Here is a 562493-nt window from a genome sequence, read left to right as displayed (position 1 = left end):
GGAGGAGAGAGGGAAGAAAGAGGGGAAAGGGAGGAGACTGGAAACAAAGGAATGGGGTTGACATATCACTCTATAATCTTGCCATTGTCAACCTGCTAGGATCGGAAGCTTGCAGCCCATTCTCATTAGTGACAATCACTTTGTAGATGGCCTCATAGCCTGGGTTAGGCTTCTTTTTTTGTTCTCTCTCGATTTCTATGGTATCCTCCTCTTCATCTTCTTCCTCCGCTTCCTCCACCTGCATTATACCGAACCTTTCCCCAGCATCAAAGATCTAGGAGACAGACATTGGCAGTGAAGATCTGATAACCACTGCAGCCATCCATCATCCATTCAATAAGGCTTACTGAAAAAATGAAACTACAACTCTAGCCCAAACATTTTTTCCTAGTGTTAGAATGTGAAAGGGCTTTTTATTGCAGTGTGTTCCCTAGCTGAGAGGATCTAGCCTCACTATTTGTCCTGGACACATTTGTTAGTGGAAGAGAAACTAAAAGATCAGATGTCACAAGGACATAATAGAGAAATCTCCTGATTGGGGACAACTGTCAGAGATAGGATGCCTTGGGAGCAGGGACGGACTGACTATTCGAACACTCGGGCACTGCCCAAGGGCCCGGGGTCAGTAGGGGGCCCCTTGAAATGCCCGTTACATTTTTTAAGTGTACTTTGAATGTGGGCAAGGACACAGGGGGCCCCATGATTCCCATGAGTTGTCAGTCCGCCCCTGCTTGGGAGATTCTGATTGGACAACTGACAGGCTCAGGTACTGTCATGTGTGGGACGTGGCAAGCCCTATGCAAAAACTGGCTTTTAAAAGACTTTTTGGATGGGCTCCTGAGGCTTACGGTTTGTTGGGAGATGGTTAAAGTAACAGCATACACTCTATGGTGTCCCCTGTTCTCTTTATCCTTTTTTTCTTCACTATGAGTCACTTTAAAAAACTAAAGTGAACAGTTGATACATAAGAATGAGGATCTCCGAGCTGGAACCTGGCAGGGAAACCTGTGCCAAGGGTGAGGGCTTGTGTAACATGCCAGGGCATGGCTGTAAGCTTACAGAAAACAAACCCGGGGTGATGGAAGTTTACTGATCTATTATTTCCATAGGGAGTTCACTATGTAACAGAAAACATGCCCAACCTCCAAAGACACACGCCCTGTACGGTATGGAAGTTGGCTTAATGCCTCTACTTGTGAAAGGAGTATGGGAGATCGCCATTGCTCACCTCTCCATCTGAAAAGGCAGTTTACCTGGTTGTAATAAATGCATTGATCTGCATTTAGATTTTTGAGTCAAAAATTCTCCTTCAATGGCTGCATGCTTGTTTCAGGGATTGAGTTGGCCCAGAAAAGTGACCGTGCAATAGATGTGGATTTGACTGACTAGTGCCCATTATTTCTATGAAACAGAACCCTTCATCACCACTGTCAGCCCTATCTACAGCCCCCGCATGTAAAGCCCAAGAGAATGCTAACAAGGAAATATGTTCTGAAAAAAGACAGAAAAAGATTTCAGGATGTAATTATCATTCAAAAAGAGTCAGAAAAGTCTGGAATCAGATATAGAAATAAAAAAGTCCCCAGTTTTCAGCCAGCAATTTAAGGGCACAACCAACATTTTAAAGGACACAATCTATTGCTCCTGAGCAACTAGGACACTGGTCTCCAAACGGGCCGGCTTATGGTCCTTCAGACTTTAACCTCCCTAGCAGTATGATTATTTTTTGTGCTGAAAGCGGTACCATTTTTTTGCATGGAAATATGTAGTTTTTTATTGTAGGCTGTAATTTTTAGGAATAACTCATTGAAATCTGTATGAACAAGAGTCTAGTAAACATCCCGGGTAGGATAAACTTTGAAACACAAAATCATAAATTATAATTTAATAAATAATCATAAAAAATAATAATATAATAATAATACATTTAATTCAATAATATAATCAAACCAAAAACACTGAAATTTGAAATACAGAGGCAAATTCGCACATCGCTGAGCAAAGTCGCAAAATCGTTTTCAGTGTGATGACGAATTTCCCTCCAAATCATCACTCAATTCTGCAAGTGGTTCTGATTTACTATCGCTGTTCTCTAGCTGGACTAAAACTGCTTTTGGCATAAAGGGACGCTTTTTGGACGCCATGGACATTTCTCAGTTTCCAGGCAGAAAGAACAGTAAAAATGCAGGCAGGGCACAGGACAAAGCACTAGGGACAAAATGTATGTGAAATGGTTTGATACAGCAATGTTTTACTATGTAATATTCGTTTAAAAATTTTAAAAACTGTCTTTTTTTGTAAATACGCCGTACGTCCCGACGTCACAGGGACCGGAACACGGAATGGGCCGGAGGAGATGGCCGGGGACGCTGCAGGAGGGACATCACAGGAGCGAAGGACAAGGTAAGCGCTGCAGGGAATCCCTGAGCAATGCCGCATGGTATTTTAATTATTTCTAGCCTACTCCTATGACAGCCAGTTCACACCTCAGAAACGCAGTCCGGATGCTTTTCTGCATGCGCGTTTATCAGGTCTGTTGCATTTGTTTCTCATTTTAAATAGGGACAGGTACATTCCAGTGCGTTTTGCTGCGTTCCAGTCCAGTACAGAAAAAATGCTGCATGATCTACTTTTCTGCACTGTAACTGACTGCGCTGGTGTGAACTATGCCATTGAAACCCATTTAATCTACTGTCCATGCGTTTTTGGTGTAAAAAATAAAATGCACTGGACTGCATCTGGTGTGAACTGGCCCTTAAAGTGATACTAAAGCTTTTCTTAAAACAGACAATGACAGCTAGTGGGGGGGGGGGAGATCCCCCCTAACTGTCTCTAGAAGCATGGGAGGGGGTAGCAGCTCAAGTGGTAGGAACATTTTTTTCCCCAATAAACAGGAGGAACATTTAACAGTGCGTTCCTATGCGATTCAGATCAGGGCATAGTGTGAACCAGCCCTTGACCTCCCTAGCGGTATGAATATTTCTGATTTTTGGTGCTGAAAGCGGTACCATTATTTTGCATGGAAATATGTAGTTTTTTTTATTGTAGGCCTGTCATTTTTAGGAATAACTCACTGAAATCTGTCCGTACAAGAGTCTAGTAAATATCCCGGGTATGATAAAACTTAAACACGAAATCATAAATAATTTAATAAATAATCATAAAAAAATAATATAATAATAAATCTAATTCAAAATTATAATCAAACCAAAAACACTGGCATTTGAAATATAGCGCCAAGTTCGCACATCACTGAGCAAAGTCGCAAAATCGTTTTCAGTGTCTGATGACGAATTTCCCCACAAATCATTATCACTCAATTCTGCAAGTAGTTCTGATTTACTATCGCTGTTCTCTAGCTGGTCTAAAACCACTTTTGACCTAAAAGGATGCTTTTTGGACGTCATGGACATTTCTCAGTTTCCAGGCAGAAAGAACAGTAAAAATTCAGGCAGGGCACAGGACAAAGCACTAGGGACAAAATGTATGTGAAATGGTTTGATACAGCAATGTTTTACTATGTAATATTCGTTTAAAAATTTTAAAAACTGTCTTTTTTTGTAAATACGCCGTACGTCCCGACGTCACAGGGACCGGAACACGGAATGGGCCGGAGGAGATGGCCGGGGACGCTGCAGGAGGGACATCACAGGAGCGAAGGACAAGGTAAGCGCTGCAGGGAATCCCTGAGCAATGCCGCATGGTAAGCCCGAGTGTAGCTTGGGGTTACGGCTTTTGGTACTGAAATTTCACCCTGAGCTACACTTGGGAATATCGCCAGGGGGGGGGGTTAATGAAAAAAAAAAAAGTTCTGCCTTCAAATATAACTAAGGGCAAAACATTTTGTTTAGTTTTGGATAGAGTGGAGAGGGATGTCAGTTTTCATTGCTGTGTCCCTGTTAAAGTGTTACTAAACCCACAACAGAAAAATCAGTCTGTATATAGAGTAAAGCATGCTTGTTATAATCACTGTGGAACCTAAGGGACTAATCCTCCATATTGTGTAAAAATGCTGTTTGATCCTGACTTCTCTGATCCTCCCCTTCTTCCAGTCCCCCCCTCCTATCTCCTGATAAGACATCATGTGGAGACACTCTGCATATGCTCAGTTTGGTGTGTATTGCTACAGAGGTTTTTTTTTGTTCTTGGGAGAGTGCATGTGATCAGCACAGGGCCAGTCAGCACTGTCCAGACAGAGGTCAGGGGTTTTGTTTCCTCGTAAAGCAGAAAGAAAACTCCTCCTACAAGCTTTAACCAGTGCTCTGCTGAACACTGATAGAAGTCACAAGACTGCTCTAACTGCTGATGAGAAAAGGTATTTAGTAGTTTATATTTACTAAAATAATTGTATTTCCATGTTCTGTGTACTGTGGGAGACCAGATATAGTGTACTAAACCCAGGACCCTGCATTCACAATAAGGAGATTCACCTTCTCTATTTGTCCTGTTTACCATTATCATTGAAAGTAAAAGAAAATTCCAAATTTTGGATTGTCCCCTGAAAAGTAATAAAGAGGAGGTTTTCCAATGGGGCAATAGTTCTGGTGATCTGGGAGTCCCCAAGGGATTTCCTTAATTTGCAGGGATTTCCTTTCACTTCCTGTTTTGTCTATGGGACAGGAAGTGAAATCTCTACTATAGGACACAGATGACACAGGCAAAAAAAAAATAAAAATAAATCTGACAGGGGTTCTAACCCTCCCTTGTTCTATCCAAAATAAAAGTTTTGCCTATAGCTCTGCTTTCATCATCTTCTTTAACTGCTTCCCGACCACCCTATAGCAGAACTACTACAGGGCGTCAGGGCTGCGCAAAAATCATATATACCCACATGATTTTGTATTTCTGGGTAGGGGGCGCGCTCACGCCCTACTCGCACCCCCATTGGCGGCTACAGCTGACAATCACGGGTCCCAGCCAGAGATTCCCCACCAGTGATCGCCAAAGAACAGTGACAGGAGAGGTCTGTATGTTAAAAAAAAGAAAAAAAAAAAAAACACAACAAAAAAACAGACCTCTCCCCTGTCAGCTCCAGCACACTGCTTTGTATTGCTCTGAATAGGGCATGTGATCAGCACAGGACTAATCAGCACTGTCCAGACAGAGGGTCAAAGGTTCTGCACCCTCCTAGAGCAGAATGAAAACTCCTCCTACAAGCTTTGACCAGTGCTCTGCTGGACACTGATAGAAGTGTCTATACCGCCATTTTTAAACGCTATTACTTTCATGTAAACCAATTAATTTACATGTATTGGGATTTTTTTTTTTTTAGCAACAGACATGTAGCAGAATACATTTTGGCCAAAAGTTATGACAAAATCGGATTTTTAAAAATTTATTCAAAATGATAAGTTTTTTTTGTTTAAAGCACAAAAAATAAAAAAACACAGGCAATCAAATACCACCAGAAGGAAGCTCAATTTGTGGGGAAAAAAAAAGGACATATATTTCATTTGGCTTCAGTGTTGCATGACAGCAAAATAGTCAGATAAAGTAATGCAACATCCTATGGCAAAAAATGGCCTGCTCAGGAAGGGGGGAAATCCTCTGCAGGGCAATTGGTTAACAGGCTGCTTTTTTCCAAGTGACAGTTTAAAAGGATCTAGCAATCAAAACAAATGAAACATTGTACTGAAACATTTGTAAGAAATATCACAGTAGGATATGGGGAGAGATCAGCAGGGCTGGCGGAGGACCTGCTGTATGCAATGCATACACAGAGTGAAGAGGATGGGATACATGACACAGGCTGATCGCTTCCCCCATCCTATCCACTGGGACTGTACAATCCCGGCACTGTCAGAGCGATCAGGTCAGCACATTGTACAATCACACAATCCGCTCTCCCTCCTCTCTGATCTCACACGCCTTCTGATCGCTCAGGTTACACTTGGCAGATGGTATGACCTAACCATGACAAGCTACAAGATGACACTGCATCCCATCCGAAGTCGGTCATGCGCTATACAATCTGATTGTACAATCTCCTTTAGATATACCATTTGCTATGTAATAGAAGGCCCCGCCTGATGTGACCAATAATGAAGTGGAATGCTTTGATTAATGCTCATCTTAAATCAGCCAAGAGAGATCGAATGATCAGATCGTGTATGACAGTGCCAGCTACTGACAGCCCATATCGGCGCCCTCTTCCTGCAAGCAGCACACCATGCACCAACTTATGCAGCTGAGAAGCCAGCCAGCCCGCCCGCCTCCCCCGTACCTCCCCCTCCAGCTTGCGGTGTAGACTCGTCCAGTACAGAGGCGGCACCCCGGAGGCCCCGAGAGCGGCCTGGTGCAGAGCCACGAACTGCGAATAGCCCTCATCCTGCTGATCGGAGCCCGGCTCGGCCATGCTGCCCGGACTGCGGCTCTGAGCATGCGAGGGGGCGGGAGGGGGAGTGTCTGTAAGCTACCCCGCCCACTACACTCAATATTTGGCTTCCCAGTTCTGCTCCGCCCACAAGATTAACATTGCTCACTATGCCTGGCCCACTACTCTCGCTCTACCCCGCCCACCTGATTAGCATTGCTCGCTATGCCTCGCCTACTACTCTCGCTCTGCCCCTCCCACAAGATTAACATTGCCCACTATACCTCGCCCACTACGCTGGCTTTGCCCCTCCCACCTGATTAGCATTGCCAAATATGCCTCGCCTACTACTCACGCTCTGCCCCTCCAACAGAACATTGCCCACTATACCCCGCCTACTAATCTAGCTTTGCCCCGCCCACCTGATTAGCATTGCCAGCTATGCCTCGCCCACTACTCTCGCTCTGCCCATCCCACAGATTTAACATTGCCCGCTATGCCTCGCCCACTACTCTAGCACTGCGCCGCCCACAAGATTAACACTGCCCGCTATGCCCTTCCCACTGTTCTCGCACTGCCCTGCCCATTAGATTAACATTGCCCGCTATGCCTCGCCAACTTCGCTCCTACTGCCACGCCCGATAAATGTACACCGCCCCGATATGTTTTGCTCCGCCTACAAACTCTGTGCCCTGCCCCGCACATTAAAGCTACCTTGCCCACTGCACGGAACCGTCCATTCTCTCTTCGGCCACAACCCGTCATGCTCTGAGAGAACAGCTGGTGTGTCCATGTGTTCAGGTCCCTGACTGAAGTACAGGCGGCGTTTCCTTGCTGGGCACCTTGTGGGCAGAAATCTCCTTCACCTGTTAGCTCGGCTCTTCCCTGCTTCTAGTGTGAAATCTGTGCAAGCAGAGCTGTGTCTGCCGACATTTCACATCCCTGAAGTCCCTGGAACGTGTGCACCTCTGTGGTGTCCGCAGTGTACGCCGACGCCACCCTGTCCTGTCCGCGGTGCACGCCGACGCCACCCGGTCCTGTCCGCGGTGCACGCCGACGCCACCCTGTCCTGTCCGCGGTGCACGCCGACGCCACCCTGTCCTGTCCGCGGTGCACGCCGACGCCACCCTGTCCTGTCCGCGGTGCACGCCGACGCCACCTTGTCCTGTCCGCGGTGCACGCCGACGCCACACTGTCCTGTCCGCGGTGCACGCCGACGCCACCCTGTCCTGTCCGCGGTGCACGCCGACGACACCCTGTCCTGTCCACGGTGTACGCCGACGCCACCCTGTCCTGTCCGCGGTGCACGCCGACGCCACCCTGTCCTGTCCGCGGTGCACGCCGACGCCACACTGGCCTGTCCGCGGTGCACGCCGACGCCACCCTGTCCTGTCCGCGGTGCACGCCGACGACACCCTGTCCTGTCCGCGGTGCACGCCGACGCCACCCTGTCCTGTCCGCGGTGCACGCCGACGCCACCCTGTCCTGTCCGCGGTGCACGCCGACGCCACCCTGTCCTGTCCGCGGTGCACGCCGACGCCACCTTGTCCTGTCCGCGGTGCATGCCGACGCCACCCTGTCCTGTCCGCAGTGTACAGTGGATATAAAAAGTCTGCACACCAGGGGCGGACTGATCATTTGGAAACTGGGGCACTGCCCAAGGGCCCGGGGTCAGTAGGGGGCCCCATGAGATGCCCCTGGTACCTTTTTCATAGGCTTTTTTGAGTTTGGGCAAGGACACAGTACCCCATGATCCCTTATTGCCCGGGGGCCCCATGAGTTGTCAGTTAGCCCCTGCTACACACCTGTTACAATGTCAGGTTTTTGTGATGGAAAAAAAATGGAGACAAAAATGGAGACAAAATCACTAGTGGGTTTCTGGAGGCGTTTTTTAGCTCTAAAAATGCTCTAATGCTGAAAAATGCAGTAAATTGCGGCAAACCAGCGTTTTTGGACTTTTTTTTTAATTACAAAGATGCAAACGTGAAAAAACGTAGCAAAACACTAATGCAAAAACGCTGAAAGGCTCCATGCACATGGGGCATTTTAATAAAGCTGGTAACGTTAGCTGTGTAAAGTCATGTTAAAAATCTGTTTTTTTAGCATTTTTGTATTAGCATTTTTTTCATGTTTGTGTTTTTTAGCATTTTTTTACCCTCCCCAAAAATTTTTTGTAAGTATTATAGACCAAAAACGCTTGTTTGCCGTGATTTACTGCGCTTTTCTGCATTTTTCAGGCTGCATGCACACTGGGTGTTTTAATAACGATGATAACATTAGCTGTGTAAAGTCATGTTAAAAACATGAGTTTTTCAGCATTGTTAGCAGTTTTGTAATAGTGTTTAGCGGGTGAGACAAAATCACTAGTGGGTTTCTAGAGGAGTTTTGTAGCTCTAAAAATGCTCTAATGCTGAAAAACGCAGCAAAACATGGTAAATCGCAGCAAACCAGCATTTTTTGATTTTTTTTTGCTAAAAAAAACACTAAAAGACACAAACGTGAAAAAACACCGCTAAATGATAATGCAAAAACACTAAAAAATGCTGAAAAACTCTTTTACAGCTCTTTACACAGCTAACGTTACCAGCGTTATTAAAATGCCCCGTGTGCATGGAGCCTTAATGTAACCTATAAACTGTACAACTCAATTGAAAAACAAACTGAAATCTTTTAGGTGGAGGGAAGTAAAAATAAAAAACTAAAATAGTATGGTTGCATAAGTGTGCAAACCCTTAAACTAATCCTTTGTTGAAGCACCTTTTGATTTGATTCCAGCACTCAGTCTTTATGGGTATAAGTCTATAAGCATGGCACATCTTGACTTGGCAATATTTGCCCAACCTTCCTTGCAAAAACACTCCAAATCTTTCATCTTCATCTGGTGAAGCCATTCCTTTGTTGATCTGGATGTATGCTTTGGGTCGTTGTCATGCTGAAAGATAAAGTTCCTCTTCATGTTCAGCTTTCTAGCAGAAGCCTGAAGGTTTTGTGCCAATATTGACTGGTATTTGGAACTGTTCATAATTCCCTCTACCTTGACTAAGGCCCCAGTTCCAGCTGGAGAACAACAGCCCCAAAGCATGATGCTGCCACCACCATGCTTCACTGTGGGTATGGTGTTCTTTTGGTGATGTGCAGTGTTGTTTTTTCGCCAAACATCTTTTGGAATTATGGCCAAAAAGTTCAACCTCGGTTTCATCTGACCAGAATACATTTTCCCACATGCTTTCAGGAGACTTCAGATGTGTTTTAGCAAAATTTAGCCGGGCGTGGATGTTTTTCTTCATAAGAAAAGGCTTCTGTCTTGCCACTCTACCCCATAGCCCAGACATATGAAGAATACGGGAGATTGTTGTCACATGTACCGCACAGCCAGTACTTGCCAGATATTCCTGCAGCTCCTTTAATGTTGCTGTAGGCCTCTTGGCAGCCTCCCAGACCAGTTTTCTTCTCATCTTTTCATCAATTTTGGAAGGACGCCCAGTTCTTGGTAATGTCACTGTTGCACCATATTTTCTCCACTTGATGATGACTGTCTTAACTGTGTTCCATGGTATATCTAATGCCTTGGAAATTCTGTACCCTTCTCCTGACTAATACCTTTTAACAATGAGATCCCTTTGATGCTTTGGAAGCTCTCTGCGGACCATGGCTTTTGCTGTAGGATGCGACTAAGAAAATGTCAGGAAAGACCTACTAGAACAGCTATTACTTTATTTGGGGTTAATCAGAGGCACGTTAAATGATGGCAGGTGTGTACTGACTCCTATTTAACATGATTTTGAATTTAATTGAATTTAATTGCTTAATTCTGAACACCACTACATCCCCAGTTATAAGAGGATATGCACACTTATGCAATCACATTATTTTAGTTTTTTATGTTTACTTCTCCCCACCCCCTAAACGATTTCAGTTTGTTGTTCAATTGAGTTGTACAGTTTATAGGTCACATTAGCAGTTTAACTGGTCGTTAAGCAGAGGATTGTTTATTTTACTATGCACAAATTGTTTTATATAGTGTAAATGCATTACCTGGCACACAATAAAGATTATTTTAAAGGATAAGGCACTATATTCCTCTTTGTCTCTTTATAAACTCTGCCACGGAGGATAACTGAGGATAGGGGAGAAGGAGGAGAAGCAGTATTGGAAGGAGGGAGAGATCCCAACAAGGATACTGGCATACAAGGAGAGTGATTACTGAGAAGATCTGGAGAGATATCCATTTATTACCTAATTGATGATACCACAAGTGTTCCCATTGTGAACAAAAGCATAGTAAGCCTATTTACTAGACTTACAGGGAGGTGAGCGTATAATAAAATCTAAATAAGGAGTCACAAAAATTCACCATTTATATTTTGGAGCACAGTATTAATTTGGGACTTTTACTATATACTTATTCACAGAGACTTTTTATTTCATTTATTTATATATTATAGATTTATTAGCACTTTATGAGTATTTTCATAAATTTCAATTGCAATATATAACATATATTTTTTTTTGCTTGTTACGCTGATTGAAATTATATATATATTGAATCATGAATATTTAAAATTTATTTAGCACAATTAATTTAATATGTGTTTGTAGTTTGATTATTAACACACAGGAGATATAATCACTTTTTTTCACTTTTGGAATGTGGCCATTTTTTAATTATTCACATTAATTATATATTAATTGGTATTATTTAAATTAGAGTGTATGGTGGTACACAGTGTTGTACAAATTAACACAGATTTGGGAGCGCGACATTTATTTATTTTAGGGATTATAACCCGCCCTTACTCCATCCAAAGTGAAAAAAAAAGTTATGCCTATAGTTCTACTTTAACACAGCATTGTATTTTCACCCTCCTATATTAGATGGTTTTATGTACACAGGTAGTAATGTGGCTGAGATCCTTGTATTTATGCACAGCACTGTACAATTATAATGAATACCAGAACTATAAGACCCAAGATAACTATGATGAACAAACCCCACATTACACACAGCCTCATTTTTTAGGGGAGGGAAAAATACGAAAAAGAAGCATAAGAGCAGAGGAAGCAGAGGAGGGAAGAGAGTCAATCGACCCAAAAAAGAGAAGAATGTAATTGCCAAGGGCATATTTAATTTAAGTGGTGTTGAATTGTCACAGCAGGATCTTAATCTTTTAGACAAGGGTCTTAAATACGCACCCAAAGCCAAACTGAACAAGTTCCAAACATACATTGATGTACACAAATTTGAAAGACAAATATCCCTAAAAAGACATTTTTTTAATAATCCAATTGCACCTAGCCACACAACTAATAGGATGATAAATTCCGATCTTAAAAATGCCTCTCTGTTTTAACCCTCCCCCAAATTCCCACTCCTATGTCAACGTTTTTAAGGAAATGGTTTTAAAAGACATGAAATTAATCAAGATAAAACGTCCACATAATCAAAATGACATTGAAACAGGATTAAAATCTTTATTGGACAAAAAAGATCTGGTTATAAGATAAAGCAGATAAAGGAGGTGGTGTAGTGGTTTTAAATAAAACCGACTATATGGCGTAAGTTCAGAAAATTCTAGATAAGAACACATATTCTATATTACCAAAGAATCCACTTACAGCATATAAGCGCTCTTTAAAAACCTTAATCACCAAAGGATTTGATAACAATATTATAAATAAAAAAGAAAACGATTTTCTATGCCCCAAAGCCCCAAGACTCCCAGTACTGTACTGCCTTCCCAAGGTCCATAAGAACCCTACACATCCACCAGGGAGACCCATAGTAAGCGGTATAGGATCTTTATGTTTGAGAATTGGGGAGTACATTGATTACTATTTGCAACCCCTTGTAAGTACAACACCTTAGTATTTGAAGGACACTAAGCAAGTATTAAATGATTCTAAGGCTCTGAGCTGGGACCCGGAGCTTATTACTTTTCTTGTAACTGCAGACGTTGCATCCTTATACAGTAACATTAATCACGAAGATGGTATGGCGGAAGTAGACTATTATCTAAATGAAGCAGATAACATCCCTACGACACAAAAGACGTTTATTCTGGAATTGTTAGATTTCGCTATACGGAAAAATTATTTTTGGTTTAATAAAACATATTACATACAGACCAGGGGTGTTGCTATGGGAGCAAAATTTGCTCCCAGCCTGGCCAATCTATTCATGGCTAGGTGGGAGGAGGATGTGATTTACTCCAGAGAATGGCCTGAACTCATCTTCTATAAGCGCTATATAGATGACATCCTCCTCCTCTGGCAAAGGGAGAAAGATGCCCTACTGAGCTATTTTGGACCCTCAACAATAATAATCTGAATATTCAACTTACCTTCACATATAGTACTAAAGAAATACATTTTCCTAATATAACTTTGATAAATCAAGGTAAATATATTGTTTCCGAAGCATATTTTAAAAATACTGACAGGAACAGCTATATCCCAACAGAAAGCTGTCACCATCCCTCCTGGTTGGCAAATATTCTGAAAGGCCAGTTCATGAGGGTAAGGAGAAACTGTGCTGACATTAATACTTACTACACAAAAGTCACGATATTAAAACAGAGCTTTTTAGAAAAAAGGGTATGAAAAAATTAATCTAAATCTAGAAATGGAGTGTGTGGCTAATATGAATCGAGAAATTATGTTATCTGAATCTACTACCCAAAGAAAAAGTAAATTTTTTCAATTTGTAACCTACTTCTCAATTCAACACAAAACTGTGAGTAAGATTATAAATAAAAATTGGGATATTTTGAAAGCTGACTCAATTATATCCAAAGTCTTACCTGAGAGACCAGAAATTGCATTTCGAAAGGTACCTACTCTTAGGAATAGGATAGCCCCAAATGTTATAGACCATCTATCCAAATCTACTTTCTTTGCAAATATGAGAGGATTCTACTCATGCAACAAATGCATCATTTGCCAATACAATAAAATAAGAAAGAAGAAAGTTGAATCCTTTATATCTTCTTCCACGGGTAAAACATAAGATATCCCTACGTTCATGACCTGCAATAGCCGTTATGCAGTTTACCTACTGGAGTGCCCATGTCATAGGCAATATATAGGCCGCACTACCAGAAGACCTAGGGATAGGTTCCGAGAACATGTGTATAGCATTAAAAGAGGTTTCAAAGAACACTCGCTTTCAAAGCATTACAGGTATCATAACAATAGAGATCCTTCCACCCTTAAGTTCACAGGCATAGATATGGTTGAGAACCATTGGAGATGATCCAACAAATGTAGACTCATATCTCAATTAGAGACAAAGTGGATTTATGAGATGAGAACTTTAACCCCTATGGGTCACAACGTTGACATAGATATTAACTGTTTTATAGACAACAGCTAAATTTTAGTCACTTTTAATTATTTTTATATTCAGTATATCTACTCTAATTTTTTACCATTTTTTACTATTTTTAACATTTTTAATACATGGGTTATATATAGTTACCATGTATTTATGGTATTCTATTCTATTTTAAATCTTGCCAGTTTTTTAGTTCAGATTCACGTTACTATATACGTTGTTTTACACTACACATATTTGAGGATATATAATCTTCATATTTTTATTATCATAGCTGGTGGTATACTATTCTATTTTGGTGTTATTCTAGTCTATATCTAATTTCACCAATATGAATAATTCTATTAAGGAGGTTTCAGTGAAATATTTTCCATCAAATGTTTATGCCTCTATTTATATTTATTACCATACTTTTAATCACTGTATTGATATACCTTTTTTAATTTTTATTTACTTTATTTTTCATTTATATTTATATTCATGGATTTGCATATTTTATGTTTCATATATTATGATCGCATATTGCATATTTTATTTTTTATATATTATGGTTTCATTGCTGTATATTTATTGGATTTGAAGTAATTATTGTGTTTATATATAATGTAACTGTGCAGAACAAACAGCCACACATCTAGATGTTGAAGTATTTTTGTCTCTTGAATATAGTCATGAATTTTAATATAGTCATGAACTGTCCATTTACCCCCATTCATCTGAGAAATTGTCAATCAATTTATTTTTCTTTTCTTCTCTATTGCAATTCGGGATAATATACCCCAACTTTTCACTAGAATGGGCTGCTTCTTCTGCACTACGGCTTTGACCTCAGGGAAAATGGTGCCTACGCGCATGCGCACTTCCCTAGAGGTCCACGGCAATATGGCGCCCGAGCAATTGCACGCGCAATCTCGGGGCCATAAAAAGAAGAGAGTTGACATCTGGCGGCAATGGCACACCCCTTTTGACATTGTACGTTGGTACAAAACGCGTTAAGGAGAAGCTGCACGTCGTGACATCACGCCGCCGGATCTAGGAGGTCCAGCGACCATCTTAGCTTTCCAGCTGGTCAGTGTACATGTCAACTATGTGCTGAATTGCTTAAATTCCATGGATACTTTTATCTTTTGCACAATAAATTCATTCATTATCAAATTACTACACTATGGGCACCCTTTTATCTGGCTCTGCACCGAGCATTTAACATTCCAGGAACCCAGGTGACATCTAACCATCCCAGAATCCAGAGGAGGGATATCCATACCAGGCTGTATTTCATCCCACCTTTAAAGGGGACCTCTGGCTAATTTCAACACATTATTATACTGCACATTTAAAATGCGTATCTGGTGAGTGTGCATTTTTACCATATCCCACATGTCACCGGAATATCTGTTTATGCACCATTGAAATATCAGGATAGATTATTCCACATCTGAAAATCCATCACGCTAAGGAATATTCATAATAATCATTCGGACTATCACTTATTTCTTTCTTTATTTGGACATTTATTACCATACATCTGTACACTTTAACGGAATGTCATTTATTTTTAACAATCTTCTATAATACTGGTATACTAAGCACTTTATTTATAAATTATCCATCCTTTATTTATTAATTTATTTATCTATTTATATTATAAGCGCTGCACTTTTACAATATTAAAAGCGCTGTACCTTCACTCTCCTAAAATAGATAGTGTGAGTACACAAGTAGTCATGTCGATGAGATCTCTTTATACTGTATAAACATAGCACTGTCCTGCCACTCTTTCCCATTAGATGGTTTGGATAGTAATGTGGATGGAATCTCTATATACACAACGGCACTGTTCTGTCAAATTCCAATAGTAGATGATTTGGATATAAAAGTAGTACAGGTGTACCTCGGGACTTTTCGTATTGCGAAAAATTCGTAAACTGAAATGCGGTATCCCATAGGAATGCAATGAAAACCAAATAATCCGTTCTGGAGGTCAGAAAAAAGTATAAAGAAAAGTCTTTTATCTGTTCAAAACTCTTTATAAAGTGCACTTTAAAGGCATAAATACTGTACAGGGACATGATTAAAAATGAATTCGTAAATGCATTGAAAACCAATTAATCCGTTCCAGAGGTCAGAAAAAAGTAAAAAAAAGTCTTATCTGTTCAAAACTCTTTATAAAGTGCATTTTAAAGGCATAGTACTGTACAGGGACATGATTAAAAAAAATTGTAAATGCATTGAAAACCAATTAATCCGTTTGTATTGCGAAAAAAAAATTATGAACCGAGGCATTATTTTCAATGAATTTTCATTCGTAAACCAAAAATTACGTTAACCGAGGCATTTGTAAACCGAGGTACGCCTGTAATGTGGATGGAATCCCTTTATATACACCCATCACTGTACAGTCACCCTCCTATAGTAGATGGTTTGGGTACACAGGTAGTAAAGTAGATGTAATTCCCCTAAATACACATGTCACCGTACAGTCACTGTCCTATAGTGCAGCGTTTTTCAACCACTGTGCCGCGGCACACTAGTGTGCCGTGAGATATTGTCTGGTGTGCCGTGGGAAAAATTCCAATTTCATCTGTAACATGTGGCTTCGGCTCACAAATAGACCAATCATTAGAATCTAATGATTCAGTGGTCGGCAAGCCGCGGCTCGCGAGCCACATGCGGCTCTTTACCCAGTCTAATGCGGCTCTTCTGTGTGCCGGGCGCCTGCTCCCCTCCCTCCTCTCGGTCGGCCGCTCCCCTGCCTCCTCTCGGTTGGCAGCCCCAAAAGTCCGCGCGGACCTTTTAATCCGGCTTGCGGATGTGGCTGTCAGGATGTGTGTAGGCGGGGCAGCGTGCCGAACGTGAGGGGAGGGGAGCTAGGCTCCTCTCACAGTCCGCCCTGAAGACCCGAACGGCGCGGGAAGACAGCGAGAGGAACGCAAAAGGTAAGTGAATTGACACGGGGGACTTGGCTTACTAGAAGGGGGGGGGGGGAATAGTACTGTGGGGGATGAAATACTATATGAGGGATGAATTACTTTATGAGGGATGAAATACTATATGGGGGGATGAAATACTATATGGGGGATGAATTACTATATCAGGGATGAATTACTATATGAGGGATGAAATACTATATGGGGGGATGAAATACTATATGGGGGGATGAAATACTATATGGGGGGATGAATTACTATATGAGGGATGAAATACTATATGGGGGGATGAAATACTATATGGGGGATGAAATACTATATGGGGGATGAATTACTATATGAGGGATGAATTACTGTATGAGGGATGAAATACTATATGGGGGGATGAAATACTATATGAGGGATGAAATACTATATGAGGGGATGAAATACTATATGGGGGGATGAAATACTATATGGGGGATGAAATACTATATGAGGGATGAAATACTATATGGGGGGATGAAATACTATATGAGGGATGAAATACTATATGAGGGGATGAAATACTATATGGGGGGATGAAATACTATATGGGGGATGAAATACTATATGAGGGATGAAATACTATATGAGGGATGAAATACTATATGAGGGATGAAATACTATATGGGGGGATGAAATACTATATGGGGGGATGAAATACTATATGGGGGGATGAAATACTATATGAGGGATGAATTACTATATGAGGGATGAAATACTATATGGGGGGATGAAATACTATATGGGGGGATGAAATACTATATGAGGGATGAATTACTATATGGGGGGATGAAATACTATATGAGGGATGAATTACTATATGAGGGATGAAATACTATATGAGGGATGAAATACTATATGGGGGGATGAAATACTATATGAGGGATGAAATACTATATGGGGGGATGAAATACTATATGAGGGATGAAATACTATATGAGGGATGAATTACTATATGGGGGATGAAATACTATATGAGGGATGAAATACTATATGGGGGATGAAATACTATATGGGGGATGAAATACTATACGGGGGATGAAATACTATACGGGGGATGAAATACTATACGAGGGATGAAATACTATACGGGGGATGAATTGCTATGGGGGATGAATTACTATATGGGGGATGAATTACTATGGGGGATGAATTACTATATGGAGGATGAATTACTATATGGGGGATGAATTACTATATGGGGGATGAATTACTATGGGGGATGAATTACTATGGGGGATGAATTACACTATGGGGGATGAATTACACTATGGGGGATGAATTACTATATGGGGGATGAATTACTATGGGGGATGAATTACTATATGGGGGATGAATTACTATATGGGGGATTAATTACTATGGGGGATGAATTACTATATGGGGGATTAATTACTATGGGGGATGAATTACTATGGGGGATGAATTACTATATGGGGGATTAATTACTATGGGGGATGAATTACTATGGGGGATGAATTACTATATGGAGGATGAATTACTATGGGGGATGAATTACTATATGGGGGATTAATTACTATGGGGGATGAATTACTATATGGGGGATTAATTACTATGCTTACTATGGGGGAATATTACTATACTTACTATGGATGACACATACACATCATTCATCTACTCTTGGTCCGGCCCCCGGGTCCAATTATAAAATACTTTATTATTTCATAATAAAGTAATTATAAAATAATTTCTTTGTGTTTGATTCCTATTCAAGAGAATTACTTTATATATAGTCAATATAGGCACAGAGGTAAATTTTTTTAACATTTTCTAATGGTGGTGTGCCTCGTGATTTTTTTCATGAAAAAAGTGTGCCTTTGCACAAAAAAGGTTGAAAAACACTGCTATAGTGGACGGTTTGGGTACAGAGGTAATAGTGTGGATGGGATATCCATACTGTATATACACTTAGTATTGTGATGCCACCTTCGTAGAGTTGATGGTTTGGGCACACAGGTAGTAATGTGGTTGGGATCTTTACAAAGTCACCTTCTATGAAGACATCTAAGGATTCATCATCACAATACACATACTGCGCTGTTTTGTCACCTTCCATGAGGATATCTAAGGATTCATCACCACCTGTTGAATACAACCTCCCATTTCATTCACTTTGTTGTTCAGGTAACACTGTTCAACAAATTTTTATTTTTTGCCAGTTTTGGAAACAAAAGAATCCATTTCTTAATGAATTTCACATTCTGAGTTCAAATATAACAATGAAATTTGTCAATTGGCTCTAGTTTTTCTGTAAACGGAAAGTTTTCTACTATAGGCGTAATGACTACATAATGCACAATAATTATATAGATAGATGTCTTTCCACAAATATAAAGCAAGTGATATTGACTACATAACAAAGCCTAAATGGCATAATATATTGCATAGGATTACCAAGAAGAATTATAGCCATAAGCTAAGTTGAATCATTTTAATACTTAGGATTCTCATTAGTTTTGTCTTCAGTTTGTGTCGGTTTTGCTTCTCTTGGCTTTTCTCTTGTATTCGAGGAAAGGGCTATCTCTTACAACTGCACGTGACTACACGCTTCAGGTTCTTCCTCACTTGACTCAACCACGAAGGATTCTGGTGCTTTAGGAATTGGTAGCCCCTCTCCATGAGGTATTGCCGATGGAATATTTGGATAGTGCACAGATAACTTTTTCTTCTTATTTAGCCTTTTTACAATTGGAGGCACCATACAAAAGTAACAATTACTAACATGATCTGTTGGCTGTCTCCAAATCATTGGCACAGCGAAAGGCATAGATGCCTTTTTTCCATTCAACCATTGCTCCAGTGCCGTCCCACAAGAATTGCAGCATATATGTGGTGCCCAGCTCTTGTCCTGGTCTCCTATCTTGCAGCCAAAATACAAGTTGTAGGCTTTCTTAATCATTCCTGTTATCCTCCTTTTTTGTGAGATAAAAGTTATTTCACCGCAGATATAGCAGAAATTATCTGCTTTATTCACACAAGTTCGAGGCATTACTGAGTAGCCTATATAAGCATAAAACGAAATGTAAAGACGCTGTCGAACTACAATCAGCTACAGATACTGCCGCTTTTATGCAGTGAAGTGATGCAATTAAAGGCTAATATTGCATCATCTCAGTATACATGCAATTTTCTATTGGTCACCAGTATCAATTGCGCAATATGCAGCTGAAGTTGCATCATAATTTTGAATGGCTACGTCATTAGATGGGTGAATATATCATGGAAACTAGAGCCAATCAACATTTTTTAGGGTCATTTTTGTTTTCAGCACCCCAAAATTATGTAAGATTAGCTAATTTTATGCCCAAAACTTTTTACCTGTTGAACAGTGTAATCCAAAATAATGCCCAGGCATTCCACCTTCTGTCTGTTCACCAGACATCTAAAACAGGACAAAGTCTCTAGAGCCAGACTGCAATGAAGAATCAATCGGTGACTGGACTGCTCCAAGATAAGGATGTTGTCCAAGCAATGAAAATATTTCATACCTGCTAGGCATGGCTTCCAGTACAGACAGAAATACCTTTAAAGACCTCCTCAGGGAAGTGCACAATCCAAAGGGGAATCGATAATGGTGTCCTGCCATTGAGAAACGTGTATATTTCTTGTGAACTGGTGCCACTGGTACATATTGATAAGCATTGGCCAAATCAACCAATATCATCCAATCACCCACCTGGATCACTTACATAATTGTTTGAAGCAATTCCATCTTGAACTTTCTAACTTTGATGAAGGCATTCAACTTTTCTAGATTCAGTACCGGCCGAATATTTAGAAATTTTATGTAGCAACCCTGGGGTAACTGTATAAATAATCTTTAAGTGTCCTTCCACTGGGGCTTGGCATACTCCCAGCCAGGTCTGCAGGACTTGGATTTACAAAATCTCTATCGTCCAGGACAAGTAGAATGAAAAGGTTGTTGTTTTTTCCTGTTAGCTTGTGGAAGAGGTCTGGATTTTCTGTTGGTTACTCTTAATAGTATCCAAGGAGTTTTCCGAACAATGAATTCCCATTATCAGGTGGAGCACATAGGGCTTGTTTAGAAGCTGTGTCAGCAACCCAGTGTCTTAGCCATAAATAATACCCATTTGGCTGTGACTGAGTGGGCAATTAAACGTGCAGACAGCCAAACTGGATCCACCTAAGCTTCTATGATAAAGTCCACTGCCTAATTTAATTCTCTAAGAGCCACAACAATGCGGGAAGACTCGACACCAGATTTCAAAGCAACCATAACATTCAATACCTAAGTCTTCAGGGCTCGTGGAACTGAAGTCAAGTTGACATTTGGACAACAGGCAAAGTCTGATGTATCACAGATTTTTTTAAAACGCTGAATCCAACCTCCAGACCACCAGATCTTTGCATATGACCAAGCTATTCAGGGGGAATGCCACATGGCAGGCCAGACATTGTAAAGCTGCATCTACTGCTGGCAGCATATTCCAACAAAGTAAATTCCGAGTAACTCAGTGGGTATAGCTTAGCAAACATATTTTACACTTTAGCCTTCCTATCTGACTTTTCCCATTCTTTCTCAATAAGCTATTTTATCTCTGTCCTGAGGGGAAGGGATAGATCTTCTTTCTTAAGACCAGAAAAATACTTGCCTCTTTTCTTCAACGTTCAGGCTTCCCCTTCCACTTAATAGCTTCAATCACCAAAACAACGAATGGTGCAATTAGAGTAATATCAAAGGAATGTGGACTGGGTTTGCACTCGTAGTGACCAATGATATCACATGGCTCCTTTCATTTACTGGGGCAGGGATAGCTCAGACATCATTGCCCAAATATGGCAACATGGTCATATTTAGGCAATGACAGTAAGTGTGGGACAGTTTTTTTTAAAAAGGACTAGTAAAAATGTGTGTCTTTATTTACACTTTACAGCTTTGTATTGTGAATGAGCAGTACTTTGCCCCTTATTGAATAAAGATGAATTCCAGGTATGGTATACAGTTGCAAGAAAAAGTATGTGAACCCCTTGGGATTACGTGGAGTTTTGCATGAATTGGGCATAAAATGTGCTCTGAACGTCATCTAAGTCACAACAATAGAAGAACACAGTCTGCTGAACATAATACTACACAAACATTAGATGTTGCCATGATGTAATTGCACATAACATGTAAACATTCACAGTGCAGGGAGGAAAAAGTATGTGAACCTTTGGACTTAATAACTGGTTGACCCTCCTTTGGCAGCAATAACCTCAACCAAATGTTTCCTGTAGTTGCAGATCAGACCTGCAAAACGATCTGGAGTAATTTTGGACCACTCCTCTTCACAAAACTGTTTCAGTGTAGCAATATTCTTGGGATGTCTGGTGTGAATCGCTCTCTTAAGGTCATGCCACAGCATTTCAATCAGGTTGAGGTCAGGACTCTGACTGGGCCACTCCAGAAGGCGTATTCTGTGCTGTTGCAGCCATTGTTTTGTTGAATTACTTGTATGCTTTGGGTCATTGTCCTGTTGCATCACCCATCCTCTGCGGAGCTTCAGTTGGCGGACAGATGGTCGTACGTTTTCCTGCAAAATGTCTTGATAAACTCTGGAATTCATTTCCCCATCAATGACAACAATCCGTCCAGGCCCTGAGGCAGCAAAGCAGCCCCAAACCATGATGCTCCCTCCGCCATGTTTCACAGTGGGGATGAGGTTTTGATGTTGGTGTGCTGGGCCTTTTTTTCTCCACACATAGTGTTGTGTGTTCTTCCCAAACAACTCAATCTTGGTTTCATCTGTCCACAGTATATTTTGCCAGTAGTGCTGTGGAACATCCAGGTGCTCTTTTGCAAACTTCAAACGTGCTGCAATATTCTTTTTGGACAGCAATGGCTTCCTCCGTGGTGTCCTCCCATGTACTCCATTCTTGTTTAAAGTTTTCCTTATTGTAGATGTGTCAACAAAAATGTTAGCATGTGCCAGAGATTTCTGTAGGTCTTTAGCTGACACTCTGGGATTCTTCTTTACCTCATGCAGCATTCTGCGCTGTGCTCTTGCAGTCATTTTTACAGGACGACCACGCCTAGGGAGAGTAGCAACAGTGCTAAACTTTCTCCATTTGTAGACAGTCTGTCTTACCGTGGACACATGAACATCAAGGCTTTTGGAGATACTTTTGTATCCCTTTCCAGCTTCATGCAAGTCAACAATTCTTGATCGTAGGTCTTCTGAGAGCTCTTTTCTGCGAGGCATGGTTCACATCAGACAGTGCTTCTTGAAACCAGTAAACCCAAAACAGGTGTGTGTTTTTTAAGAGCAGGACAGCTGTCAGCAACACATCCAATATCATCACACTGATTGGAGTCAAGGTTGGCTCACTCCTGGCTCCAATTAGCTCTGGGAGAAGTCATTAAGCTAGGGCCTCACATACTTTTTCCTCCCTGCACTGTGAATGTTTACATGTTATGTGCAATTAAACCATGGCAACATCTAATGTTTGTGTAGTATTATGTTCAGCAGACTGTGTTCTTCTATTGTTGTGACTTAGATGATGTTCAGAGCACATTTGATGCCCAATTCATGCAAAACTCCACGTAATCCCAAGGGGTTCACATACTTTTTCTTGCAACTGTATGGCAATGGGCACCATTTCATTTTCTGAATGAATGCAAAGCATTCTCTGATTGGATGAGGAGGAGAGGCAGGGAGGTGATTTCACACTCCCCATGATGAGGGCATGTGGCCTAGTATAATTCAGGAGTGGGGTATACACTCACCCCTCCCCCACCCCCTTGCTGGCTTTCTAGGCTGCATGCTAGTATATGGGTATGGCTTAGTGGGAATGATTCTCTTTTTTCCATGAGGTTCCCTCTTGAAATTCATTGTGCAGATGTGCCACTTTATAAGCAGGTTAAGGGCATTCTCCAGGCATGTTGTTTAATCATTGCAATACCGGACACATTCACCACCTTACTGCCCAGGCCAATTTTCAGATTTCAGCACTGTTACTCATTGAATGACAAATTACTCAATCATACAATACTGTACCCAAATTAAATTTGTATCTTTATTTTTTAGACAAATAGAGATTTCTTTAGGTGGTATCTATTGACTACTAGGTTTTTTTGGTTTTTTTTTTATAAATGAAAAAATACCAAAGATTTTGATAAAAAAAGGTTTTCTTTGTTTCTGTTATAAAATTTTGCAAATAAAGAATCTTTCTTTATAAATTTAGGCCAAAATGTATTAATTTTTTGGCAAAAATAAGCAAAATCAGAGTATATTACTTACTCTTTGAGAAAGTTATAGAGTCTACAAACTATATATGAAAATTAACCAGTCCTCACGTACTGACAGCCTCATTTCTCGAGGCCCTAAAACACAAGGAGAGTGCAAAATACAACACAAAATAACCCCTTTTTGGAAAGTAACTATGCCAAGGTATTTAGTAGGAGGTATGTTGAATTTTTTGAAGTTGTAATTTTTTGTCACGTTTTGGAAAATTACATTTTTTTTCACAAAGTTTTTTATCAAGTTATTTCTCACACACAGAATATGCATACTTATAATTACACCAGAAAACACATTCTGCTATGCCTCCCGAGTATAGGGATACCACATGTGTGTGACTTTTTTCACAGCCTAGAGGCATAGAGGGGCTCACAATCCAGGGAGCACCTTTGGGCTTTCAAGGAGCATTCCTAATGCATACAGGGACACTGTAACTGGTGTGGCTGTGATTAGAGGCAATCATTTTTACACTGTGAATGACATTCATTCATATGCCATTATTTACTATTGTGATAGCTGTAATGGCTACAGCTATCAAATGGCACAGATCTGCTGCGATTGGACCCTGTACCACATGATCACTGTGACCAACCACAGGAATCACAATAGTAAGCAATGGCTATGAATTACAGCCATTGTTTAGAACTGACCAATCACAGCAATCACATGGTACCAGGGCCACGCACAGCAGCCCGTTACAATAATCTATATTCAGCTGTGTCACAGCAGTGACAGATTGCACTGCCCCTAGGGCACGAACCTGGCATGCAAGCAGATGGACGTCATATTACATCCCCCTGGAATGAGAGATCTGCCCAGCAGTATTATTACAATAGGCTGGGCAGGAAATGATTAAAGGAAACTCACATTTTTAATGTTGCTCTTAAAGCATTATAAAAAACGCTGCTCCTTGCCAAACTGAATTTTTTTAAAAATAGTTTTTGCTTTAGTACATGTTACACAGGGCAGTGCCCAGCCCTTTATGACACTTGTTTTATGATCCCTTACCTAATAGCCTATAAATGATCATTACTGATTATTAATATTAGGTTCCCATTGACATCAATAGGGTTCAGATTTGGCACCTGAACTTTAGCAATGCTTGCTGAACCCGCCTTGAACCCAGGGCTGGATTAACATAGGGGCTATTGAAGCTGTAGCTCTAGACCCCTACCTTAAGATAGCTCCAGCCCAGCCCAGTGAGTCACTAATGCTGCCCAGACCTACTCTGTGAGTGAACACATAATTGATAAATTGCGGATTGGCAGGAGGCATTGATATGTAAATATTGGGGTGGCAGGAGGCATTGATATGTAAATATTGGGGTGGCAGGAGGCATTGATATGTAAATTGTGGGTGCATTCATAAGTATATCAAACTCTCCTGAGCTCAGGTCCACCATCACCTCTGCTGAATGCTTCTGACATTGGGGATGTAAACACGCCCTGCCTGCCACTGTCACTGAACCTGCCACCAGCCTGTTCTGCAAAGGTAAGCAGGGGGGTGTCCAGAAGTAAAACAAACATGAGCAAAAAGGAGGTGCCGGGGGGGCTAGGGTGCACGGATGAGCGGAGGCATGTGGAGTACACCAGTGTCCTACACATGCTACCTGCCTCCATACACTCCACACTCCTCTCCCTGCATATACTACCCATCATTATACAGTCCACACTCCTCTCCTGTACATGCTACCCACCGCCATACACTCCACACTCTTCTCCCTGCACATACTACACACCGCCATACACTCCACACTCCTCTCCTGCACATACTACCCACTACCATACACTCCGTACTCCTCTCCTGCATATACTTCCCACCTCCATACAGTCTGCACTCCTCTTCTGCACATACTACCCACCGCCATACATTCCTCACTCCTTTCCTGCACATACTACCCACCGACATGCACTCTACACTCCTCTCCTGCACAAACTACCCACCGTCATACACTCCACACCCCTCTCCCTACACATATTACCCACCGTCAAACACTCCACACTCCTCTCCCTGCACATACTACCCACCGCCATACACTCCGCACTCCTCTCCTGCACATACTACCTGCTGCCATACACTCCATACCCTTCTCCTGCATATACTACCCGCCTCCATACACTCTGCACTCCTCTCCTGCACATACTACCTGCCTCCATATACTCCGTACTCCTCTCCTACACATACTACTCACAGTCATGCACTCCACACTCCTCTGCTGTACATACTACCCGCCGCCATACACTCCATACTCCTCTTCTGCACAAACTACCTACCGCCATACACTCCACACTCCTCTCCTGCACATACTATCCGCCATTATATACTATGTATTCCTCTCCTGTACATACTAACTGCCACCATACCCTCCACACTCCACTCCTGTATATACTGGCCACCATTGCACCCTTATCACTTCGCTTCTATAAATACTACCCGCTGTCATACACTCCATACACCTTTTCTGCACATACCATAATACCCTCTGTAGTGAAGTGAATGTCCCACATACAAAGTACATACTACCATGGCTTGTTGAATACACAGCCAAAAAGTGTCCCTTTTTTGAAATGTTGGCAATTATGTTCTATGTGACTCACAGTATATACAGTACACTATATTGTACATTACACACTCCTACACTATATACACTATATTGTGCATTGCACACTCCTGCACTATATACATAATATTGTACATTACACACTCCTGCACTATATACACTATATTATACAGGCATGGCCAAAAATATTGGCATCCCTGCATTTCTGTCAGATAATGCACCACTTCACCCCAAAAAAGTGTTGCAATTATAAATGTTTAGGCATTCTCATGATTATTTCTTTTGTTTGTATTGGTATGACACAAAAAAAGTGAAAAAACAAAAAGCCAAATCTGACACATTCCACAAAAAAACCCTAAATGGGTTGGACAAAATAATTGACACCCTCAATTTAATATTTGGTAGCACACCCCTTGGAAAAAATAACTGAATCAATCGCTTCCTGTAACCAACATTGAGTTTCTTACACATCTCTACTTGAATTTTCAACCCCTCTACTTTCGCCAACTGCTCCAAGTCTCTCATATTGGAAGGGTTCCTTTTCCCAACTGCTGTTTTGAGATCTCTCCACAAGTGCTTTATTGGATTGAGATCTAGACTCATTGCTGGTCAGTTCAGTACTCCCCAGCTCTTTGTCTGAAACCATTTCTGAGTGCTCTTTGACGTGTGCTTTGGGTCATTGTCCTGCTGTAAGACCCATGACCTTTGACGAAAACCCAGCTTTCTGACACTGGGCCCTACATTGCACCCCAAAATTCTTTGGTAGTCTTCAGATTTCATAATGCCATGCACATGGTCAAGACATCCAGTGCCCAAAGCAGCAAAGCAACCCTAAAACATCAGTGAACCAACACCATGTTTGACTGTAGGGACTGTAATATTGTTTCGTCTGTCCACAGCACATTCTGCCAAAAGGATTTTGGCTTGCTCAGGTAAGGTTTGGCAAACTCCAATTTGACTTTTTTATGTTTCTGTGTCAGAAGTGGGGTCCTCCTGGATCTCCTACCATAGCGTCCCGTTTCATTCAGATGGCAATGTGTAGTGCGAGCTGACACAGTTGTACCCTGTGCTTGAAAGTCAGCTTGAATGTGTCTGGAAGTTGATTGAGATTCTTTATCCACCATTAGAACAATCTTCCTTGCAATCTTTGATCAATTTTTTTCTTTTGTCTACGTCCAGGGAGACTAGCTACAGTGCAATGGGCTGTAAACCTCTTGACAATGTTGCACACAGTGGACACAGGAACATTAAGATCTCTGGAGATATAAACTTGAGATTGTCCCTGCTTTTCCACAATACAACAGAAAGGGTGAGTACATTTTTCACCATTTAAATTGGTTGCTGGAGTGATTTCTAAATTGTTAGCACCTGTTAATTGATACAGGTGAGATTTATTACAAATTACAGGAGCATCACAAACTTGGAATGCAGTTATTTCTTATAATTTTGAAAGGTGACAATAATTACGTCCAGTCCATTTTTGAAGTTTTTTTGCGTGTAATGCGTCAGATTTCTTTCTCCACTTTTTAGTGTCATACCAATGCAAACATAAGAATTAAACATGAGAATGTCTAAATATTTGTAATTGCAACAATTTTCTGGGCAAAGTGGTGCATTATCTGATATACAGGGGTGCCAATATTTTTGGCCATGATTGTATATTGTATACTTCTCACCAAAGTATTCATTATCTCAACAGTTCCTGGTTGCTAAGGAGTCCCTTACTATTTTAATGAAGTTCTACTTTAAGATCGGCTCAGATGAAAGTGTTAGCTCTCTATTTTCAGTGTACACAAAATTATAAGTAATGGTAGTGTTTTATTTTTAAAATAATGATTGTGCTGAGGTTTGTATATGTCTCTGAGACTCTGGTTTGCAGGAGAGAAATTTCAGCATATTTTATGAGTACAAGAAGGCTTTTGTTTTGTTTAACTATGCCCCTTTAAGCCCCTCCCACTCTTACCCCATTGTGGATCCAACCACGGTTCACCATGGTGTGCTACGCACGCCATATTTCTACTCTACGTAAGCTACCCAGAGGCAACCTCTCTCTCTCCCCCTGTCTTTTACCCCCCTCTCTTTAACTCCCCCTTCTCTCTCTCTTACCACCTCTCTCTCTCACCCCCCCTCACCCACCCTTACCCCCCTCTCTGTTTAATTTGTTTTAATAATTAATTGATTTGAACAAAAATTGCGTATTCATTTTATTTATTCCCACAAAAGGCCCACCGAAATCCTCAGCACTAGGTCCATCATGCTTTTAATCTGGCCCTGCTTGAACTGAACATACGTTCAGCAGATTTTTTCTGACATAGTGCACAAAACCCTTGTGCTGCAAAGCATGCGCATTGCAACAACATTGCCTTTGTGCATTGGGGTGACATTCAAAGCAGTTAGCACTGTAACACGCTAATACAGTATATGTAATGTGCATTAATGTGCGCTGCGCAAGAGGGAGCAAAGTAAATAAGTAGACCATGGCTATAGTGCAGGGTCCTCTTTAGGTGATAGACAGACAGTCAGGTTTCAGGGAAGAGACTGTTTCCTGTTCAGGAGCATATATGAAAAAATAGAATGGTCCCTGGTTGTGGGATTTCAGTATAGGGCAGATGCGGACTGACAACTCATGGGGCCCCCGGGCAATAGGGGATCATGGGGACCCTGTGTCCTTGCCCAAACTCAAAAAAGCCTATGAAAAAGGTATTAGGGGCATCTCATGGGGCCCCCTACAGACCCCGGGCCCTCGGGCACTGCCTGAGTTTCCAAATGGTCAGTCCGCCCCTGGTATATGGTGAGTTGGGGAGATCTCAGCAAACTTACAATTTCTCCTCCATAGCCAGGCCTATCCCCAGGCTCTATGTTGGCCTCCTTTCCCAGTCAGTGGATGCAGGGAATTACCATGCATGTCATGAGATCTAAAGCTATCTGTGAAGCTTGGTCATGCACTGCTAGAGACAATCAGCAAACACTGAAATGTTTGCTTGATCTGCTTCCCTGTGGAACAAATGGACTTTTCAAGGTGAAGTCAAGTTTGAGTTCTCAACAGTTTCTATGTATAAGCCTGTATTCAGGTCACCATCTAAAGAGCTTGTGTGAGTGTTAACACTGAAGGCGCACAGAAAGGAAGATGAATATGAAGGAGGTATGGGTTTGAATGACCCCTAGCAGCATGGGAATATGAATTCAGATAAGATGTGGGATATGTGTACCTTCCAGGGAGGTAGCAGCACCACCAGGGACACACGCTGGAAGCTCTGGGAGTGGAAATAGAAAATAAACATGTCTTGCCAAGAGTGAAAAGAAGCCTTGAAGAGTAGTGCAGGAGCAGAGGAAGCAAAGCCGGGACAAGGGGTGGGCGGGAGGGACAGCTGCCCTGGACACAGTGGTTTATTGTAGGGATAGGAGCACCTTCCTTCTGTTACAAGGCTGACAGGAGACAAGCAAGTGACTGCTGGGTGTAGGATCCCCCTAAGCTTGCACATCATGAACGGGAGGGGGGGGCACAGTTTGGCATCTTTGCCATGGGTGCTAGGGTGACCTTGTCCCAGCACTGAGGGGAAGTGTACCCAAATAACCTGAGTACAGATGATGGGGAATGTCCTGTCATCAGTTAAAGTCCACCCAAAAGCAATCATTTAGGCATAGGCAGAGACTAAGTCAGCATTGACTAAATCAGCACCTGCCTTCCAGTATGTCTTAGATATGCCCCATAGTGCCATAATTCCCCATTCTTGTTACCCTTCAGACACCCTTCAATTCCAGGACAGCTTGCATCAAAGTCCACCCAAAAATGAAATTTGGATTGATACTGGAACTGGTGAGCTGAGCCAATTTCTGGTTTCCTATACTTCTTGGATATTCTTTAAAAGCTTTTCTGAATAGTAATTGTTGCTGTAGTTTGTGACATTTGTAAAGTTACTGAAAGGTAAACTTTAAGAAAGCCACTTTTGGTGGCTTTTGGTCCTATTTAAGAGAAAACTGATATATCCTAGGACTGGCTACAAGATTTTATAGGTAAGGCTGCCTGAAAAAAGAGAATTTTCCTTATTTTCTTACAGGAGTATCTCTTTAAAGAGCCATTAATTTGGGGAAATTGCTGGTCAAACAGCTGGAAATGTAAATAGGAATTTAAACTGTCTATTGCGCTCCATTCAAATGTGGAATGTGCAGGGCAACATCAAAAGCCTTTCTGGGGATTTTATTATCTAGGCAGCAGTGAGCAGGACGAGGGGGGTCTTTGAATGAGTGGTGAATGGGGACGCCAGGCTTTTCGCTCACAGCCATTGCCTGCTCTGCTGTTTTTGTTTCTTTTTCTTATAAATTCTTGGAAGTTAGCAGACAGGGCTCCCCTTTTCACACCACTCTTTCACCGCACTCCTTTAATTGCATCAATCTTTTATGATGTGGCACTAATTAGCCCCGGCTACTGTAGGTTTTTCCAAAAGGCCCTGCCAGACAGAGAATGACACTTCTTTGTGCGGGTCTCATTTAAACTCTCTTTCTCAAGAAAGGTGAAAGCTGGGTGGAGGGGAGCAAATCAGAAGTTGGGACTGTCTTCTTTTTGCCAGAAAGTTAAAGCTTGAAGCACAACTACAGACAAAACTTTTTTTTGGAAAGAGCAGGGAAGAGTTGGGACTCCCATTAGGGTTTAAGGTACAAAGCATATGTAGAGCCAAAACCTTTTTCTCAAGAATAGACAGTGGTACTCAAAAAGTCGCCCAGTTCCTGCTGAACCAGCTGACTTTCAGTATGTATGTACCAGGCTTTATTTGTTGGCATCAGACAAGGTATCCCCATTGGATGTTTTGCCTTTACATCCTATTCTGTGACAATTTTTACAAATTTTTATCAGTTTTTGTAACACTTACAATGATCATTAGGGCATATAGAGAGGGCAAAGCCCCTTAAGGACTATTCAGACAGAAAAAAAACCCCTTTAAAACCTTTAAGCATTCTGTCCAAAATTAGAATTAAAGTAAAAAACCTTGAATCTATATACACTTAAAAATGCAGCCTATGTTCCTGTCAGGGTTGCCAACCGTCAGAAAATTTATGGACAGTTTGTAAAAATCATTGATTTTCACAACTGTCTGTAAATGTCGGGGGCTGATAATTTGTCATGCTTTGTTGACTTTTTTAGGTGTTACCTGTTATGTGTATTGTCAATGTTTCCATATTGTCACTGTTAAGGAGACTTTTTATATACAGTATGTTTTATACTGTTTGTGTTCTCGAGGAGCAGGGGTACTCAACCTGTGGCCCATGGCCCTCAGAGCCCTCTGATGTGGTCCTTGACCTTAAATTGAATGCAGATGTTTTGGTGCACTTTCAGAAAGTGCAACACACCTGCAAGATATAATAGAAGTCTATGGCAAAGTGCAGCTAACCAGCAGGAAAGCCGCAGGTGTACTGTATTGGTAAACCACAGGGCTTCAGTGTTAAAGCAGCCTTGTAAGGGGCTTAGGATAGTAAGGGCTCATATGCAGTTACGGTTTGGTGGGTAGAGTCAGGGGTCACAATGGTCGCTCCAGGGGCAGGGGTGTATTTACCACAAGGCAAACAAGGCATTTGCCTAGGGCGACCTTTTTTCAGGGCGGCAGTACCATCCCCTAAAAAGGAAAGGAAGAAGGGACACATGCAGCACGGGGATCTGATAGGCTGCGGTCTATGCTGCGGTGTATGCAGAGCCTGACTCTTGTTCCAAGGGATGTCTTGAGCTGCGAAGGTGAGTGTCTTATCTCTTGCTGGAGTGGGGGGGGGGGGGGGCATTTGCCAGTGTATGGGGGGCGGTGGTACTAAAAGGCTCTCTCGGGTGGGGGGCCTGGGGTGTTGTCGGTCAATGTCAGGCTTTCTTCGTGGGGCAGAGGGGAGCCAATTTTTGTGTTGCCTAGGGCACCACGAAACCTAAATACACCACTGTCCAGGGGGCCCGTGTGGCCTCCCTGTCATATTCTGTTTTACATTTGGACAAGAGAGGCAGCGGGGGTGGCTTATACATGAACCTCCTTTCCATTTACTTCCTGCAACTGCTAAAAGCTGGCTTCTCCTCCTCTCCCTCCCCCTGCCATTCAGTGGCTGCAGGAGGAAAATGTTCATTATGCTATTCAAAATTAAAAATTCAAAGTTCTCAACCATTTCATTTAATTGCAGCCCGCAACCGGTTAGCAAATCACTTAAGTGGCCCTCACGCTTCAAAAGGTTGAGCACCCCTGCCATAGAGGAAATGTCCTCTTACTACCTGTTCTGTCTAACAGCCATCAGGAAGAGAGGGGAAATCTCCCTACCTGGGATACTCACCAGCCACTTTATTAGGTACATCTGTTCAATTGCTTGGTACCACAAATTGCTAATCATGCAATCACATGGCAGCAACTCATTTAGGCATCTAGACATGGTGAAGGAAACTTACTGAAGTTCAAACCGAGCATCAGAATGGAAAAGAAAGGGGATTTAAGTGACTTTGAACGTGGCATGGTTGTTGGTGCCCGATGAGCTGGTCTGAGTATTTGAAAAACTGCTGATCTACTAGAATTTTCCAGCACAACCATCTCTGGGGTTTACAGAGAATAGTCCAAAAAAGAGAAAATATATCCGGTGAGCAGCAGTTGTGTGGATAAAAATGCCTTGCTGATGCCAGAGGTCAGAGGAGAATGGGCAAAATGGTTCTAGATGATAGAAAGGCAACAGTAACTCAAATAGCCACTCTTTATGACCAAAGTATGCAGAATACCATCTCTGAACACATAACATGTCGAACCGTGAAGCAGATGGGCTACAGCAGCAGAAGACCACACTGGGTGCCACTCCTGTCAGCTAAGAACAGGAAACGGAGGCCACAATTTGGACAGGCTCACCAAAATTGGACAATGGAAGATTGGAAAAACTTTGCCTGGTCTAATGAGTCTTGATTTCAGCTGCGAGATTCAGATGGTAGGGTCAGAATTTGGTGTAAACAACATGAAAGCAGGGATCCATCCTGCCTTGTATCAACGGTTCAGGCTGCTGGTGGTGGAGTAATGGTGTAGGGGATATTTTCTTGGCACTAGCAAGGTGTACCTAATAAAGTGGCCAGTGAGTGTACAGCAATTAACCCTAACCAGCCTGCCCATAGATGCATCAAATCTCATTCGATCCATCTATGACTGGCTTTACATTAAAGCAGAACTAAAGCTGCATATATTTACCTGCTCTCCAGTGGTCTTTTAAAATACAGTGTTTAAGTATTATGTGCAACAGCTACATCAGTATTCAGATATATTCTTCAACCAGTAGATGGCAGTGTTTATATGTTTCTAGCTGCATCTATGGTATTGAATGTATTTTCTCTGAATAAAGTTTCCTGTTTCCTTGTTGCAGTGAAGCAGAAAAGCACATGTGGACTGTGCACTGCCTGTTCTGTAGGGCTATATACAGAATTTCTAATATGGTTACCTCTTCTCCAAAGGTCCCTTGCATGGGCACATTCTTTTTTTCAGGTGATGGTGTCTTTAGCCATCTTGATTGGTTGGTGCAGGCTGACATACAGTTGCAAGAAAAAGTATGTGAACCCCTTGGGATTACGTGGAGTTTTGCATGAATTGGGCATAAAATGTGCTCTGAACGTCATCTAAGTCACAACAATAGAAGAACACAGTCTGCTGAACATAATACTACACAAACATTAGATGTTGCCATGGTTTAATTGCACATAACATGTAAACATTCACAGTGCAGGGAGGAAAAAGTATGTGAACCTTTGGACTTAATAACTGGTTGACCCTCCTTTGGCAGCAATAACCTCAACCAAACGTTTCCTGTAGTTGCAGATCAGACCTGCACAACGATCTGGAGTCATTTTGGACCACTCCTCTTTACAAAACTGTTTCAGTGTAGCAATATTCTTGGGATGTCTGGTGTGAATCGCTCTCTTAAGGTCGTGCCACAGCATTTCAATCGGGTTGAGGTCAGGACTCTGACTGGGCCACTCCAGAAGGCGTATTCTGTGCTGCTGCAGCCATTGTTTTGTTGAATTACTTGTATGCTTTGGGTCATTGTCCTGTTGCATCACCCATCCTCTGCAGAGCTTCAGTTGGCGGACAGATGGTCGTACGTTTTCCTGCAAAATGTCTTGATAAACTCTGGAATTCATTTTCCCATCAATGACAACAATTCGTCCAGGCCCTGAGGCAGCAAAGCAGCCCCAAACCATGATGCTCCCTCCACCATGTTTCACAGTGGGGATGAGGTTTTGATGTTGGTGTGCTGGGCCTTTTTTTCTTCACACATAGTGTTGTGTGTTCTTCCCAAACAACTCAATCTTGGTTTCATCTGTCCACAGTATATTTTGCCAGTAGTGCTGTGGAACATCCAGGTGCTCTTTTGCAAACTTCAAACGTGCTGCAATATTCTTTTTGGACAGCAATGGCTTCCTCCGTGGTGTCCTCCCATGTACTCCATTGTTGTTTAGTGTTTTCCTTATTGTAGATGTGTCAACAAAAATGTTAGCATGTGCCAGAGATTTCTGTAGGTCTTTAGCTGACACTCTGGGATTCTTCTTTACCTCATGCAGCATTCTGCGCTGTGCTCTTGCAGTCATTTTTACAGGACGACCACGCCTAGGGAGAGTAGCAACAGTGCTAAACTTTCTCCATTTGTAGACAGTCTGTCTTACCGTGGACACATGAACATCAAGGCTTTTGGAGATACTTTTGTAACCCTTTCCAGCTTCTTGCAAGTCAACAATTCTTGATCGTAGGTCTTCTGAGAGTTCTTTTCTGTAAGGCATGGTTCACATCAGACAGTGCTTCTTGAAACCAGTAAACCCAAAACAGGTGTGTGTTTTTTAAGGGCAGGACAGCTGTCAGCAACACATCCAATATCATCACACTGATTGGAGTCAAGGTTGGCTCACTCCTGGCTCCAATTAGCTCTGGGAGAAGTCATTAAGCTAGGGCCTCACATACTTTTTCCTCTCTGCACTGTGAATGTTTACATGTTATGTGCAATTAAACCATGGCAACATCTAATGTTTGTGTAGTATTATGTTCAGCAGACTGTGTTCTTCTATTGTTGTGACTTAGATGACGTTCAGAGCACATTTTATGCCCAATTCATGCAAAACTCCACGAAATCCCAAGGGGTTCACATACTTTTTCTTGCAACTGTAACTCCAGCACATGGTCAGGAGTAATTCATCCCAGCACACTGGTACTATGCTGGAAATATAAATGCTTGTGCAGATCAATAGATCTATGAGCCCCTCTGTCACGGTGGCAAATGAGTCTTATAGTGGGTTCAGTCACAGATCACTCTGGAGGTGGAGCTGTATTCAGCACCCCTAAAATTGAGTTGGAGGGTGCATCAGGGCTTCAAGGAAGGTTCTCAATGCTTTTTAATGCTTTGTAAATGCTCACTTAATCTGATGCTCTACAGACTAGTATTTACAATCTAGGATTAAATGATGCTTGTGTGTAGGAGGTCTAACTAAATATTAATACCTGCCTTATACAGATAAGAAGGGCTGATAAGTTCTTTATTTTTAGACATGTGGGCCCTTTATTCTGGTGTTTTACCTTCATGAACTGAGCCATCTGTGTCCCAACTCCTGGGAATACATGTTGGTGATATTTGATACTGGTATGCAAACTCAGAAGCTGGGAGGCAGGATAGCAACTTTCAGATAACATCTGATCACTGTCTAAGCCTTAAAGTGGAACTAAACCTCCGCAAAAAAAACAAAATGTTAAAACGATTGCCAGGAGCTTTTAGTAGTAATTTGCTCATATGCATAGCATATGAGAACAATATGGCAGACTTAAATGCCAAGAGGTCCCCTCCAGCACTGTGCTGTCAGTACTCCCATCAGTGACAGAGGCTGCAATCTTCCTTCCAGGTTCCAACTCTTTAACTGCTTGGTTGGCTGGGCCATGATGATTTCACATCCACGCATATGTTTGGGAGTCATATCTTCACAGCACAGAGTCATGCCATAAACGTATGCTGAGCTGCTTGTACACAGCTCAATGTCCAGAAACGCCGACAAGGAGAAGGGTTTATGACAGAAGAGACCAATAGGGTCTCTTCTGTCATAACAAATCCTACCTGTCAGTGTTTTTTTTTTTTTTTGCTTAACTCCGCTTTAAACTTCACCTTGAATTTTTAAAATATGTAAAAGAAAATACATATGTAACACCTTCCTAGCATAGAGTAGGCTGCTAGGTAATTTTTTTTTAGCTCCTCTGCAATCAGTGGAGCAGGGTTGATTGCTTGGGGCTGCTCAGTGCTTCACAGGCTGCTGTTCTGTTACTCCCCCCTATCTTCTAGAGCAGTGGTCTCAAAACTGTGGCTAGGAGCCAGATGCAGCCCTTTGCTTGCCTGTATCCAACCCTTGGGGCACTATTCCTCTCACTGATAAAAGACACTACTCTGCCAATTGATGTCAACAATGGGGCACCATTTCTCCCACTGACAGCAACAATGGGGCACTATTCCTCCCCATAATACCAAATGTGGTGATGTTTTCTGCCGCTGATGCCAGGAAAATTTCCAATCATGCCCCCCTAAAGTTTGAAGGATAATAAACTGGCCCTTTGTTTAGAAAGTTTGGAGACCCCTGATCTAGAGGCTTCTAGAAGTATAGTGGGAGGGAGAGTAGAACAGGCTGCCTGAATATTAATGGAACTCCAGGCAATCCCTGGGGAGGTGTTCCCAGAAGCCGGGAAGAGAGCCAATAAATAGTCTGAGGTCTGGACAGCAGAGTGCAGTGTTTCTGGGTCCAATCTTGCAGAAGGAGATGACTGTGTAGGGGCTATTCGCAGATTTGTGTCCAGGGATCAAGTTGGAGCAGGAGGAAGCTCACTGGAGAGAGCCATGAGAAAATTGGTAGGTAGACATGTGCATTTTGTTGTGTTTCGATCCTTTCTGAGAAAAAAATTTCATTTTCAGAGATTTGGATGTTTATGAATCTCCGAATGGACATGGTGACAAATGTCAGTAAATCCAGAAAAAAGGTTATGATGAAATAAACAAATACATTTCATTTGTTTCATTCGGATGATGTCACATGATGGACATGGGGACATTATTAAAGTTTTAGAATTCGTTCGATAATTTGGATTCGGATAATGAATAGATCCAAATTTTGTTCTATTCATTAATTCGGATGCACATGACGCCAGTCAATATTGTCCAGTCAGATTATGCCATTTCTCCTGGTGGGTTGGTCTAGCATCCAAAAATATTGAATCTGTCTGATTCGATAATATATCGAATACATAGCAATCTTCAAGAAATGCTGCAAAATTTTTCAAATCCACCTGGACTAACGAATATACAAAATGAATGCAGAAAATGCTAAATGAATTCCGAAAACAAATTGGTTCATTATAACGAATATGACGAAATAAAATTCTTCAATTAACCAATATATATGAAATGAAACAAAAATTTCCAGTGTGCACATGTCTGTTGGTAGGAAAGAGTCCAGCTGTCCTATGGTAGGGTGAGTCTTCATCTCACTTGCTAGGAAAAGCCTGGTGGATATCAGCAGGAGGCAACCAATGATCCTGTGGAAGGGAATAGTTGACTCTCAGTGCTGGAGGAAAAGTGACTGTGTGTAGCTTTGTTTAACTTGGGAAGGAGTACAGGTCACCAACAGCATAAAAGATGCTATGGGACATTCAGAAGTTTGTGTAGTGCAGCCAACAGATCTGTGCAGAGCAGCCAGACGTTGAGGAGTCCTTCCTATTCCTATTCAAGTTCATCGTTCCCAATAAAAACCCTAGAAAAAAACCCTAGTCTGTTTTCTGAACCAGTGGAGGAGTGAAGAAAATGCCTGGCTGTGTGTGCTGTGAAGAGGGGAGAAATAGGACCAAAATTTCCAGTGGCTCTTTAGAGGGTGGCTACACATAAGAAGACAAATGGAAGGTTTTTCTGCATACTTACAATCATTTAAAGTATATGTATTGCCAAAACATTTATGTTTTGCATAGTGAGGGAAAGTTTTAGAGCCCATGTCAAGATTTTATTGCTGTCTGCTGTCCAGCTAGGTAGAGTTACCTTCTCTGTCTTGCATCCACTTCAAAACTGAATATTAAAATTCTTGTGTAATGAGTGTTGCAGTTTCAACACCACTTCTATCACTTTCTCATCATGTCTTCTCTTTCACAGGTAAATGTCTGCTTGCAGTATCCATCTGTACTATCTCCATGCCATGTATCACTGATAGTTGATACTGCTATGCTATATGGCAAATGTCTGCTTGCAATATCCTTTAAACTTGTCTATATAATTGGTTATTTTATTCTTCCCTCCTTTTGCCTTACTAATCAAAGAATCAATGACCTTTACGACTAATATCATCAATTTACAAATGTATGCCAGCCACATCTCCCTAAAAAATTAAGTTCAGCTAATGGGGAAGTGCAGACAGGCGTCAGTCAACATGTTTCTTTTCTGAGTGTTTCTTTAACAAGTGATGTCGCAGGTTCAACACAGCAGTTTAACTAAAGCAGGATGAATAAAGCTTTATGAAGATACATCAAGAACTCTGCTCCACGCTAGAAGGACGGCAAGCAAATCAATATTTGATATTTAATTTCCTATGAAGTCTTATTCCCACTGATATGCTCCCTCTACTCTTCCATCTTACATTAGTGTTCTCTGTCCTCAAATTGTCCTTACTTTACCCCTCATCTCCACCTCACAGCTTATACATACCACCCTCACTCCTACCCTCCTCCTTTTATTGCAACCAACACCTCTTGCAAATACTGAACCCACATGCTGATCTAAACACCAGGGCAGTGAGATATGTGATCTCATATACATCCCTCTCCCATCTTATTTTCCTCACTCTCCTCCTTCTCCTACTCTTTGGGGACATTTCCCCCAATCCTGACCCTCCATTTTCTAATTGCAAACCCCACATCCGGCACCCCTCCTCCTTTGGCAACATCCACAATTTACTCAGTTTAATTTCTATCCCCCTGCTTCCAAAAACCAGCCTCCCAATGTTATGTGCCCTCTGAAATGCCTGCTCTGTCTGTAACAAGCTCGCACATGTGCATGACCTTTTTATCTCTCATTGCTTTAACATAATTGCCACTGAAACCTGGCTTCAAGATTCTGACTCGGCTTCTCCTGCTGCCCTCCGCCATGGTGGCCTCCACCTGCTGCCCTCTTCCATGGTGGCCTCCACTGGACTCACTCACTTAGGCCCCATGTACACGGGACACTTCTGAATGATGGAAACTGATTGCTGGAAAACGTAGGTTAACAAAACATCTGTTTAGCCATGTTTGCATAATGCGTTTATGCGCATTTGCGTTTAGAAGCGTTTTTAAACATATGAACAGGAGAACCTCCCAAATGCCCAGAATGCACTGAAAAGTGGTAAATTATTAACTATTTCAGACTGTTTCAGAGAAATACAGAGAGTAGAAGCAGAGACAGCAGTACGTGTTGAACTTAGCTTAGGTGTGAGTTGCTCATTAACATTTCTTTTGTTTCCAAGGGTGGGAAAGGTGTCTGGTGGAGGGAGTCATTAAGGCCACCTGGCAGGTGGTCTTCATGAGGAATTTGAGGTGTGAATGGTCATTAACATATCTTTTGTTTCCAAGGGTGGGAGAGGTCTGAGGTGTGAATTGGTCATTACAATGTGTGACAAGCTTGGTAGGAACAGCCTGTGTTCAGTGTTTTGTCCATCTGAGTACCTTGAAAACACTTTGCATGTATTTTTCATGATGAAAAAAGGCTCTGGACAGCATCGGGAACTGGAAGAGTTAAAAAAAAAATTCAGACGCAAACGCTTATAAACGCGATTTGCCAAATTTACAAGCATTTACAAGCATTTTGCGTTTGAAATGCTGATAAAATCGACTGCTGAATGCAAGTTTTCTGCATTAAAAAAAAACAATTGTAAACTCAAATGCCTGTAAACGACTGTAAATGAAGATGTGTACATGGACACATAGGAAAACATTAGGGTGAGTTCAGGGGCTGCTGAAAAAAACGCTGAACAGCTCCTAAACGTGAGATTATCAGCTGCAGTGTATATGAGCCGTTAGGCCGAATGGACAGAAAGAAGGTGGAGTTGAATACCCTTTATCACCACACAGCACCTTCCAAGTCCTTCCTACCCCTCCCTCCCTATCCCTCTCTTCTTTTGAAACACACTGTATTTATCTGTTTTCTCCAATTTCTCTGAGGATTGCTGTAATTTACCAGCCTCCTGGACCAGTATCAAGCTTTTTTGATGACTTATCTGCCATTAATATCCGGGTTAGTAACCATCAGGGTGAGTGGAAGTGTGTGTCCATTGTGTTACGTGAAAAGATGAGGTTAAGTTGAGAAGTTGAACTGTGGCTGGACTGTTACCATTAACAGGGATGTTAAAGTCAGATGTTACCTTTTGTACCACTTGCCCCACCCCATTAGATTGTAAGCTCTTATGAGCAGGGCCCTCTTAAACCTCTTGCATTTTAACTGTACTGTCTCCCTTTAAATAGTAAAGTGCTGCACAAACAGTCAGCGCTATATTAATTCTGTACAATAATAAGGCCATCCATGACTGGTTCTCTTTAACCTGTTATTAGTTGTAGTGCTATGGCTAGTAAGTCTCAATATGACATAGTGAGGTCCACTAGTGGGAGTGCATGGTGGCAAGTTTACCTTGTGAGCAGGGGTGGACTGATCATTTGGAAACTCAGGCACTGCCCGAGGGCCTGGGGTCAGTAGGGGGCCCCATGAGATGCCCCTGGTACCTTTTTCATAGGCTTTTTCAAGATTGGACAAGGACACGGGGCCCCATGATCCCCTATTGCCTGGGGGCCCCATGAGTTGTCAGTCCGCCCCTGCTTGTGAGTACACATACCAGCATGTTAGTTTCTTCTTAGGACAACTTTGTAATCCATTACTGTATGAAGGTGCATATGACCTAGTGCTGTCTGGAGTCTTAAGTGGCAGCGCCATGGGATAATGTGACATCATGCAGTTTCGATCATTTACAGTTTATGGTTATTGACTGCCTGCCTTTATTGATCTACTTCCTTTGTACACTAATGTAGAGGAAAACTGGCAGAACCCTCAAACAGTTCTTTGTGATTAATGAGTGGAGTCTGAGTGTAAATATATCATTTTCAGCCACCTCCATATTGGCGTGTCTGCCCTTGGTACAATGTTAATGCAGGCATGGTCCCTGCAGCATATCATGCGGGAAAAGCTATTGGCATTGAGCACAAACGTTTCTAATAAATTCCTGTGCACCATGTGCAATGGGGGGCAGGTGAGGGGAGATATTTAAAGTGTGTCTGTGAAAACTAAAATCTCCTGGCACTTAAAGGCCAGTGCCTAGGGCAGTTGGATTAAAGGTGGCAGCACAATGCCACATAACTGACTATTTGCATTGCTGGGACAACGTCATCTGGTGCCAAGGGTGAAGATGGCAAACTGTATCCCCTCCTTCCTTTCCTCTCTCCAGGGAGGATGAAGGGGTAGGGCTAATAGTGGCAAGCACAGTGAAATGGGATTTTTGAAATTGAAAAAGGCAGTGAGGAGGCAACATAATGCCTCCTCACCACCTATCAAACACTCTTTGAAAAGTGAAGCTAAAGAGCTCTTGGGGGTTCTAAGGAGGTAAGGAAGAGTCTAGGGCTGAGTTGTTCCCCCCATCCTCCATGTACTCACAGTTCATACCTCAGTCTCAGCATGGCACCTGCCGGGAATGAAGGCTGCATCTCCTTTTTCCCATCTCAGGTCAGGTTATACGTCACATGACAAGGAGAGACAGGAAGAAGGTCAGTTTACCATTACCCTCCAGTGGCACCACACTGCGATGGAGGTGTGTTCTCAGTGCCCACTCTCTTCTGCCCACAGCAGGCTGCTATTGGAGGGAGGAGAAAGCAGAATCCTCCTTTTGGCAGCTACCCTTCTGACAGGTGTGACTCTACAGTCAATCCTGTCAGTGAAGAGCAGGCAAAGTAGAGATGCAGAAGCAACAGCCAGAATGCCAGCCAGGGTGTTGCTAGGATTGCAACAGACCTGGGGCACCTTTGGACATCCCAAGGAGAGCAGTAATGCAGTGAGCTATGCATGCCACAGAGAATGATGGGTGTGGTCAGACTGTTAACAGTGGGAGGGGCATACGGAGCATAGTTATACAAAACCCAAGATTCCTTGTACCTAAAACAGATGCTTTGATTGCTATGTCACAAGAAATAGAAACAGACACACATAAACCTCAGAACAACCATTAAAGAAACCTTCCATGTGTTTTTGTGAGCAGTGAAAATAGACAGAGCTATTACTTTGTCTGATCCTATCTTACAGAAGAACTTCATTAAAATAGTCATGTGCTACTTAGCAACCAGCAACTGTTGAGAAAAAGAACACTTTGGTGAGAGGTATGTAATGTGCAATATAGTGTACGTATATAGTGCAGGAGTCTGTTAGGCAGAGTGCAGACTGCTATAGTCAGTGCCAGGTTTAGGAGTATACAGTATAACACAGAAAGAGCAGGGCCAGTAATATGCAATGCACAGCATGCATGAGACAGGAGCGTGTAATGCACAGTAGAGGTCAGGAGTACAAAATGAAAAAGAGTACAGCACAAATATCCACCCAATCCACTGTCCCAGCACAAATCCCCCATCCACAATCCTCCCTTCCAGAACTTATCCCCCCCCCCCAAATCTCCCCTCCTGGCACAAATCCTTCCCCCCATCCTCCCTTCCAGCACAAATCCTATCCCACCCTCCCAAATCTCCCCTCCTGGCACAAGTCCCATTCCACCTCCCAGCATAAATCCTCTTCCCCTCCCAGCACGAATCCTCCTTCCCCTCCATCCCCCTTTTAGTAGAAATCATCTTCCCTTCCATTTCCCAGCACAACCCTCTCTGTTTTTACACAAATCCTCTTCCATGCCCCCAATACCCCCCTCCCAGTACAAATCCTCTCCTCCCCCCAAATCCTCCTTCCAGTACAAACCCTGTTTCCCCCCAACCTCCCCCCCAACACAAATCATCTCCCCTCCAATCCTTCCCTCTAGCACAAATCCTTTTATCCTTCCTCAACCTCCCTCCCAGCATAAATCCTCCTTCCTTCTCCCAAATTCCCAAATCACTCCACTTACCACAAACACTTTTACATCCCCCCCAAATTTCCCCTCCAAGCAAAAATCCTCTCCTCCCAACCCATCCCCTTCCTTACATTACAAATACAGTCATTTGTCCTCTTATTCCCTATACCAATGTTTTCTCTTTTTTAATGATCTGTATGGATAAAAGGTAGCTCTGAGTGAACAGCAGACCCATTCTGCCTCCAATAGATGATTCTATCGTTTTTTTTTCAAATAACCATGTTTCAAGGGTAAGCACTAAAACTGATGTTAGAAGGGCAATTCTGCTGCCAGAGACAAATCGCCAGCAGCAAGATCATGAAAAAGGCTGCCTGTCTGTCTTATGGAATCCCTCTGCAGCCAGATGCAGCAAAGGTTCGCTATGTCACTGGCCTGTAGGTTACTGATTCCTGATCGCTAATGATGGGAGTGACATTTAACTGCCTCAGCTACAGAGGGAGTGATTCAATTTGAAAAAACAAGAGGGACTCTTAGCGATCCTGCCACTTTGTCTAATTGTCAGCAGCAGGATCACTAGCGGCAGAGCCACCTGTCTGACGGCAGTGTGTCCTGGACAGCATGATACCTAAATACAGTGTTGAGTAATACAAGTGGACTTTGCATGAAACAGCAAAACATTTAAACTTTCACATTGAAAAAAACAGCTTTATTATAAATGAAGTGCAATATACACATATAGCATATGGATCTGTGCAATGCTAACATATAAGCCAATTGTGCATGTTAAAAACCAACATGAGATAATAAAAGAGGAAGAAAGTGCAAGAAGTACATACATTGAACATATACCTTTACATGAGTATGTGTCTGGCAATGGCATAGAAGGGGGGACTCCTCAAACACACGTGGCAGGTAATGTCAACCATCTGTCCCATACCTTACCATATTTAGTATGACAACCTCTATGTATGTAAAAGAGTAAGATTCACCGCAGGTACCGAAGACTCAAAGGTTGGAGTGGGGGAGGTCGCAATTTGTTTGCATTGGGGTCTGGCAAAAGACCTAGCAGACATGGTTTGGACCCTAGAGATAAAGGGGAGCCAATGTTGTAGTATAAGAAACGGACAATTTGAGCCCAATAGGTTTGTACAATAGGGCAGGACCACATGAGATGATAAAGGTGCCTGCTTGGGTCATGCAAAGGGGACATAACAGACTGTGAGAAGGTTTGTAGTGGGAGATATGAACTGGAGTCAGGTATACCTTATCTAGTGGGAGACACGGACTGGAGTCAGGTATACCTTATGTAGTGGGAGACACGGACTGGAGTCAGGTATACCTTATGTAGTGGGAGACACGGACTGGAGTCAGGTATACCTTATGTAGTGGGGGACATGAACTGGAGTCAGGTATGCCTTATGTAGTGGGGGACATGAACTGGAGTCAGGTATGCCTTATGTAGTGGGGGACATGAACTGGAGTCAGGTATACCTTATGTAGTGGGGGACACGGACTGGAGTCAGGTATGTCTTATGTAGTGGGAGACATGAACTGGAGTCAGGTATGCCTTATGTAGTGGGGGACACGAACTGGAGTCAGGTATGTCTTATGTAGTGGGAGACATGCACTGGAGTCAGGTACGCCTTATGTAGTGGGGGACATGAACTGGAGTCAGGTACGCCTTATGTAGTCGGATACACAAACTGGAGTCAGGTATGTCTTATGTAGTGGGAGACACGATCTGGAGTCAGGTACGCCTTATGTAGTGGGAGACATGATCTGGAGTCAGGTACGCCTTATGTAGTGGGAGATAACAACTGGAGTCAGGTATGCCTTATGTAGTGGGAGACACGGACTGGAGTCAGGTATACCTTATGTAGTGGGAGACACGGACTGGAGTCAGGTATACCTTATGTAGTGGGGGACATGAACTGGAGTCAGGTATGCCTTATGTAGTGGGGGACATGAACTGGAGTCAGGTATGCCTTATGTAGTGGGAGACATGCACTGGAGTCAGGTACGCCTTATGTAGTCGGATACACAAACTGGAGTCAGGTATGTCTTATGTAGTGGGAGACACGATCTGGAGTCAGGTACGCCTTATGTAGTGGGAGACACGATCTGGAGTCAGGTACGCCTTATGTAGTGGGGGACACGAACTGGAGTCAGGTATGTCTTATGTAGTGGGGGACACGAACTGGAATCAGGTATGCCTTATGTAGTGGGGGACACGAACTGGAGTCAGGTATGTCTTATGTAGTGGGAGATAACAACTGGAGTCAGGTATGTCTTATGTACTGGGAGACATGAACTGGAGTCAGGTATGCCTTATGTAGTGGGAGACACGAACTGGAGTCAGGTATGCCTTATGTAGCGGGAGACACGAACTGGGGTCAGGTATGTCTTATGTAGTGGGAGATAATAACTGGAGTCAGGTATGCCTTATGTAGCGGGAGACACGAACTGGAGTCAGGTATGCCTTATGTAGCGGGAGACACGAACTGGAGTCAGGTATGCCTTATGTAGTGGGAGACATGCACTGGAGTCAGGTACGCCTTATGTAGTGGGGGACATGAACTGGAGTCAGGTACGCCTTATGTAGTCGGATACACAAACTGGAGTCAGGTATGTCTTATGTAGTGGGAGACACGATCTGGAGTCAGGTACGCCTTATGTAGTGGGAGACACGATCTGGAGTCAGGTACGCCTTATGTAGTGGGAGATAACAACTGGAGTCAGGTATGCCTTATGTAGTGGGAGACACGGACTGGAGTCAGGTATACCTTATGTAGTGGGGGACATGAACTGGAGTCAGGTATGCCTTATGTAGTGGGGGACATGAACTGGAGTCAGGTATGCCTTATGTAGTGGGAGACATGCACTGGAGTCAGGTACGCCTTATGTAGTCGGATACACAAACTGGAGTCAGGTATGTCTTATGTAGTGGGAGACACGATCTGGAGTCAGGTACGCCTTATGTAGTGGGAGACACGATCTGGAGTCAGGTACGCCTTATGTAGTGGGGGACACGAACTGGAGTCAGGTATGTCTTATGTAGTGGGGGACACGAACTGGAATCAGGTATGCCTTATGTAGTGGGAGACACGAACTGGAGTCAGGTATGTCTTATGTAGTGGGAGACACGAACTGGAGTCAGGTATACCTTATGTAGTGGGAGATAACAACTGGAGTCAGGTATGTCTTATGTACTGGGAGACATGAACTGGAGTCAGGTATGCCTTATGTAGTGGGAGACACGAACTGGAGTCAGGTATGCCTTATGTAGCGGGAGACACGAACTGGAGTCAGGTATGCCTTATGTAGCGGGAGACATGAACTGGAGTCAGGTATGCCTTATGTAGCGGGAGACATGAACTGGAGTCAGGTATGCCTTATGTAGCGGGAGACATGAACTGGAGTCAGGTATGCCTTATGTAGTGGGAGACACGAACTGGAGTCAGGTATGCCTTATGTAGCGGGAGACACGAACTGGAGTCAGGTATGCCTTATGTAGTGGGAGACACGAACTGGAGTCAGGTAATACATTGAAACTTTAACTATAACAATGCAGTGTGTACTGTACATTAAATGGATTGTTTATTTACATCCCCAATGTCCATGTTAGACACATCTGTATTTAAAGCGAAACTCCAGGATAACAAATATTGTCTAAATACAAAAAGCATGTGTATTCTCAGTTAAATGCTTTGTGTATTTCTTCCAGATCTGTGCAGTAATGCAGTGAGTAACTTTGCCTCCTGCAATAAAGACCGATGACTGCTGCTCTCTCTCCCTGTGCAGAATGACTGGTCTTGTCTCTGCCCTCTCCTGTAGTTTTCTCCAGGCAGCCTGTAGTGGGTGGAGCTGCTGTGCCCCTCCCACAGCTCTTTTACAAGGCATTATCTGGGTTTGCAGAGACTCCATATACCTTTTAGTTCGATTCACCCCACAAAGCCTACCTCCCCTCTTCTTCTTATTTAAAGCTGGACTCCAAGCAGAAAGAAAAGATCCAAATTAACACAGCTTTGTATTCATTAATACATCATTAAAGTGGTTATAAAAGCCTGAATTTTTTTTTACCTTCCAGCACTCTATGTGTAGCACCCTCCTAGATGGTTACTACACAATATTGCCAAAAGTATTGGGACGCCTGTCTTTATACGCACATGAACTTTAGTGGAATCCCAGTCTTAGTCTGTAGGGTTCAATATTAAGTTGGCCCACCCTTTGCAGCCATAACAGCTTCAACTCCTCTGGAAAGGCTGTCCACAAGGTTTAGGAGTGTGTCTATGGGAAGATTTGACCATTCTTCCAGAAGCACATTTGTGAGGTCAGGCACTGATGTCAGACGAGAAGGCCTGGTTTGCAATCTCCGCTCTAATTCATCCCAAATGTGTTCTATCGGGTTGAGGTCAGGACTATGAGCAGACCAGTCAAGTTCCCCCACCCAAAACTCACTCATCCATGTCTTTATGGACCTTGCAGTCATGTTGGAAAAGGAAGAGGCCATCGCCAAACTTTTCCCACAAAGCTGGGAGCATGAAATTGTCCAAAATATCTTGGTATGCTGACACCTTAAGAGATCCTTTCACTGGAACTAAGGGGGCCAAGTCTAACCCCTGAAAAATAACCCCACACCATAATCCCCCCTCCACCAAACTTTACACTTGGCACAATGCAGTCAAGCAAGTAACGTTTTCCTGGCAACCACAAAACCCAGACACGTCCATCGGATTGCTAGACAGAGAAGCGTGATTCGCCACTCCAGAGAACATGTCTCCACTTCTCTAGAGTTCAGTGGCAGCATGCTTTACACCACTGCATCCAGCCCTTTGCATTGCCCTTGGTGATATAAGGCTTGGATGCAGCTGCTCGGCCATGGAAACCCATTCCATGAAGCTCTCTATGCACTGTTGCTGTGCTAAGCTGAAGGCCACACGAATTTGGAGGTCTTTACCTATTGACTCTGCAGACAGTTGGCAACTTCTGCACATTATGTACTTAAGCATGCTCTGACCCCACTCTGTCATTTTACGTGGCCTACCACTTTGTGGCTGAGTTTCTGTTGCTCCCAGTTGCTTCCACTTTGTTATAATACCACTAACAGTTGACCGTGGAATATTTAGAAGCAAGGAAATTTCAGATATGGACTTATTGCACAGGAGGCAACCTATCACGGTACCACGCTTAAATTCACTGAGCTCCTGAGAGTGACCCATTCTTTCACAAATGTTTGTAGAAGCAGTCTGCATGCCTAGGTGCTTGATTTTATACATCTGTGGTCATGGAGGTGATTGGAACATCTGAATCCAATGATATGAAGGGGTGTCCCAACGGTTTTTGGAATATAGGCTGGCCATACATTATACAATTATCTGCAGATTTTCTGCCCAATTTCCTTTAGATTTACCTTCAACTATGTAGTGCAAGGGCCTGCCTAATTGGATACAACTGAAAGTGTTGTTTAGGTTTGTCCTCCTATTATATGGTTTTTGGTAAATCTAAACCAAAAATCTGAAGATAATTGTATAATGTATGGCCAGCCTAAGTGCATGTTTAGATAGATAGTTTTAATTTGTATTTTGATAGGTAAATTTAGTTGTCACACTGTAGACAGTGTGGATATAATTGTTGTCAGGGTATAGCATAACTTGCACACTGTAATCAGTGTTGCTATGTTCTGCTAGTTAGATCTGCTTAGTTGTTCAGCTGCTGCCAGACTGATATAGAAGCTTGAGAAGTTTCTGGATGATAGGTGTGGAGCTATGCAGATGGAAGCATGAATATTGATACTGCCTTGGCCTATCCCAGAGACAGAGGCTCTGATGGCATGCTGGGTAACTGTATATATTCAGTGAGCACATTGAGTTCTGGATATTTCCTGTATATGCTGCTGGATCTTCTGCCATAGGCCTCAGGTGGTTGACCCGAGTTCTGCTAGAGGTGACTGAAGGGGCCGTCTACTGAAGATCTGGTCTGGTATCATAGAGGAAGGCAACCACTACTACTGCCTTAAAGCTGAAGTCTACTGATTGTTTCAAGCATGAACTTCATCAAAGCTTATCCAAAAGAAAAACAAAAGTCCTCAACTATATGTAGCTTACTATACATAGCCAATCAGTTCATGTGATGACAAGAAGCATGTCGATAAGATGAGAGAGCAGAATGACAGAGAGGTGAGCTCATCACTGTGCTGCTTTTCCTTTCACTGTCCAGTCACAGGTGGGGATGGGTTCAGAATGACCTGGGCTCAGAGGAAGTTGGTCGAATGATGCTGGCCATTAGACTGAGGATATCTAACAGCAAAAAAGTACTGTGAGGAGCATCTCTGGATTGAAGGTGAATATTGGAGCAAAAGCTGGATTCCATATTTTATCTTTTAATGAACTATTAATTTTTATCTTGCTATTTTTGGCTGGAGTTCTTTTTCAACCGACCAAAGGGGACCTCTCTCTATACTGGGCTACTGGTGGCCATCTTGGGGAAGCCAGTGTCTGATTGGACACTGATTTTTCTTATGATTTGGGCACCTAATTTGGACCCTAAGAGGCTTTATATAGTCCCTGCTGAGTCAGTCTGGTGCTCCTGCAGTGTGGGGAGTACCTAGGTAAGGGCAAGTTTTTGGTCATCTTCATTGGCTGGTACACAGGGATCGGGATGGCCTATGTAAACTGAACTGTGCATGCACAGCTCAGTTTACATGCTGGGGATCATTGTGAGTGGGCAGGTAAGTATGTTTAATTGGAGAAGAGACATTGCATGCCTCTTCTGCAATAAAAAGCCTGCCTGCTCACAGTGAATAACAGCAGAATTTAGTTTTGCTTTAATTCCCAGAAGATCTCACCTGGGAATCTTTAAATTACTGCCACTTTGTTAGCCCTGCCCACAAACCAACCTTCTATCATCTACCTACTTGAGTGTTGAGTTGGAGGGTCTACCTGCTACATTCATGTGATCAGTTCCAGTGCTGTAGAAGGAGAATAATACTGCTAGGAAAAGCCCAGAGCAAGTCACACAAGCAATGTAGAGAAAACCCCCAGTGTTTTCATTTTAAAAAATAATATAGATTGAGTTGGGAAAGTATTTTTAAGAAATGTAAGTGACAAAATGGCTTGCGTAAAAATTATGTGTTACATCATTTGTAAAGTTTTAAGGCACTCCTACTGAGCTCATGCAACAGGCTCAGTTTACAAAGCATTACACAGGAATAAGAATCTTTACTTTCAACCATGTGATTGTTTTTTTCAGATCTCATTGAATGCAACAGAAAATAACTGGAAACAGTTCTGTATTCAGATGTGTTAGCTTTGTGAATTGAGTCTCATGCCCTAAAAAAAAATTATGCAGTGTTCATATTTTACCACAAGGTGGTGCTCCATGTCATAATTGTCCTACATTGATTTGTTCTTTTCTATCTATCTATCTATCTATCTATCTATCTATCTATCTATCTATCTATCTATCTATCTATCTATCTGTCAAATGGCAAATAAACTCCCTAACGTGGACCCTGCATTATAGACATGGTCCCCTTATTTACTTTTCTCTGTCTTGCGCAGCGCATATTAATGCACATTACATATGTTAGTGTGTTACAGTGCTAGTCACTTTGAATGGCACCCCAATGCACAAAGTCAACGTTGTTCCAATGCACATGCTTTGCAGCACAAGGGTTTGGTGCACTGCATCAGAAAAAAATCAGCAGGTATTTTTTTTGTCTGTTCTTGTGTGTTGGTATCTCATTCAAAATGAATGCTTTGGTTTAATGCAACACAAGCGTGTTAACACACGACAAAATGCGCAGTGACCTCATGAGTGAGCAAATGTGTGCAAAAGTGCGTCATCTGAGATGATTACTGGTGTACAGTGCATATGCACTAGATTTCTTCAGCTACAACCAAATCTGCCATCAGGTGCATTATGCTTTTGGATCATCATGTAGTTTGTATTCTTTTATTGTATTATCATTATTATTATCATTAGTTTAATTAAAATTTTTTTTATTGAATTTTAGAAGAAATAATATAGAGAACCAAAAAAGATCTTTGCATACATCCAACAGAGGTGGCCCAAAACACAGGGCATTTGTTAGGAAACCACACTAGTGAAGGTGACAGAGTACATAAGAGCCCAGGGAATTCTCTAGAGCCTGGAGGCCACCAACAGGTAGCCAGGAATATTACCCAAAGGTCAACATAAAACTAAAGCAAAGCATCCATCTTATTTTATTAAATAACAAAAAGATAAAAAAAAAGAAAAAGGTAAAGGGCTACAGAAGAATAAGAAAACAAAAAGAAAGAAAAGAGAAATGGGGAGAGACTCCACGGACAGTACTGAAAAAGGACTAGCCAAGTTGCCACAAAAGTCATAAATCAATGTGTATATAGTCGGCTTCCAGACTTTCTCAAATTTCTTCTGAGAGTCCTGAATAATGCTAGCGAGTTACTTATGAGCCATAATCCAAGAGACCTTTTGCTGTACCTGAGATGCAGGCACATACTGTAAGTCTTTTTCAACATCTGGCGATGGTAAGCTTAGCTGCTAAGAGGATAAAAAATATTAATTGTTGAGTCGCCCACGAGACCTTCTCAAGTGGTTCTCTCAGTAAGGCTACTTTAGTGAATGGTGAATAAAGAGACTCCTGTCACCCTCCTCAGGAGGGCAAATACCTTGTTCCAAAACAAGGGGGCATTTTCACCAGACTTGGCCCATAGTTCTCTACATCCCTGAAAACACAAAGGTGAATAGTTCATGTAGAGTTTCCCTAGAAGGCCAGTGACCAAGTATCATCTGGTGAGAACTTTTAAATTGGCTTCAGTTAAAGATACATTCAAGATGCCCTTATAAGACTTTTGAAGTGAAGTGTGCCACAATTCTAATTCTTTATCAATTGATAGGTCACCCTCCCGGGCTCTCATGTAGGGCAAGTTGGTAGAACTATCTAATAAAAGTCCATAAATAGTGGGGATGCCCCCTCTCTGACCCACCTCTTGTGTACACCATTTCTCATATAATGTGACCCTAGGGCCCTCGATGGGATCAAGCCATAAAGTACATAGGTAGTTGTCAATTTGATGAAAGTGGAAAGCCACCAACTCTGGCATTTTAAGGTTCTCTCTGCTATATATCGAAGAGTGAATGGCCCTCTATGAGTGCAAAAAGGGCCTATCCAATAAAGGGGCGGACTGACCATTTGGAAACTCGGGCACTGCCTAAGGGCCCAGGGTCAGTAGGGGTCCCCATGAGATGCCCCTAGTACCTTTTGCATAGGCTTTTTTCAGTTTGACACAGGGGCCCCATGATCCCCTATTGCCCGGGGGCCCCATGAGTTGTCAGTCCGCCCCTGATCCAATATGATTCTTCATTCAACCACCACTGACAGGCCTTCGGGTCCATACCAGGAGAAAATGATGGGTTGTTAAAAAGGTGCCTGTTCTCTGGACTGAAGCCCATGTCTGGACATATTGTAATTAATTTTCTGTTTCTGTCTGAGGCCTTTTTCTCCATCCAAAAATTACTTTTATTATATATTAGTTGTGGGTTTGTTTGCAGGATCGAAAGCTTATTAATATTGGCCTTTACTGTGCACTAAAATTAAAGCTGCGTACTTGTGGGGTCTGTTGCACATAGTACATTCTGGCACTTTCACATTGTTCCAGAAGAGCGATTGCCTTTTGAGATGAGTCGGCCGCCGCTGCTGCTGCTAATCTCGAGTCATTAGAAAAGAGAGAGGAAAGAAAAAGAGCAGAAAAAAGAGGTTTTTCATAGTTCAGCTAAAAAAACCCTGATTGGTTACTAGGGGCAACCCTCTGTTGAGTTGGTTCTGTGCGGGATGATGTCTCCTCAAAAGCCTTTTCTTTCCTTCAGTTTGAAAGTTGCCATTTCAGTCTGGGAGGCCGCCACTGAATCAACAAGAAAAGAGAGGCCAGACAATGCCGTCACTTTAACTCTTTTCCTGCAAGAAGCACATGACAGACCGTATGAGCTTTTAGTCACAAATTGCAGCAGAACGCTTCTTGACTTGAAGTACACCTCCACTTCTATCCAGAGTTATAGTCATCACATTTGTGAATTTAATCCTCTTTCTAATACACTATATTGCAAAAAGTATTGGGACTCCCCTCCAAATCATTGGATTCAGGTGTTCCAATCACCTCCATGGCCACAGGTGTATAAAATAAAGCACCTAGGCATGCAGACTGCTTCTACAAACATTTGTGAAAGAATGGGTAGCCCTCAGGAGCTCAGTGAATTCAAGCACGGTACCATGATAGGTTGCCACCTGTGCAATAAGTCCATCCGTGCGTCCGTGACATTTCCTTTCTACTAAATATTCCAGATCTCAACCCCATAGAAAACCTTTGGAGGGAGTTGAAAGTCCGTGTTGCCCAGCGACAGCCCCAAAACATCACTGCTCTAGAGGAGATCTACATGGAGGAATGGGCCAATATACCAGCAACAGTGTGTGCCAACCTTGTGAAGACTTACAGGAAACGTTTGACCTCTGTCATTGCCAACAAAGGATATATAACAAAGTATCTAGATGAACTTTTGATATTGACCAAATACTTATTTTCCATCATAATTTACAAATAAATTCTTTCCAAATCAGCCAATGTGATTGGATTTTTTTTTCATTTTGTCTCTCATAGTTGAGGTCTACCTATGATGCCAATTACAGGCCTCTCTCATCTTTTTAAGTGGCAGAACTTGCACAGTTGGTGGCTGACTAAATACTTTTTGTGCTCCACTGTATGTTATCGATTATGTTGTAGCCACTATAACATATATCCCTCTCTCATATCAGGCAAAATCGATCAAATAATGTAAACAATGCAGAGCTACAAATCATGCAATGTGCAAAAAAAAAGTGATCATTGAAAAAATAAAATAAACCATATAATAATAAATGATATAAAAGTCCAAACAATTAACCTCTATATATGGTGTTCCCTTCCTCCTGTGATCACCAAGTGCTCCAACCACAAAAGTGCACAATTCCTCCACCCAATATCTGCTCGCCTCCAGCAGTGTGACTGTTATGATCCGCCAGGTGGTGCCTCAGGCTGCCAACTGACAGACCTACCCAGAGCGTGGGGTCTAAGCCCGGGCTGTGCTTTCACCAGGGCCCCTGATGGTGGGGATGGACTTGAAACAGTCCCGGGCCAGGTCACGACCTCTGAGCAGGCCCACCAGTGGCTGAGGAGACCTCCGGGGACGTATGCAGGTACCGGGAGAGCCAGATGTGAAGAGGATGGCGGCCCCAGCAGGGTGGTAACGGATCGGGGTCCCGTGGGGGTAAGCGGGGTACAGAATCGGCGGGCAAAGAGTAGTCGGGTCACACGCAGGATCAGCAGGGTAAGTCAGTCCGTAGAATGGTCAGGGCAATCCGGGTCAATCACAGGAGCAGGCAGAGTAGTCAGGGCAATCCGGGTCAATCACAGGAGCAGGCAGCGTAGTCAGGGCAATCCGGGTCAATCACAGGGGCAGGCAGCGTAGTCAGGGTCAATCAGGGTCACTAGACGGGTGCAGGAACTCAGAATCACAGATAGACCTTGCGGCAATCTGTGACAGTGCAGGGCATCTTTAAATAGTGCGCCCTGCACTGTCATTGGCCGGCTAGGACGCGCCCCCGGCTGTCATTGGACGCCTGAGGCGCGCCCGCGGCTCCTACTGCGCATGCGCGGCGTCCTGTCAGCCGCGGCTCGCCGGGACCTAGTGCCTGTGTCCCGGCGTGATCTGCCGCCAGTGCGCATGCGCGGGGGAAGGCGCCGCGATCCCGGATTCCGGAGCCGCGATCCCTGACATTGCCCCCCCCAATGGGCACCCTCCGGGAGCCCCACTGATCTCTCCACCGCGGGTGACTATGAAAAAACTCCCGGATGAGCCTGGGTGCGTGAACGTTCTGGGCGGGTTCCCATGAGTTCTCCTTAGGGCCATAACCCTTCCATTTTATCAGGAACTGTGTCTGGCCCCCCCTCTTTCGGCAACTGAGGATAGTCTCCACTTCATATTCCTCCTGGTCACCTATGGTGACTGCCTCGGGAGGTCTGGTCTCACGGTCCGGGAAGGGATCCGGTCTGGATGGCTTCAGGAGAGACACATGGAACACAGGATGTATCTTGAAGGTTCGCGGAAGCTCGAGTTCGTAGGCCACCTCGTTGACTACTCGTTTTACCGGAAATGGGCCAATGTACTTGGGTCCCAGCTTCCTTGAAGGACACAGCATCTTCAAGTTGGTCGTTGCCAGCCAAACCTGATCCCCTGGTTGAAGCAGTAACTCTCCCCTTCTCTTCCTGTCGAACGCCCTTTTACTGTCCTCTTGGGCTTTAGTGATGGCTTCCTGAATCGTTTTGTTATTGACAGAAAAGAAGTTCAAGATGTCTTGAGACGCCGGTACCGGATTTTCAGGCATCAGATCAGGGAGGAATGTGGGATGATACCTGTAATTGGAAAATAACGGGGATTGACCCGTAGCTGAGTGATTCGAATTGTTGTATGAGAATTCTGCGGAAGGCGACAACGTCAGCCAGTCATCCTGAAGGTAGGATGTGTAGCATCGTAAGTACTGTTCCAGCGTTTGGTTGGTCCTCTCGGTTTGGCCGTTGGTCTGTGGATGGTAGGTGGATGAAAGCAACAGCTTGATTCCCAGCACTTTACACAAGGCATTCCAGAACCTGGAGGTGAATTGGACACCCCGATCTGACACTATATCTTCAGGAACCCCATGAAGCCTCACTACTTCCTTAATGAAGATCCGTGCCGTTTCTGGTGCCGATGGGGTCTTCTCCAGGGGTACGAAATGTGCCATCTTTGAGAAGCGGTCGACGATCACCATTATTGCTGTGTAGCCTTGGGATGGTGGTAGTTCGACCACAAAATCCATGGCTATCATCTGCCAGGCCCGTTTGGGTATAGGTAATGGACGTAACAATCCCCTTGCCCTGCTCCTGGAGGGCTTGTTCCTTTGACAGGTGGGACAGGTCTGGACGTAACGCTCGCAATCCTTGATCATATCCGGCCACCAGAACGAGCGCCGTAGTAGTTCCAGAGTTTTCGTAACCCCGAAGTGACCCGGCATTAGATGGTCGTGGCAGTGCCCTAGGACCAAGGTTCGCACTTCTTCTGGGACCATGATCCGGTCTTCCTTCCAAAAAGCCCACCGTGGTTCTGGAGGGGTGACCCAGACGGAACTGGTAGTCCTACAGAAGCATCGAGAAGTCGGGAGCGAAGTTCCGTTTGTAGAGCGAGGAAGCTTCCGGAAGGTAAGATGGTGTCAGGTACCACTGCGTCGTCGGGGTCCTCAAACATGCGGGACAGAGCGTCTGGTTTTATATTCTTAGTACCGGGTCGGTACGTTATATGGAATATAAATCGAGAAAAGAAAAGAACCCATCTCGCCTGGCGAGGTCTCAGTCGTTTTGCCGTTCTTAAATATTCAAGGTTTTTGTGATCTGTGAATATTAGGATTGGGTGTGTGGCTCCTTCCAATAAATACCTCCATTCTTCTAGAGCGGATTTAATGGCCAGGAGCTCCCGATCTCCAATGTCATAGTTACGTTCCGCCGGTGTCAACTTCCTGGAGAAGAATGCCACAGGGTGCAGTAGTTCCTTGGTACCATTCCTTTGGGACAGCACCGCTCCTACCGCGTTTTCGGAGGCGTCCACTTCTAAAACATATGGGAGAGAAGAATCCGGATGGCAGAGAATGGGAGCAGAGGTGAACAATTTCTTGAGCTTTTCAAATGCTGTCTGAGCTTTGGGAGTCCACTTAAAGCGGACCCCTTGTTTCGTCAGTTGCGTGATCGGGGAGACCAGACCAGAGAAGTTCCTAACAAACTTTCTATAAAAGTTAGAAAAGCCGATGAAACGCTGTACCCCCTTTTTGTCGGCGGGTATTGGCCAATCTAAGATCGCCGTGACTTTCTGGGGATCCATCGCGACCCCCGCGGAAGAGAGAACCAGTCCCAAGAACGTGATTTCGTGCTGTTCTAAACAGCACTTTTCTGCCTTAGCGTATAGCCCGTGTTGACGCAACCGTTCCGGATGGCAGAGAATGGGAGCAGAGGTGAACAATTTCTTGAGCTTTTCAAATGCTGTCTGAGCTTTGGGAGTCCACTTAAAGCGGACCCCTTGTTTCGTCAGTTGCGTGATCGGGGAGACCAGACCAGAGAAGTTCCTAACAAACTTTCTATAAAAGTTAGAAAAGCCGATGAAACGCTGTACCCCCTTTTTGTCGGCGGGTATTGGCCAATCTAAGATCGCCGTGACTTTCTGGGGATCCATCGCGACCCCCGCGGAAGAGAGAACCAGTCCCAAGAACGTGATTTCGTGCTGTTCTAAACAGCACTTTTCTGCCTTAGCATATAGCCCGTGTTGACGCAACCGTTCTAATACCCGTGACTAGAGATGAGCGAATTATTCAAAAATTCGGTTCGGCTGATTCGCCGAATTCGCGGAAAAAATTTGCTTCGAGCCGAATATATTCGCTGCGAATTTAACTTATAAAAAGGGTGTTTCTAGGCTTCAGAGAGCCTTTATATTAGTGCAGAACACTGTACCTTTAATTTAAATGCCCTTGGAGTCTGCTGGGGAAGAGAAATAATACTGTCAGTCAGTATGACATGCAGATGAGTGCCGTCGATCTTAGAATCACCGCACACTTCACTCATTTGGGCAGTCACGGGGCCAAAACCAGAGTGTGGAGCCACAGTGTGGCGGTGGAGGCAGCAGCAATGGGAGGCCATACAGCACCCTATGACAAAATGGAACCCACCAGCAGTGTGAGGAGACCTGAAAGTGGCACATGGCAGAGTGTGGCGATGGAGACAGCAGCAATGGGAGCCGTACAGGGACCCATGACACACTCTGGACCTGGCAGCAGCATGAGGAGGCGGTACAGGGGCCCAAGACAGATTACGGGCCTGGCAGCAGCATGAGGAGTCGGTACGGGGGCCCATGGCAGATTACGGGCCTGGCAGCAGCATGATGAGGCGGTACAGGGGCCCATGGCAGAGTGGCGGAGCGTAAGCAGCTAAAATTGAAGGCCATACAGAGGCCTATGTTAAAAAGTCCCCCCAGCAGCAGCGTGGGGAGACGACTATCAAGAGTCCAATGGCAGAGTAGCGGAGCAGAAGCAGCTTCAATTGAAGGCCATACACAGGCCTAGGTTAAAAAGCGGAAGCCGTCAGCAGCGTGAGCAGACGACAGAGACACATGGCGCAGGGTGGCGGTGGATGCAGCAGTATTCGGAAGCCAAACACAGGCCTCGGTTAAAAAGCGGAAGCCGTCAGCAGCGTGAGCAGACGACAGAGGCACATGGCGCAGGGTGGCGGTGGAGGCAGCAGTATTCGGAAGCCATACACAGGCCTAGGTTAAAAAGCGGAAGCCGTCAGCAGCGTGAGCAGACGACAGAGACACATGGCGCAGGGTGGCGGTGGATGCAGCAGTATTCGGAAGCCAAACACAGGCCTCGGTTAAAAAGCGGAAGCTGTCAGCAGCGTGAGCAGACGACAGAGACACATGGCGCAGGGTGGCGGTGGATGCAGCAGTATTCAGAAGCCAAACACAGGCCTCGGTTAAAAAGCGGAAGCCGTCAGCAGCGTGAGCAGACGACAGAGGCACATGGCGCAGGGTGGCGGTGGAGGCAGCAGCAATGGAAGGCCATACAGCACCCTATCACAAAATGGAACCCACCAACAGTGTAAGGAGACCTGAAAGTGGCACATGGCGCAGGGTGGCGGTGGAGGCAGCAGTATTCGGAAGCCATACACAGGCCTAGGTTAAAAAGCGGAAGCCGTCAGCAGCGTGAGCAGACGACAGAGACACATGGCGCAGGGTGGCGGTGGAGGCAGCAGTATTCGGAAGCCATACACAGGCCTAGGTTAAAAAGCGGAAGCCGTCAGCAGCGTGAGCAGACGACAGAGACACATGGCGCAGGGTGGCGGTGGATGCAGCAGTATTCGGAAGCCAAACACAGGCCTCGGTTAAAAAGCGGAAGCCGTCAGCAGCGTGAGCAGACGACAGAGACACATGGCGCAGGGTGGCGGTGGATGCAGCAGTATTCGGAAGCCAAACACAGGCCTCGGTTAAAAAGCGGAAGCCGTCAGCAGCGTGAGCAGACGACAGAGGCACATGGCGCAGGGTGGCGGTGGAGGCAGCAGCAATGGAAGGCCATACAGCACCCTATCACAAAATGGAACCCACCAACAGTGTAAGGAGACCTGAAAGTGGCACATGGCGCAGGGTGGCGGTGGAGGCAGCAGTATTCGGAAGCCATACACAGGCCTAGGTTAAAAAGCGGAAGCCGTCAGCAGCGTGAGCAGACGACAGAGACACATGGCGCAGGGTGGCGGTGGATGCAGCAGTATTCGGAAGCCAAACACAGGCCTCGGTTAAAAAGCGGAAGCCGTCAGCAGCGTGAGCAGACGACAGAGACACATGGCGCAGGGTGGCGGTGGATGCAGCAGTATTCGGAAGCCAAACAAAGGCCTCGGTTAAAAAGCGGAAGCCGTCAGCAGCGTGAGCAGACGACAGAGGCACATGGCGCAGGGTGGCGGTGGAGGCAGCAGTATTCGGAAGCCATACACAGGCCTAGGTTAAAAAGCGGAAGCCGTCAGCAGCGTGAGCAGACGACAGAGACACATGGTGCAGGGTGGCGGTGGATGCAGCCGTATTCGGAAGCCAAACACAGGCCTCGGTTAAAAAGCGGAAGCCGTCAGCAGCGTGAGCAGACGACAGAGGCACATGGCGCAGGGTGGCGGTGGAGGCAGCAGTATTCGGAAGCCATACACAGGCCTAGGTTAAAAAGCGGAAGCCATCAGCAGCGTGAGCAGACGACAGAGACACATGGCGCAGGGTGGCGGTGGATGCAGCAGTATTCGGAAGCCAAACACAGGCCTCGGTTAAAAAGCGGAAGCCGTCAGCAGCGTGAGCAGACGACAGAGGCACATGGCGCAGGGTGGCGGTGGATGCAGCAGTATTCGGAAGCCAAACACAGGCCTCGGTTAAAAAGCGGAAGCCGTCAGCAGCGTGAGCAGACGACAGAGGCACATGGCGCAGGGTGGCGGTGGAGGCAGCAGCAATGGAAGGCCATACAGCACCCTATCACAAAATGGAACACACCAACAGTGTAAGGAGACCTGAAAGTGGCACATGGCGCAGGGTGGCGGTGGAGGCAGCAGTATTCGGAAGCCATACACAGGCCTAGGTTAAAAAGCGGAAGCCGTCAGCAGCGTGAGCAGACGACAGAGACACATGGTGCAGGGTGGCGGTGGATGCAGCAGTATTCGGAAGCCAAACACAGGCCTCGGTTAAAAAGCGGAAGCCGTCAGCAGCGTGAGCAGACGACAGAGGCACATGGCGCAGGGTGGCGGTGGATGCAGCAGTATTCGGAAGCCAAACACAGGCCTCGGTTAAAAAGCGGAAGCCGTCAGCAGCGTGAGCAGACGACAGAGGCACATGGCGCAGGGTGGCGGTGGAGGCAGCAGTATTCGGAAGCCATACACAGGCCTAGGTTTAAAACTGGAACCCAGCAGCGTGAGCAGACAACAAAGACGCACATGGCAGAGGATGGATCTGGCAGCAGTATGAGAAGGCGGTACAGGGGCCCGTGGCATAGTGTGGTGATGGGGGCTACAGCCACTGGATGCCAAAAAGTGGCTGATAGGGCTATATACTGCAGGACTACATAGGTGGTTTTTATAGTACTTTATTTTGGCCTCCCTCTCAGCAGGTGTGAAAAAGGCCACCATTTTTGAACGGTAGCGAGGGTCCAACAAGGTGGACAGCCAAAAGTCATCCCTCTGTCTGATGGTTATTATTCGGCTGTCGCTACGCAAGCAACCGAGCATGCTATGGGCCATTTGTGCCAAGGAATGCGAGGGACTCCCTGCCTCCATCTCCACAGCATACTGCCACGGTGCGTCTGGGTCCTCTGTCTCCTCCTCCTCCTCTACCAGATGCTCCTGCTCCTCCACTCCTGTCCGCTGAGTGGAAAAACCACCCATTTCACTCAATAATTCCTGAGCACCAATGTCCTCCTCTACCTCCTCCTCTTCTTCCTGTCCTGCCCCCACAGGGGTCATGTGGCATTGAGATCTGTGCGCCACGTCTACCGCACCCTGACCAGCCATTGTTAACAGCATTTGTTCCAGGACGTGCAACAGAGGAATGACGTCGTTCATCCCATAGTCCTGCCGACTCACGAATAGCGTGGCCTCCTCAAAGGGCCTGAGCAAGCGGCAGGTGTCACGCATGAGCTGCCAATGGCTGACATCTAAGTTACACAGGGGAGTACCTTTATCCGCTTGTAACATCAGGAAATCGGTGATGGCCTTTCGCTGTTCGTAAAGGCGGTCTAACATATGTAGGGTTGAATTCCACCTTGTTGCAACGTCGCAGATCAGGCGATGCTGTGGAATTCCGTTCTGCCGCTGCAGCTCAAGGAGGGTGTGCTTTGCGGTGTAGGAATGGCTGAAATGCATGCAAAGTTTACGTGACATTTTAAGGATGTCTTGCAGTGGGATGGTGGATTTTAGGAACCGCTGGACAACCAGATTGAACACGTGAGCCATGCATGGCGCATGGCACAACCTTCCTTGACGCAGAGCAGACACCATGTTCTTTCCGTTGTCGGTCAACATGGTTCCGATTTTCAGTTTGCGCGGAGACAGCCATCTGTCAATTTCTCTGTTCATTACACTCAGAAGTTCCTCCCCTGTGTGACTACGTTCGCCAAGGCATACCAGGTGCAGCACAGCGTGACACCGTTGCGCCCTGCACATGTGATATGCCGGTCGGGTAATGGGACTTGGCACGGGGGTGGCGGCTGAGGACACGGCGGAAGAAGAGGTGGTAGAGGCGGACATCTTTGCTGGACCAAGGACGTGCAAACGTGGAGGCAAAAGCGTCGTGACCTGTCCAAGTTGCTGGTGCGGCTGTGCCGGCACCACGTTCACCCAGTGGGCCGTAAATGACATGTACTGTCCCTGACCGTAGTTACAGCTCCACACGTCGGCGCTGCCGTGCACTTTGGCAGAGACCGACATGCTCAAAGACTGGCCCACCATCTCTTCTACATGTGAATGCAGGGCTGGCACTGCCTTTTTGGCGAAGAAATGCCGGCTTGGCACTCTTCACCGCGGCTCGGCACAAGCCATCATTTCTCGGAAAGGTGCTGAGTCCACCACTTGGAAAGGGAGGGACTGCAGCACCAGCAACTTGGACAGGAGGACGTTCAGCTTCTGCACCGTCGGGTGCGTGCTCGCAAACTGTTGTCTCTTGGAAACGGATTCCAAGAAAGACTGCTGACAGAATCCGTGAAGAGGAGTAGCAGGAGAAGGAGCATCTGAACGAGCGGAAGATGCCAATGAGCGACAACTCCCCTCAGCAGAGGTGTTGGAGCCTTGACTGGCTGATAGAGGGCGATTGACGTTGGGTGACGGAGCAAGTAACGGAGCGGGTGATGGAGCGGGGGCTGGGGCAGGCAGAACCGCCGTATCTTTATCACGGTTTTCCCAGGCCACCGAATGGCGACGCTGCATATGCTGACGCAACGCTGTAGTCCCAACATTGGTCCCCTGGCCACGCTTGACTTTCTGGCCACATAGTCGACATACAGCTACGTTTACTTCCTCGGGCGTCTTGACGAAAAATTGCCACACCGCCGAGTAGGAAACTTTGCCCCCGCTACTCCTCACTGGCTGACTGCTACTTCCTCCGTGCACACCGGCACCACTACTGGCCGTGGTGGTAGGCTGCAGTGGAGCTGGTGCTCTACTCCGTGGCCGTTTGGCTCCACTGACACTGCTGCGACCCTGCTGCCTCCTGGGCAACCCACCGACTGTTTTGCTCGCTGGCAAGCTGGCACCCTCTTCTCCTGATGATGCGGAAGCAATAGCCTGATGACGACGAGGCTGCCAAGTGCGATCAGCTTCATCATCATCAATTAGGGTCTCCGCGTCACTACTAGCCCCCTCGGCTGCGTGTGGGTCAGGAGAAAGACCTGTCTCTAGACCGGCTACCGAGCCACTCTCCTCGCCAGTACTTCTTCGCCTGGCTGCTGAAGAGGCGGATGTCTCCCCCCGTTCCTGACCGCCCTCTGTTAGCTCTTCCTCACTGTACAGTGGGGCTGAGCCCACAGCATGCGATACTTCGCTTGGTGAGGGAACACCAAAGGACAGGGGCAGGTCGAGGACACGTGATTTCAGTGGGCTTGTTACCGGGCCATGCCAACTAACGGTTGTGTCTGACGTACCCACCGACCGTTGGCTGTAGGTGTCAGAGGTGACCTGGGAAGAGGAAGACGACCGAGTCAACCAATCGATGACGGCAGGGTTGTCGGTGGAGACACGACTGCTGGATGACACCGGGAGCACTGGCCTCTGGCTGCGACTAGTGCTGCCTCGACCCCTTCCTCTGCTGCCACGTCTGCTCGCTCCTGAAACATTGCCTCCTCTGCCACTCCTCTGCGTGTTGTCTGACATACTCTTTAATTCAATAAGCACCCCAAAAATAAAACCGGATTTAACTCTTTGAACGTACAATAGTGGTTGTGAAGCAGAAAGTCAGTTTATTTAGCACAATCGGTCAATTGCAGCTTGCCGTTGGCTGGAAACTGTACGTTTATGTCACTGGAATGCACTAATCACTCAAAAAATATTACCGCCACCCGGCGTGTAAATGGATCTAACTCTTTGAACGTACAATAGTGGTTGTGAAAAAGAAAGTCAGTTTATTGTACACAATCGGTCAATTGCAGCTTGCCGTTGGCTGGAAACTGTACGTTTCTGTCACTGGAATGCACTAATCACCCAAAAAATATTACCGCCACCCGGCGTGTAAATGGATCTAACTCTTTGAACGTACAATAGTGGTTGTGAAGCAGAAAGTCAGTTTATTTAGCACAATCGGTCAATTGCAGCTTGCCGTTGGCTGGAATCTGTACGTTTCTGTCACTGGAATGCACTAATCACCCAAAAAATATTACCGCCACCCGGCGTGTAAATGGATCTAACTCTTTGAACGTACAATAGTGGTTGTGAAGCAGAAAGTCAGTTTATTTAGCACAATCGGTCAATTGCAGCTTGCCGTTGGCTGGAAACTGTACGTTTATGTCACTGGAATGCACTAATCACCCAAAAAATATTACCGCCACCCGGCGTGTATATGGATTTACCTCTTTGAACGTACAATAGTGGTTGTGAAGCAGAAAGTCAGTTTATTGTACACAATCGGTCAATTGCAGCTTGCCGTTGGCTGGAAACTGTACGTTTATGTCACTGGAATGCACTAATCACCCAAAAAATATTACCGCCACCCGGCGTGTATATGGATTTAACTCTTTGAACGTACAATAGTGGTTGTGAAGCAGAAAGTCAGTTTATTTAGCACAATCGGTCAATTGCAGCTTGCCGTTGGCTGGAAACTGTACGTTTATGTCACTGGAATGCACTAATCACCCAAAAAATATTACCGCCACCCGGCGTGTATATGGATTTACCTCTTTGAACGTACAATAGTGGTTGTGAAGCAGAAAGTCAGTTTATTGTACACAATCGGTCAATTGCAGCTTGCCATTGGCTGGAAACTGTACGTTTATGTCACTGGAATGCACTAATCACCCAAAAAATATTACCGCCACCCGGCGTGTATATGGATTTAACTCTTTGAACGTACAATAGTGGTTGTGAAGCAGAAAGTCAGTTTATTTAGCACAATCGGTCAATTGCAGCTTGCCGTTGGCTGGAATCTGTACGTTTCTGTCACTGGAATGCACTAATCACCCAAAAAATATTACCGCCACCCGGCGTGTAAATGGATCTAACTCTTTGAACGTACAATAGTGGTTGTGAAGCAGAAAGTCAGTTTATTTAGCACAATCGGTCAATTGCAGCTTGCCGTTGGCTGGAAACTGTACGTTTATGTCACTGGAATGCACTAATCACCCAAAAAATATTACCGCCACCCGGCGTGTATATGGATTTACCTCTTTGAACGTACAATAGTGGTTGTGAAGCAGAAAGTCAGTTTATTGTACACAATCGGTCAATTGCAGCTTGCCGTTGGCTGGAAACTGTACGTTTATGTCACTGGAATGCACTAATCACCCAAAAAATATTACCGCCACCCGGCGTGTATATGGATTTAACTCTTTGAACGTACAATAGTGGTTGTGAAGCAGAAAGTCAGTTTATTTAGCACAATCGGTCAATTGCAGCTTGCCGTTGGCTGGAAACTGTACGTTTATGTCACTGGAATGCACTAATCACCCAAAAAATATTACCGCCACCCGGCGTGTATATGGATTTACCTCTTTGAACGTACAATAGTGGTTGTGAAGCAGAAAGTCAGTTTATTGTACACAATCGGTCAATTGCAGCTTGCCATTGGCTGGAAACTGTACGTTTATGTCACTGGAATGCACTAATCACCCAAAAAATATTACCGCCACCCGGCGTGTATATGGATTTAACTCTTTGAACGTACAATAGTGGTTGTGAAGCAGAAAGTCAGTTTATTTAGCACAATCGGTCAATTGCAGCTTGCCGTTGGCTGGAAACTGTACGTTTATGTCACTGGAATGCACTAATCACCCAAAAAATATTACCGCCACCCGGCGTGTATATGGATTTAACTCTTTGAACGTACAATAGTGGTTGTGAAGCAGAAAGTCAGTTTATTTAGCACAATCGGTCAATTGCAGCTTGCCGTTGGCTGGAAACTGTACGTTTATGTCACTGGAATGCACTAATCACCCAAAAAATATTACTGCCACCCGGCGTGTATATGGATTTACCTCTTTGAACGTACAATAGTGGTTGTGAAGCAGAAAGTCAGTTTATTGTACACAATCGGTCAATTGCAGCTTGCCGTTGGCTGGAAACTGTACGTTTATGTCACTGGAATGCACTAATCACCCAAAAAATATTACCGCCACCCGGCGTGTATATGGATTTAACTCTTTGAACGTACAATAGTGGTTGTGAAGCAGAAAGTCAGTTTATTTAGCACAATCGGTCAATTGCAGCTTGCCATTGGCTGGAAACTGTACGTTTATGTCACTGGAATGCACTAATCACCCAAAAAATATTACTGCCACCCGACGTGTAAATGGATCTAACTCTTTGAACGTACAATAGTGGTTGTGAAGCAGAAAGTCAGTTTATTTAGCACAATCGGTCAATTGCAGCTTGCCGTTGGCTGGAAACTGTACGTTTATGTCACTGGAATGCACTAATCACCCAAAAAATATTACCGCCACCCGGCGTGTATATGGATTTAACTCTTTGAACGTACAATAGTGGTTGTGAAGCAGAAAGTCAGTTTGTTTAGCACAATCGGTCAATTGCAGCTTGCCGTTGGCTGGAAACTGTACGTTTATGTCACTGGAATGCACTAATCACCCAAAAAATATTACCGCCACCCGACGTGTATATGGATTTAACTCTTTGAACGTACAATAGTGGTTGTGAAGCAGAAAGTCAGTTTATTTAGCACAATCGGTCAATTGCAGCTTGCCGTTGGCTGGAAACTGTACGTTTATGTCACTGGAATGCACTAATCACCCAAAAAATATTACCGCCACCCGGCGTGTATATGGATTTAACTCTTTGAACGTACAATAGTGGTTGTGAAGCAGAAAGTCAGTTTATTTAGCACAATCGGTCAATTGCAGCTTGCCGTTGGCTGGAAACTGTACGTTTATGTCACTGGAATGCACTAATCACCCAAAAAATATTACCGCCACCCGGCGTGTATATGGATTTAACTCTTTGAACGTACAATAGTGGTTGTGAAGCAGAAAGTCAGTTTATTTAGCACAATCGGTCAATTGCAGCTTGCCGTTGGCTGGAAACTGTACGTTTATGTCACTGGAATGCACTAATCACCCAAAAAATATTACCGCCACCCGGCGTGTATATGGATTTACCTCTTTGAACGTACAATAGTGGTTGTGAAGCAGAAAGTCAGTTTATTGTACACAATCGGTCAATTGCAGCTTGCCGTTGGCTGGAAACTGTACGTTTATGTCACTGGAATGCACTAATCACCCAAAAAATATTACCGCCACCCGGCGTGTATATGGATTTAACTCTTTGAACGTACAATAGTGGTTGTGAAGCAGAAAGTCAGTTTATTTAGCACAATCGGTCAATTGCAGCTTGCCGTTGGCTGGAAACTGTACGTTTATGTCACTGGAATGCACTAATCACCCAAAAAATATTACCGCCACCCGGCGTGTATATGGATTTAACTCTTTGAACGTACAATAGTGGTTGTGAAGCAGAAAGTCAGTTTATTTAGCACAATCGGTCAATTGCAGCTTGCCGTTGGCTGGAAACTGTACGTTTATGTCACTGGAATGCACTAATCACCCAAAAAATATTACCGCCACCCGGCGTGTATATGGATTTAACTCTTTGAACGTACAATAGTGGTTGTGAAGCAGAAAGTCAGTTTATTTAGCACAATCGGTCAATTGCAGCTTGCCATTGGCTGGAAACTGTACGTTTATGTCACTGGAATGCACTAATCACCCAAAAAATATTACCGCCACCCGGCGTGTAAATGGATCTAACTCTTTGAACGTACAATAGTGGTTGTGAAGCAGAAAGTCAGTTTATTTAGCACAATCGGTCAATTGCAGCTTGCCGTTGGCTGGAAACTGTACGTTTATGTCACTGGAATGCACTAATCACCCAAAAAATATTACCGCCACCCGGCGTGTATATGGATTTAACTCTTTGAACGTACAATAGTGGTTGTGAAGCAGAAAGTCAGTTTATTTAGCACAATCGGTCAATTGCAGCTTGCCATTGGCTGGAAACTGTACGTTTATGTCACTGGAATGCACTAATCACCCAAAAAATATTACCGCCACCCGGCGTGTAAATGGATCTAACTCTTTGAACGTACAATAGTGGTTGTGAAGCAGAAAGTCAGTTTATTTAGCACAATCGGTCAATTGCAGCTTGCCGTTGGCTGGAAACTGTACGTTTATGTCACTGGAATGCACTAATCACCCAAAAAATATTACCGCCACCCGGCGTGTATATGGATTTACCTCTTTGAACGTACAATAGTGGTTGTGAAGCAGAAAGTCAGTTTATTTAGCACAATCGGTCAATTGCAGCTTGCCGTTGGCTGGAAACTGTACGTTTATGTCACTGGAATGCACTAATCACCCAAAAAATATTACCGCCACCTGGCGTGTATATGGATTTACCTCTTTGAACGTACAATAGTGGTTGTGAAGCAGAAAGTCAGTTTATTGTACACAATCGGTCAATTGCAGCTTGCCGTTGGCTGGAAACTGTACGTTTATGTCACTGGAATGCACTAATCACCCAAAAAATATTACCGCCACCCGGCGTGTATATGGATTTAACTCTTTGAACGTACAATAGTGGTTGTGAAGCAGAAAGTCAGTTTATTTAGCACAATCGGTCAATTGCAGCTTGCCGTTGGCTGGAAACTGTACGTTTATGTCACTGGAATGCACTAATCACCCAAAAAATATTACCGCCACCCGGCGTGTATATGGATTTAACTCTTTGAACGTACAATAGTGGTTGTGAAGCAGAAAGTCAGTTTATTTAGCACAATCGGTCAATTGCAGCTTGCCGTTGGCTGGAAACTGTACGTTTATGTCCTTGGAATGCACTAATCACCCAAAAAATATTACCGCCACCTGGCGTGTATATGGATTTACCTCTTTGAACGTACAATAGTGGTTGTGAAGCAGAAAGTCAGTTTATTGTACACAATCGGTCAATTGCAGCTTGCCGTTGGCTGGAAACTGTACGTTTATGTCACTGGAATGCACTAATCACCCAAAAAATATTACCGCCACCCGGCGTGTATATGGATTTAACTCTTTGAACGTACAATAGTGGTTGTGAAGCAGAAAGTCAGTTTATTTAGCACAATCGGTCATTTGCAGCTTGCCGTTGGGTGGAAACTGTACGTTTATGTCACTGGAATGCACTAATCACCCAAAAAATATTACCGCCACCCGGCGTGTAAATGGATCTAACTCTTTGAATGTACAATAGTGGTTGTGAAGCAGAAAGTCAGTTTATTTAGCACAATCGGTCAATTGCAGCTTGCCGTTGGCTGGAAACTGTACGTTTATGTCACTGGAATGCACTAATCACCCAAAAAATATTACCGCCACCCGGTGTGTATATGGATTTAACTCTTTGAACGTACAATAGTGGTTGTGAAGCAGAAAGTCAGTTTATTTAGCACAATCGGTCAATTGCAGCTTGCCGTTGGCTGGAAACTGTACGTTTATGTCACTGGAATGCACTAATCACCCAAAAAATATTACCGCCACCCGGCGTGTAAATGGATCTAACTCTTTGAACGTACAATAGTGGTTGTGAAGCAGAAAGTCAGTTTATTGTACACAATCGGTCAATTGCAGCTTGCCGTTGGCTGGAAACTGTACGTTTATGTCACTGGAATGCACTAATCACCCAAAAAATATTACCGCCAGCCGGCGTGTAAATGGATCTATCTCTTTGACCGTACAATAGTGGTTGTGAAGCAGAAAGTCAGTTTATTTAGCACAATCGGTCAATTGCAGCTTGCCGTTGGCTGGAAACTGTACGTTTATGTCACTGGAATGCACTAATCACCCAAAAAATATTACCGCCACCCGGCGTGTAAATGGATCTAACTCTTTGAACGTACAATGGTGGTTGTGAAGCAGAAAGTCCGTTTATTTAGCACAATCGGTCAATTGCAGCTTGCCGTTGGCTGGAAACTGTACGTTTATGTCACTGGAATGCACTAATCACCCAAAAAATATTACCGCCACCCGGCGTGTATATGGATTTAACTCTTTGAACGTACAATAGTGGTTGTGAAGCAGAAAGTCCGTTTATTTAGCACAATCGGTCAATTGCAGCTTGCCGTTGGCTGGAAACTGTACGTTTATGTCACTGGAATGCACTAATCACCCAAAAAATATTACCGCCACCCGGCGTGTATATGGATTTAACTCTTTGAACGTACAATAGTGGTTGTGAAGCAGAAAGTCAGTTTATTTAGCACAATCGGTAAATTGCAGCTTGCCGTTGGCTGGAAACTGTACGTTTATGTCACTGGAATGCACTAATCACCCAAAAAATATTACAGCCACCCGGCGTGTAAATGGATCTAACTCTTTGAACGTACAATAGTGGTTGTGAAGCAGAAAGTCAGTTTATTGTACACAATCGGTCAATTGCAGCTTGCCGTTGGCTGGAAACTGTACGTTTCTGTCACTGGAATGCACTAATCACCCAAAAAATATTACCGCCAGCCGGCGTGTAAATGGATCTAACTCTTTGAACGTACAATAGTGGTTGTGAAGCAGAAAGTCAGTTTATTTAGCACAATCGGTCAATTGCAGCTTGCCGTTGGCTGGAAACTGTACGTTTATGTCACTGGAATGCACTAATCACCCAAAAAATATTACCGCCACCCGGCGTGTAAATGGATCTAACTCCTTCAACGTACAATGGTGGTTGTGAAGCAGAAAGTCAGTTTATTTAGCACAATCGGTCAATTGCAGCTTGCCGTTGGCTGGAAACTGTACGTTTATGTCACTGGAATGCACTAATCACCCAAAAAATATTACCACCACCCGGTGTGTAAATGGATCTAACTCTTTGAACGTACAATAGTGGTTGTGAAGCAGAAAGTCAGTTTATTGTACACAATCGGTCAATTGCAGCTTGCCGTTGGCTGGAAACTGTACGTTTCTGTCACTGGAATGCACTAATCACCCAAAAAATATTACCGCCAGCCGGCGTGTAAATGGATTTAACTCTTTGAACGTACAATAGTGGTTGTGAAGCAGAAAGTCAGTTTATTTAGCACAATCGGTCAATTGCAGCTTGCCGTTGGCTGGAAACTGTACGTTTATGTCACTGGAATGCACTAATCACCCAAAAAATATTACCGCCACCCGGCGTGTAAATGGATCTAACTCTTTGAACGTACAATAGTGGTTGTGAAGCAGAAAGTCAGTTTATTTAGCACAATCGGTCAATTGCAGCTTGCCGTTGGCTGGAAACTGTACGTTTATGTCACTGGAATGCACTAATCACCCCAAAAATATTACCGCCACCCGGCGTGTAAATGGATCTAACTCTTTGAATGTACAATAGTGGTTGTGAAGCAGAAAGTCAGTTTATTGTACACAATCGGTCAATTGCAGCTTGCCGTTGGCTGGAGACTGTACGTTTATGTCACTGGAATGCACTAATCACCCAAAAAATATTACCGCCACCCGGCGTGTATATGGATTTAACTCTTTGAACGTACAATAGTGGTTGTGAAGCAGAAAGTCAGTTTATTTAGCACAATCGGTCAATTGCAGCTTGCCGTTGGCTGGAAACTGTACGTTTATGTCACTGGAATGCACTAATCACCCAAAAAATATTACCGCCACCCGGCGTGTATATGGATTTAACTCTTTGAACGTACAATAGTGGTTGTGAAGCAGAAAGTCAGTTTATTTAGCACAATCGGTCAATTGCAGCTTGCCGTTGGCTGGAAACTGTACGTTTATGTCACTGGAATGCACTAATCACCCAAAAAATATTACCGCCACCCGGCGTGTATATGGATTTACCTCTTTGAACGTACAATAGTGGTTGTGAAGCAGAAAGTCAGTTTATTGTACACAATCGGTCAATTGCAGCTTGCCATTGGCTGGAAACTGTATGTTTATGTCACTGGAATGCACTAATCACCCAAAAAATATTACCGCCACCCGGCGTGTATATGGATTTAACTCTTTGAACGTACAATAGTGGTTGTGAAGCAGAAAGTCAGTTTATTTAGCACAATCGGTCAATTGCAGCTTGCCATTGGCTGGAAACTGTACGTTTATGTCACTGGAATGCACTAATCACCCAAAAAATATTACCGCCACCCGGCGTGTAAATGGATCTAACTCTTTGAACGTACAATAGTGGTTGTGAAGCAGAAAGTCAGTTTATTTAGCACAATCGGTCAATTGCAGCTTGCCGTTGGCTGGAAACTGTACGTTTATGTCACTGGAATGCACTAATCACCCAAAAAATATTACGCCACCCGGCGTGTATATGGATTTAACTCTTTGAACGTACAATAGTGGTTGTGAAGCAGAAAGTCAGTTTATTTAGCACAATCGGTCAATTGCAGCTTGCCATTGGCTGGAAACTGTATGTTTATGTCACTGGAATGCACTAATCACCCAAAAAATATTACCGCCACCCGGCGTGTATATGGATTTAACTCTTTGAACGTACAATAGTGGTTGTGAAGCAGAAAGTCAGTTTATTTAGCACAATCGGTCAATTGCAGCTTGCCGTTTGCTGGAAACTGTACGTTTATGTCACTGGAATGCACTAATCACCCAAAAAATATTACCGCCACCCGGCGTGTAAATGGATCTAACTCTTTGAACGTACAATAGTGGTTGTGAAGCAGAAAGTCAGTTTATTGTACACAATCGGTCAATTGCAGCTTGCCGTTGGCTGGAAACTGTACGTTTATGTCACTGGAATGCACTAATCACCCAAAAAATATTACCGCCACCCGGCGTGTATATGGATTTAACTCTTTGAACGTACAATAGTGGTTGTGAAGCAGAAAGTCAGTTTATTTAGCACAATCGGTCAATTGCAGCTTGCCGTTGGCTGGAAACTGTACGTTTATGTCACTGGAATGCACTAATCACCCAAAAAATATTACCGCCACCCGGCGTGTATATGGATTTAACTCTTTGAACGTACAATAGTGGTTGTGAAGCAGAAAGTCAGTTTATTTAGCACAATCGGTCAATTGCAGCTTGCCGTTGGCTGGAAACTGTACGTTTATGTCACTGGAATGCACTAATCACCCAAAAAATATTACCGCCACCCGGCGTGTATATGGATTTACCTCTTTGAACGTACAATAGTGGTTGTGAAGCAGAAAGTCAGTTTATTGTACACAATCGGTCAATTGCAGCTTGCCATTGGCTGGAAACTGTATGTTTATGTCACTGGAATGCACTAATCACCCAAAAAATATTACCGCCACCCGGCGTGTATATGGATTTAACTCTTTGAACGTACAATAGTGGTTGTGAAGCAGAAAGTCAGTTTATTTAGCACAATCGGTCAATTGCAGCTTGCCATTGGCTGGAAACTGTACGTTTATGTCACTGGAATGCACTAATCACCCAAAAAATATTACCGCCACCCGGCGTGTAAATGGATCTAACTCTTTGAACGTACAATAGTGGTTGTGAAGCAGAAAGTCAGTTTATTTAGCACAATCGGTCAATTGCAGCTTGCCGTTGGCTGGAAACTGTACGTTTATGTCACTGGAATGCACTAATCACCCAAAAAATATTACGCCACCCGGCGTGTATATGGATTTAACTCTTTGAACGTACAATAGTGGTTGTGAAGCAGAAAGTCAGTTTATTTAGCACAATCGGTCAATTGCAGCTTGCCATTGGCTGGAAACTGTATGTTTATGTCACTGGAATGCACTAATCACCCAAAAAATATTACCGCCACCCGGCGTGTATATGGATTTAACTCTTTGAACGTACAATAGTGGTTGTGAAGCAGAAAGTCAGTTTATTTAGCACAATCGGTCAATTGCAGCTTGCCGTTGGCTGGAAACTGTACGTTTATGTCACTGGAATGCACTAATCATCCAAAAAATATTACCGCCACCCGGCGTGTATATGGATTTAACTCTTTGAACGTACAATAGTGGTTGTGAAGCAGAAAGTCCGTTTATTTAGCACAATCGGTCAATTGCAGCTTGCCGTTGGCTGGAAACTGTACGTTTATGTCACTGGAATGCACTAATCACCCAAAAAATATTACCGCCACCCGGCGTGTATATGGATTTAACTCTTTGAACGTACAATAGTGGTTGTGAAGCAGAAAGTCAGTTTATTTAGCACAATCGGTCAATTGCAGCTTGCCGTTGGCTGGAAACTGTACGTTTATGTCACTGGAATGCACTAATCACCCAAAAAATATTACCGCCACCCGGCGTGTATATGGATTTACCTCTTTGAACGTACAATAGTCGTTGTGAAGCAGAAAGTCAGTTTATTGTACACAATCGGTCAATTGCAGCTTGCCGTTGGCTGGAAACTGTACGTTTATGTCACTGGAATGCACTAATCACCCAAAAAATATTACCGCCACCCGGCGTGTAAATGGATCTAACTCTTTGAACGTACAATAGTGGTTGTGAAGCAGAAAGTCAGTTTATTGTACACAATCGGTCAATTGCAGCTTGCCGTTGGCTGGAAACTGTACGTTTATGTCACTGGAATGCACTAATCACCCAAAAAATATTACCGCCAGCCGGCGTGTAAATGGATCTATCTCTTTGACCGTACAATAGTGGTTGTGAAGCAGAAAGTCAGTTTATTTAGCACAATCGGTCAATTGCAGCTTGCCGTTGGCTGGAAACTGTACGTTTATGTCACTGGAATGCACTAATCACCCAAAAAATATTACCGCCACCCGGCGTGTAAATGGATCTAACTCTTTGAACGTACAATGGTGGTTGTGAAGCAGAAAGTCCGTTTATTTAGCACAATCGGTCAATTGCAGCTTGCCGTTGGCTGGAAACTGTACGTTTATGTCACTGGAATGCACTAATCACCCAAAAAATATTACCGCCACCCGGCGTGTATATGGATTTAACTCTTTGAACGTACAATAGTGGTTGTGAAGCAGAAAGTCAGTTTATTTAGCACAATCGGTCAATTGCAGCTTGCCGTTGGCTGGAAACTGTACGTTTATGTCACTGGAATGCACTAATCACCCAAAAAATATTACCGCCACCCGGCGTGTATATGGATTTAACTCTTTGAACGTACAATAGTGGTTGTGAAGCAGAAAGTCAGTTTATTTAGCACAATCGGTAAATTGCAGCTTGCCGTTGGCTGGAAACTGTACGTTTATGTCACTGGAATGCACTAATCACCCAAAAAATATTACCGCCACCCGGCGTGTAAATGGATCTAACTCTTTGAACGTACAATAGTGGTTGTGAAGCAGAAAGTCAGTTTATTGTACACAATCGGTCAATTGCAGCTTGCCGTTGGCTGGAAACTGTACGTTTCTGTCACTGGAATGCACTAATCACCCAAAAAATATTACCGCCAGCCGGCGTGTAAATGGATCTAACTCTTTGAACGTACAATAGTGGTTGTGAAGCAGAAAGTCAGTTTATTTAGCACAATCGGTCAATTGCAGCTTGCCGTTGGCTGGAAACTGTACGTTTATGTCACTGGAATGCACTAATCACCCAAAAAATATTACCGCCACCCGGCGTGTAAATGGATCTAACTCCTTGAACGTACAATGGTGGTTGTGAAGCAGAAAGTCAGTTTATTTAGCACAATCGGTCAATTGCAGCTTGCCGTTGGCTGGAAACTGTACGTTTATGTCACTGGAATGCACTAATCACCCAAAAAATATTACCACCACCCGGTGTGTAAATGGATCTAACTCTTTGAACGTACAATAGTGGTTGTGAAGCAGAAAGTCAGTTTATTGTACACAATCGGTCATTTGCAGCTTGCCGTTGGCTGGAAACTGTACGTTTCTGTCACTGGAATGCACTAATCACCCAAAAAATATTACCGCCAGCCGGCGTGTAAATGGATTTAACTCTTTGAACGTACAATAGTGGTTGTGAAGCAGAAAGTCAGTTTATTTAGCACAATCGGTCAATTGCAGCTTGCCGTTGGCTGGAAACTGTACGTTTATGTCACTGGAATGCACTAATCACCCAAAAAATATTACCGCCACCCGGCGTGTAAATGGATCTAACTCTTTGAACGTACAATAGTGGTTGTGAAGCAGAAAGTCAGTTTATTTAGCACAATCGGTCAATTGCAGCTTGCCGTTGGCTGGAAACTGTACGTTTATGTCACTGGAATGCACTAATCACCCCAAAAATATTACCGCCACCCGGCGTGTAAATGGATCTAACTCTTTGAATGTACAATAGTGGTTGTGAAGCAGAAAGTCAGTTTATTGTACACAATCGGTCAATTGCAGCTTGCCGTTGGCTGGAAACTGTACGTTTATGTCACTGGAATGCACTAATCACCCAAAAAATATTACCGCCACCCGGCGTGTATATGGATTTAACTCTTTGAACGTACAATAGTGGTTGTGAAGCAGAAAGTCAGTTTATTTAGCACAATCGGTCAATTGCAGCTTGCCGTTGGCTGGAAACTGTACGTTTATGTCACTGGAATGCACTAATCACCCAAAAAATATTACCGCCACCCGGCGTGTATATGGATTTAACTCTTTGAACGTACAATAGTGGTTGTGAAGCAGAAAGTCAGTTTATTTAGCACAATCGGTCAATTGCAGCTTGCCGTTGGCTGGAAACTGTACGTTTATGTCACTGGAATGCACTAATCACCCAAAAAATATTACCGCCACCCGGCGTGTATATGGATTTACCTCTTTGAACGTACAATAGTGGTTGTGAAGCAGAAAGTCAGTTTATTGTACACAATCGGTCAATTGCAGCTTGCCATTGGCTGGAAACTGTATGTTTATGTCACTGGAATGCACTAATCACCCAAAAAATATTACCGCCACCCGGCGTGTATATAGATTTAACTCTTTGAACGTACAATAGTGGTTGTGAAGCAGAAAGTCAGTTTATTTAGCACAATCGGTCAATTGCAGCTTGCCATTGGCTGGAAACTGTACGTTTATGTCACTGGAATGCACTAATCACCCAAAAAATATTACCGCCACCCGGCGTGTAAATGGATCTAACTCTTTGAACGTACAATAGTGGTTGTGAAGCAGAAAGTCAGTTTATTTAGCACAATCGGTCAATTGCAGCTTGCCGTTGGCTGGAAACTGTACGTTTATGTCACTGGAATGCACTAATCACCCAAAAAATATTACGCCACCCGGCGTGTATATGGATTTAACTCTTTGAACGTACAATAGTGGTTGTGAAGCAGAAAGTCAGTTTATTTAGCACAATCGGTCAATTGCAGCTTGCCATTGGCTGGAAACTGTATGTTTATGTCACTGGAATGCACTAATCACCCAAAAAATATTACCGCCACCCGGCGTGTATATGGATTTAACTCTTTGAACGTACAATAGTGGTTGTGAAGCAGAAAGTCAGTTTATTTAGCACAATCGGTCAATTGCAGCTTGCCGTTGGCTGGAAACTGTACGTTTATGTCACTGGAATGCACTAATCATCCAAAAAATATTACCGCCACCCGGCGTGTATATGGATTTAACTCTTTGAACGTACAATAGTGGTTGTGAAGCAGAAAGTCCGTTTATTTAGCACAATCGGTCAATTGCAGCTTGCCGTTGGCTGGAAACTGTACGTTTATGTCACTGGAATGCACTAATCACCCAAAAAATATTACCGCCACCCGGCGTGTATATGGATTTAACTCTTTGAACGTACAATAGTGGTTGTGAAGCAGAAAGTCAGTTTATTTAGCACAATCGGTCAATTGCAGCTTGCCGTTGGCTGGAAACTGTACGTTTATGTCACTGGAATGCACTAATCACCCAAAAAATATTACCGCCACCCGGCGTGTATATGGATTTACCTCTTTGAACGTACAATAGTCGTTGTGAAGCAGAAAGTCAGTTTATTGTACACAATCGGTCAATTGCAGCTTGCCGTTGGCTGGAAACTGTACGTTTATGTCACTGGAATGCACTAATCACCCAAAAAATATTACCGCCACCCGGCGTGTATATGGATTTAACTCTTTGAACGTACAATAGTGGTTGTGAAGCAGAAAGTCAGTTTATTTAGCTCAATCGGTCAATTGCAGCTTGCCGTTGGCTGGAAACTGTACGTTTATGTCACTGGAATGCACTAATCACCCAAAAAATATTACCGCCACCCGGCGTGTAAATGGATCTAACTCTTTGAACGTACAATGGTGGTTGTGAAGCAGAAAGTCAGTTTATTTAGCACAATCGGTCAATTGCAGCTTGCCGTTGGCTGGAAACTGTACGTTTATGTCACTGGAATGCACTAATCACCCAAAAAATATTACCGCCACCCGGCGTGTATATGGATTTAACTCTTTGAACGTACAATAGTGGTTGTGAAGCAGAAAGTCAGTTTATTTAGCACAATCGGTCAATTGCAGCTTGCCGTTGGCTGGAAACTGTACGTTTATGTCACTGGAATGCACTAATCACCCAAAAAATATTACCGCCACCCGGCGTGTAAATGGATCTAACTCTTTGAACGTACAATAGTGGTTGTGAAGCAGAAAGTCAGTTTATTTAGCACAATCGGTCAATTGCAGCTTGCCGTTGGCTGGAAACTGTACGTTTCTGTCACTAGAATGCACTAATCACCCAAAAAATATTACCGCCACCCGGCGTGTAAATGGATCTAACTCTTTGAACGTACAATAGTGGTTGTGAAGCAGAAAGTCAGTTTATTTAGCACAATCGGTCAATTGCAGCTTGCCGTTGGCTGGAAACTGTACGTTTATGTCACTGGAATGCACTAATCACCCAAAAAATATTACCGCCACCCGGCGTGTAAATGGATCTAACTCTTTGAACGTACAATGGTGGTTGTGAAGCAGAAAGTCCGTTTATTTAGCACAATCGGTCAATTGCAGCTTGCCGTTGGCTGGAAACTGTACGTTTATGTCACTGGAATGCACTAATCACCCAAAAAATATTACCGCCACCCGGCGTGTATATGGATTTACCTCTTTGAACGTACAATAGTGGTTGTGAAGCAGAAAGTCAGTTTATTGTACACAATCGGTCAATTGCAGCTTGCCGTTGGCTGGAAACTGTAGGTTTATGTCACTGGAATGCACTAATCACCCAAAAAATATTACCGCCACCCGGCGTGTATATGGATTTAACTCTTTGAACGTACAATAGTGGTTGTGAAGCAGAAAGTCAGTTTATTTAGCACAATCGGTCAATTGCAGCTTGCCATTGGCTGGAAACTGTACGTTTATGTCACTGGAATGCACTAATCACCCAAAAAATATTACCGCCACCCGGCGTGTAAATGGATCTAACTCTTTGAACGTACAATAGTGGTTGTGAAGCAGAAAGTCAGTTTATTTAGCACAATCGGTCAATTGCAGCTTGCCGTTGGCTGGAAACTGTACGTTTATGTCACTGGAATGCACTAATCACCCAAAAAATATTACGCCACCCGGCGTGTATATGGATTTAACTCTTTGAACGTACAATAGTGGTTGTGAAGCAGAAAGTCAGTTTATTTAGCACAATCGGTCAATTGCAGCTTGCCATTGGCTGGAAACTGTATGTTTATGTCACTGGAATGCACTAATCACCCAAAAAATATTACCGCCACCCGGCGTGTATATGGATTTAACTCTTTGAACGTACAATAGTGGTTGTGAAGCAGAAAGTCAGTTTATTTAGCACAATCGGTCAATTGCAGCTTGCCGTTGGCTGGAAACTGTACGTTTATGTCACTGGAATGCACTAATCACCCAAAAAATATTACCGCCACCCGGCGTGTATATGGGTTTAACTCTTTGAACGTACAATAGTGGTTGTGAAGCAGAAAGTCAGTTTATTTAGCACAATCGGTCAATTGCAGCTTGCCGTTGGCTGGAAACTGTACGTTTATGTCACTGGAATGCACTAATCACCCAAAAAATATTACCGCCACCCGGCGTGTATATGGATTTAACTCTTTGAACGTACAATAGTGGTTGTGAAGCAGAAAGTCAGTTTATTTAGCACAATCGGTCAATTGCAGCTTGCCGTTGGCTGGAAACTGTACGTTTATGTCACTGGAATGCACTAATCACCCAAAAAATATTACCGCCACCCGGCGTGTATATGGATTTACCTCTTTGAACGTACAATAGTGGTTGTGAAGCAGAAAGTCAGTTTATTGTACACAATCGGTCAATTGCAGCTTGCCGTTGGCTGGAAACTGTACGTTTATGTCACTGGAATGCACTAATCACCCAAAAAATATTACCGCCACCCGGCGTGTATATGGATTTAACTCTTTGAACGTACAATAGTGGTTGTGAAGCAGAAAGTCAGTTTATTTAGCTCAATCGGTCAATTGCAGCTTGCCGTTGGCTGGAAACTGTACGTTTATGTCACTGGAATGCACTAATCACCCAAAAAATATTACCGCCACCCGGCGTGTAAATGGATCTAACTCTTTGAACGTACAATGGTGGTTGTGAAGCAGAAAGTCAGTTTATTTAGCACAATCGGTCAATTGCAGCTTGCCGTTGGCTGGAAACTGTACGTTTATGTCACTGGAATGCACTAATCACCCAAAAAATATTACCGCCACCCGGCGTGTATATGGATTTAACTCTTTGAACGTACAATAGTGGTTGTGAAGCAGAAAGTCAGTTTATTTAGCACAATCGGTCAATTGCAGCTTGCCGTTGGCTGGAAACTGTACGTTTATGTCACTGGAATGCACTAATCACCCAAAAAATATTACCGCCACCCGGCGTGTAAATGGATCTAACTCTTTGAACGTACAATAGTGGTTGTGAAGCAGAAAGTCAGTTTATTTAGCACAATCGGTCAATTGCAGCTTGCCGTTGGCTGGAAACTGTACGTTTCTGTCACTAGAATGCACTAATCACCCAAAAAATATTACCGCCAGCCGGCGTGTAAATGGATCTAACTCTTTGAACGTACAATAGTGGTTGTGAAGCAGAAAGTCAGTTTATTTAGCACAATCGGTCAATTGCAGCTTGCCGTTGGCTGGAAACTGTACGTTTATGTCACTGGAATGCACTAATCACCCAAAAAATATTACCGCCACCCGGCGTGTAAATGGATCTAACTCTTTGAACGTACAATGGTGGTTGTGAAGCAGAAAGTCCGTTTATTTAGCACAATCGGTCAATTGCAGCTTGCCGTTGGCTGGAAACTGTACGTTTATGTCACTGGAATGCACTAATCACCCAAAAAATATTACCGCCACCCGGCGTGTAAATGGATCTAACTCTTTGAACGTACAATAGTGGTTGTGAAGCAGAAAGTCAGTTTATTGTACACAATCGGTCAATTGCAGCTTGCCGTTGGCTGGAAACTGTACGTTTCTGTCACTGGAATGCACTAATCACCCAAAAAATATTACCGCCAGCCGGCGTGTAAATGGATTTAACTCTTTGAACGTACAATAGTGGTTGTGAAGCAGAAAGTCAGTTTATTTAGCACAATCGGTCAATTGCAGCTTGCCGTTGGCTGGAAACTGTACGTTTATGTCACTGGAATGCACTAATCACCCAAAAAATATTACCGCCACCCGGCGTGTAAATGGATCTAACTCTTTGAACGTACAATAGTGGTTGTGAAGCAGAAAGTTAGTTTATTTAGCACAATCGGTCAATTGCAGCTTGCCGTTGGCTGGAAACTGTACGTTTATGTCACTGGAATGCACTAATCACCCAAAAAATATTACCGCCACCCGGCGTGTAAATGGATCTAACTCTTTGAACGTACAATAGTGGTTGTGAAGCAGAAAGTCAGTTTATTTAGCACAATCGGTCAATTGCAGCTTGCCGTTGGCTGGAAACTGTACGTTTATGTCACTGGAATGCACTAATCACCCAAAAAATATTACCGCCAGCCGGCGTGTAAATGGATCTAACTCTTTGAACGTACAATAGTGGTTGTGAAGCAGAAAGTCAGTTTATTTAGCACAATCGGTCAATTGCAGCTTGCCGTTGGCTGGAAACTGTAGGTTTATGTCACTGGAATGCACTAATCACCCAAAAAATATTACCGCCACCCGGCGTGTATATGGATTTAACTCTTTGAACGTACAATAGTGGTTGTGAAGCAGAAAGTCAGTTTATTTAGCACAATCGGTCAATTGCAGCTTGCCGTTGGCTGGAAACTGTACGTTTATGTCACTGGAATGCACTAATCACCCAAAAAATATTACCGCCACCCGGCGTGTAAATGGATCTAACTCTTTGAACGTACAATAGTGGTTGTGAAGCAGAAAGTCAGTTTATTTAGCACAATCGGTCAATTGCAGCTTGCCGTTGGCTGGAAACTGTACGTTTATGTCACTGGAATGCACTAATCACCCAAAAAATATTACCGCCACCCGGCGTGTATATGGATTTAACTCTTTGCACGTACAATAGTGGTTGTGAAGCAGAAAGTCAGTTTATTTAGCACAATCGGCAAACTGCAGCACCAACTGTGCACGACAGCCACCAAAAAAAAAAATGGTGTATGTCACTTTAAATTTTCGATTCTTTGATAGCTGTGGCCCTAAGTAACGATTCTGTGTCCCTGAGTAACGATTCTGTGTCCCTGAGTAACGATTCTGTGTCCCTGAGTAACAATTCTGTGTCCCTGAGTAACGATTCTGTGTCCCTGTGTAACGATTCTGTGTCCCTGAGTAACGATTCTGTGTCCCTGAGTAACAATTCTGTGTCCCTGAGTAACAATTCTGTGTCCCTGAGTAACGATTCTGTGGCCCTAAAGTCTCTGTGGCCCTAACTCTGTTCCTCAATACACAGAGGTCTGTCTCTCTTGAATGACCGGAGGCTAATGGAGAATTCTAAGATGGCCGCGATTTATAGCTCCACCATTACACAGTGCTGGCAGGTTGGCTGCTAATTGGCTAATGCGATCACATGTCATGATTCATGACTCATGAATGCATTATGGGTCAGCGCGCCTTGTCTGCGCGCCTTCCCAGAGATCCCCGCCCCATCTTCTCTGTCCATTTTCTCCTGTCGCCACACATGTCGCCGCCATTTTTGGGAAAATTCGATTCGTGCATCCGAAGTTTGCTAATCTTCGGATTCGTCGCGAATAGAATTTTTGCAAATCTTCGGAACGAATTCCACTTCGTCATGTTCGATTCGCTCATCTCTACCCGTGACACGTGACCTCGATGAACCTCCAGTGAGGGGGAAAATATTAGGATGTCATCCAAATAAACCACCACGAAAACATCGAGGAAATCACGAAAAACGTCGTTGATAAAGTGCTGGAAGGTTGCCGGTGCGTTACAGAGCCCGAACGGCATCACCAAATACTCATAGTGGCCGAATCTCGTACGGAAAGCCGTCTTCCACTCATCCCCCTCCCTGATACGAACAAGGTTATAGGCCCCCCGCAGGTCTAATTTAGTAAATATCATTGCTGATCTCAATCTCTGGAGGAGCTCAGGGACTAGGGGTAAGGGATAACGATTCTTTACCGTTATTTTGTTCAGATCATGGTAGTCTATGCAGGGCCGTAATGAAGAAGAACCCGGCCCCGGCTGGGGATGTGGATGGACGAATAAATCCCTTCCGAAGGTTTTCGTCAATATATTCCCTCAGTACTCCCGATTCCGTTTCAGACAAAGGAAAGATACGGCCAAACGAGATTTCAGATCTGGGCAGGAGGTCTATGGGGCAATCGTAGGAACGGTGCGGAGGAAGAATGTCAGCTCCTCGTTTACTGAAAACATCTAAGAAGTCATGGTAGGCCGGAGGAATAACCTGGGATAGATTGGTGTCGCCATCCAAGCACAGGAGGAACCGGGGAACCACGGATCCTGTGACGTGGCAGTGACTCAAACAGTAAGGTGACCGAAATTGAATTGTTCCCTTTTCCCAGTCAATCTGGGGGTTATGGGCCCGCAGCCAAGGGAGCCCCAGAATGACTGGAAAAAGGGGAGATGCGATGGCATCCAAACGGAGGAACTCCTGGTGATGGTCTGCCATTGTGGTGAAAATGGATGGTGTCTCCTGGTCCACCACCCCTGATTTAATACTGGACCCATCTGCCAAGAAGATATTGAACCCCCTTTCTTTGGTCTGGAGAGGGATTTTTTGCCGGTGGGCAAAAGTCAGATCGATAAAACAACTACAGGCTCCTGAGTCAACGATTGCGGTCACCGACAATGTTCCTCCGGGGAGCTGTAAAGACACAGGTATGGCCAGGTAACTTGACTGATCATCCCTTTCTGTAGGTAAAGTAAAAGAAAAGGACGTGGACTTACTCATTTTTGCAGGACAGGAGCGCACCTGGTGACCAGCTTCCCCGCAGTACAGACATAGGTTCTGTGATCGTCTCCTCTGACGTTCCTCGACCGATAAGTGGGAACGGGCCAGTCCCAGTTGCATGGTTTCTGGGTTGTCCCCTGATTCCGTGCTTCGCGGATGGTTCCCTGGGGCTGGAGCTGTGTCTCTCGGTGGAATCCATGCCACCCTTTGACCCTGGCTGTTCCTTTCCAGCCGACGTTCCCTTAGTCTACGGTCAATTTGAATGGCCAACTCAATCAGTTTTTCCAGGGAGTCAGGTAGGCCTACTCATGCTAGTTCGTCTTTGAGAGACTCAGACAGCCCGATGCGGAACTGGTGACATAAGGCTGCATCGTTCCATCTGGTGTCTCCCATGCAACGCCTAAAATCGGACGCGTATTCTTCGGCTGTCCGGCGGCCTTGCCGTAGAGAGTATAGGGTAGCCTCTGCGGAAGCAGCCCGCTGAGGGTCGTCATACAAAACAGCCATGGCCTGAAAGAACTCGGTCACGGAGTCAAGATGGGGGTCGTGCTTCTCCATCAGACGGTGAGCCCAATCCTGGGGCTCATCCTGAAGGAGAGAGACTATAAACCCCATCTTGACGGTCTCGGTGGTGAACGTGCGGGGCTGCAAGTCGAAATACAGGGTGCAAGCGTTCCGGAAGGCTCGGAAGCGGCTCCGGTCACCACGGAATCGTTCCGGCAGGGGAACACGGGGTTCAGGAGCTAGGGATGTGGCAACCGCTCCGGATGCCGGGGTAGCGGGAGGTTCTGCAGATGGAGGACTCTGAGCAGGGGGAGTCAGGGGGGCTAACGACTCCATGCGGTCCTCCAGTCGGGCGCAGCGACTGTGGAAATTCTGGAAAGCCTGGGTCAAAGTTGCCAGGTGCTGGCAAATATCCTCTAGGGACGCCGGTCCACTTCCTGGCTCTGTCATGGCCGCAAGGTACTGTTATGATCCGCCAGGTGGTGCCTCAGGCTGCCAACTGACAGACCTACCCAGAGCGTGGGGTCTAAGCCCGGGCTGTGCTTTCACCAGGGCCCCTGATGGTGGGGATGGACTTGAAACAGTCCCGGGCCAGGTCACGACCTCTGAGCAGGCCCACCAGTGGCTGAGGAGACCTCCGGGGACGTATGCAGGTACCGGGAGAGCCAGATGTGAAGAGGATGGCGGCCCCAGCAGGGTGGTAATGGATCGGGGTCCCGTGGGGGTAAGCGAGGTACAGAATCGGCGGGCAAAGAGTAGTCGGGTCACACGCAGGATCAGCAGGGTAAGTCAGTCCGTAGAATGGTCAGGGCAATCCGGGTCAATCACAGGAGCAGGCAGCGTAGTCAGGGTCAATCAGGGTCACTAAACGGGTGCAGGAACTCAGAATCACAGATAGACCTTGCGGCAATCTGTGACAGTGCAGGGCATCTTTAAATAGTGCGCCCTGCACTGTCATTGGCCGGCTAGGATGCACCCCCGGCTGTCATTGGACGCCTGAGGTGCGCCCGCGGCTCCTACTGTGCATGCGCGGCGTCCTGTCAGCCGCGGCTCGCCGGGACCTAGTGCCTTTGTCCCGGCGTGATCTGCCGCCAGTGCGCATGCACGGGGGAAGGCGCTGCGATCCCGGATTCCGGAGCCGCGGTCCCTGACAGTGACCTCACATATTATTATGCTTGGTCTAACTGCACTTTTGGCGCCACAATGGGCACTGAAGATCAACTTGATGGATAATAGCTGCTAACATCTCGCTCAGAAAACATCTCTCACCACCAATTTACCTCAGAAATAAAAAAAACTTAAAAGCTTTTATTTTCACTACACATATCTAAATGCACATTCACATGTAACAGGTGCCTGACTGCACCAAGTATGGAAAGGCTCTAATGTTGCTCCACAATCTGAAGAAGCTGTGCTGACGGAGTAAACTCTAATAAAACTGCAGCGGTGTACCCTCCAACTATAACATCATTTCATATACGAATCGTGTAACACAACTGACATAAGGGCCATCGGTTAAATTACCGGAGTGTCTTCTGATCTGGATCCATATGAAAGGTTGTGTAATACTGTTGTGATGATCACCGGCTCCGTGTTGCGTCGTGACGTCATCCAAAAGCTCCTCCCCTTATGTCAGTTGTGTTACCTGATTTGTATATGAAATGATGACATAGTTGAGCAGTTGAGATATAGGTGGAGGAATTGTGCACTTTTGTGGTTGGAGCACTTGGTGATCACAGGAGGAAGGGAACACCATATATAGAAGATAATTGTTTGGACTTTTATATACTTTATTATTATATGGTTTATTTTATTTTTTTCAATTATCACTTTTTCTTTTCAGATGACTGAGTAATTGTCACTCAAAGTGTGATAGTGCTGAAAGCTGAAAATTGGTTTGGACTGGAAGGGGGTGAAGTGTCTGGACTTCAAGTGGTTAAGTAAGTGTGCCTTAAAACTAACCATTCCTGTAACCCTAACACTAATTTTCAACCCTAACCCTCCTTTATTTAAGCGTAACCCCAGCACTAACCTTCCCTGTAACCCTAACACTAACTTCCTCATTAACCCTCCCCCCATGTAAACATAATCCCAATGCAAGCCCTCCTTTGGAGCTTGTTCACAGTCTGCACGCTTGCATGCTGGTAGCATTGTGTAGGGGCAGTGTTATCCTCTGCTACAAAGCATCACACTTTATTTCCTCTTTTATCAACTTTATGGAAGTGTAACAAAATGACATTTCATTCAACTATGTGCACTGCAAAGTGTGACGACAGGTTCTCAAATAAAAGTAACCCCTTGATTGCATACTCACCTTTTCTGTGGTCTGAATCTCCAGTCTTCCTGCAATATAAGACATCAACACTGGAATCTTCTGCTTTACACTTACATGTCACATGGCTACACTAACCTCAAGAAAATAATTTATTTACTAAAAATGAGAGTATAATCCATGGTTCACATTTTTGTTCAGGGCTGCCACTCTGATCTGGCTTTATTACTTTCCTACCAATTAACCTTTATCAAGTGTGCAGATCAGAATTTCAAACTTCACTTGCTGCATACTTGCGCACAGCTTTGGATCTCTGGTAGAGATGTGTAAGACGAAAAAATATGTTTAGGATTCATTCGTTAAGTCAATAATTTAATTTCATCATATTTGCTTGTGGCACTACCCTCATACAGATTGCTGATGAATTTGGGTCCCCCGATAGTCCTGGACAGCCAGTCATTCAGCATTTTCCACACAAGCTTTCATCCGGAGACAGAAACCAGTCCTTGAGTTTTTTGGTATTTGGTAAGGTTTTGGTATTTCTTGAGGGGATTAGAACTTGGATATGGTAAGGGGGTATAAGATGCCGAAGGGACCTGATAACTGAGGACAAACTTCCTGAACTATTCACAAGCTTCTTTTCTCTGATGCTAGCCATCAGCTGCTAGTTGTACCACCCCAGACCCTAGATCAGCAATGGGCAAACTACGGCCCGGCGGACCTTTTAATCCAGCCCGCGGAGCGTGATAAAAAAAAAAAACAGCCAGGGCAGGCAAACATTGGCTGTCAGGATGTGTGTAGGTGGGGCAGCGTGACGAACGTGAGGGGAGCTAGGCTCCTCTCACAGTCCGCCCTGAAGACCGGAACGGGAACACGGCGAGAGGAACGCGCGGAGCAAAGGTAAGTAAATTGACACGGGGGGACTTGGCTTACTACTTGGGGGGGAATAGTACTATGGGGGATGAAATACTATATGAGGGATGCATTAATATGGGGGATGAATTAATATGGGGAATGAATTACTATAGGGGGGATGAATTACTATATGGGGGATGAATTACTATGGGGGATGAATTACTATATGGGGGATGAATTACTATGGGGGATGAATTACTATATGGGGGATGAATTACTATGGGGGATGAATTACTATGGGGGATGAATTACTATGGGGGATGAATTACTATAGGGGGGATGAATTACTATATGGGGGATGAATTACTATATGGGGGATTAATTACTATGCTTACTATGGGGGAATATTACTATACTTACTATGGATGTCATGGTAGTGGCTGGGCCGGCCAGCAGCTAGTGGGGGGCATAAAAGTTTTGTAAAATAACTCTTTTTATGCTTTTCTACCTTAAATTAATCTAAACATTTAATGTTACAAATTTTAATTTAATTTATATTAATTCACACATACACATCATTCATCTACTCTTGGTCCGGCCCCTGGGTCCAATATATGAACCCATTGCGGCCCTCAAGTCAAAAAGTTTGCCCACCCCTGCCCTAGATGAACTCCTCTTCATCCAGCAATCTGGAGACTTTCTTCCTGAGCAGGGGATCTGGCTCCTGTTCCTTCAAATAAGGTGAACAGTAGTGCTATTTCATGACTTGCTTTACGGGGTTTCTGACCCTTGTGTTAGCCCACTGTCGGTTTATGCATGTAACATACTCTAAACTTTATTATGACCTTTTTGGCTAAGCTAATACTAAGGGATGTGATCCATTTTGCTTTGTATTACCTATACGCGCTACTGTCGCGTAACCCCTTACCCCTAGACCCCCCCCCTTTTTTTTTTCTCTTCTTCTCTCTCTCTCCCCCCCACCATCTCTTCCTACATCTCTTTTCCTTACTGCTCTTCTTTCTGACCTCTCTTTTCTCACACCTGTCATACCATCTTATAACTCTCTCTTCAACAACCAGATAGAGCATTCACTTTTACACAGATATGACTGGGTTCAACTATATCATACATTCAAGCTATAATCACGTAAACCATGACTTTCATAACATCCAATGCCTTCCATAATTTAAACTTCATATCGCCTCTGCATTATAATGTGCAGATTTCCCAGACGTGACAACATACTATTATGTAGATATATCCACATATCTCTGCGTATCCACTGGCTTGCAATGTATATTTGATGTAATGCTCTACCCCACATTGTCATGTTTTACAGTTTACAATTAGTCCCGTCTGCGAAACGGGAGGCTACATATCATGTCTATGTTCTAACTGAGTTATTTAACTGTATATGCTCTGTATGCTCTTGTGATATTCTTATACTAAAAAAGTGTTTTTGGAAAAAAAAAAAAAGGTGAACAGTCACTAGCAGGGGGCTAAACCTAGTTTCCCACCAGAGTGCTCCTTCCCCTATCCTCCCAAGGAGGACAGGTGTACTCACTCAGATTCTCTCCTGTACTGCTTGTGGGTTGGCTGCTACTACCAGTCCTATCAGCTGGGCTGTTCCATCTCTGCAATACAGGTGGTCCTCTCTCAGGGGGCCAGTGAGTCCCAAATTTTCCTCCTCTCCAGGTCCAGGTTCACAGGCAGGCCCCATCCCACTAGGCCCCCTGGCAGCCTCCTTCCTCCAGCCTCACATCTTCCACCTGACTCTCCACACTCCACTCCCTCCTTCCCTCTGACTCCCTCCTACTGAGCAGGCTCTTACACTTCTAAGGGAGTCCCAGCCCCTTGCTAAGCCTTCTGTTGGGGAGTTGCTGAGGTCCCTCAAGAGTGCAGCCAGCCACTCCTCAGATCCTCCCACTGCCTTTAGGGCCCTCCTCCAAAAGCCTCAGAGCAGGGGGAAATTCCAGAGGGGCTGCAGAGCCTCTCAGCTCTGACCACAATTTGATCCCTCTGGCTATTACACCTGAGCTGCTAACTAGCTCCTGACTAACCATTAGGGTCTATCTCCCTTGCTGCACCAGGATGGAGCCACATGTTATATTAGAATGATTTGTTTTTAGAATTTGTTTCATATATTCTGATTCGTTTGTTGTTCTGAATTGATTTTTATTTTTGGAAGTTATTTTGGAAAATTTTGGATTCATTCATTGTTTTTATGACTTGCTTGAGATCTCAATGCGACTTGCTTGAGACTTCAATGCAGCTTGCTTGCAATTTTGATGTTTTGTTACTTTCGTTTGGCAAATCATAAAAATACAGAGTGTGACACATTTTATTGAACTTACAAAACCATCTGAAGTTGCAAATGAATTAAACGAATGAATATGAATGAATTTGCTGTTTTTGTTATTTTTTTTATTGATTAATTGAAATGCATTATTGTTCTGATTTGGAGATTCAGATACAAATCTCCGAATAACAAAAATTGTGTTTGAATTTCAAATTGTAATGAAACGAATCACACATGTCTAGTCTCCGGACTCAGCTGCCCTAAGGATGATCCAACAAGAACATTTCCTTCTTTTCACTTTCTTTCTGCATGTAAGACATGTGAGAATGGGGGAGGGAATTCTGTAACTGATAAGACTCTTTCCCCATTTACAGATCATGGTGCAGGTAGTTTAATCAGTGAAAGAACTTTCCTGAATGGAACAGCAGGCAGGAGGGGGCTGTTCTCTCTTTAGTGCACCTAAGCCAGAAAACTGCAGCTGTTATTTCCCATAGTACCAGACGTTCAGCAGCAGGAAGAGGTCAGGGCAAACCTACAACAAAGATTTTTACAAAATCCAGCACCCTGCAAATTGTCAGCCCTACTTCCTTAAGGCTCCATGCACACAGGGCATTTGATAATGTTGATAACGTTAGCTGTGCAAAGTCATGTTAAAAACGTGTTTTTTTAGCGTTTAGCTGCATTTTGCCGCGATTAATGGCTTTTCCCCACGTTTTTCCACGTTTGTGTTTTGCAGCATTTTTTTTTACAAAAAAATTGTTATTTTATGGTAAAAAAAAGTCCAAAAACGCCAGTTTGCTGCGTTTTACCGCGTTTTTCAGCGTTAGAGCGTTTTTACAGCTAAAAACCTCCTCTAGAAACCAACTAGTTCTGTGTTTTTTTTCCAGCCAAAAAAACGTCCCAGCTAAAAACGCTGATAACAGTCTATGTGTGCATGGACACATAGGATAACATGCTGGGGGGTTTACTGGCTGTAGAAAAAATGTCAAAAGCCAAAAACAGCAGCTGTAAAAACATCCAGTGTACATGAGGACTAAAGGTAAGTGACGTAACTAAGGCCATAGTGAAAAAAAATAGCTTTTTTAACTAAACATCAGATTTAACAGTAAATAGCTCTTCATTTACACCTACAGACCAGACGTTACCATCTCAGAACAGCTACATCCAAGGTTCTTGCTCCCAAATATATTTATTTTACACACATTTTGTGGACTGCACTTTCGGAAAGAGAAAAGTATTCAGTATGTTGAACTGGTGGGCAATCCAGCTACCAAATGCCTTATTAGCACATCAAAATAATCTATTTTATAATATATTTCAATTCCATTTGAATATATTCTACACAAATTGCACAGCAAATCCACACCCACCCTTAAAAATCTTAAAATCCCATGAATTGATTTATTGATTAAAAATTTAAATTTTCTTAAAACAAACCTGACACAAACATGGAAATTTAAAAACTGAACATATCCCTGAAAGATGCATTCACCACCTTTGGTAAAAGCTCCATATCAGAGTAATACCTAGATCCAGGGACATGAGCAATTGTAATTTATATGCAAACACTCTCTTTTCCTTTAACCACTTGCCTTCCAGAGGATTTACCCCCCTTCATGACCAGGCCATTTTTGAGTTATGGTGCTGTTACTTTAACTGACAACTGCACGGTCATGCAATGCTGCGCCCAAGTGAAATATACGTCTTTTTTTTTTTTCTTTCGGTGGTATTTGATCGCTTGTGCGGTTTTTTTTTTGCGCTATAAGCAAAAAAAGACTGACAATTTTGAGAAAAAAAACAATATTTTGGATTTTTTGGTATTATGTCCAGTAAAAAAAAAATCTAATTTTGTCATAAATTTAGGCTAAAATGTGTTCTACTACATGTCTTTGCTAAAAAAAATCCCAATACGTGTAAATTAATTGGTTTACATGAATGTTATAGTGTTTACAAATGGCATTATAGATAATGGGTTTTTCTTTTTCTACTAGTAATGGCAGTGATCAGCGACTTTTAGCAGGACTGCAGCGGACATTCTGACACTGTACTAATGGCACTGGGCAGGAAGGGTTTAATGTGAGTTAACTTTGTGCTGGGCGTGTTTTACTAGGGGGCAGGGGTGTGTGTTCTTCACTGTATGCACACTGATCAGGGTGTCTGTACTGTGCACAGCCATCCCGAGCAGTGTGTTCGAGCTGACAGGAAGGATGATTGTTTGTAAACAAAACAATCTTCCTCCCCGTCAGAGATGCTCGGTAATCACCGGGTGCCGGCGGGTAATTACCGCCCAGGACCCAGTGATTGACATCTGTTAATGGCGGCGTGGGTAGGACACACACACACGCCCCCTACCCGGAAATGCAGAATGACGTATATATACGTGATACTGCGCACAGGTGCCGCCCGGTAGCAGTATATCTGCTATAGGGTGGTCCTAAAGCGGTTAATAGATATGCTTGTTCCGACTTCTCCCAATTCCCATGCCTACCAATCGACCAATGAAAATGCTCATCACTTTACAACTTTACATGACCAAACGAGAAGGTACGGCATGAAGCTAAATCTAAGGGGGATTGTCAAAATCTGTTTATAATTTCATTAAATTCACAACTAAAGTTGTACTTCAAGGTGACTCAATTGCCATTCATGGCAAGACCACTTACTGTTATCTCACATATACAGCGGGGCAAAAAAGTATTTAGTCAGCCACCAATTGTGCAAGTTTTCCCATTTAAAAAGATGAGAGAGGCCTGTAATTGGCATCATAGGTAGACCTCAACTATGAGAGACAAAATGAGAAACAAAATCCAGACAATCACATTGGCTGATTTGCAAAGAATTTATTTGCAAATTATGGTGGAAAATAAGTATTTGGTCAATATCAAAAGTTCATCTCAATACTTTATTATATATCCTTTGTTGGCAATGACAGAGGTCAAACGTTTCCTGTAAGTCTTCACAAGGTTGGCACACACTGTTGCTGGTATGTTGGCCCATTCCTCCATGCAGATCTCCTCTAGATCAGTGATGTTTTGGGGCTGTCACTGAGCAACACGGACTTTCAACTCCCTCCAAAGGTTTTCTATGGGGTTGAGATCTGGAGACTGGCTAGGCCACTCCAGGACCTTGAAATGCTTCTTACGAAGCCACTCCTTCGTTGCCCAGGCGGTATGTTTGGGATCATTATCATGTTGGAAGACCCAGTCACGTTTCATCTTCAATGCCCTTGCTGATGGAAGGAGGTTTGCACTCAAAATCTCACGATACATGGCCCCATTCATTCTGTCCTGTACGTGGATCAGCCGTCCTGGTCCGTTTGCGGAGAAATAGCCCCAAAGCATGATGTTACCACCCCCATGCTTCACAGTAGATATGGTGTTCTTTGGATGCAACTCAGCATTTTCTCTCCTCCAAACATGACGAGTTGTGTTTCTACCAAACAGTTCTATTTTGGTTTCATCTGACCATATGACATTCTCCCAATCCTCTTCTGGATCATCCAAATGCTCTCTAGCAAACTTCAGACGGGCCCGGACATGTATTGGCTTAAGCAGGGGGACACGTCTGGCACTGCAGGATCTGAGTCCCTGGCAGCGTAGTGTGTTACTGATGGTAGCCTTTGTTACGCTGGTCCCAACTCTCTGCAGGTCATTCACTAGGTCCCCCCGTGTGGTCCTGGGATTTTTGCTCACCATTCTTGTGATCATTTTGACCCCACGGGGTGAGATCTTGCGTGGAGCCCCAGATCGAGGGAGATTATCAGTGGTCTTGTATGTCTTCCATTTTCTAATTATTGCTCCTACAGTTGATTTGTTCACACCAAGCTGCTTGCCTATTGCAGATTCAGTCTTATCAGCCTGGTGCAGGTCTACAATTTTGTTTCTGGTGTCCTTTGACAGCTCTTTGGTCTTCGCCATAGTGGAGTTTGGAGTGTGACTGTTTGAGGTTGTGGACAGGTGTCTTTTATACTGATAACAAGTTCAAACAGGTGCCATTGATACAGGTAATGAGTGCAGGACAGAGGAGCCTCTTAAAGAAGAAGGTACAGGTCTGCGAGAGCCAGAAATCTTGCTTGTTTATAGGTGACCAAATACTTATTTTCCACCATAATTTGCAAATAAATTCTTTCCAAATCAGCCAATGTGATTGTCTGGATTTTTTTTCTCATTTTGTCTCTCATAGTTGAGGTCTACCTATGATGCCAATTACAGGCCTCTCTCATCTTTTTAAGTGGGAGAACTTGCACAATTGGTGGCTAACTAAATACTTTTTTGCCCCACTGTATATTCTTCTTATTATAGCCAAATTTACCACCTTAACTCCTCCCACAGTTTTTACACTACATAGACAGTAATATACCGAAACTTGCGGATTGTTCCTGATTGGTGTGCTATTACTTTGTGGAATGTTTCGCGGAATGGTTCACAAAATATTGGCGCTTTTGTGGTGAAATTGGTCCCATAGGAATGAATGGTGGAATGTTCAAAACTGGAGTGGGAGCTGACAAAAGCTAGAGTGTGAGTTGAAAAATCAGGACATGATTTCTAAACTGCCATCACTCCCTCATTTTCAAGCCACCTACACAAATCTTATATCAAAACGTTCAGCTATCCCTGCTGCCACTAAAAAATGTCCACGGCTAAGCCATAGTCCTGATAGTTTTCACAATATGACCATTTGTTTGCAACTCATGCTGCCCATTGACATTCATTGAAACTCCACTCTAGCCACCTCAAATTTGAAGGGCAATATCTAAACTGCGACTGTGCCTTCATTTTTAATATTTCAGAGACATACTATGCATCAAAATGTAGGTCTGGGTCTTGTGATTCTCACAATATAAAGCTCTTCAGTGTAGGATTTATAACTTTTAAACTAAAACCGTTTGAAGATGGCAACCGCCAGTGAAGTGAGCAAGTTGGAGCAGTTTGTTTTTAACCGCTCTTCTCTGCCCTTGCTGTAGTGTGAGTGCCATAGGAACCCAGGTGTGTGAGCAGGCAGCAGAGTGACAAAAGCTAGAGTGTGAGTTTCAGACTACTGGAGGAGGCAAGAACACTTCACACAATCTCCCCAGAAATTGTAGCTTTTCTAGTTAAAAAACTGTTTCTGTGCAAAAAAGACAATAACACTAACTTCTTCTGGGGATAATGGCTCCAGTCTTTGCTCTTCTAACTGCTACTGAAAAGTCCATAGTGTCTGACACTCTTTGGGGTGTTGCCACCCACACCCACTTTGTACGGTTTAATTTTGTCTAGTTTTCTACTGTATCCTGTAGTTATGTAATGCTCAGTGAATTAAACCACAACGGGGCACCATAAGAAGATTCTGCTCAGCAAAGTTTGGAGTCAGTACCTGTATGAGAGGTAAGTAGTGCTAGTCTACTGAAAATAATCTAGCTTTAGCTTATTCACATTCACTCAAGAGATTTTCACTGCATTTTTTTTTTTTTCGACCTAGACGTCCTCAGTTGGACGGACATCATTATTTAGCCCACTTCCTCTGAGCCAAGGTCAACCTGATCCTGTACCAGACTGTGATTGGATAGTGAACGGAGAAGCAGCACAGTGATGAGCTAATCTTTCTATCATTCTGCTTTCTCCTGCTATTCCCGATTGACTCCTTATGCCATTTCTTTCTAGCACGCTTCAGCCCTGCTGTATAGGAACAATAGGAGGCTAATACCAGGTCAAATTCAGGTACTTTTACTTCTTGCATTTAAAATGCTGCATTAATAATCACAATGATGCCCTAATTTGTGTTTTTTTACATCTGCATGGAGTTCAGCTTTTACAATTATGAAATGCAACTGGGAACACAAGCAACTCAACCACAAAGTGGTAGGCCACATAAAATGACAGAGCAGGGTCAGCACATGCAGAAATCGCCACCTGTCTGCAGAGTCAATAGCTAAAGACCTCCAAACTTTGTGTTGCCTGCAGATTAACAGAGCAACAGTGCGTAGAGAGCTTCATGGAATGGATTTCCATAGCCAAACAGCAGCATCCAATCCTTGCATCACCAAGTGCAATGCAAAGCCTCAGATGCAGTGGTGGAAAGCATGCCACCACTGGACTCTACAGTAGTAAAGATGTGTTCTCTGGAGTGACGAATCAAGTTTCTCTGTCTGGCAATCCGATGGAAGTGTCTGGGTTTCCAGGAGAACGGTACTTGCCTAACTGTATTGTGCCAAGTGTAAAGTTTGGTGGCTGGGGATAATGGTGTGGGGTTATTTTTCAGGGGTTGGGCTTAGCCCCTTAGTTCCAGTGAAAGGAGCTCATAAGGGGTCAGCATACCAAGACATTTTGGACAATTTCATGCTCCCAACTTTGTTGGAACAGTTTGGGGATGGCTGCTTGATGTTTCAACATGACTGCGCACCAGTACACAAAGCAAGGTCCATAAAGACATTGATGAGCGAGTTTGAGGGGGAGAAACTTGATTGGCCTGCACAGAGTCCTGACCTCAACCCGATAGAACACCTTTGGGATGAATTAGAGTGGAGACTGCGAGCCAGGCCTTCTCGTCCGACATCAATGCCTGACCTCACAAATGCGCTTCTTGAAGATTGGTCAAATATTCCTATAGACACTCCTATACCTTGTGGACAGCCTTCCCAGAAGAGTTGAAGCTGTTATAGCTGCAAAGGGTGGGCCACCTCAATATTGAACCATAAGGACTAAGACTGGGATGCCATTAAAGTTCATGTGCATGTAAAGTGAGTGAGGACGTGTGTCTCCAGAGCTCTGCACCATCGCAACTGCAGTGTGGTCGTCACTGCCTTCCCAGCCCCCCTATCATGCCCAAGGGGGCCAGGAAACCTCAGGGTACAGGACCGGTGACTCGAAGCTCCCTAGTCCTGGACTTTTTCTCTCCCCGGGCGGTGGGATCTGGAGTGCAGGAAGACCTCAACATGGCACCCGGACCACATGGGTCTGCAGAGGTGGCGTGGGCGGGAGAGCTCCCAGACTGCTCCGTATGCCTCCTTTTGGGTGAGTGTCCCAGGGAGCTGATGCCCCCGCCATCCGTGGAAATTCACTGGGATGACCCGGCCTCCCGACCAGGGGACGTGATTTCCCCCTGGCCGAGTGCCTCGGGCCTCCTGGCCGGCCTATCAGTTCCATAGACACAGTCTTTTCTGGCTACCCTGACTACTAAGAAGAACATTCAGATGGTTGCTTTAATGCTGCGGCAAGCTTTTCAGGAGGAATTTCGGTAAGTTAAAGATACTCTGAACTCTCTCACTGTACAGGTGGATGGGCTTGCTACTAATCAAACAGCGGTGGAAATGGGGGTTTCGGCCCTGGAGACCACCATGTCACAGTATCAGGACCACTTGTATGTCCTGAGCCAGCATCAGGATGATCTGGAAAATAGGAGTAGGAGGAATAACCTTAAGCTGCGGGGTATTCCTGAAGCTACACCCCCTATTGACCTCAGAACCACGGTTACAGCCATCTTGAATGTACTGTTGGATAGAGCACCTACTGAGGCCCTGGAGCTTGATAGGGTCCATCGCATCCAGGGTCCTGCTCCCTTGGATGCTGGGCGCCCCCGTGATACTTTGTGTAGGGTGTTTTTTTACAACATAAAGGAGGAGATCCTGAGAAGAGCCTGGCGTAGGGGTCCAGTGGACTTTGATGGGGGGTCTATTCAAATTCTGCCTGATTTTTCCCGTCGCACCCTACAGATAAGACGTATTCTCAAGCCTCTTTTGAATAAGACTTGTGAAGCTGAAGCTACCTATCGTTGGGGTTTCCCATTTTTTCTTTCCATACGGAAAGATGAACGTTCTATGACAGTTCGTACTCCTGCTCAGTTGCCAGATCTTTTTTGCTCTGCTGGGGGTCCCACCTATCTCATTTCCAGATTGGACAGACTTGGCGTCTCTTTGATTGGTGGATATTTGGCATGTTTTACATCCTTCTGACCGGGATTACTCTTTCTACTCTTTTCCTCATGATAGTTATTCCAGGATTGACTACCTTTTCATTTCCCAGTCCCTGCTCCCAGGGGTGCTTCGCGCCTCTATAGTTACTCAAACTATCTCTGATCATGCACCGTTTACTTTGGATTTACGACTGGGATCGGTGAGAACCAATCCCTGGTCGTGGCAGCTCAATACGTCACTGCTGAAGGAGGTCCCCATCTTAGATGACCTTACGCGTTCCCTGATTCAGATTTTCTCGGAGAGTGACACCCCGGAGATTTCCCCTACAGTTCAGTGGGAGTCACATAAATGCGTCATGAGGGGTATACTTCTTCAAAGAGCGTCAGAGTTGAAAAAGGAGCATTTGGCTCTTCTTCGGAGTCAGCTGGAGGTGGTGGCTGCTTTGGAGCACGTTCATAAGAAGTCCTTGGCGCAGGCGGTGGCGGAGGACCTTCAGATTCAGCGGAGCAAACTGGCAGAACTGCTTCTGCATGATACTAAATCCAAATTATGGAGGCTTCGCTAGCTGTTCTATGAACATGGCAATAAGTCAGGTAAGTTGTTGGCGCGCTCCCTGTGTGAACTCTCTCTCAGAAGTTACATTCCCTTTATTGAAAAGGGTCAGGGACAGCATGGTTATTCTTCGCCAGAAATAGCTGAAGCTTTCTGCTCTTTCTATTCGAAGCTCTATAATTTGCATGCTCCGCTGACATCCGAACAACTCGAAATCCGCTGTGGGCAAATTGAGGAGTATTTAACGGCCTATGGTCTCCCTACGATCTCTGCGGAAGCGACGGAATGTCTGGGTGCTCCAAGTTTTCCTGATGAGTTCTTTGGCGCAATTAAGTCACTTAAACCTAAGAAAGCCTCGGGACCCAATGGCTTCACAGGGGAGTATTACAGAGCGTTTGCTTCTATTTTGGTGCCCAAATTTGTGGCAGCCTTTAATTCTCTTCTCAAGGGTAACTCCTTGCGCTTGGATTCGTTGAGGGTGCATATCACGGTCATTCTGAGAGAAGGAAGGGATCCTTCTCAGTGTCAGAATTATAGGCCCATTTCCCTTTTAAACGCAGATCTAAAGATATTTACCAAGATTCTTTCCATCTGATTGTTGCCTTTCCTCCAGGAGCTAGTCCATCCTGATCAAGTGGGTTTTATGCCATGCAAGGAAGTCAAACGCAATACTACTAAGGTCTTGAATGTTATTCATTGGGCCTATTCTCGCAGGCTTCCCCTGTGTCTGCTTTCCGCGGACGTTGAGAAGGCCTTTGACAGGGTGGATTGACTTTTCTTGAAGGAGAGGCTCCAACATATAGGCGTGGGTCCGGGATTCCTGGCTTGGATTGATGCCATCTATTCCCACCCGTTAGCAGCTCTCAGTACCAATGAGGCCCCCTCTGATTATTTCTCCCTGTCTAATGGGACTCGCCAGGGTTGTCCTTTGTCGACAATGATCTTTATTTTGACTTTGGAGCCCCTTTTGCGTCACCTGCGTTTGAACCACAGTGTTCACGGGGTTCTCATGGGCAGGATGGAGCACCTTTTGTTTCTCGTGGGGGCCCTCAAGATTACATTGCATAATCTTTTAGAAGAGCTGTCTCGCTATGGGGCTCTTTCAAATTTCAAAATTAATAGTCACAAGTCAGAGTTCTTGAATGTTACTGTGCCGATGGTAGATTTCGGGCCGTTTGTGCCTCCTTTCCCTTTCAGGTGGCCACCTCAACGCTGTCTTACTTGGGGGTACTCTGGATCAGTTGTTCCAAACCAATTACCTTCCTGCTCTGGCGGCTGTCACGGAGGATCTGCAAAAATGGAATGATCTTGCACACTCTTGGATGGGGAGGAATGCCATACTTAAGATGAATGTTATATCCGACTTCTATACCTCTTTTAGACACTCCCAATTGCAGTCCCTTTGGTGTTTTCTTGGAAGGATGAGGGGAGTATTTCTGTGTTTCATATGGGCAAAGTCTCCCCCGCGACTTTTTCATTCCTATCTGTCGTTGTCTAAGGGCCATGGAGGGATGGCTTTCCCGGACCCCTTTAGGTAATATCAAGCCATTCATTTGGCTAGAATTCTCTCCTGGTGTAGGGATGGGGGTCTTCTGCAATGGGTAGAGATGGAGCAGTGTGCAGTGGTTACTTCTCTACAGTGTCTCCCGTCATTGGATTCCCACAAACTCCCGGTTATTAAGTCCTATCCTTTGTTGAGCGCCTCCTTTCTGGTTACATGTGGTTGTGCGGAGGGCCGACTTGTCCGATCCACGATCTCCCGATTGTATCCCATTCTGGGTAATCCTCGCTTTCCGCTGGGGATTTTGGACGGGAGATTTTGGTCTCTATTGGTGGGCACCTCTTTCCACCTTCGCGATTTTATGACCGGGCCCTGGCTGAAGTCTCCGATGGAAATAGGGCAGATATTTGTCCCTCCCTTGGATAGTTAGAGGTTACAACAACTTGTTAATTTCTTGTCTTCCTTGACTCATAAGGGAGTGGACCTAGGACCTAGAACTCTTTTTGAGGATCTTTGTGTTACTCCTGAGCCCACCTCACATGCCATCTCGTTGGCTTACAAGTTGCTCAGCCATCCAGATGACACGTTTGTGCCACCGTTTCTTCTCAAATGGGAGGAGGAGTTGCACAGAACATTTTCATCCGAGAGACCACATCTTGTATTTTGCCCATCATTCCTTCGTCTCCAGTAAATATCAGGAATTGGGGTATAAACTGCTTACCCGGTGATATAGGGTTCGGTTGCTCCTGCATAAGATCTTCCCTGAGGCCCTGAAGGTTTATTGGCGCTGTAAGGAGGAGGATGGCTTGCTCTTACATATGACAATAGACTGATCTGTGTGTACTAACTGTCGTCCCAGTGTGCTATACTTTGCTGTTTTTTAAACTGATAATTTGAATCTCGATGTTAGACTGCACCTGGTTCATTGTCTTATCTGCTGGCATCCACTCATTCACCTTATTTTTGTATACGTTTGTACTGTAAAAAAGCTGCTTAAATAATGTTAAAAAAAAGCTGGAAATAAATCTTTTGGTGCAATAAATTTTTAAGGATGTCATGGACAACTAAATTTAGTTTGCACTTTTTTACTGACTTTAGATTGTTTGATTGCAGGTAACCCAAGATGCATGCAGGTCACACTATTCAACAATGCATGAATTCAGTGAAAGTTTCTCACTAGTTCGACAGAACAAGCTAAGATTGATTGAAAATCTTTAGCTAAACAAACTGCTCAGACAGGTATTTGATTAACAGCGTTAACCAGGTCTGGACCCTGATCCCCTGTACCTTGAACACACAACTAAGCTGAGAGGGAATCCAGACATTTGTATTTATGTAAAGTGAAGCTGCCAGAAATGTGGGCAATTCAAATCAAATATGATCAAAAAATAGATAAGTTTGAATGTGAATAAACCCTAGTAATGTTTTCTCTTATTTGTTCTTCTTTGGTCTGGTAAGTGTACGATTAGACTCATTTTGTTACATCTATTCATAAGTGGCAAAAAAATACCCATTAAGCATATCAGATATTCAAATCTGTCCTGTCCATACTTCCTGTGTTATCTCTACTGTGTCATCTGTACATTTCCTGCGTTATCTGGCCAATGTCCTCTGTATACTTACTGTGGTATCTGCCCTGTGTCCTCTACACACTTCCTGCATTATGTGCTTGTGTTCTACACACACTTGCTGTGTTATCTGTCTGTCCGGTGTCCTCTGTACACTTCCTGTGTTATCTATCCTGTGTCCTCTGTACACTTCCTGTGTTATCTGTCCTGTGTCCTCTGTACACTTGCTTTGTTATCTGTTCTGTGTCCTCTGTACACTTGCTGTGTTATAGGTCCTGTGTCCTCTGTACACTTCCTGCGTTATCTGTTCTGTATCCTCTGTACACTTCCTGTGTTATCTGTCCTGTGTCGTCTGCACATATCCTGTGTTATCTGTGCTGTGTCCTCTGCACACTTCCTGTGTTATCTGTCCTATGTCCTCTGCACATATCCTGTGTTATCTGTCCTGTGTCCTCTGTACACTTTCTGTGTTATCTGTTGTGTGTCCTCTGCACACTTCCTGTGTTATCTGTCCTGTGTCCTCTGCATATATCCTGTGTTATCTGTTCTGTGTCCTCTGTACACTTCCTGTGTTATCTGTGCTGTGTTCTCTGCATATATCCTGTGCTATCTGTTCTGTAACATCTGTACACTTCCTGTGTTATCTGTCCAGTGTCCTCTGTACACTTGCTTTGTTATTTGTTCTGTGTCCTCTGTACATTTGCTGTGTTATCTGTCCTGTGTCCTCTGCACATATCCTGTGTTATCTGTTCTGCATCCTCTACACACTTCCTGTGTTATCTGTCCTTTGTCCTCTGCACATATCCTGTGTTCTGTCCTGTGTCCTCTGCACACTTCCTGTGTTATCTGTCCTGTGTCCTCTGCACATATCCTGTTACCCGTTATGTGTCCTCTGTACAATTTCTGTGTTATCTGTTCTGTGTCCTCTGCACACTTCCTGTGTTATCTGTCCTGTGTCCTCTGCATATATCCTGTGCTATCTGTTCTGTAACATCTGTACACTTCCTGTGTTATCTGTCCTGTGTCCTCTGCATATATCCTGTGCTATCTGTTCTGTAACATCTGTACACTTCCTGTGTTATCTGTCCTGTGTCCTCTGCATATATCCTGTGCTATCTGTTCTGTAACATCTGTACACTTTCTGTGTTTTCTGTCCAGTGTCCTCTGTGTACTTCCTGTGTTATCTGTTCTGTGTCCTCTGTACACTTCCTGTGTTATCTGTTCTGTGTCCTCTGTACACTTCCTGTGTTATCTGTTCTGTGTCCTCTGCTCATTTTCTGTGTTGTCTGTCCTGTATATTTTGTACACTCCCTGTAGTATCTGTCCTGTGTCCTCTGTACACTTCTGTCCCTTGACTTCTGTACACTTCCTGTTTTATCTGGTCCACGCCTTTAGCATACTTCCTGTTTTTTCTCAAATAATCCTCCCAATTTTTATCTTGCATTACGGAACAATTAGTCTCTATTCTGTGGAGGTTTGGAGAAATAGCAAAATTCACTACTTTAACCCTTTTTCTGCCACAAATATATGCCATAGATCAGCATCTGGGAGTTTTACACACACTCCCAATTTCTGTAAATCTGACAAGCTGATTATTGGCTGTCAGGCAGAAGCTATCAGGCGATTGCTGCCACACACCTCTGCAATAATCATTCTCCCTTCTCTGCTCACCTCGGACATTTTTGCGTAGTTCCTTGCTGCCATTGATGAACCCAGGACTGGCATGGTGGGTGAATGTCTGTTTGCTGATCTCCTGTTTCTACTAAGAACCCGAAAGTGACATGTTAAAATTAACTTCTGAGTCGGGCTATGACGTGGCCGGGGAAGAAGCTAATGGAGCTAGATTTGTGTTCTATTAGCTTCAAAAGAGGGCAGGTGAGGCATCAGGGGTCTTACAGCTGCATGCAAGTATTAGGAAAAGAAAGTAATGCCCGTAGCGCAAATGACAGGAAAGAAGTAGCGCAGGGCAGGCATGACTAGGCCTAGAGTGGGTAAGGAAGGCTAGAAAGGGTTAAGTCAGTGCAGGGGGTTTGAAAATGTATAGGTGGGAGCTGGTTGGTAGAGGGAGAACGTGGGTGGTCTCCTTGGCACCTTTGGGTGGGGTGGCCTGGGTGGGGGGGCGGTCATTCGGAGCTGGACGTTGGTGAGTGAGCTTCAGTGAGCTTCCCTCCCACCCTACCCACGCCAGCATTATTAGGGCCTTTTCCCTGAGAGACAGTGGGGCTGTCATGGATGGTCTGGTGGCCCAGCTGCGTTAGGCGGCAGCCTCACGAGGAATAGACTGGCTGCAGAGCCGGGTCTCTGCCTTTTTGCAGGACCCAGGCTTGTCACTTGACCCGGGCTTATCACAGGGCCCGGGCTTATCACCGGAGGAAGAGGGGCGGGAGCGCCCACGTGCTCGGAGGTCTCGGCCTCCGGAGCGCTTCAGCCCGGACTCCCCATCCCCCAGAGCTCAGCGCCGCATCAGGAGCCCCGCACGGGACCCTCCGGCCCCGCAGGCAAGGCACTCTCTGGCCTCTGCTCGCGGGGGAGCCGGGAGGAATCCTCAGCTTCGGCGGAGCTCGGTGGGCGGGGTTTCGCACGGAGGAAGCCCCTCCCCCCCCGCCCGCACGGCAACAGAGACGGGAAGGTAACGGCTCGTCCACTGGCAAAGTGCATGTCAGGGAGGGAGCCCAACGTGGGAGAAGGAGCGCTGCGGCTGCCGGGCTGTCCCCTGCTGCAGTCGGCGGGCCACCTGTACAGCATGGAGCGGCGGCTCTGAAGAGGATCAAGCAGAAGGGCAGCTCTGGGCAGAGTGCTGAGGAGAGTGTGACGGGACGGAGACCAGGGACGTCGAGGGGCGTGGCTGGTGCCAGGAGGCGGAGTCAGCTGCGGCACGGCCCGGAGGGACCCGTGGCTCCTGGGACGGGGAGGCAATGCAGCCGTCAAGAAGAGGTCGACAGATCGGAGGGCGAGCTGTCTGAACCCGATGCGGGGGTGACAGCTGGCCACTCTGCGGCGATGGAGTCGGGATGCGCGGCTGATGGGACATCTCCTGGGCAGCCTGGTGAGTTCCCTATTTTATTCTCTTCTGCGCTTCGGGACCTGTTGGGGGGAGGCGGGGGCGCGGCCTCGGCGGAGAGGGATGTGGGCGTTCCCGCGTCAGGTTTAGGGGGGGGTCTCGGCGATTTGATGTCCGGCCTGAGAGATTTGTTGCGGCGTTTTGAGCAGGGTGAGGGTAGGGCCCCTGGGCCTGCTTCGGTGTGGCTTCCGCCGCCGGGTGTCGGGGTCCTAGAGCAGGAGGGAGGGGACGGGCGGAGCTCGGGGGTTTCTCCCCCTCCTGGTTCTGTGCCAGGGGTGGTTACAGCGGAAACAGGTGCTCTGGTTTCCGGGGTTGTAGATGGGGATGCTGGGGTCTCCGGGACGGTAGGCGTGGCGGACTCGGCCAAGGGTGAGGTATACGTATGTTTTGAGGGCCCTTTGGGTGCGCACTTACCGTCGGAGGTTCGAGAGCGGATTTGGAGAGGGGAGTATGTGGACATTTTCACGCTCTTGCCTCTGGAGCGTTTTCCGTTAGATGGGTCGCGGGTTGACGAGGGTAGGCGAGAGGACGCTGAGAAGCGGCGTTTTCATTTTATCCCGCGGACATTTGCGAATTGGATGCAGGCATTTGCGATCATGGCCAGTGTCATTGGGGAGAAGACTCCTGAGCATTGCTCAGCTCTCTTTTGTTACCTGGATGCCATTAGCGGGGCTAACAGGGTTTACGGTGGGACCGCATGGCTTCGATACGACGAGCAGTTTCGGCAGAGGCGGGCTGTTCGCCCTTCATTGCGTTGGGACCATAAGGACATTGGCCTTTGGATGCGCCTCATGACTCCCGTGCGGGCTCCCGGTCCGTTTTTTCAGGGTGGGGTCGGTGGTTCATTCTCCCCAGGACAATCGGCCTCAAAGCGTAGGGGTGTATGTTGGCAGTTCCAAGAGGGCGCGTGTCATTTCGGGGGGTCCTGCCGTTTTAAACATGAGTGTTCAGGTTGCGGCGGCTCCCATCCTTTGTCGCGCTGTTTCAAGCGGGGTAGAGGCCTGCCCGGAGAGCATGCGAGTAAGAGGGACAACTCCGGTGAAAGTGGAAAGGATGCGGCCTTTCCTAAATAGATATCCGGATCGAGCAGCCGCCGGGCTGCTGTTGGCTGGTTTTTCGGAGGGTTTTCGTATTCCGTGTAGTTTGACTTCGATCCCCCCTTTAGCTCGTAATTTACGGTCAGCGGTGCAGCATGCTGAGGTGGTTTCGGCGAAGTTGAGTAAGGAAGTGGGGTTGGGACGTATGGGCGGGCCGTTTTCTTGCGCTCCGTTTTCAGATCTGGTGGTTTCACCCTTGGGGGTGGTGCCCAAGAAGGAGCCGAATTCGTTCAGGTTGATTCACCACCTGTCTTTCCCCAAAGGGGGGTCGGTTAATGACGCCATCGATCTGCAGTCCTGTTCGGTATCTTACACATCGTTTGATGCGGCAGTTTTCTGGGTTCGTCGTTATGGGCGCGGTTCGCTTATGGCGAAGTCAGATATTGAGTCCGCATTTCGCTTGTTGCCGGTACATCCGGATAGTTTTCGTTTTCTGGGGTGCCATTGGCAGGGCTCGTTTTACGTTGATAAGTGCCTTCCCATGGGGTGTTCGATTTCTTGCGCATTGTTTGAGCGGTTCAGTTCGTTCTTGGAGTGGGTGGTGCGGGATGTCTCCGGGATAAATTCGGTCATCCATTATTTGGATGATTTTCTTTGCGTGGGTCCGCCCGCTTCCAGGGTTTGCGCGGTTTTGTTGGCTACGTTGCAACACGTTGCTGCCCGTTTCGGGATTCCATTGGCTTTGGACAAGACTGAGGGCCCGGCTTCGGTGATGACTTTTCTGGGCATCGTTTTGGACTCGGATGCCATGGAGTGCCGGCTGCCAGGGGACAAATTGTTGGCCCTACAAGGGGAAATTCGTGGGGTGCTGGGCAAGCGGAAAATTCAGCTACGGGCCTTGCAGTCGTTGCTGGGTAAGCTGAACTTCGCTTGTCGCATCCTGCCGATGGGGCGAGTATTTTGCCGACGGCTGGCGGCGGCGACGGCGGGAATTACATCCCCTTTGCATTTTATTCGTTTAACGAGGGAACATCGGGAGGACTTGCGGATTTGGCATACCTTTTTGGATGACTTTAATGGACGGGCGCTGTGGATCTCGGGACCAGTCAGTAATTTTGACTTAGAATTGTTCACGGATGCGGCGGCTTCCGGGGGATATGGGGCCTTTTTTAGGGGGCGGTGGAGTGCGGCTCCGTGGCCTTCTTCTTGGGCTGCGGCGGGTTTCCTTAGTAACCTGGTGCTGTTGGAACTTTTTCCGGTGGTATTGGCGGTTGAAGTTTGGGGTGAAAATTTTAGGAATCAGAAGGTTCGTTTTCATTGCGACAACTTAGGGGTGGTTCAGGTCATCAACCGGGTCTCGGCTTCCTCGCAACCAGTGGTTGGCTTGCTTCGCCATTTAGTGTTGCGTTACCTGCAGCTGAACGTTTTTCTCCATGCTGTGCATCTCCCTGGGGTTGATAACATCTTGGCTGACGCTTTGTCTCGTTTTCAGTGGGACAAATTCCGAAAGTTGGCGCCGGCGGCGGAGCAACACGGGGTTCCTTGTCCCGACTGGCTGTGGGAGATTGCCTTGGGGTCGTTGCAGGTTGGATCCGGAGGTCGGTGAGTGAGGCGACATTGTCGGCATACTCGAAGGTCTGGCGAGAGTGGCGGGATTTATTACAACAGGTCAAGATAGATCCGTGGGGCCCGGAGGTAGGGGTGGCTGTTTTGTATTATTTGGCAAGGAACTTGGAACGGGGGGTGTCGGCTGCTGCGGTGGAGAGGCGGTTGGCTGGCTTGGCCTTCCTCTTTAAGCTTCAAGGGTGTCGGACTTCACGAAAGAATTTTGGGTACGACAGGCTCTTCGAGGTTACCGTAGGGCTTGTCGCAGTAAGGATTCTCGTCGTCCGGTGTCCTTCGAGTTCTTAGGATCGTTGTTTGAGCATCTGCGCTGTGTTTGCTTTTCAGACTTTGAGGTGTGCTTATTTCGGGCAGCCTTTGCGGTGGCTTTCTTTGGGGCATTGCGTATTGGGGAGCTTGTCAGTCCATCCAAATCCGTTCTTGGGGGGTTGTTGGGGGATGATGTCAGGGTCTCTAGTGATTGGGTGGAGGTGTTCGTCCGTCGGTCCAAGACGGACCAATTGGGTCGTGGTACGCGGGTGAGGTTTTTTGCCCTTCCTACATCATTAGTGTGCCCGGTGCGGGCGGTTCGTGACTTTTTGTCCCGTCGTCCGGTGGGGAGTGGCTCTTTTTTCATGCATGAGGATGGGTCCCCGTTAACTCGTTTTCAATTTGTGTCGGTTTTTCGACGCTGTTTGAAGGTTGTGGGTTTGGATGCATCTTTGTATGCTTCTCACTTGTTTCGGATTGGGGCGGCTACTGAGGCCGCCCGGTGGGGTTTGTCAGATGCGGCGGTAAAACGTATTGGTAGATGGGATTCCCAGAAGTTTCGCTTGTACATTCGTCCGCATCTGTTGGGTTGATTAAGGTTGGATCCCGGGTTGTTGTCCCTGGGTTGGGGGGAGTTTGTCCTGTCTCTGTGCCGTTTTTTTGTTCTGGTGGTAGTTCTTGCTCTTTTATTTCAGATGGAGCGGTGCACCTGGTGTGGATCCTGGGGCACTCCTACGTTTTTTGGGGGGCCAGGCGGGCGGATGTGAGGCCTAATGGGCGACAGTTGGGATTGACTAGACAGGAGGCTTGCGTGCGATGGATAGGTGTGCCGGGGATGTTGTGGGGTCGTGTGGTGCCTGAAGTTCGGCGTTTTGCTAGTCTGGATAGGCCACCGGATGTTCTGGTATTGCATGCGGGGGGTAATGATCTGGGAGTTCGGTCCATGCGGGAGTTGGTGAGAGACGTAAAGATGGACTTTCTGCTATTGCGGAGGGATTATCCGGACATGGTGTTGGTATGGTCGGATATGGTACCCCGCGCCTCTTGGCGTTTGGCGTGGTCGGTGGAGCGGCTCAATAAAGCGCGGATAAAGGTCAACAAGGAGGTGGGGCACTTTTTTATTCGGAATGGGGGGTTGGTGGTCCGGCATTTGGAGTTGGAGGTGGATACCTGGCGGTATCTGCGGAATGATGGGGTACATCTTAACGCAGTTGGGACGGATTTGTGCTCTCTGGGTTTACAGGATGGTGTGCAGAGAGCAGTCCGTTTGTGGTGGGGCATGCATGGGTAAGGGCTTACCCAGCGTGTTGTGGCGGTTTGTTGGTCTTTGGAGGCGGGTATTATCTTGAAGGTACAGAGAATGGTGTGGGACCCATCGGTGGTATGGTGTGCCCGGGGAACATTCCAGTTAACCAAGGTTTAATTGGAATGTGGTGGTGCTGCACTGCGGATGGTAAGGTTGTCTCTGAGCTGGGTGGTTGCGGCTGGAGGCCTGGTGGTATATGGGGTCCGCAGGTGCATTTCAGATAATTTGTGGATGGGACCTTCGAAGACCAACAACAAATTGGTATGTTTTCTGTATAAGGAATTGGTTTGGTGTTTAAAATTGTGTGGTTAATAATAAAAGGCCACGTTGGCCATTTACTCCAAATCGGTGTCATGTTTTTATTTAGGTAAGAGTTATAGGTAAGGGGATCTGGATGAACCGATCTCTGGTGCACTAGTCAAGTAATGCCCGTAGCGTAAATGACAGGAAAGAAGTAGCGCAGGGCAGGCATGACTACGCCTAGAGTGGGTAAGGAAGGCTAGAAAGGGTTAAGTCAGTGCAGGGGTTTTGAAAATGCATAGGTGGGAGCTGGTTGGTAGAGGGAGAACGTGGGTGGTCTCCTTGGCACCTTTGGGTGGGGTGGCCTGGGTGGGGGGGCGGTCATTCGGAGCTGGACGTTGGTGAGTGAGCTTCCCTCCCACCCTCCCTATTTAGTGAATTTTGGTTTCCTTTATGAGGAATGGGGGTTCTGCGGTTCATGGGCGGTTTGTTGGTCTTTGGAGGCGGGTATTATCTTGAAGGTACAGAGAATGGTGTGGGACCCATCGGTGGTATGGTGTGCCCGGGGAACATTCCAGTTAACCAAGGTTTAACTGGAATGTGGTGGTGCTGCACTGCGGACGGTAAGGTTGTCTCCGAGCTGGGTGGTTGCGGCTGGAGGCCTGGTGGTATATGGGGTCCGCAGGTGCATTTCAGATAATTTGTGGATGGGGCCTTCGAAGACCAACAACAAATTGGTATGTTTTCTGTATAAGGAATTGGTTTGGTGTTTAAAATTGTGTGGTTAATAATAAAAGGCCACGTTGGCCATTTACTCCAAATCGGTGTCATGTTTTTATTTAAGTAAGAGTTATAGGTAAGGGGATCTGGATGAACCGATCTCTGGTGCACTAGTCAAGCCAGGCCCCTGGACCCAGCATACCACATACACAGTCAGATACCCTGCCACCTCTTGGGATGTGTGACATGGGAATCCCAGAAGCCTGTGGAAAGTTAAACATCACTCTAGTCTAGATGAGAACCTAGGAAGTAGGGACAGAATTCCCTGAAATATGTAAAAATAATAATCATAATAAAATGTAGTTTGCTTATTTGAGAAAGGAGAGGGGTAGGGATGAGAGGGAGGAAAGTGGCTGGGGAGGAAGAAAGTTTGCTATAGGTTCACATCTGTGTGGGTGTGAATAAATCGCACATGTTCATACACACCTTGCAGCCACACAAAAAACACGCTGCTTTTAAGAACATTTAATGTTCTTAAATGTCCACACTACAAAAATATGGTGCAGTTTCCCATGCACAGAAATAGTTTGCATGTAACTGCATTTTATAAAAAGGTTTGGGGACCTTTTTCTTGCAGGAAACACAGGTGCCTGCACAAACGCAGTACGCAGAGCCACAAAGACATGAACCAACGCTTAATGGGACTTTCATCAACCTATGTAACTACTGTATGTAAGCTGCAATATAAAAGTCACATAACTTTAACCCAAAATCAACCAATTTTTCCCCATATAATATAGAGGTCTATTTATAAATCTTTTCACCCAAGATTCACTCCGGAGATTGGAGGGACAGTGGCATCACTAGGGTTGGTATTACCCAGTGTGGTAAAACATGGCGTCACCCCTCCCCCCAATAAGTGTGAGAGAGATTGTGAGGGGGGTAAGAGAGGGGGGGGGTTGAGAAAGAAAAAGGGGGCAAGAGAGAGAGGCAATGGGAGAGAGAGAGAGAGAGTAAGAGAAGGGGTGAAAGGTGAGAGAAAGAGAGGGTTGAGAGAGAAAGAAGGGTGTGAGAGGAGGGGGTAAGAGAGAGAGAGAGGAGGGGTAGGAGAGAGGTGGTGAGGGGGTTAGAAAGAGGGGGGTTAGCGAGAGGGGGGATGAGAGAGAGAGGGGGGTGAGAGGGGAGAGGGGTTGAGAGAGAGAGGGAGGTAAGAGAGAAGTGGTGGGGGTGGTAGAGAGAGGAGGATGAGAGAGAGAGGGAATGGGGGGTCCTGGAGGATGAAGACCACTTCCTGCTACAGTGCCCAAAGTACTCATCAGTGAGGGATGCTCGCTCCCAGGGACTCTCCGCTCTCATCCCGGACTTCACTTCTATAGAATAGAAGAGGAAACTCCAAATTCTACTGGGAGAAGAGGAGCCAATGGTGAAAATAGCTGCACAATATGTAACAGCATGCCACAGACTGAGAGGGACATGAAAAACTGAGGACCTAAAAATCCTTTACATTGACTCATCCCCTACCCCCCCCCCCCCCCCATACAAACTGCTTTGGCAATGCTAAATGTTATTTGGTCCTGTCAATAAAGCTCATTTGAATTGAATTTTTGTACTGAATTGAATAAGAGAGAGAGAGGGGGGGGGAGGGGGTGTGTGAGAGAGGGAATGAGAGAGAAGGGGTAAGAGAGAGGGAGATGGGGGGGGGGGGGGGTGAGAAAGAGGGGGTGATGGAGGGGAATGAAAGAGAGAGAGGGATGAGAGGTGAGATAGGGCGAGAGAGAAAATGGGGGTAAGAGAGAGGTGGTGGGAGAGAGAGGAGGGTGAGAGGGGGGGGGGAGAGAGGGGGTGAGGGGGGAGAAGAGAGAGATGGTGGGGGTGAGAGAGAGGGGGGTAAGAGAGAGAAGGAGGTGAGAGAGGGGGAGGTAAGAGAGAGAGGGGTAAGGGAATAAGAGAGATAGAGGGGGGGTAAGAGAGAGGGGGTAGGAGAAAGGGGGGAGAGGGGGTAAGAGAGAGATAGTAGGGGTAAGAGAGAGGGAGTAGGGGGTGGGGTGAGGGGGGATAAGAGAGATGGGGGGGTGAAAGAGAGGGAATGAGGGGGTAAGAGAGAGAGGGAGGTGAGAAAGAAAGGGGGTAAGAGAAAGTGGGTGAGAGAGAGGAGTGATGGGGTGAGAGAGGGAATGAAAGAGAAAGGGGTCAGAGAGGAAGGTGAGAGGGGGGTAAGAGAGAGGGAGTGGGGGGGTGAGAGAGAGGAAGGGTAAGAGAGAGACGGTGGGTGAGAGAGAGGGAGGGTAAGACAGAGAGAGATAGGGGGGTGAGAGAGAAGGAGGGTAAGAGAGAGGGGTGTGAGAGGAAAGGAGGGTAAGAGAGAGTGGCATAAGAGAAAGATGGTGGTGGGGGGGGGGGGGGGGCGTGAGTTAGAGCAAATGAGGGGGGGGGGGGAAGAAAGAGAGACTTCTCTCACAGTCTGTACTGCCCAACCTGAACATTTAACTTTTATCTTTATCCTTGCCACTCCTTTGCCTTGCTGATTTTCTTTCTTCACATTACTTCTTCACTGGTCATTATAGGGAGAAGCCAAGGGGATGTTTGTGAAAGAAGGGAAGAGATGATGAGGGTGCAAGAGATAGCAGCGGGGCAGTACCTGGATGCCGGGTGCTAGTGATGCTACTGGCACCCCTCCCCATCCACATTATGCTGTGTCTTGACCCTGGGAGAAGGAGTATGACAGCTGGGCATGGCAGCCATGTTGGAGGTGGAGGAGGCGGGTGGCTTTTACAGGGGTTGCAACAAAATCTGCAGCATGCCCTAGATCCAGCAATGAGTCACTCATGGGGCCCCCTAGTAGCCGAGATGCTATGGGGGTGTGGGGGGCTGCGGACCACCCCTGGTGTCACCCCTCTGTGCAGTCCGCACCCCTTGCATCCCTATAGCAATGTCACTGTAGAGGACCATCGCTACTGTGTCCCTGAGTCTGGTGAGAGGACCTTGCAGACACTATTTGCTGCCATACCTAGAGACTGAGGCATTAAGAACCACCTAATTAGCTATGGCATAGTTCTAATATTGCCTGCAGGCCTTTTTGACTGCCTCAAAGAGATCCAACGTTTAGCCGGCTAAAGAGTCAAAACTAAAGATTGCCCCTAACCACTGCTGCCCCGAGGCCTTTGCTCCTTTTGCTAGTTACAGAGGTACCTTACAACTGCCATTTTATTAGAGTGCACTCTAAACCAGTGTAGTAATATTCTAGTTATTGGTATGGAACCTGATGATCTTGTTTTCTCTTGGGCATAGTTATTATTCTGTCTAGTAGATTGTGTCCTAATTTACTTGCTGGGTGCTTATGCATGTTTAAACTTCCATATATTCTAATCTGTATCAATAGATTGTGTTTACCACTAAACCCGTGTGTGTTTATTTACTGGTAATCACCTCTAGCCAGGAAAAAGGTATTTTACACTTATGTCTACTTCGGCTTGCAGAGATTTTTATTCAACCAGGTGTGCGAGAGAAGCTGAGGTTGCTCATGGAGTCCAGGCACAGAACAGAAAATCCAAGTGGCTCCTTGGGGTGGTGCTACAATCATTTTCTAAACACTCAATTAGAAAAATGGATGAAAGTTGTATGAATCTTGAAGGGGAAAAATTATTACACTTTCCATGTGCTTTGTGTATGTGGAAGTGACGTGAGTGCTAGGACTGGGTATGTGGAGGTGATGGGAGTGTTAGGATTGGGTATGTGGCAGTAATGGGAGTGCTAGGACTGTATATGTGTCAGTGATATGAATGCTAGGACTGAGTATGTGGAGGTAATGGGAATGCTAGGACTTGGTATGTGTCAGTGATGGGAGTGTTAGGACTGGGTATGTGGAGGTGATGGAAGTGCTGGGACTGGGTAAGTGTCAGTGATTGGAGTGCTAGGACCGGGTATGTGGCAGTGATGGGAGTGCTGGGACTGGGTAAGTGGCAGTGATTGGAGTGCTGGGACCGGGTAAGTGGCAGTGATGGGAGTGTTAGGGCCGGGTATGTGGCAGTGATGGGAGTGCTGGGACCGGGTATGTGTCAGTGATGGGAGTGCTAGGACTGGGTAAGTGGCAGTGATGGGAGTGCTAGGACTGGGTAAGTGGCAGTGATGGGAGTGCTAGGACTGGGTAAGTGGCAGTTATGGTAGTGCTGGGACCGGGCAAGTGGCAGTGATGGGAGTGTTAGGGCCGTGTATGTGGCAGTGATGGGAGTGCTGGGACTGGGTATTTGAAAGTGATTGGAATACTGGGACTGGGTATATGGAGGTGATGGGAGTGCTGGGACTGGGTATTTGGAGGTGATGGGAGTGCTGGGACCGGGTATGTGGAGGTGATGGGAGTGCTGGGACTGGGTAAGTGTCAGTGATGGGAGTGCTAGGACTGGGTATTTGAAAGTGATTGGAATGCTGGGACTGGGTGTCAGTGATTCCAGTGCTAGGACTGGGTAAGTGTCAGTGATTGGAATGCTGGGACTGGGTGTCAGTGATTGCAGTGCTAGGACTGGGTAAGTGTCAGTGATTGGAATGCTGGGACTGGGTGTCAGTGATTCCAGTGCTAGGACTGGGTAAGTGTCAGTGATTGGAATGCTGGGACTGGGTGTCAGTGATTGCAGTGCTAGTACTGGGTAAGTGTCAGTGATTGGAATGCTGGGACTGGGTATGTCAGTGATTGCAGTGCCGGGACTGGGCATGTCAGTGATTGCAGTGCCGGGACTGGGCATGTCAGTGATTGCAGTGCCAGGACTGGGTATGTCAGTGATTGCAGTGCTAGGACTGGGTATGTCAGTGATTGCAGTGCTAGGACTGGGTATGTCAGTGATTCCAGTGCTAGGACTGGGTAAGTGTCAGTGATTGGAATGCTGGGACTGGGTGTCAGTGATTGCAGTGCTAGGACTGGGTAAGTGTCAGTGATTGGAATGCCGGGACTGGGTATGTCAGTGATTGCAGTGCCAGGACTGGGTATGTGTGATTGCAGTGCTAGGACTGGGTAAGTGTCAGTGATTGCAGTGCCAGGACTGGGTATGTCAGTGATTGCAGTGCTAGGACTGGGTGTCAGTGATTGGAATGCCGGGACTGGGTATGTCAGTGATTGCAGTGCCAGGACTGGGTATGTCAGTAATTGCAGTGCTAGGACCAGGTACAAAGAGTCACCCAGCTCCTCTCTCAGCACTGATCACACTCAGCCCACTGGCTGGACATAAAAATCCAGAGGAGGGGGCGTGGTTTCATCACTCTGTCTCCCCCTCCTCTCGCACCCATTGGCACATCTCCTTCAGTCTAGCCCCCTCTCCCCGCGCTCTGACCAATCAGGGGCTGCCTGTCAGTCAGTCCGCTCGTGTAGCCCCCAGCCTGGCAGTGCCGAGCGTGGCTCTCGCCTGGGAAGATCAGCTGGTGCCGGCTCCGGGATGATGGGGGCTCCGGGCTTCACATGGCATGTGTATCTGCTCTTCAGCCTCCTCTGCAGGGGCAGCTTCACAGGAGGCAGCGGGCTGCCAGGTAAGATCTACCCCATCACCCCTATCCTGAAGGCAGCCCAAACTTTCCCAAGTGCTCAGACTGCCCTCCTGATCCTCCATCGGTCCAGCCATAGGGACAGCCCTATGGATAGCATAGAGGACTGATATGGAGGGGGGGGGGGGGTACATTGCAAGCAAGGTATGCTGATCTTATGTTGTTATGTATTAACATGTATGATGTCTGCATGATACAATAAAATCCCTATTTGTACAATGTAACACTTGATGACCTTCACTGTATCACATGATGAGCATTTATTACATATAGAAGGATCATGATTGCATGGACAAGTGCACTGAATGCCTGTATAGAATACCTGTAAGGAATCAATATCAATGACAAAACTGCAGGCAGTATGGATGTATAACAATCTACTGAGCAATGATCATTCTTTTTTGTACATATTTTGCATTAAAATGTCAGAATCGCTGATTGCAGTACAGTCTATGATCACAGATTAAATTGCATGGTCATTAATAGCCTTGTAGCGACACCTTATATTGCCTTAGCGTGTATGATCTCCATATATACTATTATAGCATCTACAGAAACTACGTATCATATAGGGGGGCATCTATTATACAGGATTTATATAGCACCAACAGTTTGCGCAGCGCTTTACAATATAAGGGAGACAGTACAATTACAATACATTTCAGTACAGAAGGAATATGAGGACCCTGCTCGTGGAGCTTACAATCTATGAGGACACCAGACCTATGTAAAGCAAATATGATTTATTTAATTATATATAAAATGCAAATGTGTTCTACAGTATGCTAATTTAGCCGTACCGCTCTGCACTTATGTGTAGTCCTTTGTACTGTACTCCAAAGGCAGCTTTTAGCAACACTGTTGAAAAGTTTTTCTAAAGTTGCGTTAGAGCTATAGACGCATGATGAGATGTGGATGTTGCATTATCATCATCATCCAGAGCTTGGATTTTATTTTCTTTGGTAAATCAGCTACTTTTTAATACTGCAGTGAGATCAAGTATTTTGTGGCATTAAAGTTCTGCCTTGTGCATTTCATGCTTAAAGCTTCTCCGACAGATTTTTTTTCTATTGCCTCCGGCCAAATCAAGAGTAATCTTCTCTAAATGTAAGGTGACTTTTATCTGTTTAAAAAAAAAAAAATAAAGTGAGTTGATGAAAGAGTCACATTCGCAGTCTTCGATGGCTCACGTGTATTATTTGCATCTTTTTTTTTTTTTAATATTAATTGCGCTGTCATTGGCGTTTTTTAACTACTACACCTGCAAGCATCTTAAGTCAAGGCAAAATAAGCTTTTTTCTTTGTAGGATGGAAGAGATTTTAAGTAACCAATTTCCTGTAATCTGCTAATTGTAATTGCTCTAAAAAAAAAAAAAAATTAAATAATTATACTTGTTTTAGCATCTGTGCCATGTTGAGGACAAGATGCCGCTCCTTTATTTAGCATAAAGTCTACAGCGTTCTGCCATCTATTTAGATTTTTTTTTTTTTTCTATCTGAGCCCCAGATGTTTGTGTAGCATTAAATTGTTAGAGAATCAATTAAAACGGAGTTTCCAGAAAGACAAATATACGTATTGACATAAGGGGCATCAATCAGCAGCCTTGGGGCACTATATTTATTCCTGTCTTTCAGCTGGAGAGAGGACAAGGCAGGTTTCATGCTGAGACGATCTATTCTTCCGTGGGCTGCTCTGGTCAACCATTGTAAATCTTACAAATGTACCACAACTATTTCATTTTGCAAGTTGCTTCAAAGGCTGTTTGTTCCCAAGAAAAGAAGCAACTTACTAAATCAATAAATTCATTTCTCCTGAGCCTGTCAGAGTCTGGATTATTGTCACACTGTCGTACTAAATTTGCATCAATAGTCACCATTTTGAATAATGATCTGCAACATTCAGGTATGAAGCAAGGACTGTGCCACTTTTTGCAACAGAGTCAACCAGAGGGTGCCAATGACTGCGCAGCGGCGGAGTGGGATTTAAACTGCAAAAGTGGTTTTTACATTGTTTCAAGTTTGCTCTATGATATTGCTTCACGCAACCTTATAAACACATGTTGGAGATTACCCGCACCCATTTTTCCGAAGGGTTAATTGGTCCCCTCGATCGGCTGTGTCGTACTGTTTCCTAATTCTCCGCAGGCTGGAAGGACTTTGCCAAAACATTGCCATTTCCTATAATCGCTTAATGATATTTTCCTTTCTCAGACCTCGGCTCAAGCTGTGACAAACCCCCTTTATTTCACCTGTGCCCGACATCCGCCATCTGTTTTCGATCGTCAAAATAGTTAAAACGCTGCAAACAAATTAAGATTGCCCTCTTTAACGCTCTGCTGGCCGGCCCCGGGAAACAGAGATGTTTTTTTTTTCTTAGTTTGGCTTTGTGGTTTAATCTAAAAAACATGTTCTTTTTTTTTAATATTTGCAGACAGTGATGAGTGTGCAGAGGGGACCGATGACTGTCACATTGATGCTATCTGTCAGAATACCCCGAAATCGTACAAATGCATCTGCAAGCCGGGATACAAGGGAGAGGGGAAACAATGCGAAGGTAGGGATAAAGGGACTGGGCTGCTCTTCCTATTTGTTTGCACTGCTAAATCTTTGTAAATAGCTGAATTCCTGAAACGATTAATGCAGATTTACAGCTGCTTGCCCTCAAGTCTTGGTGTTTATTGGCCGAGAACCCCTGCTGGGTCTGTTAATTGTGCTGAAGTTGAGATACTTCTTGCAAGAGTAGCAGACTGATTCTTGCTGTGTCTCTGGGTATGTGTGTATGTATATATGTGTATGTTTGTATGTGTATATAATATATATATTATACGTGTATATATGTGTAAAATATATGTATATATATATTACATAGTATACGTGTGTGTTTTCCCTTAATGGATGATTTTACCTTTTCAGAAAAAATAATAAATGCACATTTATTTTGCAGGTAAAAAAAATGTGCATTTATTATTTTTTGTGTTAGGAGCCTTTAAAGCATTGCACCAGCGATTAGCTAGTGCCATGCAGGTCTCGTGCAGACTGTCAGTGTATCTGCTTGCTTGTACATCCCATATGGCCAAGCCGATACTTGCTGACAGGAGACTCAAAGAACTATCACAGCACCGTGGTAGTTCATTGAGGACTACAAGCCGACAACCGCTAAGGATTTTGGGACTTGTAGTTCATTCACAGAACGCCATGAATGAATAATGCGGCCGTGTAGGCAGAGCCCTGCACGGCCACACTGTTTTTGAAAAGTGACAGCTGGTACGGGGAACTTCTCCCTGCACTTCTGTCACAGGGAGGGGGGGCAGCAGGAGGCGCCTGCAGGATTGGGAACATGTTACATGTTCCACCCTAACAACGGGTGGAACATGTAACCTGTTCCTTATCCTTTAACAGTATAGGACAAGCATGCCAAATTCATATGAAACTGGGTTCTAAAATAGGGAGGGTGATACTGGAAAGAGCAACAAAACATCTGATAAGAGCTACCCCTGCCGATTTGATACTTAAAGTAAATGTAAACCCCAACTGGTCATTTAATTTGCTGTTTTCTCTTTTATGTATCATAAATTCATTTTTTTGTAAGTATAAAATTGTAAACTTTTTTTTTACATCGCGTTTCCCACCTCAGTGCTGTAGATCTTCTTCAGCCTCTTTCAATCACTTCCTGTGTCACTGCACTGTCAGCTGCACATCATTGCTCTGGACCGGCTTCCTGGTAGTGACAACAGTAGCCATGAATGTGTAATGTGTGCTTTTGTAGTCTTTGCCAGTGGTAGATGTGACAGGGTGACAATCCAGGAGCACTGTTGAGAGACTATTGTCACCACATAACAGGAAGTGTGGCTAAACCAGGACCTTCATCAGGACCATCATGGCAGGATCTGCTGCCAGGTATTCTTTTGATGAAAGCTGCAGATTTAAAAGGATTCATAACTTTTAGAATTATTTTTAGGGCTAATTCACATTCGTTGTGGTGGGACTGCACTGGGCCGTGTTGTTCAGTGCAGTCTCTCTACAAGATAAGGAAAAATGCCTTGTCTTCTATCAGGCCAGTTCACACCACTGTATTGTGCAGTGCTATGCGTTTCACCATGTTGCATTGCACTGTGGCCAATAGAATCAAAATAAAATGTTACTTTGTGACAATTCAATAAAGTTTGAATAAATAGAACAAAAAATAAAGAATACTGCAACTGCCAGGACTGACATTGCCTATCATCCTACCTCACATTGGTGGCTGTGTTCTAGTGCAGATGCAGGTGTGAATGGGCCCTAAACCCTGAGTCCACCTTTCTGTCCATGTTAGCCCCCAAATATGGTCACATTCTGCACCCCCCCCCCCCCCCCATTACCTGACTTGAGGGGATTTTCTCCCTTCAGCAACCTTGTGTTTGTTTTTTCGTTTTAAATTGACACAGGATCTCTGAACGGAGGTTCCATCTGCCTCTGTGCAGAGAAGCTGGGCGATCTCAGTAGAGTGCAAGTGAGATGAACTGCACGCACTGGTAGTTCTTTGATTACTTTCTCCAGCCCCATAATGGTAGCTCCATACGGACCTGGGGCTGGAGGAAGAGTCAGCAGGAGCGCTGGTCACTGCTGCAATAACCTGCAAGTTCGTGTTGTTTTTTTTGTTTTGTTTTTTTTGTTTGTTTCAATATGGGTGAAATGTTATTATTTTTTTTTACAAATAGTGGACTATGCCTTTTTAATATGTGAAATCTTATATTGGAATCTAGTGACTGGCTTTACATCTACTTTGATGAGTATACAAATGAAATATCTTTTCTTTCTATCCAGCAGTGGATTAAATGTACTGTGGGCCCGAGGCTGTTTTCAATTCATGGGTCCCTTGCCAGTTTAATTGGATCATGCGTAAGGGTCAGTGTACACAGACAGTTGTGTCCTGCTTCTGACATGATTTTGTAAAATCTTTTTGCAGCATTTTGAATGCAGTGTTTGAACTTTGAATTGGATCTCATGCAGTGGAATACTCTGATTATGACCCATCTAATCGTGGCAGATAATAATGCTTCCTAGGTGAAGGTGTGCATACGTATTGAAAATGATTGCTTGATAATCTCAAAACCCAATTGTACATTTTATTTTTTAGTCAGTGCCGTTGCTGTGGTGTATTTTTTTTTTCCAGGTTTTTGAGTGTTTTTTTTTTTTTTGTTACATTTTTTTTTTTACTTTTTATTTTTTTTTATTTTTGTTTAACCAGTCTTGCTCCAGTGTTGGTGCACAGTTCTCCGCAGTGTCATGGACATCAGTCCCTGGCTCCTTTTGGGTGTGTTCTGGGTGGGAAAGGCTGGCCTTGGTGACATACTGGACTCAGGAGTGTCCTGACACAGATTCTGATCAGCTCCTCAATGTATGGCCCACTTTAGAATGCTGGTCACCTTGTGTGAAAGGGGGAAACAAAAGAAAAAAAAAAGTCAAATTGGCTTTGACGTGCAAAACCTGTTTAACATCCGCATGGGCCCACTTGATGTCTTGGGCCCAGGGCAATCGCCTGTTTCTTCCTTTTTATAATCTGCATTTCTGTCTTTTTTAATATTATAATTATATTTTTTTAATGTTATATTTTTAATATTGCCAAGTGATATTAGATTGCTGCTATTAGATTGTGGCCACATCTAGGTTTTCTCAATGATGGCTCATAAAGGAAATTTTTTTGATCTGCTGTGAGCACTTTTAAATTTAAGTATGTCTATGGTCTTATACTGTAATGCCCCACCTTCCTATGTGCTGTGCGTCTCTTGTCAAGTCAATGATAAACCCTGTGATATTTACCTTTTTTTAAAAAAAAAAAAAAAAAGCTATATTCTTCCATGGTGGACTGTTAGTGCCTGGTCATACCAGTGCGATTTGGGAATTGAAATCGCATCTAATGATGTCTTAACATTTGCAAATTGCATCCATGTGATTTGTAAAGTAGTTCTAGCATTACTTTTTCTGCAGTTTTGTTGCAATTTCACATACATAGAATATAATGGAAATCGCACTGCAAATTGCAAGTAATCGTTGAAAATCTTCATAAAGTCTTCAGAAATCACACCTGAAATTGCACGCAAATTGTGCAATTTTAAATCGCAGCAGTGTGACCGGTGACTTAGGGTCTTTTCACGTGGGCATTCCATTTTTTTTTTTTTTTCACCAGTTCAATCACGTTTTTTCAAAGAAAAAACAGATCAGTTTTCACATCAGTTTTTTTACGTCCACTACCAATGCAAAAATGGATCATTTTGTTAATTTACATTTGTTTTTTGTCTGTCCCGTTTTTTTACCAGAAAAAAATAAGGCTTTGATCCATTTAAAAAAAGAGATGTTAGCAGATGTAAATGGATGATGATCTGTTTAAATAAGTTTTTTTCATAGAAATGCATTGATGTCTGTTTTTCATCTGTCAATGGATGGATGAAAAATGGATAAACGGAATGCCCATGTGAAGGGGGCCTTATGTCAGTTTGCACAGGCGTTTGTTGACATGATGAAGGAGAGCGTCAGAATTCAGGTGTAATCACCTATTTGTCAGAGCAGTCTGAACACCAGTTCCCTAAACCTGTTTCAGCTGAGATCACTTGACCAAACCTTTAGGGTCCTTTCACATGGGCGTTCCGTCTTTTTTTTTTTTTTTTTCTTCAGTTCAGTCACGTTTTTTTCAAAGAAAAAACGGATGAGTTTACATCCGTTTTTACATTGGTTTTCATCCACTTAGATCCGTTTACATCCGTTTTGGTCCGTTTACATTCATTGACATCTGTTTTTCGTCCCTTCAAACAAACGGATGTTAACGGATGCGAACGTTAATGGATGTAAAAAGATGTTCATCCGTTTACATCCGCAAGTCCATAGAAATACACGGGGGTCCGTTTTTCATCCGTAAACGGACAGATGAAAAACGGACATATGGAACGCCCGTGTGAAAGGGGCCTTAGGTATGTGGTCATGTAAAGAGTTGTGTGAGCGTGGAATAGGGTGTTCTGGCAGGTAAATAACAAGGGTTGTATTTTGAGGTAGAACCCAAAGCAGTTAAGTAACAAAATGTACTGCAATGTAAATATGTTTGTTTTAATAGAACTAGCATATGTACCCTAATCTGCCTTGATAACTGGCTCCCTGTACTGCAGACTGGGAGCAGGACGGTCAGCTCTGTTATCCAGTTAGGCCTATGGAAGTTTGCAACTATAAAACAGGAACACACACAAGGGTGCAAATGCCTAGTGCATTACCAGAGATTGAGCCCCGGTGCGGAATTTGCAGCGTTTTCAGTGCGAATACCATACCGCATCAGAGTCGCACCCCGTTCATGGGAACCGCTGCGGGTGTGTATGTTAAGTTAACAACACCCCGAAATCGGTCTGCAAACACGGTACGATGTGCAGAATCGGATCGCATAATTGTGAATACCCATGCGAACTGATTCTAGTGCCAGACCCAAAAAAGGGTCCTGCACGTTTTGGGTGCGGTGCGATTAGAGCCATACAAAATGTATGGCTCCAATCGCACCGCACCCAAATCGCATGTGATTTGCACAGGAATGCGGTGTGAATCACATGCAATATACTGCACCGCATGTATGTGAACCCAGGCTTAATATATAAAGACATGAAAGATAACAAAATGGGTACTCACAAAGGTAAAATATAAGCGAGCATTAAAAAAAAAACCGAGGCACCATCCAGTGTAGGAATCAATCAACTCCACTGTGCTGGCGAGATGATGCGTTTCGGGGCTCTTCTTCAGAGCTGAGCTAGCCAGCACACATATGACATACTATATATTTTATTGGCCTCTAAACCGGCTACAGGAAAAGGCGCAACTATGACACGACAGGGTCTGAGGTCCAACTCAATCATTCACAGGAGCAAAGTGCACAAAACCAACAGTAAGTTGTCCACTAGATGCACGGGGCCAAAGAAAGTATACCAATGAAAATGGGCTATACCTTGTGTTCTGATGATGTCAATAGTAAATACATCTTTTGTACTAAGAATAGATGGTGTGATGGTAGGTGAAAGCTGTGGCTGCTAGCACGCAAGCCAGGGCGGGCAGTGGACCAGAAGTGCGTCACTGTGTCAAATTCTGTGTAGGTTTGCACAGTGCTGTCAGTCTAACACCGGGAACAAAAAGGCCCCAGGGATCTCTGCATCAGTATAGAACTGACCCTTTCAACAGGCTGTGGTGCGTTCTGGACTACGCTGCATTGCTTTTCTGCAGTTTGCGGGACTTGGCAATGCTCTCTGGCAGGAATCTCTGGATTACAAAGCTGGCTATATAGAATTAGGAATTATTGGGCAGACAAAACAATTGACAAACATGCATTTTCAGTTGTGTTTTGCATTTGCCTGGTTTAGCATTAATATCTCTTGATTTGAAGTTGAACACTGGGGAAAAAAACGCTAAATACTAAGTTGAATTACACACATCAGGACTGTTTTGTTTTTTTTCTTTTTATCTGCCAAAGGATTTGCAATTCTGTTAAACCAATTCTATGATTTATACACTTTTCCCATAACCAGGAAAGTCACTTTCCTAGTTTTCACCATTCCTTCTGGGTCATCCTCCTGATAACTGGACAGAGATGATGATGTTGATCTCCTGCACAATAAAGACGTGTTGGGGCTAGAAGTGACATTGCAAGGGAAATTCCTAAACCAGAAAATGTATGACACCAGCCTTGGTTGTGCACTGTGACAGATGTGTGCCAAGACTGGATGAAAAATTACAAATTTAAAACCATTACTAATCACTTTATATTTCAGCTGTGTATTTAGCTTGTTGGCCAGAGTTACCCTTCAAGAGAACATGGTAGGAGATGGGGCGATGCTTTTTAGTTAGTAAACCTGTAGAGTTTCGGACGAGAATATTCGTATGAAACATCATTCACCAAATGTTCAAAGAATTTTTGTACGAACGAATGCCGTTCAAAAATTGTCTTTTGCTTTTAACATTTGAGTTTAAAATGAATGTAATTTCTGAATGATCACCACATATACTGGCAGAAAATTTGTTTGATGGAGAAAAGTTTTCCTTCCTGCCCCTTCGAATTTTCCATTCACTGCGGTCGAAAACAAACATCAATTTGGCCCCACTAACGGTTAAAAAATCAAACGAATATTCTTACAATGAAAATTCTTGAACAAAAATCTACATGTGTATGGCCAGCTTAAGTGTAGTTTTGGGCTTTGTATTTGCCTTTACAGTCATTGTAAAAACATGAATGTCAACACTTAAAGTTAACTTTTTGGTAACTTTAGAAGTCTACATAAATAAATCCATAGTGTGTCCCTATATACAGAAACAGTACCATTTGTTTACAAAAAACTCATTTTATCATTTAATAAGTTCCTGAGCTCCAGTCTTGTGACTTTGCCCAGGCTGAGATGATGTCATCAGTCTGCTGCAGGCAGTAGGAAGCATTTACTCAGTCTTCTCCAGTGATCAGACTGTAACACTATAACCTTGCAGTAAGCCACAGTGAGAGGCTTCAGCAAAGGCTGATCTGTGTCACACATTTGTGAACACAGACCAAAACTGCACAGGTACCAAGATTTACATGACTCTTATTTCTGAACTGACATCTTCTTTCAGGAAGACCTCTCCTGGACTCCTATCCTTCTGGAGTAATAAACATAAGAAGGCTTTTTCAGGGGAGTCCTGTGATCTCTCTGAGAGGAACACACATGGAAGTGTTGCATTTACACCTTGTATAGCATGGCTGTACATAACTTGAAAAATATATTTGATGCTAGGCCCACTTTATGATGAATTAATACTGCAGCATTATCTCTCCGGAGTAGTTGCGTTGTGTGTTGTTCACTTTTATTATCTCCCTTTCTGAGCAGAAATGTCAGCCTAAAGCACGCCAAAGATGGTTCAAATCTGGGCCGGTTCAGCAGGAACCAGCCGAGATTCAAACTATGTAAGGGCAGGCTGAATGCCGGATTTTACTTGCGATTTTTGCTAGCAGCTGTTATAGCCGCTAGTAATAATCACTGTCTTCTCCCGTTAGGGATGGCTTCCCCTCTGCCTGGAGAGGAGGGATTCCCCTGTCATGTGGTTGCAGGAAAGAAATTTGCACCATCTATGGCCTGCCTAATATCCAGCTGTGGGGCCTCCGTGAATAAACTCAAACCAGATGACTGACACTCCGGGGTGCTGGAGATGAGTAGAATTGTCAATACAGACCGCAAACTGCACAGCAGAGTGTGTTCTCTGTATGAGAGCAGCAGGCTCTCTGCAGCTGTCCGACACGCCCCTCCCCCTTCAGAGTCAGGGCTGGAGCTCTCCAATCAGCAGGGAATGTGAACTTCACAGACGGAGGTGTATCCTCAGATTGTGTGTGTGGTCATGTGAAAAATTTAGTAAACCTCTTTGAAATAATTATTTTACTACACACTTGAACAGATTATGAAATCATTAGGATGTGTTTTTTTTTTTTTTGTTTTTTTTGTTTTTTTTTTTAGATACAGTGGAATGTGATCAAATATTGTATTCAGTAAATCCGATTATTCAAGTTTAGATGGCGCTTAAAGTGTATCTAAACTTAAAGCCAAAGATATAATATATTGCAGCTTACTAGTCCTTGGTGTGGTGGTTGCATTACTTTTCTTTTTTCAAGCTTTTTACCGGGTAATCCTGCAGATATCACCTGTCCCTGGGTGACTATGTCATTCCTCTGTATCAATGGAGGGAGTCATGGTTGTCACCTTAGGCCACTCTGCTGATACTGACTACAAACATGTCTGTATTTCTTCATCTCCATTACACGGGGGGCAGGGCAATGGATGGTTCACAGAAGATAGTTCGGAAGGAAGGTATTCTTTGGTGGAGCTCATAGTGACAAAGATTCAGTATTTTTGGGGAGATCAACAGGTATTTTCTGTATTGCCGAAAATGTTCTTAGCTTGGGGAAAAAAAAGAAATTTAATGCAGCCAGCACATCTGTAAGCCTCAATATATAAAATGTTTTGTTCTAGGCTTTGGTTATCCCTAAAGCCCTGTACACATGGGCCAAATATCAGCCGGTGTCTGCCAGTTCAACACAAACTGTCCAACATTCGGCCTGTGTGTACACCAGCCTGTCCGACAGAAGCCGGCTGAACGGCCGGCTTTTTTCAAATGGGCATACTGGAAAACCAGCATCCGATGGGCATTGGCTGCAAGCACTGACCAGTGTGTTTTGGTAAAAGGTCAGTCCCCCTGTCAGAACACAATAGCTCACCAGGGAGATCGCTGTACTAACATCAGATAGTTAGTATAGTGAGCTCCTCCCGAGCGCTTCAGTTTTTTTCCGTTCAGCCCACTGGGTTGAACGAAAAAAAAAAACTGATAGTGTGTACCCAGCATTAGACCCCTTTCACACTAGTGGACTGATCGGGTCTGCCTGTTTGCTTTTTAAGCGCACCTGTTTGGACCATCCATTGTTTTCTATGGGGAGGCGGATGTAAATGGACATGTGTCAGTTTACACCCACCTGCACCCGATCTGATCCTCTAAAACAGACGGATGGGGGATCTGTTCCCACTATGTCTAGGACAGTGGACTCCACACTGCAGCCCAGGGGCCGGATGCGGCCCTTTGCTTGCTTTTATCTGGCCCTTGGGGGGGCATTATTCCCCCCCACTGTCAGCAACAGTGGGACATAGTTCCTGCCACTGATACTGACAATGAGGCACTGTTCTGACACCAATGATTGGTCATTATTTCCCCCCCAATACTAAAGATAGGGCATTATTCCTCCCATTGACACAGGCGGGGCGCTGTTCCTCCCATTGACACAGGCGGGGCGCTGTTCCTCCCTTTGACACAGGCGGGGCGCTGTTCCTCCCTTTGACACAGGCGGGGCGCTGTTCCTCCCTTTGACACAGGCGGGGCGCTGTTCCTCCCTTTGACACAGGCGGGGCGCTGTTCCTCCCTTTGACACAGGCGGGGCGCTGTTCCTCCCTTTGACACAGGCGGGGCGCTGTTCCTCCCTTTGACACAGGCGGGGCGCTGTTCCTCCCTTTGACACCAACTATGAGACACTATTCACCCCCCTACTATCAAAGAGGGGACACCATTTACTCCCCTGACACCAGGATATTTGCTACTTCCACTAGCCATATTCTGGCCCCCTAAAGTTTGGGAGGGCAGTAAACTTGCCCTGTGTTTAGAACATTTGGAGACCCCTTGTCTAGCGGATCGGATCAGATGACAGTCTGATGTAAACAGACAGGCAGTCCGTTTATATCCAACTGCCCAATAGAGAACAGAGGGCTATGTCCGTGTCAGCACACAAGCAAAGCGGGGACGGACCTGTCATCCGCCTGCCCAGCGGGGATCAGTGGGCAGATTCTCCAATGAACAGATGGATCCACTTGTGAAAGAGGCCTTAAAGTGGAACTAAATCTGGGTGGAGGGGTTGTGAATTTGGCAGACCCTCCTCCTTGTTTGCCCTCCTCCAGCTCTGTCCCTTGCTTCTCTGTCTGCCACCATCACATTCTTCTCTGCTGCTCCTGCTGGGTGCCATTAAGTGCCCACTGATGACGTAACATCTGCACTTGCCGTATACTGCCGTTTTATCACCCTTACATCCAGCTACTATATATTTCCAGTATTTTACAGAGAAAAATTGGTAGGAGGAAGATGAAAGTGTTTTTTATAAAATAGAAAAAGGTGGAAGGCTTTTTATGGTAGAATAGACATGTATTTTGCTGCCAAAAAAACTTCTTCATTTTCTTTGTAGGATTTTTTTTTTCATTTTTGCGGTTTACTGCCTGCAGTACAGTGTAGGATCCCTAGCTCATTCCCAGCATTTGTAACTACAATCCGATGAGAAGTTACAGGGAACATGGCTATCAGCCTTGACCCTAATTCAGAAGTCTGTGGTTTGTCAATCATCACCTGGATATACTTAGTCCTACCCACTTCTTTTTGGAGTGACAGCACTGCCTCTGTTGCTGCAACCCTCCCACTGTGAGCTGCAGTGTCTGGGAGGTTCCGCTCAGTCAGAGACGGTAAAGGAAGTTTTTTTATTTGTTTACTTTATGAGGCTTGTGCTTCATATAGTTCCACGTATTGTGACTTTTTTTTTATTTTCCAATAGTTTTTATTAAAATATTTCCAGGTACAAATAATACAAAAGACAAATGTCATGTTATAAAAGGTGTTGAACATCACCAAAGAACACCTGTTTTAACAAACAATAGACATACCTTAGGAAATCAAAATCTGTGCAACAAGAACTGGGTAGTTCGAATAGGAAGTTTATTGGAACTTTTTTTGACAGCTACACAGGTGCCTTTTTAGGTCTGTGTAAAGTAATTGTAAATCTAATTTTCATTAAAATAGCAAACAAACTTACCTACTTGGTGCAATAGTACTGAACAGAGTAGCTCCAGACCTCCTCTTCTGGCATTCCCCGCCAACGCTCTCTACTCATTCTGTTTTCTGAGTGCCTCCATAGCAAGCCCCTTGCTATGGGGACACTTGTGTGGGTGTGCTCCCGAGCTGGACTGTGTATGTATACATAGGCACACGCAGTGTGGCTTGGCCCTCAATACCCCCCCCCCCTCATTCACTGGGTTTGACTGACTGCTCTCAATAAAGCCTGTGAATGCAGGAAGAGAGTAGAGCAGGGCTGCAGGCATGGATGGCACTGGATCATGAGTGTGGTCAGGTAAGTGTTTTTTTTACTTTAAAAACCTTCTGTCTATAAAATTTCGAGTCTAGACCTACTAGCCAGGCACAAACCTTACTCTTCACCAGTTGCCCCACCCAACCTTGCCCAGGTCCACCTTCAACCCCACCACCGTCATGTCTCCCAACACCGCCCTCAGCCCTGCCCCCAACCACGCCCCCTTAAAGCTTATGAAATTACATTTTTCTTTAGAATAAAGAGTCCAAAATATAAAAAAACTGCAATTATAACATAGCTTTAATATGTCAATTTAAACAGAACAGCAATAGCTTAATAGCAATAGGGTGCAATCAAAATATCAAGTTTTACAGCTTTTAAACCTGTAGTGAACATTTTGTATTTTTTTTTTGTTTATCTCCTCCATCTTTAAAAAGAGACTTTAGTAACTAAAGTCTCTATTAAAAGATGTAAGTTTAGTTTACAGAAGTATAGCATAAGAAAAAGTGCTTGTTTTGAAAAAACATGGAATAATAGTTACTGTAAACATGTTGTATTTTTTATCTCCAGCAGAGACCTTAGAGAAGTGTGGCATTAAGAAAAAAAGAAAAAAGTGCCTCTTTTGATGGCCAAAAAACATTGCATAAAATAAATAACAATAGTAAACATTTTGCATTTTTTTTATCTCCAGCATCTTATTAAAAGAAAGCTTAGAGAAGAAGTGCATTAAGAAAAAACAAAAAAGTGCTTCTTTAGATGCCAAAAAATCATGGCATAACAATAGTAAACATTTTACCAAAGATGTGCTAATAGATCAGCCATGGTTTGTGTTGTACAGCAGGACCAAGACTTGTGTCATACCCTTTTTCTGATGCAAAATTCGTGTCCCCCAAGGCGGTGAAGAGCGGGCCTCGTGTCCCCCCAAGGCGGTGGAGAGCGGACCTCGTGTCCCCCAAGGCGGTGGAGAGCAGGCCTCTCCTTGTGTTCCCCGTGGCGGTGGAGAGCGGACCTCTCCTCGAGTCCCCCGTGGCGGTGGAGAGGGTGTCTCCTCTCAGTGGAGGAGAGCGGACCTCTCCTGCACTTGTCCCCTCAGCGGCGCTGCCAATGTAATGGCGGTGCCGAAGAACCCAGAAGTTGGAAACCGGAACTCGACTTCACAATGAGGCTTGGAGCGCAGGTGCAGCCGCTCCATGATCTGTGCTCGCCACACAAGAATTTCTCTTCGCATTTGGCGAGCGGGCGAGCGGCTTTTTCAATCCCTGGTCTATAGAACCACTTTCATTTTCATCGTTCACATGCTTTCCTGCTGAATTTTCAAAGTAGACTCACTCTAATGCTGGGTGTAAAGGCTGCTAAAATGAGAAAATGTACACCATATTCTATTTGTGTACTTACCCAGTAATTTCCATTTTAATGTTTTGTCGATCAGGATGTAGGCTGGAATAGGGAGTTTAAGAGCCTATGTCAAAGAGCTGTCCTCACTAGGAAGAGTCCCCTTCTCTACTTTTGCTAGTAACCATTGTGACCAGGATACAAAATTCTGAGACATCCAACGTTTCACAGTTATCACCAGGGTGGGTTAATATTTGAATGAACAAGTGTCCCCACTGGAAGGTTTCCCCTTTATTTCTGTTCTGGTGGCAATTGAAAATTCTGGATTTTCCCATCACTTTACCTTCCAGTGACATCAGAACAAATAGAGGGTGAATCCAATCTTCATTCTACTGCTGCCCAAGCTTCATTTTCTTGAAGAAGAAATCTGGAGAAACTTCTAATGGGTGTCTGATGCTTTAAACCCCCCATCCACAGTGATTTATTTTGCTGGGCTGCTACATCACTGCAGGACACCGATGGATGAAAGCACAGAGAGTAGTGGGGTCCAGGCTTCCGACACTTCTAGAATGTGTTGGAGGCTGAAGGTGTTTCATCCAGGTTTGCTTTCAAGAGATTGAAGGTTGAGGTTGTGGGCTGCAGGACAGGTATGTATTGAAGTCCATCTCCAAGCATGACAAAAGCAGGGAGGGGGCACCCCCAAGTACCTTTACTTTTTTAATTAGGTGCAAAGTTGCTTTAGCCATTTTGTACTCCTTCCAAAGCTTAAAAAAAGTTTTGGCTTTAGATATACTTTAATAAAGAAGAAAGAGGTGGTTTATTGGTAGGCAGCAGCCTTTATAATGGTTTGACAACAGGTTCTGTTTTTCAGCTGTAATTCCTCTTCCAAAGACACACAAACTGATGAACAATTTACAAAGTTTCTTCTATAATGAAGAGGCCTCATTTGTCTGGCTGTGCTTTGTACATATTCATGACGCTCTGCAAATTAATTCTACACTTACTGAACAAGCTTGGCTAAAGACCTTTAGCAGTTCAGCAGCCATCTCAGCCTCTTTTATACTATCCACATCAAAGCCTTCCTTAAGCCCTGAACTCCTCTTGTTTGAGAAGACGGACTTCTGTTTTATGGTAGACCTTGCCATAAATCTGTGTCACTTTAATCCCAGCAATTTTTCTTCCTCCGCCGCCTGCTTTGGCTCAGTCTGCAGCAAGGTTGGAATAAATTGAACAAATACTTTTTTCCCTTTTATGTCTTTTGCCTCGTTTTTCTTTTCAGCTTTCCCCATTACATTTTTGTATTTTACACTTTCTTTTTCTTATGTTCCCTTTTTTGTTTCTTTTAGAACATGATTCTGTTTTATTTGTTTTTTTTTAATTTTACTTTCATTTTTTTTTTGTTCACAATGGAAATCACATTGTTTTCAATGGTGCCCGTTCACATCAATGCGACTCAGAATGGCACAATTTTGGAAAAGGTTCTGTACTACTTTGGTCCGATTCCAGCACAGTTTTGGCCTCATAAAATAAGCAAACCACATCAAAGTAGCAACCAAGTTATACTACATAAGCTCACTAAAAGATGGATCAAAATCAGATTGTAGCAGTGTGAACCTAGCCCTAATGTGTTTGTTTTTATTTGTTTGAATACTATACTTTGTGCCTTTTTTTTTTTTTTTTTTTTAATCATTACATTGTTTTTTTGTGCTTTGTTTTTTTTTTCCTTTACAGTTTCTATAGTATCTTCTGAATTGTTTTTGCAAGTCTCAGGCATATATCCAAAACCCACATACAGTGCAGTCATACTCTTTTTCCGATTAGTATTCTTGTATTTCTTTAAACTCTTATTTTGCTATCACTTTGTATATGTACTTATGCTTCTAATTTGTACTTTTTAAAAAAATATATTCTTTTTTGCTTTTCTACAGCTTTTTTTTTTACACCCCCCCCCTTTTTTTTCCTTTCATATTTTTGGTAAAATGATCCGATTTCTTTACAGGAAAAAAATGAACACGTCTGAATTAGCCATGTGGATTGGGCTTTTACCCCCCCACCGATAATCTGTTGCGAACCGCACGTCAGCTTTGATTGTAGGACCAGTCTGTTTAGACATATTCCGCACATTCCAGCAAGCCTACCCTTTAGGTTAAGTAAATTGAACTCTGAGGTCCCTAATGAGGTGATCTATTCCACATGGGGGAAATATCTTTGTGCAATGAGCAATAAACAACGTCTACAGTTTTTTTTTCTGTTTGGTGTACGGGATGGATTGGCTGCTGGTTTGATTTACTATCCCAAGTCTATTATTTTTGACACAAAATCCTGGCTTGGAATGATGGAGTTGATGTTGAGAGTGCCCATCTATTTAAACAATTTCAGATGACATGTTGAACAGTAGGAACACTGCAGTTAAACTTTGTAGTATGTAGCTATAAATACAGAGGCATTTAAGAGGATGTATTTTATAATTTTTTAGACACTTCAATCGGTAAGACAGGATAGTTACAGTAAAAGTAACATCTTTTTTTTGTGTAGTAATAAATATGATAAATTGCTGCTTAGTCTAGGCTGTAATTTTCAAACTGATCCAGGAAACAAGTGAAATCTGTTTTTTTTTTTTTTTTTTTTTCCAAGACATCAATAAGCATACAGTTGATGAGATGGAGAATGCTTGGACTGCACTTCCATGTAGTTCAGCAGCTGGTGTTCCCGAAGACCATGTTACTGGCAAGCGGGCTGTAATTAACTATCGTCTTCCTAATTAAACATTTGCCGTGTGTTTTTTTTTTTTTTTTTCTCTTAAATTTGGTCCCAACTTTTTTTTTTTTTTTTTTTTTCCATCTCCTTGCTGCTGATTAACTGCAGCCTTTTCCAGCCACTTCCTGTCCACATGCATTTTCTCCAATATCTGCTGCACATCATTGCTGTGGACTAGCTTTCTGATGGTGTTATCGGTGGACCATAGCAGCGAGGGAGCATGTAACAGGGTGAAGTTGTAGGTGCACACCTTGGAGACAGTTGACACCCCATAACAGGAAGTGCCTGAACGAGGACTTTAAAGCGGTTCTTCAACTTGTTTGAAAAAAATTAAAAGTCAGTAGCTACAAATAATGTAGCTGCTGTTTTTTAATAAAAGGACTCTTACCTGTCTAGGGGTCCAGCATCGTCATCCTCACCCAAACCAGTTCTCCGCTGCTCTTTGGGTCCCCAATGCTGTCATATTTACTGTGGGCACCCAGCTGTGATTCCTTGTGGATTCACAGCCAACTAGGCATGTGCAAGCCGTACTGTGCTTTGTGAATGGTCTCACAGAAGGTTGCAGGCGAGGAGAGTAGAACTTCTGGTGGATCGAAAAAAAACAAAGGGCCAAAAATAGATGAGGTTGGGGGGAGGAAGGCATAAAGTGGAACTTTCCCTTTAGGATATCTTCACTGAGTTGCCATGGAACATATACACAGAGCTTTCCTGAAGGGAGCTGAAGGAGAGGTAGGCTGCAGTGTCTACTTTTCCTATGTGGAATAAGGCATCCTTAGATGTGCATTCTTCTAGCTCATCCTTGCAGAGTGGTTGTGAATTGAGAAGACATCAGTAAGCCCTTTAACCATCAGGCAATAGAAGGAAATATAATATTTCAGAACCATGAAGAATTCTTGTGCAGCTCTGAGGAGATAGCAAGAGAAGCAAAAAAAACACCATCATGTTTTATTTTCAATCTTCCTTGCTTTGGATATATTGGAAGAGCTAAGGTGTTTTAAATTCTTACATAACTGATCCAGGCCACCTACCGCAAAGCATTTCTGTTGGAGTTATAAAATACAGTCAGGTCCATAAATATTGGGACATCGACACAATTCTAACATTTTTGGCTTTATACACCACCAAAATGGATTGGAAATGAAACAAACAAGATGTGCTTTAACTGCAGACTGTCAGCTTTAATTTGAGGGTATTTACATCCAAATCAGGTGAACGGTGTAGGAATTACAACAGTTTGCATATGTGCCTCCCACTTGTTAAGGGACCAAAAGTAATGGGACAGAATAATAATCATGAATCAAACTTTCACTTTTTAATACTTGGTTGCAAATCCTTTGCAGTCAATTACAGCCTGAAGTGTGGAACGCATAGACATCACCAGACGCTGTGTTTCATCCCTGGTGATGCTCTACCAGGCCTCTACTGCAACTGTCTTCAGTTCCTGCTTGTTCTTGGGGCATTTTCCCTTCAGTTTTGTCTTCAGCAAGTGAAATGCATGCTCAGTCGGATTCAGGTCAGGTGACTTTCCTTTAAAAAAAACTCTTTGGTTGCTTTTGCAGTATGCTTTGGGTCATTGTCCATCTGCACTGTGAAGTGGCGTCCAATGAGTTCTGAAGCATTTGGCTGAATATGAGCATATAATATTGCCGGAAACACTTCAGAATTCATCCTGCTGCTTTTGTCAGCAGTCACATCATCAATAAATACAAGAGAACTAGTTCCATTGGCAGCCATACATGCCCACGCCATGACACTACCACCACCATGCTTCACTGATGAGGTGGTATGCTTAGGATCATGGGCAGTTCCTTTCCTTCTCCATACTCTTCTCTTCCCATCACTCTGGTACAAGTTGATCTTGGTCTCATCTGTCCATAGGATGTTGTTCCAGAACTGTGAAGGCTTTTTTAGATGTCGTTTGGCAAACTCTAATCTGGCCTTCCTGTTTTTGAGGCTCACCAATGGTTTACATCTTGTGGTGAACCCTCTGTATTCACTCTGGTGAAGTCTTCTCTTGATTGTTGACTTTGACACACATACACCTACCTCCTGGAGAGTGTTCTTGATCTGGCCAACTGTTGTGAATGGTGTTTTCTTCACCAGGGAAAGAATTCTTCGGTCATTCACCACAGTTGTTTTCCGTGGTCTTCCGGGTCTTTTGGTGTTGCTGAGCTCACCGGTGCGTTCCTTCTTTTTAAGAATGTTCCAAACAGTTGTTTTTTGGCCACGCCTAATGTTTTTGCTATCTCTCTGATGGGTTTGTATTGTTTTTTCAGCCTAATGATGGCTTGCTTCACTGATAGTGACAGCTCTTTGGATCTCATCTTGAGAGTTGACAGCAACAGATTCCAAATGCAAATAGCACACTTGAAATGAACTCTGGATCTTTTATCTGCTCATTGTAATAATGAGGGAAAAACACACCTGGCCATGGAACAGCTGAGAAGCCAATTGTCCCATTACTTTTGGTCCCTTAACAAGTGGGAGGCACATATGCAAACTGTTGTAATTCCTACACCGTTCACCTGATTTGGATGTAAATACCCTCAAATTAAAGCTGACAGTCTGCAGTTAAAGCACATCTTGTTTGTTTCATTTCAAATACATTGTGGTGGTGTATAGAGCCAAAAATGTTAGAATTGTGTCGATGTCCCAATATTTATGGACCTGACTATAGATGAATTAGTTGGCGGTAGGTTGTCTTGTTTTCGTTTTGTTTTTGTCAGTGGTTGCAATTACCTAAAAAAATGTAATATCTTTGCAGAAGGGGAACTCTAGTATTAATGTATGTTGTTTTACTAAGAGAATCTCCGGAAAGCAAATAGAACCCACCCAGCCCTTGAAAGCCAAATGCAGGTACCCAGATCAGGTCCAGTGCAGGGTTAAAGCTAGTCTTCTGGCAAATAGCTTATACAGGTTAAATACATATGATAGCTGTGTTGTCTGCTAAAAGATTTGTAACTGTCCATGGAGTCCTGAGATTTACATAGCTCTGCCGCATCACAGCATTGTCTGGCAAGGTAGTGGATCTGATCTTTTCTAATTATTATTATTATTTCAGGTACTTGTATAGCGTTGCCAAATTACATGGCACTTGACATATATATTATACATTCACATCAGTCAAGGGGCGTACACTCTAAGGTCCCTAACTTACATTCATACATACACATACTAGGGCCAATTTAGACAGGATCCAATTAACCTATCAGCATGTCTTTGGAGTGTGGGAGGAAATCGGACTACCCGGAGCAAACCCACGCAGGCACATGGAGAACATGCAAACTCCAGGCAGGTGGTGCCATGGTTGAGATTTGAACCAATGACCCTTGTACTGCCAGGCGGAAGAGCTAACCATTTAGCCACTGTGCTGCTGCAGGTTCATTTTCATTTACAGGTCCTCCCCCACTCTGTGACAGGACAAGAAGCAGACTGTTGAACTAGACCAGTGGTTTCCATGGAACCCTGTGGAGTTCCTCCAGAGATTGCTAGGAGTTCCTTGACCGATGAGCAAATGTGTTATCTGCTCTTACCATGCTCTTTGCACTTCAGCACACCTGATTAGCTTCTTATGCTGCTTCTCCTTTCCCCTTTCTGACCTCTGCTGTACAGACTTTACAGCAGACTGCAAAAGGCTAATGCCAAGTCACATTAATTTACATACATTGCTTACTGTTTAAAAAAAAAAAATACATTTAAATATATATTCGGTCTGTACTCTAGGATAAGCAAATGGTACATAACTACAGGAGTCATGTGTATTACTTCCAGATCTGTGCAGTAATCCATTGGAAACTTTGCCTGCGTATGGGAGCTTTCTGTAATAAAGACCACCCACTGCTGCTCTCTTCTTCTGCAGGGTGAATGGTCTTGTCTCCGCCCCCTCCTGTAGTTTTCTGTAGCCAGCCTGTAGTGGGTGGGGTGTGCTGAGTCCCTTTCACAGCTCTTCTTTCTGCACAGGTTTTGTACAGCACAGTGATGATGTCACTGCTACATTTTACAAAGTAATATACAGATATTTAGTGCATGCAAACTGGATTTGCATTGTTTTTGGCTAATGGGGATTCAATTTAAAGCATATCTAAACCCAAAAGCACACATTTAATATATTACAGCTTAACTGTCCTTAAAGTGAACCTTCACTGTAAAGAGACTTTAAGTCTCTGTCTTGGCTACCTTCTCTGCTGTCTAATTTTTTTCTGTGACCTTGATGGATCCCCCACCATCACCTGGGTGTGAATGAAGTGGCCTACTTCAGTAGCCCCTTGGCAAATCCCCTTCACAAATCCCAAGAGGGTGCAGTAGCCAATTCCTGGTAGTAGTTGGGTTGGTGGGGCTGGCACGCATCATGGGGGCCTGGCTGTCTAAACCCTGAAGAAGCAGTGAGGCTTCTGATGACTACGTGCACCAAGATGGTGGCGTAGGACACCTGATCAATGGGTTACAGCAGGACAATGCTACTTCTCATTGGTAGGTGAGAATGCTTTTTGATGATCCATCATCACACATAAGAAGGAAGGGTGAGGGAAAAGCAGGGGAGAATGAAATTCCTCTTTGAATGTGTTTTCTGCTTTAGTTTTCTTCTTTTTTTTCCCTTTTATCTTCACCAGGTGTTTTGGCCAATACATATTTTATTTTTAAACTTTAACAGTCCAAGCTGTCCAACAAAAGTGGCAATTTAAAATGTTGAGACAAACCTTTTACCATTGATAAGTGTGGTTACAATAGTCATCTTTTATTCATGTACATATGCAAAATCTTTGTCCCAATTCAGTAATTCCTGAAAGTGTTAACCCTTAACTTGTTAGTCACGTATGTAAAATCATTCTATATTTCCTAGTCCATCTAACACTACCCTTGCCAGACAGTGCCGTTCAAGGGTGTCTCTGTTGCACCTCCATAGATGTGAGAGGAAGTGAAAATAAAGGAAAAAAAATACCTAAAAACTGAAAACTAGAGCAGCCACCACATCTAAGGATTAGCAAAATTTTTTTTAGGGGGAGTGGTTAGTTATGCGTTCAATTAGAATTTTTGTGCCCGGAGTTAAGCTTTAATGACTACAGAGCTATGTTCATTTGTGTGTGTGTGTGTGTGGGGGGGGGGTGGGGTTATTTTTGTATTTGTATTTTTTTTTTTTTATATTTATTTTGATTGAGCTTTCCCACATGGAAGAAGAATATATTTGAAATATATTTTTTAAATAGTCTTTCCAAATATATTGCCAAATTTGGACATATTCAATATGTTGAAATGCATTTTTTTACAAAATATATAAAAAATATTTTTAAAAATACATTTCAAATATACTGTATGTATTTAAAAATACAAATCTAAATTTTTGGAATGCATTTACAAATACATGTAAAAATATATGTTTAAAATTACTTTTTTATATGTTAAAAAAAATCTGAAGAATATATTAAAAAAAATGTATTCCAAAAATGTAGATTTGTATTTTTAAAGACATACGGTACAGTATATTTTTGAAAATGTATTTTTAAAAATATTTTTCATATATTTTGTAATAAAAACGCATTTCAACTGTGTGTGTGTGTGTGTGTGTGTGTGTGTTGTATTGTATTGTATGTGTCTATATATATATATATATTGACTGTGACTAAAATTGTAGCATTTCAAATGTATGGCAATATATTTGGGAAGAATATTTTTAAAATATATTTCAAATATATTTTTCTTCCATATGGGTTAACTCTTATTGGCTACAATTAGGCAACATGGATGGAGAATCATTCTTCCTTCAGATATACTTCTAGACATTGTTGACTTTCCCTTTGTGTTACCTAGCAAGTATGTGCGAGTTAAATAAAATTTTACTGGGCTAAGAAATGAACTTGTGGTCTCTGTAACTGTTTTGTATCTGCTTTGTGAGAGTTCATTACAACTCTGTGAGAGACGTTTAGTCACAGCTGGAGGTCTGGTTAAAGAGTACCTGTCATCTGTAAAAACAGGTGCAGTGCCCTGTATAAAGCACACTTGGAGCTCGAAGACAAAGACATTGGGTTCAGTGTGTTACAGATATATTTTGGTTGCCCCGTTGGGATCACAGTGTCACCGCATGCAGCTTCTGCAAACATAATGCATGTTGCCTTGGTGTTTACTGATGCAAGTTCTTAGCTGAGCTATTCTGCTCAATTCCCCCTTTTAAGCGTCAGGGTGTTTAGGCAGGCGCGAGGGACGTGCGCTGGGCTCCACCTCTTAGTAGAAGCATTAAAGGGAGGCTGGAGGTAATGTGCCATGATGTGTTATGGTGGTTAGCCCGTAGGAAAAGCTTTGAGCTATCTGTATTGTGTTCTTTGCTTTATCTTGTTCTGCTTGCAGTGCTTATCTGAGGAGGCTTCTGTGAGCTGTACTTTAAGGGATCATTCAAACCGATGGCAGCCCTTACTGCCTGTCTGAAAAGCGATCAGTGTTGGATCACTTTTTAGAGGGCATCAGAGCAGCAGCTGCAAGGCATTTTGGAGACAATACTACATTCTGAATCCAGTTTTTTTTTCTTTTTGTCAGTTGAATGGGGATTTTTTATGTAAATACATCACAACCTCAAGCCAAGCGTGCAGGGCCATAAATTGAATGGGTCACATTTGGCGGTCATACTGACCATCGAACGGGACAGGGGCTGGGGCATGTGTACAGTACATCCAGAATGTATTCACAGCGCTTAACTTTTGCTGCATTTTGTTATGTTACAGCCTTATTCCAAAATTGATTAAATTATCTTTTTTTCCTCAACATTCTACAAACAATACCCCATAATGGCAACGTGAAAGAAGTTCATTTTGAAATCTTTTCAATTTATTAAAAATAAAAACGAAAAAAAACACATGTACATAAGTATTCACAACCTTTGCCATAATACTCAAAATTGAGCTGTGGTGCATCCTGTTCCCACTGATCATCCTTGAGATGTTTCCACAATTTGATTGATTGAGTTCACCTGTGGGAAATTCAGTTAATTGGACATGATTAGGAAAGGCATAAACCTGTCTAAGGTCCCACAGTTAACAATGCATGTCAGAGGACAAACCAAGCCATGAAGTCCAAGAAATTGTCAGTAGACCTCTGAGACAGGATTGTTTCAAGGCACAGATCTGGCTAAGGGTACAGAAAAATTTCTGCAGCATTGAAGGTCCCAATGACCACAGTGGCCTCCATCATCCGTAAATGGAAGAAGTTTGGAAACACCAAGAATCTTCCTAGAGCGGGCCGCCCCATCAAAATGAGCGATCGAGGGAGAAAGGCCTTAGCCAGGGAGGTAACCAAGCACCTGATGGTCACTCTAAAAGAGCTCCAGCGTTTCTCTGTGGAGAGAGGATAACCTTCCAGAAGAACAACCATCTCTGCAGCACAGAAGCCACTCCTCAGTAAAAGGCAAATGGCAGCCCGCCTGGAGTTTGCCAAAAGGGTACCCGAGAGACTCTCAGACCATGAGAAACAAAACTCTCTGGTCTGACGAAACAAAGATTGAACTCTTTGGCCTGAATGCCAAGCGTCATGTCTGGAGGAAACCAGGCACCGCTCACCGCCTGTAAGGGACCGCCCGGCGGTACCACTAGCACTCCACTGAATAGACGCCACCAGCGCACGGAATCTAAGCCCCAGAGTGCTTGTTCACCAGGGCCCCTGATGGTGGGGATGGACTTGGAGCACCCCGAGACCAGGTCGTGGCTACTGGGTACGTCCGTCAGTGGTAGTGGTATGCGCCGAGGGCTCCCACTGATATGAGGAGGTCTGAAAACCCCACTGCGAGGGATGGATGGATGAGCAAGGTCAGACAGGCCGGGTCGGTAACAGAGAGGACGGTAAGGTACAGGGCAGCGGGCAGAGAATAGTCGGGTCACACGCCAGGTCAGCAACAGCAGGTCAAATCCAATAGGGGGCATCCAGGAGAGAGGTCAGGCAAAGCAAGGGTCAGGACAGGAGAATATAGCAAAGTCAGGTACAATCTGGGTCAAAAACTTACAGGGCACAGGTTCACAGGATACAGGATGCAGGTAAGACCAGAAGGCACTGAATGACAGCTCAGGGCCATTTAAATATCCCGCCCTGCGCTGCCATTGGTGCCCAGCGGGCGGCTTCTACTGCGCATGCGCGAACTCTAACGCCGCGGCCGGCCCGGACCTAGTGCCCGTGTCCCTGCACAGGGCGGCGCACTGCGCCTGCGCCGGGACCATCGCTGCGGGGATCGTGGAGATCCCTGACACCACCTGGCCAATACCATCCCTACAGTGAAGCATGTTTTTCAGCGGCAGGAACTGGCAGACTAGTCAGGATTGAAGGAAAGATGAATGCAGCAATGAACGGAGACATCCTTGATGAAAACCTGTTCCAGAGCTCTCTGGACCTTAGACTGGGACGACGGTTCATCTTTCAACAGGGCAATGACCCAAAGCACACAGTCTACATAATAAAGGAGTGGCTATGGGCCGACTCTGACTCTGTGAATGTCCTGCAGTGACCCAGCCAGAGCCCAGACTTGAACCTGATTGAACATCTCTGGAGAGATATGAAAATGGCTGTGCACCAACTCTCCCCATTCAACTTGATGGAGCTTGAGAGGTATTGCAAAGAAGAATGGGAGAAATTGCCCAAAAATAGGTGTGCCAAGCCTGTAGTATCATACTCAAAACGACTGGAGGCTGTAATTGGTGCTTCAACAAAGTATTGAGCAAAGACTGTGAATATTTATGTATGTGTGTTTTGTTTGTTTTTTTAAATAAATTGCAAATATTTCAAAACTAACTTCTTATACATTGTCATTATGCGGTATTGTTTGTAGAATGTTGAGGAAAAAAATGAATTTAATCCATTTTGGAATAAGGCTATTACATAACAAAATGTGGCAAAAAGTTAAACACACTGAATACTTTCTGGATGCACTGTACAGCCCTTAACCGCCTGGTTTTTAATGGCTCTGTAGCCACCTGTGTTGCTGCATGCAGGCAGGTGGCTCAGCGCCACCTACTCCCCTGTGCAAAGCAACAATCCAGAAAGGGAAGGAAGCTGTGGGGAACATAGTTCCTCTATGGTCACCTGGGAGCAGCTGTCTGATTGGATGCTGGGCTCCTTGTGACCTCATCAGCCATTTTGGGTGAGGGCAGAGATTATTTAATCCCCTGGCCCCCTGATTTGGCCTGCATTGTGTGAGTTGTTAGTGTAGAGACAAGTTCCCACCTGTTAGGGACAGCACTTGGCAGCAGGGAAAGGTTCTGAAGTAGTAGGCAAAGTGCAGGGACTACATCTTTCTCATTGAAGAAATCTCCTAGTTGGGTTGGATCAGCCAGGCTGCATTCTTGCTTCTCGTTGCAGAAGCTGTTAGCATCTCTTCAAGCTACAGAATCACTGCGTTCTATCTATTTTTGTACGTGGCTCCAGTCAGCTGTGGTCAACCGCCAGCCTTGTTTGAACCTTGTTGGCGCGCTGTACCCAGTTCACATGCGGCCTAGTTGAACTTCAGTTTTGATCAGGCTTGAAGATCAGGCTTAAATAACTGTTTTTCTTTTTTTTGTTTTTTTGTTCCATACACCTTTTTGCATACTGGTTGCTCAAATTAAAAATTTGGGTTGGGTTCAAACACGGTAAAAAAAAAAGCATAACAAGTGATATTCATTAAAGAATAACAACCCCCCCAAAAAAAGAAGGGACTTTTGTACCCTTTTTCTACCCCACATGATTCCACCCCCACCCAATGGTTACACCCGTTGATGGTGAGCCCATTGGACTGTGGCATTGGGTGAGCTGGAGTCATTGCATCTCAGCAGTTATGAAGGAAGGGTTGAATATGGGCTCCCTCAGGCTCCTTCAGCATACAGAACATAATTTGGAGGTTATGAAAGGTAGTTGAACGTTTACAACAATATTACAATGTTCCTATGACAGGGCCACTTTAAACGTGAATAAGAAATTAAATGCAGATATGTAAAGAATGTGGAAAAAGGTGAAATTTGTCTTTTAAGTACAAATAAAGAAAAAAGTAATTTTTTTCTTTTCCTGGATTACCTCATTATCAGGAAACTTGATGGTGCTCATGGAAAATGGAGCAAATGCTAAATAGGTTCTTATCAAGATTAGAATTCTAGTGTAACTTCCTTGGAAACCTGTTCAAAGTCAGGGGAAGTCCCCTCTTTGTTGTCCCTGGAATACATCTCTAATAATAGATTTAGGGCTCATTCATTGAATTGAATAGATCAGCTGGATTAACCCCTTCCTGCCCTGCCTGGTGTCTCTTTTTAACAGCTCGAAATGCCCAGAGGCAGGAAGGGTCGGCGATCATGTGACCATTGTCACAGTGGCCAAACGCTCGTATGCTGGTCCCGCTGGCTACCGATCTCTAGTTCAGACCGGGAGCTGTCTTTGACAGCTCACTCTTTGCGCTGGGAACAAATAGTGAGTGCGCTATCAGCAGATAAACATCGTCTTCCTAGCAGCACTTATGTGTGGCTAAAGCCCACTCTTTTGCCGCCGTACATATGTGTTGGGTGGTCATAAAGGGATTAATGCAGGCTTAATGCAAGGACACTGATAGTACAACTGTTCCTCATATGACCTCTTCACACCATACGAGTGTGCAATGAATGATGTGTTTTTTTTTTTTAACTTTCAATAAAGTTATTAAAAAAAAAGAGTAAACACAGCAATGCATTGTTACAACATATTGCAGCACTGATTCACAACACACACAAGGTATATGTACCACAACTGGTGTGAACGGGCCCTTACCTTCACTTCCTGTTTCAGTGACCACTGTAAAATGGTGGAGCTTTCACACTTTCTTTCCATGTGATAGTGGTAACCAGGGCAAACAGAGAGGTTGAAACTTCCCCAACAGAGACGGACAAAAATGAAATCCCTTACTCTACTTCTTAGTAGAAACAGTGGCAGCAACTGTGTCGGCAATATTTTCTGTGACAGCAGCTCTGAGGGGAGCAGGGAGGTGTTCTGTAGTCCTAATGCACTTTTCGGTACAGAGTGACAAGGCTACCCCTCAATAGATAAAGTACATTGAGTGTTGCCACCCTAGGACAGGAAGAAAGTTACTGGCAGGATCACTAGGAGAAAATGAAAGAAAAAACCTGAAAAAATAAAAATGAATGCAGCCATATATTTAGGGACTGAGTTGAAATACATTTTAATTAAGTCCAGGAAACATAAAAATTATTCTTTGCAGCGCACTGCCAGGCTTAATACTTCAGTTAGTTCTTGGAGACTTGTTATGGAAAACTTACTTACCTGATTCTCTGATCCTTTCTGCTGCTAGACTGGTCCTCGCAGTGTTTTCTTCCCTACGCACCAGTCATCTAAGGTCTGATGTCCTCAAGACCAGTGCAGGGTCCATAGCTCTAAATAAAAATAAAATAAATACATTGGACATGATTTGTACCAAGGGACAGTCCACCACCAGAGAGTGGGGGAACACCATCTACTAGGGTAGGGAAAGATCGGGTAAGTTAAAATGCTTCTCCTCTCCCCTAGAATAAATGAGTAGTTAAGACTTGCTGTGTGGGCACAGCCCCACTACAAGGGCTAATTTCCATATTTCTTGGTGTTGGGCTTTAGGACACTTGGAGTCTGGTTGCTACTAGTGGCAGCTTTGCTCCAGTTTTCATTTACAAGCAAAACTAAAATTTGTCTGGAGACTTGATCACCTGAATCTGGCTTTCCTTGTACACACGCCATGCCCACAAATTCAGGGAATGCGGTTCTGAAACATCTGCTGTCGCTCTTTAAATAACTTCTTTTTGTTTGCAATGGTGAATCCGTTGGACAGGGGGCCTTCTCTGTACAAACAGAAAAGTTGGCGAGTCATTGGCAGGCTTTAATAAATGTTCTATGTGAGTCTCGGCTTGAACTTAACCCCTTTCCCTGAAATGTTTCTCTATGAGGTTCCTCTGGTGTCACCCTGTGAAATTAGTAACTGCTACCCTAGCAACGGACAGGCTGCAGGGTCAATGATTGCCTGCAAGCAAGGCCAAAAAAAAGTCCTACACCATCACTGTCCTGTGACTTTAAAACCATACCTTTTCATACGTGCCCTCCAGAGGATTTACCCCCCCCCCCTTCTTGACCAGGCCATTTTTTGCATTCCGTTAACTGATAATTGCGCGGTCATGCAACGCTGCACCCAAATGAAATTTACGTCCTTTTTTTTTTTTTCCCCACGAATTGAGCTTTCATTCAGTGGTATTTGATTGCCTGTGCATTTTTTTTTTTTTTTTGCTGTTAAAAAAAAAAAAGACTGACAAAGAGAATAAAACAATATTTTTGACTTTTTGCTATTAAACATGTCCAGTAAGAAAATTTAAAAAAAATCTAATTTTGTCATAAATTTAAATTATTTTGGTTTACGTGTAAATAGCATTTACAAATGGCAGTATATATACTGGAATTTTTTATTTTTACTAGTAATGGTGATGATCAGCGACATATAGCAGGACTGCGGCAGGCATTCTGACACTGGGGGGAACTGACTTGGTGCCACTGACATCCCCAGTGACCCTAATCCAGTGATCAGTGCTAATAAAAAGCACTGACACTGTACTAATAGCACTGGGCAGGAAGAAGTTAACATGTGGGGTGATCTAATGGTTAACTGTGTGCTGTTTTACTAGAGGCTATGTGTTCATGCTTCAATGTAAGCACACTGTTTTGCGTGGCTGTGCTGTACAGTTGGCAATTATTGCCCTTATTTAAGGAAGGAAGGCAGCAAATGGTGCACATGCTGGTTACAGTGCATTTCTCTCTGAAATTCTGAGGAAAATGGGTCGTTCCAGACATTGTTCAGAAGAACAGCGTACCTTGATTAAAAAGTTGATTGGAGAGGGGAAAACATATAAAGAAGTGCAGAAAATGATAGGCTGCTCAGCTAAAATGTGTGAGTATCACATATGTGAGTATCATCTGCTTGGTATAGGATTGGATGTTAGCAGCTGTAGAATATTTGGTGTATGCCAAATATAATTGTTTCTATTACTGCCTTACATAAGAGCGCAAGAGGATTTTGTATTATATTGCTCAGCTAAAATGATCGCAAATGCTTTAAAATGGCAACCAAAACCTGAAAGATGTGGAAGAAAGCGAAAAACTACCATTGGAATGGATAGCAGAATAGAAGAATAGCCAAAATGGCAAGGACTCAGCCAACAATCAGCTCCAGGAAGATCAAAGAAGGTCTAAAGTTACCTGTGAGTACTGTTACAATTAGAAGACGCCTATGTGAAGCCAAGCTATCTGCAAGAAGCCCCCGCAAAGTCCCACTGTTGAAAAAAAGACGTGCTGAAGAGGTTACAATTTGCCAAAGAGCAGATTGACTGGCCTAAAGAGAAATGGCGCAACATTTTGTGGACTGATGAAAGTAAGATTGTTCTTTTTGGGTCTAGTGGCCGGAGAGTTTGTCAGACGACCCCCAAACACTGAATTCAAGCCACAGTACACTGTGAAGACAGTGAAGCATGGTTGCACAAGCATCATGATATGGGGATGTTTCTCATACTACGGTGTTGGGCCTATTTATCACATACCAGGGATCATGGATCAGTTTGAATACATCAGAATACTTGAAGAGGTCATGCTGCCTTATGCTGAAGAGGAAATGCCCTTGAAATGGGTGTTCCAACAAGACAACGACCCCAAACACACCAGTAAATGTGCAACATCTTGGTTCCAGACCAACAAGATTGACGTTATGGAGTGGCCAGCCAAATCCCCGGATCTTAATCCAATAGAAACTTGTGGGGTGACATCAAAAATGCAGTTTCTGAGGCAAAACCAAGAAATAGAGAAGAACTGTGGAATGTAGTTCAATCATCCTGGGCTGGAATACCTATTCACAGGTGCCAGAAGTTGGTTGACTCCATGCAACACAGATGTACAGCAGTTCTCAGAAACAGTGCTTATACAACTAAATATTCATTAAGTGATTCAAAGGAAAGCAAAATATTCAAACATTTTTCAGTTTATATAGTGAATGTTTGAGTTTGTAAAGAAGAATACAAACGCTGCTATTTTTTTGAACAGTCTTTGATTTTTTTTTTTTTTTCTTAGAGGAACACAAATTTTATATATTTTTCTTCACGTTTTGATTTGGAATAGAATGTGTAGTGTTCCCAATGCATTTGTGGGTATGGAAATAAAAGCTATTAGAGAATTTTGAGCTTTATTTACTTTTTTCAACACACTATTATTTTGAACACAACTGTATATATACATGATTTTGCGCTCCCGTGCCGCCCTGTAGCAGTATATCTGCTATAGGTTTGGACGGGAAGCAGTTAATGAACAGGTGTTTGTTTTTTTTTTGCTTCTATAGTTTTTGTTATTTTCATACATTTATTTTTATTATTGTCCTAATGTTGTTTTACATTATACTATGTTGTTATATTGCTCGATCCTACCAGTCAGTTAGCCTTGACTTACACCTGAGGGATTTGTTGCTTAAAGTAGAGTTACGTCAACCTGACTAGTCTTAAAACTGTCCCCTCCCCCATCTAACACCTATGATGACTAACCTGTGTAAGAAAGATGTATACACTTACCTATTTTCAGCCCACTTTGCTCTGGTTACATGATCTCCCCTGTGTCAACCAGCGGTGGCTGCAGAGGAGAGGGCACTCAACAATGACTGGGAATGTCTGGACTGGTGATGTCACCCATAGGCTCCCATGTCCCACCTGTTGTCGGTGCTCCCTACTCTCCCTTGCAGCTGCCGCTGGCTGACGCAGAGGAGATAATGTGATTGCACTGGAGTGGCTTGGGAATAGGTAGGTGGGGGGAGGGGACATTTTTATGAATAGTTACGTTTAGGCTGGAATTCTACTTTAGCCTGGGTTCACATATATATGGGCTGGGATGCAGTGCGATTTTAAAGTGTGGTAGGGTGCGATTTTGTTCATGCGGTGCAGGTGCGATTTCAATCTGATTTGTAAACCTCCCTAGCGGTATGATTATTTCAGATTTTTGGTGTTGAAAGTGGTACCATTATTTTGCATGGAAATATGTAGTTTTTTTATTGTAGGCTGTAATTTTTAGGAATAACTCACTGAAATCTGTCCGAACAAGAGTCTATTAAACATCCCGGGTATGATAAAATTTGAAACACGAAATCATAAATTATAATTTAATAAATAATCATAAAAAATAATAATACATTTAATTCAATAATATAATCAAACCGAAAACACTGAAATTTGAAATAGAGTGCCAAGTTCGTATATTGCTGAGCAAAGTCGCAAAATCGTTTTCAGTGTCTGATGACGAATTTCCCCACAAATCATCACTTAATTCTGCAAGTGGTTCTGATTTACTATCGCTGTTCTCTAGCCGGTCTAAACCCGCTTTTGACCTAAAGGGACACTTTTTGGACCCCATGGACTTTTCTCAGTTTCCAGGCAGAAAGAACAGACAAAATGCAGGCAGGGCACAGGACAAAGCACTAGGGACAAAATGTATGTGAAATGGGTTGAAACAGCAATGTTTTACTATGAAAAATGTGTTTTGAAAAAAATGACGTTTTTAAAAATTTTCAAATTTCCCGCCGCTGCCGGCGCTCGTACGTCCCGACGTCACAGGGACCAGAACACAAGCCGGATGCCGGCATCGGCCGGAGGAGATGGCCGGGGACGCTGCAGGGGACACATCGCGGGAGCGAAGGACAAGGTAAGCTCTGCAGGGACTCCCTATGCAGCGCCGCATGGTAAGCCCGAGTGTAGCTCGGGGTTACCGCTTTTGGCACTGACATTTTACCCCGAGCTACACTCGGGAATACCGCTAGGGAGGTTAAAGTGTATCACAGTAGAAACCGCACTGCGGCATGTATGTGAATGGGCTCTGCAGAAAGGTGTCTGATTTCATATGTCATGCAAATCGGTGTGGTTCAAAATGCATCCGAATTTGCATATGTGTGTGAACCAAGGATTTATCTTTAAAACTATGTAGTGCAAGTACCTGCCTAATTGGATACAATTGAAAGTGTTGTTTAGGTTTGACCTCATATTATATGGTTTTTGGTAAATCTAAAGCAATTTTCTAAAGAAAATTGCATAATGTATGGCCAGCCTTAAGTCCTCATTCACAGGCCCTGAGGCCTGTACACCATGAATCTGACTGTGCCAGGTGTTGCTCATCCTAATTTGACAGGGGTGCCGGTAAGGCTGCCCATACACTATACAATTTTCTATCCAATTTCTGCCCAATTTCCTTTAGATTGACTGACTTTCACTATGTAGTGCAAGTGCCTACCTAATTGGATACAAGTGAAAGTGTTTTTTGTTTGACCTCATATTATATGGTTTTTGGTAAATCTAAAGAAAATTTCTCAAGAAAATTGTATAATATATGGCCAGCCTCCATACACTATACAATTATCTTACCCTTTTCTGTCCAATTTCTGCTCAATTTCCTTTAGTTTTACCTTCAACTATGCAGTGCAAGGGCCTGCCTAATTGGATATAATTGAAAGTGTTGTTTAGGTTTGACCTCCATATTATTATATGTTTTTTGGTAAATCTAAACCAAAAATCTCAAGAAAAAGGTATGGCCAGCCTTGACAACACTTTCAGTTGTATCCAATTAGGCAGACCCTTGCACTACATAGTTGAAGGTAAATCTAAAGGAATTTGGGCAGAAATTGGACAGAAAATTGTATAGTGTATGGCCAGCCTTAGTGGCCCCGAATACATACCCGCACACCTCTCAAATTAGGATGAGCAGCTGGAGGTACCCTTGGGGCCACAAAATGCTTACAAGGTTAAGTGGCGTCGTAGACTTTGAATGAAAACACCTGAAAATCTAGGTCCCTCAAACCCCTTAAGGCCCTGGTGCCCAACCTGCGTATTCAGCACCTTTGTATATGATGTGCAGCCCTCAGACCTCAGCAGTCTGTAGTAGGAACATTGATTAGGGTACTAGCATTGTTCACCAATAGCCTCATGTAACATGTTCCCAGTTTTGTATTGTCTTCTGCAGCTTATCCCCACCAAAAATATATCCCGTCCACACTCTCTGACCCTCATTCCCTCTAGTAGGTCTGTAGGTTCCGTCAGTCCTCTCAAGCATCACATATGTTGAACATTATGTGTGGCCCTTTGGTGATGTCAGGGGCCACACTTGAGGCCCCCTTTAGCGTATAAGTTGAAAACCACAAGGAGGCTTGATTGATGGAAGCATGGCTATGCAGTGGGCGTGGACTGAACACAAGGAGGTTAAGTAGCTCCATCAGGATTGGTTACAAGGACTTGAGGTGAAGGGGCGGAGCCTGTACTTTAGAAAAAGCCTTGATGGAGGCATCTCATTGGAAGTTCAGCCTTCAGGAGAGTTGTATCTGGTTCCTTCTCCTCATGAAAGGTGAGCATCCTTCCTCTGCTTCTACCCCTGCTGCCCTGTTCTCTGTTCCCTGGCCCCTCAGGGCCCATTCACACAATGTGCAGTTACCTGCTTTTTCTTTATGAAAGAACATAGATGGCTGCAATGACACACCGAAAACAATGGTTTTCTTTGTGTCCTGTTCACACCAAAGCGCAATGTTTCACTGCGACATTATCAATATAATGTAAAAGGTTTGTGTAATATTGCGCAGCTCTTGTGTTGCCGCACAGCAAATTCAGCGCATCCGGCTGCTGTGTGATGACATGAATGGAGTGTCACTTTGTCTGCTTCTTATAAAGTTCTGTAAAAAAAAAAGAAAGGGACCTGTGTAATGTGATAATATCCGCATAACACTATCCCGCCCCCCGCCGCACACTTTACGGCCCATAACGCTGTAAAGGCAGCAGCATTTGGGTGTTTACAGGCCCTCGCTTCCAGGGCTAGCAGGCACACTCACCCCCAGTCTGGCTGAGCCCCCCAACCCCTTCCAGTGGTACTGCAGCCAGGCACAGGACTGTAGCTGGAGTCACTGGCACTTTTGGAGCTGGCTCTTCTCCTACCCACACTGTTTGCCGCTCTGCCCACAGCTCCTTGGTGACTTCTCACCATCGCCACAGCCCTAATAAAGTTTCCTCTTTTGTTACTAGACCCTTCCCTCCCCATTCCAGAAGTCCCCAAACATATCCCTACATTTTGGCTCTCTGATGCCCACAGTGGGTTCTCCTGTGCCCACTTCCGACTCCTGTCATCAGGGAACAGCTCTCGGCACCCTGCAAGGAGGGAGCTACTGCGTGTGGCCAGATCTCCTCTTCGCCAATGCTGCTTCCTGCTCTGGTCCCAGCCGGCTTGTCTGCTTTCTATATGAAACCATGGTCACATCAGGGCTTCTGACAGGGCTACCATCTGCAGAAGAGCCACTGGCTCCGCTGGTGCTGGCTCTCCCTCAGCTACTTCTTCCGGATCTTTGCCCACAGTCACCAGAGTGACTCGCTCCCAGAGCCCCTGGCATCCGCATCCTCCTCCTGTGACTGTTCCCTCTCTGATGCTGCTCCTCTGCACACAGTTCCCAATTCCTATTAGTTTCACACAGCTACTAGTGTCCAGCAGGGTGGGAGTCTGAGTCAACAGACAGAATGGTTCTTCAGCAGCCCCTTTCTTCCTTCTGCAGTCACCTCATCACTGGATCCATTCTTTTTCATGCAACGAGGGCTGAATCCTCACCATCAGCATGGGTAAAGCCTCCCCAACTACTCCTGACTCAGTATTTCTGATGGGGCTCCCAGGTCACTTGTGACAGGAGATTCTAGATATTAACTTCTCCTGTCCTCTTGTGCTTGTGTTCTTGAGGGGCTGGGTAGGTCTAGTGATCGCAGTTTAAAGTATATGTAAACCCTCACCTTGTAAAACAACCCATTCAGTTTAAAATAGAAATGAAAGGCAAAACTTTGTATATAGAAACATTTAAAATACCTTTCCCCCCCGTTTTGAAAAGTGATAACATATCCTCTAAGCTGGGGGAGGAGAAACCAAAGAACACTGAACTTCCAGTGAATGGCTGTGCGGGGGGGGGGCACGCATCAGCTGAAGTCTGATAGTTGGAGGAGAGCACAAGGAGTTCCCAGCATAGCTAGAGAACTAACCACGCTTTACTCTCGTGCCCAGTGCAGTCAATATTTAATAGGATAGCAGAGGGACTGGGACTGGCAGGAACACCAGGGATTTCACGCAAAGGAAGCATTACAAAGATAATACTTTTTCATACAAGCACATAGTGCAGCAGGCGCATGTCAGGAATATGAAATGTTGGGTTTACACATTCTGTAACTACTGCTCCTGTCAGATCAGTTTTTACCAGTCCTTGTGATGGCCCCATCCGCCATCACAAGGACTGGTAAAGCCAAACTGATATTCAGTTAGGTAAGAAGGTGAACGTTTGGTGATAGTTTCACAACAAACAAAAGGCAGCAAGCTACGTAGAGTCATGGCTTAAAATATTGGCACCCCTGCATTTCTGTCAGATAATGCACCACTTCACCCAGAAATTGTTGCAATTACAAATGTTTAGGCATTCTCGTGATTATTTCTTTTGTTTGTATTGGTATGACTCAAAAAAGTGGAGAAACAAAAAGCCATTCCAAGTTTGTGATGTTCCTGTAATATGTAATCAAACTCACCTGTATCAGTTAACAGGTGCTGACAATATAGGAATTACACCGGCAACCAGTTAAAATGTGAAAACCTGATTCAACCTTTCTGTTGTGTTTCTCTGTGTGCCACATTTTTATTGTCAACATTAGTCTTTAGTTTTTATTAATGTGCATACTTCCTTCCCTTTTATCTTTCCTCTTTTCTTCCTTCCTCTCCGCTCATGTGCCAGCAGTATCCAGGAAAGGCATCTGCTGGCTGCTTACTGAAAGCCATACGTGGTACTCCGCACATCCCTTTAACTGCCTCCCGCCCGCCATGTACGGTAATGACGGGTGCAAGGTGGTTCTCTTGTTCTGGGAGGATGTCATATGATGTCCTCCCACTCTAACCACGCATGCGCGGCTCCGGGAGCGCACAGCGCGGCGATTGGTGGAGCGCTGTGTCCCTTGGACACAGCGGATCACCAATCAACGGAAAGAGCCAAAGATTTCGGCTCGGTCATATGATCAGCTGTGTCCAATCACAGCTGATCGCATGTAAATAGGGAAATGCCGGTTATCGGCATTTCTCTCCTCACGAGCTGTCACGCTGACAGCTCGAGAGGAGAGCCGGTAATCGGCATCCCTCAGAGGGGACGTGTGCCGTGATGATCAGTGTGCCGTGATGATCAGTGTGCCGTGATGATCAGTGTAGCCCCAGCAGTGCCACCTGTCAGTGCCTATCAATGCCAGCTGTAAGTGCTCATCAATGCCACATATCAGTGCTTACCAGTGCACATCAATACCACATATCAGTGCCCATCTGATCTGCCTTTCAGTGCCACCTATCCGTGCCATATATGAGTGCTGCCTGTCAATGCCCATCAGTGCCACCTACTAGTGCCTACTCATCAGTGCAGCCTATCAGTGCCCATCACTGCAGCCTCATTAGTGCACATCAGTGAAGGAGAAAAATCACTTATTTACAAAATTTAAAATATAAACAAAAACTAAGAAAACTTTTTTTTTTTTCAAAATTTTCAGTTGTTTTTGGTTTGTTAAGCAAAAAATAAAAAACCCAGAGGTGATTAAATACTATCAAAAGAAATCTCTATCTGTCTCAAAATAATTATAAAAATGTCATATGGGTACAGTGTTGCATGACTGTGCAATTGTCATTCAAAGTGTGACAGCACTGAAAGCTGAAAACTGGCCTGGGCAGGAAGGGGGTATAAGTGCTCTGTAGGCAAGTGGTTAAACACTAGTGTTAGATTGTGGTGGCACCCACCCAGCAGTTTTCTTTTTCAGGTTAAAAAAAATTCCATCTACCAGACTGGGCTCCATGTTTGACCTTCCTATGTTAGAGGAGACCAGTGAATATCCCTTGCGTGTTTCAGTGTCTCTAGACCATTCCTCCCCCCCATCCCATTGAAATGGATAATACCATAGGATGGGCTTACCACGTCTGCTAACTTAGTCTTCACAGTTTGAACCTAAAAACCAAGAGGAATTGGAATTTAGTTGCATGGCTGGCCCGTTTGATCTGTCTTCCTGACTGCTTTTGGGTTGCTATATCTAAGGCAGATATTTTGGGCATATGAGCCTTGTTGGGATGCACTGTCTCCTGCTATTACTTTGAATCGTTCAGTAGTTTTCTTGAATGGATGTTAGGTAAGCCTTCAGGCCTACTTTTCGTCTTGCACTGTATGGATGATTTTGTTGTTTATCGGTCCTGCAGATAGTGACTATTCCCAACACCTCTTGGCCTCTTTCTGGGAGGTTTGCATTCAACCCGGTATCCCGTTGTCCACCAACAAAACAGAAAGCCCTGTTCATGTTCAGTCTTTTTTTGGGCAGGAAGATTGATGTTGTGCAGATGGTCTTCCGGTTTCCTGACAATTCCTTGGTCAGGCTTCTGTCCTTGGTAAACGAGGCTAGGATCGCCAGGGGGCCCCAGCTGTAACAGCATCAGTCACTGTTTGGGTCATCTTGTTTTCTCTGGTGGCTGTGCCAGTGCATTCTTCTAAGGTGAACGGTCTGCTAAATCTTGGCTGGCCTCCTGGGCCTGGATGAATATGTTCGGTAATCTGACGTTGCTGGAATAATTTGAGTATGGTACAAGTGATACGGTAATTTGTTCGCTCACCACCTGTGGTCTCCCAGTTGTAATTTTTGGAGCTAGGATGTTTGCAATTGAGTATCTAATTTAAGGTGTCATGTTACAGGTGTATCCATTGCTATTTTTGACACTATTTCTGTTCACTGTTCAAATGCTTCTGCTCTGTGGTTCCAGCGGCTCTTCCTTGCCTGAACATTTTGCAGACTCTCATTTCTGATACCTGCTAAACCCAGTGTAGGCCTACCTATCTCAGAACGCATGGGCAGCATATCATTGGGTTTGAGACGTGTGGGAGCCTTCATTGCACAGGGTGTTCTCTCTTTCCTCTCTCCAGGACAAACATTTGCTTTTCTTGTACTTTCTCTACCTTTTGAGAATAAGATGCATCCAGTTTGAAGGTGGATACTCTGTCATTTTGGTTTAACCTGTCTGGCTGGGTAGATGTTACTAAGGTATTCCCTATCCCGTGTGTTTTGGAAATGTATGTCTTGCTGTCCTGATCCCTGGATTCCAATTTCTTTGAAAATCTTATCCAGATCCTCTTTATAATACCATCTGTAGTGCTGCTACTGGCCTCCTTTTTGTCTCCATCCTACTGCACTCATGAAAAAAAAAAAAAAACATCACTGACTGGTCCTGCAAAAGAAAGTGGACTGTTCTTTTTTCCTATTTATTTATTTATTTTTTTCGGGTGTGTCTGGCTTCCATGTAGTTGCTCGTTGACCCACCTTAACCTGTCTCGGTTTTTCCTAGTACATGCTGATTCCTCCAACCTGAGCAAATTCCATTTTTTGGGGTAATTACATCTCTGTCTTTCCACACTGGGCTTACCCTCTTGGAGTTCTCGACACACTTAGACAAATGATGTGTGCCAAGGTATTCAAAATGCACAGAATCAGGGGTATTGGGATTTGTCACAGCTTGGATGGTGGTAATGGTATTTTGTTGAGACCAAACAAGGTTCATTTGAATGACATTGGCTTTGATATCCTTCACATCGGCCTTCAATCTGGTGTCGAGTTGGTGCTGGCTAGCTGCGGTGAGCCACTCTTCAGTGAGTCACTGACTTGTGTGTGGCGGTTGGACCTTGCCAGCAATTAAAATTGCTTTAATAGGTTATGCCCTCAAGTTGAATTTGGGTCAGTTTAATGCCTGTCTGGCACTGATGGTAAGGACAGGCCTCTTAGATTATGTTAGGTTATTGTTTACATGTGCCTGGCACTGTGACTGGCACTGGTTATTTGTTATATTTGAAAATCTCAAGGAAGCTGTTTCCTCGCCATTTTCCAAGTTAAAACGGAGCTCTAGGCTCCCCCCAAAAAAATGTGTCGATAACTACAAATACTGTAGCTGCTGACTTTTAATATAAGGACACTTGCCTGTCCAGGGATCCAATGATGTCCTCACCTGAGCCGATTCTTCAATCGGCTTCAGGTGCCAGTGCTGGCATCTTAGGTAAAGGAAAATGGAAGTGAACCAAGAATATGCTTCGCAGTCATGAGTATTTTTCAATTTCAAACAACCATTCCTGCCTAGTAACTTGGTTTGCATTGGCTAAAGCAGAAATGCTAAAGCCTGAATGTGTCTGAAAAAACATGCAAAAACACAAAGGGGAAAAAAGCACTCAAAAATCAAATCATAAATGGACTGACCAAGATATCTGTACCCCTGTTCAGTTTTTTTTTTGTGCTGCAAACATTACTGCTGTATTACATAAATAAATGGATGACACCACTCTGCAATATTTTATCTTCCTGGGTCACTTGCCTGCTCATTGGACTTTGTAAGCTAGTTTTGGATTTAAAGTGGAAGTAAACAGTATAAAAAATTGGAAGCAAGTGGAGTTAGGTATTAAGGTGTGAAGTATTACATTAAAGTAGAACTATAGGCAAAACGTTTTTTTCTTTCATTTTGGATAGAGTAAGGGAAGGTTATAACACCTACTCGATTTATTTTCACCATCTGTGTCCCATTGCAGAGAATTCCCTTCACTTCCTGTCCCATGACCAAACAGGAAGTGAGAGGAAATCCCTGAAAATTGAGGGAATTCCTTGGGGGTCCCCAGGTCACCAGAACTAGTCCCCATTGGAAGATTCCCCCCTATTACATTTCTAGGGACAACCCGAAATTTGAGTTTTACCTTCACTTTCAGTAATAATAGTAAACTGGACAAATGGAGAAAGTGAATCTCCTTATCGGGGGCAAAGACAGCAATAAAAACTGACATGGGTTCTAATTCCTCTACACTTTATCCAAAACAAAAGGTTTTGCCTTTTTAGTTTTATTATATATTAAAGCAAAACAACAGACCAAAATAACAAGCTAAAAATAAATAGTACATGAAAGATGAAAATTTTTATGTAGCAATTTTTTTACCTTCATTCCAGAGATATCCCAGTATTTTTCTTCTACCACTAGATGTCTTCAGTCTAATGACCTGCATCATTCAACCTAGTTCCTCTGAGCCCAGACTGCCCTTTATCTCTCGCAGCCTGTGACTGGAAAGTGAAAGGAGAAGTAGCACAGCAATAATCTCATCTCTCTGTCCTTTACTCTCTTCTCCTATCTGTATACTTCTTGTCAATAAATTAACTAACTGATTGGCTTCTTTTGCTGCTTTTTCCACTCACGCTCCAAACCTGCTGTATAGGGACTGATACCAGGACACATTCAGATATTTGCATTGCTTGCAATTAAAGAAAACATTTCAAAATATATCAATGAATACAGAGCTGCAACAATTTGTGTCTTTTATATCTGCCTACAGTTCAGGTTTAGGCTTTACAGCCCATGCAAGCTGTGTTTTCAGATCGTTGGGTCCTATTTCCCTATCCAGTCATAGACTGGAATTCGTCCTCTGGATTTTATATATTTGGAGTACACTTTAGCGCCTGCGTTAGAACTGTCACTTCAAAGTTGGAGCTTGTAGCAACCTTGTGTGGAATTCATGTTACGTGGTCGGGTTAACAATCCTAGTTGTATGGTTGCGAGCCTGACTTCTATTGGACATTTATGTGTGTTTGTGTAGATATGTGATACACTGAGGAATTTGGGTTTTCTGTTTCTTGTTGTTACGGGGTTCATGTTCATGGATTTTACAGATCTGGGTAATTTTTTAATGTTTAGGTGTACGGTGGGTAGAGTACATGTACGCTTCATTGGTTACTTTGTGGTTTTTGATGTATTTAAAAAAAATTTCCAGGTAATTTTATATATTTTACTTTTTTCTTGGAAGTGTATCTAAACCCCAAAACAAAAAAATAATATATATCTGCTTACCAGCCTTTAGATGAGGTGGCTGCAGTAGTTATCTTTTTAAAGAATTTTTGTTTTACTCAGTGATTCTGCCAGTAATATGCTTCCTAGAGTGGCCATGCTCACTCACTGAACAAATAAATAAACTGGTGCAGCGATACCCTGAATATAATCATATAAACAATATATAATAAGAATAAACTAAAAATAGCAAAAAAATGTAAGCAATGAATAAATAACACAATGCCTTTATCAGTGAATTGATCCTCTCAGGGATCTACAGTGAGTAGGTAAACATGACCAAGCCTGGTACCGAGACCAGGAACCAGTGACAACAAAACGTCCAAATGGGACCATATACCATATATACTCGAGTATAAGCCGAGTTTTTCAGCACATTTTTTTGTGCTGAAAAACGGCCCCCTCGGCTTATACTTGAGTCAACGTCTGCAGATGTCTAGCAGGGGGACAGAACAGAAGGGAAACTAAGTACAGGGGTGGGCAGGGGGCTGCTGTCTCTTACCTGGCTCCGGTCCCACGACGATCCGGTCCAGGAAGCGCGGCTGCTCCTTCATTCGGTTCGTCCACTGGATGTTCGCGCGGCTGCTCGGCTCCGCCTTCTCACCGGTGATTGGCCGCCAGAACTGTAGCTCAGGAAAGGCACACAGGAGGCCAATCACCGGCGAGGAGGCGGAGCTGAGCGGCCCCGCGAAAATCGAGTGAAGGAGATGCAGGTAAGTGTGCCGTGCTTAGGTGCTGCTGCAACCACATATGCTGGCTGCAGCAGCACCATACTGGAACAGGGGTCAGCAAGTGTCAGTGGGAGGAATAGTGCCCCATCATTGGTGTCACTGATACCAATGATGGGGCATTATTCCTCCCACTGACACCAACGATGGGGCACTTTTCCTCCCCCCCCACTGACACCAATGATGGGGCACTATTCCACCCCCCACTGACACCAATCATGGAGCACTATTCCACCCCCCACTGACACCAATCATGGGATACTATTCCCTCCCCCCACTGACACCAACGATGGGGCACTTTTCCTCCCCCCCACTGACACCAACGATGGGGCACTATTCCTCCCCCTGACACCAATGATGGGGTGCTATTCCTCCCACTGACACCAATGATGGGACACTATTCCTCCCACTGACACCAAAGATGGGGCACTATTCCGCTGACACCAATAATGGGGTGCCTCATTTCCCACCCTCGGCTTATACTCGAGTCAATAGTTTTTCCCAGTTTTTTGTGGTAAAATTAGTTACCTCGGCTTATATTCTGGTCGGCTTATACTCGAGTATATACGGTAAATGTGAAAATAATAATAAAGTGAATCCCTATATGGGGTCAATATACTCATATGAGTAGTGACCACAATTGCTAAATTAAGCCATATACATACAGACAAGTGACACTGAGTGGATCCCTAAATGTGGGATCAGATACCACAATGGTGACCGGTGTCGTGATAACACTCCAAGAAATTGAATCAATAAACAATTGGGTAAAATGAAAGAGTGTGATAAAATAATACAATCCCATCAACAACCCTTAGACATAAATAATCACATAAAACAGCCCAAAAAAAGGAAGGAAAAGTTCAAAGGTGCATGAACACCCAAAGTATTCCAAGAGCTTTAGGTGCAAGTGATGCTGTGTGACTAAATTGCCCCCTCACCTCCTTGAAGTGACCCTATAAGGGCCAAATCGCTTATTGGAACTCAGACCGGGGATCTTCCATGATTAGGTTCCCCCTCCGCAGTTGATACCCGTGCAGACTGGTGATATTCCCCTTCAGTAATAAAGAGAAGCAGCCAGGTCCCCTCCAATAATGATATGGATAATGCAGCCAGCTCACATCACAAATAGGGCAAAGATAGAAAAAAGACCTCCCATAGTGTAAATCAATTTTAATATCTCTTAAAAGTAAATAGCAGCCAAATGCCCACTCACTTTACATCAAATAAAACCAGCAGTAAACCTCATGCTATGGGTGTACTTGCATGGGTTAGTTGGGTGCAGCAAGATTACGTCCGCACCGGAAATACATCACCACGCTCACGTCCTACGCGTTACGTCACATCATGTGACTTCATCAGGGCCTGCATTATCCATATCAATATTGGAGGGGACCTGGCTGCTTCTCTTTATTACTGAAGGGGATATCACCAGTCTGCACGGGTATCAACTGCGCAGGGGGAACCTAATCATGGAAAATCCCCGGTCTGAGTTCCAATAAGCGATTTGCCCTTGTAGGGTCGCTTCAAGGAGATGAGGGGGCAATTTAGTCACAGACGGATTATTTCCAATCAGTGGTTATGCACATCCACAGTATCACTTGCACCTAAAGAATACTTTAGGTGTTCATGCACCTTTTGAACTTTTACTTCCTTTTTTTGGACTGTTTTTTGTGATTATTTATGTCTAAGGGTAGTTGATGCGATTGTATTATTTTATCACACTCTTTCATTTTATCTAATTGTTTATTTATTCAATTTCTTGGAGTGTTATCACTGCACCTATCACCATTGTGGTATCGGATCCCACATTTAGGGATCCACTCAGTGTCACTTGTCTGTATGTATATGGCTTAGTTTAGCCATTGTGGTCACTACTCATATGAGCATATTGATCCCATATAGGGATTCACTTTATTATTATTTTCACATTTATATGGTCCCATTTGGACGTTTTGTTGTCACTGGTTCCTGGTCTCGGTTCCAGGCTTGGTCATGTTTACCTATTCAGTGTAGATCCCTGAGAGGATCAATTCACTGATAAGGCATTGTGTTATTTATTCATTGCTTACATTTTCTTGCTATTTTTAGTTTTTTCTTATTATATATTGTTTATATGATTATATTCCGGGTATCGCTGCACCAGTTTATTTGTTCACTGCAGTTCCACTTGGTATATGGTTAGGTGTTAGCAGCTCCCCCTTATTAGAATTTATTGCTTAAATAGTAGCGCAGGAGGTTCCTATTGTACATGCTCACTCACTGTATTTTATCTATGGAGGAGCAGCGTTATTCTTTCATTTCTTGTCCTATGGTTATAACAAAACACCACTCCTGCCTTCATCTCTATATAATAGGGTGACCTGTTCTGCAGTCCACAGAGAGAACTGAGAGCAATCGACAGGACCAGAGTCAGCAGAGTGCTCAGGAAGTTCTCAGCTCTCAGGATTTCTGGCAGAGTCAACAGGTGTTTGTTTTTGCATTTTTTTTTAACACAAAATGGTATATTTAACAGACCAAACAAAGGGGCAAATGAGAGAAGTTCACCAATCGTATGTTCCTATATTTTAAATCTAATAATCCATAAGATCAACTTGATGCATGGATAATTTTTGGATGTGTTTGGACCCGTCTGTATCTTTTACATGAATCACGTGGGAAAAAATTGATATTACTGGTGTTTGTGATGTATTTGGGTGGGTTAGTACTTTGCAAGCTCTAATCTGAACTCTGTTCTGTAAATTTGTATGTGACATTGATTTTGAAAATGCATTGAATTAAAAAAAAAAAAAAAAGAAACTCGGGCAATTCAATTACTTTTGTTTCCATACTTAAAGTATCAGCCCACCTAAAGGGAATATTTTAGTTTATAGATGGTGAGCTAGTTCAGCTATCGGCTTCTTTATATCTTATCTTGGATATTGCACCACTAAGCTCTTCGTGGCATAATTCCTGACTGTTCCTGTCCACCTGGACATTTTTGATACATTTTTATGGAAAAAGTAGTGAGGTACAAAACATAGTGTAAGAAAACTTTTCGAAATAGCCAAAAGATGGTAGGCAGCATGAATGTAGCTGCCGAGAATATAAAAACATCCAACAGTATAAATAGCATATTAATAAGCAGAACATGTAGCCTATAAGGTAGAGTTGGTATCCATGAGTCAAGTAATTTCCGGCAGCCCGGAAAATAATAAGCAGATCAGAACATACGATTTCAAGAAACAAAATGATCCACAATAATTTAATAAGAAAGAAGAGGGAGAGTATATTCACCCCCTTGTTACAGTCTCTGAATTTCTTATTCCATTTTTTAAACATTTTTTACTTGAGGTGATTGTAGCATTATTCGTGCATTTGTGACAGAAACCATTCAGTACTGTCTGTGATACTTTTTTTATTTGCACTAACAACTTTAATAACTTTTCTCCCTCAGAGATTATCTAACTTTAACTTTCGGTTAAAACTTTGTGTATTAGCACTGCATAGACCTTGAAGGGGGTACTCCTCGAAAGCTTGTCCTGAAAAATTGTATGTTAGTGCAAATAAAAAAAAGTATCACGGACAGTGCTTAATTGTTATATATTTAAATTTTTTTTTTTTTTTAGATTCTGTCATCAGAGTAGTTCAGTGTCGCCATAGTAACACTGTACTACTCTGGAGGTGGGTGATCTGGGATTTTTTTTTTACACTGTTATTGCTTATACAGCTTTCGCTGTCATGAATGGGTTTCCCATTCATAAATAGCTTGTTTTTGATTTGTGATCTGTGATTGGCTACTCTAATCACACGGTACAGGTAGCCATGTGATTGCTGTGGGCCAATCACAGATCACAACAGTAAGCAAGCTGTTAATGAATGGAAAGACATTCATAACAGGTTGTTTACATTGTTATCATGTGATCACTATGACCAATCATAGCAATCACATGATACCCAGATACCAATAACAGTGGTCTGTTGTGACCGGTGGACACAGCAGTCACAGGAGGGGTACACTGCATGCTCCTAAACCACAGCGGGCTCAATTATGTATTTATACTTGGCTGAGCCTGCACATTAGGGTTCCCACCTCATCCCTTTACAACCGAACACATATTAATGACACAGGTTCTTGGGCTGATGAAGGTGGTAATTAAACTCACTTGGTGCTTTATCTTAGTTAAATTAGCCTCAGAACCTGTGTCATTAATATGTGTTCGGGTTTAAAGGGATGAGTTGGCAACTCTACTGCACGGGCTGCCCTGCCACAGTAAATGTACTGTGGCAGGGCTGCAAGTGGTTAAAGGAAGAGTGGGTGCCCCTCATGGAGGGTACAATTGGTGTGAAGATTAGGAACTCGTAATCTCACCAATAGAGTCCATGATAGATATATAAGTCTGTCAGGTGGTTTTAAAGCTTTTTAAAAAAGCACAAAGATTTGGAGGAAAAAATATATATATTTTTTTTTTGCATAGGAGCCTGGAGCCTGCGAGGCATTGCAACCACAATCAGTAGATCATGGGTGCAATGCCAGGCTCCTGCAGACTCCTGAACCGGATATCGTATGTACTCTCCAGCGCCTCAGGATATGCACAACCAAAAGGGAAGCCAAGGGTACCAGGACAGCGACAACCAAAGAAAATGCTTCAGGGGTGCAGCCCTCCTCAGATGGGGAAATCAGCCACTGGATAAAGAGAAAACAGGTGGCGCACACACCTAGTGCATTATCCAAGGTTTATTGTAAGGAGTGAAAGAATAATAAAAACATAAGACGAAGTCTGTATCTAAAAAGCATAGAAAAATGACAATGGCCACAACGGCAGGCAAGGTGTTCTCACTGTCAGTGCGGTCAAATGGCTGACACGTATCGGGGACAAATCCCTTTCCTCAGAGCTGATGACCAGCCTCTGATGCAGATGTGTGATGAATGGAAAGTGGGAGCCTTGCTGGTGATGATGGAGGCATCACCAGCAAGGCTCCCACTTTCCATTCATCACACATCTGCATCAGAGGCTGGTCATCAGCTCTGAGGAAAGGGATTTGTCCCCGATACGTGTCAGCCATTTGACCGCACTGACAGTGAGAACACCTTGCCTGCCGTTGTGGCCATTGTCATTTTTCTATGCTTTTTAGATACAGACTTCGTCTTATGTTTTTATTATTCTTTCACTCCTTACAATAAACCTTGGATAATGCACTAGGTGTGTGCGCCACCTGTTTTCTCTTTATCCTGCAGACTCCTCCTTCAAATGTATGTCGGTACAGATTTTTAGTTAGAGAAGAGGAAGTGTTAATGGATTACGAGTGTGGCGATTTATTACACTTGTATTCCATTGAGAACTACATGAGTTTGCCGTGGTGGAAAATGGGGCTTGTAGTTTGTGCATTCACAGATCAGGGGAGCCAATTTCAAATTTGATAGTGGCTATGGAGGAGAAGAATCCCTATATGTTGTCATAGCCTTTAATTCTTCAACATTTACAAAGCACTAAGTTATAAACTCTTAGAATACAGTAGAGACCTAGGAGTCAGCGGGAGGAACCACAAATGCAAAATACCACAAATTAATGTCATGAACAGGACACATAGAGAAATTATATTCCTTGTGCACTGGTTTTTGGAAATTTGCAGTATAGTGAAGCTCAATGGAGACCGTGTGAATGAGTCCTTAGTCAGACATTGTACTAACATACTCCATTTTCATAGTAGAAAGCTTGCCATACATGCACAGGTTTTCAACCTACGTGCTGAAAAAAAATCTAACCATTCTAAACTGCACAAATAGCCAAATTTCCCACTACTGTATTGTATTCTGACAGCCAGAGCCAGTGGATGTCAAAATATACAAACAGCGGCTGCATCTGACTGGATGCAGCTATTCTGCTTAGAATTTTCTACCTGACTTCTTGATTTTTTTCAGTCTAAATATGTTGGATGACGGGTGCAGACAGAGCCACCTACAAAGCAAATCTCTTGCTGAAAAGGCTGAAATACAATCATTGTATGGCCATATTTGCATTCACTTTTCTGTTTCATAAGTTGTGTAGAGTGACTAAATGTGACTATGCAGTCCAATGTACATTAGAGTTCCCTCAGTTCTGGTCAGACACATCCTCTTTATACGCCCCCCTTTGCTCAGACACATTGGGGTTTATTTACTAAAGCTGGAGAGTCCAAAATCAGACTCCCTTCTGCATAGAAACCAATCAGCTTCCAGGTTTCATTGCCAAAGCTTCATTGAACAAGCTGAGGTTAGAAGCTGATTGGTTTCTATGCAGAAGGGAGTCTGATTTTGGACTCTCCAGCTTTAGTAAATAAACCCCATTCTCTCCATGGACATCCCTGGCAGACACTTCTCCAGAGACGACCCTCTCTGTTCAGATATGCTAACTATAGATGCCCTTCTTTGGTCAGACCCTCGTCCTGTAGAGACACCCCTCTGGTTAGATATACCCACTGTACATACCCTTATCTGGTCAGACACTCTTCCCGTAGAGATATACCCCTATCTAGTCAAATATGCCCTCTGTAGATGCCCTACTCTGGTCAGACACTCCTCCTCTAGAGACACCCCTCTCTGGTCAAATATGCCCTCCTATAGATGCACCTTTCTGGTCAAACACTTCTCTATATACACTCCTCTCTGGTCAAATATGCCCTCTATAGATGCACCTCTCTGGTCAAATATGCCCTCTATAGATGCACCTCTCTGGTCAAATATGCCCTCTATAGATGCACCTCTCTGGTCAAATATGCCCTCTATAGATGCACCTCTCTGGTCAAATATGCCCTCTGTAGATGCACCTCTCTGGTCAAATATGCCCTCTGTAGACGCACCTCTCTGGTCAAATATGCCCTCTATAGGTGCACCTCTCTGGTCAAACACTTCTCCTCTAGATACACCCCTGTCTGTTAGATATAGGCAACCTTTGCTGGTCAGCCACTCCTCCTCTAGAGACATCCATCTGTAGTCAAATATGCTCTCTATAGACCCCCTATTTTGGCCACACACTTCTCCAGATACACCCCTCTCTAGTCAGATATGCTCTCTGTAGACAGCCTCTCTTGTCAGATATGCCCTCCTATAGATACACTTCTCTTCTAGAGACCCCGATCTCTTGTTAGATATGTCCTCTTTTAAACACCCCTCTCTGGTCAGATGCTCTCTGTAGATACGCCTCTCTAATCAAACACTTTTCCTCTGTAGACACCCCTCACCGGTCAGACGCTTCTCCTCTAGACACACCCCTCACCGGTCAGACGCTTCTCCTCTAGACACACCCCTCACCGGTCAGACGCTTCTCTCTCTTCCTCTACTGCAATTCTCGGCAAGGATTCTAGTGATGACAGGTGTGGCCATTACTCATCAATGCCAGCACAGAACAATGGACTGGGATGTCAAGAAGTGTTTTTCCACTAAGAGAACAGATATTTTAAGGCACTTGAAAAGAACATCAATAAACAATCATAACATGGGTGGTACAGGATTCTAATGAGAGAATTTGGTGTAAACATTGGCTGAGCTTTGACAAACACTGATAAGATTATTTGGTCTGAGATGACTATATTAAATGTGCTTTTATATCTAAAAAAAAAGGAAAATAAGACGGCGTAAAGACTAATATTTTTCCTTTTAACACACCATTATAGCCTACAAGAAATGCTTCTGCTAGGACTTCATTGTGAGTTAATAAACAACACAGGTATTTGGAATGCGTGCCAAATCTTTAAATCCCAAATTAAGATCTTGGGTCTTGACCCAGTAATTAGCATTTGCTCAATATCCTGACATTGACCTGAATTAATAACTAAACAAATGGGTTTGTTCTTCTGTGAACTCAAAAGTGCATACCTGCCGGGCGATTAACCATTGCCAGAGTTACTGCATTTCTGCTCTATTGTGTTTGATTTATTTGTGCACCTGAGAGACGTTATTAAAGGGAATGTAAAGGGATTAAGATATTGCCTGGAGATAGACTTTAAAGAAAACACTTTATTAAGAAGTCAGAATATGTTCTCAATGGAAATACATTACGCTCTTCCTTTAAAGGCAAACAACTTTCAGTTTAAATATACTAAATACATTAAAGGTACATCAAAACAAAAGGTGTGCAAGCTTACAGTTGGACTGCAATTGGTATTAAACCCAAAACCAAAAATGTAATATGTTGCAACTTACCAATCAATAGATGTGGGAGCTGCATTACTTTTCTTTATTTAGGCTTTTTGCCTCTGTTTGGAGATCATTACTTATACAGGTTGAAGTAACTTATTTTTTAAAACAATATCATGGCTTTCCAATATAAGTTAATATAGCTTCTTATTTTGAAATTCATAGTTTTGTTTTCTATTGGATCAAAGTTTTTAGGTTCACCACAAGTGGCATTTTTATAGGCGACACCACGAACCGTTCCTTTTTGAGGTTTGGTCATTCTCCAGCTGATGCGGATCAAGGAATATTGTAGAACTGTGCATATTTATTAATTCTTTGAGGCTCCATTCACACTTGTGCGACTTTTCATGTGACTCTAGACACATAATGCCACATGACAAGTCACAGCCTATTGTTTTTAATGGCACCCGTTCAGATTGGTGTCACCTAAAGTCACAGTGACTTTGAAAAGGTGCTGCACTACTTTGATACAATTTTTGATGCAACTTAGTGCCAGAGAGTGTAATGTCTGAACAAAGTTGCATCAAAGCCGCACTTTGGTTTCAAATGTCCAAACATTAAAGCGTATCTGAGGTGCATTTTTTAAAGAAGTGTTAAAATCACTTGACAGTCTCTTCTGTCAGGGACTCTATTGGTGGTATTACGAGTTCCCAATATTCTTCTTCCATCCTATGCTCCCTCACTCACATCTTCAATCTCTCCCTCTCTAACTGTGCCTTCCCCACCCCTCTAAAGCATCCCATACTTAAAAAGCCCTCCCTGGACCCCACCAACCTGAACAACTTAAGAGCCATCTCCCTGCTGCCATTACCTCTAAACTCCTAGAACGCTTAGTCTACAATCGCCTGAGCTCCCACCTCACTGACAACAACCTTCTTGACCCTTTATAGTCTGGCTTTCGCTCACTACACTCCACTGAAACTGCCCTACTAAAACTCACTAATTATCTACTAACCGCTAAAACCAATGGTCACTACTCCGTACTCTTACTACTTGACCTCTCTGCGGCTTTTGATACGGTTGACCATCCCCTCCTCCTCAAAAAACTCCACTCTCTTGGCCTCCGAGACTCTGCTTTCTCCTGGTTCGTCTCCTACCTATCGCAGTGCTCCTTCAGCGTTGCCTATAATGCTGCCTCCTCCTCTTCACTCCCTCTTTCTGTAGGGGTCCCTCAAGGTTCTGTCCTTGGACCCCTTCTCTTCTCCATCTACAACTCCTCCCTTGGTCACTTGATAAACTCCCATGGCTTTAAGTACCATCTCTATGCTGATGACACACAAATCTATCTTTCTACCCCTCACCTCACCCCTTCAGTCTCCTCTTGCATTACTAACCTACTAAGCGACATATCGGCATGGATGTCACTCCACCTTCTCAAACTCAATCTTTCCAAAACTGAGCTCTTAGTATTCCCTCCAGCCCGTGCCCCCTCCCCTGACTTCTTCATCAAGATCAATAACACAATTAATTATCAGTCCCTCACCTCATGACAGGGTACTAGGTGTAATCCTAGACTCCCATCTGTCCTTTCAGTCCCAAATCCAATCTCTGTCCAAATCTTGTAGACTTCATCTCCGCAACATCTCCAAGAGACGGCTGTTCTTAACCTCTGAAACTACTAAGCAACTTATTCACTCCCTTGTTATATCTCGCCTTGACTATTATAATTCTCTCCTCATTGGCCTACCGAATCGCAGGCTATCCCCTCTTCAGTCTATCATGAATGCTGCTGCCAGACTCCTCCACCTTACTAACTGTTCTGTATCTGCCATCCCTCTCTGCCAATCCCTCCACTGGCTTCCAATTGCCCAACGGATAAAATTCAAAACATTAACAATAACATATAAAGCCATTTATAACTCTGCCCCGAATTACATCACCGATCTTGTCTCTAAATATCACCCAAACCGTACTCTCCGCTCTTCGCAAGACTTCCTGCTCTCTAGCTCCCTTGTTTCCTCCTCCCATGCTCGTCTCCAGAGCTACCCCATCCTCTGGAACTCTGTACCCCAAGTTATTAGACCATCGCCTACTCTGCTCACTTTTAGGCGATCTCTGAAAACCTATCTCTTCAGGGAAGCCTATCCTGCCCTCAGATAATAATGGAATCTTCTACTCTTCCAACCAGTCCATCCCCCACAGTTACTACCTTTTGTACCACTAGCCCCTCCCTCCTAGATTGTAAGCTCCAAGGAGCAGGGCCCTCAAATCCCTCTTGTATTGAACTGTATTGTTGCTGTATTGTCTCCCGTTGTATTGTAAAGCGCTGAGCAAACTGTTGGCGCTGTATAAATCCTGTATAATTATAATAATAATTCACACCCACTGTACCCTCCATGAGGGGCGCCCACTCTATCTTTAAATTTCACTTGCTTTATATCAGAGAGAGCCAATAAGTCTGTTCTTTTTTTTTTTTTAACAGATCAAGCTCCCGTGCAAATGTAGCAGTTAGGGGCTTGGGAAAAACAATTTACCATTGACAGCGGTGCTTACAATGATTAGCTTTTATTTATTCACATGAAACCTTTATCCCAAAAGTAAAATACACTGTTGTTATAACCTCAATGTGAGCTGGAGTTTGGCTTTAATTTGTTAGTGTAACTGCTAGTACATCAAACACCACCCCAGACTGACAATTCTGCTGTCCAAAGGTGCCCTCTGTGCTCCTTTATCCAGAGTGTGGGTGCTCTAATAAAGGAGATGTATTACTGGGCAGATCTCCAGGTGAAAACAGGGAAAAAAGCCTAAAAAAAAAGAAAATTAATACAGACTCTGTATCTAATGATTGGTAAGCTGCAATATATTACACTTCTGGTTTTGGGTTTATTACCACTTTAAAAGTAAACCATACAATTCATCTTGCTATCCCATCTAACAGTACCTGTGCATGTGTGCTATACTGTGCTGTATTGTGTGTTATCTCTTTGTTGCTTCCTTTCTCTTATCACAGTTGTGTGTAACAATCCACATATTTTCACTTTCCCTTTCTTTATCCCTCCTTTCCCCTATAAAAAATTGTTTTTTTTTCTTTTGGTTCACCCCAAATCTGGGATTTGGAGGATAAAGGTATTGTATCCCATTAGGTGGTTGTAACATAATTTACCTTCAAAAGTGTAATTACCAATCTGAGTTATATAAGCTGTTTGGAGCTTATATAGTTCACTTTATTCACCCCACATTTTTAAAAAATCTTTGCTAGTAAAAATCCTATTTCAATATAATTCTACTTTAGATGTGACCTGAAATGGATGAAAGCATCAGGAAAAATACATTTTTAGAGAACCTGTGCTTTGCTTCTGCAGGGCATGGCCAGGTAATTTTTTTTTTTTTTTTTCCATGTGTCAGGTTTCTGGCTGCACTGTACATGAAAACTCCAGGCAGTAGGCTGTAGTAACATGTCCAGTTGGTATGCCCAATACAAATAACTGGAGATGCAAAGAAGGCTTACAGGGAAGAAACAGAATGAACAACATCAGTGACTTTGTCATCCAGATAGAACCTGCCTGGAAACAAACAAAAAAAATAAACAAAAAAAAGTGTTATATTTGCATGCTCCATTCAATGGCTTTGCACAGAGCAGCCCTGATATTCTTCTTTTTCAGTCCCCCTTCAGTGGTCCTGGCTCCCCGCCCCCCGCCGAATGTCTCTAAAGGTAATATGGAGACACTTGTGCATGCTCCCTCACGAGGAATGCTCTTGTGCTGCTCAGCCCGGCCCCCACTCTGTCCTCATTGGCTGTGATTGACAGCATAGGAGCCAATGACTCCTGTTGCTGTGTTAGCCAATGTGGAGAGAGAGGCCTGGAGAGCCATAGCTCTCAGGCACATCACTGGATTGAGAATGGGGCTCAGGTGTGTATAAGGGGGGCTGAGGGGGGAGTTGCACCAAGAAGGTTTTTTTTTTTTTACCTTAATGCATAAAGTGCATTAAGGTAAAAAGTCTTCTGCCTTTAGAACCACTTTAAAGAGACACTGTTTTTATAAGGTAAGCCCTAGTGAAAATTTTATAAAAATAAAGCCTGAAAAAGTAGCTTTGCTCCCTGTTAATCATTTTAAATTTCTAATTCGCTTCTTTGTCCGTAATCTGTGATCTGCAAAATTCTTTGAATTACCTGTTTGAGAAGTTTTCCAGGCATGCTTACTACAGGCCTCCTACTGATTTACAATATATCAATGCTAAAGTTAGTGGAGCCACTTGTTTATATCTATCAATCCAACCTGCCTTTGAAGGTAATGCAGGAAATAGAGAGTGGAAGTTGTACTATATGTATGTGGACACCCCTTAAAATGATTGGGTTCAGGTGTTTCCAGTGAAGGGTACTGTTTATGCTACTGCATACAAAGATATTTTAGGTACTTTTGCGCTTCCGATCTTGTGGCAACAGTTTGGGGAAGGTCATTTTCTGTTCCTGCATGACTGTCCAGGTGCGCAAAGCCACAGTCAGTGTTGACTGGGAAATCCATCCCGTTGAAGTATTGTGTTCTCCTGGGAGTGCGGGAAGCCATTCTTGCCGGGAAAACACAATGATCACTGCTAGTGGCTATAGCCGCAGGCAATAGTCTCATGCTGGAGATCAGACATTCTGGTTGTACCAAAGTTGATCGATTGATATCCTTGAGTACAATTGGCCTGCCCATACATGGATGGAATCTCAGTTGCTCCCTGCTGAACCAGCCAAGATTTAAACCATCAATGGCCAGTGTGAGGGTCAGGTGTGTACAAACTTTTGACCATTTAGTGTACTTGGTGCACAGACCTTAGAAATCAAACACTGCGCCTAAAGTGGGTGTCCTGTAGTTGTGTTTAAGAAAAAAAAATTTGTAAAGCTTATCAGCTTAGCAATCTTGTTAAAAAGAAAAAAAGTAGAATTAGGCTTTAAAAAAAACTTGCTATGATTTATTGGGGAAAAATGTTGATTTTGTGGTTCAGTAGGTGCGCATTCCAGAGTCTGCTTTCCTTTCGGAGCTTAGCGGAGAGTAAAAAGTGAAATAATTGGTTGTGGCGGCACCAAAAACCTCTCCATAGGAAGTACTCGTCTTTGTTTAAAGGACAGCGCCGCGAACAAATCATCCTGAGGGTCCGTGCCCACAAAAACCTCTGCCTTTTGTGTTGAGTAGTTGATCCTCATTTTGCTACAAATTCCAATGCTTTCAGATACTTAAAAATCTATTATTTGGCAGAGCCCGGGCGTATTGTGTAACCATAATTGCACAACGTTGTTTTCTCTTCTCATAAATAGCACAGCGACCGTTCAGGTCAATGTGGAGTTTCAAACTCTTGGTAAGTCAGGATATAAATCAGGTTGGGTGGGGGACCCACATGGGGAACTGATTCACCAGACAGTGTGGAGATTGTGGTTGTAATTGTGGTCTCGCCGTTTCCTAATGGGCAGGCCAGCCACACTTAATTGGAACCGCCAAGATCGGCTGGGCTGCCAGTTTAATACCAAACACTATTTTTGTGTTGGAAACTGTAATGTCCATTATGTGCTGCTCCTTTGTTGCAGAAATTCTAAAAAACATATTAAACCGTAACTTCAGCCATCCACAAATAAATTGCTATTTGTTTTTAATGTTCTGCTGGAATAATTGCAGCTCTGTTTTAAAGCTGGACTCCAGGCAAATGGCTAAATACCCAGATGAATACATATGAGAGTTGTTTTACGTTTTCAAAAGATATGTGTATCTGTCCATCCAGTTCTGAGATTTACACAGCTGTGCCACACAGCACAGCCCTGTCTGAGAAGGCAGGTGACCTTATTGTTCTCTACTACAGTTCAGTAACACTTATCGGTCTTGTCCTTCCCACAGCCTGTGATTGGACAGTCTAAGTAATACATATAAGGATGTATTTATAAATATAGAGCTGCATTTATTTTTATCTTTAATATCTGTCCAGCTATAAAGAAACCCAATCTTGTGCAGCCATTAGGTTCCCTCCTCCCCTTCCATCAAGAGAGCCTCACTCCCAGTACTTGTTGGGCAGCATTGGCTGATCATGAGGAGCAGGGTCTTCTGGGCCTTTTGGCTAGGTGGACCTGGCTGTATCTTACCCCTCCCAGGAGTCTTGCACCCCAGGGGTTCAGGACGGGATCCTTCCTCTTTGAAAGGGGACAATTTGACACAACCTTGTGAACTTTTTTTATGTGTGTGTTATCGCAAGCACTTTATTGGTTCACTTTGGTGTTCTCATGAATTGTTTTCATGGAGTTGCGTAATTCACTGCTCATGGAGACTTGAAATTTGTATATTTTCCTTTACAATTTTAAACCACAGTACCATATGTACTGTATATAATGGTCTAGCAAGCAATCTACAGCAAGTGGTTGTAGCAAGATCATGGCTGCAGTTGCAGTCATAATCCTGGCACCATTTTTTGAAGCTGATGATCGGCTTTCTTTTAAACGTGATCTAGGTGGCTTTAGAGCACTTGGAAGGGACCCCCCCATGCCTCTCCTGTGCAGTGGTTGTACAAATATTATGCAGCATGAAAAAGTGCAACAGCCATCATTTTTTTTTCTCCAGGGCCTCTGCTTTCTGAAAATACCGAAAATACTGAAAATACAGTGTTTGGGGGTTCTAAGTACAACCCAAATTCCAAAAAAGTATGGACACTGTGTAAAATCTACATAAAAGTAGAATGCATTGCAAATCTCATAAACTCATATTTATTAGCGATAGAAAACATAACAAATGCCTAAACTGAGAAAATGTACCATTTTTAAGAAAAAAGTTAAGGTAATTTTGAAGCTGATGGCAGCAACGTTTCAAAATTCATCCATCCATTCAATTGAGGTGGGTACTTGATTCCCCCCCCCCCCCACAAGCAAAGACATTGTAACCTGACAGCAACTTGCACTGCTGTCAGAATACACTGATCAGTGGCTGCAGTCGCTGATCGTCAAAAGTTTCACAACATTTGTAATGTACAGCGCTGAGCGAACTATTGGCGCTTTATAAATACTCTATAATAATAATAATAACATGTCCGTTTGACAGATTGAGCTGAAGATAGAAGTCTGATGTTAGGCACCCCCTCTAATGGATGCAGACACTGCAGCTTTCCTCATTAAAACACAACGCGCATCGGCTGGTTAATAATGAACTTTATTCCATTCAGAATGAGTTTCCAATCAGTCTGGAAAAGAAAACCGCTATATGTTATTTCTGTGGCTGGGGGAATGCTAGTAACACTGCTTCTGTAACAGTACAGGACTAGCCCCGAAGACTTTAGCGATCAATGGCTCTTTAAAACAGGTCCAAATTTAAAAACCACGATGCATCACAGCTACTCTCAGATAAACCAAATTTAGTATCAAGAAATGTTGCCAAACCGTGCTATGATACAGTGTTTGGTCTTTGTGCGAGCGTTTTTTTTTTTTAATGGCTTTAACAGAGAGTCACCATAAGCAACTACACCAGCAACTGCAAATTCTTTATTTTTCCTTTACATCTCTTCAGATTATTTATTTTTGGGAAAACAGGTTAACACAAATTGTTTTTTGGATAAGTTTTATGAGTAGCTGTACAGTGCCAGGGATGGTTGGCACAGGACGAGGAATTTCGAGTTCATTCACAGTGTTAGAAAAACAAACTTCTGAACTAGCACAGAATGTGAATGCCTTTATAGATATTGCTGTCGTTTACTGCAAGTTCTCATTTTAGATGATAAATAAATGAGAAAAAATATATTGCATTAATAACTTTTCCATAATTCAAAAACAATCAGAGGGTTCATCCTTATCATAGGAATATTTTTTGACCCTTCAGAGCCTATCCTGACTCACAATCGGCATTCCATTTCAATCCCAAAGTTCTTCAGTAGGGCTGAGGTCAAGGCTCTGTGCAGACCACTCTGATTTCTCCATACCAAATTCATCAGACATGTCTTTATGGAAAGGTCCTCCTGGAACAGAAGAGAACCTTCCCCAAACTGTTAACACCAGATTTTAAGCACACAATAATTTCTTGCATATGTTGCAGTTTTAACAATACCTGTCAATTGTAACACCTAACCACAATAAATTTGAGGGGTGATCAATGCCATTGATACCATACTGTATGTCCCATTACTTGACCATCGCACCTATTATACCATTAAAAGTATGTGGACACTCAATCCACACCCTGTTTTTGTTGAGAAAAAAACAATCCCCTGTGGTTGATCAATTGCAGATATTTTAAAAAACTGTGTTGCAGAATCCTACCCTTTCCTGCTCTGAAGAAAAAGATGTTTGTTCTATGTCTTTTGGATAGTATTTCTTAATGGGAGTGACTTGTTCATTAGTTATCAGCTGATGCACTTGCTGTGTTCTAGTGAAGAGAGTGGCAAGGTCTACATTCATTGATTCATTTTGATTGATTAACCCTTTAGGAACATCTTACCAAAATTTAAATTTTTGTTGCAGAGGATGCCAAAAATCTGGCTGGTATTCTAGTGCAGACTTTTGAGAAAATCAGCCAATCGCACAAGCAGGAAGTCACATTTCTGGGAGTGTTCCTTACAAGCCACAAGGTTACCATATTGCTTTGGAAATTACAGTTCTGCAGATTGAAAAGGAAAGATAATTTTGAATAATAGTAACTTACAATATGGCTTGTGTAGCAATTGTGTGTGTGTATGTATGTGTGTGTGTGTACATATATATATATGTGTGTGTGTGTGTGTGTGTGTGTGTGTGTGTGTATATGTATGTATGTGTGTGTGTATGTATGTATGTGTGTATATATATATATATATATATATATATATATATATATATATATATATACATAAATAATTTTTTTTTTATTTGCAGTATTTATCCTAAAAGTGGATTATTTAATGTTCCAGCATGGAATAACTTTTTAGACAATTGTGCTTAACAAAACTTGTGGTAACAATTTGGGTAAAGCATCTTTCTGTTCCAGCATGACTGCGTCCCTGTGTATGAAGCCAGCTTCATAAAGACATGGTTTGACCCATTTGGTCTGCACAAAGCCCTAACCGCAACCGAATGAACGTCTTCAGTCTGAATTGGAACACCAGTTTCGAGCCAGGTCTTCTCATCCAACATCAGTACCTGACCTCACAATCATTCTTGTGGCTGAAGGGTTACACATTTCTACGGGCACACTCCAAAGTCTTGTAAAAAGCCTTCCCAGAAGAGTGGAGGCTATTATATTCATAAAATGGGAGACAACTCCAAGTTAATGACCATAGTTTTGTAATGGAAGGTCCAACAAGCTCCTATAGGTGTAATTATCAGATATCCACAAACTTGCCCCTGGAGTGTATAACCATTATGCTGCTTGTATACACAATTTCATGCCCTTGTCTCTACGTATTCTTTAATGTAATGAGCTCCAGGTTTTTTCTCAGTTCTGGTCATATAACAAGACGCCTTGACCTTGGGTCACATGATCTGTGCTGTAGAGGATGATTATCCTGTCTATTTCTTGTTACTTGTCCATGCCAGCAAGCCCAAGCAAGTTTAAGAAAAAAAAAAAAGCCAATATCTTGTTCATTGCCGCCAAATGTGCCATAGCCAAGGCCTGGAAGAAACCTTCTGTTTCATTTACTGCTGTGAAGAGCAGTTTGAATACCCTGATGGGTAATGAAAAAATGACCAGTATCTTACATGATACCCACACTATGTTTGTTTTTTAAAGTGTGGGCCCCATGGTGGTTGTATGCTGTCCCCACCCTGAACTCGACTAGCCTGGGCAACCTATAATTTACTTTGTTTACACCTAGGCCTGCAGGAACCCAATCTACCCCATGTCCCTTCCCTTAGCCTCTCCCCCCCCTTTTTTTTGTTGTTGTTGTTGGTTGGTTTGTTTATCTTTATTTTTTTTATCTCCCCTTTATTCCCTCCCTGACAATCAATTTAATGTTTTGCCCTTTTCTATTGCTCTGTGGTATGCCCCTTAGTCCTCAGACCCAGGCAATTTATGTTGACCTACAGCTTCTACCATGAGGTCATTCAGTTGACATTTTGCATTACAAATTGATTGCACAAGATGTTACTTATGTTTTGATATGATATTGTTTTCTTGTTGTGATCCCCTTGGATGGGTTTGCAGCTGCTCTGTCATTTTCACGTGCATCTGAAAAAATTATTGCTACATAGTTAATCTGGTTGAAAAAAAACACTAGTGCATTCAGTTCAATCAAAAAAAAGAACACACACCACACACACACACAAATAGAAAACCTTCATATACCTACCTCCCATACCCACGTTGATCCAGAGGAAGTACCTATCCTGTATCAGAAAGAAGCCAATCTGAGACCTGATGAGCAAAACATTATCAAAAATCACAGTACAAAAAGAGAAGTGCATTCCTTAGGAAAACATTTGGTGGATTTTGGCAAAGTGTTCTTTATCTTGGTGAACTTTTTATTATTTAGCTTTGCAAAACTTTAGCATTGGAAACATATAAGGTTAAAATTGATTGGCCTGCTTTTTTGCAACAAGGACTGCCCCTTTTTCAAGCACTTCACTGTGTAAGGCCCAGAGTGGTGGAATTGCACATAGTTACAGTGTACCATCTCCTCTATCAGTACCATGGACAGGGGCATTACATAGTAAGATGATTTCTGACTTGCATTATCCTCCTGCATTCGATGAAAACTCGCAAACGACTCAAGTTTGTGAGTTGCGGGATTCAGGAATGGATCAATAAGCTGTCCTTAGGCTCATTGCTACGATTAGTGGGTCTTGTAGTAGTAAGATCCCTTATTTATAAAAGGCAAGCACCTCAAGAAAAACAGTTTAGCATACTGATTCTGTATAATGGTATTCTGATTTGAAATGGTACAGATGCTCAATACTTGGAACTCCTCTCCCCTATAAAAATCAAACTTAATTTGTTTGCACAGATATAAACAGCAGCTGCTTGTGCTTTTCAGACACCTTCAAATTAAACGTGAGCACTATATGCATAGAAAAACTTCCCTGGGATTTTAAAGGTACTATATAAAGATTCTACTATCACTCAAATAAAATTTGAATGTTCTATTAGAAACATTAAAATTGCACACACAAAATGAAATGCTGGCCCAGTGGCCCAAGGTTAAGCACAGGGACCTCAAGGGACTTTGAAGAACTTTGTAGATCTCCCTATCAGAATTCCTGATAGGTCTTGTCCACCTGGGAGTTTTGTATGATCCTTTTCACTTTTGTATGTGAACTCTCCTCCTATAATAATCTCCCTAATGTGACATGCCTACTTAAGGGGTCCTGCAAGGCTCCGAAACTCTGCTTTTGTAATATTTATGTGATTGCTGAATAAAGTTGTGGACCCGTTCTGGAGATCTTGGTGTGCTGGTGACATACTTTCTGCTTTGAATGTCTGTCGTTACCAGCTGATGGTTGGTAGCACCCACTGACATCCACAGCCATTTCTCAGGAACGTGTGTGTTGGGAATACTGTGTTTTGAATTGGTGGCAGTAAAACCCGCCAAATGCGACATGCTGTTTAAATTTTGCTGTGGCATCTTTACAGCCAATGTGAGTGAACTCTTTAAGGATGTTTAATGAATGACAGACATTCTCCAGAAAACAGAAGTGTGTTGTGTATGTGTGTTTTTTTTTTTTTTAAAAGGAAAACAGGAATAAGATTCTCACCTTGTATATGATTAATTAAAGTGCACTCCGTTGTCTCTCCTTTCACTGAGATCCCCATGCCTACCTTTACCCAAACTCAACGCTCCTTATGAAAACCTCCACTGAGCAGTTAAGTTATTAGCACTGACCTTGGCACACACGTGCAATATCTACATGCAAGTAGTGCCCTCTAACATAGGCACTTTTGCATTGTGAGGGCACAAGTAAGGGGGTAATAAAAATGGCAGCCTCTTTAATGGCCTGTCTCTATGGTCTTTTGTTTGCTTCAGAATTGCTTTTCTCCCTGTTCTATGGGAGTACAAAAGTAGCTCAAGCAGTTCAACTGCAGGTTAAATGCAGGTCAACTGCATATGCAGTGAATTCAAAATGATCACAGAAGCAAATTAAACTGATGTCAAAACATTGCAATATTTACCCACCGAAGCCCATTTGTCACAGGCTCTTAGGTTGCTTTTGCAAGGCATTGATGTAAGTACCTGGAAGAAATATATAATTTGAAGGCTCACAATGACAACTGCCCAGGGATGGACACAGCTGAATAGTCTTTAGGAGACAATCTGTCCAGTCTTGGGGATGTCAGACAGTGTTATGAATGTATCAGCCAATTAAATCTGAACCCTAGACAGATATAAAAGATGCAAATTAATGTAGGTCTGTAATCACTATTGTATTATTAAATGTGTATTTTTTTTCTAATACAAGCAGTCCCTCAATTTGACCTGGTATCAGCCTCTTGCAGTCCCTGTACATCAGAGCTCAGCCAGGTGGGAAAGGGGATGTGGTACAAGTAGTCAATCAGTTGATGTACTGATAGGAGACAGCACAGTGAGTTCAATAAAAAAACAAAGCAGCACTCCATAAGTCACACCATTGGATTTATTCAGTGTAGTTGGCTTTCGACACAGTCCTCGCCCTAGGCCCCTCCCTGCTGATGGTTTTACCCCTCTTAAACTTATTTATAAAGGTCCTCTACGAATAAGGGGGGGGGGGGGGCAGGGATTGTTTCGGAAGCCAGCTACCTTAAATAAAGCCAATGGTGTGACTTTTATTGTATGCAGCATATTTATTATTTTGCTAAAATTCTGCATGGAATCCACTCTGAGGCCAGCATTAGTGCAGTGGAGGACCAGAGAAGCATATACAGGACTTGGAGCGGTGTGGTTTTCCTTTTGAATTTTTACAGAGATGAGCTCATCTCTCACTGAAGTTTCCAGTCAAAGTCTGGGTTGGTTCCAAGATGACCTGGGCTCAGAGGAAGTAGGTTGAACGATGCTGGCATTTAGACTGAGGAAATCTAGTGGCAGGAAACGTACTGCAGGGCAAACCTCTGGATTGAAGGTTCATATTGCCGCAAATGTTGGTTTTGCCATTTTATCTTATTTTATTTGAGCTATTAATTTTTATCTTGTTATTTTTGGCAAGAGTTTTGCAATAAATACTTTTTGTCATCCCTAAGTTTGTGATCTGTTATGAATATCAACAGGGCCTTATTGATATGTTCTCTGTTCTTCAATACAGATATCGATGAATGTGACAATGACTACAATGGAGGATGTGTTCATGAATGTATTAATATACCTGGGAATTATAGGTGCACATGTTATGATGGATTTATGCTGGCGCATGATGGACACAATTGCTTGGGTGAGTACAATTACCTTTTATGTTTATCAGCTGCAGAATTTGACTGTGTTTTAAAGTATTTATAGGCTATAGTAACATAAAAAACAGTAATCGGAAAGTGAATATTTAAATGGTTGCTATGAATAGCATGGGTGGCTTTTCTTTCATTCTGAGTTCTGATTCATGATTTGTTTTTTGTTTTTTTCTTGTAACATACAGTTAGTATTTTAATTCTTTTCATTATTAAAAAAGATCATCTGGAAAGAATTAAACATTTTCACTTAAAGCAAACCTGCAACCAAACTTTTTTTTTTTTACTTTGGAGAAGGTATAGAAGCACTGTCAGTCCACCAGGACAGGAGGTGAGGGAAAGTCTCTTCAATGGGACACAGACCGCACAATGCACAAATCTGAAGGAGCCCTGAATTGTATTGATGGAAGATGCTGATTGGAAATGAAAAAGCTAAAGCTACATATCACTGAAGTGACAACCCTCACAAATGTGGCTCTTTTATAAAGCAATAGAAAACACTACCTTTAAGAACTTAGATTACCATAGTGGTTCTTCCTGATACTGTTCCTAATGCCCGGATTCAGCCTGCTTACAGTTCTGCGTAGGAGGCTGAAAGAGCAGGGCCAGGTCCTGCACAAAAGGTTTTCAGATTTTTTTAAATCAGTATCTGAATAAAGTATAACTAAATACCAAACTTTCTTTTTTTTTTTTTTTCATTTTTGATAGAGCAGAGGGGGATTAAAACTCTTGTCTGTTTTTATTGCAGTCTTTACCTCCATTAGGGAGATTCACTCTCTCTATTTGTCCCGTTTACCATCATCATTGAAAGTGAAAATAATAGTATTTGCCCGTAAGATCAATGGAGGTTTATCCATTCCAGACCTTCACGCCTACTATCTGGCAGCTAATATCTCCCCTCTATCCCACCTCCATGCATCCCAAAATATAATTCTGTGGGCCACAATAGATCTGATAGATTCTCATCCGATGCCACTTTCATCTCTACCGTGGCTCCACCCTACGCATCGTCCTACGCCACCAGTTCGATGTTAACACACAGACTCCAACTATGGGATGCCATTAAGTATTCGGCAGGTCTCATTTCATCACATCTTCCTTTAATGTGTCTTTTCTATAATCCGTTATTTCCCCCGGGTCTTGACAACCCAGGGCAATTCACGTGGTGGGCGGCCCATGGTTTCAATGAGGTTCACTCTTTACTCTCCCCTACTTGGATTCTCACCTTTGATGCACAACCACTACTACATGCGCAACCCATGCCCCTGTAAAAACCAGACCTCATTTTCCGGGCCTGATATCACTGACCTATTCTTCTATTATCTCCTACAGAAAGCCCCCGTTACGACCCTATCACTAACATTGGCAAACTAAATTAGGGGGCCAACTTGACCAGCAGGATTAGCAGATCATGACCCAAACGTTATCCAAATGCTCAAAAAAATGTCCTTATTTTAGAAAATGCCTATAAAATCCTCTATAGGTGGTACTATACACCAGCTCGACTGACCCATTTCATCCCATCTTATTCACCAAATTTTTTTCGGGGTTGCCAACAGATTGGCACCATGGCCCACATTCGGTGGTCCTGTCCCAAGTTATGCAGACTCTGGGTCAGGGTCTATGCTCTCCTTCGCATTATGTTTCACGCAAATATTAAACACAACCCCTATGAGGCGCTATTTTTTAAACCAATAGGAGATCTTCTCCACCCGAGCAACAATTGGCATCACATTTATTCACAGCTGCCAAATTGACAATTGCAAAAGCATGGAAGATCCCCTCCTCAGTTTCGAAGCAGTCCAAAATCGGATGAACTTTTTAATGGTTAATGAGAAGTTAACAGCTATACTGCTAGACACATATCATAAGTTCCTCCGGCTTTGGCAACCTTGGATTAATATAGCCCAGCCATCTAGATTTGACATTTAATTACACATTGTAATTGCATTTCTTGTTTGCTTCTGTAACTCAGTGCATTTATTTTGCATTATGTTAACTAGAGGAACTGTTTGTTTATTTCCTTTTTACTGTTATTTCTACCCTTCGATTTATCTGATGACTTGATACTATAAATAAACTCCATTGTAAAAGAAAGTGAAAATAAAAGAAAATCCCAAATTTGGGTTGTTCCCAGAAAAGTAATAGAGGGGAAATCTTCCAATGAGGACACTAGTTCTAGTGACCTGGGGTCCCCAAGGAATTCCCTTAATTTGCAGGGATTTTCTCTCACTTCCTGTTTGGCTATGGGACAGGAGGTTAAGAAAATCTCCGCAACGGGACACAGATGGCAAAAAAAAAATCTGACCGGGGCTAGAACCCGCCCTTGCTCTATCCAAAATGGGGGAAAAAAAAGGTTTGCCTATAGTTGTACTTTAAAGTACTTGAGATATTTTATCTCCTCTCCCCTCCTGTAACTTAAAGGGGGAGAAGGTCTGCTTTAAACAGGTAAACTGTTTGGATTTACATCATTTGTAGGTGTGAATGATCCAATGCTTCCCGTTTTTATGTCTTGAAATTTCATTTTCCTCTTTTCTGAGTTTTATTTGCTCAGCATTGCTAAAATTCCTTCTTGCTTGCACACCTCTGAAAATGGCCCTTTACAGCCCAGTCATGTTTTCCTAGATCCCATTTTATTACTTTTTTTGACAGACGCCACTAATTTCCATTTCTTGATGAAACAAGCCTTCTCTGTCGATATGTGTAAATATGAATTTCCTTTACTGTGTCGGGCTTTCTGCAGAGGACAGGCTCTGTTAAGTCTTTGACATAAAGAGTGATGCCACAGCACGTACAATTCTACGGTGGTTGATTATTAGTGGACAGCGTGTCTCAGAACAACATCTTTGTGCATTTTGGTAGCTGTCTATCATATGTTGATAAATCAGACTTCACTGCTGCTATTTTGGTGCCAACAGCAAAAAATTTGTCCTGACTCTTGTGTGCTTGCCTGCTGTCTTGATTGCTGGTGACACATTTACTGCCTTCATAGGGGTCACATCAATAGTCTGCACTGTAATATCATGAACTGTTCATAATTAGTCCTGTAGCGTATGGGCCTCAGTAAATAAATTGAAATATAAGCCTTTTCACTCCTAAAGAGCAACAGAGAAGGACCAGGATGCAATATTTAAATTTTAGAAACCTTAAAAGTAGACCTAGCATCGGATAGATATATTTATTCTTGTTAAGTAATGTGTAAATGTAGCACTTCCAGGTATTTGTTACCTCTCACAAAGATCACAGTACCCCCCCAGACAATGCTCTCATCTGCACACCAGTTATGATGACACTGTTCTGCACTGGTGACAGTATGTTAAAAAAAAAAAAAAATTGTGAATTTTTTTTTTATTTCTTAATTTTCCAAAATATGACTAAAATTACAACTTCAAAAAACGCATCATACTTCTTACTTAAATAACCTGGACTGTCTACTTTCCAAAAAGTGGTCATTTGGGGGAATATCTGTACTGTCCTGACAGTTTTGGGCCTCAAGAAATGAGGTAGGCCATCAGTACATCAGGATTGATCAATTTTCAGATATACTGTATACCATAGTTTGTGGACTGTATAACTTTCCTACAAACTAAATAATTAACACTATTATTTAACACTACACTATTGAATAGGGTTATTTTCACCAAAGAAATGTAGCAGAATACATGTTTTAATTTTTATGAAGAACAAATAAAAACGTGTTTTTTTTTTGTTTTTTTTTAATTTTCTTTTATTTAGCAAAAAATAAAAACCCAGTGGTGATTAAATACCAGCAAAAGAGATCAATATTTGTGAGGGAAAAAAAGATAAAAATTTAGTTTGTGTACAGTGTTGCATGACGACGCAACAGCGCTCAAAGCTGACAATTGGCCCGGGCAGGAAGGGGGTAAAAGTTCTTGGTATTGAAGTGGTTAAACTCAGGTTACCAGACCATTTTTGAAATTTTTCCATTGTCTTTTTAATTTCTTCCTTACAGCTTTCGGTGTTTGTGAAAGACTCCCCCAAACCATTCATTTTCTGAAAGCATAGGACCAGTAGAATAAAAAGGAGGTGCTACTGATTTTTTTTATGCCCCTTGATATTTGTGCAAATGTTCATCAAATCAATATTTTTGCTAAAAATACACAAAAATCCTTTTTTGCAGACACAAACACAGCAAAACTTACAATGGCTGTGTCTGTGCAGTTGCTATATCCCAAGTGACATCAATGGAACTGTATGGAGACTTGTTCATTCACAAACTGAAGTACAGTTTACTATGATTCAGTGATGAATGAACACAGAAGAGATTAATACTGATCACTGTTTGTGTTCATTCAGGAAAGAAAGGGAGTTAATAAACATGTTTACCAGCCCCCCCCCCCCCCCACTCTCTATGCCGGCGGGAGGGCACAGGGGGGAAGCTAGAAGCTGCAGGAAAGCCACAGTGGATCTGTAAAAAGTGATCAATTATTTGCACAACCTGTATGTAAACACCAAATAAAGTTGTGTGTGTATTAGTGTTGCTCTTGGATCAATGGATTATTATCTACTAATCAGAGCTATGCATTTGTTCAGCAGAGTCTGCTGGACAGCTTTGCTAGATTAGGCTGCCATACACTATACAATTTTCTGTTCAATTTCTACCCAATTTCCTTTAAATTTACCTTCAAATGTGTAGTGCCAGGGCCTACCTAATTGGACACAGTTGAAAGTGTTGTTTGTTGACCTCATATTATATGGTTTTTGGTAAATCTAAAGTTAAATTCTCAAGAAAATTGTATAATGTATGGCCAGCCTAAGTTCAAGGTCAAATGAGTTGATAGCTGAAGGAGGAATGTCAGGTCCGTACAGCATACAGACCTGGCCAGCTGGAAGCAGTGCTGTAGTTCCGTGCGCAGTACAGATCTGACAGTGAAAGGGTTAATCACTGGGGGAGAGGAAACCGAGGAAATGATTCCTCCTGCCTGCAGCAGGAGCTCAAGGACAGTTTTTTTTAAACTCCGCTCTAGCTTCCCCCAGCCCTACTCAGATTTACGTTTTTGTTTTTTTTTAAGACACTATATATACATTTTTTTTTTCATGCAGTATTCAGGCCAATTGGATGTCATATCTTCTCCCTCTTCTTCCTCGGAGGTGGGAGTAGTCAGTTCGTACTTTAGGACTCACCTGGTGCTCACCTAAGGACATGTGATGCAGCTTAGTCCTGGAGTACCTTAAGCCCAGGCTTTGCTGGGCGGGTCTATGACAGCCTGTATTCACAGTTTGTGGATTGGCTATCAAGTGGCTGGAAAACTGGCAACATCTAGTGGCAGAGAGAGGTACTGCAGTTGAAGGTAAGTAGTGCATCTAAAGATTATTTTTTTTTTTCAGATGCAAAGCAGCGTTTTGTTTTTTTTTCCTACAAAGAAAATATTAGACTTTCAGTTTCAATATACTTTTTTGTTTGTTTTCTGAGTAGAGGTTTACAGCAGTACTGCCCATGCAGGGGACTAATCAAATAAATACAAACAATTGGGCAGGTTTTTATAAAGCTAAAGTGCTTCCAAAGGCAGAAGGTTTTTTTTACCTTAATGCATTCTATGCATTAAGGTTATAAATCTTCTGGGTGCAGCTCCCCCCCTCATACTTACCTGAGCCCGCGCCCAATCCAGCAAAGTGCACGAGAGCAGCAGCTCTCCCAGGTCACTGCCTCCTAATTGACTCACAAAGCAGCAGGAGGCATTGGCTCCTGCTACTGTCTATCACAACCAGTGAGCTAATGAGGAAAGATTAGGGGTAGGGCAGCTCTGTGTGTGTGTAGATGGACAATATACATTTCCAGGAGAGCTGCTCGGGAGCGAGCCTGCTTGAGTGCCCCCATGGCTTGCTGTTGGGCACTTGGCAGGGGGGAGGAGCCAGGACTGCCAGTAAGGGACCTCCTGCCAAAGTGTAGATCAGGGACTGCTCTGTGCAAAACCATTGCAAAGAGCAGGCCAGTATAATATGTGAATTTTTTTTTTTCAACGTTTCAAATCACTTTTTATATTGTTTTTTGATATATTGGTGTATATGGTGACATTTCAGGAATTTATTCAGAGTTGAAAAGTTACTTTAAAGTGATACCAAATGTTAATTTTAAAAAAAAAGAAAAAAAAAGAGGTTAAACTTACCTGCTGTGTGCAATGATCTTGCAAAGAGCAGTCCCCCAACGGCACGGTCTGCTCTTCCCTCTTCTGGGTGCCTCCTTAGCAAGCTGGCTGTTATGGAGGCAAAAAAAAGATGTGCAAAGATACACGATTTTGGATGCATTCATGCACTACTTAAGTTTGAATGCAACTTAAATGTGAGAAATGGCTGACAGGTTTATTAGTGGCATTTCTTTCTGGATGGCATTAGCGGATAATTTTCAATATACTTTTTGCTTTGAGTTCTTTTATTTGCACCTGAATGCTTTTCCAATGAAAACATTGGCTGCTAATTTGAAGACTGTGTTATGGAACTTGAAGTGTAGGCAATACTCTTTTTGTTTTCTTTTTGAAAAACAATGAAGTCTAATGAGCCAGTGAAGATTAGCAGGGTGGGATATTGAATTCCAAACTGGCTGCCAAAATGTTGCACACGTTTAACTGCAATTAATTTATATTTTTAAGAATAGATTTTATTGAACAACTTTTAAGCCATAATAATTCCATCCAGGTACAATATTAAAGCAATGAAATACAAATGTTACAATCCTACAATCCAAGTCATTGAAAACTATTGATAAGATCAATAACATTAGTGCTAGACACATGTCAAACATTTAATTATCAAAGATACATGCAATGTGCAAACTAGTGTTTCTCGAAAGCAGAGAACAGCCCATGAAAGAGAGAAAGAAAGGGGCTGCCCGATAAGGTGCACAAAATGAAATAAAAGGGAAAATCGTTAAGAAAGGGAAGAGAAAAAAAAAGTGGGGGAACAGGGAGTCCTCTCTGACCAAGAACTCCTAAGGCCGCCATACTACAGTCGAGTACTCCAGCTCCAGAACAGGATTCATAGAAGGGATCTCAAGGTGTCAGAGCTCAAAAATTCAATCCAGAGCAACCATTTTTTAATTTGAGCAGAAAATCGAGCAAACCATGTTAAAATGTGCCAATCACACTTTTCTATTCTTTTCTCTGGGGATAAAAACGCACCAAAAATGTGCAAATATGCCCAATTTGAGCTAAAAGAGTAGCTCCAAACGTTTTTTGAGCTTCAGGTGTCTTGGAGTGGAGATATGAACCATCTCCATAGAGTAATATTGATTTTTTTTTTTTCCCCCCTAAGCATTTTGGATCTTCGAGCTTCATGCTACAAAACGCTCAGGTGTGAATGGGGCCTAAGAGTATTAAGTCTTGACTGTCTCATGCAATGTGTCTGTTTTAGTCTTCAACAAATTCTGTAGCATGGCTGCAGTCTCTGACTATATTTATATGGGGCTACAAGATATGCGAGTGATATATATATGGAATAATTCCAACCAAGGTTAAGCAGCATGTGAGGGGGAGTGGACTGGCTAAATCTGAGTGGTACTTAGCAAGACTCAATATGTTGTTGTGGGGGGCTATTCTACTTCTAGTGATGGCTGCCTGTGATGAGTGCTAAAGCAGAGGTGTCAAACTCTATTTCTCTGCGGGCCGCTTCCACATTATAGTTGCCCACAAAGGGCCAGTTGTATCTGAAAGGCTATATAAATGAATCTACTTGTTATCTTATTAAATAATTGAGATACAATTTAAACTCTATATATCCCTACGAAAAGTATCACTCTCACCCTCGAAAGTGTAAATAAAATATAAATAATATCTTTTCAATGCTCCCTCTATCACACCCCCAACAGTTGCCCTCATAAATAGTGCAAAAACATATATCAACAAATGTCCACATATGAGTCCATGTATAGTGCTTTTTCAAACGTTGAGGACTAATCCACTTTGCTGCTCTTCAATCCAAGACACCCAAATCAGGATACCTCAAAAAAAATATAAACTAAATATAGTGCATTATCGTTACAACAGAAAAGAACACTCGTGAGACTAAAAGAGATTCCTCCTACACTCCCACCCGTGACAAATCAACACTCCAAAAAAAAAATGTGATTCAGTGCAACACTCCACAACCAGTGTCACCATCCAAATGTAATGAAAACCATTACCCTCTCATGGATGATGAGGATTACTAGTGATCACATGCATCAAAAATTAGTAGTGCCATCACTCTTGTGGTATAAAATACCATTACCCTCTTCAAATGCAGACCAAGCAAAAACTCCTTCAAGGCAATCCAAAATATCCCCCTCTCCGGAAGCTTCCTGCTACTTCCAATCCACCTTCCCCGTTCCCCAAAGGGGCAGACAATATAAGACTCAGTGGAGTATATAAAAAGGAATTCACAAATTTATTCACAGCCTACATAGAAAACGCCAACGTCCATCCTCTCCCACAGTCCATATAGCTGAACTCCAGTATCCAAGATGGCCGTGCCGCTCCTTCCGGTCTGAAGTTCTAGTGTAACGTCCTTACGTCCCCGACGCGCTTTGTCACCTCCGACCTTTTCACAAGGGACCCTTGCACTATTTATGAGGGCAACTGTTGGGGGTGTGATAGAGGGAGCATTGAAAAGATATTATTTATATTTTATTAAATAATTGCCTCTGCATTTGATTATTACTGGTTTTAGTAATAACTTCAAACTTTATGCTGTGAAGGCTGGCATGGCACCCACTCCCACTCCTGTAATAGATGATGGAAGTCTGAAAAGGAGGGGGGCAGAGATGAGGGGGTGCTGCAGCTGCTGGAGAGGTGCAAAGGCCACATGAGATGGTCTGGCAGGCCGGAATCCACCTGTGGGCCTTGTGTTTGACACGTGTTGTAGAGGGAACATGCTGATCTAGCCTGATTTCTGAAAGTGTCTGCTGCTATGTCAGAAAAAAGTCTCTTGAATGAAAACTGGATTTAGTGAAGATGGTGAGAGGGTTAGCCCTCAAAACTGATATTTTCCTGTGGGTTGATGCAATTGTAGGATATGTATTTTGTGTGTGTTTTATACAGTTGACTCAACCACTGTCATTGTTTTACTTGGAAACTCCACCTGTGAGATCTTGGTACCTAAGTCACCATTCTTCTTACCTGCTATGGCTATTTCAAGGTTGTCTCATTCTATTTAATTGCATTGCCCTATGGTGAATACAGCTAGATGACTTTAGACTTCTCCTTTGGTAGAAGGAATGAGACCTCATGTCTGTGCCTAAAACTGCGGAGACCTTGTCACTTCTATCCTTGAAAGACTTGCTTACAGGCGAAGACGGTTTCCTAAAGTGTTACTAAACCCACAACCGTAAAATCAGTCTGTGTATGCAGTAAAGTATGCTTGTTTTGCTCACTGTAAAACTTAAGGGGTTAATCCTCTGCATTGTGTAAAAAGGATGTTTGATCCTGTCTTCTCTGATCCTCCCCTTCTTCAGCAGTCCCCAATGCATCTCCTGATAGAACATGGCCTTGGGGGCAACCTGCACATGCTCACTTTGGTGTGTATTGCCAAATATTTTTTTTTTTCTTTGGAGAGTGCATATGATCAGCACTGGGCCAATCAACGCTGTTCAGACAGAGGGTCAGGTGTCCTGCAGCTGCATAGGACAATCAGGGGAGAATGAAAACTCCCTCTACAAGCTTTAACCAGTGCTCTGCTGGACACTGATAGAAGTCACAAGACTGCTCTAACTGCTGATGAGAAAAGGTATTTAGCATTTTATATTTACTAAAATAATTGCATTTCTATGTTGTGTGTACTGTGGAAAACCAGATATAGTGAATGCAGGGTCCTGGGTTTAGTAACACTTTAAAGCCATGGTGAAACAGGATGGACTATGCATTTCTGAATGTGGCCTTCCAACCACTGCTAGTAGTGTGGGATGATGTTTAGTTTGACAACTCATAAACGGTCAGTTCACCCAATTGTATTTCAGTTTTTGCTAGATGATGAACAGTGAAACTGACAAAGTATGACTAAAGCTTTTTTGACCATACCTCTCTTGTAGATCACAGGAGTGCACTTACTTTTGCTCTCCTTGTGACCCAGAGCTAATAGTGGGTTATTGCCTGCTATCAGCTGACATGGCAGAGCTACTTCAGGATCTGGAAGGATCTTGACAATAATGTTGGGATCCACCCGGATGCCTGATTGACAGCTGACCAAGCCTATCAGCTTGGCTTATCAGTGAGTGCTGGAGGAACAGAGCTGAGAACAGTGACTGATAGATCTGAGCAGATAGGGAGCTGAGCAAACAGAAGTCATGTGTTCGCTCAGTGCTCAGGCTTAGAACTAATGTGGCACAGCTGCAGCATCACACCGATGGTGAGTATAGATACTTATTTTTTTTAAATCCCACGCTTCTCTTTTAATTTCTCGTAGACTGTTGATTAGATTTCTGTCCTGGCTTTCCTAGGTTAGCACACATGCTGGGGCAAATGTGAGGGTCTCCCACTCCTTCCTTTTTTTAACAATATGGAGAATTCAAAAAGAGTGGAAACACCCCATATTCCCAGGTAGACAGAAACAGAGTTGGGATTTATGGTGGGGAGATCTGAGTGTTGGAATATCTAAGACATATAAGAAGCCAGGTGCTGTCTCAACCTGTAACTAAAATATTACTTTTAGGTGGACTAATCCGTACCGCTGGAACACTACATAAGTTGTGATGGTCATATCAAGCTGGTTAACACTAATAATCAATACATATTTTAAACAAAGAAACAGAACATCTAGAACTTGAAATGTACATGCAAATGCTATTACTATACAGGATTTATATAGCACCAACAGTTTGCTCAGTGCTTTACAATGTAAAGGGAGACAATACAGCAACGATACAGTTAAATACAAGAGGGGTAGGAGGACCCTGCTCCTTGGAGCTTACAATCAAAGAGATTGGCCATACACATGTAGATTTTCGGACGAGAATATTCAAAAGAAAAGTTGTACGAACATTCTTTGCACATTCGATAAGTGGATGAATGTCGTTCAAGCATTGTCTTTTGCTTTTAACATTCGATTTTAAAATTAATGTAATTTCTGAATGCTAACCACATACACCAGCCGAAAATTCGTTTGAGCAAGAAAAGTTTTCCTTCCTGCCCCTTCGAATTTTTCCGTCACTGTCGAAAACCAACATCAATTTGACCCCACTAACGATTAGAAAATCATACGAATATTCTTGAAATTAATATTCTGGCCCGATAATCTACACATGTATGGCCAGCTTAAGTTTGCTCTTTGGTAGTGAAAAAGGTTGAGAGGAGAACAGGGATAGTTCTTGCCAAAGACCTTTTTGGTAGATAAGCACATTTATGATACAAATAGTCCCATTTAATGGACTGTAAATGGTGCTTGTCTTGAGTGCCAATTCTTTGGAATGGCCAAGACCTAAAAACACCTCCAGAAAATCATCACTGAAACTACAGTATATTAATGGTGTAGTTTTCTTTCACAACTTTGTGTTCTTGCTATTATTATCTCTAAAAGTTATATATGAAAATCTGTTAGTTAAAAAAGAAGTAGGCCCCCTCATCATGCTCTTGGTGGGAACAGAACTTTGGTTCCACTCCATCCCCCTGAAGACTGGTGCAAGATGTGGGAGGCCTTGTTTACATTTTCACTGTAATGTCTCTTGAAAACTCCTTTAAAGTTATGTCCCATTGCAACTTTACTCCAGCTAGGATTGCAAAATTATTATTATTATTATACAGGATTTATATAACACCAACAGTTTGCACAGCGCTTTACAAAATGAAGGTAGACATTACAGTTACAATACAGTTTTTGTACAAGAGGAAACAGAATGTCTACCGGTCTGTTTTTGGGGTTGCCAAGATTTGGGTGAGATGAAACACAAGTGATGGACTTGTCCCAAGGTAGAGGCTATGCATAAGGGTATACACGCTGGTCAATATGGTCCTCTATGTCAATTTACGGAAGGATCCATGGGGATCGATCACTTTTACATAAACCAATCGCAGATGTTACTCACTGGGAACACATCCTTATTCATGTCTTTATGGTAACGAAGCAAACCAGTGCGTGGTTCTGGAGAACACCTCTCCTTCATTTTGAGAAGCTCAAAAATTGTGTATACAGCATGCTTATTAATGAGAGGCTGCCGACGATTGTTAATGATACGCAGGGCGAATTCCTATGGGTTTGGCAGCTCTGGCTAGACCACTTCTCTCCATCTCAAATGACCTCCCATTTTTTAGTTTCTTAGAACTATAATTACTCTTTATGGAGCGGATAAAGAGTAATTGTCAGGGACTGCGGGTCTCGCAGCGGTCACAGGTCTGCACATACACAGATTGCCTAGGTGCACTAATGTGCAGGCACTAGGACCTGGGCGTCGGCGTCGGCAATTGCACCAATGACTGTGCAGGGCGCACTATTTAAACTGGCCAGACGGTGACTAGGTTGCTGCAAGGTCTAGTTCCTGTACCCGTGTTCTGAAGTGTGTTCCTGTTGCTGATCCTGCTTGTCCTGATTTGTGTTCTCCTACTCTGACCCCCGGCTCCTCCCTGACTACTCTCCTGCCTGTTGTATATTACTATTGGACCTCCCGTTGCTGAACCTTGGCTTGTGACCCGGCTGCTCTCTGTCTACTGTTTGGTACCTACCTGCCTCCATCGTTACCGACCTGGCTAGTCTGACTACGCTCATCCCTGACTGTCATCCATCCATCCCGCTCGGGACCTGGACTTGTCAGCCTCTTCACAGCAGGCTCATCCCCCCCCCCCCCGGCACGTACCCTCGGTGGGTCCCCTCTACCACAGTTGGGTACACTCAGGGGTTGCGACCTGGTTTCAGTCTCGCACCAAGTCCATCCCCACCATCAGGGGCTCTGGTGAAAAGGCAGACTGGAACTTAGACTCCGCGTCCTGGGGAATCCTGTTCTGTGGGTCACTAGAGATCCCGCCGGGCGGTGCCTGACAGTGATTATAGTAACTATTCCATTTACTCTACTCTTCCTTGACTTCTCCCCCACCCCCTTTTCCTTTTTTTTGTTGTACTTTGACTCCTCTTTTCTCTTCTTGTTGTTTTCTATTTTTCTTTCTTCTTGTTTCTCTGCCCTCTTTTTGGGTTTTTTAAGCTTTACTCCCTAACTTACTGTAGGCCGTGGCCACTCATTACCTTTTTAATCCCCCCCTTCCCATTTTTTTTTTTCAAACCATTTTTTTGCCAGGCATCCTTGGATGAGCTCTCTTAGGTTTCAGGGCTGTTAGCACCGTTGTTGAATAAAGGGTATGACATTGATCCAATTGTTTCGTTGATTGCTTTTTTTGTACCCTTGTTTATTGGAAAATTTTCTGCATCTGCACTGCATGTGTACTGTTTCTTTTGTTAAAACTTTATTAAACTTAAAGTGGAAGTAAACCCAATTTTGTATCTTTTACTTAGAGGTAAGCCTTCAATGAGACTTGCCTGTAGGCACTGTAACTATCTCCTAAACGTGCACCGCATGCGCACTGCAACGCATGCACACTGTGCTCTCAATGGACGGTGTGCTGTCCATTGAGAAAGTCATGCCGCAGCCAAAACTCCAGCGTGCATGTGCGGGAGTAATGACATCGAGGCTCGGCCAATCAGATGACCCCAGCTTGCAAACACGGAAGGAAGACTGGGTGAAGATGAAAGCCTCAGGGAGCCATGACAGTGCTCCGCTGGAGGGCTTCATTTTCAGGTGAGTCTTTCATAATGTGCTAATATGTGATGCATGCTAGCACATTATGCTCTTAACTTGCAGGGAGAAGGTTTTTTTTTTTTTTTTTGCGGTTTACTGCTGCTTTAAGTGAAACGAAAAGAGAAGTATGGATTTAAAAAAACAAACATTTATACGTACCTAGGTGGATGCAGCATCGATCTGATACTGCATCTGTCCTCTGCCAACTCTGCAGTGAGAACTGAGCAAACACCGTTGATCGCTCAGTTCTCCGCTCTCAGCGGAGAGCCATGACTGGTAGTGACTTGCTCCCTGCTCTGCCACTCCAGCGCTGTTTGGAGCTCTGAGCTATGGAGGGGCTGGCGGGGCTGGCCCAGGCTCTTTGGATCTCTGAGAGGCTGAGCCAGGTGCTGGTCCAGTCTTCTGGGTGGAACATGACCATATGGTCGGGATCTTTTCAGAGCCTAGACCAGCTCTGTGATGTCTAATGTATCAAATGCAGGCGCTGTTCAGGTATTCTGACAGCCAACGGCACTGACTGTCACAATACAATAGCCGCAGCAGGAGATTCATCCATCCGGACTGTTTAGTGTGGCTGAAATTGTATATTTCAGTGTCAGTATATGGCCAGCCTTAGCCTTTTATATCTGTCTGGAGTTTAATTTTAAATAGCTATTTCTTAGCTTATTCAGTAGATTAAAAAAGCAATCTATCAAAACACATTCATCTTCTGACGAAGAAACTTTCTATTTCAAAAGCTTTCCTCTTCAGTTTTATGGGTAGTCCAGCAACTGGTCTGACTTTATTTTCAAACTTCCTGTTTTGATTAATGACTAATGTGATACAAAACTCTGATTCAGTTGTGGTGCCGGTGGCTTCACTTTGTTTGCGTAAGAATATTTGCTTGTTACATGGAAGCATAGACCACAGCTTGGTTATTCCTATGTGCCTACATATTTGTAAAAGTCATGACGATCCCTTTCAAGAGACATCGCCTTTTTCCAGTTAAGTCCAGTCCAAGTTCTTGTAGGCAATATCATGGGTGATATCGTCCTTCGTGTGAACATAGCCCGCAGTCCTTGACCGTAATTGCGTAAACCAAATGCTGAAATGTCAACAAGTTGTAGAACTAATTGATTTAAGATTGCATCCTCGCTGGCATGATTAAAGACAATCGTTACCCCTCTTTACGTTTTGATTCAACATTATTTATTTTACTTTTTTCTGGAGACAGCTGCGTGCAATGTGTTCCTGGCATTGCAAACTCACGAATGAGACTAGTCCTTGAGTTTATTTTTCTATATCCTTCTGCAGTTCAAATATCCCCCCCCCCACTACCACCATCAAATCCCCCGCCTCCTTTTGTTGATGAGAATGTTGAACATTTTAACATTTTGGCTAAACAGGGTTTAGAAATCTGTGTACGTTCATAAACAAGAAAGATTGTGTTACATTAGGAAACGTTTCTTCAGTAAAAACAGCACAGTTTAGCGAAATAATTTAATCGATATTGTTAATATAAACAACATGCAGCCCCTGCTTAGACTCGGCAATCTTGATAATAGCATGAACCAGATTTCCAGTGCTAGAAGTTCTGTGCAAACACTGTGGTACATTCTAACACTCTTACTGGTTTCAGAGTGATTTAGGGTGGTCTTAGGCTCCTTTCAGACAAGTGCTGTCTGTTCTGGTTAGTAGGGGCTACATTAACCACTTCAATGTAGTCCACTTTCACTCCCTACCTGCCCAGGCCAATTTTCAGCACTGGCACATTTTTGATTGACAATTACTCATGCAAGACTATATCCAAATTAAATTTTTTATAATTTTTTTTGTTGAGACAGAGCTTTCTTTTGGTTGTATTTTAATTACCACTGGGTTTTTTTAGGGGTTACTGTGGGGTTACTATGCATCAGGACAGTTGCTCCGCATGGGACCTGGAAGAGAATGGTGACAGTGGTTACTTCTACAGTAGTTCTCTGTTTCCTCAGGGATCCTTTTGGGTATGGAAACCAACATAACAATACAAAAAAAAAATCATACCTGGAATTCAGCTTTAAAGTGTTACTAAACCAAGGCCCTGCATTCACTATATCTGGTCTCCCACAGTACACAACATGAAAATGCAATTGTTTTAGTAAATATAAACTGCTAAATAGCTTTTCTCATAAGCAGTTAGAGCAGTCTTGTCACTTCTATCAGTGTAAAGCCAGAGCACTTGTTAAAGCTTGTAGGAGGAGTTGTCCTTCCACTTTAGGAAGATGCAGAACCCCTGACCTCTGTCTGAACGGTGCTGATTGGCCCTGTGCTGATCAAATGCACTCTCCCCCCTAAAAAAATTCTCTAGCAATACACACCAAACGGAGCATGTGCAGAGTGTCTCCACATTATATGTCTAATCAGGAGATAAGAAGGGGGCATCTGGAAGAAGGGGAGGATCAGAGAAGTCAGGATCAAACAGCATTTTTACACAATGCAGAGGATTAACTCCTTACGTTCCACAGTGAGTATATCAAGCATAGTTTACTGCATATACATACTTATCTTACTGTTGTGGGTTTAGTAACACTTGATACAAGCTAACATCTTTACTAGCTATCTTCTGTGAACTACAGAAATACTCAAATGCATCGGAGAGGGGGAGGTGTTTGTAATCCAGGTCAGGAGCTCAGCCTACTGTGACAACACTGTGTCTCCATAGATACAGTACAGTGATACGTTGTCGACCTAGGACAGGAAGTGTAAAATTGGCAGGATCACCAGGTGCATAAAAAAAAAAGAAAACTAATGCAGCCAATACATTTAAGGAAAGGTGAACAGCAATATATTACATTTTTGTTTTTAAATACACTTTTAAGCATATCTCCAAGTAAAGAATTGTAATCTCAGGATCTCACAGATATGCCCCAAATACCTGTGTCATGTTACTTTTATAGCTGTAAATGTGTGCATTGTTCAAAATCTCCTACCCCAGGAATAATAATAATCACACCTAACCATGTCATGGGTGGAGATAGAAAAAGAGCAGCTTGCTTTCTATTTTATGCTAACCTGGTGATGCTGCTGTGTGCTGTTTTGTCGGGGGATTACAGGAAGCTGATATAGAGACAGACGTAGGTTCCTATTGTAGCTGCAAGTAGAAATACATTACATAGGTTTTACATGACTACATAAATGGAACAAAGGGAGCCCTTTTTATACTTGATTTGATTTATGTTTTAAATGTGTTTGTCTATGGCAAAACAATAAATAAAATGAAACCTACCAGCAATATTCATGTCAGGGCACATGTGGCCCCCAAGTCATTCTTTACCCCAGCCATCCCTCCTCTTCACTCCTCATTCATTCATAATTTTTAACAAACCCCTCTCTGACACCTTTCTTTACTTATCTGCATCTGCCGTCAGTGTTCCTCATTGGCACCTCTTCCATGAGTGAGGACCGGTGATCCAATGCTGGAATCTAAGTCTTTGGTTGGCAGTTTTCTTACCACCCCTTGATGTAGTTGCACCATCACAGTGTTCTGGAGTCTGTGATGAACCCACTAATGAATAGCCAGTAGGGAGTGTAAACCCAAATGACCTTTATTCTCTGCAGGCCAGAAGATAGATGCATGCTGTGTGATGACATATTAAAAGAAGTTTTTATAATAAATCCAAATGATTGGTTGGGGGGGTATTAGACTATTTTCAGAGTTCAGCAGTAAAACGCAGTATACAAATCCTGTAGTTTTAAAGAATACCTGTTATGAGATGCACTTTTAAGAGCTATTAAATAGGTGACATGAACCTAATGCTGGAACATTGCAGTCTATGAATTGTTTTTGCAGTTAAAAGGTGATTGAACGTAATTAAATCATGAGCATCCTGGGGCTATGATTGGCTGCAGGTTCTGTCAACTCTGTTGCTAGTCCTGTGCTCTGACTGACTATAGGCTGGTGAGAACAAAGGACGTCCGATCGGCTGCACTCCAAACAATCCACTTTATTGGATCAGGATAAAACCAATACAGACAGTGGAAATACAGTGGGGGACTGGCAGGTAAACCCATTTCACGCTAAAGACCACGCTTATTCATTACCCAGTGGACCCATGTAGTGTTGGTTTTAAGCAGCTGTTCCTCCTATACAACACTGGGTCCACCTCCTGCTACATCAAACTGATTTAAAGGTAAAGACAGTTCTGCAACTAACAATTTTAACATCTCCAAAGTACAACGCATAAAATCCAACACACCAACCACAGGATATGTGCAAGAATTCCTACGTCTCACAATGGAGATGGCAAAAATGAAAATAAAGCCGTAAAGAATGTATGGGAAGAAGAAACAAAAAATAACATACCATGAAGAAAACACCACATCGTGTATACATGTATGTTTATTGGATCCATCCCAAATAAGATATACAAATTATAAAAATAGATATGCCTCAGATCAATAACAAAGTCTCTGTCCTGTCCTCACCATCCCAGATATAATAAAGACTAAAAAGGCCAATAATAAACGCATGTAGTCAAATAAACGCATACAGTTAGGTCCATATATATTTAGACACAGGCACAATTCTAGATTTTTTTCAGCTATTTACCAAATCATATTCAAGATCTAGTTCTATAATGGATACGGGCTGAAAGTTCACACTCTCAGGTTTAATTTGAGGGTATGTACATCTAAATTGGAGGAAGGGTTTAGGAATTACAGCTCTTAAGAGTAGCCACCCCCCTTCCTTTTCAAGGGACAAAAAGTAATTGGACAATTGAATCAAAAGGTGTTTCGTGGCCAGGTGTGGACTACTCCTTTGTAATTTCTTCATCAAATAAACAGGTAAAAGGTCTGGAATTGATTCTAAATGTGGTATTTGCATTTGGAATCTATGACTGCGAATCTACATGTGTTCAAAGGAGCTGTCCATGCAAGTGAATTCGGGAGGTGTGGCCGGAGCGGAAGCTGAATGGCTGCATGATCACACAGCTCTGCTGTACTCACAGTGCCAGCCCACAGCAGCGGTGGACCTGACACTCCAAAAGCGACCAGAGGAGAGGCAACAGCCCGGTGACCCTCAGGGAGATGACAAAGAAGAGGAAATCTGACAGGAAACTCCTGAAACTAACAGAGTTTCCCCCTCTGCTGGATCACAGTAATCCCCAACATGGCAGCAGCAGCAGCTCAGGATCCTCCTCCTCTCACTCAGCACACAGGCAAGTCTCTGTACCTTCTCCTGTGACACCTGTTAAGCAGAAAAACAGCTCTATCTTACTGCAGCCTGTCTTCCCTGCTTTCTCTACTTCCTCTATTGAGAGCCCAGCAAAATCCTAGAATGGCAGATATTAACCCACAGCATGCTGTAACAGATTCTCACACTAATTCATTTTCTGCATGTAATTATTCAGATCCAATGGCTAACTTTCCTACTACTAGTCAGCCTATTTTCTGATACATGCTTCTTTCATTAAGATCATCCATACAGACAGATATCATTAACTCTATGCAACAAATTAAATCAGAGATTAATGATCTTGGCGACAAAGTTGACTATGTTGAAACAAAAATGGGGGCATACACCACTTTCTTCAACACCCTAGTAGATGCCCACAATGAAAGGGATTAAGAAATTGAATGGCTCAAAAATAGTGTCGCAGATCTGGAGGATAGATCACGGCATAACAACATTAAAATAAGAGGTATTCCAGAATTGATACAACGTGACCAATTGAGAGCATATACCCAAGAGCTCTTTTGTGCCCTCCTAACTGATGCTACAAACCTAGATCTGACCATTGATGAAATTCTTCGCCTTCCAAAACCCTCCTATCTGCCAGATAAAATACCTTATGATGTCTTGATGGAATAAAATTTTTTCATGTCAGAGAAAAAATTATGAAAATTGCATGCAAACCCCAAAATTTGCCTGCACAATTCTCATCTTTACAGATTTTCACAGATTTATCTAAGCGCACCATGCAAATCTCCTCCCAATAACAAAAGGTCTACGAAACCACTAATTTGATCGTCACCAGAAATGACTTGATCATCTCAATCAACAGCCTAAAGGAAGGTCTGCAATGTCTTAGAGAGTGGGACATTCTCCCAAAAAGCGACCCACAACATTCTACCGCCACCAGAGCATCTCCCGAGTGGAACCTGCTCACTCACAAACGCCAAACTAAACATTGACCGTATACTTGCAATCTTATCTCATGGTCCCCGCTTAGATGTAATTTCACACGTTGAAGTAAGGCACTGAGGGTACTACCCTTACCAAACACACTACCTGTAAGTTTGCCTGCCAATGGCAAGGTCACTTGTTTTGCTTTTGCCCCAAAAGTACTATGCAATTTTTATTGCGTTAGGATCTTGGCTAAGATCCTATTTTTTACTGATTTGTTATCTGTATTTGTTATTTTTTTCCTTTTTGTTTCTACTATCATGTAATTCCTGATATTATAAATGGTTTAACTGACGTGCATAAAATGTATTACCGCTTTAGGGGCCCCTTGGTTAAGCCCCGATTAATATCGGTAAATATATCTATTCAATGGGTATAAAAATTATCTCTGTTAATGTCAATGGCTTGAATCATCCGGCCAAACATACAAACATGTGGAAACAGGCATTTAAAGATAAATGTGATATACTCTGTGTTCAAGAGACCCATTTCGTAGATTCGGCCCCTCCTAAATTCTCACACAAAAAGTTTCCACATGTATATACGGCCAATGCCTCTGAAAAAAAGAGGAGTACTCACTGCTATTACAGATGCACTAAACTTTATTCTTCATAAAAATATCTCAGACCCCAAAGGCCAGTACCTGATTCTTATATGTAATATATATAATACAGATTACACTATTGTAAATTCATATGCACCTAATACTCATCAAAAAAGATACTTTACCAAGCTCTTCAAACTAAGCTCCAAAAATCATTTTGGTTCCCTTATACTATGCAGTGAATTCAAACTCATAGTTGACAGAAACCTAGACTCAACAAATCTCAAAAAAAGACTACCCCAACCTTTTACCCCTTTCTAATAAATGAAGATATCTATGACATTTGGAGGTGTCAACATGCAGGTGAAAGAGATTACACCTTTTTTCGGCTAGATACCAATCTTATTTGAGAATTGACCTTATCTTAGTAGATAAATGGCTACTGCAAAATGTTATCACATCAACCATAGGCAATATAACGTGGTCAGACCACGCACCGGTTTCAATTACAATTTCAGATAACCACTTAATGAAACCACACAACCTCTGGCGTGTAAATTCATCCATTATAAAAATCCCCAACAATAACTTGATACTTGAAAAACATCTTGAAGAGTTCTTCCATATAAATTTGCAATCTGTATCAAACTCTGGCACCCTTTGGTGCGCTCACAAAGCATATACGTGGTATAATTTTATAAATGTGCGCTAAAGCAAAAAAATAAACCGCTTAATGACTCGCTATAGGATATTCGCAAAATTAAAGTTCAAGTCAATCACAGCACCTCGTATACACTCTCCAGACTAAGGAACGAATTATGCTCCTTACTAATGTACCAATTTGATAGAAATATGCAACGATTAAAACTCAACTACTACTCTAATGGAAACAAAGCAGGGAAATACATAGCAAATAAAATGAAATCCCTGCACACTAGAACTAAAATACTGTATCTTATCAACCCAAAAGATAAAACTAAAATCCCTAATCCTCAAGAAATAGCAAATTAATTTGCTAATTGCTACGATTCGTTTTGTAACCTAAATCAAGACAAATCCACTCTCCAACCTTCTATAGAAAACATACAAGTACTTTCATCACAAATTCGCTTTTGAAATCACAATTAAGTATCTTAAACTCCCCTATCACAATAAAGGAAATAAACAGAACAATAGAAAAACTACCCAATGGCAAAAATCCGGGACCAGATGGATTTTCCAGCGAATACTATAACCTTTTCAAAAAGGCCTCATCTAAACCAACTATACCAGGCATGTCCAAAGTCCGGCCTGCGGGCCATTTACGGCCCGAGGGTCGGTTTAATACGGCCCTCCATGTCAGTGTGTCAGTGTGTCTTATGGAGCGAATATGGAGCGGCCGGTCTGGTATTTCCACCGCGGCCGTGTCAGAATACCGGGCCGGCCGCTCAGCTCTGCAGCGGGACCTTACCTGTTCCTCTATCCAGCGGCGCGCTGTCTTCCCGGCTTCTGTAGTGTGGGCGCTGGGCATGACAGCCGGGTGCCAAGTGCGCATGCGCAAGAAGCGGTGCTTTTTGTGAATGGTAAGGCGGTACCTGGGACACATGACAGATCCCGGAAGCCGCCGGACCAATCACAAAGCGCAAGTGCTTCTCGCTCATGCGCACTGGGCACCCGGCTGTCATGCCGAGCGCCATTACAGAAGCCGGGAAGACAGCGCGCGGCTGGATCGAGGAACAGGTAAGATCAAAGAACAACTGCGGAAGTAAGAGCGGGTACCTGTCAAATTCAGGTACCCGCTCCCCACCTCCCCAAAGGTCAGCAGTCATCTGTACTGTCCGCAGTCTCTGGTCATCCCTGTGCTGTCCGCAGTCTCTGGTCATCCCTGTGCTGTCCGCAGTCTCTGGTCATCCCTGTGCTGTCCGCAGTCTCTGGTCATCCCTGTGCTGTCCGCAGTCTCTGGTCATCCCTGTGCTGTCCGCAGTCTCTGGTCATCCCTGTGCTGTCCGCAGTCTCTGGTCATCCCTGTGCTGTCCGCAGTCTCTGGTCATCCCTGTGCTGTCCGCAGTCTCTGGTCATCTCCTGTACTGTGTCTGCAGTCCATTAGTTCAGAATTTTTTTTTTCCTGTTTTCTGCCTCTAAAACCTAGGTGCGTCTTATGGTCAGGTGCGTCTTATACGGCGAAAAATACGGTAACTTGGCATAAAATAATTTATTTGCATTTAATTGTAATGGTTCAAAGAATGTTTGGAAAAATGTTCGGCCCTCCACCATGTTCACTTCATCCAATCTGGCCCTCTTTGAAAAAAGTTTGGACACCCCTGAACTATACACTGACGTGTTTTCTTCTGCCTCATTACCTTCCGTAATGCTACAAGCATTAATCGTAACAATCCCCAAATCAGGTAAAGATCCAGACAACCCACCAAATTTCAGGCCTATTTTTTTTATTAAATATTGATATTAAGATTCAGGCTAAAATGATATTGTGCAGACTGGTCATTGTTATACTGGAACACCCATCCACGACCCGTTTTTAATGCCCTGGCTAAGGGAAGAAGGTTCTCACCCATTACCCCATCCATCGTCCCTTTCATGCAATGTAGTTGTCCTGTCCCCTTAGCACAAAAACACCCCCAATACATAATGTTTCCACCACCATGTTTGACAGTTGGGATGGTGTTCTTGGGGTCATTGGCAGCATTCCTCCTCCTCCAAACACGGCGAGTTGAATTGATGCCAAAAACAACGATTTTGGTCTCATCTGACAACAACACTTTCAACCAGTCCTCTTCTGCATCATTCAGATGTTCAGTGGCACACTTCAAACAGGCCTGGACATGTGCTTTCTTGAGCAGAGGGACCTTGCGGGCACTGCATGATTTCAATACTTGTCAGCATAGTGTGTTACCAATTGTTTTCTTGGTGACTGTGGTCCCAGCGGCCTGGAGATCATTGACAAGATCCTCACGTGTAGTTCTGGGATGATTCCTCACTGTTCTCATGATCATTGACACTCCACTAGGTGAGATCTTGCATGGTGCACCAGACCTAGGGAGACTGACAGTTTTCTTCCATTTGCGAATGATTGCACCAACTGTTGTCACCTTCTCACCAAGCTGCTTTGCAATAGTTTGGTAGCCCAGTCCAGCCTTGTGTAGGTCTACAATCTTGTCCCTGACATCCTTGGACAGTTCTTTGGTCTTTGCCATGGTGGAGAGTGTGGAATCTGATTGTTTGATTGCTCCTGTGGACAGGTGTCTTTTATACAGGTAATAAAATGAGATTAGCAGCACTCCCTTTAAGAGGCTGCTTCTAATTTCTGCTTGTTACCTGTATGAAAGACACCTGGTAGCCAGAAATCCTGCTGAATGATATGGGATCAAATACTTATTTCCCTCAGGAACATGCAAATCAATGCTAATTTGTTAGACATGCATTTCTCTTGATTTTTTTGTTGCTATTCTGTCTCTCAGTGGTACAATACACCTACCATTCGATTTCTAGATTGATCATTTCTTTGTGAGTGGGCAAACATTCAAAATCAGCAGGGGATCAAATACTTCCTTCACTGTGCATGTTCCAAGTACTGCATGAATTTGGATTTTCAGGAACAATTATTAATGCTATTCCAGCACTTTACTCAAATCCTTCCACCCAAGTATGTATCTAACATGCTATCCAAACCATTCTTGATTACGAATGGTACCAGACAAGGATGTCCATTGTCGCCACTAATTTTTAACCTATCAATTGAACCTCTTGCTGAAACTATAAAACAATCCAGATATACATGGCTGTAGGTAAAAACCACCACAAAATAACGCTCTTTGAGGATGACATAATTTTAATTCCAACTAATCCCTCTACTTCTTTAACAGCAATTCAACAAACTCTCATACAATTCAGTAATATTTCATATTATAAAATAAATGCATCCAAATCTAATATCCTAAATCTGGGTGTAGATCACATTCTAAAAATGCACCTCCAAAACAAATTTCCCTACATCTGGGAAATTTAAGCCATTCCTTATCTTGGAATATTGTTTGCAAACAAAACCTCTGACCTAGGAACTCTCAATTATTCTAAATTCATTCCAAAAATTCAAACCCACCTTAACCACTTGCCGTCCGGCCGCTATATATAAACGGCCGGACGGTAGCAATCCAGGGGCGGGTTGTTGTTCATAAACGGCGCCCGCCATTTTGGACTGTGCGTGCTCCCTGGGAGCGTGCAGAACTGCGATCCAGTGCCCGCTGTGTCCTTCGGACACAGTGGAACACTGATCTTCGTACGGGACCTCATTGCGCGGTCCTGATCATGTGATCACGGATTGGCCAATCAGTGATCACATACAGAGTAGTAAGCAAGATGTCACTTCTGACATCATTGCTTACTACTAGTGAAATCTGTGAATAATCACAGAGGTCACATGGTACAAGGCTATTCACAACAGCCTTGTACCATGTGACAAGCTGTGACCAATCACAGCTCACACAGCTCTCAATGGCTGCAAGAATGCAGCCAGAGAGAAGGAGAAATTATTGCTTTTACAGCCTTTATAGGTGTAAAAGCAATCAGTGTAAAAAAAAAAAAAAATCTTCATCACCCCCCCACAAGTAGTACAGTGTCACCATGGTGACACTGTACTGCTAGGGTGACAGTATGTAGAAAAAACATAAATAAGAATATAAAAAAATTAAAAATGTAAAAAAAATTATAATTTTTGGTTATAAACTAATTTGTTTTTTTTTTTTCTAAAAAGATAACTGAATAAATTTTGGGCAAGATTTATGATGAAATATTATTTATTTGCAAAATTTTATAAGAAAACACTTTTTCTAAATTTTTGGGCATTTTCATTTATATAGCAAAAAAAAAATAAAAATCCCAGTGGTGAATAAATACCACCAAAATAAAGCTTTATCTGTCTAAAAAAAATGCTAAAAAATTCATATGGGTACAGTGTTGCATGACCGCACAATTGTCATTCTTCAAAGCGTGATAGCGCTGAAAGCTCAAAATTGGCCTGGACAGGAAGGGGGTAAAAGTGTCCGGGCTTGGAAGTGGTTAATTAAATGGCTAAACATAAACTATCATGGTCTGGCAGACTGGCCGCATTTAAAATGTTCATATTGCCACAGATTTTATATCTATCTATGCTTAAAAAATACGTCTGAGGAAATATAAGACCTAGATGCTCACATAATATATTAATCAAACACAAAAAAATAGGAGGAATGGGATTTGTTGCATTGGGGACTATCACAAAGCATCATTATTAGACCAACTCAAACATTGGTTTATAGTGGAAGATGATACAAAATGGGGTGACATTGAAAAAACTTTAGCCTCTACTACAGATTTAAATTTGAAATTCTTAAGCTCCATGTCTATAGATCCTCTCCGAATAAGTCCTCTTCCTATACCTATAACAGCCTTAGAAGTTGTAATGCCTAGCATAGATATCTCAAATTGGAAATATAATGGCATACGAACAATACAAGATATTTGTGTTAAAAACGACAAAAAAATTTGAATTCCTTATGAAGAATTTAACTTCCTCCCTTCTGAAAAATCAACCTATACATGCATCAGTCGAAACATCCAGTAAAAACAATCTATATACCTAAAGTATCTTTACAGTTCTATAGCTAAATCAGGTGGTATAACCCTATTTTATAACCTTCTACAATATAAATCAGAATTTAACAAGACTACTCCCTTAATCAAGTGGGAAAAAGACTTAGAGACTGAAATCTCTAATGAGCAGTGGGAATGTGCATTCAGGAATGTGTTTTCAGCTACTAAATGTGTTAACCTTTGGGAGCTAACGCACAAAATTTCCACAAGATGGTATCTAACTCCTTACCAAGTGGCCAAATTCTAAGAACAACCTAGTCCTTAATGCTGGAGAAACTGCGGTCAGATTGGTACTCTATTACACATATTATTGACATGTAAAAATATTAGAAGCTATTAGTATAACATTTTCCACATGATATCGGAAATTACTGGGATGTTAAAACAACCTGATCATACCCTAGCCATTCTGGATATAAATATAGACATGTATCCAATCCATTATTGACTTTTCGTGACACATAATCTTCTAGCATCAAGACTTACCATTACTAGACACTTAGTCCCTTCTCTAAAAGACGTCATTGAGCTAGTCCAGACCCACTTCATCTATGAGAAATCTTTAGCTTACCTAAACTATAGAATTACCAAATTTGACAAAGCTTGGAAACCCTGGTCCGACTGGTTCAGAACTGTAACCTATGATATTATGTTTTAACCTTTTCTTGGATACTCCAAAATGATTATTTTGTGGAACTAGTAGGATTGTTAGGAATTTTTCAATATTTCCTTTTTTCTCTTTGTTAAACTTTACTGCAGCTCCTATACTGTGATATTGTGTAGCTTTTCACTGTCCTATTTTTGTTTTTGTTTTTTTTGTTGTAACTATATTTGTAAAACCAAATAAAAATGTATTATGGGAAAAAAAAATCCAAAACAAATTAATCAGAGAGATAGCAGCAACATTAGGAATGGCCAGATCAACAGTTTGGTACATTCTGAGGAAAAAAGAACGCATTGGTGAGCTCAGCAACATAAAAAGGCATGGAAGTCCATGGAAGACAACAGTGGTGGATGATCGCAGGATCCTCTCTATGTTAAAGAAAAACCCATTCACAACATCCAGACAAGTGAAGGACACTCTCCAGGAGGTGGGCGTATCATTGTCAAAGTCTACAATCGAGAAGATTTCACGAGAGCAAATACAGAGGGTTCACCACAAGGTGCAAACCATTCATAAGCCTGAAGAATAGAAAAGCCAGATTAGACTTTGTCAAAAAATATCTAAAAAAGCCAGACCAGTTCTGGAAAAGCATTATTTGGATGGATGAAACTAAGATTAATCTGTACCAGAATGACTTGAAGAAAAAAGTGTGGAGAAGGTTGGAACAGCTCATGATCCAAAGTACACGACGTGATCTGTAAAACATGGTGGAATGCATGGGCATTCATGGCTTCCAGTGGCACTGGGTCATTGGTGTTTATTGATGATGTGACAGAAGACAAAAGCAGCTAGATGAATTCTGCAGTGTTTAGAGATATACTTTCAGCCCAGATTCAGTCAAATGCAGCAAAGTTGATTGGATGGCACTTCACAGTACAGATGGACAATGATCCAAAACACACTGCAAAAGAAACCCAGGAGATTTTGAAGGAAGAGAACTGGAATATTCTGCAATGGCTGAGTCAATCACCTGACCTGAACCCAATTGAGCATGCATTTAACTTGCTGACGGCAAAACTAAAGGCAGAAAGACCCACAAACAAAGAACTGAAGACAGCTGCAGTTAGAGCCTGGCAAAGCATCAGAAAGGAGAAAACCCAGTCTTTGGTAATGTCCATGGGTTCCAGATTTCAGGCAGTCATTGCCAGTAAAGGATTCTCAATAAAATATTACAAATTAACATTTTATTTATGATTATATTCAATTGTCCAATTGCTTTTGGTTCCTTGAAAAAGGGGGGATGGCTACTCTTCAGAGCTGTAATTCCTAAACCCTTCCTTCAATTTGGCTGTACATACCCTCAAATTAAACCTGAGAGTGTGCACTTTCAGCCCATATCCATATACAACTATAGCTTGAATATGTTTTGGTAAATGGCTAAAAAAAAAATAAAATGTGCCCAAATATATATGGACCTAACTGTATATTCAAAAGCTGGTAAAACACAATCACATCAGAGAGGGAGGGGCCATTGCTGGACAAGGAAGTCACTCCTAAAAATGGATGAGATCCCATACAAAATTCAAACCAATAGGAATACGTGTACGGTAATAAAAAATCCAAAATACTTCATGTTTGCACAGCAATCTAAAGCCATCTTCATCAATAGGAGACCTGTCCACCCTCTCAATGCCCTGTATGTTCAAAGCACTAAGATCACCTCCATGGGCACTGTTAAAATGATTAGAGACATTGGTAGAATGATTCTTTTGTATATTATAAACATGATCATGGAGGCGATCTCCTAGCCTCCTAGTTGTCCTACCAACATATTGTACTTGACAACTTCTACAGGTGATCAAATATATTAGGTGCTTAGTATTACAGTTGATAAAGTTCTTGATACTGTAAACCTTGCCACTAACCATGGATCTCAATTCCTCCCCTTTCTTAATACAAGATCAACAGGGACAGCCGTCCATACCACACCTATAGTTACCCTTAAAACTCAGCCATGTTCTATGAGTTGTTCTAGAGGAGAAATAGCTAGAGAACAGAGTAGTGCCCAAAGTTGGTGCACGTCGGGAAACAATGTTGGTACCGTGGGACAATATTTTTGCAAATATGTCATCACACAGAAGTATGGGAAGATAGCTCTCAATGATCCTTTTAATCCTCCCAAACTCTAAGCTGAAAGCAATGGAGAAACCTGCTGGTCCCTGCCTGGGACTTTACTTCTCCTTTCTTAGAAATACGTTGTTCCTGTTAGTATTGTTAGCTATACCCGCAGCACGATCTATCATGGGCACCGGATAACCTCTCTGTAAAAAGTGATCCCTCGTGTGTCACCTCTCTATTGAAAACGTCATCTTTATTACAAATCCTATGCAATCATGGGAACTGTCCCACAGGAATCCCTCTGTGTGTTTTGGATGTCCTGAGTCAGCTCTTAGAATGCTATTGCCTGATAAGGGTTTCCTATACAAACTGGTGGCAACTGCACCCTCACAACCCCCTTACTGTGACACCCAAGAAATTAATGCTGTGATCACTCATCTGTCCAGTGAAACTGAGGTTAAGGTCATTGTCGTTGAGATACGACAATAGACTGATCTTTCCATGTGAATATGTAGTTGGGTGCAGGCTGTTTAAGCAGTGTTAGTGTTCTGATGCCCTGAATGTCTATACAAGTTGGAGGTGGTACCATTACCGTTCAGATGCTTTGATTGTCTGCAGTTTTGGTTTTCACCTGTGTTTGGGTTACAGGATGGTGTAGCACTATAGATGTCCGTTTTGGTTGTGAAAGCCCATGCAGACTGTTGGCGCTATTTAAATCCTGAAGAATAACAACAGCAATAATAGTGTTCCAAAGGTTATTGAACCAAAAACTAAATAATTTAGATCCCAATTCCTAGCAAAAAGCTTAACATACAGATGGAACATATATAAGAACAGTTTTACATTCCAATTAATGCCTTTTTCTGTCTATCCATTTCTGACATTTATGCAGCCTTGCCTCACAGCACAACCCTGTCTGGCAGAGAAGAAAACCGTTTTTTTTTTTTTTTTCTCTGCTGCAGCAAAAAAAAAAAAATACTAGTCTTGTCCCTCTATCTGCCGGTGATTAGACAGTAAAAGTAGAAGCAGCAGACTGATGGATTCCTCTTTCTGTCATTCTGCTCTCTCCCGCTATCAGCGTGTTCCTTGTTAGCACATGAACATAACTGATTGGATCATTGTGCTGCCCCTCCCTCTTCCAGTCTAAGCTTGCCTGTACAATTACTTCAAGAGACTGATGGCGATTAAGGCACTACTTGCATTTACAAAAATAACATTTTAGAAATATCATTTGTATCTGTCTGGAATTCTGCTCTAGAAGTGCTCACAGACACACACACGCTGATTTATAAGGGACACCTGTGATTAATGGAAATGATTATGTCTACAGAATACAGGGTGCAGACATGGTCAGAAGGTTACGTTGTTTAGCCAAAGACTTAAAAGAGAAGTGCAGGATTAAAAAAACAATCGTACTCACCCATGTGGCAACATCATCAATCCAATGTTGCAGCTGTCCCCGCCGGCTCTAAGACCAAGAACTAATCAAATGACTGTTGATCACTCAGTTGTCTGTCTTCAGTAAGCATAGAGTATTGCCTATCAGTTACTCACTCTCTGCCCTGTGCCTCCAGTGCTCACGAGCATCAAGCTGTGAAAGGAGTAGGAGTGGCTGGCTTAGACTCTCAACGGTGCACTGAGAGACTGAGCCAGATCAGGCATCTGGGTGAATCCTGACATCAGCCAACAGCAGGCTTTAGTAACATCTACGCCAAAATGACTAAGATTAGGTTCAAATAAATGTAAGTAAATGCTAAATGCAGTATGAGTGATACTACTACTGCTACACTGCACTCTAGGTATTGATTAGGGTATGGTGCAGCATCTCCTAAGAGGTACCTCTTAACTAGGCAAAGAGGCAAAAGGTCTTTGGGTAGCAAAAATTAAGGGGCAGTCTTTAGTCCTGACTCTTCAGCTAAACGATGGGACCCAATAACCGTTGGCGTGCTTAAGTGTAGTCAACAAGGCCTGCTGGCAGTAATATAGCTGTAAGGCTGCTGGCTAGGTAGTTCTTAAAGGCTCCGTCTAGGGGAGGTATCAAGCAATGACTGCAAGGCCCTCTCACTAGATCCAACAACACAGCAGTAGTGACCCCTTGGACTAGCCGTCCGTTCACACTGAATTGCCAATGGCAACTTTTGTAGACTGCATTGTAAAGCCAGTGTTTTTACAGTGACTCTCTCTCCACATTCAGGTCACAGTTCTGTTCTCTCTGGCATTCCCACACTGTAATAACTTTCAGTGGCTTGGTCTTTTTCTCAGGATGATAACCCACAGCATCTTATTCACACTACCTGTACTGCATCGAATCTCTGGTGGAAAATGTTGCTTTGGCAAATCTTACTCTCTCCTCCTCTGTGGTGCAAGCCTCTCTGTCCTGGGCAGTGGCAATGAGGAGAAGAGCTGACTCTAGTATACACAGCCTAGTGTTCCTCGCACACAACTCTACACTGGCGAGTGGTGGTGGTGGAGGGGGTGCAAGTGAGGATTCGACAAGCGGGTGGGCACCTGGCTACACTTAAACAAAAAGTTTTGCTTTTAGCTATACTTTAATACTCCTTTTGCAGGGTGTGATTGTTTTCTGTTTTTTTATAAATCACTTTAAGGTGAAATGGAATCACCCCAGAGCACATATAGACAGGGCCCTACACTACTATTCAGCACTAAAAATGAATTACAGAACAATGGTCTGGGGTTTGGGTTGCGCCTCTAAAAATGTAAATAGAAGTACCAAACTGACATGTCATGAAAAGCCATCAATCAGTGAAGTAAAATAATTGCTTTTTAATGTTATTTTTTCTTGTTTTCATGAATATACATGTGGAGTTCTTGGAAGTACAGTTCATGTTTATTCTTGACTTTGTCATTCCGGGGAGGCAAAGCCAAATATAGACAAGTAGAGACAGGAATCTCTTCAGTTTAAATCTTTTCATGTATTTTCTACTATTTAGGGAAGAAAATATTTAGTCACGTGTTTTAGGTTCATAGGTTAATGAACCTAACTGAATATGTCGCCTACCAGCTGAAGTTTTAAGCCTAGGCAAGTGTGAATGGGACTAATGATCCAATTAAAGTCCTATCAAATATAAGAACACATTTAACTGATCCAGGGTGCACAAGTGGCCATTCACTCTTGACATTCTCATTAATCCCTGTTGCTGCTGGTATCTTTCTATGAAAATGGAGGCCTGGTGTTCCCAGATTCTCCCTCAGTCATTCTCATAAAGGTCAAACTTCCAAAAGATCGCATGACAATAGTCCCTGCAGAAAACTAGAGGATCCCTGATTAACCTGGCCAAAATGACCATTATTTCTCGTAGAGGGTGGTTGTGTTCCACAGAGTCCCGTGATTGCATCCAGTCCTGAAGCATTGTACAAAGGCTGCTGAATGTGACAGCAGTAGATTAAACACTTAAACTAAGGTAAATTGAATAAAATTTTCATAGCATAAGAAGTTAATTTATTTTAGGCAAGACGTAAAGAAAATGTGTCCTGCCAATGCAGGAAAAAGTAAGATGTTTATTGCAATGTTCCCCTCCACAACCGTACATCCAAACCTTTTCCACTACCCCTATGCTGCTCTCCACAAGCACATACTCACCTTTACACCACCCCATGCTGCTCCCCAATAGCACATGTATCATTTACACGAACACCATGTTGCTCCCCAGCAACACCTTTTACACCACCCTCACACAGCTTCCTAGCAGCACATACTCAGTTTTACACCACTGTCATGCTGCTTGCCCCTGCAGCACATACTCACCTTTACCCCACCTGCTGCTCCTTAGCAACACATACTTCCTTTGTGCTACCAACACGCCACTACCTAGCAGCACACACTGAGCTTTATGCCACCTTTTGTGCTGCTCTTCTCCCACAGCACATACTCACCTTTACACCACTCCCATGCTGCTCTCATACTTACTGTAACATTTATAGAACAATAAAGATACCTTATGGTATAGAATTAAAATTCAAGGAGGTCCGGTCAATAAGATTTTCTTCTGCCAAGGTCCAAATACGGTGTGCCCTTACATTACTTGTCGCTATCAGAGTGCAACTTTACATCATGTATTCCCATCACATGAGGTGTGCCCATCAGAGTGCTCCTTTACATCAGTTACATAGTTACCTAGTTACTCTGGCTGAAAAAAGACAAAAGTCCATCCAGTTCAACCATAAACAAAAAAAAAAAGTTATAATCCTACACCCACAGTTGATCCAGAGGAAGTAAATAACCCAGAAAAGCATGATCCAAAATGCTCCAGCAGGGTAAAAAATTCCTCCCTGATCCCCCGAGAGACAATCGGATATTCCCTGGATCAACTTTACCTATAAATAGTAATCCGTTATATTCTGTGTATCTAAGAAAGAATCCAGGCCTTTTTTAAAGCAATCCACTGAGCTGGCCAGAACCAACTCTTGAGGCAGTCTATTCCACATTTTCACAGCTCTCTTCCGTGTTTTGGAGATATAATTTCTTTTCCTCCAGACGTAAAGAGTGCCCCTTGTCCTCTGTGATGACCTCAGGGTGAATAGCTCTACACCGAGTTCACTTTATAAACCACTGATATATTTATACAAGTTGATCATATTCCCCCTTAATCTCCTCTTCTCAAGAGAGAATAAATTCAGTTCCTCTAATCTTTCCTCATAGCTGAGCTCCTCCATGCCTCTTATCAGTTTGGTTGCCGTTCCCTGTACATTCACCAGTTCCCCAATGTTCTTTTTGTGAATTGGTACCCAAAACTGAACTGCATATTCCAGATGAGGTATTACTAATGATTTGCACAGGAGTGAAATAATATCTCTCTCTCTGGAGTCTATACCTCTTTTAATACAAGAGAGGATTTTGCTTGCTTTAAAAATCGCAGCTTGGCATTGCATGCCATTATTAAGCTTGTGATCTTCCAGAACTCCCAGACCCTTCTCCACCATTGATTCCCCCGGTTGTACCCCCCTAGTATGTATGATGCATGCATATTCTTAGCCCTCAAGTTCATACCCTTACATTTATCAACATTAAACCTCATTTGCGAACCTCAGTTGTCCCCATCAGCGTGTCCCTTTACATCAGGTCTCCACATCATAGTGCCACCTTACATCAGGTATTCCCATCAGAGTGCCCCCTTACACTCAAAGTACCCCTTTCTGTCATAGTTCCCTATCAGAGTGCCCCTTTACATCATATTCCCCATCAGAGTGCCCTTTACATCATATTCCCCATCAGAGTTCCCCTTTCCATGACATGCCCATCAGAGTGCCCCTTTCCACAGTATGTTCCCATTTGTGCCCCCTTAACATAAAATGTGCCCATTAGAGTACCCCTTAATATGCAATGTGCTCCTTAACATAAAATAAGGGGCACTCTGATGGGCACATGTTATGTTAAGGGGCACTCTGATGGGCACATTCTATGTTGTGCCTATCAGCGTGTCCCTTAATATTCAATGTGCCCATCAGAGTGCCCCTGTAAGACTACACCCTACCTTGAGGGCAGACAGGAGCTGTGCCGGGATCCTTGCTGGATGCTTGTGTACAGCCAGGGAATGGCAGCCGGAGCGACAGTGAGCTGAAAGCGGAGGGGCGCACACGTGATACCATGTTGCCGTGATGACCGCCCTGCTCAGTGGCGGATCTGTCATTGTGTGCTGGCGGTCCGGGCGGCAGCACTGCTGGGGCCGTTCGCGGACCGGGGTATAGAGTTTGGGTGCAAGGAGAGATTCTTTTCTTTTAGAGCAACATGGCTGCATCTATGCTGCTCATTTGCATTTCTTACCCTTGTCTTTCAGGAATACTCACCAGTCCCAGATCCTATTTACTTGAAAGGATTTATTTGTGTCAAGGTGGCCCAACAAATAGTTTCCTTTCCTTTACTACTAGATGTTACTACTAGATGTACCCACTATCAGTGCTGTACAGACTGTTTGTAGCACTGTGTTTCAGTAGTGCTATGGGGACTCCCGGTCTGCTGACCGAGCAAGATGGAGACAGGCTGAGAGTTGCTTAGTCATTCACAGGAAGCCTTGTATTTTATCAGTGAATACAAGGCTTCCTGTGATTGGCTAAAGTGGAGATTGTGATGTTATCCTCCTGCCTCTGCACCCCAGCCAATCAGAGGAAGTCTTGTATTCACAGATAAAAATTCAAGGCTCCCTGATGCATGGCTGAGCACTGAATTTGTTTCATTAGCAAATGACAAGTTCCTGTACTACTGCTGGAACACAGCTTTGTAATAAAGCATCAGCTACATACAGAACACTTTGAAAACACATTAGATCTCAATGGGGAAAAATATCATGCTTGATATCTATACTGATATGGGCTGGGTTATGTGTTAGGAACATAAGGATGCCCCATCGTTTGATGGAAATTAAAATTTACAACCCACAGAGGACTGAATTCAAAGACACTATGAAAATCAAAGTGAAAAAATGATGTAGCAGGCTAGTCCATTTTGCAGAAATTTCATTGCAGCAACTCAAAATGGTACTCTGTAGTTTGTATGGCCCCAAATGCTTGTATGCATGCCAGACAACGTTGGGGCATGCTCCTAATGAGACGACGGATGGTATCCTGGGGTATTTCCTCCCAGATCTGGACCAGGGCATCACTGAGCTCCTGGACAGTCTGAGGTGCAACCTGGCAGTGTTGGATGGACCAAAGCATGATATCCCAGAGTTGTTCTATTGGATTTAGGTCAGGTGAGCGTAGGGGCCATTGAATGGTATCAATTTCTTCATCCTCCAGGAACTGCCTGCATACTCTCGCCACATGACCAAGGGAGGAGCTTCGGCGTGTGACGTCACCATGTTCTGGAGGAACGGCGGCCATTTTCTTGGTTGGAAACTTTTGTTCAGTGCTGGTAACCATTCATAATAATGTACGTGTAAAATTGTATTAAATTGGTTGGTTTTAATTTCAAATTACTACACTGAGTGGTCTTCTTTTCATATTCCTCATCTGGATTACTGGATGGGAGTCTTTTTCAAGGCCTGTAAAGATCTTATGAGAGGACGATTGAATTTTATCTTGGGGAAGGTTGCCAGCTTCATCATCTGCACTATTCATCCCTCATTTTGGGCTGTGTTTATTGACCGGTTTGCTTATCCATTCTGGTGCTGTGGTGATGGTGGATCATGTGAACTCCGCTCTGGGCAATTTAACAGAAATGTTTTTGAATATTTGGACATTATGATTATTTATTTTGATACAGATTAGCTCTGCATTTTTTATTGTTTATTATTTATCTCGCCACATGATGCCCAGCATTGTCGTGCATCAGGAGGAGCCCAGGACCCACTACACCAGTGTAGGGTCTGACAATGGGTCCAAGGATTTTATCCCGGTACCTAATGGCAGTCAGGGTGCCATTGTCTAGCCTGTAGAGGTCTGTGCGTCCCTCCATGGATTTGCCTCCCCAGACCATCACTGATCCACCACCAAAACGGTCATGCTGAACGATGTCACAGGCAGCATAACATTCTCCATGGCTTCTCCAGACCCTTTCACGTCTGTCACATGTGGTCAGGGTGAACTTGCTCTCATCTGTGAAAAGCACAGGGCACCAGTAGCAGACCTGCCAATTCTGGTGTTCAAGTGCCAATCAAACTCTGTGGTGCTGGGCAGTGAGCACAGGGCCCACTAGAAGATGTCAGGCCCTCAGGCCACCCTCATGAAGTCTGTTTCTGATTATATGGTCAGAGACATTCACACCAGTGGCTTGCTGAGGGTCATTTTGTAGGGCTCTGGCAGTGCTCATCCTGTTCCTCCTCCACAAAGGAGCAGATACTGGTCCTGCTGATGGGTTAAGTACCTTCTATGGCCCTGTTCAGCTCTGTTAGAGTTTGTCTCCTGGAATCTCCTCCATGCTCTTGAGACTGTGCTGGGAGACACAGCAAGCCTTCTGGCAATGGCACATATTGATGTGCCATCCTGGAGGAGTAGGACTGCCTGTGCAATCTCTGTAGGGTCCAGGTATTGCCTCAAGCTGCCTGTAGTGACACTGATCCTAGCCAAATGCAAAACTAGTGAAAAACAGAAAAGATGCATAGGGAAAAACATGTCAGTGGCCTCCACCTGTTAAACCATTCCTGTTGTGGGTGGGTCATCTCATTGTTGCCCATCTAGTGCACCTATTGTTAATTTCATTAACCCCAAAGCAGTTGAAATTGATTAACAACCCCCTCTGTTACTTAACTGACCAGATCAATATCCCAGGAGTTTCATTGATTTGATGCTATACTCTGATTAAAAAGTGTTCCATTAATTTTTTTTTAGCAGTGTGTGTGTATGTATGTACAGTGAAGGAAATAAGTATTTGATCCCCTGCTGATTTTGAATGTTTGTCCATTCACAAAAACATGATCAGTCTAAAAATCGAATGGTAGGTGTATTGTAATGCATGTCTAACAAATTATGCACTGATGTGCATGTTCCTGAGGGAAATAAGTATTTGATCCTTTATTATTCAGTAGGATTTCTGGCTAGCAGGTGTCTTTCATACAGGTAACAAGCTGAGATTAGTAGAAGTCTCTTAAAGGGAATGCTGCTGATCTCATTTTGTTATCTGTATAAAAGACACCTATCCACAGGAGCAATCAATCAGATTCCAAACTCTCCACCATGGCAAAGACCAAAGAGCTGTCCAAGGATGTCAGGGACAAGATTGTAGACCTACACAAGGCTGGACTGGGCTACCAAACTATTGCCAAGCAGCTTTGTGAGAAGGTGACAACAGTTGGTGCAATCATTCCCAAATGGAAGAAACACAAAACAGCTGTCAGCCTCCCTAAATCTGGTGCATCATGCAAGATCTCACCTAGTGGAGTGTCAATGATCATGATAACAGTGAGGAATCATCCCAGAATTACACGTGAGGATCTTGTCAATGATCTCCAGGCAGCTGGGACCACAGTCACCAAGAAAACAATTGGTAACACTACGCCAACAAGGAATGAAATCCTGCAGTGCCCGCAAGGTCCCTCTACTCAAGAAAGCACATGTCCAGGCCCGCCTGTAGCTCGGCACTGAACATCTGAATGATGCAGAGGAGGACTGGTTGGAAGTGTTGTGGTCAGATGAGACCAAAATCGAGCTCTTTGGCATCAACTCAACTTGCCGTGTTTGGAGGAAGAGGAATGCTGCCTATGACCCCAAGAACACCATCCCAACTGTCAAACATGGTGGTGGAAACATTCTGCTTTGGGGTGTTTTTCTGCTAAGGGGACAAGACAACTGCACTGCATCAAAGGGACGATGGACGGGCCAATGTACCGTCAAATCTTGGGTGAGAACCTTCTTCCCTCAGCCAGGGTATTGAAAATGGATCGCGGATGGGTGTTCCAGCATGACAATGACCCAAAACACACGGCCAGGGCAACAAAGGAGTGGCTCCAGAAGAAGCACATTAAGGTCCTGGAGTGGCCTAGCCAGTCTCCAGATCTTCATCCGATTGAAAATCTGTGTAGAGAGCTGAACGTTCGAGTTGCCAAACGTCAGCCACCAAACCTTAATGACTTGGAGAGGATCTGCCAACAGGAGTGGGCCAAAATCCCTCCTGAGATGTTTGCAAACCTGGTGGCCAACTGCCGTCTGACCTCTGTGATTGCCACCAAGGTATTTGCCACCAAGTACTAAGTCATGTTTTGTGAAGGGGATCAAATACTTATTTCCCTCATGACCGTGCAAATCAGTGCATAATTTGTTAGACATACATTTCTTTTGATTTTTCTGTTGTTATTCTGTCTCTCAGTGTTACAATACACCTACCATTCAAAATCAGCAGGGGATCAAATACTTATTTCCTTTACTGTATGTAGGTGTATGTATATGTGCGTATATATGTATGTGTATGTATATATGTGTGTATATATATATATATATTTGTCTTAAAAGTTAACATTTAATGCATGACAAAGGACTCCAAAAACACTATGGGTTATCTAAGGAGAAAATACAGCACAACGGATTGCTGTGTACCTTGCTTTGTCTAGCTAAAACCATATACTGAGCCTTCTGATAAGGGATAAATCACTGCTGCTTCACTTTGCAAGGGAACTTTCCCACAGCTTAGTGAATGGGGTAAAGCTCTGCTGACTACCATCTAATCATTTGCAAGAAAAAGTAGTGTTTTATTTTATTTTTTAGTTCCCTTGTGCGACTCTGTATTTGCAAAGTGAATTTTTACCATATTCATTACGCTAAGGGGAAATTCCCTGGCAAAGTGAAAAGCCTATTTGCCTTTAGCAGATCAACCCCAGGGAGTTCCTGAAGACAGTAAGTTTATTTCAGCAAAGCTGAAAGCTAGAATAGCCAAAAAGCAGTCTAGAGCTCCATCTCCTGGCTGGCTTGCAGACTGCATAATATTCATATGCAATATTTCAGATTTACTTTATGTATATGATTTATACATATACATTTTTTGCCATTGTCATAGTAAAGATATTATACACAAAAACAATATATATTATTTTTAAGCTCTGTAGAGACATCTGGGAAAGGTTGTAAGTTAATTGCATGAGCAATAGATGGAAATTCTGTACACGGTGTACCATGCCATGATTGCAATAAAGCAGAATTTAAATTTTTAGGCACTTTTAGAAAATTACAACTGGCTACAGACTGAAAGCCCAACTCCAGCCAAAACTTTATTTTTTGGACCAAACAGGAATGGAATAGAGCCTTCGTCAAGTGTTTAATCATGGTCTGCAGAAACTTCCCCTTCAGTTTCTGACAGGACAGGAAGTGCTGAGAAATCTGTCCAGCTGGAATACAGCTTGCAAGAAAACACTTTTTTCAGTAAAGCGAGGAAGGGTTATAATCTTTGTCAAGTTGTTATTTTCTGAGGCTGTTCCTGTGACAACCACTCCCCTTTTTTCTTTTTATTAATAGCTGTCAGTTAGTCTTTTTATTAATGGCTGTCAAATAGTGTAGCACAGGTTATGCATTATATTTATTTGAAGCACTGTAACAATAATCCAGCACTAATTCTGACAATATGATTAACCATTGTTGCAAGTGTAACATAAAGTGATTGTAAACACTTACCTTGTAAAACAACCCATTCAGTTTATAATAGAAATGAAATGTAAAACATTTGTGTATAGATATAAAAAAAAAATTATAAACACCTTTTTTTCCTTTTTTTTTTTTTTTTTTATAAGTGATCACATTTCCTATGTTCTCAGATGCATGAGAGCTGTGGAGGAGAAACAGCAGCACACTGATCTTCCCAGTGAATAGCTTTGCAGGGCGGCATGTCAAGATCTGGATGAGAGTAGGCTGAGTTCCCAGCACAGCTAGAGAACTGACCATGGTGTGTTCTCCTACTTAGGTGTCCTTTTATGAAACGGAGATCAGCGGCGATGCTAAGGATCGTTGCTGATCTCCGATTATTAGTGGTTTAGGAAACAGATGATCGGTGGAGAACATGTTCTCCACTGATCATCTCAGCACACAGATGGCCAGTGTATGAAGGAGCGATGTCAGCCCTTCACTGGCGATCTGTGTTCTCCCTCCAGATTCTCCAGCCCAGAGTTGTTTAATTGGAGGAACCACAAACAAAGCAGCGATAATTTACCGCTGCTTAGTAAACGGTGTTTGACTGATCTCTTACTGTAATCTCGTGAGATTATAGTAACAGCAGCTGTTTTGCAGTGTTCAAAGCATTTGTAGAACGCTTCTCTCTTCATTCGGAGAAGTGATCTACACCGCTTCATAAAAAGGCATTCAGAGGAAAGCTCTCTCCTCTGAGAATGCCAGAGAACTGAGCAGCGGTCATTTACCGCTGCATGATGAAAGGACACCTTAGTGTGGTCAGTCTGTAATAGGAAAGCAGAGGGACTGATAGAAACACCAAGGATTTTACACAATGCAAGCAATATAAAGAATAAACAATACTTTTCATATGGTACAGCAGACACATATTGGGAAGAAGAAATGTTAGATTTACATATTCTTTAGGCTAAGAAAAAAACTTTTTCTCCAGGATCCTCCACTTCCCTCTCTACAATTGAATAACGATTTCAAATTTTAAAATGTATTTTTGACCTTTAAAGTGCTGCACTGTAGCACTTCCTTGTTTCTCACCTATGTAGGAATGACATTTTACCCTCCAATGCTTCCTGAGATGTTCATGTCTGTTATCCTAAGAGGCAGTTTTACTTTTGGGTGCATGCATGTTGCTGGATTCCGAGTGTATGCTTATATGCCGCAGGTTTTCAGGAAGAGGCTTGCAACACATTTGCGTTTGAGTGCAAATAGCAAAGGGTACTAACAGTTACTCACACAGTGCAGAAAACCTCACACTTGTGCAGATATGCTATAGTTCTATGTTGGTTCTCGAAGACCTGGCATAGTCTTTTGGCACATTTATGCACATGCTCAAAACTCAAAGATGGTGATGTAGGCGTGGTTCAAGGGACTTAAGTTATCTGCCCCTCATTAAAATTAAGTTTTGTTCCTTAATAAAGCGAATTCATAAACCAAGTGGTGTCTGCATTTACATATGCTCGAACGCCTACTAGTACCTTAAGTAATGTAAGTTTGAGAGCAATGTTACTGGTTGACTGATCTAATATTACATAAAGAAATAAGGAAAAAGGTTTAGAAAAGGAGACAGTCTTAGGGATGTGATGGGGTCAGGGATGGGAACACAAACTTTCCCAACTTCACTCCCTGCTGACAACTTTGAGAAGAGTAAGTAAAAAGAAACGGGAATATACCATCATCCAACTGCCTTCTGGAATCGGGAGCCCGACCCCATGAGCCCAACCACTCCTTATTTTCTTGTCCGGGTGTCAGATACAGGAAGTGAGGTGGAACTGAAATTAAGACCTGACAGAAATATTTACCAGTATTTGACAGAATACCAATTCTGTCTAAAATTATACAGAATAGGTTTGGGTGGAGTTGGACTTAAAATAGAGGTTCATTTCATTTGTATTTCAATTACAAAATGGCCTGTGTAACAGTGACTGACTGTTTTTATTGAAATTTTAGCTTCAAATTTGGAGTTTAATTTAATTTGTATCTTCAACTTCAGCTTTCTTATGTTATTTTGTCCAAACAAATGAAGTTTGGTTAGTTGCTATGGGTTGCTGCACACTGTTTCCTTTGCACTATGTTATTAAATAAAGCCGTGCTTGGCTTGTGTCCTGGACAGTGTTTAATTTCTTTTAAATGGTCAATTGATGAGGCCTACAGCTTGTTGCCGACTGTGCGAACTCCTCCAGCACTTAATGGGTTGACGTGACTATGGAGAAGCCTCTGAATGGCTGGGTCTGGGAGATGAATTGAGTGTGGCTGTCTCCGAAGCTTTGCATGTTTCTAACAATCCTGTAACCCTTCAACTGGGGCACAGAATCAATGGGAACAGTCCGGAAAGATCAGCAGGAGAGGTGTTTACATTTCACTGAGCTGTGTGAAGATGGAGGGCAACCTGCTTTTTCCCACGGTCCCTGGCGTGATATCCAAGTAAACTCACTGTATGCTCTGCACTCTCCATTCACAGAAACTGATAGTCAGAGCTGTAAGGTAGATGTAACTGCTATCTGCTAATACACCTCCTGTCAGCCCTGAATATTACAGAAGGCAGACAGATGCAAGTAACATGTGGCATCTACTGGGTCTCCTAAAGAGTCAGTCCATCCAAATAACCCTTTAGATTTTTTTTTTATAGAGGCTGAATAGTTAAATGGCTGAACATTCATATATTTCCTCATGGACCCTGATAGTAAGATATCTGCACTTCAGCCTTCATTGCAATGATATATCTGTAGTAAGGGTTGGAACATCCACAAGCTCTAGGTGGGTGGGATCATATCCAGAGCTGGAGACCTTTTGGTTGAACTGACCGTTTAGGTGGAACCACACTTAAAAAAAAAACAAAAAAAAAACAACAAACAAAATCCCCAAAAAACATTAAAGCATACATACATGTTGTTCATAGCTACCAACTGTCCTTCATTTAGAACCAAATCCCTCTTACCTTTAGGTGTGGAGATCTGTATTAATAAATGTATTACCTACCTGCCAAAGTTATTTCATCGTGATTAGGATTTTGGCAAGGGTGGGAACTTCTCTTCTAAAATGCGTCTATTTCTCCCATCTCAGAAGGTTCAGAGGTATGGTTGTTTATAGGGTTTCCTTATAGTATAAAAAGGGTATTAAAAAATAAATAAATAAATGTCATTATTTGTGTGTGTGTGTGTGTGTGTGTGTGTGTGTATATGTGTGTGTGTGTGTATATATATATATATATATATATAATAGTGTTTTTCCTCATGGGTTTATTTAAAGTGTATCTACGTCCATAGGCTAAACTTTTTTTAGGGTAGGGAAGTGTTAGAACCTCTGCTATACAGAAGAGCATACAAGAAAAGGAGGCTTACTTTTGTCTCCCACACCCCCAAAGAATACATATTTCAATAGAACAAAAAACGTTTTTATATTATTGAGTGAATCTAAAAACCTGTAAAATGCATAATAGAACAACCGTAATAAACACCAGAATATGTATGACCAACATTATCATGGATACTCATTTATTTAAAGCAACAGGCATTCATGTACTGGGTATTAATGAAATACCTTAATATTATGTCTTATGTATAAGACACATCAAAAATACTTCACTTTCATAACTCAAAAAAGCATAACTCTTATTACAGCTAATGAAAGTGAAGCACTCTCAACATGTTTTTATAAGTCAGCTCAAGAGTATATATACATGGTGGTATATATACATGGTGAGTATATTGTTGCACGGTGCATGTGTGTGGCTTTAAATACATGGGTGTACTTTTGTTTTTGATAAATACAATGTACATGATGAGGTTGGCAATGCATGTTATGGTTTATTAGAGTTTTCCTATTATGCATTTTATAGGTACTTAGATTTATTTAGTAATAAAGTTTTTTTTTTTTTTAATCCAATTGGCGAAATATGCATTCTTTGGAGGCCTGTGGGATAAATTGTTGGAAGGCTTGGACTGGGTGAAAGAAATGAAGCTGGTGACTGTTTGATTCAATTCTGTAGTGAAAACTGTTTTTGGATCACAAATACTGCGTTCATGCAGCCTAAACGTACCTTTGGGACAGCAAAAAATACCTGGTAGGGTTTTAACTCTTCCCTGCTCTATAATAAAAAAACTTAAAAACTAAACCCAAAAGCAAATATATAACACACTGTAGTTAACTAATCCTTAAGTGTAGTGGCTGTATTTGTTTTTTCTAAGGCTTTCACACCTTTTATTTTAACCTGGTGATCCAACCAGTAACACACTTCTTGTCCTAAAGTGTCTCTTCTAAGGATGGAGGAATAATCGAGACACATTTTGGATAGCAGCATTGACAATCTGGGGAAAAGGTGGTGTTTTATATATACTGGCAGATTTAGATAGATTTGATTAATGAAATAAAGCCAAATACCAGGTAGCACTTTTGAAACCTCTATATATTTTTTTCTTTTTGGATAAAGGTTTTACATAAATGAAATGAAACTTGACCATTGCAAGCACCCCTGTCAGTGTTAAATGGTTTTCCTCAGTCCTCTAACTTCTACTTTTGCTGAACAGCTACGTCTGTTGACGGAAGTTGAAAAAGACATGGCAAGATCACCAGCTGAAAACAAAACACCTAAAAAAAGTGCAGCCATCACATAAAAGGAATGGTATGCTGCAATAAAATACATTTTTTGTAGGGTTTAATACTGCTTTAAGAGGCAGCAGTGATGGGAAACCAGGCAGCACATATCTCATCTTGTCCTAATCTGACTTTGCTCCTCACTATTGGCACATGTGGTTGTAAGCTTTTCACCAAAGAGTTTGGTCAAGATTTGCATATAAATATTTGAAAAATGGACCGCGCTAAGGTCACAGATCGACTAAATCAAATGTGCAATCTTTAAAATGATAACAATGAACAAAATTCATATACAATATTAACATTCAGTCCCAACATGTGAATAATTGGTGCAATGGTGCTGTATTTTTAATGGTGAATCTCCATACTGAAATGAGTGCTTTACTGTGTTCTCACTGGTGCTCCACATAGATGTAAACTCACTGTCATTTCATGACCACCTATCTCTAGGTAAGTCACGCTTGCTATCCCAATATGCAATCCGGTCCTGATGGCCGATACTCCTCCTTCCGTGGTTGCTGGTAGTAACCAATAACTTTCCACTAGGACTGCATCAATATTAGGAAACTCCTCTCCTCCACAGGCAGAATTTCATATTTTCAGCATAAATTAAAACAAAACCAGACATCCCATAGTGTAAAACTGTATAGAACGTTAATATGGGGTCAAACAATAGAAATGCCACTCACAACAAAAGTGCCTTTCCTGGCACTGGATGTATTCAGCTTTGTATATTATGAATGGGATTTAAGAATGCCACCGCGTTCCAGCATGCTTTCCAAATACCGGAAGTGACATCAGCGGAAGTTGCGTCATACGCCCTCGAAGCGTTTCGACCAATAGATCGTCTTCAGGAGGTACTTCCTGCCTGTCAGGTGAACGGTGTAGGAATTACAACAGTTTGCATATGTGCCTCCCACTTGTTAAGGGACCAAAAGTAATGGGACAATTGGCTTCTCAGCTGTTCCATGGCCAGGTGTGTGTTATTCCCTCATTATCCCAATTACAATGAGCAGATAAAAGGTCCAGAGTTCATTTCAAGTGTGTTATTTGCATTTGGAATCTGTTGCTGTCAACTATCAAGATGAGATCCAAAGAGCTGTCACTATCAGTGAAGTAAGCCATCATAGGCTGAAAAAACAAAACAAACCCATCAGAGAGATAGCAAAAACATTAGGCGTGGCCAAAACAACTGTTTGGAACATTCTTAAAAAGAAGGAACGCACCGGTGAGCTCATCAACACCAAAAGACCCGGAAGACCACGGAAAACAACTGTGGTGGATGACCGAAGAATTCTTTCCCTGGTGAAGAAAACACCCTTCACAACAGTTGGCCAGATCAAGAACACTCTCCAGGAGGTAGGTGTATGTGTGTCAAAGTCAACAATCAAGAGAAGACTTCACCAGAGTGAATACAGAGGGTTCACCACAAGATGTAAACCATTGGTGAGCCTCAAAAACAGGAAGGCCAGATTAGAGTTTGCCAAACGACATCTAAAAAAGCCTTCACAGTTCTGGAACAACATCCTATGGACAGATGAGACCAAGATCAACTTGTACCAGAGTGATGGGGAGAGAAGAGTATGGAGAAGGAAAGGAGCTGCTCATGATCCTAAACATACCACCTCATCAGTGAAGCATGGTGGTGGTAGTGTCATGACGTGGGCATGTATGGCTGCCAATGGAACTGGTTCTCTTGTATTTATTGATGATGTGACTGCTGACAAAAGCAGCAGGATGAATTCTGAAGTGTTTCGGGCAATATTATCTGCTCATATTCAGCCAAATGCTTCAGAACTCATTAGATGCTGCTTCACAGTGCAGATGGACAATGACCCAAAGCATACTGCAAAAGCAACCAAAGATTTTTTTAAGGGAAAGAAGTGGAATGTTATGCAATGGCCAATCACCTGACCTGAATCCGACTGAGCATGCATTTCACTTGCTGAAGACAAAACTGAAGGGAAAATGCTCCAAGAACAAGCAGGAACTGAAGATAGTTGCAGTAGAGGCCTGGCAGAGCATCACCAGGGATGAAACCCAGCGTCTGGTAATGTCTATGCATTCCAGACTTCAGGCTGTAATTGACTGCAAAGGATTTGCAACCAAGTATTAAAAAGTGAAAGTTTGATTTATGATTATTATTCTGTCCCATTTACTTTTTGCCTCTTAACAAGTGGGAGGCACATATGCAAACTGTTGTAATTCCTACACTGTTCACCTGATTTGGATGTAAATACCCTCAAATTAAAGCTGACAGTCTGCAGTTAAAGCACATCTTGTTCGTTTCATTTCAAATCCATTGTGGTGGTGTATAGAGCCAAAAATGTTAGAATTGAGTCGATGTCTCAATATTTATGGCCCTGACTGTATATAGGAGCAAGGAAATTTCACGAATGGACTTATTGCACAGGTGGCAACCTATCACGGTACCATACTTGAATTCACTGAGCTCCTGAGAGCAACCCATTCTTTCACAAATGTTTGTAGAAGCAGTCTGCATGCCTAGGTGCTTGATTTTATAAACCTGTGACCTTGCAGGTGATTGGAACACCTGAATCCAATGATTTGACGGGGTGTCCCAATACTTTTGCCAATATAGTGTATATCCAACTTTACTGCTTTCATAAAGTTGCATTAAACCCAAAAGCAAACATTTATTATATTTTTAGATATGATAGCTGCAATAGTTTTCTTATTTTTTAGGCTTTCTTTCCCTTATTTTTACTTGCTGATCCAGCCAGTAAGTCTGTTGGTTTTCAAAAGAACAAGCTGTCTTGCAGATGTAGCAGGTAGACGGTTGAGACAAACCATTTACCACTGACAGGTGTGCCTACAATTTCCAGCTTTTATTTATTTATAAACTACTCCTGTAAGTGCTTATAAAGTGTGAGCTGGAGTTTGGCTTCAATTTGTCAGTGTATCTAAATTTACTAAAAATGAATTGTGGGTATAGCGAGCGCTCAGAAAAACCAGCCGCTGGAACACTTCAAGGGATCACTAGACCTCATAACAGAGACATTATACATATATATAGTGCAGCGCTGTAATGTGATAAAATTAGTATAAATTCGTTCATAGAGTCTTTCTTGCAATAATAAAACCAAATATGTGCAGGCCTTCTCCTCATTAGGTGACTGGAATCAAATAGCAAAAATGCGCACTCACCGACCGCACATTTTAAATGCGCCTGTGTATGATATTATCCAGAAGACCAGCCAGGTATGCAGCTCCAGAAACTACACGGATCCTCCCTCTCCAACACTGACATCCGCCTTGGGTGTAGTAATACCTCCAGATCCAGAGGCCCTCTCGCCCCAAATGATAGGTAGACAGGGATCCCCCTTCTGGTTCCAGGTACCCCAAGAATGGAAGATGTAAATCTGCAACCCTCCAACTTGTAATCCTGCCAGTAGCAGCTCTTCCTGCTGCAGTCTGACCACAGTAACCCAGTTATCAGCAGTGCTGTGCTTTCTCTTTCAATTGGGGCAGCACAGTGGCTAAATGGTTAGCACTTGTGCTAACCATTTAGCCACTGTGCTGCCCCAATTGAAAGAGAAAGCACAGCACTGCTGATAACTGGGTTACTGTGGTCAGACTGCAGCAGGAAGAGCTGCTACTGGCAGGATTACAAGTTGGAGGGTTGCAGATTTACATCTTCCATTCTTGGGGTACCTGGAACCAGAAGGGGGATCCCTGTCTACCTATCATTTGGGGCGAGAGGGCCTCTGGATCTGGAGGTATTACTACACCCAAGGCGGATGTCAGTGTTGGAGAGGGAGGATCCGTGTAGTTTCTGGAGCTGCATACCTGGCTGGTCTTCTGGATAATATCATACACAGGCGCATTTAAAATGTGCGGTCGGTGAGTCCGCATTTTTGCTATTTGATTCCAGTCACCTAATGAGGAGAAGGCCTGCACATATTTGGTTTTATTATTGCAAGAAAGACTCTATGAACGAATTTATACTAATTTTATCACATTACAGCGCTGCACTATATATATGTATAATATCTAAATTTACTAGTACATCTAACTCTCCCCTCCCTCCAGAAAGACAATTTTGCTGTCCAAAGGTGTCCCTGTGCTCCTTCATCCAAAGTGGAAGCACTCAAATACAGGTGTGTTACTGGCTAGAGGGAAAAAAGCCTTAAAAAGAAAATGAATGCAGCCACCACATCAATGATTGGTAAGCTGCAACATTATAAATTTTTGGTTTTGGGTTTAATACTACTTTAAAGAAGTATAGCCAAAGCTTTTCTGGCTATACTTCTCCTATGGATCACAGACGTATAGTTCATTCTGCACTCTTGTGACCCATTTTCATCCAACAGTGGGCTGAAGCCTGCTGTCGGCTGAGTCGGTTCAGGCTCTAAAAAGATCCTGACTGTATGGTCAGGAGCCACCCAGAACCCTGGACCGCCAAGAGCCTGAGCCAGCCCCTCCCACCCCCTCCACAGCCCAGCGCTCCAGTGAGCACTGGAGGGGCAGAGCAGAAATCCAGAGACAGACAGTCCTGGCTCTCTGCTCAGAGCGGAGAGGAGAACTGAGCAATCGTTATCACTCAGTTCTCTGTACAGAGCCTGCGGGGGACAGATGCAGCATCAGTTTGATGCTGCATCCACCTAGGCGAGTATAAGGTTTTTTCTTTAAATCGGCCCATACTTCTCTTTTAAACCCGAATTCCAAGCAGATATAAAGGACACACATGAAAGCAGCTTTGTAATAATTAATCACCCCTACATTTTTAATTGTAGCTATGTCAGTACCCGAATTTAAAGTGGTGTCAGCCTCTTGCAGTTTCTGTACAGCAGAGCTCAAAGGAATCAATCAGTTGTGCAGCAGTGCAAGGATCATACTGCTAGGAGGAGAGATCAGAATGGCAGGGAGATGAGCTCATCAGTCTGCTGCTTCTACTGTCACTGTTCAGTCAAAATCTGTTGGCAGAACTAGACCTGTGAGCATTACTGCAGCAGGGAAAAATCAGGTCTCCTGTCCTGTCAGAGAGAGCTGTCTAAATCTCTGAACTGAAATAACAGAAATATAGATCTACAGATCCATAGACAAGTACCATGTGTGTTTCATCTGTTTTTTGCTGTTTGCCTGGAGTTCAGCCTTAATTGTCTGTCATTGGTAGCCTTTAGAACAAGAGGAGAGGGCAGTGCTCTTGATCGGTGTGATGGTGGAGGCGGTTGTCCGGGGTGTTTGGTGGGGGTTTTGGTCAAAGGGCTGGATAACTTGTCTGCTCAGCTTTCCAAAATGTAATTTACAACAGGCCCCGAACATGTCTGTATATATCTATCTGACAATCTCAATATGTACGTACAGCTTTTTGGCCTGGCTTCTATTTGTATTTTATAAATCTATTTATTGCGCTGGCATGCATCAGTGGAGAAACATGGGGCAGTTTTCAATTTGTTTTAAATTTGGAGAATATTTGGTTACTTGATTGACTTTAAATAAATCTGTGCTTTCTTTAACAGTGGAAAATCCTGTCCAGAAATGTTACTTTTCATTAAGGCATCTGAAAATAAAGGCTGTCCGCATTCATGAGAGGTTTTCTCTTCAGCACAGAGAGGGATAGCTGCCTTTGCTAGATTTCAGCTGTTATTTTTCAATGCAGGCTTAAATCTGATTGGTCAGCACAGACTGCTTTCCTGAACTTTTTGATGACTGGATCTATAGCAGGGGTTCTTAACCTGCGGTTCATGGACCCATATCTGGTTCACGGATAGGTTTCAGGGGGTCCATGAGAGTCAGATAAAAAATAACATTTACTTTTACTATACAACCCTCTCTGTTGTCCCAATCAGTGGTTTCACATTACAAAACACACACACTGCCACTGCTTATACTACTTTGTGTATGTCCTATATGTATAAGGCAATCACATTTCTTTAAAATAAAGTGCATTTATTAATTGCATACAAAGTTGTGTTTTATGTGAATATTTCTGGGGAAGAGGTCTGTAAGTTTCATCAGATTCTTTAAAGGGGTCCGTGACTCAAAAAAAACTCTTCTACCACTGATGTAGAAGAATATCATCAGCTCCCCAGGTTCCTGATCAAATAGTGTGGTGGTGGCTGTTTGATCCTGTCTTCATTGATCCTCCCCTTTTTTTACTGTCCCCAATCAATCTGCTGATAGTATAGACCTCTGAGTCACTCTACACATGCGCAGTTTAGTGTGTATTGCTAGAGGTTTTTTTTTTTTTTTTTTTTTTTGGGGGGGGGGAGGGTGCATGGGATCAGCACAGGGCCAATCAGCACTGTGCAGATAGAAGGGCAGGGGTTATGCAGCCTCATAGGACAGTCAGAGGAGAATGAAAACTCCTCCTGCAAGCTTTAACCAGTGTTCAGCTGGACACTGATAGAAGTCACAAGACTGTTATATACTGCTGATGAGAAAAGGTATTTTGCAGTTTATATTTACTAAGATAATTGTATTTCCATGTTGTGTGTACTGTGAGAGACCAGATATAGTGAATGCAGGGTCCTGGGTTTAGTATCACTTTAAACTGCAAGAGATTTTACACCCTTAAGTACCAGGCCATATTTTGCTATTCGGCACTGCTCTACTTTAACTCGCAGCTGCGCACTCATGGAACACTGCACCTAAATTAAATTTTATATAATTTTTTCCACACAAGTAGAGCTTTCTTTTGGTGGGATTTGAACACCTTTCGCTTTTTTTTTATTTTTTTTTTATTTTTTTTATAAGAATAAAAAAGACTGAACATTTACTTTATTGGGTAAAACATACCCAATAAAAAAATTCAAAGAAATAAAATTTCTTCATAAATGTAGGCAAAATGTAATCTGCTATGTCTTTGATAAAAAACAAACAAACAAATGTGTATATTAATTGTTCAGTGTGAAAGTTATAGTGTCTACAAACTATGGGATATATAATAGGATATATACTGAAATATGTATTCATTTATTTAATGCCAGTAATGGCAGTGATCAACGACTTATAGGGAGACTGTGATAGTGCAGCAAGCAATTTGACACTAAATGGCACTGGGTGGGAACTGACTAACTGCCATTAACATCTCCAGTGACACAAATACAGTGATAAGTGCTAATACTATACACTGTCACTGTACTAATGACACTGGCTGGGAAGGGGTTAACATCTAGGGGCAATCAAAGTTGTGTATCCAAGAATGGGTAATGTTTTGCTGGTCTTCTCTAAGCGATGTGTTAGGAGGAAAAAAAATTGCACATCACTACTCTATAAAGAGCCCTGTGTTGTTAGTAAACACAGAGCTGTCTACTGTCTTTCACTAAGCTGATCAGCAGGTTCAGGCCATAACTCATTGACCTGCTGATCAGCTTGTTCTGTAGCGAATGACAATACGGAAGGGTCAGTGGGTGCACGTGCCCCCACCCAGAAATGCTGGAACATATACGTGATCTGGCGCAGAGAGGCGGACCTGTCGCAGTAAATCTATATGCTGTAGTCGGCAAGTGGCTAGAAAAGACTTCACTGTGTGATTTATGCAGTGTGTCATTCTATACTCTAGACATCCCAGATAGTTATATCATGGACACTGCATATGGAAGTGTGTCATACACAGCAGAAAAACCTAGTATGTAGAATATATTTAAACCCTTTTTATTCTCATTATTCATACATGTATGAGCATCTCCTCTTAAAACAGAGCTTTACACAATGTGTAAAAATGACATATACAATGCAGTCTGCCTATAGCATTGCCACAGCAGTAACATCAATTTAACATGTCAGCTCTGCTAGTAGATCCATTAGTATTTTCACTTCTGTAAAAAGCCAAGCTGTCCATTTTTTTTTTTTGCAAATTCTTAATTGAAAGTATCCAGCATTCATAGGATAACAAGCTGCAAAGGAAACATACATGTACAATGTGGTACAATGTCATGCTGTGATCGTCCTAATAATAAGCGAACAAGTGTATAAAGTGTCCAGTCAGAGTCTGCAATCACCAACTTATCTACTGAGAAAAAGTCCATTAATGCAGTCATATGACTGGATTAATGCTGAACAAAATCAAACAGAACACTGTGAATGCATTGGATGGGGGATTTCTCTTTAATAAGCAGATACAAGAGATATTAAAGGGGTACGAGGGAATGTAAGGGGGTTGGTGGGGAATGGGAGGTTAGCTGGAAGAAGGGAGGCAGCACAGGGTGATTTACTGTATGCTAGGCCTGAAGAGGGTTTTACCCTTGTCAGAAAATGTGAACGTGCTCAAATGGATCCATGTTTTAGAGTAGGACTGTTTATTTTGATAATACCAGGTCTTCCATTTTGTTACACTGGGGGTGTAACGATATCTGTAGTCCCAGAGTCAGTAAAACTGTCAGAAGCAAGCTTAAGAGGCAGGGATGCATGCATCTTGTTGGGCTTAACCCATAGTTGCCAGATAGTGGCTGAATTCCTGGAATTCAGTTGTAAAGATGGAACTAAAGTAAAATCTCTCCCTCTCGTTCTCCTATAGTAATTGGGCAGAGCCATATTTCCATCTCCATTATCCAGGGGAAATTTCTGCATAAATGGCAACTATTGCAGAAAAAAATGTTTTTGTTGTTGAACTATTTCATTTTGTTAACTTTAGGCTGTAAATCAAGCCATAAACAAGGTAGCCAAGGAATGGAAGAAAATAAGGAAATTAACACTCGGTAGTTTGTAAGCTGTCTTAAAATACTTAAGCTCATCTCAGGACAAATATAATACCCCCTTATCCATCTCCTACCAATCCTGCAGGTTTTTGTTTTTAACCTTGTGAAGTCGCCTAAGTCCAGGTGCAGGGGACCACTGGTCCCCTTGTGCTTACATCATAGCTGCAGACTCCTCTTTGGATTCTGATAGGACACCATCACTGAACAGCCAGTAAGTCACATGGATATCCAAAGAATGACCCAGCCTCCTGTAAACAGAAAATCAGAGAAGGTTTGGGAATGGCGTGTCACATGACTGTGGCTTTAGGTCAATAAAAATGTAATTTACTTTTTTTTTTTTTTTTCTTTTGATGCCAGTTATCAGTTGGGGAGGAGAAATAGGATTATGTGGGACATCAACTTTAAATTAATGTTCTTCCTTGGTGTTTAGGTAATAGTAAATTGTAGGATTTTAGTAGAGACAAAAGAAGGTCCTGAGATGATTAATTATGGCTCATGCCTAGCTGAGAGCTAGGCCTTTTTACTTATGTAAACATCATAATAAAATATGAGCTCTTTGCACAGAATCCTGCTCAGCCTTGTGAGACTCTTCTGCTTCTTAAGTAGCTCTCGGTTTTATCTTTAAATACTTAGCCAAGCTAAGGTCTCCTCTGTTGCCCTGCCAGATTTTTAGTAGAGAATCTATATATTTGCCAGGAATGGTTCTCTCGGTACGTTATAGTACTTGCGCAGGTCATTATTCTGCACTAATCTGTTTAAAAGAAATCGCTTCTAAACTTTTAACAAAATCACTTTAGTGTAGAATTATCAACATTGTAAACCTCATCTTATCTTTTTATCACATACTTCCTTGCTAGTTTGTTCTCATGGTTTATAACAATTATGGAAGAATTTCTGCATCCAGGTAACCAAAAATCTTAAATCTTAAAAAAAAAAAAGCTTGAGAAAATCATAGTGGAAAACCTGATGATTTTAAATACTTTTCTTCTTTTATTGATTTAAAAAAAAAGAAAGAAAAAGATGCACTCACTTGCCACTTTATTAGGTTCACCTGTTCAGTTGCTTTGTAACACACTTTGCTAATCAGCCAGTCACGTGTCCGCAACTTAATGCATTTAGGCATGTACGACTACCGCTCTATAACACTCACACATATTGTTATAAAGTGTTTTGAGCGACTGGCCCTGGCACACCTGAAGGACAGCCTGCCACCCACACTGGACCCCTACCAATTTGCTTATCGCAGCAATAGGAGCATACATGACTCAGTCTCCATACTGCACTCTGTGTTCACACATCTGGATAATAACACATATGCCAGAATGCTGTTTGTTGATTTCAGCTCAGCACTGAACACAATCATACCCTCCAAGTTGACCACTAAACTTGGAGATCTGGGCATTAGCACCACAGTCTGTAACTGGATTCTGGACTTTCTGACCAATAGACCTCAGCATGTTAGGTCAGGTCACACCTGCTCCACCACCATCACCCTCAACACCGGTGTACCACAGGGCTGTGTGCTCAGCCCATTCCTCTACTCCCTCTTTACCCATGACTGCAGACCTGTGCATGGCTCTAACTGCATCATCAAGTTTGCAGACTACACTACGGTGATCGGCTTCATCAGAGATAATGATGAGCCTACAGGGAGAGGAGGTACAACATCTGGCTGTGCGATGTGCGGACAATACCTTGCTCTTTAACTCCATCAAGACTAAGGAGCTCACTGTGGACTTCAGAAGGGAGTACGGAGGCACGCACGATCCCATCCACATCAACGGGATGGCTGTTGAACGTGTTGCCAGTATCAAGTTTTTGGGGATCCACATCTCAGAGGACCTGTTCTGGACCACCAACACCTCCAGCCTCGTCAAGAAGGCACACCAGCGATTCTTCTTTTTGAGGACACTGAAGAAGAACCATCTGTCTCCAGCCATTCTGGTGAACTTCTACTCCTGTGTGATAGAGATTATCCTCATCAGCAGTATCACAGTTTGGTACAGGAATTGCACTGTCACTGAGTGCAAGGCACTGCGGCGGGTGGTGAAAACTGCCCAACGCATTACAGGGACTCCACTTCCAGCTGTTGAACAAACTGTTGGTGCTGTATAAATCCTGTATAATAATGATAATTGAGGATGTCCAGATGAAACTCTGCCTGCGCCGAGCTTGCAGCATTGTTAAGGACTTCTCTCACTTTTTCCATAGACTGTTTAATCTCCTGCCCTGGGGGAGGCGCTTCAGGAGCCTCCAGACTAAAACCAGCTTCTTTCCCACAGCTGTTGCATTATTGAACTCTGTCCCCCTCTGACCCCTCACTCCACTACACACTCATCTCTCCTCCATCTTTTTCCTACATACAAGCATTGAACTGTATCCACCTCATACATTGGTCCAAGTCCTCATTCATTTCATTCATTCATGTACTGAATATTATACATTAGCTAATACTGCACTGTCAACTGTTGTTATTCTGTTATGTTGTCCATTGATAATACTTCCACCTGTTAAATTATGTCCATAGTACTTTCATCTATATCAGCGGTTCTCAACCTGGGGGTCGCGACCCCTTTGGGGGTCGAACGACCATTTCCCAGGGGTCGCCTAAGACCATCGGAAAACACATATTTCCGATGGTCTTAGGAACCGAGACACCGCTGCAGTCTCCGGCGATGTGTGGGCGGGATGATACGCTGCTGTCACCTGGCCACACCTCCGGGATCGCTCAGCAGCTCCGCCTCCTCGCCGCTGATTGGCCACCGGAACTGTAGCTCAGGAGAGGCACACAGGCGGCCAATCACCGGCGAGGAGGTGGAGCTTGGAGAGGAGGAGCCGAGCGGCAGCGCGCGTACATCAAAGAAGACCGAGGGAGCTGCCGGAGCGAGTGAAGAGGAGAGCGGCCAGAGAAGGAAGACAGCTGACAGGTAAGTGAGAGAGCGAGCCCAGGCTGGAGCAGGGGTCAGCAAAGTAAGTATCATTGGTGTCAGTGGGAGGAATAGTGCCCCATCATTTGTGTCACTAATACAAACGATGGGGCACTATTCCTCCCCCCACTGACACCAACGATGGGGCACTATTCCTCCCCCCACTGACACCAACGATGGGGCACTATTCCTCCCCCCACTGACACCAACGATGGGGCACTATTCCTCCCCCCACTGACACCAACGATGGGGCACTATTCCTCCCCCCACTGACACCAACGATGGGGCACTATTCCTCCCCCCACTGACACCAACGATGTGGCACTATTCCTCCCCCCACTGACACCAACGATGGGGCACTATTCCTCCCCCCACTGACACCAACGATGGGGCACTATTCCTCCCCCCACTGACACCAACGATGGGGCACTATTCCTCCCCCCACTGACACCAACGATGGGGCACTATTCCTCCCCCCCACTGACACCAACGATGGGGCACTATTCCTCCCCCCACTGACACCAACGATGGGGCACTATTCCTCCCCCCACTGACACCAACGATGGGGCACTATTTCCCCCCCCCCCTGACCCCAATGATGGGGCACTATTCTCCCCTCCACCACACTGACATCAATGATGGGGCACTATTCCTCCCACTGACACCAATGATGGGGCACTATTGCTCCCCCCACTGACACCAACGATGGGACACTATTTCCCCCCCCCCTGACCCCAATGATGGGGCACTATTCTCCCCTCCACCACACTGACATCAATGATGGGGCACTATTCCTCCCACTGACACCAATGATGTGGCACTATTCCTCCCACTGACACCAGTGATGGGGCACTACTCCCACTGACACCAGTGATGGGGCACTACTCCCCCCACTGACACCAGTGATGGGGCACTATTCCTCCCACTGACACCAATGATGGGGCACTACTCCCCCCACTGACACCAATGATGGGGCACTACTCCCCCCACTGACACCAATGATGGGGCACTACTCCCCCCACTGACACCAATGATGTGGCACTACTCCTCCCACTGACACCAATGATGGGGCACTACTCCCCCCACTGACACCAATGATGGGGCACTACTCCCCCCACTGACACCAATGATGGGGCACTACTCCCCCCACTGACACCAATGATGGGGCACTACTCCCCCCACTGACACCAACGATGGGGCACTATTCCTCCCACTGACACCAACGATGGGGCACTATTCCTCCCACTGACACCAACGATGGGGCACTATTCCTCCAACTGACACCAACGATGGGGCACTATTCCTCCCACTGACACCAACGATGGGGCACTATTCCTCCCACTGACACCAACGATGGGGCACTATTCCTCCCACTGACACCAACGATGGGGCACTATTCCTCCCACTGACACCAACGATGGGGCACTATTCCTCCCACTGACACCAATGATGGGGCACTATTCCTCCCACTGACACCAACGATGGGGCACTATTCCTCCCACTGACACCAACGATGGGGCACTATTCCTCCCACTGACACCAACGATGGGGCACTATTCCTCCCACTGACACCAACGATGGGGCACTATTCCTCCCACTGACACCAACGATGGGGCACTATTCCTCCCACTGACACCAACGATGGGGCACTATTCCTCCCACTGACACCAACGATGGGGCACTATTCCTCCCACTGACACCAACGATGGGGCACTATTCCTCCCACTGACACCAACGATGGGGCACTATTCCTCCCACTGACACCAACGATGGGGCACTATTCCTCCCACTGACACCAACGATGGGGCACTATTCCTCCCACTGACACCAACGATGGGGCACTATTCCTCCCACTGACACCAACGATGGGGCACTATTCCTCCCACTGACACCAACGATGGGGCACTATTCCTCCCACTGACACCAACGATGGGGCACTATTCCTCCCACTGACACCAACGATGGGGCACTATTCCTCCCACTGACACCAACGATGGGGCACTATTCCTCCCACTGACACCAACGATGGGGCACTATTCCTCCCACTGACACCAACGATGGGGCACTATTCCTCCCACTGACACCAACGATGGGGCACTATTCCTCCCACTGACACCAACGATGGGGCACTATTCCTCCCACTGACACCAACGATGGGGCACTATTCCTCCCACTGACACCAACGATGGGGCACTATTCCTCCCACTGACACCAACGATGGGGCACTATTCCTCCCACTGACACCAACGATGGGGCACTATTCCTCCCACTGACACCAACGATGGGGCACTATTCCTCCCACTGACACCAACGATGGGGCACTATTCCTCCCACTGACACCAACGATGGGGCACTATTCCTCCCACTGACACCAACGATGGGGCACTATTCCTCCCACTGACACCAACGATGGGGCACTATTCCTCCCACTGACACCAACGATGGGGCACTATTCCTCCCACTGACACCAACGATGGGGCACTATTCCTCCCACTGACACCAACGATGGGGCACTATTCCTCCCACTGACACCAACGATGGGGCACTATTCCTCCCACTGACACCAACGATGGGGCACTATTCCTCCCACTGACACCAACGATGGGGCACTATTCCTCCCACTGACACCAACGATGGGGCACTATTCCTCCCACTGACACCAACGATGGGGCACTATTCCTCCCACTGACACCAACGATGGGGCACTATTCCTCCCACTGACACCAACGATGGGGCACTATTCCTCCCACTGACACCAACGATGGGGCACTATTCCTCCCACTGACACCAACGATGGGGCACTATTCCTCCCACTGACACCAACGATGGGGCACTATTCCTCCCACTGACACCAACGATGGGGCACTATTCCTCCCACTGACACCAACGATGGGGCACTATTCCTCCCACTGACACCAACGATGGGGCACTATTCCTCCCACTGACACCAACGATGGGGCACTATTCCTCCCACTGACACCAACGATGGGGCACTATTCCTCCCACTGACACCAACGATGGGGCACTATTCCTCCCACTGACACCAACGATGGGGCACTATTCCTCCCACTGACACCAACGATGGGGCACTATTCCTCCCACTGACACCAACGATGGGGCACTATTCCTCCCACTGACACCAACGATGGGGCACTACTCCTCCCACTGACACCAACGATGGGGCACTACTCCTCCCACTGACACCAACGATGGGGCACTACTCCTCCCACTGACACCAACGATGGGGCACTACTCCTCCCACTGACACCAACGATGGGGCACTACTCCTCCCACTGACACCAACGACGGGGCACTACTCCTCCCACTGACACCAAAGACGGGGCACTACTCCTTCCACTGACACCAACGACGGGGCACTATTCATCCCACTGACATCAGTGACGGGGCACTACTCCTTCCACTGACACCAATGACATGGCACTACTCCTCCCACTGCAAAATTACAGTTATGAAGTAGCAATGAAAATAATTTTATGGCTGGGGGTCACCACAACATGAGGAACTGTATTAAGGGGTCGCGGCATTAGAAAGGTTGAGAACCACTGATCTATATGTTAGTCCATAGTACTTCCAAATGTACATTTTATGTTGATACTAGTATTTTTTTTGTACATATTGTAGACACTGTATATTTTGTACTGCTTTTTGCAGTTCTGGTTAAATACTAAACTGCATTTCATTGCCTTGTACTTGTAAATGTGTAATGACAATAAAGTTGAATTGAATCTAATCTAGGCATGTTGAGGACAATTTGCTGAAATTCAAACCAAGCATCAGAATGAGGAAAAAGGGGGATTTAAGTGACTTTGGTTTGGTTGTTGGTGCCAGACGGGCTGGTCTGAGTATTTCATAAACTGCTAGTCCAAAAAAGAGAAAATATCCAGTGAGTAGCAGTTGTGTGGATGAAAATGCCTTGTTGATGTTGGAGGTCAGGGGAGAATGGGCAAACTGGTTGGTGCAACATTCAGATGGTAGGGTCCAGAATTTGGCATAAACAACATGAAAGCATGGATCCATCCTGTCTTATGTCAACGGTTCAGGCTGGTGTCATATTGGTGCGGGGGATATTTTCCTGGCACTAGCAAGGTGTACCTAATAATAAAGTGGCCGGTGAGTGTATTTCAATAACATGTTAGTACATATAGTAGGTAATAACATCAATAGAGTTATGGTGGAATGCCAATATTATATACCATATGAGTAGACTGTGGTTGTCTGTTGCAAGTTATGAGGTATGTTCACTAGGTCTACTTCTATACAGAAGTCTTGACTATAAGTGCCGGTTCATACTATTGTGACCTGAACTTATTGTGCAACTTTTCCAGGTGACTTTCTGGCAACTTGATTTGATTTTGAAGCAACTTTCATACCATGCGACTTTGCCTGTAGCTAATGAGAATAACCGCTATAGGTAGTTTTCCTGTAATGTCGGATCCAAATCACATCAATATAGATGAGGATCCAACTTGGAGGCGACTTCCATAATAGTCTATAGGCACAAGTCGGATAAAAGTCACTTTGAAGCAGTATAGGAATCTTTTCTAAAGTCGGAGCGACTTCAGTAGTGCTAATTAAGATGGATCTCATTGTCTCACAAGTCAGATCCTAAGTCGCGGCAGTGTGAACTGAGCTTTAAAGGAAGAAGCTATGATTTACACTCTATATTAGTTAATCTATTAACAGATTAACCCTGACACGTCTGATATTCCTTGACGTACTTCCGATGCGGTTGTTTCATTAAGAGGTAGGGAGCAATATTTTAGGTCAGTGGTTCTTAACCTTTTTGGAGGTACTGAACCCCACCAGTTTCATATGCGCATTCACCGAACCCTTCTTAATTGGAAAAATAAAATATGATTTTTAAAATTCAAAACATAGGTATATATTTATACATAGGTGCACAAAATGAACAAAACCATTAAGAACAAAACCATTAAAAGATGATTTTCACACAAAAACAAAATAATGAATATTTACCGCAAATCAGTGTGACTTCTGCTGTTGTCTTTCAGAGGCCAGTTCAGAAATGCGCGGCATTACCTTGGCAAGTGCCACTCTCATGTCATTTTTGCAACAAAGTCTGTTCCTTTTCTTCGTTTTTATGTCCAGCATCCTCGAAAAGGATTGCTCGCAAAGATATGTTGTAACAAACGGTATGAAAATTCATCCCCCATAGTAATTCATCCCCCATAGTAATTCATCCCCCATATAGTAATTCATCCCCCATAGTAATTCATCCCTCATAGTAATTCATCCCATATAGTAATTCATCCCCCATATAGTAATTCATCCCCCATATAGTAATTCCTTCCCCATATAGTAATTCATCCCACATATAGTAATTCATCCCCCATATAGTAATTCATCCCCCATAGTAATACATCCCCCATATAGTAATTCATCCCCCATATAGTAATACATCCCCCATATAGTAATACATCCCCCATATAGTAATACATCCCCCATATAGTAATTCATCCCCCATATAGTAATTCATCCCCCATATAGTAATTCATCCCCCCTATAGTAATTCATTCCCCATATTAATTCATCGCCCATATTAAGTCCCCAAGTCCCCCCTGTGTCAATTCACTTACCTTTGCTCCGCGCGTTCCTCTCGCTGTATTCCCGCGCCGTTCCGGTCTTCAGGGTGAACTGTGAGAGGAGCCTAGCCTAGCCAATCACTGGCTATCAGGATGTGAGTGGCAGCGAGACTGGCCAATCATTGCATTTGAGTCCCTGCCGCCCGAGAGGAGGGAGGGGAGCGGGCGCCCGGCGCACAAGAGCCGCGGCTTGCCGACCACTGGGCTAAGCGATGTTGCGTGACCACCTGCAGCCAATGATGGACAAGCGGGGCATGTCATCACAAATCATATGAGTCGGGTGTGGGTCACCTCCGCCGAACCCCCGAGACTGACTCACCGAACCCCTGGGGTTCGATCGAACCCAGGTTAAGAACCACTGTTTTAGGTGTTTTAGGAGGTGGCATGGTGGAAACTAATGTGAACTAAACTTTAAGTCAGTTTAAGGTGGTGCATCCATGATTGAGGAGCCAAAGATTGCATTTTTGCCAAAATGTTCTGGGTGAGACAAACATTGGTAGACATGCGTTTTGTATAAGGTATGCCCATTTAGTATATGGATACCTAAAGGGAGAGATGGGTTTTCTTTATATTTTCATGATCTTGCTATTGATATTCTAGCTGCTATAAGAACATGGGTTATGACTTTTTGGAAGTCTATGGGTGAGTCATCGATCCCCACAACCAATGGAGACAGTTTTGGATCAGGAGCAGTTGGAAGATGGGTAACAGAGGAAATAAGCTCACAAATACCTTTTCAGAAGTTGCTAAGGTATGGTCAGCGCTGCAAAATGTGTATTAACTAACACCTATATGCCGACAACACACAAATCTATCTCTCAACCCCCCACCTCACCCCCTCAGTCTCTGCCTGAATCACACACCTACTGAGCAACATATCTGACTGGATGTCACTCCACTTCCTTAAACTGAACCTCTCCAAGACCGAGTTTCTTGTCTTCTCCCCAGCCCGGACACCACCCTCCATTGACTTCTCCATCATGTCCAACAACACCACCATCAAACCCGACCCGCAGGCCAGAGTACTTGGTGTCATTCTGGACTCCAACCTATCCTTCCAGCCCCAAGTCCAATCTTTAACAAGCTCGTGCAGACTCCACCTCCTCAACATCGGCAAAATCCGCATGTTCCTAACCCCAGAAACCACTAAACAGCTCATCCACTCCCTCATTATATCATGACTCGATTACTGCAACTCCCTCCTTACTGGCCTGCCTCGCTGCTGGCTATCCCCGCTTCAGTCGATCCTGAATACGGCAGCCAGACTCATTCACCTTTCCAACCGCTCCATCTCCGCCACCCCCCTCTGCCAATCCCTCCACTGGCTTCCGATTGCGCAACGGATCAAATTCAAAATCCTAACACTGACGTACAAAGCCGTCCACCACACTTCCCCGAACTACATCACTGACCTAATATCCAAGTACCGCCCAGCACGCACTCTCCGCTCCTCACAAGACCTTCTTCTCTCTAGTTCCCTGGTCTTCTCCTCCCATGCCCGCCTCTAGGACTTCTCCAGGGTGTCACCCATCCTCTGGAACTCCCTGCTCCAACCCATCAGATTATCACCTACTCTCCTCTCCTTTAGGTGCACCCTGAAAACCCATCTCTTCAGGGAAGCCTACCCCACCCCCTGCTAACTTGCCGACCTCCTCCACTCTTCCTACCACTCCATCCCCCACAGCTATCTCCTCCTGTGCCACCATCCCCTCCCTCCTAGATTGTAAGCTCGAAAGAGCAGGGCTCTCAATCCCCTCATGTTTTGCATTGTATTATTGTTCTGTCACATGTTTTGTCCCCCTTTGTAATGTACAGCGCTGAGCGAACGATCGGCGCTTTATAAATACTGTATAATAATAATAATAATAAATAATAAAGTTTCAGTGTATCCGCATTTTCTCCAACAGGGGAGAGATTGGTTTGGAAAATATAGCCGCTAACCTGTTAGGCATGTAATACCCGTTATAAAGCAAGTTTGGAACTGATTCCTAGTGGGATATGCACTTGGATACTGTATATTAAGGGGCTTCCTAATTTCAGTGTTCCATTGTTCAAGGGAAATAGAGAAATTATGTTTCTTCTCCCAGTTTTCCATTGTTCGTAGTTTGTGTTGGGAATCTGGTTTAAGTAACAGTAAAGAACCAAAACGCTCCTACATTGGATGTTAGGGCTGTCAAAGAATTTAAAAGGATCCAAACTAGTCAGAGGTTTGCAGAAGCCATTGCAACTGATGTAGTAGGTAAAGCATAGATCTTGAAAAGTTCTAATTTGAGTATCAATAGGTCTGCTATTTATTTAATGCCAGTTGCAACCCAAATGTTAACAGTTATATCATCAATGATGTGTTCCAAAAATAAAAGTTGCAGATGTTGTAATGATTGCTTTGGTAGGAACTTAGATGGTTGTGCTATGGAGCTCCAAATTCCATTGCTGTAACTTTACCAAAAAATTATGTATTAGGTCGATGTTGTTGAGGGCGCTCAAGGGAGATTTGGGATTAGTTTCTATCTCTACACTTTCAGTTTGTAGCCAGGAAGTAGTGGACATATTAATTTGGGCCAGAATGACAACTTTGTAGTTTGTACATATACTATACTAGGTTCTCTCATTCCTGCGTATACTATAAATATATGCATTTTGTTTTAGATAGACTTTTTGTTTTTATTAAGTAGAATTTGCATATACTTTACACCGACCTTCCTTTATATATAGATGACAGGTCCTTTAAAAACAGTAGAACAACAGGTCTATGAAATGAAGCATCCCCGTATGTGAAGCAATCTGAAAGTCTATTTTGGAGACAACTGTTTCTAATCAGAGTTTGCTGCCTGTTTCCAGCAGCTTCATTACCAGAAAAGTATGAAGGTTTTATGTTATATTTTCTGTGCCAATTGTGGTTGTGGAAGGGATCGCTTGGAAACCGCACGTTAGTGTCTGCACTGCAATCAAACCCTGTAATATACAGGAGCAGCAATAGTAATTACTAGTAGAATGGGGCTTCTGGTTGTAGTCATTATTGTAAAGAGAGGGTATACTCTTTCCCGAATAGGAAACTGAGGCTTCCTCTTACTAGGCTAATGCCACAGCTATCGTGCAATTATTTGTTGCAATTTGTTTTCCAGACTGTTGGTTGAGTCTAAATTAACATGTGAAATTCTACAAATCTGGAACCGCTACTCCGATTAGGAGATTAGAAGGACAAAACAGGCCTGCTGGCAGTTAAGTAGTCTATTGCAAAATCCTGGAAACAACCCAACCTTCTTACCAGAAGTGTACAGTTAATTATCCAGCAGTCTGCTACCCTCTGACAGTTATGAAAATATAGAAATTTGTTTGAAAATTTTCATTTTCAGAACATTTGTTCAATTTTCTAATGGTCAGTGGGATCAAATCGATGAGTGGCGAAAACATTTGTAAGAGTAGGTTTGACGTTTTTATTTATTTTAATGGAATTCTAACTGTAAATAGGGTTTTCAGTTAGAAAAAAATTACCTATTGTAATGAAACCTATTTAATACCTCTGTGATTCTATTCAAATAGTAAGTCTGGACAAAATTTTAAGGGCTTTCAAACTAAATTTGTTGAGTCAATGATGACAAGAATGTACTGATGAACAATTTTTTTCAGAAACACTGGCCAGCTTTAGTCCCTTGGATTATCTACACTGTCAGTTTGACGATGCAGGGCAAGGTGACCGTGTCCCTGTACATGACATACCCGGAACTCCATATAGCTCCTTCCTTTTATTCAGCCAGTGCTGGAATTGGCTGTTTTGTCAACTCAGATTAGCATTGACATTATTCGCAGAGTCATGTGACAGTGCTCATGCATAGTGATTGGCCACTAGACCTGGGCGTCGCCACAGGGGAGCAGGTAACATGTTCCTCCATACCCTTTTCTGTCTGTCACCTTTTTTTTATTCCCACTTTCATTTTTCCATAGTTCCCTTATCTTTTATCCAGATATCCTAATTTTCACAGACTTTTTATTTTTAATCCAGCTTTTAGGACATCATTGGTCTAACCAAATGCTTGTGACCTGCAAACCCGTAGTACTGATTCAGCTATAAGATGTTATTTTGTTATATGTAGCCCTGGATATATTTGACACCTACTATGCTCGCTTAGCTTTACTACCTGTAACTATATTTTTTCCCTGTCATTTGTTATTTTTTTCATGAAATCCTAATAAAAATGACTAAAACAGAAAAGTATACATTGGGCCAACTATAAAGGATTGGTCCACTGGAAACCGATTTTATTCCTAGTTGGAGGTAGATGCTTAAAATAACCACTAATCCTTTACAATTCAAGCAAGCAAATACCCATTCCTTTAGTAGGGGATTCTCTGTATGTTCTATGAAGTGCGTGGCAATAATCACTGGTTGTGAAGGAACCTTGTGCCTGGCAAACAGACCAAAGATGGCTTCTTGCCTTTATATCGGTGATTTCCTTTCCAATTGAACTATCCTTTCTCCTTTTATAACAGTCCAGTTGGGGGATAAGTGGCCTGCACGCTAATGCCTTAGTACCAGGGCTGGAGGGCAAGTGCAGCTCAGTTGACCAAGATGCCATTGACCTCAAGGAGGAACGTGAGCCATCTTTATGAGTTATCCTTTAGTAAACATTGCCTCTTTGCTAACATTTGAAATTCTTCTTAGTTTTTTCCTTCAGATGAGTTCTTTTTCACACTTTATGAGCATAGTCAACAGGCTTTTCACAATGAAAAATGATCCACTCCTGTACAGATGGCAAATCTGAGCAGGCAGTTTCACTGGAAAATGCAGAGCTGAAGTTTATGCTTACTAGTTTGTCAAATAAGAAATGTCAGTGAAAATTGGAAGATTTTTGTTAAATGCATTTGCATCAATGGGGAGATGAAGTAAAATGATTTTAGGAGTGCAGATGACTTCAAAGGGCCCTAGAGGGTTCCAGAAGCTTCTTCTAGCTATTCTGGACTTATTCAATTCTAGGAGGCTATATCTTATTATCCTCATTTATTTCATCATTTTTCCACAGATGAAAACTGCAAAAGCAATTAAAATAAAAATTTGTTACACTACTCAAAAAAAGGGGGCAAATGCATCAAAAAAAAAAAATGACTAAACTACCATAAAAACCCAAAAGAAAAACACACCTATTGAAAAAATGTATGTTTGTTTCTTTTTTATTTTTATACAAATTTCACCTGAGCACACAATGAGCAACATTGAGAGTTTTCCCACAAAAATGCATGAGATTTGCTTTTTTCCAAAATTGCTCTGCTTATCACTAGTCACCTCCTGCTTCTGATTTTGCTCCCAAACTGGGTTAAATCTCAATGCTGTGATAGTCCATTTTAGGTGTAACACGTCAGACATTTGCCAGCTTGGGGCTGGGTTTTGGTGTGACAGTGAACTGAAATTCATGGGCTTTCTACTGTAAAGCTGTTTCTGTAAGCTTCTCTGCGGCACTCCATCTCCTGGTCACATGATTCTGTGCCACATATGGCTCTGAGAATTTCAGAAAGCAGTTAAAAAAAAATGTGCACCATCAATAGCATTGGGTCTTCTGTATTAATTATCTCAGCCTTTTCAAACCAATGCATACTTTTCTATATCCATCATTATTTTTTAGGTCTATAGTAGAATGTGTTTTAACGGTTGTTGCTTTATGACGTACCGCCCAAAATACATAAATATATTTATTTTTTAAATTTGGTTTTAAGTTAACAATAAAACACATGATCGTAAGTCATTCCAGTACCATTGTATTTAATGGTAATTTTAAATATATTTATTTATTCTGTCCCTCCCACAGATGTGGATGAATGTTTGGATAATAATGGTGGATGTCAGCAAATTTGTGTCAATACAATGGGCAGCTACGAATGCCAGTGTAAGGATGGCTTCTTCCTCAGCGACAACCAACATACGTGTATCCATCGCTCCAACGGTATGTACTTGTAAATATGCTCTCACTTTGTCTTTATGCTGATGTCTCCCTTCATGCATTGCTTATTGGAAAAATGGTGTCTTTTTAAAGCTGAAATTTAATCTGATAATATTTTGCCTTCTCTGGTTCCTCTATCCCCCATCCCCAACATATGGGATGACTTGCTTCAGATTCTAATGTACACTGTGAGAAGTTCACAGTGTGCAGTGAAATCATAAGAAGTAATTTCAGCATGGGGGTAAGCCTGCACAACTGTGCAAGACTAAGGGGAAGGGTGGAGAAAGTTTAGAAAAAAGCAAACTCAGTGGCAGCTTAAGACTCACAATGTGTGTCTGCACTAAATTCAACAATGTCAGCCATTCAGATCAATTTAGCAATACAAATCTGAGAGTTTTAACCCTTGGAACTCCTTTGAGGCTGCTACTTGAGAGGCTTGCTGATATGTATCATATTTGCCTGAGGAGGATTAGGGTGTGTTCACACTGATTCACTTTTGGTGCATTCTTTAGTTAAAAAAACAGAAGAAAAGAGTAAGAAACTACATCCCTTTAAATCCTATGGTGCTCTTCACACTGATCCGTTGTTTTCAGTTGCAGTGAAAAAAATCCTGCTTGCTGCATTTTTGGTGCATGTTTGTTCAGTTAAAAAAAACTGTACCAAATTGCGCATCCCTCCATTTAAATGAATGGAAACTGCAGCAAAAAAGCAAAAAAAATCAACGCACCTCTGCAAAGTGCTTTGTCCAGGGGGGAAAGAAAGCAACACAAATGCATCAGAAATGCAACACATCGCAGAAAAAATGCATTTGATTGTCTTGTCATTTGTAACTTTATTCGAGTGACAGGTGTGTGTTCAAAAAAAGTGTTGGGATGACATAACCTAAAGAACTAAGGACATGGAATACAACATGTAATTATACCTGATATGGAAAAAGACTTGTGGTCACTGGACCATTCCCTCTACCTATATTGCTAAAGTATGTGGACCCTACACATTATTGAATTCAGGTTTTTGCCAGTGATGGGTGCTGATAATGGTACAGCATACAAAGACATTTTAGATAATTGTGCTCTTCCAACTTTATGGTAACAGTTTGGGGAAGGCCCCTTGCTGTTCCAGCATGACTGTCCCTGTGTGCAAATCCATCTCCATAAAGACATGGTTTGACCAGTTTGTTGTGAAGGAATATAAGTCTGCACCTGACCTCAACCTCACACCTTTGGGATGAACTGGAATGCCTATTGTGAGCCAAGTCTTCTCATCCAACATCAGTAAGCAATCTCACAAATGAGCACATTTCCCACTCCCAATTCTTGTGGCAAGTCTTCCTAAAAAAGTGAAGGATGTTTTATAACATCCAAGGAGCCAACATCATGTTAATAACCATGGTTTTGGAATGGGTTGTCTAACAGCTCATATAGGCGTCATGCTCAGGTATCTACACACTCTTGGCCATATAATGCATTTATGATCCTTCAAGAAGTGATTACAGATGATGATACAAATAAACCAGTATTGTGTGATGTAATGTACATTTTTAAAAATGTTTCAATAATTTGAAGTTTTTACATAATTGCAACACTCTCCTGGAAGTGTTTTTATCCTTTTATCTTGGTATGATTGGAGTATGAGGGAGAGGTTACTTGGCAGTTGAGGAAATTATTCTGTAGTGGATGATATATGGGATTATTGGTATTTGTACGATAGTGTGATCTCTTTATGCAATAGCAAGATAATAAGAGAAACATGCCAGATAACACATGATGAGGATGAGAAATAGGATGGACTATCAGATACTGGAGCAAATTTCTCTGACTATTTTCTCTTAAAAGCAGCTGTACATTAAAAGTGGAAATGTGCATGTAATGTATATTAGTGTGCCTTTTTATACAGGAAATGTGTATAGTAATAAATATAGGGCTTTCTTTTCATTACAAGATGCATATGTGTAAATTGACCCACAACAGTGGAATTCCTTCTCTGTAATTTGTGTCTTGGCTCCTTACCACAAGGCAGTCACTCTTCATCAGCTGGCCTTCCAATAATTTGTGTATTCTTAATAATGGAAAAGAGACTGGGAATAGGCTAAAACTATTCACTTGGCTTTGTGAGGGCAGCAGTTGCACAGAAGTCCATGGGATACCCCTTTCCTTTCACAGCGATGTGTTCTGTAGTTACATGACCAATAGGGAGACCCAATCCCCCTGAGGAAGTCAAGTGTGCCGTGACGATATGTGCTGGGGCGGGGCCTCGGATGGCGTCACAACGCTTGACTGGGATAGCGAGTGTGGAAACCTATTCGACAATAGAGGTGGTTATTGCACAGGACTTCTGACTCTTTCTTGCATGATGTTTACATTTGGTGCGATTGTGCACCCACTACAAGTGAGTGCAAATTTTAGATGTTGATACAAATAAAAGTTTTAAAGGATAAAGCACTATGTCAAGTTTGCATGAGGTGGCGTGGTTTGATGAAAGGAGACTAACGGAAGCTGTGGAGATTCATACAAGAGATAAACATGGCCCATTAAAAGGGATAAAAGGCGTTTTATTGACCAAGCAGTATATGTGAGGTCATAAAGTGGAGGTGAGCAGACATCTGGTGGTGGTGGTGTTATTATAGCACACGGTTGGATTAAGCACAAAAAAGGTGTCATATTGGATACGGCCCAAGATTTCATTCATTGAAGATGAAGGACTTTTAATACTTTTTTTTTTGTTTTGAGTTTTTGTTTTATTATTTTTGTTTGTTAATATATATATATATATATATATATATAAAATTTATTCAGCAGCTCGCAAGGTTTCATAGGTTTTAGAGTCAATAAGGAGACCCAAGCTTTGTTCTGGGGAGGGATGGAGGGGTTGTGCCTAGCTGTATGCAAATACCAACATTGAAGTCAACAAGTGAAGTCTCCCCAAGGACACACAGACCACAAGCTAGGGTTTAACCCTTTGTTACTCATCTAAACTAATAAAATATTTAAAGGGTAACTTGACTTTTAAGGGAAAAAAATTCGCAAATAAAAAAATTTATATAGTGTATACAATTGCAGCACAAATATTGTAGTGCTGTAAGTTCCTGTAAAATGCAATGTTATATGGCTACCTGGAGGTGCTCTGCACACAGATGGTATATAGAACACCTCCCAGATATGTCTCCCCTGCTTGTGTGATTGGCTCACTGATTTTCGATGAAGTCTGCACTAAGGTACAAATCAGATTTTGAGCATCCCCAGCAACAAAAATGTCATTTTTGCTGAGATCCAGTGGGGCAAAAAAGTATTTAGTCAGCCACCAATTGTGCAAGTTCTCCCATTTAAAAAGATGAGAGAGCCCTGTAATTGGCATCATAGGTAGACCTCAACTATGAGAGACAAAATGAGAAAAAAAATCCAGACAATCACATTGGCTGATTTGGAAAGAATTTATTTGCAAATTATGGTGGAAAATAAGTATTTGGTCAATATCAAAAGTTCATCTCAATACTTTGTTATATATCCTTTGTTGGCAATGACAGAGGTCAGACGTTTCCTGTAAGTCTTCACAAGGTTGGCACACACTGTTGCTGGTATGTTGGCCCATTCCTCCATGCAGATCTCCTCTAGAGCAGTGATGTTTGGGGCTGTCGCTGGGAAACACGGACTTTCAACTCCCTCCAAAGGTTTTCTATGGGGTTGAGATGTGGAGACTGGCTAGGCCACTCCATGACCTTGAAATGCTTCTTACGAAGCCACTCCTTCGTTGCCCGGGCGGTATGTTTAGGATCATTGTCATGTTGGAAGACCCAGCCACGTTTCATCTTCAATGTCCTTGCTGATGGAAGGAGGTTTGCACTCAAAATCTCACGATACATGGCCCCATTCATTCTGTCCTGTACATGGATCAGTCACCCTGGTCCCTTTGTGGAGAAACAGCCCCAAAGCATGATGTTGCCACCCCCATGCTTCACAGTAGGTATGGTGTTCTTTGGATGCAACTCAGCATTCTCTCTCCTCCAAACACAACGAGTTGTGTTTCTACCAAACAGTTCTATTTTGGTTTCATCTGACCATATGACATTCTCCCAATCCTCTTCTGGATCATCCAAATGCTCTCTAGCAAACTTCAGATGGTCCCGGACATATACTGGCTTAAGCAGGGGGACACATCTGGCACTGCAGGATCTGAGTCCCTGGTGGCGTAGTGTGTTATTGATGGTAGCCTTTGTTACGTTGGTCCCAGCTCTCTGCAGGTCATTCACTAGGTCCTCCCGTGTGGTCCTGGGATTTTTGCTCACCGCTCTTGTGATCATTTTGACCCCACGGGGTGAGATCTTGCGTGGAGCCCCAGATCGAGGGAGATTATCAGTGGTCTTGTATGTCTTCCATTTTCTAATTATTGCTCCCACAGTTGATTTGTTCACACCAAGCAGCTTGCCTATTGCAGATTCAGTCTTCCCAGCCTGGTGCAGGTCTACAATTTTGTTTCTGGTGTCCTTCGACAGCTCTTTGGTCTTCACCATAGTGGAGTTTGGAGTGTGACTGTTTGAGGTTGTGGACAGGTGTCTTTTTATACTGATAACAAGTTCAAACAGGTGCCATTGATACAGGTAATGAGTGCAGGACAGAGGAGCCTCTTAAAGAAGAAGGTACGGGTCTGTGAGAGCCAGGAATCTTGCTTGTTTGTAGGTGACCAGATACTTATTTTCCACCATAATTTGCAAATAAATTCTTTCCAAATCAGCCAATGTAATTGTCTGGATTTTTTTCTCATTTTGTCTCTCATAGTTGAGGTCTACCTATGATGCCAATTACAGGACTCTCTCATCTTTTTAAGTGGGAGAACTTGCACAATTGGTGGCTGACTAAATACTTTTTTGCCCCACTGTACTTCCAAGGGGAAATCAAGTCTAAAGGGATGCAGACCTTGCAGTTTTCCTCATTAGAGCCCTGCAGGTGCAGCAGCTGATTGATCATTATAAAACCACTCCCATACAGGTTCAGTCTACATATGGACACAGACAATCAGCCATTTCTTCAGAAAAACAAAAGGTAGGAATCTGCTACAAAGTTTGTTAAAATCCTTGCCATGTACATGGATCACCTAGAGGAAAATGTTTTTTCCTCAACAAAAGTGGAATTACTCTTTAAGGTTAAGATACACATTAACTAGTTCAGCCTTTTGGATGTACCTAGCAAGCCCCAAATCTGAAGATGTTGAAACCGTAGCAGCTGTGAGCTTGTTTTTGTGTTGCTCAGTCAGTTCCCAGCATTTCCACACTAGCGTTTTTTCAAGCTCCTAAAAGTTTTATTATGAGCATTTTCTTTTGCTCTTTGAAGCTAAATAGTGTTATCCTATGTGTATATGCACACTATTTTATTCTGGAAGTTTTTTTCAAGCTTCATCGTTTAGGAGCAGAAAAAAATATGTTTTTGAAGAGTTTTTGGGAGCGTTTCTCCGGCAGAAAAAAATGCTGACCTAAATGCTCCTAAATAACCGCTTTTTTGAGCTTTCTTTTTTTCTTCTTCATGTACTATAAAATTGCTAATAAAATGCTAACACTTCTAAAAGCTCCTAAAAATAACTACTACAAGCCAGCACAAAATAGCTGTTATCAGCTTTTTTCATCTAGCGTTTTTTTTCTAGCGTTGTTTTTTTGAGCCTATAAAAATGCTAGTGTACATGGAACCTAAAACTGAAAAATGATCTTGGTGACTGTAGAGCCGCCTGATCACTTTTACTGTGCGCTTGCACAGACAGGTATGTAAACGATTTCTCCGCACATGTGATATATTGTCCTGCATGCCAGAGTGAGAGCAATAAACTAGCACAGGCAATGCAAGTGTCACCTATTGATAATTTGGAGTACAGTTTCATTGCAGTTTTGAGGCTTGGTATGTTTGGCATGTATTAACTCGACACTACCTTATCTTTTTATTTTGTATAAAAAATGGGGATTCAGTTTTGTTGGTGTGCATTAAAATTAATTCTAGTGTTTTTTTTTTTCTGGAAAATATAGATTTCATGAACAGTTGTGCAAGTATTACACAACATAAAAACTGCAACTACCATCTTGTTATTCTACAAATATAGACTGTTCTGAGGAGTTTAAGAAATTTTACAGTCAAAGTTGCTAATTTTTAACTTGTGTATAAAGTGGAAAGAAATGCTGTGCAGGATAAGTGGTTAGGTCAGAAAGAGTCTTTGTTATTTTTGTGTGTATGACAATTTAACAAAGTTTTATTTCAAATTGTTCTTGCACACTGAGAGACACTGTCACTTTGCTCTGATGCAGAGCTCCTCTGAAGCTTACTCTGCTGCATCAGCTGCCACCAATACTCTAATCTTCTGGGTATCAGGGAGCATGAGATCCCTCACATGTCACAGTGCTCTGGTCTAGTAGCCAATCACTTGCCCACAGCATTGGAGTTTGCAAAAAGGTTTTTGGAACCTCCAGGTGGGCTTTCATGTGTTTTGCACTGAGGAGAGGCTTTCGTCTAGCCACTCTATCAGAAAGCCCAGATTGGTGGAGGGCTGCAGGGATGTTTGTCCTTCTGGAACTTTGTCCCATCTCCACACAGGATCCCTGGCTCAGGCTGCATAACAACATGTTTTTGAAAGTTGCAAGCGTGACAGGTTCTCTTTAAATAATTAGCTAATTCACCATGCTGTCTCCCCCTTTATAGTTAGCGACTTGATTTCACAAATGCAATTTCTGGAGACGATTTTAATGATTTAATTGGGTCATCAGTTGAGCTATCATATTCCAGTAGCTGTGCAGAGCCTCATCAAGCTTTGTTCTGACTCCGGCCAAATTGCTTCTCTTTTTCCCCCCCAGTAATTGCTGATGAAATGAGGGCTTCACGGGTAATAATAATCAGCTCTCATGGGGCTTTAGATCGTAACAATATGTCACTGTAATCCAAGAGGGACTAACTGCCAAATCCTAAGTACAGCGTCCACGAGTCCCTAAGTGTGGTGTTCCTGGAGGAGGCTCTCTGCAGCAGAGAAAAGACAAGAGGGAATCCATTCTTCCCTTTTTCTTCTGAAATGTTTCATTTATTATTTATTGTATTAGTAAAAATATATTTACGTTTTACATGGGCACCATTCCAGTCTTTGCTCCTGAGCAACAATATAATATCCTGATAACAATCATACAAGGGCTTGCTGAAAGGACAGTATTTAAAAAACAACTTATTACATGTCTAACATTTCACAATATGCAACAGCTGGTTAAAAAGATCTGTCTTTTATAGTTAAAAAGCAGCCTTTTAGGCCTCATTCACACCTGAGCGAATTTTCAAAATGAGAAATAAAATAAATTATTCTTAATGGAAATAGTTTACATCTCCCCCACTAGTCGCCTGAACCCAAACGCCTGAAGATCAGACAAGTTATGGAGCTTTTTTTGTCTATCAGATTGGGCAGATTTGCACAGAAATTAATGGAAATGCACATTTTGCGGCACATTTTTGCGTGTTTTTCTGCTCAAATGAAGGCACTGGAAAACTTTTTTTTAGAAATTAATAAATATTAAATAAACCAAATAAATACACAAATGCATAAAAATAATCATAAATTCCACCCCACCTCATTCTGATATTACATCTCATATTCTTCCTCCATTCCCACACGCGTCTTTCTTTTCTTTTTTTTCTCTCTTTTGCAATCCTTTTCCTCATATTCTAACTAGCTATATTTTTCATAAGGTACAGAACACTCATAGATGTACAAGTGTAACAATAATCTATAAAACTAACCCACGTTTATCGGATATGGAAACATAAGACATATATGCCTTGAGATAATACTTTTGTCTTGCACTTCATAGTCTTGTTACTTGAGCTCTCTCTACATAGAGACTAATGTATACCATATTTATCTAAAATTACATACTGTTATTAGTATTGCTATGGTTATATTTTTTGCATATGCCTTACTGTGGGACTTAGTTTCATGTTGATCTACAATTTATCCTAATGTCCTATTCCCGTCTGCGATACGGGAAAACGTGTATGAGGATGTGCACGGACTGCGATCCATATCTGTCTATGATCTGTTTTGTCTTTCTTACTTCAATAAAACTCTTTTGGTAAAAAAATAATCATAAATAAATATTACATAAAATAAATAAATCTGTAATAAATCAATAATAATTAATCCCTAACTTTAACCCCTAACCCTAAAAAAAATAAAATAATAATAAAGAAAATTAATGATAAATAAACACTCCAACAAAAAATAAATACAATAATAATACTAATACATATTGTTATTAGTTATTAACACCCTAACAAAAAGATTAATTTAAAAAATCATAAATAATAGGAAGACAATAAATAACCCCCCCCCCCCCCACCCCACCCCTAATCCTAACTTTAATACGGAACCTAACTCTGACCACTTTACCCTAACAAAAATCATAATAATAATAATAATAATAATAAATGTTAAAATAAATACACAATTAAAAATAATCATAAATGTTACATAAATAAAATAAATAAAAAATCTGTAATTACTCACAACCCTAAAAAATTCAATTAAGAATAATAAACACCCTAACAAAAAATATATAATAATAATAATAATAAACATCTTAAATTTTATATATATATATATATATATATATATATATATATATATGGCAATAAATACAATATTAACCCCAACCCCTAATCTTGACCCTTACCTAAAAAAATAAATAATAAAAATGTAAATAAAAGCTGATGGAGAAGTTGAATAATCTAGCAACAAATGATTGAACAGATTATATTGGCTATTAAAAAGCTCAACAATGCTTTAAAAGTGCTGTACATAAATGCACATACAAACGAGCATCAAAACGCCCCCAAAAAAGCTAAAAAATGCAATGCTCAGGTGTGAATGCTGCCTTAGCTCCTGGTGAAATGCCATGAGTCTGCTGCAGGAGGAAGCATTTCCATAGTCTCCTCTTCACCAGTGATCAGACTACAACATTGTAAATTTATAGTCACAAGGTGATAGGCATCAGCAGGGGGCTGAAATGTGTCAGACATTTAGGAATACAGCCAAGAACTGTACAGGCAGCAGGATTTACATGATTTTGTCATCTCTTAGCTGGCATCTCAGAAAGTAGATGGTGACCTTGGATAAGGCCTGAAATTGTCTTTCTGAAGAAAAATGCAGATATAGATACTGTCAGTCATGGTACTGACATCTCTGTGAGAGGTGAATTAAACACCTGCAAATGTTAAGCTTACCACACACGGTACACTCTGATTGTACAATCTGATTTCGATCTGGCAACCAATAGGTAGTGCAGGGGCCTGCTTCATTGGATACAAATTGGTTGGATAGTTAGGCTGGTCATTATATTACATAGATTTGGTAACTATAAAGTTCATTGTGCAAAGATTGAATGGTCAGATTGTAATGTGTATGGTGACCCTTACACTTATATCTTGCTTTGAATGCATGCATTGCATAAGAAAAAATATATTCAATATTAGTTCTGCTTTTAGAAGTTCCCTTCACTACTCTCTGCCCTGTGAAGAAAGTGTAGCTGGAGAAATATGTTCTCATAACACAGCCAGGTTGATGGCATGTTGACTGGGCAGTGAAAGAGCAAACCAAGGTAAGTCTGAACTCTGATAAAAGCAAACATTGTCTATATACAAGAGTCATGTGTGTTATTCCTTGGATCTTGGTGTTTTGTGTATTTCCAGATCCGTGCAGTAATCCAGTGTAAAACTGCCTCTGTGCAGGAGCTTCCTGTAATACAGACCAGTTGCTGCTGTGCTCGCTCTTTTTGAAAGGTGACTGGTCTTGTATCCACCCCCTCTTGTAGTTTACTACTGGAAGCCTGTAGTGGGTGTGGCTTGCTGGGTCCCTCCCACAGCTCTGCTCTCTGCACATGAGCAGCACAGTGCTTCTTTTGCAAAATAATATCTCAGTTTGCAAAGATATTTTGGTGTACTCAAAGCAGATTTATATCCTTTGTGGCTATTGAGAAATATATTTAAATGGTTAGTTCACCATTGCTAAAAAACTGCCTATGCAGATAAGGGGTGTCTGTAGATAAAAACAAACTGTGCAGCTCTGTCTAAAGTTGAATAATGCCCTTGCTATAGGTGTAGTCCATTTACATACATCATGAAACCTGCCTGGAGTACTCCCAGGACGTTGCTTACCCTAGGTTCACACCTGTGCGGGTGGTGCCGCTGCGGATCCGCACGAAAATCTGTGCAGCCGCATCTCTCGCACAGAGAAATGCGGACCCGTGGGTGGGTGCCGTCGATTCTAATGGAACGCCGCCCCCACTGGAAAATGCAACCTTAATGGGAACCGAGGTTCCCATGTGGGCTGCGTTTTTGGAAGAAGTGCAGGGACTTCTTTCCCTGTGTGTCACGGGCACGGGAGCCCATTCAAATGAATAGGCTCTTGGCCTGTGCACAACATGACCCGCACGGCCGCATAGATGTGAACCGGGTGTAAGTGCTCATTATTGCTCACCTCCACCATCACAGGCGTGAGCTCTCAGACGCTGAGCTCAGAGCTACTACATCAGGGGAGAGAGAGAGTATGTGAGGGGTCTGAATCAGAAAAAGCTCACTCCTGTGATGGGGGTGAGCAGTAATGACTAGGCTTCACTTAGCAACATCCTAGCAACGTCTTGGGAGTATTCCAGTGAGGCTTCATGAGGTATGTAAATGGCCTACACCTATAGCAAGGACATTATTCAACTTTAGTCAGAAACATACAGTTTGCTTTTATCCACAGATGCCTCTTACCTGCATAGGCAGTTCTTTGGTGAAGGTCTTTTCTTTGGTGAACTATCCCTTTAAATGAATATTTGTGTACCTGGAGTTCAGCTTTAAATTTATATTTACTGGGTAAAATTTCTCTATAGCTACTGACAGATCTGGAATGAATCCACAGAAACCATTATGAATATGTAGAACCATATTGAATAGTCAAAAAGTCCATGTAAGGAAGTGTTTTACAAAGCCCACCTGCATAATTCAAAAATTAGATAAATACACCTTTATAATATAGAAGGGTAGGAAATCCTAAAAATAAATCACTTATGACCTTGGTGTACCAGCATACAGTATGTAATTGTTCTTCTACATCTTTTCACTTAGTGTGAGTGCACATACATTTTGTTCTGTGATAATGGGGCAAAAAAAAATGTTTGTTATCAGACATTATCCTGTGCTGATCAAATGTTTTTCATTGATTTAAATAGGAAAATACTGCATTTGGCCACTACATGGTGCTAAGTATCATAGGAATGGGTATGTACCCCTTGCAGTGCAACGGGGCCCACTATAGGGAATTCCTGGAGTTGGGTTCGGGTTCTAAAGCTGACCTCCAGGCAAATAAATGCAACTCTGTACTTATTATTACATCATCAATGTATTTTTTTTAAATGTAAGCAGTGTATGTTTTGATTTGGTATCAGTCTTTTGCAGTCCCTGTACAGAGCTCAGACTGGGAGAGGGAGAAGCCTCACAAGGTACCAGGTAGTTGTATTGCAGTGCAGGGAGCATGCCGATAGGAGGAGCAAGCAGAATGACAGAGAGATGACCTGATCTGGTGACCGCTTCTCCATTCACTATAAAGTCACCAGCTGGTGGAGGAACAAGACGTGTAAGGGTTCATTAACTGCAGCAGGCAAAAAATCAGGTCTTCTCTCCTGTCAGACAGGACTGTGCTGTGTGTCTTGGCTGTATAGATCTCAGGACTGGATGGATAGAAATACATTTGGCATGTATTCCATCTGTGTATTTAGTTTGCCTGGTTTTAAAGCTTAATTAATCCCACCAATTTAACTTTTTTTTTTTAATCAGTTACAGTACATTCAAGGCATGCCTTAAATGATAACTTATTAGATTCACTCATTAAGTTCTGTTTGTAATATACCACTCGCCTGTGCATGGCTGTCTATACTGGCATGGGGGTGCTCAGGTGTCCTGTGTGCAGGCAGTCCATTGATGTCAATTGGGACACAGCAGCTGCACAGGCACAGTTGCTATGTCCCAATATGACATTCGTGTGGGTGCGGGTACATGTCTCCAAATGCAGACAGTGTGAGTTCGAAGACACACACCTGCAACACACAGATGTCATAATGGGAGCAGTGGCTGTGTTCGTGGAGTTTCTGTGTCCGAATTGACATCAGTGGGACTGCCTGCATGCTGATGCACAGAGGGTAGGTGCATCCCTGTGTGGGTAAATACAGCCCTGCAAGGTCTAGTGTGCCTTGTGTTAATGAGGCCTTACAGTTACTAATGTGCGTAAACTATCAAGCTATCAAATGGTGTCATGCCTGATACAGGGCAGCACAGTGTGCAAAAACAAAACTCGAAAGTCAACTAAAAAAAGTCAAAGTAAAAAAGTGCCCTAGGGCAGATCTCACAATTTCGAGTCCTCAGCTACTAGCCAGGACTTAAGTTACTTGCCACCAGTTGCCCCACCCAACCCCTACCCTGCCCTGCCCCTAATTCCACCCCTAAACACGCCGTCATAAATTATCTTATGAAATGGCACTGTTAAATGTTTTATGCAGAATAAAGGAAGGAAAGGAAGGGAGGGAAGGAAGGAGGGGAGGGAGGAAGGAGGAGAAGAAGCCAGAAGCATCACAGAGCTGCCGGCTGTTATGTATACAATTTCCCGCCCACAATTCCTCTTCTGCAGGGCATGGACTGGAGTGTGGGCGGGCACAAGGGGAGGCAGAGCAGATCCAAATTCTCTCCTCTCCTATTGTTGCGGAGGATGGGGGGAGGTGCTGGGCATTGAGGAGCACACAGAGGGGCCCACAAAGAAACTGAACCATCCCTGTATGGCTTTCAAAGAGCCAGCTGGAAGCCGCTTCTCCTCCTCCCATGGATTACAGCTCTTTCGTTGACAGCCATACAGGGAGATCGCTGCTTGTAACTGTCCCCACCGCCGCACCGATCATCCCTGATCCTTCAGTTGCATTAAAAGCCATACAGGGAGATTGCTGCTTGTAACTGTCCCTACCGCTGCCCCCCCTACTCACCCCTAATCCCGGCGCTGCTCGGCCCCCGCCTGTCATATGGACCTTTCCCTAACACCCCCCCCCCCCCCCAGGGCAAAGCACTCTCAGGTTCACCTAGCCACAATGCCGTTGGAGCACATGAGAAGAAGTCTTCCAGTTTATGGGGGGGCACAAGAGTATCCATGCACTTTAGGTGCACTTGCACACAACCCTCGTGCACAAACTTTGGGCTAGTTAGACTGGCAGTGAACAACTTCCAAGTATTATGGACGGGGGTCTGGGCTCTGAGAACCACCATGCTCAAAGAGGGTCCATTCCTTTTTTTTGAGCCTATGGTACAGTGTGCAAAAATAAAGTCAACCAAGAAAGGCACCCTAAGGTGTGTCACATGGACCCTTCCTTAGCCCCCCATGGGGCAAGGCACTCTTGGTCCTCCTGGCAGCAAGGCCTAGTGGACCAAATGACAAGCAGTCTTCTAGTTTCAGAGGAGAGCACTGAGTCCCCCTGCACTTTACATGTGCTCATATACAACCCTCACATGCAACCTTTGGACCAGCTATAGACCGCACTGAGCAACTTCCAAGTGTTATGGATTGGGGTCTGGCCATTGCATGGAAACTTTCAGTGTCATTGAACTTTCCCAGAGGGAGCCTTGTCTCAGTATCACTGAACTTTCCCAACTGCTCTAAATACTAAGTAACCTCAGTTTAAATCTTTCTGGCTCTAAAACCATCTAAAAACCCAAATATTTCAGATTTTATTAACCCTGAGGTGGCAAACACTGTTTCCCAGAATCCTGTGCGAAGATATGTAAATGAGTAACTGCGGCCAGTAACATTCAAATCATGCCTTTGCTGATAACTGTCACCAGTGTGCTTATGGCAGCTCTCAACTGAATTTTCATGCCCTCAAATGGCTGTTCCCATAGCTGGACACAGGAGGAGGACCATGGCAACTGCCTCTAAAATGACAGCTTCCTTAACTGTAAAGGATAGGGGGTTTATTACACTTTAACAAAGCTGTCATTTTTCCTTCATGTAATCCTTGCAGCACTTTTTTTACATGGCATTTTAAGTGTCTGCTGTCAGCATGGAGTTTAGGAAGAAGTTGGTGCAGCCTCTCTAGAGCTGATATCACTTCTCCAGGGAAGATACACAAGTAGATAATAATCTGTGCAGTAATCCTGTGTGAAATGTTGCCTATGTGCAGGAGCTTCCTTTAATAAAGGTCAGTCATTGCTGCTCTTCCTCCTTGTGTAGAGTGACTGGTCTTGTCTCTGCCACAGCTGTGCTCTCTGAACAGGCTATGCTTAGTACAATGATGCTGTCCCTGTTACTTTTACAAGGTAACATCTGGGTTTGCAAAGGCATTTGTTATGCACAAAGGATACCGTGTATCCTGTTTGGCTGTTGAGGAATAAGCAGATCAGCCATAACTTTATCACCGCTGAGAGGTAAAGTGAATTACATTGATTGTATTGTTACAATGGCACCTGAAAGTGGGTGGAATACACTAGGAACATGCCCTTGAAGCTGCTGTGTTGAAAGCAGAAAAAATGGGTAAGTGTTAAGATTTGAGCGCCTATACAAGGGCCAACTTGCAATGGCTAGAGGACTGGGTCAAAGCCTCTCCAAATCTGCAGCTCTTGTGGGATGTTCTTGGTCTGCAGTGGTCCAGATGTACCAAACGTGGTTCAAGGAAGGAGAATGCCAACAGAGAAATGAGCAGCCAAGGCTCTTTCATGCATGTGGGGAGCAAAGACCAATCCAATAGAAGAGCTTCTGTAGCTCAAATTGCTGAAAAAGTTCTCACTGGTTCTGATAGAAAGGTGTGAGAATACACAGTGCATCACAGTTTGCTGTCTATAGAGGGGACGCATTGCCGCAGATAAAAGAGGGTGCCTATTCTTATTTTCTTTAACAGAAAGAGGGTGCCCATTCTTACCTGTGTCAGAAACAATTGAGTACTGTCTGTGATACTTTTTGATTTGCACGAACATACAATTTTCAGGACAAGTTTTCTGGGTATGTCCCCTTCTTCAAGGTCCAAGCAGTACTCCAAAGTCAATAGCACCTATAGTGGGCACATGAGCATCAGAACTGGACCACAGAGCAATGGAAGAAGGTGGCCTGGTCTGATGATTCACATTTTCTTCATTCTTCTAAATCATGTAGCTGGCCAGGCCTGTGAGCATCGCTTGTCTGGGAAAGAGCACCAGTATGCACTATGGGAAGAAGACAAGCCGGTGGAGACAGTGTGATGCTTTGGACAATATTCTACTGGGAGACCCAGTCTATGCCTTGACAGGTCAGGACTATTTTGGTGGCAAAAATGGGACCTACTCAATATTAGGTGGGTGACCATAATGTCATGGTGGGTGATCCTAATTCTATGGCTGATTGGTGAATCAGTGAAGTTCAGCTTCAAATTCAGTTACTTATACTGCTTGCATTTTAAAATTACATTTATTGATGTATTAAATTGGTTATAAAGGCTGAAGGTTCTTTTTTGTTTGTTTTTTTACCTCCATGCATTCTATGTACGAAGGTAAAAAAACCTTCTGTGTGCTGCTCCCCCCACAGTCCCACCTAATACTCACTGAGCCTCCTCTCGAACCAGCAATGTATATAGGAGCCTCGGCTGTCCTAGGACTCCTTCTCCTCCTGTAAATCACAGCCAGTGAGCCAATGAGGAGAGAGCTGCTCTGTGTCTCATAGTTGCACAGAGCTGGGCTCGGGAGTGAGCATGAATCAGTGCACCCATATCAAGCAGCTTGCTATTGGGGGCACTGGTCAAGGGAGAGGAGCCAGAAGTGCCAGTAGGGAACCTGAGAAGCAAAGGTTCGGGGCTGATCTGTGCAAAACCACTGCACAGAGCAGGTAAGTATGACATCTTTATTTTTAACCATTAGCCGCCCGGCCTATAGCCGTTTGGCAGTGGCAACAATGCTTCACCTTTCCGGGTGCACGCCATTTGGCGTGCTCCCGCACATGCGCAGTTCGCGCGGTTGCAGAGCCACGCAGCGACGCGATCTGTCACCGGCCGTGTACCTCGGACACGGCCGATGACAGATCTGAGTACCGGCCCCCGTTGCGGTACCATGTGACCTACTGTGACCAATCACAGCAGGTCACATGACAGTTGTACACAATGGATGGCTTCATTCATGCCATCCATTGTATACTAGTGCCTAGCTGTGAATGGTCACAGCAGGTCACATGTCATGTGATTAGCTGTGGCCAAATCACAGCTAAGCACACAAACTCCCCCCCCCCCCCCCCCCCCAGAATGAATCGATTTCATTCTGGTAAATTCTTGCTTATAGCAAAGTAATTCTTTGCTATAAGCAAATTGTGTAAAAAAAAAAAAAAATACTGATCACTTCCCAAAGTAGTACAATGTTACTATGGTAACATTGTACTACTTTGGTCATAGTAAAATATGAAAAAAAAATCTTTAAAAAAATAAAAAAAAATGTAATAAAAAATTGAAAAAAAAAAAAAAAAAAAAATATATATATAAATATATATATATATATATATATATATATATATATTTATTTTTTTCATACTTTCACCAGTCAGTGTCCCTGTTCACCGAAATGCCAGTTATATGATGATGCTGTACTGCACTGGTGACAGTATGTAAAAAAAAAAATTGTGAAAATAATTTTTTAATTTTTTAATTTTCCGAAAAATTATGACAAAAAAAATACAACTTCAAAAAACGCGCCATGCCTCTTATGAAATACGTCAGACTGTCTATTTTGCAAAAAGGGGTCATTTGGGGGATATCTGTACTGTTCTGACATTCTTGGACCTCAAGAAATTAGATTGGCTGTCAGTACTTCAGGATTGATCAATTTTCAGATATATACCATAGTTTGTGAACTCTATAACTTTCCTACAAACTAAAAAATACATCCTAATTTGGGTTATTTTCACCAAAGACATGTAGTAGAATACATCTCGGCCTAAATTTATGAAGAACTATTATTTATTTACAAACGTTTATAACAGAAACAAACAAAAACGTGTTTTTTTTCAAAATTTTTGGTCTTTTTTTGTTAATTTAGCAAAAAATAAAAATCCCAGTGGTGATTAAATACCACCAAAAGAAAGCTCTAGTTGTGTGAAGAAAATGATAAAATTTTAGTTTGGGTACAATGTTGTATGACCGCGCAATTGTCATTCAAAGTGTGAGAGAGCTGAAACGTGAAAAATTGCCTGGTATTGAAATGGTTAAATTAAAGCCGAACCTTTAATACCACTTTAACCACTTCCCATCCGGCCATTGTATATAAACAGTCGGTGAAAGTGCAGGGGTGGGTGGCCGTTTATAAATGGCATCACCCCACCCTCTGCTTGTGCGAGCTCCCTGGGAGCGCGTAGCACCGTGATCCGGTGCCCGCTGTGTCCTCTGGACACAGTGGAACGTCGATCTTTTTACGGGACCTCTGTGCGAGGTCCCGATCATGTGATCACTGATTGGCCAGCGATCACATGAAGAGTAGTAAACAAGACATCACTTCTGACATCATTGCTTACTACGTGTGAAATCTGTGAATGATCACAGAGGTCACAAGATACAAGGCTATTCACAACAGCCTTGTACCATGTAACAAGCTGTGACCAATCACAGCTCACACAGTATTTGTCAATGGCTGCAAGAATGCAGCCAAAAAGAAGGAGAATTGATTACTTTTACAGCCTTTATGGGTGTAAAAGCAATCCGTGTAAAAAAATAAAAAAAAATCTTAACCCCACACAAGTAGTACAGTGTTACCATGGTGACACTGTACTGCTAGGGTGACAGTATGTAAAAAAAAAAAATAACAATATAAAAAAATTAAATAAAAATGTAAAATTTTTTAAAAAAATTATAATTTTTAGTTATAAAGTAATTTGGTTTTTTTTTTTTTTACTAAAAAGATAACTGAATAAATTTTGGCCAAGATTTATGAAGAAAGATTATTTATTTGCAAAATTTTATAAGAAAAACACTTTTTTTTTTTTGAACATTTTTGGACTTTTTCATTTATATAGCAAAAAAATAAAAATCCCAGTAATTAATAAATACCACCAAAATAAAGCTTTATCTGTCTCAAAAAATGCTAAACAATTCATATGGGTACAGTGTTTCATGAACGCACCGTTGTCATTCAAAGTGTGATAGGACTGAAAGCTGAAAATTGGCCTGGACAGGAAGGGGGTGAAAGTGTCCGGACTTGAAGTGGTTAATGAATACAGAGTTGCAATAATTTGTTTTTTTTTAATCTGCCTGGAGTTCAACTTTAATGTTTTTAATGCTGGAAATCCCTAAGATTTTATTTTCACATTTTGCATAAATAACAAGAAAGACTAACATGTTTGTATTTCATATTCTTCCAAAAAAGTCTGTCCCCAAACCACATCTAATTCATCAATCTGAACTAAAAAACTGGAGGCGCTATCAAATTTCTATTTACAGAATACTGTACTGCAAACCGGCCTGGTAGAGAGGATCAGCCAGCTGGTACTGAAGTGGTTACTATCAAACTGCATTAATATAAATATACAGCATTTTTTAAAGCTTTGCTCCATGATTTTTTTCTGCCTTCCACCACGTGAAATGTTGTATAACATGAATTACTTTTCATAGTAAACCGCTTGTTTATATTTTTTCCTACTTGTGGTTTTCTGTTGGCTTCAGGATGCCCGGAGAAAAGTCTTTTTCTTGTGTAGAAGTTTACATATTAAACCTAAATGTGGACTTGCACTATAGGAATTTAGAAGAACGTTCATGCAGAAGGAACAAATTTGAAATATGAAGATATTTTGTTCCCAATAAACCAAATCCAGATCATTTTAGTAAATTGTGGTTGGAGTTCAGGGTCATCCTTAAAATACTGCAGCTGAGTTCAGAAAGAAGAGTCGAAATTCAGTTTAATAGAATTGGAATCTTCTGCATGCCTGGAATAGCAGTGAGCAGGCTGGGAGGAAGCTCCACTAATCTCACCAGCCCTGAGATTATACTGCCAAGGTGCAGCTGTATGAATACCAGATACCTTCCAGGGAATTAAAGGTATGCTCCAGCCCTAACATTAAAAAGATTGTATTTAAAGTGGACCCCCCACCCACCCATCTGATCATACCACTAATACTGTATTCTACATAGTTAAATAAGCAAATCTAAAGTGGAACTAAACTTTCTCAATAAACGTTAACTATTTTTAATCTTATGCTGTTTACTCTTTCTTCAGCTGCTTCCTAGTTTCTGCCCTCGACCTAAATGATGTCACACATCCCATGGGCATTTTTTTCTTCATCAGGAAAGGGGAGGCTCTCTCACCTAAACGCACCTTCCTGCCTGCATGCCTGAGGATTCCAGAAAGTAAAGACCACTTGAATTGTTTGCCCTTACTCAAGATGGCAACGGCTAGAAATGCTAGGGAGGGTGTTTTTCAGAGTGATTTCTCAGCAGTATATAAAGCATGGAGACATGGGTGGGAGTTTGCTTTGAATATTAAAAATAAATTAAACAGTGTTTTCAGTTTGTGGTGCTCAGATACAGTTTAATTCCGCTTTCAAGTGTTAATAAACCCAGGGCCCTACATTCACTATATCTCATCTCCCACAGTACACACAACATGGAAGTGCAATTATTTTAGTAAATATAAACTGCTAAATACCTTTTCTCATAAGCAGTATATAGCAGTCTTGTGACCTCTATCAGTGTCCAGCTGAGCACTGTTTGATCTTGTAGGAGGAGTTTTCATTCTCCTTTGACTGTCCTATGAGGCTCCATGACCCTTGACACTCTGCCTGGACAGAGTGCACCCTTCCCCCCCAAAAAAAACCTCTCTAGAAATACTCACCAATCTGAGCATGTGCAGACTGTCTCCTAGGACTCTGTACTATCAGCAGATGGATTTGTGACTGTAGAAGAAGGGGAGGATCAGAGAAGACAGGATAAAACAACTTTTTTTACATAATGCAGAGTATTAACCCCTTAGGTTCCACAGTGAGTGTAACTAGCATGCTTTACTGCATATACAGACTGATGTTACTGTTGTGGGTTTAGTAACACTTTAAAGATAATTTCTTGCCTCTTTTTTTTACTGTGTCTCCACACAGTGCAGTTCTTCCTCTTTCTACTGTCCCACACAGCCATTTTCAAAAGAAGAGGTCATCGATGGCCAGTGTCTTCTTCCTTGTGTGCAGGTCCATCGTTGATATTGTGCCTGATCTGGTGCATGTACCATATAAAATCTGGGGTGGCTTGCTGTTCAATAAGAAGTCACACTAGATCTTTTAAGATGTTTTGCTTTGCATCTAGTAAGGTTACTTTGTGTTATAAGAAAGGAAGCTTAGACCTCTGTACTGTTTTAAGGTTACTAAACAAAAATGCTGTACATGCTCACTACTAAAATTATAGGAAAAACAATGCAAGACTGACAGATATACAGTACATAGAACAAGCAAATTGCTATCTGCTTCCTAGCAAAAACATGAACTACATATGCATTAAATATATTAAACCTCTATTTAACTTGGGCCTTCCATTGATGGAATATTCATATGGTTCCTTCCTTGTCAGTGTCCTGCAAGGCAACTCGGAAGCCCCAGAACAACTGTCCTAGTGCCCCTTTTGTCTTTTATACCAAATATAATTTATTTATACAAATAATTTCTATGACATTTACAGATGGGCATGCATTGCTGCAAAGATCATGTATTTCTGTATTTGGGAAGTAAAGGTCTGCTTTAAAATGAGCCTCTTGCTATACTAACATTGGCAGGGAAGGCATACCTATAAAAGAAAACTATGAATACTCACTTTCCCACTGCCTATGCCACAGAATACTACTCCAATATTAAGAAATCATCCACTGAAGTCTGCTAGGAAACAACACCTATGGCAGTAAAGACATGGAGGTCAGCAGAAGAAAACAATGAGAGCTGCTCACCCCGTTCCATGTCATGCAAGTCACTGAGGGGAACCATAGTGTGTGGCAGGAGGAGTAGGTATTCACGGTATTCTTTTTGCCATCTGTGTCCCATTGGAGAGATTTCCCTTCACTTCCTGTCCCATATTCAAAACCGGAATTGAGAGGAAATCCCTGCAAATTGAGGGAATCCCTTGAGTCACCAGAAGTAGTGTCTCCATTGGAAGCTTTCCCCTCCCACGTTTCTTGGGACAACCCAAAACTTGGGATTTTCTTTTACTTTTAATTTCAGTGATAACAGGACAAATAGAGAGGGTGAATCTCCCTAACGAGGACACAGACAGCAATAAAAACTGACAGGTTTTCTAATACATCTCCACTGTAAAAAAAAAAAAAAGTTTTTCCTTATAGTTATACTTTTAAAGTCCAACACAAACTAATATCTTTTTCTCTTTTCTAATCTTTTGTTAGGTTTTAAATGCAACAATGAATAGAAAACAAAAAGGAGAGTCCCATGTTACCCGTGTAACTTTTTTGCTGAAATGGAACTTTAGTAAATCCTGCTTCAGAATTTACCTCTTGGTGTGCTGGTTTTCTCTTCATTGTTGGATTCTGCACCGTTGTACTGCTGTAAAACCATGCACCCACCCTTTACAAGGGTTATCTGGGGTACCCAGACAGCAGTGAAATCCTAGCAGGTTCTAACCCATCTACACTTAAAATAAAAAGTAACTTGATTGGTCTTGGGCTAAGAGAATGGCATAGCTTGATATTTCTTCTGCTAAAAATGCCAGTTGCTGGCTGTCATGCTGATCTAATGCTTTAACCTCTGCAACATGGCATTTAGAATATTTGGCTTTCTGATCATTTTGCCAGGAGGCAAAATGACATCACCCTTGCCTCGTTTAATACATTTCAAAGAATTCACAGAGCACTAGGGGCTATCTACAGAAATAGCACAGCACTCTTTGCTGAAATTTGCACAGTTCTAGTCTCATTAAAACTTCAAATTGAGCCATTCTCAGGAAACAGTCGTTGCAGAGGTCATAGTGGGGTGTAAACAGCAGTGGTAGTAAACTCTTTTTCTATACTTTTACCTACAGGTAAGCTTATAATAAAGCTTACCTGTAGGTAAAATGAATATCTCCTAAACCTGCACCATTTAGGAGCTATTTGCTTTTTTTGAGAGCTGGCACATGCGCTCTGAAGGAAAAGCATACCCGTGCTGTTCCTTCAGAGCACTGCACCGTGGCCCGGGACTCCAGCACGCATGCACGGGAGTGACATCATCACGGCTTGGCCAGTCAAACAAGCGGAACTCGTGAACCCAAAAAGAACACTGGGTGAAGATGGAAGCCTCTGCAGCTGTGACAGTGGGTTTTTTTTTTTTTTTTTAGGTGCAGTTTACTACCGTTTTACTCAAAGGAAACTGGTTAAATTAAACAACTCTCCAGAAACACATATCACTTTTTCTTTGCACTGGAACAACTTCATTTGGCTGCCAGAGTGGAAGAGAAATACCCAGTACTTCCAGGCATGGTAAAGCCTGTGACTTAAGACCGTTCCTTGCATGTGACAACCCCAGTATTTGGTAATTTACCTAACACTGTCACATGGGGATGGGAAGAGACACATCTGAGCTTCATCTTTTCCCTCCAGGTGTTTGAGTGGAGCAGCTGGGGGGGGGGGGGGATCTAAACCTACCTCTGCTACAGCAATACCAATATATCCATTGGCTCCCTTGTTAGTTCTGACATCTTCTGAGTTCTGAATCTTTAGCCATCTTGGTTGGAATGATGACTCCCAGGCATGCACACATGTTAATTTATCTTGACATCAAGATATGCCAAGATTGGACCCTCAGATTGTATTCTGTGTACACACTAAACAAGTTTTCTAGCAGGCAGGTAAAAAGCAGGTCTCTTCTTTTATAAAAAGCCTTCCTGATAGCAAATAAAGTTCCATTTTAGGTAAACCTGTAACTCCTTGGGCAAAGTAAGACTATGTTTAGATGTGTAGTAGACTGTTGCCCTCCTGAGAAACTATCTGCAGTACATCACATTTCAGAAGTGTTTGATGAGTGGTGAGGTATTTTAATCCTGTACCACCATACTGCAACTGTGTGCATTACATATATTTACAAGGCGGTTGTGGCGTGGTCCCTTTCACTTGAATGGGTCACGTTTGGTGATGCCTACCCAACGCTACAGAGGGGATCAATTCTGCCCCAGCACGTGTACATTCCTGTCCAGCTGCCTTTGCAACTTATGAAGGAGGGGGCAGTAAAAACACAGCTCAACCACCCTTTTTTTTTTTTTTTTTTACCACCCAGGCTGAAACGCAAGTGTAAAATTGTTCACTTTTTCAGAAAACATGAAAAGGTGAACAAACACTATCCAATCCCCCTGCACTTGCCTCCATGGCTGATGAGCAATTCTGATTGGTCAGCACAGGCACTGAGCATTTGCTCTGATCCATCCCAGAAGCTCTTCAGAGAGTAGAGGGAGCTGGTATTTCATATCCCCAGACCATTACATGGGCTGCTGATGACAGCTCAGCACCCACAGAGGTAAGTATAGTGGAAATTGGGGGGTGGGAGGATGAGGGTGTATGGTGTTCACCTTTTATTTTTTTCTAAGAAGTGTACTAACACTTTAAGGTTTATTTTAAGCAGTGAATGTGCATTTTTCAAAGAAGTTGTTGTATTTCTGAAATTGGATTATGTGATTTATGCTTTAGGTCTAGGATGTACTTGACGTTTATCCTGTGAACTTGGTGCAGCTGTTTGACAATTCCTAAAATGGCGGACCATGGTAGCTTGTTTGCTTTATTGGTTTCCCAATATTTGAGCTGGTTGAAGTAATTGCCATAATTAAAGTGTGATGTGTGCAATTAAATGGAGGAGACAGAGCCTGGTGTTAGTGAAACTGTTTTCTTAGCGCAAATGAAAGGCGGGTAGTTAAATCACAATAGGTGCTTTGTTTATACACCTAATGATGCTGGTTTATTTATGGACCAGCAAGTAGCTAATGACTTGGCGACCACTGCAGAAGGTTAGAACTCTTTTTTGGAAAGCACTCTGGTTAACTAGATCAGTTGGGTCTGTATTTTTAATTTACCCTTTTCTCCCAGCAAGGTATGGTTTGAAGTTGATTAGTCTTGCGTTATTGGAAGCCCTGAAAAAGATGGAATTGGTTAGAAAAACGACCCTTCTTTGACCTTGTAAATTAGGATCTAATAGACTTGTTAAGAGCAGGTATTCATTACCAGCAATTATCTTGTGTTCAGGGAAAAAAAAAGATGCAAAACAACTTCAAATCTTGTAAACTCAGTACTTTTGTTTGGGATTTGTGTTCTTCGGGACAATGAAGTACAGCAGAAATCTGTTACTCATTTGCGGTTGTCCGCTGTTATAATAACGTGAACTCAAGGCAGTTAATGAAATATTACAACTGATGACAATAAAATATAAAAATTAAGTATTCATTAAAGCCAAATTTATAGCGAACTATACACAGTGCCAATTTCAGCACATTGCACGGTTTCCTTCTTCTTCTTTTTTTTTTTCCCCCATAATGTCATCAAAATGTCATTGGTGACATTTCAATAAACTTCTACGCACCACAGCAGTGTGATGCGGTGGTTCATGTTTCAACCTACTGTGCTGGAAAAAAGTACTGCATGCTCTGCCCACACAGTTGTGTCTTTCATTTACAGAGATCTGTGAATGAATGAACTAAATGTCCCTTCTGCTCCCACGGCGCAGACCAACTTGTAGTCTTCAATAGAACACAATCTCAGTACTGACATAGAACAGGAGGAAGAGTCTGCAGGAGCCTGGCCTTGCATCTGCAATCCACAGGTTGTGGTTCAATGCTTTGCAGGCTGATTTGCAAAAATATATTAAGTTCACAACTTTTTCCTGCAAACAATTTTTTGTAATTTTTTTGTACAAGGCTTAGCCTTTAAGGTGTTTGAAAACCTCCATTATTGTTTCCCGTTCTTATTTATCAACTAAATTTTCCTATTTTATATATGAATATACAGTTGTGTTCAAAATAATAGCAGTCAGACATCACTAACCTGATCAATCACTGTTTTTGGTAGAAATGATATTTCTACATGGCAAATAATTTACTAGCAGGTGTAGTAGAGTAATAGAAATCCAACAGACCCAACAGTCATGACATGAATGCTGCTGATTCTGTGTAATTGAATCACTAATTGAAAGGGGCATGTTCAAAATAATAGCAGTGTGGAGTTCTATTAGTGAGGTCATTCATTCTTTGAAAAACAGGTGGCAATTATTGCCGTTATTTAAGGAAGGAAGGCAGCAAATGTTGTACATGCTGGTTACAGTGGATTTCTCTCTGAAATTCTGAGGAAAATGGGTCGTTCCAGACATTGTTCAGAAGAACAGCGTACCTTGATTAACAAGTTGATTGGAGAGGGGAAAACATATAAAGAAGTACAGAAAATGATAGGCTGCTCAGCTAAAATGATCGCAAATGCTTTAAAATGGCAACCAAAACCTGAAAGACGTGGAAGAAAGCGAAAAACTACCATTGGAATGGATAGAAGAATAGCCAAAATGGAAAGGACTCAGCCAACAATCAGCTCCAGGAAGATCAAAGAAGGTCTAAAGTTACCTGTGAGTACTGTTACAATTAGAAGACGTCTATGTGAAGCCAAGCTATCTGCAAGAAGCCCCCGCAAAGTCCCACTGTTGAAAAAAAGACGTGCTGAAGAGGTTACAATTTGCCAAAGAGCACTTTGACTGGCCTAAAGAGAAATGGCGCAACATTTTGTGGACTGATGAAAGTAAGATTGTTCTTTTTGGGTCTAGTGGCCGGAGACAGTTTGTCAGACGACCCCCAAACACTGAATTCAAGCCACAGTACACTGTGAAGACAGTGAAGCATGGTTGTGCAAGCATCATGATATGGGGATGTTTCACATACTATGGTGTTGGGCCTATTTATCGCATACCAGGGATCATGGATCAGTTTGAATACATCAGAATACTTGAAGAGGTCATGCTGCCTTATGCTGAAGAGGAAATGCCCTTGAAATGGGTGTTCCAACAAGACAACAACCCCAAACACACCAGTAAACGTGCAACATCTTGGTTCCAGACCAACAAGATTGACGTCATGGAGTGGCCAGCCCAATCCTCGGATCTTAATCCAATAGAAAACTTGTGGGGTGACATCAAAAATGCAGTTTCTGAGGCAAAACCAAGAAATAGAGAAGAACTGTGGAATGTAGTCCAATCATCCTGGGCTGGAATACCTGTTCACAGGTGCCAGAAGTTGGTTGACTCCATGCAACGCAGATGTATAGCAGTTCTCAGAAACAGTGCTTATACAACTAAATATTAATTGATTCAAAGGAAAGCAAAATCTTCAAACATTTTTCAGTTTATATAGTGAATTTTGAGTTTGTAAAGAAGAATACAAACACTGCTATTTTTTGGTCTAATATTCCCTTTTCTTCAATTTATTTAGAGGAACAACACAAATGTGATATTTTTTTCTTCATGTTTTGATTTGGAATAGAAAGTGTAGTGTTCCCAATGCATTTGTGTGTATGGAAATAAAAGCTATTAGAAGGATTTTGAGCTTTATTCACTTTTTTCAACACACTGCTATTATTTTGAACACAACTGTACCTCTGACTTTAAAGAGACCCGGTCACCAGACCATTTGTTGCTACAATTAAAACAAATCTTATAAGATATGTACATTCACCATTTTTTATTCATGTCCTTTACCTGTAAAAGCCTTCTTTGTGTAGACATCCAAAAGCCCTGAGACTGCTGCTGGGTGCCTCCATCTTGGAGGTGATGTCAGCATCCCTGGCAAACTGAGAGCTGTCACTCTACAGTGCTTCTCAATCTTTTTTCGATTAAAGCACCCTTTAAAATAATACACAACTTCGATACATCCCATTCTAAAATGTAGAAAAGGAAACTAATAATTTTACATAATGCAGCAACATCCATACCATAGGACCCCCAACATTAGATGTGAATTATTCTTCCAAAGCAATCGTTGCACACTGGTACTTACTAGTATTCCAATGTTTCTCTCTCTTATTCAGTTAATGTGACCCTGGTGCTGATGGAAAGGGGCAGGGAAGAGGCAGACAAGGATGCTGTGGAGGCACCCGATGTTCTCCTTATCAACCGAGGTTGTAATGTGCACAATAAAAAACATAGGCTTTATGTAATTAAAAGGCAGTCTTAATTAACCTGTTGGCTTGTATATAGTTTTTGGGTTATTTTTAGGCATTGTGCTAAGGAAACCCTGAAGGTACCTAAAGAGGAACTATGCTATATCTGAGCACCACAAATCAAAATTGCTACTTAATTAATTTTTACTATTTAGAGCAAACTCACCCAACCATCCATGTCTCCATGTTTTATTTTGCTGAGAAATCACTGAGAAAAACACCCACCATGGCTGTCTTGGGTAAGGGCAGATGCTTCATATAGCATTTACTTTCTGGAATCCATCTGCTCTTAACTCAGGCATGCATGCAGGAGAGTGTTAGCTAAGAAAACCCCTCTTCCACTCCTGAGGGCTCCTGGGATGTATGACATCATTTGCCTAAGTATGGAAACTATGAAGTAACTAAAGAAATGTAAAAAAAAAAAGTTTAAAAAAAGTAAATATGATATAGTTTCCTATTTATTTACAAATGAGAGCAGCATAAGGATTCAGAATAATCAATGTTGTTTGAGAGAGTTAAGTTCCACTTTAAGGCCACCCAGGGTGTTTGGTCACCCTGGTTGAAAAAGGCTGCACTACTCTATAGTATTCCTCTTCATGCCTCCCCTGGCAGCTACGTAACAGATGTAATTCGAAAGTACTTCACAATTTCGTTTGCTTTTAACTTTTTGGAATGAATGTAATTTCCCAAACAAAAACTACATACGCTGTTAGAAATTTGTTCTTGCATGAAAAAGTTTCCATTCTGCTCCCTTGAATCTTCATGTCACCATGGTCAAAAGTGAACATCGATTTGACTCCACTAATGACTAGAAAATTGAATGTTCTTAAAACAAACATGTCTAAAAAAAATTCTACTAGCATGTAGCCAGCTTTAATCTCCACAAGAGTAGTCACAATTTCTAGCAAGTTCAGTGGCACATGGCAAGTGAATAAAACAAATATGGGACAAAATTTTGAAATTATCACAAAATTATGACCAGTGAAAATCTTTCTGCCATTCTTCATGATAAAACCCATACATTTTGAGAAAATCTGGTCTTCTTGGATTGCGTTAAAGCTATATCGAGACTGATAAATTCTTGTTACACTTATGATCTAATTACTTGCCCTTATTGATGTCTACTCTTTTGGTCCTCATTCCTGACTTCCTCTCTGGCCCTTTCCTTCTTTTGCCCTTTCCCTTTTACATATCCTTGACCTTCATATCTACACCACAATAGTAGAATGACAGTTATACCTTAAAAATTATTCTATATTTCTCTGTATTAATATTGATAATATAATCTTTACTATTCGTTATAATTCCATATGATTCATATTAAAAGCCATTTAAGATTTTATGTGATTCTTTCATTTTCCATTATACATGTACAGTTAGTTTGAATTCTCCGTATTCACATATATTACCTACTGTATACTGCATATCTTTTCACGCATCATATATAACTGCAACAGTTTTCTTTTTTATGGCAATAATCAATAAAAAATGTATTGAAAAAAATCTTGAAAAAAACACTGGAAGTAAGCATTTAAATCGTTCCATTTTCCTGTGTTTTGGTGACAAGGTCTATTTAAAGCAATGGGATCATTCAGAAGGTGCACATTTGGACAGCTATAGGGATTAGTTGGCAAAGCCACATGGTAAGGTAAAAAGTAATGCTGCTTAGGGGATACTCCCTGCACCCTGCAAATTGTTCACATTTACCTGGAGCATACTCACAGAAGCAAAGGTTTTATTGTAGATCTATGAACAGCACTGCAATGTTTCATCTGAGCCTCTTGTTATTAATGACTGCCACTGTACCGTCTGCCTACTGGTGGGGGTATAGAATGATGTCATGTGTAGAAAAGTGATTCAGCTAAAGAGATGGGCAGAACTTTCATATACTGAAAAGCCCTTAATTACCTTTGGAAAGGTTGGCAAATGGTTATAAACAGTTCACAGGGACACAGAATTACATCTCTGTCCTGGAATGCTAAGGCTGAATACTAGAATTAGATCAGCATAAGAAAATAGCCTCTGATCCTACAGGATAAGACAATGACATAAGCGAGGAAGAACGCATCAGAACCAATAAACAAATCTTATTGCATATATCGCAGCATTTGGCTGGATAATCGTGTATTTGACCTCAAAGATGGCTTTGAGTCTGCATTACTTTCTTTTAGACCGGGCTGTCTTTATCATAGGAACCCAGCATTGATGTTATTGCATTGATGGTGGCTTTCATAGTTGGTGGAGCTCTGCAGGAATGAAAGTCCTGGATGTTTAAGGCCATGCAAGGGCTGCCTAAATTGAGCAGAGTGATTGCTAAGGAGGATCAACAGTCATCAGGCAAAGTCAAGGTCTCTTGCTAGTCCATCACTCATCCCACTTAATCCCTTCTTTGCTCCTCCTGGAGTAAAACCCTGTGTGAGCTATGTGTCAGATGGTTACAGTGATGATGGTTTCAGCCGATGATGTTCCCACTCCCTCATGTGTTTGTACCTGGTGTTTGGCCACTCAGGCCTGTGTACAGTATGCTGTAGGTCACATTTTCCTGTAAACTTAAGACAACATTGATGGAAGAACAAAATGGTATGGAAGTGCTGGGAATGTATGCATAATTTGATCATAGGGTAGGTTGGTAGGAGACTGTCATTTTGCCCTCTCCAGCTGTCCTACATACCCCCCAAACACTGCTTTATTCAACAGCTCAGGGAGCAATAGCACTGTTGATCCCTCTCTGTGCTTTACCTATTTTTTCTTATATGATATATCACTGTAGAAATCCTGTGTTGCCACTTACCTTCTCTTATGATGTCCCTTCCTTGCCAAACCAGGTAGACATCTCTCTGTTTCAGCTTCTTTGCTATTGAGCAAGGCTCTGCAAGGTTTTGGCCATCGAAAAAGCAAAACCTTTTAGGGAAGGTGTAAGATGTGCCTCAGTGATTCTGCCAGAGGCAGGGTGTCCCTAGTGGCTGAATTGTCAGTGTGACATGGTCCTCTGTCCCATAATTCAATTTGTTTCAGTTAATATTGAGTATGTGCACACTCAGACACAAGCCAATATAATGAGAGGAGGAAAGTATTCAGATGGCTATGAGTGAAACTGTTATAGTTTGGGTATATATTCAGTTGCAGGTTACTCATTAAAGATGTGTACACTCCCCTTTTAGCTTTTTATTGTCCTAGGTTAGATGTATGTAAATCTTTTGCCAGCCATACATGGTTAGATTTTCATTTGACTGTACAAATATTCTAAAAAAAAATCCCTTATTAGAACATTCTTTCTTGCAATCGAGTCAACTAATTTTTTTCAAAAGTCCTTAAAGTCCTTTTTTCAAAAGCCAAACCTGCTATTTGAATTTCATCCCAGACATATTAACCCCTTCCTTGCAGTCTTTTTTCGGAGTCTTGATTCCGAGAGGCAGGATTGACTTTTCGATCACATGAACACTATGATTGGCTGTCACAGTAGGCACATAATCAGGAGTCTGTCCCACTAACTACCAATCACAGAGACCGGGAGCTGTCTGTGCCAGATTGATCACTGTGCTGGGAGGGCACAGTGAGTGTGAACACATGTGGGCATTAAAACCCATTCTCGCTGCTGCTGCACACATGCATTACATGCTCAGTAAAAGTTTAAGCACATTTCATTACAATATGTACGGATTTTCCTAAATGAAAACCACATTCGCAGTACTTTGTTCAAGAAAAACTTGCTATCCTGCTCTTTTTGAAATTTCCTTTACTGTGGTCGACAACGAATGACCCCACTAATTATTACCAAAATGTTCGTTTACTGGTGTATGGCCAACTTTAGCGGCTTACTGCAAGCTGAAAGTTACTGTGTTCCTCATTGTAATATGTTTAGCACATTTAAAGTTCTCACTTGGTCACTTTAGCCTCAGATTGTATAGATGAATGTCACTTCCCAATACCAAGGGCTTTGAAAGCGTGAGATTGCATGACCAATGCGCCAGAAAGGGGCAGGAGTTTTGCAATAGGCAAAGTCAAGCACTTTACACCAGGTAAGTTAATTATTCTTGCATTACACAGCTAATTCCGATTATATTGTTAGCATGACATATTTTTGTTCTCCCCTTTAAGCTCTCCTTGAAATCAAACTACACACACAATCCCAAACTGGCAATGAATATGCAGTCAGATAACCAATAAAGTTCATCAAAAATAGAAGAAAAAGAATAGATTACAACTGTATTGAAAAAATATATATTTGTCTTTATGCAGTGCTTACTTTTAAAGACTTCCTCCCAATATTGAACTAAAAGTCTAGTGGCTCAGAAAAATGAAGTTACTCTGTGCTGTTGTTCATAATACTAGGGACAAACTTCTAGAACAGCTTGATAATGTGGCGCTAAATTTGATTACATACTCCGGAGCTTCCTGCAGGCTGAGTCCTGGAAATGAGAAAGATGTGATTAATGAAATATAATCTGCAGGAGGGTTAGCCACAGTCTGTTTTGGCTTTGCTACAGGTAAAACGGGAAAGTGCAAAGCTATCGGTAAGACCGTTCACTGAAATATCATAAACTTTCATCATCCCCCGGCCTGGGAAGCATAAATCCCTATGCTTATCAGCCACTAGAACGGGGATTTAGAATCTCTTATTTAAATATAACAGTGAAGTTTCTTGGCTTGGCCGATGCAACAGATCGTGCGGTCTAAATCTGCAAGAGACTTGATACACAGTCTGAAAGAAAACATTCCCAGACTCCCTTTATATGCTGTTTTTTTCTCCCTCCAAAATTTCCTTTTCCTGGTTGTGTCAAAGCTGTCAAACCAATTTCCTCCTTCAGCATGGCGAAGCCACAAAACTAGATTACAAAAATTGAATGCACATGTTAATTGTGGCTTTTGTGTTCAACTTTAGAGTAAATAGTTTAGTGCAAATTTGAAAGGTTTATGGGGTCATTCGAAGATTGCTCTGTTGTAGCTCTGAACTTTAAACAAAGTGAGAAAAGTAGATCCAGGGGTACAGCCCCCCCCCTCCTTTACGCTCACACGTTATGAATAGTTCAAATCCATAATGTATCTCTTAAATGTGGTGACAGAGGTCATGTAATGAATCTTTTCTGACAAATGCCATGGCCATGTTGTAGACTTTGATCGTTCATAATTCTGAACTGCGACTGCTCCAGTTTTAACACGGTTTCCTTATATTTTCCCCCTAAAACGTTCCAAACTGATGGTAGAAAGATTTGCTCCTTCCCTGTTAGAAACGTTCACGTTGGATTGTCAACTGTCAAGTTTTTTACACATGCTGTGCGACAGTTGAGACAAGTTGTACTTGTGAGGAAAAGAGGAGACTGAGAACTGTGGTTTTAAAGGAAACATCCTCAGAATTAGTTGTAAAAGTGGAACTAAACTCCCTCAATCAACATAAAATGATACTAAAGTTTCCATTGTTTTTGTTTTAAAAATAACACACGTCATATTTACCTACTTTGTGCAATGGTTTTGCAGCTCCGATCCTCCTTTTCTCAGGTGCCCCGCAGATGCTTCTGGCTTCTCCCCCCTTCTGAGTGCCCCAGAGCTCACTCCTGAGCCTCCTCTGTGTGTCTGTTAGACACTATGGGGTTTATTTACTAAAGCTGGAGAGTGCAAGATCAGACTCACTTCTGCATAGAAACCAATCAGCTTCCAGGTTTCATTGCCAAAGCTTCATTGAACAAGCTGAGGTTAGAAGCTGATTGGTTTCTATGCAGAAGGGAGTCTGATTTTGGACTCTCCAGCTTTAGTAAATAAACCCCATAGAGTGCGGCTCAGCACTTCCCTCTGCTCCCACCTCATTGGCTGTCTTAATGAGGAGGGAGAGAGCCGGGAGAGCCACTGCTCTCGTGCACATCGCTGGATTGAGATCAGGCTCAGGTAAGTATTATGGGGGTTGAGGGGGGAGCAGCACACTGAAGGCTTTTTACCTTGATGAATAGAATGCATCAAGGCAAAAGACCTTCAGTCCTCAGAACCACTTTAACTATTTCTAAGCCTTATGCTGCTAGCATTAGTAAATAGGAAGGTATATTTACTTGTTTTAAACTTTTTTTTTTTTTCCATTTCTTCTGTTTCTTCCTCGTTTCTGGACGAGGCCAAAATTATGTCAAACATTGCAGCAGTCTTCATGTGCATTTTTTTCTTTCATCTGGAGCAGGGACTTTCTCAGTTAAGCACACCCACCTGTCTACATGCCTGAGCTAAGGGCAGATGGATTCCAGGAAGACAATTCTACATCTGCCCTTACTCAAGATGGCCACAGCTAGAAATGCTAGGGGGTGTTTTGTGATTTCTCTACAAAATAAAACATGGATATATGGATGTATGGGTGAGTTTGCTTTAAATAATAAAAGTGAATTGAATAGCATTTTAAGTTAGTATTGCTCAGATGCAGTAGTTTAACATTTACAGAGAATGTATCCTGTTTTGTATTTTTTATTCTCTTTATTATGTTAAAGATAAAAAAAAACATTTTCAAAAACTATTTTTTGTTAGGTAAATTTCACATTTTGTAAGGGAAGATTTCATATTTACAGAGGTTTAGCCAGTAGATGGTGCCATAGGATAATTTTCACAAATTTACTAGGCTAATGATAGCTGCTTTGTTGAAAAAAAAATCATGATATGGTGATGCTGTACTGCTCTGGTGAACGTATATAAAAACATTGTGAATAAAAATAAATGTAATTTTTTCATTTTCCAAAAAAATTTGAGACCAAAAACTACGTAAAAAAACTCCCCATGCCTCCTACTAAATACCTTGGACTGTCTACTTTCCAAAAAGGGGTAATATGGTGATATTTGTACTGTCCTGGCATTTTAGGACCCCAAGATATGAGAGAGAACCCATCAGTACATCAGGACTGATCCATTTTCAATGAACAGTATATATCATAGTTTGTGGATTCTATAACTTTCCTCCAAACTAAATAATATACACTGATTTGGTTTGTTTTTACCAAAGAAATGTAGCAGTATACATTTTGACCTAAGTTTTTATAAAGAGATTTTTTTATTTACAACATTTTATAACAGAAATAAAGAAAAGCATGTTGTTTGTTTTTTTTTACTTCAGAATCTTCAGTCTTTTTTTCATTTATTTAACCAATAAATAAAAAACCCAGGGTTGATTAAAACCACCAAAAGAAAGCTCTGTCTCAAAAAATTATAAAAAAATTTATTTGGGTACAGTCTTGCATGACTGCTTAATTGTATGACAGCGCTGAAAGCTGAAAATTGCCTAGGCAGGAAGTATTTGAAAGAGCCCGGTACTGAGATGGATAAAATTGACCAGAGATCATTTCACATACTTACCTGTGGATAAACTATCCATTCATAGGGGAACATATGTTTTGTTGATTGGTGAGATCCAACTGTGACTCAGTAGTGAGGACTGTGTGTTGGACTGCAGCAGATAACCTGCTGCTTCAACACAGAGCAGCAGTCCTCATTGTAGTTTTCTGTTGAGATACAGATTTTAGGAATGGTGCTGGAGAGTAGTTCTACTACTTACAACATTAAAACTACTTTTAGATAAGCTTCCTGCTCATTGTCAATATTTGTGCTTACTTTTTTATTTTGACTGGACTTTAAATGAGGCAAGACCATACTGTGGGTAGAGAGCCCTTTTTTATAGTGATGTTTCCCTAAGTTTATAAATGTGGTGCATTCCAGGAACATCTTGAGGAACTAAGCAGTTCTAGTCTTTGAGCAGGAGGAGAGCACCATCGGACAGACTGCTATAAATTTTCTGTATGAAGTTTCTGTCCTTCAATGAGCACTCCTGCAAGCCTGCACTTTCAAGCAAGGCGGCCTTTGTCCGGTGTGCACCAAGTTTGCCCTTAAAAGAGAAACGAATTGCAAGGAACAGAGAGTCGCTGTGTACACCAAGAAATCTTCCATGGGTAGAATGGCTCCTTTGTTGCCTTGTTCACTTAATGAGTTGGTGGAAGTGTCATTATTGGCTGATTAGCGGAACAAGAACCTTTTACGTTCGGAGAATAGGCATCTTTCAACACATCTCCTGGCGCACATACAAACATACTTCAATACGACCGCGTATTGGTCCCAATTGCTGAAAGAATTAAGGACCCAATTCAGTCAAGTGCTTAAACAAAGCTGGTGAGTTTTGCAAGGATACAGCCACTCAGCCCCGAGAGGTACACAAAAAAGTGAAACAAGAAACAAAGGCATAAAAGGGTATCTGGAAGTAATTACTAAGTAAGTCTTTCACATTTCCATTTAGAGCGCAAGCAACGACTTGTATGTCATTTATCTTGCTGAAGCATTCGCTGGTTTTAGGAAGTTCTGAAGAAAGTTAAAAACGTATTTCTGGTTTTACCCCTACGCAATTTACTGCAAAACTTTTTTCTATATTACTTTGTTCCACTGGGACTCAACATTTTAACCCAGAAGAACTGGGAAACCTGATTTAATTCTAAACTAAAAAAAATACAATAGTATTGTAGTTTAAACATTACAGTTGGTTCTGAGTCATCGTTTGGAAAAACTTGGAGGGTTTTCTTTAGGTTCAAATGTGAAATTGCAAGATAACGGTGTTATAATAAAGCTGCAATAAGTCCAAATGCGAACATTTATTGTGGCTACATTAGTTTACTTTTTAAGGCTTTTTTTCTTCTATTTTGATCTGGTGATTCAGACAACAACTCTGTTTTTCAGAAACTGAAGCTCTCTTGCAGATGTATCAAGTTACAGAGATAAGACAACCATTTACCACTGAGTGGAGTGCTTGCAATGATCAGCTTTAATTTATATAAAACCTTTATTTGATGTAACTGTGTAAAAAGTATTAGTTGGAGTTCAGCTTCGGTTTGTTTGTGTATTTAAGTCTGCTAGTACATCTAACACTCCCCTCCCCCCAGACTGACAATGTTTCTGTCCAAATGTGCTCCCTGCATTCCTTCCTCCAGAGCATGGGCAGTCTTAATACAGGAGGTGTGTTGATTTCCAGATGCAAACAGAGGGAAAAGCCTAAAAAAATAAAACTATTGCAGCTACTACATCTAATAGTTGGTAAGTTTCCATTTATTACATTTTTGGTTTCGGGTTTAATATTATTTTAATGAATAATTGTATGTCTAGCCAATACTTTTGTGTATGTATTGTGTGAATAGAAGGGTTAAAACACCAGAAGCAACAGGGACTGAGAGTAAATCTTTACAAAGTGAGATGGATTCCCCTCTTAATCAGTTGTCACCAGAACAGGTGACTCCATATGAAGATTTGCTCTCACTTTTTCTTCTTGTGCTAATACATTTTGAATTTCCCATCACTTTCTGTCTTTGAGGCAAGACAAATAGGGTGATATTTTTCCAGTGGGCACAGGCAGTAATAAAAATGTGACAGGCTTTTTAACCCTACCCTACAGTATCACAAACTAAAAAAACAAAAACAGCTTTTGGCTATAGATTTGCTTAAAGCTGGTGTAGGTAACCCCAAAGAGGTAAATATACATTAAAGTGATGATTCTAAAGCAGTGGTTCTCAACCTTCCTAATGCCGCGACCCCTTAATACAGTTCCTCATGTTGTGGTGACCCCCAACCATAAAATTATTTTCATTGCTACTTCATAACTGTAATTTTGCAGTGGGAGGAGTAGTGCCATGTCATTGGTGTCAGTGGAAGGAGTAGTGCCCCATCACTGATGTCAGTGGGATGAATAGTGCCCCATTGTTGGTATCAGTGGGAGGAATAGTGCCCCATCGTTGGTATCAGTGGGAGGAATAGTGCCCCATCACTGGTGTCAGTGGGATGAATAGTGCCCCATCACTGGTGTCAGTGGGAGGAATAGTGCCCCATCACTGATGTCAGTGGGATGCATAGTGCCCCATCGTTGGTATCAGTGGGAGGAATAGTGCCCCATCACTGATGTCAGTGGGAGGAATAGTGCCCCATCACTGGTGTCAGTGGGAGGAATAGTGCCCCATCATTGGTGTCAGTGGGAGGAATAGTGCCCCATCGTTGGTATCAGTGGGAGGAATAGTGCCCCATCGTTGGTATCAGTGGGAGGAATAGTGCCCCATCGTTGGTGTCAGTGGGAGGAATAGTGCCCCATCGTTGGTGTCAGTGGGAGGAATAGTGCCCCATCGTTGGTGTCAGTGGGAGGAGTAGTGCCCCATCATTGGTGTCAGTGGGGGGAGTAGTGCCCCATCATTGGTGTCAGTGGGGGGAGTAGTGCTCCATCACTGGTGTCAGTGGGGGGAGTAGTGCCCCATCACTGGTGTCAGTGGGAGGAGTAGTGCTCCATCACTGGTGTCAGTGGGAGGAATAGTGCCACATCATTGGTGTCAGTTGGAGGAATAGTGCCCCATCATTGGTGTCAGTGGGAGGAGTAGTGCCCCATCATTGGTGTCAGTGGGAGGAGTAGTGCCCCATCATTGGTGTCAGTGGGAGGAGTAGTGCCCCATCATTGGTGTCAGTGGGAGGAGTAGTGCCCCATCATTGGTGTCAGTGGGAGGAGTAGTGCCCCATCATTGGTGTCAGTGGGGGGAGTAGTGCCCCATCATTGGTGTCGGTGGGGGGAGTAGTGCTCCATCACTGGTGTCAGTGGGGGGAGTAGTGCCCCATCACTGGTGTCAGTGGGGGGAGTAGTGCCCCATCACTGGTGTCAGTGGGGGGAGTAGTGCCCCATCACTGGTGTCAGTGGGGGGAGTAGTGCCCCATCACTGGTGTCAGTGGGAGGAGTAGTGCTCCATCACTGGTGTCAGTGGGAGGAATAGTGCCCCATCATTGGTGTCAGTGGGGGGAGTAGTGCCCCATCATTGGTTTCAGTGGGGGGAGTAGTGCCCCATCATTGGTTTCAGTGGGGGGAGTAGTGCCCCATCATTGGTGTCAGTGGGAGGAATAGTGCCCCATCACTGGTGTCAGTGGGGGGAGTAGTGCCCCATCACTGGTGTCAGTGGGGGGAGTAGTGCCCCATCACTGGTGTCAGTGGGAGGAATAGTGCCACATCATTGGTGTCAGTGGGAGGAATAGTGCCCCATCATTGGTGTCAGTGGGAGGAATAGTGCCCCATCATTGATGTCAGTGTGGTGGAGGGGAGAATAGTGCCCCATCGTTGGGGTCGGGGGGGGGGGGGAATAGTGTCCCATCGTTGGTGTCAGTGGGGGGAGGAATAGTGCCCCATCATTGGTGTCAGTGGGAGGAATAGTGCCCCATCATTGATGTCAGTGTGGTGGAGGGGAGAATAGTGCCCCATCGTTGGGGTCAGGGGGGGGGGAAAATAGTGTCCCATCGTTGGTGTCAGTGGGGGGAGGAATAGTGCCCCATCATTGGTGTCAGTGGGAGGAATAGTGCCCCATCATTGATGTCAGTGTGGTGGAGGGGAGAATAGTGCCCCATCATTGGGGTCAGGGGGGGGGGAAATAGTGCCCCATCGTTGGTGTCAGTGGGGGGAGGAATAGTGCCCCATCGTTGGTGTCAGTGGGGGGAGGAATAGTGCCCCATCGTTGGTGTCAGTGGGGGGAGGAATAGTGCCCCATCGTTGGTGTCAGTGGGGGGAGGAATAGTGCCCCATCGTTGGTGTCAGTGGGGGGAGGAATAGTGCCCCATCGTTGGTGTCAGTGGGGGGAGGAATAGTGCCCCATCGTTGGTGTCAGTGGGGGGAGGAATAGTGCCCCATCGTTGGTGTCAGTGGGGGGAGGAATAGTGCCCCATCGTTGGTGTCAGTGGGGGGAGGAATAGTGCCCCATCGTTGGTATTAGTGACACAAATGATGGGGCACTATTCCTCCCACTGACACCAATGATACTTACCTTGCTGACCCCTGCTCCAGCCTGGCCTCGCTCTCTCACTTACCTGTCAGCTGTCTTCCTTCTCTGGCCTCTCTCTTCACTCGCTCCGGCAGCTCCCTCGGTCTTCTTTGATGTACGCGCACTGCCGCTCGGCTCCTCCTCTCCAAGCTCCACCTCCTCGCCGGTGATTGGCCGCCTGTGTGCCTCTCCTGAGCTACAGTTCCGGTGGCCAATCAGCGGCGAGGAGGCGGAGCTGCTGAGCGATCCCGGAGGTGTGGCCAGGTGACAGCAGCGTATCATCCCGCCCACACATCGCCGGAGACTGCAGTGGTGTCTCGGTTCCTAAGGTCTTAGGCGACCCCTGGGAAATGGTCATTCGACCCCCAAAGGGGTCGCGACCCCCAGGTTGAGAACCGCTGTTCTAAAGGCTTACATTTAAAAAAAATAAATAACAAACATGTCTATACTTACCTGCTGCGTGTAGTGGTTTTGCACAGAGCAGCCTCGATCCTCCTCTTCTTGGGTTCCCTGCCGGCGCTTCTGGCCCCTCCCTCCTGTCATTGCCCCCACAGCAAGCAGCTTGCTATGGGTGCACCTGAGCATGTGCACTCCCCAGCCACTGCTCCGAGTGTGCATTCACACAGGTAGCAGTGGCTTGGCCCTGCCCCCTCTCTCTTCTCATTGGCTCCTGCTGCTGTTTCAGCCATTGAGGAGAGGGATTCCCAGGATGGCTGAGACTCAAGTGTACAGCACTGGGTCGAGAGGGGCTTAGGTGAGTATTGGGGATGGGGGGGGGATGGTGCACACTTGAGCCTTTACAACCACTCTAAAACATGTAAGAAGTCAAAAGATCTTGGGGGCAAGGGTGGATATTTCAAACAGGGAATGGACAAATAGAAGTGTATGTGGTCAATGATGATAGGATGATTAGATAAATCATGCATTAGTTGTCAACTCAATTGACCCCCCTATTATACTGCCACCATTATACTGCTTTCCGTTAGAGTGCTGCTCATCATTATAGTGTTAGTACCCCAAGTGTCAACCCAGGGCAAGCACTACCTCCCCCCAATGGCACCCTGTCACCCCAGTGCCACAAATATGCCCCCCCCCCCAAGTCACCAATATATCCTTACATTTCCACCAAAGTATCCCCCCAGTGCCACCACTGGTGCTTTCTTTATTCTAAACCTATCCCCTTATGCAAACTGGTACATGGAAGTAGCCATGAGACATCACTAGCCCCCCGCTAGGTCTCCGCTGATCCTTCTCTCACATCCATCCTCGGCAATGTATGTGACATCATTTGACAAAACATATTTTCCTGATAGTTTAGGAAAAGGGTTAAAAATGTTGTTAGATTTTAGTTCTATCTGTGTCCCCTATTTTCCCAGTGATTGTCACTGAGCCCAAAAGTGGTGGTCAAACCAAATGAGCTGTCGCCAGAACAGGAGGTTAGGGAACATCTTTCAGTGAGGACACCTTTTCCGGTTAGAGGGGATTGCCATGAAATTCCTTTTTGTGTTTTCATGACAGCATGTCAAGGGAACATGTGTCCTGACTACTCCCTACAAAAGTTAATAAAAAAAAGTTTTATCTTTCACTTGGACATATCGACATTTAACAGTTACTCTTAGTTGAATTTCTAGGTAGTAGCTTTAGCCAATCAAGTCACAGAGATGAACTTTTTTTTTTTAAAAAAGGTATTTTTTTACACTCTGCTCTTTTACAAAAGAGCACTGGCTGAGATGTTTCTCTTCCTGATATTGCAGGTCAGTACTTTTTTATCCTCCTGTTTGTTTGGGAAGACAGAGGTGGAGGCCATGTGGGCAGGACATCACAAGCCATTCCCTGGAGAGATGCAAAGTCAGGCTATGCAAACTATAGTCACATCTTTTAGAAAACCCCAGAGTAGCTTTGTTTTTCTTAAATTAGATTCTAGGGTAGGACCTATATGTGCACATACCTATATCCTTCTCAAAAAGCTTGCAGATGCTGGGCCGTTCTGTTGGACAAACCTTCAGTACTTTCTTCTGGTGCCAAAGCTTACTTGCCCTTCCCTGCCTGCTTCATATTTCAATTGGCCACTGAGACAGCCCTTCACAGTAATAGGCCATTAGGAAAAATCATGGGGTAAGACTTGCTGTAACTGCAAGCTCTGACTCTACCTGGAGGTATTGGAGTTTTTTCCGTAAGAACAGCTCATTGTTCATTTCTGTTTATGGCCTCTCGTCAGAGCTGAGCTTAGGCGACAAATCTGGAATTGAGAACTTTCCACTTGGTATTTCTACTCTGTCACAAAGAGAATTAAAGTGTCTATAAATCCTAACAATTCTGTTTTCTCATTTGCTTCCTTTTAGTCTGTTAAATTTACCTTTTGAAGCATATTGTTACATCTATTCGATAAGTGCCGAAAAAATACCTGTTGATCCGGAAATCCAGTGCTGTCCTAGGCATTTTGCAGTTTTATCTTGAGCTTTCTTATCTTCCTGCTGTAAACAACTGAACATCTACAGAGATAAGATGAGGAGGTGTTCTGCGGTGCTAACAAACCTCCAGTCCTAGGATGACAATGTTGTTCCTCCATGAACTGTGTTACTGACAGATCACCAGCTGAAAGTACAGAAATAAACTGAAAAAAAAAATGCAACCAATGCATGGTTTGTTTCTGTACTTTCAGTACACCACCATATCCAAAAACTGTGAAACTGCAATATGTATTATATTTACACATTGGTTTAGGTCAGCCTTTTCAACCAGGGTGTCTTCTGGGTTCTTCAGGGGTGCCTTGGCGAGATGCCTAAAATTTGCCACAAATCTTCCACAAAATGTCAGAAAGTGGATCAAGCCTGACTTTTTAATACATAAAGGCACAGGTTTTTATCGTGCAGCATCACAACCAGCCACAGGTATCCCAACAGCCAGTGACATCACTGGTTGATAAGTAGCAGTTAGGTGCTTCTTGTTTGCTCCTCCCCTGTCCTTCTTCATCAGCACTGGGTTCATCTTAGGTGTGTAAGGGAGAGAAATTAACGGAGAAGAGAAACACTGGATTTTCTGTTCAGTACCAGTGTGCCATGGTATATGTGCTTTGCAAGAATAAATCACTTGTAATGTTTGGTGTCCTACGTGTGTGGATATTGTTGCATTATGTGAAACTATTCGCTTAGTTTTTTACTTTTTAAAAATGAGTTCCTTGAGATTGTGCAGAACTTGAAACCGTGCCGTAACTGAAAAAAGGTTGAGAAGCATTGGTTTAGGTAATCTCTGAGATGTGAAGCTGCATTGTGATCAGAATTGAGTGGATATTTAGATTATTACAAATGTCCTTTTTATGACTGGCTTTCTTTCAACTTTTAAAGTTTTGAATTTAGCTGTTTTTGTGCTTGCTTTAAATTGAATCTTTATGGAAGCTTTACAAATATTATTATTCTAAAGAGCCTTGCAAGTGTAAGATTGTAGATGGCTCAGTAATTTGAGCATTCAAGAGGAGCCTCAATTTTCGAGGTACTGGATTATGAATTGGCTATTTGCAAAATCTATTGCAGTAAAAGGTGTTGGAGAAGATACAGGTTTTGTGATTTCATTTTTGTAAACATTGGAAATATCTGGCACCACTGTTCCAAGGTGCCTCCCCTTACAGTTGAACAAAAATAAAATTTGCCCAAAAGAGTTGAAAAAAGCTAGTTTTTTAGATAATTTTCCCCCCCTCATTTTGGATAGTGGTTTATATGCTGACCCAACAGAATTATGCAGATTAGGAAAGTCAGAAATTCCTACCTGTATAAGCATTACATGTCATTGACTCAAAATATGGAAGCAAGGGTCCTGGATAACATAATAATTTCGGAAGCTTACCTATATTACCCCCTTGGCAAGGGGGAAGAGCAAGGACATCATTGGGGAACCTGAGAAGAGGAGGATCAGGGCTGCTCTGTCCAAAACCATTGCACAGAGCAGGTAAGTGTGACATATATATTTTTATTAAACAAAAAAAAAAACCTTTTTAAAATTAATTTAAATTCATGGCATTTTATTTTACAAACATTGGCACCTTCAAAGTCCTACTGTAAACTTGAGCGGTAGGATTATTGAAGGTCATTAAATTGCAACCCCCATATACTGTATCTTTGATAACAAATTTCCTTTAAATCAAGGTGGCATTATCAAATGCAGTGTTTTATGACACAGCCATCTTATGCTAAAGTAATCTCATACAACTACACTGCATGTTTAAGATCAGCATCTTTACTATGGAGAGTATTTACACTCCGTTTTCAAATGTTTTTTACTAGCTCTAGTACATATGCATTATTTGACTTTTTTGTTTTGGGTTAGTAATCTAATAAAATCTCATTCCAATTTTTCTTCCAACACTCTAATTTTTTCCTTTTGCAATCTTTATAAGATTGTTTTTGTCTGCTTTTAATAAAAGTAGTATTTTATTGCTCCTTTCAGCTTCATTTTAGTGACCTATAAAATAAATATAATATCATATAAATGCATAAAACTGGAGGCCCTTTGAACCTCCCTTTAGGGAAAGGGAACCGGACTGCTGGAAGCACGGCATCTCTGTGGGTGTTAACCTAACTCAGGGAAGTTAATAGCTCCATTAGGATTGGCTACAAAGTCCTGGGATGCCTGGGTGGAGCCTGAAAAGAAACCGGCTACGCTGGGGCATGTCCCACTGCTGTGTGGAGATTCAGTTGTCACAAGAGTTGCCCATTAATTTGCCCGTTGTTTTGTCACAGCTTTATTGGTAGTTTCGACCTTTACAGCAATTGATGTTAATTTATGGGTTATGCAATCCACTTAAATTCGGGGGTCAGTCTAATGCCTGTAATTGTAAAGACAGGCCTCTTAGAATATGTGAGCTAATGGTTTATGGATGCTCACAATATAACTGTGACTGGCATTTTTACTTGGTACATTTGGAAAGTTCAATAAAGCTGTGACCTTGCCCAGTTTCCGATTTAATCAGCCTCTGTGGTTTTTTTTTGGGGGGGCAAGGTATTGTTTTTTTTAGTTGGTCATAAATGAGCCTATGCTTCTTGGCAGTCGTGTAACTTGAATTCAACAAAGAGACACATTGCTGACAGTATTCAGTGGCATAACTAACGCTGGATGGGCCCAGTGCAAAATTCTGGACTATCCTCCCGTCCTAGTTTGAAGTTGCTGTACTTTATTAACCTACAGTAGTCGGAAGTTGTATTTACTATTATGCAAAATACACCAGCTGAGAAGTGGTCATAAATAATTAATCACAGAAGACAGGTAAGCTGATACCTACCATAGCTGAACTGCCCAAGTGTAATATCAGATATCACATGACCATGCATACAGTCATATGAAGGGGCATCACTATACCAGTTGTCGGCCTTAATTCAGTAACGCATATTCTATTTTCTGTAACAGTCATGTGACTTTTCTTTGAATGACGATTGTGAAAAATGACAACCATTTTGCAAGTAACGATCTTTATAACTTAGTGAATTGAGCTGCAGCTGCAGAATTCTAAGTTACCCTGATAAGTAATACCTGCCAATATAGTAAAGTCTGGGAGGGAATAGTAGGACGAATCCTAGGACTGCTACATCTGCTGCTCGCTCTTCATTATGTAAATTTTATTGCAGTTTCATATATTCTATTTATATTATTGTTTTGTGGTTGCTTGGGTTAGCACAAATCTTTTTTTCATTTCAGAAAGTGGTTGGACTTTTAGGCATCTTGTTCTTTTTGCCATGTATCTTAAAATTTTAAATACAATTATAAATTTTATAAAATGAAATGTATAATGTGAGTTGATTCTTTACAGTCAAAATGTTTTCAAAAATATTATTATTATTATACAGGATTTATATAGTGCCAACAGTTTGCTCAGCGCTTTGCAACATAACGGGAGACAATACAGCAACAATACAGTTCAATACAAGAGGGATAGGAGGGCTCTGCTCCTCGGAGCTTACAATCTAAACAAGTTTATTATTTAATGTACTTTACATTTGCATTAAATCAGGAATACAGGTGACATATGATTGATATGAGTGATATTTAAAGGTTATTTAAAAGGTTCATTTGTTTCCCCTATTAAAATAACAAACATGTTATACCTGCTTTGTGTAATGGTTTTGTACAGAGCATCCCTGATCACTCCTCTTCTGGGGTCCCCCACCGAGTGCCCCCAGAACAGGCCACTTGCTCACACCCAAGCTTCCTTTGTGTACCGATAAGGTTCAGCCCCCCCTTGTCATTGACCAATGGCTCCTGCTGCTGTATCTGAGCCAAGAGAGCTCTCATACACATTGCTGGATTGAGATCAGGCTCAGGTACATATTAAGGTGGACTGCAGGGGAAGCTGCATGCAGAAGGTTTTTTGCCTTGTTGCATAGAATGCAGTAAGGTAAGAAACCTTCTGCCTTTAGAACCACTTTAAATATACCCACTAATACCTTGCCAGTGTGCCTCTGCTGCTCCTTCTTTTGTGACAGCTGACACTAATATCCCCAATGTTAGATGAGGAAGAGGGGAATGGTGAGGTTACTCTGTCGTGTGACAACACTTAGTCCTAGCGATTGGCTGCTGGACCTGAGTACTGTCGCATTGGAGGAAGTCACTTACTTTGCCAAACCTGGAAAAAACAGGTATTGTCATCAGCTGCAGTGGAGGAAGAGGAGCAGCAGAGTGCTGGTTAGAAGTGAGGACTTTGCCACTTTTCCCTGTGTGAGCAAGGTGACATTGTCTCTTTTTAAAGTAGATTCGTCAGAAACCTGGGCAATTTAAAACATGCATCGGATAAAAAAATGTTGAGGTGGTTATACATGAAAATCACATTACAAGTGACCAATAAGTTCAGAGATATTAACATCCGAAGGTAGCTATGCATGGTTATGTTGAGGTAGTTATGCACGAAAACCACACATCAAATGACCAACAGATCTAGAGATATTAACGGCTAAATGCAAATCTGACCCTACCCCTTCCTTTCTCCACATCCTCCTACTGGTTGTCTCCATGATGGGCTGCCTCACTGACTTATAGGCATGCCTGGGAGTTGGAAGGAACAGGGCTAAACTCAATTTCTTACAGGAAAAGTGTATGACTTCCACTGCCCATATATCTAGATCTTCTGATCATTATCAAGTGTCATGTTCATGAAAGTTGACCTACACTTGTATATTGTTTTCAACATACAGCATGCTCAATTTTAATTGCCCAAGTCTGAAACCAGCTTACTTTTAAAATCTTACATTTATTTAATGATCTAGAACAGGGTTTCTGAACAAAGGTTCCTCCAGAGGTTGTTAGGGGTTCCATGAGCAATGAACAATTTCTTCCTAGCAGATAAGTTCCCACTGACTCTGTTAATCTTTCTTTATATTCATTCTGACAGCTATTTGTCCTAGTAACTAGTATCACTAGGACAGAAAAAGAGGAAATCCAATAAATTGCGCAGTTTTCACAGGAACCAGATATATGGAGAAATCTTCCATAGGGGACACATTTGCTGGTGACACCTGTTAAAGGTGGGAGTTTCTGGTATTTCCTGTTGTCTACAGGACATGAATATAAATCTCCCCAACATCGGTAAAAAATCTGACAAATGTTTTTTTTAACCTTTTCAATTCCTTTCAATTCAAAATAAGGTTTTAGCTGGAGTTCTCTTTTTAGGGAGAACTGTTTCCTAACTTTTTTTTTTTTTTTTTTTTTTAAATGTCAGCTTGTCTTGATTTTCCATATCCTTACAGAGAAAAGATAGCGGTGAACTTTTTTTCCAATTTGTTCTAAGAATGAAAAGCCTGTGCAATCAACTTTGTCCGTGGAAAATGTAATCATGGTCATGGCACCTTTTTATAAACTGCAGAGAGAATAAAACATTTTTTTTAGTAAGAGCTCTGCCTGTTTACTTTCAGATACATTTGGCTGCATCCCTAGTGTAAACTAACATGCTCCTCTTTTATAAAACAGGAAATCTGCCTTTAGTATAGAGATTTGTGTTTATTATATCATCAGAAAAAAAGTGCCTCGTGCTGTATTCGTAAACACACATCGTCGTGGAGGTTTTGATGTCAATGAACCGCTTAGAAAACCGTGTACTGAGCCGTTGTTGGTTTGGCCCTCAAAGAAAACCCTCCTTCTGCGACACAGTCACTAGCTGTGGCTAGCTGTGTACTTGGCACGTGAAAGTAGATGTAAACCCCCCATCACTAAAATCAGTGTATCTAAACCCAAGAACAAAAATTGACAGAATTGCAGCTTACCAGTTCGTAGGTGTGGTGTCTGAATTTTTCTTTTTTACATACTTTTTCCTTTATTTTTCCTCGATAATCCTGCCATCAACTCACTTGCTACGAAGAAAACTGCTGAGCTGCGTTGTCACCCTAGGACAGGGAGTGTGTTAGGACTACATAACACCTCCCTCTCTTCTACATAATGGGAGGAGGTGTTTTGTGGTCCAGGATATAGCAGAAAACAATGCTAATTGATAACTTTCTAGACTCTGTCTCTGAACTGTTATCCGCTCAAGTGATTTCTGACTTGGATGCACTTGTCAAGCAGATCTGATAAAACACTTTCAATGGTATGTTTATCAGACCAAAAGGGAGCAAATAGGAGACATTTATGGTTAGAGTTTGCATGTGCTTTAATGTAATTTCAAAAGTATTTTTCAGTATTTTTAAATGCAGCTTTCATGAAAATAATACCTAGTGATCAGGTTATGAGGGTCCTTGTACAGGAACTCCTTGCTATGAGATGACAACACTCTGTCCCAGTCCCCAGTTGTGTTTCTGCACAGCACAGACTTCTGATGGCTGTTTCCACACATAATCTGGGCATGTTCCACTGATCTCAGCATCCGAAAATCCACCCTGAGAAATGCCATGCAGCCACTGATGGTGAGCATATAGGCAGGAAGTGGCTGCAAAGAGGCTGTGGCAGAACAGCATCACCGATTATGTAGCAAAGTATGAAAAAAAATAAAAACAAGCATACAGGAAATAACCAACAATTGTATATCATGCACATTGTTTTAGAAAGGTAAATGTCATTTAGTTAGGGTTCATATCTACTGTAATTATTGTAATAAGGCAGGTGGCACCTTGTCATTTTGGAGAGCACTCGTTCACCATCTTGTCTTCTAAAGGCAGCTTTGTTGTCAAGAACCCTTCTGCCTACTGGTTAGACAAAAGCATATCACAGATCCTTTAGCTGTCGCCCCCCTCATGGCCTGCAGCTTCCCAAATTCTTTTTACATCCTGCTGTGCTGTTGAAGAAACCACTCATGAATACCACTTAATAGATGGAAAACAGGCTCTACATTAGACTGATCTAGGCATCCCTCTTAAACAGGAAAATGGCTTTTAAAAATGTATAGCAGGGAGAATTGTATTGCAAGTTCTAAAGACTGTAAAATGGAGTGCAGCTCAGTGCACAATCTTAGCATTCTTGGGTCTGGGATGAATTAATTTGCATGTGCTGAAATTACCGCGGCCTAGGACAGTCAGTCAAGATGGCCCTATATGCTAAATTTGGAAGACTGAAGAAGATGACCGCAGCAGTGAGGGAGCTTGTGGACCTTACAGCGTTGGACTGGAGGTAAGTAAAGCAGACTTTAGTTACTCTTTAAGAGCTCCCTCTAGTGATGTCTAGGAGGCCTTTCTTTAAAAGTACAGCAGGATGTAAAGAAAAACTGGGAAGCTGCAGGCCATTGTGCAGAAGTAGAGTCCTTTTTTGTTTTTGGTGCAGACAGTGTAAATGAAAACTAAAATATAATAAAACTGTATATTAAAACAAAAAATTAAAAAAATGATATAATATAGCAGGGGAGTGCACTTAAAGTGGCCATAGCATCCTACGTAATATGTAAATGTAACATTAGCAGGTATTTATTACATCTCATAGAGATCACAGAACTGGCCTTGACAAAGCCCTAATTTGCTTTTCTCTCTAGAAGGAGGACATTATATTTGCTCAGCCATCATCCAGGGTCACCATCTGCTACCTGGTGTCTGTACAGTTGATGGTGATATTCAAAACATGTTTGACACAGATCAGACTCTCACTTTGTGACTTAATACAAAGTTTAAGAATTACATTCTGATCACTGAGGAAGAGGAGACTCAGGAAATACTTCCTCCTGCCTGCAGCAGACTATTATCTCAGCCTACGCTAAGCTACCTGACTATAGCTCAAGGATTGCTTTTCACTGAATCGCTTGAATGGGGCTGAAGGTTAGAGAGAGTGCAGTCTGTCTACATTTATGTGACTGGGAGCTTTTTTTTTTTACGAAGGAAAGCTTCACCAAAGGTAAAGGTGTGTCTTTTAATTTCATAATATTGAGAATAAAGTTTTTGTGTTGTACAGGAGATGTGGTAAAATGCCCAGCTCTGGGTGGTAGGTATGCTTCAGTCTTATTTTATTTCTTCCTGTATCTACAACTTACTGATCTTGCTAACATACCATGGGATGTAGATAAAATTATTTTCCTTAGTTGCACAGCACATGACACATGATCTTTAGTCATTACCATGGGTTATATGCAGATATCTTCTGGTGATTGGACACTGTCAAAAAGAGAAGGCTGCATGGGCATCTGCCATCTTTTTATGACCACCCACCTAATACTGAGTGTTGAGGCATGGATGCCACTAGACCCCTGAATTAAGTCTTGTAAGTTGCAAGATGGGGCCTCCATGGATTGGATTTGTTTTTATAGCACATCCCATAGATGCACAATTGGATTGAGATCTTGAGAATTTAAAGGCCCAAGTCAGCACCTCAAACTCATTGTGCTCCTCAAACCATTCTTAAACCATTTTTGCAGTGTGGCTGGAGGCCTTATCCTGCTGAAAGAGGTCACTGCCATCATTAAAGCTATGTGGAGTATAATCTTGTTTTCCATGAACTGGTAAACAAGAGTTTAAAGGCTCTATTTAAAACCCATTTTTCTTACTGGGCTCTGCTATGCAACCTGCAGTGGCTCCTAGCGTAGTCTGCCAGACCAGTGGTGTTTGGACTAAACAAATGACCCAATATCCTAGTTTCATCCTATTGGAGGCCTCAGTCCACAGTCCATTAGACTTTTTACCTTTGGTCTTAAGCTATTGCATGAATTGCTTAGTGAACATACCTTGTTAGGTCTCCAGGATGGGTCTTGCTGAGGATCTGAGCTCTCATGCAAGAAATGACTTAGGTGACTACCCTTTGAATGTCAGTACCTGTTTGGTACTGCTTAGATAAGTACATCAAGGAGATCACAGGGATAAGAATACCGAACCCCCGCCCCCAAAAAATGCTTGTGTCCCTACAGGTAGGACTTCAACTACTGAGGTTAATAAAGGTTCCTTTTGCTGCTCTTAAACCTGGCACTCATGTACTGGCCAACTTTCGGTACATGTGTACTGCTGTCTGTGCAACAGAAGCCGATTTTGCTGGAGGACCAGCATTCAACCAGCACTGCATCCAGTGTATGTGGGGGTAAAGGGGAAGTGAATTCTCTGTGCAAAGTGGTGCATTATGTGACAGAAATGCAGGGGTCCTAATATTTTTGGCCATGACTGTATTCTGCCACAGAGAATTCACCTCCCCCCTCCCTGCTCGAATACACTGGCTGCAGCACTGGTTGAATACTGGTTTTCCAGCAAGATTGGCATCTGATGCACAGACAGCGGTACACATGCACCGAAAGTTGGCCAGTACATGTGTGCCAGGTGTAAGAGCAGTGAAAGGAACCTTTATCAACCTCAGTAGTAGAAATCCTACTTGTAGAGGCTCAAGCTTTTTTCTCTGGCAGGAGAGAGCATTCTTACAATAGCAGGAGAGATCTTTTCCATCATACACCGTTGTGTTGATGTGAGGTTCTGTCAGTTTTTTTGTTCAACCACCTGGTTGAAGCAAAAATCTGGACAGTCTACCCTGCTTTGGTCTCCAGCTCCAAATTTAAGGCAGGAACCTACTTTTGTAAGAAGACATGGTCCAACAAACCAGACAATCCTAATTTCAAGGCTTCTCCCCTCTGATGCGGTGCTTCCACTTCTTACAGTGGGGGAATGCCTACCCGCCTTCTGGTTCTGGGTCCTAAGTGTCATTTCCAGGGGCTACAATCTGGAGTTTCACACTCTGAGTCCTCCCTGCTTTGTGATTTCAGATTTGCCCCTCCCCCCCGCAAAGGCAGCAGCATTCTTTGCTACTGTCCAGAAGCTTCTATCGTAAGGGTTTATTACCCCTTTGCCAAAAGCAGAAAGCTTTTGGATATTCTATTCAAATCTGTTTATGGTTCCAAAACCACATGGACGCCCATTCTGAATCTAAAGGCTCTTAACTTGTTCCTACGGGTTTAAAGATTCCACATGGAAGCGGCCAGGTTGGTCATTGGCTCCATCCTGAAGGTAACTACATATAACCCATGGTAATAACAAAAAATCTTGTGTCCCAAACTGGACTCTAAAAAAACAGATTTTGCTGGTAAGTCAACAGTCCTATTTTAGCAGATATCGAATACAAATTAACCTGTCCATGAAAATTATTTTAAGGGTTTTACCTGGGGTAAAAAAGTTGAGAAAGTCTGACCTAGAATAATCCTAATATAAATGCAAATATATACATTTCCACTGTTAGAGTTTAGACAAGTACCTCAGCAACAAAAATGTTAAGATTTTTAGTCTTTGTATTATCATTACTTTTGAGTTATGGTCGTCTTGTAAACTATTCTATTCCCACAAAGCCTTCTGAACTACTTGCAACCCTTGTTGTGTAATAATCAGTGATATATAATTGGATGGTCTTCATGTATATGAACTTATAACCTCACTGGCAGTCTGTGTTCTTCTTGTAGTTGTGTTAAAATGCACTGACATGGAAAATTGCATGGCGGTTGATTTTGTAGGATTTCCAGTGGCAGTAGCCTGGCAGATAGTTTTGATAAATTTCCCACAATCTGTCTTGCCTTCTTCAAATATAAGCAGAACGATTTAATTTTTATCCCCTATCTGTAGTTTAGCTTGGCTATATTTGTTTAACCTTTTTCTTTTTTAAAATAAATATTTCTGATGGATTTGTGCCTTAAAAAAAGAAAAAAAACCTAAGAACTTAATGGCAGAATTTTATTGCGTTTACTGTGGTTTGTCTGAACTATTGGCTGCATTTCCCAGAAACACTTATAGAATGAAGGTTGCATCCTAACCCTGTGTTATAAGAAAACTGAACTCTAGGAAAACAGCTAAATACAAAGATAAAATACTTATATGAGAGCTGTTTTACCTGCCAGAGACTTTTTTCTGTTCATCCAGGAGACCTGATTATTCTCTGTTGCAGTAGCACTTAAAGGTCTATTCCCCCCTCCCATCCCAGCCTGTGAAAGGAGGAGCAGCAAACTGATAAGCTCTACTTTCTTCTTATCAGCAGCTCTAAGGCCTCATACACATGATGAGAATATCGGACAAATGATCATATTTTTTGTTTTCGTATGCTAGTCTCATATCGAAAATGAAGAGGTTACTAAAGCTATGTAAATTCTTGTATGACAGAAAAATATTCAAAAGTGATGCAATATATTTTATTGTCTTGGTCACTCGATTTTTTTTTTTTTGGACAAATACTGTACTGATTAAATGAAAATCATTAGTTCTAGTACCATATGAGAAACATTTTCGTGCTTGTCCCTTCAGATAATTTTGCATGAACTGCTGTGATCAGCTTTCGAAAGCTGTGTAATAACGATCAGATTATCAGATTGTATTTTTTGTCAGAATTTCTCATTGTGTGTAGTAGGCTTAAGTTGGTGTACGAGCACTGCAGCAAAAAGATTCTAAAGGCTTTTTTTTATGTTTATTATAATTAACAAACATGTTTATACTTACCTGCTGTGTGCAGTGGTTTTGCACAGAGCAGCCTGGATTCTTCTCTTCTTGGGTCCCCCGCTAGCACTCCTGGCCCCTCCCTCCTGTCGTGTGCCCCCACATTAAGCAGCTTGCTATGGGGACACCCACTGCTCCGTGTATCCATGCTCACATGGAGCCGTTGCTCAGCCCCGCCCCCTCTCTTCTCATTGGCTCACTGGCTGTGATTTCCAATGGCTCCCACTTCTGTCTCAGCCAATGAGGCGTCCCGGGATAGCCAAGACTCCAGTGCACAGCTGGATCGAGAGGGGGCTTAGGTGAGTATTGGGTGAGGGGATGCTGCACAGGGAATGTTTTTTACCTTCAAACATATTTTTCTCTTTCAACCGCAGTCTGATCTCTGCTGTACAGGGTTGCAAGACTGAGCTCAACTCTGAACAGGGGACTGTAAGAGTGAGCTGTAGTTCAGCATTAACCTCCCTAGCGGTCTGATTATGTCCATATTTCTGTGCTCAAAGTGGTACATTTTTTTGCCTGTAAATATGTATTTTTTTTATTGCAGGCCTGTAATTGTTAGGAATAACTCACTGAAATCTGTCCGAACAAGAGTCTAGTAAACATCCCGGGTATGATAAAACTTGAAACACAAAATTAGAAATTATAATTTAATAAATAATCATAAAAATAATATAATAATAAATTTTATTCAATAATATAATCAAACCAAAAACACTGAAATTTGAAATATAGCGCCAAGTTCGCACATCACTGAGCAAAGTCGTAAAATCGTTTTCAGTGTCTGATGATGAATTTCCCCACGAATCATTATCACTCAATTCTGCAAGTGGATCTAATTTACTATCGCTGTTCTCTAGCCGGTCTAAAACCGATTTTGACCTAAACTGACGCTTTTTGGATGCCATGGATGTTTCCAGTTTCCAGGCAGAAAGAACAGTAAAAATGCAGGCAGGGCACAGGACAAAGCACTAGGGACAAAATGTATGTGAAATGGTTTGATACAGTAATATTTTACTATGTGATTTTGTTGATTTTAGTGAATGTCACTTTTTGTCGTTTTCAAATTTCCCTCCCCCGTACGTCCTGATGCTCGCAGGGGACGGAACCCAGATGACAGATGCCGGCATCCACCGGATTACATTGCCGGGGACACTGCGGGAGGGACATCGCGGGAGCGCAGGACAAGGTAAGTGATCAAGGGATCGCGGAGCAGCGCCGCATGGTATTCCCGAGTGTAGCTCGGGGTTGCCGCTTGTTGTGCTGAAACTTTACCCCGAGCTACACTCGGGAATACCGCTAGGGAGGTTAGAGCAGGAGGCACATTTTTATCTTTAATTCATTTTCACTAGAATTCATTTTAATATGAATAATACATTTCATGTGCCATTTTTTTAAATATTCATGTGGAATTTAAGGAGAATCTATCACTTTCATATTATCTTCAATCAGTTTTTCTAAAGTGCAGACATTTTTTTATTATACGGTACCGTATTTTGTTAGAGATGACTCTTTTTCAGAGCTTTTTTTTTCCATTAAAACAGTTGGCTTGAGTCTCGGCTTTGATGTTGGCTTGTGGTGTTTATTTAAAGTATAACTAAAGTAAATGTTTTTTTTTAAGTTATGGATAGTGGAGAGGGATTAAAACTCAAGTCAGTTTGTATTGCTGTCCGTACCCCCATTAAGCAGATTCACCCTCTCTATTTGTCCTGTTTACCATTATCTTTGAAAGTGAAAGTAAAAGAAAATCCCAAACTTTGGGTTGTCCCCAGAATAGTAATAGAGGGAAATCTTTCAATAGGGGCACTAATTCTGGTGACCTGGGGGAATTTCCAAGGAATTCCCTTAATTTTGCAGGGATTTCCTCCTACTTTCCATTTGGTTTTGGGACAGGAAGTGAAGGGAAATCTCCGCAATGGGACACAGATAGAGAGAAAAAATCTGATGGGTTATAGCCCTCTTGCTGTGTCCAAAATGAAAAAAAAGTTTTGCTTATTCTTCTACTATAAGGACAACTCTCTTCAAAAATCTTTTTTCATCAATCTTTCTTGCGGGTTCTCTCATAGCTCCTTTCAGCCTATTGTAGCCTAAAATTATATAATCACTCTTTTATTGACTCCCCAACCTTCGCCACATCCACTTCCGAAAGAGCATATACTTTCCTGTCCATGATCCTGGCAGGGCAGGTCCACACAGCCAATGCTGGAAACTTTCCAAGCTGGTCCCAAAGTCTGATGTGCAGACAAATCCCATTTTTCCCATGTAGAGGCTCTCTATCATATGACCCAAAGATGGACAACCCCCCAAAATAATGAATGGGCAGAAGACTTCAGGACCATCTTAGAGGTTCTGATGGCGGCAGCTGTACGGCCTCCCATGAGCCAGACAGTCTGGATCTACCAGGATCATGGACAGTTCGTGTGCGGCCTTCTAGCAGAGTCAAAAGTTACCTTTTGTGAATCAACTGTTATAAAACACTGTAAAAAAAAGAAAAAAAAATTGATAACATACTCTCAAAAGTTCAACTTGTCAGTGCAATAAAACTTAATTTTAAAAATTAAAATCCGTTCTTGATCATAAAAATTAGTAAATTGTGCCCAGAGATTTTTATGCTCCGTGTCTTAGTAAACTGGCCCTCCTGCTATGTAGTAGGTAAAACTTCGGCCTCAGTTTCCCTTTATACTTGCAAAAGGGTTGATACATTTCACTCCAAATCTGATACTTTGGCTGCAGGGAATGCCTATAATTTGATTTAGAGCCCAGCTGTGGGCATCATTCAACCAAATAATGGGGCATCTTGTGATGCAATAGATGTACTGCAGGGACAGCCTCCCTATGGAGGGTGTCAATGATGGTTTTCTGCACAACTGTCAGGTCAGCAGTCTTTCCCATGATTGTGATTCCTACTGAACCAGACTGAGAGGCCATTTAAAGGCTCAGGAACCCTTTGCAGGTGTTATGGCTTAATTAGCTGATTAGAGTGGGACACTTTGAGCCTAGAATATTGCACCTTTTCACAATATTCTAATTTTCTGAGATTGTGGATTTGGGGTTTTCATGAGCTGTAAGCCATAATCATCACAATTATGACAAATCACGGCTTGAACTATCTTGCTTTGTATGTAATGAGTCTATCTCATATATTAATTTCACCTTTTAAGTTGCATTACTGAAATAAATGAACTTTTGCATGATATTCAAATTTTTTGAGTTTCACCTGTAGATCATACTTACTGGCTTTACTCCTATTTAAACCCCTCTTTAGTAGTTGGATGATGTGTTAACCCCTGACCACTCTCTTGTGTCCTAGGTCAGCTTAAAGTGTATCTAAACCCAACACAAAAGTGTTCTATTGCAGCTTACTAGCGTGATGTGGGAAAGGACGCCGCTCTAACCGCACATGGAATCTTGTATAAAGATGGCCTCAGCCGTCGCTCCGGCCACGCCCTTTGACACATTTCACCCTGCCCACTGGGGCTTGGTCACAGAGCAGCTTCCTAGTCCTTGGTGTGCTGGCTGCTTTCTTTTTCTTCTTTCAAGCTTCTTTTGTTTTATTTTCACCTGTAATCCTGCACATAACATACTTTCTGTCCCTGGGTGGCTGTCACTCCTTCATGTATGTATAGAGGGAGTTGTCACCCTAAGTTACTCCCCTATTATGAACTCCAAACTTGACCAAATGTCTTCTTGTCCATTACTTGGGGGACAGGGTAATTGGTAGTTTACAGAAGAAGATGATCTTTGTTGCAATTAATGGGTATTTTCTTTATTTGCTGAAAATATTCTTAGCATGAATTAAAAAAGAAAACTAATGCAGCCATCACATCTAAGGACTATAAGCTGCAGTATATTACATTTTTATTCTTGGGTTTAGTTATCCTTTAAGCAGTCACTGTGAGTATCATAATCAACTGTGTACCAGTCTGAGTTTTCTCAATGCGCTGTTTTATCTGAATACATCAGCTTGCTGTTTGTAGTTGCCATAACAGAACAGTCTTCAACTAGCTGATGAGAAATATCCCAACACAGATCATTGGAGTAAGCTGTCTGGATGCTGATGATTTTATGTTCCCAGTAGAAAATCGGTTCCTGATGTTAATGTGGACATCAGGCTTGATTTATACCTTGTTTTTTGACAAGTGTGTTCTAGGTTTCAGAATGTTAGCTATTTTATTTCCTCAAATTGCCAGGAAGAGAATTTATGGTGAGACAGCCAGGATCTCTTGCTGACAGGTGGTCTACCATACTGTCCAAAACTGCGCTCTGCTACAAAGTCATTCATCATCTACAATGCTTTGAGTACCACATTGATGAAAACGTTCTTTAAAATTTACTTATGTAGTATATCTACTCTCTGTCATCCCTATTATTATTTTGTTTTCATTATTATTATCATACAGCCCAGGTGTTCTGTGTTTTGGCTGAGCTGGTCAGTGTTCATTGCCATAAAACAGGATGCTTTTGCTTAAAATGACTGTTAGTTTTTTTTTTTGTTTTTTTTTAAACTAAAGCCTGCCTAATGTATAACGTATGTTAGCCACAAAAGCCTCTTCTGTGTCATCCTCTGATGCTACTTAAAATGTATATAAACCCCAAAAACACAAATGTATTGCATATTCTTGCCTTAGACACATTAGGGCCTTAGATACATGGCATGATTTAGGGTTTTTTCCAGTGTTTTTTTTCTCCTTTAATTTCACTTGGCGAACCTGCCAGTAACACACCTCCTGTCCTGTGATAACAACTCTCACTTGCTGTACACTGTATCTGTGGAGGAGCAGAGTTGTCATCCTTGTACAGGACTACAAACATCTCCACCCTCTTATTATCCATAAAATATGGGTGTAGTGTTTTGTAGTCCATAGAGAATGGTGGGACCAATGTAACTGATAAGAGTGCAGCAGAGGCAGAGGGCACAACAAAAATTCTGGCAGGACTAATGCAGGCCATAGATGGGTCAAAAATCGGCCGATTTTTCATCTGAAAAAATTTTTTCGCATCGTTAGTGGGTTAATTGGTCGGCCGTTTTTCGGGGTTTTGGCACATTTTTTTATCGGTAAAGTTGGAAAAAAATCGGCCGATTTTCTTGGCAATGAAGGGCAAATCGGCTGATCGTTTTACCGATTAAAAAATCTGCGGATGAGCCGTGACCTGCAAGAAGAAGAAGAAGAAAAAGAAGAAGAATTCCAGACCGCTATTATATTTGACATGAAAAAGTATTGCGGTTGCAACAATGTATCTATTTGTATCCGGATAAAACCATCTGTATCCGAAATGGATACATTATTGCAACCGCAATACTTTTTCATGTCAAATATAATAGCGGACATCTCTGCAAGGGACAGAAGTAATTAAATGCCGGCCGTAGACGGGATGAAAATAGGCCGATTTTTTTTTTTTTTTTTTTTTTTTTACCATTGGTGGTAACGTCGGCCTATTGAACGACCGATTTTCCCGCCTTTTTTTTTTTTCATAGAACGACCGGTTTTCGACCTGTCTATGGCCTGCATAACAGGTGTTTTTTTTTTGGCACTTATCAAACAGATATAACAAACTAACGCTATAATATAATTTCTGAAGACATTCCAAATGACGTAACGCGTAAAGAGGCAGGGCATAGTGACATCACCATGCTTATCCATTCAATATACCAAGCCTAGTGCATTTAAGACCTCTTTGAATGAAAAGCATTAGATCTTCATTCATTGTTATGAGGTACTTTTGCTGCATTCATTTTAATGATCCGTGGAGGCTACTGGATGAGAAATGGTGGAGTAATTAATTACATTTTGGGTGGAAGCACAGAGAACTGCTGTGGGTGGATTATTTTTTCATGCCTGTTTAGATTTCTTAGGGCTCATGTACATGGGGCATTTGGAAAACTGTTCTGAACGATGGAAACTGACTGCTGAAAAATGTAGGTTAAAAAACGTCAGTTTAGCCATGTTTGCATACCGCATTTATGCACGTTTATTTGCGTTTAGAAGTGTTTATAACCTCAGGAGACCTTCCCAAATGCCCAGAATGCACTGAAAAATAGTAAAAAATTAACTATTTCAGACATTTTGAGAGGAATAGAGAGAGCAGAAGCAGAGAGATCAGTATGTGTTGAGATTACCTGTCTTTTCTGGTTGTATTCACTATGGATCCCATCATGAGCATAATGCAGCACGTTCTACCATTTTTTTCCTTCACGTGAAACCTGGAACTGACTGCGCTGGTATACTGGGTCCGTTTGAATACATGGAAAACGCTTTGGATGCATTTCTGATGATGAAAAAAGGCTCTGGACAGCATCTGGACATGGAACAGTTAAAAAACGCTTCTAAATGTAAATGCTTATAAACGCGGTTAACCGCGTTTACAAGCGGATACACTCATTTACAAGTGTTTGGCGTTTGAAACACCGGTAAAATCTACTAAACGCACGTTTGGTGTGTAGCAATTGTATGTACAGAGATGGATGTGGTCATCCATCTTGCTCAAGACCCTCCATCTTGTATCTCTCTCCCTCCAATCCCCCTTCTCAGAAATGTGGTCTGTGTGTGTATGCTGAGTTCAAAAGGCATCAGGCCCCAGCTGGAGAGCTTCATGGTTATAAATTCAAATTAGCTGGTGCCCGGGTGTCTGTTAGCTTCTCAATCTAAGGTAATCGTAAAACCATAAACCAGTCCTTCACTGGGCTTTAAAGATATTCCAGCTAGCCGTAAAACAGACCTCACATTTAAAACCCACTTTTTCATATAATTTTATATCTTAAGGTAGGAAATAATTACATAAACATAAAGCATATATTCGGATAGCTCAGTTTAATGTGAGTTGTCTGAAATCTTACACCCCTCGCGGAAGTCTACAGGAGAGCAGAAAGTCATATAGTTCTAGCTGGAATAGTAAATTATGGCATGTTAGATATCTAGACGTTCAGCAGATGATTCTGCATATTAATCTACCTGTGGATAGAATGTTACATGTACCTAGGGACGGTTATTGCCCTGGTATAACTTGGGAGGGATTTTGGTTCTAGCCTGAGTCCCCCACCTACAACACCCCTCCCTAAATTAGGCGATTGGTTCTCTGCTTTAAGGAGACACCCTGCTGAGTTCCTAGAAAAAGGCTGTTCTGCTTGGAGTTGAGTTGAAGAATTCTCCCCTTTTAACATCAGGAACCAACTTGGGAGACTGTACCCTTTGCTCTGAAACTTGATCTGCTTAACCCAGTACTTTTGGCAAGTACTCTACCTCTCTAAAACGTCTTTCTGTTCTCTCTTTGCTGTGTTATTGCTCTTTGTATTTATATATATATATATATATATATATATATATATATATATATATATATATATATATGTTACATCTTTTTCTGTAAATATTGTTATTGCACCCTTTTGACCTTTTTAGTAATAAATCTTATTCTCTGAAAAGTGTTGAATTGTTTCTAAAGCTCTTTAATGCAAACTAAGAATCCCTGTCTCTACTGTGTGGTTTAAACCTCTATATATCTCTGCCTGCGGTGACAGTGGTATACAGACGATTATTCAAACATCATAGTGTTATTGCTAATATTGCCGAGTTTCCTCCTTTTCTCTACAAAAAGGCGGTGGTGGCAGTGTGAAGGGTTAATTGAGTAATTAACCTGACACAGTAACAATCGCTCTTAGGCAGCAGGTACATAGATTGTGGTCCATTAGCTGGAAAATCTTTTGTACAGGGTGCAGCTGAGTGTGGCATTGTTATGCACGTGACAGCGCAGTTTTAGATTGGCTAGTCCTTCGGTCATGAGTTGGTGAGAAGGGCTGGGGTCTGACGCCGCGATCCTCACATGGTGCATTCAAAAAAACGACTGTAAACTGAACTGCCTGTAAACGACTGTAAACGATGATGTGTACATAGACACATAGGAAAACAATAGGGAGAGTTCAGGGGCTGCTGAAAAAAACACTGAACAGCTCCTGAACTTCAGTTTAGGAGCTGCAGTGTACATAAGCTCTAAAATGACCTCTGGAGGTCATTTCAGAGGTGAGCAGACCCACACATACACTTTTGGAGGAGGGATTTATGAAAAAGTGGAAACATTCTCACCGTATGCATAGCGCACCTTGGATATTGTTTGGAGGGCTGAAGTCTTTCTTAGTACAGCACATTGCACTTTGGACATTTGTAGTAGGATTTAATTTGTTACAATTAGATTTATTTGTTGCTTTATGACATTGATTTGTTTTTGATATTGTTGAAGGTTTATTCACAATTTTCATAATCACCGTCTTTTGGTGGTAGTTTACTGAAGCGCTGCACATACATTTATTTGCCAGCTATAAAAAAATGTTTTCTATGGTGAACTGAGCTGGAAAAAAAGGGAGAAAATAAGAAGTTTATTAACTCTGTCACCTGTACCTTGAATGGGAAATACCCATATTGTTAAAGCAGTGCCCCACTCATTTCTATAGGACATTACTGCACAGGTGCCGCAGGATGGTGCTTAATTTTGCTGGCCATGATGTAAATAATGCAGGAAGCCATTTATCATCAGGGTAAGTAACCAGCTAAGATGGGGTGAGGGATGTTTAGCTTAGGGTAGTTTAGGGGGCTGGGAAGCAGGAACTGAGTGCTTTTAACTTGAAGGAGAACTCCTCCTTTAAATGCCAGTCAGTGACTTGTTCATAAGCAGAGATTATATCATGAGTCTACTGAAGGCAAGTGGAAGCTTTTTCCTCAGTTGCCTATCCCCTAGTGATCAAACTTGTAACCGATCTGTCAAACATTTGTAAACACAGCCAAAAACTGCACAGGCACCAGGATTTTCATGACTGTACTTTCTTTGAAACAGCATCTCAGTCCAGGAATTAGTGATCCTAGATGGTGCCTGAACAAAAATGTCTCCATCCTTCTTGAAATAAAAAAAGATTAAGGTATTGCCATGGTGAGTAATTCGATCTCTGTGAGAAGTCATTAATGCCTTTTAAAGTGTTACTAAACCCAGGACCCTGCATTCACAATATCTGGTCTTCCACAGTACACAAAACATGGAAATACAATTATTTTGGTAAATCTAAACTGCAAATACTTTTTATGATCAACAGTGTATTGCAGTCTTGTGACTTCTGTCAGTGTCCAGATGAGCACTGTTTAATCTTGTAGGAGGAGTTTACATTCTCCTCTGACCTTCCTATGAGGCTGAATAACCCTTGACCCTCTGTCTGGACAGTGCTGATCACATGCACCCTGCCAAAGAAAAAAAAACTCTAGGCATACACACTAAAGCATGTGCAGTGTGATTACTAGAGCTCTGTACTATCAGCAGATGGATTGGGGATAGTAGAAGAAGGGGAGGATCAGAGAAGACCGGATCATACAGCTTTTTTTACACAGTGTGGAGGATTAACCCCTTAGGTTCCACTGCGAGTATAACAAGCCTGCTTTACTAGTAACAGTGATAAAATTACATATTAGTTAGGTTCTTGTATGCCAAGTAACCAACACGAACAAAAATCTATTTGATACCAGGTCTACTTTAAGGAGGTAGATACTATAGCAGTTCATTAGTTGTATTTACTGTTTCCGTAGAGTTGCTGTTTGGTATTGGCTTCTTGTCTGGAATACTTTGTGGCCACATGGCTTGCAAGCTCAGAGCCTCGGTACAATTGAGCTTGGACATCCACGCTCTAAAACCTCTATGAATAAATTCTGTGGAATTGGCAGCCTTTCCTTGAAAGGAGTCCAGGCTTCAACTAGCATAAAGGATGAATTATTGCTTATTGCTACAAAGGCTTCTTTTAGGTCAAACTTGAAAGCTGTGGCAGGCCAGTGTAAGGACACTTTTTTTTCCTCCAGATGCTTTCAATGAGAGCGGCCATGCTTTCTGACTGTTCTCCTTTTGCACTTGAATTGTCCCTAATTTCAATATCTTGTGCTATCTTTGTGATTGAACAACTCTGGTGGTTTCTGAATGAAAAATGGCATCTACCATATTTTGTCTGCTTCCTCTCTTCTCTCTTAGGAGTGAACTCTTTAACCGCTTGCCTGCCGCCCTATAGTAGAACCACTGCTACAGGGTGGCAGGAGTATCCAAAATCGCATATATATATATATATATATATATATATATATATATATATATATATATACGTGATTTGCATTTCCAGGTAGGGGGCGTGCACACGCCGACCTACCCGCACCGCCATTGGCAGCTATGGATGTCAATCACTGGGTCCCGGCCGGAGATTTCCCGCTGGCACCTGGCTATCATCGAGTAAAACTGACAGGGGAGAGACCTGTGTATATACAACACAGGTCTCTCTTTTCTGCCAGCAAGGACATGCTGCTGTGTATTTCTCTGCACGGCAAGTAAATCACACACAGCACATTATGTAAAACAGCACACAGTTAACCCTTTGATCACCCCAGATGTTAACCCCTTCCTGCCCAGTGTCATTAATACAATTAATTAATGCTTTCATTAGCACTGACCACTGTATAAGTGTCATTGGGATGTCAGTGGCAGTTAGTTCCCACCCAGTGTCTGAATGCCCGCCGCAGTCCCGCTATAAGTCGTTGATCGCCTCCATTACTAGTATTAAAAAAAATAAAAATAAAAATTCCAGTATATATACCGGCATTTGTAGATGCTATAACTTTCATGTAAATCAATTAATTTACATGTATTGGGTTTTTTTATTTTAGAAAAGACATGTAGCAGAATACATTTTGGCCTAAATTTATCAAGAAATTTTGATTTTTCAACTTTTTTTTTTTTCTGGATAGGTTTTATAGCAGAAAGTCAAAAATATTGTTTTATTCTCCAAAATTGTTGATTTTGTTTATTTATAGCGCCAAAAAAAACAAAACACACAGGTGATCTAAAGAAAGAAAGCTCTATTTGTGGGGAAAAAGGGATATAAATTTAATTTATTTACAGCGTTGCATGACCGCACAATTGTCAGTTAAAGTAATGCAGCGCCGTATCGCAAAAAATGGCCTGGACAGAAAGGGGGGTAAATCCTCTGGAGGGCAAGTGGTTAATGACAGTATCCACATAATGTCTTCACCTGTGTAAGATGTGCAAGAAATGACCCAACTGAATAAGATGTCATTATTAAGTCCAGTATATGTACATTTTATTTTCCAGCAGTACGTATCCTACCTTTAAAGTGGCTGTAATCCCTTACATATATACAGTGAAGTGACTGGCCTCAGGTGATACACAGAGATGCAACATCTCCTCCTACATATGTTTTACCTGCCTGTCTGCAGCTGTCTGTCACCTACATCAATTCAAATTGCAGAATGTACACAGTATTTCTTAGCTTTGAAAAGCAGGGGGTGGAGAGCTAAGGTTACACTCAGTGATGAGAGCTCTGAGAGCTGATTGGAGGGGGAAGGGACACACCCTCCTTCACACAGCAAACCGGAACAGAGCTAAGGCTGTGCCTTCCCCGACACCATTTTCTCTTGGTGTCAGTAAAACTCCTCAGAGGTAACTTATGCTGATAGTAGAGGAATGAGGCAGCAGACAGAAATGACACTTCGTGCTCTGGATTAGACTCCACACCCTGGGGAACCCCAAGCTGTGGTTTGATAGAGCTCACTACCATAGACGTGACAGCAGCAGACAGAATTGACACTTAGAGCACTGGATTGAGACAAGTACACACTATAGAGGGATATGATTGTTTCATGTCTGAGGTTTGCAACCACTTTAAATACCTTCCTCCTTCCTTTTTTTGTTGGCTTCATGCCAGGGTGGGTTTGCTAGCATTGCAGGGGTGGGTCATGAGCTGTTTGCATATCAAAGTTCTCCTGAATTCTCTACATAATGTTGAACAGAACCCTTAGGACCTTTATGTTCTATATAATGTACTTATTATTTACCATTGCAGGGGTAGGCCAAGAGCTAGTCGCTATTTGCATATCAGAGTGCTCCTAAATTCTCTGCAAGTACCATAAATGCTCTCTGCGAATGAAGAGAAGAAAATGGATTTAACATTTATCTCTATACGTCCTTCTGAAACAGTATTAAGGTTGTCAGGCTTGGGTGCAAAGCATCCCTGGAAATGATCTTGGCAGCTAATCATTAGCATAGCTGTAAGACTTGAACATGGACTGCTGTCTGGGTATTCCTTCCTGAACCTGACTCCAGCTGTTCCTGTCAGCCTGGTCCCCGTTAAAATGAAATATGTACTTGCATTTCAAATAAACGGCCGCTCACTCACACATAGAAGGTATTTTGCAGGGACATAATTGCTGATTTTAAAGTTTTTAATGTTTATTTTCTATTCCATGTTTCTTTTTTTTCTCTGTGGTATAAATAGCTTGATGCTGTTTTTCTTTCCTCTTTAACGGGCGAACAGTTCCTGGCCTGTCTTGCTCACAATTTACCTATATCTCCATAGAGTCAAACTATTGAAAAGTCGCGGTGCGGCACAATATATATGACCACCAATGTAATGTTCAGAAATGTAAAACCCATAGTGTGACAGCAAGCAACTTTTTAAGGTGTCTCCGTAGCTGCGTCAGGAAGCTTGTGCAGAACATTGTGCTTTTGTGGCCTGTGCTATTCAACATATTGCCCCTAATCCAGTTTGAGCCAAGCCCTCTTTGCCTTCTGTGATGCATTGCAGATATTCAAAACATTGCTGCATGGGCTGTCTGGTAGCATTATGTAATTAGGCAGGTAAGAATGAAAATTTCAATAGTTCAACCATAAAGGCAAATTGACAGGTTCCTCTGCCTAACTGATGCTTTGTTCCTCTGGCCGCTCATTCTCAAGTTCTCAGTGCCCTGGGTATGGGACACATATGGCTTTCCTCTCTTTCTCACAGGATGTGATACTTCGGCATAAGTAGCCAATAGCCTGGGCCAAACACTGTTAGATGGGGGAAGAAGGTAGCTTCCCCTGAGTAAAGTCAAAATCGACCAACACAGAGCTTACACAGTATAGGAGTAGATCTCTGCAATAAATACACATTCCCCATGTTTTATCCCTTTACAAATGCTTCAAGTTCAGAAAAAAATTTAGCACTATTCTCTAAAGCAGTGGTCTCCAAACTGTGGCCCAGGGGCCAGAGGCAACCCTTTGCTTGCTGTTTTCCAGCCCTCAGGGAACTGTTCCTCCCACTTAAAGCGGAGTTCCACCCAAAATTGGTCCCCCGCTCCCCATTAAGGATTGGCACCTTTGGGGAGAGGGGGGACGGGTACCTGAATTTGACAGGTACCCGCTCCCACTTCCGCTGTGATCGCCTAGGCAATCAGATATGGAAGTTGTCCTCCTACTCTCCCTCCCTGAAGTCTTAGACACGTGACAGGTCCCAGAAGACTACGGGGCCATTCAGGAAGCGCAGCGCTACTCGCACATGCGCAGTGGGCACCCGGCTGTGAAGCCGCAAGCTGTCACAGCCGGGTGCCCACACTGAAGATGCCGGCGCCTGAAATACAGGATGGCCGGTGAAACGGGCTGCGGCGGGGGCAACGTGGGATCGTGCGACAGGTAAGTGGCTGTTTTTTAAAAGTCAGCAGCTGCAGTTTTTGTATCTGCTGACTTTTATTTTTTACAGAGTGAGTGGAACTCCGCTTTAAGCAAGGCACTTTTCCTTCCACTGATACGAATGATGAGGCACCATTCCTTTCACTGACACCAACACCTATGTAATTTTTTTTTTTTTTTTTACTTCCACTGAGCACCAAGCCTGAGGCATTGTTTACTCCTACTGAGGTTGGGTATTTTGTATTCTCACTGGCTACATTCTGACTCCTCTGAGATCTGAAGGACCGTAAATTGGCCTTTTGTTTAGAAAGTTTAGAGACCCCTGCTCTGAAGCATGCTTCAGAGTATTCTCTGCATGCCCAGGCTAGCTCGATGACGCACCCCAAGATTGTGTCTGTAAAGACCTGGCCTAATAAGTGGGTTGAATAATGCTGGGCGGCAATCAACCTGGAAGAAGTCTGATGCTGAATTATGGGAGAGGACACTAGTGGCATCACTGTGAGAGAATGAATATTGCTTGGCAGACTTTATTTGCTTGAGGAGGGAGGTTATTTTCTTAAGAAATGTTGTTAGTTTGTCACAACAGTGTACCTTATTTTAGATGGTAATGTGGGACCACAAAAATGTGTGACTTGTCAAAGATGCAATCAATTACTGTTATCATAAATGGGTACAAGCAATCCTCCAAACTTGTAACCCAGCCACTCCATCATACAACACAGCCAGGTCATGACATGTATAGCAACTGCACAATTTGGTCAAGGATACACCTCCAGCCTGCATTGAAAGAGCAGGCACACTGAGTCATCAAGCAGCACTGTCCTATTGTCATTATCTCCCCTTTTAGCACATGTGTACTGCTGTAGTTCCTGATTAATTCCTAGTACTGACCTACCCACTGCAGGAAAAACTGTTAATATCTAAGTTGTTAAGCCTTAAAGATATGTCATTGCATATATAGAGATATAGCTATTGTCTGTGAGATCACTGTTATGGCTATTTATACGACAGTGTTGCAGTAATACATGGTAGCATACCATGACTATGCTAGTGAGTTGTGGCACCAATTTTTTTAAATGTCACCCCAGTGTGTGTCCAGAATGCAGATGCATTACAGTGCACCAGAATGCATAATTTGTGTTGTAATGTACTTCAAGATGGCCTGAGGTGGCTTACAGCTCATTCATTTTTAATGAACTGCCTAACTCAATGTGCTTCACTGCACAAGAACACGTGTGCTACGGGAAACTCCATTCATTCAGCTGTGAATGTGTCCTTACTGTTTTTGGGTTCCAGGTGGCTCTAAAAATGTAAACATGCTGCATGTCTACATACTGCTCCTTCTCCTCCTCCACAGACTATTGCAGGCAGGTCTGAGTAATGAACTGATGAAACAAGGTATCCCTTGCCACCTTAGATACCTAAATCTGTGCTTCAGCCACTAAATCATTCCATGCTGAATTTACTTCTGTGAGTAGTTCTGTAAAACTGCAATACAATCACATAAACTGAAATTACAATATGCTTGTATACAAGTCTCTTACAAATGCATATAAAGAACATATTTCTTGCAAACAGCTACGTACAAATCACATTGAATACATTTAAATGAAATCTAGATATGTATGTAACTTTATGAAACACAATGAAAGAACTTACAGGCATATTGTCTATCAAAGGGAGAATGGAAGCCTACTCCGGTGGTGTTCTGGAAGCTAAATGGAACTGCAGTGGTGGAACATTGAACACTTCCAGTTATTTATTGATAAGTGTGCAATAATAAAAACAGGTGCAGTTGCAGTGAATGCCAAATAGATGGTTTCCTACTCAACACAATGATGATATACAGAACACTGTAATTAACATAACTCCCTACTCAGAGAGAGGACTTGAATACTGTGCCAATAACTAATTATTCTGGTATTCTTTGGTTTATGAACTAAGCTCTCTGACATATTGACAAATAAAAGTGGACCTTTTTTGCTAAGTCTTCATAATATCATGCAGACTAAAACTTTTTTTAGTGTGAGTACTATGATCTCTGTGAAAGGTAATAAATACTTGGAAGCAGTGTTCAGACAAGGTCCTTCGACACTCAAGGTGAAATACCCAAAGTGCCCCACATGGGCTGTGAATTTCTTTAGCAGCATATGTTGCAGATCCTGTCTTTTTTGCTTCCCTTCCTGCTGAAGAGCTCAAGGTGGTCACCTCTTCTGCTTACACCTTGACCCAGCCCTGCCTGAAAGTGTTACATTTAGGCTTGGTTCGCACTGGTTGGGTTGGTGCGGGAATCGCATCTGTTCCCACACCCGCAGCCACCCACAGCCAAATCGCGCTGCTCTTATGAGACGCGCATGACTGCCATTCATTCTAAATTGCACTCCTGCACATCTCAGCCTACAGCATGTTTGTGGGTGCAAGAACAGCAGGGAAACCGCGTGGTCAAAAAGATCATGCAGTTTCCCCATGGCTGCGCTTTCAAAAAGGTGCATGCAACTTTTTGTGCGGAAATGTGGGCCGCACTGCCCAAAATAGTTTTGAACCGAGCCCTACACATTACTTAGCATGTATGCACTTTGAAAAATATATATGATGCTAGGATCACTTTAAGCAGTCCACGCAGGTAAAAAAAACTCTTACTGCACTATATTTATGACACGATCATACAAATGTGTAAGTTGAATCCGAGTTTTTCAACGAATACATTACTGCACTACTTGGTGTTTTTGTATATGATGGAGTTAAAGCATACCTAAACCCAAGAACAAAAATACACTGAAGCTTGCCAGTCTTTAAATGTAGTGGCTGTATTAGTTTTCTTTTGTCTTTCACTTTTCTCTTTATTTTCAACGATGATTAGGCCAGCAACAACACTTACTTACCATACTGTATCTGTGAAGAAGCAGCGTTGTCATCCTAGGACATGGCTCCAGGATTCTGCAGTCCTCAAAGATAGTTGGGAATGATATAACTGATAACAGTCAGCACAGGACGAGGGCTCAGGAAGTTGTCAGCTCATAAGATTTCTGGCAGGATCAACAGACTTTTTGGTACTTTTGAACAGACATAAAAACACTTTCAGTTGAATATTTGACAGAGCCTCCATATATTTTGAGGGGCAGTTTCTAAGATTTGATCAGCCAAAATCTGGAGTAGCGGTGCATAGCAACCAATTTACTTGTACCTTTTAATTTTCAAAGCTTAAAGTGAATCTAAACCCATTGATTTAATGGATTAAAAAGCAGTTGCATTCCCAGCATACCGGGATTGCTACCTGTCACATTTGCTTGTGGTCTCAACCAAACTGCCAAACCATCAAATTGCTGTTGTCATAACTAATCACATGTGCAGCACCATGGCATCTACAAATCAAATGGAGGCTAAGATGGCAGCTTCTTTGGCTGAAAAGTATAGGAGGATTTAGTTTCACTTTAAAGTGGAACTTCAGTCAGAAAATGAAGTCTTGCCAGATCTCTTCAGGCTGGCCCCTTTTACAGGTATAGCTATATGACGTTTTAAATCCAGCAATGCACTGTCCCACCCCAGCCTACTCTGCACATGCTCAGTTTCTCTCCATTTTTAGGCACTGTGCCAAAAATTGTAGAGGCCGATCTGCTGGACAATCTAAAAGAATATAGCAGAACTAAACCTATTGTTTTAACAGTTTCAAAAAACAGTTACATTCCTGGTATGCCAGAAATGCAAACTGTCACATTTGCTTGTGTTCTCAACGAAATTGTCAAACCATCAAATAACTGGTGTTATGATGATCATATGAGCAGCACCATGGCAGTTGCAGATTAAACAGTTGGCAGCTTTCTTGGCTGAAAATAAGAGGGTTCTGCTTTAACTGCTGCACAGGGCTCTGGGCTTCGGCAAAATGGCAGCCTCCAGCAAGAAGAAACCGAAACAATGCAAGAGGCAATTTACAGCACACACACATTTTTGGTTGTATAATTATTATTGTGGAATGTATGTTCCTTGCTAAAGAACATTATTTTTTATCAATCGTTATGAGTAAAGTTCCACTTTAAGTGAACAAGTTGTGTTTACAAGTGGACTGGTTACTATGCACAGCTGCTCCAGATTCTGTTTGCTCCAGTTTTAGTAAATTCCTCTCTTTATGCCTAAATAAGTTGTATCTCTATATCTCTGACATTAAAGACTATAGAAAAGTTCTTATTTTAGACCCAGGTTTTTTTTTAATGAGATATATTAGAGAAGCAGGTGAAGTCCAGGCCCTCGAATGCCCCTTAAAGTGACAGATTTGTACTTGAAACATTTGTTAAACTTCTTTTGATGTTCAGAAGAACATTGCATCAGATGGTCATTCAAACTCATTCTATTTGTGCTGCCCCACTAGACCCTTTCATCCACGTGAATTGTTTGTTTTGCCAACCAAAAGCTCCTCTAGAGACAATTATTCACAGTAAGAAAGGAGGAGGGGGAAAAGCTCCTTCAAAAAGTTTCCTTTTTTTTCACTTACTTTTTACATAATTTTCTATTGATGAGCCTAAACTGGCTTTCCTTTTGCCGGCGAGATAATTGTTTTTCCTTTTGCGCATTGATGGCAAGCTTATAGCAAAGTGATGCAGAAAATGTTATTGATGGTGTTGCTATAGGAACCACGTCTGTAGCATAGCACAATTTGCCATTGTTGCTGCAGAAGAGGAGAAAAAAAGCCTTTACCAAAGCACAAATGTTGTCTGTTCCCTGGTTCATGCACCCATGAACTTTGCCTTGGAGAGCTCAGGCCTGGTGTGCTTTACAAGGAAGCAGCTGGATTCAGCAGCTTGAAAACAAGAGGACTTGTCAATTACAACAGGTGAAAGGGAATTCAGTCAAAAAAGGGAAAACCTGTTTTCTAATGGTTAAAGCTTTTCTTACCTGTCAAGTTTGAGACGCATATTTCCCAAGGTTGGAATTATTTCTTTAGAGTCTCAGCTACATGAGCCTTTCTGATACCTAATCACCTTGCACATCAATTACTCCGCACATGAAACAATTTTAGGTCTGAGGACCTGTTCATACCACATGCAGTGCAGTGTTGTTGTTTTGTTTTTTTTTTTGCATCAAAAACACATGAAAAGTATGTTACATGGGTTCCAATGGCATAGTTCACACCAGTGCAGTCAGTTCCTGTGCATTTCAGCTCCAGAAGTACGACATGCTGATTTTTCCCTGCACAAAACTGTACTGGAACGCATCAAAGCTTTAAAAATGCATAGAACCCCAGTACAGTGAAAAAAAAAAACCATGAAAAGGAAGAAATGTATTTTAACTCCTCCCATGATCCTCTTCTAGCCACATGCTCATCTGCATAGTAGTCTGTATCTGGATACTGATAGGCTCATATTGATGGTTCAGGATCATCCTTTCAATTGACTTCCATGTAAAGCTAAAAAAAACCTGGATAACGACAAAGTTCTACATACAGTATTCAAAATTGTCCCTTGCTTTCCCACTCCATAAATAGTGGATGTACCCAGTAATGCCTTCTCTTGCAGGCATTTAGTTTCAGCAGTGCAATGGCTATACCCATGAATTAGCCTGCCAGTGCAGACATCTTCTCTACAGCAACACACAGCAATGCACAGGACACTACCAAAGGTTAAACAAGTGATGTGACAGGAAAAGTGACCCAGAAGCATTGCCTTGATGAAAATGAAGATTTTGCTATTGAAATTACCCACAAAAAAGGAGGAGAAAAAGCATCTGGAAATGCATCAAAAATGCGCTAAAAAAAGCACATGCAGAAACGCACGGGGAACTTTTTGTGGCATGAACTGGTTCATTATACAACTTTTTTTTTTTTTTTTGCAGTAGGCTGCCTCACACCTTTAGGAAAAACTAAAGGTCAACATTGGAAGGGTGAACCGCTAGTCTAGGGGACAGGAAAAGCATGTTTACCTACCTAAACCTGCTTTAACACATATGACGACCCTTTGGTTGGTAAGTTGGAAGGCTGCCCTGCATTGTCGGTCTTGAATGGCACACTTTTTCCTTTTTTTTTTTTTACGCCAGGACACTTCCACTCACTTCTTGTGAGCCCAGATTGCCAATGACACACCTTGTAGGTGTGCTACCAGGGCTCATGGTATTCCTAGGGGCACTCAAATCACCATTGGAGTGAGCCTATACTAAACATTAACAAAAGCATATCTAAAGCTTGGATTTTTGGGGTGGTGAAGGTTTATGAGCATTATCAAGTTTGTTTCTTCTCTGAGAAGTTGAGTCACTCTCCGTGTTCGTCCTAGTGACCATTGTCACCAGGACAGAAAGTGAAGGTAAATCCAGACCCGGAAAGGAATGGAATAATGGTCATGTTTTCAGTGTGAAACGAAGATCAAAAACATGGGAGCATGACCTCAAACTAGCAGGAGAAAAATTATAAACTAATCTTAGACTTACTTACTGAAAGAGTAGTTGATGCTTGAAATTAGACGTTCAGCAGGGGTAGTGAGTTAGTGAGCAGTAAGTGGATTCAAACTTGCCTAGAACAAACAGATTAACAAAAAAGTAAAAAAAAAAAAAAAAAAAAATGTAAAAAATAGTGCAGGTACAATGGGCCCCTTGGCCTTTTTTTCTGCTGACACTCCTAGATGTTTCTTTTCCAGTGACTGTCTAAATGAGGATTACCTTACCATCAGTCGGGTTTTCTCACATTTCCTGTTGTGTCTAATTTCACAGATGGTAAAAAACCAGGAAAGAGATTTAACCAATATCTGCACTATCCAAAATTAAAAGAAAAAAAAGTTTTGCCTTTACATAAGACGTGATGGCATCACTAAAGGTTGACAGAGGAGCTAATATAACTGCCTCTCTTGGAGAAAATTCTGCTGCATGCTCCTTTTTATTGCAAGCAGCATGTGAAGGCCTAGTTGTTTGGTCATGTGTCCTCTATTAAATAGGAGATTCATCATCATTGGTTGGTACTCCTTATAGAATGGAGTCCTCATTGGCCTGGTGGTTTTCCTCCAGGTACTCTGGTTTCCTGCCAAACTCCTAAAACATGCTGGTAGATAATTGGCTGCAGTGTAAATTGGCCCTAGAATGTGCATGCTTGCATGCATGTATATGAGGTAGGGACCTTACATTGTAGGCTTCTTGAGGGCATAGACTGATGTGGATGTACAGTATGTAAAGTGCTATGAAAATTGTTGGCACTCTATAAGTGCTTTGAAATAAACATTTGACTGCCACTAAAGGGAGCTTAAAACCGCACAGAAGTGAGGGCTGGAGCTAAGCCGGTATTAGGGTTGATTTACTAAAATTGGAGTGTGCAAAATCTTGCTACCATACACAGCTGCACCATATTTTGCATTCTCCAGTTTTAGTAAATCAACTCCTTTGGTTCAGAGCACAAGTAACAGTAACAGTTATTTAAGGCATGCCTTGAATGTACTTGTTTTGAGAAATATTTAAACAGTGAATGTAGTTCTGATTTATATTGAGGGGTTTAGTTCCGTTTTAACTGAACAACCTAAAGTTAGCTGCTGATTGGTTAATATGCACAGCTGCACCAGATTTTGCACTCACCAGTTTTAGAAAATCAACACAATTATGCTGTCACACACGTTTTAATTTTTTTTTCTATATGTGTTTATCTGTAACTGTAATAACACTTTGCTTAAGTTTCAATGTACACATTTTTACCGTTTGGGTGTTCATATCCCTTCAATATTACTCAGGGTTTCAAGTTATTCCATCTTCCATTGGCACTGAACTGAGGTTGAGGCTCTCTGTATGGAACATTCAGGAAATACAGTTGTTTGGAAGAAAATGGCAATTTATTTTTCTAGGAGTATAGCTTGATTTTGGATTGCGTTGTATGTGTTTTATTGTGGCTGTCTAGTAATGTTATTTACTTTGTGATTATTGGGATTTTTCAGGGCCAGGGCTGAGTGGGACTCCATCCAAGTGATATCTTACGATAGAAATGTTTGGCTACATTGCACTGGTCATTTCTGCTTTTGTTTCAACCAAATATTCCTTTAGCCACATCATGGGATACCTGCAGTCCAAGGATAAAAACCAAGGCTACAGCATATGACCTATATGCATGCCAGCTGACCCCGATCTTCTAGGACAGCCCCAGGTTCAGCCCTGGCTTTCAAGCTTACCAACTGCACTAGAATTAATTTTATGACATGTCAGATCCTGTGTTTATCATATAGTAGTAATCGGGATACTTTTTATGCTGAAACGAACCTATCCTTCTCAAATGCAGGTACATCTAAAGTAGAACTCCAGACAAAACAGGTCTTCTTTATCTTAGAGTGAGGAGTCTTGGGTTTTCTATCACTGTAACTCCATTTGAGAGATTCCCCTATCTCTTCTGTTGGGTCACTGCAAACAATAGCAAAATAAACTGTTCAGACATAGGGGACAGAGAAAGCAATAAAAACCTGACAGAGGTTCTTTCACTTCCCTGCCCTTTGTGATTAGAGCTTCATTTGGGGTATTTATCCAGCAAGCTGTAATTGAAAATGAAATAGAGAATGTAAATTATCCTTTTTTTCTAGAGCTGATTCTTAGATCAGGCAGGGAAAACTGTACAAGTTGCCCTTAAATGAATGTAGCAACCCCCTTCCCCAGTACACACCCCGGCAGGGGCGGACTGACCATTCGAGCACTCGAGCACTGCCTGAGGGCCCGGGGTCAGTAGGGGGCCGCATGAAATGCCCCTGGTACCTTTTTTATAGGCTTTTTTGAGTGTGGGCAAGGACACAGGGGCCCCATGATCCCCTTATGCCCGGGGGCCCCATGAGTTGTCACGCCGCCCCTGCCCCTGGTCAGATGCTCTCCTTTCACATAGTGCATGTGTGGTCCCATTCATTCCAATGGGCCTTCAGAGTACTGCTCTCCCTTCGGAATTGAATGGGACCACAACACATATAAGCAGACTGAAGTGGACCTAATGAGGACATTTCAGAAGCTGGGCTGCCCAGAGGAGTCACACAACAAAGATAACTAGAATGAGGAGGAAGGTATTTATAATGAAGCAGGTGGGCTGCCCTCAGCTGGGGGATGAGGGAACTGCATTCATTATTTGGCAACCTTTACCAAAGATTAGATAGATATAGTCAGGGTTTTGAAAGAAAGTAGGTTTATTGTGTTTTGTTTTTTTTTTTTTCATTAGCATCATCCCAATCTCCTCTTCCTCGACAACATGCTGGAGATTGGGACCGTTTCACTCGGGCCTTCTTCTTGGGCTTGGGTAAGTAGAAAGAGGGGCCGGGGTGGGGGGAGCTGCTTACGGAAGGCTTTTAGAATGCATTAAGGTAAAAAACCTTGTACCTTTAGAACCACTTTAGGTTTTCAATAAAGTGGTAAGGGGTTTTCAGTGATTCCTGTATCCCCGTTAGGGAGATTCATTCTCCTCATTTATCCTGGCGACCATTGACTCTGGGACTTAATGCGAGGGGGAAATCTAAATTCTGAGTTTCCACCAAAACAGGAAAAGAAGTGAACTGTTCCAGTGGAGACAGTTGTTTGTGGCGGCTGTCTAAGAGAAGATTTTTCTAACTTTGGAGACATTTTGTATAATTTCCTGCTGTATCTAAAGAACATGAAGTGAAGGGAAATCTTCCCAATGTGAATGCACAGATAGAAAAAAAGCAGATAGGGGTTTCCGCCATTCTCTGTGCCATCCAAAAAGAAAAGACAAGTTTTGGCTTTAGCTATACTTGAAACTGCAAAAAATAGCTTCAGAGGAAACTTGTCATGGGATGGCCTTTAAGGTTGAGCTTAGGTCATCCAGGAAAACAGAATTGTTTAAAAGAGTTTAAAGTGGTTGTAAAGGCCCAAGGTTTTTTACCTTCATGCATTCTATGCATGAAGATAAAAAAAACCTTCCTTCTGTATGCAGCAGTACCCCCAGTCCCCCAATACTTACCTGAGTCACATCGCGATCCAGCGATGTGAATGACAGCCTCAGCTGTCCCGGGTCTCTGCCTCATTGGCTGAGACAGCAAGGCTGAGCCATTGGCTCCCGCTGCTGTCAATCACAGCCAGTCAGCCAATGAAGAAAGAGAGGGGGCGAGCCAATTCTTGGCTCACGGAGCAGCGGGTGCCCCCTTAGCAAGCTGCTTGCTGTGGGGGATCCCGACAGGAGGGAGGGGCCAGAAGAGCTTGTGAGGGGCTTGAGAAGGGGAGGATCCAGGCTTCTCTGTGCAAAACCACTGCACACAGGTAAGTATAGACATGTTTGTTATTTTCCACAAAAAAATTATTTACCTTTTAGAATTGTTTTAAGGTTAAGTGCAGCCAAAATAAAAAAATAAAAATCAGCACAAGAGATATAACTTATAGTCAGTAGGATATGCCCCTTATGCAACCTCATCTTTTAGTTAAATCCTCCTCCGATCATGCCCCCCACCCCTGCTGCCATAACCTTCCTGTACGGCAGAGCTTAATATAACTAAGAGGCTCATCAGCGCGTCCCCCATTTCTAGATCCTGTTTCATTCATAGAAGCTGTAGTACTGGCAGAATGATCGATGAGAGCCTATGACAGCCCTTTAGTTGTATTAACCCCCTCTACACTGGAAGATTGCAGGGGGAAGTGGGGCATGGGTGGAGGAGGATTTCAACCAAAACAGGCACAAGCACAAGGGACATATACTACTGACTATAAGTTACTGTATGTCCCTTTGGCTGTTTTTGTTTTCTGTTTTTTATTTTGGCTGCACTTAGGCTTTGACAGTGGCAATCCAATAGACAAAAACAAACAAAAAACCTATTCTGCCAGACTGAAACCTTTTGCTGATAAAGGCACTGGATACAACTGGTCACAGAGGGGTTAAAGTCATTGTGAAGTTAATTGGAAAAATGTATTGCATAGTGTTCCAAATTGGTTTCTCAAGCTCCAGCAACCCTTCTTTTTTAATAAAAATGTATTCCATACCTTATGCATTGGTTTTATTCCCACAACTGCACACCCTCTCTTGTTGTCCATCTTCCAAGTCAAGGGGCATGGTGGCAAAGCTGACCACAAGAGTACTTGCACGCTATGCATTGGCACGCCATCCTGTAAATCTGATCAGCTAAATCAGACACACAAACTGAGAATGCTGGCACAAATCTGCTTAGACAGGAAGACAGTGGAACTGATGGGATCAACACATTTTCAGTAAAGGGGGCCACCAGACACAAGGTGCAAAAGATCAATGAGCGTTTATTAACAAAGGAACGCATTAATGCCATTTCAGTTTTAAGATTTACATACTCTAAGAGCGTAATGAATCACAAAACACACAAGAAATAAAAAAAAGATAATCCCACGATCTGAAATTCTGTTTGTTTTGACCATAAGCTTGTGTTGGAAGTGTTTGGCGGAGGTTGGGGGGGGAGGTGTTTGTGGCTTGGCAGTTATAAAGTATTCTAGCCTCCCCCTCGGCCCCTGAGCCTCCCAGCCCCACAAATCATCTCTCTGCTGGTGCTGACAAGATAAAGTTGTATGCGCTGACGCACATGCATCTTCCTGAGCCTCCAGACAGGACCCAGCTCTGAGGTGTCATGACAGATGTGCACGCAGAGCGGGAACTATCCCACGTGCTTGAGACCACAATCCCATCTGCAGGGGGTGATTGTCCATTGACCTGGCCTGTTTTATTCTGGAATTGAAAACACATGTCCCTGCAGAGCAGACTTTCATTTGTTTGTCTAGGGACATGTGACCTGCTCCATCTTTTCTGTCACGTCTCCAGCCGTCCAAGGGGCTCTGGCTGATACTGTTGAGGCCTCACGCTACGCTCTAAATCCCCCGCCGAAGCCTCAGTTTATCTGGGACGCTGTCGAGTTTTCTTATAGTTTTTGTTTATTTGCACAATTTAATACTTCTATATAGACCATTGCAGGGGTCAGGAGATAAGACGGAGTTTAACGAGGGGTTTGAGATTGCTAGGTTGATTCATCATGAAATGTACTGTATCAGTCCACCCAAATGGGATATTTTAGTTTTTGGTAGATACTGAACTGTAAAACTGACTGACAGTCCCTCTCTGTCTCTCTGGGGATATCTCCCAGGTCTGCACACCTGATGTACCCATTATGAGGGATAACAAGCAGAGCTGACGCATTCAAATGGACAAGGAAACACCCAAAGCTCCCAGAGTAAACCGGAACGTGGGGATGCCTTCATCTGCTTTTTCTTTTCAGAAGGGCAGGATCATTTTTGTTCAGGCCTCATCCAGGGTTACCATCTGCTTCCTGGACGTAGATGCCTAAGCGAAGATGACACAGTAATGTAGATCCTTCTACCTGTGCTGTTGGCTTGTCTTCTCCTGTGGCAGCCTCTCCTCTTGTGACTTGCTTAGAAAGGGAGAACTCACTGTGGAAGTATGCAAAGACACATTAGACTGCAACTGACACCTGAATGACTGTCATATTTTTTTTCTGCTATACCATATTTGGATTTCTTTCAGGTACAAATGCTTCCTCTAGTGGTCATCTGTATTTCATTAAATGAATTTCAATTCCCTACTTAAAGTGGAACTTTACCCGTAACAACTTGATAAAAATGTTCTTTAGCAAGGAACATATAGTACATTCCACATTAATAATTATGCTATCAAAATTTGTGTGCTATAACTCTTTAGGCTGTCAGCAGATCGGCCTCTACATTTTTTGCACAGTGCCGAAAAATAGAGAGCAATTGAGCATGTGCAGAGCAGGGTGAGACAGTGTATTACTGGATTTTAATCAGTATAGGTACTTATTTTTAATGTTTTACATAACTCTGCCTGCAAAAGGAGCCAGCATAAAGTGACCTAGCGGGACTTAATTTTTTGACTAAAGTTCCACTGTAAAAGCAACCTGTTGGGATAGAAATACATAAAAAAGTGTGTTAGTTAACTAGGGTTGCACCGATACTGGTATCAATGCCGATACTAAGCATTTGGTACTCTGCAAATGCACCGATACTAAAAAACAATACCTTGTCACATGCACACACAGAAGCCCGATGGGGGGCCATCTCCTCTGCTGTATTACTACTGTCACTGGTTGTTAGGACTGCCGTCATCATAGCAACCAGTGACGTCACATAAGCGCCCTACCCTGCAGCATGCTTCACCTCCCTGCTGCCGCTGCCTACTTACCAGGTTCTATGGAGTGATTCTACAGGTATAGTGAGACTATGATGGGAGAATCTGATGAATGGGGGCTCTGATAGGGGGTCTGATGAATGGGGAATCTGATGGTGGGTCTGATGTATGGGGGTCTCTGATGGGGGAATCTAATATAAGGGGGGCTCTGATTGGGGAATCTAATATAAGGGGGGCTCTGATTGGGGAATCTAATGTATGGGGGTCTCTGATGGGAGGAATCTGATGTAAGGGGGCTCTGATGGGGGAATCTAATGTATGGGGGCTCTGATGGGGGAATCTATTGTACGAGGGCTCTTATGAGGGAATTCGATGTAAGTGGGCTCTGATGGGAGAATCTGATGCATGGGGGCTCTAATGAGGGAATCTGAGGAAGTTGTGGTGGTGCTCGGTGCAGGTGGCGGAGGTACGGTGAGTGTGCTGGTCCTCCCTGTGAGTGATACCAAAGAGCAGCTAGGTGGAAGGACCCCAAAACAGCACTGACCAGTGCTGGGGAGAGCCCTGATCAGCCTAATAATGGTAGACATGGAGAGGTGAGGAGGATCCATTGATCTGCATTATACTGTGTGTGGGGGCTTTACTGAGTGCTGGAGATCACTTCCCAGCAGATGTGCAGGACTTTCCAGTCAGAGTTAGTAGGGGTCAGGTAGGTCAGTTTAGGAATCGGGTAGGTCAGTTTCCTGCACTTCTTAGCTTGTCATAGTGACTACAGCCTGGTATCACAGAGGAGCGGTGCAGGAAACCACAGTTGATTCGGACAGGAATCACACCACATTCCTGTTCAAATCACATGCGATTCTTTGCAGTGAAAGTTGAGCCCATTCATTTTGTATGGGCTCAAATAGGTATCGGTAATTGGTATCGGCACGTACCTGATAAATAGTATCGGTACTCGTTCTTAAAAAATTAGTATCGGTGCAACCCTGCAGTTAAGCATATCCTTTAAGACAACACCTACTTATGTACACCATAGCCGCAAATCACTGAGGCATACTTTGTGCAGTGCACTCCCTCTGGCTCAAATGGAACCACCCCCACCATAAAAGAGGCCAGTTGGTCATGTTTACATCAGTCTAGACTCCATACATTCCCAGTCTTTCACTAAGGAAGTACATGAATGTTTGATGTCAGTACGCTTGATATGCACATGTCCATTCTGGGGCAGTGTTTTCGGATTTTCCATAACTTTTATTCCATGCACAGTGGTTACCAGGACCGATATAAATAGTGAATCTCCCTAGTGGAAACACAGATGCCAGTCAGGACATGGCATCTAAGGATTGGTAGACTGCAATAAGTGACATTTTTGTTTTGTGATTAAGATACACTTTAAAATGGAACTGAAAGCAAAAAGTCATGATTTGCTATTTTGTAGGGAACATTTTGAAATGTTAACTGCCTAACTAGTGATACAAAAATGGTACCATTTGTCTGGAATTCCTTGTGCAAAATAGCAGATCTCTTCCTGGTATGTGAGGGTGCCTAGGCACTCCTGTACCTACAGCTTAATAGCTGTATATCTACAGTGTGAGATCATTGAAGGCACCACTGCTTCTGACTGCTAATCTCAGAAGACTTGGAGTGAGATTTGATATCAGTACTGTGCTGTTCAAGGTTCTCCTTACTGGATGTTCACAACAAGGCATTGTAAGTCAATAACGGGGAAAAGATCAGCTGCAGGAAAATCACAGGCGATACTGTTGACCATTCCTAAGCCCCTTGCCTGCCTTTCTTGAACATAGCTTCCAGAATTCAGTTCCGCTTTAGATGTAAATATGAGAGACAAAAGTTGAGTGATGTTCTCTCCCTTGATGTTTTTTTGTTTCTTTACAGAAGGCATGAACTGCATGAACAAAGATCATGGCTGCGCTCATATCTGCCGAGAGACACCAAAAGTGGGAGTAGCTTGCGAGTGTCGTCCGGGCTTTGAACTTGCAAAGAACCAGAGGGACTGTACATGTAGGTAGTTGCACATTTTCTTCATTAAACCGGAATGTGTGGGTAGCCATAAATAAACAAATGTTTCACCAGAATGACTGGCAGTGAGACACATACTAGTCTTCAAATAATTAATGATTTTTTGGGAATCGCCACAAACGTTTTCTTGCTTGTGAGTGGTAAAAGCTTCATTCTGTAGAAAGTGGCCATTGGTGGCAAATCCTGTTGATCTGAAGCGCTTGCACATGAAGCACTTCTACTATTCCAGATGATCATCTCAAAAAATAAAATCCATCGTAATCAGTGGTGTATTTTGTTTTTGTGCTGCCCTAGGCAAGACTAAAATCGGGCACCCCCCCAATCTAAATTTGTCCCACCCCTTCCTGTTTAAAATTCACCCCTTCATTTGTAAACCCCACCCCTTCCTATTTAGACTCCATCTCTTCCTATTAGAGCTCCGCCCACTGACAACAATGGGCGCTATTCCTCCCACTGACATCAATAATGAGGCACTATTCCTTCCACTGACACCAATGATGGGGTACTATTACTTCCACACTGACACCAGTGATGGGGCACTATTCCTCCCACACTGACACCAGTGATGAAGCACTATTCCTCCCACACTGGCACTAATGATGGGGCACTTCCTCCCACTGACACCAATCAGAGAGAGAGAAGAGGGAGAGGGGGAGAGAGAGGGAGGGGGGGGGAGAGAGGTGAGGAGAGAGAGGGGGGGGGTGAGGAGAGAGAGGGGGGTGAGGGGAGAGAGGGGGGGTGAGGAGAGAGAGGGGGAGTGAGGAGAGAGAGGGGGGTGAGGGGGGTGAGGAGAGAGAGAGGGGGGTGAGGAGAGAGAGAGGGGGGTGAGGAGAGAGAGAGGGGGAGAGGAGAAGGGGGGAGAGAGAGAGTGGGGGGAGAGGAGAGAGAGAGTGGGGGGAGAGGAGAGAGAGAGTTGGGGAGGTGAGGAGAGAGAGGTGGGGAGGTGAGGAGAGAGGGGGGGGGAGGAGAGAGGGGGGGGAGAGGAGACGGGGGGGAGGAGAGGGGGGAAGAGAAAGTGGGGGGGGGGGAAGAGAAAGTGGGGGGGGAGGGGGAGAGAGAGAGAGGGGGGAGAGAGAGAGGGGGGAGAGAGAGAGGGGGGAGAGAGAGGGGGAGAGGAGAGAGAGGGGGGAGGGGGAGAGAGGGGGGAGGGGGGAGAGAGAGGGGGGGAGAGGGAGAGGGGGGGGAGGGAGGGAGGGGGAGAGAGAGGGGGGGAGAGGGAGAGAGGGGGGAGGGGGAGAGAGGGGGGAGGGGGGAGAGGGAGAGAGAGAGGGAGGAGGGGGGGAGAGGGGGGAGGGGGGGAGAGAGAGAGGGGGGGAGAGAGGGGGGAGGGGGAGGGGAGAGAGGGGGAGGGGGAAGAGAGAGGGGGAAGAGGGGGGGAGGGAGAGGGGGAAGGGGAGGGGAGAGGGGGAAGAGGGGGGGAGGGAGAGGGGGAAGAGGGGGGGAGGGGAGAGGGGGAAGAGGGGGGGGGGGAGGGAGAGGGGGGAAGAGAAAGTGGGGGGGGGGGAGAGAGAGATGGGGGGGGGGAGGGAGAGGGGGAAGAGGGAGAGGGGGGAAGAGAAAGTGGGGGGGGGAGAGAGAGATGGAGGAGAGGGGAAGAGGGGGAGGGGAGGGGAAGAGGGGGAGGAGAGGGGGGAAGAGAAAAGAGGGAGAGAGAGAGATGGAGGAGAGGGGGAAAGAGAGGGGGGGAGAGAGAGAGAGGAGAGGGGGTGGAGAGAGAGAGAGGAGATGGGAAGAGGGGGGGTGGAGAGGGGGAGAGAGAGAGGGGGAGAGATAGAGGGAGGGAGGGAGAGAGGGGAAGGGGGAAAGAATACACAAGGCTGGATGGAAGTGTGGGCGGGGCAGCTTTCTCTCTCCTCTCCTGTCTGTGTGAGGGGAGGGGGGGGGGGGAACTGTCAGCACTGGGGACTGCATATGCTGACACATCCCCTGCAGTGCTGGGGGGCGGCCGTGGGGGAGCATACAGGAGCTGACCGTACGCAGGAGATGGATAGGGGAGGTGACTGGTGGCACATAGAGAGAAATGCACGGTCCTCTATGTGCTGCCCAGCCCCCTCTCCAGCCGGCTCCATAGCTGACAGGTTCTCTGTCCCCTCGCCGCTGAGCACACACACGAACCCGCCTGAGCACGCCCCCCCTGGCCAAGCACAGCGCTTTGCAGCGACAGCACTGGTCTCTTCTACCTGGAGGCGGTGCCGCCCCCTGAAAAGTGCTACCCAAGGCAGATGCCTTGTTTGCCTTGCGGAAGATACGCCCTTGATCGTAATCGCTTTATACTGTCGTGGTTATGATACTATCAGAGCGACTCCAATGACATAACTAGAGCCATGTCACAAATGTCATATGGTTATATAACTATGGTGCCATGAATTGTCATCCTCAGCTCTATTCTTCTGTGCTGCTTATCCACCTGTATTAGCCTTATTTAGTGAAGTAGAATTACCTGCTATTTAAAGTAACTCTTTCCAATCTTGATATTTCAGTTTTTGATGGAGCCTGTATGGCTGCTTATTTCTTCGGAAACACCCACAGTCAGGTGGGATCTGAGTTCAGTGGTTGTTTACATGAATTCCCACTCTGCTGCCTTGTGGTTACAGTATAGCATATGCCCTACTTTACACAGGTGCAGTCGGAGTGCTTCACAGAACTTTTGGTCAGGTGACTTCGCCTAGGTTTAGATGATGTCATCAGTCTTCTGCAGGCAGGAGGAAGCATCTCCTCCCCCATTAACCATATGGCAACATTTTAACTTTGTAGCAAGTCACAAGGTGAGAGGCTGCAGCAGGGGTTGATCTGTGTCAGACATTTGTGAACACAGACAAGAACTGCACATGCAAATAAAGATGGTTCTTTCTTTTTGATAAGAAAAGCAGATAGAAGTATACCTGGAAATGTTACACTTGTGTATTACTTAGTGTGTATGCACGTAACATGAAAAAAATGCATTTTTAAATAATTATAGGAGACAATAGTTAAAGATTCAACTTGCTTCTTTACTAATTGATCTGAAGGGAGTTTACACAATGTACATAAAGCCTAAATAAGTAGTACATTTAATCAATAAGGCAATGCCATTAAAAACAATCATTGGACAGTTATTAACATTTCAGGCTGGTTTATTGTAACATACCAAATAGTTGTAATAAACAAAATTAAACTTGTAACCTGTAGCAATATCCTTATTCCCCTTAACAATGTTTTACTTTAGTGTGGTATCCTTAGCATGCCACTTTTCTGGTTTCAACCTCTCCCCGTTCATCTTAATGACCTGCATTTGTATTTAAACTTCATATCTAAAGTACTGATCCAGATTTGCTATGACAGGTATGCACTAAGCCCCGGGTGTGTAATAATTACTGATCTTACCTCAGATATCCTCAGCCTTTGATATCAAGCACATGCATTAGCTCTGGCAATATTTTTGTGACTTAAACAGAAAAAAGGGATCAACTGATAAACTAATTAAATTGAATGAATGTACCCTGACCTGCCACAAATATGTGTAGGTAGCGCCAAGTAAAACATATTTGTTTGACTGCTGTAAATCATTGACCTTTCATAATCTCCAGTGGACCTAATTTGTAAACTAATCTTAAATATTCTTAATAGGCTTTAAAAAAAAGCCCATATTGATCTCCGTAGTTGTAGACACTGGGGAGTAATACATCCTCACAAGAGAAGTAGTGAGATAATTCATTTGGGTCTTGAAGAATAAATTGCTTCACAGTGCTTGCAGCAATAGAGGTCGGTGAGGGCTTGTTTTAAAGTCCTGTAGTGATGTGAGGGTCAGCAGGAGGAACCAGTGAGAGCTACAGAGGACCAAAGAAACCAGTCCTGGAAGTACAGGGGATGATTTCCCTTGAATAATGCAGTGTTCTGTATTGAGGACAGTAGGAGAGGTATTTACTCTCTTCTCTTACAGGTACAGTTTTTGGGCACCTTTATTATAGTGACAGTGAAATTTAAGGGATCTGTTGGCTACTAGGAAGACAGAAACACATTGTATACTGAAAGATCTCAACAGCTTTGCAATTGACAACTATAAGACGGTTTGCTTTCGCTGAAGTTCTTCTCGTGCATAGAGAAGAGAGATCTAATTACATATGTTTTATTTGTTCATGACTGCCAAATAGGGACTACTTAGCATGTGTTCCTCCTAGGCATCAAGTGCCTTTTGGAATTAAGCATACTAGTAGTATATTGAGTCAAATTGCCTAATATACAGGAGTGTTTTCACCTCTGGCGGGCACTTTGTGATATGCCGGCTAATAGTGATTCACTTTGATACAAACACACTTTTCTTATGTGCTGCTAAAATTGTTCAGGAGCAAAGCCAAATGGGAGGTTGAACAGGAAGTTTGCATTTCTGCAGATAATGTTGCAGGATTTAGCTGATCTTCACTATCAATCACTGTTTTCTGACACCAATGTCGGTTAGTGCACCGTCAACAACAATCAATGTACCTTGTTCTGCATTCATTCTCTTTATAGTTTGCAGTGCTTGTTAATCAATGTTGCAGAAACACTGATGGTACTTTTTTTTGGCACAGGAAGGGACACATCTCCTGAAAGTTAAAGTAGTATTAAACCATCAGCTTTGCTTTACAAATTGAGCACAAGAAAATTCCACAGGAAAATATTTGTTAAAATTCTTACCCCAGCATTTGCAGTTTATGACTTTCAATGCTGCTGACTCCTGATCTCAGTTCTGCTTCTCTAAACATATGGAGGGTTCAGGGGTAGAGGAGGAGGAGAGAGCCTTGTTACAGTGGAGCTCCACCCAAAAGAGAGAGTTCCACTTTACCAACTCGTCCCCTGCTCCCTATTAAGGACTGGCACCTTTGGGGAGCAGGCGGGGGATGTTGTGGTTGTCAACTGTCAGAGTGTATACTGGATTTTGACAGCTACCTGTTCCCACTTCTGCTCCGAAGACCTAGGTGATCAGAAGCAGAATTTCTCCAACTCATCCCTGGCAAATCATACCCCCCCTCCCCCTAGCAGTCTCCGGGGACACGTGACAGGTCCTAGAAGACTGTGGAACCATTCACAATGTGCAGCGCTACTTGCGCATGCACAGTGGGTTCCCACACTTAAGATGCTGGTGCAGGGGACACTGCTGGATCGAGGGACAGGTGAGTGACTGTTTTTTTAGTCAGCAGCTACAGTTTTTGTAGCTGCTGACGTTTATTTATTTATTTATTTATTTTTGCAGGCGACAGGAGCTCTGCTTTAACATAAGAGACAAAACTTTAGTCCCTGCATGTAAAGGTGGTTCCATAGCATGCTGCAAGAGAAAGGATCCACCTTGAAAGAGGAATCCTGGGACAGCAGTCATGGCACTAGCTTAAATCAGGAACATAGATAAGGATTAAAATATAAAGAAGCTGCATATGCAGTAAGTGATGAGGGTTTAATATCACTTTAATTAAGTTTGCCCTTTTTAAAACAATTTAAAAATTTGTGGCAACAGGAAATTTTACACTGAAAAACACTCCAAAAACCATAAGTATTCCTATCTCATTTTTAAATCCAGGTATATTTTATGTTCAGAAGAGAAGTATTTTAGATAGGTTGAAGCTGATTCGAGTCGGCCACTGACTTCTGAAATCTCCCTCTCATAATTCCTGTCCACCTGAAAGTTTTGGGTGTTCAAATCTGTCTGTCTGTTCGTTCTAGCTTTTAGGCAGACTTTAGATGATGGGATTTTCTTAGCTGCAACCACGGGTTGCAAAAAAGAAAATTGCTCGATTCTCCCATCAACACAGGCCGCATTGATGGGGGAATCCCTCCCATGGAGCTATTTTCTTCTCCTGGCTGGGGGGCACAAGGAACGGTCCCTGCCAGCAGAAAACTGTGATTATTGCCAGCAGCTATAGCTGCTGGCAATAATTGCATTTAAAAATCCAACAGGCTGGTTGTACCCTAGTCGATCGATGGATTAACTTGGGTACAATTAGCCGGTCCATAAATGGTTCTAATCTCAGCCGGTCACCGCTGAACCCCCCCCCCCCAGACCCAGTAATCCAGTTCAGGAATGGAGGGTACCCCTCAAAATGGGCACAGCAGGTGTGCAGACCCAGGAACTTGGCAAAGGGATGGTGGGAATCCTTCATAGTGTGCACAGCAGATGTAAACACCCAGATAATCAGCACAGGGATGGTAAGGTGCCCTCTCATTATGGGCACCATAGGTGTGCAGCCCCAATAACTCAGTAATGGAATGGTGGGAATCTCTCATAATGGATATTGCAGGTCTGCACACCCAGGAATTCAGTATGGGGATGATGGGAGCTCCTCATAATGGGTACAGCAGGTATGCACACAAAGGGATGGTGGGTGCCCCCACTTATAATGGGCATAGAAGGTGTGCAGACCCACAAATTCAGTACAGGAATGGTGGAAATCCCTCATAATGACCACAGTAGCTGTGCAGATTCAGAAACTCGGCAGAGGAGAGAAATGGTGGGAACCTCTCATAATGGGCACTATAAAGGTACAGACTCAGGAACTTAATGCAGGGTGTGAGGGAGCTTATCATAATAGGCACCACAGATGTGCAGTCCCAGGAACTCTGTGCAGGGGTGGTGCGAGTCCTTACTGGGCACAACAGGTGTGAAGACCGAGGAAAACTTAGTGTAGGGATGGTGGGAACCTTTCATAATGGGCACAGCAGGTGTGCAGACCTAGGAACTCTGTACAGAGATCTCACAAATAGATCACCAATGGATCTCGCCTAATGTTTTATGGACTCCCAGGGTCAGCATAATTGTACAAATTGTACACTATGGCACACCTACCTCCTAAAGTGTTCTCCTGCAATTTGACATTCCTTCCCTTCTCGTCACTGACTGTGGGCATTGTGCATGGGAGTCCTGAGATCCATGGAATGCCAAGATTCTACACTGAGCTACGTATTTGTGTCTCAGTGTACAATTGGAAGAGAAAGGCTAGCAGGAGCTTTTTTATTACTTAAAACCTACTTATAGCAATTTTCTGATTAAAGGCTTTAGTTCTGCTATATACTTCCCAGCATCTACCAATCTCTGAAATCTCAGTTTTCAGTGGAGCAATCCTTTCAACTTGGAAAAGTACTCCCACCGTGTGTTTTTTCCTTATACAAATGCGTCATAAGTACCCTAAAGCTCAGGTGCATTATTTGTTACCAATATCAATATCTGCCAGGGTGGCTTTCTGTTATACATTATTGCCCAATGTGAAGGTACTAACTTTTCCTCCCTTTAAAATGTCTGAATGTCCTTAAACAAAGCAAAGAGCAGTTTGTCTTGTGCTCAAATAAAAAGTTAAAGTACAAGACTGATTTTGGATTCTTTTGTAATTAACATTTCTGTTTATATTTGCATATATATTTTTCTGGGCCTATGTAGTAACCTGTAACTATGGAAATGGAGGCTGTCAGCACACCTGCGATGACACAGACACTGGCCCCGTGTGCGGTTGCCACCAGAAATACGCTCTTCACTCCGATGGCAGAACCTGCATTGGTAAGTTCACTTCTCACCCTCATTCATCAACACAGTCAGTTTGTACATGTGCAGCATCATGTTATTTCCAAACAACCATTATTGTATGATAAGGACAGATGTGATGGTTTGCAAAAAAATAATTAGTGTATATATGTTTTTTTCGGTGTTTGCTGGCATGTGTGAATCTATGCATTGGAAGAAGCACACGTAAGTGGGAGAGACCATATTAATCAAAAAGTTGTCAAAGATATCTTATATCTTGACAGTTGCCAAATGCACATGATTTTGGACAATGGAATTAAATCCTGGTGGTATATTTTCTCTCTCTTTTCCTGGTTTTGTTCTATTAACAGTGTGCTGATGAGATGCACCAGTCCACGGCAGACAATCATAAATCAGACTTTACCAGCCCTTATTGGACCTAAATTCAGGAACATAGCTTGGCAGCTGTTCCTTCTGGGTATGCATGGTCTCTTTTTTTCCTGTGGAGATGCTGACCATTGTTGGGACACATAATAGACAGGCCTCCCTACATAGGAGTAAATGGTCTTTTTCAATGGATACACCAAAGAAATTTCCCAAACTTTAAAGGGTCAGTCCATACACCAACTCTATTGTTTTAGTTTTCAGAAGTTGGAGAGAGAGACCACATAATGGTTTCCGTCAGCTCCCAGACACTGCAATTGTGAGATCTTTGAGTTGCCTACCATGCTCTTTCCAAAGAAATCCCACTTTTCTTGTAAGATTCTAATGTATTTTATATTAAGGAAAATGCAACAGGTGGAGAATGATCAACTCAGTGAAGGTGGGAACACTTCCAATTCCATGACAGACTGGAACAGAGCCATTAGCTTGTGGCAGTGAGATCTTATTTCTAGTATCCCAACAGAATTACAGCATCAAAACAGATATGCAGGCAGATAAACGTTTTACGAACAACCTTCATGTTTTTTTTAACTTTTACCTCCACTTTCTTGTTACAGCAGCTGTGCAGGATGCCTGTATGACTGTGCAGTCCTTTAGGCACAAGAGAGCCCCTTCTCTGCAATGCAAGACTGTGCGCTGACACTTGTGCTGGGGGGGTGTGGTTGTTACAAAGCTCTCCAAGGTCAGAGCTTTGTAGTTTGAAGCCAGATAGCAGCATTTTCACTGCTGTATATTAAAACTTTTCCTATCAAAAACCAGTGATAGATCATTATTTACAGGACTATAAAGTAAAAAGCCAAGAGTTCAACTGGGCTTCAGGGAACCAGCTTGTGATTCTGCCTCCCACCCATCACTTATCACTGAAATCTCATTTTTGGGTGGACTGACCCTTTGGCTACATGCACATAGGCATTCTTCACCAATTAAAATTGATCTGGTCCGTCCCGGAAGTGCTGAGGGAGAAGAGCGGGAATTTCAATTCCCCAGACTGCTGGACCAGCTGTGGGGATGCTGGCAGCTCAACATCCCTGAAGGTAAGTACAGCGGGGACGAGGGGGGATGGGGTGTCCAGTGTTCACGTTTTAATTTTTTTTCTGTGAAGGTGAACTCACCCTTTAATGAACATACAGTATTTTACAGCTGACTGAATTGCAGAGATCTTTTTTTATGATGGGAAAAAGGAATGTGTGTGTTTCCCACGGCAACCAGTCTGACTGCCGATGTCCTTTTTTTTCAGTGCAAGTTGGTTGCTGTGGCCAGGCAGGACAGTTTTTACAATTCTTTCCAAGATATTTTATAAATATACTCAGGATTATCTAAAAATTGTCAGAATTCCATTCCATTTCAGTAAAGTATTTATTTGCAGGTTTGACACTGGCCCAAGTTTCAGTCAACGTGTTAATGACAGTGCTACACCGTAATTCAGTTGTCTACAGTTTACCGTTCCTGATTATAATGAGCTGTACTACTGTACAGATTCCGTAGTGACTTGTAATTAGAGGTCCAATAAACACACAGCTGTACCACTTCCCAGAATGGAGCTCATTAACGGACTGCAGACTCACAATTGCAGAACACCGATCTGGCGTGAGAGAAGCGTAAGTTCTGAGAAGTGGTGAAATTAGGTATATTAGCAGGGCTGGGCTTTGGTTCTTTGTTGCCCTGTGCAAAATTATAGTATGATCTCTCTGCTTGGAAGCAAAAATGAACTGTGGTGAAACTGCTCATCAAGATGACCAGTGGATCCAGATATATGGGCAGAAGAATTTGTATGTAAATCAAAATCTTGGCTTTTCCTGTAATAGTTTCTAACTTTAAGTGGGTCTTTCAGTAACTTTGCAAGTCTTCAGGAACAATTACTGACCTCGCAATATACAGCCCCAGTAAAAGTTTTCAAAAAAGCTTCATCTTTTATCATTGAGAAGCCATCCTTGAGCACCAGAGACTTTGCTTGCTGCAGGAAGAAGGAATCATTTCCTCAGTCTCCTCTCCCCACAATGGTCAGGCTGCAATATTGTAGCAAGTCACAAGTTGAGAGGCTCAAGCAGGGGCTGTTATGTGTCAAATGTTTGGGGAAAAAAGCAGGTAGCTGCACAGTCACCAGGATTTACATAATTGGGATCTGTATCTACTGATCACTGCCCAGGTTTGTGACAGTTTCACTTTAATATGATTTTTCTACACTACAGCACCAGAAAGACTTTTGGGCTCATTCGCACGAGAAAGCCCAACTGATCGCATATCCGCTGGTTTATGCAGGAAGTAAGCTACGCCAATGTGACAATCCTTTGTTATAACTTTATTGAAATATCACAGGCGACATATCTCTCAGTTCCACTGACATAGCAGCGTTGCAATGCGATGTATTGTATCTCAAGGCACAAGTTAGTACATGAGGCATTTTTGTGCATTGCAGCCCACTGTAAAGCACATTGAGGAGAATTTACTAAAACTGAAGCAACCAGAATCTGGAGCAGTTGTGCATGGTAACCAATCAGTTCCTGTTTTTCATTTTCATAGCTTAATTGAAAAAGCTGAAGATAGAGGCTGATTGGTCGCCATGCATAGCTGCTGTTGGTCGCCATTCATAGCTGCTGTAGATCCTTTCTGCTCCAATTTTAGCAAATCCTCCCATTACGATTTGCAGTGCATGTGCATTTTGGTGCTATTGATTGACACAATAAGGATCTGTGGGAGAAACCACTGAAGGCTTCAGGGGACACAGGAGATTGACACTCATAGAAGTGTTGGTTTCCCAGCAAACTTTAGGGATGATTCCTCATTAATAGAGCAGCATTGAGCAGGGCAGGCAGCAAGAGACAAAAATTTACACTTTTCATTTGCAGACAAATTCTTTAAACGTGTGTTATTTAAAAAAAAAAAAAGTGGTTTAAAAGGGTTAGTTCACCTTTACCAAAAAACTGCCTATGCAGGTAACGAGTGTCTATAGATAAAAAACAAAACTGTGCAGCTCTGGCTAAAGTAGAATAATGCCCTTGCTAAAGGCAGGCCTCAAAATTTCCACTCGCCTGCTCGCATGTGGTGAATGGAAATAACTTGGGGGCCAGTGTGTCCCACATGCCGCCTGTACATCGGCACTGGGAGTCGTTAGAATGCTGAATACACTGAGCAACGTCAAAGGAAGGGAGGGGGAGTGTCTGCTGTGCTCTCTGTATCCCCCTAGAGTGCAGTACCCGTCTGTGTGATGGAAGGTAATGTACTGCAACTTTTTATAGGGTGTATCCATGTGTTTGTGTGTATACGTATGTCTGTGTGTGTAAGCTTACAGGTGGTTTGGACAGGTTCAGGATTATGTGGCTGTTTTGGGTGGTAGAGTATGGGGCTTTTGAGGTACTGCTACGTTAGATTGAATATAGAATATGCTTGGTTGAGTTATGGCTTGGTGAGTGAGAGATTATAGGGGGCTATGGTTGTATGCGGTGCATGGTATGATGTAGTGTTTAGGGGGACACTGGGGGCCCTGATGTAATGCAGGGTAAAGGACCCTGATGTAATGTGGAGGGACTCTGGGGACCCTGATGTAATATGGGGGACCCTGATGTAATGTGGGGGGACTCTGAGGACCCTGATGTAATGTGGGTGGAATCTGGGGACCCTTATGTAATGCGGGGTAATGTTAGGGACCCTGATGTAATACATGGAGACTCTGGTGACCCTGATGTAATGCGAGAGGATGCTAAGGACACTGATGTAATTTGGGGGGGCTCTGGGGACCCTGCTGTAATGCGAGGGAACTCTAGGGACCCTGATGTAATGTGGGGAGACTCTAGGGACACTAATTTAATGCGGGTAACATTTAACAATGCCATTTCATGATCATTTTGAAGGGCGTGTTTAGGGGTGGAATTAGGGGTGGGGCAACTGGTGGATAGTAACTCTTAAGGCCTTGCTAGTAGCTCAGGACTTAAAATGTTGAGCCCTCCTATAATTATAGGCTATTTACATACCTCCTGAGGCCTGACTGGAATTCTCCCGGGACATTGCTAGGGCGGTGATATGTGAAGCCTAGTCATTACTGCTTATCTCCACCATCACAGGAGTAAGTGCTTTCTCTGATTCAAACCCTCCTCACATGCATCTTCTCTCCACTGATGCTTCAGCTGTGAGCTCAGCCTTTGAGAGCTCAATCCTGTGATGGTGGAGGTGAGCAATAAGAAGTAGGCCTCTCTTAGCAGCATCCTAACAACATCCTGGGAGTTTTCCAGTCAGGATTCAGGAGGTATGTAAATAGTCTACACCAATAGCAATGGCATTATTCATCTTTAGTTGGAGCTGCACAGTCTGTTTTTTTTTTATCTACAGACAACCCTTATCTGCATAGGCAGTTTTTTTGGTACTGGAGAACTAACTCTTGAGAACTAAGTTCACCTTTGTAAAAATAAATAATAAATGCACATATTTTTGCAGGACAAAATTCATTTATTTATTTTTCACAGGAGCCTGCAAAGCATTACACCCATGATCGGTGGATTGCTGGTTCAGTATCAGGTTCCTGCAAGCTCTTCCTCCTGCTCCCTGCTCTTACCTCTATATGGGCTTTCAGTTACTGGGCTGGAGGAAGTGTCAATGGGCTATGAATTCGGTGATCACTGTACTTCTGTCACTCGTATTCTATTGAGAGCTTCAAGGACTCAATGATGTGTGGTCAAATTTGACAGCCGTGGGGGTGCCTAAATACGGGTGTAACATGTTGCTAAAGGTGGTGTTTGCCTTTAAGGAAAGTTTTTTTTAGAACTCAACACTGAATTTGTGCCCCACTCCCTCTAGTTGACCCTCAACAGCATTGCCATTTTACTGTATATTGACCTCACTCTGGTGACAACAGTAGCTCACTGAAAAAATGTCATATATAAAAGTGATGATGATCTGCTCCCCCAAATAGCAGTGAATAACTGCTAAGGATTGATTCTTTCCACGGTCTACCCAAAATGGAGACCCTTTTAAGTTCACCAGATTTATTTATGCTTGGAGTCAGTAAAATGTTTTCTCCCTCCATCTAATTGTGTTCAGTTCTCCAATGATTTGATAGCAGATCACACTGACAATTCCAAAATCCTTATGCCGGTTGTGTGGTATTCTAAAATTTCTCCTCCTGTGACTCTGAAGACCGGGTTAGAGGCTGACCTCGGCCTAAAGGAATCCATATATAAACAGTGTAATACAACCAGACAGTGGAAATGTACATTTTTGATTAATGACAGCAATGATATTAACTCTTGATATGTTTTTTGCTATTCATTTTTAGATATATTGGACTGTTGAAAAATATGGCCAGGAGAATGTTGTTATTCAGTGTCTGGTATTACCTTGCTGAGGAAATCATTCATAAAATATATAAATAGTTGATAATATATTTTTTAATTATATATATATATATATATATATATATATATATATATATATATATGAATATAATATTCCTTTTATTCACGTTTGGCAAATGTTATTGTCATATTTAAAGGGTTGGCTGTTTATAAAAAATGTGGAGTAGCAAGGGACCCAATATTGCAGGAAGATGGTCATATACAGGTGAAACTCGAAAAATTACAATATCGTTCAAGCCGTGATTTGTCATAATTGTGATGATTATGGCTTACAGCTCATGAAAACCCCAAATCCACAATCTCAGAAAATTAGAATATTGTGAAAAGGTGCAATATTCTCGGCTCAAAGTGTCCCACTCTAATCAGCTAATTAAGCCATAACACCTGCAAAGGGTTCCTGAGCCTTTAAATGGTCTCTCAGTCTGGTTCAGTAGGAATCACAATCATGGGAAAGACTGCTGACCTACCAGTTGTGCAGAAAACCATCATTGACACCCTCCATAAGGAGAGAAAGCCTCAAAAGGTAATTGCAAAAGAAGTTGGATGTTCCCAAAGTGCTGTATCAAAGCACATTAATAGATGGTTATGTGGAAGGGAAAAGTGTGGAAGAAAAAGGTGCACAAGCAGCAGGGATGACCGCAGCCTGGAGAGGATTGTCAGGAAAAGGCCATTCAAAAGTGTTGGGGACTTTCACAAGACTGAGGCTGGAGTCAGTGCATCAAGAGCCACCACGCAGACGGATCCTGGACATGGGCTTCAAATGTCATATTCCTCTTGTCAAGCCGCTCATGAACAACTAACAACGTCAGAAGCGTCTTACCTGGGCTAAAGAAAAACAGACCTGGTCTGTTGCTCAGTGTTCCAAAGTCCTCTTTTCTGATGAGAGCAACTTTTGCATCTCATTTGGAAACCAAGGACCCAGAGTATGGAGGAAGAATGGAGAGGCACACACTGCAAGATGCTTGAAGTCCAGTGTGAAGTTTCCACAGTCTGTGTTGATTTGGGGAGCCATGTCATCTGCTGGTGTTGGTCCACTGTGCTTCATTAAGTCCAGGGTCAACGCAGCCATCTACCAGGAGATTTTGGAGCACTTCATGCTTCCTTCCGCAGACAAACTTTATGGGGATGCGGACTTCATTTTCCAGCAGGACTTGGCACCTGCCCACACTGCCAAAAGCACCAAAACCTGGTTCAATGACCATGGGATTACTGTGCTTGATTGACCAGCAAACTCGCCTGACCTGAACCCCATAGAGAATCTATGGGGCATTGCCAAGAGAAAGATGAGAGACATGAGACCGAACAATGCAGAAGAGCTGAAGGCCGCTATTGAAGCATCCTGGTCTTCCATAACACCTCAGCAGTGCCACAGGCTGATAGCTTCCATGCCACACCGCATTGATGCAGTAATTGCTGCAAAAGGGGCCCAAACCAAGTACTGAGTACATATGCATGCTTATACTTTTCAGAGGTCCGATATTGTTCTATGTACAATCCTTGTTTTATTGATTGCATGTAATATTCTAATTTTCTGAGATTGTGGATTTAGGGTTTTCATGAGCTGTAAGCCATAATCATCACAATTATGACAAATCACGGCTTGAACTATCTTGCTTTGCATGTAACGACTCTATCTCATATACAGTTGCAAGAAAAAGTATGTGAACCCCTTGGGATTACGTGGAGTTTTGCAAGAATTGGGCATAAAATGTGCTCTAAACGTCATCTAAGTCACAACAATAGAAGAACACAGTCTGCTGAACATAATACTACACAAACATTAGATGTTGCCATGGATTAATTGCACATAACATGTAAACATTCACAGTGCAGGGAGGAAAAAGTATGTGAGGCCCTAGCTTAATGACTTCTCCCAGAGCTAATTGGAGCCAAGAGTGAGCCAACCTTGACTCCAATCAGTGTGATGATTTTGGATGTGTTGCTGACAGCTGTCCTGCCCTTAAAAAAACACACACCTGTTTTGAGTTTACTGGTTTCAAGAAGCACTGTCTGATGTGAACCATGCCTCGTAGAAAAGAGCTCTCAGAAGACCTACGATCAAGAATTGTTGACTTGTATGGAGCTGGAAAGGGTTACAAAAGTATCTCCAAAAGCCTTGATGTTCATGTGTCCACGGGAAGACAGACTGTCTACAAGTGGAGAAAGTTTAGCACTGTTGCTACTCTCCCTAGGCGTGGTCGTCCTGTAAAAATGACTGCAAGAGCACAGCGCAGCATGCTGCATGAGGTAAAGAAGAATCCCAGAGTGTCAGCTAAAGACCTACAGAAATCTCTGGCACATGCTAACATTTTTGTTGACACATCTACAATAAGGAAAACATTAAACAAGAATGGAGTACATGGGAGGACACCACAGAGGAAGCCATTGCTGTCCAAAAAGAATATTGCAGCACGTTTGAAGTTTGCAAAAGAGCACCTGGATGTTCCACAGCACTACTGGCAAAATATACTGTGGACAGATGAAACCAAGATTGAGTTGTTTGGGAAGAACACACAACACTATGTGTGGAGAAAAAAAGGCACAGCACACCAACATCAAAACCTCATCCCCACTGTAAAACATGGCGGAGGGAGCATCATGGTTTGGGGCTGCTTTGCTGCCTCAGGGCCTGGACGGATTGTTGTCATTGATGGGAAAATGAATTCCAGAGTTTATCAAGACAGTTTGCAGAAAAACGTACGACCATCTGTCCTCCAACTGAAGCTCCGCAGAGGATGGGTGATGCAACAGGACAATGACCCAAAGCATACAAGTAATTCAACAAAACAATGGCTGCAACAGCACAGAATACGCCTTCTGGAGTGGCCCAGTCAGAGTCCTGACCTCAACCCGATTGAAATGCTGTGGCATGACGTTAAGAGAGCGATTCACACCAGACATCCCAAGAATATTGCTACACTGAAACAGTTTTGTGAAGAGGAGTGGTCCAAAATTATTCCAGATCGTTTTGCAGGTCTGATTTGCAACTACAGGAAACATTTGGTTGAGGTTATTGCTGCCAAAGGAGGGTCAGCCAGTTATTAAGTTCAAAGGTTTACATACTTTTTCCTTCCTGCACTGTGAATGTTTACATGGTTTGTGCAATGAAACCATGGCAACAGATGACGTTCAGAGCACATTTTATGCCCAATTCATGCAAAACTCCACGTAATCCCAAGGGGTTCACATACTTTTTCTTGCAGCTGTATTAGTTTCACCTTTTAAGTTGCATTACTGAAATAAATGAACTTTTGCACGATATTCTAATTTTTCGAGTTTCACCTGTAGCTCCCATGGCAGTTACATTTGCCAAGAGCTTGTAGCCAAATCGGGTCTTATTTATTAGTGTGTCTTGGGCAGTGATTGCTTTTAAAAGTATTTGCTGTCAGGTTTGTCCTTTTTCTTTTCCATACTCCATTATAGGAGGGAAATATAAATTAAATAGTTGTTATTGTGGTCACACTGTATTATCTAAGTCACTCCTTTTTTAATAGAATACGCTAAAAAAGAGCTATACGCAAATATGGCATTTGGTCATTTGCAATGTCTGAAGTATATTGTTGCTCTTCTGGGCTCATACAGAGTACAGTAACACAAAGCGGTCAACCCAATTTTATGTTTAACGTTACATAAGTGAAAGATGAATCTGAAAGGCAGTGCACCATACAAATATATACAGTATGTCACAGAGCAATCAGTCATTCAGAATACAGTTTTCATGTTCTAAATTTAACTAAAATGAGATTGGCTGCTGAGCATTTCTGCCCTCTGCCGTACTGAACAAATGCATATTGAAAGAGAGATTTCATATTATGTAGCATCCTAAACAACAACGGGTTGGAGGTCCCAATATGTTTTCCAATGGGGCGAAGAGTTACAATAGGCAGAGGTGTGAAGCAGGTAGCCCCTTTTTTTAAGAGTGGGAAACCCATGTCTCTCTGCCCAATGGTAAATACAAAATTTTGTTTTTTTGTACACTAAAGTGAAACGCTAGGCAATTAGATTAACACTCAGCTGACATACATGACTGTTTACAGTTTTAGCTGCTACATGACTGTTTACAGTTTTAGCTGCTAAAGGATTCCATTTTGTTCAGCCACACTTAAGATGTGCATGCTGTACCAGGCAGTACAGCCAGGAAGATCTTTTTGTTACTGCATGGATTAACTCCCTTGCAAAAGTTGGCTTCATGGGGAGGCATTAAGCCAGCTTTGTCCCTGGGTCACCTTTGTGTTCATTGGACAGAGGTGATGATGCAGGCTGGAGAAGGAAAGTTGACATAAAACTGTATTACTGGACCTGAAAATGATCATACAGTGTGACAGAGGTGTGTAAATGCCAAGACTGGCTGTGCCAAATACAATCATTTGTCTGGTAAAGCAATAATGACATTTCTATAGCCATGGGTTATATGCAGCTACCATCAGGTGATTGGACATTGGCAAAAAAGAGCTGCAAGGATAGCCAAATATAACACCTTCTGCTCCCAGAAAATTTCCTTAGGTGATGGACATCTTCTCTCCATTGAGAAAAGCATACCACTCCTTTATTACCATTTTTTGCTCAATATTCTTCTAGTAATGTTCTAGCTGCTCAATAGCTACTGAGGCTCCCCTGTTTTGCAGTCTCCTAAATCGGCTGCCTCTGGCTGAGCCTTGGGGGACCATACTTGGCAAGAGAATGTGGTACCCGTTTGCAATGTTGCTTCGGGCACTGGATCCTGCATAAACTCACTTCTTGGACCAACTTCTGCTTGTGCGATGATGTCAGCACATAGCTCCGCCCTGACTTTATGCTGCCTGGAGTTGTTTTACACTGCGCAGTTAACTACAGCTTAATTGTGAGTGCATTTAGTATGTGTATTAATAAAGTTTATACCTCAGATTTTGCATGTGGAGTCATATTTGGAGTTATTAGGAAGTGGATCCAATTGAGGATTCGGATGGCAGAAATTGGAGACTTTATTTGTTGCTGAATATTATCATCATATGTGATACATGACTTCTCTATAACATAAGAGTCATGCTTCTCTGGTAAGCCTTCTTTTTGGCTATCTTGTGGTGGAAAAGGGTTGACTTGAGACCTATGGCCATTTTTCTTCTCAAGGTGATTGTTTCCTTCCACTTTAACATTGTTCTTTCTTCAATAAGCTCTGTTTAAAAACATTTCAAAAAATTCTGTTTGCTGTCTGTATGTGGGATGCACGGTTTAAGTCTACCTTCAGATTCCCTCTTTTTCCTTCTTTAAGGTTCCTGCAGTGGGCTCCCTGCCTATTGCTCCACTTTTGCTAGGTGTATTGGACAGGTCATCATTCGAGCCTTTAGTGTGAAGGGTAGGGTTCCCCACTTACTTGTTGATGTTTAATCTACTAGAACTGTTAGTGTTTCATGGGCTTTCAGTATCAGGCATCTGTGTTCCAGATTTACAAGGCTGCCATATGGTTTTCTGTTCACACATTTGGTAAGTTTTACCAGGTGGATGTTCAGGTCTCTTCTGAGGCTGGTTGGGGCGTAAGGTGCTTCAGGCTGCTCTGAGTTCTTTCGGGCCCTTCTTTTGACCTGTTATTCAGGTCTGCTGGCTTATGGTTTCTGTGATGCCCATTCCTATGATCTCCATATTGCTGCTACAAAATTGTAAGTGGGAGAGGTTATATGAGAGCTGTATTTATACCAATCACCTGTAATTAGCTGCATAAAACCAATGACTAAAGAACCTGTGCTGTACAGTAATTCAAAAATTGTACTATTTCCTTGTAGTTTGGATCTAAAGCCCAGTTGAAGTCTCACAATTTTATGATTTTATAGTCCTGCAACCATGCATGTTATAATTTGTGACTGATGTTCACTAGGAAATATCTTTGAAAACCTTTTCCTCTCACCAAAAATGCTCTTGTCAGCCCTTACATTGCAGTACTGTGTGCTGGTAGAGCTGAGTAACAGCCACACCCCTCATCACAAGTGTCCATATACAGACATATATAGCAAGGATTGCTGAAAGTGCTGTGTCTAACTTTGGTACCTTGTTGACTGCACTGTCATATTGAGAAACCATAACTGCTGTAACAGGAAAGTGAAGGTAAGACTATAAAAATGGAGGTTGTTCAAACGACATCTATCTGACAGCTCATCTATTTCTGTGACTTAAATTGGTCTGTAAGTCTATTTTAGTTACATGGATTAATATTTATTTCATTTATTATGATATTTATGTTTATTAAAATAAAATACCATACTGGAACAACAAACAAACAATAAAAGATTGCAACTGTATTTGTTCTGTTTGAGAATAGAAAAAAAAAAGTATGGTTAATTTATATGGACGGTGGGCCCCTCACTTTCTTCTTGTTTTTATATACATCAAGCTAGCCATTGTCAGAAGCTCTGTTTATATATGGTACATTATGTGTATTGTTTTCTGCTTTAAGTCTGTATAAAAAGATGATTATTCTTGTTTATCATTTTTTTTGTAGGTTTTAGGTGCATTCTCATGGGATGGCATCCCGAACTTCTAATTTTTTTTTAGGCTTTTTCTGTAAGATCTCCCTGACTCCACCTGCTATGTATTCTTACTCTTTCTGCTGCTGATGCCACTTATGCAAATCCTGTATTTAAATAAAATATACAATATACAAAATGGCATCAGTACGTGAGTAGAGCCAGGATCTTAACCTGTTCATGGCGACAGTAAGCAAATATGCAGCCTCTCGGTTGCTCGGCCTTGATGCCATGCGGCCGCATATTTGCGTACCAAAAGTAAACAGACTTGCTAAGAGCGCGTGCCGTGCGCGCTCCTGGCACATTTAATGGCGCCTCATGGAGGGGTCCCAATCACTACTTGCGATCAAGACTTTTCTTATCCTGTGACTTCTGTGACAGCCAATCACAGCAGTCACATGACCCTAAACCCCGCCCTGTCTCCCAGTGTCTCAAACCCCTAAAGGGCCATGAGGCGCTGGCGCCAAGGGGTTAAAGTGTTTGTATAACTAAAACATTTTTTTCCAGTTTCATGTAGCATAGGGAAGGGTTCAGACCTCTGTCAGGTTTTTCTTTTGATATCTGTGTCCCTGCTAGGGAGTTTTAAGCCGGCCAAAGATGGTTTGAATCTCACCCAGTTCAGCAGGAACCAGCCGAAATTCGATTCATGTATGGGCAGGCTGGTTGTACCCAAGTCAATCCATCAATTGAGGGTACCACCAGCATGTCGGATTTCCAGCTTGTGATTATTGCCAGTGGCTATAGCCACTGACAATAATCAGTGTATTCTACCAGCAGGGACAACTCTCTGCCCCCTAGCTGGCAGAATACAATAGGAATAATAGGAATTCTCCTTACTTTTTACATATTTCCACTCATTTCCTGTTGCATCTCTGGCACAGGAAGTGAAGGCAAACACATATAAACAGGTTTTAATGGGTTTCAACCCTTTCCTTCTCTATCCAAATAAAAAAAATAGGCTATATATACATTTTTTAAGTGCAAAGGTCTCACTACAGATAAGAGTGCTCCATCTCACCAGAATCTGCCAGTTTTAAAATTTTCAGTTTGTGTAAAATGATCATTTCATTTGCATGAACGAAACCAGACTACTATGAGCCATCAGCAGATGCCAGCCTTTACCTCCCATGATGCATTTCCACCTCTGGCTGAGGATGGTTGGTGATGTAGATCAAGAACAGGTGGAGTGCCATGTCCATATGACGATTAAACAGCCGTTTTTTTGTTTATCGTTTTATCTATTAATGTATGCATTTGCTTTTCACCACACGAGGCTAACTTTTCTCAGATCTACTCCCGCAAATTGTTATTACAATGGCCATGAAATTGTGTTTTACATTATAAAACAATTTTTTGACGTGTGTTTTCCTTGAATTGCCAAAACAGATCCTGTTAAAAGGGGAACTATACTGAAAGGTGTTTAGACTAAATGGTTATTTAAATATACACACCCGCATTCTGTTTATTGTTAATGCAGTGGAGTTGTATTTAAGAAAAACCAAGCTGTTCTGTTTTTGTATCGTCAATTAATAATGTTTTATACATGTTTACATCCTTGTCAATCCCATTGGAATCCCTATGTCCGCACCCCTCTTCTTCTGTTTGGTTGTTTTGGTTCCTTGTAATGTGTTTTAAGTTAGAGTAAGCTTTTTTTTTCTGTGGTTTTAATGTTTTTTTAATCCTTTTTATTTCGTTCTGAAAAACTCTGCTTTCTGGTGATGGTCCCTGATTGCCTGTCTTGTCTTAAAAAAAAAACACAAAAAAAAAAACCACAATATGCTGAAATGAAATAAGACAAACTCAAAAAGAGCCTCGTTTGCAGCCTGATCTAATCTAGAACGTGTCAAATGTCTTCACTCAACCATGTAGTGTTGCAGAGATAGGCAGCTGTCCTCTACACTCCCATGATCCTCCCTCCCTATCTTGTGGACTTGTATGGTGCTTATTTAAAGCCCATCTCAAACGTGTAGGTAGAATTTGACTGCAAGATAGGAGAGCAAAGTAAGAATTTTATTCAGTGTGCAGTCTCTTGAAGTATCCATTCTTCCCAGTGTGAAGAGTTTTGACTGTGTATGTTGACATGGGGAGACTGTAGACACCTGTTTTGATACTTAAAGTGATATTAAACCCAGAAGCAAACATTTATTATCTTGCAGCTTTTCACCAATTCTTAGATGTGATGGTCTCATTAGTTTTTTTTTGTAGGCTTCCTTTCTTCTATTTTCATCTGGTGATCTGGCCAGTCTGTTGTTTTTTTTCAAAAGAACAAGCTCTCTTGCAGATATCGGTTACAAGGATGAGACAAACTATTCAAAACTGGCAGGTGTGCTTACAATTATCAATTTTATTTAGTTCTGTAAAACCGCTATCTCAAAAAGAAAAAACCGATTGCTGGTATTGCCTCTAAAGCTGGAGTTTGGCTTTAATTTGTTAGTGTATTAAAATCTGCAAGTGCATCTAACACTCCCCTCCCCCCAGACGGACAATGCTGCTATCCAGTTTTGCTAAGTCATCCAGAGTGGGGCACTGTAATACAGGAAGAGTGTCACTGGCCAGATCTCCAGGTGAAAACAGCCTGAAAAACGAATGCACTTCACCACATCTAATGATTAGTAAGCTGCAAAATATTACATTTTTGGTTTTGGAACGAATACCGCTTTAAGGAGAACCTCTTACTATACCCATTCAGGGCAAAGTGACACGTCCTTCCACCACCCACTGATATCATATGCCCACTTCCTCACAACTCTGTTTGCTTTGCAGGAGCTCTGAGCCCGCTTCTTGAGTAATCTACATGTTGGTCTGTGTCAGACCTCACTCAGTATTAATGACCTTCTCCTGTCCCTCACGTGACAATGATTGGCCACTTAGAGCCATGCACTGCATCCAGGGAGGAAGGGGAGAAAGCCACGTCCTCCCCGCACTATAGCTGGGTACCATGTACTTGGTCATTGGAGTGCACCAATATACAAACAGAGTAGCAGGTGAGCAAAATGACAGTAAATATCTGTGGGTAACATAGTGCCCATTCAAAAGAGCCTGTCACTTAGCCCCGAGTGACCTGTTCTATTTCAGCATGTTTGGTACAAAACTGCATACAGTGTCTACTAATCCCCATGACCATGAGAAATATTTGCACATATCTCATACACAATGGTTACTTTAAAAGCTGTTACAGTTATAACAGAACAATTAAGGTGATAAGTGCTGTTTCTGAAGCTGATGAGTTTCTTGTCCTGCCTTACAGTATCAAATTCATTAGAAAGATGCTGCTATGATTTAAGCCTCATGACAAGTCTGCAAATCTGTGCAATGCTAGACAAATACACCTGTTACTTTTGTCTAATGCATTTGTCTGTTTGCTCACCTATCTTCCCCTGATTGTTATTCTATGTAGTGCATGAGACAACTCCCTGCTGTCAATCACAATTTAAAATGACAGACGATCTCCACTCAATTTATTTTTAATTCCTTATTCACCAGATCATACTAAGATGACTTGCAAAATCAAAATTAAAAAGCAAAATTAAAAAGGACTTTTACATTTTCCACAAAATTAATAATTTCAGTTTTGACTGGCTATCAGTAGGTTGAATCACTACTTATATCTCTTAATAGCACATGTGACCAGACTATGGATATAAAACTATTTATATGCTCTTAACAGACAGTAAACAATCCTTAAAATAAGCCCTCACTGAGCTCAGTAGCTGCAGGTAATCTTGAGAGATCAATCTTCAAATTTCACAGCAGAAGCATATAAAAATGGTAGCTCCTCTCCCTAATTTCCATTGGAAGCAGGGACTTGGCAGCCTGCCAGCCTACTAATGTAAACACATGGTAGGTGCTGTGTGCTTTTAGAAACTCAACTTCAAAATCCCTGTGTTGTGATCCTGGAAAATGAATTTCTCCACAGTACCTGCAGCTACAGAGGTCAGCCATGGCTTGGTTAAAAGCCCTTTTACCACTCATTAGAAATATGCAAATTTGTTAATGCCCATAGTCTGGTTTCAGTAGAGGAATTCATATCCCCATTCCCGTCCGGAAAACTATAATGAAAGTGTTATAGTCCACTGGGGAAGCTTGACATCATTCATTGTATTTGTATGGCTTTGAAAATTGGTGGAAGTTTTTTCTGAGATTATCCTCAAAATAGAGGCGGTATAAGAAGCCCATTAAGGATAAATCAAAAACTCTTAATTTAGCCTTTAAATGCTTGTGTCACATCCTCTCTAGGTTATAAAGAAGAGGAGAGGGGTAGATGTTCTGTAGTCTTAACACACTTCCTGGGCTAGAGTGACAGCACTGTTCTTCTCAATAGAACATTACTGGGATATCTTAGATTTAGTTAATTTTTATAACCTTCGTGGAGAAAAACACAACTAAAAACCATATTGTAACAACAAATATATTGACTCAATACATTTGAAAATATGTTGGTGAACCCTGTCTAGCTCAATAGCTGAGTATGCACAATGTTCTATACATGTTCAGTGTATTCAAGGTGTCCATGTGTTGCTCCCAATGTTACTATGAATGTCACTGCTCCAAGTCTGAGCACTTTATATATGCAAGTAAACAAAACATTTCCTTATAGAAATATGGGGACTGCCATTGAAGGCCTCCTTCTAAAAACTGCCTGGTCAGTGACTGACCCTTTGACTTCATTACTTTTCAGTGCTTTATTCTGAAAAAGTATGCACATCGGGAAAGTCAAAATAAAGGCAGCAATCCGTAGCCACATATGTGTTTGGGATCAGTGACTCAGAGTTTTGTTGCAAAAGGATCACCATGGCAGCCAGACAACTAACACTTTTTGGAAGGGAAAATCAGAAATGGTAGCCACCATTTTTATCTTAGAAAAGATTTACTTTGAGCACAAGAGACACTCTCACCTTATCCATTCAGAGTATTGCGGCAGTGGGGGAGATTTACTAAAACTGGAGCACTCCGAATCAGCTGTGCAAGGTAGCCAATCAGTTTCTAACTTCTGCTTGTTCATTTAAGCTTTGGTAGTAAAAACTGGAAGCTGACTGATATCTTTGCAGAGCTGCACCAGATTTTGCACTCGCTAGTTTTAGTAAATAACCTCCAGTGTGCGTGCATGCAAAATTCAACTCTCTGCCAGGCAATACTCTCTGCCAAGTAATGTTGCAGCAGGTAGGACCTAATAGCCAAAATACATGTTAGCTTAAACCTTTGCTTCACTAGCAAATAGAAAAATAACATTGGAGTGTTTTTAACCTAAGGGCATCAATTCAACAGCATAATTGCAAATCATCTTAATTATTGATTTATATGAATTTTTGTGACAAAAAAAATTGTGTGGAGTTGTCCATTAAGCAAGGCATTGCAATACTTATTTGCTACAGACCTTCTTTTCTTCCCATCAATAACCGTTCATTTTGTCTAATTCCTTCCTTGTCTATAACAACCTATTGATCCTAAGTCACTCTTGCTAGTTTTATGTATTCCTAACTTGTTCTAGATGATAAGAAACTTTATTTTTTTCCTTCTCATGTTGCGATATGCTTATTAAAACAAAATTTAAAAAAAAACAACAACTTACTTTTCTTCCTTATGCTGCTTTTTCTTGCTTCACTGCATGTCAACCAATTATAAAAATCTTATTTGTTTGCGACATCTGAATGTCTACTTAAATGTATCCATAGACAACAGGCAACCAGCACTGCCCAAACGATCTTCTCTTCTTTCTCTTTTTTTTTATTTTGTCATGGTTGGTTTAAGTGCATGCTGTGTGTGCCTTTTTTATTATTTTTTTCCCTGTGTCACGTTATTAAAAGGTCTCATCTTTTAATGTTTCATAATCATCCATCACCGGACTTTGCTACTCACACTGTGGTTTCATTCTTGGTTCTTGAAAACCTAGATGTCTTTACTTCTGTCCACTGCCTTGTTTGTTATTAATAGGTTTGTTTCCATGTGTATAACTCCATCCATATTTCTGCAGCCACTAATTATACTCCTGGTGGGCTTTGGCAGGGTGGGATGGTGGGGATTAACACTTTTGTTGAACCGTTTTCATACCTTCACTACTGGCTTTTTTCAGCTACAGTTGTGCACATTGCCAAGCTCTGGTTAGTAGATTCGGGCTTTCTGATTAACCAAATGCTCCATGTTTTTCCTTAATTGTGTTTTAGAAAAGGATGAGGCTGCAATTGAGAGTTCTGAGTACAATTCCACGTCAGTAACTGATGTGGACAAGCGGGTGAAACGGCGACTCCTTATGGGTAAAAATTTTCTTCCACTTTTCTGCTTATACAAAAATGTGTGCTCTCTATCTCTGTGTGAGTGTGATTGTGTATGTGATATCACAGAAGCGATACTGAATCAGATTGTGCTTTAAAGAGAGTTGTCTGTGATATAATTGTCTTGATTTAACCTCCTTTTTTCCAGGGTTAAGATTTCTTAGATTGAAGTCTCGTTCCTCTAAAGATTACACGTTTTTTTTTTTTTTTTTTGCTTCTTTCTTCAAGGGATATTCCATCCCTGGGCAGCAATGATGGGTATATCCAGTCTATTCAGAAAGAATTATAAAGCTCTAGGTTGACTTTGGCATGTTGACCAACCACCATATTGTTAAATGGGATTGCAAAGAAATCCTCAGTTGTTCTGGAGTACTATGTATATAGAGAGATTTCCCCTACTTCCAAAGCACTTGGGAGTTCTCAATACAGAAAGTTAAAATTAAATTTTTTCCCCTGTAAATTCAGGTGGCGAATTTTGGCATTATGTTGTGTCACATAGGGGATGGTAAAACATATAAATCCTTTTTGCTGCTAGAGTCAAATTTGAGTTTTCTTTTATTTTTATTACAAATGTCCTAACATTTTTTTTGCCATCCCCACTTTGGACATGACATGCATTATAAAACATTGGGCTAGATTATTCCTGTATTGCTATGTATTGCTATGTAATTCATTTTGGATAGACTACCAATCTAATTTAATACAGAAGATGAAAGGTTTAATTACACAAGTTCCAAGACCTGTAAATATTAAAGTAGAACTATAGACAAAACTTTCTTTTTCATTTTGGATAGAGTAAAGGGAGGGTTATAACCCATCAGATTTTTTTTTGCCATTCTCCCATTGTGGAGATTTCCCTTCAGTTCCTGTCTCATAGCCAGAATAGGAAGCAAGAGGAAATCCCTGAAAAGTATGGGAATTCCTTGGGGACCCCAAGGTCACCAGAACTAGTGTCCTTATTGGAAGATTTTCCCTCGATTTACTTTTCTGGGGACAACCCACAATTTGTGATTTTCTTTTACTTGCACTTTCAGTGATAATAGTAAATAGGAAAAATAGGGTACATCTCCTTATCGGAGAGCACAGACAGCAATAAAAACTGACAGGTTTTCTAAGCCATCCCTACTCTGTCCAAAACTAAAAAAAAAAGTTTTTGCCTTTAGTTGTACTTTAATTTAAACTAGAAAAGCTACAATTTCTTGGGAAATTGTGTGAAGTGTTCTTGCCTCCACCAGTAGTCTACAACTGGAGTGGGTGGAGTAACTGGGTGGAGTGGCTTGTCACTCTGCTGCCTGCTCACACACCTGGGTTCCTATGGCAACTCACTCTACAGCAAGGGCAGAGAAGAGCGGTTAAAAACAAACTGCTCCAACTTGCTCACTTCACTGGCGGTTGCCATCTTCAAATGGTTGTAGTTTAAAAATTATAAATCCTACACTGAAGAGCTTTATATTGTGAGAATCACAAGACCCAGACATTTTGATGCATAGTATGTCTCTGAAATATTAAAAATGAAGGCACAGTCGCAGTTTAGAAATTTGAGGTGGCTAGAGTGGAGTTTCAATTAATGTCAATGGGCGACGTGAGTTGCAAACAAATGGTCATATTGTGAAAACTATCAGGACTATGGCTTAGCCGTGGACATTTTAGTGGCAGCAGGGATAGCTGAACGATTTGATATAAGATTTGTGTAGGTGGGCTTGAAAATGAGGGAGTGATGGCAGTTTTGAAATCATGTCCTGATTTTTCAGCTCACACTCTAGCTTTTGTCAGCTCTCACTCTAGTTTTGAACATTCCGCCATTCATTCCTATGGGACCAATTTCACCACAAAAACGCTGATATTTCGTGAACCATTCTGCGAAACGTTCCACAAAGTAATAGCACACCAGTCGGGAACAATCTGCACGTTTCGGTATATTACTGTCTATGTAGTGTAAAAACTGTGGGAGGAGTTAGGGTGGTAAATTTGGCTATAATAGTAAGAATATATATGTGAGATAACAGTAAGTGGTCTTGCCGTGCAAGAACACTTAATTAGAAAACGTTTTAGTTAAAAGTATTCAAGATTTACACTACCTTGATAGTTAGCTATTACACCTATACTATATAGCCACAAATATGTTGATACACATCTTTAAATTGAGTTCAGGTGTTTCAGTGGAGGATTCTGTTAGTAAAACAACATACACAGACCTTTTTGACAATTGTGTATTTTTAACCGCCTGACAGTTTGGGGAAGGCCCTTTTTTGTTTCAGCTTGACTGATTTTCTGTGAACAAAGCCAGGTCCATAAATACATGGTTTGATGTGAAGGATACCCTATGGTCTACACAGTGCCCTGACCTAAACCCTATTGATCGCTTCTGGGTTGAATTGGAATCCTTACTGCAAACCAGGAATTCCTGATCTTCATCAGTACCTGACCTCACATATAGCACAAATTTCTACAGCGACTCTCAAAATCTTGCTGAATATATTCCCTGCAGCATGGAGGCTGTTATTGTTGCAAAGGCTGGTCAACTTCATGATTTTGTAATAGTATGTCAATCTAGTTTATTTATGTGTGATGGTCAGGAGCTCACAAACCTTTGACCATATAGTATATCTATAGCCATCACAGATCAAGGTCTAACTTTGAGTCAAGGAGCACAGTTGTCATACACTAATCTGGCAAAATAGAGTTTTATCTATATTGCAGTATTGTTTCAAAATTACTTTTTGCCTGGATAAATGCACACACATGAATAGATGGCACATGACCTGTATGGCAGCTGCAATTGCTGACCTTTTTGTAGGGCCATGCTTTGAGGCATAAATCTTCATTTTTGTTACACTGTTGTAACTGAAGTAGTGATCACATGATTGTTTGGTTTCCAACCATCAGTGAGGACCCTACTTGTCAGTGACAGTCAGGATTGAGAGTTATGGGTTGTTTATTATTTTATCCCCAGCACGGAGCACGGTACTGGGGAATGTTAACAGGTTGCTGTCAAAAAGGGAATAATCAGAATGAAAGCAATTGAGGGGGATTTCCAAGATCTAGGGATGGCTGCTTTCACTGCTGAGAAAATTACAGGGAACCATTTTTTGATGAATTTGGTTATTTGGAATTATTGTGAATCTAAATTCTCCGGAGTCAGTAGGTTATTTTGCTAAGGTGCCCTTTTCAGTAGTTACCTGACTGCATGATTTCTTAACTGGAATGTTTAATGTAATGCTCCAGAAGGATTGGACTTTTTTAACTCACATAAGTGGAAAAACTCTTGCATCTGGAAGGAATATTTGTACACCAGAAAAGTTAAACAGTGATAGCTATTCAGTGGAAAAATAGCGGGAAGAATTGCAGTTTTCCTCAATGGGCTCTGGCTAGCTCCCTTTTTTAGAGTGTTTATTTGAACACGCGTACCAAGAATTTTGCTTTGACGTTGCTGTGATTCACCAGCTTAGGAATCTCGGACAGTTGGGTCCTCCCAGGAAGCTAATGACTGTCTTTTTTCCATTTATATTCATAAGCGGATCTTGTAGCAAGTCATAGATTCCTATTCATTGTCATGCTTTCTGTTCAGTGAAGACTTTCCTAAGGAACAGCAAGTTGGCGCCATTGGCATTACTGGAATTATGAGATATTTATTTAAAGTGAACCTGAATTCAAGAAACAAAAATGTTCTATCTAATAGGAAGTATATAGAAAGGTTAGCTTGGCCTGAGCAGTATCCTAAAAGTTTTTTTGTCTTCCTAAAAAATTGTGGTGCACTTCTGTGCTTAGTCAGTCCAGTGCTAGATCATCTATGGTACTGCTTACTCTGTTTTGCTAGTATTGCCAAATTAACTGCAGGGATGGGGATGGAACATGGAGCTTTTTTTTTTTATTTTTGCTCATGGTTTACTTTGAAATAAACCTGTGGTGTGCTCACCCAGGGCAAATAGTTTCCCTCCATCAGCCATTTTATTCCACAACTGCCTTTTTTTTTAATAGGGAATATATTTGGCAGTATTATAGTCTTCCTTTTACTTGGTGAATGCTTCATGTTCAGGGATATTTTGTAGGTTGCTTTGCATGTGATACATGTTAAGATCTGCCCACATATTTTTAATGATCGTCTGGAGACTTTTGAAGGCTGTTTCCATACTTTTAATATTTCAGTGAAATAGTTATTAGTTCATAGGATTTTGAGGTGTGTTTACGATCATTGTCTTGTTGGAAAATCCACCCTCTTTTTTCACCTTCAGTTTTTTCAATGACTGTGTAACATTATCCTTTAAATTTCTTAGAACTTGGTAAGTATGTCTCTGCACAGACAATACTTTCTGTGCCACTAGATGCTACACAGCTATAAAACATAAAAGTTCTTCATGCCTAACAGTTGGAGAACTGTCTTTATCTCTAAAAATTTCTCCTTTTTTTTTTTCTTTTCAAAATATACTTCTGTTGTCAAAGAGCTCATTCTGGGTTTCATGTAATGACAGCACTTGGTTCCAAATTGCCTCTGCCTTATCTAGGTGGTTTAGTGCATATGGATGTTGATTTTTGTGTTAAGATCTAGGTAAGCATTCTTTCTCTTGAAGCAGATCATATTTATGGAAATCACGGAGGACCACTACACAATTTTTTTAAACACTTACAAACCTTGGTGGCCCTTAGAAGTGATAGAAGGATTTAGCTTTGCATACCCAGTAGGTCTACTAACCGTTCTAATGATGATATTTTTTGGCCCTCCCCATCCTTTTTTGGCTTCAGCAAATAAATGTATCTATCTTTTTTTATTCAGATTCTAGATAGTGGAAACTGCAAGCAGGAAGCTGTATTTCTTTATAGCCTCTCATGCTTTGTAAGAGTCAATTATCTTTATTTTCAGAACTGTACTCGGCTGCTTTGAAAGGCTATGACTGCTGGATGTAAGCCTAACAGCTTAAGATCTTTTAGGGGTCAGAAAGTTCTGTGACATTAAGAAAAAATAACGAAGCTGATCAACCGGAAGAATGTCCAAAGTTTTGCACAGGTGTTATGTCGTTTTTGTTTTAGTCTTCAGTAATGCTGGATTCACACCTTTGCAGTCAGTGCATTAGTGCACATATGGCGGTAAGGCAGTCCACTCATTTTAGTCTGAAAACAGATCATTTAATGCACATACACCTTTTTCCCATATTTAACAAATTAATAATTATTAATGAATGTTATGTTTTGAATGGAGCGCTCCCTTGATCACTGTTTATTGATGAGCATGCGTAAAACTCATCTGTTCGTCTTTATTTATGAAATTCTGAAAGGCATCTGCTCCTGATTAGTGAAAATAAAATCTTTTAATGAGTGCATTGCTGCAGCATTTCTAGTCTGGGTTGTTTAACCTCTGCCATTTTTCTTTACGTTTGGGGCTTTCTTGTCCTGTCTGGGGCAGTTGCTTAGTAACTTTTTTTGTTATAGTTTTTTTTAACTCTCAGGTGTGTGTAAGCTTGCTGAAAATGATACTGGGTTTTTTAAGCAAGTATGGTGGTTAAAGTGGACCTTAATTGGATAACATGCTCATGAACCACCTGAACTGAATGCCGGGCAAAGCAGCAAGTTCACTTTAGTTCTGGCTTCCCAGCTGCTTATACCTACCATCACTTCACTCTGCCATCATTATATGTGATAAAGAAGTTGAGAAGAAGCTCCAAATGAAAGTTTAAATGGCTTTCGGTGTGGTGAGAGTAGGGTAAGGGTAAATATCAGTAGATGGGTAGGAAGTGATTAAAACGGTGTTAAGCACAAAAGCAAACATTTAATGTATATAGCAGTTTACCAATTCTTATATGTGATAGCTGCATTCATTTTTTTTTTCGGCTTTCTTTCTTTCAGCTGGTGATGTTGCCAGTAATTCTGATGTTTTTCACCAGAACAAGCTGATCAGGATATGCAACAGCTAGAGGGTTGAGACAAACCATTTAACACTGACAGAGATGCTTACAATGATCAGCTTTATTTATGTAAAACCTTTATCCCAAAAGAAAAAACTGTCTTCTGTAACTGCTTATAATGTGTTAGCTGGAATTCAGTTTGTTAGTATGTCTAAATCTGCTAGTTCATCTAATACAACCCTCCCCCAAGAATGACTATGCTGCTGTCCAAAGCCCACCCCACCCCCCCCCCCCGTGTTTTCCATCCAGAGAGGGAGCACTGTAATACAATACTGGCCGGATCACTAAGTGAAAAAAAGAGGGAAAAATGTCTTAACAAGAAAATTACTGCAGCTAGCAAATCTAATGATTGGAAAGCTGAAATATATTACATTTTGGTCTTAATACCACTTTAACCCATAATTTTGGATTCCCAGCTTGGATGCAGGAAAGTAGTAGCTAGGAAGTGTATCAGTGTGGGTAAGGGTGGTGTTCTTTTTAAGAGAATCAGTTTTTTCCTGAATGGGTCACTTTAAACCCCTCTCCCTTTAGGTGTGTTGACAGCTCTATCACAGAGGACATAAGGATGTGGGCTTTCCCTGAGAAAGGCTTAAAAGAGAAGAATGGCCAAAGCTGTTTTGGCTATACTTATCCCATGGGTCAAAGGCGTGCACTTCGTTCTGTACTACTGTGACCCATTTTCAGCTAAAGCCCGCAGCTGGCTGACATAACTCAGCCGGTCCAGGCTCAGGAAAGATTGCAACTTTACAGTTGGGACCCACTCAGATGCCTGGACCAGCAGATGGCTCAGCCTCTCAGCAAGCCACTGAGAGCCTGAGCTAGGCACTCCCACCCCCTACACAGCCCTGCGCTCCAGTGAGCACTGGAGAGGCAGAGAAAAGAGCTGGTGACTGACAGTCACTTGTTCTCTACAGAGTGAAGACCAAAAGCTGAGTGATTGGCGTGTTTGATCCCTACATCCTCAGTCTTAGAGCCAGTGGGGGAGCAGAGGTGTCAAAGGTTGCTTTTTGCAGAAACACTTCTTGGGCAAGGCAACAGTGTGTCTCAGCTTCCCACTGCTGTACTGTAGAGCCAGTGGGGGACAGATGCAGCATGGATCAATGTCACTTCCATCTAGGTGGGTTTGATTTTTTTTTTTTTTTTTATATTCCTGAACTTCTCTTTTCATTTTTTGCTACAGGCTGAAAACTTTATTTCTGAATAATCTATTTTGAATAAATGTAATTTGTTGTAAAGAATATATGATGTTTTTTTGGTATAGTAAAGTGGTTTGTGCAGTGTGTGTTTTATATTTATAAGGCCTCTTGCAAACGGTACTGATATATTTGAGCATCTACTTTTTTTCTTAAATGTAATTTCAGGCGCTTGTTTTGCATGTATTTATGCACAATATTTATGCTTATATGCATGTTTTTTCACGTATTTGCGCCCTAGCGGCGTAAATTTCTGACCAATAATGCAGATTTTCTGATTTTTTTTTTTTAAGAAATATGTGGTGCTTATTTACGTGATTGTGTGCAAAGGCACATTGTAAAAAAAATGCTGCTCTGAGCTTTTTCAAGCTGCAGTGTGCAAGAGGCCTTAGCGAAAAAAAATTGTCAAGAGTAAAATATCACATACTTATATTTATCGTTATTATGCATTCTAACTTTAAGCCCTAGTTCACACTGGTGTGACTTGTCATACAATTTGACATTTTCAAGGAAGATTTCTCTGCAGTGGAACATTTTTCTACAGTACAGCAGTGGGAAGCTGAGACACACTGTTGCCTTGCCCAAGAAGTGTTTCTGCAAAAAGCAACCTTTGACACCTCTGCTCCCTTGTAGCTTTCCTCCAACACAGCCAAAGCTGAAACAGTCATCAGGCAGGGTGTAGGATGATATCAGTCCAAGTCATTTACAGTGCTCGGGCCTAGAACTGCTTGCTAGGCCCAGCCACCATCATTGTGACAGTGCACAAGCATATGACATGCTCCCCTATACCCTGAAGTGACAGGTATTCTTACTGACTGTCGGTGACCAAGGAGTTGCAAGCATCTCTTTAAAGTGACGCAAAAAAAAAAAATGTGTATTCTTAACTCTAAAAAAGTACCTTCTATTGCTGTCAGCCTTTTCCAAATTTCCACATTCCTTTTTTTTGCCTGTTGTGATGCAACTGCCTGTTAGAGGCTGGCTGCGTTCATTCTCCATGGTCCCACTCTATGCAGGCATGTAGCCAACCTTTCTTCCTCACTCCTGAGATGGATTAGGGACTATCTACGTGATTTTTAGTGTGCACAGAGCAGTGCACATGACTGCAATGAGCTTGACTTGCCTGTTCCAAACAAACAGAAGTGAGGGGGAAAATGAGAGGTTTGGGATCTAACAGGGTACCTTACAAGGAGGCAGAACAATATGGTAAGGCTGGCTATACATTATACAAATTTCTTCTACAGTTTTCTGTTAGATTTACCAAAAACCGTATCATATGAGGTGAAACCTAAACATAATTTTAATTTGTATCTATACAGGCAGGCCCTTGCACTACATAGTTATTTAGAATTAAGGTAAAAGTAAAGTAAATTGTACAGAAAATTGTATAATGTACGGCCAGTGTCACTAAACTCACATCATAAAGAACTATCAATAAATGCTGTGTTACATGCTGTTCATACTCATTCTGCAAAAAACCTGGTTGATCTACTGTTCTCTATCATTCCCTTCTGTCCATGTCTGCAGTGCAGCTGGGGAGTTTGCAGAGCAGTGTTGGCAGCTACTGCACATGCTAAGTTTTCAGTGAGTTTCTATGCTGAGTATTTCCTCCCTGTCACATCTGAGCAGCCCATGTGACTATAGAGTCACACATGTGGGTGTGTACACAGTGGTAAATGACAATCCGCTCCCTCCCCCCTCCTCCATGCTCACTACCCAGGTAAACACAATAGGGGTGGGTTATTACAATATTACATCTTGACTGATGGAGGGTTCACCGCTCTGTTATTTTAAGACATCGGCTGAAGGGGTGTGATACAGCCTGTGACTGACAGAAATCTGTCCAAAATTAATAAATATTTGATTTCAAATATATATTTGTATGACAATTTAAAAGTTTATTGATATTATTTATTTTTACTCTGTATTCCAAAGGCTGTTTTTTAAATGTATTTTTATTTTGAACATGTGACCAACAGCAGAGGACTAGAAGCTCCTTCTGCTTATGTTTTCCTGCAGACTGGGAAAGATTTAGGTCACGTGACAGCTGTATATCGATTAGGAAAAAGGTACTTAGATTTGTTTTAAATTAAAATAATTACAGAGCCATCATCCACATACAGAAAGAGAAGAAATAATGTACATTACACAGTGTGTGTTTATTATCACTTTAAGAAACAATTTAATGAAAAATGAATTCCAGGGTGATAAAGTAGTAGATGCGTATGGATAATTTTTTAAGACTATAATTTGTTATTATGTTTATTTACACTTTATTTAAATTCCTGTCTGAGTACTCCCCATTTCTTGTACTGCTCTCAAGGACAGGAAGTGGCCCAATAGGGTCACAGAGAAATAAAACCAGAAATTTTAACTCTTGTCCACTCTATTAAAATGTGAAAGTAAATCAATTGGAGTTATGCCTTAAACTAGTTTGTTGAAAATAATATCTCATGCCAAACTTGGGATACATGGAATGTCAGAACGGAAGATGGAATTTAAAAAATAATCCCTGTGCTTTCTGTGACTGTATTATCCAAAGATAAATAAGTGGTTTGTTAGTTCAGCTTCCATTACAGAGGACAAACATATTGTTAGGCCATATTTACGAAAAGGTCTTTTTCTTATGGAGTATCTTTTTCAGACAAAACTCTGTGTTTACTCTCGTGAAAATTCTGTGACTCGTCATCTTTGATGTCCCACCTTCATTGTTGGATTCCATTTGAAAAGGATTAAAGGAATGTCTTCTATCCTTGCCACAGATGTAATTTGTACTCACCCCCCTTCAATAAGTGCCTTGTCATGTTCCCAGATCAAGCTGGCCACCCCCTCCGGCCACGTTGGGGGATTTCAAAAATGAACTTCTGTGTGGTTAATGTTTTGCTTTCAGGTCACTGCTTTATTTTGCAGCTATTGATGTGGAGGCAATTAGGATGTAAAGATGTTTGTACAGCAAGGTAGGATGGATTGAAGCGTTCAAACGACCTGCGGGGAAAGTCTTGAAAACAATTTGTACAATGAAATTGTCTATTTCCCATTTTAACAAGTTGTTATAGAAGGCTGCAGTTGTCGTTCTTCCTCAAAGGATTGTTGATTCGAGAGGCATGCACTGTTTTCAAGGAAAATGGAGCCTATTGACGGGGAAAGCACACTATATTTTAGCTCTAACAAAGCATAACGTATTTAGCTCTGTAAATAGTTTGTACCCTTTATTTGTAATGATTTAACCCTATTTTACAGTATATCCAGGACTCTACAAGTCCTACATGACCTACATGTTAAAGAAAAAAAAAATAAAACAAAAAAACTTTTAAAGGTTGTCTAAACCTAGATACACAAATGTAATATATTGTAGTATACCAGTCCACAGATATATTGGCTGCATATTTTTTTTGTTTTCAAGCTAAAAATATATTTGTAAGTACAGAAAATACCAGTTGATCTTGCCAAAATTGAACTGAAACAACAAACAGTGTTATATTTCTTCCAAGATATCTTTTGTAAACCACAAATCCCCCTGTCCTCCATTTAATTGGAATGGAGCGGAAGGCATGCTTGTAGTCCAAATCAAGTGCGTGTTGCCACCATAGGGACAGGTGTGTTATTTGCAGGATTACTAAGTGAAAATAAAGGAACAATAGCTGAAAATAAAGAAAAAAAATAAATGCAATTACCACATATCCAAGAACTGATGAGCTGCAATGTACATTTTTGTTTTGGTTGAGATACTCTTTCATACGTATTTGCTATTTTTATTATTAGTAATTTCACATCACATCTGCATTGTTCTCAGATCTATCAATAGGAAGAACCTGCATAACTAAACACTGAGAACCCTGCCACAGAGTACTAAAAATTCCACTCCAGACAAAATTAAAGTTCATGAAGAGCCAAATTTTTTTTTCTTCGTCCAATGAGAGACACAGTAATTTAGTAATTTTGAAACAGATGAGATGGACACTGGCAAAAAAAAATGATGAAGGCCATTTTCCAAATGACCCATCTTTAATTTTCATTTGTCAGTTTTTGCAACTCTCCTTTGAGCTTGGACACTTTTCCCTCAGCTCTGCTGATAAAGTCTAAATATATTTTGCAAGCCTTTTTATTCTTATTTTTTTTTTCTTCAGTCAAGATGCTCGGTACAATGTAGTTGTTTTTTTCTTTGGTGACTTCAATCATAAATGCTGACTAAGTCAGTCTCTATCGGCATAACCTCGGTAAGGGTGTACCAAGAACCAACTGGATTAGATGAGGGGCTAGCCTTGGCACTGTTGTGCTTTCCAGACCTTTGTGTGTTCATTAACCGCGGAGCGCTTCCTGGGTCAAGAGTCTTGGCACAACCTCTGGTGTGACCCTATGTCTGAAGGTCAGCCAGACTGAAGCACTGGGAGCTACCTCATTGTTGGAACTGTTGGACCCAATTATAAAATCACCCCCTTCTTACCACAATAATTTTTAAGGTTGTGTTAGGGCTGGGGTTTGAACATGCAGCCTCTGTGATGTCTGAGGGGGTGCACTCTCTGCTGTACATGTCGTCAAACCAAGGCCACCTTCACTGACTTGTGACAGTGGTTGGCCAGTTACACCATGCTGTCAATGATACGTGACTATGGCACTCTCCGCCTCACCCTGCACCAAGATTTTTCAGTTCCCAGGACCACAGTCAAGTGCCAGCAGACTGAGAGCATTTGATGCTGGGTTTGGTTAACCAAGCAATTAACTTTTCACAATGCCACCAGATATTTTTATTGTGAAATTTCAAAGATTCACAGTATTAGTGATAGCAGTTATGAGAGGATGAGAGATGCCACACCACTAGTTCAACAGGTGAATAGAAATATGAATGGCCTTATCCTTGAGCTCCTCCTGAGCCCCATCTCTGATGCATTTTACCCTGCCCATCGAGGCCTAATCATAGAGATGAAGAAGTAGAACAATTTATACCATCAGCCACTCGTAAAGCATAAGATTAATTGTGCAGGCAACACATGGAAATGGTGCTGAAAAAAAGTTTTTAAAGAGATAGCTGTCACCTGACAATGATGTAACCAGATTATGATGACATATTGAAAAAAATGTAAGTAATCCACTAAATATGTAAGACATTTTTTCTTTTTTTAAAGCTCATTTAAAATGGTCCAGACTTTTTTGAAACCTATTGCTGCCATTGATAAGTTTTCCATTTTCTATTGTGAATAAAATATGGGTGCAAATCATTGCATTCTGTTTTTATGTAGATTTTACATAGTGTCCCAACTATTTTGGATTGGGGTTGTACCTGTTACTGACCTTTGACTTGTTTACTGACTATGCTTCTGCTTGATTCCTACCTGTTATTTCTGCTACGAGACCCTAGCTTTCTCAGTTCCTGGTTGGACGATCCTAAGGACCGTGACCTGGTACTAACATGCAGCAATACTCCTCTCCACCATCAGGAGCTCTTGTGAATACCGGTTAGTGCTTAGACTCCGTACCTCAGGTTAGCCTGCATTGTCTACTAGGGGGACTTGCTTGTACATTTCCAGCTGACTACTTGTGAACCTCTCTACTGCTACAGCCACTGGTCTCCGAGCTTGACCTCAGCCTATGACAAGCTGAGGAGTTGAGCACTGCCATCTGCTAGCTGTTGTTCTGCACTTGCATGCTGTCCATGTTCTCTTCCAACCTAGAAGAAGCACCGTCTCACTGCTACTCCTGCATTTGAAGCACAAAGTGGATCTGCAGTTTCACTCCTCTGTCCACCTACAGTGTTTCAGTCATTTATGCCCATCTGTAACTCTGATCAGCACCAGTTGCGTGGGTTTGTGAGTACGTGAGACCTTGGTTCACACTGAGCCTAGCTGTTGATCACCACACAGCACAACATATCTTCTCAAAGACCCATAGCGGATAGTCTCGCTGCTACGGTAACCTCATCACAATTGCCCCTCTTAGTTCCGAGGGCAATTTTCTGGTATAGCTGTAATGTGTAACTTGGGATCCCTGTTGCTATGTGGTCCTAGAGATTCCTAGCCGTTTGCGCCCAGCTACTGTGTCATTCTGTCCATAGGTGTCCTATGTGTACTCTGGCACCACCTCAGACAGAGTCTGTCTGAAGCTCCTGTTGTTGTTATTTATGAATCAGATTCAGAAAAAGGCAGTGTTTGAATCACTGCAGTCTCCTTCAGTGGACTCATGTATACAAGGGATTGTTTCAAACCTTATTGATACAGTGGGTATTACTGTGCATTTTGAGGATCAGCCTACTGTTAAAGGCCTTTTGAAGTTCCTTTCCACTTCACCCGCTCTTTGAGAATTTCCTCTATGCAGACTAGAAACACCTTGAAAGCCCAACAGACACTATGCCAGAGCATTTCTCCTTTCAAAAGGTTTTCATTAATAGGTGATCAATGCCCAATGTGGATACACCAAAGGTTTCATTAAAAAGGTTGAAGGTACTTTGGAGACTTCACTGACAGGAAGTTGAACTCCCTTAGATTCCAAAGTGAATTAACTGGTTTGTCCCCTATCGATTCTTAATGTAACTTTGATCTGTCAAACCATGCCAGAGTGGATTACACTCCTTATCGAGAAGCCTTCCACCACTGTGGTAGGCCCACACATTATAGAGCAGTTGATACAGATATCTACAGCCTCCTGCTTTAACTGTGACTGTCTATTTCAAGCCTCTGAACTTGTGTCTTAAACAGGACTGATGTATGTTCTAATGCATAGGGGACTCTTGACTCCGTGTCCAGGATTCTGATGAGACACCGAAGAAACAGCTGATACATCTTCTCTTCAAGTAACGTCTCTTTGGAGTGGTTCTTGACCCTGTCATTACCAATGCCTCAGGCAGCAACAATATGCTCCTACCCGAATGCAGCAGATCTGCAGGAAGGTCAGAAGAGCCCTTTCCCTCTACCTCTTGTAATGTAGCAGTGCGTACCGAGAGATCCTTTTACTCTAACATGGTCCAGAAGCCAGAGATGGTGATGATGGAGGCAAGATGTACAGGTGCCTATGGATCTAATGGTCCCTGATATTCACCCTCAGTGTTCTAGGGTCTATGAGGTGATTCCTTACCCTCATACTGTTTTAGAATTGTCCTCATGTCTGGGACTTGAGTCTGGTTCCCTAGAGCACTTGGTGTCTGCTTCTTCAGGGGACATCTCTGTGAGTAGGTCCCTTTACCTGCACTCTGTTGGATATCACCTTATGCTGTACGGCCTTTTCCTGTGGGAAGGCTTGAGAATTCTCCCTGTGGCAGGTTGAGTAATCTTGTCCCTACACTGGATGACATTGAAGATATTACTCAACAACACAATTTTCTTTAGAGGTACTGCTTTTGCCTTCTGGTCCTCTCCATCTTGTAGTCTTCATTTTGGGGAAGAAAGTTTGTGCCGTTTTTTGTGTGCTTCTCCTGCACGGCAGGAAGAAACTATTGCTAGAGGGGCTGTTGTTACCCTTAATTTGTCAGCAGACAACTCACTCTATAAACCTTGTGCAGACACTCCCTGTGGGAGATAGTACACATATGGGGATTTCCGTAAATTTGGTTTTGGATTCCATGCTCTTCTATTATGGCTAATTTGCAGCCTCCTTAGGAAGTTCTTGGGAAAATAACTTTCCTGCTCCTGTCCTTAATCAGGTGATCAGTCCTATCTCTCTGGCTAAGATTCCGCCCTATCATCCCACAGCTTTGGACTTTTCCCCGAATCGTATCAAGTCCTGTCCTCTATCAGGTACACAAGATCTGCAGATAGTTTTACCTGTCAGGTTCTAGTCCTTGTGGACAGGTCTGCTCATCTTATTGTATTATGGTGTTGCTGCATCAGTAATGAGTGGTTGTGATCCCAATCTTGTTTTGGCGGGGGGTGCTTCTTTTACCCCTATTTTTTATTTTGTTTGTCAGTCTCTCTTGCTTAAAGGCATTAAAAACCTAAATACACGTTGTGTTTTTTACCAGCATAAGATGTACATTGGTCATGTAGTTTCAAAGTGTCATTTGTTGGCCTGTACACACAGTCTATAGTAGAGAATTTATGCTTCTATTCAAACACGAGGCATGCAGTATGACACTGCAAAGGTTAATGCATAACCTATGTCTGTAGTCGAAGAACTGAAACTTTCTGTGAAGAAACTATATATCCCACAATCCCTGGGTCTCTCAGTCTAGCACTCAGTTTTAGTAATTAGATCTGACACAGCCACAAACAGGCAGAACAATAACGGGTTGGGATGTGGTTTAATCATGTTTGCACTTCCACTTTTGTGATGCAGAGGAATGACAAGCCATGCATTGGACACTGCGTGAGTTGGAACAAGAAGTTGCATGTTCCTTTAGTTGATAGGGAAAAGCTAGGTGAATCAGGACATGAGGAATTTATCAGCCATGATGCTACAAACTGCAGCAGTAACATGTGAGCCCCTTATTAGATGGTAAGGCAGACAAACGGCACAGGGTGTGACAAGTGCACAATGCCTTTAAGTTGGTTCCATTGGGTTTGTCACCAACTTCTTAGATCCTTGACCATCCCCTTGGTTTATTGTTCCAGATAGTTCTCTATTTAGATTATCTCATACGAGTTTGGATGGCTGTCTTAGACATCCCTGCTCCTCCTTGGGACATGTCTTCCTTGATGTCTAGGGTTGAAAATTTAAAGTGTTACTAAACCCCAGACACTGCATTGACTCTATCTGGTCTCTCACAGTACACAGAACATGGAAATGCAGTTATTTTAGTAAATATAAACCGCTAAATACCTTTTCTCAACAGCAGTATATAGCAGTCTTGTGACGTCTGTCAGTGTTCAGCAGAGCACTGCTTAAACCTTGTAGGAGGAGTATTCTTTCTGCTCTAGGAGGATGCAGAACCCCTGACCTCTGTCTGGTCAGTGCTGATTGGCCCTGTGCTGAGAACATCCCAAGGAAAAAAAAAAACACCTCTAGCAATACACACCAAACTGAGCATGTGCAGAGTGTCTCCACATGATATATCTTATCAGGAGATCGAAGGGGAGGATAAGAGAAGTCCGGATCAAACCGCATTTTTACACAATGCAGAGGATTAACCCATTAGGTTCCACAGTGAGCATATCAAGCATGCTTTACTGCACATACAGAATTTTACTGTTGTGGGTTTAATAACACTTTACGGAATGAATGCGAGCATCTCAGAATCTGAAGTTTTTCAGGTGATAAAATCCTTGAAGCCTTCAACAGCTCTGGGCCCAGATAGGTTTTCTGGCTTGTATTTTAAGAAAGTTTGGGCCCTCCTGGCACCCGACTTGGTCAACTACACTGCTCAAAAAAATTAAAGGAACACTTTAAAACACATCAGATCTCAATGGGAAAAATATCATGCTGGATATCTATACTGATATGGACTGGGTAATGTGTTAGGAACATAAAGATGCCCCATCGTTTGATGGAAATGAAAATTATCAACCTACAGAGGACTGAACTCAAAGACACCCTGAAAATCAAAGTGAAAAAAATTATGCAGCAGGCTAGTCCGTTTTGCTTAAATTTCATTGCAGCAACTCAAAATGGTACTCGGTAGTTTGCATGGCCCCCACGTTCTTGTATGCAGGCCTGACCTATGTCTGGGCATGCTCCTAATGAAATGACAGATGGTGTCCTGAGGTGTTTCCTCCCAGATTTGGACCAGGGCATCACTGAGCTCCTGGACAGTCTGAGGCGTAACCTGGCGGTGTTGGATGGACTGAAACATGATATCCCAGAGGTGTTCTATTGGATTTAGGTCAGATGTGCGTGGGGCCCATTTAATGGTATCAATCCCTTCATCCTTCAGGAACTGCCTGCATACTCTTGCCACATGAGGCCGGGCATTGTCGTGCACCAGGAGGAACCCAGGACCCACTGCACCAGTGTAAGCTTTGTCATTGGGTCCAAGAATTTCATCCCAAAATCTAATGGCAGTTATGGTGCCATTGTCTAGCCTGTAGAGGTCTGTGCGTCCCTTCATGGATATGCCTCCCCAGACCATCACTGACTCACCACCAAAACAGTCATGTTGAATGATGTTAAAGGCAGCATAATGTTCTCCACGGCTTGTCCAGACCCTTTCCCGTCTGTTACATGTGCTCAGGGTGAACCTGCTCTAATCTGTGAAAAGCAGAGGGCGCTAGTGGCGGACCTGCCAATTCTGGTGTTCAGTGGCAAATGCCAATCGAGCTCTGTGGTGCCAGGCAGTGAACACAGGGCCCACTAGAGGACATCGGGCCCACAGGCCACCCTCATGAAGTCTTTTTCTGATTGTTTGGTCAGAGACATTCACACCAGTGGCGTGCTGGAGGTCATTTTGTAGGGCTCTGGCCATGCTCATCCTTTTCCTCCTTGCACAAAGGAGCAGTTACTGGTTCTGCTGATGGGTTATTGACCTTCTACGGCCCTGTCCATCTCTCCTAGAATAACTGCCTGTCACCTGGAATCTCCTCCATGCTCTTGAGACCGTGCTGGGAGACACAGCACACCTTCTGGCAATGGCACGTATTGATGTGCCATCCTGGAGGAGTTGGACTGCCTGTGCAACCTCTGTAGGGTCCAGGTATTGTCTCATGCTACCAGTAGTGACACTGATCCTAGCCAAATGCAAAACTAGTGAAAAACAGAAAAGATGAGTAGGGAAAAAAATGTCAGTGGCCTCCACCTGTAAAACCATTCCTGTTTTGGAGGTCATCTCATTGTTGCCCATCTAGTGCACCTGTTAGTTTCACTAACTCCAGAGTAGCCAAAACTGATTAACAACCCCCTCTGCTACTTAACTGACCAGATCAATATCCCAGGAGTTTAATTGACTTGATGCTATACTCTGATTAAAAAGTGTTCCTTTAATTTTTTTGCACGGTGTATTTTAATGCTTTGAAATTTTCCCAAATGCACTCAGAACCCATATCTCTATGATCCCTAAAAGGACGGATGACACTTCTGAACCACAGGCCTTCCAGCCTGTCTCACTCTTGTATAAAGGACCTAAAGATTTTGGGGAAAATCTTGGGCACTTGCATTAACAAATACTTACGCTTCTTGATACATAGAGACCAGGTGGGCTTTGTCCTGTGAAGATAGGTCTGTGACCATGTCTTTTGCATCAGCAGAAAATCCCTAGCTTCCTTCTTTCTCTAGATATGTACAAGGTGTTTGGCTCCCTGTCATGGGAGTACCTGCAATTTGTGCTGGTTCGCTGAGGTTTGGGAGAGGCCCTTTTAGCCTGAATTAAGGCCCTGTACTCAACTCCGTCGGTTTCGGTCAAATATGCTGGCTATTTTTCTGCACCCTTTCGATTTATAGGGGCAGCCCCCTGGCCCCAGCTCTTTTTTTTTGGCTCTGGAACCCCTAGCGATTGCATTCTATAAAGATCATAATGTAACCAGAGTCCCTTACCAGTTCCCATACAATGCCTTATTAACTTTGACCAACTCCCTTACCACCCTCCCTAACCTGCAGAAAGATTTTTTTCACGTTTTTTGGACATCTTTCTCAGTTGAACCGTTTTTGGATTTGGTGTTATTTATTGAAGTCCAATGAGGGACAGTCCTTATGTTCTCTGTTTATTGGACTACTATACAGCTTGCTCACACAACTAAGTCATAACTGTTAGATGATGTTTTATGGGGGCTAGCCTTCATCTTATTTTTCTGTTTGTCAGTGTCCAATCCTCCTGTAGGCAGCAGTATACAGTTGTGTTCAAAATAATAGCAGTCAGAAATCACTAACCTGATCAATCACTGTTTTTGGTAGAAATGATATTTCTACATGGCAAATAATTTATTAACAGGTGTAGTAGAGTAATAGAAATCCAACAGACCCAACAGTCATGACATGCATGCTGCTGATTCTGTGTAATTGAATCACTAACTGAAAGGGGCATGTTCAAAATAATAGCAGTGTGGAGTTCTATTAGTGAGGTCATTCATTCTTTGAAAAACGAGTGCCAATTATTGCTCTTATTTAAGGAAGGAAGGCAGCAAATGTTGTACATGCTGGTTACAGTGCATTTCTCTGAAATTCTGAGGAAAATGGGTCGTTCCAGACATTGTTCAGAAGAACAGCGTAACTTGTTTAAAAAGTTCCCGCAAAGTCCCACTGTTGAAAAAAAGACGTGCTGAAGAGGTTACAATTTGCCAAAGAGCACTTTGACTGGCCTAAAGAGAAATGGCGCAACATTTTGTGGACTGATGAAAGTGAGATTGTTCTTTTTGGGTCTAGTGGCCGGAGACAGTTTGTCATACGACCCCCAAACACTGAAGAAACTTCCTTCTGATCAAGATGTCACAAATAATGGAAGCACACCCTGCAATAGAAAACGCTGCAAACTGTGCAACCAAATCAATCCATCAAAAAGTGTCAGACACTCAAAAGGGATCTTCAATATTTCCATATCATACAGCTGCACCTCCAGTAATGTTGTGTACCTTATCCAGTGCAGAAAATGTAGCAAAGGATCTTATGTTGGTGAAACAGGACAGAAGTTGCAAACAAGGATGAATTTGCACAGACATACCATCAAGGAACATAAAGAAGATGACCTCTGGACACCTGTAGGACACCATTTCGCACAACCAGGCCACACAATGGGAGACCTCAATATTTTAGTTCTTAAAGGAAATTTCAAATGTATTCAGGAAAGAAAAACTTTTGAACTAAGAATGATAATTCTATTTGACACAAGAGATAACGGCCTGAATTTGGACATGAGATTCCTCAACCATTATCCAACAGTTTTATTACCTCAAGCATGACTGCCTCTGTGTGAGTGTAGTATTCCCCCCCCCCTCCCCTCCCCCATCGCTTTTGCTGTCTCTTATCTCTAGCCTCTTTTTTTTTTTTTCATCCCTTCTAATATTCTGCTGAAACTTTGTGATTTGTATAGTACTGCTTGGACCTTGAAGAAGGGGACATACCCTGAAAGCTTGTCCTCAAAATTGTATGTTAGTGCAAATAAAAAAAGTATCACAGACAGTACTCAATTGTTTCTGTGTATGGAAATAAAAGCTATTAGAAGGATTTTGAGCTTTATTCACTTTTTTCAACACACTGCTTTTATTTTGAACACAACTGTATGTCCTCATTGTTTCAGAATTTCTGAATTCCTGTGTCCTCTATGAACTTCAAGAAAAATATTTTTTATAAGAAGTACAAAAAGCTTATTTTGTATTATATAGTATGGAATGGTTAGGACTCCTGACAGTTTTTTATTGGTATGCGTGCCCTTGCTGCGACAAGTTTCACTCACTATCTTTCATGGTGGTCATTGTTACTATGTTTAAAAAAGAGAGAAAATCCCTCATTTTGAGTTTGACAGGAATAGAGGGGCAGTCTTTCATGGGAACACGTGTTCAGGTGACAACGAAGGATGAGTTTATTTTACTCTGGTCAGATTTTCTTTCACTTCCCTTTGGTCTGGTTCATTGCAGTTTACAAGCATTTTAGATGCACTTCCATTGAACTATGTATTGTGTGTTTTGATGAAAGTGCATCAAAGATGAAGCAGTCAGGATTTCGGAATGCACCTCACCTGAAACACACAGCTGTGAATAGGGATTTTGTGTGTATAAGATAGGAAGTAAATTTAATTCTCCTTAAAGCAGAACTCCGGGCAAAAACTTCTTTACATGTCCTTATTGCTGATTTTCTATCTTTACAGAATATGTCATCCATCTTCTGGTTCACTCAGTAGTTGCTCTGAAATAGCCTATTAATTTTCAAATCAAACCGGTAATTCTCTTTGGTTTCCTGTTTGTAAGACCATGGGCTGCCATGCCCCCTTTTCCCCAGCCACTGGTATTGCCACATGCCTTCTGTAGTTTTTTCCAGGAAGCAGTGATGTAATTCAGCTTTACCTGCAGTGGTGGGTGGATCAAGACTCACTCTCAGGCAAATTCAAGATGTACAGACTAAGTGTACCCGCCCACATTCACTACAATTCCCTGTTGTTGATGGGAACTGTAGTTTACTTTTACTGCAGAGAGAAAGAGGAGAGGATATCCCTACTGCTACACCTCCTCCTTGGCAGGGCAAATGCTGTTATCTTTTGAATTACAAAGCTGAGGTCAAGAAAATTCAGTTAGACTTTTCTCCTATATAGTCAGGATTTTCAAAATGTTATTAACTGTTTAGTGTTTTGTGTAGGGGGTTGTACTAATGGGTGATTTTTTTTTTTTTGCCTATCCTGGAGTTCATCTTTAAAGAAACACATGTAAAAAAAAACAACCTACAATGGTTTTAACCATTCCCTACTTTGGTTTCAGATATACTTTAAAGGTTTAACTCGAGAGAAATTCTGTTTCTGAATCCACTGGAGAGATTTTACTTCCACGTTTGTAAAGATAGTGGGAGTTTGGTTGTTACCAGAAAGGCATAGACAACAATAAAAAAACTTTTTATTATTATTATACAGGATTTATATATCACCAGTAGTTTGCTCAGCACTTTACAATAGAAAGGGAGACAATACAGCAACAATACAGTGCAATACAAGACGGTTAGGAGGGCCCTGCTCCTTGGATTTTTAGAAGTTAGAACACCTCACAATTCTTAAAATAATGTGTGCGCACGCATGTGTATATAGTGTGTGTGTGTGTGTGTATGTATATGTGTGTGTGTGTGTGTATATATGTGTGTGTGTGTGTATATATATATATATATATATATACATACATACAGTGAGGAACAGAAGTATTTGAACACCCTGTGATTTTGCAAGTTCTCCCACTTAGAAATCATGAAGGGGTCTGAAATGCACATTGTAGGTGCATTCCCACTCTGAGAGACAGAATTTGAACACCTGAGAAAATCAGTGTTAATATTTGGTACAGAAGTCTTTGTTTGCAATTACGGCGGTCAAGCGTTTCCTGTAGTTCTTGACCAGGTTTGCACACACTGCAACAGGGATTTTGGCCCACTCCTCCACACAGATCTCCTCTAGATCTGTCAGGTTTCGGGGCTGTCGCTGAGCAACACAGAGTTTCAGCTCCCTCCAAAGATGTTCTATTGGATTTAGGTCTGGAGACTGGCTAGGCCGCTTCAGAACCTTGATATGCTTCTTACGGAGCCACTCCTTGGTTATCCTGGCTGTGTGCTTTGGGTCGTTGTCATGTTGGAAGACCCAGCCACAACCCATCTTCAATGCTCTGACTGAGGGAAGGAGGTTTTTGCTGAAAATCTCACAATAAATGGCCTCATTCATCCTCTCCTTAATACAGTGCAGTTGTCCTGTCCCCTTCACAGAAAAGCACCCCCAAAGCATGATGTTACCACCCCCATGCTTCACAGTAGGGATGGTGTTTTTGGGATGCAACTCATCCTTCTTTTTCCTCCAAACACGACGAGTGAAGTTTAGACCAAAAAGTTCTACTTTGGTCTCATCTGACCACATGACTTTCTCCCATGCCTCCTCTGGATCATCCAGATGGTCATGGGCAAACTTCAAACTTCAGACGGGCCTGGACATGTGATGACTTGAGCAGGGGAACCTTCCGTCCAATGCATGATTTGAAACCATGATGGCGTAGTGTTCTACCGACAGTGACCTTTGAAACTGTGGTCCCAGCTCTCTTCATGTCATTGACCAGCTCCTCCCTTGTAGTTCTGGGCTGATTCCTCACCTTTCTTATCAGTGATACCCCACGAGGTGAGATCTTGCATGGAGCCCCAGTCCGAGGGAGACTGACAGCCGTCTTTAGCCTCTTCCATTTTCTAACAATTGCTCCAACAGTTGATCTATTTTCACCAAGCTGCTTGGCAATTGCCCCGTAGCCCTTTCCAGCCTTGTGGAGGTCCACAATTTTGTCTCTGGTGTCTTTTGACAGCTCTTTGGTCTTGCTCATGGTAGTAGTTGGCGTCTGACTGACTGTGGGGTGGACAGGTGTCTTTGAAGAGCTCAGACAGGTGCTACTAAGTTAGATTAATGAGTGGAGTAGAGGTTGACTTTTTAAAGGCACAGTAACAGGTCTTTAAAAGCCTGAATTCTTGCTGTTTCTTAGGTGTTCAAATACTTTTGTTCAGCAGTGCAAGACAAATAAATTCTTTAAAAATCATACAATGTGATTTCCTGAATTTTTTTATTTTTAAATTCTGTCTCTCAGAGTGGGATTGTACCTACAATGTGAATTTCAGACCCCTCCATGATTTCTAAGTGGGAGAAAATCGCAGGGTGTTCAAATACTTCTGTTCCTCACTGTGTGTATGTATATGTGTATACATGTATATGTGTGTGTATATATATATATATATATATATATATATATACAGTCAGGTCCATAAATATTGGGACATCGACACAATTCTAACATTTTTGGCTCTATACACCACCACAATGGATTTGAACTGAAACAAACTAGATGTGCTTTAATTGCAGACTGTCAGCTTTAATTTGAGGGTATTTACATCCAAATAAGGTGAACGGTGTAGGAATTACAACACTTTGCATATGTGCCTCCCACCTGTTAAGGGACCAAAAATAATGGGACAGAATATTAATCATAAATCAAGCTTTCACTTTTTAATACTTGGTTGCAAATCCTTTGCAGTCAATTACAGCCTGAAGTCTGGAATGCATAGACATCACCAGACGCTGGGTTTCATCCCTGGTGATGCTCTGCCAGGCCTCTACTGCAACTGTCTTCAGTTTCTGCTTGTTCTTGGGGCATTTTCCCTTCAGTTTTGTCTTCAGCAAGTGAAATGCATGCTCAATCGGATTCAGGTCAGGTGATTGACTTGGCCATTGCATAACATTCCACTTCTTTCCCTTAAAAAACTCTTTGGTTGCTTTTGCAGTATGCTTTGGGTCATTGTCCATCTGCACTATGAAGCGGCGTCCAATGAGTTCTGAAGCATTTGGCTGAATATGAGCAGATAATATTGCCCAAAACACTTCAGAATTCATCCTGCTGCTTTTGTCAGCAGTCACATCATCAATAAATACAAGAGAACCACTTCCATTGGCAGCCATACATGCCCACGCCATGACACTACCATCACCATGCTTCACTGATGAGGTGGTATGCTTAGGATCATGAGCAGTTCCTTTCCTTCTCCATACTCTTCTCTTCCCATCACTCTGGTACAAGTTGATCTTGGTCTCATCTGTCCATAGGATGTTGTTCCAGAACTGTGAAGGCTTTTTAGATGTCGTTTGGCAAACTCTAATCTGGCCTTCCTGTTTTTGAGGCTCACCAATGGTTTACATCTTGTGGTGAACCCTCTGTATTCACTCTGGTGAAGTCTTCTCTTGATTGTTGACTTTGACACACATACACCTACCTCCTGGAGAGTGTTCTTGATCTGGCCAACTGTTGTGAAGGGTGTTTTCTTCACCAGGGAAGGAATTCTTCGGTCATCCACCACAGTTGTTTTCCGTGGTCTTCCGGGTCTTTTGGTGTTGCTGAGCTCACCGGTGCGTTCCTTCTTTTTAAGAATGTTCCAAACAGTTGCTTTGGCCACGCCTAATGTTTTTGCTATCTCTTTGATGGGTTTGTTTTGTTTTTTCAGCCTAATGATGGCTTGCTTCACTGATAGTGACAGCTCTTTGGATCTCATCTTGAGAGTTGACAGCAACAGATTCCAAATGCAAATAGCACACTTGAAATGAACTCTGGACCTTTTATCTGCTCATTTTAATTGGGATAATGAGGGAATAACACACACCTGGCCATGGAACAGCTGAGAAGCCAATTGTCCCATTATTTTTGGTCCCTTAACAAGTGGGAGGCACATATGCAAACTGTTGTAATTCCTACACAGTTCACCTGATTTGGATGTAAATACCCTCAAATTAAAGCTGACAGTCTGCAGTTAAAGCACATCTTGTTTTTTTCATTTCAAATCCATTGTGGTGGTGTATAGAGCCAAAAATGTTAAAATTGTGTCGATGTCCCAATATTTATGGACCTGACTGTATATATATATATATATATATATATATATATATATATATATATATATATAATTTTTTTTTTTTTTAATCCATGTACCCATTAGTGAGATTTACACTCACGTCCTGACTGTGGAGGAGCAGGACCCTATGCTGCTCGCCTGACTTGGACTTCAAGCTCCTCTGCATCTCAATTACATAGAGGAGAGTTGTTTTATTATTCAAAAAATAACTCATAAAGTTGATAATATTATTTGAGATTGTAGTTCAGTACACAGGAAGTTACTAGGACAAAGAATTTGTGGCAGGATAAACAGGTGTTTTCAGTACTCGCAAAAAAAAGAAAATGTTCTTAGCCTGAATAAAAGCTAATGCTGCTACTACATCTGTGGACTTGTAAGCTACAGTATAATATGTTTTTGTTCTTGGGTTTAGATGCATACAGGGAGCACAGCCTCTCTTGTTCAGTAACAAGTTAGCTCTACTTGCTACAAAACTGGTAAAAGCTTATATAGTTGTATGCCACTCTTATCTCTTAAATGTTAACAAAAGCTAAAATGACTCTTTGAATTGAACCAGGCTTGGCCTTGCTTACAGGATAATGTATTTATTTTTGCAAAAATCTGCTTTTTATGGATTTTCAAGTACAAGCTGTCCTTACCCCATCAAGGTTCATGATTCCATTTTTTTCACCCTTTTTTCTTTTACTTTGCTAAATCCCTGTGAAGAGAAACACAAAACATGGCCTTTTTCAGACTATTTGTGCTAAGTAACTAACCCTTGACCTATTCAACCAGTCAGCCATGACATGGGAAAGTAAGTCTGGTGTGTCTCTTCCACTTTCTGGACACTATCCAGGAACAGGACTTTTCCTGCCCAAGAAATATGTTCAATCATGTGTCCATGAAATGGAATCAAATATTTTTTTTTCTAGTGACACTTTGTTGTGTTGCACCTATAGAGTAGAGACGTGCTAAAAAGTAGATCTCAACATCCATGACGTCTCGGGAAAGCTCCATGTTTCTATACATCTTAAGAGGGGCATTAAAGATCTCCTTACATAGTGCTCTGTTCTGTGCTTTGCCAGTATCTATTCAAAAAGCATTTATAGTAAAGAATGGTCCTGAATACTCAACGAGATTAGTTAAACCCTTTACTTTTAGGTCAGCTGGAAAGAGCCAGCCAGTAATGTCTCCTCCTGTATTTAAAGGAACATGGGTCAGCCTCTGAACTTTCTGTTAAAAATGTGTTGGATGTGAGCTGGCAGAGAAAGATGTAGCTTTTGGAACAGTTAGGAAAATGGCATTCAGGAACAATTTGAAACCTTTGTCCTATTACTGATGTTCAGCGGACAAACTATGCAGCTGTTGTTAGACCAGAGTCCGATGAATGAGGTGGTCCCACAAAGATAAACATGGTAGTGGGATCTACATTGGAATCAGAGTTATACAGTAACTAACAACAAACAGCTAAATATACAGATGAAATGTATACAAGTTACAGCTATATAGTTAGTCTTGTTGAAAAAAGTCCATCCAGTTCAACCAGTGGAAGGGGGGGGGATCTATACAATCCTATATACACAATCCTACACCCACAGTTGATCCAGAGGGAGGCAAAAAACCCCAATAAAGCGTGATGCAATTTGCTCCAGCAGGGAAAAAAATCCTTCCTGATCACCCAAGAGGCAAGTGGATATTCCCTGGATCAACCTATAAATATATAGTTTAATATTTGGGAGCCTAAGGATTGGTCACAGCAGGTCACATGGTACCGGCAATGGGGCCGATACTCAGATCTGTCATCGGCCGTGTCCGAGGTACACGGCCGGTGACAGATCGCGCCGCTGCGCATGTGCGGGAGTACGCCAAATGGCGGCCTCCCGGAAAGCTAATGCATTTTTCCGGACGCCATACGGCTATTGGCCGCGCGTCAAATGGTTAAGATAAAAGATGTGACATAACAAAATCAAATGAAGATGGTTTCCATAAATGTCTCTTATTGTTCCTAGTTATCTTTGAGGGTACAAAATCCAGCCACAATGTGTTATAGAGAGGAGAAGAAGGGAAGGTGTTCTTGTAGCTCTTTCCTAGCGTGAATTTTAATTTATTTCAAGTTTACATGGTTTTTGACTGATATTTTGTTGTGCCCCCATGAGAAGAGTCCTATTGTGCCCTGTGCATAGCAGTTGTTGGAAACTGTCTCAGAGTGAAACGTAAAGTGATATTAAAGGCAGTTTTGTTTTGTTTAAAAATAAAAAACGTGTCATATCAACCTGCTCTATGTAGTGGTTTTGCACAGAGCAACCCCAATCCTCCTCTTCTCGTTTTCCTGACACTCCTGCTCCCTCCCTCGTGCCTAGTTCTCCCATAGCAAGCAGCTTGCTATGGGGACACTGGAGTGGGCTTGCTCCCGAGCCACTGCTCTGTGTCTATTCACAAATGGAGCGCAACTCAGCCTCACTCCCTGCTCTCTCATTGACTCACTGGCTTTGATTGAGAGTAGCTGGAGCCAGTGAGGAGGGAGAGACCCAGGGGATGCTGAGGCTCTCATGCACATCGCTGGATCAAGATGGGGCTCAGGTAACATTTAGGAGGGGCTGGGGGGGTCTGCTGAAAACAGAAGGCATTTTACCTTCATGCATACAACTACTTTAAGGGAGAAGGCAGTTAGTTCACTGCTGTGGCTCTTTCAGCTTTGTATGTTTGTGTGTACATGTCAGTTTGAGATGTTGAGGTCTGTTAACATCTGACTTCAAACAACAAACAGAACAGAGAGGAAGAGCCTGGAAAACATGAAAAGGAGCCAAGAGCTCTACCCTACGGACGTTATATTAAAATGCAGTAATTCATATATGACAAACTAATGAAACAGTGACTGCATGGATATCAATTAAAAAAGGCTTATTACGGGCAGGTTCTCACTGAGCATTACTGTAGTAGCTGCCATGTAAAAACTTGAAAACAGAAATAGGGCATGTGCTCCTTAGATGTAAAAAATGAATGCCTTTTAAGCAACCTAGAGCAGTTTGTTTTGATGTTGATTATTCTTATATGCATTCATAGTAGACAGAGTTTACTTACTTTCACAGTCAGGGGTTCTCATGACTAAGTGCAGGGATCCATAGTGACCAATAGGAAACCACCAGGTGCTGTTCTGACTGCAGTGGAATGTATTCTGATTGGTTACTGAGGCTTACTGCACAGCACTTAAAGCGAAAAGCCACCCAAAAGGGGAAGTTTTAAGGCCTCCTTCCACCCCCCTCTTTCTCGTTTGGCAATCTTTTTTGGAGGAGGGGAGTGGGTACCTAGTTTTGACAGGTACCCGCTCCCACTTCCACTTGGATCGCCTAGGTGATCCGAGCGGATGTTTTCCTTCCACCCTCACTCCCTGCAGTCTTTTGGGACATGGCACAGGTCCCAGAAGACTGTGGGACCAATTACAATGCGCAACACGGCAGACACCCGGCTGTGAAGCCGCAAACTGTCACAGCCAGGTGCCCACAGTTAAGATGCCGGCCCTTCGGGTGACCACACTGCTGTTTATTAAAGGTCAACAGCCAAAGTTTTTGCAGCTGCTGACTTAATTTTTTTCAAAAACAACTGGAGCTTTGCATTAAGAGCCAGAACTGTTCATTAAATAAGTCTGTATGTTCAAAGTTATAAAACTGTGTCCACTGGATTTTTTTTTTGTCTAAAAATATACATAGCAGTAAGGATTTCCTTCTTTTTGCATGTTTCAGTTTCTATCACCTTTTATGTTTTATTTAGCTTTTTTAAATTTGTAAACATTCTTTTTTGTGAACTTTTTAAACTCGAGAACAAAGATTGCACAAAAATAACTGAAGAGACTTCATAAAATAGAGAACATCAAGGTCCACTTTTTGCTTGAAAAGACAGTACCTGCAGCTGAAATCAATGCTGCAGTGATAACTCATGTATACGATTCCCTTGATGAGTATAAACAGATTATTTGACATAGAAGATCCAGTAAATGAGTGCATCCTGTACTGGTGTGTGCTCTGTTCTATTGCAACTCCTTACATCTTATCCCTGTCTAGCTTTGGCACACAATGAGGCATCCTTTGCTCTTACATTATTTTATACTGTATCTTTATGCTGAATAGTCTTCCTGTTGAATGGGTCTTGTTATTTACATTACCAGATCTTCTTATAGACATTACCAGATCTTTGATCAATCAGACCTGAGTGTTTGATCTGTATGTGTCAGTGATTATGTTTGTTAATGTGCAATAGATAGCTGTGCTGTTAACTGTAGAATCACTCTTTGTTTTATATCCCCAGAAACATGTGCTGTAAATAACGGAGGATGTGATCGCACTTGCAAGGATACTGCCACGGGAGTCCGCTGCAGTTGCCCTGTAGGATTTACCCTGCAGCCAGACCAAAAGACTTGCAAAGGTCAGTATGACTGTTTACACATAGGTATCAGTTTCACTGTGTGTGTATGTGTGTGTGTGTGTGTGTGCAAAAACCTGTAGAGGGCAACTGATTGTGTGTACTCTAGAGTCCACTGGTGTCTAGTCTGCAGATGGCTGCTCCACCCTACAGAAGTCCACAGGTGGCTGCACCTACTCTGCAGGAGTCCGCAGGTGGCACATATCTTACTGTAAAGGAGTTTGCAGGTAGCACATATCTTACTGTAAAGGAGTTCGCAGGTGGCACATATCTTACTGTACTGGAGTTCACAGGTGGCACATATCTTACTGTACAGGAGTTCGCAGGTGGCAGAATGCAGGTGGTGTGTATGGAGTCTGCAGATAATGTTTTGGACTGAAGTTGAGGACTTCAGATGACATATGTATGTACTGCACAGGAAACTCAGGAGAGTCTGGGCTGTTTATCCTTCAGGCACTTTGTGCTCTAGTACTTTTGTGTCCTGTACAAGAGACTGCAGAAGGTGTATATATATGTGTGTATATATATATATATATATATATATATATATATATATATATATATATTAATATTGAGGATACTTCAGACATCCTTTTTCTCATATTTCCCTTTATTTATTTCTGACTTACTACTACTGTGCTTTAAATAGTCAAAAAGTGAGTGAGCAGCAGGAAATGTGTGGCTTTTCCTTCATCCTTCCTGGGCTCCAACCAGACGTCTGAGGAGATTTATTGAGGTGACAGTGGGGTCCTGTATGTATGTTTGTTTGTTCCATCTTGTGCTGCAGACGGATAAAGCCTTCACACATTGCTAATTAAATGGAAAAACCACACACAAATATTTAGCAGACTGCTTTCACATGTAGTGACTCTGAAAGTCTATAAAAGCAATTAAACACTGCAAGACAGAGAAATGGTATAAGCATACAGTCGTTGCCTCCCTGTAAACAGAAACTGCTATTAAATGTAGAAGAATCCTTGTTTTACTGTTACCCATATTATTTTCTTGTGTAGTCTGCTATGTGTGCCTCTCACGCTGTTTGCTGACCATGGTCAAGTCTGTCCTATTTTAATAAGAACTCCAATCTTCATGACAACAATCTGTATTTAGCCAGTAATGAGGGAACTGGTAAAATTTTTTTTATCAATTGTGGCAACTTGGATGTGGTTATAAGAGGTGTGACTTAAAGGGCATCTGTTTCCAGACTATAGGCATTAAAGTAATTACATAATCTTAATAAGCAGTGATACCACTTTAAAAAAAGAAAAAATGTGTCCCCCCTCAGGCCTGTGTTATATTGTGCTAGTCTGCACCACATACTAACACATTACGACAGACTTGCCTAAAAAACAGATCCCTCCAGAGGTGCGCTGTCACTGCTGACAGGGATTTAGTCTTCCTTATGGGTTTGTGGGCTCCAGGCATTTTATTGGCCAAACTGCGATGATGTCACTCCCATGCGCATGCATGCTGCACAGCTGCAGCACAACTCTCTCAATGAACGGCATGCCATCCATTGAGAGCAGTGTGTGCATGTGCTAAAAACATCACTGTCTGCTACACATGTATATATCTCCTAGATTGTAAGCTCCAAGGAGCAGGGCCCTCCTAACCCTCTTGTATTGAACTGTATTGTTGCTGTATTGTCTCCCTTTATATTGTAAAGTGCTGAGCAAACTTTTGGCGTTATATAAATCCTGTATAATAATAATATAATCTCCTAAACAGTGCACGTTGAGGAAACCTACAGATGAGCTTTATAGTCTTACCTGTAGGTACAAGATAAAAAGCAGTTTACTACTGCTTTAAGCCTTCAATGAGGTCTATAGCTGCGTGTACTGTGAAATAATTCATCCTCAAAAGAGACTCCAAAGATGGACAGCAAGTCATTCCAGTAGCACCCAGAACAGACCAGTGCTGACTGTGTGTAGCAGAGCCTAATAAAGTGAATTTCTGCATCCCCAGTGGCCCTCCAGATATGAGTTATGAAGGATTAGATTGAACCAAGTTGGACTAGAATACATTTTAAAAAGATAATTTCTGGAGTCCCATTCCAAGGGTTAAGACCTTGTACAATTTCTGTATTAGATCATTATGTGGAACTATATCAAATGCTTTGCTGAAATGAAGATAGGATATGTCCATAGCACCACCCTGGTCAAAAATATCAGTCATACAGTAAATAAATTCAATCAGATTAGTCTGACATGATCTGCCCTCAGTAAAGCCATGGTGCTTTGGATCCAGCAAGTTGTGTCTTTTTAAGTGATCATCATGCTTCCTTTCAAGAGTGATTCCATTAACTTGTCTACAACTGATGATAAACTTACTGGCCTGTAATTGCCAGCTTCTTCTGGGCGGAAGGCTGCTGGGCTTGGGGTGACATTATTCAGGTGAACCTGTTGCTTTGCCCTACCAAATCCACAGTGAGCCACTAAGTATAGCGGAGAAAGTGCAGAATGCAGCAGCAAATATTTGGCGGGTAGGAAATGTTCCAAAGGTGAACCTGAGCCCTAAACCATAACCGTTCAGCAGTGACAGTGATAACTGCAGACCTACGACAGAGGTGTACAGAGCCTTGCATACCCTAATCGTCTTTCTATGTATTTGACCCTGTGCATGGATAGATTTCTTAATACCTAGCGGATGAAGCAGAAGAAAGCACATTGCTTTTATTACTTGGATGAGTCCCCTTTTCCTTGCTGTGAAATCCTTGTTAATCTTCTGGCTCATTGTTTGACTAGAGGGGTGATATCCAGGGCTTATGCTAGGCAAACATGTCTTGAGCCTGCTGTCTCACTGCCATGGTTACCGGGAAGGGCTCTACCGGGGCACAGGAGAAATATAACATACATGTGCTAGCACTGACGTGTTTATAGCAATCTATGCGCAGATTCCATATTGTCTGTTCACTTTTCAGAGAATGTCATGGCAAATAATGACACGTAAAATGCTAACCTTCAATGGCTATGATGATGATAAAACTACAAAGTAAAAGAGCAGGGGGCAGTAGTCCATAACATTAGGTCTCATCTTTCAAGCACATTGCTTGCTATGGGTGACTGCACTTTGTAGGTTGTCAGCTCCCCTTTGAACTTTACTAAATATATATTGTAAATCAGTGTTGAGGTTCCCCCCATTAAGCGTCATTCACATGGGCTTACTTAAGTGTACATCCATGTGAAGGGCATCCGCGTGCAGAAAGGTATTTATAGACATTCACATCTATTGGGACGCAGCAGATGCACGGACACAACCGCTGCTCCCAATTTGACATCCGTGGGGCTGCACAGGGAGGATGAGAGACCCACATAATAGGCACAGAAAGGTGTACAATCTGAGGAACTAAGTGCAGAGGTTCCACCAATAGAGTTTCCAAAAAATATAAGAAAAGTTAAGGTGGTTTACCTCTCCAGTGTCTACCAAAAACTAAAGTATCAGTTTTGGGTGGACTCAACTCACGGAACTCTTTTGTTATCAAGTTATGTATTTACATGGCATGGCAACAAAAGACCTCAGTAACAAAAAGAAAAAAAAATCTAAATTTTTATACATTTTGTTACTATTTCCAATATCCTTTTCCCCACCCCGCACCTCCAATGCCCCTTACACCTGTTGTAGTGCAAGATTGTACAACTCTTTTCCAGCTAGAAAGGAATATCTTCTTCTGGGTGCAACTGTTGAAATAAAGAGTGAAAGTACAATTATTCATTTTTTGACTATCATCTTTGTTTTTATTGTGACTTATTTGTTCATAGTGTTTGTGGTTATTGGATAGGATAGATCTGTTTGTTATAAAAAAAAAAGGTTTATAATATTGGCTTAACTTTCAAAAATATCAATTTTTGTCATTCTATGTAGCAGTGAAATACAAGATTGCCTTCAAGAAAATTTGATGATTGTAGTAATAGCCCATGTGAAGTATCATTGCCTGGTGTCTCTGGATTTCCAGATGGTTGTCAGATTGAAATGTTTTTTTTCCCCTGTCTTAGGCTACGTTTACACTGAGGAGTATTTGAAGCGTTTTTGCATTAAAAAAAGCACCTGAAAAGCTCAAGAAAAACGCTTCCCTTTGTATGTGAATGTATATCTAGGTATGTTTTCACACTGAGGTGTTGCGCTTGCTGTGCGGTGTAAAAACTCCTGCTTGCAGCGTCTTTGGGGCATGTTTGGTAAGTTAACATGAACACCCCAAAAACACCTCTTCCCATTGAAATCAATGGGAAACACCTCTGAGAAGCGTTTTTGGTGCAGTTTTTAAGTCATTTGTCCTTTAAAAATGCTCAGAAAGCATGGCAAAAGCGTGGTAAAATTGCCTATGCGTTTTTGCTGTGTTTTTGCGGCGGATCAGTGTGAAAGTAGGCTTACTGTACTGAACAATTATAAGTTCACACAAGGGCAAACCCTTTTTTATTTTATTTTTTTAAAAGTTTTTGCTTGAGTGGGAAATGGTTAGACACTCTATTGAGTTTTTATGGCTGTCCATGTCTGTGATTCACCCACCTATTTGTTATGGTGACCAATGTCGCAGAAACAAAAAGAGAAATCCAAAATGTTAGTGCTGTCACCAGAACAAGAGGTAAGGGTTAGACTGGCCATATGCTTGTAGATTTTCAGATGAATGTGCGTAAAAACTTTTTACCAAACATTCTCAGTACATTTTGATGACTTGACGAATGTTGTTGGAAAGTACTTGCTTCCTACATGATATGAATGGACTTTTCAAAGTGAAAAAACACACAGCTGGGGAGATTTACAAAAACTGGAGCACTCAGAATCTGTTGCAGCTGTGCATGACAGCAAATCAGATTCTACCTTCAGCTTTTTCAGTTAAGCTTTGACAAAAAACCTGGAAGCTAACTGGTTTCCATGCAGTGCGGCAACAGATTTTTGCATGCTCCAGTATTTGTGATCTCCTGTATTGTTAGAAATTCTGTATAAAAAAATTCCATCCTACTCCTTTGAAATTTCTTATTTATTTATTTCAGGTACTTATATATTGCCGTCCATTTACGCAGCGCTTTACATATATATTGTACATTCACATCAGTCCCTAACCCTCAAGGGGCATACAATCTAAGGTATTGTCATTGCTATATAAATGAGCGTCGATTTGACCCCACGAGAAAAAATTGAATAATATTTTAAAAAAAATTGTAAATGAAATTTTGCTAGTGTATGGCCAGCTCAGATCATTGGGGACACCTGTTCCAGTCACAACTGTTTTCTAACATGCTTCTCCAGGATAGGAAGTGAGTGAAAACTTGACAGGTTTTAACCCTTATTTACTCTAACCAAAACTAACAAAAAAATTAAAACAAAAAAAAGCATAAAAGAATTGCCCATACATACACTTTAAAGTAGAAATTCAGCTATTTTTTTAAAGCAATCCTGTGTTATGATAACAACATAATAAAAAAACAGTCACCCTATAAAAGAAAAGGTTTCATCGTTTTCTTGTTCTTTTTCTGAGCTGCAATATTTGCTCTTTTGTGGAACTATGGGCATTGATGATGTCGGACACTTTAGGGCAGTGGTTCTCAATCTTCCTAATGCCGCGACCCTTTAATACAGTTCCTCATGTTGTGGTGACCCCCAACCATAAAATTATTTTCATTGCTACGTCATAACTGTAATTTTGCATTGGGAGGAGTTGTGCCACATCATTGGTGTCAGTGGGAGGAGTAGTGCCCCATCACTGATGTCAGTGGGAGGAATAGTGTCCCATCCTTGGTATCAGTGGGGGGAATAGTGTCCCATGCTTGGTATCAGTGGGAGGAATAGTGCCACATCGTTGGTGTCAGTGGGAAGAATAGTGCCCCACCATTGGTGTCAGTGGGAAGAATAGTGCCTCACCATTGGTATCAGTGGGAGGAATAGTGCCCCATTATTGGTGTCAGTGTGGGAGGAATAGTGCCCCATCATTGATGTCAGTGTGGGGGGGGGGGGGATAGTGCCCCATCATTGGTGTCAGTGGGAGGAATAGTGCCCCATCATTTGTGTCAGTGGGGAGGGGGGAATAGTGCCCCATCGTTGGTGTCAGTGGTGGGAGAAATAGTGCCCCATCGTTGGTGTCAGTGGGGGGAGGAATAGTGCCCTATCGTTGGTGTCAGTGGGGGAAGGAATAGTGCCCCATCGGTGGTGTCAGTGGGGGGAGGAATAGTGTCCCATCGTTGGTGTCAGTGGGGGGGGGGAATAGTGCCCCATCATTGGTGTCAGTGGGGGGAGGAATAGTGTCCCATCGTTGGTGTCAGTGGGGGGGGGGGGAATAGTGCCCCATCGTTGGTGTCAGTGGGGGGAGGAATAGTGCCCCATCATTGTTCTTAGTGACACCAATGATGGGGCACTATTCCTCCCACTGACACCAATGATACTTACCTTGCTAACCCCTGCTCCCGCCTGGGCTCGCTCCCTCCCTCCCTCTCCCATCTACAGCTAGCATACCTGGCTGCAACAGCACCAACTGCATACCGGTCAGCTGTCTTCCTTCTCTGGCCGATCTCTTCAGTCGCTCCGGCAGCTCCCTCACTCGATCTTCTTTGATCTTCGTGCTGCCGCTCGGCTCCACCTCCTCGCCGGTGATTGGCCGCCTGTGTGCCTCTCCTGAGCTACAGTTCCGGCGGCCAATCACCGGCGAGGAGGCGGAGCTGTTGAGTGATCCCGGGGGTGTGGCCAGATGACAGGAGCTGCATGTCATTCCGACCACACATTGCCTGGAGACGAAAAGAGGAGCGGTGTCTCGGTTCCTAAGACCGTCGGAAATATGTGTTTTCCGATGGTCTTAGGTGACCCCCTGTGAAATGGTCGTTTGACCCCCAAAGGGGTCACAACCCACAGGTTGAGAACCGCTGCTTTAGGGTGTGTCAGCCCATCATCAGCTGTGTGCTGTGGTTCCTGCTGCTGTCGCCACATTACGAAACAGACAAAAATGAAGGTATTTGAAATTTACAGGGTTGCAGTTGCTCTATGGTGTGATAAACCGACCTCCGTTGTTTCAAGACTCTGTACTGTCAAAGACACCCAATCCTATTCCTTACAATGAAGCTTCTTCTGCTTACTTGTAGCTGGTTGAAGTGTTTTTCACTGTGTGTTAGATAAGAGCCAAGCTGCTGATATTAAAATCTGACATTAAAATGAGATCATTGGCTATAGTAAGAGCTCTGGGACTCCAAGTCCAGTGAATTAGTGCTGTGAAGTGAGAGGAAAATAAAGATCAAAAGCAAGCCCAAAGCAATTTGCTGATGGGGAAAAAAACCCTTTAGAGTCTAGGGGACCTTTTAAAGGGAACTTGTCAAGATAGAATTGTGGAATTTGTATTTAAATGTGCAAGGCTGATTGTCTGCTGTCCTTGTCCTTGCTTCATTACAAAGTGAGTCACAAGTCCGAGAACAGCTGACCTACACTTGTTCTAGTTTAGTGATACACGAAGTGGAAATCCAAGAATGAAGATGACAGTCTCCAGGCTATCTTTAATGCTTTGAGATTTACTGAACACATTTAGGCCCAGTTCATACCACATGCAGTCCAGGGTGGTTTTTTCTGCATCAAAAACACATTGATAGTAGTTTACATAGTTCCCAATTGCAAAGTTCACACCAGTTCAGTCAGTTCCAGTGTTTTTCAGCTCCAGAAAAAAATGTAGAACATGCTGCATTTTTTTCTGAACTGTACTGGAACACATCAAAAACACACCGAAATGCACATGTCCTTATTTAAGTTGAAGACAAAGAAGGGAAAAAATTAACTGGAATGCATCAAAAATGCACTGGAACGTGTCAAAAACGCGCATACAGAAATGCATCCAGACTGCATTTCTATGGTTTGAACTGGCCCTTAAAGAGAACCTGTCACCCTTAATAGTGTAGACAGATAGTTTTTAGATGAGCCAATGGAAGTCAGCTTCAACTTTCATAACACTAGTTCCCAGAGAATCAATGGAGACCAGGGGCGGACTGACAACTCATGGGGCCCCTGGGCAATAGGGGATCATGGGGCCCCTGTGTCCTTGCCCAAACTCAAAAAAGCCTATGAAAAAGATACCAGGGGCATCTCATGGGGCCCCGTACTGACCCCAGGCCCTCGGGCAGTGCCCAAGTTTCCAAATGGTCAGTCCACCCCTGGTGGAGACACGCCGCGCCCGTCACAACTAGAACAGTCAATACAAGGTACATTTTAAAGTTGACCAAATCCACATGCAACTATGGGACTTATTACCGAGTCAACACCTATACATAGCTGCTGCCAATAAATAAAAATTGATGCTCCCAAACTTCTTTTTATACAAATAAATGTGGGCAAAAGATAGCCATACACACATAAATTTCTTTCAATCAGCCTACGGCCTGAAAGAATGAACAAAAAGGACTAGTTCACGCTAGATGTAGTAAAGTGCACTTTTTTTCTGCATCAAAAATGCATGCACAGGGTTTTCCATGTATTCCAATGGCCCTAGTTTACATCAGTGCAGTCAGTTCCAGTCAATTTCCTGTGCAGAATAAAAGTAGAACCTGCTGCATTTTTTTTGCACAGAACCATACTGGAACATACCAAACTGCATCAAAACTGCACCGGAACTGCATGTGGTGTGAACTGTAAGCGAAAACGTATCCAGTGTGCATTTTTGTAGTGTGAACTGGCCTTTAGGACACAATCACACCAGAACACGGTGCTGGAAACAGTCTGTGCGCATTTCCTGCACGGTATTCAAACACACTAGGTGTGCGATCTGCAGAAGGTGTCATTACCTCCCAAATGCAGATCGCAAACGCAGTGGGTTTTCCTGTACCAGATCGCTTGGTGCTGTAGTACCATGCAATACGGGGCAGTGTGTTTATAAAAAGTAGTACATGCGCTACTTTTCGTGCAATTTCAGCCCATTCAAATAAATGGACTGAAAATTGCACAGCATAGAATCGCACATGAATGTGGACCGATTCCCTAATGGAATGGTAGATCCACGCTAAACATTGTGGATGGACAGATCACACCTGTTGGGTATTGTATTGTGTATCTGAGCAGTGTCTGCATCTGACTGGATGCAGGTGCTATTTGCATGACAATTTTTCACCTGGTTCCTTTTATTTTTCAATAGAAGGATGTCAGGTGGAGTGGTGCTGACAGGGCTGCCTGCTGAACTAATGTCAGTCAGTTTCATCAGCAACTGGTCTAAATTCACCTAGTGTTTGGCCAGCTCTAAGCTGGGTATTCATGGACAGGTTTTTTTCAGGGTTTTTTTTTTTTCATTTAACCAACAAGCATTAGGATTATTTACATTAAGAACGAGTCAAGATGGGCTTATTCAAAAATGTGAATATTTAGTGTTAAAGTGGTCATTGTTGGTGGGAGGGTTCAGCAGAATGCTGTACATAGGGGCAGCACAGTGGCTAAATGGTTAGCACTTCTGCCTGGCAGTACTAGGGTCGTTGGTTCGAATCCCAGCCATGGCGCCACCTGCCTGGAGCTTGCATGTTCTCCCTGTGCCTGCATGGGTTTCCTCCGGGTGCTCCGGTTTCCTCCCACACTCCAAAAAACATGCTGGTAGGTTAATTGGCTCCTGTCTAAATTGGCCCTACTATGTGTATGTATGAATGTGAGTTAGGGACCTTATATTGTACTCCCCTTGAGAGTTAGGGACTGATGTGATTGTACAATATATATGTAAAGTGCTGCGTAATTTGACAGTGCTATATAAGTACCTGTAATGAATAAATAAATAGCTCCCTGAAAAAAATCACAGCACCCTGCCTCAGTCCTAATGCATGCAGTGGGCTGTGCTTTGGGAGGAGTAATGCAAAGATCAAAATGTCTTGATGGGTGGATATCAGTGTGGAGGAGTGGGCATTCCTAGGAAGACTGTATTTGCATGCTCACTGCCCTAGGTAACAGCCATAAGTGACGCTGAGCTTTCGTGATTGATTGAACTGAAATCCATTGAATGAAAGTAGCAGGGACAGAGTTGGGCTAGGAAAGGCTGAGATGATGCTGGAAATCCTTCTGCCAGGAAATGAGGCAGTCTGTCTGACTTGCTGCAATATCTAATGCACATTGTGAGAAGCTCACAGTGTCCTGTGAAATCAGAGTAAACAATTTCCATACAGGAGAGGAGTCTGTACAACTGGGAAGGCTGGAATTCCAGTGGAAGCTTTTCCCTATGTACTATAATTTGTTTTGATTGTGTCACTTTTGAAGAAATATGATAACACGTCCTCTCTTGACATGAAGGAAGGAAAAAATCTCCCCAGTGGGGACAGAGATGGCAATAAAAACTTGGCAGGAGTACTAACCTTCCTGTACTTTTCAGTTACTTCCTTAGTTTCAAAATGGTTTGTATTGAGAGACATGCGTAGATGGACAACTTGTTGCAGATGAAAATAGAAGTGAAATATCCGCGCTCAGGTGAATTTGTGCATATGTTAGCTGCCGACACTATGCCTGGAGATCTACGTAGGTATATAACCAGTGCAGCGCTCACAAACTCATATCAAAATGATAAAAACAAATGGTAATGAAAAATAATCCTATGAATCACCAAGGCCACTGCTACTCCTTCTCTTCGCGCAGGGTGACTGGTCTTGTCGCCGCCCCCTGCTGTAGTTTTCTGCAGGCAGCCTGCTGTTGGTGGGGCATGGCGGGTCCCTCCCATAGCTCTGCTCTCTGCACAGGCTATGTACAGCACAGTGATGATGTTACTACTACAAGGTAATATTTGGGTTTGCAAAGGCATTTGTGGCAAACAAAGTGTATTTATATAACTTTTTATATGTAAAAGTTCATACCTGTGGACAGCAGCCACAGTGGTATTCTTGTTCCACAAGTCTCAGCATGCCCTGATGTTCTGGTAACCTAATATAGAAAACCTGCTGGGACTTTTAGTTCCACAACCCTTGAGGCAGCGTTGGATGATTTGCCTGGGCTTTATTCTCATTATGAATGACAAAACCAGAAGACTTTATCTGCCAGCTGTAGAGTTCTCTCACCGAGCACAAGATCACTCAGCTGGCTTTAATTTGAGATATTACACATCAGTTGGCAGGGAAAAAATATGCTGTTTTTATTGTAAATAGTAGACCACTCTTCAAAATCTCTCTGTGGGAATTAGAGCAAAAGAAAACAATAGGTTGGATATTTGCTTGAAGTGCAATGTCCTTTCCTGTACATTAACGCTAAGGCCTCGTTCATGCAATAGGACAGGCTTAAGGGAACACTCTAGCAGACTCAAAAATGTACCATCACTTTACATCATGAGACTCATTAGTGGCCCAAGGTGTTCATTTTTCATCTTATGCCTCATGCACACAGGACATTTTAAAAGTGCTTCTCCTCTTGGCAGCAGCGGTTTGGCAGAAAAAATGCCTGACGCTTGTCAAAGTTTCTAATGTTTTCACAAGCGTTTAAGTGTGTTTACAAGCGTTAGACGCTTGCGCGTTGATTCATTTCATTGGCTAGAATAATCATTTATTCTGGTCATTGAACTGAATTACCATTCAAATGATAAATGCGCCTAGCATTAATGTATTTAGGTGCATTTAGACACGTTTACACGCATCAAGCCAAAATGCTGCTGCTCCTGGATGCACTGGCCCTGGGGTTTTTGTTCCTGCTGGTAAATGCTAATGCTACTAAAAGCTTCCAAAAATCTGTGTGTACATGAACACTTAGGATAACATGGAGGGCTGTTTGGAAGCAGTAGAAAAGAAAAAAACGCCTGACTCCCCTAAACATGGCTGCAAAAACTCCCTATGTGCATGAGGCCTTAAAGAGGAACCAAACCTAACTTTTTAGAAAACTCAGCAGGCAGCTCTTTATTGCAGAAGAGATTTACTATGTCTATTCTGCCATAAAAAAAAAACCTCAACCTGCCTGCTCGCAGTTTTCAACCAAATGTACTCTGAACATGCCTGCATTCCCAACACACTTCAGCTGTGCTAGTGTGACTGACTCCCTTACACGTGCATGGAATAACCTCATCTCCTGATAGCCAACCAAGAGGCTGTAAACACATCTCCCAGGGTGATGATGACAGTGGCCAGCAAGGAATGTAACCACTTTATTGCTGGAAGGTGGAGGTGAGTATACATGGGATAGTTCTGCTTTAAATATGATTGGGTACACCAGGCTGCATGACTGAAAATATTCTTGCCATTAAGGTGGTGTTCTGGGTACACCCTATGCAAGTCTATGACCATGCAGGCCAGAAATCATCTCTGCCCACCAATGTTTCTCTACAGCTTAAACTTGATCTCCAGTCAGACATAAAACACATATTAATTCTGCACTTATTTATAATTCATTATTAAATGTGTTTTTTATGAAAGCCATGTAAATACCTGAATTAGACTTGGTATCAGCCGTTGACAGCTGTACATCAGAGCTTAAACTGGGGGACAGAGAAGTAAAGCAAGGAACTAGCCAGCTGTGCTGCAGTGCTCAGGTGCTTTGCCCATTGGAGGAGAGAAAAGAGAGGAGCTCGTCAGTTACCTGCTTCTCCATCACCGTCCAGTCACAGGGTGGTGGAGGAACAAGACTTGTCTGACTCTCTGTCAGACAGGACTGTGATGTGTGGCAGAACTGTGTAACTCTCAGAACAGGATAGACAGAAATACAAATCCTTTAGCAGTTAAAACAGATGATTTATGTGTACTTTAACTGTGTATTTAGTGGTTTGCCTGGAATTCCACTTTAATATATACAGTTGCAAGAAAAAGTATGTGAACCCATTGGGTTTACGTGGAGTTTTGCATGAATTGGGCATAAAATGTGCTCTGAACGTCATCTAAGTCACAACAATAGAAGAACACAGTCTGCTGAACATAATACTACACAAACATTAGATGTCGCCATGGTTTAATTGCACATAACATGTAAACATTCACAGTGCAGGGAGGAAAAAGTATGTGAACCTTTGGACTTAATAACTTGTTGACCCTCCTTTGGCAGCAATAACCTCAACCAAACGTTTCCTGTAGTTGCAGATCAGACCTGCACAACGATCTGGAGTAATTTTGGACCACTCCTCTTCACAAAACTGTTTCAGTGTAGCAATATTCTTGGGATGTCTGGTGTGAATTGCTCTCTTAAGGTCATGCCACAGCATTTCAATCGGGTTGAGGTCAGGACTCTGACTGGGCCACTCCAGAAGGCGTATTCTGTGCTGTTGCAGCCATTGTTTTGTTGAATTACTTGTATGCTTTGGGTCATTGTCCTGTTGCATCACCCATCCTCTGCGGAGCTTCAGTTGGTGGACAGATGGTCGTACGTTTTCCTGCAAAATGTCTTGATAAACTCTGGAATTCATTTTCCCATCAATGACAACAATCCGTCCAGGCCCAGAGGCAGCAAAGCAGCCCCAAACCATGATGCTCCCTCCGCCATGTTTTACAGTGGGGATGAGGTTTTGATGTTGGTGTGCTGCGCCTTTTTTTCTCCACACATAGTGTTGTGTGTTCTTCCCAAACAACTCAATCTTGGTTTCATCTGTCAACAGTATATTTTGCCAGTAGTGCTGTGGAACATCCAGGTGCTCTTTTGCAAACTTCAAATGTGCTGCAATATTCTTTTTGGACAGCAATGGCTTCCTCCGTGGTGTCCTCCCATGTACTCCATTCTTGTTTAATGTTTTCCTTATTGTAGATGTGTCAACAAAAATGTTAGCATGTGCCAGAGATTTCTGTAGGTCTTTAGCTGACACTCTGGGATTCTTCTTTACCTCATGCAGCATTCTGCGCTGTACTCTTGCAGTCATTTTTACAGGACGACCATGCCTAAGGAGAGTAGCAACAGTGCTAAACTTTCTCCATTTGTAGACAGTCTGTCTTACCGTGGACACATGAACATCAAGGCTTTTGGAGATACTTTTGTAACCCTTTCCAGCTTCATGCAAGTCAACAATTCTTGATCGTAGGTCTTCTGAGAGCTCTTTACTGCGAGCCATGGTTCACATCAGACAGTGCTTCTTGAAACCAGTAAACCCAAAACAGGTGTGTGTTTGTTTTTTAAGGGCAGGACAGCTGTCAGCAACACATCCAATGTCATCACACTGATTGGAGTCAAGGTTGGCTCACTCCTGGCTCCAATTAGCTCTGGGAGAAGTCATTAAGCTAGGGCATCACATACTTTTTCCTCCCTGCACTGTGAATGTTTACATGTTATGTGCAATTAAACCATGGCAACATCTAATGTTAGTGTAGTATTATGTTCAGCAGACTGTGTTCTTCAATTGTTGTGACTTTAGATGACGTTCAGAGCACATTTTATGCCCAATTCATGCAAAACTCCACGTAATCCCAAGGGGTTCACATACTTTTTTTTGCAACTGTACTGCTCAAAAAAATTAAAGGAACACTTTGAAAACACATCAGATCTCAATGGGGAAAAATATGCTGGATATCTATACTGATATGGACTGGGTAATGTGTTAGGAATGTAAGGATGCCCCATTGTTTGATGGAAATTAAAATTATCAACCGACAGTGGACTGAATTCAGACACCGCAAAATTCAAAGTGAAAAATTGATGCAGCACGCTAGTCCACTTTGAAGAAATTTCATTGTGGCAACTCAAAATGGTACTCGGTAGTTTGTATGGCCCCACGTGCTTGTATGCATGCCTGACAACATCGGGGCATGCTCCTAATGAGACGACGGATGGTGTCCTGGGGTATTTCCTCCCAGATCTGGACCAGGGCATCACTGGACAGTCTGAGGTGCAACCTGGTGGTGGTGGATGGACCGAAACTTGATATCCCAGAGGTGTTCTATTTGATGTAGGTCAGGCAGACGTGGGGGCCATTCAATGGTATCAATTCCTTCATCCTCCAGGAACTGCCTGCATACTCTTGCCACATGAGGCCGGGCATTGTCATGCACCAGGAGGAACCCAGGACCCACTGAATCAGTGCAGGGTCTGACCATGGGTCCAGGGATTTCATCCCGATGCCTAATGGCAGTCAGGGTGCCATTGTCTAGCCTGTAGAGGTCTGTACGTCCCTCCATGGATATGCCTCCCCAGACCATCATTGACCCACCACCAAAATGGTCATGCTGAACGATGTTACAGGCAGCATAACATTCTCCATGTCTTTTCTAGACCCTTTCACATCTGTCACGTGCTCAGGCTGAACCTGCTCTCACATGTGAAAAGCAGAGGGCACCAGTGGCAGACCTGCCAATTGTGGTGTTCAATGGCAAATGCCAATCGAGCTCTGTAGTACCAGGTAATGAGCACAGGGCCCACTAGAGGACGTCGAGCCTTCAGGCTACCCTTGTGAAGTCTGTTTCAGATTGTCTGTTCAGAGACATTCACACCAGTGGCCTGCTGGAGGTCATTTCGTAGTGCATCTGGCAGTGCTCATCCTGTTCCTCCTTGCACAAAGGAGCAGATACCGGTCCTGCTGATGGGTTAAGGACCTTCTATGGCCCTGTCCAGCTCTCCTAGAGTAACTGCCTGTCTCCTGGAATCTCCTCCTCCTGGGAGACACAGCACACCTCCTGGCAATGGCATGTATTGATGTGCAATCCTGGAGGAGTTGAACTGCCTATGCAACCTCTGTAGGGTCTATGCGCCTGTAAAACCATTCCTGTTTTGGGGTTCGTCTCATTGTTGCCCATCTAGTGCACCTGTTAATTTCATTAACACCAAAGCAGCTGAAACTGATTAACAACCCCTTCTGCTACTTAACTGACCAGATAAATATCCCAGGAGTTTAATTGACTTGATGCTATACTCTGATTAAAAAGTGTTCAATTTTTTTTTTCTGAGCAGTGTATTTAGGAAGGCTTATCTTAGTTCTGATTCCCATGTAGCTCCCTCTACCACATTTGTCTTTGTGGTACCACATCATTCACTGACAACAGCTGTACAGTTTGCCAGTCAAACATTAGGAATAGGACAAGGGTTTCATATTGTTTCTGACTGCTATTTTCTTAACTGTTCCTGTGATTGGAACAGCACAAGACCCATCTACCACCCTGGCAGAGAGACTTCTAAATTGCAATGTAGTAAAAGTGTAGTGACCACTCCTAGTCCATTGATTAGTTTCTCAAGCCCCATAATGATCGGAGAAAGTCCTATGCAATTCACCCCTGATACACAGATTGCTCTTCAGAATCCAATGGAAAACCAATATGAAATACACATTTTTTTCTTAGTGTGGGTGCAATTTTTTTTTCCAAAATGGTGGACTATTAAAGGAGACCTGTAATGAGAGAAAAATGCATCATTAGACACTTTCTGAAAACGCTAATTGCCTGGCTGAGGCTCTGATTTGGAACAAGTCAGAGTAATGTTCGAATCCCTGATTTCTACGCAGCTTCACGGTCAATGATTCTGATTGCTAAAACCAACAATTGGCAGAGCAGTAAGAAATGTAATGGGAACATTCATGATTCATTCAGCACGGATATTTTGTATTTATACACAACCCTAATCTTTTCCTGACTACAATCCAAAAAAGAAAAATTGACTGCAGGGAGACAGGACTGTGGGAGGGAAGTTGCCTGGAGTGAAGTAGGTGGTGGTAGGCAGCACTTCTTTTCATTCTAGCATTAGGAAAATTATCTAAATCTGACAGTAAAGTAAACATTTTTGTTGAGCAGTTCCTTCCATCCATTATAGAAAAGGTATTAATTTTTCCCCCTTCTTTCAGATATTGATGAATGCCTGGTCAACAATGGAGGCTGTGACCATTTCTGTCGGAATACTGTTGGGAGCTTTGAGTGCAGCTGCCAGAAAGGCTACAAGTTGCTGACTGATGAGCGAACATGTCAAGGTAAACCTATATCTCTCTATACCACCAGAACTTATGATGTATGGTAACAAAATAAGTGTCTTACTCTTGATCTATTGTACTGCAGGAATCTCAGGAGGGGCCATTCCAATGACAGAACCATGAAAGTCTACCAGCCACCCAGACATGTTTGCTAGGAATTAGTGACCAAACCAAAATGTTTTAAAACTCAGCTGCTTAAATGAGTTTTACCCCTTCTTCTCAGTCAGGGCCTGCAGTATCAAATATCAGAAAACTGATATTGCTCCAAGACCAATCTGATGCAGGATTTTGGTAAAATGTTTGGAACGCCTATTGAAAACAGTCAGCTTAAAATTGGTGTGAAACATTTATTGAACAAAATAGATCAAACACATTTTGGGGGATAGCTCCTCCTTCAGAGCTTAACTGGAAGCGTTTTACCTATTTCTAGAAGAGATTCTTTGAAATGCCTATATTGAAAACTGAGATATCAGTGTATCCATGTGGGGATGTGAAGGGACCAGCATTCTGAATGTGCCCACAACTCATCCCAACAGGGATACACTGATGAATGCTGTTCACTTGTCATTCCAATGTGGATACACTGATTTTTTTTTTTTTGTTTTCTGCCTCAAAAAAGGCTTGTCATTGAATCTTGTCTGGAATTAAGTACACATCTTACAGTTAAGCCAGGTTATCTCTGTGGAGCCCAGAACACCTCTATGTATGTTTTGGAGAGGGGGAAAGTAGGAGGTGTTTTGCAGTCTTAAAACACTTCCTATAGGGTGATTTACCGCTCCTCCATAGATACAGTATATCTATGGAGGAGATACACGACACCAAAGACTGCTAAGTTGCAGTATGTCAAATTGATGTTCTTGAATATCCAGTATACACTATAAAATACCTTTATCTGTCAGGAAAATGGCTACTCCCTGCCCTCACTCTGCAGTGTTCTGTGCTGGCTGTCACAGGTTAGCCTTCAGTTTCTTGCTTGTGTATTCTTACCTCATTACTGCAGTCTTTTCCTGCCTTGATTCCTTTCACATGTGTGGTTTGGCTGTGCTCACCTATGGGCATTGCCTGCTATTCAGTGGGTTTTATTTCCTTTCATTCTATCACTTTCCACCCCCCTCTTAGTTTGCTTGCCTATATAAGACATGCTTAGTCTAGCCCACATTGGCTGAGCAACTTCACAGTTCTCTGAGCTCCCGTTCATTGTTACTTGTGTATCCTGTGCCTGACTACCCATGTACCGACTGTGGTTAGGTTCACTGTCTGTGCTTGTTTGCTACCTGTCCTGACCTCGGCTTGTCTCCTGCTGGTTGTACTCTGCACACACTGGTGGTCTCCGCATCCTCAGTTGGGCATACCTGGGGGCTGCGACCTGGTTCCAGCTTGCTGTAAGTCCATCCCCACCATCAGGGCCTCTGGTGAAGAAGCAAAGAAGCAGGCTGAGGAACCTTGAATTGGCGATCTACAAGGGCTCACTACCATAGACGCTTGACACTGGCATAGCTGAGCAAAGACCACACCCTTATATTTTCATATAGACTTTTGCTGCAGAGAAGAGGAGAGGGCATGTCAAACCAGGTCTTTGTGAATTATTGCATGCACTGTGTTGTTTCTGTTGCCTATTAGTCATATTTAGACTCCTTATGCTACTACGGTAACAGGATATTGAAGACTATGAAAACGGAGGTTGCTAGTACAATGACTGATTGCTTATCTACATTGTCTGTGGCTACATACATACGTATTGTACATTGTGGCTGATTTTAGAAGTTCTTGTCATTGATGATCTTTCAGCATGTAGAAAATGTCTGCACACTTTTTGAATTTTCTTGGATTAGTACATTCCACTTATACCTTCTTTGTCGTCTGGCTGTAATGGATACATCTCACGTGTGTTATGGAAGCTGAAGATTGTATGATGAGATGAGGTCCATTTTTTCCAAATTTTTTACATTTTTGTGGGGTCACCTCTGATTGCATAGGTTAATTGGAAGAACTCTTTTATCTGGTTGAAATCTTGGAAAATAGCTATTTGACGAGGAAAGGGCATGTTGAAATCTGTAGCTATTTGGAATCCATTATAGACAGGATAAAAGCAGTACAAAGAGCAACAAATCATATAGATAACCATTTACAGAGAATCCTTGGACACCCTTGAAGAGCTCTTGTTGATTTTGTCCAAATTTTACTTTCCTGTAATGATGCCATCTTGTTCTTGTAGTCAAATTCTACTTCTTTTATATAACACCATGAACCAAAAAGCCCTGTTAAAGGCGATTGAATGTTCCATTATTCATCATTAGATTATTTATATTCCTTGAGTTCCTATGACTATAATAGGAAATGGATTTTAGCTGGCCGAGAACTGTGCACCGTCTCTGTAGCCAACTTGCGTCTATGGTCCAGTGCATTTTAAATGAAATGAAACGATGTGTTGTGTACAGTTGTTGGTGCTGGACGTCTCCCTTAGTATGAGAATCCTTGACGAATTACGAGTTCAGTGATGAATAGAAGCCAGGACAGAAAACCCAAGACAGTCGATACCCTATTTATCTTGCGTGTTTGACAGTGGAATAATAACTTATTTTATCTCTGAGACAGTCACTGCAGAGTAAAGCAGTCAGCGAGACTTCTGTTTTATTCAGTGGCTTTAGATGATTCTAGAAACCTTTGCAACAAGGTTAGGCAACCCGTTTCTTTCAGCTGCTGACTGGAGAAGTCTAAAGAATGGTCAATAAGAACAAAAGTTCTTGAGTTATTCTTGCAGTGTTTACCTTAACCACTTGCCCTCCAGAGGATTTATCCCCCTCCCTGACCAGGCCATTATTTGCGATGCGGCACTGTGCGGTCATGCAAAGCTGTGCGTAAATTTGTCCTTTTTTTTTTACCACAAATAGAGATTTCTTTCTGTGGTATTTGATTACCTTTGCATTTTTAATTGTTTGCGCTATAAACAAAAAAAACTGACAATTGTGAAAAAAAAACCAATATTTTTGCTATAAAACATATCCAATAAAAAAATTTTTCTAAATCAAATTTCGTCAGAAATGTTGGCTAAAATGTATTCTGCTACATGAAAGTTGTATCGTCTACAAATGACGGTATATGTACTGGAATTTTTATTTTTATTTTTTATACTAGTATTGGTGGTGATCAGCGACTGCAGGAAGGGGTTAATTTTTTGATGATCAAAAGTTTAACTGTGTGCTGTGTGTGTTTTACTGTGTTTGCTGTGTGCTGGTTTACTAGGGAGGCATGTCGCTTTGTATTTCTCTGCACAGCAGAGAAATACAAAGCAGCATGTCCTTGCTGGCAGGAGAGAGACCTGTGTTGTTTACACACAGGTCTCTCCCCTGTCAGATTTGCACGGCGATCACGGAATCTCCGGCTGGGACCCGGTGATTGACATGCCTAGCAGCGAATGGTGGCGTAGGTAGGGCGGCACGCGCACCCCTTTCCCTGTAATGCAAATCACGTATGTATATATGTGATTTTGTGCAGCCCTGTTACCCTGTAGCAGTATTTCTACTATAGGGCGGCTGGCAAGCGCTTAAGGCTTATCTACACACAAAAAAATAAAATGTAAATTATTTCAAGTTACCACCACTTAGATCTGGTGGCTGCATTAAAGTGGAAGTTCAGGGAAAGATCTTGAGTATTCTGAAGCTGATCTAGTCTGGTCACATGATCTGGTCCCGGCATCGGCTTCAGTGTAGAGGAGGGACAGCTGACAACATATGCCCCCATAGTTAATGTCATCACCAAGGCTCTGCATTCGTTGTCAGTGATCTCTCCTTTTTACTAAAGACAGAGCTAGGATCACCCAATCACGTGACTAGACTGGAGTGCCCTCAGCATAGCTAAGCATACAGTTAGATAGAATAGGCTTACAATGGGAGTGGGGGTAGATTTGAGTAGTTGTTGTTCGACTAAAGTTCCACCTTAATTAAATTTTTAGAGGGCTTTTCCCCCTTTTTTTTGATCTTTGATTGTGATTCTGCTATTAACACTCTTCTATTCCTAGGTTGACAATGCTCATTCATACTACCTCATTAAAGCGGAGCTCCACCAAAAAGGGGAAGTTTCACTTTAAGGACTGCTCCCCCGCTCCTCATTAAGGATTGGCACCTTTTGGGGGGTGGGGGTACCTGCTCCTATTTCCGGTCCGATCGCCTAGGAGATCGAAAGTGGAAGGTGATCTCCGTCCCTCGCTGTAGTCTTTTGAGGCATGTGACAGGTCCCAGAAGACTACAGGACCATTCATGAAGCGCAGCACTACTCGCGCATGCGCAGTGGGTATGATAGCTTGTGGCTTCACAGCCGGGTGTCCACACTGAAGATGCCGGCCTCCTGGAATACAGGACGGCCGGTGAAACGGGCTGCACGGGACAAACCATGGGACCGAGGGATGAGTAAGTGGCTGTTTTTTAAAAATCAAAAGCTACAGTTTTTGTAGCGGCTGACTTTTATTTTTTGACAGCGTGAGTGGAACTCTGCTTTAAGGACAACAGAAACAGGTAAGGGCTACAGGACTCCCTCCTCTCTTCTCTATAACATAGAGTGATATGGTTCTACAGTCCCCAGAGATATAGTAGTTGGAAACAATGTAATAGTCAGCACAGGCATAGAGCAGAGGAAGTTAGCAGTTCTCAAAATTTCTAGCAGAATCAGCAGGATTTTTTTTTTCACTTCTTAAAACGCCATTAAGCCCAAAACCAAAAATGTATTATATTTCAGCTTACCAGTTATTAGATGTGGTGGCTGCATCAGTTTTCTTTACTTTAGCTTTTTTCCATCAGTTTTCACCTTGTGATCTGGCCAGTAACACACCCTCTGTATTAGTGAGACACCACTCTGATGGAATAACCACAGGAGGCACAGCAGACAGAGGCGTTGTCAGTTTGGGGAGGATGGGAGTGTTAAAGCTTTGGGTTTTTTTTTCATTGAACTAACAAACCTGTCAAACTTACCGGCTCTGTGCAATGGTTTCGGACACAGCAGCCCCAATCCTTTTCTTCTCGGTCCCCCCGTCGGCGCTCCTCCCCCCTGCAGAGTGCCCCCAGAGCAAGCTGCTTGCTCTAGGGGCACTCATGCGTGCTCACTCCTGAGCCAGCTCTGTATGTCCATAAGACTTATAGAGTGCTGCTTGGCCCCATCCCCTGCTCCCCTCTCACTGGCTGTGATTGAAACAGCAGGAGCCAGTGGCTCTCACTGTGTCTCAGCCAATGAAGAGAGAGAGACCTGGGAGAGGCCGATGCTTCCGTGCACAGTGCTCAGGTAAGTATGGGGGGGGGAGGCTGTGGGGGGAGCTTCACACTGAAGTTTTTTTAACTTCATGCAAAGAATGCATGAAGGTGCCTTTAGAACCACTTTAAATGTGTGAGCAGATTTGAATACATTAACAAATTGAAGCCAAACTCCAGCTCACACTTTATATTCAGTTACAGCAAACTGTTTTTTTCCTTTTGGAATAAAAGTTTTACATGAATAAATTAAAAGCCATTCATTTTATTCACCCTTGCCATTGGTAAATTGCTTGTCTCATCCATGTAAACTGAGACATTCTGCTGGAGAATTTGAAATTCAGCAAACCTGTTGGCTAAATCACCAGATAAAAATAGAATAAAGAAAGCCTAAGAAAAGGAAACAAATGTAGCTATCACATCTAAGAATTGGTAAGCTGCAGTATAATAACTGTTTGGTTTTGGGTGTAATACTTTAAACTGATGTAAGAAAACACTTTTAATTTTACATTTGCCTGACCAAAAGGGACTAAATAAGAGAAGTTCATTGTTAGGATGTACAATTTAAAGCAGCCTTGTCCCTGACAAAAAAATATTTAGTTAAGAAGCACCTTGTAAAAGAGATTACTAACCTCATCTAGCTCCCAGTCATGGAAACTTCATTTTGCTGCAAAGATGAAGTCACCCAAAAGAGTGTTGGATACCCTAGCCACGCTTTGTTGTTCCTCCTGATCACTCTAGCAAATGAAGGGACTGGCTGACGAAATCAGAATGTATGTAATACAGTACAGGCTTTCGGCTACACACTTCCAGTAGTAGTAGCAGTAGATTATAAATCTCAGAATAAAGTTGTTGTAAAGGCAGAAGTTTTTTTTATCTTTTTGCGTTCTATGCAGCAAGGTAAAAAAACCTTCTGCATGCAGCTTTCCCCGCAGCTTCCTCCCTAAATACATACCTGAGCCTGATCCAGCGAGGCGGTCTCTGCTGTCTCGCTCCTCATTGACTCAGATACAGCAGCAGGACCCATTGGTTACTGCTGCTGCCATTCAGAGCCAGTGATGAGAGCAAGGGGCCAGACCGAGCCCCATTCTGTGCGTCAAATGGACTCACAGAGCAGGACTCGGGAGCGAGCATGCATAAGTGCCCCCAGAGCAAGCGGCTTGCGCTGGGGACACTCAGTGGGGGGGAGGAGCCCAGAGCACTGCTGAGGGATCCCATAAGAGGAGGATCAGGGCTGCTCTGTGCAAAGTTATTGCTCAGAGATGGTAAGTATGACACAGGGGCGGACTGACAACTCATGGGGTCCCCGGGCAATAGGGGATCATGGGGCCCCTGTGTCCTTGCCCAAACTCAAAAAAGCCTATGAAAATGGTACCATTGGCATCTCATGGGGCCCCCTACTGACCCCCGACCCTCGGGCAGTGACCGAGTTTCCAAATGGTCAGTCCGCCCCTGGTATGACATGTATGTAATTTAAAAAAAATAAAAATTGAGCCTTTACGGCAATACAAGAAAATCAAGATGCAATGTTTTCTGGATATGCATAGAGCCGTCAAGTGGACAGTAAGGTAACTGCTAGTGATGACTAGAGCTACATGCACCTTACACAAGAGTTTTTTCCTCACCTCCCACAGTGGAGAAGAGGGCATTAAAACAAACCAGTCCTGCTCGGCATGCTCTAGATATAGGTTTGCTTTAGGTAAACAGTACTTTAGGTTAACAACAATACTGACATGAGATATTGAAGAAACACTTGGTGGAATTGGAGCCAAACATGCAGATGGTGTTGGTGCATGTCATGATGGATATTATAGTTACACCATTAAGCATTATTTAAAGGATAAGTTTACTTTTCATAACATGTTACACCCATATCCAGGGTGTACCCTGTAACTAAATGAGCAGCCCCCATACCCCCTCCCCCCCATTGTGACAATGAGCCGGGGATCTTCTCCCTGCACACGCTGTCTTCTTTGCCCACCCCGCTGCATCATTAATTCACAGAGTTCTGTGAATGGGGAAAACGGCATCTAACAGATTGTAGTTCTTAATGAATTACCAGTGTACTGATGAGTGCTCTCGTAGTTCATTGATAATGCCTGTCATTCAGTAACTGCCTGTCCGTATGAGCCTTTTTTTTTCTTTTTTTTCAGAAAGGTGAACTTTAAAATTGACATGCAGATGGGGTAATGAAACAGTCACTCTATGCATGTACTAACTTTTATATGCTTATTATTTAAATCTATAATGTATTAATTTTATAAAGCTTCTATACCATTGAAAAAAGTTTCATACAGTGCAGTGATACTCCAAGTCGCATCTGCATCATGGGGCAAGGCCCATGGTGGGCCCATGACAGCCTGGACTTGCTGGAAGTGGGTTGAATGACACTGACTGTCATTTATCCTGGAAGACTGAGAACATCAAGTGGTGATAAATTACTTTTTGTCTGGATTCTACTTTAAGGTAAAAGTGTCCAAACGTGTACTGTAAGTAGATGCTGATTAATTGGAGTGACTGAAATACTGTCTGTTGCTCAAAACAGCCCATCCCTTTAATGGTCTACCCCCACTCTAGAATGTGAAGTGGAGAAGCTGATTGGTTGTTAGGGGCAGCTCCTACAGTTCTTCTATCAGAGACGGTTACTTAGTAGGCTGTAAAAACCCTGTGTACTGATATAGCGCATTCTCAGCACCAGAAGAATAGCTTACAGGGGGGAGGGGCATGAGCATGGCGCTCCACAGCGTTATGTGCTAGGAGCTCCCACACCCACCGAATAAATGGTGCTAACCCCCCCCTCGCTTACCGGTACCACTACTGAGAAGCCTGGTGTGGTAGAGTACTGTGCGGCATGTAGACTGGGGAGCAGAGCGGTGAGACATACAACGGCTGAGAACTGGGAGGTGACTGCCCGTTACTAAGAGGAGAAGGATCCATCGGGGAGGCGGACGATCGGGAGGACCCAGGTGATTGGTCAGGTGACTGGGCAGGATGCCTGGGAACTTGGGAGCTGAGAACTGGAGAGAGGAGGTCGGGTTTCCCTGCCACATTCATAACAGGCCATTGGCTGATCCTCCTGTGTAGTGCCCCCTAATGAAAGGCAGAGTGTGGAGAGGTGATGACAGTGGTGTGCAGCACAGAAGGAGGTGGCCGCAAGACACGAGGAGGAGATCCAAGGAGGAGACTGCCAGACCTGGGAGCCCCCAGACACAAAGGATGATCCAGCAAGACCCAGGAAGAAAATAACAACCGATGACCAACCAGAGTATACAGCACACAGGAACGAGTGAGTGGCCGCGGGAGGCGGTAAATCCCCAAAGTTTAGCACCTGTACGCTACAGTGCAGGCTGGTGAAATTGAGGATATAACATCAGTGTGTAGGGGGCTTCAGAGATGGAAGAGACAGTGTACCCAGGACTCTACTTGAAAAGTAATTCCGCATTTAGTATTGGAGCCCCCTGTATAACTTGAGAAACATGAACAGTAGATCGGTTAAAGGAGGGGGAGCGAAAACTCAGCAGTTGAATTTAAATACAAGTACAATAAAAAAAGTACATGTCTCTACATGAGAAAAGCCTAGAGGAACTACCTTTAGAAATCCACGGAGAGGAAAACTGTAGTGGAGGCCAAGGGAGACTTGAGGTATCCAACAGAAATCAGCTGAAAGAAATTTCACAGTCTGAAAGCGAAAGGAGAAAAAGAAATACGGAGGAGCAGGAAGCAAGGCCACAAATGCCCACAAAAGCAGAAATCGCCGATTTATGTTTGAAAAACTAGAAAATTCCATAAAAAGCGAAATGGCAGTCTTACACTGCAAAATGGGACAAGTTCTGTCATGGGTAGAAGATATGGAAGGAAAATTGGAGAAACAAGCACAAGTAATTAATAAATTAGAAGAGCAAGTTGAGGAAATGAAAAAGGAGCAGAGACTGTTATCCTATAGATTAGAAGATCAGGAAAACAGAGATAGAAGGAACAACTTAAGGATCAGAGGTTTACCAGAAATGTCTCAAGGAGAAGATCTAAGAGACATTATGAGAAGATTGTTTAATCCAATAATAGGAAAGAGAGAGACAGAATAACTGAAAATAGAAAGAATGTATAGGATAAGAAGATCCCAGAAAGTTATATCAGATATTCCTAGGGACTTGATAGTAAGGTTCCATTATTATGAAGACTGGGAAATCATTTGGAAAGAGCTACGCAAGGTACCAGACATAAAATATGGAGAGACGAAAGTGCACATTTTTGCAGACATAGCACAGCCAGAAGATCTCTGAAACCATTTGTAGATCACATGAGGGACAAAAATATCCGTTATAATTGGGGATTCCCAGCTTGTTTGATCGGGTGGAAGGATAGGAAATTAGCGAGACTGAGATTCCCAGAAGATCTAAATGACTTTTGTGAAAAAATTTAATTGCAGATGTTAGACATTAATGGGTGGTCTGTAGGGGGGAAAGAGAATAAAAGATTAGATGTGGAGAAATGGCAAAGAGTCTCTAGAAAGAGATAGGTGTTGGGGAGGGGGGTGGCGGTGGTGGGGGGGAGGTGGGAGAGAATCCCTTTTTTTTATTCTCCCCCTCTCTCTCTCCTCATCCCCACCGCCTTGCTCTTGGCTCCTCCCATCTGTCTGGTAATACTTTAGAGATAAAATCTCTCTCCTTTGAGGATGGGTTAAAGGGGGTCCTCAGGCTGAGGTAAAGGTGTCTTAGAAAGGCTTGAAAAATGATATCAAAGAAGATCCGGTGGGCGGGGGAACGTTGGGGTCATCAGAAGAGGGAACACCACAGCGGCTAGTAGGGAGGCCAAGCATACTGCCAAATTCTAGACCAAAATATGAGCGATCGGGGTCTGAATGGACGTACATGCTTAGAGTCTTACCCAGTGTCAGGGCAGGAGCTGAGGAACGGACAGGCAGGACTAACAATGTAACGCACTGGCTGACGGCAACCACCACCCACAGACCGAAGTCCCTCAGGGCGCGGAGTCTAAGTCCCAGGCTGCCCTTCACCAGGGCCCCTTATGGTGGGGATGGACTTGACGCAGCCAGGAACCAGGTCGCGGCCCCCGAGACACCTCAGCTGCGGTAATGGCCGCCGCCAATGGCATGTAGCTGGTGGAAGAGACAAAAGAGTAGCCAGACAAGCCGGGGTCAACAACAACAGGACAAAACAGTACAGGACAGCAGACGAGAATCACAGGTCACAAGCCGGGTTCAGCAACAGAGGGTCAGATCAAAGGAGAATACAAAGAATAGTCAAGTCACAAGCCGAATCAGAATACCAGGAGAGTCACGAGAGTCAGAACAGAGTAATAGTAACACAAAGACACAAGACACAAGTGCAAAGAGCATGTGCGGGCCACAGGCTTATATGTCATCAGCCACACCCCTCTGGGGGATGGACCACAGAAACCTGAAGGCATAAAAGGATTCCCATCATGCACAGCAGAATCCAAGATGGACGCCAGCACATGGAGTAACATAACCTCAGGGAAAAGGTAGGACCTTGACAGTACCTCCTCCTCAAGGGCCCCTCCCCCTCCACGGCTCAACAAAAGGTTTCTGAGGAAAGCGGGTATGAAAAGCGCGGAGGAGGGCAGGAGCATGGACATCCGCGGAAGGAACCCAGGAATGCTCCTCGGGACCATAACCGCGCCAATGAACCAGGAACTGTAATCGACCACGCACCAATCGAGAGTCCAGGATCCGGCTCACCTCATACTCCTCATGACCGTCAACCCGGACAGGACGGGGCCGAGGAAGAGAGGTAGTGAAGCGATTGCAGATCAGAGGTTTCAACAGGGAAACATGAAAGATATTGGAGATCCGCATCCCAGACGGAAGGGCAAGGGCATAGGCCACCGGATTCACTTTGCGGAGAATGCGGAAAGGACCGACAAAACGGGGAGCTAGTTTGGGTGTGGGCACCCGAAGATTGAGGTTGCAAGTAGACAACCACACCCGATCGCCGACCTGGTATGAAGGAGCGGGCAACCGTCTGCGATCAGCCTGGAACTTCTGGCGCTGAGCTGAGTCCGTCAAGGCCCTCTGGATCTGCCCCCATGAAGAACGCAGGGCAGCAAGATGGTTCTCCACAGCCGGAATGTCCTGTGGTGAGAACCTCTCAGGTAATACCACGGGTTGGAACCCATAGTTGGCCATGAAGGGGGACATCCCGGAGGAGGATTTGACCGCCGAGTTCCTGGCAAACTCTGCGCACGGCAGGAGATCGGCCCAATCGTCCTGATGGTCTGAAATATAACACCGAAGGAATTGTTTTAAGGCCTGATTGGAACGCTCCGCAGCCCCATTGGACTGCGGGTGGTAGGCAGAAGAAAAGGAGAGACTAATACCCAACTGGGAGCAGAAGGCGCGCCAGAATCTGGACACGAACTGACTCCCGCGGTCTGAGACAATCACCTTAGGTAACCCATGCAGGCGAGAAATCTCCCTGGAAAAGACCGTGGCCAGTTCTTGCGCTGTGGGTAATTTCCTGAGTGGAATGCAATGGCACATCTTGGAAAACCGATCGATCATGAGGATGACCGTATGACCCCGAGACACCGGGAGGTCTACAATAAAGTCCATCCCTAGATGTGACCAAGGACGCTCCCCATTGGGAATGGGTTGTAGAAGACCCAAAGGGAGATGCCGTGGAGACTTATTCTGGGCACAGATCGAACATGCCGCTACATAAGAGGCAATGTCGGCACGGAGGGTTGGCCACCAGAATAAGCGAGAGACGACCCAACACAGCTGGTTCTTCCCCGGATGCCCGGCAGTTTTGGCGTTATGGTAGGTACGCAGCAGGCGGGTGCGCAATCCCTCGGGTAAGAAACATCTACCCTCCGGCTTCCCGGGAGGAGCATCAGTTTGAGCCGCCAAAATCTGCTCCCCAAGGGGAGAGGTCAGACTGGTGCGAATGGCAGCCAGGATCTGATCTGGAGGTATAAGTGAGATTGGCTCAGAGTCCTCCCTGGACAACTCAGAGTATTGCCGTGATAACGCATCAGCCCTGACATTCTTGGAACCAGGCAAATATGAAACCACATAGTTGAAGCGTGACAAGAACAGAGCCCATCTGGCCTGGCGGGGTGTCAATCTCTTGGTCTCCGAAAGATAAGTCAGGTTCTTGTGATCGGTAAGAATGAGGACCGGAACCGCGGAATCCTCGAGCAGGTGCCTCCATTCCTTGAGAGCCAGAATGATGACCAACAACTCCCGATCTCCAATCTGGTAGTTGCACTCAGCCGAGGAAAGCTTCCTGGAGTAGAACCCGCAGGGAAGTAGGGGTCCATCGGGCGACCGACGCTGAGACAGGAGAGCCCCTACTCCCGTCTCGGAAGCATCAACTTCGAGGACGAAGGGCAACCCAGGATTGGGATGCGAAAGAATCGGAGCCGAAGCAAAGGCAGCTTTCAGAGCCTCGAAAGCTATGATGGCCTCGGATGGCGATTCGTGAGGGTTACTCCCCTTCTTGGTTAGGTCAGAGAGAGGCTTTGCCAATGTGGAGAAGTTCCTGATGAACTTCCGATAGTAGTTGGCAAAACCCAGAAAGCGCTGAATGGGCCGAAGACCATTGGGACGAGGCCACTGCAGAACCGCCGCAACCTTCTGAGGGTCCATGGAAAATCCCTCCGCGGAAATTATGTAGCCCAAAAAGGCAACCTGGGATCGATGGAACTCGCACTTCTCGAGTTTACAAAAGAGTCCGTTCTCACGCAATCGTTGCAGCACCTGCTTGACATCCTGGACATGGGACTCCATGGAGGTAGAGTAAACCAAGATGTCATCCAGGTAAACCACTACGTACTGCTGCAACAAATCACGAAGGACATCGTTTATGAATTCCTGAAAAACCGCGGGCGCGTTACACAATCCGAAGGGCATCACCAGGTATTCGTAGTGCCCAGTTCTGGTGTTAAACGCGGTCTTCCACTCATCCCCCTGTCTGATCCGTACGAGGTTGTACGCCGCCCTAAGGTCGAGTTTGGTAAAGACTGTTGCTCCCTTAAGGCGGTCGAACAACTCAGAAATCAAAGGAATTGGATATGCATTTTTAATGGTAATCCGATTGAGACCCCTATAATCGATGCAGGGCCTCAATTCCCCACCTTTCTTCTTTACGAAAAAAAAACCCGCTCCTGCTGGGGAAGTAGACTTACGAATGTGCCCCCGGGAAAGCGCATCCACAACGTACTCCTCCATGGCCTTATTCTCCGCAACCGAGAGAGGGTACACCCTGCCACGTGGAGGAGTGGCCCCGGGTTGCAAGGATATGGCGCAGTCGTAAGGACGATGCGGTGGTAAGGTACCAGCGCGTACCTTATGAAACACGTCCCGGTACTCCCCATAGTCGGTGGGCAACGCAGAGTCCGAGGAGGCACACAATACCTTAACCGGCCCCCGGATGCACCCGGCCCCACACTGTGGAGACCATGAGAGAATCTCGGCTGTTTGCCAATTGAAGGTTGGATTGTGCCTCTGGAGCCAGGGATACCCCAAAACCACCGAATAGTGTGGGGAAGAAATCACCTGAAAACAGGCCAACTCCCTGTGAACAGCCCCAATGGCTACCTCTACTGGCAGAGTCTCGTGGGTAACCTGCGGCGGTTGCAGGGGCCTGCCATCTATTGCTTCGAGAACCAATGGGGCAGCACGAGCCTGCAGGGGAATGGAGTGCTGTGCAGCAAACGAGCTGTCCAAGAACAACCCACCGGCCCCAGAGTCTACCAACGCCTGGGCCGTCACCGAGCCCCCCGTCCAAGAAAGGACCACAGTGATCAGTGGCTTATCCTTGCGGAACGCCGGGGACGAGGAAACTCCACCCAAGATCTGTCCCCGACATGATCTCAGGTGCGAGCGTTTCCCGGACGGACCGGACAAGACTGCCGAAAGTGCCCACCGAGGCCACAGTACAGGCAGCGACCCTCCCGACGCCGAGCGGCCCGCTCCCCCTCGGAAAGGCGAGCAAACCCCAGCTGCATGGGTTCCCCACCAGACAAGCTATCCCCAGGAGGCGTGGGAGGAGAGGGAGGAACGGGTGGGACAGAAAACGCAGGTGCCAGTCGATTGGAAGGCCTCCGCAGGCGTTCCTTGAGTGAAGGCATCTCCCTGAGCCTGGTGTCAATCAGGATCAGGAAAGAGATGAGCTCCTCCAACACCACAGGCAGTTCCTTAGCTGCAATCTCGTCCTTCAATGTATCAGAAAGGCCATGGGAAAACGCAGCCACCAGAGCCTCATTGTTCCAACCGACCTCTGCCGCCAGGGTACGAAACTCTATAGCGTACTCGGCCACGGTCCGTGAACCCTGATGCATGGTCATGAGCAGCTTGGCCGCCGAAGCGGAACGAGCCGGTACTTCGAATACCCTACGGAAGGCATCGACAAAACCGGAAAAATCTTGAATCACCGGGTCGTTCCTCTCCCATAAGGGATTTGCCCAGGCCAAGGCCTTGTCTGAGAGTAGTGAAATTAGGAACCCCACCTTTGACCTCTCAGACGGAAAGGCGTGGGGTATTAATTCAAAATAAATACCCACCTGGTTGAGGAACCCACGACACTGACTCGGCTCACCCCCAAAGCGCTGTGGAAGAGGGGCAGAACCAGTCATACCTCTGGGCGCCGCTGATGCAGCCGTCGAGGTGGTGGACGCAATAGGCGGAGAAGCAGCAGGAGAGACCACCGGAGCGACTACCGTCCTAATAGCACCAGGAGCAAGGTGCAGTGCGTGCAAGCAGAGTTTGGCACTTGTGTAATGTCAGGGCAGGAGCTGAGGAACGGACAGGCAGGCCTAACAATGTAACGCACTGGCTGATGACAACCACCACCCACAGACCGAAGTCCCTCAGGGCGTGGAGTCTAAGTCCCAGGCTGCCCTTCACCAGGGCCCCTGATGGTGGGGATGGACTTGACGCAGTCAGGAACCAGGTCGCGGCCCCCGAGACACCTCAGCTGCGGTAATGGCCGCCGCCAATGGCGTGTAGCTGGTGGAAGAGACAAAAGAGTAGTCAGACAAGCCGGGGTCAACAACAACAGGACAAAACAGTACAGGACAGCAGACGAGAATCACAGGTCACAAGCCGGGTTCAGCAACAGAGGGTCAGATCAAAGGAGAATACAAAGAATAGTCAAGTCACAAGCCGAATCAGAATACCAGGAGAGTCACGAGAGTCAGAACAGAGTAATAGTAACACAAAGACACAAGACACAAGTGCAAAGAGCATGTGCGGGCCACAGGCTTATATGTCATCAGCCACACCCCTCTGGGGGATGGACCACAGAAACCTGAAGGCATAAAAGGATTCCCATCATGCACAGCAGAATCCAAGATGGACGCCAGCACATGGAGTAACATAACCTCAGGGAAAAGGTAGGACCTTGACACCCAGAGGAAGGAATCAACTGCGATGGTGGGTTGCAGTTGAGGCAAGGAGTAAAAAGAGGTCTAGGGGGATTTTGGTTGGAGGGGAGGGAAGCAGGGAAAAAACGGGAGGATCTTCTGGTTGCAAAAGTTTGTTTACATCCACCCCTACAAAGGATATATAGAGGAAAACCGTTAAATGGGAGGAAGGAATATGATTAACTTTATGACTTGTAACGTAAAAGGATTAAATACAACAACAAAAAGACACAAGGTTTTAAGGGAAATACAACAACGATCTATTGAAGTGGTGTTTCTTCAGGAAACACATATATCTTAGGATTCAAATATTAAGCTATATTCTAGATTCTTACCAACTTGGTACAATGTGGACTTTCCAATAAGACGGGCAAAGGGAGTAGCGATAGGGTTTGGAAAAAATATAAAATTCATTTTGGATGAAAAGCTGGTAGATCCAGACAGTCGACACTTGTTTTTAGGAGGAAACTTGCAGGGAAGAGTGTGTACACTAGTAAATATTTATTGCCCTAATAAAAACCCAATAAATATATTTGGATGGAATATTAGCAAAACTTAGACTTTAAAAGGGGTAGTATGATTGTGGCAGATGATTTTAATTTCTGCATGGATCCAGAGATGGATGCCTCATCGTGCACACGGAGAGAGGGAGATAGGAGTTTAAAGAATATAAAAAAAAAAGATATCAATGTCAGCTGATAAATGCTTGGGGGGTTGAACACCCAAAGGAAAGGGACCATACCTTCTTCTCTGCGGTGCACAGGGGATATTCAAGACTGGATTATAAGCTGATTGAACATAGACTCCTGGAGTCCTTGGTGAAAACTAATATAGAAGTAACATCTATATCGGACCATGCCCCTGTCACAATGAGACTACAGTTTGGAAGGGAACAGAATAAAATAAATATATGGCGACTAAATGAGACCATTTTACAAAAACCAGAAGAGGAAACAAGAGTAAAGCAGGAAATTGATCGATACTTTGAATTAAATGAGTCCGAAGAGGTTTCTATTGCCACAGTTTGGGAAGCACATAAAGCCTATATCAGGGGGATATTAATTGCAATAGGGGCAGAGATAACGAAAGAACGGCTGGAACAATTACATAAAAAAATTACTATAGATGTACAACAAGAGATAATAAATATTAAAAAGAGAGGAGTTAAAAGATTTTATGGAACAAGAAACAAGGAAGATTTTTAATGGGGTTTTGAAGGAAAGATATTGGTGGGGGAATAAGCCAGGGAAATACTTAATGAAGAAGTTGAAAGAAAAGAAATCAAGGAACTTTATAGATAAAATAAAAAATGAAAAAGGTGAAAGTGTCTATTCAACCATTGATATCGCTAATACATTCCATACTATTGCGGCCGATATGGAGCAGAAGGTAAGAACCAGAAGGAATCAGAAGATGAGAGGAGGAAGAAGCAGATTTACCTGAGCGAGGCCGGTCTACCTAGATTGGAAAAAACTAGAGTAACAGCCTTAGATAGTTCAATATCAATAGAAGAAGTCAACTTATCATTAAAGGGTACAGCAATAGGAAAGAGTCGTGAACCTGATGGAATACCGTGGGATATTCTAAGAAATTTTAAGAATTTCTAGTCCCTAAACTATGTAAATACATGAACGCACTGGGAGAGGAGGAAAAGATGAGAGCGGAATCGCTACAGGCATATATCACAGTAATACCTAAGGAAGAGAAAGATTGGTCTCAGTGTGCCAGTTATAGGCCTATATCTTTGTTGAATACAGATACAAAACTGTATGTGAAGGTACTAGCTAACAGGTTGAAAGAGTTGATGTCTGACTGGATACACTTAGACAAAGTGGGATTTATCCTGGGCAGAGAGGGAAAGGATAATGGTCTAAGAACATTGCTTATCCTGCAAAAGAATGAAAGAGGGGAGGTACCAGGAATTATCCTGTCAGTTGATGCTGAGAAGGCCTTTGATAGAGTAGATTAGGGATTTATGATCTACACGCTGAGAATATTCGGAAGTGGGCCTAGAATGATGCAGTGGATAAAAGAGTTATATAGGAACCCCTATGCAGTGAAGGTAAGCTGCTCTTTACCAGATTTCTTTGAGATGTATAAGGGAACCAGACAGGGATGCCCCCTGTCCCCACTGTTGTTCGTTATTACCTTGGAACCGCTATTAGCAACTGTTAGAAATAGTGTAGATGTCATGGGAATGTGGATAGGGGACATTGAACATAAAGTGGCAGCATATGCAGATGATATGCTGTTCTATATTGCAAACCCCAGACTAACACTACCAAACTTAATGAGAAAATTGAAAGAATATGGAGAGCTATCTAATTTGAAAATTAATCCCTTGAAAGTGAGATCTTAAATATAAATGTTTCAAGGGCTGAGAAACAAATCTTACAAAACAAATTCCCCTTTAAATGGAGAGAAAAAAGTTAAAATATTTGGGAATAAAATTAACATCGCCTATAAAAATTTATATCTGGCAAATTATTTCTCATTAATTAATGAGATAAAGGATGATCTGAGGAAAACCTCAACGGGAAAGCTGTCTTGGATAGGTTGGATAAATATAATAAAGATGATCATAGTACCAAACGTTTTATACAAATTTAACATGTTTCCAATACCTCTTCGGGTTCTTTTTTTTAGGTTTATTGAAAAAAAATTACACTTAGATATGTGTGGACGAATAAAAAAACCTAGACTCAAATAAGAAGGCCTATGCAGTAATAAAAAAAATGGGGATTAAATATGCCAGATTTTAGGAGATATTATAATTCGGTACTCCTATCACAAATTTTAGATTTGATATATAATGCACAGGGGAGATGTTGGGTAAAAATGGAGAGTTCACTTAGCAAGGCACCACTAGAAAAGTTTATTTGGATACCACAGGAAGTTCGTATTCGGGATGAGGACACAAGCACTATGACACAGAATGTATTTAGGGTTTGAGCTGAAATACACAAGCAGAAGGACTGGAAGTTTAATTCACTGTCAATACCATTGAAGGTAACTAGGTTTTTCCTGCCCGGGAATGACAATATTTCAGGGAAATGGATAATTGATAAAAACGCACCTTTTAAAAGATATTATGGATGAGGAGGTTTTTTTGTCCTTTACACGATTTGAAGAATAAGAAGGAAATATTTTCTACACTGAGTGGTGCTATGGCCAAATAAGACATTTTGTTGCAAAGTTCCCACAACCACTAAGGAATGAGGAAGAAATGTATCCTTTAGAGCAATTGCTGAGTACAAATAGAATACAGAAATATACTACTTCAAGGATATATAAAATACTGAAAAAGAGGGATTGGTATCCCCAGAATTTTTAGAAAAGTGGGAAATGGAGCTTGGAACAATATTGAATGAGCAACAAAAAAATAAAATGTTTAGATTAATACATGGGGCGGTGGATATAGTGGAAATTAATTATAAATGTCTAGTAAGATGGTATATTACACCCAATGTGATGCATAAACTAAGGCCAGAGGTTTCACCCCAGTGTTGGAGGGGATGTGGGAATAAAAGTACAATGGCACATACATGTCTGGTGGTACTGTCAAAAAGTACAGGAGTTTTGGAAGGAGATAATACAACATATACAAGAGATCCAGAAGATTAATGTATCGATAGACTTGTGGGTTTGTCTATTTTATAAATCAGAGTTTTCAGTGAAGCACTATAAAAATAAGATATTGTTCCATCTTTTAAATGCAGCCAAAAGCCTTATCCCTAAATTTTGGCAAACATCAGGGCCTCCAAAAATAAAGGATTGGATAGATAGAGTGGAGTATGTACATAGAATGGAAGAATTATATCATATAGATGAGAATAAAGTGGAAATATTTAAGAAGGCCTGGGAGGGATGGTATAATTTCAAAAAATCAAAAAGGTTTCTAAAAGTGGTTGGAGTATAGGGGAAGAAAGATAATAAAAAAAAAAAAGCATTTGGAAATGAAAGGAAAGAATGAGGGAAAAGATAAGGAGGGGAAACTGTAAAATACATTAACAAATGAAGAACAAGAAGTAAATGGAAAGAGTAAGAAAGCAAAGGGAGGAGGGCAGGGGGGGTGAATATCGAGATGGAGAGTGTAATTAAAAATGGATTTTGGTTTAAAATGGTTTTGTATAATAAAAATGAATAAAGATACAATAATAATAATAAAAAAAAAAGAATAGCCTACAGAGTTCCATTTACCACAGATCAGTATCTTTGCCACAGGTATTTCTATGTGTGATTGTTGGATATGTTTAAAGCAAAGAAACCCTTTCCAAGCTACGATCAAAACTTGGCATTTAATAAAATATCAGGAATTGGAGAGGAAACTTCAGGAACCACTCTGCTGTTAAAGCTCTTTTTGGCGTTCTTGTAAAGGATCTTCAAGGAGATGTTTGTATCGCACTGTGGCAGCCGTTATCGTGTTTTTATTGTTTGGGCGTTTCTTCTTTATCCAAAGCTCATGCTTCTGTAAAACAGTTTACAAGGTCCAGAAAGTTTTATCTGTTCCCATTTATCCATCACTCCCCCATTTTTATGCAGTTTCCATCCTGCTCAATCAAAAAGTCTGATTCCAGAAGGTTTCCTTACAGCAAAGGACTGGGTCAATAAAGTAGGCCTATACTCAAATGTAAACTTAAAGTGGACCTTTCAGTACCATAACAAATTTGCAGGAAAAGAATCCAGACATATGCCCAATATTCAACAGCAATGTTTACACATATGGCTGTCGCTGCCATGGCTCTGAAAAGTAATCCATGGTTGGATCACTTTTTAGAGGTGTTTAACAGGTGGTGAGGAGGCAATATATTGCCTCCTCACTGTTTAATTTAACCTTGTAAAAGGTAGGCTATGACTGCAGCGTGGCTCTAATCAAATAATGGATTTTGTTCCATGGGTGGTAGTATCCAATAATTGCAACATAGTGTGTTGCTTGCTGTAAAGCATAACAGCCATGGCATTTGTAAACCCCTGCCCACTTTCTTTGTGACTTAAGGTGCACGATTGGAGAGGGCAATAAAACATGTCTTAGCCACCTGTTTTTACCACCTCACAACCACAACTGTAAATGAACCTTAACTATGCTATAAAAGTAGCATTTTTATTTTTAATTAACAATTCTTAGAGTCCAGGTAGTGACTTTGCTCAGACTGAGATGATGTTCTGTTGCAGGCGGGAGAAGAGGCTACAGCAGGGGTTGATCTGTGTAAGACCTTTACAGGCACAGGATACATAAATGTGTCATCTCCGAGCAGGCATCTCAGTCCAGGAAGTAGATGTTGGCCCTGGATGATTCTTGATGCCTGCTGATATCATTTTGGATAGGAAAGCAGATGTAGAAAATTGTAAGGAGAAGTACCGTGATCTCTGTAGAAGGTAATAAATACCTGGAAGTTACACTGAAACATTGTGTAGCCTGCATGTCCTCAACTACAAAAAAAATATATCTGAGGCTAGGTCCTCTTTGCAGTTGACAGTTTTGCTGCATGGACAAATACATCATGGTTGAAGGGATAAAAAGAACCCATTATTTCTATTTGGAAATTGACATCACACTTTCAGTGGGAGTAGCTGCCCTGTAAACAAATATACAGAAAGGGCAGGTATTTTGATTGGCAAATGGGAAGGGAAGTGTTTAGACAACCACGGGGTTTTGATGTTTGCAGGGATGTAGATTAGGGGGTTCTGAACCCCCCAGGTCACCTTGCCCAAATGACCAGTTACTACCTGTTGCCGCATGGAGCCACGCCACTCAGCCTCAGCCTCAGCAACAGCAATCAGATCTATGGATAATTTAGGCTGAGCAGCAGCAGCAGTCACCCTCAGCACCATTAGTCCCCAGACTTCCCACTCCTACATTCTTGCCCTCATCCTTCTGTGAATCTCAAGGCCTGGGGCGGGGCAAGCAGGTGATTGGTTGCTAGGACATTGGCGGTCCTAGTAATTAATCTCATGCTTGAACCGCCACCAGGCCCTGTCATTCAGAGAAGGTGGAGGGCAAGGACAGAAATTCTTCCTCCAGACCTACCCCGACATCTCTGTAAGAAGGAAACTGGGACACAGGGCAGACCCTGCACAGATCTTCCAGGCTGACTAGTGGCACCTACCCCCATACCACCTCACCTACCCCCTATACCGTTTCACCTACCCCTCATACTTCCACGCCTACCACCCATACCTCCTCGCCTACCCCCCATAGTGCCTCACCCACTGCTTCACCCTCCCTCTCATAAAACCTCACCTGCTCTTTTCCAAGTATAGCACCTCCCTCCATCCCTTCCTAATCACTACACCTCCTTGTCACTCATCTAACCCCCCAGGTTACAGCAACTCCCACCCACCTCCCCCTCATCCCACTTCTCTCCTACCCACTTAAACCTTCCTCCCCAAACAAAGTATTTTACAAATGCCTCATTCTGCCATGCTTGTCACAGTGGATATAGATTAGTCTACTGACTTATTTCTAAACAATGCACTCCCTATGTAGTTGACATGGTCTTTCATTTGTTCTTAAAGTGGTATTCCTGCCTAACCATAACTATTCTCAAAAATTCCCCACGCTTACTGACACCTGAACTCTGCATCACTTAAATGCCAGGGTCACTAGTAAGTGACAGGTCTAAAGTCCTTGAGTGACTGGTCTAAAGGCCTTGAGTAATGGAGACTGTGGCTTGCTGAAACCGTGAAATTTAGGTACTTCCTATACCTGTTTTATTATTCATTTTGTGTTTAACACCAAAGCTTTTATCTTCAAATGGAGTGCTTATACTGCCTACCTCTGCATATACAGCGGGTAAAATAAGTATTCACACGTCACCAAATTTCTCAGTGAATGTATTTCTAAAGGTGCTATTGACCTTAAATTTCACCACATGTCGGTAACAACCCATGCAATCCATACATGCAAAGTAACCAAAACAAATAAATTCAGAAATTAAGTTGTGTAATAAAATGGAATGGCAAAGGGAAAAAGTATTGAACATGCTAACTGAAATTTATCTAATACTTTGTTCAGAATCCTATGTTGGTAATGACAGCTTCAAGATACCTCCTGTATGGAGAAACTAGTTGCATGCATTGCTGAGGTGTGATTTTGGCCCATTCTTTCATACAAACAGTCTTCAAATCTTGAAGTTTCCATGGGCCTCTTCTATGAACTCTGATCTTTAGTTCTTTCCAAAGATTTTCTATTGGATTCAAGTCAGGTGATTGGCTGGACCATTCTAGCAGCTTTATCTTCTGTCTTTGAAACCAATTGAGAGTTTCTTTGGCTTTGTGTTTGGGATCATTGTCTTGCAGAAATGTCCACCCTCATTTCATCTTCATCATCCTGGTACATGGCAGCAGATTTTTATCAAGAATGTCTTTTACATTTTTCCATTCATCCTTTCTTCAGTGATATGAAGTTTACCAGTACCGTATGCTGAAAAACAGACCTACACCATGATGTTCCCATCTCGAATCTTCACTGTTGGTATGGTGTCTTTTGGGGTGATGTGCAGTGCCATTTGACCTCCAAACATGGTGTGTATTATGGCATCCAAAGAGTTCAATTTTGGCCTCATCTGACCAGACTATATTCTCCCAGTTTTTCACAGGCTTGTCTAGATGTAGTGCAGCAAATATTAAACAAGCTTCAACATGCTTTTTCTTCAGCAATAAAGTCTTGCTTGGTGAGCGTGCATACAGGCAATGGCGGTTGAGTGCATAACTTAATGTTTTCTTTTAAACAAATATACGTACTAATTCCAGGTCTTTCTGAAACTCTCCACAAGTGGTCTTTGGCTCTTGGACAACTCTTATGATAATTCTCTTCACTCCTCTGTCAGAAATCTTGTGAGGAGCACTTGGTTGTGGTCGATATATGGTGAAATGATGTTCTTTCCACTTTCCAACAATGCTCATTTGAACTTTCAGAAGTTTACGAATCCTTCTGTAACCAATGCGATCAGTATGTTTTGCAACAATAAGTTTGCAAAGGTCTTGAGAAAGCTCTTTCCTTTACTCATCATGAGATGTTTATTGTGTGACGCCTTGGTAATGAGACACCTTTTTAAAGGCCATCAGTTGACACTGAACCAGCTAATATTAAGTTGCACTGACAAGGGTCTGGATTTCTTTCTAATTACTGATATATTTCAGCTGTGTCTTTGTTTTCCATGCCTTTTTGCACCTCCCTTTCTTCGTGTGTTCAATACTTTTTCCCTGTGTCATTCGATTTTATTACACATAACTTAATTTCTGAACTGATTTATTTTGGTTTCTTTGTATGTATGGAACACATGGGTTGTTGCCAATATGTGGTGAACATTTCATGTTAACAGCACCTTCAGAAATATAATTACTTGAAAAAATGGTGATGTATTAAATACTTATTTTACCCACTATATGTATGTGTGTGTATGTATGTGTGTGTATATATATATATATATATATATATATATATATATATATATACACATATATACACACACACTGTGACAATTTTAATGCCCATGGCATAGCACTATGGTTAGTCACACTGCACTTAACCGAGTTCTGGCATATCCTAACTGGCAGTAGCCTGGGTCGCATACCAGTCTTTACGGAGTAGTAGAAGAAAAAACGCATTGCGCTGTTGGTGGAGAATGAGTGACAGGAATCTGGAGCAGTGGATTGACATCAAATTTCATGTGAAAATTGTCAAATGTGCAAGTGAAACTTTATCTCGGTTACAACAGGCTTATAGTGAACATTCCATGGAAAAATTGTGTTTTGAATGGCACAGGTCGTTTAACAAGAGGCAAGAGGATGTCCACAATGACTCAAGAAGTGGGCAGCCAAAACACAAAGGACAGATGCAAATGTGTACAGACTGCGAACTCTCATGCGCCTATGGTGGCAGAAGAATTGAACATGAACAGGGAAACAGTGCAGCAGATTCTAAAAGAGGATTTGGAAATCAGAAAGATTTTCGCAAAGATGGTATCTCTAATCTTGACAGAAGATAAGGAAGAACACTGTCTTAAACTTTCATCAGATGTTTTGAAGAATGCAGAGGTGTTTGATAGGGTATTACTGGTGATGAAACATGGTGTTTCAGTATGATCTGGAAACAAAACACCAGAGTATGCAGTGGAAAGCAAAGAATTCACCTCACTTGAAGAAAGCACACTTGTCATATTCTCAATTCAAAACCATGCTGGTGTGTTTTTTTGATCATAAGGGGATAAGTTCACTATGAGTTCATAAAACATGGTACAACAGCAAACATTGATTCCATTGTTACTTGGAAATTCTGAAAAGGTTATGGGAATTTGTTTGGTGGACTGGAACTCTAGCCTGACAAGTGGATTCTCCTGCACATGATGCCTTAAGTGTTTGAGAGTTCCTGGCCCACAAATTCATTCCAAAACGTGACCTTATTCCTCTGACTTGGCACCCTTTTGGTTGTTTCCAAAATTAAAAAATGCCTTTAAAGGACACAGATTTAATGACATTCTGGATATCCAGCCGCAGATACTACAGAGTTCCAGAAAATTAATTCCAGGAATGTTTTGGGCAGCGGCATAGTCACTTCACAAGGGGGCTACTTTGAAGGTGACTATAGGTGTATAGGTAAACACATACATACATACATACATCTTCATATATACACACACACATATATATATATAATTGTTTTTTTTTTTTAATGTGTTGGACTGCAATTGCCTCCTAAACTGTTTGGTCAGTTGTTGAATGTGGGTATTGCAGGAACAGCAAAGAAGTAAAGCATCTGATTCTAATACAGAGTATACTTAAATTTAATTGTCTTCATCCATTATTCGAATTAGTATGTGGCCGTCCTGAGTAGGTCTGGGATAAGGGCTGCCAAATGTTTTTTGAGATAAACCTAATGATATTGATGAGTCATTTTTCTTTATGGCATTTGAAGGACTGTGGGTTTTTTTTTTTTTTTTACTGCAAAGCCTGCTTCCATACTTCCCCACAGCTGTTTGATGTTACCAGTCAGTTGTCTGTCATTGCACACTACTGTTCAGCTTACTACATTCTTCTTGTCTGCACCACTTTTACAGGAGTTTTATGATTCACTGACTAAACATCTAAGTGGCCAGTCTATGAACAATCAAGTATTTACATATTCTTAACAAGCAGTTAATGAGCTTTGACAAATAAAAGCAGCGCAAAAAAAAGTTTATGAGCTTTAACAGCTTTAAGCCCTCGCTGACACTTTATAGCTGTACACATTGGGGAGAAAATAATTCAGAAATTTACAGCAAAAGCAATTACGCCTTCCAAGTTGCTCACTCAGTAGATCAGCTCACCCCCCCCCCCCCTCCTCAGCAATTTCCTGGCAGTTCAACTACCCCTTCTTCTTTCCTCCATAGGGGCTCAGTAGCTCAGCTCTCTTTGCCCCCCGGCAATAACTCAGCAGCTCAGTTCCCTCTGTTTTCTGGGTCAGCAGTGACTCAGAAGCTCAGCTCACCCTCCCCCGACAGTGATACAGCTGTTTAGCACCCCCTCCTAGTAGTGACTTAACTGTTCTGTTCCCCCTTTCATCAGTGACTCCGCAGACTTCCAGCAATCTAAACTCTTGTGTACAAACTGAGCAGGAGCTCCGGGAGGAGGAACAGGATAAGCTGAGCTGCAAACTACTGCTGGGAGGAAGGAGCAAAGGTAACTAAACTGCTGAGTCAATTCTAGTTGGGGGCACTGAGCTGTTGAGTCACTGTTTCCAGGGGGAGATGAGCTGAAAGACTGCTAACACCTTCAGCTTCTGCAGTGAAATTTCTGGATGGATTGCAGCACAGTGCCTGCAGCTACAGAGGTCAGTTTGTTTTAAAGTTCATTCACTGCTTAAGAATGTGTAAATCTTTGATTCCCTATAGCAGAGATCTCTAAACTTTCTAAACAAGGGGCAGTTTATTGTCCTTCAAACTTTGGTGAGGTCGGACTGTGGCCAGATGTAGTGGAAATTTTCCGGACATCAATGGGAGCAAACATCACCACATTTGGTATCAGGGGGAGAAATAGTGCCCTGTCCTTTATATCATTGGGAGGAATAGTGGCCCATTGTTAGTGTCAATGAGAGAAGTGGTGCCCCATTTTTTTTGTCAGTTGGCAGTATAGTGTCTCGTGTCAGTAGGAGGAATAGTGCCCCAAGGGCCGCAGTTTGGAGACCACTGCTCTATAGCCTAGCCATAGGATCATTTTAAGGTCAGCCTGTGATTTGCAAACAAAGATTTCCCAGCACACCTACCATCCAGCCTGCAAAAAAAAAAAAAAATTGACCCTAACAATTTACTTTAAAAACACAGGGTTTTCTTTGCACACATTTCCAAAAATATACAGTTGCAAGAAAAAGTATGTGAACCCTTTGGGATTACGTGGAGTTTTGCATGAATTGGGCATAAAATGTGCTCTGAAGACATCTAAGTCACAACAATAGAAGAACACAGTCTGCTGAACATAATACTACACAAACATTAGATGTTGCCATGGTTTAATTGCACATAACATGTAAACATTCACAGTGCAGGGAGGAAAAAGTATGTGAACCTTTGGACTTAATAACTGGTTGACCCTCCTTTGGCAGCAATAACCTCAACCAAACGTTTCCTGTAGTTGCAGATCAGACCTGCACAATGATCTGGAGTCATTTTGGACCACTCCTCTTCACAAAACTGTTTCAGTGTAGCAATATTCTTGGGATGTCTGGTGTGAATCACTCTCTTAAGGTCATGCCACAGCATTTCAATCGGGTTGAGGTCAGGACTCTGACTGGGCCACTCCAGAAGGCGTATTCTGTGCTGTTGCAGCCATTGTTTTGTTGAATGACTTGTATGCTTTGGGTCATTGTCCTGTTGCATCACCCATCCTCTGCGGAGCTTCAGTTGGCGGACAGATGGTCGTACGTTTTCCTGCAAAATGTCTTGATAAACTCTGGAATTCATTTTCCCATCAATGACAACAATCCGTCCAGGCCCTGAGGCAGCAAAGCAGCCCCAAACCATGATGCTCCCTCCGCCATGTTTCACAGTGGGGATGAGGTTTTGATGTTGGTGTACTGGGCCTTTTTTTCTCCACACATAGTGTTGTGTGTTCTTCCCAAACAACTCAATCTTGGTTTCATCTGTCCACAGTATATTTTGCCAGTAGTGCTGTGGAACATCCAGGTGCTCTTTTGCAAACTTCAAACGTGCTGCAATATTCTTTTTGGACAGCAATGGCTTCCTCCGTGGTGTCCTCCCATGTACTCCATTCTTGTTTAATGTTTTCCTTATTGTAGATGTGTCAACAAAAATGTTAGCATGTGCCAGAGATTTCTGTAGGTCTTTAGCTGACACTCTGGGATTCTTCTTTACCTCGTGCAGCATTCTGCGCTGCGCTCTTGCAGTCATTTTTACAGGACGACCCCGCCTAGGGAGAGTAGCAACAGTGCTAAACTTTCTCCATTTGTAGACAGTCTGTCTTACCGTGGACACATGAACATCAAGGCTTTTGGAGATACTTTTGTAACCCTTTCCAGCTTCATGCAAGTCAACAATTCTTGATCGTAGGTCTTCTGAGAGCTCTTTTCTGCAAGGCATGGTTCACATCAGACAGTGCTTCTTGAAACCAGTAAACCCAAAACAGGTGTGTGTTTTTTAAGGGCAGGACAGCTGTCAGCAACACATCCAATATCATCAAACTGATTGCAGTCAAGGTTGGCTCACTCCTGGCTCCAATTAGCTCTGGGAGAAGTCATTAAGCTAGGGCTTCACATACTTTTTCCTCCCTGCACTGTGAATGTTTACATGTTATGTGCAATTAAACCATGGCAACATCTAATTTTTGTGTAGTATTATGTTCAGCAGACTGTGTTCTTCTATTGTTGTGACTTAGATGACGTTCAGAGCACATTTTATGCCCAATTCATGCAAAACTCCACGTAATCCCAAGGGGTTCACATACTTTTTCTTGCAACTGTATGCTTAAGTCGCAGTGCCTACGTCAAGACTTCTCTGTGTACTGCAGTCCTAACTATAATTTTCAGAGTCTCCAAGTTGGAGCACATAAAGCAGTGGATAGATTAAGGGCAGATTTGCCTGTAGGCAACCCACTCATCCTTAAAGGCACAGGGATGCCCAGCAAGAGCACAGTGGCAGCTGAAGGCATCCAGTGCCACCCTGCATCAAATTCAGGGAGGGGGTGGGCTCGTTCCAGGCAACTCTACCCTTAATCTATCCACTGCTATAGTGTGTGTCCTTCCATGTGCACCTTACTGTAAAGGCTAGTTATAGGTTGGGGTGGTTGCCACTTTTTTGTATAGTGTGTGTGTGTACTTCATCCCCCCCCCCATATCAAAAACGTTGACCACTAATGCTTCAGATGATGTGACACATGTTTGCTATTTTGCTCAGATTGACTACAAATCCAGATCAAAATTAAATTTTCTGTGAGATATTTGTTTTGTAAAACTAAATTAAGAAACAATTGTCCAGTTTTTGTAGATATTTTGTGCACAGTCAGAAAATAGAACTGAAACATGATGGGGATGTGGATGGCTGTTCTTCTATCAGAGAAATGGGTTGTATTACAGTTTTTCCTTTCTTGAAATGAGAAGATTTTGGTAAAAGCTGGAATTCTCCCCTTTAATTACCGAAGGCTATTTCTACTCAATAATGTCATTAAGCGATCAGCATTCAACTTTATACAATATGTTAGGCATGTCTCTAGGCTTGATTTTGCTTAAATTAGGAACTATCATCCTGGAAGAGACAGGAATATGTTCATAAAGCCACGACATTGTTTCTGTATGTGATAATCTCAGCTAGCTACATAAAAATACCTCCATGTCATTTTAGAGAAGGACAGCAATTCTTTCAGATCTAGTCATGCTTGAATGGATAAATTAAGAAAAATGGGAAGGGCCATTTTTACTGCCTTCAGTGGTAAAAATGGGGGCACCCTCCAAATTTAATCACATGTTCACAAGCCTAGGCATTTGGTCCTATGATCATTGCTAAGGGGGTGTTTCAGAGTTTACCTTGGCTAAATTGACTGATGGCAAGGCTAAATGCCTAGGCTTTAGATCAGCACAGGGGAGAACTTGAAATCCTATTTCTTCTAGGAAACATAAGTCATTTAGCTATGCTGTTCTTTGTGTATACATTCCTGGCCAAAAATATTGGCACCCCTGCATTTCTGTCAGATAATGTACCACTTTGCCCAGAAAATAGTTGCAGTTACAAATGTTTAGGCTTTCTCATGTTTATTTCTTTTGTTTGTATTGGAATGACACAAAAAAGTGGAGAAACAAAAAGCCTAATCTGACACATTCCAGGCAAAACCCCAAATATGGACTGGACCAAATATTTTGCACCCTCAATTTAAAGCAAGTGGAAATTAAAAAAAAAAAAAAAAGTCAGCAGCTACAAAAACTGTAGCTGCTGACTTTTAAAAAACACACTCACCTGTCCCTTAATCCCATGGTGTCCTCACACTGGCTGGGTTGACTGACCGTTCTGTTTCCTTAGAGCTGGCATTTTCAGTGTGGGCACCCGGCTGTGACAGCTTGCAGCTTCACAGCTGGGTGCCCACTGCGCATGTGCGAGTAGTGTTGCACTTTGTGAATGGTTCTGTAGTCTTCTGGGACCTGTCACATGTCCCAGAAGACTACGAGGAGGGAGGGGGGAGGACAACTTCTGCTTCCGATTGTTTGGCTTAGGTGATCGCAGAGAATGTGGGAGCGGGTATCTGTTAAATTCCTCCCCCCCGCTTACTAAAGGTGCCAATTCTTAACTGGGAGCGGGAGAACTTCCCCTTTTGGGTGGAGCTCTGCTTTAATATTTGGTAGCACACCCCTTGGAAAAAAACACTGAAACTAATCACTTCCTGTAACCATCAATGAGTTTCTTACACCTCTCTACTGGAATATTGGACTGCTCATCTTTCGCCAACTGCGCCAGGTCTCTCAGATTGTAAGGGTTCCTTTTCCAAACTGCTTTTTTGAGATCTCTCCACAGGTGCTCTATGGGATTGAGATCTGGACTCATTGTTGGCCAGTTCAGTACTATCCAGCTCTTTGTCTGAAACCATTTCTGGCTGCTTTTGGACATGTTCTTTGTGTCATTGTCCTTCTGTAAGACCCATGACCTCTGATGAAGACCCAACTTTCTGACACTGTGCCCTGCATTGCACTCCAGAATTCTTTGCCAATATTCAGATTTCATAATGCCATGCACACGTTCAAGACATCCAGTGCCTAAAGCAGCAAAGCAATCCGAAAACAGCAGTGAACATCCACCATGTTTGACTGTAGAGACTGTATTATTTGCTTTAAAGGCCTCATTTATTTTTCTGAAAACAGTAGAATGATGGACTTTACCAAAAAGCTGCAATTTTGTTTCGTCCGTCCACAGCACATTCTCCCAAAAGGAGTTTGGCTTCCTCAGGTAAGTCTTTTTTTATGTTTGTGTCAGTAGTGGGATCCTCCTGGGTCTCCTACCATAGCATCCCTTTTCATTCAGATGGTGACATATAGTGCGAACTGACACAGTTCTACCCTGTGCCTGAAGGTCACCTTGAATTTGTCTGGAAGTTTATCAAGGGTCTTTACCCACCATTCGAACAATCCTTCGTTGCAATCTTTGATCATTTTTTTCCCTTTGTCCACAGCCAGGGAGATTATCTACAGTGCCAAGGCCTGTAAACTTCTTGACAATGTTGTGCACAGCACAGTGGACACAGGAACACTAGAGATGAACATGTAACCTTGAGATTGTCCATGATTTTCCACAATTTTTGCTCTCCAATCCTCATGCAATTCTTTGCTGCCTTTCTTTATTCTGCATGTAGCACACAGAGACACACAACAGGTAAATTTTTGACGGGTGATGGTGCTCTTTGCAATCATCTGTGGGCAACCAGGGGGGCGGAGCCTGAACATGGCGGCAGTGTAGGAGCTCGTGGACGGAGCTCCGGTGTCTGACCTCCCCAGGCCTCCCAGCTTATCCCCTGGAACATGTTAGAGCCTTGCGGTGGGGGACTTACCCGGTCTGACGGCTCCCGGCGGAGGAGAGACTGATGCGGGTGAGGGAAAAGAGAGGAGCGGCGGGCGATTGTTGAAGAGAGAGTCCCTGGACGCTGGGAGACGAGAGGGGCCGGCGCGATCACGTGACCGGCCGCAAAGCACCTCTGGGAGACCGGGAAGCCGGCCGGCCGGCGTTTTGTGGAGAGAGAGCAGCGCTGACCTGTTTGCCGGGGGCCGACATACTCTCCCACTCTCCCCCTATCCCCCTAGTAACCCTGGAGCCTAAAAATACGTGAAAGGAGAACTATTGAAACCTGGACAAGGAGTCTGAAGAGACCCTGGGGAGTTCCCCCCCATGAACAGACCCTCAGAGGAATCGACCGAAAAGGCACTCACTGGAAGAAGACATAGGAGGAGGGTGAGTGACACTTATGAATTGCACTTTTGAAGATCTATCATGCTGACCTCTAAAAAGTGTATATAAGAACGGGGGACCCCTAGAGTCTGTATAAAAGGTGGAAGAGACACGCAGAGAGAAGAGGAGAGGCTCGGGGAGAAGGAGGGGGAGAGGGGGGAAGGAGGAGGAGAAGAGAAGGAGAAAAACCAGCAGGGGGACAGAGCAGAGACTTGAAAGTTTTAAGAAATAATATCCCGCCCTACCCATAAACTTATAAAGGACTATAAGAAGGATAAGTGCCACAGAGAAAAATGAAAAACAAAAATGTAAAAGGAAGTGGGCTTAAAGGGTCCCAGACTGGCACAATTAAAAAATATACATCCCAAGGAAACGCAACCCCAGAAAGACCTCAGAGCAGATCTGAAAAAGGAGAAGCAGACCTTAGTATGGAAAGAAGCCCTAGAGTATCAATAGGCCCGGATACTAGTAACCAGCAAATATCAGGCAATACAGAGGCGGAAAAAGACCTACAAATACCTAATAAAAAGGAAATGGCAGAAATGTTTAAAGAACTGGAGAAAACAATAAAACAAGAAATGGTAAACATTCGCAGTGATCTGGGACATCTCTTGGAGAGAATTGAGGAAACGGAGGAGAAAGTTAAAGGCCAGACCCAGGCTATCTCTGAACTTGAAAAAGAACTAATTAATATAGGGAAAGTCCAAGAAAAACTGTTATATAAGGCTGAGATACAAGAAAATAAAGACAGGAAAAGAAACATCTTGATACGTGGAGTTTCAGAAAACCTAAAGGGAGAAAGCTTGCAAGAGGTGGTTTGCAAAATATTTAACATTATAACAGACAGCTCTGAAATGGAAAGGTCTAAAATAGAAGGAATCTTTAGAAAGGGGAAAGTCCTGAGAGACCTGGGGAAAGAAAGGCCGAGAGATATAATTGTCAAATTTTATGAACTTCGGGACAGAGAAAAAATCTGGAGGAAGACTAAGGGAAAATCAGTAATTAAGTATGAAGGAGGAGACATACAGATATATGCGGATCTGGCTCCAGAGACTTTGTGGAGAAGGAGAACTTTGAGACCCCTATTGAAAAGGTTGAAAGAACAAAAGGTGCAATATAGATGGGGGACTCCCGAATGCCTAATAGGATGGAAAAACGGGACTACAGCATACCTTAGGTTTCCAGAAGATACGAAAAATTTTTGTGACAGTTTAAAAATTCAAAGAATGGAAATCCCTGGCTGGGAAGAAGAACGATGAGAAAGTAGAGCGAAGAGAAAAGAGGACTGGCAATTTGTGGGGGGGAGGGGGTGGAGGGGGGGGGAGGGGGGGAGGAGGTGAGAGGTGTTTTTTTTTTTTTTTTTTTTTTAACCCCTTTCTTCTCCTCTCGCCACCTACCCCCACTCTATTGCCTTCGTTATGGATTTTTTTCGGTTTTTTTTTCATTTTTCTTCTCTCTCTATTTTTCTGCCAGTGATAATATCCAGGTGGGGCTTGGGAGGTTATGGGGAGGTTAGTCAAGGGGAAAGTCGTCCATGGACGGAGTTTTAGCCCAAGGATCAAATCAAAGGTGGATTTTTTAATCCATAAATGATTAGTAGGCAAATGTTAGGCCTAAAAAGAGGGGGGAGGGGAGGGGGGAGGGAGGGGGTTGGAAGGTTGGCAGGGTGGGAAATGGGAGAGGGAGGTTGTTTTCTCTGCAAAATAAAAGATGATATAAAAACAAGTGAGAAGGGAGAAGGAGAGAGAAATAAAAAAAATAGATGGAGGAGAAAAGAGGAAATTTAAGGAAGATGGAAGAGACTCAGTTTATAACATATAACATAAATGGGTTGAACTGTCCCGGGAAAAGATATAGATTATTTAAAGAATTACATCATAGAGAAGCCTCAGTGATATTTTTACAGGAGACACATCTTGAGATAAGCTCAAATGTTAGACTGAGGTCTAAAAAATACCCAACATGGTACTATGCAGATTCCCCGGTTAAAAGAGCAAAAGGGGTAGCAATAGGCCTGGCAAAGAACGTTAGGTTTGAGTTGGAAGATAGAAAAACAGACCCAGATGGGAGATTTTTGTTCTTAAGGGGCAAGTTACAGGAGATCGAGTGTACACTGGCCAACATCTACTGCCCTAATAAAAAACCGGAGGAGTATCTGAAAAAGGTGTTGAGGAAGTTGATGGACTTTAAAAAAGGACGTTTGATCCTGGCAGGGGATTTTAACTTCTGTATGGACCCACAAAGGGATGCCACCTCCCATATAAAGACAGAAGGAAGTAAGGCCCTGAAATTATTGAAAAAAGAATTACACATAAGTCAACTGATAGATGCCTGGAGAATTACACACACGCAAGATAGAGATTATACTTTTTTCTCAAATATGCACAAGAGATATTCAAGATTAGATTATATATTAATAGAACATCAATTAATCGACCATCTGACCCAGGTAGATATAGAGACAATAACTTTATCAGACCACGCTCCAGTTACTATGAAAATGGAATGGGGGAGAAGGAAAAGCGGAGGGCTGGGATGGAAATTGAATGAGACACTTTTAGTGGAAAGGGAAATAGCTCAGAAAATAGGGGAGGAGATCGAACGCTTTTTTAAGGAGAATGAGACAGGGGAGGTGTCAACAGCCACAGTGTGGGAGGCTCACAAAGCTTATATAAGAGGAATATTAATGGCGATTGGGGCTAGAAAGAAAAAAGAAAGAAGGGAGAAAATGAATGAGCTCTTAGAAGAAATAGATAAATTAGAACAAATACATAAGAATAGAATAACAAAAGAAATAGAGCTGAAGTTAAAAAAACAGAAGGAAGAACTGAAAGAAATGATAGAAGAGGAGAGGAGAAAAGTATATAATAGAGTTCTAAGTGAGAGATATAGATGGGGAGAAAGACCTGGAAAGTATCTGATGAGAGCCCTGAGGAAAAAGAAAAATAGAAATTATATAGAAAAAATAAAAGATGCTAAAGGAAACATGAAACACTCAAATAAAGATATCACCAAAGCCTTCATAGAATATTACAGGAAACTGTACAATATAAGCCCCTCGGAAAGTTCAGAAACTATAGACAGTGAGAAAAACCAGAAAAGAAAGAAATATTTGGAAATGGCTAGGTTATTAAAATTAAATGAGGACCAACTAAACTCCCTAGACGCAGATATCTCACAGGAAGAAATAAAACTAGCATTAAAGGGGACAGTGTCGGGGAAAAGCCCAGGCCCAGATGGTTATACAGTGAGATACTATAAAAAATTCAGTGAAATCTTAGTACCAAAACTCAAAAACTACATGAATGCACTAGGTGGAGAGATGGAAGTAAGAAGAGAATCATTACAAGCCCAACTCGTGCTCATTCAGAAAGAGGGAAAAGATCCCTCTCAGTGTTCTAGCTATAGACCTATTTCACTACTGAACACAGACACTAAGTTGTACGCAAAGGTCCTAGCAAACAGATTGAAAGAGCTAATGCCTGGATGGATACATGAGGATCAGGTGGGCTTTGTTCCAGGGAGGGAAGGAAAAGATAATGGGGTACGATCATTGATGCTAATCCAAAAGAGTAAAAAGGGAAAAGAACCGGCGGTACTACTGTCTATAGATGCTGAAAAAGTGTTTGATAGGGTAAATTGGAGATTCATGATGGACACTCTGGAAGCTTTGGGAATCGGGCCTAGGATGAGAGAATGGATAGGAAAGCTGTACAGATACCCCTCGGTGGTCATTGGGGTAAATGGGGAGAGGTCAGAACCCATTGAGATGTCAAACGGAACAAGACAGGGATGCCCATTATCCCCATTGCTGTATGTTATATCTCTAGAACCTCTACTATCAACAATAAGACTGAATAGAGACGTAAAGGGAATCCGAATAGGAGATACGGAACATAAAGTTGCTGCTTTTGCAGACGACTTGTTGTTCTATGTAGGAAACCCCAGGATAACACTTCCAAACTTAATGAAGTCACTAAAGGAGTACGGAGAACTATCAAATTTAAAGATAAATCCAACAAAAACGGAGATTCTAAATATAAACATCTTAAAAAACGAAAAAGAAAGGATACAAAAAGAATTTCCCTTTAAATGGAAAGATAGAGATATAAAATATCTAGGAGTAAAACTCACAGCCTCACATAAACATCTATATAAACTAAACTATATTACACTGATAAATGAGATTAGAGATGAATTAAAAAGATTGGAGGGAGGAACCCCGACATGGATGGGCCGTATTAATCTGGTAAAAATGGTAATAGTACCAAAAATCATATATAGATATCAAATGATCCCAATTAAACTCCCAGAGATTTTCTTTAAAATAATTAAGAAATTGATAACAAGATACATATGGAGGAATAAAAAACCAAGACTGTCATACGAACTGCTAAGTAGGAGGAAAGAAAGAGGGGGTTTAGGGCTCCCAGACTTTAAAAGATATTACAAAGCGGTAATACTGGCAAGAACCATAGATTGGATATTTAATAATAAAAAAAGCTGGGTGAGAATAGAGAATGAACTCAGCGGAACAGACTTGGGAAGAATGATATGGGTACCAACACAGTATAGGGGTTTAAATGACAATGTAAATACATACACTTTGAATGTTTTAAAGATTTGGGATAACTTACACAGAAGTATGAAATGGACTTTTAATTCTACACTGATTCCACTAAAAAATACAGAGTTTTTCCCCCCAGGTAGAGAAGAAATAGGAGGGAAGTGGTTTAAAAAAGATAAGGTGCAATTAGGAGACATCTTGGTGGGAGATGAAATAGGAGCATATGGCGAATTGAAAAAAAAAGAGGGAGAGATTTTCACTAAATTAGACGAATGGCGGTATTTCCAATTGAGGTGTTTTGTCGGAAGTTTGCCAAGACCTTTAAGGACAAGAGACAATTGGAACTTGTTTGAAAAGACATTGGGAACACAAGGTGATGGGAAACACGGGATTGCTAGAATTTATAAAATACTCACTGAACTAGACACAAACACGAAACCAACATATTTAACAAAATGGGAAATGGATATGGGAGTTGTGATAGATGAGGAAAAGCAGAGGAGAATGTATAGATTAACTCACGAAAATGTCTCTATGAGAGAAGTAGAAATGAACTATAAGTGTTTGACAAGATGGCACATTTCACCAGTAGTAGAAAATAAGATGTGTGGAGAGAGTACACCGCTGTGTTGGAGGGGATGTGGAGAAATAGGCACAATATACCATATATGGTGGGGATGCCCAAAAATCCAGATATTCTGGACAACAATAATCCACTTAATAAGAAAATTGACAGAAATAGATATAAATCTAGATCCAGAAGTATGTATTTTGCACATCACGGATATAACGGTAAATAAATATAAAAAATCAGGGATATGGAACTATATAAATGCTGCAAAAGCCCTGATACCCAAGTTCTGGAGGCAAATAGAGGCACCAAAGGAAGAGGACTGGATTGAAAGAGTTGAGCAGATTAAAAAGATGGAAAGGCTGTGCCATACCCAAGAAGATAAGCTGGAGGTTTATCATGGGAAATGGGAGAACTGGGAAAAAGCCAGATTATATATGAGGTGTAGGAAAGAATAAAGATAACAACAGAAAAATTCCACTTGCTGATATAAGAAGACGTAGAGAAAAGATAGAATAGGCAGAGGGGACATAGGGTGGGGGGTGGAGAAGGGGGGAAAAGGTTGCATAGAGTATATAAAGTAGAAATGTTGGTTAATATAATATTATAGAATATATTTTATATATATATATATATTTATATTGTGATGATGAAATGTAATTGAAATGGAAAATTAATAAATATTTGAATTATAAAAAAAAACAACAGGTAAATTTTTCACCATTTTATCTGGTTGCCAGTGTTATTTCTATATTGTCAGCACCTGTTAATTGATACAGTTGAATTCTATTACAAATTGAAATGCAATTATTGTAGCAATTGTACGTACAAATATGGATGCGAACATCCATTTTGCTAATGATCCTTTATCTTGGGTCATCTCACTCCAAATCAGCCCCCCCCCTTTCCTTTCTGTTGAGTGACATGTGGTCTGGTGTGGCTGAGTTCAGGAGTGCACAGGGCACAGCTGGATACCCTTGATGGTTGTAAACCCAATTAGCTGATGCCAGGGTGTCTGTCCCACTCTTGCTCTGAAGATGATCGTAAAACTATAAACCCATCAGTCACTGGACTTCAAAAGCATTCCGGGATAGCAGTAAAACACATATCCCATGTGAAAACGCTTTTTCATACAATTTCGTAATTTCTCGTAGGTAATACATACAATAAAACAAGACATATATTCAGAGAGGTCATTTTAATACAAGTCACCTGATACCTTACACCCCTAGATTACGTCTACCCGAGAGCAGAAAGCGCCCCAGCCAGATATGTCATATGTGATGTCTGGACGTTCAGAATATCGTTCTGCATATTATCCTGCCAGTGGATAGGCTTCTGCATGCACCTATGGAAGGTTAATGACCATGATATAAACTGCGTGGGATTTGGTCATAGCCTGAGTTCCCCGCCTAAACACCCTCCCCAAATGAGGCGATTGTTTCTCTGCTTTAAGGAGACACCCTGCTGGTGGACTAGAAAATAGGCTGTCAGGCTTGAGAGAGAAAAGATGAAGAGATTCTCCCTTTTAACATCAGGAACCAACTTTGGTAGAAAAGGCACCCTTTTGCTCAGGACCCTTGAATCTGCTTAATCCAAGTACTCTGGCAAGTATTCTACCTCTCTAAACTTCTTTCTGTTTTCTGTCTGCAGTGTTATTGCTCTCTGTATTTATATATATATATATATATATATATATATATATATATATATATAGGCTACATCTTTGTCTGTAAATATTTTAATTGCACCATTTTGACCCTTTTAGTAATAAATCCTATTATATGAAAAGTGTTGAACTGTTTCTAAAGCTCTTTAATACAAACGGAGAATCCCTGTCTCTGAAGAGAGCTACTGTGTGTTTTAAACTTCTGCATACATCTGCCTGCGGTGACAGTATGTATACAGACGCTTATTCAAACCTTATAGTGTTACTGCTAAGATTGGTGAGTTTCCTCCGTCTCTGTATAAAAAGGTGGTGGTGGCAGTGTGAAGGGTTAATTGCGTAATTAACCTGACCCAGTAACAATTGCTCTCAGGCTGCGTTACATAGATTGTGGTCCATTAGCTGGAAAATATTTGTGCGGGGTGCAGCTGAGCGTGGCATTGTTACGCACGTGACAGCGCGGTTTTAGATTGGCTAGTCCTTCGGTTAAGAGTCGGTGAGAAGGGCTGGGGGTCTGACGCCGCGTCCGTCACAATTATATCTTACAATTTTGTGAAGTGCCAATAATTTTGTCCAGTTCATTTTTGGGTTTAAGTGGACTTGCGTGTCAGATTTGGCTTTTTGTTTCTCCACTTTTTAGTGTCATACCAATACAAACAAAAGACATAAACATGACAATGCCTAAATATTTGTAATTGAAACAAATTTCTGGGCGAAGTGGAGCATTACCTGACAGAAATGCAAGGGTGCCAATATTTTTGGTCATGGCTTTTTTGGCTTTATATACAGTGAGGAACAGAAGTATTTGAACACCCTGCGATTTTGCAAGCTCTTCCACTTAGAAATCATGGAGGGGTCTGAAATTCACATTGTAGGTGCATTCCCACTCTGAGAGACAGAATTTAAAAAGAAAATCAGGAAATCACATTGTATGATTTTTAAAGAATTTATTTGACTTGCACTGCTGAACATAAGTATTTGAACACCTAAGAAACAGCAAGAATTCTGGCTCTCAAAGACCTGTTACTGTGCCTTTAAAAAGTCCACCTCTACTCCACTCATTAATCTAACTTAGTAGCACCTGTCTGAGCTCTTTAAAGACACCTGTTCACCCCACAGTCAGTCAGACGCCAACTACTACCATGGGCAAGACCAAAGAGCTGTCAAAAGATACCAGAGACAAAATTGTGGACCTCCACAAGGCTGGAAAGGGCTACGGGGCAATTGCCAAGCAGCTTGGTGAAAATAGATCAACTGTTGGAGCAATTGTTAGAAAATGTAGACAATAAAGGTGCAGTGCTGTAAAATGTATTCAAGTATAGCATGCAATATGCAAAAACATCTATTCAAATGCAATAGCGTGGTAATTATATATAAATAAATATAACATCCAAAAATATGTGAAGATCCTGAAGAGTCACTGCTTATGGTGGGAAATGTGTGATCCAGAGGTGATAGATAATGAACAGGATGCGCACTCACCAGAAGTGCGTATTAAGTACGCATTGAGGAAATCTCCTGTAGCATCAAGCATGTGTGAGCTCCTCCATATTCGGATCAGGCTACATTCACTATCATCATCTGGTCACCGGTCAGGCAGGATTCTGGGGTTCATCATTCAGTCATAACATCCAGGGTCACCTCTTAAGGGCAGGCACTGCGGATGGTAGCACTCACAAAGAGAGCCCAATAAAGGACATCACATAGTGTGATACTGTTTGGATGAACTTTTATTCAATGTAGTAAGGTAAAAATCACAAATACTGACCAGCTATAAGATAGCCACCAACGGTGGCTAGATGTCCAGATGCTGTAGCGTCCCTGATGCAGGCTCCCCCAGTGATCAAACTACAACTTTGTATGTACAAGGTGCAGCCAAGGCTGATCTGTGTCAAACATTTGTAAACGCAGCCAATAACTAAATCACAGAGCAGTGTGTCTGCAAGGGACAGCGCTAGAGAAGGACGTGAGTATTATTTCTAGATGTGTTGGTTTTTTGTTTTTTTTTAACTTGCTGGAAAATTAATTTTTTCCTTTTCTTTAAATCTGCAGTTGGGCTGAGGATAAACATAAGTCTATCCCTGTACAAGATGTGCAAAAGTGAAAAGCAGACTCATTGAATCATTTTGTTTTTTATTTCTGCCATCAGACTTTGTATGTTTCTAGGTAAAGACTGATGTATGAACACCAGAGCACAAATCCATTCCTCATTAGACGTTGCGAGATGACAATGTGATTAGGTTCTTAGCCTGCTGTGTATGCTGCTACCTCTTTAAGCAGAATTGGACTGGCATAATGCAGAGCCTCAAGGTGTGCAGATAGGCCATGAGGTTTCCCAGCACCCCCACACCCCCACCCGCTGAAGCCTGCACCCACTAAATTATCACAGAAGCAGCAGGGATGTAAAGAAACTAGCGGATTTTATATGTTACAGTGCCCTTCGTTTCCTTCCTTCACTCCTGCCTGTGGCTGTATTATTGCCTTTCATAATCATAATGAGGAAGAGCAACTACGGTCTGCATGTCTAAATTAGGACTAAATTGCCTATTAAAGGTTTACTTTGTGGTAAGGCCAGGCAACATCCGCTTGCTTTTTTCCCTTCTCTGCCTGCAAAGACACTGAGCAGAGGATTAACTACGGGACTTTGTCCTTCAAGGAGCAATTAGGCTTCAAAAATAGCTGGCTTGTATAGAAATGCTAACGATAATGTTCAGTGTTTATATATGTGAAGGTCTCAGGTGATCTTCAGCCGTGAAGATACATAAGATTAAAGAGAACCTGTAATGAACCACCAGCAGGAACATATGAAAGAACTTGCAGGTGGCAGCTGTCGTATTCCTCTGGTAACCTATGCAAATTCAAATATGTGGGGAAAGTTCATATCTGGATCACTGCTTGTACCTTACAATTTTGATTGGTGGTCTCATTGGCCAAAAGAGTGGGGGCAGCAGTGGGGGAGATTTGCCTAATGTCCCAGGTTTTGGGGCATCTCGGAATGCTGTAGAACACATCTAAAGCATCTTAGTGGCAATTTACTAGAGTTACAGGGAGTACAGGTTTGTTTTAAAGTGTTTGTTATCCCTTATCTATACCCAGTAACGTGACTAACCTTAGGTGATATACAAAGAAGAAACAAATCCTTCTGCATACATTGTACCTTTTTATCTGTAGCCCTATTTCCTTTACAGCCTCCTAATGTACACGTTTTACACAGCATTTCTGAGTTTCAGATGGCAGGGGCCAGGTATCTGTTGTCACACTGCACAGCATAGAGCTGGGAACTGAGTGTATTCTGAGACCTGAGTGGAGGGAACGGACACTCCACTTTACTCAATCTCATAGGGAAACATGTACAGCTGAGGCTGTCAATCACCTTCTGTGTGCTGATTAAAGAGAGGGCTGTCTCCCAGGATTGTTTGGTGTCCATATAGCCTGCCAAAAGTGCATAGTAAGAATAGCAGAGGAATGTGAGAGGAAACAGAAATCGCACTAGGTGCTGTGGATTGAGGCAAGTACACACTATAAAAGCATATACTTGTTTATTTTTCATTTCAGAGGTTTACAGACACTTTAAGAAAAGAGAATTTTACTTCACAAATCCTATACATTTACCCACCCTATCTACCCTCCTGACATCGGGCCTATTTAGTGCTATATGATTTCATAGGGATATGCTTTTTTGTACTGTTAGGCTCATTGCCATGCACTTTTCAATTCTTCATTGATGTGCATTTTGATGCGTGTTGTTAATGCATTTTTTAATTTAAAATTTGGAGTGCATTAAGTGGACAATCCGTGACCAAGCCTTCTTAATACCTGTTGCCAATGCATCAAAGCACATGTTATATGCGCTGCCCTTGACTTCTATGGGCCTCCCAATGCACCAAAATTCAGAAACAATGGATATGCTGTATTTTTACAAACACAATGCACTGAAGTCCTGCGATGGGAACACGCACTACTTTTTTTTAATGGGAACCACAACACGTGCTTTTATCGCATCAGAATGTATGTGTTAAACGGGCCCATGAAGTACAGCTAATCTGCGCATGCTGTGGTTCCTTCTCTGGCCCTTAAGTCAGTACTGTGTCCTGTAGTGATGTGGGGATAATTGGATGGAATCACACCGTGCTGAAGGGGCTCGGGCACTGCTGGAATTGTAGAATGCAGAACATTCTTTGGGTAGTTTAGCTATGCAGCAGAGAGGAAAGTGCCGGCCCGGGCAGCAGGACAGGTAAGGCTGCGTTCACATCTGTACTTGTTCACTTTTGTCCATTTGTAGTGTTTTTTTTATGTGTGTTGTAGCTGTACTACTAGCCATCACAGAGCATGAAAATATACAGCAAAAGGGCATGTCTCATTTTTCAAAACAAAGCAGAATGTACCACAGAGATCTAAACCACTTCAATGAAAAACATTACTTTTAATGACACATGCGTTGTTTTGCATTACAACGCATATGTTAAAATTGGAATTAACAGGGCTTGTTAATAATTTTTTTTGCAGGCAAGGCTTTTTTTATTGTCAGTTGCTTTAACTAATAGCTTTTATTTTTGTTGAATCATTTTATCTTGTAAAGCATGAGCATTTTGTCACCACTAGTAATGGCTGCTTCCACCATGACATCATCGAAGCTCACTGATGACCACAGACAGAATGTTGACCATTAGATTGCCTTTCATATCTATCAGATATGCAGCCCAATGTACAAAGGAAGAGGATCAGTGACAACAATGTTGCTAATTGCAAGGCAGAGGATTAGCATAGTCAGCCTTAGACAAGAAGTATTTTTACTGGTAGGACCTTCAGGTAAAAAAAAACACTTTGCAACCAAGTCTCACACAATTTACTTAATAATACTGTGTACAGTAAGGCATGATGCTAAACCCACCAATAATAGATTTAGGGTTTTCCTACATTATAAATTAAGATTGTTAACTTTGTGGTAAAGCTTTGTGATTAGCCTTGTATTTTATATGGGTACAGTGTTTAGAGGCGCTTTTTTAAAAATACATTTAAAATGGTTGGTAGCTCTAAACCCTAACTGGATGACTTTTAGTTATTTTTCTGTGCACTGTTTATCATAAACAGTTGCTGTAGTTTTTTTTACATTAGATCAAATTTTCACTTTTTTGAGACTTTGTCACATCCCATTGCTGCTGATCTCCTTTGGCCTCTGCACACTCCAATGTTGGCTGCACATCATTGCTCTGGACAGATTTCCTGTTGGTGACAACGGTGAACCTTTGTCACCATAGTCCCTTGTAGTCACCATCAGGGGTGTGTGTGACAGGGACAATGCAGAAGCACAGTTAGGAGACAGACAAAACATTGTCAGTCTATTACAGGAAGTGCCTGAAAGAGGACTTTTATGGCAAGATTACCAGGAATTATTTTAATGAAATATGTAGATGTAAAAAGACTGAAAATAACATTTGAAATTTTAACATGTCTTGAAGCTTAACTTTTTAATATTTAATTAAAGGACAGATATAATCTTCTATATTATACCTGTCCTGGAGGGACAGGTATAATATAAAAGGTTGATATCATGTATTAAAATAGAATATATACAGTATTTTAGATGATGGGCCCTATTTGTTGTAAAATAATCCTTTTAACTCCTACAGCATTCAGATTTTTTTACATGATTGTTTGTTGATGTACACTGCTACCATCTAGTGACTAAGATAGGTACTGCATCCTGATTCCTGACAAATGAACTGGTCACCAAGGCTTAGGCTAAGAGCTGGTTTTGTATATTCAGAATCCTCTGCAGCACTTAAGAGTTGTTTAAAAGAAACTTCAACTGGGATCAAACTGAGCTTTCTTTTTTCCTCCCATAACTGATTGAGTTGCTAATATTACAAGACTTTTTTGCTGACCGTGCCGAAGACCGCCCTGTCATATGTTGGCCCCGTTGGACTATTATGGACTGCAACAGTTGTTATGATACATAACCTAGTTCTGTTATATTTGTGTTTAAAGGAGAAAGCTATTGTTAGAAAACATTTATTTTTTTAGGTAATTTACAATCTAATTATAAAATAATAACCTTTGAAATCTCTCAGTTAAAGCTCTTTTGGCTGTACTTCTCCTGTGGATCAAAGGAGTGCATTTAGTTCTGCACTCCTGTGACCTGTTTTCATCTGACAGCAGCTGAAGCAGAGCAGATGTCGCTGACTGACAGTCACTGCTCTCTGCTTAAAGCGGTGGGGAGAGAGTTCTCACCCATAGAGCCATCAGGGGACAGATGCAGCATCGGACTGATGTTGCATCCACCTAGGTAAGTATAATTTGGGGAAAAAAAACTCACACTTCCTTTTTAATGTTTTTTTTCTCTGTTGAATATAATACAGACAAGCCTAGGACACCCTTGAAAATTGTGTTTATGCCTGCTTTCAGGTGCTGTGTTATTGCCATTAGTGCACAGAATACACATAGCAAAACACAGGCATGGGTTACTCTAATTTGTATGTGTTTTCCTGCTCTTTCCTACACCACCATTGTTATCAAGTGACCCCCTGACGCTCATCTCAATCTCAAAGATGTAAATTAGCATGATTTAAAACAATGCTTAGCCTATGTAAAGTTATTGGCATGCAATTAAAACACATATGTGTTAATGGGTCCTAAAAGTAAGGGATCCCTTATGATTAAGTCTGATGATGAAACGTGTCAAGGGAAGTGACGTCAGACGCACATGGAAACCGGAAGTGTAGCAGCGGCCATTTTAGAAAGTGGAAAGGAGCATCTGCAAAGAACCTGGACGTTTCCTGGATGGCAGAAAGCTTTTTTTATATATATATAAAGCGGTTTTAAAGGCTATGTGAATGTGAGCATTTCAATTAAAGTTAAAGTTTATGGTGTTTGGCGGTATTACACTATCTTATTCCTCATATATGGGCATCTGGATGGAGTATGGTGTGAGGAGACACATGGAGTACTATTGTTGATGGACCCAGGTAGTGCCATGGGAGTATGGTAATCTTGTTGTGCAAACCGTTGGGAGGCTCTATTTATTTGGACAATTTTTCACCTTTTATACACAGGAGGGACATTTGTGTGAATTTGTGTGTTTTTTTATATTTGTATTCCATTTTGGACTTTGTTTGGGACTTTAATTTTCACCTGTGTTTTGGTGGGGTTTATTTATTACTTTTTGGTATATTCATCATTATTATCGTTTGCATCTTCAGGGGTGAAGGTGGGGATTATGCTACAAGGGGATCTGATATTTGATTAATTTTGGAAGTGGTATTATAATAAGACTTGAAAACTGCGGTTCACAGATGTTCTCCATCCAATCTGACAGAGCTTGAGGTATTTTGCAAAGAAGAATGGGCAAAAATGTCACTCTCTAGATGTGCAAAGCTGGTAGAGAAATCTCCAAAAAGACTTGCAGCTGTAATTGCAGCAAAAAGGTGGTTCTACAAAGTATTGATTCAGTGGAGTTGAATACAAATGCATGCCACACTGTTCAGATATTGATTTGTAAAAAATTTTGAAAACCATTTATCATTTTACTTCTGCTTCACAATTATGTGCCACTTTGTGTTGGTTTATCACATAAAAATCTCAATAAAATACATTTACGTTTTTGGTTGTAACATGGTTGTAACAAAATGTGGAAAATTTTAAGAGGTATGAATACTTTTTCAAAGCACTGTAATTATCTGTAATAATAATAAACAGCAATGACTGGGTTTTTAGACATGAATGTATAGCATAGTCTGATATTTATAGGAAGTATTTGATTAAAACTAGAGCCTAAATAGAAAAAAAAATCTTTCACAAGGGACATAACTTGGTCAGTAGAATGTGTCTCTTGTGCTGATGCCTCTCCTGATGCCACTTCTTTATGAAATTAAGCTGTAGTATGGCTTCGACGAATGGCAAAGCAGGGCGAAAAGGGTGGGCATTGTTGGGCTTACCTGATGAGAGCTTGTGACAGTTCCTTGGTTCCATTAACCCCTTCCACACCTGAAGATTATGGCAGCAGGGCTTAGGGTTTAACTGTTTTTTAGTGGGTTATGATGATTCTCAGCATATAAATGATCTTTGTTGCTCTCCTTTAAGGATTTACCCAATGCCACCCTTCCATCAATCTCTTTTTGCTGTTTTGTTGTCACTGTCTGTTATAGTTTGGAGTGGCTTTTATTGACTTTGAAGTGGCTCTGTCACCAGCTTGGCAAAACTACATGAACATATTCCTACTTGAATATTTTGTAATGTTTATATACAAACAAAATGCCTGGACAGCATCTCAGTGTCTACCAGAGAGAATGAATATAACAGAATCTTGTTATTAATATGTGGCAGGCGGGAAGAACCCTTTCTTCAGTTTCCCCTCCCCCTGTTATCACTCAGGCTGTACATTGTAATATTGTTGCAGCTCAGAGGGTAAGAGACAGCAGCAGTAGGCATATCTGTGTAAGACGTGTATGATGCAGAGCCTTAAGGTTGCAACACAGGGATTTACACTGTACATAATTGCACCAGCATCTCAGTCCAGGAAATAGATGGTGACCATGGATGATGCCTGAACAAAGATGGCTCTATGCTTTTAGAGGGAAAAGCAGATCAAAAGCTTTACCAAGGGAGTACTATGATCTCTGTGAGAGGTAATACATTCCTGTGAGTTTTATACTTACATGTCACTTTGAATGCACTTGAAAAGAAAAAAAATACCTAAAGCTAGGTCCACTTTAAAGTGTACCTGTAGTAATCTTAATGTTGGTAAACAGTTACTTGAAATGTTTAGCAAGACCTTATTAAAGAGTGCTCCAGGAGCTGCGAGACCCAGGACTCTGTCAGTCAAATACAGACCAGAGGTAGCAAGGTCAAGCTCTGGCCTACTACGTTCCATCCCACTGTGTGGAGCGGGTTCACTAACCACTTGTGAGAGGAAAGACAGAACTTGACTTTTGATCTCTAGTTGGTATTTGCAAAAGAGGACTCTCCATTTCTAGGCTCCTGCAATGCTTTAGTAGAAGACTGAAGCTGTAACTAGACAGCCAGTGTGATGCTTGCTATTGGATCCAATTGGTGATGTAATAACATTGAGAACACTAGGTACACCATTAAGGAGAATCAACACACCATAAAAAAACAGGACCTAATTGGCTGCTAAAAGGAAAAACATTTACTTTATTTTGTTTGGGTTACAAAGTGTTCTGTCAGATACACATCCAGAGCTTGAATTTTCATGAAAAAACAAATGTTTCTTTTTTGCAGATATTGATGAGTGCTCCTTCGAGAGGACATGTGACCACATTTGCATCAATTACCCTGGGAGTTTTGAATGTCTCTGTCACAAGGGGTACACACTCTATGGGCTGACACACTGCGGAGGTTTGTAATGTTTTGTCTTTCAAGGAATATCTTAAAGAATCTTTCCACCTAAATCTGATATTTCACCAAGTTCTGATAATGTGAGAGTAAGCTTATCCACCATTTTGTTGCCTCTAACTTAATCACACATATTCCGCTTTCTAGTTGTGTTACACTTTATTGGCAAAACGTTTGTGTAATCCTGATCATCACACCTGCATGAACTTGATGGACTTTCTATTACTAGTCAATGAGCATTATTATGTTGATAACCCCACCCCCTTTTTTTGGTTACCACTCTTCTGGGGAGGTTTTTCAAAAGTCTTTGGAGTGTGTCTGGGAATTTGTGCCCATTTGTGAGGTCAGTTACTGTTATTGGACAAGAAGACCTGGCTCACAATCAATGTTTTGATTGATCCCAAAGGTTTTCAGTAGGGTTGAAGTCAGGGTTCTGGCCAGGCCACTCCAGTTTCCCTACACCAAGCTCATCAAACCATATCTTTATGGAGCTGGCCCCAAACTGTTACCACAAGGTTAGAAGAGCACAGTCATCTCAAATGTCATTGCATACTATAACATTAACAATACCCTTAAATGGGAACACCCAAACTCAATTTGGAGGGTTCCCAGTACTACCTTTTGGCTGTAGAGGTGGGTCTGATGTTCTAACGGCTGTATAGTGTATATTAGGTGCTGACACACTGGGGCCCTTCTGCAGATTTCTGTTAGTCTGAATGTCTTGTGTGTTGCTGTACCTCCAGATTGGCTCTACCCCAATATATGCAATATATATATAAATATACTGTATATACATACAGTATATTTATGTATGTGTGTATATTTGTTTCAGGTACTTCCTATAGCACCAACAATTTACGCAGTGCTTTCCATATATATTGTACATTCACATCAGTCCCTAACGCTCAAGGGGCGTACAATATAAGGTCCCTAACTTACATTCATACATAAACATACTAGGGCCAATTTAGACAGGATCCAATTATCCTACCAGCATGTCTTTGGAGTGTGGGAGGAAACCGGAGTACCCGGAGGTAAAAAAAAATAAATATATATATACATACATACATACACACACATATATATATATACACTATATTGCCAAAAGTATTGGGACACTCTTCCAAATCATTGGATTCAGTTGTTCCAATAACCTCCATGGCCACAGGTGTATAAAATCAAGCACCTAGGCATGCAGACTGCTTCTACAAACATATATTATTAGTATTGGGATGCCTGCCTTAACACGCACATGAATTTTAATAGCATTCCAGTCTTAGTCCGTAGGGTTCAATATTGAGCTTGCCCACCTTTTGCTGCTAGAACAGCTTCAACTCTTCTGGGATGGCTGTCCACAAGGTTTAGGAGCGTGTCTATGGGAATGTTTGACCATTATTCAAGAAGCACATTTGTGAGGTCAGGCACTGATGTTGGACGAGAAGGCCTGGCTCCCAGTCTCTGCTCTAATTCATCCCAAAGGTGTTCTATTGGGTTAAGGTCAGGACCCTGTGCAGATAAGTCAAGTTCCCCCACCCCAAACTCACTCATCCATGTCTTTATGGTCCTTTCTTTGTGCACTGGTGTGCAGTCGTGTTGGAAGAGAAATGGGCCATCCCCAAACTGTTCCCACAAAGTTGGGAGCATGAAATTGTCCAAAGTGTCTTGGTATGCTAACGCCTTAAGAGTTCCCTACACTGGAACTAAGGGGCCAAGCCCAACCCCTGAAAAACAACCCCACACCATAATCCCCCCTCCATCAAACTTTACACTTGGCATGATGCAGTCAGGCAAGTACCGTTCTCCTGGCCATTTTTTCAAAAATGTTTGTAGAAGCAGTCTGCATTCCTAGGTGCTTTATTTTATACACCTGTGGCCATGGAGGTGATTGGAACACCTGAATCCAATGATTTGGAGGGGTGTCCCAATACTTTTGACAATAATGTGTGTGTGTGTGTGTGTGTGTTTTATTTTTGCAGTGCCGATACTGAGTACTTGCACAAGTACTCGTGCAAATGCTCCCGATACCGAAACATTTGTGGTGTGATTTGAGCCCATACAAAAATGAATGGGCTCAAATCGCACTGAAAAGAATTGCATGTCCGAATCGCATGCAGTTTCCTGCACAGCTCCTGTGTGAACCAAGGCTTGTCGTAGTGAATTTGAGCCTGAGTTCACACAGTAGTGGTACGGGAAATCTCCCTGCATGAAGGGTTCCACCAGCTCCTGCTACCGTTCCCACTGTGGACATCAGCGGCTGCGGCTTGGAAGTTTATGCTGTTTGTTTATGCATTCGTTTATGCACACTGTCTGCGTTCAGGGCTACCCACTCCTGCATGCCTGTCAAATTAGGACCTCCAACTCCATTATTAAACCACTCATTCATGCTATGTGGACCACAGTGCCTGTGTGAATGAAACCTAAATATGTGACTAAAGGGCATCATCACTTGCACATGCCTTAGGTAGGTAGTGTGATTTGCCCTGGTAATGAATTTATGTGGTTTGCGATAATCATGGTTACTGAAAGTATACATAAAGTCAAAACTCTTTTTTTTTTTTTTTTTTCTCTTCTATTCATTGAAGGACACATCCTGGCAAGTTGTCATAGGGTCAAAGCACCACCTCCAGGAGTAGAACACTAGGCTTAGCCCACCAATTGTTACAGGCACTTCAGCTTTTTTGCCTTGTGTCTAGGAGAAAGTACCTAAGCTCCCTACTAGGTTTACTTCATTTTTTTTTCTTTTCCTAATGTGGACCCTGCCTCTTTGAGAAGTGGAGTGAAATCTTCCTCCACAACATTAGCACAGGAAAAAGAGCATGTGATTACATTTGTGGTGTAGACTCCTAAAATTGACGACCCCCAGGGTTTTAAAAGCTTTGGTGGTTCCTTGTGGTTCCCACAAGCTTGTGTGCTCCCATGGATCTTTCCCTATCCTCCCTACTTTGATATGTTTGTGTAAAAGAAATGGGAGCACCCTAACAGCTCTTTATGGTGCCCAAATGGTTCTTTGTTAATAATGTTAGTTATCCCTTCAAGGGGGCCTTTCTTAAAAAAAAAAAAAAATAGACCTCTCCTACTGTTACTCTACTCCTAAAACCTCACGGGAGGTAAAATCACCTTCCTTTCTCAGACAAGGAATTGCGTGGCAAGAAAGGGCCCTTCTTTCATGTGCAGAACTGCTTCTTTTGCTCTTTTGGTGCCTTGGACAAGGGCTCCAAGCCCTTCAGGGCCTCCTCCATTGGTGGATCCAAGCGCCCCTGGCAACACAAGTCTACTAAGCACACAGACATTTCTTCAACCACATGAAGGTTTGCCCCTACCTGGCTATTGCAAGGTGGGGGACAACTTCATTGTTTTGCAGACTTTGGATTACCCACATCTCCGACAACTGGGTCAGCAAACTGATCGTGTTTGGATATAAAATAACGTTTCTTCCTTATTTGCCAGACAATTGCAGTCTCTCACTTACTTAACTTAATTTAGTATGGAGTCCATTTGCATGGTGGTTGCATCTCTCCATCAGGGCACTTCACGTTGTCCATAGACATCAAAGATTTATATCTGCTTGTCCTTCTCTGTGCACCAGCAGTTCCTACATTTCATAATAGGGATTACCACTTTCAGTTTGTGGCTCTCCTATTTGCACCCTGACATTCAGCTGAACATTGAACTTCCAGACATCATTGCTGGCTCTGACTCTGTTATTGGAGTACCGTAGCCTGGTCCTGGACTCTGCTTGAGCTAAGGTGTTTTTCCCATTGGAAAAGCTCCGGAGACAGAGTTTATATATGGCTGTTGATCTCAGCATTTTGGAACTACATGTGATGAAGATTTGTCTTTCACATTGGACAGCTCTTCGGAGTGATATGTCATGTAATGTGGCACATGTCAATCACCATGGCAGAACAGGGAGTCCTTCAGTAGTGCTGGATGTCTCCCACATAAGTAAAGCTTCATGTTTCGTTCTCCATGGTTTATATTACGGAAATGGAAAACTGGCAGATGAACTACCTACGTTGCCAAAGTCTAGATCAAGGTGAGTGGCCCTTATTTCGGAGCTCATCCTTCATATCTTTCAGAGGTGGTGTGTTCTGGATGTGGACCTTTTGGCATCTCACCTTATCAGAAAGGTGCCCAGGTTTGTGGTCATGACAAGGGATCCATGGGCAGAAGCAACGAATGCCCTGGTGTCATCATGGGACAGCTATAATCTCATCTGTGCATTTCCTCTACCACAAACTTGTTCTGTGGTTGATGCATCATATAGAGACCAAGGAAATTTTGTTCATCCTCGTGGCCCTAGATTGGCCTTGTAGTCCATTGCATGTCAACAACGTCAGGAGTCTTCTTTTCCTGTTACAGACTTTTCCATTAGGGCAGTTTGTATGTCCTGGGATTTTCTTCAGCATCTGTGTCTTGAGTCTGTAAGGCAGCTACTTGGTAGATTGTCCATACCTTTTTACAAGGTTAATATCATGGCACCCTTAGTTGCGTGTTTTGCCCACAAGGTGTCACAGATTGTAGTTTTAGTTGTTTTTTTTTCCTTCTGTGGTTGTTGGGGTTTTTTTGTTTTTTCCACCCCTTTATGGTCACTTCTTTTGGACAACCATATGGTCCAGACTTGACTTGACAGCCTGTGTCCTTCAATGAGCGGAAGAAATAATGGAATTTTCTTGTACTTGTCATATAATGCCTTTTTCTGAATCTGTATGAAGTACACAGCTCCACCCCTCTTTTTGTGTTTATACTGCTTTGTTATTATCTGAGCTGCCTATAACAGAAGGGGATTTGGTCACCAGCAGTGGTCATCCCTTGGAAGTGCTTTTGTTTTTGTGCCTAGTGTCCTACTCCTGGATGCAGTCAAGATTCGCTGTGTTCTTCAATAAATGAGTATAAAAGTGTTAAATCCCTGTCAGGTTTGCTGCTGTCTGAGGAGTATCACCGACACTATTTATCCAGCTGACCAATATCTCCACTCCAGAAAATAATGGAAAATCCAGAACACTAAATAACATTGGGAAATGTGTTCTGTAGTTCGTGTCTGGGGCTGAGAACATTGAGATTTCAGTGCAGCACAGACAAGAGAATTTGAAGTTGTAAGCTCACTGGATTTCTGTCATGGGACAACTGTATTTTTTTGCATATATCAAACAAAATGCTCTTAATGGTATATTTAACAGAAAAAACAATAGCAAATAAGAGAAATTCATTGTTAGAGTTCCCATACAATTAAAGGAAAATGGATTGACGTTGCGTTAATATTATGAAAATTTGCTTGTTTACTTTTACAAATAAAAATATTATATACATAACATTGCATTCTCTTTTCATAGACATTGATGAATGCAGCATTAACAATGGAAGCTGTGACTCTGGCTGTACTAACACTCTGGGGAGCTATGACTGCACCTGTCCTTTAGGGAAGAGATTGCACTGGAACAAGAGAGACTGCATTGGTGAGACAGTTTGGTTCCTTCTTGTATTTATAGTAATGACCATTTTACAACACAGATTGTCATATTCCACCTTGGTAATAGTAGTAGCTAAGAAAGCAAATGCTAGAAAACTTTTGGCCTATTTCTTTATTTCCTTCTTTGTACCTTGTTCCTATGAAAGATTTTAAGCTGGCCATACAGGGATCAAAATTCAGCCGGTTCAGCAGGAACCAGCTGAATTTCATTCGATTTGGTACAACCAGCCTGTCAGATTTTTCTGCATGCAATTGCTGCCAGCAACTATAGCTGCTAACCGTAATCATTGTATTCTGCCAGCTGGGAAGGCACCCCACCACCACCCCCCAGCCGGCAGAATACAATAGCGCTGCAGGAGGTATTCACTCATCAATGCAGACTGTGATGATGGGGTAATCTAGTGATTGTCTTTCCTTCCACCTTTGGTAGAAGGAAAGAAAATCAATTAATGTATGGCTTGCCTTAGTCTTAACTATGGGTTATATGCAGCTGCCTTCTGCTTTTCAAAAGATGCAGAGACTTTGCCTATATAGCTACCTTCAGGTTTTCAGGCACTGGCAAAGAAAGCTGCAGAGACTTCGCCTATATACCGCACTCAGCTAGTCTCAGTTTTTGTTAGTAGACAGAGGTCCATTGCTTAACACTGAGAGAGATTTACGTTCTTTATGTTAGTTTTTTTTCTCATGATGTTTCTGTTGGGTTCCTAGCTATACCACAACCACTTTGGCCCTCCTTCAGCATCTTTCTGGATTGGTTGACTCCTGGCTATTCCCTAACCCTGCCTGGAAGAAGATTTGGGGCTAGCCTGTAAAGTTGCTTCAGGCACTGGATCCTGCATGGGTGCTCACTTTGGCATGTGGTATTTTTGTGGCTGATGCACTGCCTCAGGATAAGATGGACGGGGAAGATCCCTCTACTTCTAAAGAATGGAGCCAGGATGAGAAACCTTCATCCAAGCTCTTCTCAAAGTTTAGGGATACCATTCCTACCCTTACTGATGCTGTACAATCATGATTAGCATTAGAACGGCCTGAGTCGACTCTCTCTTAGAGTCTATCTTGTACAGTGACTGGCCTCATTCTTAAAAAATTATTTGCCCGTCCTAAGCATTTTAGCAATATTTAGGAAACTTTCCTGCAGAAATGAACAGCATGTGGTCGACCCAGCCATTTCTTGCCTCAACAAGACTTACGGTCCCTGTGGAGGATAACCGTGTTCAAGGACCTGGTGGAAAAATGCTTAGAAGCCCTCTTTAATGCCTTGTTTTCATTGCCAGGCCGCCATTCAATTTATGGTTATCGCCATAGATGTCTGCCACACAATGGCTGTCCAGACTCAGCACATGGTCTGAGATCTTTGCTTCAATTTAATGTATCCCTTCATTCACCACTACCTGGAGCTTTTACCTGTAGTCTTACATTACTCAGCATATGTGCTTTTTCAGATCTCCAGAACGGGCCTGCTCTCTGTCTATTTGGCAGATTGTTGTTGACAGAACCCAAGTACCGTAGATGCTCTTCGAGAGAGAATGCATGTATAGTACTTCCTTAAACAAGTCTGAAGCACACTTTTGTTGGAAATTTTGGACCTCCAAGACAGGCAATGAAGGAGTGCTCCCAAATTTGTCCAAAAAAGTAAGATTTGGCCCTGTCAGGATCTTTCAGCCTCAGGATAAACTTCTGTCCCTTCATTTACAAGCTTGGGCCCTCCAGTCCCAGGGTTGGCTCTTGATTTCCACTTGCAGGAATGAGGGCTTTGGGCCTAAAGGTAGCCTCCTTCAAACCAGTGAAAAATCACTGCAGACTGTTGTAACACAATATTTTGGCAGCGTGGGGCAAACAAACTAGGCCCTAGGACCACCCCATATGTCTGACCTGCAAGGCCAGGCTCTCTCTTGCATGGCAGATTTCCAACCCGGCGCTGGATGCCAGTCTGTTGGGCTGGGGTCCTGGATGCCCTCTCAGTGCAGGAGACTTAGTCATTAAGAAATCTTCCCACCAATATGCTTGAGCTCAGGGCAGTTTAGTTGGCCCTTCAGTGTTGGACTTCTCACCCGTCACCCAACCAGAATCCAATTGGGCCATGCCACATCAGTGTCTTATATCAAGCATAAGGAAAGCATCAGAAGTCGCACCCCCAAAAAGAAGCAGACTGAATTCTTGTTTGGACGGAATTATACATCCCAGCCCTATTTGCTGTTTACATTCCGGGCATGCATATTAGCAGGTGACCTGGATGCATTAGCATCCGGATCCAGGGGATTAGGCTCTTCACCTGGAGGTGTTCCAAGGCATTCTGTACAAGTGAGGGACACTGATTGTGGCACCCAGTTTTAAAGATGATCTATCACCAGATAAAAAAACTTGGTAACCCCCCCCCCCAGGTCTCTGAGCGGATTGCACTTGTCCCCATAAAAATCTGAGCTTTGCGTGTTAAACCTAATGCATTTTTTTCTGTGATCTCTAGCTATAGCTTCATCTGCGAAGCCTAGTACACATGGACCTGCTCTCTGCTACATAGAGCACAGAGATCATGCAAAGTGTTATCTTGTGATTGATTGCAGCCTGAGAAAAGGGCTTTAATTCACAAAAACACAAGCTGACAACAGCGCACACCATTTACTACACTAAGCTTTCTCAGACAATTGTATTAGCAGGTGTGTGCTCTTGTCAATTTTAGTGAATGAAAGTCCTTTTCTCCATCAATCTTTCACAAAAAAAGTTGACAGTTTCCACTCACTCTGTGTCCGAATAGCAGGATGAAGGTCTGGACTTTGTGTTTACTGAACAGGAGAGATGAAGAGACAGCACAGCAGAATGATGTTAATCTGCTGGCTCAGGAGGACAGGGGCTGTGCAGGCTCTCTATGCACTGCCTGTCACACCCTGTCACCTCCTGAGCTGTGTCACTTAGAAATCTGTCTCCGTTGATCAGTGCTGTTGGGTTGGTAAGTAGGTGGATGGGGATAGCTATCCCATAGCATAGGTCAGCAACTCATGCACAGATAGATACTTAGACATATACTATGTGTACAGGATCCCTGGGGGGGTTTAAAGTGGTAAACTCTACAAACATTTTTTTTTTCAATGGGTCCCCTTCAGGTTTTTTGCTACAATGTTCTAGTATGCACCACACACTGGATAGATTTGTTGCCAGATCCATGGACCCTAGGGCCTTCGTAGTGGATGCTCTGGTGACTCCATGGGATCAATTTTATCTGATCTACGTTTTTCCTTCTTGGACTCCGTAGGACCTCAACCTGATTTTTTTGATCCTTTAGAGGCCACTCTTCCAACTTATTAGGGATAGTCCTATGTCCAGCCTCACTTGCAAGGTGGCCTTTCTCGTTGCGATCGCCTCTGTGTGGAGAGTCTCTGAGTTAGCAGCCTATCTGGTAAAAAACCTTTCCATATGTTTCAGAAAGAAAAGGTTGTCCTGAGGCCCAATGCCTATTTTCCCCCAAGGTGGTTTCCTTGTTCCACCTCAGCCAGGACAATGTCCTTCCCTCCTTATGTTCTGCTTCAAAACATCCCTGGGAAATTTTTCTCTAATGTCTTTTCATGGCATGTGTGCTGTAAAAGTCTCTGGCTACAGTTTCTTTTCAACAATTAGATACTTTTTGTTCTTCCTGAAGGTTCCTACAGGGGGCTCTCTTTTTCTCATTTCATCATTGCTAGGTAAATTAGACAAGTCATTATTTGAGCCTGTGCCTTATATGTCAGTGCTTTATGGACTTTTCAGACATCTGTTTCATTTGCAAAGCTGTCCCCAGGCCTTCTGTTCACATATTTTAAGTTTTATCAGGTGGATGTTCAGGACACATGTTACAAGTTGCTCTGAGTTCTTTCGAACCCTTCTGAACCTGTTGTGACCTGGGCCTTATTGGGCTTTGTTTGCTGTGTTGTCTGCACCTCATTTTGAACTGCTTTTGGATATCCTATGGTTAAGACTAAGATCATTTTCCCTTGCTGTATGATTACGAAAATGTTATATTTAATTTACCAGTAAAATCCTTTTCTTTGACTATAGTACAGGCCAAAGGCCCCTTCTCTGTTCTTTATGACCGCCCTATTGCTTGCTAAAAAAAACTGGCTTGGCAAAAGTGGGAGGGGTGTCCTGCAGATTTTTACCGTTGTTAAATCACCTGAAGTTAGCTGCATATAACCCATGGTTTAGATTAAAGAGGTTCTTCAGTCTGAGAAAAAAATATTAATAGTCATCAGCTACAAATACTGTAGCTGCTGACTTTTAATAAACATGCACTTACAAGTCCAGGGATCCAGTTCTGTTCTCACCCAGGGTGGTTCTGTACTGGTCTTCAAGTCCTCAGCACTGCCATCTTGGATGTGAGAAGCTGGCAGTGACATCCTGTGGCTTCACAGCTGGTCCCCACTGCACTTGCATATGTCACGCTGTGCTTTGTGCACCGTAGGTCCCAGATTTTATGGAACTTTAGAGGATATTTCCTATCCCCATATAAAACTTTGTCATAAAGGATAATCTGATTAACCAATGATTCCACTGGGCTACAATAGGAAAGGATGGTTTTGCCAGCCATAAACAAAATTTCTTGTAAGAATATTCTAGTACAGTATGGCCAATATTTTTCATCTAGTATAAATAATCATCAAGTGTACAGGGAAAAGCGATGCACTAAAGTGGTGAGCAAAATAATAATTTGCTGCTTAGAAGTCCAATATAATCTAAACTTTGCCTAAAGAGAATGTACAGTTGTGGCCAAAATTATTCAACCCCCACTGAAATTGAGTGTTTTGGCCAGTTTGACATTGCTTTTGATCATTCAGTCATCTTGCTTACATTTACATTAAAGAGGCACTTGTAGGTCAGACAAATATAACATAACAGTTATAATGAAATAACCACAAATGTCTTTTCTGTGCTCACAGCATTATCAGTTTTATTCAACCCCCAAGTGACATTCAATCTTAGTACTTAGTACAGCATCCTTTTACAGTTATAACAGCTTTTAAACGTGAAGCATAGCTTGACACAAGTGTCTTGCAGCGATCTACGGGTATCTTCGCCCATTCTTCATGGGCAAAGGCCTCCAGTTCAGTCACATTCTTAGGCTTGCGCACTGCAACTGCTTTCTTTAAGTCCCACCAGAGGTTCTCAATCGGATTTAAGTCTGGTGACTGCGATGGCCACTCCAAAATGTTCCAGCCTTTCCTCTGCAACCATGCTCTAGTGGACTTGGAGGTATGCTTGGGATCATTGTCCTGTTGAAAGGTCCAACGTCTCCCAAGCCTCAGGTGTGTGACGGACTGCATCACGTTTCCATCCAATATCTCCTGGTACTGAAGAGAATTCATGGTACCTTGCACACGCTGAAGCTTCCCTGTACCTGCAGAAGCAAAACAGCCCCAAAGCATGATTGACCCTCCACCATGCTTCACAGTAGGCAAGGTGTTCTTTTCATCATAGGCCTTGTTCTTCCTCCTCCAAACATAGCGTTGATCCATGGGCCCAAACAGTTCTAATTTTGTTTCATCAGTCCACAGAACACTATCCCACAACTTTTGTGGTTTGTCCACATGGCTTTTGGCATACTGCAGTCGACTCTTCTTATTCTTTGGAGACAGCAAGGGGGTACGCCTGGGAGTTCTGGCACGGAGGCCTTCATTACGCAGTGTGCGTCTTATTGTCTGGGCTGAAACTTCTGTACCCACATCTGACAAATCTTTTCTCAGTTCCTCAGCAGTCACACGGGGACTTCTCTCCACTCTACGCTTCAGGTAGCGCACAGCAGTCGAAGTCAGCATCTTCTTTCTGCCACGACCAGGTAGCGTTTCAACAGTGCCCTTTGCCTTGAATTTGCGAATGATGCTTCCTAAGGTGTCTCTTGGTATGTTTAACATCTTTGCAATCTTCTTATAGCCATTGCCCTTCCTGTGAAGAGAAATCACCTCTTCTCTTGTCTTCCTGGACCATTCTCTTGCCTTCACCATGTTTGTAACCACACCAGTAAATGTCTAGAAGGAGCTGAGTATCACAGTCATTTTAAAGCTGCCTAATTGGTGCTTATTATGCTTGATTGCTGCTCGGTGACATCCACAGGTGTTTTCAATACCTGATGGAAAGCACCTGTATGAACCTCTGTTCTTCAGAGTGGTAGTCTTTAAGGGGTTGAATAATTGTGGCAATGAAGAAACCACATAAGAACCATTTACTACTGTATTACATAAACAATTGATGTCATTTTAGTTGCATTTGGGTAGTTACAACGTCCTTGTAGGATTTGATTCTGAATACAATTCCAAATGTACACTATAGTCCCTAAACCCCTTTACAGCATTGGGGGTTGAATAATTTTGGCCACAACTGTATAGGGGCTTCGAAATATAGGTGATTTCTTGATAATGCTTAGGACTAAAAACAAATCCTTTTTTTAAACGTAAATTATAACTTTGATTTAATCATTATTTTCACTTCACAATCACAATACGTTAACAACCATGGAGTGTCCCGTTTTTCAGCTTTGATGTGTTTAATTGGAATTTATTTTTTTCCTAGAGACAACAAAATGTGTTCCCAGCTACAAGCCTGTCCCAAGGGCCCAACTGGTTTGCAGTAAATCAGGGGGGATTGATAGCTGCTACTTATCCTGCCCATCCAACACCCTCTTCCTACCAGGTTTGTATAATCTTTAGCTCATAGGTCCTATATGTCCTTTGACCCTGGACCTCCACTGTATTTATTCAGTACAGCTTTGACTAGGACACAATTGCTTGTCCATTGCACAATGCAGTAGCGACAACTCATTGATAAATCATCACTTCAGTTTCTTAAGAGAACCTGTCATTTTGTCCTGAAGGGTCAAATTGACAAATTCTGCTTACCTTCTTTTCTATCAGTCAATTTTCAGCTTTTGCACATGTTTATAATGCATATTTTAGGTTTGAAAATTTGTTAAAACTCCCAAATATTATATATTTTCGGAAAGCAAAAACCCTGGAGAATAAAGTGATAGTAGTTGTAACTTATGTAACACGTTTATTAAATACACATTTTTAGTAGAAAAAATATACTAAAGTTAGTTTTAGGAAACACAAACACAATATATTACCCAGTTTTTGTTGTTAAATATAAAAAAAAAAGCTTGTCATGAGTAAACAGATAACCAACGTGCCAAGTCTTAATATTGCACATGCTTGTGAAACAGCAATAGACTTCAGTCCCCAAAATTGCCCATGGTCGACAGTTTAAAACCTTTCACAGGTTATCAGTTTAGCGCTAACAGTAAATGATTGCACTAGAACTACTGCTCTCTTATCCAACATTTGAGGTGATCTGTAACAAGTAGTGCACCCACTGCATGCCATTTATTATTTTTACAGTAGTATGTGATAGCATACTCTTATAGCAGGTTCTCTCTAATGAGACATCAGGGCTTTATTAGACCCCTAAAAATGGGTGGAGCATGCAAAATGTTCTTGAGGGTGAACTTATCCTTTAACAATACAGAAAATGTATTATTATTTTTTATGTAGAGTCAGAGAATAGCTACACATTGAGCTGTGGTGTACCAGTGCAGCAAAACAAGTCAATCCAGAAACGCAATGCTACAATACCAACATGCACAGGTAAGGGTCCCTTGAGGGAACGTTAAAATGTAATGACTGATACTTCTGGTATTCATGTTTGTTATGAATCAGTGCTGGTTAGTTTCCCTAATGGGGAGGATGATTCTCTTTGTTTTTCCTACAGACCATTGTCATTGAAATTGTGATGGGAAAAATCCACAATTTAAATCTGAACTCCAGCCTTCCCTTCAGTCTTGTTGTGCAGGCTTTTCTCTTTCACTGAAATTGTTTATTGTGATTTCACTGCAGACTGTGAGAAGCTCACAGTGTGCATCAGAAGCCACAGCAGGTCAGATAAAGCCCAGCTACTTTCCTAATTGGAGGACTTCTACCATCACCCAGCACTTTCCTCCCCAGCCTGACTGTCCCTGACCCTCTCCTTTCCTTCATTGGATATTAGTTCTTTCAATCTTGGAGGCTGGGATCACATGTGGGTGTTACCTAGAGTAGTGTGTACGCAAGTGAAAAATATAGCTCAATATGTGATACAATTAAATCATGAAGCAATAAATGCCGCAAAAAGTGCCCATATGAAACAGTCCAAATAAATTGTCTGTCTGTTGGAGCTCTTCTTCCCAAGAAAGATCCAATCCACAGGTGAAAGTGATAGATGCAACTATATCACTTTAGTGCCAAACAATGTGCCACTGAGAAGGTGAATTCCAACACCTTCACCACTATGTAAAAGGGCCTCTTACCAGACCAGTTGGACCAATACATTATAAATGGTCATGCTGCGCTCAATAAATAATGTACAAATCTGGCTCTACCGCAGCTGATCCATGAACTCAATAGCAACTGTCATCAATGGGAAAAAAACAAAGACCTATCCATGGTGGTTGAAGTACGTTCAAAAACTTCTTGTTTATTTAAAATTATCCACATATAAATAAGGATAATAAAAGTTTACATAAAAGCAATGTGCAAGCTGATGGCTTTGGCATACAGACCGCCAAAAACACACAAGCCTATTCAGTGACGTGATACATACAGGCCACACCCAACATGTTTAATTGAATCAATGTCTTCAGGGGCTTAGGCTGTATGGCGCACACCACATACTCTATGTTAAATACCTGTCATGCTTGCCATCAATTAAAATAAAGAAACAAACCAGCACCTTTCTTGCCATTAATTAAATGGCTTCATCTTGTGGAGAAAAAACATATTGTTCGTTCCACAAAGAATTGTTTATTTAAAATGTATTTAAAATAAAAAATTAAAAATTAAGAAGACATTATTACCAAACCATCAGCCTGCCACCTCACATATTTAAAAATTACCATCTTGTTGGCATATTTTAAATATATATACAAATATGATTAAAATTAACTCAAAAGATGTCTTAAACATTTTTCTCCCCTTTTGAAGGGAAACAAAGACTTATTTTGAAATCATCAGTGCTTGAATTAGGCCTACTATGACCTGCCATCAAAAACTAGATCATGCCCTTAATCTCCAAATAAGGGCCTAAAAAATATCCTTCTATCTCATCAGGAATAGTTAATGTGAATCAACTGTTATTAATAAAACAGCTGTATCCCAATCTACATTTAACCCAAAAGGAGTATAAGATTTTAAATGATATATCCATCTGGTTTCCAGATGAGAAATCTCCTTCCTGACATACCGGTAACTCCCCCTCCAGTGTGCTGAAAAGTGTCAATTCTTACAAATACAGTGCCAGTAGGATCTTTATTATGGTACTTGGCATAGTGTTTTGGGACTCTGTCCTACAAAACCTGCCGGATGTTACTTATATGTCCTTTCAGTCTTGTTTGCAACTTCCTTACAGTTCTACCAACATACTGCCGGCCACATGGATAAATCAGCATATAAACTAAATTTTTAGTAGTAAGGTGATACATTATTTAATACTATAAACTTTAGGTGCTTGATTAGAATTAAAATTGACAATTTTCCTGGCTTTAAATTTACTGATCTTCCAAACTTCATGTTTTTGACATGAAAAATAACCCTTCAAGTCATGAAAAAATTGAGGTTTAATTGAGGGATGTATAACATTTGGGGCCATTCCTCAGGGAGGGAGCCCCTCTGTATACAACCTCCAGGGCCATCTTTAAGGCAGGGCAAAAGAGGCAGCTACCCTGGGTCCAGTCACATGGGGCCCAAAGCAGCTGCCCCATATTTGCCAATTGTCCCTGTTTATATACCTTTGTCCCTTGAAGTCTTCCTCCTTCACTGTGTCCCAATATCTAAGTGTGAAGTGCTGTCGCTTATACTGCCCAGCTCTGCTCTATTGCAGTGTACAGATGACCCAGTTCATATCAGCATTCACATGTAAATAACCGGCATTGATATGTAAATAGCGGCGGCATTCACATGTAAATAGCAGCAACATTCATATGTAAATAGTGATGGCATTCATACCTATATCATGCACCCCTGAGGTTTCAGCTGCCATCATGTCTGCTGAATGCTGCCCACTGGAGAGGTAAACAGGGGCATGCTTGAAAGTCCTACCTGCAACTGTGGTCACTGAACCTACCATCAGCCTGTTCTGCAAAGGTAAGGAAAGTGGTGCGGGTGGGGTGTGCAAAGGTAGGCAGAGAAGGAGTTACAATTTGGGGTGCACATTTGAGCAAGGAGAGGATGTACAGCGGTAAGGAAGGTGGGTGCATAGATGAGCAGAGCAGGCATGTAGAGTTAAGGTGGCAGGGTTGGAGTAGAGAGGTTGGGGGAGGTTTGGAGTGCAGAGGTTATCAATAAGTGAGTCATAATGATGTGCTTTAACCTTTAGCAATCAATAAGTAGGTGGTAATGATGCACAGTAACCTATAGCAGCCAATCAGTGAGTGGTAAGGATGTGCAGTAACCTGTAGCAACCAATCAGTGAGCGGTAAGGATGTGCAATAACCTCTAGCTATTAATCAGTGAGCCGTAGTGTGTGCTGTAACTTTTAGCAACCAGTTGGTGAGCAGTAATGATATGCTGTAACCTCTGGCAACCAGTCACAATCACTGTCTGATATTCTGCAGTAAACTGATTTTGAGTCTAGCTTGTTAGTCTCAGAGCAGATGAAGAGGGAAATTCCATTGGGGGGGGGGTGCAAGAAAATGTTTACCCAGGATCCAATCAATATTAAAGACAGCCCTGACAACATCTGGTCTCTCTGGATTCGGTGGACCCAAAATAGGGTAATTCTTCAAGACAGGCCAGTGTTTTTTGACAATACGTTTTATGGCCCAATACTGATTCGAAAAGGATGTGATAAAAGCCCAGTTAAAGGGATCCTGTTTCCGATCATTTGATACCTTTATTTTTCAATAATAACTCTCTCCATGAGGGTTGATGACAGCTAGTCATGTCACGATAAGCATGCAGATCAGTTTCTTTGAAATAGGTCATCGTTTGAAGGCCATCACCATTTGCTCTAATGACCAGATCCAAAAAATGTACCTCCTGTGTACTAATTTCACACTGTAACACAATTCTTCTAGCATTACCATTTATTCCTCCAATAAAATGATGTAGTGAATTAGCACTTCGATTCCACATGAGGAGGATATAATCAATAAAGTGACTCCAAAACAACAAATCAGGGTGATTCTGAGAATAAATGACCTCCTCCTCCCATTTGGCCATAAATAAATTGGCCATATTCATCACAAATTTAGCGCCCATAGCTACGCCACGTCTCTGAACATAGAAATCTCCTCCAAACCAAAAATAATTATGAGTCATTGCAAACTTTAAAGTGATTTTAAAGGATTTTTTTTTTTTAGAAAAATATAACAAACATGTTATAGTTACCTGCTGTGTTCAGTGGTTTTGCACTTGGCAGCCCTGATCCTCCTCTTCTTGGGTCTCCCCCCCGCTGGCACTCCTGGCCCCTACCTCCTGTCAGATGCCTCCACAGCAAGTAGCTTTCTATGAGTGCACCCACTGCACCATGTGTCCATTCATGCATGGAGCTGCGGTTCAGCCCCACCTCCTCTTTCTTATCATTGGCTCAATGGCTGTGTTTGACAGCAGCAGGAGCCAGTGGCTCCCACTTCTGTCTTAGCCAATGAGGAGAGGGAATTCTTGGATAGCCAAGACTCCAATGCACATCGCTGGATCGAGAGGGGGCTTAGGTAATTATTAGGGGTGGGGCGGAGGCCTGCTGCACACAGAAGATTTTTTACCTTGATGCATAGAATGCAGGCAGGTAAAAAAACCTTAAGCCTTTAGAACCACTTTAACAAATCCAAGTTAAAGATGACTTGACCCCTTCATAGGGACCTATCATTAAATTAAAAATATTCAACGGCTGCATGGGAGATTACAGTGTACAGAGACGTGACCTCTTCTGTAGCCAAAATGCAACCTTCCTGCCATTTTATATGCTTAAGAATGTTGATAACATGTGATGTATCTTTAAGATAAGATGGAGTTTTGGTGACAAGAGGCTGCAAGAATTCATCTATATATTTCCCTATTCGGGAAGTGATTAAATCTATGCCACTAATTATAGGGCGTCCCAGAGGGTTAACCAGATCTTTGTAAATTTTTGGTAAGTAATACATTACAGGCACTTGACGTGCATTGGGAATCAGAAACATCTTTTCTTTTTTATTTAAAATACCATCCTTAAAACCTTTTTCAGTAAGGGATTGTAACTCTCTTTTGTCTCTTTAACTTTTGTCTCTGTAACAATTAGTTGAATTATTCTGCGGGGGGGCATAGGTGTCATGATCAAACCAATAGTCTGATACATTTCGGCCTCATAGACCTCTTTTTTCAGGACAACTACGCCCCCCCTTTTATATACTACTACATCCTTAAGCCCTTTCAGTTTTTTTTTTCTGTATCGTTTGTATTGTTTTTAATTTGAAATGATTAATATCCTCAAGAACTGAGTCCTTTAAACACAGAAAGAGGGGCAATAGCCCTGGGAGGGTTAAAGACTAATGAATTAGATAATTTAGAATGAACTCTCCCCTCATTCACCTCAACCCAATTCTCAATCGAATTAGAAATGAAATAAGGGCACTTTTGTGGCATATATTGTTTCACGATTTAATCATATCACATATTGAGCTATATTTTTCACTTAATTGTTTCGACATTTATTAATTCTAGCGCTGCTTTTTGTTTTATATGTTTTGTCTAACTGGTTTTACGGTTATAACTGCTGCTTGTTTATATGAATTTATTCCTTAGTGCAGATTTATTCTTTGGTTACTATTACATTTTGATATTTGCATAATTCCTCCCAATAACCAGCCCACTGCTTGCATCAGGGCTGAAGGCTCTTGAGAAGAGTACTGAGGCAGGGTGCTGTGATGATTTTAGGAGGCTATGTACAGTATCCGGCCAGTCCCACCCACCAACCATAATATTAATGCATTTCATAGAGAAGCACAGAGTTTCTAATATAAAGTGTGTAATGAAAACAGGTTTTATTCAAACATTTCATTAGCGTGCTTGTGAGCACATTTAACTTTAGCTTTAAACCGTTGTCACCAGAACAAGAGGTGTGGAAAAATGTACTAATGGGAACACCTGTTCTGATGAAAACTGTCTCAGGGTATTTCTGCCAATTTTACACCTCAGACAGAAAGTAAAGGAAAATCTGCCTAATGGAAAACAGACAACAGAAAAAAGGCTTGGTGGGTTTTAACTTCAAAAGTTAACATACTTAATGGTGTTTAACGGAGTCCTATTGTTCTCCAGCTCCCTCTGTCTGCTGTTTAAAGTTAATGATTTTCAAATCTATATCCAGATTCTGTAGGTCCTCCAATCACCCAGAAGGCTCGCTTTAAAATAAAGGATGCAAAATGCCACTTGCGTCCACGGAGTAAAGACAAAATGAAAGAATCTACAAAGCAGCCAGTGACAGGTGAGTGGTTTACTGCAGAAGTATTTGGATATGCTGGACAATGATGAAAAACAATTAAACGGTAAATCTTATTATTCACTAATATATGAATTTATATTTAAGCATATTAAACTCATGCACAAAATGTAATATATTGCAGCTTAGCAGCCTTAGATGCAATGGCTGCATTTGTTTTCTATTTTTAGACTTAATTTCTTTTTTATATTCACCCGGTGATCCAGCCAGTAACACTTAATGTCCCCCTGAGACAATGCTCATTCCTTCACTGTATCTATAAAGAAGCCATGGTTGTCACCTGGACTTTATTTAAAAATGTCTTCCATTCTTCATCTATATTGCATGAGGGGTGGAAGGATTGGTATTTTACAGAAAGAAGATAATTTTTATGCTGTCAGTTCAGCTCTCAAGAAGTGACAAGCACACTGTATTTATGTCAAGATCAACAGGTGTTTTCTGTACTTGCTGAAAATCTTGTTAGCCTGAAAAAAAGAAACTAATGTAGCCAACACATCTAAGGTCTGGTAAGCTGCAATATATTACATTTTTGTTTTGAGGTTTAGATATCCTTTAATCCATCTCCCCTTTAAGTCATTGACCTGGAACACATATTCAGATTAGAAGTTATGACATCACTTACTCCATACTCATTCTAGGTCAGGGTATCAAACTGTACTAAAAGAGAAGTATAGAATTAATTTACAAATAAAATTATACTCACCTAGGTGGATGCAGCATCTGTCCCCCGTCGGCTCTAAAACCAGGAACTGAGCTATCAAATATGGCTGAGCTCTCAGTCTTTAGGCTGCAGAGACCTGGTGACTGTCAGTCACCTGCTCTCTGTTCTGCCCCTCCAACGCTCAGTGGTGAGCTAGGCTGTGGAGAGAGAGAGAAGCTGGCTCAGGTTGTCACTGGCTCGCCAAGAGGCTGAGCCAGCTAACAGTCCAGGCATCTGGGTGGATCCCAACCATATGGTCAGCATCTTTTCAGAGCCTGGATGGGCTCTGCGATGTCAGCTATATATGGCTATACTTCTCCTTAAAGCCAGAGGACGAGCACAGCAATCAAGCGAATAGCATTTTCCGGACAGCTTTCACAATTATTACTAGATAGATTTTCTCATTCTTCTTTTGCATTTCAATCCTGCTTTGAAATATAAATGTACGTTTTTAAAAATTGACATTACAATAAATAGGAAAAGGTGAAAAATACAGTATTTTTTTTTCAACCAAATATTTCCATTTTTTCAGATTTTCCATGGCCACCAGTAAATAAAAAAGTCAGCTAATAGAAGATTAAAAACTGAACAAAACTGCATAGAAGGTTTAAATACAGATAAAATACTGAATGAAGAAAGATTACATTAATAACCCTGTCCTTTATTAAAATCTTGCACTAATTTCAAAAAGTTGAAGCATTTAATACTACTTTAATGCTAAATGCCAGGCACATCATGTAGGACCATGTAAAACTAAAGTCCCAGTACAGTTGAAGGTTGTATTCGATTTTACTGTGTCATTGGGGTTGATTTACTAAGGACAAATAGACTATGCACTTTACAAGTACTTAGCAAATACAGTAAAACTCAGCTGATTTCCATCATCCAATTATGTTCAAGGAAAAATGCAAATTTTTTTTTTTTATTTTTCTTGCACCTGACTGGGTATTCTTTGAGAAGTGATGAAAATTAATCCTGCGCTATGGTGTTGTGCCCAATAACTCAGCTGCAGCTGCTATATCACAAAAAATTGGTAATACAATCTACGGAAAAGTAATATGTGGGTGTGGTGCTGCAATACACCTCCCCCCATTATTTAAAAAACAGCATCATAAGTACACCATTAATGAGAACTGTGCAAATCAATAAGTGCTCCGTGCAAGAAAATTCATACAGATATATAACAATAAAGTCAATTAAAGTGTTATAAAGTTTCTCTTATGCTTCTTATTTCATAACAGTTTAAGGCAGCAAAAAAATAAAGTGCATTTTTAACTCCATTGTCGATTTTGTGCTCCCCTCTACACATTAAAATCACTGGCCATCCATGCCTCTCCTCCAGACTCCTCCCAATAGTGTATTACTAATTGTTTATTGAAAGTTAAAATTTTTAAAAACACTTACACTCAATATGTGCTTGATAATCACAAGTTATATGCGTATTTCTATGTGTCCGGGACACTCCTGTGTTCCACGGACCAGATGTGAGCTAACTGGAAGTGGTATAGGTGACGTAAGGAAGCTCCACCCAGGGCATTTCCTCATCTTGACATCATCAGGAGCCGGCACAGTCCATAGAATGCAGGAGCTTGTGCATTAACAAAAACATAATGTGGCCACAGAGGGAGTTTGCGAGATTTAAGCAGTGGATCTAGGGTAAGGTTTTATAGTAGGGGGTTTTATGTAGATGGTAAAATGTATGATTTCAGCTGCATTTAAAGGATAAGTTCATCTTTTGACCAAAAATAAAAATTGCACACATTTTTTGCAGGTAAAAGTTCATTTAATATTTTTGGTTTCAGGAGCCTGTAAGCATTACACCAGCGATCAGCAGATCTCTGATGCCATGCAGGTCTCCCGCAGACCTGTCAGTATATCTGCTTGCCCGTATAGGATGTATGGGTAAGCAGATATACTGACAGGAAGATTCAATGAACTACCTTGGCTGTCCACAGCGTTGTGGTTTTCCATTGAGCACTACAAGCCGACAGCCACTAAGGAACATTGTGAATGAATGACGTGGGTGCAGCCCCGCAATGCTGTGCTGTTTTAAATAGTGACCGCTAGTACAGGGAACTTCTGTCACAGGGATGGGGGCAGCATTGGGAACATGTTACATGTTCTACCCTAAAAATGGGTGGAACATTTAATTTGTTCTCAAAGGTGGACTTATTATTTAACTACGGTTTGAAATGCTTTCATCAGGGGCATTTGACCTGTTGTTGACCTCCTTCTGACCTGCATCAAGCTGCTTTTGCAATTCTAGTGACTTTTATTGAGAGAAAAGCAGTTCTGACCCAATGCCCATGCACACATCTCCCTAATGATCCCCGAGATATGATTGGTTATTACAGACACTGAAGTTGTATTTTCTCTTCTACTGTTTATTGGGTCTCTTAATTGATGTGGATCTTGTTATTGGCTAAAGAGCTGTGCTATTACATGCCAGCTTTTGTGGTATTCACATCTTTAGGAATAAATTATTTTCAATGTACAGACAGCTGCCACGTTACTTTTGTGAACCTCAAATGCAACTCTTCGAAGAAAAAGAGACGCGGACGGAAATCGCCATCCAGGGAAGTGTCCTATATCATAGGAGAATTTGAGCTGGAGGTGAAGAGGGAAGAGGTATCAGGTTCGTCATAACTTCTGTATTTGTTGCCTGCTTTTTTCTAGATTTCAAGGAAACATATCATGTTCTATTCCCTTTAATAATCACTGTCATTAGACAGTGATTACTAAACACAGGACAGGGCCTTAAAATGAAGAAACAAACTAATGAGAATTTTGTTATCAATCTGAATCTCCACTCTATGGATTGTTATAGCTTTGCAGCCCTACCTCACAGAGATAACCTATTTTTTTATTTTTTACCTGTATTCTCTCTCTTTGTCAGAGCAGTTGTGTCAGGCTGTAAGCCCTGACATACATTCTATCATAGAAGACTTAGGGAGAGATTTACTAAAGCTGGTACATACAGAATCTGGTGCAGATGTGCATGGTAACCAATCATCTTCTAGGTTTTATTGTCAAAGCTTAATTGAACATGCTGGAGTTAGAAGCGTATTGGTTACTGAGCCCAGCTGCACCACATTACACCAACTTTAGTAAATCTCCCCCCTTAGGGCTGGTTCACACCAAATGCAGTCCAGTAATTTTTTATTCTGCATCAAAAATTCATGCACTGTGTTTTCCATGTATTCCAATGGCCCTAGGTCACACCAGTGCAGTCAGTTCCAGTGCAGGAAAAAAAAAGTAGAATATGCTGCATTTTTTCTGCACAGAGCTGTACTGAAACGCACCAGACCAGAGTGTGGCGTGAACAGTAAGCAAAAACGCATCTGGAACGCATCCGGAGTGCACTTTTGTGGTGTGAACTGGCACTTAGGGTTACATAAGAAAGTGCTGTCACAATTATACCAAAGCAAACTAAAGACTTTGTTAATAGGGATAAGGAGGATCATTTTGGCAAAGATAGATTTGCCACTCACTAAATATCGCTAAAGGGGTAACGTCATAGAACGTGGTAACTTCAGCACAGTGACTTGGTGGTTAGCACTTCTGTCTTGCAGCAATGGGGTCCTTGCTTTGAATCCTAGTCAGAACTGTATCTGCCAGGAGTTTTCATGTTCTCCCTCCACCTTCATGGGTTTCCTCCAAGTACTTCAGTTTTCTCCCATACTCTAAAGACATGCTGGTAAATGAATTGGCTCCTGTCTAATTTAGCTCTATTATATGTATTCAGGTAAGAGGCCTAATGCTAGCCATACATGGAACAAAATTCAGCTGGTTCCACAGGGTTCCATCAATTGACTTGGGTACAACTGGCCTATCAGATTTTTTACATGCGATTATTACCGGTGGCTATACCCGCTAGCAGTAATTATTGTGTTCTGCTGGCCAGAGGCTCCCTGCGCCCCCCTCCCACTGGTAGTACACAATAGCATTGCGGCAGGCATTCCCCCATCAACACTGACTGTGTTGATGGGGAAATGGAGCAATTTTGTTTTCCTTCCACATGTGGATACTTAATCAAATACAAAGAATACTTAATGAATTGCTATTTGTGTGCAGTCACTTCAAATTTATTGTAATTTTGATTTGCTGTATGTTTTTGTTTCCAAAAATAAAAACATACACTAAGGAGGCCAATGAAGGGACATTTTTCTGGCTCAAAAACAGGTCCGGAATAGTTGAAAGGAGCTGCTATAGCCATCAGGAACCATTTTAAGATCATTGCATCTTTAAAAAAAACAAAAAAACACTTTCACCTTTCCCTTGATCCAGTCCAGTTAAAATTTTGTGCGGAGCTGACATCACTGTTTCTCTTACCCTATTTGTTAACTGACAGTTTGGCCATTCTCCCTCAGCCCAGCTAGAGTATCAGATTTTTGCCCTGGTTTCAGGCAGGTGATAAAGCCGAAGAATTGTCAGATCTTTGTAGAGTCTTATTGTCAAATGACGCTGGAAAGTGTTTGAATGGAACAAGGGTAGAAATTGGAACTTTCTTGTAAGATAAATGAGACACAAACTGAGAATGAGTACAAAGGCTGTTTAGGGAGGGTTCCATACAGGTCCTTAATTTTCCTTCCTATGAAGTGCATGTAGATCTTTGTAGATTTTCTGAATTATGAGCATTGCCCCATAGCTGATGCCTCTGATCTCTCCATAGATTCCTGTAATTCGGACTGCATACGGAAGAGGGCGGAACAGAAGCTGCATGCTGCTGTCAGGACACTGAGGAAGTCAATAAACAGGCAGCAGTTTTACATCCAGTTTTCTGGCATGGAGTATGAGGTGGCTCAGAAACCAGCAAAGAGCTTGGAGAATCAGGAGGTGTGCAGCGCCGGGCAGGTCCTACAGGATGGGAAATGCGGTATTAATATATCTTTTACTTGTAGATGAGAGCCCAGAATGGATAATTTAATGAAGCAGATAATAATCAGCTAAGTGTATTGTGTGGCTGGGCTTTTATACCGTGTGAAGTGTAGATTTAGTATGTGCAACAAGCCTGACAGTGGGTCATGTGACACTTAGGTGAGATTTCAGTTGTACATTCAAAGTCTTGCAGAGATTCATACCATTTTCTCAAGGCCCAATTTGTGTACAATATACTCTAAGCTTTATTATTTCTTCCATTATTACTATCATCATTCTGCTACTTAAATCCACTATGCTGGCTATACATTTGGGTATTGTACTGGCTGAATTTTGTCACAAATGCCCAGTGGGACCAGAAGAACAGTAAATAAACTAAAAAAAAAAAAAAATACAATTTGTAAATTTTGAGGCTTAGTGCTGCCCCTTGAACACAGCTGTCCCAGGCACTGGGCCACAAGTGCTATTGTGGAAAATATAGCCTCAAACGTTTTAACCAGATTTTAATTCAAGTTTTGGGCAGCCTGCTTCCACAGATTGGATCAAAACTAAAAAGCAACCAAAGCCACTGTTAGGTTGACTTTATCCATTTCCATTTGAAATCAAAAGCTGGTTTAAAGTAATTGCTAGATAATTGCATGGTGGCATAATTCGCACAAGAGATATGCACCAATCAGCCATACCATTATGACCACTGACAGGTAAAGTGAATAACATTGATTATCTTGTTAAATTACATCTGAAAGTGCGTGGGATATACAAGGCAGCAAGTGAGCAATGTTGTCCCTGAAATTGATGTGTTGAAAGCAGAAAAAAAATGGACAAGCTTAATGGTTTGAGCAACTCTTACAAATGGGTCAGAGCAATCAAAAAACTGCAGCTCTTTTGCGATGTTCCTGGTCTGCAGTGGACAGGACCTACCAAGAATGATCCAAGGAAGGAAAATTGGGGAACTGGTGACAGGGTCATGGGCAGCTGAGGCTCATTGATGCACATGAGGAGCAAAGGCTAGTCCATGTAGTCTGATCCTCCAATAGAAGAGCTATTGTAGCTCAAAGTATGGGGCTTCATAGCTGCAGATCGGCCAGGGTGCCAATGCTGACCTGTGTCCACATCCAGAAGTGCCTAAAAGTGGGCATGTGAGCAACAGAATTGGAGCATGGAGCAATGGAAAAAGGTGCCTTTAAGGTATTGACTTGGCCTCCAAATTCTATAAATCTCAATCCAGTCGAGCATCTGTGGAATGTGCTGGAAAAACAAGGCAGATCAATGGAGACCGCACCTTGCTAATTACAGGAGTTAAGGGATCTGCTACTGATGGGTTGCTGCCAGATACCACATCATTCCTTCAGAGGTCTAGTGGAGTCTTTGACAAATGAGGTGCCTGACCCCTGCCCTTTTTACCAACTCATGACAAAGGACCAGCCAATCTTACACCATGCTGTCACATTACAATGCCACTCTCAGCTGCACCATGCACAAAAATTTTTCATCCTGTGGGACCACAATCTAAGTGCCAACAGGCTGAGAGCGATTGTCACTGGGTTAAGTTACCTAAGTAATTAACCCTTTAAACACCACCACCGCCTTTTTACCGAGAAGGGGGAAACTCACAATCTTAGTAATAACTATGATTTTAGCATAAACATCTGAAACACACACTGTCACCACAGACCGGTATATTCAGAGGATAATTATATTCAGTAGCACTTTTCAAGAGACAGGGATTCTTTAGTTTGCATTAGAAGCCTTAGAGACAGGTTTAACACTTTTTAAAATAGGGTTTAATGATGAAAAGATCAAAGTGGTGGAAATAAAATATTTACAGAAAGAAGATGTTACAAAGAAATAAAGAAACAACAAAGCAATAGAGAAATAAAAAGGAGGTGAAAATGGAGAATACTTGCAAAGTCCTGGTTTTATCAGAATTCAGTCCACGAGTAAGGTGTTATCGGCTCTCATAACTTGACAGATGTTCCTTCGTTGATGGTGAAAGGAGAGCTAGTCAACAGGTCTTGTCATTCCTTTTTCTGTGCTATCAAAGGGGTGTTGACAGGGGCGGACTGACCACTCATAGGGCCCCCGGGCAATAGGGGATCATGGGGCCCCTGTGTCCTTGCCCACATTCAAATCACACCCAAAAAAGCCTAGGAAAGGTACCAGGGACATCTCATGGGGCCCCCTACTGATCTCGGGCAGTGCCCGAGTTCCCCAATGGTCAGTTTATAGCACAAAAAAATAAAAAACGCACAGGCGATCAAATACCACCAGAAGAAAGCTCAATTCATGGGAAAAAAGGACGTAAATTTAATTTGGGTGCAGCATTGCATGACCGCGCAATTGTCAGTTAAATTAATGCAGCGCCGTAACGCAAAAAATGGCCTGGTCAGGAAGGGGGGTAAATTCTCAGGAGGGCAAGTGGTTAAAGTAGCCTCAAAATGGATGTAAATACAGGTATGGCAGTTCTCGGATATCTATTTCTCATAGAAGGGGTGTAGAGACCTAATCTACTCTGGAACCTCCTAGCATAGGAATGTTTGGGTTAATGGTACCCAATAACTGCGGGAGGTAAATATGTTTATATTCTGACTGTGCTGTAATGATTTCATGAGTTATGAGATATGCTTAAGTATTAGAATCTTGGCTGATAAACCGTATATCAGGAATGTGTATTCCAGTATGGCATTTATGACCCAAGGTTTGTTAGGTCTCCAGATCTCTCATGCTTGTGAGAGTGACAGTTTTATTAGGGTTTTCAGACTGGAATGGGGGATTGGGCTAATGGAAAGATCTGGGTGTCTGATCAATGGACGGATAACAAGGGCCTGCATGCATTAACAGTTTGTGTGTTGTATAAGCTGAAGGACAGAGGGGAGGTGGAATGGTCACGGAACTATGTCATCCTGAGTCAAGATGGCATAGGAGACTTGTGACATGACAAAATGGTTGCTACACACGCAGCTATTCATGTGCCCAGTACGAATGACTGTTACAGAATCCATTCCCTTAAGGATCAAGGCTGTTTTGGTAGCAAAAGGAGGGGGGGGGGGTTCTCAGTATTAAGGTGGTCTTGTTATGGTGGGTGGTCATAATGTTATGGCTGATCAGTGTAAGCAATGAATAATAATTAGTGTAGCAAATTTTACAGCCGAAATTGGCAAGGCCATACCCCATAGAGTTTACCATCTAAGGAACGTAACTGTGTTTGCATTTCCTTTCAGTGACTTGTGGCGTGGGAACATACTACAGTGGTGAGAGCAATCAATGTGTGCCCTGTCTGCCAGGAACATACCAGGACACAGAGGGGCAGCTGTCATGTGAGCCTTGCCCAAGTAACGATGGCTTGGGCATTGCTGGGGCAAGAAATGTCTCACAATGTGGAGGTAAGCGATGAAAGGTCTTTAAACTTAATAGACCCTTTTACTTTGCCTGTTCAGGGAACTGTGACAGTAGTGGCTAATTACCTACCTGCCAGCATTGTATACTCATGGATCTGCACTCCCTTGCCCCCCCTCTCAATGCAGAAGTCAACCCTGGGTAAGCATTGGTGTTGGAAGTTGTTAGAACTAACTGAGGTGGATGATGTCTGTGCCATTCTGAATGTGACAATGCTCAAACGATTCGCTGCTCAGGCCTAAGCACTGTCAAACAAAAGGTCACAGAATCCTCTTTCTAGTAGAACAGTGGAGTGGGCAGGCAGCAAAGTAGCATGTAGTAATATTAGTGAGCACAATTTTCTGGGGACCAAGTGGCACTGGCCTAAAGTGTGAGAGATGTACTACATAATCTTTTATTTTTTTTGTCCTGACATACAAATTAAAAGTCTAGCAATTATATGGTTTCTCTGCTTTAGATAATACCTTTGTAAAGTACCCCCAATTTTTAGATGAAGTTGGTTTGAATGTCCATGGTGCTGTCATTTGAGTGAATATTTATGTGCACTGGACACTATAATTGTGAATAAATTTTTACATAGCCATGAGATAATTTATAAGACTGCAGTTTTCTTGTTCTGTAGGACAGTGTGCTCCTGGACATTACTCCGTGGATGGTTTTAAACCTTGCAAGGCTTGTCCACTGGGCACATATCAACCAGACGCTGGGCGCACAGTCTGTTTTCCATGTGGAGGTGGATTAGTGACTAAATATGAAAGTGCACTTTCATTCCAAGATTGTGAGACAAAAGGTGAGCAAATTGACAGAAATTGTATCATCCGCCCTGTTTTGTGAAGAAAGCATTTAAAGGGTAACTCCACTTTGGTGGGAAAGAAACAAATAAAAAAGTAAAATAGCATATACTGTACAGTTGCTACACAAGTCATATTGTAATTGAATGTTGTTAAAAAATTACCTTTGCCTTTTCAATATGCAGGGCTGCAATTTTCTGTAAGATTTAATGCAAAATGGCAGTCTGGGGGCATTCCATACACAATTGGAAATTTAATTTTCCGCTTGTGTGATTGGCTCACTGATTTTCCCAGAAGTCTGCACAAAAATGCAAGTCAGATTTTAGGCATTTAATTTTTGGCGAGATACTCCTAGGGGTTAGTCACCTCTAAAGGAATGCAGACTCTGCATCTCCTCATTAGAACACTGCAAGTGCATCAGCTGATTAATAATAAAAAAGTCACTCCCATTCAGATTCACTCTACAGACAACAAACGGCTTTTTCCTCAGAGCAGAAACAGGTAGGGCTCTGCAGCAAAGTTTGTTAAGACATTTTCAATGTACATTGACAAATTATTGAGGTGCATACAATAAATGACAGAAGAAATGAACAAGCGATGGATAAAAACCAAAGAGCAGCTAGCATGAAAGGCAAACCTCAAAAACCTCCGTAGTAAGTATATACATAAAACATGCAGCGCTAATAAAAACTAAAGATAAAGGCATGTATCACACCATCAGGGTCATTAGGGTACCAGGGAAAAGCAATCTTCTCACCAGCAGGAGGAGCCAGTCTCCCGGTACCCTACGGCTGCCGTAGGGTTCCGGGAGTCGGAGCGGCCGCGTTCAGCAGCACTTAGCAGTCTACAGTCCTCCTGCCTGGGTGGCTCATTACTCCCGATCCCCTCCCCTTCAAGGCATACCCTGATGACCTGGTGGCTGCTACACTAATGGTGAGACTGACTCCTCCTGCTGGTGAGAAGATTGCTTTTCCCTGGAGACCCTGATGGTGTGATACCTGCCTACCTGACGCTGGCCAGATGACCCCCACTGTGTTCCAGTTCCTAGATGTGGATGACCAGGAGTTGGTTATGTATTACTCAAACGCGCATTAAATTGCGCTTTCTGGTTAGTGCAATCTATACTCATCACCTTATAAGGAACACGGTCACAGAGTGTCACCAGTTTTCATTACTCTGCCTTGAGAGTTTTCATCGTTATCACTGTGCACTTTATAATGCTGATTCTGGACATTTGCACTTGTCACTATTGATTACGCCATTGAGCGTCATTTATTCCATTATATTCTCATTACTATTTAGTCACTTATCCCTCTATGTAGAGGACCGAGTTTTTATGAGTTTGTTGGTTGATTTTTATGATTTTTATGCTTCATTTATCTTTAGTTTTTATTAGCACTGCATGTTTTATGTATATACTTATTGAGGTGCATAATTGCTTCAAAAACATACATCATTATATGAAATCTATAACAGTTTTGTGCTTCATTTCTTTATTTTTAATGTTTAGGACTGAAAAACTTTTCACCCCATAACATCACAGTAGTACTAACCCCATAACATCACATGCAGTGTCCAGGAGGTAGGCTTTAAACCTGGGCACCATGCAGCATATGCTGTTTTAGGTTTGTGATAGGGGCGTGCTCCCAGCACAGAGCCTGGGCTCTCACCCAGGGTTCAGGTCTCCTACTAATGATCGGGGCGCAGGACTCCAAGATCACTGTGATAGCTTCTGATTGGCTGTCACAGTGATCAGTCGCTGTGCAGCCCACCTATGTGTTTTCTTTCTCTTTTGAATCTAGAGAAAGATACATGATACCTACTGTATCTTTCTCTCCTTGCCAGGAAGAACGATGTAAACAAAAGTATGTAAAAAAATAATAAAAAGAAAGAAAAAGTAGCTAGATAAAGGCTTGATAGAGGGTCTGTATCAGGGTTAGTGTTAGGGTCAAGGTCAGTATATTTTAGGTAGGATTTTAAAAAATTGCTTTTTTTTTTAAATTAGTGTCAGTATGCATTTTCTTTTTTTCATCTTACCTAAAACACACTATTGTTTATGGGCTCTACTATGGCTACAAACAAACTAACATACACATATGTGGTATTGCTGCGATCTTGGGAGCAGGAGAATTTATTTGGGTTGTTCTTTGGTGCTTGGCTATAGTAGTAGTAAGAAATATACAGCAAAATTTTAAAAAATATATTTTTTTTTTACTGTTTTGGGCCACTTTTTCTTTGATAATAGAAAAAAAAAAAAAGTAGATATCCATTGCCATTTACCACCAAATGAAAGCCCAAACAACGTATACTCTACTTAGATGCATAAAGTAGTTGCAATGAAAAATATAGATTTACTAACGCATGTTAAGATTGCAAAATTGGGTCTGGGCATTAAGATTTATTTTACTCTCGGTCGTGAGGGGGTTAAAAAGTTTTTGTCAAGTAATTATGAAAAAAATAGTGCATACGAATATTTTGTATTCTCCTTTTGAGCCATTAGCTGAAGCCTTGGGTTCATTTTCATATTTTCCAGAGACAACCTTTGCTTCATGGATGTAAAAAGACATTTATTCAGAAGAGTGAATAGGTCAGAGCAGTTGCTTACCCTTTACCAGAGTCCAGACCTTCACTAAAAAACAGAGCCTAAAAGCAGACAGCATTTCCTGTGCTTTCTCTTTAGCTAACCCAGAGTGCTGCATAGCAGTCAGTCAGGAGGACTTGAGTTTGTCTGGCTGCTTTCAAGATCTGCATAGTTCCTGAAGAAGCTGCACACAACCTGCAGAGAGTAATGTCACTGCCATTGCTAGGTGGTTTTGCAGGACAGCTGCAGCAGGCCTTGGACAGTAGTCAATAGGACCATCACTGGGCTAATAGCATGGGCATTTTAACAGGCAGGCTGTGCTCAGCATAACAGGGGTGCTGCAGGCTGTCTAAATAGTAGTGGTAGAGCTAAGTTGGCTGAGCCAAGCTGGGCACTGAGCTCCTCTCTGAGAATACGAAGTCTCGCCGATAGCTCAGTCAGTGGCAAATGATTGAGTTTTCTGCCAGAAAGCTGGAGTAGCTAATGAGGTGCAGTCAGGTGGTGCCTGATAGCTGGTCAGGTAGTCCTCTATGGGACCATTAATGCACCAGTATATTTTATTTATTTTACTAGCCTGACAATGAACAGAAGATTTATTGGTTGGTACCTCTAAGGCTAATATATGCTACTTGCCTGGCTGTCTTACTGACCATCTGGCCTCAATACATAAGTCAGATAACAGGTTTGCAGAAAAGGAGCTCTGATCTGTATACTCATTAAAGTTGGCTGTGTGGCTTCATGATGATTCCACAAGAAACAGTAGTACATGATATCAATCAACACACAAACACCACACTAATGAGGTACTGTGATCTAAAAATTATAATGACACCAAAACCCCATCCAAATAAACCAATGAAAAGTGTAAAAATAATTTTCATAATCAACAATCTTCAAATGAGTACAAATCATTGCTGTCGCTTTAAATAAATAGATGTAAACCAATATCCCACATTCACAATAATTGAATATGAAGTAGCACTGTGATAAATCAATACTGTGCATTCAAATACAATAAAGTGTCTTTAAATGTCCATCTTGCAGCAATATTGATTCCAGTGACCTCACACCTACAAACATCCACCACTGCTCTTCTGTGACACCAATTGCATGATAATCCGTGATTCGTACCAGATGATATTGGCTCTCAAACAAATGATTGACAAATGCGCTTGTTGTAAATAAATATGTGGCTCCAAATATGTCACTCCATCGCCATCTTGTAACAATGGCTCAGATTACCCATATGAAGGAAGAAAAATGCCTCAGATTGTATAATTTTGCTCAAACACAAATATTTATTGCCATCAATTAAAATACTGCTCACAAGCGAAATATATAATATGCTTTAACATAAATGCCCATACAAGTAACCAGCGTCTGCTACCGGGATCTTCATATCGTCTCACCTCATATCGTGACTACTGCCACGTCACGTTCAGTGGGGTCCTGACGTAACTTCCGGTTGCCACGTGGTGCACCCTTAAGACTATTCATCTGTCAACTTTGTTAAAAGGGATGTCCGCAGCAAACGGCACCTCCCTATATATATTCCCACCCGAAGAAATTAACCCCTATTTTTCCACTAAGCTATAGGCTGCGGATCAGTGCAGTGCTCCCCCCCCCCCCCCCCCCTTCCCCAGTAGCCATACACAGGGAAAACATCACATACAAATACAAATCCTCTTCAAATATACATCACATAATGATCCCTTAATACAAAAATTGATTACCCCAAAATATTATTAGTGCATGATAGTGTTATGGGGATGCACAGTTCCTCAGTATAAAGGTGACATCATGTCATTCCTCTCTGCAGCCTCCAATCCAGAAATGATATGTTACCTTGTAAAACGTTGATGGTTTTGCAGAAGGCTTTAAAAACATATGTCATGCAGGGCAAAGCAACAGGCTGACTTATTTTTTCTGTACTCCCCTGCTGCTCCTGTAGAAAGTATTTCCAGGTATGGGGGAGCATGTAACTCACTCCCCTTTTCCTTTGTGACAGCCCTGGTATTTAGTGATTGGCCCAGCTCTGTCACATGGGGACAGGTAAATTGTTCACATCCTTTAATATTATGACTATACAGGTCTTCACAGGTTTATGTAAAGGCCTCGCCAACACAGAAAAAAGGTCACTTAATATAATGTGAACAAGCCCCAAATAGGAATATAGTTAAAACAATTCTGTAAAATGTCATTATTAGTGAATCTCTTTTTGGCAGTACACTGCTCCCCTGGACATTTCTACAATTCTACAACGCACAGATGTATCAGATGTCCTATTGGAACCTACCAGCCTGAGTTTGGACAGAATTACTGTATCACCTGCCCAGGAAATACCAGCACTGACTTTGATGGTTCAACCAATGTAACACACTGCAAAAGTAGGTGTGAATTTGCTACATATTAACATATAAAAGCATTGTAACAGAGTGGTAAAGATGATGCCTTGTAGCAAACGGCAAATTCCCTGCATTGTGCAACATTTTAGAAGAAAAGATTATTATAGGTGCATAGCGCTCATAAGAGCACCCCTAAACTGGAATTTACAGCAGGTTACCATTGTTAGTCCTCATGCACACTGGACGTTTTTACAGCTGCTGTTTTTGGCTTTTGATGTTTTCTTCTACAGCCAGTAAACCCCCCAGCATGTTGTCTTATGTATCCATTTACACATAGACTGTAATCAACGTTTTTTGGCAGGGACGTTTATTGGCTGGAAAAAAAAAACCCAGGACTAGTCGGTTTCTCATAGAGTTTTTCATCTGTAAAAACGCTCTAATGCTGAAAGACACGACAAAAGTGGCAAACCAGCGTTTTGTTTACTTTTTTTGACTAAAAAAAAATTTTTTGAGGGGCAATACTAAAAAAAAACACTGAAAAACTCACGTTTTTAACGTGACTTTACACAGCTAACGTTATCAGCGTTATTAAAACGCCCAGTGTGCATGGTGTCTTAGAAAACTGGACGTTTTGTCTTGTAGACTCGTAAATATGGAATTACTCAGAAGTTTTTCAGATAAATTTTATTTAAATAGTACTACATTGCAGATTATGAATAATATATATTTTCAGCCATTACTTGGTTTGCAATTTCTAGTCATCAAGTGAACCTGGAAATAATGTTTGTAATGCTTATTTAACATGCTTGCAGTAATAGTGCAGTAATCAAATAGAGAAAAATCCTTTGGCACTTGTATTCTTATCACTCTTAGTCTTAGTAAAGCCTAAAGCATATCTAAACTCAAAAACAATATACAGTGAGGAACAGGGTGTTCAAATACTTATGTTCATCACTGTATGTAATATATTGCAGCTTGCTAGTCCTTAACCACTTGCCCTCCAGAGGATTTACCCCCCTTCCTGACCGGGCTGAATTTATTCTCTCTTGAGAATATGATATGTAATGGAAATGGAAAGGACATTCATTTCATTAGCATGTTGATGAAGATGAAGGGAGTAACCAGAGAATGCAAAATATAAGCATATTAAACCATTGCATCTTATATCTGGGTAGAAATTCATCTTTAGAAATGTACAAACAGACTTTACCAAAAATAGGACTTTTAAGGTACCCACTAATACCCTATTTCTACACAGCTTACAAAAATGTTTCCTTATAAACACAAAGATATAAAAAATGCTTCACAATATATTGAAGCCCCCACTCACACACTTATTGGCACTTGACTTCTTTGATTGCGTAAACTTGAAATTAGAAGTGTGTTTTTTCCATAATTGATAAAGAGCATGTTGTTATTCACAGACCAACACTGTGGAGGAGAATTGGGAGATTATACAGGTTACATTGAGTCTCCCAACTATCCCGGCGATTATCCAGCCCATGTGGAATGCATCTGGAACATCAACCCCCCTCCAAAAAGAAGAATACTTATCGTAGTACCAGAGATTTTTCTCCCAATTGAAGATGAGTGTGGAGATGTACTGGTGATGAGAAAAAGTGGTAAGTGAAAGATAAGTATTGTTTACCCCTAACAAAAATTATTTACAAGTGATGGTGGGGTGCCCTAATTTATAGCAGGTACATAGACTTCTCAATTGCAACTATAAAGAACACATGATGGTACACATAACAATACCCCCAAACCAATAACCTACACAAAAACAAAAACAAATTATATGCAAATAACAATAGCCAAGAAGTGTACATACAATATGATAATCCACTGTAAATGTTCAATATAACAATAAAGGTGGGAACCACTAAGTCATAAAGTTCAAAACAAAACTATTTGCTAAAGTGGTGGGAACCCCGTCAAACAAAATTGTTTCTTGTACAATAAGATAACCAAGGAAAATACATTCAAAATAATTGTCCAATATAGATGTCCAATATTGCTTGTGTCCGTAGTGACCCCCAGCTTCATAAACACCACGTCTTCTGCCACCAGTCAATCTATGCTCTCACATACACTCAGACATGTCATCAGTTCTTTATGTGCTTTCCCAGGGTATAATTCCATGCAGAGGTATAACTAGCAGCATTGCCCTTTACATAAGAGTTCTCCCTTATATTATGGTCTGTAGAATTCCTTTACATCAGAGTTCCCCTTTACACTAGACTCGAGTTCTCCTTTTCACAGTCCACAAAGTTTTCCCTTACATCAGAGTCCACAGAGTTCCACTTTACATCAGAGTCTGCAGGATTCCCCCCTACAGAGAGAACTCTGCAGACCTTGATGTAAGGGGGAATGCTACATACCATGATTTAAGGGAGATGTAAATGGGAACGCTGTGGACTGTGATGTAAAGGGGCACTCTGCAGACCCAGGTGTAAAGGGAAACTCAGATGTAAGGTGGACCCTGGTCACAAGAGCCCCCCCTTTACATCAGTCTATAGAGTTCCCCTTTGCATCAGGGTCCACAGAGTTATTCCTTACACTGTAAGAGGGAATCCTGCAGACTTTGATGTAAAGGAGACGATGTGGAAGGGAAACTTTTGGTGACCACAGTGACCCCCATAGACTCTGGCCTGGTTGGAGCTGTCACTCTGTCCTTACCTTTTCCTATTGCTCGGGTGCAAGGCAGGCTCAGTCATCATCCTCTTCTCTTTTCCTTCCAGCGCTCCTACTCCCCCTCTTAATATTACCCGCCTGTTCAGTGTAGTTTGTCTCCATTACCTGCGCCATATTGTTGAAGGCCAACTCTGCTCTGTGTGTATGGGCAGACTTCAACAAAATGCCGCTGGCAATGGAGACATCAGCTTGGTCTGAGATTGAGCTCCTGATGATGGAGAACTGATGGAGAGATGTCCTGTCCAGGTCGGAGATCCAGAATGCTGCTCCGCAGATGTTGTGCAGGATATTTATTATAGCAGCGGCTGTGTGCTGCCTTACTCCTTTTTACAGATGTCACTGTGCTTGCCCAGCTCCCGAACCCGAGCACTATTTGGCCATCTTCGCCCCCCACAGTGATGGATCGCCAGTTCCCAGTCGCAAGTGCGACTTTTGCAACCCTGGTTGTTCCACCGCTGATTCTGTGGCTTAACACGCTGAACAGGAAGTGATGCCCTACAGTTTGCTATTAGTGCATAGCTGTAATCCTGGATTCTTAAGAGGGCAATGTGATATAACACTGGTATGCTATATATTGTTGTGCACAGATCTTTATGCACTTCAAAACGTGAGTTTATTGGTACTTTAAATAAAATTTGACATTTTTAAGACAGAAAAACACTATGATGGCTGTTTTTATAACTATTTTTGATCCAAAAATTTTACTGAAGAGCAGTGATCCTAAAAGGGATTACTGTCTGCGTTGAAGTGTTGGAGGATTGGGGAGGTGTTAAGTCACAGAATTAAGCCCGGGATGGGGAATGCATAAAGACCTGAATGTATTTTCCATGGTTATCTTATTGCACAAGAAACCATTTCCTACCACTATTGCAAATAGTTATTGTTTTGAACTTTATCACTTAGTGGTTCCCAACATTATTATTATACTGAACATTTACAGTGAACATTAACATTTTGTATGTATACTTTTTTGTATATTATTGCACACTCTTTTGAAGTGGTTCCTATCGCCATTGTTATTTCCATATAGCTTTTTTTTGTTTTTATTGGTTTTGGGGTATTGTTATGTTATTTATAGTTGCAATTGAGAAGTCTATGTACCTGCTATAGATTAGGGGGTTCCACCATCACTTTTTGAAAGGTAGAGATGCATTTTTTGTAATTGAGTAGGTATGGGAACACACAACAATGTATAAGCTGCAAGCCTTTCACTCATTAACCAATATTATTAGCTGTCCTTTTCACACAGATAGTAGCGCAGGAATTCTCCTCTTAACATTATTTACAACTCAACCACTTACCACCACTTGGATCCTACTTTTTTAGAACATATAAACGCTAGAGGCATTTTCTGGGCTTCCTGATCTTGTAATCACTACGATTGGCTTTCTCATCTTATCAGCTCCCATTGTAAACAAGGACTGGGAACTGTGTGTCATGCATCATGTGCAAAGGGACTGGAGTCTGCAATTATGTGCAAATATGCTGTGCATATGGCAAAATCCTGGGGACCTGCAGCAGATGGTATTTCCTCTTTAAATGAGGCCATTACTTTTCACCACATAGGCAAAGCACTGGATCACTCTAAGGCCCAGTTCACACCAATGCAGTTTGCGTTTTGTCCTTTTCTGCATTGCTTTTTGCGGAGTGTTTTGTGATTTTGAACACATGTTTTTGGTGCGTCTTTATGGCAGGGGCCAACTTGTTTTTGGTCAGATTAAAAATGCAAAACGCATCAAAAACATGTCAAAACGCACTACATGCACTTTTTGCAGAATCTCTGATTAAGTCTATTGAACCAAACACGCAATGTTTTGCATTTACAAAAAGTCCCTGACTTTTGCAAAAATGCAGCGGCTAAAAAAACGCATACATGTGAACGCGTCCCATAGGAAACCATGTTAAATGGACTGTAGTGCGTTTCTGAAAAAAGTACTAAAAAAATGCATCAGTGTGAGCCAGGCCTAAAGCTCCATCGCCATATTTCTGTTAAAGCATAGTACCCAGTGCAATGAACTAAAAAAACAATTATCTTGAGATTAATCCTGGTGTACCTTTACTGTGCATTTTCTTCATATTTAAGATGCTGCTAAGATGCTCTGAATGCCAGGGAGATTTTGTCTTTTCCAGTGTTTATAATTCCACAGGATCACACTGTCTTTAATTAAATGAATGGGCTTGCAGCTAACGTGTACCCCACAATCATTATTATTGTTTGGGAGTAATGGTGCTGCCTTTGATCAAACAGCATGTAAGTAGTCTTAGGAGCTTAGGCAAACTAATATTTAGTTTTGGTCTCTGAACTGTAACTAAATTCAGCTTGGGAACCAGATGTTCCCAGATATGCCAGAAATCACCCTGTTACCCGCGAAGCAAAACATCAGCAGGTTAAATATAAGCTGTAGGTATAATATTGTAACTGGAGGTATTGATGCTTTTGAGTAGTGTTAATATGATGTACTGTATTACTCTATAATAACCTGTAGGTGGTGCTACGCACATTAGTTTTCAAGGATCTGACATTTGTTTCTAGTGTAAGATAAAACTTCCTGAGACACTGAACCAAAACAAGCATGCAGCCAGTGAAGTCAGAGCAAACGCAGGCCATCTGACATGCACACTTTTTTCCAAGTTGTTGACTTAAAGTATTGAAGCCATTGTTTCAGCAGAGTGGCCAGGCAGCTAGCATTTTCAGACGTAGAACTCCATATTCCTCTCAGTATCATCTTCTATAAAGAAAACAATTTAGCTACTACTGCCTTCTTTCTGAAAATGCTAGTTGCCAGGCTTATTTTTGGCTCCTATTCTTTCATGGACCTGGAACAGACATGCAGCATATGGATACAAAACTTTGGATGTTTATATTTAGTTATGAGCCAGAAAGTATTAACACCTGAAAGTTGGCATGACAGGCAAGGAACTAGCATATTTGAAAAATGATTCATGGCAGCCCCATATTTTCATTTAAAGAGATCCTGCCACATAATAAAATTGTTTCAGAAAAGCAAATAACTGGGAAAAAAAAGATACTGAATACCTATCCTTCCTGTAGCCCACGCTGCTAAATGCTGCTTCATGGCAGGTTTGGAAGTAGAACGATAATACAACAGAGAAAACACAGTATTGTAATGAGATCACAGCCCGGATCACATATCCTATTAATATTTATGCTGTACACACCAATTTCTTTTTTTTTTTTTTAATTCAAGAACATAAAAGCACCAAACAAAATGGGGTAGGAGATGGATGACCGCATACACTGCTGGCTTATAATATTTCCTTTCTGATCTGTCATCCACCCCTTTGCTATTATTTTTCTCCCTTCTGCACTTATTTACAGTGTAGAATAGGCACTGTCTATGAAGTGGCAATGCTGGCGTGGGGGAGTATCTTTTGTTTTGAGAAAGTTGATATTGGCGTAGCTCAGAAGGAAAAGAAACTGCCATCAGCCCTCTTTTGCACATACAAATATAATCTGTTTTATGTTTCCAACTGGTTCAGTTTATTTTTTCAGGGCTGGCTCAAAAAAGTTAAAGCCCAACTTTAGGGTTATTTTTTTATAAAAAAAATCTCCCATCCTGTTATTTAAAAAAAAAAAAAAAAGCAAAAAGCTCAGGTTGCAATACTTAGAATCCAGAGCTTCCCCCACAGGAATTACTTCTTCACCACAAGATGGCCAGCATCATTAAACTCCCCTGAGTATAATGGGTCAGAGAGCTGTGCTTTCTACTTCATTGAGAAATGCCCTGCTCAGAGAAGATGCGAAGAAAATTAGAAACCTATGACATCATGTGAGAATTCTAAAGATTTCGGAAAAAGGAAGTATAAAACATAAAAGAAAAATGTATGTGCTGCTATTTGTTTAAAACCCCCAAAAAAGTAATACAGTTGTGACCAAAATTATTCAACCCCCACTGAAATTGAGTGTTTTGGCCAGTTTGACATTGCTTTTGATCATTCAGTCATCTTGCTTACATTTACATTAAAGAGGCACTTGTAGGTCAGACAAATATAACATAACAGTTATAATGAAATAACCACAAATGTCTTTTCTGTGCTCACAGCATTATCAGTTTTATTCAACCCCCAAGTGACATTCAATCTTAGTACTTAGTACAGCATCCTTTTACAGTTATAACAGCTTTTAAACGTGAAGCATAGCTTGACACAAGTGTCTTGCAGCGATCTACGGGTATCTTCGCCCATTCTTCATGGGCAAAGGCCTCCAGTTCAGTCACATTCTTAGGCTTGCGCACTGCAACTGCTTTCTTTAAGTCCCACCAGAGGTTCTCAATCGGATTTAAGTCTGGTGACTGCGATGGCCACTCCAAAATGTTCCAGCCTTTCCTCTGCAACCATGCTCTAGTGGACTTGGAGGTATGCTTGGGATCATTGTCCTGTTGAAAGGTCCAACGTCTCCCAAGCCTCAGGTGTGTGACGGACTGCATCACGTTTCCATCCAATATCTCCTGGTACTGAAGAGAATTCATGGTACCTTGCACACGCTGAAGCTTCCCTGTACCTGCAGAAGCAAAACAGCCCCAAAGCATGATTGACCCTCCACCATGCTTCACAGTAGGCAAGGTGTTCTTTTCATCATAGGCCTTGTTCTTCCTCCTCCAAACATAGCGTTGATCCATGGGCCCAAACAGTTCTAATTTTGTTTCATCAGTCCACAGAACACTATCCCACAACTTTTGTGGTTTGTCCACATGGCTTTTGGCATACTGCAGTCGACTCTTCTTATTCTTTGGAGACAGCAAGGGGGTACGCCTGGGAGTTCTGGCACGGAGGCCTTCATTACGCAGTGTGCGTCTTATTGTCTGGGCTGAAACTTCTGTACCCACATCTGACAAATCTTTTCTCAGTTCCTCAGCAGTCACACGGGGACTTCTCTCCACTCTACGCTTCAGGTAGCGCACAGCAGTCGAAGTCAGCATCTTCTTTCTGCCACGACCAGGTAGCGTTTCAACAGTGCCCTTTGCCTTGAATTTGCGAATGATGCTTCCTAAGGTGTCTCTTGGTATGTTTAACATCTTTGCAATCTTCTTATAGCCATTGCCCTTCCTGTGAAGAGAAATCACCTCTTCTCTTGTCTTCCTGGACCATTCTCTTGCCTTCACCATGTTTGTAACCACACCAGTAAATGTCTAGAAGGAGCTGAGTATCACAGTCATTTTAAAGCTGCCTAATTGGTGCTTATTATGCTTGATTGCTGCTCGGTGACATCCACAGGTGTTTTCAATACCTGATGGAAAGCACCTGTATGAACCTCTGTTCTTCAGAGTGGTAGTCTTTAAGGGGTTGAATAATTGTGGCAATGAAGAAACCACATAAGAACCATTTACTACTGTATTACATAAACAATTGATGTCATTTTAGTTGCATTTGGGTAGTTACAACGTCCTTGTAGGATTTGATTCTGAATACAATTCCAAATGTACACTATAGTCCCTAAACCCCTTTACAGCATTGGGGGTTGAATAATTTTGGTCACAACTGTACAACTACTGAAAATTGTGATATCCAACCAAACCAAACGCAGTAGTCTGCTGTAATATGTGTGTGGAACTGCAGTTAGCATCAAATCTGTGTACTTATTCACTTAAACAAAAACATGTGATGTATAGAAAAAAATGGTGCGCCATTGCTTTAAAAACCAAGAAATCAAATATGTACAAAGAAAACTAATCTGAAAAATAACATTTTAGTGTACAAATGCTTACCAAATGTGATAATCATACAACATATGAAAAATATAAGTCCATTCTACACAGTATACTGTGATCTGTGATGCCAAACACTAATTCACTTGCAAGTGTACAGACAATGTGATCAGTCCTCCAAACATAACACAAACGTCCTTGTATAAGTGCTTCAAATCCCAGTGCTGCAAATATCCACGTCTAAGCGCAATGCTTGCTCACCTTAATATTAGACCTGAAAAGTGGTAGGTCAGGCTTGAAGATCTCTTTGACTCTCAATATTTGCTTTATGAGGTTGTCTGAAGTTGTTTTTATTTCAGTATATTCAGATTATCTGTAGTTGTGTCTGTTCAGCTGATGAAGGTGGGTGAAAGTGTAATTTGGGGTTTTGTATTAAGTTTGTCCATTTAATTCAAACATAACAATGCATCTTAGACTTTTCTTAAGCCATATACATTTTCTATTTGCAGCCTCCCCAACCTCTATAACGACATACGAGACATGTCAAACATATGAAAGGCCTATTGCTTTCACCTCACGATCTCGAAAACTCTGGATTCAGTTTAAGTCCAATGAAGGAAACAGCGGGAAAGGTTTCCAAGTGCCATATGTCACATATGATGGTATGTTCTTTTTTTGATCATGTCAAAGCTTGTCATTCTATATTACTTTTATATTCACTTCTGGTATTTCTCCTTTTATGTGTTCCTTGGGCTGTTAGATTAAGTGATATATTTTTAGCATTATAAATTGGATGTGCAGCGCTAAAAATAATTGTAATGAAAGTTAAAAACAAAAATGATCTATAATAACATATATGCAGTTCACCAAGTGAATAGAAGTGCTCCAATATTCCTATATCTTCCTGAGGACGAGATACTGTGCATACAAGTGTGTAAGGAATGCGCACTCACCAGAATGCGCAAGTTAATGAGCGTTTGTAGATAATTTCCTGATGTCATCTAATGGTCTGGGAAATGCCGAAATCCAGTGAACTCCCTAATGTGGTCCTGGGACTTAGTAGCAGAGCATCAGGACGGTCCAGAGTTGCTCTTAGGGGATAGATGGGCGCAGCTCTCAAGGTGTTATGGGGGCTCCCTCTCTGGTGGTCAGGTGGGTAGCTGTAAATTAGAACTCCCCAGGGGAGTCAAAGCAAAGACCTCTCCATAGTGTAGTACTGTAATAAATTTATTGAAGCATATGCGAATATCCAAGAACGTATGCAGTTAAAATAAGCAGAGTAACTGTAGCATGGACTAACAGTCCAGTGTAAAAGATGGCCACCGGAGCTCCACGATGCTCCGGCGGCGTGACGTCATGGCGTTGCTGGCTCCTCCTTATGCGTTTCGTGCACCCACACGTTGTCTGAGGGGAAATTCCAAAAACTCTGGATTCAGTTTAAGTCCAATGAAGGAAACAGCGGGAAAGATTTCCAAGTGCCATATGTCATATATGATGGTATGTTCTTTTTTTGATCGTGTCAAAGCTTGTCAGTCTATATCTTTCACTTCTGGTATTTCTCCTTTTATGTGTTCCTTATGGGCTGTTAGATTAAGTGATATATTTTTAGCATTGATCTGCATATTGACAGCAGTAAATGTTTGCATTTGTATACATGTACTTATATATGCTATATATTTTTTATGACTTTGGTTGGGAAACCTAGTTTACAAATTAAAAGTTCTCTGACTCACAACATTTTGCATCTTTGCCTTTTTGCACGAGCAACTGGATGAGGGCTTGTTCACACCAGTCCCTGCATTGCAACAGAGTGGCTGATGTGCGATTGTTGTCCATCCGAACTAGCACAGTGTGATGATACCAACGCATCACACCGTTTACTTTTCTTTTGTCTGCACCAGAGACAGAGTTTTTTGCCTTGCCTTGCCTTGCAGTTGGGGAACGGTGGGACTGGATTGGAACTGGCAACCAATGCAGTCCCACTGCACCTGGTGTGAATAAATCCTAAGAGCAGCTTTGTGATGCACAGCAAAGATTTAGGGTTTTATGAGGTTTGGCATCAGCAGTTTCCGTGTAACATATCATTCATCTACTAATATGTTAGTAGGCAGTTAGTAATTTTAGTAGCTACAAATGATTTGAGTGGTATATGTCACTTAAAATATGAACCTTTAATAGCCTTTTAGACATGAAGTATGCTGGACTGCTTTAAAGTGTTACTAAACCCACAGTGGTAAAATCAGTCTGTATATGCAGTAAAGCACGCTTGTTATACTCACTGTGGAACCTAAGGGTCATTCCTCTGCATTGTGTGAAAAGACTGCTTGATCCTGACTTCTCTGCCCCTTCTCTTGTTCAGATGTCCACACTGATAAGACAGACTGAACTCGTAGCCTTTCTGCACATGCTCAGTTTAGTGTGTTTTGCTAGAGAAGTTTTTTTGTTTTTCTTGGGAGAGTGCATATGATCAGCACAAGGCCAATCATCACTGTCCAGACAGAGGTCAGGGGTTTTTCATCCTCCTAGAGCAGAAAGAAAAAATCCTCCTACAAGCTTTAACCAGTGCTCTGCTGAACACTGATAGAAGTCACAAGACTGCTTTAACTGCTGATGAGAAAAGGTATTTAGCAGTTTATATGTACTAAAATAATTGCACTTCCATGTTCTGTGTACTGTGGGAGACCAGATATAGTGAATTTAGTGTCTTGGGTTTAGTAACACTTTAATGCCCAATGCAGTAAATGGGATGGTTTTTTTTTTTCAATGTACCAAAAATGCAGAGGGCCGCTGAGAAGTCTCATGGCAAGAAATGGCTGATGTCTCTATTGTCCCATTCCAAAGACCAACTAATTTCATTTTCTACTCTTCTTAACTTTGACAGAGGATTATCAGCAGTTAATAGAAGATATTGTTCGTGATGGCAGATTATATGCTTCAGAGAACCACCAAGAAATTTTAAAGGTATGCTAACCTTTAAAGTCCTGCAAACCATTTACAATCCTGCAAATCAGATCAAAAGGAAAAATAAATATTAATCTAATATATAACACACACACACACACTCTAACACTATTGCCAAAAGTATTGGGACACCCCTTCAAATCATTGGTTTCAGGTGCTCCAATAATCTCCATGGCCACAGGTGTATAGAATCAAGCACCTAGGCATGCAGACTGCTTCTACAAACATCTGTGAAAGAATGGGGCGCTATCAGGAGCTCAGTTAATTCTAGTATGGTACCATGATAAGTTTCCACCTGTGCAAAACGTCCATCTGTGAAATTTCCTTACTACTAAATATTCCACGGTCAACTGTTAGTGATTTTATAGCAAAGTGGAAGCAACTGGGAACAACAGAAACTCAGCCACAAAGTGGTAGGCCACGTAAAATGACAGAGCGGGGTCAGCGCATGCTGAAGTGCACAGTGCCCAGAAGTCGCCAACTGTCTGCAGAGTCAATAGCTAAAGACCTCCAAACTTCATGTGGCCTTCAGATTAGCACAGCAACAGTGTGTAGAGAGCTTCATGGAATGGGTTTCCATGGCCGAGCAGCTGCATGTAAGCCTTACATCACCAAATGCAATGCAAAGTGTCGGATGCAGTGGTGTAAAGCACGCCACCACTGGACTTTAGAGCAGTGTAGACGTGTTCTCTGGAGTAACAAATCACGCTTTTCTCTCTGGCAATCCAATGGACATGTCTGAGTTTGGCTGTTGCCATGAGAACGGTACTTGCTTGACTGCATTGTACCAAGTGTAAAGTTTGATAGAGGGGGGATTATGGTATGGGTTTGCTTTTCCACCTTAGTTCCAGTGAAGGGAATCTTAAGGCGTCAGCATACCAAGACATTTTGGACCATTTTATGCTCCCAACTTTGTTGGAAAAGTTTGGGGATGGCCCTTCCTGTTCCAACATGACTGTGCACCGGTGCACAAACCAAGGTCCATAAAGACATGGATGAGCCAGTCTGGGGTGGAGGAACCTGACTGACCTGCACAGAGTCCTGACCTCCACCTGATAGAACACCTTTGGCATGAATTCAAGCAGAGACTGTGAGCCAAGCCTTCTAGTCCAACATCAGTGCTTGACCTCACAAATGTGCTTCTGGAAGAATGGTCAAACATTCAAATAGACACACTCCTAAACCTTGTGGACAGCCTTCCCAGAAGAGTTGAAGCTGTTATAGCTGCAAAGGGTGGGCCAACTCAATATTAAACCCTACAGACTAAGACTGGGATGCCATTAAAGTTCATGTGCGTATAAAGGCAGTCATCCCAATACTTTTTGCAATATGTGTGTGTGTGTATGTATATATGTGTATGTGTGTGTATGTATATATATATATTTATATAAGTTTAAGAGTGTGGACAGCGCTAGTAGGTAAACATGGTGTCTATGCAAGTAACCAGGTGGATCCCAAAAAACCCCACAAAATTGTACATTTCTGTTCTAGCTGCAGCTCTAGATTTTTTATTTACCCTCACATTCCCAGCAACATTGGTGAGCAAGAAAAGGGCATTTGCCCCTAATGGGGGCACAAACCGCAATAAACACCTGATAGGGATTTTGTTCCCTCACCCTTTTATCCCAAAACAGAAAAAAAAGTTTTGCCTTTCGTTATACTTTATTTACCCATAGAAATAACTTTACCCTGGACTCCCATAGTATGTGTGTGTTTCTGTATAATTGCAATAAAGGGACAGTAGATTGTAAGTTCCTTTGAGATCTTTGCATAAAAAAATCTTTATTAAGGGGTGGGAAACATCCAGTTAGAGGGAATGGTAAGGTTTAAGTTGGTATTGATGTAAGAGTTAACCCCTTCATGACTGTTTCATGTGCCTGGGTTTGAACTTCGTTTCTTCGGCTCTTTCACTGGGGAATCTGAATCTCTGCAGCATCTACCCTGCTTAGTATATCTGCTCCTGGGTCTTTCTAGCTCCACCTACCTTCCAGCTGCAGTCAATCCGCAATCAGCTCAGTTTAAATTGCGGGACTTCCTGTAGACTGTGCCCATTTGTTGGATCTGCTGTGCTATACTTCTGAATTTTGCCTGATTCCTGGACTTCTCTCTTTGCCTGATTATTCTGCATGACCCTGCCTGTCTCCAACCACGCTTCTAGATTCTGACTTTGTACTTTGCTGTCAAGATTTGTTGCTAACCTAGCCTGCCTAACTACACTACAGTTGCAAGAAAAAGTATGTGAACCCCTTGGGATTACGTGGAGTTTTGCATGAGTTGGGCATAAAATGTGCTCTGAACGTCATCTAAGTTTCAACAATAGAAGAACACAGTCTGCTAAACATAATACTACACAAACATTAGATGTTGCCATGGTTTAAATGCACATAACATGTAAACATTCACAGTGCAGGGAGGAAAAAGTATGTGAGGCCCTAGCTTAATGACTTCTCCCAGAGCTAATTGGAGCCAAGAGTGAGCCAACCTTGACTCCAATCAGTGTGATGATTTTGGATGTGTTGCTGACAGCTGTTCTGCCCTTAAAAAACACACACCTGTTTTGGGTTTACTGGTTTCAAGAAGCACTGTCTGATGTGAACCATGCCTCGCAGAAAAGAGCTCTCAGAAGACCTACGATCGAGAATTGTTGACTTGCATGAAGCTGGAAAGGGTTACAAAAGTATCTCCAAAAGCCTTGATGTTCATGTGTCCACGGTAAGACAGACTGTCTACAAATGGAGAAAGTTTAGCACTGTTGCTACTCTCCCTAGGCGTGGTCGTCCTGTAAATATGACTGCAAGAGCACAGCGCAGAATGCTGCATGAGGTAAAGAAGAATCCCAGAGTGTCAGCTAAAGACCTACAGAAATCTCTGGCACATGCTAACATTTTTGTTGACACATCTACAATAAGGAAAACATTAAACAAGAATGGAGTACATGGGAGGACACCATGGAGGAAGCCATTGCTGTCCAAAAAGAATATTGCAGCATGCTTGAAGTTTGCAAAAGAGCACCTGGATGTTCCACAGCACTACTGGCAAAATATACTGTGGACAGATGAAACCAAGACTGAGTTGTTTGGGAAGAACACACAACACTATGTGTGGAGAAAAAAAGGCACAGCACACCAACATCAAAACCTCATTACCACTGTAAAACATGGCGGAGGGAGCATCATGGTTTGGGGCTGCTTTGCTGCCTCAGGGCCTGGACGGATTGTTGTCATTGATGGGAAAATGAATTCCAGAGTTTATCAAGACATTTTGCAGGAAAACGTACGACCATCTGTCCGCTAACTGAAGCTCCGCAGAGGATGGGTGATGCAACAGGACAATGACCCAAAGCATACAAGTAATTCAACAAAACAATGGCTGCAACAGCACAGAATACGCCTTCTGGAGTGGCCCAGTCAGAGTCCTGACCTCAACCCGATTGAAATGCTGTGGCATGACCTTAAGAGAGCGATTCACACCAGACATCCCAAGAATATTGCTACACTGAAACAGTTTTGTGAAGAGGAGTGGTCCAAAATTACTCCAGATCGTTGTGCAGGTCTGATCTGCAACTACAGGAAACGTTTGGTTAAGGTTATTGCTGCCAAAGGAGGGTCATCCAGTTAAGTCCAAAGGTTCACATACTTTTTCCTCCCTGCACTGTGAATGTTTACATGTTATGTGCAATTAAACCATGGCAACATCTAATGTTTGTGTAGTATTATGTTCAGCAGACTGTGTTCTTCTATTGTTGTGACTTAGATGACGGTCAGAGCACATTTTATGCCCAATTCATGAAAAACTCCATGTAATCCCAAGGGGTTCACATACTTTTTCTTGCAACTGTAACTCCTCAACCCCCAGACAAAGCTCCACTCTGGACTACACCTTTCAGCATGTACCTTGTATAACAAATGGGCCACAATGACAGTGGACCCAGCTGAGGTGGTTAAGGCTATTATACATCAGGGACATTTTCTTGATACTCATGAAATACGTCTCATTTCTCTGGATACTAAACTAGATGAAGTGACTACTATGATTAAATCCTTGCTGCCGGCATCCTCTGAATCAGTTCAGAATCCTGCTACAGTTCAAGCTGTCTCCTAAAGTGCCTCCCAAACTTCCTCTGCCAGAAAAATTTGGAGGTGATACTGAAGACTATAGAGACTTTCTGAACATTTGCTGCTTGCTTTTCCACAATAACCCTGAGTCATTCAGCACTGCTGCAGCCAAAGTGACTTTTGTAAACTCTTTATTAAAGAGGAAAGCCTTGGCATGGGTCTCTCTTTACCTGGGATGCAATGGTCCTTTGATGCAAAGTTTCTGTCTTCGCTTCAGACTGGTTTTGACAAACCAGGTGGGGTTTCAGCCGCTGAATGCTGACTTCTGGACATACAACTGTGGCACAATATGCTATAGATCTTCGTACACTGGCTGCTGAGACTAAGCTGGATGCTGTTGCTCTTCGTACAGCTTTTCACAAAGGTCTTACAGATTGCATCAAAGATGAACTGGTGTATAAAGATCTTCCAAATGGCCTTGAAAAGTTCATAGAGCTGTGTGACCGTCTGGATGTCCGCTATCATTAAAGGGTTCAGGAGATGTTAGACTCGCAAGCTACCTTTACCAGTCCTAACTTCCAAACACTACCCTAGTCTAAACCTGAATTTTCTGTTGAATTCATAACACCTGTTGAACCTATAGACATCAGCTGTCTCCACCTGCCTGAATCCGAGAAACAAAGGAGATGCTCATTGGGCCTGTGTATGTATTGTTGGCTGAAAGGACACCTGTCATCTGCTTGCCCTACCCGTCCAGTAAAAGGGAGGGTCTAACTAATCCTGTGTATCCTGTGTGGCTTTTGTGGATTCTGGAGCAGTGGGTATATTCCTGGACCAGACTTTTGCCTGGAAAAACAACATTCCATTTGTTCCTAAACCAAGACCCTTGAACATCACTACAATGAATGGACAACCATTAGGGAAAGGCATAGTGGAATTCAAGACTCACACAGTCGCACTACAGGTTGGTGCCCTTCATAAGAAATAAATTATCCTATTGCTTATTGACTCCCCTTTTGCTGCTTGTGATCCTTGGATTTCCATGGTTTCAACAACACAACCCTTCATTTGACTGGCTTAATGAGGAATTAACCTCCTCGGACACATATGGTCAGCAGAACTGTATAATTCCTCTCAAAATACTATCTCACAGTTTAACTTCCGTGTCTATGCCTCCAATCATGCCACAAGAATACCATGACTTAGCGGATGTCTTTTGCAAAAAGAAAGTAGAGGTACAATCCCCACACCGTTATTTCAAAAGTGCCATTAACCTGATTTCGGATGTGCCTGTTCCGAAGGGGAAGATATATACCCATTGTCACAACCAGAACAGAAGTTAGTGGAAGCATAAATTCATGCCAACTTTTATCCATCCCTTTTCTTCTCCAGTAGGGGATGGATTCTTCTTTGTTGAAAAAAAAAAAGATGGTGGACTCCATCCATGTATAGAATATCAAGGTTTAAACTAAATCACTGTAAAGGATGCTTATCCTTTGCTCCTAACTCTAGGATTGTTTGACATTCTTAGTCATAGTCCTAGCCATAGTCTTCACTAAGTTAGTCCTGCAATGGGAAGAAGTCCACTGGACAAAATTCAATTTCAAATCTATTGGGTAAGGTGCATGGAGTGACTGGTGGTGGAAAATAGCACTGGATACCCTTTAAATAGTCTTTATATGAAGGTGTTGGTCTTGCATGTTCATATGAGTAGGTTGGACACGTACACAAACCATTTTTTAAAGTGGTATTTTGCTATATGCATGTTTTGTTTTTTTGAGGGTTTTTACTTCTACAGTGTATTGGAAGCAAGAAGGAAATTGGGTGATGAAAGGATTCATTGGATATGCCTATGTGATTAGAGGATTTGGTAAGGTGCATGGAGTGACTAAATTCAGAACATTTCACGTGGAGGAATACCACAAGGGTTTTAAAGATACTACACACTGAAAGTAGAACTTTATATGTTTATGTGTGTATGTATGTATGTGTGTGTATATGTATGTATGTGTGTGTGTATGTATATATATATGTGTATATATATATACACACACAGTGGGGATCGAAAGTTTGGGCACCCCAGCTAAAAATTTGTATTAAGGTGCATAAAGAAGCCAAGGGAAGATGGAAAAATCTCCAAAAGGCATCAAATTACAGATTAGACATTCTTATAATATGTCAACAAAAGTTAGATTTTATTTCCATCATTTACACTTTCAAAATAACAGAAAACAAAAAAATGGCGTCTGCAAAAGTTTGGGCACCCTGCAGAATTTATAGCATGCACTGCCCCCTTTCCAAGGCTGAGACCTGCCAGTGTCATGGATTGTTCTCTGGGTCTGGGAAGACCAGGTGATGTCAAGCTCAAAGGTTTTAAATGCCCAGACTCATCTAACCTTGCCCCAACAATCGGCACCATGGGTTCTTCTAAGCCAGTGTTTCTCAACTCCAGTCCTCATGGACCCCCAACAGGTCATGTTTTCAGGATTTCCCTCAGATGAAACAGCTGTGGTAATTACTAAGGCAGTGAAACTGATCAAATCACCTGTGCAAAATAATGGAAATCCTGAAAACATGACCTGTTGGGGGTCCATGAGGACTGGAATTGAGAAACACTGTTCTAAGCAGTTGTCTAGAAAACTGAAACTGAAAATAGTTGACGCTCACAAAGCTGGAGAAGGCTATAAGAAGATAGCAAAGCGTTTTCAGATGTCAATATCCTCTGTTCGGAATGTAATTAAGAAATGGCAGTCATCAGGAACAGTGGAAGTTAAAGCAACATCTGGAAGACCAAGAAAAATATCAGACAGAACAGCTCGCAGGATTGTGAGAAAAACAATTCAAAACCCACGTTTGACTGCACGATCCCTCCAGAAAGATCTGGCAGACACTGGAGTTGTGGTACACTATTCCACTATAAAGAGATACTTGTACAAATGTGGTCTTCATGGAAGAGTCATCAGAAGAAAACCTCTTCTACGTCCTCACCACAAAAATCATCGTTTGAACTTTGCAAATGAACATATAGACAAGCCTGATGCATTTTGGAAACAAGTTCTGTGGACCGATGAGGTTAAAATTGAACAAAGGTACGTTTGGAGAAAAGGCACAGAATTTAATGAAAAGAACCTCTGTTCAACTGTTAAGCTTGGGGTTGGATCAATCATGCTTTGGGGTTGTGTTGCAGCCAGTGGCACAGGGAACATCTTACAAGTAGAAGGAAAAATGGATTCAATAAAATTTCAGCAAATTTTGGATGGTAACTTGATGCCATCTGTGAAAAAGCTGAAGTTAAAGAGAGGATGGCTTCTACAAATGGATAATGATCCTAAACACACCTCGAAATCCACGGGGGATTACATCAAGAGGCGTAAACTGAAGGTTTTGCCATGGCCTTCACAATATCCTGACCTCAACATAATTGAAAATCTATGGATAGACCTTAAAAGAGCAGTACGTGACAGACAGCCCAGAAATCTCAAAGAACTGGAAGACTTTTGTAAGGAAGAATGGGCAAAGATACCTCAAACAAGAATTGAAAGACTCTTCGCTGGCTACAAAAAGCGTTTACAAGCTGTGATACTTGCCGAAGGGGGCAGTACAAGATATTAACTCTGCAGGGTGCCCAAACTTTTGCAGACGCCATTTTTTTGTTTTCTGTTATTTTGAAAGTGTAAATGATGGAAATAAATCTAACTTTTGTTGACATATTATAAGAATGTCTAATCTGTAATTTGATGCTTTTTGGAGATTTTTCCATCTTTCCTTGGTTTCTTTATGCACATTAATACATATTTTTAGCTGGGGTGCCCAAACTTTCGATCCCCACTGTATGTGTGTGTGTGTGTGTGTGTATGTATATATATATATATATATATATATATATATATATATATATATATAGTGTGTGTGCATTGTGGGGATGCACTCTGATTTATTTTTTGGGGGTTATGGATACCTACCTGGGAGTAAGGGCGTGAGGATTGTATAGGTAGAGTTTGGAGTGGTATATGAAAATTCTGCACAGAATTTTTAATGTGAGCACATTTATATGGATATTTTGTTACACATATGGAGTAAATGCATGCTACACTTTTCTTTTATTTTTGAGACTGAATATCTGGGAGAGAAATTTCCATCATAAATTCAAAAGAGACGGTTATTGAACAAATGCACTTTATTTGAACATGAAGGTGACATTTGGAGGACATATGAACTTCAGCTGAGCTTGCCATCAACTCTAGTTGGCATAGTGCCTTCATACCATACCTTTTTTTTATGCAGCTCTAGGCTATCACCCACATACTTTTCCTGCACTGCAGCCTCTTTCTGGTGTACTGGCAGCAGACTTACGAGTAAAATATCTTACTGCACTGGAGAAAGATTAATCTACTTCTACAAAAGGCAGCAGGCAAATATAAACTTTATTCTGATAAAAGTTTCATATACCTCTTTATTCGGTGGGAGACAGAGTGTGGCTATCTGCTAAGTATATGAGACTGAAGAAATTTTCTTTCAAATTGGGCCCACGATTTATCGTTCCCTAGAGGATCATTTCTTGTATTGGGCCAGTCGCTTACTGCCTGAAATTGCCCTGTTTTCTCTGGATACACCGAGTTTTTCATGTGTCTCTTCTCAAAAAGGCAGTCTTTAATCGGTACTCAAGACCACAACAACCATCTCTTCCCCTTCTCGTGGATTGGCTGCACAAGTATGAGATTTCTAAGATCCTGGATTCTAGAAGGCGAGGCCATGGTATACAATACCTTGTTCACTGGAAGGGGTACCCTGTGACTGATCGATCTTGGGTTCCTGCTAGAAATGTACATGCTCCTGCCCTCATTCATGGCTTTCACGCAGCCTTTCCCACGATGCCCCTCTAGGCCCCTGGATGGGTCCTTCCGGGGGAGGGGGGGCACTGTCATGTGACTGGGTTTGAACGTGGGTTCTTCCACCTCTGTGCCACAGCTCCGTTTGCGCTGCCATTGGGGAATCTTGAGTAACTGCAGCATCTACCCTGCCTAGCTCATCTGCTCTTTCTGAGACTCTCCAGCTCCAGCTGCAGTAAATCCACAATCAGCTCAGTTTAAATTGCGGGACATCCTGTACACTGTGCATGTTCATTTGTCATCTGTTTCCATGGGTGTGTGCTATACTATTGAACTTCTGAGCTTTTTAATTTTGCCTGATACCTGGACTAGTCTCTTTGTCTGATGATTCTGCATTACTCTGCCAGTCTGTGTATTAGCCTGCCTGTCTCCAACCATGCTTCTGGATTCTGACTTTGTAACTTGCTGGCAAGATTTTTTGCTAACCTGGCCTGCCTGCCTACACTAATGCCTCAACCCCCAGCCAAAGCTCCACTCTGAACTACACCTTTACCTTACATGCTGAGTGTAAAAGAAACCTTATTGCCAAGACCCAATTTTGCAACTTTGACATGTTGGTAAAACTGTACAGATTATACCTTGTTTTTCAGGACAAACTGGCCTTTCATTTGGTGCTGAATGGTATTGAATATTCCCTGTTATTTTTTTTATTGTTATCAAAGGAAAACTGGCCCAAATGTAGCTGTATATTTCTTGATACTTCTAGTGGTGCACCAAAGTTAAAATTCTGGACCGAAATCGAAAATTCAGGATGCCCATTTAAAAAAAAATAAAATAAATAAAATTTAAAACACAATTTTGCATTTAAGTCAATTATTATCAGCACCTTTTTTTTTCTGTCAGCAAAATGCCAAAAACCCTATTTTCGGCTGATAGTTTTGTTTTTTTTAAAATTTAAATTATTTTTTACATGCTTTTGTTTGTATTTTTCTCTCCTTGCAGGGGAGAAAGATGTAAACAATGTATATTTCTTTCCATTCATGGGAGAAAGAAAACACATGGACGGGTTGCACAGTGACTGATTACTGTGATAGCCAATCAGGTGACCGGAAGCCAGGAGTCCCGGGTCCCGATTGCAAGTATAAGACCCAGGGCTCTCAGTGATTGCTCAGTCTCTGTGCTGGAAGTATGTTCCCAGCACAAACACAAAAACACATATATGCAGTGCCCATGTTTAAAGCCCACCTCCTGGATGTTGCATATATGTGTTACTGTGTCGTGCGTTAGGTTTCAGTATTGAGAGAGGGTAACTATTAAGAGTTTGATTGATTTGCAAATATGGCTGATTTCATTTACATACATAATTACAAGCCACTCTGTCTATTAACCACACAGGAAGTGCATTGATTTTTTTTATTGTACATCACAGGACACAGAGCAGACTATAATAATAACTTATGTGGGTTATGCGCCACCTATAGGTGAATGGACAAATCTGTCAAACAGGAAGCCCTCCCCTATATAACCCCTCCTACACAGGTAGTACATCAGTTTTTTCACTAGTGTCTGTAAGGTGGATAGTCACTGATATGCTGCATGTGCTCTTGGAGCATACCTGGTGGTCCCAAATGGTTCTTCTGTGAATCAAGGACTGGAATCTGATCCATTCGGAAAGCTGTCAGCTAAAATGGATTGTACCTGAGCCTCATTTGGTAGGAGAGTAGAGTCCTCTGGGTTTGACTATAATGCAGCCTTACGGTGCTGGACCCTGCATAATGGAATTCTGTGCAGTGTTTGTTCTGACCAAGGTGCTTTCCAGCAGGGTGCTATACAAGTCCAAGGTGATGAACCCCAGATCTAAGGGGGACTAAGTCCTTGAAGGTGTTTTATGACAGAGCCCGCTGTGATGGGTGAAGGTTGGACTCCTATTGTAATACAGAGTCCTGCTGCTGGAATGGTACTTCTACATGTGCAGTATTTCTTTGATTCTCTGACTGCCTGGTCATTCTCTCGGTGGCCACTGGGGACTGTGCACTGTTTGGTCTGGTCATGCTCTGTTTGACAGTAAATGCATACTTGCATCAACTGCATACGTACATGCATACTTTGCATACTTATACTTGCATAGACTGCATACTTATACTTGTATAAACTGCATACATACATGCATACTCGCATAAACTGCATAAATACATGCATACTTAACTGCATACTTGCATAAACTGCAAACATACATGCACATTTGCACAAACTGCATACTTTCATGCATACTTGTGTGAACTGCGTACTTACAGACTTGTGTCAACTGCGTACTTGTATAATCTGCATACTTGCATAGCTGAGTACCTGTATATTTGCATAAACTGCATACTTGACTAAACTGCATAAGTGCATTCTAGTATAACTGCATACCTATGTACCTACATAACTGCATACCTGTATGCATGCATAGCTGCATGCTTGCATATCAATAGACCAACATAGCTATGGACTTGCATCCCTGCAGGACTGCATAATTAGGTGGAAATATAGTTGCTACATTGACTTAAATGATCCCAGAAGGAAGAGGCAGTTGAGAGGCAGGTTCACCGCCATCAGATCCAGTGGACTCAGGTGGGTAATCTGATGGTGTTTGGATTTCGCAATAGACCAGTGGTGTCAGGTGTATCTGGGCCACTGCATTTGTCTGGCATTGCAGCTATTCCTGGTGGTGAAGCTGCAATGGGCTTTGTCCGCATCACCCTGAACAAGCCTGACCTCGTCTGAACTTGGAAGCTAAGCAGGGTGAGCCCTGGTTAGTACTTGCTGGGGAGACTGCCTGGGAATACCAGGTGCTGTAAGGTTTTCCCCTCCAGAGGCTGGTGTGTTTTGAGAAGTCGGACAGAGGTTGTTAGAGCAGTCTGAGGTGATTCACTCCATCTTTAGCGGCAGAAACCTAATAGGTAATTATGCCTCTTGGGACCTTCTGGGTTAGGCAGGGTTATCAGGGTTTTGTCTTGCATTTTTGCTTGGAGCAAAAGTTATGGGCTCACTGTAAGACAAATGGGGATGTGAAGTCTATTTTAGATCTCAAGGCACTAGACATAAGTCTAGATGTCCATCTGTTTCAGATGAGATCGGTCCGATCAGTGGTGACCTCTCTGCAAGAGATACATTTTGGGTGTCCATTGTCCTCGATGCATATCTTCGTGTGCCAATTTTTTCAGGCTCATCAAGGGTTTCTGCTGTTTTCAGTAGAGAATCATAATTTCTGTTTTTAGGCACTGCCCTTTGGGCTGTCCACAGCCCCCTGAGTCTTCACAAAGCTTCTAGCCCTGGTGCTGGGATTGCTGAGGACACAGGGGGGCATTAATCTCAGAATACTTTAAAGTAGAGTTCCACTCGTTTTTGTATTTATTAAAAGTCAGCATCTACAAAAATTCTATCTTTGCCCTCAGCGTATTATGAATGGCTGAGTAGGTCCTTTCGGGATTGATGGCGGTGGTTATCATGGTGTCACCCACCCCTCAGATTTTTATTGCTTTGGGACATTCCACATATTCATATTTATAGCCTGCTGTTTGTCCATTGATGTAAGATAAAGAAAATTAGATTTTTTTTCTACATACTTATTTGTAAAATCAATTTCTTGGAGTACATCATGGGACACAGAGGTCCCTCCCCTCTTTCTGAAATATCATTGCTTGCTACAAATATTGAAGTACTTTTTGTGTAGGAGGGGTTATATAGGAGAGGACTTCCTGTTTGATCTGCCAGTGTCCATTCACCTATAGGTCGTGCATAACCCTCATAGTCATTATTATAGCCTGCTCTGTGTCCCGTGATGTATTCCAAGAAATGGATTTTACAGGAAATTATGTAGGCAAAAATCCAATTTTCCGTTTTTTTAATAAATGGGTTTTTTTTAGAAGATACAATTACAACCACAGTCATGTTTACAGGTAGAAGTATAGAATCAAAGTCAAATGGGGTCATGCGTAAAACAGTAAAACCATAATAAGTGTCAAGATAGTTGGTATGTCAGAAGGTACACAGATCATGTCATAACAATGAAACAGTGTGGATAACAGGAGAAAAACCATACGCCTATAACACGAAACCAGGCATTGGTGAGAGAGATGTCTGTATAAAATTTACTGAGCAAAGGATCAAACACACGAATATATAAGAATAAACTGTAAATAGTCCCTGCGGGAGAACCAAGAAGAGGAAAAGAAAATAAAAAAAGGGGAAAGAAGATAAAGGAGCATAAGAAAGAAACAAAGGGGAGGACATCAAGAGAGCCTGAACTGTAGGGTCCCTGTATTTATAGCAACGTGAAACTGGCCAAAAAAAATCCAATTTTCAGTGAATTGGGCTATACTCGCCGTATAAGACTACCCCTCTTCCAGTGCACACCAGTGGGAAGAATCGTGCCCCATCATTGGTGTCAGTGGGAGGAATAGTGCCCCATCATTGGTATCAGTGGGAGGAATAGTGCCCATCATTGGTGTCAGTGGGAGGAATAGTGCCCCATCATTGGTGTCAGTGGGAGGAATAGTGCCCCATCATTGGTATCAGTGGCAGGAATAGTGCCCCATCATTAGTATCAGTGGCAGGAATAGTGCCCCATCATTGGTGTCAGTGGGAGGAATAGCACCCCATCATTGGTATCAGTGGCAGGAATAGCGCCCCATCATTGGTGTCAGTGGAAGGAATAGTGTCCCATCATTGGTGTCAGTGGGAGGAATAGCGCCCCATCATTGGTATCAGTGGGAGGAATAGCGTCCCATCATTGGTGTCAGTGGGAGGAATAGTGCCCCATCATTGGTATCAGTGGCAGGAATAGTGCCCCATCATTGGTGTCAGTGGGAGGAATAGTGCCCCATCATTAGTATCATCGGGGGGAATAGCACCCCATCTTTGGTGTCAGTGGGAGGAATAGTATCCCATCATTGGTGTCAGTGGGAGGAATAGTATCCCATCATTGGTGTCAGTGGGAGGAATAGTATCCCATCATTGGTGTCAGTGGGGGGGGGGGAATAGTGCCCCATCGTTGGTGTCAGTGGGGGGGGGAGGAATAGTGTCCCATCATTGTGTCAGTGGGGGGTGGAATAGTGCCCCATCATTGGTGTCAGTGGGGGGGAGGAATAGTGCCCAATCGTTGGTGTCAGTGGGGGGGGGGATAGTGCCCAATCGTTGGTGTCAGTGGGGGGAGGAAAAGTGCCCCATCGTTGGTGTCAGTGGGAGGAATAATGCCCCATCATTGGTATCAGTGACACCAACGATGGGGCACTATTCCTCCCACTGACACTTGCTGACCCCTGTTCCAGTACGGTGCTGCTGCAGCCAGCATATGTGGTTGCAGCAGCACCTAAGCACGGCACACTTACCTGCATCTCCACTCGATTTTCGCGGGGTCGCTCAGCTCCGCCTCCTCGCCGGTGATTGGCCGCCTGTGTGCCTTTCCTGAGCTACAGTTCTGGCGGCCAATCACCGGTGAGGAGTCGGCGCCGAGGAGCTGCGCGAACATCCAGTGGACGAACCGAAGGAAGGAGCAGCCACGCTTTCTGGACCGGATCGTCGTGGGACCGGAGCCAGGTAAGAGACAGCAGCCCCTGCCCACCCCTGTACTTAGTTTCCCTTCTGTTGGGAGTGTCAGCATGCCGTTACCGGCGTATAAGACGACCCCCGACTTTTGGGAAGATTTTCAAGGGGTAAAAAGTCGTCTTATACGCCGGAAAATACGGTATGTAACAAACAATACTGGCTGCCTCCATGTGCATACACAGTTAAAAACATCACATAGAGACAATGATAATCAATTGGATTATTTGAAGGTTGATCTCTGGTATGTTTATATAACAAATTATTGAAATATCTATGCATTTTCTTTAAAGGATTTAGATTTTTCTACATTGATCTAGTTAGCCAGTGTCAGTGCTTTGCTATTCTTACTTAGAAACTCTGAAATAAACTTTATTTTCTGACTTTCCTGCAGGACAAGAAGCTGATCAAGGCTCTTTTTGACGTCTTAGCACATCCCCAAAATTACTTTAAGTACACAGCACCTGAAACAAAGGAAATGTTCCCACGATCTTTCATTAAACTACTTCGGTCAAAAGTATCCAGATTTTTACGGCCTTATAAATAGCTTTATTTTAATTAGTTGATTTTGTTTTTTTTGCATTGTTTTTTCTTCCTGGTCCACCCAAACTATTTGTCCCTCCCTGTTGTAGAAACTGTTACACGTGAAAGACTTTGTCTTCATTCTTCCATCCTTTTGGGAGGAAAAAGGGCTTTTAAGAAAAATTATTTTATGGACGCTGCTTCATTTTTTTTTTTCTTTATTTTGACTTTGGATTTTTCCAGGAAAAAAACAGCTTCTGTTCTTCCATACTCTGGACTAAAGACTTTAAAAGCTGCAGTATCATTTCATCTATTAGACATGCATGCTGCCATGTACAAATGTATTGAAGTCTTTTCGTAGACGACCAAACCTCCGAGGTATAAACTGTTAAGCAACGTGTTTTCTAACATTCAGTTTCAAGGAAGAGCAGACAAGACAAGAAAACTGTACGGAATTATTTTCTTCAAGGTCTTTGGAGGTCATAAAAATGGATATCCTAGAAAGTAAAATGGCTCCTGTTTGACCTATCAAACTGGCCGTTTGTCTACCCTTTCTTCAAGAAGATGGAATTACTGCAAGTGTTTAACAATGCAATTATCAGTGGCTACATTGTCTCCTGGACATTACTTCAAATCAAGCAACAGTCCTTAAAGCTTACACCCTCCACCCAGCCCCCCCCCCCTTTTTTTTCCCCCTCCTTACCGTATAGTGTTTTCTACATAGTTCAGATACTCACCCACCATGTGAATCCGGTGTTGTCCCCACTGAGATCCTCTTGTCATCAGCCACTGCTCAGTCCTACACCACCATGTTGTTTGTGGCATCATCGAGAGGCCCTCCAGCACTTCTGGGTTCAGCCAGCGGGTCTTCAGTTGATGCTCCGCTAGGCCCGCCCCCCTTCTCTTTTGTGAATGAAAGACTATGGCCTCCTTGAATATGTGGGGTGTATATCCCAGGAGGCACAGCGAGCAGTGTACACATCATTCACCTAGGTGAGTGTCATACATTGGGGGCGTGGCCACACAGTTTACATGAATAAAAGGTAAAAAAAAAAACCCACAGCACTAGTCATATAGAGGAGAGGTGGAGAAGTGGCAACTGTATGAAGAGGGTGAAGATCCGCTTTAAAGGAGAACTCCCATCACAAAAAATGCTGCCGGAACAAATTACATTGTCACCATTTTTGTTTTCTTTTTTTTGCAATTAAGCATCTGTACTAAAGTTTCTCACTTGGTGTAGTTAGATTTGCATATAAGCAGCATGACAGGATATGGATGTGTCTACAGTTGGATCAAATTCAATTGTGTTCATTGATGGGTGGCATCACATAGAGGCTTTCCTTGCTGCTCTAGGCTCCACACATTTTTGGTACTGATTTGTTTTTCTGAGTAAGGGTAATCCTGATGCATGATGCAAGGGGCAGATATAAGTTGATATCTGTCCATGTGGCATAATGGGTGACAATTTGTTGGTCTTGAGTTTTGTTTAAAGTAGTTATCCATGGTATTAAATAAGTACTTCCACAGCCCCCTACAACGCAAGGATCATGAAGCCACCCACCATGTCATAGCAGCTTATTATCCGTGGTGAAATGTTGACACAGTACAGATGCCTCTTGGTCTCCTTGTGGCTTGCTAGTGCCCTTTATTCCAAGTTCCAATAAGCCGGCGCACAATTTTGTTTTCAAGGTTTTGTTTTTTTATTTCAGTTGGTTTAAGAAACTACCTGCAAACAAGTATTATGGCAAGAGAGCGAAGTGTGTAGTATGATTAATATTTTAAATTGCACTTGAATTTTGTATGTGATGGTTAGGGGGAAGAGATGCATTTTTATATTTTTTTTTCAGATTTTAGGGATCTAATCTAAACCAAAAATTGTAAGGACTGTATAGTATTTTTAATGTTCAGCTTATTTTGTCAGACAGTGCATAGAGTGACATCAGTACTCAAAGTGCAGTAATTCACATTTTGGCTAAAGTCATATTGGTGAAAGACCAAACTTATTATTTCTGCATATGCACAAAGCCCCACTGAGACCCCCATTACATAGTAAATAAAGTGTTGGTGCTTGGGCAGTAGGTGAATGGGGCCCCCAAAAACTGTTCTCGCTATACGCCACTGACTGCGCTTTCTGCATTATTGCAGAACCTTTGTCAGGTGCAGATTACAACACTCGAAAAAGCTGGCTAGAGGTGATGTGCAATTGCATACGGTGTCGGTGTCATTCTGACACAGTTTTGTAGCAGTCTTGCAACAAAAAGATTACTTGTGAATGTAAACAAAGTTTGCTGATTTGAAAAATTGGTGGCAGATTCTCCATTGCCCTCTGCTGCTTAAGCAAACAGCCTGATTGTATCTGTCACTGCCCAAAAGGGCAGTGACTAGTGGATATGCATCTTAAGTGACAGAAAATTAACCACTTAGCATCCACCTCCTGTACTTTTACCGCTACTGGGCGGCCGCTGTGCACAAAAAACGTGTGTGTGTGTGTATATATATATGTGATTTTGTATTTCTGATTAGGGGGCATGCACTCACCTGGCTGCCCTGTCACTGGCTTAGGCAGGAGCCAATCAGTGGGTTCGAGCCAATGATTCCTGGCTGGAATCCGCCGATCGGTGTAGCGGATGATAGAAGAGAGATCTGTTTTGGTAAACAACACAAATCTCTCTGTCAGTGGGGATGTGGTGGTTTTTGTCTGCTGCAAAGCAGGGAATTAAAACCATCACATCCCTTAGTAAAAAGGTCACAGAGTTATCCCTTTGATTGCCCCAGATGTTAATCCCTTCCCAGCCAGTGTCATTAGTTCAGTATTAGCACTGATCACTGTATTAGTGTCTTAGTTCCCACAAGGTGTCCGATTCCCTTCGTGCTCTCACAGTCCTGCTATACGTCACTGATCACTGCCATTACTAGTATAAAAGATAAATAAATAAACATTTCAGCATAGATTGTTTGTAGATGCTATAATTTTCATGCAAATCAATTAACCACTTCCTCACTGCCCTATAGCAGGAATACTGCTGCAGGGCGGCACATGTGTGCAAAATCACACACACACATATATATATATATATATATATATATATATATGTGTGTGTGAATACTGCTACAGGGCGGCACGTGTGTGCAAAATCACACACACACACACACACATATATATATATATATGATTTTGCAGTCCCGGGTAAGGGGCGCACACGCACCCTACCCGCATCGCCATTTGCGGCCTCGGCTGTCAGCAGAGCCATACAAAGCAGTGTGCTTACAGTGTAAAGCACGCACAAACACACACACAGTTAGTTAGAGAGCAAACAGGTGGCGCACACACCTAGTGCATTATCCAAGGTTTATTGTAGGAATTAAATCATAAAAACATACTCAGACGAAGCATGTATCTAAAAAGCATAGAAGAGCATGTAGAGGCATCAACAGCGAGGCTCTTACTTCACTTTCCATTCATCATACATCAGCATCAGAGGTTGGTCATCAGCTCTGAGGAAAGGGATTCGTCCCCGAAACGCGTCAGCCATTTGACCGCACTGACAGTGAGAACACCTTGCCCGCCGTTGTAGCCATTGTCATTTTTCTATGCTTTTTAGATACATGCTTCGTCTGTGAGTATGTTTTTATGATTTAATTCCTACAATAGACCTTGGATAATGCACTAGGTGTGTGCGCCACCTGTTTTCTCTCTATCCAGTGGCTGATTTCCCCGTCTGAGGAGGGCTGCACCCCTAGAACATTTCCTTTTGGTTGTCGCTGTCCTGGTACCCTTGGCTTCCCTTTTGGCTGTGCATATCCTGAGGCGCTGGAGAGTACATACACACACACAGTTAGCCCTTTGATCACCCCACGTTAACCCCTTCCTGCCCAGTGTGATTAGTACAATGTCAGTGCTTTTTATTAACACTGATCACTGTGTTGGTGTAACTGGGGATGTCAGTAACACCAAGTCGGTTCCCCCGCAGTGTTAGAATGCATGCCGCAGCCCCGCTATAAGTCGCGGATCGCCACCATTACTAATATACAATTATATACTAATATATACCGCCATTTGTAAACGCTATAAATTTTACACAAACCAAATTTACATAGCAGAATACATTTTGGCCTAAATTTGACAAAATGTGATTTTTCAATTTTTTTAACTGGACATGTTTAATAGCAAAAAGTAGAAAATATAGTTTTCTTTTCAAAATTGGTCGGTTATAGCTTAGAAAATAAAAAACAGTTGATAAAATACCACCAAAAGGAAGCTCTATTTCTGGGGAAAACAAAGACATAAATTTAATTTTAGTGCAGCTTTAAATGACCACGCAATTCTCAGTTAAAGTAACGCAGTGCCGTAACGCAAAAAATGGCCTGGACAGGAAGGGGGGTAAATCCTCTGGAGGGCAAGTGGTTAATATATGCTAATTGGGTTTTTTTTTACCAAAAATATGTAGCAGAACACACTTTGACCAAAATTTATGAAGAAATTGGATTTTGTTTTATAGGTTTTATAGCAGAAAGTAAAAAGTATTGTTTTTTTTTCCCCCAAAGTTTTGGTTTATTTTTTCATTCATATCGCAAAAAAATAAAACCCAGAGATCAAATACCACCAAAAGAAAGCTTTTTTTTGTGTGTGTAAAAAAAAAATATATATATGATATACATTTCATTTGGGCACAGTGCAGTGTTCCATGAGCGCACAACTGTGAATTAAAGTAGCACACTGCAGAATAGCAAAGAATTGCCTGGCCAGGAAGGGGGTAAAATCTTCCAGAGGTCAAGTGGTTAAAGGTATCCAAATGTTTAAAGCAAACACTTTCCTATGACCAGCTAAATGCAAATACTGCTTAGTTTTTTTTTGGGTGGAGCAGAGTGGGCTTTCATCTCCCACCATATTTTAACAGTTCTCAGAGACATGGGCAGGGATAACAAAGCCTGCATTTTCACCTGAGCTACTGATGTCACTGTAAGGATCCACTAGTTGTTGCAGGAAACAAATGTTGTGTAACCCAACTCCTAGTGAACTATCTATAGCAATATATGAAGTGGGCTCTTCAGCATGTGCCACCACACATTTGGATGAGAAGTAGGGCTAGGCCTGTTTAGTTCTTGGAAATATCTTTGCCAGGGCCCAGCTATAAAGGTATGGCAGTAGATCGAATCCTGTTTGACTTCATCAAAAGAAAGAATAGATCATTTTTCTTGTGGTGTTTGTTAGCTTTAACAACAGGATGTTGTTAAAGCCCTAGTTCAGCTTGTTTTGTTAGTTTTGGATAGACTTTGAAAATGTTGATACTTCTGTTGGGTTTTAAGTAATGTTGATGTTGACCTCAAATTGAAGATTTAAACTCAATTCCTGTCCTTTGACAGCCTATGACAGAAGGATGGGAAATAAGTGGTTGTCTCCGGGCTTGGAAATACACAGATAATAATAACCTGTTCTAACGCTAACTTTTTTCTTACTAAAGTTGTCTTTGTAGAAGTCCATGTCCCACTGGGGAGATTTCCAATCGCTTTATGTAGGAAAAGCGAGGGGAAATATCCCCAATGGGCAATACTGAGTGCCATACAGTAAAGCTACCAATCAGTGTAATTGCTGACGTAACAGATAGCACGGTCATGAAGAAAATGCAGAAATCTTGGTATGTTACCAGCACACCCAAACATTTCAAAGCAAATGGTTTTATTTGCTGCCACATATCAAAAAAAGTTGCAACTTTTTGGGGCCCCAAAAATTTCTTCATCAAGACAAAGAAAGGGTCCTCCGAGGTTCTCAAAACAACCTGCTTTTTTTGCTATTTAGCAAGGATAAATCCATTTGCTTGGAACTTTTTGGGTGTGCTAATGACATTTAATATCTCTTCAATCTCCCACATAGGAACACAGACATCATTAAATATTTAGCTCGTGACCCATTCCTTTCTGTTCTTTGTCTAAAACTAGATTGAAAGTTTGGACTAAACATGAACTTCAAAAATCCCAATTTTCCTTTCCAGGAGCAGTCTTCGACTTCATATATGGGCAGACAAGGCTTTAATGTCATTTCCCATGAAACCGCTAAAGATTTGTACAAACCTCTCTGGAGGGCGATGGGACTGAACCATCTTTCACCACTGAAGCCTCCTGAGAAGCCTTCAGCATCTGACACTTCCAGGAGTGTCAATTGCTTGCATTCCACTCTGCTAACTATAGTTCCTTCCTGTGACACGGCATCACTATGAATTCCACAGTTTGTTATGTCATGTTTGTCACAGATGGTCATTCATTTAGCCATTTTGTGAAAAAAATTCTTGGTATTATTTCTAAATTTTATAAGTTCCTTTTTTGGGCCTTATTTTCTTGCTCTAAAAAAAAATACACCAAGATAATAAGTAAACAGAAAAAAAACTCTCTGGTCATTTGGGTTTTTGCACCCTAAAACCAGCCTAATTTGTTTGCCCTTCACTCCATTGTATTTTGCTGAAATGACCCAAATATCAGAAATTTTGTTAAAATTTCAGTGAATTGAAAACGGTCACTTTTTTCATAAATGTTTGCTGTTCAGTGTTGGTTTAGCTGTCCTGTGCATTCACAAAAGTCATGTAGCAGAGCAAAATGTATCCAATAGCAACTAGATTTTCCTTTACTGTAGTCAGTTCAGAAGTAATTTTTGATTGGTTACTTTTAAGTTAATAATTTCGATTGATTTGAGTATGACAAAAAGCTTGAATATGTTTGACTGGTTTTATGCTAGTATTGTGTAAACTTGTCTTTTAAATCAGACCTGGATTCCTTGGCCCTGACTTCCAACATGATCAATTAGCACAGGTGACCCTTTTGTACAACTCAGCGAAGCTGGGAACATGAAATCCCAAGAGAATGGAGTCCAGTCCATTGCAGGAGAGGTGAATGATTTGTTTACAAGTTGCCTTCTAAAGCTATTTGTTTGTGGGTGCAGGGAGCTGGCAAAAAAGGGATCTTTTGTTTGCCATATAGGAAATTCATGAATGCCTGGTACAAAAGTTCATCTCAGTTGAAGAGCATTTTGAAACATTTAGTAATTAACAGCATCAAATATAGTCAAAATGTATCAGGGTTACAAAAACGACTCTCCCTTCTTCAGGATTCGAGCAGTCGATGTTAATAGAATCATGACAGAATGTACTAGGGGACCTGTGTTAAGGAGGAACTTTACCCATAACAACTTGATAAAAAATAATGTTCTTTAGCAAGGAGCATACATTCCACATTAATTATGCTACCAAAATTAGTGTGCGCTGTAAGTTGCCTACAGAATTGTTCCTGTTTATTCTTGCTGGAGGCTGCCATTTTGCTGAAGCCCCAAAACAGCAGTAAATTCTAAAGTAAAACTAAATCAATGTAACTGTTTAAAAAACAAATAGTTACATTCCTGGAATGCCAGGATTACTGTCACATTTGCTTGCGTCCTCAAACTGTCAAACCATCAAATGGCTGGTTTGGCAGTTGCAGATCAAGCAGAATCAGCTTCCCTGGCTGTAAAGGCGAGGAGAGTTTAATTCCGCTTTAAGGCTGTGAGCAGATAGGCCTCTACAGATCTAGCAGTGCCTAGAAATGGAGAGCAACTGAGCATGTGCAGAGCAGAGGGAGCCAGTGTATTACTGGATTTTACACAGTATAGACATTTATTTTTAACGTTTTACATAGCTATACCTGCAAAAGGGCCCAGCCTGACGTGCTCTAGCAAGACTTAATTTTCCGACTAAAGTTCCACTTTAAGGCTTGATGAACACTAACATCTGATGGCACTAAAGCAGGCTTTTTTTGAAGGGGGCTGTTTCCCCTTGAAATGAGTTGGACATATTAAAATGGTCTTAACCATTAAATGTTTCAAAAAGTGTTTCAAGTGAGGTGAATTTACCATCTGCCAACACTGCCTTTGTCACTGTCAGAGAGGTAGCAGCCTAGGACCAGAACAAGTCCACCTATACTCTATTTCAAACACGGATCTGTTCTTTGAAGGAAAAGTCACTTAATGGTAGATCCATTAGAACCAAATTTCATTTCTATGTGTCCAGCACTATCATATACACATGGAAGATCCGGTTCAATCTGCTGTTTCAGTTTTCCTGCCACATCCCCATATCTGTTGCCTGCTGATATTAGAAGGCAAAAAAAGTCAGTGATAACGGTAGACACACCCAACTCCCAGAGACCACTTATATACTACTGCTAAGATTTAAAAAGAATGGGAAAGAACACTTTTTGCAACTGAGCTGGTGTAGCTAAGTTTGGTATTAATGCATACAATTCAACCAAAAACTTTTTAATTTAGTTTTAGATATAGATCTATCTGTCAGGTTTTATTGCCATCTTTGTTTCTGTTGGGGTGATTTGCTCTTATCTCCTGTCAGGACAGGAAGTAGTAGGAAATCTCTGCAATGGAGACACAAACAGATTTTTAACAGAGTGTAGAGGGGTTAGAATTTCTGACAATGTTTTTATTGCCATCTATATCTTTCTGTTCTGGTGAAGGGCCAGAAAGTGAAGCAAATCCCCACAATAGAGTCACAGACTGACCAACATTTTTCATCAATTTTGACACTATCCAAAACAACAAGAAACTGAGCTAAGCTGAACTCCAGCCCTTCCTTTAGTCTTGCACAGTTATATGGAAATTGCTTACTCTGATTTCATTGTACACTGTGTCCTCTTTGCAATGTGCATTAGAAGCTTCAGCAAGCCAGGTAGAGTCTGCCTCATTTCCTAGCTGAAAGATGTCCAGCATCATCTAGCTTTTTCCTTCCCAGCCTCTCTGTTTCTGACCTGCCGCTTTCATTCATTGGATTTCAGTCCTTTAAAACATGGAGGCTCAGCATACACTCCTTTTAGTCTGACATCCACTCATAAAGGCATTTTGATATTTATTTAACTCCTCCCAAGAGCCAACCCACCACTTAAGGTTCTTAAGAAGAGTACTGACTGACTCACTATGCTAAAAAAAAAAAAAAAAAAGAGTACAGAGGCAGGAAACTACTGTATGTGCAGCATCCTGCTGACCCCTCCCACTAGCCATGATTTGCCTGCATTGCCTACCAGGGCAAATAAAATATAAGCAGATTAAACTTCAGCTTTAAGCACTTGTAACAGCATATGTAGATCCTGGAAGGCTGATGCCCAAATGGTACTTATAGAGCCTGATATGTATGCATTCACCAGAGGATATTTATAGAGTGTCACAAGGTGCTGCCAGTTCAAAATACACTATATTGCCAAAAGTATTTGGATGCCTGCCTTTTAGCGCACAGGAACTTTAATGTCATCCCAGTCTTAGTCCGTAGGGTTCAATATTGAGTTGGCCCACCCTTTGCAACTATACCGGCTTCAACTCTTCTGGGAAGGCTGTCCACAAGGTTTAGGAGTGTGTCTATGGGAATGTTTGACCATTCTTCCAGCAGCACATTTGTGAGGTCAGGCACTAATGTCAGATGAGAAGGCCGGGCTCGTAATATCTGCTCTAATTCATCCCAAAGGTGTTCTGTCGGGTGGAGGTCAGGACTCTGTGCAGGCCAGTCAAGTTCCTCCACCCCAAAGTTACTCATCCATGTCTTTATGAACCTTATTTTGTGCACTGGTGCGCAGTCATGTAAGAACATAAGTTGGGAGCATGAAATTGTCCAAAATGTCTTGGTATGCTGATGCCTTAAGAGTTCCCTTCACTAGACCTAAGGGGCCAAGCCCAACCCCTGAAAAACAATCAGACACCATAATCTCTCCTCCACCAAACTTTACAGTTGGCACAATGCAGGCAGGCAAGTACTGTTCTCCTGACAACCGCCAAACTCAGACACAATAAACGGATTGCCATACAGAAAAGCGTGATTTTTCACTCCAGAGAACACGTCTCTACTGCTCTAGAGTCCAGTGGCGGCGTGCTTTGTATTGCACTTGGTAATGTAAGGCTAAGATGCAGCTGGAATGGAAATCCATTCCATGAAGCTCTCTATGCACTGTTGTGCTAATCTGAAGGCCACACAAAGTTTGAAGGTCTTTGGCTATTGACTCTGCAGGCAGTTGTTGACTTCTGCGCACTGTGTACTTCAGCATGCACTGACTGTGCTCTGTCATTTTGCATGACCTACCACTTCGTGGCTGAGTTGCTGTTGTTCCCAGTTGCTTCCAGTTTGTTATAATACCACGAACAGTTGACTGTGGAATGTTTAGTTTTTGAATTCACTGAGCTCCTGAGAGTGACCCATTCTTTCACAAATGTTTGTAGAAGCAGTCTGCATGCCTAGGTGCTTGATTTTATACACCTGTGGTCATAGAGGTGATTGGAACAGCTGAATCCAATTATTTAGAGGTGAGTCCCAATACTTTTGGCAATATAGTGTATGCACAATTTGCATTTGTGGGGTGCAAACTTTACATGAACTGCGCAGTTGCAATGTTGATTTTTATGCAATTGAAAATATGCACATGTGACTGAATTTTCTGCAGTTGCTAAATACAAAGTGTAAAATGTAACAAAAAAGAAAAAAAAAAGTACTAATACCATCTGACCAGAATGGGTCTAGGCTATTAAATGTCTGAAGGAATGGCATCCTTCAATACAACTTTGTTCTTTTTATATCACTGGGGGCAGGTTGGGAAATTAAAGGAGGAAGCTGGGTGATCGCTAGGAGCAACACCTATATTTCCCACCATTTTCATACATAGTGAGGGTCAGTGTTTTCATCCATGTGGTAAATGTTTTTGTGCATGTTCTTCCCTTTTTGTTACCTTAATTTTTTTTAAGGTCATCTCAGTTTTTTTGTATTTTCCAAAAACATGGCAAACATTCCCCTCCCCAGTAATGTACAGAAAACTATTTGAGAAACACTTTTTTTTTTTGGTACCTGATTATATACAGTTACAATGTAGTGTGTATTTTTTATTTATTCTGCCCTTAGTGTAGTGTTACCGGTGGATTCACTTTTACAAGGACAGAAAGTGCTTTTTTTTTATCCATATTTAAAGAAAAAGTGATCACACACCTAAAGCTTGGGCAGCCATTTTGAGGACTGAAGTCTTGCTCAGCCAGTGGTTTATCTGTACTACCTCAGCCCACTAAGGAGTTTGTGCTTAAAACGGTTATAAATTACCAGTTTCCCATAGCAACTAGCTTCTCCCTGACGTACTTCTAGTGCAGAGTGGGAGATCCTGATTGGTGGTTGCTATGGGCAGCAAAAAACATTTACCTTTTTAGATACAAATGCAAAATTGGGTATAAAAGAGGCCGAAGTGTACTGTTCTGCATTGCTGACAGATTTAGTCCTTTGCTCATGTAAAGAAATGTCCGAAGGAAGTTATTGTTTCCCTCAGAAACACATTATCCCTCTTTATATCCTTCCATTCTGTCCTGCAGATATGAAAGTGGCATTCCAATTGTTCTGAGCAGCAAAAACAGTTCCCTCAAAGTTCTACACAGAAACAACATTCTTACATGAGACTCAAGATGGCTACCTAAGGTGCAGAAAACTGTTACCTCAATCTACATATACATGGTGTCAGTTATCTGGGGTGGCCCATTTTTGCTAACTCTAATATTATTGAGGTATTAAGTCATATACCCCCTTGGGTGAATAAATAGGCTGCAATATCCAGGCTATTGCTTTACCATGCAAAATGGCCATCACTTCTAAGGTACCTGTATCAAAAGATGTTTTTAGGCCATATTTTAATTGTCTTTTGATAAGATAAATATTCTTTTTTTTAATTTTAAATGGTTTTCTAATGTCAAATGTAATTTTTATTTAGAAATGCACTCTTGGCAAAGCATGACTTAAGTCTTCCATATTGTAAAAGTGAATCCATCTCTCAAATTATGTCTTGTAATATACATCCATAAATGTACATATGTTGTCTTAGTTGTAATATTTAAACCTTTTGTTATACTTTTAAAAAATAAAAAGGTCAAATATATATGTAAAACACACTTTTTTTTTTTTTTTTTGCTTACGGCTTAAAATTATAACTCTGTATGATACTTTTAGACAGACTGCCAGTCTCGTTGTACCATAAACAAGTTTGCATCTGAAATGCCAAGACTGTAATAAAAATTGACTTTAATTTTAAAGCTGTTTCTTGTGTATTTTGAGGTGCATGAATTCTAATACATTGGAAATGTTGTCAAGGCCCACTATGGTGAAGAATACCGTATTCCAGTAACTGTATGGGTTAATTCCTGTAATGATTGACATGATTGAGCCTTTGAATTACATTAAGGGCCTGACTAAGGTTTAGGTGGACAGTATATTCAATATGAAGCTAAGATCAAGAGCACGGGGACATGGCCTCAAACCAGGGGCGGACTGACAACTCATGGGGCCCCCGGGCAATAGGGGATAAATGGGAACCCCTGTGTCCTTGCCCAAACTCAAAAAAGCCTATGAAAAAGGTACCAGGGGCATCTCATGGGGCCCCCTACTGACCCGGGCCCTCGGGCAGTGCACGAGTTTCCAAATTGTCGGTCCCTGCCTCAAACTAGGAGGAGGAAAGTTAAAAATTAATCTTAGAAAGTATTATTTTACCAAAAGAGGAGTTGATGCTTCAAACTGATTTCTAATAGAGGTAGTGAGTCAGTCAACAGTAAGGTGCTTCAAACATGCTTGGGACAAATATACACAGCTCAAAAAAATTAAAGGAACACTTTTTAATCAGAGTATAGCATCAAGTCAATTAATCTCTTGGAATATTGATCTGGTAAGTTAAGTAGCAGAGGGGGTTGTTAATCAGTTTCAGCTGCTTTGGTGTTAATGAAATTAACAACAGGTGCACTAGATGGGCAACAATGAGATGACCCCCAAAACAGGAATGGTTTTACAGGTGGAGAGGCCACTGACATTTTTTCCCTACTCATCTTTTCAGACTGTTTTTCACTAGTTTTGCATTTAGCTACGGTCAGTGTCACTACTGGTAGCATGATGCGATACCTGGACCCTACAGAGGTTGCACAGGGAGTCCAACTCCTCCAGGATGGCACAACAATATGTGCCATTGCCAGAAGATTTGCTATGTCTCCCAGCACAGCCTCAAGAGCATGGAGGAGATTCAAGGAGACAGGCAGTTACTCTAGGAGAGCTGGAAAGGGCCATAGAAGGTCCTTAACCCATCAGTAGGACCGGTATCTGCTGCTTTGTGCAAGGAGGAACAGGATGAGCACTGCCAGAGCCCTACAAAATTACCTCCATCAGGCCACTGGTGTGAATGTCTCTGACCAAACAATCAGAAATGGACTTCATGAAGGTGCCCTTAGGTCCCGACGTCCTCTTTTGTGTGCCCTGTGCTCACTGCCTGGCACCATAGAGCTCGATTGGTATTTGTCATTGAACACCAGAGTTGGTAGGTCCACCACTGGTGTCCTGTACTTTTCACAGATGAGAGCAGGTTCATCCTGAGCACATATGACAGACATGAAAGGGTCTGGAGAAGCCGTGGAGAATGTTATGCTGCCTGTAGCATCATTCAGTATGACCATTTTGATGATGGGTCAGTGATGGTCTGGAGAGGCATATCCATGGGGGGTTGCACAGACCTCCACAGGCTAGAAAATGGCACCCTGACTACCATTAGATATTGGGATGAAATTCTTGGACCCATTGTCAGACCCTACACTGGTACAGTGAGTCCTGGGTGCACAACAATGCCTCATGTGACGAGAGTATGCAGGCAGTTCCTGGAGGATGAAGGAATTGATACCAATGAATGGCCCCCATGCTCGCCTAACCTAAATCCAATAGAACACCTCTGGGATATCATGTTTTGGTCTATCCAATGACGCCAGGTTGCACTTCAGACTGTCCAGGAGCTCAGTGATGCCTTGGTCCAGAATTGGGAGGAAATACCCCAGGACACCATCCATCGTCTCATTAGGATCATACCCCGACGTTGTCAGGCATGCATACAAGTAAGTGGGAGCCATACAAACTATTGAGTACCATTTTGATTTGCTGCAATGAAATTTCTTCAAAATGGACTAGCCTGCTGCATCATTTTTTCAATTTTTGGGGTGTCTTTGAATTCAATCCTTTGTAGATTGATAATTTTAATTTCCAATGATGGGGTATCCTTAAGGAAAAAAGTTCTTAAAGTGATGGTAAAGTCCTTCATATATCACATTTTGGGAAAAAGGTGATAAGTTGCCACAAAGAGAAAGGATCCTCCACCAACACCATACACAGCCTCTTACCAGAGGGCAAGACAACAGGGCATGTGGTCTTACACAGTGTTTATGGTCAATCACATGGAAGAGTAGGACCAGAAAACTTCTCCATCTGAAGGCACCTCCACAGCTCACACCACAAAGGTTGAATTTCAAAATTGTGGTGTTTTAAGCATGAGAGAGAAAACATGGAACCATAGAGCTTCTCCACCAGAAGATAACTCCTCAGGCAATAACGTAAGATTATACTTCATTAGACCAACTCAGGATGTTAAGGTGCATGTAAAAGAAACAGAGGCTCCTCATGGCATAGTATTACAAAAAAGCAGTGTTTAATAGAACAAATACACTTACAAACCAACAGTAGTAAAAGCTTATGGGTTTGCTTATTGTTTCCAACCGACAAAATGACCACAGTACGTGGCACGATATCAAGGGACATAGCTCCATCCTACGTGTTTCATCACAAATGGCATCATCAGGGGTGTGGCCTCTGACATCCATTATGCCTTAAATAGTGCCAGAGCGGAAATGATCCACTCTCAGCTGCTTTCCACAGACTGGAACTGCAAGCTGAAATTGCCAAACCAGGAAGCAACCAAAGCCACCCAGAGAGATAATACAGCTTGTGCTCCAATTACAGAACCAAAAGTACAACAAAAGCAAAAACTGTAAAAAGCAAATAATTAACATCATCATGACTCAAATCATAACGATGACACAGAATATCTTAAATGACAGCTTGCCCTGCATAAGCCAAAAAGGAAAAAATCAAAAACAAGGTCAAGGATGACATCAATGGACAAATAACTAATTAGTATATAATAATTTGATAATATAAAAATATATGAATAAAAATGTTAAATGGCTGTAATTATTAGACATATATATATAGAGATAACCACGGATCATATAACTAATAACAGTTGGAAACCACATCAATGCAACGACATCTTGTGGTCAGAAAACAATATGCATACATGATAAAAAATATATGATACAAAATGATGAATAAAAGTAACAGCTAAGACATATATAAGCAAAAATAAAAATTAAAGTCCAAGAAAGAAAAATGTATATTAAAAAATTAAAATATGGACATCAGCCTATGCTTGAGAAGGGAGCATCACTTGCCTTGGCTTCGTGCATGCTCTGAAACGCGTTGCATTGCATGTTGGTCCTCTTCACATCATCACGCTGACGCCAAAATTGCGCTCCAAGGTGCGTTTCATCAGCCATCTGCTGAGAGACACACACACACAAGCCGACCGGCTCTCTCCATCCAGAGTCTCCCCAGGTGCGGATCGTGCCTTACCCAGCGAGGACTTCTCTTGACACTTCAATATTGATGAGCCTTTTTAATTCTTTCACCATGTGAGTGATTTATTATTGTTCCGCATTAAATGTCCTTATACTGCACTTAGAGGCGCTTTTTTCTTTCTTACTGCGTTTCATCCAGAGCCTGCTACAGCTTCAAGAGCATGCCTTAGTGCTATGTGGATTTGCATACATTGAACTTTAATATGTGCATTTACTCGTTCTCTGGCACCTGATTTGGGGAATTATTTTGCGCTGATTTTTTTGGTTTTTTTTTGTCAATGGACATATCGGCCCTGATTTACTAAGAATTAAGTCTACCAGCAGACGCTGAACATTCAGGCAGACTCAATTCAATCAATCAAGACCTGTCAGTCTTCAGAAAGGCGTCTAGCAAGCTCATTGTAGACTCTTTCCTGTTAGTAAATATGGAATCGCGTCAGGCACAGTTCTAGATGCAATGCTGGATATGTTCGCTAGGTGGCGCACAACTGAGTGCTTTGTCCCGTTGGCGTTTTTCTGTTTGCATATGAGAATACTTATAATTTAAAATAAAAATCACACCTATATTATAATTTTTTTTTTTTTTTTGCTGTTTCTCCAAAAATGATCGGCCAACTAATGCATTTCCTAATGAATGTCATACATTCTATTTTCAAATGTCAAACATTTTCACACTTTTATCTCAAATAATTTGAATGTCTAGTTCTAATTTCCCAATATAATGATATATCTTCATTCTCTTTAATCATGTAACTATTCTACATTCCAGCTCAAACTCTGTCTCCTACAGTGGCTTAGGAAGAAGGGTCAGCCGCACACCGGAGGATAGATGAATATAGTGTGTATTTATTAATCCATAGGAGACATAAAACACCAGGATATGAATACAGGACTTGTTAATGCGTTTCACACAATCTCGTGCTTAATCATATCTCAATCTTTATGATTAAGCACGAGATCGTGTGAAACGCATTATCCTATCCTATCCTCCGGTGTGCGGCTGACCCTTCTTCCTATTGCATCTTGTGTGGTGGCGAGCCAGAGCCTGCACCTGTTGTGGATTGATCTGGATTGTTTGCCTGAGCAGTATACCTTTTTGTTCTTTCCTACAGTGGCTTAGTGGTTAGTACTCAGAACTTTCAGCACTTGGTTCATGGGTTCTAATCCCAGTCATGGCTGCACCTGTCTGGAATTTGCATGCTTTCTCTGTGCGGGTGTGTTTCTGCCAACACTCCAAAGACATGCTGTTAGGTTAATTGGGCCTAGTATATGTCTGAGTTTCTGGACTTATATTGTAAGCTCCTTGACATTTGTGAATGCCCAAAATATGGAGATCAAATTCCAGGGTTGTGTCAGTGCCAGGAATTTTGATCAATCAAAATTTTGGCTGCTAACTAGAAAGTGGAAAGGGAGTGAATCTTACCTGTGTCCTGTTCTTCTGACAAGTTTAAAACTTGAAACTTTGAAACGCCTATGAAAATCCTGCACATGGCAGCACACATTGCTGTTCACACTGAAGCGTTAGCATTGCGTCGCAGCAAAACTGGTGCCTCATGTCGTGTGAGGAGGAGTTAAGGCCTCCCATTCAAGTCTATGGTGCCGCTCCTCAAACGCCTGGCAGGCATTTGCGCTGCTGTTGCGATGTGGTTGCGAGGTGTTTTCGGAGCGTTAATACCATTTAACTTCATTACAGGCATTTGTGGTGCAGTTTTAATGCTTGGCAAACACCTATCAAATGCCTCAAAACCGTGCATAGGGCGTCTGGGGAGCATTTGAGGAGTGTTAAAAACGCTTCCCAAACACCTGTCAAATGCTATAGGGCATTTGGCAAGACTTAGAAATAAAGTCAAGTGTGAACAAACTTGTCAGGAATCAAGGAGTGACCAGAAAGGTGTGGACTGACACAGGGAAACGCAGGTAATATAATACAGTTAATTATTAGCCACCCAGATATATATCTATATAAACGCACAGTAAACAAACTAACCTTCCACTAATCTTAGGAGGTGCAGGAACACAGGCGTAGTCAGGGCTGGAGAGGTGGAATGGTCAGGCCGGCCGTAGGGTTCTGTAACGACTGCCTGGTGGTACCTCTAGCGGTCCTCAGGGCAGGATTCCCCAGGGCGCGGAGTCTAAGCCCCAGTCTGCCTTTTCACCACAGCCCCTGATGGTGGGGATGGACTTGGCGCAGGACTGAGACCAGGTCGCGGCCCCTGAGTACACCTGCTAGTGGTAGGGGGATCCACCAGAGGTATGTGCAGGTACGGCTGGATCCGTGCAGGATGGATGGATGGTAGAGTAGTTAGCGTGGTCAGACAAGCCGGGTCGGTAACGGTGGAGGCAGATCAGTACAGAGCAGCAGGCAAAGAGTAAACGGGTCACAAGCCAAGGTACAGCAACAGGAGGTCAAACAGCATAGGAGTAGGCAGAAGAATAGTCAGGGATGAGCCAGTAGTCAGAACAGGAGACGGTCAACAGAGATCAGGATCAAGCCGGGTCAGCAACGAAGCAGGAACACAGGATACAGGTACAGAGGCTCATGGGAAACCATACACCAAGGCCCAGAGCACAGGCCTGGTCATGCCTTATATACACCTTTCTGTAATCAGCCCCAGGTTTGGCTGATTGTGAGCTTCTGGCTGCTAAGAGCACCCGCTGGTCAGCTCTGGTACTGCAGCCCACACGGCTGGTGAGTCCCACCACCAGTGCTGAGTCCATTGCTGAGAGCACCCGCTGGTCAGCTCTGGTACTGCAGCCCACACGGCAGGCGAGTCCCACCACCAGTGCTGAGTCCATTCCTGACAAAACTCCTAAACATCTCTCCTTATACAACTTGACCCCCTCCCCCCCGTCATCACCTGTTCCATCTGCAAATCTATGTATCCCCGCCCCACTCTTTTTATTTAACTATTTATTTACTGATCAAGTTAATGTCTCATTTCCTATCACCTACAGCTCAGAACTAGCATTATTATATGATTCCTGATTGTATCTCAGCACTAGTCTGATTGAATTCACAATTCCTGGTCAGTCCCGTTCCCTTACCTGTAATAACCTTTAGGACCAGTTCACACTACATGTGTTTCAGTTGCTTTTTTTGCATCCAAAACACACAGAAAGAAGGTTATATGGTTGTCAATGTCATAGTTCACATCAGCGCTTGCAGTTCCAGTGCATTGCAGGTGCTGCCAAAACAGTTGAACAGGCTGCATTGTTTATGCATACAACTGTACTGGAACGTGGTAAAACGCCCTGGAATGCATTAAAACGCACATGTCCCTAATTAAATTGAAGAAAAAGAGAGGGGAAAAAATGAACTGGAAAGCATAAAAAAAATCACTGGAACACGTCAAAAACGCATCCAAAATGCACTGGAATATGGCAAATACGCATCCAAAATGCTCTGGAACACGCTAAACATGCCTCAAAAAGGTGCATGCAAAAGCGCATCTGGAACATTCTATAATGTGAACTGGCCCTTAGGACTTGTTCACACCATTTGTGGTGCAGAAACGCATGCAAGAGCATGCATTTTCCTGCACAGCAAAGAAATGCAATGCCCTTTGCAGATGTGCGCAGGTACCATGATGAAAACTTAATTGCACCTCCACACGTCTAGTAAACACAGACACATTCACAGCCACCAAAATGCATGGCACCACACTAGTGTGCGGTTAGGTGCAACACACTTTTAAAATAATATGCTTGCAGTATTTTTGCATGTTCCCACATGTTAGGCAGCCCATTGAAATTAATGAGCTGAGGAAAAAAAGTAAAAAATGCCGCATTCACACAGGTCCTCTGGCCTGTACAGCATGAATGAGTTGTTCATGTGGCTGGAGCCACCTGTTACACTATGGGGACACAGCAGCTGTATGAACACAGGTTTTAATCTGACAGGTGTGAAGGCGTGGGGAAGTGGCCCTGAATGCTCACTGTCTGTGTTCAGGGCTGTACACCTGCACCCATATGCTTGTCAAATTTGGACCTGCAGCATTTCCATAGTGTAACATTGGTTGCCTGCAAACGGCGACAGACACAAAAACCACTGATTCACACTCTACAGGCCACAGCACCCATGTGAATGAGCCCCAAGACCTTAATTACACACACAGCTTTATTTATGAACTCAGTACAGTTTTATCATTTACTTTTCATAGGAATATGGTTTGGATTATGTCCATTAATTAATGTTTTTAGTGGTGGGGGGCTGTCAGGTATGCTGTACGGGGCCCCGTGATATCTAACAGTGGCCCTGGGTGTATGCTTGTGTCTGTGCCATCTGTATAGTTAGGAAGAACAATAACTTCTTCTATGGAATACCTTGAACCTCTGCTATGTACCTCAATGTATCTAGGAATCGGACATGTTTTCTGCCAAAAATACAATATTAGTAATGTTTCCCCTGCAAATGAGGATCAGCTCCTCGGTCGAGAACAGCGATCTCGCCATGTCCAGATGTGGTCTGGGATTCCACAAAAGAACAATTCACAAAGCTAAAAAATGGACTTGCAAATTACCACTAAACTCTCCTAACTACACTCCCATCCACTAACACTCCCCACTACCACTTCCGGGTGTGTGCAAACGTCCTTCCGCAAACGTCATGACTAGAGATGAGCGAAGAAATGAAAAATTAGATTCGACTGATTCGGCGAATTCGTGGACAATATTCGATTCAAGTCGAATAAATTCGCTGTGAATTTAACTTAAAAAAGGGTGTTTCTAGGCTTCAGAGAGACTTAATATTAGTGCAGAACACTGTACCTTTAATTTAAATGCCCTTGGAGTCTGCTGGGGAAGAGAAATAATACTGTCACTCAGTATGACATGCAGATGAGTGCCGTCGATCTTAGAATCACCGCACACTTCACTCATTTGGCCAGTCACGGGGCCAAAACCAGTGTTTGGAGCCACAGTGTGGCGGTGGAGGCAGCAGCAATGGGAGGCCATACAGCAACCTATGACAAAATGGAAACCAGCAGGAGTGTGAGGAGACCTGAAAGTGGCACATGGCAGAGTGGGAGCAATGGGAGGCGGTACAGGGACCCAGGTCACACTGTGGGCCCAGCAGCAGCGTGACCAGGCGGTACGGGGGCCCATGGCAGATTTGGGGCCTGGCAGCACCTATGGGAGGCCTGTAACCTGCCAGCAACCTATGACAAAATGGAAAACCGCAGGAGTGTGAGGAGACCTCAAAGTAGCACATGGCAGAGTGGGAGCAATGGGAGGCGGTACAGGGACCCAGGTCACACTGTGGGACCAGCATCAGCGTGAACAGGCGGTACGGGGGCCCATGGCCGATTTGACCTCGTTCATCCCATAGTCCTGCCGACTCACGAATAGCGTGGCCTCCTCAAAGGGCCTGAGCAAGCGCAGGTGTCACGCATGAGCTGCCAATGGCTGACATCTAAGTTACACAGGGAGTACCTTTATCCGCTTTTAACATCAGGAAATCTGTGATGGCCTTTCGCTGTTCGTAAAGGCGGTCTAACATATGTAGTGTTGAATTCCACCTTGTTGCAACGTCACAGCATGAGGAGTCGGTACGGGGGCCCATGGCAGATTACGTGCCTGGCAGCAGCAATGGGAGGCCCGTAATCTGCCAGCACCCTATGTCAAAAAATTGAACACACCAGCAGTGTGAGGAGACCTCAAAGTGGCACATGGCAGAGTGGGAGCAATGGGAGGCGGTACAGGGACCCAGGTCACACTGTGGGCTCAGCAGCAGCGTGACCAGGCGGTACGGGGGCCCATGGCCGATTTGGGGCCTGGTGGCACATATGGAAGGCCTGTAATCTGCCAGCAACCTATGACAAAATGGACAACCGCAGGAGTGTGAGGAGATTTCAAAGTGGCACATGGCAGAGTGGAAGCAATGGGAGGCCGTACAGGGACCCAGGTCACACTGTGGGCTCAGCAGCAGCGTGACCAGGCGGTACGGGGGCCCATGGCCGATTTGGGGCCTGGCGGCACCTATGGGAGGCCTGTAATCTGCCAGCACCCTATGACAAAATGGAACCCTGGGCTGGGGCAGGCAGAACCGCCGTATCTTTATCACGGTTTTCCCAGGCCAACAAATGGCGACGCTGCATATGCTGACGCAACGCTGTAGTCCCAACATGGGCCCCCTGGCCACGCTTGACTTTCTGGCCACATAGTCGACATACGGCTACGTTTACTTCCTCGGGCGGCTTGACGAAAAATTGCCACACCGCAGAATAGGAAACTTTGCCTCCGCTACTCCTCACTGGCTGACTGCTACTTCCTCCGTGCACACCGGCACCACTACTGGCCGTGGTGGTAGGCTGCAGTGGAGCTGGTGCTCTACTCCGTGGCCGTTTGCCTCCACTGACACTGCTGCGACCCTGCTGCCTCCTGGCAGCAGCAATGGGAGGCCGTACAGGGACCCATGAGAGACTCTGGACTTGGCAGCAGCATGAGGAGGCGGTATATAGGGGCCCATGGCAGATTAGGGGCCTGGCAGCAGCTATAGGAGGCCCGTAATCTGCCAGCACCCTATGTCAAAAAATTTTACACACCAGCAGTGTGAGGAGACCTGAAAGTGGCACATGGCAGAGTGTGGCGATGGAGACAGCAGCAATGGGAGGCCGTACAGGGACCCATGAGAGACTCTGGACCTGGCAGCAGCATGAGGAGGCGGTATATAGGGGCCCATGGCAGATTAGGGGCCTGGCAGCAGCTATAGGAGGCCCGTAATCTGCCAGCACCCTATGTCAAAAAATTCTACACACCAGCAGTGTGTGAGGAGACCTGAAAGTGGCACATGGCAGAGTGTGGCGATGGAGACAGCAGCAATGGGAGGCCGTACAGGGACCCATGAGAGACTCTGGACCTGGCAGCAGCATGAGGAGGCGGTATATAGGGGCCCATGGCAGATTAGGGGCCTGGCAGCAGCTATAGGAGGCCCGTAATCTGCCAGCACCCTATGTCAAAAAATTCTACACACCAGCAGTGTGTGAGGAGACCTGAAAGTGGCACATGGCAGAGTGTGGCGATGGAGACAGCAGCAATGGGAGGCCGTACAGGGACCCATGAGAGACTCTGGACCTGGCAGCAGCATGAGGAGGCGGTATATAGGGGCCCATGGCAGATTAGGGGCCTGGCAGCAGCTATAGGAGGCCCGTAATCTGCCAGCACCCTATGTCAAAAAATTCTACACACCAGCAGTGTGTGAGGAGACCTGAAAGTGGCACATGGCAGAGTGTGGCGATGGAGACAGCAGCAATGGGAGGCCGTACAGGGACCCATGAGAGACTCTGGACCTGGCAGCAGCATGAGGAGGCGGTATATAGGGGCCCATGGCAGATTAGGGGCCTGGCAGCAGCTATAGGAGGCCCGTAATCTGCCAGCACCCTATGTCAAAAAATTTTACACACCAGCAGTGTGAGGAGACCTGAAAGTGGCACATGGCAGAGTGTGGCGATGGAGACAGCAGCAATGGGAGGCCGTACAGGGACCCATGAGAGACTCTGGACTTGGCAGCAGCATGAGGAGGCGGTATATAGGGGCCCATGGCAGATTAGGGGCCTGGCAGCAGCTATAGGAGGCCCGTAATCTGCCAGCACCCTATGTCAAAAAATTTTACACACCAGCAGTGTGAGGAGACCTGAAAGTGGCACATGGCAGAGTGTGGCGATGGAGACAGCAGCAATGGGAGGCCGTACAGGGACCCATGAGAGACTCTGGACCTGGCAGCAGCATGAGGAGGCGGTATATAGGGGCCCATGGCAGATTAGGGGCCTGGCAGCAGCTATAGGAGGCCCGTAATCTGCCAGCACCCTATGTCAAAAAATTCTACACACCAGCAGTGTGTGAGGAGACCTGAAAGTGGCACATGGCAGAGTGTGGCGATGGAGACAGCAGCAATGGGAGGCCGTACAGGGACCCATGAGAGACTCTGGACCTGGCAGCAGCATGAGGAGGCGGTATATAGGGGCCCATGGCAGATTAGGGGCCTGGCAGCAGCTATAGGAGGCCCGTAATCTGCCAGCACCCTATGTCAAAAAATTCTAGACCCGAGCAGTGTGTGAGGAGACCTGAAAGTGGCACATGGCAGAGTGTGGCGATGGAGACAGCAGCAATGGGAGGCCGTACAGGGACCCATGAGAGACTCTGGACCTGGCAGCAGCATGAGGAGGCGGTATATAGGGGCCCATGGCAGATTAGGGGCCTGGCAGCAGCTATAGGAGGCCCGTAATCTGCCAGCACCCTATGTCAAAAAATTCTACACACCAGCAGTGTGTGAGGAGACCTGAAAGTGGCACATGGCAGAGTGTGGCGATGGAGACAGCAGCAATGGGAGGCCGTACAGGGACCCATGAGAGACTCTGGACCTGGCAGCAGCATGAGGAGGCGGTATATAGGGGCCCATGGCAGATTAGGGGCCTGGCAGCAGCTATAGGAGGCCCGTAATCTGCCAGCACCCTATGTCAAAAAATTTTACACACCAGCAGTGTGAGGAGACCTGAAAGTGGCACATGGCAGAGTGTGGCGATGGAGACAGCAGCAATGGGAGGCCGTACAGGGACCCATGAGAGACTCTGGACCTGGCAGCAGCATGAGGAGGCGGTATATAGGGGCCCATGGCAGATTAGGGGCCTGGCAGCAGCTATAGGAGGCCCGTAATCTGCCAGCACCCTATGTCAAAAAATTCTACACACCAGCAGTGTGTGAGGAGACCTGAAAGTGGCACATGGCAGAGTGTGGCGATGGAGACAGCAGCAATGGGAGGCCGTACAGGGACCCATGAGAGACTCTGGACCTGGCAGCAGCATGAGGAGGCGGTATATAGGGGCCCATGGCAGATTAGGGGCCTGGCAGCAGCTATAGGAGGCCCGTAATCTGCCAGCACCCTATGTCAAAAAATTTTACACACCAGCAGTGTGAGGAGACCTGAAAGTGGCACATGGCAGAGTGTGGCGATGGAGACAGCAGCAATGGGAGGCCGTACAGGGACCCATGAGAGACTCTGGACCTGGCAGCAGCATGAGGAGGCGGTATATAGGGGCCCATGGCAGATTAGGGGCCTGGCAGCAGCTATAGGAGGCCCGTAATCTGCCAGCACCCTATGTCAAAAAATTCTACACACCAGCAGTGTGTGAGGAGACCTGAAAGTGGCACATGGCAGAGTGTGGCGATGGAGACAGCAGCAATGGGAGGCCGTACAGGGACCCATGAGAGACTCTGGACCTGGCAGCAGCATGAGGAGGCGGTATATAGGGGCCCATGGCAGATTAGGGGCCTGGCAGCAGCTATAGGAGGCCCGTAATCTGCCAGCACCCTATGTCAAAAAATTCTACACACCAGCAGTGTGTGAGGAGACCTGAAAGTGGCACATGGCAGAGTGTGGCGATGGAGACAGCAGCAATGGGAGGCCGTACAGGGACCCATGAGAGACTCTGGACCTGGCAGCAGCATGAGGAGGCGGTATATAGGGGCCCATGGCAGATTAGGGGCCTGGCAGCAGCTATAGGAGGCCCGTAATCTGCCAGCACCCTATGTCAAAAAATTCTACACACCAGCAGTGTGTGAGGAGACCTGAAAGTGGCACATGGCAGAGTGTGGCGATGGAGACAGCAGCAATGGGAGGCCGTACAGGGACCCATGAGAGACTCTGGACCTGGCAGCAGCATGAGGAGGCGGTATATAGGGGCCCATGGCAGATTAGGGGCCTGGCAGCAGCTATAGGAGGCCCGTAATCTGCCAGCACCCTATGTCAAAAAATTCTACACACCAGCAGTGTGTGAGGAGACCTGAAAGTGGCACATGGCAGAGTGTGGCGATGGAGACAGCAGCAATGGGAGGCCGTACAGGGACCCATGAGAGACTCTGGGCCTGGCAGCAGCATGAGGAGGCGGTATATAGGGGCCCATGGCAGATTAGGGGCCTGGCAGCAGCTATAGGAGGCCCGTAATCTGCCAGCACCCTATGTCAAAAAATTCTACACACCAGCAGTGTGTGAGGAGACCTGAAAGTGGCACATGGCAGAGTGTGGCGATGGAGACAGCAGCAATGGGAGGCCGTATAGGGACCCATGAGAGACTCTGGACCTGGCAGCAGCATGAGGAGGCGGTATATAGGGGCCCATGGCAGATTAGGGGCCTGGCAGCAGCTATGGGAGGCCCGTAATCTGCCAGCACCCTATGACAAAAAATGGAACACACCAGCAGTGTGTGAGGAGACCTGAAAGTGGCACATGTTTGAGGCATGATTCATGGCGGATTTAGTCAGTTGTGTCAGGAACTGGTGGTTTGAAATCCAGACTAATCCACGCCTGATTCATTTTCACAAACGTGAGTCTCTCCACACTTTGGGTGGACAGTCGTGTCCTCCGCGGAGTTACAATACCTCCTGCCGCACTAAACACGCGCTCCGATGCCACGCTACTGGCCGGGCATGACAGCCTTTCAAGGGCAAATTCAGCTAGTTGGGGCCAAAGGTCAAGTTTCGTTGCCCAGTAGTCAAGGGGATTGTCTACCTCGGTTGGCAGGGTGCTGTCCAAGTAGGCCCAAGCCTGTTGTTTGAGGTCCTGCTCCAGGTCCACCTGATGCTGCTGCTGCTGCGGCTGGTTAGTAGTTTCCTCACTGCGCTGGTGAAGAAAGCTACTCATCATCGACTGCAGACTGAGGCAGCCGCTGCTGGTGGAGCTGCCACTGCTCCTACCACCCCACCCCTCCCCTGCTGCCATGGCAGCGGAACGCGAGCGCACAGGGCCCACAGTGTCTGAGGATGGACGTTGGCGCACAAAGGCAGAGACCAACTGACTACATAGGTGGTTTTTATAGTACGTTATTTTGGCCTCCCTCTCAGCAGGTGTGAAAAAGGCCACCATTTTTGAACGGTAGCGAGGGTCCAACAAGGTGGACAGCCAAAAGTCATCCCTCTGTCTGATGGTTATTATTCGGCTGTCGCTACGCAAGCAACCGAGCATGCTATGGGCCATTTGTGCCAAGGAATGCGAGGGACTCCCTGCCTCCATCTCCACAGCATACTGCCACGGTGCGTCTGGGTCCTCTGTCTCCTCCTCCTCCTCCTCTACCATATGCTCCTGCTCCTCCACTCCTGTCCGCTGAGTGGAAAAACCACCCATTTCACTCAATAATTCCTGAGCACAAATGTCCTCCTCTACCTCCTCCTCTTCTTCCTGTCCTGCCCCCACAGGGGTCATGTGGCGTTGAGATCTGTGCGCCACGTCTACCGCACCCTGACCAGCCATTGTTAACAGCATTTGTTCAAGGACGTGCAACAGAGGAATGACGTCGTTCATCCCATAGTCCTGCCGACTCACGAATAGCGTGGCCTCCTCAAAGGGCCTGAGCAAGCGGCAGGTGTCACGCATGAGCTGCCAATGGCTGACATCGAAGTTACACAGGGGAGTACCTTTATCCGCTTGTAACATCAGGAAATCGGTGATGGCCTTTCGCTGCTCGTAAAGGTGGTCTAACATGTGTAGGGTTGAATTCCACCTTGTTGCAACGTCGCAGATCAGGCGATGATGTGGAATTCCGTTCTGCCGCTGCAGCTCAAGGAGGGTGTGCTTTGCGGTGTAGGAATGGCTGAAATGCATGCAAAGTTTACGTGACATTTTAAGGATGTCTTGCAGTGGGATGGTGGATTTTAGGAACCGCTTGACAACCAGATTGAACACGTGAGCCATGCATGGCGCATGGCACAACCTTCCTTGACGCAGAGCAGACACCATGTTCTTTCCGTTGTCGGTCAACATGGTTCCGATTTTCAGTTTGCGCGGAGACAGCCATCTGTCGATTTCTCTGTTCATTACACTGAGAAGTTCCTCCCCTGTGTGACTACGTTCGCCTGGACCTGGCAGCAGCATGAGGAGGCGGTATAGGGGCCCATGGCAGATTAGGGGCCTGGCAGCAGCTATAGGAGGCCCGTAATCTGCCAGCACCCTATGTCAAAAAATTCAACACACCAGCAGTGTGAGGAGACCTGAAAGTGGGACATGGCATGAGAGACTGTGGACCTGGCAGCAGCATGAGGAGGCGGTATAGGGGCCCATGGCAGATTAGGGGCCTGGCAGCAGCTATGGGAGGCCCGTAATCTGCCAGCACCCTATGTCAAAAAATTCAACACACCAGCAGTGTGTGAGGAGACCTGAAAGTGGCACATGGCAGGTGTGGCGATGGAGACAGCAGCAATGGGAGGCCGTACAGGGACCCATGACAGACTCTGAACCTGGCAGCAGCATGAGGAGGCGGTATATAGGGGCCCATGGCAGATTAGGGGCCTGGCAGCAGCTATGGGAGGCCCGTAATCTGCCAGCACCCTATGTCAAAAAATTCAACACACCAGCAGTGTGAGGAGACCTGAAAGTGGCACATGGCATGAGAGACTGTGGACCTGGCAGCAGCATGAGGAGGCGGTATAGGGGCCCATGGCAGATTAGGGGCCTGGCAGCAGCTATGGGAGGCCCGTAATCTGCCAGCACCCTATGTCAAAAAATTCAACACACCAGCAGTGTGTGAGGAGACCTGAAAGTGGCACATGGCAGAGTGTGGCGATGGAGACAGCAGCAATGGGAGGCCGTACAGGGACCCATGACAGACTCTGGACCTGGCAGCAGCATGAGGAGGCGGTATATAGGGGCCCATGGCAGATTAGGGGCCTGGCAGCAGCTATGGGAGGCCCGTAATCTGCCAGCACCCTATGTCAAAAAATTCAACACACCAGCAGTGTGAGGAGACCTGAAAGTGGCACATGGCATGAGAGACTGTGGACCTGGCAGCAGCATGAGGAGGCGGTATAGGGGCCCATGGCAGATTAGGGGCCTGGCAGCAGCTATGGGAGGCCCGTAATCTGCCAGCACCCTATGTCAAAAAATTCAACACACCAGCAGTGTGTGAGGAGACCTGAAAGTGGCACATGGCAGAGTGTGGCGATGGAGACAGCAGCAATGGGAGGCCGTACAGGGACCCATGACAGACTCTGGACCTGGCAGCAGCATGAGGAGGCGGTATATAGGGGCCCATGGCAGATTAGGGGCCTGGCAGCAGCTATGGGAGGCCCGTAATCTGCCAGCACCCTATGTCAAAAAATTCAACACACCAGCAGTGTGAGGAGACCTGAAAGTGGCACATGGCATGAGAGACTGTGGACCTGGCAGCAGCATGAGGAGGCGGTATAGGGGCCCATGGCAGATTAGGGGCCTGGCAGCAGCTATGGGAGGCCCGTAATCTGCCAGCACCCTATGTCAAAAAATTCAACACACCAGCAGTGTGTGAGGAGACCTGAAAGTGGCACATGGCAGAGTGTGGCGATGGAGACAACCCACCGACTGTTTTGCTCGCTGCCAAGCTGCCACCCTCTTCTCCTGATGATGCGGAAGCAATAGCCTGATGACGACGAGGCTGCCAAGTGCGATCAGCCTCATCATCATCAATTAGGGTCTCCGCCTCACTACTAGCCCCCTAGGCTGCGTGTGGGTCAGGAGACAGACCTGTCTCTACACCGGCTACCGAGCCACTCTCCTCGCCACTACTTCTTCGCCTGGCTGCTGAAGAGGCGGATGTCTCCCCCCGTTCCTGACCGCCCTCTGTTAGCTCTTCCTCACTGTACTGGATGACACCGGGAGCACTAGCCTCTGGCTGCGAATAGTGCTGCCTCGACCCCTTCCTCTGCTGCCACGTCTGCTCGCTCCTAAAACATTGCCTCCTCTGCCACTCCTCTGCATGTTGTCTGACATACTCTTTAATTAAACGATTCTGTGTCCCTGAGTAACAATTCTGTGGCCCTAAGTAACGGTTCTGTGGCCCTCAGTAACAGTTCTGTGTCCCTGAGTAACAATTCTGTGTCTGTGCGAGTAACAATTCTGTGGCCCTAAGTAACAGTTCTGTGGCCCTCAGTAACAATTCTGTGGCCCTAAGTAACAGTTCTGTGGCCCTCAGTAACAATTCTGTGTCCCTGTGTAACAATTCTGTGTCTGTGCGAGTAACAATTCTGTGGCCCTAAGTAACAGTTCTGTGGCCCTCAGTAACAGTTCTGTGTCCCTGAGTAACAATTCTGTGTCTGTGCGAGTAACAATTCTGTGGCCCTAAGTAACAGTTCTGTGGCCCTCAGTAACAGTTCTGTGTCCCTGAGTAACAATTCTGTGTCTGTGCGAGTAACAATTCTGTGGCCCTAAGTAACAGTTCTGTGGCCCTCAGTAACAATTCTGTGGCCCTAAGTAACGGTTCTGTGGCCCTCAGTAACAATTCTGTGTCCCTGTGTAACAATTCTGTGTCTGTGCGAGTAACAATTCTGTGGCCCTAAGTAACAGTTCTGTGTCCCTGAGTAACAATTCTGTGTCTGTGCGAGTAACAATTCTGTGGCCCTAAGTAACAGTTCTGTGGCCCTCAGTAACAATTCTGTGTCCCTGAGTAACAATTCTGTGGCCCTAAGTAACGGTTCTGTGGCCCTCAGTAACAATTCTGTGTCCCTGTGTAACAATTCTGTGTCTGTGCGAGTAACAATTCTGTGGCCCTAAGTAACAGTTCTGTGTCCCTGAGTAACAATTCTGTGTCTGTGCGAGTAACAATTCTGTGGCCCTAAGTAACAGTTCTGTGGCCCTCAGTAACAATTCTGTGTCCCTGAGTAACAATTCTGTGGCCCTAAGTAACGGTTCTGTGGCCCTCAGTAACAATTCTGTGTCCCTGTGTAACAATTCTGTGTCTGTGCGAGTAACAATTCTGTGGCCCTAAGTAACGGTTCTGTGGCCCTCAGTAACAGTTCTGTGTCCCTGAGTAACAATTCTGTGTCTGTGCGAGTAACAATTCTGTGGCCCTAAGTAACAGTTCTGTGGCCCTCAGTAACAGTTCTGTGTCCCTGAGTAACAATTCTGTGTCTGTGCGAGTAACAATTCTGTGGCCCTAAGTAACAGTTCTGTGGCCCTCAGTAACAATTCTGTGGCCCTAAGTAACGGTTCTGTGGCCCTCAGTAACAATTCTGTGTCCCTGTGTAACAATTCTGTGTCTGTGCGAGTAACAATTCTGTGGCCCTAAGTAACAGTTCTGTGGCCCTCAGTAACAGTTCTGTGTCCCTGAGTAACAATTCTGTGTCTGTGCGAGTAACAATTCTGTGGCCCTAAGTAACAGTTCTGTGGCCCTCAGTAACAATTCTGTGTCCCTGAGTAACAATTCTGTGGCCCTAAGTAACGGTTCTGTGGCCCTCAGTAACAATTCTGTGTCCCTGTGTAACAATTCTGTGTCTGTGCGAGTAACAATTCTGTGGCCCTAAGTAACGGTTCTGTGGCCCTCAGTAACAATTCTGTGTCCCTGAGTAACAATTCTGTGTCTGTGCGAGTAACAATTCTGTGGCCCTAAGTAACAGTTCTGTGGCCCTCAGTAACAATTCTGTGTCTGTCCCTGAGTAACAATTCTGTGGCCCTAACTAAAGTTTCTGTGGCCCTAAGTAACAGTTCTGTGGCCCTCAGTAACAATTCTGTGTCTGTCCCTGAGTAACAATTCTGTGGCCCTAACTAAAGTTTCTGTGGCCCTAAGTAACAATTCTCTGGCACTCAGTAACAATTCTGTCTGTCCCTGAGTAACAATTCTGTGGCCCTAATAACGTTTCTGTGGCCCTAAGTAACAGTTCTGTGGCCCTCAGTAACAATTCTGTGTCTTTCCCTGAGTAACAATTCTGTGGCCCTAACTAAAGTTTCTGTGGCCCTAAGTAACAATTCTCTGGCACTCAGTAACAATTCTGTCTGTCCCTGAGTAACAATTCTGTGGCCCTAATAACGTTTCTGTGGCCCTAAGTAACAATTCTCTGGCACTCAGTAACAATTCTGTCTGTCCCTGAGTAAGAATTCTGTGGCCCTAACTAGCGTTTCTTTGTCCCTAAGTAACGATTCTGTGGCCCTCACTAACAATTCTGTGTCCCTGAGTAATGGTTCTCTGTTCCTAAGTAACGTTTCTCTGTCCCCAAGTATCGTTTCTGTGGCCCTAACTCTGTCCCTAATACAGAGCGGTCTGCCTCTGTTCAATGACTGCAGGCAAATGAAGAATTCCAAAATGGCCGCTATTTATAGCTCGACCATTACACAGTGCTGGCTGGCTGGCTGGCTGCTGATTGGCTGATGCGATCACATGTCATTGAGGAATGCATTATGGGTCAGCGCGCCTTGTCTGCGCACCTTCCCAGACATCCCCGCTCCGTCGCCGCACATGTCCGCTGCCATTTTCGGAAAAATTTCGATTCGCGCGTCCGAAGTAGGCTATTTTTCGGATTCGGCGCGAATCAAAATTTTTCCGATATTCGACTCGAATTCCACTTCGGCTACTTCGATTCGCTCATCTCTAGTCATGACGTATTTTCGGTATGACAGCTGCTCTAGCTCCTCCTCCAACAGCCGTCTTGGCATTTATTTGTGCACCATAGCAATTTTCCATGCGGCTCCATTGTGTACATGACATTCGTGAATATATGTTTGCAGTTCGATTGTGGATTTGGCATTGGTGAATATATGTTTGCAGTTCTATTGTGTATTTGGCATTGGTGAATATATGTTTGCCGGTAAAGGCCCAAAGTCAACATAGATTGGGGGCCTAAATTATTACTGTTAAGAAGATTGTAGAAAAAGAATAGCTAGCTGGACATTTAACACGACCTATTGATTGGTACATAACATCGTCTTTTGGTGCAATAGGGGGCTGTTGGTTTGTTAGTTTGGACTTGCATATGTGCACTCTAACAAGCTAGATTTGGGCATATTATATAGCTCTCAAAATATAAGTGTTAGGGGTGCTAGTATATTGAACTTGAACATGAAATAACCCCCCAAAAATATACATAGTCCAAACGTTTTTTGATCAAATACATATTCCACATTTATTTGGATAGCAGCAACAAGTAGGTAGTCAATTTCTTGGTGGGGAAAAAAAGCAGGATTGATGCTGCTAAAATAGAACGGTCCTGCTCATAAGAGCTTACAATCTAAAAGATTATACTTCTAATGAACTGTGCTTTCACCGGTTACAGCAGGAAACAAATGGTTAATATGAATCACTTAGTAGGATCATCTATCCACCAAACAGGCTGCAGATCAAAATGTCAATATAAAAATACATAAGTACCAAAATAACAAACACCTCCCACCTACCCAAATCCCCCACACATATATTTCTCATCAAGTTTGTCTGAAAACTGCATTTCAGTCTAAATAAGCAAGCAACCTATAGCCAAGTGCAGATCTGGAAGAGCAGAGCAATTGACATGTGTTAGGATTACAATGCAAAGATAATAAACACACAATCATTGTACAATAACACACCTTAGAAGGAAAAAAAATGCAGAACATTTACAGCCCACATCAAAATACAGCCTGAGTGTGGTCTGAGCCAATTCATCACAATATCTCTTCCTCCCCAAACCACCACAGGCAAGGACTTGCTGAAAATAACCTGGCCTATTACAAGACAAAATCACCCACTACTTCAGCTCTTTATAGAACATAGATCACACCCACCACAGTCATTCATTTGCTCAGAGAAAGTGCACCTGATTAATCCTGTTCCCACCTGCGTTAACCCTTGGTATACAGGCCCCACAAATCAGAGTCAGAAAAAAAGCCACAGTGAAGTGTACCTGTGCAGCATACAACAGAACATTTCCCATAAATCTGAAAAACACTCAGGAAATTACCATTTGCCGCCCGCTCTATGGCCGAATGGAGGGTGGCAAATGTCATCAGCGTTCCGGATGGACTCCCGCACATGCGCAGATTGCGCTCCTGCGGCACAGTGGCGCGATCTGTCACCGGCCGTGTACCTCGTATCTGAGTATCGGCCCCATTGCTGGTACCATGTGACCTGCTGTGACCAATCACAGCAGGTCACATGACAGTTGTATACAATGGATGGCTTCATTCATGCCATCCATTGTATACTAGTGTCTAGCTGTGAATGGTCACAGCTAATCACATGCACATGTCATGTGATTAGCTGTGGCCAAATCACAGCTAAGCACAAAAAATAAAAAAAAAACCCTGAACAAATCGATGTCATTCAGGTAAATGCTTGCTTATAGCAAAGTAATTCTTTGCTATTAGCAAATTGTGTAAGAAAAAAAAAAAAAAAATACTGATCACTTCCCCAAAGTAGTACAATGTTACTATGGTAACATTGTACTACTTTGGTCATAGTGAAATATGAAAAAATCTATTAAAAAAAGTATTTTTTTTTTCATACTGTCACCAGTCAGTGTCCCTGATCACCGCCATGCCAGTTATATGATGACGCTGTACTGCACTGGTGACAATATGTAAAAAAAAAAATAGTGAAACTAATTTTTTAAATTTTTTCATTTTCCGAAAAATTATGACAAATAAAATACAACTTCAAAAAACTCGCCATGCCTCTTATGAAGTACGTTGGACTGTCTACTCTGCAAAAAGGGGTCATTTGGGGGATATCTGTACTGTTCTGACATTCTTGGACCTCAAGAAATTAGATTGGTTGTCAGTACTTCAGGATTGATCAATATTCAGATATATACCATAGTTTGTGAACTCTATAACTTTCCTACAAACTAAAAATACATCCTAATTTGGGTTATTTTCACCAAAGACATGTAGTAGAATACATCTCGGCCTAAATTTATGAAGAACAATTATTTATTTGTAAACTTTTATAACAGAAACAAAGAAAAACTTTTTTTTTTCAAAATGTTTGGTCTTTTTTTGTTAATTTAGCAAAAAACAAAAACCCTGGTGGTGATTAAATACCACCAAAAGAAAGCTCTAGTTGTGTGAAGAAAATGATAAAATTTTAGTTTGGGTACAATGTTGTATGACCGCGCAATTGTCATTCAAAGTGTGAGAGCGCTGAAACCTGAAAACTGGACTGGGCAGGAAGGGGGTAAAATTATTGAATTGGTTAAACATAAAAAGATCTTACACCCCGGTCATATCAAAGCCGATATAGAAATTGTGTGACGTACAGTGAAGATGCTGATTTCCTTGTGATTTGCAAGACATCTAAGACATGTCTATGCAAATTGCCACAAAAGTAGTACATGTACTACTTTAGAAATCAGTGTCGGAAATGCACCCATGTGACCGCTCTAATAGCAGACAATAGGGTGTGACTTGGCATACGATTTGCAAGTTGCTTGTCATGCAAATCACATGCCAAGTTGCACTCAATGTGACAGCTATTAGAGCGTTCATATTGGTGTGGTTCAAACTTGGTTGGAGCTGCAACAACTTCTAAAGTAATGAATACACTACTTTTCATGCAATTTGCAGAGAGATCTGTGTCAGATGTCTTGCACATCGTACTTTAAATCAGCATGTCCCCCGACTTTGAAATCATGCCACTTCACTGTAAGTCCCATGATGTGACCATAGTGTAAGTCACACCACTTCAAAATCCACTTTGATGTGACTGGGGTGGCCCCCAGTCACAACGGGTGCAATTTGCATGCCAGGCGACTTGCAAATTGTAGGCCAACTCACACCCTATTGTCCACTATAGGCTCCATTCACATCCAATCTGATTTTGAAATCGTGCGACTTCACTGTAATTAACCAATTTCCAAATCGGATTAGATGTGACTGTGGTGTTAGCCCCCGGTCACATTGGGTGCATTTTGGCATGCAATTTGCAAGTAGCAGGGCATGCAAATTGCATGCCAAGTCGCGCGATCTCAGGTGCGATTTGGGAATTGAAAAAAATCCAAAATCTTCTTTCTTTTAGATTTTTAGACATTCTTTTAGATTTTTCTTTTATTAAAGGACTTGTCAAAGACTGTGTCCTGTCTTTTTTTTACACTACAGTTTTTGTTTTTTGTGAATGAGTAGTGATACCATGTACCTCATACTCATTCACGTAGAAGGGGGGCCGGGATCTGGGGGCCAACTTGTTAAAGGAGGCTTCCAGATTCTGATAAGCCCCCCACCCGCAGACCCCCACGACCACCGGCCGGGGTTGTGGGGAAGAGGACCTTGTCCCCATCAATATGTTGAGGGCATGTGGCCTGGTATGGTTCAGGAGAGGGGGGGCTCGCTCACCCCCCCATTTCCTGACCTGCTGGGCTGCATGCTCAGATAAGGGTGTGGTATGGATTTGGAGTTGCCCCTTAAGATCCATACCAGACGCAAAGGGCTTGGTATGGATGAGAAGGGGGGACCCAACGCTGTTGTTTTTTTTTTTTGTTCTTTTTTTTTTTTGTTCTTGTTTTTTTTAGATTCAGCTGTCAAAATATATATTATCTAGACCTTCAAAATATGTAAAATCATTACAGAAATAATTAAAAAGGATGAGAAATAAAAACAGAATCAATAGAGCTAAGGAAATCAAATTAGAATACATAAAGATATGCCCAGCTACAAATAGTGCTGTTTGTTAAACACATTAGACGCAATCGAGTGCCTTCTGTCGGCGGACTCCACACAGAGATTTACTATTAAACAGCGTCTACAAAGAAAGCGCCCACGGCAGACGGCTAAAATGTGTTCTGCACATGCGCATTTATATCCGTGCATAGATGCTGGAAAAGCGTCTAGTTCTTGACTGTCATGAGTTCCTTTAAAAAAACATTTTTTACACATTTTAAATTTTTTTGGAAATGTAAGATATATTTTTTAATGTGAAGTCCCAATATTTGTGAAATAAAATTTCAATGTGAACATGTCTTTGCAGTGATTTTTCATTGTTGTAGACATGCGTCTTAGCAAGTCTGCTTTCTTAGACTGATTCCAGGATTGTGCCTGGTTAGTAAATTCGCTTTCGTGTCTACTTGTTGATGCTTTCTTTAGTAAATGTCTTTGCCATCTAAAAGTAGACGGTCGCTATTGAAAAGTAGACGTTAGCCCATGGCAATGTGCCTAGGCACATTAGTAAATCAGGGCCATCCTGTCTGAGAAAACCTGCTTGTGTGACAGAGAGCAAGTTTGCAGTAGCCCCCACAACCTCCCTTCATAGAACGTTTGTCTGTGAAGCAAGACATTTTTCGACCAGCTGTAAAATGACTAGTATAACGTGATGGTAAAATGTGGGTAATATGCAAGGCAAAGGGAAATGTTAATCATGTTGCAAAAATACAATCCTGGTGAAATTGTTAGTTTTTACTATGTAACTCCTTAGGTAATTTGAAACAAAAGAAAAGAAAATGGTTGATTGTGGTTGACATCCTTTGGCTGCTTGTGGCCAACACCCTTTAAATTCCTGAAAAAACAGCCATGATTATTATAGTTATTTAAATGTTTAGCTCTCTATACCAGCCTACGGGGCGTGAAAAAGGAAGAAGGGATGGAATACAACTTAAGCACCACCCACAATTAATAAATGTCGGTTTCTTTAATGGAAGGCATTTGCACTAGTTGCTCAGCTAGTAAAAGTCTACATGACATGTAAAATTTATGACCAAGCTGAGAGTAACAGCTTGAGTTAGGACAATGGTGAATGATCACTAGATATGTACATGTATACCTTTTGTATTGTCTTTATTGGTGATTATAATGAAGTCTGATACTTTAGAATATAACACTGTTTTAAGTTTTTCCATTAACACAGAAGGAACCAGATCTGTTCCTAGAAGTTTAGGAGTTTCTAAGATCTATATGGGATCAACAACGGGATGAAATAGAAAAATCAAAATGGATGGTGACGTATTATGTTTGTGCACATGTGGTGAATCTGTGAATGTCATCTCAACCATGGTAAATTATTGACAACTTTTCATGGATGTCCTTTAATGAAAATCCATATGGTAATAATGTATTAATTAATTGATACGAGCTCATTTATTATGGGTAATAGAGTGCACTTATGAATCATCAATAATGGCCATATTTTTTATGTCTTGTATAATATCTGTTCTGTGCTAACCATTCGTTAATTTCTAGGAAGGAAATTTATTGATACCTCACTAAGATCTTTTTACTTCATTTAGTTCCTAGATAATAAAAAAACGGCATTAGTATATGGTTGATTGGAAAGAATTAAAGAAGAAGATTACAGCTTCCAAGGACAATTTGCACCATTTTATTATTGTTTTTTATGTTTCTGTGAAATATGTGAATGTAATGAAAGTTTTTGCTAGAGCTCATCGTAAACCGAGCAGCAAATAATTTTGATGCTGCATGATGGCTATTTAAGAGTTTTCTCTGGTTAAGCTGAATATTAAACAACAATAGAGAAAAACTTAGTGTTTGATTATTAGTAATATTGTTTTCATATCTGGAATGGTTTGCTTGTTTTTTGTGTTTTGAAGGGTAAAGAATACCTAAACATTTTCACTGAAAATCTGGTTATACATCTTTCTGTACTGTCCCTTCCTGTGTGTATTTAAGCTAGATTATGGTGGCATGTACTTTGGTATATTCTATTCTAATTATTGTAGTGGAACTGTAAGGCAGAACCACTGGTGGAGTGAAAAACAGAATCCACAGGATGTGCACAGTACAGGGAGAGAAAGGGTAATACTACAGTAAAGGTTTACCTTGTTTACTTGAATGACAGCTTGAATTTAGGCTATCATATAATTTTGGTTTATTGCAATCGAGGCACATTTTAAAGTAAGTTCTTTAAAATAAAATAAGGTGCTCTAAATACTGATATATACATTGTTCTACAGTATATGGCACTCAGTGATCCTTGGCCACCACGTTTAATACACCTGAATGAGTGTTCATACAATTTTCTTGGTAGATAGTCATAATGAAATAGGTTCCAGGTTTGATTTTCCTCAACCCACCCTGATTGATTCCGAGTGGGACTGGCATATGTATGGGTAATTTGTGCACACATATTGGGATCAGTATAGACAAGAGCCAGTTAGCCTGCCCGAATGTCTTTAGAGTTTTAGGTTGAGACTGGAGTACACAGAGGAAACACACACATTAAGTATTGTGAAGATGGGCTTATAGTTTATGCAGATACAGAGTAGTGTACAGTTCAGGTGGTAGACGGGTGGTGTTCCTGTAACAACATTTCACTCTAATGAAGAAAAAGTCTGAGTTTTTCTCTAGTTTGAGGTCTGGTCACAAGAGATCATTATTATATTACATTATTATTATTATATAGACTTTGCCACTGATCAGCAGCTGATATGTTGGTGCAAGTTCCACCTGCTCTGATGGGCAATTATCATGGTCAAGTACCTGAACTATCTTGTCATGTTGGTCAAGTCAAAAGTTCCATCTTCCATGGTACTCAAGTGTCTGCATGTCTATGACTTGACTTTGCATTCTACAGTTCTTTCATTTTTTACAGTGTTGCATGTGCTGTGCTGCAGCTGTGATCTGATCAGATGACTAAGACTCAGCAGAGTCCAGATATGGAGGACTGTGACAAGCTTCTATACTTCTAAACTCTTGGAAAAGAAAGTCTGATGTTCGTGTCTGCTCCTGTGCTTTTGAATTCTTGAAAGGGAAAGTTTGGTGTTCTTTTGTTAGTCCAACATGTTTTTTTATAATGTTTTTTGAATTTTGGATTTTTCAGCCCTAAGATAGCCGAATTAGATTTTCTGTGATTTTCTGTGTAGGTAAAATCAGACATCTACACTCTAAGTAGATACACTTTAGATCCCTTATTATTCATTTAAGGCAAATTTAACCAGGAGGTGGAAGAACACAATTATTCAGTTGATTACAATAATTAGGTGCCTTCTCTCCACTGTTGATATGTACAGTGGGAGGCATCATTGTATAATATTTGTGAGCCAGGGGGTGGAGTGATGGGGAAATTGTATATTTTATATTTCTTTATTATTGTTGGCTCACAATATCTAATAAGGAGACAAGGTTGGTAACTTTAGATGACTCACACCAAAGGAATGTTACTGAAAAGTCCTTAAAAGATTAGCTGGACATTCCCTACACACAAGTCCAGTATATAACACACGACTAGAATGGAAATATTTGTCTCAACACAGAGCTTGCGTTAAGCATGCGTCTTTTCTGATCATTGGCCACGCCATATAATGGAGTGACCCATGGCAAAAACAGCATCTTTAGTTAAGAATTCTTGTTTTATTTTCTTTTTATCCGTATCTGTTATTTGTAATAAATGTTATAATTATAAGTATTTGTGTGATCTCTCTTTGCACATATCGAATACAACCCCAAAACCTTAACAAAACCGTATACAAGAAATTGATCAGACATGTACATGAATCTGTTCTGAAATTGCAGTGATTTGACAGCATATGTCACATAAATTGTGGTTGTCACAGCTCCACCCTTGATAGGAGATAATGTTGACTCCTCTACATGTTTCACGGAAATAATCCACTTCTTCTGGAGGAAATGTCAAAAATTACTTTGAAATAGAATCATAACAATCAAGAGTACCATATCTCATAGCATTACAACTATTCAATGTTACATACAGAAATCTCAAAATCCACAAATAATTTTCCTATCAATGTGAACTCATCCTAGCTGAAATAGGCAAGACAAAGGCACCAACATGTCTCCCCCACAGCGGCCACGGGGTGTAAAAATGACAAGCACTGTGGCAGATGGACCACCCGTGTGACTGAAAAACACAAAAAAAAAATCATGTTAGAAAAGAAAAAAATCAGCTACAAGACCCCAGCTATAAACTAACCTTGTAAACAGGGTGCCAAAATCTAAACCAGGAGGGGATGAAAAAGTGTCCAGGTATTTAGTATCGGGTCAGAAACCCAAAATATAGAGAGGCCACAAATAAAGGGTTAAAGATGTCCGTTTCGGCCAAGGCATAAACAGATCCCCATAGACAAAAATCTACAAGCATATAAACAATAACTCTAAGGAAATAAGTATTTAGCCCAAACAAATGGGCTTGTCAAAAGCCAATAATTAAAAATAAACGAAAAAGTTTCCATTGTATGTGATTCCCCAAATACCATAGGACTAAAATCATGTAGTAGTGATAGTCAAAAGTCTCCCAAATATGGTATCACATAGAATGGTATACCAATGCTTAAAAATGCTATTGAAATGTGGTCTAACTGGAAAAAGAATGAAGCTGCCCCTCCTGGTAAATGTCCCCACCATTTATACCCCCAATCCAGCATGTATGGATCTGCCAGCCACCGCCCGCGTCTGACGTCACCGGACTAGATGTCCCGAACCGCGTATGCTTGAAATCTGCGCATACGCAGTAGCCACCAATGTGGTCATCTTGGGGACCGTGAATAGGCTCAGAGGATGCAGTCACCACCATGGTCCTCCCCCCTCAGGGAATTATGTAACCATCATGGGGAAGAGCAGAGGCACCGTCCCATGACCAACCAGCAGTGGGCTCACACTGGCAGCAACATACAGTGTAGTCAATGATAACAATTTAGATAAATGGTACAAAACAACGCAATAAAAAAGAAAAGAGGAAAAAGGGAATCAATCCAAACTGCTCTATATACATAAATAAAAAAGGAATAGCAATGGACATAAACAAAACTAGCACCCAACATCATGAACATCATGTTAGCCACTTAGACGAGATAGCACTTTATAGAAAGGGGAGGGGGTGGGGTGGCATTAAGTCTCTATCCACAGGGTTTCCCACTGTAGGATTAGACAATCCCAATCGCCACCATGTGAATTTTCAGGGATTTTCTCCAATACCATAAACTTGACCACCGTACAACTAAATCCATGAAATAAACCTACAGTTGTGGCCAAAATTATTCAACCCCCACTGAAATTGAGTGTTTTGGCCAGTTTGACATTGCTTTTGATCATTCAGTCATCTTGCTTACATTTACATTAAAGAGGCACTTGTAGGTCAGACAAATATAACATAACAGTTATAATGAAATAACCACAAATGTCTTTTCTGTGCTCACAGCATTATCAGTTTTATTCAACCCCCAAGTGACATTCAATCTTAGTACTTAGTACAGCATCCTTTTACAGTTATAACAGCTTTTAAACGTGAAGCATAGCTTGACACAAGTGTCTTGCAGCGATCTACGGGTATCTTCGCCCATTCTTCATGGGCAAAGGCCTCCAGTTCAGTCACATTCTTAGGCTTGCGCACTGCAACTGCTTTCTTTAAGTCCCACCAGAGGTTCTCAATCGGATTTGTTTTCAGACAAATCTGTTGGGGTATACTCATTTATGCTGAGCAATGTGTGTGTATGTAATATATATATATATATATATATATATATATATATATATATATATATATATATATATATATAATGTGTATATATGTATGTATGTACCACTTTTATTTTTGCCTTATTTTTTATTACTGTAATTGTATTTGACAAACACAAGCACAATGCCATCTTCAAGCTTCAGTGCCATCTGCAGACTGAAGGCATATTTTGTGAATGAAGCCATGTGTTCATATAGCCTGCATGTTCTCCTATAGCTGGCAGGACATGTAAGGTATAGGATCACTTGCAGGCTTCATTCACAAACTAATGCTGTAGTTTACAGATAGTACTGTAGCTTGACTATCAGCCACACACAGTGTCAGCTGTTAGCTGCCAACAGGACAACATAGATTATCATCCCATTAGCAAAGGGGCATTGTGCAGGTTAACATGTTAATCTATAGCTTGTGTATGGAAAGGCATTAACTTGTCACTTACCTAAATGCCATTTAAAACTAACTGCCCATCTATAACTATCCTGTCCACAGAGTGACAACACCGTTGTACGAGTTTACTGTAAAATGAACAGCCCTGTCACCCTGTTAAACGTAGTGGAAAAATAGGTAAGATTCCAAAAATAAACAGGAGATGGTACTCTGTAACAATGTAAAAATCTCTAGTATTGTTTCATATGTTTACCAGGATAGAGATGAATTCCTAGGATCATGAAGGTGATCATAGATGATCCAAAAAACATGAACTGTTAATGCCAGTGACAGACTGCATCATATGTGCTACTTTAAAGGGCGCAAGTTATGGGGAGTAGTCTCTCCAATTCCAGAACTTATTCAGCTTCAGCAGCCTGGCATTAGTAGGCAGTCAGAGAACAGAGGCTCCTGAGGGGCATTTCACATCATGACTGCCACACTAACCTTTATGTGCAGCCTTCAGATCCATCCGCCTGTGCTTCCATCCTTACCCACTAGGGTTCAGGCCCCAGAGAAGTCATTGGGAATGACTTCAAAGCGTTATAAGATAAAAGGTGCAGACTGATGGTCGGGAAAACCAATCTCTAGAAGCACATAAATCAGATGCCACTTGCTCCATGGAACGCAACGTGACTAGCTGTGAAGTACAACCTGTCAACTTTTTTCACCGTCCTCCAATTCTGACAAATTGCCACAGCATTCCAGTCTTCACTACTTTTGTCATCTGTGATCTAAAATGGTTTCTGTGGTGTTGGACAAGTTTTCCCAAATTACAAGGCCAAGCAAGAGTGTTTCACTGTGACAGACTGAGCTGGTGGGTGGAACTGAGAACACAAGTGATGTCAAGACAGAGTCTATGTGAAGTGATTCAACTTGCCTGTAGCCCACGATAATTAAAATGATCAATTGTGGACATCCATCAAGTCAATTTCCTGCAGTTCTAACCGTGTTGCTTGCATCTGGAATGAGAAAGTGTTACAGTAACTGTCCTTGAAAATATCTCCTTTCTGTGAAAACTGACACTATTGAGTCCTGACAACTGCCATTAGTCTGGCCAGCGGGAGTACCTCCTTTTCATGGACATCTAATTGTATAGAGGATTGGCAGATGATGAGGCTTAGTTTTGAAAGGATAAGGTTCACCTTTCTAAAAAAAATAATAAATACACATTTTTTTGGCAGATAAAGCATTGCACTCGCAATCAGCAGATCACAGGTGCAATCTCAGGCTCCTGCAGACTCTATGTATCTGTTTGCCGGTACCTTCAATACAGGCAGGCGGTTGCTTAAGTCCAGGAAGAATCAATGAACTACTGGCATGCTCACCAATGCCTTTGCAATTCATTGAGAACTACAAGCCACAAAGGCTTGCATGGGCAGGCACTTAAACAATGACAGGAAGACTCAATGAACTACCTAGAGCGCTCACTAATACCCTGGTAGTTCGCTGAGAACTACAAGCCGTCAGGCACAAAAGCTGTCGGTTCTTGTAGTTCATTCACAGATCTCTGTGAATGAATGATATGGCTGTGTCGGCAGAGCCCTGCACGTCCACGCTCTTTTCAAATTTATTTCAGGTACTTATATTTATTTCAGGTACTTAAATTGTGACAGCGGGTGCGGGAAGAAGACCCCCCCAGCCCACTGTCACAATGCGGGGGTGGGGGGTTGGTGAGAGGCTGCTGGAGTGGGAACATGTTACATGTTCCACCTTAAAAACGCGTGGAACATGTAATATGAACTTAAGTCACCCCCAGTAACAAAGTGAAACTCATTGCAGAGGGTGCACAAATATTACATGATCAATCGTTTGGATATACTTCTAGAACTTTTATATATTGTTTTATAACAACCCTGAAGTTAGATTGGTGTTCATGATAGAAAGATGACACTGAGGGGGATATTTACTAAAAGTGGAGACTGCAAGAACTAGTGAAACTCTGCATATTAACCAATCCGCTTCCAGGTTTTATTGCCAAAGCTTACTTGAACAAGCTGAAGTTAGAAGCTGATTGGCTACCATGCACAGCTGCACCAGATTATGAGTGCACCAGTTTTAGTAAATCTCGCCCTGAGGGCAAAAGTAAGTGGGCATTATGTTAAAAAAATTAACGATATATCACTAAGTAAAGATATTATTATTATGGGCATTTAGATGTTTTAAACTGAAATGCCGTAATATTATTACAGGTAGGCATTTATATAACACTGACACTTTACATTCACACCAGTCCTTGCCTTCAAGGGACATACAATTTAAGATCCTGACCTCACATACATATTGAGGATAATTACCCTATAGACATGGCTTTGAAGTATTCCAAGGAAACTTGTGCAAGCTCAGGGAGACTATGCAAACTCCATGTGTTCTTGCCGGGCTTCAAATTAAGGACTCCAGTGCTGCAAGGCAGAAGCACTAACCACTAAGTCATTGTGCTGACCATAATATTCTAATGTGGATATTTTTATTAAATGGATAGTAGTGTCCCTTTAAAGGTCATAGCATAATGTCTGTTTATAAAAATTGGAGGAATGTTTGAAACTATGCTGCTGACAAAAAGAAGTTTATCTGTAATAACTTATCAGAAAGGAAACAAGATAATACTTTGGCCAAACAGAAAACATCCCATGAAACCTAAAAGTTGGCAGCAGACCATATCTAAAATATTTTATTTGTATTTCGGACAAGCAGAGGCAGAATCTCCGTTTACAAAATCATAAACGGATCCAGATCCTAAATCCTGAGATGTAGACATAAAGGACCAGACATAATAAGGATTTGTGTTCATCTCCGGCCGTTTGTCCTGCAGACGTTTCTTAGTGTTTGATCTCATTCTAGATTAGATACTTACATTTCCTGTAAGATATATCAAAGTCATTTATTAGACACAACATGTCCTAAGAATTATGGCTGTTGGCTATGCCATGTAAACTCTTCACAACATGTTCAAGAATGCTGAATGTAATAAAGGATAAGTTCACCCTTCGGAACATGTTCCATATTCCACCCGTATATAGGATGGAACATGTAACATGTTCCCAATACTGCAGCCACTGCTCACACGTCATTTATTCGGAGTGTTTTGAATGAACTACAAGTCCCGACAGCCTTAGCAGCTGTTGGCTTGTAGTTCTCAATGAACTATCGCTATCACAGTGCTGTGGTAGTTCATTGAATCTTCCTGTCAGTATATTTGCTTGCCTGTACATCATGACATTCAAGCAGATATACGGACAGGTCTGCAGGAGACCTGCATGGCACCAGAGATCTGCTTGTGCAGTGTTTTACAGGCTCCTGCACCCAAAAATAATAAGTGCACTTTTTTTTAACCTGCAAAAATCATGCATTTATTACTTTTGGTCAAAAGGTGAACTTATCCTTTAACCACTTCCTGTCCGGCCCATGTACATAAATGGCTGGACAGGAGCGAGTTGCCGTTCATAAACAGTGCCTGCGTTTACAAGCTGTGCGCGCTTCCTGGGAGCGTGCAGCACCACGATCCGATGCCCTCTGTCCGATCGTCGTACTGTGTGAGGTCCCGATCATGTGATCACTTACTGCTAGTGAAATCTGTGAATGATCACAGAGGTCACATGGTACAAAGCTATTCACAACAGCCTTGTACCATGTGTCAAGCTGTAACCAATCATAGCTCTCACAGTATTTCTCAATGGCTGCAAGAATGCAACCAGAGAGAAGGAGAAATTATTGCTTTTACAGCCTTTATGGGTGTAAAAGCAATCAGTGTAAAAAAAAAATCTTCATCACCCCCCACAAGTAGTACAGTGGTGACACTACTGCTAGGGTGACAGTATGTTTAAAAAAACATAAATAATATAAAAATATAAAATAAAAATGAACAAATTTTTTTTCAAAAATTATAATTTTTGGTTATAAACTGGTTTGGGTTATTTTTTTTTACTAAAAAGATAACGGAATACATTTTGGCCAAGATTTATGAAGAAAAATTATTTATTTGCAAAATGTTATAAGAAAAACACTTTTTTAAAAAAATGTTGGACTTTTTCATTTATATAAGATAAAAAAAAATCCCAGTGGTGAATAAATACCACCAAAATAAAGTTTTATCTGTCTCAAAAAAATGCTAAAAAAATTCATATGTGTACAGTGTTGCCTGACTGCGCAATTGTCATTCAAAGTGTGATAGCGCTGAAAGCTGAAAATTGGATTGGACAGGAAGGGGGTGAAAGTGTCCGGACTTGAAGTGGTTAAAGAGTCATCTCCAATAACTTGTAATATGTAGTAAATCAGAGAACCTCTAATTGCATTCAGCAGGTACTGTTAACCCAGCTAAGTAGTGCAATTTACCTTTTAAAGAAGAACTCTGGATCTAGCTAAAGGCACTTTACATATGTCCATATCCAGGCTGTAAACGTAATATTTTACTAAAAACAACTGTCAGTCACCACAAATGAGAGGAAAGATCTCCATGCACGCTAGCATTTTTTTAAAGCTAATAAAAGCTTGGAAAAATGCTGGATAAAAAAAACGCTGGTAAAAGCATTTTTAATAGTGTTTTAGTAGCGTTCAGAAGCATTTAGGACCATTAGCAGTTTTACAGTACTTTTTCTGTTGGAAAAACCCTCCAAAAAAGCAGAAAGGATATGCTGATAATAGCTTCTAGGAGCTTAACAAAATGCTAGTGTGCATGGAGCCTTAAAGTGAGTCTATAGTCAAAATGTAAAACTACTGTATATATTAATGTCTACATTAAAATTCACCTTTTTCTATCTTGTTCCTATTAATCTGAAAAATCTTGCTTTGTCACACATTTCACAGAGCCTGCGTCCCAGGGCGGACTGACAACTCATGGGGCCCCCGGGCAATAGGGGATCATGGGGCCCCTGTGTCCTTGCCCAAACTCAAAAAAGCCTATGAAAAAGGTACCAGGGGCATCTCATGGGGCCCCCTACGGACCCCGGGCCTTCGGGCAGTGCCCGAGTTTCCAAATGGTCAGTCCGCCCCTGCTGCCTCCTGAACTACAGAGGTGCTGAGAGGAGGAGATTCAGGAGTCGGAGTCAGTACAGGAATAACTGCTTGCATGCAGCAAGGTACCATGCGATATATAGTCCTTAGAAATGGAAAGTAAATAGCACAGGAAAAGCTGCAAAGTATGCAGGGATACAGGAATACAAAGTTGTATTGGATTGTCGGAAATAACTATTGTTTGTGTTGTTATTACAATACTGATTTTCTAAAATGGTGAGCATGCTATGACCATAGAACTTGTTTAATGCCCTATGGCATCCTCAGCATGCCTACAAAATAGATATTTTCTGTTAGTGCCATATGAACATCACCAGCTAGTAGCTGAAGCACAAGCAGACCTCATTCATACTGGTGGGGATTCAGGGATGCAGAGTTTCATGTTTATTATATCAGCAATGATGTGCAGTGAGGGAATAGCTGTACAGGGGGGCTGAGGGAGGGTTAGGGGTTAATGCCTTTCTCGGTTCTTTAGTTTTCGGCGGGTTATCTTTAAGTCCGACCCACTGAACCTGTGATATAAAAGATGGACAGTGGTTTGGAAGAGAGATTCCCTGAGGAGAGCTGAGAGTCCAGAGCCCATAAGAAAGAACCCCATAAGTAAGAGGACCAAAGAGTAGCACTGGGGAGAAGTACAAGCATGTCGCAGTCTGCCACCAAGTGAATTGCCAGAACTTGGGGTTCTCCCCAAAGACACCAGCTGATAGGGAATGCCCCTGATGGACTCTGTAATTGCATGGACTCCCCCTTTGCAGGTATGCCAGGACAGCACATAGCCTGAAAAGGATTGGGGATTTAGGAAAAGACTGTGTCATGTCGGACTCTGTACTGTTTACACTTTATTCATTTAAGCTTTGAAACTTTGCCTTTTGCCTGGTCGGAAGTTCCTCAAAATGGCATAATTCAAGTAACCGACACAACTCTACACTTAGTCTACAGCTTGTGTCACTAGCACATAGGGTATGAAGTCCGCTACAAATACTGTAGCTGCTGACTTTTAAAATCAGACATTTACCTGTCCTTCGCTCCACCAATGTCCTCACCACAGCTGGTTTCACCATCCCTCATCTCTCCCCGGCGCTGGCAACTTCAGTGTGGACACCCGGCTGTGACAGCTTGCCAGGTGCCCACTGCGCATGCACAAGTAGCACTGCGCTTTGTGAAAGGTCCCGTAGTCTTCTGGGACCTGTCATGTATCCCAGAAGACTACAAAGAGAGAGGGAGGGGGGACAACTTCCGTTTCCGATCACCTTAGGTGATTGCACCGGAAGTGGGAACCTATCAAATTTGGGTACCCGCTCCCCAAAGGTGCCAATTCTTAATGGGGAGCAGGGGACAAAGCCTTAAAGCAGAACTTCCCCTTTTGGATGGAGCTCCACTTTAATACAATAACAATATTAAAATACAGTATATGGACTTCAATACAGTGTGATTCACTGACATGAAGTGATGATAAAGACCAGCAATTCTACCTTTTCTCCTACCTTTAGTTGCAGCATATTAGCTCAAGGTCAATAATTTAAAGTGCTGAAACTGGACATAGCCAGGCATCTAGCATCCTCAACATGAAGCCAGCAATGGCAGCCTCCATATTTCTCTCCTGACAGTTGCACTGTAAGCAATCATTTTTGACACTCTCCTCAGATGGTAATTCATCTCTGAGTACCTTTATCATCTTTCTTTATGAATTATTGTTGATAGTTTTCTGGTTTTTGTCTTATTGTTTATTTATTTTGTATTTTCATGTGTAACCAGCAGATTGCGATAATGGCTCTTTTATACATTGTTCAGCCTCTCCTTAGCTCTTTGAAGAAAAATCTGTTGTTCATTTCACCTATCTCAATAATACTCCCTGTACCAAAGGTTTATTGTAGTAAAAAACATATAAAATATCTATAAAAAAATATAAACTTAAAAAAAAATTAATTGACTCAATTCCATGATCGTTTCTCCTTATAAAAAAATTATTTTCCCTAAATTCCTATGATTAGTAGCATGTTCTGGATTATCTATCTAAAAGCCAAATATGCAGTAAGTTTGGAGTTTACATTATACCTTTTATTGGCTAATTTTAAGTCCAACTCCGGGAAATTTAAAATTAGCCCTTGCAGTGGAGCTATGCTTGCACTGCAAGGATTATTTGCTCATTTAGGTCTAGGGGATACATAAAATAAGATCTACTTACCTAATTCTCCGTGCTGCTAGGACGGTCCCTGCAGTGCCTTCTCCCCTACGCTCCTATGGTCCTGCAATGGACATGATGACGCAGAGGGACATGTAAGGGTCCCCCACTGGAGAGAAGTTTCCGCCATGTTGACTCCAGACCCACTCCACTTCTTCTTGGATGGGATAGTCACCTATCTGTCTAGGAAAAACTGTGCCATATTGTGTCAACCCTTTCTACTAGCCTGAGGCCTGATTCTTCCACATTCTCATCCACAGACCTGTCACCCAGAATAAAAGAATGTCCAATTGCACTTTAGGCTTTACTGCAAAACCATTCAGATATTTTTTTCGTTCAGTGACATTTCTTCTTCATAACACGCTGTCATTATTACAAGCTCCTAACAGTAGTCTCTAATGCAGAACCCCATACCTCCATTATATGACTCCTTGTCAGTTGTCTCTTTAGTGCAGAATAGCCACAGAACCAGTACGGCCATCTGAAAAGATGTAAACAGACTCTTCCTACAGGTAATTTACACTTATGGTTGCTGCTTTTAGGCTCCCAGACCTTCCTGATCCAAGCAACAGGACCTGCTAGAGAAAGGTCAGGGGTAGCAAGGTTTCTCTATCTTCCCGTGTGTCCTCCTCTGTTCACCCTGGTGGTTTAGCCCTGCAGGGCAGGGGGCTATTACTCTCTGCTCCCCAGAACAGCACTACATCTTGCTGATATGGGGTGTCCTGCTCCCATACCCCAATTCTGCTGGATCCTACCCACAGCTGGCATATAAAGGGGCACTAACTTCACCCATTACAGCACTACAGGAAGGGTTTCAAATAAAGGGGCACTAACACCTGCATATACTCCCCCCTCTTTAAAGATGGCATGTCCCTGTGCTAGTGATTTTCCATATAGGGAAGGTGGCTTGCAAAAACCCAACAGATAAACAGCAGTAAATCATAACTTTTCTAGAAAAGCAGTGAACATAACTCTAGGTCTAACAATACATAATGCCTAGCACAGTTCTTAAAGTGGTTGTAAAGGCAGAACATTTTTTTACCTTAATGCTTTACCTGCATTAAGGTAAAAAAATGTTCCAGTATCTGTATTGAGTCCTATCTTGATCCAGAGCTGTGTCCTTCTTCAGCCATGCAGCTCTCTCTCCTCACAGGACAGAGAGGTAGCAGTGGCAGCCATTGGATCCTGCTGCTGTCAATCAAATTCTGTGAACATAGAGTGAGGGGTGGGGCCAAATTTCGCTGTGTGTGCCTATAAACACACACAACCTGGCTCGAGAGTGAGACCACTGATGTGCCCCCTCCCCCCCAGAGCAGTTTCCTATGGTGGCACACTGAGAAGAGGAGGAACCTGGAGTGCCAGCGTGGGTCCCCGGAAGGGGAGGTTTGGGGCTGCTCTGTGCAATATCATGGGGTTACCTGCACTGCGTCCTCAGCCCAAGTTATGCACCTTTCACAGGGATCTCCTCTGTTGGGGTGCACCTCATAGGGGAAAGCCAGCATGCAAGCTGGCAAATAAAGGGGCACTAACTCCACCCACTATATCACCATAGGAGGGACTACTGTCGGCATTCTGATCCCTTAGGCAATCTTGCCTTGTTACCTTTTTTGCGGTGAACCTGAAACTCCTTGCTCCTCCCATGAATTTCCTATTTAGACCAAGCATATGCACTTCCTGTTTAACAGATTATTGTGCTCTCCTCCAGCCAAAATCCTGCTCTTTTCTGCTGCTGTTTATATCTCCACTACCACTCATTATTAACCTTGACTTGTTTGTCGACAATACTCAATCTCAACCTGCAACCATTCCTTACCGATTCTAGCTTGTTCCGCAACTACACTTCCACTGGTTTCCAACCTACAACCTCTTGTTACTGACCTTTGGATGGTTACCTTTGGATGGTTACTGACTACACTTCTGCTTGATCCCTATATGCTACATCTGCTACTGGACTCTGGTTTGCTCACCTCCTGGTGGGGCGATCCTGAGGACTGCGGCCTGGTAATAGCAGGCAGCAAAACGCATCTTCACCATCAGGAGCTCTACTGAAGACTGGTTAGTGTTTAGACCTCGCACCTTGGGCGAGCCCGTACCATCTGCATGAGTGACCTGTTCTACCCATGTACTCATCCAGCTGGTCGGTGGGAGCCTCTCTACTGCTATGACTACTGGTCTCCAAGCCTGACCCCTGACCTTGACACACGCCCAGTTTTTTTTCATTCATTCCAAAAAATGGACAGGTCTCCTTATCCACACAAGTGGTGTAGATGCAGGGATCTCCCCCACTGTACTACTGTATTTTGACAGAGGGGACTCCTCCCATCGGAATTCACTGATTAGAGCTGCAGCCATTGGCAGGAACATTCCATAGAATTTGGTCTAATGACCGGCTTTTGAATGGACAGGGTACACATGGACCAAAATTCATCCAGTTCTTGCTGCACCAGCTGAATTTCAATACATGTATACCCGGCTTTAGAATTCCTTATCTCTATACTTCTTCCTGGTCAGTGACTCAGAATGTGTTCCAGCCAAAGCATCAGCATGGCATCCAGGAAACTGGAATTCTCAAAAGGAGAAATCAGCAATGGCATCCTACGTATTTGTCTTGACAGATATCCTTCAATGATCATATTACCAATACACTAGGCTCACATATCATCTAAATGTATTACCAGGAATCTAACAGTAGAGGACAGCATAGGGAAAGAAATGAAATTCATCTTTACTTTTGTAGCAGAAAGTTTGGCATTAAAAGGATTATCTCACTGGAATAAAAGCTTCAAAAATGGTTTCCATGTAAAGAAAAAAACCCTGTAATACTCATTTGGCCCTTTTGTCTCCAAAGCACATGTAAACCTCTATATAAATTACATTTAGTTGTAATCTACATGTGGTGACTGCCAAAGGCAACTATTGGTTTAGCAGAATGATGTTAGTGTTTCCACATTTGTGGGTTTCGTGGTTGGTTGCCTGGCTTCTGTTTTGGATACATTTGATATTTTTTTAATCACAATCAGCTCTGTCTTTGGCTCACTGGATATTTTGCTGTAGATGTGCACATGTAAGATAATGAGTTTGAAACTGGGTTGAGGTGAGATTGATCTGAAGCCAAGAAAACAAGAAGCTGGTCATAGAGTAGAGTGGTCATGGATGTCTAGATGACAGTCACCTTAAGGGCAGGCCCATCTGTCACAGTAGTATGGATAAGTGAACAAGACAGTGGTGGAGCTGAGAAGCATTTACAGTTATTGTCTAATGACAGATGACTAAGGATACAAGTGAGGTGCAATGTCACAGGGGTTGATGTACAGGTGAGGGGAGGAATGATGATGATGTTCTTGCTGTACATATGAGTTGACAGAGAAAAGGAAAGTTGGTGAGGCAGCAGCTGAGGATCTTTCTGAGTTCTCCCAGGGGGGTATTAAGCAAGGTATGCATGGCAATCTGTTACAGAAAGAGGACATTCTAGTGATAGCTCTTCTTGAGTGAACTCTGCTGGTCTTACCATAGATGCGCAGCCTATTGCATTAGGGTGTGTAGGGGCATATCTAATGCGAGGCAAACAAGGCATTTGTCTAGGGCTTGCAATCTTTAGGGGGGCAGCACCGCCCCCCTAAAAAAGAAAAGATCTATTGTGCAGCG

General features: G+C 42.5%; 2 protein-coding genes across 2 annotated transcripts; one reads left to right on the top strand and one right to left on the bottom strand.

The window, feature by feature from the left end:
* Nucleotides 1-82: 82 nt before the first annotated feature.
* On the bottom strand, nt 83-6389 carry LOC149435330 (tubulin--tyrosine ligase-like protein 12; the record flags this gene model as incomplete). Its single annotated transcript, XM_089662777.1, has 2 exons — nt 6224-6389; nt 83-274 (listed from the first exon to the last, which is right to left on the bottom strand). Coding segments are annotated over exons 1-2 (324 nt in total), but the record flags the coding sequence as incomplete, so codon positions are not given.
* Nucleotides 6390-115562: 109173 nt separating this feature from the next.
* Nucleotides 115563-512981, top strand: SCUBE1 (signal peptide, CUB domain and EGF like domain containing 1). The gene is made up of 23 exons (XM_089662778.1): nt 115563-115696; nt 118143-118265; nt 180337-180462; nt 247874-248008; nt 329184-329309; nt 336709-336825; nt 355234-355323; nt 384611-384727; nt 401367-401489; nt 449587-449703; nt 455034-455156; nt 461705-461824; nt 462682-462774; nt 468503-468619; nt 471832-471969; nt 474007-474210; nt 477434-477595; nt 478231-478398; nt 483206-483367; nt 484750-484947; nt 492195-492347; nt 494567-494646; nt 509511-512981. Exons 1-23 carry the CDS (start codon nt 115606-115608, stop codon nt 509661-509663), a joined length of 3036 nt encoding a protein of 1011 aa, XP_089518904.1. The 5' UTR covers nt 115563-115605; the 3' UTR covers nt 509664-512981.
* Nucleotides 512982-562493: the final 49512 nt, after the last annotated feature.

This window comes from Staurois parvus, unplaced genomic scaffold (genome assembly GCF_062004578.1).
Source record: "Staurois parvus isolate SC_StPar_1 unplaced genomic scaffold, SC_StPar_1.0 ptg001539l, whole genome shotgun sequence".
Classification (NCBI taxonomy): Eukaryota; Metazoa; Chordata; class Amphibia; order Anura; family Ranidae; genus Staurois; species Staurois parvus.
The sequence above is the reverse complement of the archived record's forward strand: the minus strand, read 5'-3'. Positions and strand labels throughout refer to the sequence as shown.

What these genes read in the sequence shown, in the direction of transcription:
- SCUBE1 (XM_089662778.1), top strand. Translation starts at nt 115,606, where the DNA reads ATGATGGGGGCTCCGGGCTTCACATGGCATGTGTATCTGCTCTTCAGC. An exon ending in TGATGAGCGAACATGTCAAG is followed by an intron (nt 401,490 to 449,586) that starts GTAAACCTATAT and finishes TCTTTTTTGCAG; the next exon opens with ATATTGATGAGTGCTCCTTC. An exon ending in AAATGTCTCACAATGTGGAG is followed by an intron (nt 477,596 to 478,230) that starts GTAAGCGATGAA and finishes CTTGTTCTGTAG; the next exon opens with GACAGTGTGCTCCTGGACAT.